We start from the raw sequence: 461,695 nt of genomic DNA, 5'->3' as shown, positions 1-461,695 counted from the left end.
GGTAACTGCCCCACTTGCGCCTGGGCAAAGGGTTTCTCATCTTAAACACACACCCCATCTACCTTGTGCCATCTCACGGATTGCTGCTGTAAACAAGTCTAGGCTCTAGAAATGCTGACTCACAGGACTCTGGAAAATATTTAGAGCTGCTGAAGAAGTGAAGCTCGGCAGGTTTGCTGCCCTTCGTCCTTATCTGTGAGCCCATTGCCATGACAGGCTGTAACCTAACCTGACAGGCTGAAGAACCTTGATTCCCCAGAGGAGGCAAAGAGTAGGTACTTGTTTCCTGAAGATAGCCCAGATTCCTTTGAATTCCCAGTTGCTAGCTAGTGATTGCAGGCAGGGGAAGAAACCCCCCAGTGCTTACAGCCACAGGGGTACAGATGGGAGATAGTGGCTCCTGGGTCGGCTCTCTTGCCCAATGCAGCATTGCTCACTCCAGTGAACTTCCTGGGACACAGTCAAATTCCTTTAAAATGCCTCAGTATCTGCTACGGAAGGTTATTCTTTCATTACAGACTTTACTGAACCGGATTTAGCTCCGATTCCTGCCCTCAGCAGAGCTGAGTCAGTGCAGACAGGCAAATCACTATTTGCTTTGGGAGGGTTTGCCACCAATCGAGACCCAGGCAAGCAGCACTGGTTGCAAATTACGGTTTAGTGTGGGCATGTCGGCACAGGCGAGGAGAGCGACCTGCGCACTCGCTGAGCTGCGGGGACGGCGGAGAGCGGTGTGGGGAGATCTGCGCTATCTAGACGGGAGCCAGTCCGGGTACATTCTGCCTATGTTAGCACACTGCTGCACCCAAACTAATCGGCTCTGGGTTTTATCCAAATGACAAGCTGACTGCCCACCACATCAACAGCCTGTTTTCCCCACTGGGAAATGACCTCTTGTTGCAAAAGACAGAGCATTTAGGGAAACAAAGTTTTATGCCCACACAATTCACGTGGCAAATAACACTCCAGAAAGTCTAAGAAGCGCAACTGGCTGGGATGGGCAGGTTGCTGAGCTGCCTCCTCCTCCTCCCATTACCTACGCAGCTCATTTGCAAAGAAGCAGAGGCTGATGAGCTACATTTACAAGCTTGGCAGGGCAGACCAGGGAGCAACTCTCACTGAATGGAAGGAGCAGGCGAGAGCTGTATTGCAGTGCTCAGGAATGACTGTGCTAAATGGTTGTGGGAGTGGTGTTGAGTTGATTTTACCCTTAACCTATTCTAACTACAGTCTGCAGTCCTTGTGGCCTATAGCTTCCAATTGCACTGGAAGCACACAGCTAGGGATGCAGAGCTTCCTTTGTTATTGGCAGCTTTCAGCTCAGCTTAGCTGTGCATCAAATGAAATCCTTAGCGAGCTGATCTTGCCCAGAATTCTCTCCATAACTGTCAATTTGGAGATGCATTTGGCTGATGCCTCCCTCTTTCAAGGCAACAGGAGCCATTTTGCACAGGTGGAGGCTGGGGCTGGTCCTATAAGGCTCTCACACTAGCTTAAGAGAACAGTAACTACAGTGCTTTTGCGCTATTTAATGTGCTTACTCAAAGCATACCTGAGTTCCTATCAGTCCTTCATCTCAGATAACTGCTGTTACGATGAAGATCGTCCTATCGAAGAACAGATCAGATCATAAATGCAGAACAGCTGCTTAAGCAGAACACAAGGAAAAGCAGCAACGATGTTGCTGGGCAGAGAAAAGCATTGCAAGAGCTTGCAGATAGCCTCCTTTCTCCAGAGGCACATGCGCGCTGCTGTCATTCTGTCACATTTCTCTCAAGCTTCCTGGTAGCAGCATCAGCAAGTGTGTTCTGTCACATCTGACTGGCTACAGGACTCCGTCCTTGTCTGACAGTAATGACCTGGCCTCAATTTTTCCACAGTTTTGTCACCTCCTTCCTCTCTTTCAGCACTGTAAAAATCACTAGGCATGAAACCTGCAGCACAAAGGCAATTCTCGCTAGCGCAGCCCGCTGCAGCACAGTTCCCTCAGCAGCACAGGCGGCTGCAGGCATGGCAAACCTCTCCTAACCTACATTCGATTCCCGTAATGTTTCAAATCAGGCACTTCCAAACTTGGCTGAGACTTATCTCCACAGCCAGACTTAGTATACACAACAGAGACTAAAACTCTGAGGATTGTGGTGAGCAGCTTTGCTCCTTTGGTAAAATGTAAAGCTTTACAACAACAGACAGTTCAACCCCATAAAAACAGCCTTTTTTTTTTTTTTTTGGCCCAAGAACAAATATCGAAATCCCCCTAGAACTAAGGGCCATCCAGATTTCTCTCCATGCAAATCACACTGTAAAGGATCAGCTCTCTGGTTAAATGGCTACAGCAAAACACACTTGGCATTGCCCTGACCGTAGCCTCCGATCTGCCACTGGCGGTGTTCACTGTCTGCAAGCGACAAGTAAGAAACACGCTGCTGTTGGCTCACCGGCCAGTCCAGTGACACATCCCAACATGAGCCACAACAAGACAGCAATGGGCAGACCGATGCTTCCTAAATATCATGGAAATCAAACCCCAGGGAGAAGTTGTCTGTGCAAAGTATCTTGGTCAGTGGCAGATAGTCTGCCCGGGCTTTCAATGTTTTTGTGCATCTCTCTTGTTGCACCCTCCTTAGTCCTTTCCCACCCCTTATCACTTCTCTTTCCTCAAGGCTGCTTAGCCAATTAAACTGCTGCTGTTCCACCTTTATTTACCCAGTTCTACCTGCACTGAACAGCAGCAAGAGTGTTCTCCCACTGATGTCACCACTACCTTTAAGAAAAAAGCTGACCTGCAAGCTATTTTTAGCCACATTGTAAAGGTGTGGAGCTATTTTGGTCACATCTCTGTAGCGGAGGCTGCAGGACACTGACAGGCTCTGTGTTAGCCTAGGGCAACAGGGGCTTTAACTGTGAATGAGAATGGCTTGTGACTTTGCACTACAGCTTCTCTGCCCTTCCTATGCCATAGAACTTTACACCAAGATTTGATTTCTCATCATTTTTGATAAGATCAACACATCTTCCTGAATTCTGCTGGGATACCAGGCTCTGCAGAGCCTTTGCGCAGTTGTCCTCTAGGCCTGTTGAAGGTGCTAATTATTCTGTGGGCTCCCTCACTCCCATCTGCCTCACTCGCTAGGAGGAGACAGGTGCAATTATGAGTCCACAAAGACACCGGACAAGATTTTTATCAATGTTCTTTGCATCGGACCTTTGCAAAAGATCAATAAACATTAGGCTAGTGCCCGCTGAGAAGTCGGGCACACATGATTCTGTGGAGGTAGAAGGAAGAGGAGAAAGGAACCATTTGCACAGCAACATGTTCTGAATACAGCCTGATGCCTGGGAGCTCGGGGGTACGTCCAGGCCATCGAGCAGAAGTTTTCTCTAGAGTGTCCAAGGGCTGTTTGCCAAGCTCACAGCAGGTGCAAAGCACAGGCAGAGGAGAGGCCAAGGCAACTGGATTTAATAGAATTAAACCCACAGATACAAAAGAAAGCTTGAACGATATGAAATATGAAGTAAATGAGAGTAAATACTGAAACTGGTGTGTAACTATATGCAAGATTTCAAACAGATATCAGCCATGACTCCCCAGAAAATTCCTCTTAGAGCTGAAAACTCCTCTTAGGACTACTGCTGTCTTCAGCTATAGAGCAGGTTTTCCCAAGACACTTCAGACAGGTACACAACTCTTAATACCTCATCCCATTTGGGGCAAGCCCCTCATCAGCAAGAGGAACCAGAGTCTCATCAAGTCAGACTTCAAAGTCTCTCTCATGTATTTTCCCCCCAAACTTTCTTCTAAAGGTTCTTCTTTAAGATTTCTCACACCAAACCTAGATCCTGCTCCTAAGGTGAGCCACTCCTTACTCTGCTGACGCAACTGGCACCTGTTTTCATGAGTCAGCAGAACCCACATCTCTCCTCCGCCCGCTAACAGGATGGACTGTCCTAGGCAAACACTGGCAACCTGTTGCAAAGAAAGATTTGATTTACAGAGCATCACTGTATTTCACTGGGTATTTCAGCGGAAGGAGCTACTTTAACTCATTTGGTCCCAGGCAAGCACTAATGTGTCCGTGTTCTATACGTTATGATTTTCATGCCAGTGAAATCAGCTGACCATTAACTAATATTTTATGGAAACTAAATGTTAATATGCAATATTTAACATATTACGTAAATTTCAGTTGGTTTAGTAAGAATGTAACATTTTAGCCAATAGGTGGAAATGGCACAGACAGAATAATACTGTTTAATATGACGTTATTTTAGCAGGACGGAACGGAACTGCCGCAGTTCAGATCAGACACAGAGACATGTCCAGCAGCAATATGTCAAGACCTGTTGGCTCAAAAAGGTCAATGAAGTGTTTTGCGTTTCAGTTTCTCCCAGAGCTATGCACAAAACCAATGCAGCAAGCGTTACATAGTGAAAATGTTTTGGTGAGATGAAAGGACACAGCAACATGTTGCATTCGTTCCCTGCTGAGCTTCAGCAGCCTTGCTCCGGGACACTGAGCCAGCAGGGTAAAAAAAAAAAACCACAGCAGGACAAGAGCACCTGACAGAACGGACAGAACTGATAATGTGTGAGCTCCTGTGCAGCAGGCCCATGCTCCTGCTAGCAGAGCTTTGCCAACGTAGGGAGTTACTGGTTTATCTTTCATCACCTGTCTAGATCCCTATATTTCATCTATTTTCACACAACTTATCTTGCTGTGAGAGCATTACCAGAATGGTCACTTGCCTCCACCAGTTATTTAATGAAGACATCATAACACCATCTCCACAATGCAGATATTTTACTAGTAAATATAAAGAAAACGCATTTTTCAATATTCCTACACCTGTTCTATTTCCTGGTATGGAAACGCCAGGCATACAGTAACAAATCAGAGGCAGCTCACCCCACAGACGTAGTCAGAGGTTGTCCACCAATTGTGTGGATCCAGACATACACATAACATGCAGGTGCAATTGTTCCAAATCTCCTCTAGGGAGTGCAGTTGTAAAGGAAGAAATGAAATCTGCAGCACACCCGCCAGCTGGTAATCGGTGACTCAGGATATTCAGGCAGTTACAAATGGTGTCTGTCCATCACCAGCTGAACACAGGGAGCAGCAATAAGGTTCGAGCCTGATCCAAGAGCGGGATTCTACTAGAACCCAAGGTATGCTTTAGTACGTGAAAGAGAAGTCTGTCAAGATACTGAAAATCAACATGTAAATCGAGCAGTGGGAGTTAAAATAGTGGATCAATCATTTAACCCAACACACCCATAGCTGAATGCAGTGTAGACGGCACCGCTACGGGGCTTCCATCTCTTGCCTGCTAGTATATCATGCTGCATATCCATCAGATCACCCAGGGAAGACATGCTCAGTCTCAACACATCATTTAGGCCCTGGCCTCTGTGCAAAGAACAGCAGAGACATTCATTTCTAGAACTAGCTGTGTTTTATATGTATGTGCACATCTCTGTGCTAGAAACTGGGCAGAGCCATCAAGTTATTTCACTCTGGAATTACAGCTAATCAGCTAGTGTCTGGCTGATCTTTGTGGTAAGGAATCATGGACAAAAAGGCATAAGGTTGCCTATTTCCTCCTTATAAATTGCATGCATGCCTCACCTTCCTTAAAGAAGCACCGGAACATAAAATGAAGCTGTTCAGAACAGGATCTTTGCCCCCACCACCAAACAAACAAAACCCCCAAAAACCTACAAACCCAGAAACACATGTTCCCAGTCTCAAGGAAAAAACAAAAAACAAACCAAAAAAACCCACAAAAAACCCCCAAACCAAAACAACCCCAAACCAACACCAAACAAAAACAACCACCAAAAAAACAGAAAATGCAGAAATCATAATACCGAGCATTTGAGGCAAAATGTAAGAGAACTAACTTGCCAGGTAAGAGTCTGAATAGGAGGAGCAGGTCTGCAGCAGGGACACAACTACATTCAGACAGGTTCCAGGTCCATCCCACAGCACAGGACACAGTGACTTCTGCAGTTACTGGCTGCTTTGTGACAAAGCAGCCCTGTTGCATTTCCTAAGGACCATCCCTTCATGTCACCAGGATGGCACACCTTTCAAAGCAGAGTGTCTTTCCGTCCTGTTATACCAGCCACTCTTGACTTTTCCAAGTACTACATAAGAAGCTGCTGTCACAATCATTAGGGGTTGCACAGTGATCCACTGAGGCAGAGATCTTTTGCAAGATTCTTGCTCTCTCACAGGCTCTGGGTTCCTCATCAGAGCCAGTGAGGAGCAGCAGATCTGAGGACAGCAGGTTTCAGAAGCCAAGATGCTACTTTTATGGATAAAGCTGCCAGGCTGGCACTGACAACTTTGCCACATACAGAAATAATCTATGGCAAAACAGGGACAGACAATCACATATCCTAAGGGCAGCAACTGGAGCAGTGGCCAGGGATTTTGCTTTCAGCCAGGTGTTCACGTGGCAGCAGGTACCTGTGGGACAACGCCAGCCTTGTGCTTTTAGAGACTAAAAGTTCCCTCTGTAGCAGGTGAGAGGATGGGAGCTTCTGCTGTGCCTGTTACTAGATGTGGGTTCTGCAATTCAAATGCCAGCAGCTGGCTCAGTTTAGACTGAGCAGCATTGCCAGTATCTGCCAGTGTGTAACAGCCCATGGGAAGGAGGTAGCAGCATTGAGCACAAGCTTCATGTTTACTCAGCAAGCACCAGCTGAAGAGAACCATCTGATTTCTAAACTCCTGGTGCCTCCCACTTTTTCTCTCATCATCACACTACATATCTAAGCTATACACATAAGGTACCACAAGCTAATTCACTGATCCACTCCCTTTGACAGCCCCTCTTGCTCTTTCCTCACCCATCTCCCTCAACCAGCATTCCAGAAGCCCTGTGCGCTGACATAGGAAAAAGATAAAAAGCCTTTAGAACCCGTGAGAAACAAAAAGGAACCATCAGCTATTTCTCACCCTTGCAAATAACAGTGTCTACTTCCTGACCCGTCCCGCCTACTCTTCAGTTTTCCCCACCAGCATTGATTTCTATTGCTGTCTTGAATAGTTACAGGTGCTTTTTAATAGAAGCATGGGAAAGGCAAAATTAGCATTAAGAGATCCTCAGAAATCTGTAGGAATATTTCTGGTGAGGGCACATCTGATTTCTTGGAACTCAGAACTTAATTCTCCACCTATTTAGGATTCCCACACTGGATTACAACCTGCCTTCACGTATGAGATGTTGGAGCTTTCAATGAGGTCACACCAGACACTGACAAGCACTGATCGGTGAGTCATGCTGCAGTAGCCAGAAATACTAGCAACAGATTTGTTAATCTGTATGCAGTCTAACTCTTTTTCTGGTCTAGAATCTTATTCAAGAGTGGAACACAATGTCTCAGAGATAGGGCACTGCAGAACTATTGAAGAGCAAGGCCATATCTTCACAACTCGTTCCTTGGGAGTATGTTTACAACAATGCAAAAGTGTGTTGCTTTACCTATAAAACAGAAGATGAAGATCCAGATTGGGTCAACAGCAGAGCTGTTTATTGCAGATCACTGGAAAAGCAGCCATGCTAATTAGGAATCTATGGGTTCTCAGCAAAGTTCCACCAACTCTTGCTCCAGCAGTTTAAATCATCACCTCCAGCAAGCTGCTCTTCTTGGGGCTACTGCTGTACCAGGTGTTCTGCACATCAGCAAATCTAGCACAAAGGCCAGTGTAGTAACAGGATTTTTGACTTGGATTTGAGATAAGACAAACCACCAGGGAAGCCTGTGGAGAAAGACTAGACCAGACAGCAGCAACATCCTGAACCACCACAGCAAAATTCAGTGGAGCTCGTCCATGACAGCTTTGGAAGTACGGCAAGAGTGACACAGAAAACCATGCAACAAGTGAGGTGTGGGGACCAAGTGCCTGACAGTGGGAAAAGTTTCTTCATTTTGGCCAAACTACTAGGCAGCCAGAAAGAGAATCAATGAGAAAAGGGAGAGGTAAAGTAAATCTAAAAGAAATTCTGTAGAGGGAGAACAAAGAAACAAGGTGCTGTTGTAGTCTAATCGCTATTAAGCTTCCTAAGTCAAGCAGAGAAATAATTATTTAAAATTTCTATTCAGAAGATAGCATGAGCAGCAAATGCCAGTAGAACAACTAACATAAGGTACCTTCTCTCAGAGAAAGAAAACCACCTAGAGATTGCATAACTATAATGAGTTTCCTCCCAGTTTCACATTATTAGTCACCTTTCACCCTTCTCTGCCAAAGGCCTCTTCTTACCCATCCTTCCAAGGACCATAGCCAAGACACAAGCTTTTCCTGTGCTGCTTCTTTCCATCAGTCACTCTCCAAGGTCAAGGCCTTCACAATACTGACCCTTGCTGCCCATTCCAGCTGTTTTGAACCAACTCCAGAGTAAAACCCTTTTCAGCGCTGCCGTGGGGAAAAGATCTGAGATACTCAAACAGACTCTCCTTATACTCAGTTGTCATGACCTGGAAAAACAGTTTTTGGACCAACACATTTGGACTTTGCTGTTAAAAGGGAGTCAAGAAAATCGTTATCTACAACTGTATTTAAGAGACACCCCATCACTCTGCTTATCTTTAAGCATCCCATCTGATTTATCAAAGTACAGTGCATCTTGTGCTGTATCAGTCACAACACATTATCCTGATATTGTGGAAGTACTTCATACATCTGTTCATTTAACACATATGTTATAAGCTATGTCTAAAAAAAGGCACCTGCAAAATGACAGTTTAATCAGCTCATTGTCATTCCCTGGCAGAGAAGGGTAAAAGAATTCCTGGGTGTCCCTGGGCAACATGGATTACGAAAGACCCCGAAAGCAATCAGAGAAAGCATACATCTGGCAAAAAGAGAATTTTTTTCAAGTTCTGAAAATATTTCAAAGCCAAACCATTACAGATATCCATTGAGGAGCCCTCTCCAGCAGAAGATGTGCCTACCCAGCGTCCCCTGGAAACCTGTTTGACACAGGTGGAAATGACCTACTGGCATTTGTTTGTAATTGCCCAGCATGGCAGTTGCTGAGGAAGGAAAAGCTGTTGAGTCACACTGCAAGCCACTTTTCCACTTTTGTCTGCTTGCCCAGAGGGTAGAGTGGGACAGTCAGAAGGCTGAAATTCTGTTTATGCCTCTGACACTGATTTCGCATCTGACCTTGGTAAGTACTACTTCTTGTGCCACAGTTTCCCCATTTCTTAATAGATAAAACCACTCCCTTGACTCATGGGACAATCACAAGTGCACAGCAAGGAATACATTTGTTTATCTAACAAAAGGTAAGAGAGAAGAGCAAAGTAGTATTATTGTTGTCATATAATATGAAAGTGGCTATGTAGTAACATTAGTATTGCTTCATTTTTGTCATTACAACATAAACTGTCAGAGGGATTGTCTGACATGGTATCTTAATCCCAGTGAATGCACTGAAGTGTTTACCTCATTGATACAAAACCAGATTACAACAATCTGGAGGACTCTACCTCGTTTATTTTGACCAGCCTTTCTCTAGAACACGTTTTTCCTGTATAACCTTGTAACCCATAATAATGGCCCGAACTACACTGTAGGAAAGAGGGCAGGTTTCACGAGCTAGTAAGAGCAAAACAATTCCTCGTTTGTGCATTTCACAACTATTCACACACTAAAACACAGAAAGTGCTTGTCTTTTTTGACAGAGAACACGCTGAAAGTTTGGTTCTACACTGCTACATCATACATACAAAGAACACGTTCTAAACCATCTCAGTGCCATGAAAGAATTAAAAACCCTCCATAATTTGGCTAAATAACATTCTGCTTCTAAGGAAACAAATTTCCTAAAAGAAAAGCGTTGACAACTGCAGTTCATAACCGCTATAATAATTAATAACCACATTTCATTGGTTCGAGTTCTACAATTTATTCTAAATTTTACAATTGTTCGCTTAAAAGAAGGCCAGATTAAAGCAGCAGGTGGACTGAAGGCTAAGGAAGGTGTGACTGTGATTATAACAGCTGCAACGCTGCCCTAATCACACTCTTATCTTTCTTATCTACTGGAAGTATTTATAAAGCAATGATTACTGTATTAGGCCCCATCACTGCTCTGAGTTAGTTCTGAACCAGCACCTTCGTGTTGCTGTAAGAAGTTTATGCTGCTAGAGGTGTTGTCATTCTGCTGAGACAGAAAGCCAAGCTTCTCATCACTTAAAGTCATTAAAAAAATAAACTATGACACTTCTTTAGAAGTAGGGGTGTTAACCCCAATGTCCTGGCCAAACTCCCAGCTTGAGTAATTACAGTGTGCCTTGAATAAATTCTTGCCACAGTTTCCGTTGGACATAGCATTGTTCTCTACTTCCTCTCCTACGATATTATGGAGTACTGATGTGTGCTCTTAAAGGCCCTGGCTACACTGGGAAGTCATATGGGTCTACCTCAGAACCAGCTCTGTGGCAGAACATTGGGAACGACATGTTGAAACCAGTTCTGCCTATTAGCTGAACGACCAGGCAATCTGTAATTTTTATTTATTGATGTTCTGGCACCTCCTTCAGACGGAATTAACTTAGGGTATAGCTATCTGATAGAAAAACTGGTGCAAATCCCACATGCAGACATACATAAACCTGTTAAATTCTTCTATGAATGACCTAAATTGCATCAAGAAATTAGCAAACTAAGCTAAACTAATGTAACGTTCTAGATGCCTACTATGATCATCAGAGAAGTCAGCAAGAGCATACCTAATAGCACAGGGCTAGAAAAGCATGCTAAAATGCACCTATTTAGTTTAGCTGGCGACAATAAACATTGTAGTTTTCATACTCTCTGTTCCTTCAGAATTTTGAGCTGGCATTTAATGGGTTAGTGCCATGGACCTCAATATCTGAAGCTTTTACTCTCATAATTCATGAAATTTAAAGGCAATTTGTCTGCAAAAAGTAGTACAAGATTAAGATTCAGAAGAACCTGATTCTTAATTCTGCCTTATGACACCCTGGGCAGATCATGCCCTCTTACTTCTCCATTTAGTTCTCCCATCATCAAAAGCAAACTATACCCAAAATTTGACAAAACAAGTATAAAACCACATTTATATTGATAGGCCATGCTGAGCAGATTTGTGTTAAACACCATTGTTCTAGCATTTGAAAACACAAATATTTACCTTGCAAGTATGTCCTTAATTTCCCCAGAAGCATGCTTCCAAACCCATATTATTTTAGAAGACAAAAGCTGTAGTTTCAGAAAGTAGATGGTTTTATTTTTGTGCCATTACAAAAATGCCTTTTAACTTGTCAAACGATACACTACAAATATTGTTGGCAGATGAATGAAACCAAGTTTCCAGCCATAGCTGCCAACTTCAAGGTTGAGATAATCAGATAAACCTTTAGTTTGCCTCTCCCAATACTTACAACAACATATGTTTGAAGTCATCCACATTTGTCTTTTCCTATTGCAATTTGAAAAGACTCAAGTATCAAACTATGCGTCAAGTTTGCAAAACTCTAGATGCGGTCCACAATTATTACAGCCAACCTTTGCTCTCAACATTCCTTTGGTTTCCCCATTCCAGGTTAAACAAGCCCCAGTAGCTCTGCTTGTCTGAAGGTAAATGCAAAGTTTACATAAATAGCATCCAGCTTCATCCTCAATGCCTACTGGATACAAAACCTTCTTACGATGCAAAATATCCATTAGTTTATAGGAAAATAGGATGGAAGTTTGTTTCATTTGTTTTATTGCAGCAGTATCAGCAATACTGGATTTATAGAATTGTACTATTTCATATTGGGGACACCTCAAAACTGTCAATATTTGCAGGGTACTTTATAACCAAGAACACTGTCCCTTCAGGTATAATCTTGAATTTAAAAGTGGAAGCAATCTCTACAAACACACCTTTCACAAACTTTGTGTCTTATGTAGCTGTTTCTGTTAATTTATTATCAGGATGCCGGTACCAATTGTTATTTTGATGATTCCTTGCCCCCATACTTCTGAAAGGGAAAGCAACTATAAACACAAGGGAGACTGACCTCAGTGATTTCCTCTGTTCAGACAGGAGCACAATGCACTTCAACACCATGACAAGAAGAGGTGGGCTGCTTAGAATTCCTCCAGCTGTAATCTGTAGTAAAAACAAATAAACAAATACATGACTACAAGATGCAATAATTAATCCCCACATGGAGCCAACATTACCTCTAATTCATAGATAAAGACACCAAAGCACACAAAAGTTCAACAACCCACCAAGTTCAAAACCCACCAGCGAGAGCCAAGACTACAGCTCAAGAGGCCATGTGCTTGACCTGTGAGATTTTTTTCCCCCCCCCGCCTCTTCTGGCAATAAACTGGATACAGTTTGGCCAAGCGCAGACATTCTGAACTGCACCCATTTGGTCAGGCCAGTTGCACAAGCGCTAGCACACACGGACACCTACCACCTCAGACACCTACCACCTCAGACACCTACCACCTCAGACACCTACCACCTCAGACACCTACCACCTCCTGGGGTCACCGCCCGGAGCTGAGCTGCTCCCAGCCAGCAAGGCGGCTCCATCCACAGCCCCCGCCGGCCTGGCCCAAACCCACCCTCTCCGCCACACCTGCCCCCAGGCCTCTCTCCTGCCATCATTCTTCATCTCGCTGCCCGTGTCCAGGCCCCACCTGCCACGTCCCCAAGCTCTCCTCCCCCCCATTCCTCCCCAGAGCCCCCAGCTAAGCTTCCCCACGCCTTTCCTCAGTTTCCCCATTCCCCCTCAAGCCTCCCGCCCCCAGCAGCCGTGCTGGGCTCTTGTGGCCTCAGCAGCACCCCCCAACCATCTTCTCCCCCAGGCCTCTCTGGCTCCCCCAAACCCTCTCCCTCACACTCCCCTCTCTGTATCTCTCACGGCCCCTCCCGGTTCCCTCCTCGCCCTCAGAGCCCCCTGGCCCGAACTACCCCCCGCATCGCCCTGGCCGTGCCCCGCAATCCGCCCCTCACGCCAACGCCTCTCACAGCCCCTCTCAGCCCGGCCGCCCCACAACTGCCCCCCGGCCGCCCCCTCACGGCCCCGCCTTCCCCAACTGCCGCCTCCCGCGGTGCCGGGGGGGGGAAGAGGGCGGCGAAGTCTCGCGAGAGGGGCGGGCGGGGGCCGCTGGCTGCGGGCAGCGCGGAGCGGCGGCGGCGGAGCGAGCCGGAGCCCGGGCGGCGCTGAGGGGAGGCGGCAGGCAGGCAGGCAGCCATCCCGGCGCGGTGCGGCCCGGCCGAGGGACCCGCTCCGCCGCGGCAGGCACGGCCGGCGCCGCCCGCCCTCCCGCACGCCGTGCCCCCGCGGCGCGGCGCGGCCTGGCCGCGGCTCGGCGAGCGGGGCCCAGGCGGCGGCGGCTGGGCGCTCCGCCGCGCCTGCCCTGCCATCTTAGGTGCCGTGCCCCGCCGCCTTTGTGCCCGCCGCGCCCGGGCACCCGCGGGGGCCGGGCCCGACGCCCCTCCGGGGGCGCCTCCCCCCGCGGGGCCGCCGCCCCTTGCCCCGCTCCTCCTCCTCGTCCTCCGCGGGGGGCCGACCGGCGCTCCCAGCCCGGCTGCGGCGGAGGGTAAGGCGGGCATCGCGGCGGGGGGCTCGGCCGGGGCGGGTCGGCGGCGGGGGCGCCCCCGGGAGCGGTGAGGGAGAGGAAGGCGGGGGGGGGGGAGCGGCCCGGTGGGGCCGGCGCCTCCCCCGCCGCGCTCTGCGGCAGTGCCGCAGGACTCGGGGCTGCCGCCTCCCTCGGCCCCGGCGGCGGGCGCTGAGCACCGGCGGGGGAGCGGGAGGCGAAATGGCGCTTCCCTCGGAGGGGCGGCCGCGGCCGGCGGGGTGTTCCCCGCGGCCGGCGCTGTCAGGGGCCGCCAGAGGCCTAGGGCCGGGGCCGGGCTCCGGCTCCCCCCGGCCAGGCGTGCCCTGCGCTTCGGGCCCTTTTTGTCTGCGCGGCTGCGGGGGCTTCGGCGGCCGAGCCCGGAGCCCCCGAGGGGCTGGGGGTCCCTCTGAGACCGCCGCGGATTCCTGCCCTCTTTTTTTTTTTTTTTTTTATTCCCCCCCCGCTTTTTTTTCCCTCCTCCCCCCGAGCTCTCTTCCCTACCCCTCGCTTCTCCCCAAGTGGTGAGTTTTCAGTGTAAATACCATTTTTATGCGGTGCTGGTGTGGGATTTGGATGAAAGTGACCTATTTTAAAGACCTTTTTTTTTTTTTTTTTATTGCATCCCCTCAGCAATGCATGTGGCGGCCGATTCCGTTAGCCACATAGCGTTTCCCAACCATTTTAATTTGTCAGATTAAAACATCTCATGGAGGCTAGATCTCTGTAACCCGCGTGTGGGCTTGTCTTTAGAAATATCGTTCAGCCTGCTTTGCTGCAAGCAGCTTTGGAGCATTAGGGTTCACCTTTGTCACTGTGAAAGCAGAAATAAATATAAACGCAATACCTGGGTGCTGTAATGTGCAGTTGTACCATTGTGTTGGGCGCGGTACAAGAAATGAGGGGGGGGGGAACCAAGGATTAAAATGGTTGTTGTCGAATGTAGATCTTTATATGTCTTAGGAAAGATGACAGAACGGTATTAGCCTTGAGGACTTGCATGTATTTTCTTTAGAAAAATGCATCGTGTTTACCGTGCTTGTCTCCGCTGCTTATCATGGTATGGAATATTTCATTAGGTGGCATTTTAGTGGCCAAGTTGGTTAAATAGCAGTTGCATTAGCTAGTTGAACAAATTGTGTCCTTCATCTTTGGCTATTGCATTTTGAGAGCCCTTACAGCAGTGCGTCCATGCATGCCAAAGGCGGATTAATAAGATGTTACCTAAAGGTTTGGATGTTATTGATTCTTTACTATTAATGCTATTTATAGTGCATTTGAGATGGCTCTTGTTTTGTGTATTTGGATAAAGGTTATCAGTTTGGAATGCTTCAAATGAAATGTTCCCAAAATACCATCCCTAATGCTATGTGTATATATATATTGTTGGTTAGTATAGTTCAGATCTTCAGTGTCTGAAAAAAGCTTTAGTAGAGAGCACATCATAATAGTGAAAACATGGTGGAAAACTGTGATATATTTTGACACAAGTGAAGGTTTGTTTTCATATTTCAGGATTACAGAATAACAACTTCTGTTGCAATAAACATGATTTTAGATACGTTTTTCTTGCAACTACTTGGAGCCTACATTTTCCTTGCCTTTGTGTCTGTTCATAGTGAGTGTGTCATAGTTTTTGCTACTTATGTCCAAGGGCAAACCTAATCAACGATTGGTTCGAGCCTTCATATTAGATTCTCCACAACATTGGCCTAGTTCTGACTGGTGCGTTTGCCATTTTTAGGACTCCTCTTCCTTTTATCTGTAGCCTCAAATACATTGATAAACTTGAACCTTAATTTGTCCTTTGAACTTGAGAGAATGTTTTTCTCCCCTGTTAAGAATGTCTAACTGAAGAGAAAGTAGTTCTGGTAGAAGAGCTTAAATTAAATTTAATCCTGTTGAAAAACAACTGCCTGAAGTAAAAACTCCTTGGATAGTTTGAGATTTTTTTTCTTTTTAACTAGGCTGAAATTAAGTGCTGCATGTAGAGGACCAGATGTTGGCGTTAAAATTATGTACGGATAAGGTGACTTAGGCCTCATGTTAGGCTATGGGAAAAAGTTATTTATCAAATGTCCTTCCATTATAATCTGGTGTAAACTAAGCTGGAGAATTTTAAATGTTTACTTCCATCTAAATAACATTTCCATTTGTACAGCTTTCATCTTTGCTTATCCATTATAATTCATCAGTTTTTCTCACCAGAATAACATATTTTTAATGAGTTGTAAGACAAGCTCAGTTTTTATGCTTGGTGAGATACATTAGAAGAGAAGCAAATATCACACTAATAATTACATCTTCAGATGTATCCTCATAGTGGATTTCCTGCAATGAGGATGTTTTGTAGAGAACAATAGATATGGGAGTGAATTCAGAGATTTGTTTTAAAGATGTTGTAGGTGGCTGACACTGGTAGGGAGTTCCACTTTGACACAACCCTCACACACTCAACAGGAGCATTAGGTGGTTTCCAGGTACTTTTTTTCAGGTGCTAATTCTCTTTCTAGCAAAGATAGACTGGATGTCTTGCTGCTGTTGTCTCTCCTCTCTCTCTTCTGCAAGGATATACTTCTGACCCAACAGAGTAGAGACTACAGTCATGCGCCTCATATGAGTTTGACAGTATAGACGTTCTGTCAAATAAAATGTTTAGGGTTGGTCTGACGATCTGTGATCCAGAAGTGGTAAGGAAGTTATGATAAATATCACTTGTCTTATTCTGTTCTCAGTGTATTTTGGAGACACTTGCGTAATCACGAAGATCCTATCTTAGAAATGTTTTATGTTGTGTTTCTGTTCATATTAAAATCATGTAAATAACATAGTGTTATGTTGAAGTGCACACTGGAAACCATAAAAATCTTTGGTATTACCAGTGGCGACCCAGGCTCTTGTCTTTGGAATTACAGAGCTTATGGGTGGCCCTTACATTTTTTCTGTTCAATTATGCTGTAGAACATGAAGATTTTTAGTTTTATTTGCTTTTGTGAACCTGGACAAAGGGAAGAGCTTAACTTCAACTCCGACCTAGAACCACGTCTGAATTAGAAAGTGACCCTGGGTCTAACAGGGTTTGGTTAAGGGTGGCACAGTGTCCTCCCTCAGTGAACCGTGTTTGGGACAAGCTCGCCTATAGCAGGACAGAGAGGCCCGACTTGGTATGTTCTGGGACTGGCGGCTGTCCTTTCTTTTATGGCTCCTGAATGTGTCTTACTCATCTCCACAAGCTGCTCATTCCTGACCGACATGACGCAGGACGAAACCCCGAGCTGTGTGGTCTGGTGCTTGCTGGCGAGTTCCTCTTGCGCTAGAAGCTGATTTGGGTGCGTGGTCCCATCCTCCACCTGCTTTTCCGTCTATGTCATTCCTGTGCTGAGCCACACCAGCAGAAAGCAAAATATAAGGAAAAACGCGAAGAGTTTTGTGCCAGGCTGGTGACCTGAAAGGACTCAGAGACAGCACGAGGGCCTGGGCAGCCACCAATTCCATTATTTTGTGCTGCCGTGGAACTGCAGCTTCTTCAAAGAGAAATGGAGACAGAGGTGGTCGGTGACACCTTTTCCTAAACTTGTAGCAGTTGGGTTTCAAGATTCCTTGTTTTCATTGTTCTTTGACATACTGAGGGGTTGCTCATCACAAATTGATTCTGTGTGGAGAAGACTCTAGAAGAAATCCAATGGATAAAGTGGTCAGAAAACCACTAATCCCCTCATGTGGAGCTCCAGAGGGAGCTCAGCTGTGCAGAGCTGCGGACCGGAGTCCTTCCTGTGAAAGCAGAACTTGAAATACAAAAACATGAAATCAGAGGTGAAGTGCAAAGTGTCTGAGGGGAGAAAAGTGTGCACAAAACAAGGGGAAAGGATGGAGAGCTGCTTAAAAGCATAGTTGGCTTTTAGACACTGTATTCCCCCCTCCTTGTCTAAGTGCCCATTTACAGTACAAAACATGGAGGAAGACGAACTCTCCAAAGGTCTTTAGAAACACAATGGACATTAGAGAAGACAATGGTGCTCCAGAAGTGGTTTTTAAACAAATATTTGGTGATCATTGGAATGACAGTATTTTTTTAATTACCAAAGGGAAGCTATTGAGAACTTCTAATACTTTGTGAGAAACTAAAGCGTTGTACTCTTGACAATTTTTTTTTTTGTTTTTTTTACATCCTGCCAAATCTTGTTTTCTTTGCCGGAAGAAAAGGCAAGGTAGCCACTGTAAACCTAGCATGAAATAGCAAAAGCAGCAATAAGTTTTGTTTAAACAGAAAAGTTTCTCCAGTTTAATCAGAGCTTGCGGAGCCCAGCTACGCAGAATTAGTTACGCACCTACGTTGTAGCCTGGAGATGAGGTTTTTCCCTCTCTTAGCGGTCCGGTGAGGACAGCCCAACGCGAGTTACAGTGATGATGACTTCTTAATAGGAGTGGACAGTAGCTAATAGTTTTGCCTGCTATATTGCTTGGCTAGAAACAGTTTTGATTTTTCTCTAGAGGTCAGGATGGGGTGACAGCATGAGATTTACATATTGAGTATTGTCCTTAGAATGGAAAAGGCTAGAAATGTTTTGTTTTGGGGAAAACTTAGATCTTGAGGAAAGAAGTAAAAATCACGGAACTCTAAAGCTGGCAGGCTCTGCATTTTTCTGTGCCTGTGGTCTTCCACTGACCCTTATTACAGTCCTGGCTACAGCCATGCAAATGTTTTCTTTAGAGTGAGATGTAATTTTATAAAAACAGTTTTCTCCTACGCGCATCAAGTGTAGCATGTTTACAGGACAGCCTTCTATCCAAATGGGGCTGAATGATGCCTGTGAACTTGGTTTGAAGCTTTCGCTGCATGTCAGTGATGTCAAGGCATGTTGGAAAAGTAAATTTTGATGTTTCCTGTTAATCTCGGAGATTCTTGCTTATAGCTTTCAGACTGAAAGCCAACATATACCTAAATTCTTAAAATATGTGAATAAAGTTGCTTTCAGCCTTTCGCTTAGTTCAGATAAACTTCAGATCCCCCTTTTTTTCTGCCCCCCCTGCCCCGTTCAGTCCGCTGCAATTCACTGAGCATCAGTAGACTTGGTTTTTGAGGGGTTAGATCCTTTAGTTCTCGTTGCATCACTGGTTCAGCTTCAGTTCATTCTGATCTGGCTGATTCCTAACCTGTGGAAAGCTTTGGGATCCAGGAGCATGGGAAAGTGGAATATGTGAATGCAAGTATGTTGAAAGGGTAGGGAACATTTCTTGTAGCAGTTTTTGGCTTGTTCCCCATCCATGTGTTCAGTCAGTTTTCCAAGCATCCAGCAATCCTTCCTCTTCCCTGACAAACCGCTGCTCAAAGGCAATAACAGATCCATGAGCCTGTTCCCAGAGAATTGTTGTATTGGGATTTCTTGGAAAGAATCGCATGCGGTATTGCACGTGTTTGTTATTTTTGCCTCCCTCCCCTTAATATGCAATTCTTACTGCCCGCCTCAGTCCCCTTTTAATTGGTGCCTGTCACTCCCTCCCCGAGCCGAGGAGATGAGAAGAGAGGTTATTTTTGCTAAAGCGGTTTCTCAAATAGGCCATGAGTAGACAGTAAGTAGTGCAGTAACTTTCTCCATGGGAAACCATCAGTTATTAGGATTTCTCAAGCTGTGACCCAGTGGTAGTGCAACATGTTTCTTCTTCAGTTCTGGCTCGCAGTTGTCACTAGCACCAGCTCCTCCCAGTTCCCGCTTCCTTGTAACCCAACTTGAATAAAGATCACGGGATTTCAATGTGCTTTGCTGCTGCTGCTCTGGATGTTTGGGTCAGCTCTGTTCCCCCCAAACTGTACGCCGTGAGCTTTGCTTTTTGGCTTTGCCTGTTCCAAAGAACAGTTGACAGTTGTTAAAATCAGTTCTGGGCCAGCCATTATTTGATGCAATTAAACTGTGTTAAATATGTTCCAGAACTGTTTCTTGGCCTAGATAGCAAACTAGTTAAATGCTGGGTGTGAAATCTATTTGTGTATGATGTGGCCCTGTGCCCCAGGTGAGCTCTGCAAAGGTCACAAGGAGCACAGCATCTGTGCACAGCACCTGATCATCTGCCTCTAAATCCACCACCCCACTGTATTTCGGTGGCCTTTTTTATTACTCTTTGCACCTTGAAGTCTTGTCTTGAGAATTATGTACCAGACTAACTGTAGTAATGTGGTTTCACCACCCGTAAAGACTTAACTGTGTTGCAGTGATATGATTTTCCCTGGCATCAACTGAACTGGTACAAACCCCACTTTATGCTTGCTCAGTGTATCCTAGTATGTCGGCAGGCTCCTAGATTGAGGTTTTTATGAACGTTTTCAATTTTAATTATAAAAGAGGGTAACCTAGGCCTTCACAAAATTCTGTGTTGGCTTTCAGAAGCACGTATCAAAGTTGGGAAGGAAATAACGATACACTTCAGAGGCAGTGCCTTACTAAGAATGCCAAGCTCCATTTTTATTATGGGTTGCTTGCCATACAGGCAAACCCTGAACTCTTACCTGGGTTTTTGGCTTAATTTTTCTTCTTCCCTTTCCACACAAACCCCCCTCTAACCCATGCTTTGAAGTATTTTAAACTAGGTTAGTCGCTGGCTGGAGGTGTGTGGTAGAACCTCCTGTTAATTCTTGCTGGGACCTGCCCGTTCTGCAGCAAGAATGCAGGCGAACCCATCTGAATGCTGATCATCTGTTATTTGTGGAGGATTATTTTCCCTTCATTTGACACAATACATGGGCAGAAGAATCCCAGAACATCTCCATTCCAAAAGCCACACCAAGCGCCCAGAGCCCTGGAGGAAAGGGGCTTCCTGAGGATGCTCGGTCTGAGTTTAGCTGATCGCATGACAATCGCTGCAGAGGTTTCCCCCTCCCGCTATCAGAAGGTGTTGCTGTGGGCCACTAGCTCAGAAGTTGACCACATTCTTACCAGATGAACCTACACAGCAGTCCTGAACTGACCAGAGTCTGCAAAATTTCACTCTGTTGCTGCCTGGGAAGGCAAAGTGCGGAGTCCCAAACACGAAAATAAGCTGTGCTTAAGGAGAGGTCTATACTCATGCTTTTTATCCAAAATAAAATGTTATGGAAAGAAGCAAGTTCTCATCCTCACCATTACTTTCCATTTCATTGCAATACTGACATTTTAAATTTGTTCGCAAAAACAAGATTGGGCAAAAGATTTGTTCCTGATTTGACAATAACAAGCAAAGTGCTTTGGATACTAGACTAGCATGAAAATAGTTTACTTATAAAGAACGTGTTTTACCTTCAGTAGCTCACAATTAGTCAAAAGAATGTAAAGAACTTTTAAATAATTATTTATTGAAAGCTATTTGTCATGGAGTTTTTGATGCACACTGTTTTTTTTTAAAAAATATTTTTGAAAAGTCCCTACACTTTCCAAAATATTTTAATGGTAGGTGCTTTTTCTTAAATATCCCCTGTGTCTTGAAAATATTAATTCACGCGTTATTTTAAGTATCTTGTATTTTCCTGTCTTGTGGGAATTGGTGATTGTGGGTGACTCTGCCGTTTGACCATCACTTGGGGCTCTGGACTCTTCCCACAGTGGCTGGTCCAGTACCAGGGTCTGTGATCCTCATTTGAATAGTCTTCCCATCACACTCTCTGGTATTGAAAACTAATTACTTTAGTGACTAGAAATCAGTATAATCACTGTGCTTTTTGTAGGTATTACAAATATTTTAATGTTTAAATAGCAATAGCTGTCATTAATATTAATATGATGAGAAATAAAATATTAATACACAAATAGAAATTTAAGTAAGCTGTAACACAGAAATATTATCTTACATATGTGATGTTTTTATACTTTTCTCTGAGTTGGCAGCATAATAATAGTAATTCCCAGTTCTTAATTTCATCCATAAAGCTCAAGGTATTTTAAACGAATGATGGATGCGTATTTATTTTTCACATTTACAAGGTGGAGATGCTGAAGTGCAGGTGGAGTGAGTGATTTGCCGAGTGTAGCTGGTGACACAGGTAGAAGAATTTGTCCCCCAGGTCCCCAGTTAGTGTCTGACCGCGGGACCGCGGTACCTCCTGGGCTGGGAAGTGGAGGAGATGCTGCATTTTCTGTGTGCGGATGGAACAGCACAGGCCTCCGCGTTTGGCAGCACCACCGTCCCAGATCTCGTCCTGAAAGTCTGGCTGCCCTACTAATAATGCAGGGGATTTTTTTGGTCGTTGCTTCATCATATGAGCACTATGTAGATTTTTCTTATCGTAATGGTAATTTAGTGCTGTTCATGAATCAGCTGGCTAAATCTTGAAATTTGTAATATATGTGACTATGATGTGACTTGGTGCCTGACTTTTTTTTGGTTTTTATTTTTCAAAATAAATCTGAAAGGGGCCTTTAATGCATCGCAGGCCAATCCTTTAACCTGATGAACAACAAACTTAAGTATTTTCATTTGGGAATCAGTCATGTGCAAGGATAACTAGGGACTGCTCTCCTAAGTAAAAATAATTGCAAGACTTGGGAATTGTCTGGACATCCTTATGGAGATCCGTGGACGCAGAGAGTATTGTTTTATCCTGTTTGTGCAGCCCCTACTACAGCTGCATCTCACATCTTCTTAGGGTCTGGTTACTGTGTGATGCAAACACACGCGGCTGTTTTCTGTGAAAAGCTGAATGTGTTCTCATGGGCACACAGGGAGGGAAGAGCTTCGATCCCCCGTCCCTGTCAGGGATCTGTGAGCGGTGCTGAACGAGCCATTGCTCAGCTCCTCACGAGTAAATTCCATCTAGATTCTACCTTAACAGTCTCTGCAGAGAAGTTTGCAGTGTCAATATTCATTTAAAGCACATTTATGCAGTAAAATTGCTAGGGCTCATTTGGAAATAATAAAACTAAGGTTTTTGTTGCTTCGGTCATGTTATTTTTGAACTAGAATAACCCCAAAAGCATAAAAACTTTGAGTCCCTGTGTGGAAGTGCTCTATATTTTGGAACCTTGGTTTTCTGAGGGATCTTTATTCAATGTTGCCACAGCCATGGAGTATGAAATTTAGCAAGTTTTCTCCAAGATCTGCTTTCGGCTTTGGAACTTATGCTACCCGTGCCGGTTTGAAATAGTTTGTACCTGTTTATCATGTGCATTGCAAAATCTACCTGCCTATTTACATAGGTGTTGGGGAAACAAGGATGATAGGAACTAGGATGAGTGGTACGAGCAGCATGAGTGGAAGGAGAGGATGGTGTGAGTTGTGATTCTACTTGTCTGCTTATTTTCTGGTTTGGAGGCATCGAGCACCTGCTGATTTAGGGGTTTTCTGTATGTGAGTTCATGCTCGTGATTAGCATTTCTAAGGACGTGACACATACGGTCTCACCACTAAAATACCTTCTGTACATACATAAACAGAAAATTAGAGAGATGGTCACTGTCCGTCTGTCCTGACTGGTCTCCAGAGTGATCCCAGCAGGACTCTGCACGCTGCACTGGGCCTGCATGATGCCACAGATCTTGGACTTCAAACTTAAGAGTAAAATTCCTTCTCCAAGTAGAGTCACCACCTCCTTTTGATGCTTCCCTAATGGCAGTTGCATGTCTCATTTTCTTTCTTGTTAGTCATCGTGGCAGGAGATTGAGATATTTAGATAGCATATTCCAGTGTCTTACTGTTTCACTGTTGAAAGTCTTAAAGTCAAACTCTAGAGAAAACTTCAGCTGCTTCACAGAAATCTGTAATTGCATTTTATCTGAAATCAACTATTTGTTACACCGGAATTTCTCAAGGTAGATGATGAATAGTAGTAACAGGACTTGGGAGGTGGGAGAGATCCTGGACAATGGCATCTTTTAAAAAATCTTTTTCTGGACAAGATCTGAGAACGATACCTGGTTAGTTGATGTTATTGTTGGAGCGTTGTCCCTAAGTTAATAGCGAGGCTATGTTTGTTTTGCTGCTTTGAGTAATTATTAGTGTTCTGTCTGAATTGAGCAGGCTGCTAATACTGATTAGCTTGTGCATAAGATAGAGACGGCAATCTCCTTAATTTTGTATTTAATTCCTAAAAAATCGCAGCAAAGAGCTATCAAATTATTTGTCACCATTGTGCTGTTCAGTAGCTATCAGTGGAACCATGTGACACTGGCTATTTAATATCTTCCCCTTCCATAATTCTCCTTTTTTATATTTTTTTTTTTTAAATTTCTTTGCTGGTTTTTGTCATTACTGTTTGAAATTAAGTCATAAATTGTTAGGAGCAAGAAAAACATTCTTGTACCATCTAGTTTGGTGTCTTGAATCCCCAAGAAGCATCCTGGAGATTTGCTTCCAAGCTTTTGCACCTATTTCTCACTCAAAACCTCTGATTTCTGAGCTTGCCAGTCATGTCAATCTGTTGAGTTCAGGTATCACATGAAGGGTAAATCTCCTTGTGACATGGAGCAGTCAGTTCACGTGCTCTGGCATGGGCCTCGCCTGAGTTTTAATGAACACAGACAAGGTACGAATGCCTCTTTGCTGCAAAAGGCGTTTTTATCCCTCTGCAGGTGCTGCCGTCTCCGTGCACACGCACCTCCCGCTCCTCTGTCTCTGCTGTAGCGCATGCGCTTGCTCTGCCAGAAAGATGCTGCTTAGAATGCTTCCCTCATATGGAAGAAATAACTTTATAAAGCCTCGAAGTAAGAGTATTTTCCAATTTACAGCGACTTAAACATGCTATGCTCTGCTTTGTTTCATCATGGGAAAAGCCACTTGCTTGTGTAACTCAAAAGCAATAATAAAACAGGCATAAACAAGCACAAAACGTAGCATTCAGGTTATCTTTATAGGCAGACAGTAACTACACACCTTTTAACTGATTCTGCCTGGCCTGGAATGCGTCAGGACCATCGCCATCCCCATCTGGATGTGCTGCTCTCTGGGCTAGGGATCTGACTTGGATATTCGTTTGCCCTTGGTCACGTTGAGTTTTGAGTTGTCCAGAAGCAGAGCTGTCGTTGTGGTGGAGGGAAAGCCGCTTCCCTCCCGTTTGGGGGTTTTTTGGGAGGTGTGATATCATCATTCTGCGAGGTCTGTGCCGCCGCCGCGTCCTCCGGGAAAACAAAACAGGGGGACGAGACCTGAATGTCAAATGCGAAAAAACAAACAGATCTGATTCTTCCTCTCCCCCCTCCCACTTTTTCTTTGAAAGGGGCTTTCAAGCTGACTTTATACAACAGGAATTAGCTTAATAGAAAAAAAGAGAGCGAGAAAAGCACAGATATTTCTTGTCAGTTCTTACTATCCAGTTCTCAAAAATAACTACTTCTTGCCTTGCTGGATTTGATGCATATTATGTGCCAGATGCAAATATATGGACATTCTGTATATACTGAAGTCCTCCTTGCTTCAGGGATCTTTTTTAATGTAACCTTTCTCTGCTTTTTACCATTTTGGAGATATTTGAATAAGCACTGCACGGTGACTTCTTGTCACACCTGCGTTTGTTTCTACCAGAGAACTGTCCCGTCTGCCTCAGATGTTTGTGCAAATCCCATGGCAGTACCAGCAGCAGCTTTCCACCCTGGCCAGGGGCAGAGGAGCAGCCAAAACCAATTGCAGGACTGATAGAACCAGGCTGGTTTTTTTTTTTTTTTTTTGGTTCAAGCCTGCGAAATTTAATATAAACGCGTATCCGAGTTCTTCCTTCTTTCTGGGAGCCCTTTTGTGGCCCAGCAGCTTTCACGCAGGTTATTTGCTGTACTAAGCAACACGGCCCATATAAACACGGACAGGTTTATTAATTTTCAGGCTGGAGCTTTAGATGTTCCCTCACTCAAAATGACTTTGCAAAATACTCTGCAGAGAGGTGTTTTTAGGTATTTGGAGACTATAAACTGAGAACTGGTTGTGAGAGGAGAGGTTGGTGGTCTAGATGTAGTAAGAACTTCAGCGCAACGAGCAACACTGGAGCTGATACTCTTTGCCCCGTTGTGTTCAGGAACCCTAATGACATCTTGGTCGCTCTTTATAGCTCGTGTCCAAAAAGTAAATAGTGTTTTCTGGCAGGGCATGTTGAGTAGCTCCCTGTCCAGCTGGGCTGTGTGGCTAATCTGCATGCACGATGAGGGAGCAGTTCTCACTTTTTGCTGGTTGCTTGTTAGGGCGGTATCTGCCCAAGGTATCAGGAGGTTGTCCTACTTTCCTAGCGCAAAAATCCAAGATCCTTAAAAACTATTAAATGGACACCTGACTTTCCCTTTGTTCATTAGCCAACAGAAGCAGTCAGCAAATAGATTTTAGTTTAGTAAAGGAAATGTTGCTAGAAACTTTACTGGTTTAGTTTTTTAATTATTATTATTATTCATCTGTTCCTACTGACAAACAAAAGGTGTAATCCATTATTCCAGGCTGCTGAAAAAGAGGCTTCGAATTGCCAGGTATGAAATTATGCTGCTTGTTCAGTTACCAGTAGGAAACGGCATGTGAGATGTTTCAGAACCTACAAAGGAGAAAGTTCTTTGTACGCGTGAATTTAGTATTCACAAAAGGTGTCAGATTGACAGCCTTGGGAGATTGTGGAGATTGGAATTCTATTTATCCCTAGAGTAGGTGCAGTGCAGACTGCGATAGTGCAAACATTTCCTGTATTATTCTGCTGTTCCACCCTCCCAGTGCCCTTCCCAGCAGCTTCTAGGGGCGAGTGTCTCCTCCTTTCTCTGGGCCCCTTCAAATAGTTGGCTACCAAAAGGATGTGAGGGTGGGTATTTTTGTGAGTGGTGTGGGTACTTGTCTCCCGAAATCTAAACAGATGTGAAAGGAATTTGATAACATCTGCCTGTAAACAGGCACTGGAGCAGAGGCAGCCTTCAGCCCCCGCGTGTGTGCAGACTGGGACCAGTGGTCATAATTCTGTTATTCACTGACTTATCCGTTCTTCTGCAAAGGTTTAACACTCTGTCTAGGGATAATTGTAATTCTGTTGAGATAGAAGATAATAAAATAGGTAAATAATACTGTTCCTTATTTTAATAGGCTAGGCACTGGGTGAAGCTTGAAAAAGAAACGCAGACCCTGTGTATTTAGTGGTTGGCATAAGAACTGGGCCGTCAGACCTTTCTGTTCTTGCTGTGAACGTGTGTGGTCACCTCTTAGTCACATAGTTTACATGTTTGTAAGGTAAGAGTGTTTACTGCAGCTCTACCAAGTGCTCAGCAAATGCCAGTGCTTTCTAAGCCTTGGTAATGAACGTGTAGGTCAGATGAGACATTGTGAGTTTTGGCACGTGAATAACGTCCTCTTAGGAGAGCGTAGTGAAAACGAAAAAAAAAAGGAGGGGAGATGGGGTACCATCTCTAGTGACCAGGCCTCTGGTCTTTCCACGCTTTTCCAGACCCAGCGTAAGACCTCAGAAATGGCAAAGACCCTGTGAATGGAGCCGTTGCCGGTGTGGTTTCCATCCTGGGGAGCTGACGGGTTGGTCCCGCAGAGCCGTCCTCGCTCCGCAGGCTGCGAGACCAGCGGCCGGAGCCGTGAGCCGCTTTCTTCCATCTCCGTGGACAGTATGTTTGAATACCACAGACTGATAATATTTCAGCTTCAGAATGAATGGTCTTCACTGCAGAGAGATGATTTTATTTTACTTTTTGCCAACAATTAAATGCCATCAGCCCCTGTGTAAACCATCGCTTCGCTTCCCTCCCAAAAGGAAAAGCTCTTTGTAGAAGCTTCTGCTTTTCACCAAGACAAAATTTCTAATACAGTTTCTCAGTATAAAATATCTGTGGTGTGATAAAATCTAAACATGCACAGCTGTCATTAATTTAGCTGGATTTTAGGTGATGACCGATTGTCCTCTCATGTGTTCTTTCAAAATTCTGTAAGTTTTCTTAAAATTTAAGTGAAAAATGCTGCAGATTTTTCTGCCTCAGAATAAGGACTAGTTCACTGCAGGTGTAGCTGTGTATAAGGCAGATTCTTAAGTATTATACTGCAAGGGAGAAGAGCATTTTAAAGGAAACTGAAGAGACATGGTGACAGTATTGAAACTCTGATGCAGCCAACTTCTCTTGTTTTGTGTAAAGATGTTTGATAAACTCTCCAGGGAAATGCGAGGCTCTCTGGGAGGTGTCATGTAAGAAGAGCGTAGCGGTTTGTGTGTTGTCGAGAAAGAATCCCAAACCCTGTTTCTGGAAAACAAAACAAGACAAAACCAAACAAATAAAACCACCACCAAACCAAACCAGCAGGTGATTTATTTTTTTAAATTTCTAATGTCTCCTTGGCAAGGTCTGTTCCACTGCTCTCTGGGGACGATTCTCATGGTCGTCCTTGTCCCCTGCTGCTTTACTTCCATACCCCGACAGAGCCAGACCCCTGTGTCACATCCTTGTAGACAATCCTAAGGAAGCCCTTCAGACCATACAGCTTAATCCTGTTCCAGCTGTGCTGTGTGGTTGTGGCTCTGGGTGGTAGTTTTTATCATCAGCAGTTACCATCCCTCGTTAGGTGGTGTGGTTGTGTGCCTAGGAGCACGGTTTGGCTTTGACCAAACCACTGCTTTCTGCAGGCCAGAGACTCCTCGCGACAGCCAGCGCCGCCGCCCAGCAAGGCCCAGACTAATTCCTGCCAGGACCGAATGCTAAGGAGAAGTATAAGATTATTTAAATTGGCTTTTTCTTTGCAACACCATTCCTTCGCTACGTCTCTCAAAGATCGGGTCAGTCTTGGAAAAGTCACTCGTTGGCACCTCCCTGCCGCACTTGCCTCATGCAAAAGCTGAGGCCGGAGTCCTTGGAACAGGCAGGACAACCTTGTTTTCAGAAAGCGTGAGAGCTGGTTCTACCGTATCTCAATTAACCTTTTATTTAAAGGCACAGAAAATAGTTTTGTCCATCGACGGAAGCAATCAAATTATTGTTCACCTCAACTAAAGGGTAGGAGTGGAAATGGTTGCTGATTATTTCTTTTTCATTCATTTGCTTTTGTGAATGATTGCTGAGAACAGCTGGATTAAGCGGCTTTGTGCGTGAGCACACAAAGAACCCATGAAATGTAAAGGTGTTTGGATCTGTGCTGTTGGAGTAGACCAATTTCTGATTACAGTTTTCTGTCAAATTTAGGATGGATGTGTTCCTACTTGAGCTGAAATTGCCTTTTCAGTCTTAAAATACTTTAACGCTTCCTAGGTACGTTCAAGCGACTGAAGCGCTTTCCTCCTCACTTCAGGCCAGGAGGAAGTGCTGTATTTCTTGCTTGGGAGCTGAAGTTGATGTACAGGAGAAGATTTTTTAAAAATACTCCAGTAAGAGTCAGCCTGATGGACCTTGGGCATTAAAACCTGCTTTGTGGGCCTGGTTTCTGAATGGCTGTTCCAAGTATTTGCTTCAGGTGCAGATGCTGACCTACCTCTTTCATCCCTTGTATTCAGGACAATTAGTAATACTGCTGAAACCAGAAGAGAGACAGATAATGTTTTTGAAGCAGGTTTTTGGAGAAAATATGTAGTCATTTACCATTTGTGTGTGCACAGTGATGTATCGACTTAACCTGTCTTTCTGGTGGAGAGGCAGACAAGCAACAGAATGTCTAAGGTTATGATTTGATGGACTTTTTAGTAAACCTGTAAGGAGAGATCTGCTGAATTTAGTGGGTATGTTCCACTGCAGTGGATTCCACTCTTCATTTCTATAGTGTTTGCAGATGCTGGTGTTAAGAGAAAACAGCACTTGAGCATTCCATGCATGCGTCTTCCCCCTAGTGATGTATGTATAAAATAGAGATACAGGCAGGTAAAGCACAAAGGTTAATTTGTTTTATACAGGTTCTGTCAAGATGCAGATTCTCTTTGTATTCGCAAAACACCTCCTGGAACAGGGGCTTATCCTTTAGTGGGACCCTTGGGGTGCTCTTACAGTGCGATGTGCAGTGGTAATATTAATAAGAGGGTAAAGCAGCGCTATGTGTTGCTCAGGTATTGTGCAGCTCCTGGTGCTGAGCAGGCAGTTATCCTCCGAGAGCAGCTGAAGATGCTCCAACCCTGGGCTAGAGGCTTCTGTTGTTTCCAGTTCCTAGACCGTGGGGAATCTCTGTCCCGCGTTCGGTGAATCATTCCTGGAGAGCACCCAGGCAGTGCGGAGGAGGAAAACGCCTGGTGTGAATGCAGGAGGGATAAAAGTCAGATGAGAAAGGAGAGATGAGAATATGTCAGGACAGGAGTAAAGTGCAAACTGGGGCTGCAGAGGGGTTGGAGAGGAAGGAGCTACAGCTGGTGGAGAAATGGAGCCGGGGGTTTGCGGGAGAGGTGACTTGGGAGCCTGGGAGATGGGGAGGGAAGATGGGTTGGCAAGGGAGATGGCAGTCTGAATTCTGACACCATCTAATTTTGGAGTGCTTGCCTTTGTAACCTTAATAATTTTGTTCTAATACACTAGATACAAAAATTACATTTGATGTTCTGAGGAATTTGGTTACTATGGTAATGGGTATATAAGTACATAGGAGATAAGATGTCAGCAAATGGAACAGCTGTGATGTAGCACGCAGACCGGTGACTGCCTGAATCTGGGAAGCAGGAGAGGAAACTTCTGCTTCAGTCTTGTCCCTCGCTGCCGGGATGTCTGTTGCTGTGCGAAAGTGATGTCAGAGCTTCTACAATAAATCTTCCAGGTTTATGGGATTTCAGCGGATGTGCCCAGAATTCCTGGGTAAACAGACCACGTGCCAGGACGGGGAGGTCTCTGTGTTCCCACCTGGAAGGGCGGGACCACGAGCACGTGGGATGCGCTCGGCCCTGCATCCGCCGTCCCCTTGGATGGAGGACAGATTTTGGGCAGTGTAGCTGATAACCTGGTTTTAAGGCTTTGCCAGAAGCTGTTACTTTCCTTACAGCAGCAACATTTTGCTCAGCTGTGGCAGTCGGGGAAGGTGATGGGGAGCAAGAGCATCCCGGGGAGTGTCGGGAGGCAAAGCGGACCAGCTGCTGGCAGGGGAATGGAGAGGACAGTGGTTCTCACACGCTTCTTGTCCCATCCCTTTTTTCAGCTAAAAAGACATATATTGTATCTCTCTACTTGTGTTTATCCCTTAATATTGAAAAGGGAAGAAAACTGTTTAAACTTTTAAGGACAGTATGGGCAAAAGAGTAGATCAGTGCGAACTGACAAGTAAATACAAACTGTAAATCAGCCTTAATCAGGTCTTAATCTTAAATTGGTTCCTAATCATAATAGGAGTGGGTTTCTGGAGCAGCCTTGTAATCAGAGTAGTGGCTTTGAGAAGTTCTTGGGAGTTGGTTATTATTTGATGATTGAGTTCTATTATATAGTTGCTTAAAATAGCAGGAACAGGACTTGAGAGGACCCTCAGTCCTATGATGGTAACTATCCAATTGAGACGTATTTGGTGTCTGAACCACTGCTACCTAAATTGTTTTGTGTATTAGTTGAAATGAGCATTTTCCCCATAAAAGCAGATAAAAGGCATCAAATTAAAAGGGTGTGCTTGTTACCTTAATACACACTGAAAACTATTTTTTGTTTGAAGTGGGAGGCATAAAGAGAAGTAATCTAGACCTCGCAGAACCCACTGGAGAAGCATTTCTTCAAGTAGGTAACATAGTGAAAAAGGTGTTTTTTTATTTGTTGTTTGCTTTTGGTTATTTGACTCATCCCGTTGCTGCGTGCTGTTTAAGAAATTGTTCTGCTCAGTCATGTGGAGACAGGAAAACTAAATACTCAACCTGAGCTTCAGTAAAACTGGACAAATTGCCCTGAGTTTGGGGAATTCCAGCAGGAAAGGAGATGCTCATGGGCTCTAGAAATGCGTGAAATAATTGCTCAGTAAAGTTACTCCGTTTATGGGTACAGATAATCTGGTAGAATAGATTTAATGGTTATAGAAGGTTTTAAACTCTTCTGATGCTGAAATATATTTCAACCCCTTTTTGAACCTGCTTTAAGTTGCAAATTCACGTAAGCAGCCACGTACCCTTGCGGAGCTGCTGATGTGTCTTTCTGTGTGCTCCTTCGCAAGGAACCAAATAGTCTTTCCCTGATCATGTGTTCCTGACCAGCATTTATCCAGTGATGAAGATCCATCATATATCATGCACCTTGCCACAACCTAGTAAGGTACTTTCTCATTATTCCTGTGCAGTTGTTCAATAAATCTTTTTTCTGTTTATTATAATAACAGTTTATAAAATAAACTCCCATGTTAAACAAAATTGACCTTTTTCATGGCAAAGTGTTTTTCGATGATGCTTGTTTGACCCTAGAAGAATAGCAATATAAAAATTGTCATCCAGAATCTAACGCATCGCCTGTCTGGTCCTGTCTCCTGTTTCTGGCAGCCGCAGCAACGGGATGTTTCAGCAGAAGTGCCAGGAGCGCTCAGGATAACCTTACCTGACCTGTCTGGGGATGTTCTGACTCCTGCACATGTTTAGTTTAAACACCAATGTTTGTGTCTCTCGGGCTCAGTATGTTGCAGTAATTTCTGCAGATTAATTTTGCTCTTTATAGCTCGTTTGGTTGAATTCCTTCACTCTGTTACATGTATGCTGCTCTTACATCTTATGGACTCTCCTCATGTTCTTGGAGTCTGAGCACCTGAGATGGCCTTCTTATGTAGGATTTGGAACTCTTACACCTTTTCAAGCTTAGCTTGTCTTCTCAGGCATTAATGACTTCTTATTTCTGAGGTCTTTTTGTACTGTACTTTCATTTTATTGCTAGATATGAGTGAAGAATAATAGCCAGGAGCAGACCATGGCAGAGATTTCGTTAATGTATTGTCAGAAATTCTATATTTTCCTAATTGATTCATGTCATTTGTTTTGTTTTAAAACTCTGTCATTGTATAACTATGCAATTATTTAATTGAGCTGTCTGCACAAGACTCAACTCTGAGTTATGTTTAGTTTAAGAGTAGGTATGTGCTTGATCATTCTTTACTTTTTTGAGCTTTCATCTTGTGCCTTCTTGTTCGCTCACGTTATTTTTTAAGGTTCCTGTGTGCTTTCTGGTACTGTCAACTGCCCTCAATAAAACTTGTCATGTTCCTTTCCCTCCTGTTCCAGATCTTAAATGCAAATATTATGCAGGTTCCGCGCAGTATCCGTGGTCATTCTGGTTGCAAAGGCCTTTTCCCTTGCTGAAAACATGTAATTATGTATCTGACCTCTTGCTTTTTTCCAGTTTTGTATCAGTATTTCAGCTCAGGGTTCAGAGGTGATGTTTCTGTTCTCCACCTATGACTAATTGATACTCATACTAATTTTGTATACAAGACTGCCCACTTCTTTTTTAATATCCTTTTGAGTTGTTCTGTTATTTTAATGACACATAGTCTGGTGCATAAATGTTTGGCTTGTTAGTTCTTGGTGTATCACAGTCACCGAGCGATTAGCATGTTACTTCTACTAATTATTAGTTCAATTAATTCTCCAATTCGGCTGCAGCCCTTGTGAGGAGCTTCTGTGGAGCAGCAGCTGTTGGAAGGAGACAGTTGTGACAAAAGTAAACGTCACTGGAGCTACGTCAGATTCAGGGCAGCTACTTACTCATCTCCACAGGTCAGTGGTGTTTAACTTATGAGTTTATTGAAGGACCAGCTTTCTTGATGTACGGTCTGTGACAGCACCGTACCATACACCTGCTCATCATCTGTGTGCAGATAATTTACCTGTTTCCCCGTGCTCTCCTGCGTGGCTTTTTTCCAACGCAGCAGTGGAGCAGGCTGGGTGACCGCCCGCGGCTTCTTGCTGTCACACCTTGGCTTCTAACATTATTCCCACAGTATCTTTCTCTTGGATTTTTTAATTTGTATTTGACTTTATTTTCTACCTTAGGTTCTTCCTACCAGCTTCAGTTTCGCCAGGTTCACTTGCTCAAATAAGAGTCTGAGCTGTGGCCTGGGGAGGGTTGGACATATTGGGCTGGATGTGTATCCTTGTGTTCTCCTGCACCCCAGTGAATTCTGTTCCAAGCTCTATTTAAACTTGGGGTTTTTTTCCTACTTATTGGTCAGAAAGACTTTAAATTACTTCCTTTCAGACCACCTTTCTAAAACTGTGTGTGATACCACTACTTTTAATTACTTCTTTTCTCAAGAGTAATTATCTATATTGTGAGTTTAGTGGCTTATTTCTGAGTTATTTATGCTTAATCTAAAATAGCTAATTTGCTTACACTTACTATATTCATTATTCTGGGCCAAAATGGCTTAGGGGTCAAGAAAAGGGTTTTTTAGATTCAAGTCCCATTAGGATATCTGACTAATATTTTTAATTTTTTTTAATGGGCAGCAGGAGTTTCCCAGTATTTTGGCCTCTAGACTTAATTGACTCATCAGCTGGCTGCTCATTAACCTCTTCCTGGCCGGTGTGCTGCCAGCACAGCATGTCCTGCACCGGAATCGTTGTAACGTACGCTCTTTAGTCCTGAAGTTGTAGATGATTTAGTCACAGAATGTGCATTAATGCTGTGCTTCACATAGTAAAGACTTGGCAACAACTATGAACTTAATTAATTGCAAAAGAAGGGGGACAGAAGATTTCATTTTTTCCAGTTGCCTTCCTCATAGCTTTGCTAGCCTAAGGAATTACTAAATTTAGAGCTGACCTTCTTAATAAATGTACCAGAACTATCACAAGCGAAGACATTCGGGAGATGTTAGTGTTGAATATGGCAGGGTACGGTTCGCGCTTCTTGAATGTTCATGACATTGGTCTTTGAGAAATGAATGTTGGCTGTTCTTCAGCTATTCTGTAGGTCTAACTTGTGATCCCATGGGATGTTTTGTTTCAAGTAGGAGAAAAAAATACAGGATGCATCTTGGCATTAATTTTTCTTTCAGGTGCATCAGTAATGTCTTTTATTTGTGTGATGTGGTAGACTCAGTGGTAAATTTGGTGTTTCTCAAGTGAGTGACGTTGCAAAACTTGCCAGTTAACAAAACTAGTGTTTTCGGGAGTACTGTTAGTGTTGGGTATGTTCATGTTTGTTTAGAACTGGCATATGTAATTTGTCAAAATATATTTAGTTTGCTCAGAATATCTGTCTTTTACACAGGAACAGGTTTACACAGAGTTATCTTTTCCACTACTTGGAAAACTTGAAAGATTGTAGAAATAATCAGAAATACAGAAAACTGTTTCCTTTGTGTTTTAAGTGGAAAGCACAGGATAATTATTGCCCTGTTGGCTTTACTGCTGATGTGGATCTGCCTAACAAACATTTACACCCAGCCCAACCCAGAAACACAGATCCTGGGCTTGTCAACAGGGGTTCGGGAAACGTTGCTTTCCGGCCCTTTTGCTGGTGGCATTCCTGGAAAGCAAACACCCAGCAGAACTGGGAGCTGATGATGGACATTTTAGTGTCAGAATCTTGAGAGGAAATCAAAGTAAGCCACACAGTCTGCAAGTGCGTGTATAGGAAATGCAAGCAGTACTCTAACATAAAAGTGTCTTCCTAAGGCTATTCTGTGAAGAAGTATAATACAAGAGAAAATACAGGTGGAGAAGCAGAGAAAGAAAGAAGAAAATAATCTGCAAAGAGATTTTTCCAGGGTAGAACCATTCCTCAAAAATCGTTTTAAAAGACATTGAAAAAGGAATCTTACTGGAATGGTAGGGTTGCGCTTTGTCAGGTGAAGAAGAATTGACCGTTTTGGGGGAAGAAAAGCCGGTTTGAACAGAGGTTCTCACACAGACAAAAATCTGCCAGAATTCACCACAATATCCAGGTGCAGATTCATCTTATCCTTCTAGTCTGTTCCTTCTAGAAACACACAGAGGAGGGAATGTGAAAGATACAAAAGGGACAGCATTTGTTGAGCATTCTGTTGTGAACTGCTGTGGGGAGGATCTCCGTTCATGTGCAGCCAGCAGGGTTGTCACACAGCTCTACGTGGGGTTGGAGACCACACCGAATGCTCCGTGCTGGCACAACGCAAGGTATGGAAGGGTCCAGCATGTCTCTAAGATCCCCCGTGCTTCAGGCTTTGGCAGCAGAAGGGGCTCCTGCCTCGGGGACAGGCCGCTCTTGTTCCTCCCTTCCCCTGGGGACTGGCAGAAAGCAGAGGAGCATCTCGCGGACAGAAGCTCGAGACTGAAAAGCAGCGCGGAAAAGAGCAACATCTCAATGGGGCTTCCCGTGGTCTGCAATTGCTTTCCACAATCCAGTTTTCTCAGCCCATTCCACGTGTCTTTGTTCTCGTGGCTGGCACTGTTTCAGGATGGTTTCCTTTTTTAATCAGTTTTGTGGCAGCACTTTGGGGTTTTTTCTGAATATTAAATGTTTTTCTAACAGTGTCTTGTAGAATGCCGTTCATCTGCACCTCCCTTTTCCTTCATGACAGATAGTCCTAGTGGATCCAGTGGGGGGAACAAGTGTACAAAAAAGAGTGATTTTAAGATTTTAAGTCAGCGTTTTTTAGTCTGAGTTGTAGCTCACTAGTAAGTGGGAAAAGTAAGTTAGCAGGATCCCAAGGGAGATGGTCCCCAAGTGCCTTTTTGCCCTTTTTGCAGGGCACAGAAGCAGCTAAATGCCACTTGCTGAATCTCCAGGTTTTTCTTATTTCATTTCTGGAATATTTTTTTTCCCCCTTAATTACCACTCTAGGAAGATTTCCAAATTGCAGAGGTAGGAGGAGAAAAAGTAACATGTTGTTAGCTTGGTGGGAGAAGCTTACCCAAGTACGCAAGTGGTCTGTGGTATGTGGCTCCATATGAATCGAGTGACTAAAATTGCTGTTCGTTCTGAGAGGCTTGGAGATGCCAGTCGGCTTTCCATTGTGATAGTCACCTAGAATACAACTGTCTCGGTACCATCTGCCGCGGTGTAATTGAGCACGGACGGGAAGCGGATTTTTAGCTGTTGGAGGAAACTTTCGCCTTCTGCTGTGAGCGGAGAGTCACTCGTCTTCCCGCGTGCGATGCAAGACTTGCTCAGCTTTTGTCAGAAGAGGAAAAAAGAGTCAACTAGGTGGGCCAGAACCTGGGTTAAGAGAGGTTTTAAGGAACATCTGCAGCACTTTGTGGGTTGCCAGGGCATTTTTTTGAAGCTGAAGAATGTTGAATATGTTGATTCCTGGAAACTTCATTTGTACAGATGAAGTGCGCTGCTTTTTAATGCTAATATTCTACAAGCAAGCCTATATGGTAACTGTCACATTTTGGTTTCCACAAACTTTTGAGCCGTCTTAAGGAGCTACAGATGCTTTGATGCGCTCATGTTGAGTGTAACCTGATAACCTTCTGGTCACTGTCGCGGGTCAGTGGTTTGCTCTGGATGTGAACTTGAGAAATAACACGATGGATAGGTGGAAATCTCAGTTTTGCAGGGAAGGTTAAGTACACTGCCACATGAAAACGGTTGTCGATGACACCGACAGCCATCAGGTATTTTACTCTGGACAGATTTTAATTTCTCTGAGGTCTCTGTAGCATAAAGCTTAAATATGCACTTTAAATATGGCAGCTGAGCGTTGGGAGCTTTGCTCGTTGTGCTCTGCAGGATCCCGGGGTGGTTCGTCACAGGGCTGGGTCCTCCTGGAGCCGGAGGTGACACGGCAGGGAGGCGGAAAACTGCGGAGAGATCAGGTCCTACCCAGTCCTCGTCTTCGGCTTGCTCCTGTCAGTGATTCAAGGTGTGTACACTGAATGCAGCTGTCATTACAGGGACTGTAATGTCTGATTGACTCGTAGACTTTTGTGGATGTGTGCATGAGGTTTCTACTAACCGGTAGTTGTTCAGATGAAAGTAATTTGATAAAACGTTTTGGCCTGGAATCGGTGTAATTTGCGCTATTAAATCGTAGCCACTAACTAAAAGTAGTTAGTTCAGCCTGCTACACGGAAATGGTTGATGCAGTCTTGTGCTTTGCTCATTCCTTGGTTTATTTTGAATCTTTTTCATATTCCTACATCACCTCATAGGTCTAAGTACCAGTAGTTGTATTTATGCAATTGATCTAGTTACCGGTAGTTGTATTTATGCAATGCAATATTCTCTTTCTGTATGAGTGACAGCTAGGAAAAAAATGTGGCATTTATTTTATCTAATTTTAGCAGCCTGCAAGGTGCTTTGTAGGTAGGCTGTGTGCTCACCCAGCAGAGACGGGCACAGGCAGAGGGTGACGTGTCCCCTTCGCAGGGCCTGTCCCTTGGCCACAACCAGGATCCGGCGACCTGATGGAGCTGAGGTGAGATGACCAGTCCCATCCCCTGGGAACAATGGTGTTTAACAGTACAGCTGCACCCAGCCAAATAACCTGTAGCAATGAGACTCCATCGGTGCAAGAATGTAAGATACGCAAGTGCAACTTGACCGTAATTTAGAAAACCAGCTGCTTGCTGGTATATGATTTAATTTTCCGTGCAGTTTAATTGCAGAGGTTTTTTTATAATCTTAACTCGTCTGTATTTTTAATACATTTAAAATAATGCAATAACGACATTGAATGCCACTTCTTCTAACTTCTCTTCCATTTCCCCAAAGTGTTCAGGTGTCATTGTTGTGAGGCAGGAGGCAGAACATCTTGGCTGCGCGTGTTGTCTGGGTGAAAAGACAACCGAGGGAATTTAATATTGTAGCATCCATAAAAAATGGGAGCACTTTTTAAAGTGAGACTGTGTAAAGCTTTCTTTATGGATGGCATTTACATTAATGTATTTTATTGTTCCATCTAAGCAGATCAAATGATAAGCATAGCGTCACGTACACATTTGTGACTGTTCTGTTAAATAGGTTTTAATACTTAATGTTTTTATTCTCGTGCATTTCAAAGCAGCAATTATTTCTAAGAGTACAGATAAATTAAATTTGCCTCGATGCTCTGAGGTTTGAAGGGGAAAAGGCTGTGTTTCCAGGTGTATCACAGCAGATGAGTTCTGCTGTGCTGTTCGCGGTACCCGGTCGTGTTCCACTCCTGCGTGTTGTCGATGAGCCTGGTAAGACTTTTAGCAGCGGTAAAAAGTGTTGCCGGTTGGTGACATTGCAGAGCCGCGCTCCGAAACGCCGCCAGGAACGAGTCTGGTGGCGGGTTTGGCATCGGGGGGTAAGCGGGGAGGGGGAAAAGGCCGTAATCCATCTGAGCTGCGCGCGGGGTTTGCTCCCCAGCCCGGCTCTTGCACGCAGGCTCGCTCCGGCCACACGTGACGTTGGGCCATATTAGCAGGTTTATCCAAGCCGAGCCCCTCTGACTAACAGATGTAGGGAAAAGGGCATTCTGGGATTGCAGCAGTTGCTTTGGAACAACAATGTCCTTTTTGTAAGAATCTGATGCTTCTTAAAAGATGGAACATGACATCATTACCGTCGATCCAAGAAACATTCCTTCAATAATACTGAGTGTGCTCTGGTTATCAGCTCCCTTCCCCCAGCTCCTTTCTCGCGCTTTTCTGACTGATGCTTTTTGTCTATTGTTTCGTTGGGGGCTGTAAATGTGAAACAGTTGTTTTTCAGTGTTATGTGCTTGTTAGAGCTGGAATCAAGTGGAATATTGTTGGCTCACTTGAAAGAAAAGAAAGAAAAATAACAAAAATCCCCAACTTTTCTTCCAGTCTTCATAAACATAGCATGCTTCAGGTACGGGCTGAATTGAAGCTAATTATTTCCCTTCCCACACGGTGTTAGTTACTGCGTTATGCAACGGAAGGTGGAGATATCGCAGTCGTGTTCTGTGCATCTTGGCTCCGTTGGCAGCTGGTGTGTCGTGCGCTGGTGCTTTGAAGGCTCCTGCATCGATACAAAATGTGCATGTACATGCTCATGAGCGCAGTACAGCACTTGTGAATAGCTGCGTGTTTTCTCTATATGTATATATATTTGTGTGTGTATATATATATATATATGTTTTTCTACTTGGTCCACCACTGGGATTTGAATGTCATTTTTTCCATAGCCCCTGAGAGCGGGCTATCATGGAAACACATCTTGGGTTGCATTATAAATCTTTCTGAATGCTGCCTGCTTGGAGGAAAGCTATGAAATGCTGGACTTCACTTCCCTATGTTCTCTCTCCCACACACGTCTTCATCAGAAAAACTGGAGGCTCTTGCAGGCTTCACAACCAGGTATGTCCTGGCTGCCTCTCGCATCATCGCGCTCTCCGTGGAGCGATGCCGCGGTTGTTTGAGCTCCGGAGGAGCGGGCGGTCGGAGGCACTTGCACACACAGGAGCTGTCTAGAGGCGAGCACCACTGAGCAGAAACATGCAGGAGGATCTTTTTCCATTCTTGCAGGAATTGCTCCGCAGGGAGGGGAAAACAAATGATTCATTGATGGTCTAGAGGCTTGGAGAAAGGTAGAGTTTATAGTGTCCACAAAAGACGGAGACATGGACAGGGCCTTCTGATACATTGGTTAAACTCAGGTTTATCGTCTTTTTTTTTTTTTCCTCCTTGATTATGAAGATGTAAAACTTTTTTTGTAAAGGGGGGATAAGAAATACAAATTAAAAAAGCACTAGTCTTGACCAGACAAGGATTTTTGGAAAGAAGTGAGCTGTGTGGTTAGCTGTTTGCCGGCAACACAGAATTGTTTTTATTGGTGAAAATTTACAGGGAATTGAGAGGAAATCTGAATAGGCAGGCTCTTCCTTTACGAGGGAAAAAAAGAAGTGTGTTTTAATTGTAATAGTCGTTTGGCTTCACCTGTTGTAAAGATACAGTAAGATTTTAGCACAACTCAAAATACTTTTATTCTGGATAGATTCCAAGACACACTTTGAGTAAATGAAAGCGAACGCACAGTGCACGCAGATAAGGTTTTATACATTCCCTGTGGCGGCTGAAGTTGCAGGTTCCTCTGAAGAAAGTGTTTGCCAATGGGCTACTGTAGAAGGCTGTATCGAGTGTTATTGCAATTAAAATGTATGTTTGCCTCTGCTTGAGCAGGATAGAAGGACTTGTGTCGTGTGTGGAAGTGGGTTCTGGATGCTGTTCCTCTAAAGAAGGGGGTTGCAAAATAGAACTCTGAAGAGCAGGCAATTTAAGGTAGAGATCATGAATTTAGATAAGACAAGCAAACAAAAAGGACCATGAGTTATTTACTTGTGGAAGGAGAAGTTTTAGAAAGGTTTTTGCGTGCATGCTGAAATAAGTTGATCACTGGCTGCTTCTTAACTTCAGTACAACTTTAGAAGAAAAAGGTACTGAGCTGAATTTAAAAGGTGTAAATGGCAGTGGTGGTTCATACACCACACATGTGTACCATGTATCTTCTCTTGCAAAGATCATTACACACACATATATATATATATATATGCAATTGTGTCTTCCACTTTGCAAAATCCGAACGGTACTCTTCAGAGGGAGATATCAAGGTAAAATGGGCTCGCTGGTGCCAAACGGGTTATCGCTGCAGGTCAGAGAGGTTCTGCTGACCGCTCCGCAGGTGACTGCGCAGAGGCTGGAGCACGGAATGGGGCTCATTTAGCGCCTTGATTTTTGGTTTGTGTTCTGTAGCAATGCTTGGCCGCAGTCACAGCAGGATGGTGACATTATCCCAGCAGACAGGTTGTGTCGCTTCACGCAACAGGGATCCTTGCTCTGGAGGAAGTGGAAGCTGTAGCTTTGTTTCTAGCTCTTTGAGAAGAGGATAATCAGTGAAGGATTGCAATCTTTTTCTTGCAGTAATCCATGCTGAAGAGGCTCCATTCATACAGATGAACCAAGGGTTGAGGCAGCACTTTAAACCCAGATAGTCGGTCGGCTCTCTGCCCAGCAGGATGCCATCAACCAGCCGAGCGGGCAGCCTGAAGGACCCAGAAATCGCAGAGCTCTTCTTCAAAGAAGATCCAGAAAAGCTCTTCACAGATCTCCGAGAGATTGGCCATGGAAGCTTCGGAGCAGTTTATTTTGTAAGTAGTTCCGTGACTTCTGAATTTTAGCTGTGTCTCTTTTCACCTTTAAACTGTGGACGTAGGCTTTTTTGAACATACCGAGGAACAGAAACTACTGTGAATCTTTTAATGTGCTGTTTGGGTCAGAAGTGTTTTCTTGTGTGTCTGTACAGTCTCAGTCCATTAACAGAGTCACACTATCTGTAAGGTGTTTGCATGCAAACTGAAGAGAAAAATTGGAAATGTGGCCCTTGCCTACTGCTTTTAGGTGCATCATTATGCTGCAAGCAGGGATTTATCTGCAAATTAAAACATGGATTTCTGCTCCATCAATTCTGACTGGCAATGCAGTTCTCTTGGTCTCACGGTCTCCTTAGAATCCCTCAGTCTCCTTAGAATCTCTCGTCCCTTGAGAGAAATTGAGTTCTCTGGCTTCCTGCATACCCCCAGGCTCCCTTAAAGCCATTCTTTGTTTGACACCTGAATGTTGGTGCTTTTATTGTCATTTGTCCTGTCACATCCTTCCCCACTGCAGGCAAGAACATCTGCATAAAACTTACCCGACATGAAGGTCCGGACAGCAGGATTTTCCCAGGCTCACCCAGCGGTGGGATGTCTCCTGGTAACCAAGGTGCAAACTGCGAGACCTTCATTAAAAAACCATTTTCCTCAGAAAACCTTTTCGCATTTATAATTATAGGAGGTGTGGCCAAACCTGCCAATTTTTCTTCAGAAAACCATTTGTGTCAGTATTTTATGAGATGCCTATTCATTGTTAATAATTGCAGCAGACCACGTTGGGAACCTTCCAGCACAAATTTAATGCAGCACAGATGAACTAATTAGGAAAAGCTTCTTAATTTTGTTCCCTGCTTAAAACTATGAGCCTCCGCTGTCTGGGAACAGATCTGGGGGAGGATGTGTTTTCTAACGCAATTTACTCACCTGCGGCCTTTACTTCATCTCATTTACTCACTTTGGTTAAAGAGTTGGGTATAAAAGGAGGGAACTGACAAATCTTCCCAAACGCTATCAAGAAGCTGCCCCCGTGGCATTTGCAGACTGCCTGAATTTGTAGTTGCGATAAGGGCTGATTGCCTGTTACCAGCTTCCTTCTGCAAGGAGATCAAAAGTAAGAGGTCATTAATTTCTAGGCCCTTCTTTTTATTTTTCCCTGCCATTTTTCACTACCAATTCATTATAGGTCGGTGTTTATTCACTGAAGAGTGTGATTATTTGATGGTGTTTGGATTGTGCTGTTTTGACAGAAAGTACATCTAATTTGGCACTTGCAAAAATAGAAGAGTAAGCAGCGCATCGCACTACTCCAGCCCATTTGGGGGCTTTATTTTTGTCAAGTAAGAGAGAGTTTCCAACAAAGATGATACTCTGTTGCTATTTCTGTGTTATGAAGTTTCAACCTCTAAGTTTTATGTTGTATTATGATATGTTTTTACTAGTAGCAGGTCTAAGATCTTGAATCTGAAACTGTTTCATGTAAGGTCCTCAATACCTCAAACAAGCCCAAAAGATGAGAAAGACAACATGGAGAGAGAAATTTAACATAAATTAAATAAGCGCAAAAAACTGAAGTAGACTAGTGTACGTCTTGTGTCATCTATTCCTCTGTAAAGCTAGGGAAAATTTTTCTCATAAGTTTCTTTAACAAGATTTCAATTCTGCTAATGCAAACAATTAAACTTTCTCTGATCAATGTAATATTGGATTGGAGTTAGTAACTGCTTAAAAGCACATTGCCAAAGCTGATGACATACCCCACCTTTTCTTTGCTCACGCTTTGCTGGAAGCGCTGCCAAAGTTACTCTGGTCACCAGATGCCGATCCTTTGTGTGGAGTTTTCAGAGGAAAGCTGGATATATCTGCAGAAATGTCTGCCATAAACGAGCCTTGTTCATTTAGATGTCTTAGGTTAGCCAGCCTCCTAACATCCTCATGGCTTCTGTCTGGGAACCGTCTTCTTTCAATTATTCAAGATCACAAGGAAACTGAAAAAGCAAGTGAAACTCTGTGATTTTTCACGTTCATGGGCTGTCAGGTGTGATGGTTCTTTCCCAGCCCCACGGTAGCAGTGAAGGGCTGTCGGTGTTGGGCAAACGCAATCGGGGGGGTGCTCGCTGGGGTTTTCTCATACATGGCACCCCACCACCAGGCTGCTTTCATCGTGTACAGCCTAGACCAAAAATGTTGATTATAAATAGATGTGGGAGTAGAAAACCCCATATATTCTTCAAATTTCCCCATGCCTTTTTTAAAATGCAGTTTAGTCTTCCGTTGTTAGTTGTACCTACTTTTTAGCGATGATCCCAAGAAGGGGTGATATATTTATTATATTTATATTACATGATAACTGGCTAAGAGTGTTCACTCTTGTCTCTTTCTTTGTTACATCCTGCAGTGGCAGAAAGTTTGTGTTTTGTTGTTTGGGTTTGGGGATTTTTGGGGGTTTTTTTCGTTGTTTTGTTTTGGGTTTTTTTTTTTCATTTCATAATTGACATAAATTATGCTGGTTCACCTCATGGTTTTAGTTTCTTAGAAACTGCAAGTCTGGCACCTCTGAATCACTTTAGTATTATCCTTACCCTGCTCTGCAGTGTAATAATAGCTTTGGTTTGACACAGGAAACCTGCTGCACTGGAACGCTGCAGATGGAGCTGAAGAATAACCCACTCGCTTTTGTTAGAGCTGTGTTCCTTCTGCTCTGCTATAGTATTTGCCTGTTTTATTGCAATTCTTCACTGATTTTGAATGTTTCAGAGATCGACTCTAATTAGTAAAGATCTACAAGGTAGAATTTTATTCTTCCTTCTTTGTCTCAAAAACCAAAAATAGCCGGCGTCCCCCAACCTTAGCGGGACTGCGATATCAGTGAGACAGTAGGAAGGATTCTCTCAAACAGAAAGAAAGCTAAAAATAGTATTGGTTCAATCTTATCATAACTGGTTGAAATAAGGACTGACAGGGAATTCTGGGAATCTCTTTTTAATGAACAACAGAATTAAAACACAACTGAAAAACCTTTTTACAAAAGGCAGAGTCCCAGTACTTCATTAAGCCATGTTCTGATAGGCTGTGCTTGATCATCCAAATGTATTAAAAATCGGCGTTGTCATCAGTGAATGCTGTGATGCATGTTATTTTGATTTATATCCTTTGACTTTGTATCCGAGTCCGAGAGAGACTCAGAGGTCTTTTCTTCCACCTCATCCCTGTGGTGCTGAAATCCTTAGGAGAGGAGAGGCCGGGATCTTGATGGAGCATCTTTCCTGGAGGGTCAATGAGCCCTCGCTTTGGTGCTGAATGAAACAAAACTTCTTGTCTAGTCTTACCTTGAATTGTTGCTGTCCGAAGTCAGGAAGTGTGAAAAACCACGTACATTTATTGTGCAGTGTAAATAATCATATTATTTGGACTGAGAAAGTGAAAATCTGAATGGGAACGTGAAGATGGGTCCCTTAGGTTGCTGCCATCTCTGTATCATCTGCTTTCCTTGAAAACACAGCAGGTAGTTTGTGGGAGCACTGGGGAGAAAACTGCCTGTGTCTGGAGTTGTATCTCCTGCGCATCCTGTAGCATCTTTGCTTGTGTTCGGAATGGAGCAAAGGGGTTTGGTCTGGAATGGACCTGGGCAGGGAGAGAAGTCGATGTAGGGAAAAATCTGTTCTCCTTGAATCAGAGCTGCTTTTATAAGCTGTGATTTTTAGTTTAAAACTGACAGCATTCAGCTCCTGCAGAACCTTACCGAATGCCGAGCGTGGAAAATTGTCGTACCTTGTCTCACAAACAGGAGGTGATCTTGAACTTCAGAAGGAAATTTCTAATAGATGCAGGAGTCAGACCCCTTGGAAGATACTAACTCTCTGTGAAAGTTAAGGGAGAAAGATTTTTTTTTCATTGCTTCATTGTATGTTTGGTTTACATCTTCTGGGAAATCATGATCTGAAGAAACTGATGCATCATGTTTTCATGTTCCAGGCACGTGATGTGCGCACCAATGAAGTGGTGGCCATCAAGAAAATGTCATATAGTGGGAAGCAGTCCAACGAGGTATGTAGAACATGTTGCATATTAATTCTTGACCGTTGCAAATATTTGCTATATGGGATGATTTTAATTAACCTGGGTTACAGCAGGAGAAATTTTCCTCTAACTGTAAAGGCGAATGAGGGGGCTATGTAAACAAAACAAATTGGTTTATTGTTCACAGTGTATTTCTGCCTAATCTGCTCCTGGAGAAGATGGGTGGGACTCATTGCTTCTGGGCACAAAGGGCTCTTTTATGGGACCACATAAATGTGTAGAGAGCAGAAAATAAAATTTAAAATGGTAGGTTTGTATGTTAGAATGTCTTGTTGCCCTTAAACATTCAATTCTAAATACCTTTTAAAATAACCATGTTGCTTAGTGGGCAAAAGAATAATAGCAGTGGATGCAGTAGTGAATGACTGAGAGGGAATCTTGCTGATAAAAGTCGTAAAGCAGAATGCATCCTCCTTTGGCCTGACTGTGCTGATGAGGAGCTAAAACAAAAGCAAACCAGCAGTGAATGAATGAGTGTGAAAATCTGAACAGCAGCATAATTACGGCAGAACTGCCAGAGCAGGGGATTAAGGCAGCCTTTGCAGAGAGGTCTGTAAAAGTAGGCCGCTGAGATTTAAATGTTAAGTGTTTTCATGGCCACCCCAGATGTGTGGTTTTTCCCTAGGACGCTTAACAGAGATAATTGATTTTATACTTCAAATGTTTAAGTGCTAATACAGCTTCTTGAGAAGCCCACCGTGACATGAACAGCCGAGTCGCTGTTATTTCTGGTAAACGACATCCGTCAAATCGCGGCATGATTTTTCAACAGAAGTATTTATTGTAACCGTGTTGTTCAAGTCATTTACGGTTCCCTCCCTCCGTTCTCTGTATTCCAGTCTCAGGAGCAGTCCTGCTCCGATGAGTTTGACTAACAGCTCGCTGCTTTCTGTGCCTTTTGTGTATTGATCATCGGCGCTGCCAGGAGCTGAACTATTCCTTCCATTCTGTGTGTGTCTGTGTGGGAGGCAGAGGTGGCAGTGTCTCTCCAGCAGTCCCAAATTCCAGCTTCATAGTTAAATTTGCGATGCGTGTTTCTATTTTGTCACTGCGGTGACTTGTTTAACTGTGTACTGAAGAAAGAATAATTTGTACTTACTACTTGTCCTACTGTTTTAATTACTGTGAGCTATAAATATGCTATTCACATGAATGAAACAAACTGTGCATGCTTCAGAAATAGCTTTTGTTTGTCTTCAATGCGTATGTTTCTGTATTTTAAAGAAAGTAATAAGACCAGGATTAAAACACTTTCTATTTTACTTCTATATTTATTTGTTTTGTTCAGAAGTTTGCTAGAGTTGTGCTCTAGCCTATGTGAAGAAAATTGATTAAGGGCATTCTGGTATCATTTATATTTACTTTGGTTTCATAATAAGATTTTACCCTTGGTGGGACCAATTATTCTCTAAAATAAGGACATCTTTTATTCTAAAAATAAGTTTAAAACCTTTGAAATATGTAGTACTGTGCTCTTAATGGGATCTCGGGGCTTTTTTTTTGCACAGGAAATCATGAATGTCTTGACTAATGTATCACCTCTCTCTTCCCAATATAGAAATTTAGTGTGGTGCTTTCTTGGTTTGGCTTTTATTGGTTAGTACCTCAAAGCCTTTGAGGCTGAAGGTAAAAGGCACGCGAGTCATTCGTGTCCTGGGACGCAGGTGTCGGTGTGAGAGTTTATGTTGGTGGTGCTGCATTTGTGCCGTTCTCACCAAGTCTCTAGTGTTGGGAAATGCTCAGGCAGCTGCCTCGCTTGTGTCTACCATGTTCCCTGGTTTAATTTGTTTCTCTAACCATAAAATTTTCATTGTGGAAGATTTGGGTTTTGTACATGTTTTTCAAAGCACTTGGATATATGGGACCTCTGTCCATCTACAAATCCCAGCCCCATACAGACACCTGAAGAGTGTGTGCTGAGAGGAGAACAGGACCTGGAAAACGGGTCCTTTTGAGCCTGTTGGTGTTGGCTGAGGTTTCTCTACCGCTGATTAACTTCAGAACTGATACTCTTTCTCGAAAACATTTTCAGCGTCAACATTGTCGTGTTGACGTCTCCATACTTAAATGGTTTCAGGTACTGCCTTTGCTTTCGAAAATCTTTTCTGGTAGTCGTAGGTTTGCTGTTGCACTTGAAGCTTTTGCCTTTCTTGCCTGAGTAGGTGGATGTGCAGCAAATGGGAGGATTTGGTGTTTTCCTCCGAGGGGAGCAATGACAGTGTTTAGGCGCACGTTAGAAAATGACATTTTGGCCTCTTCTGTACTTTAAAGCTGCACTGACAGTGCTCCCCTTACTATAAACTTGGGGTTTGTTTTATCTTTTTATTCTTTCACTCCTTCAGAGCCATTCCCTTATCTAATAGGTGACTCATTTTAAGTTGGTCCTTGTAGAGACTAAACTAGTAATGGAGAAACATTATCAAGAATGTAGTCAGATATTTGGCGGCTGATAAATGGAGCCTCATCCAGTGTAATATAGTTACTAGTAGGGTTAGGTCTATATGTCTACAAGAGTTAAGTGGGAGACAGCTGGTCCTGCTGAAGGACTCTTATCGTCCACATCTCTTTCAGGTTGGGATGTGTGTTTGATTTGACAACAGAAATGTTATCCCTTAAAAAAGGATTGCTGCCTTTTTCAGGACTTGCTCAGATATTAAGTGTTTCCCAGTATATCCTATGCATACACATAAAGTATTACATTGATGAGAGATCCTTAGACTCTTCTCATACAGCTTAATCGATCAGCTTCTTATTTTGTGGATTCTTTGAGGAGTTAAGCAGTGAACATCATGGCGTCGATGTAAATTTATTTTGATTTGGAACCTTGCTTCTTAAATAATTAAATGACATACTAAATTAACAACAGAAAAAAGGTAACAGTTTTATAAAATCTTTCTATTCCTTTTATTTTCTACAGAAATGGCAGGATATTATTAAGGAAGTCAAGTTCCTCCAAAGAATAAAACACCCTAACAGTATAGAATACAAAGGCTGCTATTTGCGGGAGCATACAGCATGGGTAAGCATCTGCTGCACTCTGCGGTTCTCTTGCCTTGCTTGAGGACACTTTAAAATATCTCCAGCTGCTTTCAAGAGGCACCTGAACACTCACACAGACTCAGATGAGCAAAGCCAAGGATCTTACAGATGCTCAGCAAAACTGAGTGTGGTTTTTGGAAACAAGATTTAGGGAAATGTTCACCTGCAGAGTAAGGTGATTGGGTTCTTGAGTATTTAGCTTGATGGACTGAGTGTTTGAAATAAATAATAGTGGAGGAGTCCAACAAATTTATCCATCACTTTTCTTGCTTTAAGGAAAGGTGAGAATTTAACAATGTGTTTGATACGTCACTGAGTAGTAATGGTTCAGTACTTCACATGTTAACGGAACGTGTTCCAGAAGCAGGTGTTCAGTTGTACTTTAATGCAATAGTTAGAATTCCTACCGATAACTGTAATTAAAGTATATTCTGAGTCATTACTATTTCTATTATTTACCTAAATTCTTCTGTTGTATATTGTTTGTTACTGTTGTCATTTGTGTGTGTGTGTTTTCAGGCAACAAAACCAACCAGCTGGTTTTATCTCTGGCTGTCGTCTCCTAATCAATTTATTACATTTGATTTAAACAAAAAACCCCAAACCTCCCAAGCTAAATTGGGTTTATTTGAGTTTTTTGTGTGTAAAAGCATGTGTAGGAATAGATGCGATTGACTATGCAGAGGAAGCATTTTGTCAAACAAAAAGTGGGATGTAGGCATCTCATTGACAAAGTTTATGTAGCACAATATACGAAAGAAATCATATTGTTGAACTAATAGTTTAATTTGTAAGTACTACCGTTTATGTATTAGCTTCAATAAATCTGTAGGACAAAGTTTTAGTTGTTTGTTTTTTTTTTTTTTTTGAAATCTCACTGGGACAAAATCTTAAGTAAATCCTGAAATAGCCCTTTAATACTCTGATAAGCTTGTTAAATGCAGTTTAACATTCCTGTTAAGTACGTGCATATAAAATAAGATGGGTAATACAATACATAACTGGTTAGGAATATGCATTTGCCTTCCTTACGAGTTTGTGGCTTGTTGCTGTGCTCATTGCAGTGAGAGCTGTCCTCATGGGCTGGGTCAGGGTGACGGTGCTCGGAGGGGGCTCATGTCAGAAGCAACACTGGTTTTGGTGACAGCAATCTGCATTGTGTGCACCAGTGGTTATTTCTAGATAGAAATCTAGAAAAGGTGCATTTTAGAGATTTTTTTTTCTAACAACTATTTTGATTTCTTCCCATACAGCTCGTTATGGAATATTGTTTAGGATCGGCGTCAGACTTACTAGAAGGTATGTCATGCACGTTTATTTGATTGCAAGTCAGAAGTGTAGTACTGGAGTAGGAGGGTACGGCATCACAGAGTTGTCCTTGAGTATATATAGTTTTTTTTGGCGGCGGAGTGTGTGCGAACAGTTGCGTTTTTTCAAATTCTTGCATGGCTGTAGTAGTTTTTCTGTAGAATATCGGCTTCCCCAGGTGCCTACTTTCTCCTTGGTTCCTATTATTTTTAAGTTGTCAGTCAGCTATTTATCTTCTGAGTTTTAGGTTCTTCTGTCATGACAGTTCAAGATTTATTTCTGAAAACCCTGGCTGTTGATCCTAATGCTTACTAACAACTGTAGACCTGTGGACTAAAATAGAGTTTTCCTTTATGAGGTCTTTTGTTAAATGGTCATTTTTCTATCAGGCTTCTTGAAGTGAACTTTCTTTGAAGATATATGTGTGGGCAGTAAGTTGTTAATCTCCTTTCCTTGCCAGAAGCGTTTCAGGACAAAAGGCCAGAGAGTCATCTGTATTGCTGCAGTTTATTTATTCATGTGTGAATAGTCGTAAAGTCCTAGGGTTTGTAATTTAGCTTCATTAAAGAAAAATTGAATATTGAGTCTCAAATAGGTATTTGGGATAATGGTCACAGAACTGGCAGGAATGTAGTTTATGGTTGCAAAGTAGTCTCTTTTTGATAGTAAATAGCTGCCGTTTTACAGTCAGAAGATTACATCCCATTATAAAATGTACTTTATGCTGTGAAACTATTCTTACGTTGGCTTCTCATACCAAACCTAGTAAAAACGAAGTTTTAGTGTTTTTTCTCTGTTTACATTGTTAACACTACTCACTTGCATGCTGAAAACTGCATTGTTTTGTTTAATATTGAATTTCAAATAAATTCTTTCCTTAAGTTCATAAAAAGCCATTGCAAGAAGTGGAAATAGCAGCAATTACCCATGGTGCTCTCCAGGGATTAGCATACTTGCATTCTCACAATATGATCCATAGGTAAGTGGTTATACTTCTGTTGTCTCACACGCTTACAGGTAATTTACTTGTTGATTGTATCTCCTTCATACCAAATTTGATATTTGTAAGCAGAGGTTTTCTTTTCACAGTGTCCTGATGCTCCCAAACTAGTGATTTAAAGTAGTCACATACTAGCAAGTTACGTATCTCCTTGTGCACTGTCTCTTAGAACTGGTGTTCATAATTTCTGTAGGATTGCTTTGAATCCGCTGAGCTTTTCAGTACTTGACACGCCACTGATTGTTCGGTGAAGCAGTGAATAGCAAGGCAGGCTGAGTTCACCGGAATAGCTTGTAGCAACTGCAAGGCAGAGATTGCTGGGGAGGGGGACAGCGCTAATACTCGAAAAATTAGTTTTACATGAATACACGTGTTGAGAAGCACACGGTAAGTATGGGATGCAAATGATCTTTGTATTTGAAGTACCTGCTGCGTTTCAGTAGGATGAAGGGTTTGAATAGTTACATTACTAGGACTTTCTGAAAAACATTTTATAAAGGACATAGCTGATTTAGAAGGTTTTACTGTGCTGTATATGAAGCTTATCCAGGTGTGCCACGTTAAGCTGATTTTTCAGACAAACTAGATTCTATGATCAAGAGCCATGTTAAGCTATTAACCTAAAGGTTAAAGATTTTGTATTTGGAGGAAATGTGGGTATTCTGCAGCTTGAACATGTGTGAACTGGTGTGTTTTGTAGTCAGTCCTATAGAAGGTTTTCTTTTTTTGGAGAGGAATAATACTGACATTTGTATTCTATAACCAGAGATATCAAGGCAGGAAACATCCTGCTGACAGAGCCAGGACAGGTGAAACTTGCTGACTTCGGGTCTGCTTCCATAGCATCTCCTGCCAACTCATTTGTGGGGACGCCATATTGGTAAGCCAAGAGTTTCAGGCATTTCTGGCTTTGTGAAGTAAAAGGATCATTTATTGGGTATTTAACATGCTTGGGCTTTATTGGAACTAACTTTGTAATCTTCCGGTTGCGGTAGCAATAAAATGTACTTTGCAAAAATATATTAAATAGTAATTAGGCTCTGACTTCAAGAAACTGTGAGCCCTTGTTCACAAAAAGTAATAAAAATATTTTGTTGTTTTACTTAACCTGACTTTAACTGGTAGATTAATCTGTAATATATTTTAATCACTCCCCCGCAGTGGTTTTAACAATTCTTATGTTCTCACCGCGTCTGGTTGTTGAAATAACTGAAGTGTTTTTTCTTTCATAGGAAAGGCCAGGTTCATTGAACAAAACCCTTTGCAGATCCCTTGTATGCTTTTGATCTCTTACACCTAATCTGTGGTGTTTACACAACTGCATGCTATAACTATTTCACCAGAGCTGGCCAACCAGCTAAACTGTTGGAAATGCGGGAGGGCGAGAAGGTGGTGCTGCTGTAACCAAAAAAAACGCAGGAGAAATCGCGTGGCCTCTGTAGGCTCCTACTAGCGAGGGTGCCTGGTCTTTGTTCCCCGTGTCCCATGTTCACGCCTGATACCATGGGGAGTGATTTGTTTACGGCAGCTGAAATCAGTAAACCAGCCTGTTTCGTTGAAATACTGATGATGATAATGTGTTCCGTGGCCCAGAATTTTATGAGCACCAATTTCCTTTTCTAGGATGGCCCCAGAAGTGATTTTAGCCATGGATGAAGGGCAGTATGATGGCAAAGTAGATGTTTGGTCTCTTGGAATTACCTGTATCGAGTTAGGTAAGTTATTTTCTTTGAAAATTTATAAAATGGAGTTATTTAATACCTAGAACTTATTCAGCTGCATTACAGTGCAGAAGATCTATGCTTCCTTCCTTGTCCAGGTTTCTCTGGAACTTGCATTTTAGAGGAAAGAGCTAAATGTGCTCTCTAGAATTCAAGCCAAGTCTCCAATTTGATGTTTATTGAACTGGTGTTTTCATTACCCAAAGAAAAAGAGTTATATAGACAAAGGAAATAGCCCAGCTATTTCACTAAAAGTGTTCGTATTCTATGGAAGAGGCAGTTAACTTTTGAACTGAAAAACAGTCTATTTGCTGAACCCCTTTAGAAATGAACCATTGAAAGTGCCAGTGTGAAAATATATTTAGTGTTATAAGTTTATATTGTTTGCATGAAAACTTAAGGTATATTAACAAGTCTTGCAGCGGTGATGTTTGGGATAAGTGGACAGCTTCAAAGCTGTATTCGGTGTTTGATGTCTCTTGCGAATAGATTTGGCTGGAAAATATCTTAAAAAAAAAAAAAAAAGGTAGGGAATAATCCAGTTTTGAAGTGGTAACCTGTAAATCAAACCCAAAAGAAACAATAGCACCGCCATTACAATGGACTCCTTAAAGCAGGATATTAATTTTAAGGGACTGTGTGTGTATGGCATTCCATTTAAATTTAACGTGTAGTGTTTTCTTAGTACAAAAATACACTTGCTGAAGCACAGCACTGCTCAGGTGTGAGCCAGGACCCAGCTCTGTGGAAGCACGGAGCCGTAAGTTTGTCTCGGGCCGTCTCGCTGTACCCGGGGCCATCCTGCCCTCCTTGTCACATCTCATCGCTCCGGGCAGCCGGAGCTCTCAGGAACACACTAATCCATGTGAACCGCACAGTTTAGCAAAAAACGCTGTCTGGCATTCCAAACTGTCAACTTCATTTTCTTCCAGGACATGAAATAGATTCTTCAGAGCAGAGATTTTTTTTTTGCGGTGGGGGGGCTGGGGGGGTTGGCAATTTAAAGCCAAGTCGAAGGGGTGTGACTGTCATGACGGAATCCTGCTCCGAGTGCAGCGAGGAGACTTGGCCGGCTGCAGGAATGCGGTGAGCTCATGGCCACCACACCCCCGGGTGCCTTCCCGCACGCCGCCTTTTTGCAAGATGAAGCGTTTAGGCTTCATCGGCAGCTTCTAGCGTCGGTGGGAGGTGAGACTAGGTCAGGGCGGTAGAGCGTTGTAGGCTGGGCTGGTGTGGTTATCTCATTTGTGTTGGTTTGAATAAGCATGGGAAGAAAGCAGGAAAAATGAGGTGTCTGGTAGTCTTCTCAAATTATCACTTAGTCTTGGAGAAGGCCTCATTGAGGGCTCAGTTTCAGCACTTCCTGAAGATTTCTATTTTATTCAGGTTGAGTTAAGAGGAAAAAAAAGCTACGGAGAACAGTCAGTTGAAGGAGTCAGTTAAAATAGTTTAATGGATAATCAGTCTGATCCTCGATAGCAGCAGCTAGTTATCTGACAGATTAGAGAAGGTAAAGTGCTACATTTGAGGAAAGGCTTAACTCCTCAATTTATCCGTTCTGAGGAATTTGTAGGGCTTAGTCCATCCTGTGATAGCCATGAGTGACCTGTGATCTCTACATAGCCTACTGCTACTATTCGACTCAAAATTGCAAAGCAGAATGAGAAAATAGCAGTATTTTTTGTTTGTTTGGGTTTTGCTGTTGTGGGTTTGGTGGGTTTTGGTTTTGTTTTTTGTTGTTGTGTTGGTTTTGGTTTTGGGGTTTGGTGTTGGTTTTTTTTATCAGGAAGGAAAGTTTTCTGTTGCATTTTCACTTGTGTAGGAACATCCTCGTGGCCTGACCAGCTTCTCCAGAATGTTTATGGCAAGGCTGAGCTTTATAGGTTCACCCCATAAACATTCTGATGAAGCTTCAATTTTGTTGTTACAGTGAGATCATATCCTTCCTCATTAAGCTTTCATGCTGTGTCAGTCTATAAGAGTAACACAAGCTTGAAAAAGAGAGAAGAGCCAAAGAGAATGCAACTCTCAAAATAGTCTAAAGAGTTGGCCTGTTCTGACTTCCTGCCCATGTGCTTAGTCAGTTAAGTGCGATTTGCTGGTCGTTGTAACCAGCTTTTTCTTCATCTCTGCTGTCCTGCTAGAATTAAATATTTGTTAGCTTTTTAGCAATTGTAGTTTAGAAAGAAAAAAGAGGGGGAAGAGGGGATATGAAATCAAGAATGCTTAGTGGCTAAACACTGAGTACAGAGCTTACTGTTAACTTACTCTTATTTTAGTACATTACAATGAGTCAGAGAACTCAACTATGATAAACCACATAATTTAAAAGCTTGAGAGGACAAGGCATTTGATCTTCAAAGCGCTTTCATCTTCTGCAATGGTATAGGACACGTGCCAACATATCTGTCTGATTGCAGGGTAGGGTTGGTTTGGGGTTCCATGTTCAGGCAATAGTGACTCTGCTGATGTGGTTTTCTTTTTAAAGGGATGTAAACTAAAAAAGAGCGAAAACATGAGACTATCTCCCTATATAAAAATTATTTTCTTTTGTGTGTAGCGGAAAGGAAGCCTCCTTTGTTTAATATGAACGCAATGAGTGCCTTATATCACATAGCGCAGAATGAATCCCCTACACTCCAGTCTAATGAATGGTGAGTATTACTGAGGGAGGAATGTTGTAGGGAATTGCTGTAAATGGAGTGCTTTGTCATGCCAAGTTCTTGAAATGGCTGGATTCCTGTTGGGAGGATGTGAGCTGGAAGGTTCCTATTAAGTTCACTATACATTTTATATAGAAAATTGACCGATTACTAAATATGCATTTTAGACTCTAGAATGTAGTAGAAGCAGAACATCCTGCTGGAAGAACATCGGATCCCGTAAAAAATACAGTTCATGGGTCAGTAAACTTTTGAAGCTCCCTTGCTAGCCAAAAATGTGGTTTTTAGTGTTTTTTAATCACAAACCACACTGTCAATTCCTAAATCCTGTTTTGTTGAAGTGCTGCTTTGCAAGATGAAGACACTGCTTGTGTGTGGCAAGTGTCTGTGGCATAAATTTCAGAAGAATAAAGCACAGTAGTAAAACTTTGTGCCTCCCAGCCTCAACAACTGGCTTTTGAAACAGCAAACACAGTAAACTAATTTCAAAAGTTAAAAACTTCCTGACTATGTTTTTCTGAGCCATAGTCCTAGGCCTCTAGCGTAATACATTGTACCTTATTTTTAGAAATTTTTTCTACTGTTGAGATTTTTCTGGTTAGGCTGTTTCACACCCTGGTGCTTGACAAAACATTCAACTCATTTTACGCATTTTTCTGACCAAAAAATGCAATAATTTAATTTACCGAAAAATTGCAGTAGCAAACCCCCTATTACATGATGGGCGGGGGGAGCAGTGAGGGAGGAAAGAAATAAAACCCGTACAACTGATGTGCTGCTCTTTTCAGGTTATAATCCTGCCCTTCTGAAGACTTCTGTTCAGAGAACGCAAGGGCAAAATACAGAATTTTAGCTTGCAGAAGGAGAGACGTTCCTAAACAAATAATGACCTTAAGTCTCACTTGTGTCAGATTGCACAAGAGTGTAGAGGTTGTGTCTGAGGGGCCAAAGGCATTTCGGGAATTGTGCGCTAACAGTTTGTGGGTGAAACACGTGGGCACAGAGGTGGGATGGGGCAGGGGCTCTGGTCAGACCTTGTGGAGTTTGTGCCATGTAGAATTGGACGGGATTGATGTTCGCACAGAGATACATGGGTGTCTGTCTTTATGCGCAACTTCTCTTCCTCTTGAATTGCCCCAAATTCTTGCATTCTTAAGCTGAAACATTTTGTCTGGAAGCTGAAATTAAAGGGATCTACCTACTAGTAGCAGTGGGCTTTGGCTTGACTTGGGATGTCAGAGGCTGTAGTGTGAAGTGCTGGATCGGTGTGGTTTCTCCCCCCTCTTTCTGCCAGCAGTGCCCAAATGTCAATGTCTTGATTCCTTAATGAGCTGTGAAAAATAAACTGGGTTGTTAACTCAGCTGTTTGTTTGGTTTGTTTGTTTGGTTTTTTTCCTCTTTCCTTGCCACAGGTCTGATTATTTTCGAAACTTCGTAGATTCTTGCCTCCAGAAAATTCCTCAAGACAGGCCTACATCAGAGGAGCTTCTGAAGGTTGGCTTGCTTGTCCTTTTTGTTTTCCACATGCTATTTAAAAGGGTCCATGCCCTGTGGCGCTCTTCTATCTCACCTGCCATACTGGGTTACGGTTAATGATGCTCTCTGCGTGTTACCTCAGCACCTTTGAGCTGAGGGGGCTGAGGAGGATGCTGAGCTGGTGGTCCCGCTTTACTGCCCCTTTGCAGGGTCTCGGGTGGTCCCCAGGTGACTCTCCAAACCAGCCTTGTTCTCATCATCAGAGAACGCCCCAGCAAGTGACACTAAATGACCACCAGCTTGTCAGGAGTTTCAGTTTCTTAAGCTCAGTCTATCCTTCCAGTGATTATAATTAATCCTGACAGAGCTGCCATGCCTTAGTTAACAAATACCTTTCGTTACTTCCCGCTTTATTCTATGCTATATATACACCCCTAAAGGCTTTTTATCCTCTCCCATCCCCTATGTGCTTTACATGTAGAACTGAAATCCGCTGTTCTAATAGTATCCCTGGGGGAAAGGGAGCAGAGGAGAGCAGGTTTTTCCCCCATACTTTTCCTTGACATGAATAAGCCTCAGCTGTCTGCAGGTTTTCTCCTGCTTTATTTCTTAGCCTTTATTTTCTTCATTTTTGCTCCTGTATGGTGCAGATACTTGATTTTCCTTGCTCTTGTCTGGAAACAAAGCCAATGTGGTAGATTGTTGCAAAAAGCTGACGTGTTCCCAAATGAACGCAGCTCGTGCAGAAGTTCAGTGTTAGAGCTGCTTTATTGTGTGACTTTGATGGATTTCCTTTGTGGCATCAGGTGGTATTCAGAATTTTGCTAAGTTGTCATTCTCTTCACAGTGCTCGTGACATTATTTTGGGGGATTTTTTTTTCTCGGCCATGTTTTGTGCTAAACAGCAATTTTCCAAAATTGGGCGTTACCAGGAAATGGATGCTATTTATGAAGGTTTTATCATCACCTTTTTGCACGTTTTTGCTTAAAAGGTTCTGAGGGCTTTTGCCTCTTTAAAAACTGTGTATTCAGAAAGCGAATGCAATTATCCAGTAAAGGTTTTGGTGTGGGTGTGTAGTCCTGCCACTTCAGAACTCTGCAGATTGGTTTTATTTTGAGCATTGCACTGCAATTAAAGAGAACATTGATGGAAATTAAACGTTTGTGAATGTATTCCTTCTATATCTATAGTCTGAAACAGCTGCATGCCACTTTGCAGGGACAGGTAGGGAATGTGACATGTTGGAAATGGCAACGCAGTTCTCCAAAGGAACAAAATGAAACTAGCGGTGGTGTTAATAATGACTCATGCTTGCACAGCACATTTCATCTGGAGACTGCAAAAGCTGCTTCTGACAAGACTTGTTTTACCTATTGGCAAAACGTAACCACTTTTGCAGTGAAATGCAGTGAATATCCCCCAAAAAGGCACGTAACGTGGCTAACGGTTTTAGGACCAGTCTTGAAGGTTCACTGTCTGGTTTATGACTTAGAGCTGTATGTCATATGTTTGACTCTCAAGCTTTTCTAAACAAGCCCATGGCTTTTATAGCAAGAGTATCTCATGAGTTAATTAACATTTGGTTAGAGATACTTAACCAGTCTAACACCTTTAGCATTTATATGTTATTAATTACCCTTCCCCCTCTAAACCACAAGTAGATAACGTCTCTAAATATCCCAACACCCAAAGAAGTCTAGGTTTAAACCAAGCCCGTTTTCATGGTACATGAATTACCATTTCTGGATTGGTTTGGGTTTTTTTTACTCTTTATTTTTTGGTGGATGTTTCCCATCAGAAGGCAGTCGTTCTGAAATCTATCTGGATCATGAAGTCTAAAATCAGCACCAATGTAAGCTGTGAAGGTGTCTTCCTCCTGCGCGGGGAACAGGGCTAACAAACCCAACTAGAGCTCGTGATGTGTCCTCAAAGCATGTGCACAAGAGGTCACTTGCCTGTTTGTGTGTTCTACAGCACATGTTTGTTCTTCGGGAGCGGCCCGAAACAGTGTTAATAGACTTGATTCAGAGAACAAAGGATGCAGTGAGAGAACTGGACAACCTGCAGTACCGTAAGATGAAGAAGCTCCTCTTCCAGGAGGCACACAATGGCCCTGCAGTCGAAACCCAGGAGGAGGAGGAGGTGAGAGAAACTTTGGATTTCATCACTGAAACAGAGAATGATGCTGTCGTTTAAATAATCCCAGCTCAGATATTGCTAAAATGAAGGGAGGCTGTTCGCACGCCTGGCTGTAAGCTCTGCCGTCCTCCCTGTGCTTGGAGTAACGCTACCTCAAGGCATGGACAAGGACGAACAGGGTAGATGCTTCGCGCTGGCAAGAAGCTGTGCCGCGTGTTCACGCTTGGACTGTCAGCTTGCAGTTCTGTAAATCCCAGCTTTCCTTGCCTGTTTATAAGGCTTTGTGAGGGCTGTTTCAGCAACTGCAGTTAACCTCTGTTTTGAACGTATATATATACAAGGCCCTTGACAGTCTTCTGGTTTTGTCTGGAGAATGTTGTTCTGAGTCTAAGACATAGAAATTTTTATTTATTTATTTTTTAAAAAAAGTCATCAAGGAAATTAGTTTTTCTTTTTTGGGTTGCGTGCTGCAATCACCATGCAGAAATTGAGGCTGAATTGCAGTTCTCTCATAGACAGAAAGGCACCGTGCGAGGTGCAGGGTCCCAGCTGAGCACTGGGATGATGCTGGTGTCAGAACGGTTTCTGGTGACACGCTGGTGCTGATACGTGATAGAGTTCAGCTTGTTAACAGGCTCGCTGTTGAAAAGGATCTGACATCAGCCAGTTAATCTTGACAAGGTTGATTCGTTTTCTCCCCAGCATCCCACAAGAGAAATGTTTCATGGCAATGCCTAGAGGGTGGGAACTGCCATGACACGGCGGGTAGATGCCTTTAGAAAGGAAACGAGTGGACATTTCATTTGGTAATGTCCACAGATACAACTGCGATGGATTTGGATTTCCTTTAATAATTCCTTTCTCCTAGGAGCAAGATCACGGTGTCGGCAGGACAGGAACAGTCAATAGTGTCGGGAGTAATCAGTCCATTCCCAGTATGTCTATCAGTGCCAGTAGCCAAAGCAGTAGTGTTAACAGTCTTCCAGATGCCTCGGATGATAAGAGTGAGCTGGATATGATGGAGGGGGACCACACCGTGATGTCAAATAGCTCTGTCATTCATTTAAAGCCGGTAAGCATTGGATTTTTACTGGGTACCTTTGAAGGTGTAAAATTGGAGAGGATTTGGTTGGCACAATGGTAAAAAGTTGAGTGCTTCTTATCCTAAGACGTTATTTGGAGGTTCTAATATTGCGCCCCAAATATATTAATGTGCACGGGAAACTTAGGAAGGTTGCTGTAAAAACTGTTTGTTTCTGTTGATTTCAGTAAAAATTACTTTACTGGTTGAATTGTTTCAAAAGCAGTTTGCATCACTGTGAGGAGTTAGAATGGCATGTTGTGAATAGGTTTGTTAATATTTAGCGGATGCCCTTAATTTGCAGAACACTGCTTCATGGGACAAAAGGATGCGAGTGTTCCCTCTTTTTACCTCCTAGTTAGTGAATTCTCAGAGACAAGACCCACAGCAGTGGTTGAAATCTGTTCCTGAAGCACGAAGCATCCCAATGCTTGAATATGTGGTTAATGAACAAAGATGCATAGAAAAAGAAATGCAGCACTCTGGTCGTGGCAAGGCGTGAAACCTCTCCCCCTGTGTTATCCCCGAACGATGAAGGATAAACCAGGGAGCGTCCCACTGAACCGTGCTGCTCCTGCTGCCGAGGGGTTATCGAGCCTTCTCTCAAACCAGGAGCGTTCCCCTGGCTAATGAGAGGTGTGGTTAGAATGTTTTGTTCTTTGCCCAGATATGCAACAGACGCAGGTATTTCCTCGGGGAGTTAATTAGGATATCACATCTAACTACTAATCGCTCTGCGATGAATGACAAACTCAAAATAAGAATGTAGAATACACCGTGACAAATTTAAAAATTTGCTTTGAGGTATTTCTGTCGTGGGCGTAATGAAAATCTTCCTCTGTCTTTCAGGGTTACAAAGATGTTGGTTTTGTCTTTCAGACCTGATATAATCTACTTTCTAGCTTTTATGTTTTGGTGAAGTAAACATTCTCAGTTTTCAGTTTTCCATTTCTCATTTTCAGCTTTAATTAGTAATTTTCCTCCTAGTAATAAAAATGTGCAGTGAAATTTTCAAAAGCAAGGATCCTAGATCAGAGTACATTCCTTCATCCAACTTATTTGCAGGAGGATTTTTCAGGACTACTGAATGTAAAATGCTTTTGTTTTGTTTCCTTTTGAATGTCTTTTGAACCAGACCAAAATAAAAATCTTTAGTAACACGGATTCTCTTTATCCTCTCACATTAATATTTGCTGATAAGGAGGAAGAAAACTACAGAGAGGAATCAGATCCTCGAACAAGGGCATCAGAACCCCAGTCTCCTCCCCAAGTATCTCGCCACAAGTCTCATTATCGCAACCGAGAGCACTTTGCTACTATACGCACAGCATCGCTGGTACGTTCAGGTTTTATTTTGATGAAGTTGTATAGGAAGGAATGCCTTTGAACATATATAGCACTATGAAACTACTTAGAGCTATTAGGATTGCATCAGGATATAAGCTATCTTCGTTGACCAAGATATTATCACTGAAATAGTTGATAAAAGCTTAAATATGACACCTAGGCAAATGTAATTTGTGTGTATTAGATATTTTCAAAACCAGTGTACCTAGTACAATGCAGGAGAGTGTTTATCATAATAAGCTGGGGTTTATTTTCATGTGCATATTACATATATTTGCGTATGTATGTATATACACACACTCATATTACAGTGGGCTAAAAAGACATTTAGTAGCAGTTTTAAAACAGTTTTACAGTTTTTCTGCGGGAGCTCATGTGACTGTGTCTTCTACAACGGAATTCAGTTTTTAATCTGCTGCCATTAGGACATATGCTTTTCTTTACAACAAAATGATATTTCTTTACTGAGGTGGTTTTTGGTGTTGGTTTGGTTTTTGGGGTTTTTTTGGGTTTTTTTGCTTGAAGATTGCTTAAAAGCAGATTAAGAAGCATTAACTTACTTTGGCCCAATGTGGTTATCTTCCTAGGTGACAAGGCAAATGCAGGAACATGAGCAAGACTCTGAACTGCGAGAGCAGATGTCTGGCTATAAACGTATGAGACGGCAACACCAGAAGCAACTGATGGCATTAGAGAATAAACTGAAGGCAGAGATGGACGAGCATCGCCTCAGGTTGGACAAAGATCTTGAAACACAGCGTAACAATTTTGCTGCAGAAATGGAAAAGCTGATTAAAAAGCACCAAGCAGCCATGGAAAAAGAGGTAGGAGATTACGGTTTAGCAGACCAGTCTATATTTGTTCGTTACATTGAATTGTCCACTTCCCCTCACTGATGAAGAGATGACATTGTAGTCTCTTACATGTCTGTTTTCAGGAGCCAAGCAAATTGCTAATTAGAAAAAGGCTAATACATCACCTCCTTACACTAAGGGGTTTATGTAACTAGAGGAAAGGTATGTCCTTCATCACAGTGTGTTATCCTAAATGTTAGTGTACTGACCCCAGAGAAAATACTGTAAGGTTTTTCTTTTCTTTTGCCATGTATATGCTGTCAATAACTGACGGCCATTGAGTGTTACAGAGGCAGATTCGCCTGCAGAGAAATTTTCCAGCTACGCTTTAACGTTCACCATCTAGTTCCTTATGGATATGGGGGTTTTATGGTTTTAAATAATTGATAATGAAGTGGTGCCACCTGCAGCAATCATTATTGATTCTTAGTTCATCTTGAATCTCTCGGTGGAGGGCTAAGGTACAGTTTATCAGAAGATATTGACTTGGTTAGGCAAGACTAGCGGAACAATAGGGCTGAGGAAACGAGGGACTGAAAAAGGGCTCCTGCTGGGTGCCTTGATGGGGGGTGGAAAGAGAAGAGAGTGAGGGCAAGTTCCTGAGACTTGTGCTTATTCATTGTGGTGAGTATCGTGGTGATTGTACCCTGAGTTCTGGGTCTTGGGGATGAAACAGAGCGTAAACCATAATGCATCAGGGCTCAAACTGATTTGCTGCTGGATTTGCCGTAGGCTAAAGTGATGGCCAACGAAGAAAAGAAGTTTCAACAGCATATTCAGGCCCAACAGAAAAAAGAGTTGAACAGTTTCCTGGAGTCCCAGAAGAGAGAATATAAACTCCGTAAAGAGCAGCTGAAAGAGGTAACTCGTCTGTGATGAGAAACGTGAACCAATAGCGGAGCATACGATACAGCGTGGGAGCGGTGAACGTTCAGAAATCAGCGTGCGCTGTGCACAAGAGATCTTTCGATGGATTGCAGCAAGTCCTGCATTTCATGAGCAGAGTCCTGTGTTTGTTTCATACCTTTGACTTTAGAAGGTTTATTGGTACCTAAATGTTTATCTTGTAAACATACACATTTCTCCATTGTCTAATATTACTTTTTAGCCAAAAACATGCAAATTTGGCAATCCTAAGGAATGAAAAAAGGTGGTTGAAGAAAGGTTGTGAGTATTTTTCTCGAACCTTATTGCTGCAGATCTTGACCATGCACTGCAGTGGTTAGTGAAGTTTCTTATCACTTACATGATATTTCTGTAGCAGCAAGAAAACAGAACAGCAAAGATGACATGCAGATTTTTTTTTAAGGAAAGTATCTGTAAAACACTATCCATGGAGAAAGCTGTGCAATAGTTCAATAATCACTGTATTGTAGTGAAAATCATGACCTTTGTGAAATGCAGGGAAACTGTAGAATCAAACTTCCTGATTCTTTTTGTGGAGTGACTTAAACCATAAGCACTATAAATAATTTTTTTTGAAAGAACCATTTAGCATTCAACCATCAACTTGTGTGACGCAAATTTGGAAGTTACTCCAAAGGGGAACATTCCCAAACATAGACATTTCCCAGGAGAAAGAAAGGCTAAAGAGCAGCAGAGCCAAGAAAGATCTCACAAAAACTATAGGAGCGTGGGCTCTTTATAATAACAAAATCTTTTTCTGAGTGGGCAGTAGATCACAGGGCACCAAGAAACACCAAGGAAATATAGAGGAGTTCTGTCTCATACTTGAGTTGAAACATATCGTCACAAGTCTAGTTACTGTATGGACGTCTCTAGTACAGAGTTCAAGCAAGTCTTTTGCCAAAGATGCTTCAAGCTGTATATTGAATTTAATACAAATATGGAAACTGTGGCCTTACATTTCACCTGTGAACTTCTTAATATTGTTTCTATATTCTAATGTGCTTCATGCAGCTGGAGTTTCATATGAACAGCATTTGTAAATGAGGATGGTGATATTTTCCTTCTCTCACTCCTTTGGGAGCCTGTAAAAACACTTCTCAGGCAGTAAGGAAGGATCTCCAAGTGGCTTTGCTTTCAGTGGCAAACCATCGTTTTTATGTTTTGAGCTAATATGGATGTCTGGAAACTGTGGACGTGAACCAGCATTTTGACAGGTTAAAATGGCCAATGCAAAGTTGTAGTTAAATTTGCTCTACTGTGAATTGTCTCCTGGTGTTCCCTTAGATATGCGATAGGATGCGTTTTTGCAGAGGCTGGGATGGTGCCGGCCATGAGAAGACAAGGTAGATTGGGCAGGTCCGTCCAGTTGTTCAGGGCCAAGGAGCTCAGTGTGACTGTTCCTCAATTAATGACCTTCCTGTTACCAGGAGCTGAATGAAAACCAGAGCACTCCAAAGAAGGAGAAGCAGGAGTGGCTCTCCAAGCAGAAGGAGAACATCCAGCATTTCCAGGCGGAGGAAGAAGCCAACTTGCTGAGGCGTCAGAGGCAGTACTTGGAGCTGGAGTGTCGCCGCTTTAAGAGACGGATGCTCCTTGGCCGCCACAATCTGGAGCAGGATCTGGTTCGAGAGGTAAGAGACCAAGCAGAGATGAGATCTGGAACCACCTGTGTGAAACATACCTCACAGGAGCACCTTCCATCCAACTCCAATCTCGCTGAAGTGTTAATTACCACATCTGAAGGGTTTTTTTGGTAAAACAATGGTTTGATATGTTTTGCAATGCCGTCTGGTAATCCCTATGGCATTTAGGGAGTCGTGCAGTATCAAATGTTCACATTAGTGCCCTATTGTGGGAGAATTGTTAGAGCAAAAAAGTCAGCAGACACAACAGTTACAGTCCTTTCCAGAAAGTGTTTACTCTGAATCCTGTTGAGCATCTAGAACAGGAAGAAGAAAAGTGAAATGAGGAAGGAAAAATTACCGGTGGCGGTGCTGTCTGCTCCTGATAAGATGTAGAAGCTCTGTGCTCTGTCCTCAAATGCCTTGGAAAGAAAGAAATGCCCTTGTGAACAAAGCGAAATGTCACATAGTGAATGGAAATCCAACTAAGTACAAAGAATCTAATAATTCCCTCTGTCCTCCCGTTAGGAGTTGAACAAAAGGCAGACACAGAAGGACCTGGAGCACGCCATGCTGCTGCGCCAGCACGAGTCCATGCAGGAGCTGGAGTTCCGCCATCTCAGCACCATCCAGAAGATGCGCTGCGAGCTGATCCGACTCCAGCACCAGACCGAGCTCACCAACCAGCTGGAGTACAACAAGCGCCGGGAGCGGGAGCTGAGGCGCAAGCACGTCATGGAGGTCCGGCAGCAGCCCAAGAGCCTCAAGGTACCAACGGGGGTAGGGGCACAAGCTGCTGGGGGTGGTGGAGCAGCGGTACGTGGCAGCTCAGTTCTCATTTGTGGGGTGCGCGGGTCCAAGGTCTTTTGGAGCGTGTGGATTTGCAGAGGTGTCTCATTTTGTAACAAATACCTTTTTAAAAAAGTGTTATTCGTCAAGTTGTGCAAGTGCAGCCCTATGAGCATCGTATGTACGAACCACAGCAGTGGTGGTCAGGGCTGCAGTGCGTTGTAGGCAGGCCGTAGCAGCACTATTCCCTCATTTTGTTTGAAAAGCTATTGTTCTCAGCAACATGCCTTCCTTTTTGTGGTAGTTAAAAATGCATTTAATCTTTGCAGTGCCCTTTTTTCCCTGCTTCTTCCTCCTACACCATTTTCTGATCCTTCTGTTCCCCCATATATAAGAAGAAAATGTATCTTTCTCTAATGAAGCAATGTCATTTAAAAAAAAAAAAGCTTTGTATTCCTGTGCACATCAAAATTGAACTGTGCTATCGGTCTTGGCCAGCACACCTGATTATTGTTTTTCATATTACGGTTGGTGTGCTCGAAAGTGTGAGGGGAAGAGAGAGAGACACCAGCCAACGGCAGCGTCCCCAGGGAGCTCCTGGCGCTGACGTTTGCTGTGTTGTGCTCTCATGGGTTTCTCGTGCTGCCCTTGGAACTGCGGTCGCTGACCAGAACTGTAGGGCCCCTCTAATTGAGGCTTTTAGTGTTTTCATTGTAAGCCTTTGCTTCATCCAGAGAAGCCCAGTGGTTTATTCTGAAGTGTCTGAGAAGGGAGTATCAGGCCTTTCACAAAGCTTCCTGGAACGTTTACTTCGAGGAGGCAGATTTCTTCTCTCCACCCAGTGTTCAGCTGCACCAGTAACAAAATGAGTGTATGGCATACTGAGCATGGGGTTTCTTTGTTGTTCTAGGTCTTTCTTCTTGATGGTATTTCCCATCTGACTTAGTTTTTGCCACCTGCAAGTTATCTTCTTACAGAGAAAATAACCAACTTGAAAATACAAATAAATACCTGATTTGTCAATATTAGAATAGTACTAAACAGTGAAAACCCAGCTCGTGAGAACAAGGGACCATCAGATCGCTGTTGAGAGTCTCCAAGGATATAGTGTATAAATAGCTGATGACTTCACGGGGAAGCTGCGCTGCACTCTGTGCTGAATAAAACTGAAGCAGCTGTATTAGGCTGATCCTTCTGAGATTAGCATGAATGAATTCTGCCTCCCCAAGGTGACGTGGTGCAAACACGGGTGGGCAGCACGTCCGTCCTCCGTCCCTTGTGGCAGGCGGGACAGCAGGATCCTCATCTCAGCTGCCCTGTCCCCTCTGCAGACCCTGCAGCCCCTTCCCTGCGCAGCGAGGACAGGGCTGGAGTGCTCTGCGCAGGGCATGGGAAGCTTGTACTTGATTTGCGTGGCTGTTCTGTCATTAGCGAAGGATTTCAGGCTTGTGCTGTCAATCCAGCACCTTTGCGTACACCCAGTGTTAATAATGCAGCCTGCTGGACAACCATTTGGTTGGTAGCACAATCGCCTATTTATTGAGGCTGTTCCCTTGCATTAATTCTTCTCTTGCTTCTGGCTGATGCAGGCAAGTATTCGTATTTGACTAGATAATTTGACTATTTGTTCAGTTTCTTTCCTCAGCAACGTTTTCCCTCGAGGGCACATGTTTCAGGCTTTCCCTTTGTTATTTAGTGAGGTCCTTTGTCCTGAAAACAGACTTTTAACGGTCAGTGTCTGTTGCCGCTATTACAGCACCAGAAGGACCCATAACTAAGAATTCACCCTTCAGTGAAAACTGCTCTGTTATTATTTCGAGGGTGTTAATTGTGATGCAAATACCATCTCACTGGTATTTCACAATACTAGGGGTCAAAACGGTCTTGTCAGAAGTCTGACTGGAAATCTTACCCCTCCCTGCTGTTTCCTGTTGTTGAAGCCTTTGGGTTGGAAGCCTGTAAACAGAGTCTGGTGTCCAAGTGAGACTTCACAGACAGTGAGGATAAAATAGATTGTTGGTGTTTTGCTGTGACCAGCTCCCTGATGGGAACGTGTAACCTGCTGACGTTTTCCTTAGGGGCAGGGAGAAACAACCTTAAAGGTTTCCTGGAGGGAAGTAGCTTCTGATGACTTTAGAAAGAGTAAAAGTGATGTATTGCTCTCCATGGTATGTGTTTTGGTTTGAATGAAACCCACTTTTGTCCTGTTTTCAGCATCAGATTAGCAAAGCACAATTGTTGGTTTATGCAGCAAAACTGATGATGTCTAAATGGGGCTGGATGTATCGTCTGATCCCACAGCATCTTTCTGGGTGGCTCCAAGTGCTGTGCTTGTCACCTGCCCTGCTGAGCCTCGAGCTGGTACCAGGAGGTGACAGGGGACGTGAACATGGACGTGTCTGCCTCGCCGCTTCACACCCCAGAGCTCTTCCACCTCACTCAAGAGACAGAAATAGGTTTCTGCCCCCAGCGCTTTAGGATTTGACCATGGTGACTGACAGTGGGAATGGCCCAGAGTGATGCTGACTGCCCTGATTTAGGGCTTTGTTTGGTTTTTCTTACCATGGCGAACTTGACTATCTGTCAGTTAACCACCATCACTCGACACTTCTGGGTTTTGCTTAGTTAGAAGCATCCCTGCCAGCCCTCCTGTAGGAACATACAGGGAACTCCAGAACACACTCCTTTTCAGCGTCTTAAAACACTTAGCCAATGTTAACCCTTACAAGCTGCTCTGGAGGCAGGTAAGGCAAGTGAAAGAAAAAAAAGTAATAATTAAACTTCCTCAAGGTCATACAACAAAATCGGATCCAGATACCTTGTCGGGATTAAGGTCTCCCAGCCCTGTGTGCAATCACCAAGTTATGTCTCTGAACAATACAGAGATGCTAGCAAAGTGCAAAGGAAAAACTCAATCCCCAGGAACCCTCCAGTGGGACTGGGAAATTGTTTTGTTTGTTAGACTAGCGCAATGCTGATGTTGCTTGTGGCGAACATCTTCAAGCGTCTAATCTTTCCCAGCCATTTTTTGAGTATCTTTATGAAAACCAGGGTCATAATATCAAGGGTTAGCATACATCTTCATCAAACCTTCAATGGAAAAAGTGTTGCTCTTTTTCCCTGTCCCTTCCCATGCACCAGATCTGCTTCTTTTCATGACATTAAGTCCTGTTCATATATATGTGCCATACAAGCATAGTCATGTGTAAGTATGGCTTTTGGTGCTAATAAATATTAGTCCTGTCCCTCAAGAACTTTTCTTGAAAAGCAACACCCAGGGCTGGATCCAGTCCAGTGACAAATGTGAGGCTCTTTGTGCAGAGACAGCTGTATTTAGGCTGGAGCTTTGTTATAGAAGTGTCTGTATTGTAATTGTTCCGCACAGTAGCAGTGTCAAAGCAGCTGCAGCAGTAGTCATTGCCTCTTGTCTATTTTGCTTCCCTCCGTGCACTGTAGATGTTAATATACATTTGTGGATTCTTGAACTCATATCCTTAATGTAATCCTAAATATCCATTTGAATGGATATTTCTCCCATTTGAAACACACTGTTTTTTTCTTTGTTTGTGTCCCCTCCATCTTTCCAGTCAAAAGAACTACAGATAAAGAAGCAGTTTCAGGATACTTGCAAGATCCAAACCAGACAGTACAAAGCACTGAGAAACCATCTGCTGGAGACCACGCCAAAGAGTGAACATAAAGCTGTCCTCAAACGGCTCAAGGAGGAGCAGACGCGGAAGCTGGCTATCCTGGCTGAGCAGTATGATCACAGCATTAATGAAATGCTCTCCACACAAGCTGTGAGTCACCTCTGAGGGACCATGGGTTCCTCAGCCAAATAAGGATGTTTGCATTGGTTAAAATCTGTATCCTGACAGCAGGCTAGCTGCTTCCTTGCCACACGTGCCATACCCAGGACAGTCATTCCTCTGTACTCAAAAAGCAGCGTTCAAAGGCAGAGGAAAGAGGTATTGCCCCCTTCACGGAGGTTGAAGTTGAAGCTGCTGTTGCAGAGATGCAAAGTGATGCATCTATGTGGCCAGAGGACTGCTTTGGCATGAAGTCTGACAACATAAATGTCCCTGTCAGAGCATCGTTAAATAATGTGCAGCTTGCTGTCTTAAGTCATTTAAGTTTTGGTTTGTCAATGATACCAACCAAAAGGTGTCCCACTGGTGGAAGATGCTCATTGAGTCCTGGAGGAGTCCAGACTTTTGACTGTAAATCTGAAATAATGCTTAAAGTGTTGTGAAAAGTTCTGTGACTCCTTTAAGAGATTCCTTCTTGAAGGAATGACCACATGAGCGGTGCTTTGAGTCCTTGCTACAACTGAATGTGCAGTTTTCTTTGCACTTCCTGCATATTGCATCCTGCTCACATCACTGTACAAATGTGATGCTGTGAGGCAGGGTAGCTGTCTTAATTTATATATGGAAAGGTTAAAAGTTCAGTATCATATGCTTTTAGGTTGATGTAATTATATTTTTTTGCCCAAAGTCCTGCATTGGCAGGAATATAGACTTGAATCTCCTGTGTACAGGTAATTGGTTAATCCAGCTGAACAGAGCAAGAGATTTTCTCTTTGCCTCTAGCGAAAGGAGAGCTGTGGATGTTGGCACCTCCAGCAGTCTGGTCTCTGCAGGATGGATCGTGGTTCCTGAGGTGCCACTGCTCATCAGCATCTCTTGCATCAGCACTGTGGGCTCACTGTCACCGCTCTTTGTCACTATAGGTCCTCTGTTCAGTGAAATGAAATACAATAGAGACCAGTTGTATTGCTAAGAAAACAAAGTCCCATCCCATTCTCTCCCCCTCCTCACAGTCCTCCCCCTGAGTGTCATGAGTGGTTACCCCATAGTGAAACGTCTCTATTGTCTGTCTTTCCCAGCTGCGTTTGGATGAAGCACAGGAAGCAGAGTGCCAGGTTTTGAAGATGCAGCTGCAGCAAGAACTGGAGCTGCTGAATGCATATCAGAGTAAAATCAAGATGCAGGCAGAAGCCCAGCATGATCGGGAGCTGCGTGATCTTGAACAGAGGGTATCCCTCCGTCGGGCCCTCCTTGAGCAGAAGGTAAATGGGCAGATGAGCATCGTGAGCGTGCTCCGTATTTCAGATCTTAAATTGCATTGTGCTTAACAATAGAGAGAGAAACTGCTTTTACCTTGCTGTATATAGCAACACAGATCACTTGGGTATTTGCCTCTCTGGGGTGATAGCTCGGTGAAACAAAGGCTAAACTTTCTGCCAGCTCAGCCGTCCTGCCTGAGCAGCTTCTGGCTGGGATAGAGCTGCTTGAAGCGTGCCAGAGGGAGCTGTGCCGCTCTGGGCAGAAGGGAAAGGGAACTGTTCTTTCTGTCTCTGAGCTGCAGATGAGCTTCCCCAGCTCATTAGAGGACAGACAATAACAACCTAAAGCGAGAGGATTTTTTGAAGTTTGCCATGATATCAGCAGTAGGTATCTTTGGAGAGGGAGGTGGGGCATAAAATGTATTTGAGACTCTGTGGTTTATGGTAATATTATTTTACTGCAGATCTGTTCCATTTGTCAGTCTGTGGAGACCAGGCTGCAGCTTCCCTGTAAATTCATCCTTGTTATGGAAATGCTGCTGTCTGCAGCGTTTCCCTGAGCAAACTGAAGCAGCCAGACCCACGGGCATGGGTGACCTGCCGCTCCCCAGCTTTCAGCTTGTACTTGGCTGTGTGTGTTACGGTGCTCTTTGTTGAAGTTTGCTTTTCTATGCAGTGCCAGACATGTGGTGTGTATAGAAATGTGAGTGGCCTACGCAAACCAGGGGAAGGGTAATGCACCAGTCAGGGAAAGGAAATACACAATCTCCCTTCATTCTGCAAATGTTTTCTCCGTTGATTTGCCCTGTGGGTGTCAGCCATCGCCATTCACGCGACAGTTCCCAACTTTGCTGATCGGCGGTTATTGAATTAGGGCAATTACTCTGTGGCCTCAAGGTTCTTCACACTCCAGTTCTCCCAGAGGCGAACAGATGGATGCTGGGCTGACAGAGGGACCTCATCAGAATAAAACTGCTCCACCTCACGGTCAGCCAGGGAATCATCTCCAAGAAGACAGTACAGTCCTGTTGAGCTTTGGCCTCCCGCAAATAGACTTGAATCTCTGAAAGTAACTGAATTTGTGAAAACAGAGCTCTCATGTGGAGCTCACATGTGCAATAGCTGTCTTTAGACCCTATCGCGAGTTATTTTACTCCCACCTAGAAGGGGACAGCTCCATCACAGCCCTGTGCTGGAGTGTGTATTGTGCTGGACGTGCATTGCCCTCTGGTGGCATCATCTGCCGAGAGCCGGCTACTGGTCATTGCTTCTGCTCTGTGGGAGCAGTGTATGTTGCATCGCATGCAGTGTTATGTTAAAAGTTGAAGCATGGCCAGCGACTTAAGAAAAACACACATCAACTGGTAGTAATGTTGTATAAGTCTTTCAGTGTGGACCAGGATTGAAGTCTGTGCGCAGAAAGCCCTTGCAAAGCATTTGGCATCAGTAGTGGTGGTAGAAAACTTAGCAATGCTACGTCATAGAAAAAATGATAAAATTAAGAGCTAGCATAATTTTTCTGCATGTGTTCTCCTGCCCTGCGTGTCCCTATGTGACAGAAGATTGGATGGATTTTCAGCTTCCCTAGGTGAGAGCCTTTCTTCAGCAATACATGCAGTGCTGGCACATCGCAACTCTCAAAGTCACGGACCCACGATGAGGCTGTTTCTTGCTGGGGTTACAGTCACTCAGCGGCAGCCCAAGGGAAAACATGTAGGTGTAAAGGTAGATGCATCCTCCTTTTGCAAGGGTATTCTGTGTGGGAAGGAGCGTGGTTCTGTTTTTGTAAGAATTAAGAGTTGCGAGTACTCTGGTGTGGGTCGCTCAGCGATGTCGCCTGGTATTTACGTGCCTGTGCTAACTGGAACTGGCAGCCAGAGAAAGGGCAGGTGTGTGCGGAAGATGAATGTCTGAATTCATATTCACAAAAATATACGTAGCCTGTGGCAAAGTCAGTCCTTGAAGTTCAATAATAAGCCAGATTCCGGAAGTTGGGGCGTGCATAGGGCTCTGCCTCCTTCTCAGCGCAGTGCTCTGTATTTTTGCTGGTGCCCATCACCATAGTAACTCACCAGAGCATAGATCTGACTTAGGCTGAGCAGGGAGTAGCCAGGCCCGTCAACGTGCCAGTGACTGAACTGCTGTACAGGCAATTGCCTGATGCTGTGTTTGTGTTGCACCAGTAATGAGTGTGTCCCAAGAGCGTCTTTAAAAGACTTCAGATTTACACATCTCCTTCCCACACGCCTCAGACACCCCATCCTGCATCCCAAGGTCATTTCTAAGTGATGTCACTTCACTGCGGTGTGTCGGACGTGCCTTGCTGTGAAGTTCATCAGCACTAAGTCCCGTGTGTTACGCTGTCACGAAGCCTGAAAACTCAGCAGCTGGACATGCTGAAGATGCTGTAGTTTTGGAGAAGGAAGGGGAAGATTCTGCGTAGATAGCAGGACTGGAAAAAGCAAGTGGAGCATTTTAAAGAGCTAACGTTAGAGATGGCACCTTCCTCCTGTTCTGCCTTTTCCAAGGCAGCTGACCGCCGCGTGGCTTTCAGGAGAGAGCAAGGCTGCTCTGTGGAGAGAGTCGGTGTCACTCAGTGCTGAGAAACAGGCAAGTGGGTAAGGCTGTTTCTGAAAGCCCCAAATGGCTCAGGAGATGACTCACGCTGGAGCAGATTGTTTCCTAAATTCCAGATGAAATCATGGTGCTTATTCCCTGAGTAAGACAAGAGCGTTTACAAGTACAGCACTCTTGCCCAGTACCTTCAGCATAGACCAAGATAACACCTCTTGGCCGCGATGCTGCTGGCAGCAGAGGAGATGCCAGTGAGCTATGATAAAAGTCTTGGCTGCTGCTTTTTACCCATTTGGTCTTTTTCACGAAGGCCAAAAGTAGCTTTTTCAGTGCTGGCAAGAAGATAATGGAGTGATTCTTTGGTTCTCCACCTGACCGATTTCAATAAAAAAGGCTTTCAGCCCTGTCTGACAGGTGTCAGGAGACCATAGCCCCATATTTCTGTACTAGGAGAGCTGATCCCAGTGCCTCTACCACAGTACCATTGGAAACTGATTTGGAACAGTGTTATGGGGAAGAAATTGGAGCTGCCAGCTTATGTATCATCTAGCTAATAATCTGCCACACAGTTCAAACGTCACTGCCTACTTTTGTCAGCCACACCCACTGGAGAAAATTTCAGGGTAGTGAAACATGAGAAACCAATTTAGGAAGGGGGTAGATAAGAGGTGATAAGCATGAGCTAAGAAAATCTGGCCAGTGAACATTGGAGACAAAACTGAACGCGAGCTCATACATTGAATTCTGGAGAAAAATAGCAGTTGTCATCATCAGGTTCAGCTATAAACAGTGCAGGTCGCATTAAACTGTGTTGGCAGGTATTTGACTTCATGGGCACTGTGCTTGGCTGTGTCTGAAGATGCTTTCCCAGCAGGCTTCTATGGAAGCTGTAGACTTTGCTACATCTTAAACAATTAACCCATGTCAAGCTGTTACTATCACTGCAAACTTTGGATTTGTGTCCCTAAAACTTCTGTATCCACCAGGGAACGGGGACCAAGCCCCTCCAACTGGTGTTCACCATGCTTTGGCATGTGCAGGTCTGTGGGATTTACCCTTTTGTGTTGAGAACAGATTGTGTGTCAGTGGGCATCTGAGATAGATCCAGTCTCATGTAGAAATGTGGGGAGAGGGTTCTGTGTGTGCTTGCTGTTACAGGTCCTTCAGAGACCGGAGGCTGTGCCTGGAAAGGAGTCCTGCTGCTACACACTCTCTCTTCTTTTTTTCCTTCCTAGATTGAGGAGGAGATGCTGGCGTTGCAGAACGAGCGTACCGAACGGATACGAAGCCTGCTGGAGCGTCAAGCTCGCGAGATTGAAGCCTTTGACTCAGAAAGCATGAGGCTAGGTTTTAGTAATATGGTTCTTTCTAATCTCTCCCCCGAGGCGTTCAGCCACAGCTACCCGGGAGCTTCTGGCTGGTCCCACAATCCTACTGGGGGTGCAGGACCTCACTGGGGTCATCCCATGGGTGGCCCACCACAAGCTTGGGGCCATCCAATGCAAGGTGGACCCCAGCCATGGGGTCACCCCTCGGGGCCCATGCAGGGGGTGCCTCGAAGTAGTGCTATAGGGGTCCGCAACAGCCCCCAGGCTCTGAGGCGGACAGCTTCTGGGGGACGGACGGAACAGGGCATGAGCAGGAGCACAAGTGTTACTTCACAAATATCCAATGGTTCACACATGTCTTATACATAACTTAAACAATAACTGAGGGTGGCAATTCCACTGGAGCTGTCTGCCTACAGAAACTGCCTACAGACACCAGCCCAGCAGCCTCCTCAGTGTGGTGCTGACGTGTGGAAGCTGGGTGCACATGGAATATTGTATTCATTTTGTAAAGCATTACGTTTTGTGTTTACTAACTGGGATGTCATAGTATTTGGCTGCAGGGTTTGGGGGGGGTGGTTTTTTGTTGTGTTTGTTTTTGTTTTTTTTCTTGTTTTTTTTCTTTTTTTACTTTTTGGAGGGGTCTTGGGAGGGCGTCTGAGAAAAATATGCAATTAGAAGAGTTGGCTGGTGGTCGTCACACTGACAGGACAGAAGGGCCTCAAACTGCCCTCGTCATGCCATCCGTAGGAAGTCTGAGGGAGAACGGAGACCTCCTCCCATGTCCATAAATTTCGAACTGCCACCCTGCAAAAACCAGGCGAGCTGCCTTTAAACCAACATCCAGGGGAGGAACAGCTGGATCTTCTGTTCCGTTTTTATTTTGTCGTGAAATTGGATACATTTCTAGAGTATTGCCTCTGCCAAGAGGCGTTTTCAAAGACTCGTAGGTGAGGAAGAAGGGTGAGAAGAGAGGCCAAGAGACCCCAGGGCTCAGCAGGGCCCTTTTACCCAAGTGCCCGCTCCGTGTCATGTCAGAAGTGACGTTCTCTCAGAAGGCACTGGTCAGCTTCCCGAGAAGCGTGTGGGTAAACCTGTCTGGAGGGAGCAGGCTAGAAATGTTCAAAATTATTATTCCTGCTTTGGCACTCCCTGACTGTGCTGCTGGTAGCTCAGACGAGGTTGGGCAGAGGAGCGTAAATAATGCACTTGTACAGCTAATACTGTGACATCTCATCTTAGCTAAGCATCAGGATAATTCTTGGAGCCCAGCGTAGTCCTTTTTGCTCCATTCAGAAATGTTTAGACTTTCAGCCAATCAATCTCAAATGCCAGAGGTATTTTGAAGGATGCCATAGTCACAAAATGCCATTGATCGGGTTTTTCATTATTACACTACATCCACCAATTTATTACCTTTTTGGCTTGTTGCAATTTCCTGTTTACATGTAGAGTGTAGCCAACTGTTTAAATGTTTAGTTGCCACAGTGTACCAGGAGGAGCTGAGCCAATGACTCTTTCCCAGCTGATGACTAACCCACATCACCACTGTAGATCTGGCTGCATGTGAGGCTCCTTTTTTAATTATTTTCGTTGCTGCAATACTTCACAGCTTTTACAGTCCCTCGAGATGCTGTGGTATTTTGGCAGCATATCACGCTGAACCGTGCGAGAAGGCACTACTTCCAGAGGCTCCTTGGAGCTGCTGTACTACTGAAAGGAAGCAAAGGAGGTCGTGAAATCCAGACGGCGATAAAGGGGTCAGGGAGTTTCGTTAACCGAATGACTTTGTGGCATCGTGTCATCCCTTAGTGCTGGGAACTGGAGATGTCCCCGTGTGCCAGGTCGGACTGGGGCTGGGGAAGGAGCAGGTAGATGAAGTTTGGCTTGAGGCAAAGATTTCCATCTTGGGGACTGACCAGCCAGGGTTCTTTGTAAATGTTTTTCCTTGCACACTAATCATCTTGAAGAAAACACTAGCTGCTAACTCTAGGATTTGCCTTTAATATGTTTATAGGGCTCAAAAGCAAGGTTTTCCGAATGTGTTTGTCCATGTGACATATTTATATAGTAAATAGTGTCTCGCTGCTGTTCAGTACTCTCAATGGGGCGACGTTCTTTCGTTAGCTCAATTAACATCCACTCCCAGTCCTTAACTCTCTGCCAGTGTCCAGTGAATCCAACTGGGATTTCTAGTGTCTTGACGTAGCATATCACTCTAATCAAAGATGGAAACTCTACCAAAATACATTCGAGCAGCCCCTTAGGAAGGAGCTTTGTAGTACTAACAGCTGACGGAAGCCTGAGGTGAGGCGGTGGTCCCACGGAGGTGACTCTGCTTGTCTCCGCCTCGGGCAAGCGGTGACTGTGAATTATCCTGTCCTTTCCTCTGCTATGTGTTCATGTGGAATTGGATGTTTTAGGGTCATTCTTTTGCATTGCGGTGTTGTTGAAATGCAGCGAAACGGATTTAGGAAAGGTACCTGTATTTTCCTGGGGTTAGAAAGAAAGACAAAAACGAAAGGAAAGGCCAAAATTGCGTTTGTATTGGGATTTACTGTGAGCGTGGACGGGTGCGCCCAGGGCTCGGTGCGGACACGGCGTTTCGAAGTTCAGCTCCTCTATCACAAACAGCAGCAGCGGGGACAGGCTATACCTGCAAGTTCAGTGGGTTCATTCTTTTGCTTCTGTTACGGTTTGAATTTGGTCAAAGTCTCTGGCTTAAATTGAGCTACTTCAACAGAATTCTCTCAACCCATCTCTTTGTGTAATGTCGAGCATGACTGAATGCTGAATCCAAATGATGGCTATCCCATATTGGCTTTTTTGTATTCAAAAAGAATTGTGTAGTAACCATTTTTACATGTATATCATGTGCAGACCTGGACTATTCCAACAAGTTAATATTTTAATTAAAATAGTTTGCAAAAACTGATTCAGATCAACTGGTCTAAATGTGTGTGTCCCTGTGTGTATGTGGGGGAAGGAAAGCTGTCCCGAACAAGCCTGATTTCCAGAGAAAACACCCCATTACATAGCCAGAGGGACTCAGGGTCAGGCTGTGCCTTGGAGGTATGTAAGGAGGCCCTTGGTGTTGAGAATTTTAATGTATCTTGGGTGTATTTCTGAGATACATTAACAGCTACGTGCCGGAGAGACGCAAACACTCTCTGAATCAGTTTGCAAACTCTGTTTTTAAAAATAAGACCAATTACTCCATATTGTCCTCATTGCAGTCATGTCCTAACCCTCGTTTTAAAAATACTGTAAATTGTGGAAACTACTCCAGTACCTCAGCAAAGATGTTCTCTTACATCTCTTATGTTCATATTTAACACTGGGGAAACTCTTCTGTACGGACTACTTTGCAAACTTTATTGCAGTATTTTCATCAGCTTAACCCCTGAGATCTGTTACTCTGTGGTTGTTTCTTTCCCCTTTGCAAAGACCTAAAGTTCTGATGTAGTTTAGCCCACAGATGAAAAAAACAGAGGAGCCAGCATTTTCACCTTTTTCTGATTTGAATTTCTTTTTGATTTTTATTTAACTAAACTCAGTGAAAGGGACCGCGTTCTCCTTGTTCTCCGTAGTCCCAGGGAGTCAGCAGCCACCTCTCCCGTCCCTGTCGAACGTTTCGTGCTCTCTCCCTCGGACGTGGCGCTGAAATGGAGGCCCCGGCTCCGTTTCACCTGTGCTCGCTGTGAGCTCCAAAGGGGTTGAAGAATTGAATGTGGTACGATACCGAGCTTCCCACAGAAAACCCCCCGCAGCTGTTCCTGGCCCGGCTCGGGGCCAGGCTGGCATCGCTCCGTATCCCACCCCAGAAGAGCGCGGGTTGCACACTTTGGGGTGCAGCCTGGGGATACGGGGACGATGCTGTTAATTAACCCTCCACCCCCAGGGAAAAGGCACTCGAGGCCGCCCTGTCCCCGTGACCCTGCTTACGTGCCATTTCTTGAGAGGCAATAAATTGTATTGTACCACTGTCTACCATTACTCTGTTGAATACGCACATCTCTCTGGATATATATATGGTATCTCATTTGTATATATTTATATACTCGGTATGTGTGTGTGGGTATATGTGCACACACATCACGCTGTGCATTTCTGTCAGGGCACTTCAGTTCTGCTGTTCTTTAGCGCTCCTGTTTGTCAGCAAAAGCAACCTCTGCAGCAGGGCACGTACATGTGCGCGAGGCTGAGCTCAGTCTAAAGCCCTCGCTTTAAATCCTGCCCCGCTAATTGTAGCTTGCTTTTCGTGGGGCGCGGGAGGGTAGACTGGCTGCTCCGGGTGTGCTGTGGAGGACACCAGAGAGCTCCCAGAGGGTACCAGAAAGTCAGAAGACAGCGGAGAAGAAAACAAGATGGTATAGCGATAGGAAAGGAGTTGAGGGATGCTGGGGAGGGGGCCGAGCGCCGGGTCCCCGGCTGCGTCTGGCCATGGAAGATCACAAGCCCGGCACGGTCTTGGCACTCTGCACTGGCACTAACTTTTGGCATTCCTGAGTTCAAGCTGCTGCTGACTCTGAACGCTGTCTATCCTGTCTATTAGACGTGCGTCTAATAACTAGGGCAGGGGCTGTGGAGGGTCAAAAGAGAAGCTAAATTGGAAGATTTAGAAGAAATGTGTGTATGTGTACAACATATATGTACATATATGCACAGAGGGACGTTTTTGGTCCGTTGTTTATTCTGCTTAGGCAAGTGTGTTTTGCTATTCAAGTCCGCTGTGCAGAGGACAGCCTTGTTCTTCTCCTGGGCACTTGCTCTGCATTTCTAGTGGATCTTGTCCTGGTCCTTCCTCAGAGCGGACAACCAGCGCCGTGGTGGACACCACACACTCCTGGAGCTGTGAAGACCCTTCTAAACCTTCTCCTTTGTCCTCTGCAGACCCCATCTTAGTGAGGCATCTGCTGGTTTGGGCGATAAATGGTTCTTGCATGTGTCAAGTCACAGATGTTCACCCAGCTGTGACATTTACCCCCTGGGGAAGCCCGGCCAGCCCAGCAGCACACCAACCACGGGCTCTCTGTGCTATCAGACAAATTCGGAGGCAATTTTCCCCCGTCCCTTTTGGAAGGTCTCTTGTGAGCTTTTTAGGTGAGGCTGGGGTTTGATTGGGACGTCCTTACCCTTTCACAATGACTAGTGCCATCCTGAGCTGTGCCCCTGCCATGGGGCAGTGAGCCCGGAGCCCGTGCCAAGGCTGGAGGAGCAGTGGATGCTCAGATGAGGACGATGGTCAGTGTCCCTCTGCTGTGTTTGCTTCAGTTTGCACTTTTATGAGTCGGTTGAGCCGGAGTCTGTTGAGAAACACGTGTGAGGCGCTTTGGGAGGTTGTGGGTAGCTGTTTACAGCCGAAAAAAAAAGCAGCATCTGATAGATGTAGTGGTCATAGCAAACATCACCCCACCAGGGAGCGATGGCAGCAGATAACCCTGGTTCCTCTTGCACAATGAGGTTGAGGCAGCTGCGACCCTGCCCTGCCCACGCTTTGCTGGGGGAGGAAAGGACTTTGTCAGCTAGAGAGGGACTTAGGAAATTGGATTTGCTAGCAAACAAGCACCTTAACCACCGAGCTATGGGTCCTGATACTTGCACTTCACCTGAAGGCTCCTTTCGTGGGGGGAGAAGGCGGTTTGGTATGTGACTGTTGGCTTTGCACCCGTCTGGCATCCTCAGAACATCCTAAAAGCCATGTCGTAGGAAAAAAAAAAAATACCACCTCAACATGGGTTCCCCCTTTCCTTGCTTTCTCTGAGTGCACACACTGAGTCCAGGAACCAGGAGGAGCGAGTGTTGCCCCCACGGATGTGAACAAACGTGGGGGGGATCGTCCCCCCGCCTCACCCCTCCGGTCCCCTGCCCCGCTCCCCACCCCTGAGTACGGGTACCTCAGAACATGCACAGTTTGAATTTTCACTGACAATTAGTTTAATTATTGTGAGTGAAAAGCATTGTAATTATCTGTAAATATGTAGTTAACAAATTGACCTAGTTTCTGTATTTTTTAAGTTTTTGTACTAAAATTTATAGATACAGTATGTGCCAGCTAGCAAAAAGCTACTGTAATTGCCAGTCGTAGTTCCGCATGCGTCTAATCCCCGAGACTTGTCCAAGTGATGCTGTGAGGAATTGTGCTTCGATACCGCGAGCTGGGGAGGTGCCGCAGGAGGGCCGGGGGCACCGGCTTTCGGCTTCCAGCCCCCGGCCGGGTTTTTCGCTGTGTGTCGCCTCCTTCCCTTTGGCGTCGTGGGCAGCGCGAGGGACGGAGCGGTGGCTTCAGCTCCTCTGGAGCCAAACCCAATGGGAACCGAGTTCAGGTTCTTTGCTGCAGTTTAGTACCGGCTTACGACTATGTTTTTCGACCTCTCTTGAAATGATCTGTTTTCCCCTTCCGGCTGCTTTTGTCTTAAACCCGAGTTCATCTAAGCCTACTAGAGGAAAAAAAAAAAAATGACTTTCATTTGAGATTGTTGCCTGCTTTTAGTGCCAGGATCGCGCATTTCTATGGCAACTCTGAGCTCAGCCGAGTTCAGCAATCAGCGCAGGGTTGTTAAAAACCTGAAGCACGGCGCTGCTGCTGTCGCACGGCTCCGGCAAAGCCCGACTGTGGCCGCCAAGGGTGAAATGTTGGGTGCGACGCGGTCGCTCGCGTGGGTCGGGGGGTCCCTGCCCCTGGCCTGACCCGCCACTGCGGGAGGGGTGGGCACCCCCGCGCTCCCGCGGCTGAAGGACGGACCTGTGCTCCGTGTCTTGTGGCAGAGGCGAGTCCAGAATATCTTTGAGCGTCCCGGGAAGCCGCGAGCGGAGTTTGGAGGCCGCGCTCTCCGGGTCTGGTTGTCCCGGGGCTCGTAGGGGACGGGAGCTTGTGAGGATTCCAGGATCAGAGAAGGTGAAGCGTTTGTGTGCGTGCGGGTTTGGCTTCTGGCAAGCAAACCACCCCCTTCCTTTCTTCAGCTTTTCTTCCCTCCTAACCCCCCCGTGGCTCTTCCCCCTGCTTGCTTGGAACAGGAACATTTTTTTACCTGCCTAGAGACAGCTAAAAGACTGGGGAGGGGGGGAGCAGCCCCGATGTAAATAATTAACGTTACAAAGTGAAGTGTGTATAACATAAAAGGCTACAGCCCTTTGGTGACTTGTAAATGCTTGAGGAGGTGGTTGTGGTGGGAGGGGAGGGACGAGGGCCCCGCGGGGGGGCTCTAAGCCACCTGCCCCATCGGCGGGTCGGGAAGGGGGGACCCCCCGGGTACCCCCCGTGTGCCCCCCGGTACCTTCGCCGCGGGAACCCCCTTGGTTTAGTGGATGGGAAGGTAGCGTAACGTGTGTAATACGGATAGGAGAAGCTGTGTGAGGTGTGTATAGTGTATATTTTTTAAAAATAGCTTGCTTGTATTGTGAAGATTTTAAAGACAAACTTGAGAATTCTAGCCTAACTATTAACACAAGTTTTAACATCAGTTACCCCACTGGGTTCAGAGCCTCTTGAATGTATATTCCTTTTTGTAACCTAAATGACCTATTCTTCTACCAGTCAGCCAGACATCCTATTTATATTTTTAATTTTATATATTACTTTCCATTTGTTTTCATTATTTCCAGCATGTTTCTGGGTTTGGTTTTTGTTTGTTTGGGGGTTTTGTTTTGTTTCTTTTTGCACAAGCATTGTGTGAAGTCAAGGAACTGTTAACTCAAACCTGGTATTTTCCAACCTGTTCTCCCCTCCCCTTCCTCTCCTCCACCCCCGTTGTTTTTTTTTTTAATTTCTTCCGCCAACAGTTTGGGATTTTCTGGGCTGGGATGCAGCGGGTGGGTGGAGGGGATGCCTATTTTCCATTTGCGGCTTCTGTGCAAATGCCAGCTCTTTTGCCAGTCAACTAAAAAATGCTTCACTTGCTGGTTGCTTAAAAAAAAAAAAAAAAAGAAAAGAAAAAAAAAGAAAAAAATGTAAAAAAAAAAAAAAGAAAAAAGTAACCTTATCAGTCCGACGTAGACCATGGTGGGAGGAGGGGAAGTGCACACCTGTAGCCACACAACTCGAGCTTTGGCTGCGAAACAAAAGTGAAGCTTTTCTGGCGGGCGGGTCGGAGGATTTCGCCGGGCACCAGCCCCACGGTTCAGGCTCACTCGGACCCCCGGGTGCCCAGCGTTGGGCTCCACAAACCCGAGAGCTGCCTGCTGATGGCTGGAAAGCTGTTGCTGCTTTTCCTCTCCTCCTCCTCTTCCTCCTCCTCCTCCTCCTCTCCCTGCAGAGGTCCAGCTCCCCAACAAGAGCTCGCCCAGCGCTGTGGCCGGCAGCTCTGGGGCATCATCCAGACAAAGCAAAGCCCGGCGCCCGCCGTGCCGGGGGAGGGCACCGGCTGGGCCGTTTTGTGCCACAGAGCATTAGGTAGGAAAAAAAAACAACAAACAAACAAAAAAAACCAAAACCACACATATCTGCTGTTTTACTATGAACACTGGTCTGAGGTTTCCAGGCCCAGCACCACGGTGATGGGCCGCGAAGGATTTAACCAGGGGAATTAAACTCCTTCCTGCTTCTGTGTCTGGTAGCACCAGCTGGTATGAGTGAATCTACAGGTGTGCGTTTTCCTTCTTGTAGAAAATGCCACGAGCACTAACTGGTAAGGATTAATGTACAGTATATTGTCAGTATTCTGGTATTCTTCTGGTTCAACATACATTATAGCTCATATATAACCTGTATTAATTGTATAGATTGTGCATTTAAAGCTGTTACCAAGTTGTCAGAAAATAAGAGAAGAGAAAAAAAAAAAAATAAGGTCATATGTAATATTTTGTTTGTAAGTATCCTTTGTATCATAGCAAAGGAAATGTTAAAAAAAAAAAAAAAATCAACTGTAATAAAGTAATTTTAGTACACGGAGTGTCTGCCTGCCTCTCTGAGCCCCGCTAGCACGCGGGGCCCTGCCCGCAGCTACCGGGTGTACGACCTCTGCCAGGTGAAGACGGGGGGCTCAACGGTGGGACCCCCCCACCCACGGGGCCGCGGCAGCCCCTTCCTCCTCTCCTCGGCCCGCAGGAACTCGGCCATGGCCTTGAAATACTCCAGCACGACCTCATGTCCCCAGCAGCGTCCTGGTCCCTGCCGGGGGAAGCTGCAGTGTCCCCCCCGGGGGGTCAGCAGCAGGAAGAAGTAGGGGCTGCTGCGGAAGAGCTCGGTGGGGAGGCTGCGGGCCGGGGGTCCGCGCACGGGGTCGTCGGCGCTGCAGAGGCACAGCACCGGCACGGCCGCCTCGTCGGCGTCGCGCAGGGGCTCGTTGCGCTCCCAGTAGGTGTCCCAGCTGGTGGGGCGGCTCTTGGTCCGGCAGAAGAGCGTTTCCTCCAGCTCCCGCAGCGAGCGGCTGCCCAGCAGCCTGTCCACGTCCACCGCCTCGGACAGGGACCCCGCGTACCTGCGGGGACGGGGCGGCCACGGTGGGGACGCTGACACCCTCAGTGACCACCGCCTCTGGCCGTGGGGTGGCCTCGAGCCCCCTGCAGCTGGGTTGGGGGGTCCCGTCCCAGCGCCTTGCAGGGGATGCTGGGGGGTCCCTGCAGCGCAGCCGGTGCCAGCCCGGGCGCCATGGCAACGGGAGGCAGCCAGTGCTCAGCTCTGTTGCCGTGACAGCGGCATTTGCAATGGGTATCGGGAAACGGGGGGGGGAGACACCCTGCTGCCCACCCTCCCCACTGCCACCTGGCCGGCAGAATTTACCCCCCCACAACCCTCCATCCCTGCAGTAAACACTGTGCCGGGCTGCACCCCCTGGGCGCTGCTGAGGCTCGACCTGGCGCCTGTTTGTGCCAAAGTTTTGGGCGTTATCTGCTGTTTTTCTGGACCTCGTTTGTCCATGAGTGGGGCCCCTTTGCCCCCCCTCCAAGATCAGCACTGCCTGGGGAGGTGCCGCTTGCTCAAGGTCTTGGCATGGGGCGATTTGTGTCCCATCCCAGCCCACGCTGGCGCTTGGCCCACTCCAGGGCAGCTGTTTTGGGCAATGGGGACACAGCACATGGAGGGGAAGGTGGGGGGCAGCTGCCACAGCCCCTGCCAAGCTGCAGGTTGGTCACGGACGCCCTCCCCGGCCGCCATAGGACAGACACCTGCATCAAGCAGTGGGGCAAGAGGGTGGCCAACCCTGCTGAGTTCCCTTTGCTGGGCTCCAGAGCAGCACCGGAGCTTTGCCAACCCACCCGTCTCCCAGCTGGGGACCCCAAAATGCTGCCACAGCCCCAGCGGTGGCCGAGCCAGCCCTGCAGCAGCCGGCTCCACACTGGTGTTCATTAACCAGCGTGTTTTGCTGCTCTCAGCACCTCTGCCCCCGCGCTGGGCTCCTGGTGCTGCCGGCGGCACCCCTTGCATACACCCACCCCCGGGGATGGCCGAGGGACTCCCGGGGCACCCCCTCCCCAGCCCCCCCACGCCCAAGGGACCCCACTGACCTGCTGAGTCCCCTCTTGAGGTGCAGAAGCAGCGGCCACTCGTAGAGCCAGGGCATCCCAGCTTCGAACCAGTCCCGGCCGCTGAAGATGGGGGAGAGGCAAGCAGCGGCGGCCAGGCGGCTGGAGGAGCCGCTCTCCCCCAAGTAGGCGAGCAGCAGCCCCGAGCCCGAGCCCTCGCTGACGGCCAGCAGCGCGGCCGTGGGGTGCCGGCAGCGCAGGTACGTCACGGCCTCCCGCAGGTCCCCGGGGTCCCCGAAGGGCTGGAGCCGGGGGGTGGTGAGGGGGCAGCCGTTGTGCCCCCGGCGGTTGAAGATGACGGGGATGAAGCCCCGCTCCTGCGCCCGCAGCCCCAGCTGCAGCAGCGCCCCGGTCACCTTCCCAGCGGCGTTGGGGATGAGCAGCAGCACGGGGCTGGGGTCCCCCCCGCCAGCACCCGCGGTCCCCCACGGCCCCACCAGCCAGTCCAGGGCCACCAGCCCAGTGTCGGGCAGCTGCAGGAGCTCCCGGGCCAGCACCGGCTCTGGCTCGGGCAGCTGCAGGAGCTGCTGCAGCATCTGGAGCCGGGGCCAGCGCGGCCACGACCAGTGACCCCCCCGCAGCGCCGCCGACCGCCCCAAGCTCCGCACCAGGTGCTGGGCCAGCGCCGAGGGCTTGCACAGCAGCCGGCAGCGCCACAAGCCGTCCTTGGCGATGAGGGGGATCCCCTCCTCTTCGTCCTCACCCCAGGCTCCAGGCACCTCCAGCCTCCCTGCCCGAAGGCACCAGGCCAGGAGGCCCAGGCCGGCGAGCACGGCGGCCACGGCCACCAAACCGTCGGGGGACACCATGGGGGCAGCGGGAGCGCCGGTGCTCGGCAGGTTCCCAGGGCGATGGTGGGGCTGTGCTGGGAAAGCCCGGCCCCGGGGCTGGGCGAGCGGCGGGGCTGTGACGGGGACGGCGGGGCTGTGACGGGGACGGCGTGACCAGCGCTGGGGCCAAGGGGACTGGGTGAAACGGGAGGAACATGTGCCCAAGCCCTGCCTGGCGCCGGGGGAGGGGGAACTCCCTCCAGACACGCCCCACGGGGGGGCCAGGACCCCTCCCATCACCGCGGGAGCCAGGGCCAAGGGGCCGTGCAATGCTCACACCTTTATTGATACAAATGTACAAGGACACATCTTACAGTAGGGAGCGCGGCCCCGCGGGTGGGGGGCAGGACGCCCAGGGAGGGGGGGCCCATGGGCGCCCCGGTCCAGTGTAATGCTGCGGGTGGCCCCGGGGGTACCGGCCGCCCGGCGAGGGGCTTTGTGGGGAGGTGGGGGGTACATGGCCACCGCCGCCACGGACAGCTACACAGGCTATGTACAGGATAAGTTAGGCGCGTGCCACGGGGCGGGCAGGGGTCTGTACAGGGGGACGTGGGCACCCACCCCGCTGGCTGAGCACCAGCTCCTCGGCAACACGGGGGGGCAAAGGGGGGCTCGCCCCAAGCCCCAGCTCCCCACGGGCTAAAGGCCACTTGCAGCCACGCTCGCCCCGGGTGCCGGAGGGGAGGGAGAAACGGAGAGCGCGGGGGCCGGGGAGGGGCGGGGGGCACGCGGGTCAGTGCTCACTGCTTCTTCTCACGGGTGGTGATGGTGACCAGCTGCTTGGCGGCCTTGGCGATGTCGTAGGCACACTGGATGACCTGCTGGGTCAGGAGCTGGTAGTCCACGGCGGCACCCGGCTCGGGGGGCACGGTCTTGCGGCACTCGCTCTGCAGCCGGTAGGCGCTGGCGTTGAGCAGCCGCAGGGAGCTCCGCACCGTCTCCAGCGCCGGTTTCTGCAGCGGGGCAGAGAAGCAGTGTCAGGATGTGTCAAGGGGGCATTGACAGTGCCTGGTAGGGACCCCGCACCCCTCCTACCTTGGGGAAGAGCGATGCCATCTCCGTCACAGCTGAGTGGATCTTCTCCGAGCAGGGCACAAAGCTGGAGACAAGCAGAGGGGGTGAGCGCAGGGAGAGGTGATGGCTCCCAACCATGGGGGTGGCAGGGATGGCCCCATGTGAACACGGCCCCTGGGAGCAGGCGGGTGGTCCAGAGGGACCCCGTGGCTGTGCCCCAGCCCTACCTGTCGTGCTTGGACTCCTGCGCTGCCCGCAGCAGCTCCTGGATGTTCTTGGTGACCTGCTCCGTTTTGAGGATGACGTCCTCTGTGCTGGGCAGCCCAGCGTCCAGCTCCCCGTCCAGCGGGTCCAGCTCGTGCGGGAAGTCCTCGTCCTTGCTCAGCTCCACAAACCGCTTCCCCTCCATGCTGCAGGGACCAACCAGGCCCTTGGGCTCAGCGCCAGCCCTGTGTTCCCACGTCCCCGGCGTAGTCCTCAGCCCTGGCACTCACCTGATCAGGGCCTCACCCGCCTGTGTGTTGTCGTAGTCGCTGTCGGTGCCACTGCCGTGCCGGTCCAGCTTGCTCTGGAGGGAAAAGGAGCAGCGTCAGGCCCTGCAGAGCCGTGCCCCCATGCAGGGCTGGGGTCCCCCCACCCCAGAAGCTTCCCCTCCACCCCCGGTACGTCACCATGTGCCGGGCACCATCAGGCGGGCAGGAGAGCAGCGGGGAGGATGGGGGAAAGGGCACCGAGGAGGCGGACGGACCTTTACGGATCTGGAGGGGGAAGAGAGGGGAAGTGGGTGCTGAACGGGGCACGGAAGGGTCCGGAGCCAACTCATGACGTGCAGGGGAGGACGAGCACAGGGGACACCACCGCCCTGCATGCAGGAACATCCTGTGGCCACCGTCCCACAGGGAAGTCCCCAGCCTGACCCGGGGGGTGCAGGGCGGTGCGGGGACGGGACGCCCCAGGAAAGCGCAGAGGCCACGTCCCGGGAGGGTGACGGCCACCATGTCCCATGCAGGAGCCGCCCCCACTGCGGCCCCCTTACCCGGTACACGCTGGCCGGGATGTGCATGGAGTACAGAGCCTCGTCCTCCACCTCCTGGTGACACACGAAAGGTTACGGCCCCATGGGGATGGACCCCAGCACCCTGTGGGGCCGGGGGGGCTGTTGCACCCCAAAAAACACCCACTTGCCCACCCCAGCACACTCACACCGGTGCCGAAGGGCTGCAGCCGCGTCACCAGCTCCTCCACCGGCTGCCCGAAGGGTTTCAGCGCCGAGCCCGGCTCATACATGGAGAAGGCCTGGCGGTCCCGGCGGTGCGGGGGGGCCGTGCCCGGGGGGTGTCCGTGCTCTGGCCGCTCGCTGGGGGCCGGGGTTGGGTGCGTGGGGCCCGTCTGCTGCCGGATCTGTGTGTTCTCTGCCTGCAGCTTGTGGATCTGCAGTGGTGGAGGGGGACGGAGGCATCAGCGGGGAGGGAGGGATACGCCAAGGGGGGTCCCGCCGGCCCCGCACCCACCTCGCGCTGCAGCCGGCGCAGCTCGTCGCTCAGGCTGTTGTTCACCTTCATCAGCTGCTGCACTTTGGCCTCGGAGGCGGCCAGAGCTTTCTTCACCTCCAGGTACTCCTGCAGCGTGATGGGGCCATCTGACAGGTCCGAGGAATCCATGCTCTGCGGGGAGAGGGGCTCAGCACCAGAATCCCAGAGCTGGGGGGGTCCAGGGTGGGGGTCTGGGGCGCACCCTGGCACGGTTGTTGCGGGAAGCGTTGCGCAGCAGCTCCTGGTCCGTGTCCTCGTCGGAGGCGACGCTGTCGTAGTCGTGCTGGTCGTCCAGGTCACTCTGGCTCCGCAGTGAGTAGTCGAGGGCGTCTGGGGGAGGGCAGAGGGGTGCTGAGCACAGGGCAGGGGGGGATGCTGAGCACAGGGCAGGGGGGGATGCTTGTCCCCCCCTCGCTGACCCTTATCTCTCACCTGTGGGGCTCAGCAGACTCTTCCCTTGCTGCCGGCGCTTGGCTTCCCCCAGGATGTCGATGAGCAAGGTGGCAAACTCCCTGGCGTTGAACCTGGCCAGCTTCTGCCGGCCCTGGGAGAGCGAGAGGGAAAGGGGGTGAGCAGGGGACTGGGTGCAAGGGGGGGGCGTCCCGGGTCCCGGGTGGAGGTTCACCTGGTTGCGCGTGGCCGAGTACTCGGGGTTGACCGGGAGGAAGGGGACAGCGCTGCGCTCTGTCACCAGCGTGCTGTGGTTCTGCGTCGTCAGCCAGACTGCGGGCAGGCACAGCTGTCAGAAGCCCGGGGGGCTGCAGGGGCCGGACCCCCCCGGGAGGGAGCGGGTTGCAGGGCCTGGGGCCGGCAGCGGAGCCGGCAGGACGCAGGCGCGGGCGCGGGGCCAACCTGCCGGGGCTGGGAGCCGAGCCCAACCCGGCTGACGGGAATCGCCTCCCCTGGCCGCCCCGTGGGGCTGGGATCCCCCCTGCGCCCCCCAGCCGGGACCCCTCACTCCTCGCCCTTTGGGGCACCAGCCCTGTGCCCCCCCAGCCAGTGCGGAGAGGGTTTGTCATGCCTGTCAGTGCCAACCCTGCCATGGAAATGGGGTGTCCCCCACCCCGCCACCCCCCCAGCCCAAGGGCACCCCTCTGGGCTAAGCCCCTGTCCCCGGGGGGTCCCAGCACCCACCTCCAGCAGCAGCCCAGCCCCGGCGCCCGCAGTGGTCCCTCACGCCGAGAAAAGCTCCCCAGCCAGAGGAATGAGGAAGGAGGGGCCTGCGGTCCCAGCGGACACGGCTCCAGATTGGGGGGGAGCTCCGGGCTCAGCCACGGCCCCGCTGGCTGCTCCTCCCCGCGCCGGGACGCCCAACCCAGCCTCAGCCCTGGGGGGCTGCACCCCGCGCCCCCCGCTCACCTGCGTCGTTCTCCCGGCGGTCCACCTCATCGTAGACATCCATGGCCAGCTCCTCGAAGAGACGGTTGCTGAGCTGCGGCGGGATGGGAGACAGCGTCAGGCAGGATGGGGGGAGCGGACGGGACCCCCTCAGCCCTGCCCGGCCCCCACTCACCGCCTGCAGCTTCTTCTTGGCTGCCTTGGCCAACTCCGAGAGGTCCAGGCTGGGGGTGCACAGGGAGGCAGGAGACACAAAGCGGGGGTTAATCCCAGCCCATCTCCACTGAATCGGTCCCCAGCTGCACCCCACCATGACAGGGACCCCTTCCCGGGCATGGGGGGCTTCACCAAATAGGGCTGGCAGGCAGGCACAGGGGAACAAGCTGGCAGGGGGACAGCAGGACCCCCCTCCCCGGGTGCCCCCGGGTGCCAGGCTGGGCTGAGCAGCCAGGGCTGCAGGGGGGGCCCGCGCCGGCGGCACAGGGTGGCCCCCGGAGCCGAGAGCCGAGCGGACAATACCTCTGTGCCATGCACTTTGGGCGCACCCTGCGCTCCGGAGAAGGCAGCGGAGGGAAGAACAGGATAAAGGTGGATGTTAAACGCGTGGGCACGTGGAACCCCCCCACCCCACCCCCTGGGGATGCTCCAGCGGCGGTCACAGGGAGGTGACCAGGGTCCCCTCCTCGGCCCAGCGGGGACACGGGACAGGGCAGCGGGGCCACGGGCGCCGGGCATTCACCTGTCGGCCATCTGCGGGATGATGTAGTGCCCGTTCTTGTGGTCTGCGCAAAGAGAGGGGAGGTGAGCGGGGCCCTGCGCACACCCAGGGCTGAGCCCACCGCCTCGGGACCCCCCCACTCACCCGGCTTCCTGCCGCAGAGGTAAAAGGCCAGTCGGTCGGTCAGCTCGTACTGGCACTCCACCAGTCGCTCCGCCAGCTCGTGCTGGGCTGCCTGCCTGTGAGAGGACGGGCAGGGGTGATGCCCACCCTCGTTGGGGGGCGCAGGGGTGACCCCCCCCTTTCCCACCCTCACCTGGCATAGTCGATGGGGGTCCGGCCGTTCACGTCGGGTGCCCCAGGGTCAGCGCCGTAGACCACCAGCAGCTCTGCCTGCAGGATCTGGCCCGCCTTGGCAGCCACGTGCAGCGGTGTGGTGCCCTTCTCCTGCGGGCACGGGCGGGCTCAGCCCCACAGCCTGCCCACGGGACAGGGCTCTGGGACCCCCCCCAAGCCCAGCACTGTCCCCAGGGACCCCCATGATCCCCACCGGCGCTCACCGGGTGGAAGAAGTTGGCCTGGGCGCCCAGCGAGAGCAGACGCAGGCAGGTCTCCAGGTTGCCCGTCCGCACACTCGAGTGCAATTGCTGAGGAAGGGAGAGGTGGGTAAGGGGGGGATCTGTCCCCACCACCAGTGGGGGTTCCCTGCACCCCTACCCACACCCCACCTTGCTGAGGTCCTTCGCAGTGACACCGTCGTCGTCCCGGCAGGGCAGCTTGTGGACGAAGGCCAGCATCTGGTACTTGGCGCGGATGAACTCCGACTTGGTGGGGCTGGTGGGGGTGGCAGGGGGTGAGGAGGGGGCGCCCGGCCAGCACAGAACCCCCTCCCCACGCCATGGGGGGCACTTACTGCACTTTGTCCTGGGGGTTTGCCTTCCGGCGCCCGCTCTGCACCTGGGCCGGATCCAGCAGCGAGTGCTCCCAGATGGAGTTTGCCCCATTGCTTGCCAAGGTGTGCACCATCTGTGGGGGGCAGGCAGGGCCTGGTGGGTGTTGGGGGTCCCTGTGTGTCCCCTCCCCTGTGTCCCCATGGGGTCAGCACCCACCTGGAGCAGGGTGGCAGGCCAGGGGCTGTGGCGAAGGTGCTTGACGATGGAGATGTGGCGGCCCAGGCTCCGATGGACGCTGCAGCACTCATCACAGATGAGCACCCCGCGGTTGATGGAGGCCCAGCCGGGGTCTGTGGGGTGGCATGGGGCTGTCACCGCCTGTCCCCGCTGCTGCGGCCCCCTCCCCACGCGGTCCCCTCCCCATCCACCCTGCTGCTGCTGGGGGGTGGGGGGGATGCGTTGCCACAGCAACCATTTCCCTGGTGATGGCGAGGGGCTCAGCCCATCGCCAGGGGAAACCCACAGGTTTCCCGTAGCAACCAGGCACCAGCCAAAAGCCGGGGGCAGGATTTGGCCTCCCCCATCAGGAGGGCGGCCGGTGGCAGGGACGATGCCAGCCCCGTGGCAGCACATCCTGAGCAGGGCACCGTGACCTGCTGCAGCACTCGCCGAGGCCATGCACCCCCTGAGCCCCGGGCTGGGCACTTGGGGGGGGCCCGGACGGGGTCAGCATGACCCCAGTGAGTGGGCACCCCCAGCCCGTTGGTTCCCACGTCTGCCGGTCACCAGTTCTGCAGTCTTGGCACCTACTCCACGCTGGCCCCACAGGGCACCCCAGCTCTCAGGGCAGGTGTCGCAGCCCCCGCCACGCTGCCATACACCCCCGGCCCCGGCTGCCGGCCCCGGCCCGACCGACTGGAGCCCTTTGTGTCCCTGCTGGGAACAAAGGGCCATTTGAGCGGCCGCGTCGGCCCTGCGCTGGCACTGGCCCCAGCACCCGCGGGGGCCCCGCTCCCAGCTGGGTGGCAGCCCCCCAACACCCGCACCCCAAAATGGGTCCTGGGGCCGGCCTGGTGTGGGTCCAGCCCCGCGGGGTGGCTGTGGGGCTGCAGTTGTCCCCAGCTGCAGCGAGGGCAGGATGCGGGGTCCCCCACTGGGTCACAGCCCCGTCCCATGACACACAGCCAGGCATGGCGCGGTGATGCCGAATCCTCCCCGGGCACTGCAGGGGAGCCTTGCCAGCCTCTGCCCAGCCCCACTGCCCCTTGTTTCTGTAGGTCCTACACAAACACCATGCTGCCCCACGGGAAGGGGGAGCCCCGAGCCTGGAGGGGCAGAGCCCAAGCTGGTGGCAGCACCGGCCGGCCGCAATGGCTCCGAGGGGGTGATGGTGGCCCCGCGACCCCGCAGAGGAAGGTGTGCGGGCGGCCCGGCCTCCCCCTGCTTCCTTCCTCCCCATGGGGTCCCAGCCCCCCTCCCCAAGCCCCCCACAGAGCCCTGGGGACCCTGTTTTGGGTGTCACTGAGCCCTCCAGTGCTGCAGTGCCCCAGGGCTGAGGTGGGGTGGCTGGGGGGAGTGGTGGCCCCCCCAGCCTGGCAACCCAGCACACACAGATGGCAGAGCCTTGGCAGCCGGCACGGCGGCATCTGTGCCTTCGCGTCCGCTGCCCACGGAGGCCGCCAGGAACAGGACGCTCTGAGCGGGGGGAGCGGGTCGGCAAGGCTGCCTGTGGCCCCGCAACCAGGCGGGTCTGGGGTACCCCCCGGGCAGCACCCCCTCCCGCTGCAGGGGCAGCCGGGACGCAGCGGGATGCAGGTGGACATGGTGGTGGCTCTGGGATGGGGACACCTCGAACCCTGGGAAGATCCCGGAGCCCAGGGGAGCTCTCGGCACCTCCGTCCTTTCACTGGGATGCAGGGTGATGCCAGGACCGCCAGCACTCATCCCCACACTGGTGAGGGGAGGGCTGGAGCCGGCTGGCGACCCCGCACGAGGCCAGTGGAGCGGGATTAAACCAAGGGTGCCCGGGCAGAGGGGCCGGGGCACCCCAGAGGCACCCCGCCACGCCAGGCCAGCCGGTGCATCCCTGGTGACGGCAAAGAGTGTTGCCGGCATGGTAGGAAACGGCCTCTGGACTTTATAACTCATTTCCTCACATGGCTGCCGGGTGATAAGAGATTGGAAGAAACTGGTTTCCATTTTCCCCGCCCTGGCCGGGAGCCTCGGCACCGCCCCGGGCACCCCTGCACCCACCAGCACCGGGGACGCGCCCGGAGGCAGGGCAGCCCCGCGCCCACGCGTGCCACTGCCTCTCCTGGCAGGATCCGGCCCTTGGCACATGGCCGGAATAATTTCGGCACAGCCTTGGCTCACGGGCAGCTTTTCGGGGCCGGCTTGGAGCAAGCCTTGATGCTGGGCCCCGTTCATTCATCGCCACGGGGTTGCTCAGGCTGGCCATGGGCAGGGTTTGGGGGTCCTGCCCTGCTGTGGACAGAGTTTGGGGGTCCAGCTCCACCGTGACGCCCACAGGCTCATGCCTGGCGTGGGGCCTGCGGGCACTGGCACTGCCAGGGACGGGAATCATCTTGCCCAGGCTCAGGCTCTGGCTTGCAGCACAGCTGCCTGCACCGCCGAGCCCACATCGGGCCAGCATGGGTGCTGGCAGCCGGGTGCGGGGGGCGCAGGAGGGTGTCCCCCCTCCATCCTGCCATTTGCAGGGTCCTCGGTGCTGCTGCCACCGACCAGCACATCCCTAGTCTGCACCAGCAGCCCCCAAGGGTGTGAGGGCTGTGGGTGGTGCACGGGGGGCATCGGGGGCACACTGGGTGCACCAGGGCAGCACTGAGGAAGGCACCGAGGCTCACCGGGGTCACATTTGGGGTGTACTGGGAGAATCCTGGGGGGAAAAGGGGGTGCACCAAGGAGGCCCCAGGGGGTGTGCACTGGGGGCACATCAGGGGGCTCCTGGGGGCAGAGCAGGGGACTCAGCGGGGGTCCCTGGGGCGTGCACCACAGGGTGCAGAGGAGACTCACCGCGGGGGTCCTGGGGCGCACCAGGGGGTGCGAAGAGACCTCGCTGTGGGGTGTAGGAGATGCGAAAGGGGTTCCCGGGAGCACACCAAGGGGTTGCACCCCGGGGTGCAGAGCGGGGTCACGGGGGTGTAATGGGGTGCACCACGGGGTGCAGAGGGGGGTGCCGGGGCCGTACCGGGGGGCACAAGGCAGGCTGCCGGGCAGGCTCCGGGGGCGCAGCACGAGGTGCGAAGGGCCCCCCCGGGGGGGCGCAGGCGGCTGGCGGGGGGATGGGGAGTAGCGGGGACGTACCGGGGGGGGCCGGGGCCGGTGCGGGGGGGGGCGGCCCTTACCTGGGGCGCTGCAGTCGGCGCACACCTCCGCCCGCGGCGCCTTCCGGGACATCCTCAGCGGCGAGGCGGGCCCGGGCCCGGGCCTCTGCGCCAGCGTGGGGCGGCGGCGCCCCCGGACCCGCCGGGGGGAGCGGGGGGCCGGGCGGCGGGGCGGGGGCGGCGGGGGCCCGGGGCCGCGGCGCGCCGGGGGCTGCCGGCTGCTCCCAGCGCCCGGCGGCTCCGCAGGAAGCGGCGCAGGCCCGGCCCCGGCGGAGGAGGGGCCGCACCGCCCCCGCCCCGCCACCGGCAGCACCGCCGCGACCGCCCCGCACCGGCACCGGCACCGCCCCGCACCGCGCCGGCACCGCGCCCGCACCGCTCCCGCACCAGCGCCTGCATCCGCACCCGCAGCGGCGCCCGCCCCCAGCACAGCCTGCTCCTGCGCCCGGTCCTGCTCCCGGTCCCAGCCCTGGACAGTCCCCGGTCCCGGTTCTGGGCATCCGCCCCCGGTGCTGGTTCCAACGCTCGGCACGCCCTGCCTGGTCCTGCGCAACCCAGCCTGCTCCTGGGCATCTCCCTGGTCCTGCTCCTGAGCATCCCCTTGATCCTGCTCCCGGTCCTGCTCCTGAATATCCCCTATTCCTGGCTTGGGGCATCTGCCTGTTCCTGGGCACCCCCTAGTCCTGATCGCAGCTCCAGTCCAGGACAATGCACTGGGGATGTGGGGGGTGGGTTATAGCCTCCTTGGGGTGTTCAGCAAGGGATTTTGGGATGCGTGGGGGGACTGGGGCCCATTTGGGGTCTGTTTCCCTCTCTGGGATCCCACAACCACTTGGAGCAGCTGGGGACACCCCAGTGTCACCATAGGGGCCCTGCAGGCAGCTGTGGAAGTCAGGCCCCGGTGGCATGGCCACCCCAGGCAGGAGCCACCAGATCGGGGTCGTATCCTGCACCCCACCACCTTGGACCAGGCTGTACGGCCTGCGCCACGGGTGACCTCACCACCGGTTGCCTGGGAGATGGCTCATGACGTCATGGGGCAGCAGGGCTGGCGGGGAGATGGGGGATGCTGTGTGGGGACCAGGGCTGGGGGATGCGACCACCACCACCTTCGTCATGGCTGAGTGGAGAAAAATAACAAGGGGGGTCCAACCCTCGGCAGTGGCCCCATGGCAGGGTGGGGGGCAGCAGGGTGGGGGGCCAGGAGCGTGGCGCCGGCGGGAGGCCGAGACGGCCGGCGGAGGCCCAGCCTCGCATTGTTCTCGGGCGGCAGCCGGAAAATGCGACGCCCGCCCCGGAGAAACGCAGGCGGAAAAGGAAACGGGGCTGGGGGCCTGCGCCTGCTGCTGGCCGGGGGGGGTGGGCTTGGGGACCCCCACCCGACCCCTGCCTGGACCCCGCCAGTCCCCCTTCGCCCCTGCTCCGTCTTGTGCCCGGACCTGCTGGCCCATGGCGGGAGCGGGGGTCAGCCGGGAGGGGGGAAATCAGCCTGGGGGGTGACTTGGAGGGGGTCTGAGTGCCAGCGGGGTGACCCTTTGCAGCCACCCCCGCTGAGTCGGGGGCCGCGGTGACAGAACGAGCAGTGCGGGGAGGCGGGGGGCGGCGAGGAGGAGGAGGAGGAGGAAGGGGGCGATGCCGGACAGGGCGACTACAAGTCCCATGAGGCCGGGCGGTGCGGGGGGGCGCGGGGGAAGCACCGGGCGGGAGGTGCCGTGCCCGCCCCGCCCCGCGCCCCCCCTGCCCCGCTCCGCCCCGCGCCGCGCCCGCCGCGCCGCTCCAGCATGCACGGAGGATGCTCGCGTCTTGCTCAGGCAGGAAGGGGCCGGAGGGCAGGTACCCGCTGCACTACCTCGTCTGGCACAACCGCGCCCGCGACCTGGACCGGGAGCTCAGCGCCAAGCAGGTGGGGTGGCGACGGGGGGGGCACCGCCGGTACGGCCCGGTTCGGCTCGGGGCTGATGCAATGCTGCCGGGATGCAGCCGGGCTTCTGCTCGGGACTGGGATGAGGATGGAGATGATGATAGGGATAGGGTGCCTTTCGGGTCTGGCATGGCTCTAGGGGTGTCGTGTGTCCCCCTGTGCTCCAGGACTGTGCCAGCTGCCCCCGGGGCTGGCACAGAGCGGTGGGTACCACCCGCGAGTCCCCTGCATCCACTGGCACACACAGCCCCAAGCATCCCTCCCCACGTGTCCCTGGCTCCCTGCTAGGCCTCCGTGGGCCCCCATCACCCCAACCCCTGTGCCACTTCTTGGGGTGCTTGCCAGCCCTGCTGGGGTGCAGCCCCCAGCTCCCCACCCTCAGGATGAGCCCCTCTCAGGGGAGACACAGGGCCCTGATGCTGCTGGGGTGCAGAACCCCAGCCCCTGGATGCCAAGCAGGTTCTCCACAGGGTAAGGGGACCCACCGTGCCCTTCAGCCTGGGAACCCCCCAAGCCAGCTGGTGACAGAGTGGGGCCATGGGCATGTCCCCAGGCAGGTTCCCAGCCTCCCTCTCCCCTGTGGCATTGCATTTCAGGTAATTAAAACCCAACCCCGAAGACACTGGAAACCGCAGGCACTGGAGGGAGGCTGACTGTGAGGCTGTGCCGAGCATCCCTGCTCCCCCAGCCCAGCTCCCGGCACCCTGGGGTGCTGAGGGCCATGCTGGATGGACCCCGGTGATGCATGAAAGGGGAGGGGGCCGCTGTGCCATGATGCTCCTGCTGGGATGCAGGCGATGGCTCCCGCCACACCCGCCTCCATTGTGGGGGCCAGCTCGGGGGGGCTGCACCAGCATCGCCCTGGCCCACCACCCCATTGCCAGTGGTTTTGTTTCCGTGGTAATTTGGGGTCATTTTTCCCAGGAGCCCGGCGCGGCACAGATCAAAGCTGGGTGCAGGCAGCAGCAGCGGCTCGGCGGGCGCGGGGAGATGCAAGGGCTGCGAGGGTGGCTCTGGCCCTGCTCGCCTGCAGAGGGGGTTTCAAACCCACCCCCAAGCCTGGCCAGTGGAGGGGCTCTGCCATGGCCCCCCATCGTCCCCACCACCATTTACGGGGTGAGAGCAAAGCCAGCCCTGCGTTCACACCAGGGATTCACGGGAGGGGGGCCATGGGTGCTGCAGGTCAGACCTCAGGGTAGGTGGGGGTTTGGAAGCAGGTGGGGGCCAGCCCAGGCTGAACCCCCCACCTTTGTCCAGGGCATCTGTGGATAAGGCTCAGCCTTTCTCCTGGCCAGAGCATCCCCCAGCAAGCAGGTCGGAGCTGATGCTGCGTGCTGCTGGGGACTGGGTATCCCCCTGCCCAGGGGGTCTGCCCTCCAGCCACCCCAGGGACCTGCATAGGGACAGTGGCACCCCACAGGGTCCCCCCGCCTCCACGTGCAGCTGTTTGGGGTTGGGAAGCACTGAGGCAGCTGGCAGCATTGCTCCTCTCTTTGTCCCCATAAGGGCCCTGTGTGGGTCATCCCTGAATTGTCAGCATGAGGTCGTTGTCCACACTTGTCTCCACCTGGGTGGTGAGGGCCAGCGGGTGCCTGTGGCAGGGACAGCGTGAGGACATGGCAAGCAGTGACATGGAGCTTGTTGTGCCAGGACACCCCACACCGCAGCCTGCCCCATCACGCATGGCAGGGACCTGGGGCCACCTCTGTGCACTGGCTCATGTCCCCTGCTGCTGCTCGGGAGCAGGTGCTGGGTTCGTGCCCACGCTGAGGTCCCCCACTCTGGTGACAACCCCGGCGGAGGGGCCGTGCTGTGCCATCCGCCTGCCTGGCACAGGAGGAGGAGCGGCTGAGCTGTGCTGCTGCGCTGAACTGCTGCCACCCCAAAACCATCCCCATTCCTGTCCCCATCCCCAGTGGCTGTCACAGCCCTAGGATGGGCAGCACTTGGAGCTCTGTGCCACAGCCCCCGAGCCGGAGCGATCCCAGCACCAGGGCGCCGGGATCAAGCTCTTGCTGGTGAAAACTGGGTCATGCCATGTCCCCCGGGGGTGGCTCCAGCGCTGTGTCCCCGGAGCGGGGACCCTCGTCCCGCATGGTGCTGGGGCAGGGCTGCGGCTGGGGAGCCCAGCCGAGCCTGCAGCACCCGTCCCCCGGCTGGGGGGTGATTGCTTTAATTAGAGTCATTTCATTAGTGCAATTAAGCAGCAGCAGTCGCTTAGAGAGTGTTAGAGCAGCATGCTGGTTCCCGGGGAACTGGGGGGTTGTTTTGCTCCAGCAGTGTGGGCAGCCTGGGGGGTCCTCCTGCCTGGGGAGCCCCTGAGGAGGAGGGACGTGGGGATGCCCACAGCCTGGGCAGGGATGGGGACATCCCTGGGGCAGAGAGACAGCAGGACATGCCCAAGAGAAAGACGAGGACTTGCTGTGGGCACCAGAGAGCTCACACGCCACCCCTGCCCAGCCCCAAACACCTCCAGGGTGTCCAGTCCCAACTGGCACCTTTAGGTGCTGCACCCCACATTTGTGCTCCCAGGAGCACACCCAAACTCATGCCCTGATTTGGGGTTTGTCCCCACTGCCTCCTGCCCTGGCAGCATCCACCTGCTCCTCTCTGGGCACAAGGATTCTGCTCTGGCTGGGTGCTGGGGATCAGAGGCTGAGCCCCCCCCTGCCACTTCATCGAGCCCGAAGCTGTAGCCCCATCCCTGGGTGCGATGCTGCACCTTGTGCGGGGAGCGGAACCCATGGGTGCTCGTGGCACCCACCATGGCTGGCGGCGGGCGAGGGATTCCTCGGGGCTGGCTGGGCGCCAGGCTCCGGGCTTGGCACAAACAATGGCAGCCCCAGCGTGCAGCTCCCCGGGGCCCGGGGATCCTCCAGCAGCCGCTCCGCTCACGCAGCCGCCCACCCCCGGCTCAGGCAGGGGAACACGTGCGCCCGCCGCAGCCCACGTCGTCGTCCGCCGCGCTCCCGGCCCCGGCGCAGGGGGGGCTGCCGGCAGCTGCTGCCTGGCAACTGGGCAGCAGCCCCCCCCACTTCAAATCCCTGAGGTGGGGGGTTTTCCCGAGCTTGCAGCTGCATTGAGCCGTGCGGAACTCCATGCGCTGCGCCAGGGGCATCCATGGCCCCCACTGCCCCTGCTCCGTGCTTGTGTGGTGGGTGCAGCCCAGCCTGACCGTGCCGAGCTGCGCTGGGCACTGGCAGCACCGCCGCACTCTCCTCCCCCTCCCCATGGGGCTGGCAGTGGCTGCGGGGAGCAGGGGGAGCTTTTTGGGGTGCGGTGCATGTGCATCTCGTGGGAAAGCACAGGGATGGGGATGTTCTCTGAGATACTGGCAAATGTTTGCTGCTTTCCCTGGCTGCTCCGTCTGGCAGCCTTGTGTCTGCAGGAGGGCGTGGGGGGCAAGGTCCGGCCGCCTGCACGTCCCCTGAGCCCCACGACCTCCCGGCAGGCCGACATTGAGCAGCTGGACCCTCGAGGACGCACCCCGCTGCACCTGGCCACCACGCTGGGCCACCTTGAGTGCGCCAGGGTGCTGCTGAAGCATGGCGCCGACGTGGGCAAGGAGAACCGCAGCGGCTGGACAGGTGAGGAGGGGGACTCACTGCCTTGGTCGGCCATCAGGCTGCCCTGGCATGGGCACGGGCATGGGCACGCTCAACCTGGTGCTGCAGCTCCCAAGAGACAGCTCTCACAGTGGTATATGCATGTGGCTCCTGTGCAGTGGCAGGCTGTGCCGTGCCACCCCCTGGTCACTGTTCCTCTCTGCCCTGCAGTCCTGCAGGAGGCTGTGAGCACCCGTGACCTGGAGCTGGTGCAGCTGGTCCTGCGCTACCGGGACTACCAGAGAGCCATCAAACGCCTGGCTGGGATCCCCATCCTGCTGGAGAAGCTGCGCAAGGTACCTCCCTCTGGAGGGGCCATCAGGACAGGAGGGGGGACCCCGGCCACAGGCTCCTCGTGACCCTGCCACGCTCTCCATAGGCCCAGGACTTCTACGTGGAGATGAAGTGGGAGTTCACCAGCTGGGGTAAGCTCAGGGCAGAGCGTGGCGGGGGGAGCAGGAGTTTCCTGCCAGAGCCTCCCGCATCTCTGGTGCTGCCCCCAGCCCCAGCATCCATCCCCATCTCCAGGATGGGGGACACCTGTCCTCTTGTTTCCCTACACCCCAAGCTTGCAGACCCCCCTCCTGCCAAGCTGCTGGGTTCCTGGGCACATCTCCCACCCGGCTCAGTGCTGGCAACCCCTCCGGGGTTGCAGGGTGGCCCCATCCCTGGCTGGGCTATCGGTGTCTCTCCCCAGTGCCACTGGTGTCCAAGATCTGCCCCAGCGACACCTACAAGGTGTGGAAGAGTGGCCAGAACCTGCGGGTGGACACCACGCTGCTGGGCTTTGACCATATGACGTGGCAGAGGGGCAACCGCAGCTTCGTATTTCGGGGACAAGGTGAGCTGGCACCCAGGTGTCCCCCCTTGCCGGGGAGCGCCAGGAGAGCCCCTTGGCACTGCAGCAGGGCTGGGTGACGTGGTGGGGACCGTGGTAGGTTGGATATCAGGAAAAATTTCTCACAGAAAGGGTTGTCAAGCACTGGAACAGGCTGCCCTGTGGTGGAGTCACCATCCCCGGAGGTGTTTAAAAGATGAAGAGATGAGGTTCTTAGGGACATGGGTTAGTGCCAGAGTTAGGTTATGGTTTTACTCGATCTTGAGGGTCTCTTCCAAGCAAAAGGATTCTGTGATTCTATGTGGTTGTCCCCGCGTACTCTGACCTCCCCCTTCCCCCAGACACCAGTGCGGTGGTGATGGAGATTGACCACGACCGGAGGGTGGTCTACTCGGAGACCCTGGCCCTGGCTGGCCACGACCAGGAGGTGCTGCTGGCTGCTGTGCAGCCCACTGAGGAGCAGGTGATGGGGCGGCTGACGGCCCCCGTCGTCACCACCCAGCTCGACACCAAGAACATTGCCTTCGAGAGGTGGGCTGGGGGCAGCACCAAGACCACCTTCCCCACCTGCAGTGATGTGCAGCCTCCCAGGGTCCTCAGACCCTGGGCTGTTCAAATGAGACCATCGTGCTGCTTTGTGTCACCCCAGGAACAAGTCTGGGATCCTGGGCTGGAGAAGTGAAAAGACTGAAATGGTGAATGGGTACGAGGCCAAGGTGAGGGGCAGTGGGATTTGAGCCTCCTGGGGGAGTTACAGCTGGTTGGGGGGGATATCCATCTCTGGTGGCATCCATCCCTGGTGTTTCCCCTCCTCGGCCAGGTCTATGGTGCGTCCAACGTGGAGCTGATCACGCGGACGCGGACTGAGCACCTCTCAGACCAGCACAAGGGCAAGAGCAAAGGTGGAGCCAGCAGGGGCTGCGGGGGCAGCGGGCTGCACCGGCTCCGGTCCTTACCCCCTCCTCTCCCACAGGCAGCAAGACCCCCCTGCAATCCTTCCTGGGCATCGCCGAGCAGCACGTGGGGCCCAACAATGGGGTGAGTGTTCTGGGGGTCACGGTGGGTGGGGGGGCCCATGGCCAGACCCCCCTGTTACCCCGCCGAGGTGTCCCGCAGACGCTGATCACACAGACTCTGAGCCACGCCAACCCCACCGCCATCACCCCGGAGGAGTACTTCAACCCCAACTTTGAGCTGGGCAACAGGGACATGGGGCGACCCATGGAGCTCACCACCAAGACACAGAAGTGAGGGGGGAAGGAGCAGATTGGGGGACCCCCCCTTGTTGTCCCCCACCCGGGGGTGCAGGCAGGGGTCCCCAGCCCGGCGCCTGTCCCCGGCAGGTTCAAGGCAAAGCTGTGGCTGTGCGAGGACCACCCGCTGTCCCTCTGCGAGCAGGTTGCCCCCATCATCGACCTCATGGCAATAAGCAACGCGCTCTTCGCCAAACTGCGGGACTTCATCACCCTGCGCCTCCCACCCGGCTTCCCTGTCAAGATTGGTACGGAGAGGGGGTGTCTTTGCTGGCGGCGTGGGTAGTGCAGCCAGCTTCCCTCCCTGCTTTTTTTTTTTTCCGTTTCGTACAGAAATCCCTATCTTCCACATCCTCAATGCCCGCATCACCTTCGGAAACCTCAACGGGTGCGATGAGCCCGTCAGCTCCCTGCGGCACAGCCCCAGCAGCGAGGCGCCCTCACCCAGCAGCGACTCCTCCAGCGTCAGCAGCTCCAGCTCCCTGAGTATGTGCTGTGGGGGGGACATAGCTGGCGGGCTCGGGGGACACCAGCCATGCCGATGCCCGTCATCTCCCCGCAGCCTCGTGCCGGGCGTGCGAGATGGACCCGGCGCTGTTCGAGGTGCCGCGGGGGTACAGCGTGGTGGGCACCCACCAGGACGCCCTTCGGGAGGACGAGGACGACCTGCTGCAGTTTGCCATCCAGCAGAGCCTGCTGGAAGCGGGCAGCGAGTACGACCAGGTGGGCACTGCCACCCCCCCGCCTCCTCCTGGCCCCCTCCCCGCCGGGGACCCACTGCCCACCCTGTCCTGGTGCTGTCCCAGGATGCTCACCCCACCTTGCCCCGTCCCTGCATCCCGCGGTGCAGGGGCAGAGCTCATGGCAGGGGTGTAGGTTTTGGGTTGCTGGGGGGCGATGCCACCCTCCGAGCACCCCTCTGCCACCGGCCACAGGTCACCATTTGGGAAGCGCTGACCAACAGCAAACCGGGCACCCACCCCATGTCGCACGAGAGCCGCCGAGGAGACAGGTTGGTAAGGTCCGGCCAGCCCCCCCGGGGGAAGTGGGAGCGGGTGCTGGTCCCGCAGGGACCCCCGCTGAGACCCTGCCGCCCCCCAGGACCCCCCAGCACACGGTGGCCCCCCAGCCCCCTGTCAGCCCGGCCCCGGGCGGGGGTGGCGGGGGGCCCAGCACCCTGTTCCCCAGCTACGCGGAGCAGCTGCGCTTGGCCATGGCGCTGTCGGCGCGGGAGCAGGAGGAGGCCGAGCGCCGGACGCGCCAGGAGGAAGAGGAGCTGCAGCGGATCCTGCAGCTCTCGCTGACGGAGAAGTGACCCCTCACCCCCACTGAGCCCCCCCCAACCCCAATGGGGATGAGGATGTGGCTGGTGCTGTGTATGGGGGCACGGAGCGGGGTGGGGGGAGCCAGCCCAAGCACTGTGGAGGGGAGTTGGGAACGGGGGTGGTGCAGGATTTGGCCCTGGCGTGGGGGAGATCATCCCCATAGCTGGGCTGGAACTGGGGTGCAGGGGGGGACACACACCCAGCAGCAGGACAGGGTGGGTGTGGGTGTCAGCCCTGCAGCCAGGGTGGCAGGAACCGGGGGGGGGCAACCCCACAGACTGTACTGCCCCCCTGGAATAGCCCTAGCCCCTCCAAATGCCCTGTGGGGTGCTGCTCGGCCCCTCGCACCGGGAAGGCAGTGGGGGGCACATCCTGCCCCAGATGGGGGGGCTGCCAGCTGTGTGGGGTCCCGGGGTGCCCCCAGAGCTGGGGGGCTCCAGCCAGCCCCCTGAGCCCCCTGCCCAGGCGCTACCAAGTGCACTTACCCTGGGAGCTGCTCTGCCTGCCAACGGGGGGGTTCAGCCCCGTTGTACCCCACAGCCAGCACGGGGCTGCACGGCTGCCCCCCACCCCAGCTTGGGGGTCTGCTGGGACAGCCGAGGGAGTGTCTGTGAAAAGTCACCCAGTGCCACTCTCCCTTAGCCCCTGCTCGCACCCCCGTGCCCCGCTTGGATGACCCCCCTTGGCAGCGCTGCACCCCCTCGTCCCGGGCACTGACCCCGAAAGAAACCTTATGTCAAATGGTGCTAACCCCTGCCCCCCCCGCCCCGGGCTGCTCCTCCTTTGCACATAGGGGGCCAGGGGCTGCGGGGGGGGCCAGGCTCGCTCCCCTGGGACTTTTCACAGCTGGTGGATCCCCCCCACGCACCCCACAAGCGACGTCTGGGCCAAGGCTGAGGGAGCCCGAGCAGCTCCGTCTGCTGCCAACACCAATAAATGCTCTTTAATGTTTGTCTCTCTCGGCCTCTCTCTGCCTGCACCGGGGCCATGCGGGCAGCGGGGTGCAGGCAGAGGCCCCCCCGATGTGGTGGTCCCATGTCCCCGGTACGTGCCACGTGGCCACAGGTGGCCGAGCCCTTTATTAAAAGAGGACCCAAGAGCAAAGAGCTGGTTGGGAGCACCCAGCGGGGTGGATGATGGGGCAGGGGGAGGCAAGGCGGGCAGTGGGGGATGTAGCACCATACCCAAGCACATCCTGGCCGGGGGGGCCCAGCAGCCCCCTTGTCCTGGGAGGATGCTGGCACCCAGCTGGCAGGTCCTCAAGGAAGGATGCTCAGCAGCCCCAGCCCACAGGTACCAAAGCGGGACCCCCCGGGTTATGCAGCGGGGTGCTGATGTGCTGGGCCACCCCGTAAACAGGGTGCAAATGATACCAGGGGAGGTCAGAATCCAACCCCCTCCCTGCAGCCTTGGCTCCTGGGGAAAGAACACGGCTCTGGGCTCCTGCCCTCTGCGGAGACTTGGCTTTAATCCCTGGGGGGGCCAGGGCAGTCCTCGCCCTGCCCGTGGCTGCCGCGCTAGTCCGTGCCATTGGTGAACTGGCAGAGTTTGTTCTCCAGATCGGAGATGCGCTTCTCCTGCGCTTGGACTGTCTCCTTCAGGACACGGATCTGCTCCAGCACCTCCTCTAAGGCTGACTGCTGCAGGGGGACACCGGTGGGGTCACCAGGGAGTCCCCTCTGGCCCCCCGCTCCCCGCTGTGGGGACAGCCCCACCACGACGTCCCCATCCCCAAGGGCACTCACGGAGAAGTCAGAGTCGCAGGTGGAGTGGCTGCGGCGGGGGCTGGGGGGGGGCTTGTTGTCCAAGATGTTCTTCTTGACCACCTTCAGCTCCCGGTTCTTGACGGGGACGTAGCCGTCCCGCAGCGAGATGAGGATGGGTTCCGCGTCCTTCCCTGACAGCCACTCATCTGCCTCCAGGGCCGGCTCGGGGCCCGGTGTGTCAGGGTACAGGTCATCCTGGAAGAGGTCTGACTGCGGGGAGGGGAGATCACGGTGAGACAGGGTGTCCCCCCAAACCCCAGACCTCCCACCTCCCCTGGGACCCCCGCGGGCTCACCTTGCGCGGCACCGTCATGACGATGGGCTCGCACTTGCGCTCGTGCAGCTTGAAGAACCTGCGTGGGACACGGGTGGTCAGGGTCCGGCTGCCCCCCCAGACCCCTCCACCTTCCCCCAGAGCCCCCCCGGGCTCTCACCTGGCGATCTCGCACTTGCTGACGTCCAGCCCGCGCTTCGGCATGAAGCCCATGCCCCGCTGCGGCTCCTTGCTGCTGTAGGTGTTCAGGTAGTGCACGTAGGGCGCTTCGTCCGTGATCTCAAAGTACCGGATGCTGCTGTCACCCTGTGGGCATGGGGACGGGTGTCAGCCGGCCTCGGCACCCCCAGGGATGGGTTGGCATGGAGGGGATGCACCCCGGGGGTGTTACCTTCCCGCAGAGGTAGACGATGCTGGAGTCGGAGTCGTAGAAGGGCAGCAGGACCCCGTTGCTGGTGTCCATCTCCTGCAGGGCGATGGGCTCCTCAAAGTTCTTCTGCAGGGCCAGAGCAGGGGCGGGCGGTGAGCAGTGGCCCCGAAACCCCCACCACGTTAGTCACACGCGTTAGCCACAGCACACTGCGGGGACGGGGCTCGTCCCCGCCCGGGGTACACATGCCCCCCTGCCCGCTCCTGCTTACCTGCACGACTGGGTGCACCCAGCCTGCCCCCCGCAACACTTCCAGCCCCCTCCCCACGCCCGGCACAGCACGGCACACTTGGGAACTTGGCATTTTTGGGGAGGTAGATGCAGCAGGCACCCCATCCCGGGGCGGGGTGGGGGCAGAGGGTTTTTGGGGGGCCAAGTTCCCGGGGCAGCACTCCATGCGGCCTCGTTACCGGGTCCCACAAGCCCAGCTCCCGCTGGCTCATTCTGGTAAAGCCCGTGGTAAAGATGTGTCCTTCCCGCGTGAAGATGGCCCGCACGGGCCTCAGCCCTTCGTGGGGGGCAAACCTCTCCTGGGGGGGAGGGGGAGAGAGTCAGCATGGAGCATGGGAGCGGGGGGAAACGAGGGGGTCCGGGTCTGTCCCCCAAAAGAGCTGCTGAGTCCTGCTGCTGGGGAGTGTACGAGTCTCCCAGGGTGCACGTGCTGCTGGAGAGCATCCCCATCACCCGGCACGTCCCCGGCTCCGCGGGGTCCCCGAGGCGGCGCTGGCCGGGCGGGAGCCGCCGTCTCGTACCAGGTCCCAGAGGCCCAGCTGCCGCTCACTCATCTTGCTGAAGCCGGTGGTGAAGATCTTGCCATCGGCCATGAAGATGGCGCGGATGGGGCGGGCGCCGTCGTGAGGTTTGTCTTTCTCCTGCGCCGGCCGTTAGCGGGTTAAAACCAAAGACAGAGACGCGCGGGTGCAGGTGGTTAGTAGGGTCAGGCAGGCACGGGGGGGACCCCACGGTGGGATGACTGGGGGGACACAGCGGGGACACTCACCGCCACAATCTGCTGCTTGCGGGGGTCGATGACGCGGACTTTCTTGTCCTTGCAGGTGGTGACGAGGAGGCTGCCATTGCGGTTCCAGCCCACGTTGTAGATGAGGTCGGCGTGCATGTCCTCCAGAGCCAGCAGCATCTCCCCAGTGCCCACGTTCCAGAGGATCACCAGGTTGTCACAGCCTGCAGAAGACCCATGGGTTGGACATTGTCGTCCCCACGGATCCCACCCAACCCCAGGGATGGTGACCCGGGCCCCCCTTACCTGCGCTGAGCAGGACGTTGCGGGCAGTGGGATGCCACGAGATGATGCCCACTCGCTTGGAATGTCCCTCCAGTGTCACAACCGGCTCTGTGATGTTGCGCACGGGGACGTAGTCGGGGACCTGCCACACCTGGGGGGAGACGGAGACCGGGGTGTGGGGCGGTGGGGATCACCCCGCGGGTGAGCGCTAAGCGGCTGAGGCCCTGGAGCCAATTAAACTCATCGTTAATCCTGGCTCAGCCTGCGGGGAGGGTGGTGAGGAGCCAGCAGCAGCGCCTCCATCCTGGGGTGCATCCCCAGTACTTGGGGTGCTGGCAGGCACACGGAGGCGGGGGTCACACCCAGGGTGCAGCCCCCAGCCACCCGCCCAACTATTCCTGGGTGCTGAGTCGCCGGGGCGGGTATATTTAGCACAAACTGCTGCATCATGGAGAGAGCAGCCGCCGCCAGCGCAAACGCATGGCACCGGGGCTAAAAATAGCCCAGTGACACTTTGCAGGCGGTGAAGGGGGGGGGATGCTCCGCGCCGCCCCCCCAGCTCCCGCCGCCCCCTCCCGCCCGGGGTCCGTCCCCTCACCATGACGGTGGTGTCCTCGGAGGCACTGGCGATGACGTTGTCGTTGTGGGGACACCAGTCGATGTCCAGCACGGGCGCCGTGTGCCCCGTCACCAGCGGGTAGTTCTTGTCCACCCGTCCTGTCTGCAATGTCGAGGTGCTGAGATGAGTCCCCCAGTAGCTGGGGGGGGGGGACCTGCCAGGTGCCCCCCAATCCCCAGCCACCACATGACATAGGCAGGGACACACAGAGGGCCCTGGTGGTGGCCAGGGCTTTGCACCCGCCTCGAAGGGGGAAACTGAGGCATGGGGCTTACTTAGCATGAGGCCCTGTAGGGACACAGAGGGGAGCGTGTCCTAGGAGAAGTTGGTTTTTGTCCCCTCTGGTGACAAGGAGGGGCAGGGAGGGTGTCCCCAGCCCCTCTGCTGGGGTGGGCAGGGCAGACCCCCATCCCACTGGGACTCTCCCTGGGCATCGCGTGTTCCTGGGGAATTTGGGCTGGGGAAAAAGCAGCTGGGGGCTCCCACATTACCTCGGTTGCCCCTCAGACATCGCCCTGCACAAGTGTTGATGAGCATCCCAGGTTGTCCCTGCCTGAGCCCCCACATGAGGATGGGAATATTGGGTCAAAGCAATGCCCGCTGTGAGCTGGGCCACAGCAGCCCCCCCAACAGCCGAGCCCATCACCACGTCCCCTCCAATACATCCCGGGGGGGCCAGACCCCGGCAGCCTCCCTACTCACCTTGGCGAGGGGCAGGACGATGAAGGCCCCCCCGCCGCCAGACTCCACGATAATGGCCACAAACTTGGGGTTGACGGCACAGAAGGAGCTGTCCCACGTCACCTTGGAGACACGGATGTCCTCGTACATCTGGTCAGCCTTCACCGGCTGCCCAAAGACGTGCCGGAATTTGCTCTGTCGCACCACGCGGCGGCTCATGGCTGGGGGGGCGCAGGGTCAGGCCACGAGTCCCCCACACTGGCACAGCACGGAGGGGCTTTTGCCCCCTCGGGCCTCATGCTCTGAGAGAACCCCCTGCCCTGGGCACAGGGGGAAGCCTGGGGACACGGAAATGGTGGGGGATGAGGGTGCAGGACGGTGCCCGATGTGGCCCTGACCCCACAGCAGGGACCGGGGGCAGCCCTGGTGCAGGGGGGTGTGGGTGCTGCAAGTGCTGGGGATGGGCATCCCACAGCTGGAGACGCTTCACAGCTGGGCAGGGACATGGCCGTGTCATGATGTGCAGCTGTGCCATGCCCCACGGCTGCGCCATGCCCCACGACTGGCACTGGGGTTGGCACACAAACAGCTGCAATGGTGAAGTGGGGCTGAGGGGAGTTTGGGGTGGACACGGAGGTGCCATGCACCAGGTCACAGCTTGTCCCCTTGTGTCCCATCCTGCATCGGTGGCCTGAGGTTGCCTGGCTCAACGCAACACGCAGGAGGGAGGTGGTGCCTCCAGCGCTGCCCGCCCCATGCCTCCCCCTGCGGGCACCTGCCCCGGGGCTCCATGTTTGCCACCCACTCTGCCCCCCAAACCACTCGCCTGGCACTGACCCCGGGCGAGGCCTGGACCCGGCATAGCCACCCAGCCCCATGGGCACGCCGGGGTGCAGAGAAGCCCCCCTGCGCTCAGCACAGCCCCAGCGGGGTCTCCAGCCCACGGCCACAGTCAGACACGCTGCCCACAATCACCCACCTCCATCCAGAGCCTGTGCTGCTCCTGGGACCTGCCTGGGGGACACTGAGCCCCTCGGGACCCTGAAACCTCTGGAGCTGGGACTCTGCAGCACCCACAAGCTACTGACCACCCCGGGGACTCCCCTGTGCTCTTTTGGAGCTTCAACCACTGCCAGTGGCCATATCCAGACACCAAACCACAGCCTGGAGGGGTGGACACCACTGCCCTGTGGGGCCACTGCAGGCAGAGGCAGGAGCACATCTGTCCTCCATGTCCCAGCCGGTGGCTTTTGGCCAGGGCACATGCCGTGGCCAAGCCAATCCACATCTGCCCGGTTCCTGGATGTCCCCAGGCGTCCCCATGGCCCTTCAGCACCACCCCTGGCCTGGCAGAGCGGGTGCGGGTCAGAGCCAGGCGCTGAGGGGGCCCAGAGCCCTGCTATTGAGAGGGGCTGGACACCAGCACCACTGGTGTCACCCACATGGCCCCAGGCACAGTCCCCAGCCCTGGGGATGAGTGAGGGGGCTCCTCAGGAACACCCTCCAGGTATTTTGCAGCACCTCATCCATTGCCAGTGCGAGCAGAACTTGGGGTGCAGGCTGGGCCAGGGAGGGGATGATGGCCTGGCCAGCTGGGCAGAGTGCAGGCAGGGTGCAGGCAGGGTGTGGGGTTCAGGAAAGGTGCAGGTGTGGTGTAGGCAGAGTTGAGTGGGGTGCAGGCAATGTGTAGGGTGCAGGCTGGGTTGGGCAGGGTGCAGGTAGGGTGCAAGTGGAGTTGGGCAGAGTACAGGCAGAGTGGAATGGGGTTCAGGCAGGGTGCAGGCAGGGGTGAATCAGGTGCAGGCGGGATGCAAGCAGGGTGCTAACGGTCTTCAGGCAGAGTGCAAAGCAGGGTGCTAACGATCTTCAGGCAGAGTGCAAAGCAGGGTGCTAATGGTCTACAGGCAGGGTGCTAGCGAGCTGCAGGCATGACAGCTGATGGGGTGCAGATGGGGTGTTAGCGGGGTGCAGGCACGATACGGGCAGGGCGCAGGTGGGGTCGGATGGGGCGCTAACAGGGAGCAGGCGGGGTGCAGGTGGGTGCGAGCAGCGTGCAGGCGGGGTCGGGCGGGGTGCAGGCGGGGTACGGGCGGGATCCAGGCAGGGTGCAGGCAAGGTGCAAAGCCCGAAACAGGCAGGGCAGTCCCGCTCCCCGCTCCCCGCTCCCCGGCCGTGCCATTACGTTGCCACAATTGAATCCGCAGCGGCTGCTCGGGAACGACCAGAGGTCACTTTCCAAATATAGCCATCTCCTGCCGGGCGGCGGGCGGCCGAGGGCCCGGGGGGCCCGGGGGGCCGCAGCCCAGCGCCCCGCCATCCCCTCCCTCCCTGCCGGCACCCGCCGCCGGTCCCGGTCCCCCCCGTGCCCCGGCTCCCACCTGCGCTCCGCGGCTCCTGCGCTACGGGCGCGCCCGGCGCTGCGCCCCGCTCGGCTCCGCCCGGCTCGGCCCGGCCCCGCTGCGCTCCCCTCGGCCCGGCCCGGCCCCGCTCCGCTCCGCCCGGCGCCGCTGGGCTCGGCACCGCGCAGTGCCGCTGCCGCAGAGAACAGCTGAGCCGAGCCGGGCGCCGGGGCCGGCACAGCCCCCCCGCGCAGGCACCGGCAGGGAGGGGGGGGCCCGGCCCGGCCCCGCCTGCCCCCGCACCCTGCCCGGCCCCCGAGCTGCCCCCCCGCCCGGCTCTGCCCGCAGGGATGGGGGCAGCTGGGGCACAGCCAGCCCTCAGTCCCTTCCCAGAAGTGGGGGAGGCTGAGGGTGCCCGCAGTGCACAGTGCACGGGAGCCCCTGGCGGGGGCAGGAGCAGCCCCTCTGCCCCCTCCTGCCAGGCAGCATCTTCCTAAAGCATTGCGGGAAACCAAGGGGAGGGCCAGCCCTCAACACCCCCGGGCCACCATCACCCCAGGGGTCACCTCTGCCCAGGGCTTGAGTGGGACACGGGGGTGCTGGGCATCTCGCAGGGCTGCGACCCTTCGATGGGTCCCCCCATACCCTGCAGCCAGGCCAGCCCCGCAGAGGTCACGGTCATGGGCAGGCCCTGGGGCTCCCAACACCCACAGCACCCCGTGGCCTTGCTGCCTCCCGTCCGGGGAGCAATGCGGGGTGCAAGCCCATTGGGGTGAGCCCACATCAGCCCCAGCCCTGTGTAGCGGGATGGTTACAGGCACATTCAGAAGCCAGATTTGGAATTCAGCAGAGCCCAGCCCCGCAGGGATGCCCTGGCCCAAGGGGATTAAAGGATTGTAGGGCTCAGGGACCCGTGGGAAGGGAGCCATGGTTCCTGGAAAGGCAGCAAAGCCCTGGACCCTACAAGGGCACCGTGCAGAGCTGCATGAGCATTGGCTGAGCCGGGCAGGAGGGGGCTGCTGGCAAAAAGTCAGAGGAAAGGTGACATCCTTGCTCACCCAGCCAAAGGGTGGGAGGGAGGGGGCTGCAGAGGCACCCCCTGCCTGCCCCGTCCCGCCATGGCCGAGGCTTACTATGGCCTTAGACGTTGGGGATGGAGTGAGCCCCATGTCCCAACTCCAAGCCACATCCCCAGCAAGTGGAGAAGCCCTGAGAGGCCTTTCCCCAGCCTGTGCTGGGGGGCACAGGGAGGGACAGGGCACCCCAGGGACACTGCCAGCCCCACCATGTCCCTCAGCGATGGCCCTGCAGCCCTGGTGCCCGCTCAGCCCTGGCCTGTCAGGGAGCTCGGTGCAGGGACGGTGAGGCTGAGCTCCGGGGGATTTGGCTCTCTCTGTACCCCCGTGCTCACAGCAAGGCCAGAGGAAACCCACAGAGACCTTTGTGCCACGCTCACTTCACATGACAGGGGACACAAAGGAGCAAAGCCAACTCACCTGAGATGGGCTGTTCCCCAGCACAGAGATCCACTTGGGCCACAATTACTCAGTGCTTGGGTTCAGCTCAGCTCCTGGGCTGGCCATGGTGGGTCTGGTCCAGCATCTGGCTGAAACCTCACATCCCTTTGGAGCTCAAATGCCAGGACCCTCCTCGCAGCTCCTCCACCTGCAGCAGTGCAGGGAGGGCACCCACAGCATGCCAACAGCGGCACACACACAACCCTGGCATCTCCCCTGCTACTGCAGCAGAATCTGGAAGAGCATCTTGCTGGGGAGCACGGCTCCTCGGCCTCTGCACAGATCGCTTGGGACAGGATGGATCCATCTTCACTTTCGGCAGGAGACATGAGTGAACAGCCCCACTCCAGCTGCTCAGATCCTGCTGCCGCCCCGCGCTCCGACAGCGGCGCGGATCACTCACCACCCACAGCCCCGATCCCAAACAGGAGGCAGCGTGCCCATGTCATCTTCAAAATAAAACTTTATTAATTCGGTAACAAGAACATTGAATCTGCACATCAGTGCACAAGTTCACATTTAAAAACAGCTGAGCACATCAGTCATAAAGTCTTTAGGGGGAAAGGAGACAATCCCAGCCACCAAGGAAGATGCAGGAGGGGCAGACAGAACCGCTCCCCTCCCTGTTTGCAACTGCACCGCCAGCCGTCCCCGAGGGGTCACGCTCCAGCACATGGTGCGGCCAGACTGCCCGGCCCTGGGGCGATCCCTACAGCACACAAATATCACATCTCTACACAGGAAAAGGCACTGGCACCTGCTTTTGTGCCAACAGAGACGTCTGCAGCACAGGCAGGCTGTTAGCACCTCTGGCAGCGCTGCCGGAGGGCGACCGAGAGCCCCTGCCCAGCCCGGACCAGTGCCAGGCCAGCGCCCACCTCTGCCCACACCAGCAAGGGCTTGGGGGTCCCTCCCTTAGGGAGAACCGTGGGGTTTTGCATGGAGCTGGGACCAGATTAAGGCAGGATGGGAGCAGGGGACCTGCCACCGGGCCAGGAGAGCTGCGGGGGTCTCGGAGCCTGTGCCGATTCCCAGCGGCTCGCTCCTCCCAAGAGGTCCCCGGAGCAGCCGGAGCTGGGGTGGGACACCTTCCACCAGGCCTTTGCTGGCAAGAGGGACACAGAGCTAATCCCTGTCCCGTTTAACATCCAAGTGAGCCAGGAGCAGCATCACCTCCTGACCCGCTGGGACTGTGCCCCCAAGAAAGGGCCAAAAGGGGAAAGATTTGTACATGTCACAACTTCTCAAGCAGACCGGGCACACACACACACACCATCGAGTGCAACAGAACGCAGTGTAAAAACCAGTTTCACGCACACGCTATCCATTTGTGCAAGGCTCACACGTTACAGTACAGCCGGAGATGGGGCGGGCAAGGGGGGAGGCAATGGCTGAGATATTGTACAGGAGTCAATGTAAACAATAAAGCGTCCTCCGAGAGGGCTTTGCAGGAGACCAAAAGAACAGCTGCTTTGTACAAAAATGCCCTTGGAACAACATGTTTCTCCTAAAACCCCCTCTATCAGCGAGGCCTGTCAGCTGCCCAGCGCCCTGGAGGTGCTGCTCCCCAGTGCTCCGTGGGCCACAAGAAGCTCTCGGGGGGTGGCCACAGGGACCAGGAGAGAGCCACCACCCACCCATGAGCCACCAGCGTGGAGAAGGGACAACCGTCCCCAGGTAGAGAGCTCTGATGCCAGGGACTTGGTGGCTTCACTGCGCCCCCAGCCCGGTCCCCTTCCTGCCACCCAGGTCAGAGCCTCCAGACCTCCAAGGCCTTCATAACTCCGCAAGAGAACCACCTTCCCCAAGTCCCTCCACCTGTCCACAGGCTTCCCAGAGAAAAACCACAGTTGTGCTGGCCCAGAGCTGAGGACAAGGGGACAGCAAAGCACCTCCCCACAGGGGCCTTTGCTCCCCAGCTGAAGCACCTGGACAGCAGCAGAGTATTGGAAAGCAGCAGCATTTCTGGTCTGCACAAAAGAGCCTTCCTATAGGACATTTCTCCCGAGATCAAGCGGGGCAAAGAAACCTGATGTCCTTCCTCCGCCTCTCTTCTCAAGGAAGAAATGATACACAGGGTTTTCCCCTCTCAAGCAAATCCTTGTCACCAGGACAAGCTGCCAGCCAAGCACGCTCCCTCTAACGCAGGACAGGCTTGGTGGCACCCCGTCCTTTCTACCCCCAGAGGGGCAGACACGTCTCTGGGGTCGGGAGTGGCGGGCGGCAGGGTCTGGTGAGGGTTGTGGGGGAGGCAAGGACTGAAATCGTCCTTCACGAGATGACATGAGCCCCTTGGCCTTTCCACACTGCCTGCCCGGCTCCAAAGCCAGCTGGAGCTGGCTAGGAGAAGCCAAATGTTTTTCAGCGTCCCAAAGAAGTATCCAGCCTCCTGGGCCAAGGACTTGGGTGACTTCTAATGACACGCTACTTGACCCAGGATGGGGGCTGCTGGGCTACTCCGGGCTGGGCTCCAGCCTGCAGCTAGCCGGGGTGACAACCTGCCCCAAAAGGGACGACGTGCACGCTGGAGAAGCACAGGCTCATGGCCCCGTGCCTGGGCTGGGGACACACGGGCTCCAGCAGGCAGGGCAGGAGGATCCCTGGGAGCTACAGGAGGGCAGCGAGGTGGGACTACCTTGCAAACTGCTGCAGGCAAGCTGGGGGGCTACGGACACCCCGTCCCCAGGGCAGACACATGCTGCTTCCCAATGCTCTGCAACACCCTGATGCCGTGTGCTCCTCTCCGGCTCAAAACGAGCTCATCCCATCAGAGCCTGCGAGGCTCTGCAGCACCGGCGTTGCTTTCCAGGCACGGCCCTTGCTGCTCCTCCCACACCATGTCCTCTCCATGCTGGGCTTTCAGCAGCTGGAGCCATTCTGCATCTTCACTTCTCTCCTCCCTGAAGTGCAGGTCTGGGCCAGAGCCAAGCACCAGCTCAGACACGCTCTTGTGCTCCAGACCCGCCACGGGGCTGCAGACAGGACCCAGAGCTCTCCTGCCACCGCCAAGTGCCTTTCTCCCTGCTCCGACAGCACCCACACCATTTGCTGATATGCACGGCTGGAAACGAGGAGCTTTGATTTAGCCAAACTGCTCGGGAACCATAAAATACTTTGCTGGAATTTGGAGCAGACCCTTCAAACGCAGGTTCTCTGGGGAAGCAAGAACCTGCAGAATGGCTCGGAGCAGCTCACGGCTTTTGACATCCGAAATGCAGCTTCAAGAGTGAGGGAGATGGGCAGATCTGCAGTCCCCCTCCCGCAGCGGGGTAAAGGGGTTTTCACGCAGGACTGGAGGAGAAGGGACATATTTGGCAAAGGCTGGCATCGAGGCTCACTTTTGGAAAGGGAAGACAGCTTACAATGTCAAATCCACCCCCATTTCTGTGCAGGTTACAATGAACAGCATTGAGTTTGAGTCGGGTGCTTTTGTTTTCCAGTTTACAGAATGCAGTCTTGCCCTTTAAAAAAAAAAAAACACCAACATAGAAACAACAACAAAAAAACTCTATATAAATACCATATAGACAATTTAGGCAAAAAAAAGAAAAAAAACTTCCAGAAAAGATCTTCCCTCCAGGTCAAGTGTTAGGAGTGACAGCAGAGAGGACAAAGCTTTGCATTCAGTAGGGGCAGCATGTCGTGTAACAAAACAGCCTCTGGGTTTGGGAGCGACCAGAAGCGCGGCCAAGGGGAGAGGAAAGTTCAGAGCACGAGACAGGAACGACTTTTGGGCGGAGGGGAGGCAGCAGGAGGGCAGAGGACAGATGATATGGCCATGAACTTGGAAGGCCCACAGCAGTATTCAAGTAATGGGAGGGTTAAAACCCTAATGAGGCATTTGTTTTAAAAGAACACTCTGGCTTTGGGGGTTCTCCTCCTCTCACCTGCGGGTTTAGGGCAGGTGAGGCTCCACCTCACCCCAAAACAGGTTTTCAGAGCCCGTCCATGGGGAGGATTCACCCCGGGATTCACCCCATGTGCTCCTTTTGGGGATGCACCGAGCACAGGGAGTTTCTCCTGAAGCAGCTTTGTGATTGTGGAGTTCCAGTTTGCAGAAATAAAAGAAAGGCCAGATAAAGGGACCTTGGCACAGCCTTCACATTTACAGGGGCTCTCACCCCAACAACCGCCCAGCACCATTTTGAGGCATGGGGAAAATTCAAGTTAGGAGCTAGGATCTGGTTCTAAGCAAAACTCCACCTTGCCGAAGCAAGCCAACATCAGTATTCGCATCATAAAGGTGTTCTTTTAAAACAAACTAACAACAACAACAAAGAACATTTGAGGTTATCCGAGTTATAAAACTTAAAAAAACCCAAACAGTCCTGCAGTCAGAGTCACACACAGAAGAACCAACCCACACCTACATGCGCCAGGAACAGTAAAATGACAATATATATAAAATTAACCAATAAAGTGCATGTTCCTTATATTACACCTGCCCCTCACGTGAACGCAACACCACGGGCTCTCGGTAAGAAATCACAGCCGAGGGCTCAGCATCACATAGTATTGTAGAGGGGATTGGTTGTCCGCTTTTTATCACTGGTCTTTTTGAGCCTCCTCAGAGGGTGAGTTCTGCCGTGCTGCTGCCGGGGGCCGACCGCCAGACCTCGAGCCGGAGACAAGGAGTCCAGGACCTGCACCTGGAGCAGCGGAGGACCCTCCTCGGAGCTAGTCCATGTGGGATCTGCGCTGGAAAACAAACTTTGCTGGCTGGAGCTGCACTCTTTGGCGTACTGAGCTAGCGGCCGCTCCACTGGCTTGCTCTGGGCAATGCACTCGGCTGTTCTGAGCTGTTCCACAAAATGCTTAGCGGGCTCTGGGGAGGAGAGGCGATGCTTTTCACACGGGCTTTCCGAGCCCCTCTCCAACCTTCCCCCGCGAAAACCTCGACCGAGGGCAACGCAGGTAAAAAGCACCGGGTTGGCGTCAGAAGAGGTCGACTCCCTCTCAGATAAGTCGTCCTTGGAGAGGTCCAGGCAGTCCAGTTTGGCCAAGGATGCCGAGCGTTTCATGTGGGAGGGTGTGGTGAGCCCGGCGTGCCGGATCCGAGCCTCTATTTCCTTTGCTCGCTGCTTGACCAGCCCGGGGTTGTTGCCGCGCTCCCCCACGCTGTGGCTGCTGGAGCTGTGGGGGAGGCCGTAGCACAGGAAAGAGATGTCCAGAAGGTCCATGTCTTCAGCGTGTTGGCTGGTGAATTCCTCGCCGCTCAGCTGCCTCGAGGTGCCGGCACCTCCCCTGCAGAGAGGTTTGGGGTTGTCCCTGAACGGGAGAGTCGCGTCTCCCTCAATGCCACCCGGTGTGACCGGCTCATCATCTGTACCCGTGCTCTGCTCAGTGACGCCTTCCAGGTGAATTACATAGGGGTAAGAAGAGCGATGTATGCTGGCCAAAGGCGTGGAGCTCACCTGCGCGGAGGGGGAAGCAGCAGCGGGGTGAACAGATAACCCACCACCTTCCTCACCGGGGCTGCCCACCGTGAAGGTGGCCTGTTTGTGTACCGTGTGCTCCGGCAGCGAGGGATTTACCAGCATCAGAGCTCTGGGACATCTTGGTGCCTTCTCTGAGCACAACGAAGGATTCAAGTTTTCATCTAAAGACGGGACGGCTGTGGCCAGCCCGCCCTGCTCACAGCTTGTGTCTGCAGACTTGATCGTGGGAGTGTATTCAATGATTTCGATTCTCTTTGGGAGGTGGGAGGGCAGGGATGGCTCCTCCATCCCATCGAACGAGATCACTGTCCTGCGCTCCTGTGCCGTTCCCTCCTGCCTCGTGCCAGGCTCTGCGGGCAGGGACTCCTGCGTGGGGGACACGAGGGGCACAGGCAGCAGCTCCTCAGTGCCCAGATCCTGCGTCTTGTCACCGTCCAGAGCCGGCTCCAGGGACGGTTCCTCGCTCTTCCCCCGCGGCAGGAGCTCGGCAGTGGGAGGGTCATTCCTGGAGTTCTTGCGGGTGGGTAAGACGCAGGCTGGGGACGTGTGCTGGTGCTCTTGCTCCTGCCTCAAGCGCTCCTCGAACTCCAGGGTGGCTCGTCGGACGGAGCCGGGGCACCACTTGGGCTCAGGGTTGATGGAACCACAAGGCTCTTGCTGCTCCCCCCCAGGGCTGCTTTCCTCCAGGTCAGATTTACCAGAAGACGGCTGCAGCAAGGGGGCAGCTTCTTGCTCAGCTTGCAGAGGGTCCTTCTCCTTTTCCTGGTGTCCAGCACAGGCTCCTTCACTCTGTTCCACCCTTTCTGATGCCCAAATCACCTCCACGGGCAGGTCGTGCACCGTATTCCTCTTTGGTGTCTGGATGAGGTTGGCTGAACCCTCTTTCTGCTGGGCAGGTCCTGCTCCCTGGTTGATTGACTCGATCTCTGTGATAATTTCCTTCACAGAAATGGCATTTTCCGAGTGGGATCTCGTGAGATGGCCTGGGGCAGGCAGCTCAGGGACCTCCTGCAACACAGAAACGGGAGAATTACAAAGTGGACCAGTTGTGCCGATACAGAGCAAAGCGCAGTGGCTTAAAGGAAATGGGGTGCACATCCCCAAAGGAACAAAAAGCACACATGCCCGTATGTGGTGACAGACTGCAAGTACCACGATCACTAATGTAGAAGCAATATTGTCTCTGGGACTACACTTAACATATTTCAGGCTGGATTTTCACCTAGACTGACATTTAAGAACTTTTATTTAATTGCCATGAATTCCAAAGGAAATTTAGCCTTTTTTTTTTTTTTGAAATAAAGAAAATTCCAGTTAACAAAAAAAATCCTAATGCTGCTGAAAGTGCAGTTTGGAAAAGAAGATTCTGCTCACGTACAGCAGCGAACAGAAGTACAGCATAAAGAATGACCAAGCGCTGAAATGCTCTAGTTTCCCGAAGGAAAATGGCCAGAGATGCTCCTCCATCCACACAGACGCTCTTTCTGCCAAATCACTGGAGAGAGCGGTGCCCTATTATATTTGGAAGAGCCTTATTGCCTCACGTGGAGATGGAAAAGATTCAAGCAATGCAGTGTGGAATTTAAATAAGAGAGGCTCCCAGAAAACCATGGCCCCGGACATCATCGACCCCTGCAAGAGCCCTGCAGGGTGGAAAGCAATTATAAAAGAAAGGTACCTCAGTTCAGAGGTTACTAAATTTTGTCAGGAATCTCTCTCTACCCAGGAGAGAAGTGAGCCCTGACATGCCAAATCCCATCAGCCCAGAACTGGAGAGGCTCTTTCTCTTCCGCCATCAGTGGAAGTTCTACATCTGCCTTGATTTACTATCCCGACACTGGTGCTTCCCAGCCAGGGAAAGGTGCCGGTTTTGTCCCATTCTCTTGTGGAATTATCTGCTCAGATAAATATTGGCGCAGGTTCGGGATGCTGGGCTGGCCGCGGCTGTTCAGCTGTGTTAGTGGGTCAAGTCCAACCAACCTGCTCTGCTGATGCACAGCTCAAAAATAAGTTTCTCACGAGAACAGCACAGCAGGTCAGGTCAAGGTCGACTCAACCAATGCCCAACCACTACACAGATGTTTAAGGAGAAAGTGCAGAAGAGGGCAAGTATCTAAAAGCAAAGGGGAAGCATCTAGCAATCCCTCCCCAAACAGCTACCCTGTTTGAGTAGCAGTTCCTTCAAAAAAATTTTAAAAAGGACATTATTTTAACCTTTAGTTGTTCTTCATCTGTGGAAGAGTCATCCAACGCCTGAGGACAGTTTCCAGAGCTGTTCCTTCGAGTATCTGTACCCCCGTCCGCAGCGGGCGGCACTTCCAGCACCGGCACCCTGGAGACCCCGTTCCTGCCACCGCCTTGTTCCTCTGTCCTGGAATGGGAGCAAGTGCGCGACCGGCTCTCCTGGGAAAGCTCCACGAATTTCTCCAAAGCACTCAGGAAATTAATCCTGTCTGTACTGAGGTCTGTCACTTCGGGCTGGGGATTCTGTTGGAGACTCGAGGAATTTTGGTTTGGGGATTGGGGAAAGTCCTTTAAGCACGAAGTGAATTCTTCCATGGGAACCAAGTGCACGTTCATATCAGGCTTAAGGGCATCTTTTTCTAGATCGTCCACTGTCAAATCGGGAAACTCTGTTATTTCCAAGGGGTGCTGGAGTTGCATTAAGGCCTCGGAGGCATGGCAGTTATCAGGGGGGACAGAGTCTACACAACAACCTGCTCTACAGCCATTGATGTTGTTCAGGTTCAGCTTGTCTTCCATCTGCTCAGCATGGAAGTCTCGACACGTAAACTCTAAGTGGATTCTTCTCTCCTTCACACACATCTCCTCAATCATGTTTGCATCCTCGGGGAGCTGCTGCTCCCTGCCCAGCTCGGCCGAGTAGATGGGAGACATGGGCTGCTGGTTGTCATTGGTCTTGGCCTCCGAGATCTGGTCGGCCGAGGTGGTGATCTCCTTCTTGTTCAGCTCCAGCCCAGACTTGCAGATGGGCTCATGGTGGTCCGAGAGGTCACTGTCTGAGTGCGAGCGCCACAGCTTATTATGTCGCTGTTTGCTGCAGGAAAAAAAGCAAATGAAAACATTCAGTAGTGTTTTCACGCACCAGGGCCAGACCCACCTTGGTGTAAGAGGATGAAAAACTGTGCCAAAAACCAGTCATTGAACAACTGCAGCTTCACCTGAACAGTTCAGGGCCAAACCTGCTGCTGGAGAAGCTGATCCAATAACAAGCCGCTTTCCAGTAGCCAAATCCCACCGCGCTGTTCTGCTCCACACACATGTATCCCCCAGCAGGATTTTATCGGTGTACTCAACAAACGCCATGTTTAACTGACTGCAGAATTTGTTCCTTTCCCAGCCAGCATTTCCATTTGCTAGCAGGTGAGCAATGGCCAGAAGAGTCAGGGTCCCTAGTCCTGGACATGAGTGGTTGATGGACACTGAATTAATTCCATTTCCCTTGTGGCTCCTTCTTTGAATAGCTCCAGTGATCAATAACGGGGCTCTGGTAACCAAGGGAGTGGGCTGAGTGGACGCGGGGGTGTGTAAAACACAAAGACATCTTCAAAAGCCAACAAACAGCCCAAAATACCACCTGCCTTTCACAGGAAGGAAACTCAAGAGTTCTCCAGCTCTTGGAAAGCCCCTTTAAGAAGGTCTGAGCAGTCACAAGGCCAAGCAACCACCACCTTCCTTATCTCCACCTGCCAAAAAAACCCAGCCTGTGGCCCTGGGCTTACAGGCAGCAAAGGAGGCGAGTTCTCCCAGCGAAATCCCACCACCAGCAGCGGCGGAAAGGGCTTTGCTGAGTGACCACGGCCACCGGGCTGTGCTTCCACCGTTTGCCCCTAGGAGGAGAGCAGATACCACAGAAAGGTCCTTGGATCTGCAGGAGACCTTGCAAAACCTCTCCAGTCCCCTGTAGCCTGAGCAGGCACTCCCAGACATGTCTGTTGGCTGCAGTAAGTTAATTAACAGACGCTATTGAACTAATTACAATGTACCTGTTTAATTTTGGGTGCCCAACAGCTATGGAAAATCATCCCTCACGGATTTTGCTTTCTAACCCCATAATCGGCTACAACCTTCGTGTAGGACACAGGGCGGAATCGGGTCCTTTCAGAGGAGAGCAGGGCAAAAGGTGTTGCTCTGGGAGTCTCTAATGGGTTTGGGAGCAAAGTTTGACACCGGCAGCAGAACCAGGGCTGTCTGCAAGGCAGGTTGGTGCTGAGGCTCTGTATGAGACACCAAAGATTTCCCACGTCTCTGTTCATGTGACCTGGGGAGAAGTTGTTTTTGTTTTCTGGCACTTCAGTGCTCAAATCCAGCGCTCAGCTGCGCATCTGACTCTGCAAGTCAAAATGACCCTCGTGCATGAACAAAGCGAACCTGCCCAGCACCGCCTTGACCTGAGAATCGAAACAGATGGCAACAACCGCTGGGAGAGGTGTATTGTATTTACTCGTAACCTCACACTTCTCCAGACTTAAAACCCGCAAGTGCTAAAAGCAGGAGCTCATGTCCCTTCCTGGGCAGCCCAACTATTGCTGTTGATTCACAAGTTGCACACGGGATCCCAAACGCTGTTTTCCTGTAACTTATCCATAACTAATAAAAGAAACAGGGCTGGCTCAGCTTCTTTTTTTCTGTGTCTATCACCAGCGGGAGGGGACAGTTTAACTAACCCCAAGAAGCATGACAGTCCCAAAGAGCAAAACACACTTGTGACTAAAAGCAGGCAGGGGGTTTTCACTTTGCAGGTGGAAAACATATCCCAGTTGCTATAATCCCAACACAAAACCGTAACTAGATAGCGCGAGCACATGGCTGCCCTCACATACCTTCCCTCTGAAATCGGAGCCGTCACATGAACATGAATCTGTTGTTGTCTTGGTGTTTTTCTTTTTCTTTTTTTTTTTTTTTTTTTACCTGTCCTGGAATACCACAGCAATAAAAAAGGCAGCCAGAGGGCAAAGCTAAATAACACAGAGAAGAAAGAGGAGAAAAAGTAGTTTGGAGCTGAGAAAGGAACTGCATAAAGTGGGACCCTTTCTGCAGCAGAGGGGCCATTCCTTGCTTCAGTGAAGCTTCATTTACTGCAGGCTTTTCAGTCCTACACACACAGCTGTAATGCGCTGCTCTTGCATGTTTTAAAGCCTCACAAGTAACGCTGCTCATGCCATTCCATGGGGACTTGCAGAGTAGGTCAGGAGCAGTGGGGTGCTTGAGTGGGAGGGGAGCCACACACCATATAAATGACGACAGCAAGAAAGACATACCTCGTGAAAAAAAATTACTGAGGCAGAAAAAAGGAATATATCCTTAACCAAATGTTTGTAACAGGGTGGCTTTGCAGGCTTTGCACCAACTACCAGACTGACAGATTACCTACACCAGCTGTAGGGCTGAGGGCTTGAAGATGTGACACACCAGCTGCTACCAGCCCAGGGCTCCTCACAGGTGTTCACCAAACTGTCACACAGCACCTTGATGTGCTTTTCCATCTGAAAAGCTTTTCTTCCATCCAGTTTACCCCAGTGAGATTTAATCTCCCACCTGTAGCACACCACACTGGTCAGGTCACCTCTAGCTCAGAGTTAAGCACTGACCTTTATTAATTGGTGCCAGCAGCACGTTTGGTGTCACACAAGGCACCAAAGACAGGCATGGGGTCTGTCTCAAAGGGTTTCAGTCCAGAAAAGCACAATTTTCTTAAAGTATCTATTCCACTGTGATCTATCCTGAGACTTGATACTACTTGGCTGCTTTTTCAGAGAGAGTCATTATGGTAGTCAGTGTCTGGGGAGCAGGAGGGGAGGAAGGCAGAGATGGGGACAGGTGGAGGACAAGGATCCTGTGGGTTCACCTGATCAGGGAATAAGCTGGGAGGAGACCTCAGGTTGCTCGTCTATACACAGAGGGAAATAAGCAGCACATTTCAGTGGCAGGAGGAGCTTATACCAGGGGTTTGGTGTAAAAATAGGGAATCCAGACCTGGCCCAGCAGTAGAGATAGCGAGACTGCTGGGTGCAGGTGGAGAGCAAAGGAGGAACGATAAGTCCTTAGCACAGAAAAAGGGAAGGGAGCTCTTCACAAGTTGACAGGACAGACTCGAAGAGACAAAACCAAGCAGAGGACAGAGGTGAAAAGTGTGCCCTAAAGAGAGCATGAGTACCCGAGGTGCTGTAAAGAAAGGGCAGGCACCTTTCAACAGAACAAAGAAGCTATGAGATAATTTGGTCAAAACACGCTAAGAGCCACCTCCTGCAGCAGGAGGCTCAGCTGGGGTAATTCTGCTTGCTTCAGATCTGCTCCCTGGCAAAGCACACCATGATCCTAAACAAAATACCGTAATCTGGCAAAACACAGAGTATCACTACCTCCTTCCAGCTGATCACGTGAAGATATTGCTTCACACAGCTTACAAGTGGATTTCTCAGAAACATGCAATATTTATGTCTTCTCACTAATCGGGTGATAGGCTGGGGATTACAACACACTTGCCCAGACCCAGGCCCAGCTCCAGACCAGCCTCAGGACTCCACACAGGAACAAAAACCACTGTTGCAATGCACAGAACACCCCGTCCCCCCCTCTAACACCAACACTTACCGACGGGATCTAAATAAAACCAGACCAGCTGCTGAGGAGGGGCATGTTCAACAGGGAACTGTAAGGCTGAGACAAAGCGAGTTCCCTGCCAAGTGATGTTTCAAGCTACAGGGACATCATTTATCCCTGCTGGAGTCTGCACAGCTCTGAATGCTGCACATTCGGATGGCAGTTCACCGGATGCCACTCTCCAAAAACCAGCCATCCTAGAAGCCAAATAGCCTCCTAAAAGCTCTTTATTACACTTATTTTCCTAGGCTCAGCTGAGATAACCCAGGAAAACAGAGCGCTACCTTCTCCCAAGACAACCACGAGCTTACTTAACGTGGTGATGGAAGTTCTAATTAAAATAACGGAGTCCATCGTTTGTTATGCCTTAACACGGGTAATCCAGGCGATTCCGCTCACCTGGCCAGCAGGATCCCTTGGTATTCCTCCAGCTGCCGCATGAAGCTGGGGTTGGGCTTGGTGACGGTGCGCCGTTCCTTCACGTAGTCGTAAGCCCTGTCCAGGTTCCAGCCGTACTCCTTCATGGCGTAGGCGATCACCGTGGACGCCGAGCGGCTCACCCCCATCTTGCAGTGCACCAGGCACTTGGAACCGTTTTTCCTGGAGCAGGAGAAAGACAAAGAGGGTCATTAAACAGAAAACACAGTCTCTGAGAAGCTTGAGAAAACAGCAAAATTCTCTACTAGAGCATTATCAAATGCATTTTGAAGCCTCTGGGATGCGAGCTGATAATCCGATTTGCAAACTGGAGCAAGACACGCAAGGAAAGTGAAGAACAATATCTTAATATTCTTAACAGATTTTGTTACAACAGCTCTTCTGAAGTTTTTATGACAAACTGGACAAACATTGGTTGTTTGCTGGTATTTATGAAGATTGCTAAAGACTAATACAGCATCCCTGAACGCAGCCCAAACGGACCCTGGTATCAAGCTGTGTTCCAAATAAAACCAGCATCTATCACACAAACTGGTGTCCCAGTTTAGAAACACGTCTCTGGAAGGTCCTGAGCAGTTCAGGGCAGCCCCTGGCACAGATGTGCTCTGCTACTGCAAAATTTTGATAGTATATTATTTGGCTTAGCAATTGGCTGAATAAGACCAAAATTGCTCTAGTGAGCCATTTGAAACCCCACGTAGGGGGGCACTGGTAGGTGCAAATCCAGCCAAAAGCCCCAGCGACCAACCTGGCAGGTTTTTATTGATACCACCATTTTTTAGGACTGTCTGTAGGTGGAAAACTCAACCCTCTGCTCTGTTTGTAACAGTCCTTCACCTCAGCACCTGTCCAGCAGGGGAGTGGAAAAGATGACCTGCTGCAATTAGATGGAAGATCTTTAATCCATTTTTTCTTATTGAAGGCAAAGCAACCAGTGCCTTTGAGTGCAATGAGCAGCTACTGGGCTTGGTGAGGCTGGTGCAGAGCCTGAAAGGGCAGCCAGCTCTCTGCTCCAAGGAATTAAAAAGTACTTGTCTGCTGTGAAATACGAGGAGGAAAGCGATGGCCCTTCTCTGTGAACGCCGTGCGCTGGGCAGCATGGGCACGGAGCGAGCTGAGAGAACCTTGGTTTGGCACCTTGAATTTTCTGTTTTAAGCGCTAGGTGCTCTGGACTGCCAGCCACGTGAAATTCCCCCAGGACAGACCGGGAGGCCACAGAGCACACGCTGTCATGTGTCTCGACAAGCTCAGACCTTGGCTGCCGGCAGCGGGCTGAGCCCAAACCTGCATCCGAAACAGGGGATCTCTGCACTGCCTGGGGTACACTGGGCAATAATAGCAGCCTTTAGACTTAGACTGCTCTAAGACTTCCTTTGCAAATCAAATTAGTCAAAACATCGCAATGCTTTCGGTGACTTAAAAAAACCCAAACACAACAAGCAGACAGGACAAAGAAGGGGGTACCATAATTGCCTCAATTTGGAGGATGATTAACTTGCATCCCACCTCATAAGTTGTACCAAGGCCCAATTGTTTAAACCCCAATGGAAAATATTCTGGGCAGGATACTACTTCTGAGAATGACAACACTTCAAAAATCAATATTTACGGGAATAGAATGATGTCTTTTAAAGAAACCACCTTAAATAAGTCTCTAATAACTTGTTCAAAAGAGCCAATATTCAAACGATGCTGTGAAAAACTGCAAGCACTGGTTAAGAGATGACAGACTTCTATAATAGAAATAATACTTTAAAGGCAACATATGCCAATCTGCTTTCTGAGCAGTTTTCCCTGAAGAAGGCTGCTGAATTAACTGGAGACAGCTCATATAACTGGGATGCAGTTCTTTGTAGTAAAAAGGCCCTACTTTCAGCATCCCCTATCAGATTACTCACTGCGACAGCTCAGAGACCTGCACAGACGTTTACTCCCGTTAAAGGGAAGAGTTTGCTCTGGAGCATTACGCTACAATAAATCATCTTCAGACTGTGGGCTTCATCATACCACCTTATAATGTATGGAATAACTTATGCATATGTTCAGTTTATAAAGTTTTGCTTCTTCTATTAAACTCTACTTGATTTGTTACTGCTCTTTCCTCCCACCAGTATCTCTGCAGATCCATTGAATTTCCTAAGCATCAGGCAAACTGTTCTCCCTCCAGCACAGAAATCATCTCCTCCACTGTTCGCCTGGACCGCGGCTGGCCAGAAACCCCTCACTAGTCCTGCCCGCCCCTTGCACAAGCATCTGCAAGAATAAAACTTGTGGAAGGCAACTCCAACACTTAGACGTAAACTACACAATGGAAATGCTTTGATCCTAGGTAGGCAAGGAGGAAAAAAGTAGTGAAGATGATCAGTAAGAAAATATAAAATGCTTACTATGTGTCTTGTTTGTTCTGAAAAGACTTACTTTGCCTTTGAGATGAATTTGTAGGTGTCATTCCAGTAAGCCAGAAGATCAGTTGCTTCTTCATCATATACCCGAATATTATGGTATTCGAAGAGCCCAGGGAAGAAGTTATCTATTTCTCGAGTCACATTCAAAATATACCGCACCCTGCATGGAAACAGACAGCAGATAAAAATGCAGAGTGAGCAGGACACAGCAAGCTCAGAGAGATATCACAGCTGCTACGCAACAGCCTTGCCTTGGCTTTGCAATGGCAAAACTCGAAGCATTTGAAGTTGCAGTCTTGAACATACCTCCTTGGGAATTAGAACTTGGTGCAAGGAAGCAGCAACTACACGGACAAAAGGTTTTGCTGAGCAATTTAGAGCCCAGCCTCTGATAAAAGGGCTTCCATCCACACTGGAGAGAAACCTCCTCTATAGTATGTCAGGTTATTCTGCTTGCTAACATCTCTCTATTTTAAGCGTGACACTTGTGTCGCAGAATCTCCTGCACAGACTGTTCATGTTTGGACAATTTCTCAAAGCCTCTTTGTGAACCTCTCCTCCTGCTGCACCACCACCAAAGGAGGATTGAAGACATAAGCTCACAAGCAACACCAGAGTTAAAGAAATGCATAAAATAACTACAGAAAGATGTAACAGACAATGAGCCACTGGGAAGGATTTATTTCTTATCCCTCATTTTTCTGAAAACCATTAGAGAAAGCATATGGTATTTAGGTACACTCTATCTAGTATTTTGTGTCCTCAGGGTTACTTGTAAGATGCTTATGAACTGGGCTCATGCTGGGATATGAGACAGAACAAGAAGACTGCAAGGGAGCGACATCCCCTCTCCCCAGCAGGTACAAAGTTGCTGGCAGTCAGTACCCATCTGACCCAAGGAAACCGCAGCAGATCCTGAGCTGAATGAGAAGAATCAGTTTCACCAGGCTGATTCTCCAAGGCACGGAAGCACGCTATCAATTTAGTTCAGCAGAGTGCTTAGTTTTTTCCACTGGATTGGCACAAATAATGATTTAATTGCAAAATCTTGGTGCTTAGATCCACCTGGCCTAGAGAAAGGACACTCTCAGCTTAAGCCTGAGAGGTAGAAAGGGGCAGGAGACAGAGGAACCCATCAGTGCTGAGCCCGAGAGCTACAGGACTTCCCTTCCTCCTGGGCCCCACTCAAAGCAACAAATGCTCTTTTACATATTTTCCTTCCTGCCGCAGTCCGGAGGTCCAGACTCCAAAGTGCCTCTGTAACCCTGAGACCTCAGCCCAGAACAACGGGCTGGAGCAGAGGGCACGGAGCCAACTACACAGCGTCCAGTTCAGTAACTGCAGCTTTTTACTACTTACAGCTACGAGATTGCTGCCTGCCTTTGTTCGCCAAGGGGATGTCAGTCAAGGTCGGGGAACAAGATGCTTTTATTTTAGGGTGCCTGTTTGTGGGATGCAGAGTTTGGAGGAAGCAAGAGCTTGTTCAGATCTGCAAATCCTTTAGTAAGACTCGGGTTACACAGCAGGTAGGGAATAGAGTTTATTGCACAGACAAGCGTGGAGGCCAGGCTCTTGCTTTTACGCTGATGACCTGAAGCTACTTACCCTCTGTTCTGCAAGTCTTCCAAATTGGAGGCATTCCATTCCGAGCCCTGCAGGGAAAATACGCAAAGGGACACATGAGGCAGAAGGAAGGCACGGCCAGCCGGCTGGCGGAGCAGGGACTGTCAGCAGTGAACGGGAGAAGGAAGCTGGTCAGACAAGTGTTGGAGAGCAAGGAGGCTTTTGAGTAAAGACGTACACAGAAGAGTGGTAACAGGGCTGATGTTCACAACCTTATCTCGCTCCATTAACCGGATCTGTTCTGAAGTAACAGGCAGCTCTGCAGGCAGCACCCCAGCACCATATGCTGGCACTTCCTGCAAACTGCTGACAAATGAACCTCAGCAGCGATGAGAACACCTCACCCTCTCCCTGGAGGCTGCTGCCAGCTCTACCCCACAGAAGGGAGACTGCCTGCCTTTAAAAACCATCCAGGTGCTCTTTATACGTGAAACGCCCATCTCGCACATCAAAGGCAGCAACACTATAAGCTCACTTGGATTACACCTCTTCTCCCCATCATCTCTTCTCCTCTTCCAAGCCTGTGTGAACAGAGGAACACACGCATTTAACCCTGCTGTATTTACCCTACCCCACCAGACTTAGCTTTACATTGCCTCTTTCTGGCCAAGGAAGAATAACTTAGTTCAGGCCTGGGAACCACCAGCTTCCACAGGTACGGAGAACAATGCCAGAACGGTGAAAGCCTTTTCTCCTGTCCTTTGATCCACAACCACCAACATCATCAGGTCTCTTATTTCCTGCTTATTTATTTTAGCATTCCCAAAGTGGGATCCCACACGGCTCTTGCCTCCACCTGGAAGGAAACAGTTCCGCGCCTCCCAGAGACCTCGCTGTACGACTTTGCCTTGCAGCACACACGCTCCTGAAACGAGCTGCTGCCCAGCGCCAGCAGCGCTGCTCCTCACCGCAGAGAGCTGCTTTGCAAATACTTCTATTCCACACATTAGCCACAGCCCTTCTCCTCGCTGCTGCCTGCAAGCCTCATTTTAAAGGTCTCGTTCCCATTAAATGCACTCAGAGCCAAGACTCCAAGCCCTGCAGCGGATCAAAATGTCTGTACTGCGCTGCAAGCCTGTAACAGGTCTCCCTTTCTGGAGAACACATAGTCTGCAAAAAAAAAATAATCCATTACATCGTAAGTACTTTAAGTTCCCTGGCTCTACCCCACCACAATTTCTTGGGAGCACTCACGTTAACATCCATCATCCCTTCTGAGCCATGGCACTAAGCTTCAGGAGACTGGGAGAGGCTCTCTCCGGTTGGAAAGACCAGCTGGGCCAAGAGCAGAGGCTTTGTTTCAAGTTGAGCCAAGCTCACAGGCTAGACAGCCCAACCAAACCTGTGTCCGTGGCTTCAGGGCTGGGAAATCCAACGGAGCGCTGACTCACCAGAAAGAGGTGCAGTAATTAGACAGGCCCCAGCAGCAACAAAAGGCAAGTAAGCAAGCAAACCATGAAAAGGCAAAATGTTTATGTTTCCTTAAGTGACTTATCTCCAGGATTCTTTGTTAAGCTCCTCTGTTCCTCCTGGATCATGTGAACTCAGAGCTTTCCACGTTACACAAGTGTCATTCCACCTGAATCTCACACGTCTCTCCCAGCAGCTCCCTCCCTCAGCTGTAGTCATGCCCTTCCCAAACACACATATACTCCAAGAACTTGGTGTGTGGGTACACTGGGCAGTTAAAGCTACAAACCTGGTCTTACATCAATGGGAACAGCCCTGAAAAGTAGTCAGAATTAAGACTTTTTCCCTTCTGGCAAAGTTTAGTGGAGCCAAGGAACCAGGCTGCTCCTGTTCAACAGCACTAGTGTCCTGGGTCTTGCTTTAGAGTGCACGACCTCAGGATCAGCCGCTCTCTCCTTCAGAGCTCCTTTTAACACAGAGGAAAGTTCAGGTGTGTTTACTCTGGAATTCACTGTTAGACTTACCAAAAAGACATGATCAAATATCTGTGTGGGGCTGTCCATCTGCCCAAGGATCACTATCATTTCATTGTCAATGAACTCTTTGAACTCCCGCAGGTTACACACCATCTGCATCTCCAGCTCGGTGCGAATCTGGGTGGGGAGGAAGAACGCACATGAAGTTTTCGTTCTGGCCTTTCTTCACAGCACCAAGTACAGAACTCTCTAGTTTGCGCAACAGCACTTCCAGTGCTGCTTCCTCACCACTCACCTCTTTTGACGTGATGTTCTCCAAGTCTTTCTGCATCATGATCTCCCTTAACTTGGTCTTAATTAGCCGTTCCGTGCGTTCCCGCTCAGTTGGGCTATTGCAAGAAAGCAAGAGAGTCACTGGGAGAGAAAACAAACTGGACCCATGGCACTTTTTACACAGGTATTCTACAGACTGGATACTCTGCAGAGTCTCAGATACTCATAGTACTTCCCCCAAGCCCATCCTCAGCTGGAGGGAATTCAGGTGACTGTAAAGCCCAGTTTAGATTCCCAGTTGTATATGAAAGACACCAACTGAATGCTCCTAATCCAGTGTAGTCATCCAGAGAACCTCTGGTATTTGGTAAAATTTAAATTGGGAAAGCTGCATTATACTCTCCGGAGCAATATCTAAGCCTCCCCCTACCTTTCTTGGAAAGGTAACAGCTCCACAGCTCCTTACATGGAGAGAAGAGGGCAGCTAAGCCTCTGCGCATTCCTCCAGCCTCTGCTGCCAGAGGCCTTATCACCAGCTGCAAAAATAGCCCGACTAACACCAGGGGAAGTTGCAACAGCGCAGCAGCACAGAGCTGGCTCACCCATCAGCTTTAGAAGGGGCCCAGCAGTGACATCTCCCACCACCTTGCCGTGTCTCTGGAAGGCTGTCAGGACGGCAACTGGACAGACACTTCCCTGCTTTACCAGTGTCCAGCTGGTGGTTCACAAATAAAAATCGTGAAAGTTCCCGGTCCTTTCAACCTCATGCATTATTTCAGGACTCAATTAAGAGAATGCTGTCTAGCTGCCCCAGGAAATCATTCAATTGCTGCCACCGGGGAAAGGGTGGGTTTGATAAATTTTACATATGAAAAGCTACAAGAGAATATTAACCTGACAGCCTGCCAAAACTTTTCAGCCACCCTCCTTGTACATTAAAAAACAATCAAGTGTGAAGACTTCTTCACAGCTGAACAACTGCTTAGCATTATTATTCACTCACTGAACTCCAACAACAGGAAATATCTGAGAGCATAAATCAACCAACGGCACTGTTATACTGGGAAAGCAGCTGGGGCTAGTGAAGTCATTTATTCTTTTGCACATCGGGCAACTAAACCCTCGCGCTTGGCATCACATCTGGACACAGACTACTTTGAGGTTACACGGTATCGGTACCATCAACAATTACTAATCACCGGGGTTGTAAATGTTGAATGTTGATACAGCCTATAAATTTTGCCTTTCCAAACTGTCCACCCTTCTACCTCAGCCACTGCTTTGGACCACACAGCACCACACATCTAAGAATTTAGCTGGAGACAGCATGGGACCTCTCAACTGTCCTGTTCCACACTTGCAGAGCTCCTCAGAACGAAGAAAAAAACGCATTGCTCTTTGTCCCTGTTCTTGTGTGTACCAGCTAGGTGCATACAAAGATGCTGGTGAGCTCACGGTCTCAGAAGTCCATACACAAACACTTTACACCACAATGAACTGAGAAAGGAAAAAAAAGGACCATATTACTCTAAACATGTGCTCAGACATGAGTCAGCATTAAGAGCAAAGTCCAGAGAAACCTGCTCCTTCCAGGAGACACCAGGTCTGGAAACCAGAGGACAAAACCAGCAAAGAGGAAGGCCTAGGTACTAGGATACACAACATCTCTCACTAGTAACATGGGATTTATCTTTCAAGATCAAAGATCTGTGAGCCTAAAGCCCAAGATAAGCAACCAGACTGAAAACAGAGGCTGGAGGAGATGCAAGGGAGCCCCAGGAGGGCTAAACTTTCAGTGCTGGCGTTTACCTAACCAAGGGTCCATTTATTGCCTGGAACACAAAACTTCTCATTAATACCTAATTAAGAGTAATTTCTTGTGGAATCTTTCCTTTTTTTGGCAGCCAAGCGCTTTGGCTCAGTGGAGCCAGACCAACTTACACATCTGTGAAAAGGGCGGGTGAGTCGGGCCGATGGGACTGGACATCTTGCATGGCATTCCACTCGTTGACCGACGACTGGTCGGAGTTGATATGGCTCTCATAGTAACTGACCCATGTGAGGAAGAGGCTCCCTGGGTAGTAATTGTTGCTCCGCGCTACCTCGCAAGCCTTATGTAAACTCTGCAGAGCTGACCTAGAAAGGGAAGAATACTTGCAGGATTATAATTTCTTCCTCAGGCTGGTATCGAGCACAAAGCAGCAGCCGAATCCAGGATGCTGCTCACGTCCCATCAGTTGGTACAAACCCAGTGCTATATGTGACAGCCCTGAGCAGGAGGCTGTCCCCAGGGGGGTGGATAACCACATGCTGCAAGAGCCTCTGCATCTTAAGCGTGCCAAGACAAGCCTGGATAGCAACAAAGGTGCCCACAATTCAGAGGACACCTGTGCCTCTGGCTCTAAGAACTGCTGCAGCTGCCTAAGCCATCACTAAGATGCTGAGAGTTCTTGTTCAAGGCAGGGTGCTCTGACAGCTCCTACTGCACAGGAAAACACCCACGAGTGAGACACACAGAGCTGCGCAATCAAGAGCTGAGGACTTGACTTTACCGAGGTGTTCAGGTGTCCTCCCTCCCTCACTGCACCAGGGATGTCAGAATTTTCTTCAGCTGCTGCTGGCAAACAAATCCCTCTCCCCTATTTTTAGCTTGTTTTAAATCTTTGACTAGGATCAGAAGGATCCAGGTCAAAATCACTGGTGTGACACAGTAGCATGACACCCTGACAGGGGATGTATTTCTGCAATGCAAAGAAGCTTGTGCCAGAAATACTTTCATGGCCACTACATTCTTACATGGACCACCCTAAAAGGAATGAAAAATGCAGGCAGCTCTTCTTTCCTTCTTGCTATCACAATGAACACGCCTCACTGGAGACACAGACTCCTGAAATACGCACAGTGGGTATTTCCTTATTTACGACAAATTAAAAAAAAAAAAAAAAATTCAAACACATGCTCAAGGCAATTCTGCTTTGCAGAGATTCAGCAGCCCCGTGCAAGGAAAATTCCTTCCTGCCCCCAGCTGAGACGAAGGTGCAGCTGCAGCAGAATTATAAACTCACTGCTGTATACCAGCACTTGCATGGGTTTTTTTTTTTTTTTTCTTTGGTATCAAACTTCCTTCCCTGTCTCTGAAGGAGACTTCTGGCTGCTTGAGTAGGTCTCAAGATACCAATAATACAAAGCAACACCTGGCTTTTAAAAGCTCAAGCAGCCAAACACCTTGGAAAAAAGATCACTGGGACAGATTATAGTAAGTACTCACCACATTGCCTGTACAGACACCGGCTTGAATATATGGACCCTGTTATCTGTCGATACGCTGAACCCTCTGGAGAGAGGAAAAGAGGCACAATAAAAATGTGTCCCAAAAGCCACTTTTCAGTTAATAACTGATAGTTTCTAGCATGTTAGAACAGCAAAGGACTAGCCCTATGCACACACTGAGTTCAGCTAGCGAACAGATCAAAATAGCACACTAAAAGCTCTAAGATAACTTCTTTAAGCAGCTGCTGTTTGGGAACGAAACTAAGGCAGTGGGATGGTGCTGGGCTGTGCTGTTTACCTTGGCAACACAAATTCAGTGCCACAGCTGGGAGCAACAGAGTCCAGCTAAAGTGGTCCTGGGGCAGCTACCAAGGAAAGAAAAGTCATTCCATGCGCTGCACTGGACAGCCCTTGTAACTGGCCCCAACAGGAGGCTGCAAGTCAGGTGTCTATTTGGCAGAGAAACATCATTCTTATTTTATGTTCCGCCGAACGCTGCCTGCTGCAATCGTGCTGGAGGAACACATAATAGGATCCCTTTAAGGAGCTTTTACTACACACCCACTCACCAGTGAAAGCTCCTTTACGCCAGCTTAAACACACAGACAAGCCACTGTCTCAGTGCGTGTTTATTCACAGATAAGTCAATTATTGGTCTCTGCTGCCACAATCACTGTGATTTAGGGCCTTTGAGCCTCCTAACCCGATACAGGTCAACAGCAGGAGGTCTGCTGGACCTGGCAGGGCTGTGCAATCGCTTGATCCTTCTCCATACACCGTGCTGTAATCTCACACATGGAGACCCTCTCCTGTTGACTTAGAACCCAGAACAGACACTCACCCATCCCCGTCCAGGTGGATCAAGGTGTCACTCCACAGCGGCAGCACCAAGCCCATTGTGCAAGTGCTACTGTAGTAAGAAAGAGAAGGTCAGCTCATCTACCACAGCACCATGCTATCATTCTAATTTCACAGCAATGGTTGAGTATTTTTGTTCCCATTAGAAAAAAAAAGAAATATCCCACTGTTGTTTCAGGGACAAAGAGTGCCAGTGTTGTTCTACAGGCGTCTGGTGAGGATCATCACCCAGAGGGTACAGCAGCATTCTTTCAAGCAACCTTAAAGGGTTAATACACGCCCAGGAGAAGAGCAAACAGGACTCAGAAGCAGCAAGCTTTGTGTGGAACGTCAGAGGGGGCTCAGAGTCTCCAGTCAGCTCGAGGCTTTCTTTACAGATTAGTCCCTCTCGGGCTCAAGCGGTTTGGTTCCAGCTCTGGTTTTGCAATCCACAGCTTTGTTTCCTTGTTTGTCCCTCAGCCACAGCTGCTGGGACCTGGGATCGGTACAGTGTCACAGCAGGGTGACCGGCAGCACGGCAGGTTCGCAGTCACAGCCTGTCACCCGCTGGTGACTCCTGCCCTTCGCCCTCCCACGCCTCGAGGATGAGCAGGACAGGAGCTGAGACAGACACCTCTTGGCAACCCCGCTCCTCTCTCAGCTGCTCCGACCTCTTTGCCCTCACAGTCACCTGCTTTCTGTAAGGCTGAGCAAAAAGCCAAGTTAAAAGAAGAAATCAAAAAGAAAAAAAGGCAGCGGTGGGGGAACCCCAAGAAAACCTGTGCCAGGTTGTCAAATGAAAAAGCTGAATGCCTTAAAGTTGTCAAATAATCCATAATCAAAGCAGCACCTTGAAAAAGAACTGAATCTAATTGCTGCTTCTTCTAATGCTTTGCACTAATTCTCTCAAATTTCCACAAGCCTCAACACCCCCATCGGTCTCTGCAGCTCATGAGAAGTGGGGGAAGAGGGCGAGACTCGAGGCTTCAGAGGGTCAACAGACACGAAGCCCCGTAAACGCACACGCCTCGCAGCGACTGGTGCCCAGCGCAGGGAGACATTGCAGCACGCAGCTATTTCTGTTGACAACATGAGATGAGCTAATGGAAAGATGTGTTTCTAAAAGGCTTCCCAAGGTGGTCAGGGTATTTTTAGTGATACTGTTCAGCAAGCGCTTATCAGAGACCATAGCAACAAGTCTACATTGAGTTATAAATACCAAGTGGGCTAGGGGAGGGTGTATCAGACTGACCATCCAGAATCTCAGTAACTCTAGCAGAAAGCTAAAATGACCCCGCTATGTTATTAGAGACTGAATACCAGTGAGCTCTCAGTTATCAAAGGTGGCTGTGCTGGTATATCACAGCCAACAGCAATCTCCAAACTCACACCAACCTGTGCAAGGACAAGTTATTCTTACCCTACTGCAAGAGCATCTCTGAGCTACAGCTGGGCACATGTGCCAGGGAGCAGGAGCCAGTGGCAGCAGCAGGCGTCACTTGAGCTAAGCATCCAAATCAAGCCACTTGAAATTAAGCATGGTGGCTGTTGTGGTCGGCAGGCTGTTTGGAAGGCCATTTCTTAGCAGCTTAACAGCTCAAAAAGATTTTCTAGTGACCCTGATAACTACTTGAAAGTAACTTCTACTGACTACGGTCAGTAGCAAGACTCATTTCCGTAGCAGTTGTGCTAGAACAGAACACGTGAACCTTCCAAAACAGTGCAAATATCCAGGTTTTTCTTTCCGTGCACAGGCCAAAGCTGATTTACAACCCTTTAAAACAGCCATGTGCGCCCCTGCCCTCTCCAAAGTGCCCAGTGCCCCTTTCTAAACCCAAAGCTTTTGCCCGTGAAGCTGCTGGGGTGCTGCCTCCTGGCTTATAGTCACTCCAGCAGCAAAAGCTGCTTCCCAGCCACATTCTGCAGCTGCTTGGAGAGGTCAGCAGCAACTTAAATTAATGAAGCAAAAGCAAATGAAGCAAAATCCTGATGACAAGCTGATGTCCGGGAAGCACACATGTTGTGCAAGACCTGCCATCAGCAACCCTGACATTCCGATCAGGCCCTTTGTGCCATGAGCTTGGCAAAGGGCTTCCAGACAGTCAGTTTCTTATTAGCTGCGCTGCTGAACCCTGATGTGCAGCTTCTCTAATTGCAGCTTTTTCTTTCTTTGCATGCAAGTTGTCCTTGTTTCTGGTGTGCAGATGCAGGGCTTAAGGACTTCATCATTTAGACACACTTGAGGGCACTTAACGTCCTCACAGCAGCCCGAGACTCAGAGGAATGGAGAAAACACTGAGCTGTGCAGTTGCCTTCCCATTTGCCACCTCCTTTTGAGAAATAAAAAGGGCATTGTGGATCTCAAGAAAGGTGTTAGGCTGGAAAATCTGAAGCAGTCTGTCCCTAGAAAACACGGACACCAGACAGTGGTTTTTACACTCGACATGTGGGTGAACACAAGCACTTCCTCCCCCTGGATGCTGTAAGTACCTGTCATTGGAAGAGAAATCCATTCCTAGGACAATGCTCTCTTCGGTGTCTTGTCTGCCGTTGGTGGACACCACCACCATGTATCTAGTGCGGTTCTGGTAGGTACTTTCCAGTCTTACAGCCTGAGGAAAGGAAGGGGAGAGATCAGCAGTGCAGCCAGCAAAACACACACTATTTCTTTTCCAAGCCACCTTTTCATGCTGAGTGCCAGGCGCAGAAGCAGTGATGCAGTTTGCACTAGTATGGATGGTCCGTAGTTCTCAGCTGGCATTGAATGTGCTCTTCGCCTCTTGGAGGGCTTTGTCCAAAGAGCTGGAGCTTTCCTTTAAGCTACTGTGTGCTGCAACAGCTCCAAAAAGACTTTCCACCAACTTCCCGGACAGCTGGAGAACCAGGATCTAATTGACACGTGGTTCCCTGCTGGTTCTTTGAATTTTTCTAGCAGTGCAGAAGCAGCCCTACTGCCTCACAGCTGGCAGGATTTCCCTATTCCTAAGGTGTACCCACGGCTGGATTTGGATTGCTCAGAAGAGGTAAAAAGTCGTCAGGCTTCATTGCTCCTACCACAAACACATGCACCCCAGGGCCAAACGAGAGGTCTAGCGGTATGCCTGAATTTCACCCCAAACTCCTCCAAAATCAAACACTGACAGCATTCAGAAAGCAGCTGTGCAGTTAAATTGTGAGCATCATACCAACACTGAAGCCTCTGAAAGGCTACGCTGAAGCCTGATGCTCCTCCAGAAGGGATGAGGAAGCGAGAACTGAAGTGACTCCAGCAAGACTTCGTAGAGCCAGGCTGCTGGTTAGCCAGGAGCCCAGGGAAGGAGCCCAGCAAGTTTTGTCTATAAACATCTGCAGCAGGCAGTATTGCAACACTTTGGACTCCATTCCAAGCCATGTGCAGTTATTTCAGTCACAGGATCCCAACTAGAGAAACTAGGACATCCCTAGAAAGGAAGTGTCTTAATTACGTATACTGAATCCTACCTTTGGACGGCCTAATCCAACCCCAAGACACTGTCTGGCTTCAGTGTTTACCTTAGTGTTAAACCGCTTCTTGGACTTTGAGCAGAGCCTGCAGAGAGCAAACACGGGCAAGAAGGAGCCAGTTGCTCAACTCCCCGTGACCCAATGGTTGAGGGTCGAAGCAGAGTTTGACATCCTTCACAAACTGAACCCAAAATTCCTCAAACACCAGCAGCCCTCCTGACCCACTGCTTGAGCAGACACTTCTTGGTGGTCCACAGGAGTTCACGGCTCAGAACAGCTTACCAGTCATTTTACCTTTTAAAAAAAAAAGCTCGCAAAATAACTATCGTGTGGAATCTCTCAAGAATAGTCTGCTTTTCCCAACACACTCCTTTAGTTCTTTCTAACTTGGTCTTGAGGCCAGAATGGCACCTTTTAGCTCAGAGGAAGCCTCCTCTGACCTCCTCGCACCTCGCTTCTCCGCCAGCCAGTAATTCTAGGCCACGAGATGCAACAGAGTCCACCACAAAGGTTAAAACAGCGCACGGCAGTCAGAACAGAGCTCGCCGTTTCACCGGAGGGCTCTATCGCAGGGGACAATGCTGAGAGCGGCAGGGAAAGCTTCCCAGTGGCGTTGCAGGGAGCAGCAGCTCTAGTGATGGGGGTGGAACAGCAAGTGCAGGCAGGAGATGGCGTTGACTTCTAGACTTGTCCAACGGGACTGAAGACGAACAGAAACTACCCAGATGCTGACGCTAGCAGACGGATGTGCTCTGTACAGCGAGAGACTGTGCCCCGCCCCACCTCTTTAGGGTAAGTCATGCTAAAACCAGCCTTGTTTTCCTTCTTGCTCCTTGAGTCACTGGGATTCCTTTGGAAACACAGAGGATCAAAGTGGTCAGGCCTTCAAGGTGGAAAGGGCCCAAGACGGTTGTTTCTACAACTAACCACTTGTAGCAGAACAGAAAGGGTGCTCTTCAACCTAGAAGGGCAAGCGATCACCAAGGTCTTGGTGGTTAATGGCATTACCTACAGTAGGAACCAAACCTCAAACAGAAACAAAGACTTGCAGGTGAACAACAGCTGCCCTGTGTCTTGGGCATCCACACATGAGCTCTGTTTTGCTTCTCTTGAGGACAGTTCAGCAACAAGAGGATTAACAAAATTTAATTTACTTCACTAAACCAATTAGGCCAGCAGTAATGGGAGACGCGGTCTTAGCGCAAGACCCTTTAGAACAGGGCTAGACAAGCAGTGGCCAAAGGTCACGTTGCTTCAAGTCACTATGGTGGGATTTTCCGAGGACCACTTAAGAGACCCTACTGATCTTATACTGGTACCACTGCTCTCATCCTGCTGTCATGGAAGGCTAAAAAAATCTGCCAATAGCTCCAACAGAAACAAGAGTTGTTCCAAATTTTAAGCTTTGGTTTATAGAGGATTAGATTCCTCTGCTGCCTTCTGAGCTGTGAAGTCTGCCCCCCGAATGACAGCAGCCAACACAAGAAGAGAATGCATTTCTCTCAGCACTGTTTATATTTCAAATCTTATTTGTATCTACTATTTTATAAGAGAGTCTATTGCAGCTCTGCACACTCTTCGTTCGTCAAGAATCAATTAAATTCAAGTAGACTATCGAACTTAACCTCATGCAAGATTTCAGCATTCCAAACGCAGCTCTGAACAAAAGGGTTTATGTCTCAGCCCACAAAGTCCTTATTCAGCTGTTAAGGCTAATTTGTCCCAAATCACACAATGTAGCCACTGATATTGCTGAACAATGACTTGTTCAATAGCTTCCAATGTTCTAACCCTGGCTCAGATTCTGAAAAGCACCAAGAACCCCCATTCCCATCACTTTCACTGAAATTTTAGAGACAGCAAGGTGCGCCTGACAAAGCTCAGGAGTAGGTCTTTTAGTTTGCTTACAAAGATTGTTTATGGCAAATTATTTTCCACATTCATTTCTAAAGTTAAAGCGTTCCATGGTAACCTTGGTTGTTTCCTAGCTATACTCGTAAGATCAGTCCAGCTCCAGCACAGCTCAGGAGGACTCGGCAAACCAGAGGTGCCAGAAGACACTTCTGACGCTGGCAGTCCTGCTTTGGGCGTACGTTGCTAAGATGCACCAAGACAACACAGGAAAGAAATTTCAGGCTATTGAGTGATGAGAGATACAGATACACTGCAGTCGTGCCTGACCTTGTAGAGCACTTCCACACATCCTAAACAAAATTCCTCACTGCTCTTCTTTAGCTTCTGGAGGTCTTTAGGACAGCACACCAATGCTATAAACAGCAATACCTAATTTTCATTACATCATTATAGAAGGCAACAACCCAGAAAAGCAGGAAGATAAGGTTCACTATAGGTGCATATCCACATGGGGATCCTGCCTGCTCCTTCCTGATAAGTCACGGCCTTTTGGGACGCAACAAGTTAGGAGAGCAGAGTGAGGAACACAACTGAACTAAGGTGGAAGGGCAGGTGTTCACACTGGTCAGAGATAATTGATTTAAACAGGACACCAAGCTGATGTACCCAGCTTCTCTGGCAATTGTTAGACTACTTTTTGAGTACTCAGTGCTTGGTTCAGACAAAGGCAGTCTTGTAGCCATGCAATTTGTCTCACTTAACAACCAAATAAGCAGGCCTTTCATGATTAGCTGCTTTCCTGCCTTTGTGGTTGCAAAGAAGACTCCCCAAACCCGCTGATGAAACCACTCAAACACACACGCACCACTGCTTTCATGAATTACCCAGGTGTATTTGTCAAGTGGAACTTAACCTTTATATTCCTTAACAGTAGATAAGCAAAAAGCCAACCTACCAGTCTGATGTTGTCTTCTGGGCGGAGCAGTATGAACATGGCCTGCAGGTGCTGCTGGAGATCCCCTGCGGGAAGGAGGGAAAGGTGAATGTACAAAAATAGCTTTAAATCACATGCAAGTTCCTGGCTGTCCAGCCAGAGCAAATGTCCACCAAGAAACCTGACACGTCACCGTGAGGGTTGTCACTTCCACCCACTCAGAGATGACAAAACCCCATCTCTTAGTCAGCTGCTCTTTGCTCCATGTGCTCACCTGTTCCCGTCTTGCCACGTTGTCGCCCGCTAAATCCTGTTGGCTTTTTAACAGAGGTAAAAAGCATTTCAGTTCTCTTTTCTCCTTTAAAAGACAAGGCAAACCAGGCAGAAATGGACCCCACCCCATGGTTCAACATCTCATCTACCACACGGTTCAAATCAAGAATCTGCCATTTCTTTTACACCAAAGTATCATTCAGTGCAGAACTCCTACCTAGACAGAAGTATCCCCTTTGAAGTGAGTCAGTCCCATCTTAGAGCAGCACATGCCCACATACACTTATGTACTGATGGCACCCAAAAGCAGTTAAGAATTGCCACTGAAAAAAATCAAGCAAGCGTAATTTTTTGGAGAAAAAGCTTGCTGTGCTTTCACTGGTGAGGCTGAGGAAGACCGAAAGACAAAATAAATAAATAAATATCACAGTCCCACAATAACTTTAAAGTCTTCTCAAAAAGAGCTGAGTGTCCCAGGTTTCTAAAGCAGCAAAGCATTTGGAAAACAAGTGAGGTGCTTTTCTGCTGGTCCTGCCGTGCTGACTTCTCAGCTCTCCTGAGCCCGTAGAGAGCCAAGAGTTTCTCTGCTGAGCACATTATCTTCCCAGTGTCAGTAAGCACTAACATCTCCAGCAATGGGCTGCTTTTTCAATCATAAACTGGAAAAATAATCTGCCTTTCCAGAAAGCAGAGTGCAAGGCTGCCAGGTGGGTGGCACAGATTGGCAAGAAGAAGAGCCGTGACTCCCCCCAAGATGGGAATCCAAGTTTAGGCAACACTACAGGGAAGAGCACGAATGCTGGACCAAGTACTCAGAACAAGTGGCTACGAAAGCATTTTCTGGGCAGGCTGGCCTCCTGACCACCCTTTTTAATTCATCAGTGGTGCTACAATCCACGCTATTTCACGGACTTTGAGAGATAAGGAAACCTTGGACATGGAGCAGCATCCAGAAATGCCACAAAAGGGAAGAAGAAAGGGAACGCTGCCCAGCAAGAGCGTGGTATCTGGTTTCCAAATGATTTTTATTTTTGTAGAAGAGCAGGGCTGAAGGGCTGCTGCAGGCTGCCTCCTGATGGGACAGATGCAAGTTTGCGTGGTCTACGCAGGACACGACATTCCCTGCTCTCCTCTCCCTCCCCCCTTGAAACGCATTTCAGTTCATGGAGAACGAGTCAATGTCCTGGGATTGCGCTTTTAACTGGGGCTGGGAAAAAATTTAGGCACTTAGCAGTGCTGGGGAAGTCACATACAGAGCACCAGCGGTGACAAGAACCTCAAGCTAATTCCTGAGCAAGAACGTTGCTCCCAGCACTGGCGCGGCTGGCACGTGCCTCCCTCAACAGCAATTACTTAGGGAGACCGGTAACGTCGGAAGGGCCAGCTCATCCATCGGATGCTTGTCATCCCAGGGGTGCAGTGGAGACAGGATTTCCCCACGGCGACACCAGTGCAAAATCCTGGCCGTGCTGCTCAGTCCCAGCAAGTTCCAGCTGCTGGTGCGGTGGGAACCACTGAGAATTAGACTCAACAGGCAAAGGTCCCTCTGCTCCAGGTGGCAGCTCCTGATTACCAGATTATCTCAATACTTAAAAAAGAGAGAGGAAGTTTCTAAGACGACCCTTTCTGCAAGGGTCAGTCAAGGAGCTCCACTATCTCCCATCCCCAGAAAGTTTATTGCCCTCCTCCCCGTTCCCCGCCTGCCGTACCAGCCCTGGTTGCTCCAGAGTTGGAAAGCAACGTATTGCTTCCTTGGCCAGCTTTAATCGACATTTTCAGCCCCAAACACACAAGGCATTTTGTAAGCTTCCTGGATTAAGAAAAAGCAAAGGAAAGGTTTTAACGTGCCAGAATCAGCACAAAGATATCACATCCTGTCCTGTGAAGAGCTGTCGGCTTTGCTGGCATTCACGGCACGATTGCTGCTTCCTATCACACTGTCCAGCGACAAGCAGATGCTTTTGTTTCCTGGCTGGCAGGCGAGGTGCAAAGCATCAGCTAGGGTGGGATCTCAAAAGTGATTTACAGTATCCCAGAGATGGCAAAAGCCTCGGGGAAGTTGCATCCTTTTCTGGCCTCCAGCGTTGTTGGAGCGCAACAGCAAGGCCAGCAGCCTCGAGAACCAGCCCGTTTGCCAGGTGGCCTGGGGCACAGGACTGCCCAGAGGAGCACGGACAGCTGGTACCATATCTAGTCCATCTGCCAACGAGTGATTTCCATTGCTGAAGATGATACGATTAAAGAAATGGGTGTGAGCATTAATTACTTCCTGCTACGCATTTACTCTTTATGCCGGGTTCTAGCACCTCTGATGAATTAGTGAGGGAGGTCGGGAAGGGTAGTCGGCCTTCCTCAAAAATGCTCTTGTAGCCACTTGAAAAACTATTGCAGCAATTTCATAGTGGCAAGTTATGTCCGCTCTGCACCCCTCTTCTAATTTTGTGTGCCAGAGATAAGTCACAACACACACGGGAATGGAAGTTGAGCACAGATTATCAGAGTCCAGGAAAGGAGACAGTTTTCTTTGCCACACGCTCGCTGCCAAAGGCCAGGTCACCTCTCAGAGCCACACTCTCTACATCACTGGTTTAATTTTGGTGGCACAGATGTTCTGCTCGGGAAGGTGACACATTGATCCCCTGGTGTCTTGGTCTGCTGCTATATATTGTATATTAGAAGAGCCCACAGAAAAGATGGTGCACACTCATACAAATCTCTCTTTTCAATGAAATCTCCAAGCATCGTAAGAAAAATATTATATATTCACATCACTTGACAAGCAGAGAAACTGAGGAAAGGACAAGGACTGATGCCTCATTAAATCTCACCCCATAAGTTGAAGAGACAGGAATAAAAAGTCTTCTAAGAACAAAAATCCCACCCCTTAGGCAAGCCAGCCTCCTCAGTACAAAACATCTTGCTGTAAGCAATTACAACACACCGGATTTGCTTTCTTGGCAACCTGGCTCCTAAAAGCTCTGGGCTGATTAGATGAGCAACTGTTTTCCACCAAGGTCTCCAGTCCCCATGCAAGTGGATCAGGCAACAAGAGACTTGCAAGCTGTTTGTGCTGCCTTGCACAGGTTCACAAGGAAACCCATCCAGCGTGTCTCCTCTGCAAGGTACAGCCAAGACACCAACTGACCTGGGCTTCAGGTATGCAGAGGACTTCGGAGATTAAAAAGCAAGGCAGGTCAGGATAAACTTAGAAGACTGATAACTCTATCTGCACACTCAACACCACTTCAGACTCAAGCAGGAAGCCCAGCTTTACATTAAATTTCAGAACAATTTGTTTTCTTTTAACAACTGGTAATTAATGCATCTCACTCAAAGCAATTTGGGTACTGCTTGTACTATGTCTGTGTGGATGTAATGAATCACCTTTTGACTTAAGTTCTTTCTGTAAAGATGTTTGTAAACGGATTTTGAGGTGGACCAGTCACCAGGTATGTAACTCTGCCAGGTGTAGAGCTGAATGACAGCCTGATGGTATCAAAGAAATCTACACCTGGAACCAAACCAAACCAAATCACCTTTAGCTGGTCACTTTTTGGCAAAGAGAGTTGATTCTAGCCTCTCTGTTTCTGTCTCTGCGCCATGCACAAAAGTCTGAAGGTCTCAATGTTGGTTTTCTCCTGCTGATTGTTTAATGGAACGGAAAACCCCGCACTATCTGATCCCTGAAAAATGCCATCAGTTAATAAGCACCATAAACACAATGAAAAGCAACCTACTCTGAAATGTTTGAGTTTCATTATTCAGACTGACTTTTCAAACAAAGAGTCCGAGCAAAAACACAAATCAAACTTTCAGCAGATAAAGAGGGCGGGATTATGACCAACTCCGTCTTATTCACTCTGCTCACACGTCTGAAAAGTCACACCGACTTTGCTCAGAGGTTTCTCCACCACCACGTAGAGGTAAGTCTCCTCCTTTTCTTCTATAACAACCGGCTACTTTCTGATCAGGAAGCACAATTACTCATCCCGTATCATAACCCAGCTTCCCAGTGCAATACGTGAAGGTTTTGATGGCAATCCTCCAGCCCTGCTCTCACACAAAAATTACAGGATGATATTTTAGGGGGCAGTTGTTCTCAGCTCCCCATGATGTCATGATTGCTGCCCCACTGTCACTCATCTATTTGATTTTGCAGTATAAACAAGAGACTACAGAAACCTTTTTTTCTATCAGCATTGAATATCGCAGCTTCGAGACTGGCAGGTCTGGCTTTAATACACAGCTGGTGTAAACAGAAACGTGTATAATCTGGTGAGAATGAACTCCAGAAGGTGGACTGGAGCGACCAGACAAGGCTCGGCTGTCGGAGCGACGCGTTACCTGCGTGTTTGTTGCGCCGGTGACTGATCCTGGGGGTGGACGAGCCATTTCCTCGTGGCAGAAAGAGCGCGGCACCTTTCACGGTCAGGAAGCTTTCACTGATGCTGCAAGGGGAGAGACAAACAGCAAATGAGGATAAATCTATATTGCCTTTAAAAGGAGAAATGCAAGGGAACAGGAGAAGTTCGAGGCATTGAATGCACGGTCTGTTCTTCTGCAAGGAAGTGATTTACACTGAATTATTCTGTTGGTAAAGAACTCCCCCCCACCCCATATAAATACTGCAAACAGAACTGAGAACAACATAAACAGAGAAACATTGAACACAAGAACATACGCCTGGTGCCGATTTGCCTGCAGAGGTGGAACCTGAGCAGGCAGATGGGATTAACCTATGGCTATATTTTCATTTGAAAGTCAAGATGAGAGATCCACATTTCTAAATGGTGATTAATACAGCGAGCCCACGCATCTCTATAATTGCGGATTCTGTTAACCCTGTGCTTTGTGGTTCAGATGCAGCTGATGCCCTGCAGAAACAAATGTCTCCCTTCAGCAGTCAGCCAAAAGAAAATTAGTGTACATAACAGATTAAGAAATCATGAAACTACTGTCTATGAGTCGTATGATAATTAACTCTCAAAGACTTATAAATTAAACGCAAAACTGTAATGCTGTTAAATTCAGACATCTGCCTGCCTTGATTTTGCCCTTTCTGAAGTCACATGAGGAGAGAGGTTTGTGGAAAAGGGCAATAAAGAGTTCACAAGTTCTGTGGAACAGCTGCTATTTTAAATGTGTCTTCTAGCAGTTTTCTAATGGCTGTGGCTCATGGAAAAGGCAAGACACGTTACAGATTTTGCAATTAAGCCATCCTATTGCATAGTTAAGGGGTTCCTGCTTTCCTCAGAATTGATAAGACAGTCATACAAGGTTCAAAGAAAGCCAGAAACAATTCTAGAGTCAACAGGATGGTTGATGAATATGGTAAGACAGGATGGAAGAGTCCCTGGCATCACGTACCACAGCAGCTCCGCGCCTTGAGAAAGACGTTGGCTTGCTCTCTTCAACTCAACAAGGGACTAGAACTTCTTAGTTCCTTTCTCTGCTTAAACAAATACCAAAACTAATTATTTATTCCCTTCCTTTAAGAGACAAGGACCAGGAAATAATAATAGAGTAAAAACCCCCGCCATATATTTGAAGAAATTCCACGTCACAAATGCAGGTGAAGGCTGGAACACGCCAAGTCGCCGCCTTCACGGCTTCTTCTGCTCTGCTATCAGCTCCCACCAGCCCTGGGGACCTTCTGGCGGCTCCTCAAAGGCATCTGTGAGCCTCAGCACGACTGAAAACAGCATCGCGGGCAGATCAAATGTGACCAAGAACCAGCAGACAGCATGACACGAGCCCATGATCTTCTAGTCTCACGATTTGAGTTTGACCGCTTTAGCACCTGGTTTTGTCGACTATGTTTTTATTGCTACTAGAATTAGAAAAGCTTGTGTTAAAGCTGGATTTCCCCCTAACCTCAAGCACATTTCTGGGCACCTCCCCATTTTCCTGGTGGAGATATCAAAAAATCCAATTTTCTGAGCTCCAGAGCAGATGCGCACACTTGGAAAGACCTTTTTTGAGGCTGTAGCACATCCCAATGTTTAGACTGTACTGCACATCATAACCTCAGCACTCCTCCTTGCTGACAAAGTTTCTCCCAGGACTATTTTCTAAAATTAAACCAGAAGTCAAATATGCATGGGACGCTTAAAAAAAACCCAGAATTTTAAAAAGGAAAAAAACCAAAAAAACCCCCACTCATCACAAATTAAAATGGATCAGAGATATTTACCTATGCTAAAGTTTAAAACGAAACATAAAATATTAAATTCATTGGGCACAGTGAGCATAGATGTTTCCTCAGACCCTTCTCATATAAAATATTTTGACTGAGCCTTTCTAGCTTTTGGTGACAAATAGATCCTCTGAAAGCCTCAAGCTACACAATTTTTTAAAGCCTGAACTAGAGAAACACCAAGTTATCCCAAAGCTATTAACTTTAAAAAGAACGCGAAGACGTTCTTGCTTTCTCCTGCCTTTACAATTTCACTACAGAGGCAAATTAATTTCAAGCTGCACAGGAGGAGAAGAAATTCAGCAGTCACAGCCAGTTTGCACATAGTTAATTTTATCAGCAAAGCCAACAACTGCTATTAGCAACCCTTTAGCCTGTGCCTGAGGTTTCCCCAGAAGGCTGAATTAGCAACTATTTTTAGTGGATAAAGCAGCATGGAGCTAGAGAGCTGGGAGGTTAAGAATTTTCTCACTCCCATCACTTTCTCTTAGGGCCAACGCTCGGCTTTCGACCACCTGCCTGGAAAGGGAACACGGGCAAAACTAAAGCGATTCCCACCAGGTACATCCTTACACCTCCTCTCCTAAGGCCACCAAGAGCCTTGTTTTGGGCCACTAACCACAAACAAGTTTGACTTGGTAAGACTAGGGAAAGAGAATGTAATTGTCCGTGGGAAGGGTCGGAACAGCTGAAGAATGTGGCAAAGCAAATAATTCTTGTAGGGCAGGGAGGTCATGCAGGCAGCACCTCAGGTAGGGATGGCCATCGGCACGGGTGGGAAAAGAGCGGATCGGTGGTGACAAGAGCCTCGTCCTTCGGCCACTTACAGCTCTGGGGACACTCAGTGCACAGACAAGGGCACAGCACATTATTGGCACTCTCGGCATCACCTGCCATGAACTCCCAACACCAGACACACATCAGCATCCAGCACAGCACCCTAGCAAAAAAATACCATAATGCACAAACACACAACCAAGCCCTTGCTCCAAGATTCAAGCAGTAAAGAAAATCTTGGGAGGAAAAGCAAAAAGTTTATAGGAAAGTCCAAACAGCTGTAATAATAACTACCAGTGACGCTTAACGCTGCTCCTTTGGCAGGGAGCGCACATCTCTGCATTGCGCTTCTCATCCGCTCCAGCTCAGCTCTATCATCCTCCTTTAATCGATGTTGCAAAACACTAAACCAAGAAAAAGACCAAACTCCAGACGCTCGCAGGAGCAGCGCGGCAGGCGTCAATCCTCAGCTTGCTCCCGAGGCCGTGGAGGGAGGGCAGCCGGGGACACGGAGCAAAGCGCTCGCAGCACGCCAGGACTCACCCTGCAACAGCAGCAATTCCAACAGCGGCTCGCCGTGCCTGCTGTGGAAAAAGCGACAGGAGGGCAGGCCGAGCAGCCTGCTGGTTTTGAGCACCTCAAGGCATTTCCCACTCTGCCTGCTCCCCTTCCCAAACTGTTTCCCTTCCTCCACAGGCTGACCCGGCATACAGCATCTCACCTGCTCCACAACCGGCTCTCACTATCGGCCTCCCCCGGACTTTACCCGGCCACAAGAAAAGTCCTGGTTCATGAAGCATCACTTCCCCAGCCACGGGTGCGATGGTGTTGGAAATACGTGCAGCTTGGCAGCCAAGGGCATTTCTCCATTGAACCAGCAGATGAGAGCATCACACACCTCCAGCATCCCTCCCTAGCGAAGAGCCTAAATCTTTCGCCTTTGTTGTCATTTGTTTTTCAATAAACAACATCTCTATTTCCCTTGCTTACTTTTTAAAGCACCTGGTTTAATAACTGCCAAGAGCATTAATGAAGTATATAGAGGAGAGCTATGTTTGGCTTCCAGTTTTAAGCCTTTGCTACTGGGCAAGTGACGAAGGCACCTGATTCTCTTCACACAGAGGCCAGATCCCAGGCTTGTGTAAAGCAAAGCAGTGCCAGTCGCTAATAAAAATAATAATAAAAAAACCCCACCACAACAACAGGGAAATGGAAAAGGCAAGGATAACTCAGGACTGCTCTACACTGACATTTGCATTAAGAGGGTCAGCTGGCAGCACACACAGACAAGTCCGGGCATCTCCGATATCCGAAATAGCAACAAACCCAGTGCAGAGCAAAACAAGGGCCACGACTTACCGAAAAGGGCTCTGTAACAATGTCAACAGAGGTGACAACACTGAGGGCAGGGAGGGAAAGGGGAAGCGGTTCCCCGACAAAGGCCGTCTCTCGCCACTCAGCGCTTTTGCAACTTAAGAAACGGTACGAGGAGAAAAACAAACAAAGCGTGGGAACCCAGGCCATCGCAGATGTTTGACGCAAACTGCATTTTTAGCAACATCTGCATTTCTGCCCTTTTTTTTTTTAAGAAAAAGGAACTGTCTACAGGCACTTCCTCTGCTCCAAGGTGGGGCTCCCTGGGGAGATCACTCAGCTGCAATGACACAGGCACAAGCACAGAATGATTTGCAATGCCAGCGGTAACTTGTTTGTACTGACTTATCTACTGATCCCTTCCCACCGTAGCCAGGTCTCCCTGTCCCTGGCTTTGGTCTCTGATATGACATCTGCTGAAGCTGGGCTAGGACAACTACTTACAGTTTGCTAGAAGGTGAAGATGAAAGGCAATGCAACCCCAGAGGCAATCCCTTTATTTTCTCCAAGTGAGGAGTTTATACAAATATATAAATACAGAGAGGGTATTACTTGCAAAAGGGAGCACTGATGGGCACAGTTGTGTCTGCAAAAGCAACCACTTCATATGCACAAAACAACCACACAGACGCAGTTTCAGAGATGGGATCTAACCAGCCCCAGGTCATGCAACAAGGCCGTAAGGAGTGTTGACACCCACTCAATACCCTACTGAGTTAACGGTCTGTGAGCCAAGCCCACTACTGGAAAAACCAAAATGTACACATGCCACCAGTGCTCCTCCGCCACCACGCTCGCTTGACTTGAGCTCCAAAAACCTTTTTGCAAACTTCAGAATCAAAGCAGCTTGGGCAGCCTGTATACACTGGTGAGAGCAGCGGCATCCTTTGGAGACGGCACAGAAGATGCCCGCTCTGGGCCGGGAAACTCATCCCTGCCAGAGATGCCCCTCTGCCAGCAAGGGGAGCAGGGGCAGCTGCTGTTTGCAGCCGAAGCGTTCAGCCCACGCAGCCGCAATGGCTCTGCCCCGTGCCAGAGACAACCACAACCACCTGCAGCATTCCCACACCTCCCGCTGCCCCCAGCCCCGCTCTGGGGGAGCCGACCTTTGCACTCCCACCAACTGTATTCTCTCGCAGGCAGGGCTGGGATTTATTTGTTACAGGCACCGGAAAGCGGGCTGCATTTTAAGCTGGACTCCAGAAGACATTTTATCATTTCTGATAAAAGCCAAAGCGTGTGTGGGCTTCCCATTCCCCTCGTGCACCCCTGGCCTACAAATGAACCGGCTCAACAACATACAAACCCCTAAATGAAGGCAATGCAGGCAGACCCCTCGCACAGGCAGCAGCTGCCTCCTCCCCAGTCCACCCAGCAGAGCAACCGCTGGGATCTGGGCACTGCCAGCAGCTCCGGGTCGCGTTTCCCGGGGCTGCTGCTGAACGCGAGTTCCTCCAGCGACGCACACAGCCCTCCCCGAGCCACCTCGCTGCCCAGCCCGGCCCCAGCGCTTCTTGCCAGCGCTCGGCAGCCCCAGAGCCGCGAGCAAACGGCCTCGTGCCAAACTTGGGCAGCTCACGGGTGAGCAAGACGCACCAGGTCATGATGCTGAAACCACCACCAAAACGCAGCCCGGGCTGGGACATCCCGCTGCAGCACGGATCGTCAGGTAATTATTTCAAGGAATAGGAACTTGGGCGCAGACTGTATGATTCACCAGGACAATGACGAACAGTTATGCGAGGATGGACAGAAGGTGTCACACACTGAAACGTACTCATTTCCCACGGAGCTCATATAGCAAAAAGCTTTACTGACTGTACCTTGCTGCACGCTAAGGGCACCACAGCAAGGCGTAGTCAGCCTGCAAGCCGGCTTCAGAGAATCCACCCGGAGAGAAAGAAAAATATTCCAAAAAGCAACAGCAAAAGATGTGCTCTGGAATTTGAGACCGAAGATATGCACAAAATAATTTCTACAGTCCGAGCACGGCGGTTCATGTACTAGAAAGGGGGCGGCTAACACAATTAGGATGCTTATTAAGAAATCCAGGCACTTGGTATTTACAGAAGAAATTTGATTCTATGCACTTTTTTAAGCAAGAGACCCAGACCGGAAGCGAGACCAGGAAAGGAATTTGTTTTACATGATAGTCCCCAAAGGCTTCTAGGTCTCCAAGTCAAGACATTCCCAGATTAAAGCCCTACATGACATTCTTCTTGCACTATATACTGCTTAAGTATCCATGGACATTAATGCATACCATTGGGTTCACGGAGCAGGACGCTGACACCCACGGGAGCGCTCCGCAGTGTTTTACCACCATGTGCCGTCCTACCAGCTCAGTCTGTCCAACATCGGCCAGCTGCTGCAGTATGAATAAAATGCCCTCAGAAATACATTCCTAAAAACACTTCAACCAACATCGAAAAACTTCGTAAGGAGAATCTATCGCATCAAGGATCAGAGGAAAACAAACAAACAAAAACCAAAAAACCAAAACCCAAACAACAGCTTTTTGGCTAGTTATCTTCAGAAAGAGCACCCCTCTGATTGACATGTGCTTATCTTTTTTTCCTGTCTGAATTAACAAAGTCCATGTTGATCATCTTTAAATCCCACAGAAAACTCGTCTGCCACTCGAGTTTGAAAGTGTTGCCTTCACACACAGCACATTTCTTTAAGCCTCAAACACTAGCTGACACATCCTCAAGCGGTTGGTTAACAACCAGCAAGCCTGAAAGGTCTCTCCACACCAATGTTTAAGACAGGATATTTTACGACTAATTTTTACTCTGATCTCCCCGCACGTGCCTGGTTCACCACTGTTACAGACATGACCATGTTTGGCCTGACTGGCAGCACCCGTGAGAAGGAACCCTCTGCTCTAAATATGCCCGTAACATAAGTCACAGGAGGCACGCCGAGGTCAACACGCTGTCCCCCCGCGCACCAGCCAAGTCCAGGGGCATCTATATTTAGCCAAAATATGCCCAGCGCTTTGGAGATGGAAGGAGCCCACTGGCTTGCCTGAGCCTCCGCCAGCGCTGGCCGAATCCCCGGGATGGGACAGTCTGACCCGGAGCTGGCAAGGGCCCTGGCACCCACTCAAACGGGGGCGCCCTGCGCACCCAGCCCACCCCAGAGGTTCGGCTGCCTGGGGAAGCGGCCCCGTGCCAGGACTCGGCTCTGTAACCATCCCGACACCCGCGGCGGGGCATGGCACGGGGGAATGGTGCCGGGGAAGCAGCCTGGCTCTCATCGCAGCCTCCTTGCCTGCCCTCGGTAAATATATTAATGGACCCCTGTAAATAGAGCACCAAAACAAGGACCTCTCTGTCTCGGCACAAAGAAATCAATGCTGAATAATAAGCCTTTTCCTCTGTGCTAAAAAGCAGCAGATGCTTGTTTACCAAAAGCATAAAAAAAAAAAAAAAAAAAATCAAGAGGCTGTTAGATTTAACTTGTAAAAAAAAAATAGAAGGAAGTTATTTGTTCAGTATTTTAACTTCTGCAGCACTCAGCACTTTCAATTTTATCTCATTCTTACTGTAGTCTCCCCATGCACGAGGGCTCTCTGATCCCTAAATGAGTTTCCAGCAGGAACAATAACATCAGTTTAGGACTGACTGTCCCTTTAGATTAGCAAAAAGGGCAGTCAGCGGTAACCAGCAACGCGAGATGGTTTGTGACCTGTTTCAGACAGAACAGCCACGTGCCAGATTTCTTTCAATAGGTTTTGATTTGAAATTGGAAGTCACGGGGAGCTTTACCTGTTATGCTGATACGGCTCGTAACCAGGCGATTTATCTGCTCACCATTGCAAATACACCAGTGTATTTTATGGAGCAAAGCCACAACTGAGGGAATGCAAACTATAACGTGGCTGTAAATAGTGACTTGAAATTTTAATCAGCTAGCAGTGAGAAAACAAAGCCAAAGGATCAGAAACATTTCATAGCTGGAATAGTTTAATGGATTCCTGCGTCTTTTCTTCAACACTTAGAAGGACAGTCCTTAGCATAAGCAAAGTTAACACAAACTTCAGGTCCAATTTAAAGCTGCAAACCAAAGCAGAAATACAGTATCATTTTGAGTTAACTGACCCAACACGGTGGGGAACAGGGTAACTCAGTCTTTAAAGACGCTCTGGTCCCCAGCAGATGGGGACACGCTGCCTTGTCCCCTGATGCTCAGAGCACATGGCCAAGAGAAGGACTTCAACATTTCCCTGGTGTACGTGACAATCAGTCGCTGGAGCCATCAGGAAAAGCTCTCCAAATCAGATCGTGAGATGTAATTATGATGCATTTCAAAATGCAGACTCAGCATCGCTTTCCAACCCAACTCTTTCCCCCGCAGATGCAGAGTTCTTCCTGGAGACAACGTCCCTTGTGACTCTGCTTTTTCTTTTGGCTCTCTGAATAGGGATCAGCTTACCAGGAGTCCTTTATTCCTGAAATAATTTCCATTAATCACTCACCATACACCACTTTAAACAGAAGCTGACAGACTGTCGATGTCTAACACCACCACAGCATCTCCCCACTTAAATAAAGGCTGAAACGAAGGGCAGCCCAAGCGGCAAAACGAATCGGGGGATTTCTATGTAGCAGACATGTGAACTTCTCCAAACTGCTTCCAAGTATTGCAATGTTTTTATACAAACACCCACAAACTTTAAATAAAAGCAAGGAAGCAGCACCACTTGAACCATCCACACTTCACTATGTCTGCTCACAAAAAAAGTAAATAAAAGGTGACACAGCAATCAGCATTGTCTCGAAGCATCACCCTGCAGTTTTGCCTTTGTTGACCCCTCAGTGCAGCTGCAAATTAACTTACTCTTTTAGCACCTTAATGTGACTTTCAGCTGAAGGAGACGTTGGTGCTCAACTTCAAAATGCATTTAAGGAGTTTCTAACTCAATACAAAAACCCTGCAAAGTTTTGCTGGCTAAGACTCAGAGTGGAAATGCATTAAATAAAGTTTTAATTTACAAGGGCCTGAACTCTGAAGAGTAGAGATTCCAGATGTGTTTATCACTGCAAAAGTCAGGTGCTAAATTTCATCAGAATTCACACTTTAGGCAGTTCGGCAGCCAATTTCAAGTGGTTAACTCAGGTCTTCATGTTTCCTAAAAGCATGCAAACCCCTTTAAAAACCACACATTAAAGCAGAAAGACCAACGGAATACTAACACTGCTGAATATCACAGACCCAGCAAAGTCTCTAACAAGAACAGAGTGTACTTTGGGGAAAAGGCTCTTAAACGGCTTTTTAAAAGGCTCTAGAACAGATATTTGCTTAATTTCAAGCTAGAGAGCTTCTCATAAAACATTTCATTATGTACTTGAAGGAACTAAGGACAAAAAAGTCAGGAACATTACAAAGGCATCAAGGTTTTGCTCTGTGCTGGGAAACTTGGTGATGTCCTGCCCCATCTCCCTACGTCCCACGGAGATCCATCCTGTGCTCCTCAGCCCAGCCTGTCAACCAGGCACACGAATCCTCCTCCCCTCGCATTCTTACAAGCTTGTCCTCCCGGCAAACCAACAGGAGGGCTAGAAATGGTGCTGACAAATTATTTGTTTTTATTCAGACTAACTAGCTTTCAGTCTTTGCAACACAGAGGAATGCAGCTGTTCCACTTCGCATTTGTTTTTTGATTTATCCATCTCTTTTACAAAGTAAATAAAGAAAAAAAACAAAACCAAAAAAGAAACAACAAAAAACCCCAACCCTAACAAAAACAACAACATAAAAGCGACGAACTCCTCACACGCCGCTACGTAATGAGCCTTAAAAAAAAGAAAGAAAAAAATTCTGGGTTCATTTTAAACCAGCATGGAGTTGCAGATGAGCAAGAGGTGGCTGAGCCGAGACCAGGTGACAGCCCCTCCAAAACGTCCCCTCGGGCCACCGCAAGAACCGAGGCTGCGGGACAAGAGGCTCAGATGAGCAATTTGTTCTCTTCGCGCTGGCGAACAAAGCATAGGGAGGGAGGAAATACAGCACAGTTCGTTATACACGGTAACGTTGGTATATGGATAATTAAGTTTAAGCTCAGCTCATCTCAAGAGTGCTCTGCAGGGGTCCCAACCCACCCTGGGCACTTCAAGACAGCAAAGGACCAAGGGATGGGCTCACTCTGATTCATCTCTGTGCCTCCAACAAGAGCCTTATCAGCAAATTCAGATGTAACCCATCTGCACTTTTCTGGTGAAATGCTGGAAATTTAAGTGAATGTGAACCAAGCCCAGAACTGTGGCGATCCCAGGCCGGTGGGACAACAGGGACCTCATTAAGCCACTTGTGAGAAGTGTGTGAACAAACTAAGGACTTCACTACTAAGTGACAAAGATCATTTGTTTAAAAGAAAAGGACTAAATTTATGGTTCAGCAGTTTGTGGATTTAGCCTACTTGTAACAAAGGTGTTTTGAGAAAAAGCATACTTCTCAAATGGCTTATTACGAATAAATCCAGAGACCCCAAAGGGCTGAATACAATGTTGATGAGGGCCAGATAAGTACTGGATCAACAGGAAAATGCACTGAACGAGGAGCTTGTGGCCTTAATATACCTAGAAACACCTAAATTTGAAAAGCTGCCGATGCCAAGAAGTGCCGACCCTACACGGAGAGCCCATGGGCTGGATTCCCGAAGCCTTCGCGAACGCTTCGTTTTACCATTAATCTCTCCAGGTTTTCCTTCTCCCCAACCTCCCTCATCTGCGGGCTGATGTCCTTGAACCAAAAGGCTTCTCTGTCACAAAACACTCGGTTAATCCCACACAACACAGCAATAGGCGGCTGCAGAACAACTATTGCCAGTCTCCAGTTACTTCCCAAGCTGCTGAATTTAAGCTCTGGCCCCAGTGAACACGCAAAGCAAAGGGGATGGATCCTCAGAATATTTCAACAAAAGCACAAGGATTCAGAATTAATGACAGGAGAGAATTTTACTCCACGTGTTTGTGTCTTCAGCCAGCTGCTACAAAACACCGCGGCTGGAAACTCAAGTTGCAGATTTGCTCTGCACACATTACGCCCATTACACTGGAGAAAAAATATTTGCTGAACTAGTTTTAGGCTCATATGGGCTGATAATTTAAATGCTGTTTGTCAGACCGATGCAGAGGAGACAGCAACTCTTCAGAGTCTATTGCAGAACGGGATGCAAAATTTTAAACTTTCTCTGACCCCATAAACACTAGTTAGAAGTAACATTTCAAGAAAGTTAGCCTGAAGTTGTTTAAAAAACAATGAAGTAATATTTTAGCCGGGGGCTCTGTGATAAAGGTACAAGGAAGCACAGTTGTGCAAAAAAAAAAAAAAAAAAATCCCAGCTGGTCTATTCACTGGCCCCAAAAGGTCCTTTTCTGCTGATAATCTCACTCGGGTCCTCCTGCTTTGTAGTCTGTAGAAAAATCCCAAGCATTTCCAGAGACTGGAACATCTGCAGAAGTTTGAAGAAAACAGAGAATCTCAGAGGCAACTCTACCATTCACAACCTTTTAAAACATGAACTTGGCAGCCCAGCAGCGTGGGCTTCCTAACTAAAACATATTGCTTAAAAAACAGTGTGTGTGTGGGGGGGAGTTTGTCCTTGAACACCAGTTCGCCACTCAGGTTTTGATTTTACGTCCGATAACCATCTCTGTCTCTCTTCCAACCCCCTACCAGGAAGGATCGGTGAGACAAATACTCAGAGCTTCCAGGGAAATCAAAGGAAAAGCCAAACAGGAAAAGTAGTAATGAACAATACAGCCCTGGCTTAGTTAATGATCAACTCTGGAGCACACAGCAAACTACTTTTACCCAATCACCAAAACTTATTTGCATAGTTTTTAATAATCAGCAGGTCGTAAGAGGCCTTTTACTCATTGCATTTGTGTTATCACAATCAGCAAAGAAATAAAAAGATGAGAAATCTCCCCCAACTCGGCTGAGTCACCAGGAAGCCCATCAGCGAGCCGGGGGAGCCGGGCAGGAAGGGGACGGGGACAGGGACAGGTTCTCCTGCCCGCACATCCCCACCTCCTCCTTGGGGAGCACAGGGCTGCGTTCTGCAGCCACGCAAACCCCAGCACGCAACACACCCAACGGGAAAACAGCGCTGCTGTCGTCCCTGCTGATCCCACCAGCCCCTACAAGAGCTGCCGCCATCACCAACTTCTTTCCATATTTCAAGCGCCTTCAACCAGAGGGACCCTCAGCTCAAAAGGCAACTCCAGCCACAGCTGACCGTGGTAACGGGAATCACTCTGCTGATCTGCCAGACTTTTGAGCAGCTGTTTCCAAGCATCTCCTCATCAACTCTTAAATATCATCGAGTCTCAGCACAATGGTAAAATGCTCACAAAGGTACAAGCGCTTACAATGGTACAAAGGCAATTAAAGATTTCCAATAACATGCTGCTCAGAGGATTGCGGTCTAATTGCTGAACGGTCAAGGTTTTTGGCAGCAATAAGATTGTGAGCAGATAAAATGGTTGTAAGGTTTCACATGTGATAGATAAATAAATAAGCAGCTCTCCAAACAATGGTAAGAGCAGCCACACACCTAACTTCCTGACTTGGCACTTGGCATAATTTAAAGTTAGGTGGTCATGAAATACCCTCACATGAAGGCCAGAGCTGCATGACAAAGGTAAATGAAAGGGGTGGGGAGGCCAAGGCAGGCTGGGCACAAACAGGAGGCAACACAATGAGCCCGAGTCACCTGGTGCTGTAATTTAGCGCAGTTTGTAATTACCTGCACAGCCTGTAACTTCCTCTGACGTTGTGAGGTGTCGTTTCTTCACACTATGCAGAAAAAGCTTTGTCCCACAAAAACTGATGATGTGAGAGTGCAACAGGCTGATAAGCCAAGTCTGCGAGAATGTTTTGTGGCCACCTCTAACCTTTAGCTGAAAATAATCCTGTTTAGCTTGTAGGGTTTATTTTTTTTTAAGAGCTCCAAGATACACCCGCCACACTGTGACGAAACTCTCTATTCTAGCTCCATCTTTCCCCCGACCCCCAAGTTTAAAATACTTATGAAAACTATCAGTTAATATCTTATAATAGAAAACAGATTAATATAAAGCAAGTAAGACAACCATGGAAAGTAGCAAGCATATTCATGTTTGTAGATCCATCTGGCTCTTAAAGTGTTGGAGGATGAAGGAGTAAACAGTACTGGAGTGTTTTAACATGTGCTCAACGGGAGCCGAGGGAGGGCTCTCGCTGCTGCTTTGCAGAAAGGACGCCGAGGTAGAGACAAAAAATATTTAAACACACAACAATCGCACAAAAATGCCAGGGGGAGTGTGGGCACCAAAGCTAGGTGGCTCATTCTCAGGTGCAAAAGAAAGGCCAAACATCCACGTGCATCTTCAGCCCCCGCTCATTGCCGAACAGCGGCCGGGCCGCAGAGGAAGGATGCGGCTGGGTCTTCCCAAATCCCAGGCGAGCGCCCTGATTGCTGGATAATGCTGTTTTGCTACCGAGATAAAGAGGAAAAGTGAGCGACAGAGGAATCAGGCGTTATCACAGGGACACGGAAAAAACACTCCTGGGACACAACAATGAATGAGATACCGAAAACTTGGCCAACGGCAGAGGAAGCAGCCGCAGGCAGGAAGAGCTGATCTGTGGCCATTTCTCCGGGTTTCTGCTGTTAAAAATCCTTTGGTATAAGCAAACTGTCTGAAGTTTTGCCTTGTTCTTTCTGGTTTTTTCCCATCAACTGCCTTAGAGTTTTAGTAGACCATAGTAAATTTTGAATCCTGCACACAAATAAACTAGTAAATCAGCAGAATCCCCACTAGGTTCAATGAGAGTAGCAAGACTTTCCGGAATGAGTTACAACTATAAATTCTGAGCATTTTGATTAAAAAAAAGCCTCTCGGACATTACTGAAATCCTTGTGAACCTGAAATAAATTAGACCCGGACCAGCTGACTACACTACTGACTAAAAAGTGTCAACACAAGAGTAATTTCTGCTGATCTCTGAAAGTCAGAGCTGATTAGCCAAATACATCTACTAAAAAATACACTGCAACAGAAGTTCCTGATAACATTTGGGTCACTACTGCCCTTCTCATTCCATAGAGAACACATTTTTAGCACAGCAAAACAACAAAAGCTGGATTTTTAGGTCTTGCCCATGATAAAATAAGGACACCTATTATTAATCAGCATTTGTGAACTTGTAATTAGGATTATAAATTTAAAAATACTTATTATGCCAGCCTGAAAGCCACAGCACTGTCCTGATTGAGAATTCTATCAAAATATTAATCCAGCGCTCAAGCCTTTTACAAATATTTATGCGCGGGCCAAAAGCTCTGTCATTCTCATGCTTATTAATCTTCCCTTCCAGGAGGCAAAAGACGGTGTAAGCTCCTCTGATAACTCAGTTATCTCTCCCTCCAGAAAAGGAAAGGGTGGTCCTTCCAACCCAGTGGCAATTTAAACTATTAGTGGATACCAGATGGCAGAGACGAGCAGTGTTTCCCCTTTCTTTTGATCCCTTTCCATACAGTATCAAATTGTGGGTTAAGTGTGTGAGCAGTGCATTAAATAAACATCTTAAAAGGACTTAAATCGTTACCTAGCTACCTAAGATGCCTTGGTAAATCATCTTGAGTTGTAAGGAAACGTTTCAGCCTATAGTAGGTTGGGTTTTTTCCCCACAATTCCAGAATTAGTGCTACTTCCCAGAGCCCAGGGCGTATCCAGTTTGCGTCCTCGCTTCCACAGAACCGTTCAAGTGTATCGCTGTTAAACACGCATTATCAGCAACCACTGGGAAAACCGTAATGTTTACGGGCAACACTGCGAGCGGAAAAGAAAAATAACCAATTACAAGCATTTTGGGTAGAGTATGAAAGGCTCAGAGAGACTTAACTAAACTGACTACCAGCTACAGCAGTGATTGCTTGTGCTCCAAAAAGAGGTCACAGAGTCCCGGGACTTATTTCCATATCAAGCGTAAGCAGGGATATCTACTAAAGACCTCGTAAGTGCAAAGCAGCTCAATTTCTAGCAGGAGCTTCTTGCAACAAGAACACATTTCAGGTGGGACCCAGCATTTTATCCGACTATCTTTAAGCCTTTCATGATGTTTCCAAGAGATAAAACAGCCGTTGGCTTCTTTAAAGAAATATCAAGCATGATTAGACCACAGCGACTATCTCTCCAAAAGCCTTATCTCCCACCCCATAGCAGCCAGTTCCCTCCTTAATCCTTCCAGGCAAACCCCACAACTCAGGCAGGCACTGTTGATTGTCTACAAATTAAATTATTATTAGCATCTGCATTTCAAAGAGGGGTGTGCAGCTGGAGAGACTGATTTTTCAAGAGGTTTAGTAAGGGGCACACAGACACAGTCTGAACTTTATAGCTGCCCAAGACTAACAGTACCTAAAAACTGGCATCAGCTCACATCTCTCCCTCATGACCTGCAGGTCCTGAGTGTAAAGTCTCAGTCCCGCTCCTATTGCACCGACCTGAAAAAAACCGACCCCAAACCCAATCCGAAAACCGCAGCCCCTATCTGTCACCTTGTGATCAGCCAAAACAAGAGATCAACTAAAGGGGCTAATCTCTACTTTAAGCCTACGCGAGGGCCAAGGAACACGGTCCCGGGAAGCCTGCACCCCACTGCCCCCGGCTGCGGGTGCGGCCAGGGGAGCGAGCGGCAGCCCGGACCCGACCCGCACCGCGACCGGAGAACCGGAGCTCCGCCGGGAGGACGCGCAGACCCGAGCTTCCCCTGGGCAGCTCCTCTACAACACTGCTCAAAACGCTTGGCTGGGACCCTGACTTTTTGTCGGAAAACAAACCAAAACCGAACAGGCGAACCAGCGGTAACGGAGACTCGGGCAGCCCCGCGGTGCCGGTGGCCCCAGTGCCCCGCCGGCCGCCCCCCGGTGCGGTGCCGGCTCCGCGGCCGGAGGAAAGTTTGCCCGAAGGAAACCTGCGGCGGAGCCAACTACCGAGAGCGGAGAAAGCGCAACGGGGGCCGGCAGGGCAGGCGGAGCGGGACCCGCGGTGCGGGCGGAGGGGAGGCTCTGCCGGTCGGTGCCGGTCTCACCCGGTACTCACAGCTGGGCGATGGCGCCCTGGGAGATCACGGCGTTGTCGGAGAAGTAGGGGATCATCGCGGCTCCCCGCCGAGGCGGCCGCCCTGCCCCGCGGCATCGGGAGCTCCACCGTTCTGCCCCCCGGGCCGCCGCGCTCCCGCCGCCCCCGCCGCCCCCGCCCAGTGCGCAGGAGCGGCCCCGGCAGCGGGAGGGACCGGGGAGGGACCCGGGAGGGACCCGCCCCGCCCCGCCCCAGCCCGCACGTGGCGGCGGGGCAAGGACCGGGGACACGGAACGGGGACAGGGGCGCTCCGGGGCCGGGGTTGACCGCTGGTTCCCCCAGGAGAGAGGGAAGAGGGGACACTGCCAAGCGTGGCGTTTAAAAATTATTTTTCCTCTCCCCTCCCCTCAAAAAAAAAAAAAAAAAAAAAAATCTAGGGCAGAAAAGCCGGGAAAGGCTGCAAATTTTGACACTGGGTTTGAAGCAGCACATCAAAAGATTTTCTTTGCGGAAGGCAGGCAGCGACAACTCGGGTGCTGAGGAAACGACCTTAATTTCTCTCCTGCAGGAGAAGGGGGAAATAGTTCTTGGCAATAAGTTTCATATGCAGAGACTTGACGACTCGTTTTCTGCCAAAGGAGAAGAGAAGCAGCTGCCTTTCACTGCTATTTAATCTTTAGCTCCATCACCCCTCAGGAGAAAAGGAAGAAAGGAAGTTCTTCAGAACAAAAATCTTGTTCTCTGGCTGCTGGGAATTCAGATGTTACAGCACAAGGGAAAGTTAATCCAGTTTTCCAGTGGGGAGAGTTGGGGGGCAGGTTGCCCCATCCAGTCCTGCACCGACTGTCTGTTCCAGATCTGCATTTTCCAGCCCTTGCCGTTTAACTATGAGTGTGGGAAAACAACCGAGAAACCTTGGAAGCTGGCTCGGTTTTCTGTTTCCCATAGGAATGCAGGACATCCCAGCACCAAGGGACACAAATAATACACGATTCTTAAGTTGTCTGGTGCGGATGGCGCACGCTCAGACCCTGTAACAAGGCACAAGTGAGGTGGCCGTGGACAATGTAAGTTTAAACACGTGTACTTAATTAATCACACCTACTCAATAGCAAAATTGCTGGGGTGTCACTGCAGAACTGCCCCTATGATCAGGCAGCCAAAAGCAAGCTGCATCTAGGGTTTCCTTCCAACTATGAGCTAAAACTTTCAGAGAAGCAGAGAGGGGTTTAAAAACAGTGTGATGGCAACTGCTTCAGGTCTGAGACTTCATAAGAGCAAGACAGACACTCGTCTGAAAGGTCTCAGCCAGCCCCACTTCAGGGATTCGCAGAGGAAAGGACAGAGCAGCAGAATTGGTGATTCTGCAGGTTTGCTAGAATGTGGTTTGGTTGCATTAATTTAAGCAATGTCATCTTACATAGCCAAGAGCACATCTCTGGTAATGGTTCCTCACAGCTGTAAAGAAAACGCAGTGCCAGCTTGCTGCAGTGCCAAAAAAAATCATTTTGTTAGGCAGAAATGAAGTCAGTTGCAAGAAGCAATGGAAAAATCAGGACATCAGAGAAATGGAGGGTAACTCAATCCTTCCAGAGGTCAAGAGACTGGCAAGAACCTCATATTCCGTAGTAACACATACCACACATTCATAGACTGAAAACAAACCCAGAACTTTTATTCTAATTAATAACTTAAGGGCTTTATTCAAGCATTGTAGAAGAATAAATGCACTTAGATACTGTCTGGACAGATGTCAGACTTCTTACATGCAACTAACATTACAAAGGCAAGTCCTTCGAAACTGCTAAAAAACAAGTGCAGCGATTAACTACAAACAATACTCTGAAAGCAGCTACTTAATGGATAATAGAATCGTAAATTAATTAGTCCTGGATTAATACAATGATGCACTGCATCTCCATATGCGAGGAGACTCAATGCTGATAAGAATATCCCTGCTTTTCTCTTTTTGAACCTTTCAAAAACAGGAGTAAGAAATGCTCAAGTAAGTTCATATGTTGAAATCTGCACTAATAAAAGGTGTTTGAGCATTTTGGTTGTCACCAGGATTGAAAGGCCAGCCTGAGGCAACAGTGAGATTCACATTTCAGTTCCCACTGTCCATTTGTACAGCACGTGCTATTTTCATATTCTGCTTTTAAAACCAGACTTAAGGAACAAAGATATTTCTTTGTCCGAGTCTCATTCTACATTTTTAGACACGAGCAAGAAGTATTAACTCAATAACCTGATCCCTCAGCATGCAGGAGCAAGGAGCAGGCAGAGAAAAGGGGCTTTGAGGGGATGGACAACGAGCTGGAGTTGAAAGCATCAGGTCGCAAAACAGCCAAGAAACTGCTCCTTGCTGGAAGCAGGTGCGATCTGCTGGGACTGATACCCAGGGAATTTCAAGTGCACGAGATTGCAGTGATGACAGGTGACAGTCTAAATCACTACCGTGCTGCAATCGAGCATGTGAGCACAGCCATTAATCACTGTGTGACAAGATGTAAATAAGCCTGGCGGGGGTCTCAAGTGCTTCTCAGCCCAGTGCATGAAATGACACTTTTCTGCAGGGAAAAGGGCCCTGCCTGCCCGAGTTTGGGGCAGCATTTCATGCTCCCCAGGAGCTCACAGGATTAGCAGGGCCGGCGGCAAAACCCACTGTGTCTGCACTCGGTACAACACGACCCTTGTTGGGCAACAGCATTTAACCTTTGAACACTGCAAAAACTAATAAACTACAGTTACATACGTCACACAAGACACACACTGTAAAAAGGGTAAACCTGTGGGAAGTACTCCCATAATGTTCAAGGTAAAGGGAACAGTGGGATGTTGTCAGGCGCAGGAATTTTGGCCTACATCTGTGAGCATCAGTGTAGTACATAAGGCAACGCAGAACACAGACCCATGTTTTCAGGGGATTATTACAAAAAAAAAAAATGGTGAAGCTGCTGCGTTAGGCAAACCAACCACCCCCTCCCCATCACATCCTCTCTCCAGAGAGCGCTGCGCCTGCTCAGCCACCTTCACCGCGCATACGGAAAGTTTGTTCTTTACTGCTGGGCAGCTGTTTCCGGTGTCGTTTATGAAAAGTTACACAATTTTGAAAACAACACGTCGCTGCCCGCAGCCGAGCGCTGGAGCCTTGCACAGGCACCGCCGCAGAGAGCAGAGGCAGCGAGTTCATTTCCGTGTGCAAAGGTGGGGCCGAGCACTTTGTTTTTCTCACCCGAGCTAAACTCAATCTTTCCCCACAAAGACAGACGTCTCGGTGTCAGGTCTGATGGGGAAAAAGGGTCCTAAGAGGGAGCTATGAAGAATATGGTGCTACACTCCAGCTGTTTGAGGGTCAAAGGATCTGATGTCTCTGTTTTTTTCGGTGGGAGGTCAGTTAATTCAGCCTTTTGCAGTGAGGACATGTGACTGAGCAATGAGCAGAGTCTACAGATGAATCCGTGTGGATTACGAGTCCCAACAGATGACTTATCTAAGGAGAGCCTTAAATTAGTACAGCAAACCTGTGCACAGGTAGACACGGGTCTGTTGAGAGAGAACCTCCTGCGCTGGTCTCTGACCGCTGCCTCCCCCTTCGGAGGGAGAAGATGATCTGTCAAAAGTCTTCTGGCCATTTTTAGCATGGGAGACAAAGCCTACTGCATTATGTAGTCTAATGTGTCAGGAAAACACGAAGGCGTTTCAGTAGCAGCAATCAGAAACAAGCCAATGCATGCAGGGCAGAATGAGATAGAGTAAAGAAACAAAGCTTTCCCAGTGAGGAAGAGGCATACCGCCCACCACGGCAGCACTTACAGCTGTATCACACACAGTAAGGGAAATTTAACAAGGTAATTATAAAGCAACCCATATCTAGTTAAAAAGAAAAAAAAAGAAAAAGAGGAGGGAGGCAGGAACAGGGAAAGCACGCAAAACTATACTTGAGTCCTGAAGAACCAGTCAGAACAGGAAGCTGCATTCTAAATTTGGTTATTTAAGCTGTCAAAGAGTATTTCTGTTTCCAGCTCTTGAGCAAAGAAATCAGACAGGCACAGGGGTAAGTGATAAGCATCACAGAAAGAACAAAACTCTGCTTTTAAAGCCCGTTTGGTCAGTTGCCCATCATGATCAATGATTAGGCTTCTTAGTTGAGAATTCAACACCTATTTTGCAATATTATCACTTCATTAAACCCCCTCCTCACAAACCCCACACCCAATCATTTTATAGTTTACTTATCATCAAATCTTAGAGGGTCTGACACAAAGAGGTCAACGCTCAATTACACCCGTTGTACAAGTGCAGAAGCAAATAACATTGAAGGGACCTGAGCAACTTTTGCTGAAATATCTTCTCCCACAGCCACCTCCTGCTTTCTAGAGAGCTGCCTTCCACTTGCATTCAGGCAATTCAAGAGGAGCTTTGAAGAAACTAGTTCTTTGGATGCAAAAACTACAATGTATCCTATTTTCACAGAAAAACCGCTCAAGATGCAAACATTCACATCACTACTAAAAAGTTAATCCAGACCCTTGCAAACTGTTACAAGACTGCTCAAAGTCCAGCAAGGAAGAAACATGCCTGAATGACAAGTCTGAGATCATTAAATAGGTAATGTGTTATTTCAGTCATCTCTGGAAATATCTAAATCCTCTGAACCACACCCCTAATTTTATAAAAGAATGTTGTTGATCCAAAGATACCGAAGAGCTGAATGGCAACAAGTCCTCCAGAACTCCAGGTCCAGATGCTCAAAATAAATTTAAGTGCCTGAAATTCACGCAGAGCTGAAAACTCTGAGGATTCATGCTGAATTTTGAAGCCTTGCCAAGGTGACCTACCAGGAAAGGGACCAGAACAGCTATTTTGGAGTTTCCCTTTCTATTTACAACTGGAATCTTTCCTCAGATTCCTCCAGCTTAGAGCACCTGGTTCATGCTCAGCAGGAGACACAAGCACGTATGGAATCTTGGAATCTCCGCTCACCGCTGAAGACAGAGCGCAAGTTCATGGGGCAGCTCTTCTGGGCTTGCTCAGCGCCAAGCAGAACCTTTCCGGAGCTGAAGGATCTGACCCACCTTCATTCCTTTTATTTCCCAGTTTGTCTTTGCCTCGTTCCTCATTCTCCTCTGTTCACACACTTTAGAATGACAAATTAAAACAACTGTTCATAAGCATTCCTATTTTGAGCGAGCTCCCTGCTATAGCATCGTATGTTTACTTGGTAATTTGGTAATGCAACGATTTTAAGCCTGCTTGATCCTTCAGCCTGATGATCGCATCTGAAGTCATCTTCACATTATTGTGATCCACAGGTATGTAATCGGACTGGACTGAGCATGTTGTAACGACAGACACAGACCTTGCAGTGAACCAGCCCTGCGGATATCTGTTCCTAATCTAACGAACCCAGATTTTACTACAAGTGCTATGCCTTTGCTCACACTTTGGTGATAAAACACCCGGTGTTCAGAAATGAAGACCACAGACCCACTTTCGTGACCCGCGATGTGTGGCCCACAGAACTTTTCCTGGTGGTCAGCAGAGCTGGCAGATGAACAGAACAGTTCTTTATCTCCGTATAACACAGCTGCAGTAAATGCCACAGAGACTAAGCTGTCACTGAAAGGAAAGGCAGAAAGATGGATTCAGGAAACACGTTCTAAAGATAAGGTTCATACTACAAGAGCTTAGTAATCTCTGGCATGGATAAACGCCAGCTTTCCTGTACGCCACACACACGGTCCCCTCTTACTCAAGATCTGGAGTTAACAAACTGCCTTGCACACCCATTAGAAGATCCAGCTACTGTTCAAGTACCAACAAAGAAATGTTTGACAGCTGCAGCAGCAAGGAAAGGAAGGTTTAATCACTAGAACTCACAGCGCATGGTTTTTGGAAGTCTCTCCTGTAGCATAAGATATGCTTAAGGATAACCAAAGTGTGAGGAATCTGCCACAGGAGCACCAAAGGGCGATGATACGCATCTCCAAAAGTCAGGACGACACAGGATGCTGAAGGTTCACACATCTCCATGCGGACTGTAAATGAGCTTTCTGAAGTGCAGTCAAATCCATATCACAGAATCACTCCCCATACGTCTGCTGTTATCCTCAGGGAGTGCAAAGCCTACAATGGGTCTCCATATAAAAATCAAACAAGTTGGCTTATGATTTATTGAGCTGTTGCCCTATACAAGGAAACACATGTACCAATTCCACCTCCTATTTGAAAAGAACTTTTATACAGTTATAAACCATGAGCTCCTGCACTGGATTGTGGTCTTCCTCTCTTAAAACAAAGGTATTTACTCACAGCTTGAAACCTTGAGGCATCTTGGCACATCCAACTGTTATCATGGCAAGAATCTGATTTGCTTTCCTTCCCAGTTTATTCCTGGAAGGAACTATTTTGACTAAAAAAAACAAACCAGAAGGTAAGTGTACTTCAGCTGCAAAAGGTGTTGTGGGTTGGTTTTTTTTTGTTCCTTTTGTGGTTTTTTTTACCACTCTCCTGCCCCCACCTGAAGATGGGAGGACAAGCACTTTTAAAGAATATTTTCAGGTAACAAACTCCAGATTTCGAGCAGGACCTAATCACTTTCTATGGGACTTGAAGGACTGTCTCCTCAGCTTTACCTGAGCAAATGGACTTTAGTCTGACCAAGTACCAGGCCATAAAAGTTCAAAGAATTCCTCTGAATTCCTCTGCTAGGCAATACAGTTTACTCAGTTCTATATGCAGCAGTTACTGAGCCTCAAATGCTGCATTTCAGCAACCAGAGCTGGTTCAAGGCCCACAGAAGTGGTAAATTCACAGATAGCATGGAAATAGAGGCACAATCTAAATCATAAACCCAAAGAGCAACTGGCAAATCCTGACAGCAAATCCAACGCAGACCGCAGCACCACTGCTGCCCCGGGCCCTGGAGACGTCGTTTGTCAGCAAAACAAAGATGCTGAATCCTTGCAACCTTGGCAGAGAGCGCACAAAACCTGAATGTCAATACGTCAGTTGGTGTAAACACAACTCGAAACTCGATGCACATGCATTTTAGGTAAGTTTTAACAACACTGGCATGATGTGAAGAGATTGTTCACACAGATGCTTCATTAAGGGTATATTCAGCGTGGCAGCAGCACGTCTGGGGACAGCAGGAGAGATGTGCAGGCCAGCTAGCTGTGCAGCCTCCAGACAGCCTAATAAAAATGTCTAGAAGGTAGCTATGAAGGTAATAAACGTAATAAATGGATCGTTCAGGACATCTGCTTATGCTGTACTCTGTCTTAGCCCCATTAGCCAAGAGTTACACAGGCGACAAGGACCGGCTGGATCAGGGACTCCAGAGCAAGAACCTGGACCCACATCAGGAGTTTGGGGATCTCAAAAGTAAACTGCAAAAATGGTCACAGCTACGGCAGGGTACAGAGACCCTCCCGGGCTTCCCCCAGAGCTTGGGTGTGAGGAAAAAAAAATTCCAGAAGCCAAGCTGTTTCTCAACTATTTGCTCAGCTTTAGGTATTTGCAGTATTAATTTGTGGTGGTTTTCAGTAATGGATGGAAGCCTTTATAAAAATTAGGTCCATGTTCATGCTACCCAAGTATTTTCCTTAAGTAGGAAAGCAAAGCATTCCTCTTTGCATCAGTACAAAAGAGTTTGCAAGAAAATGCCATTTGAAGCACCTTCCAAGGATAACTGCAGAGCACATGAACTCTCTGTGCATCTAATAGTTCTTTCCATCTTTTGGAGAAAAGCTTTAAGCGGATTCTGTTAATTCACAAAGCAGAAAACTCCTCATTCCGTGATGGCATTGTGGCAAGTGCAGACCTGTCGTGTCGTTTGACCGCTTTGTAAAGCAGGTTTAAGTTTAAACAACATTTTCACATACTTCTCCCTTGTCTGTGAGAGCTGAGTCCACGCCATCACAGTCCTCTGTGCACGAATAGGTCGGCACCCAGATAGATTATTTGTTTCAGGTACAATGATCTTGATGTACCTACCTACAAGTTTAAGCTCCTGTTTGAAGCTCATTTCTCTGCCGCTCTGGAGGACGTTTAGATTGGTTGCTCTTCATAACCTCCGCTCAACAAGCCCATAGTCACTCCCACTGTCACACTGACAGTCTTTCCTGCACGTTCCCCTTCACCTCAATATATAAACCCTCTCTCATCAGTGAGAAAAGATAAACAGCAGAAACTTAACACAAGAAGTTATCTAGAAATCACTAGCCACAGGACTGGCAATGCTGTTGAGCTGGATCTAAGTGGAACATTTGTCTCATTTGAGACAGCAATCCCTCGACTGTCCAGAGACACAGGGACGCGCGGATGGACATGGAGGCTGTACACAATTATCTTCAAGACTGATCGCTGCAAAAATCTTTTGACACAAAATATGTCTATGTGCTCACATCTTAAGCTAATTCTCTTGCAAGCATTAACATCTCTATGCACTAACACCCTGTTTAATAAAGACTGAAAAGTTATGTCATTAACCCAAGTATGCTTTAGCAACAGCAGTACTCTTGCATTTAATGTCCAGTTAATGGGATGAGTTTGGGCACGCTTGATGGCAACCATACTACCCTGAGGTAGCGTTTGAACAAATTACACGTAAGTGCAGGAGGCAAAAGGACTTCTTGTCAGAAGAATTTTACAAATAGCAAAAATCCCACCCCAAAAATTGACTGTAGCTCCAGCCAGGTCACCCGAATTGTGCCTCAGGAGAACTTCCCCAGCGCGGCCTAGTCCAGGCAGGCAGCTCGGAATGTCGGGCCGCTGCAGAGCGCTATTTCGGTGACATTGCAGCTGATATCGTACCTTGCTTTTAAAGCTAATCTCAGTCCGTTGCCTTTTCACTGTCTGGATTTTTAATAGCTACTATTGCTATGTTCCCTTGAAAACTGGGGATTAGATAGACTCAAAAGTTGTTTACAGACAACCGCTGCTTCTCCACAGCAGGACTCCAGGTTGTCCACTTACCACGTTTGACTGTATTATTTTTATCCCGCTGCAATCAAACACATTTAACGCCCACCCCCTTGTCTTCCCTAAAAAGGATCTTGGTTTCAGTTCGCTTTCTGACCCCAGCAACAGGAGTCACGGAGTTCAGATCAAATCAACAGCAGGTTGTCATTTCCTGCCCCAGGAAGTTTATTTCAAATATATTTTAAAAAATGCACATCTCAAACCTAACCTACAATTGTTGCTAAGTGTCCACAACAATTAAATACCTCCCATCCCCTCCAATACATTATGTATATTGAGATCAAGTCATGAGTTGATCTTGTGACTGCTGGAAGGCTAAGATTGAAATTAAAAATCAGAGTTTAGCTGAGTTCAGTTTGAGCCTTTGGGAATTGTGCTTTCCAGCTTTCCTCTCAGTCATGAAAACTGTAAAATGAAGAAATAGCAATTCTTCAATCATCATTTAAGGATAGAAGACTGAAGGAAACAGAGCAGTCACCTTTCCTGGGCCACACAATCGCAGGACTACATTGAAATAACGGGAATGTGCAAGCAGGACAGCTTTTTCTTTTGCAGATTCATCCAAGTTGGCCCCAAACCCAAAGGCCAAATCTTGTTCAGGCCTTTTAAATACTAGAAATTACAGCTTCCGTTGTTACCTAGTGGCACAAAGAACATTAAGAGAAGAATTTTAACAGCCAAAGAGCTCATACATATATATATATATATAGTGTATAATCTGACTTTTCCTGTTTCCTGCTGCAGCGACCCCTTTACTGGGAACATCATTTAGGTCATAGTGAAATATATTTTTCATTAAGGTACACATAAGACAGCTCTTCAACATCAACAACAGGCAGAAAATGATGCATGTTTGCAGAACATGCCAGAAGAACAACAAAAACCCCTGTGGAGCGTTTCCCACAGAAAGGTATCCTCGAGGACTCCCACAAGCCTCCAGTGACAATCTTACCTTCTGGGCTGGGACCGGCATTCTTCTTCCCCACTGTCTGCCTCCTGCATACATAGGAAAGGAGAAAAAAGTTAATATTCTTTAATATATGCAGAATCCAAAGACTCGCGTTTCACTGGTTTGATTGCAGAAGGCAGAAGAAACTCTCAAACTCTCCCTGCCACTGCATGTGGCTGTCACTACACAGGAACTCACTTTCTGCTCAGCTGTCACTTCATGTTCTCTCAAAACCTTTTTAAAAACTCTACATTACAAGAATTTTTGCCCCTGCGGGATTTAACATGCTTCTGCATGGACTTCCAATGACCCTGCCAAACAAGGCAGGCCAAGAGCCAAACACATATTTTACTTCTGGGCAAAAAGCTCTGGGTTTTTTATTACCTTTATATAGATCATATTAATTCATAGTCCAGTGTCAGCAATCAAGTGCAAGAATCCACAAAACCAGCAAGTAATAACCCTGCCAAATAGGACTGGGTGACCGCAGATAGACTAGAAAGTGGGAATTTGACACACTGCGCTGCTTTGGATGCAAAACTAATACACACAATTTCTAATATGCTGTGGAATTTTACTAGGCTTACCTACTAAAACCCAAAGCAATAACCTCAATAGAGAGATCTCGGCAATTAATTCCATTTCAGAGTACATTTACATATGCACTGCCAGGCACTAGCTAGACATGGGCAGGAGAGCAAGGGAAGCAATGGGAGAGGGAGAGATTCTGGAATAGACACACATACAAAACCTACAGACACTGACACATGAAAGCATCAAGCTCAGAAAAGGGGAGGAGCGGAAAAGTTAAGTTTCTGTAAGATAACCATATAAACAGATGATTTTTTCCCCGGGAATCTTTTGAACTACATTCTTTGTGCTTCTTGCAGGCAAAGCTCATGTTCAGTTCACTTTTTAATACAGAGTTAAATGCAGAGACTCATGCTGGATATTCTGTTCCCCTCTCTCCTATACAAGATCTGCAAGATGAGGACTCAGATCTTTGAAGGGTCAACTCAGCCAACTATCATCAGCCCGATTAAACTGAGAAAGACATCAGCACCACAGTTCCCATCACTTGGCTTTGCCCAATCCCCAAACCCATCCCACCGCTTCGGGTTGCAGGACCTGATGTAACAGCCTCACAGCATTCAGATGTTGGTGTTAGATGGGGACGACAAACTCGAGCCTAAGAAAGACACTAGAACCACACCACCTTTCATTCGGGATGCTGCATCACCTTAAGGACCTGGTGTGCTAAATGTCCTAAACAAGATCAGCAAAACGAGAAACTGGAATCCAGCACCAGGTGTGCAGCTGGATTCCGTTGAACAAATTTATTACTTATCTCAAGTCTTCCTGAAAATACCATTAACTGCTGTGGGTGTGTTTGTTATAGCTGGAACTTCTCGGATCCTGCCCGAGCATAAGCTCTGATGAGTTCCTTGTAGCTTGACCAAAAAAGTTGACTTGGGGGAGCAAGAGGAAGAGGCCAGATGGAAGAGGAAGAGGTTTCATTACATGCAGGGTAGCTAAAGACAAGATGGGGTTTTTGAATAAGTCAAACCAGCTCAAAAGCATGTATTTGGTTAGAGAACAAGTTCCTCAATCCAACAGCAAGCTAAAACAACTGGAAGAGCACTTGAAATCTCTATTGCGCTGTTCAGAAACCTGAGCTATGCAAACATTTTTAGTATTATAATGAAAGGCCATTTTCACACGCCAAAAAAATCCTTGTCACAGCAACTGGCAAGCCTGGTATGCCATAGCCAGAAGTTCCACAAATGACAGGAGAAGATCCTGAAATACACAGATCATTATTATCTCAGCTCCACTCACAATTCAGCCCTCAAGAGCTCAGCGTGGAGGAAGCCAGACAGGGCCCAGCCACTTACCATCTGTCTCTGCTGAAGCTCTTACAGGATCTCTTTAATATTAGGCATAAATGTAGCAGATTCGTGTGAGAAACATCTATTACAGAACTGTAAACAAGTGCAATTTGAGCAAGAGATCCAACGCCAGTACCTGGGATGCTACCCGGAACAAAACCAACGTTCTCTCACCTCCAGTAACCTCCTCCTCTCAGCAGCAACTCTGACCGGCCTGCAGCCTACTGCGTCCCGCGTCTCATATTTTGTCCTGGTATATACAAAGTGGTCAGATTTAGATACCTGAATCATCTTCACGCCATAAACCATCTCCTTTGCAAATGCATCCACACCTCCTCACGGACAGAGGGCATTCAGCGTGAAAGAGATCCCATATTTCACATATCCCACCACTACTATTTCTCCTCTTCCATAAATCCGTGCCGCCATCCAGTGTATACCATACCTGTCCTACAGTTAGTTCTCCGCACTTTGTTCTGGTCACCATGTAACTCTGCAGTTGTAAAACATCACAAAAACCTTAGTAACCATCAGCCTAAACTCCGCTGCAATGACAAGTCACCCCACTAGAGGGGAGGGCAGGACAGAGAAGATGTGCCCAATGCATGGTCAAGTGCAAGCTTCGGTGAAGGAAATGACTCCAATATTGACACAACTACTAAAACAAGCACCTTCAAATTTTCCGACCATTTTCAGTTCATTTCCAAAGAGGAGGAAGCACTGCTGCCAGTGCAACAATTCATCAGCCAAAAAGTGGATCAACATCTGGAAACATCCCTTTCTGAGGACATCTTTGAGAAGGCAGTTCGCACTTGGAGAAGAAACACGCTTGGACAGCACCCTTGGACACTGAAACCAGCCATGTGGAGATGTGACCCGTGACAGTGACCCTTAGCACCGGTGGTAGCAAGAACCTTGAATCTTGCCATGGGTTCCCTGTGCTATAACCACAGCAATAAGTGCGAGAGACAGCAGCGACTTGGCGATTCCTGGTGCTCAGAGCAGCCTCTCCAGCAGCCCGCGAGGCGGAGGAAGCCGAGCAGCACTGATGAGCTCCAGAGGGAGTCCTGCCCTGCTTTCCTTGACCAGAAACAGAGGCCTCGGGGGAAATGGAAGGAATGAGTCGCACAGCTCTAAACTAGGCCACGATATTAAATGCCGTTTAAAGTGAAAGATGAAAAATTCCATCTCTGCTCCTTTCAGGCCATGTAGGACAGAATATGCAAAACATTAATCTTGTTTGTGCTTTGATCCACTGCCAACTATCTGTCATCAAAAGGGCAAGGGAGAGGAGAGAAATTTTTGAGTGCTATTCTGTTCTATACAATGGGAGTCACTCCATGTCACGCAAACAATTCTGCTCTTACAAATCTCCTTTTTGCAGACTGATGTAATGATAAACAAGATTCAGTCTGCATTCTTACGTACGGGGACTGGAGCTGTCTGCCTGTATTTAACATCAGGAAAATCACAGCAAGTTATTTTGCTGTAAGAGATATGATTATTAGCACAAGTCATGCATCCCACATTCACTACATTTCTATCAACCAAGGAACATTTCACACAGGCTACACCCTAAAACTACATCTTTCAAACCTTAAAAGAGATTCCAATTTGATAAGTGGTTGCTACATATGACTTTATGCCAACATACTCGACTGTATAGACAATGCCTGGGAAGCGTTTTTATCGGAAGCGTGAGAGGTCACAGCCGTCACTATCAAGAGAGCACTGACAATTTGGACAGGACAAACATTCCAGTTTTCATCTCACAAGTCGACATTTTGTTCATAGCTGTGACATACACACTTCGGACATTACAGAACTTCTCTCCTTCTCCATTTTCTAAATCTTGGCTGGGTGTTGCTTTTTGGATGGGCAACTTCATTATTTTCAGTGTTCTGTACACTTTCCCCTTCTACAGGAATCCTCTGCACAACAACCACCAGCAGTGACTGATCCCGATTTCCTCATGGGAAGGCACAACCAAGAGATGGATGTGAAACTACTGTCATTTCTTGAAGCTCTTAATTTTCAAAGTCAGTATTGTTCTTTTTAAAAAAGATCCTTATTAACAGGGGCAGAGAGGCCTTGTGCAAGAGTAGGAATGGAGAAGCTATTTTGTGAGAAACTACATGAGACAAAGAACTTGAATCCTTTTCAGCTCTCCTAGTGAAGTGCAACTGGCAGCTTCTTATTTATACAACAGGAACTTGGTTAATATAGATCTGCCAAAACCCGCAGCAAGATTCAGACGTAGCCACGCCATCAGAGCGGCTTTTCACTTAACATTATCAAGCCACCATCATGTGAACAACTCTGGACCCAGTCTCAAAGGAGGCACCACAAAGAAAAGGCTTGTAATTAAATGAGCAATCTTCTAGTTCTCTGCCCACCCTTCCTTGGCCAGATCCCATCCAGTTGTTCAAACACACACTAAGCGTCTCTGAGCAGAACATGACCTTTCCTGGGGAGAAGGCAGCTGCTTCAGTCAAATCAGAGGCTGTGCATCCAGGCACCGATCCAGTTGTTAAACCATGCAAATACTCCACCGATTTTCCAGCGTATCTTTCTTTAGGTTACAGCCATGCAGCCAGTTGCAAGCTGCTCCCTACAAGAGTTCTCCTTGTGTGTCAGCAAGTATTGAGCAAGCCGGTACAAAAACCACCCTCCCTCTGCTATTACCCAACATGTGGGTAACCCAGTGTGGTTGAGTATTGCAGAGAAGGTGGCATGACTGCAGCCGCAGCCTCTCCTCTAATGCAACACAACTCACCTACAGATAAGGGCATCCACTTCGGATTCCTTGGATTCCATTCTACTCTTGACACAGGCACATGGTGACATTAGAGATGCCCTGGGGTATCTGACATCTGTATGGGACTGGCATTAGATGCCCAAAGAAGCAAATGAATAGAGGCCTGTGAAGTCCAAAGGACATGGACATGATCACATAGAACTGAATTTCAACACCTTCCAAGATGAAATCGTTGACAGATGCCTATTCAACAGCAGACCCTGCACAAGGCTGGTCCTATCCATAATCTCAAATCGTCTGCTGGAACAAAGGAAGACAAATGTTCGAGTCAGATTGCCAAATATCTATTACACATTTCTGTAGCAGAGAGACTTTCATACAGTAGTCTGAGTTGTATCAATCTCTTAAATAAACTGTGCTAGCAAAAAGCCCACACATACTGCATTTGCAGTAAGGCTGAAGTGCCAGCAACAACACACTCTGGCTGGTAAAAGAAACAAGGGCTGACTCCAAAACCTGGGCTGATAAAAGGTTCCCTTTTTTCTTGTAAAAATCCAAGAAAACACACAAATCCACCAGCTAGAGCTTCCAGGGGGATGTGGAATGGTAACTGGTACCATTTCCAGCCTGTGTCTAGTACCAGTTTGGTACTAAAAAGGGTACCAACAAATAGGCAGCCAGAGTTTACAAGTTCCACAGCTGCAACATGGAGAACAAAGACAACCAGAAATCTGCAGCAGTTTGTATGAACCGATTTATTTGGCATTTTATGGAAACCACCTTCTTGGCAGCAATATGCAAGTACTCACATATTGAGGATAGGTCTCAAAGCTGAACTGAAAGCCAGTTCACTTCAGAATATTTGGTCTCTGGAGATGGTTAACCTTAACCATTATTAGAAATTATGAAACGAATTAAATAAAGTCACCTAGTATGCTCCAGAAATCTACCCTAGAGCTCATAGCCACCTTTTGAATACTTAACATTTGCCATCAAACGCTTTTTAAAAATAGAAGCTGCTATCAGGAAGCCTTTAAGTTTGACATAAAAGCTGAGCAAACTAGGCTGCCAATGGGAAACGGTGGAACTGCGCTGTGTTTTGCATAGTGCTTTTACCTCTGCAAAGCTATAGGGATATGGGGTAAACAAGCAGCTTTCTCCAGCCGTTTCGCCCTCACCCATCACTATTTGCATGAAGTGTTTTGAATGAACACTGTTTTCCTCTTCGCGTTTCTTCTGTGTTTGAGGTTCCACATAAGCAATAGCTGTCTGTAGCCAAGCGTTCATTCGGCGGCTGGCATTCCTTACGGACTGTTTTCTCTATCACTTTGCTGTGTCAGTAATTGGTATATTTAGGTCAAAGACAATGCACTCCTGCTCTAGAGAGAGAAAAAAACCAAGTTCCTTATGAAAGCTTTCATCTTCCTGCTGGAGCCGAGAGGTTTATGCAAACCTTGTTTAGATCAGGCCTCACTGAAAACTGCAGAAATAAAACTCAGACACTTGAAGACAAAAATTAGAAGCCTTCAACTGGTACAACAAGAGTCAGGATGAGAAATACAGTGTGACACAGCCTGCTACACTACACCACAAGAACAGATTAAAAAGGAGATTACTGTCAATTGAATTTCTGCAATGAAATAAGCTTGCCTGATGGGGAGTACAACAGCTTTTGCCTTAATCACAGGGACGCACCCAAGGGAAAAAAAAAATAATACAAACATTATGGATACATATTCACATTAAATACCCCTACACCAAAAGAGTATTATACATAACTTCTCTCTAAAACTGCGTAGTAGCAGATCATCTCTAGACTCTTACAACACCAAGAAAAAAAAATATATATCTTACCTCCCTGAACAGACCTTTCCTCTAACTTTTAGAAGGCCTTTCAACATGATGCAAATATGACAGAAAAAGCAGATATTTAAAATAATTATGATGCTTTGCCAGATTTAATGCTTCCCAGCATCTTGAAGATACCTGCTTAATCTCCTTTTTGGCAAAGCCAATGAGGTTGTCCACTGTAAATCTTAAAATCTAGAAGCATTTGTTTCCCTACAACAACAATAAATGCTTACGGTAATGGGACAAGTGTGAGAAAACTCACTTGCTGTTTACACACAAGCACCTTAACTCCAGTTTTCATACTGGGAGCTGTTGCTAACGTCAAGGGGATAGTTTGACTGAGACCAAGTCACAGATATGTGTGTGTACACTGGTGAATCAGGGCAGGGCTTCTACCCAACAAACAGTCTGTGATTAAAACGAAATCCATGCACCACAGCTTACCGCAATGAGCAGCCACTCATTATCCATTCATGCAGGGTGACACATTTACATCCATTAAATTGTCCCTATGCAATTAGGAAGGATGGACATTCACACCTCAGACCCTCTCTGGTCACTACCTGTTAATACACAGACCTTGCTCAACCTCCCGGTGCCCTCAGGAGCTCCCAGGAGCAGCAGGGCCATGTGCAGCTCCTCACCCGCAGGGCTGGCATCTTCACCTTAGAACCTGGGCCCGTTTCCAGCTGGGAGAGAGTCTCCTCAACTGCTGCAGTAATTAAAAAAAAAAAAAAAATACAGCTAGAACTAACCAAGGAGCCTGAAAAGCAAACAGGCTAACGAGCCATATGCAGAGAAGGTGGAGACCTGGAACTGCAGCTGATAATCTTTTATCATTCATGAGCAATACTATTACGTTTCTGGTTTAAGGCAGTAAGCCAGTTTCCCATTCGAAACCCACTAAAGGTGCTTTTGAAAGATGGCAATAGTTGGTTTTCGCTCCTCATACTAAAGGGCTATTTCAGGAGGAGGAGGGTGGAAGGAAGGGAGGTACACTGCAAAGGGAAGGGTCTTTGTCTTGCAATCAGCCACCTTCTTGTTCGCATCCAGTTCACCTTGGTGCACGCTCACAGCAGCCTCATTCCTATCCCTGCTGCGGTTATCTCCATTAAAAACCAGGGAGACACAGCTCAAGTTACAACTCCAGAGCTTCGACTCTTCCCAGAACGTGTAGTAGGGTCACTAAAGCAATGCAGATTCACCTGCATCTTATATGAAATATATTATTCCCATACTGGGACAAGCATAGAGCTATCTGGATACCGTTCCTATCTATGTCATAACTGTAACTACAGAATGAAGCTGCACCAGTGCAGCTTATATCTATATAAAAGTCTAATTCAGGGTCAGCAGCAGCATAACCAGGCACGGGCTTTTCATTTTGACACTTTGCCTTAAACTACCCAGAGGAAAGCACATGCAGCCATTTATGAGACACATTTAAACTGCATCTTCACCCCACACCGGCTCAGCCTCTCTCACTTAAAGCAGAAGAGACTCTCACCCACTCGGCTCCTCCGAGATCCAACCCCCACGAGCTCCCATCAAATCTGCCCTTGACATAATAAACGTATGACACAGGGGATGAATTAGGAGCAGCACAGAAATCTTCATGACCTACATGAACTGTAATTGCCCTTGGCCTACTGCAACAATAATTAAAGAATCATTTTCTGGATGAAAAAATTTCTCGAAGTGGGGAGTTATTTAACACTTAAGAAGGTGAAATAAAGGCTCTGCAAAGGAAGCAGAGCAACACTCCGTCTTTTCAAATTCCATGATACTCAACCTCTAAGAAAGCAGTATGGAGGGGAAGTCATTAGTATTTCAAATTCTTAACATTGCTTAACCTGAATCTGTGCTCAATGATACAACTGTAAATTGCAAATTGTTACCTAGCGTTTGCGAGAAAAACAGGAAAAAAAAAAAAAAAAAGATGTAACCAAGCAACTCCATTGTACAGCGTGTCTGGATGCAGCAGCATCTGTGCTGGCACTCGTGGGCTGCTCTTGCGTAACCTGACTCAGGCAGGAGCGCAGCCGGGGAGCCTCTGCTCCATCGCAGTGACAGATCTAGAACAGAAGTGGCTGGGAGAGGTTTAACAGCAGGACTTTAGACTATATCAGAAGAGGAATTGGCAGGAAAATCTCTTCACCTCTAGCCTCCGTTTGGGTAAGGAAAAAAAGCCCTGAGTGTTTCAGGCAAAACTTCAAAAGGAATTGCTGGGACAGCTTTCTGTACATGCAGGACACAGAGTCTTGGGGGAGCAGAGGGAAAGGAACGCCTGAAGATATTCCCTGGCAAGATGCTGCAGAGAGAATCACAAGGTACGAAGCGTACTCCGTGTTCACATCCTCCATCCCTGGGGCGCAGAACAGCCTCCCAGCTGCCCCACTTCTGGCAGGGGACCACTGCTACTAAAACTAAAACATAATGGTTATAAACTACCCAGAATCACTCACGTCTTCAAAAATACACCCAGGTATTAGTCTCATGCTGTTGGAACTGAAGCGAACACGCTGAACCATTTTGTTGCCTGAGCCAGGCTGGTTTATAGGCTCTTTGTCCGCTTTCTCCACAGTACAGCTCTCACTATACTCTCACCGCACTGCATGCCCACAGCCAGCTGGAGGTCCAGGGCTCTAAGCAGTTTCCGAGGGACCAAAAAAAAGGCAGCAAATGTAATGACACCTCCTCCAACAAGGGCTGAACAAAAAAAAGAAGAAAAAAAAAAAGGAAAAGAAAATGAATCTGAGGAGTAGAACAGGGTTTTCTGGATGAATCAAATGGGAGCAGAACAAAGTTGCATAACGACTGCCCCTTGACTTTTGTTATTTCTGCCAGCCAACTCCTCCAAAAAATCTATTTGTTATTGTTTATTTGGGTATCAGTCCAAATTGCTGTGGGAGGAGAGAAAAGGAAAAAAAGAAATGCTGTCAAGCTATTAATTCCAGTACTGTAGTCATCTAGCACTCTCCATTTATTAACGAATCAGTGTCCTGTTTACTGCAAAACTCTCTAGAGCCTAGAAGTTAAATACAAGAAAAGCAGATCCTAATTATTCTCTTGCAAAAGTGACTCCAGCACTGTTTGTCCTCAGCCGGGATGAGTTCTGCCTTTGCTTATCTACCCCCCCAGAACAGCAGTGTCGTTCCACATCTCTCCAGGGACAGCAGGCACAGGAGGGGACGCAGCCGCCCGGCGAGCAGCACGCAGCCAGGAGCATCACTCCTGAAATTTAAGCCTCTGAAAAAACATCCTATTGCAATACAGGCCAGGCTGTGCCAAAAGCCAGGAGCGACTGCGGCCACCGTCCTCCCATTCTCCCAGGATAGAAGTCACATTCCTACACGTGTACATCAGTAACAAAGGAAAAAACTGTACTAAACCAGAATGCAGTGTTATGTTTGGTTATTTTCCCTTCTCAGGATGCAAGTGTCACTGTCAGAAGGGGACACGTTTCCGTACAGCCACTTGCCCTCACTCTCTCCATGCCAAACGTGGCTATTCCCAGGAGCAGGGATGGCTCATGCATAACCCGCCTGTCTGGAACAGCCTTTAATGACAGCAGGACAGAAACGCTGCGCCAAAGGCAAAGGAACCACAGTGGTCTTGGCACCAGACTGGATTTGCCAGACCCCTGGAAGTTCAATAGATGTATCAGATTTGTGGCCCTATGGTACTTGTCTATATAATCCCGGTCTCTTTTGTACCATCTGTTTCCCCTTCGGCAGACCGGCCATTAGAGACACAAAGCTAGAACTCGTGTCTCCTTAGTAACAGGTTTTTGTTGATCCCTCCCGTGCCTCCCAATCTTTCTATCAATCCTGTAATCTACCAGGATTTTCCCTGTGGGGGACGTGTAACAGCATCAGTGGAAAAAAATATATGGGACAACAGAAACACTTCAGGGCAAGGGTAGAATGTGTAAAAGAGGAGTGCATGAAGGTAGAAGAGCTACAGGTCCATTGAAACCCGATGTTTCGGAACCAGCCACCAATCACAGAATCACAGAAAGTTCTGAGTGCCAGGTTTAAGATCTCACCAAAGCACTCAGTGCTTCAAGAGTTTTTCTTAAAGAGGTGCCCATTATGAATGGTTTCCAATCAATACACAAGCCTGGGGAGAAAACACCCGGCATCCCTAAGACCACTTTCTCTAATACCTCAGAGGTAAAAATGCTGCCAATCTCAACACTATGCAGGTAAGGAAGGACTGTATTTCCAGTCTATAGAGACGGGCTCTCTTACAGCTGCTTCAAAGTCAGTGATTGCTGGCTGCCTTTGGTTGCTTAATCCCTAAATCCCCACACTCTCTTCTTGAGGTTAATCCAGTTAAAACTCTCCCTTCCGTTGGCTGGTGCGTTGCATAAATAACCACCTGAAGAGCGGAGCTGCAGAAGCCAATGCTCAGAGTCTGGCGCTTCCCAGAACTTTGTCCTGATGCAAGAGAGAACATAGAATAAGCACTTACTGCCTATGCCAGAAAAGGAAATCAAGATTAGCTAGGTAAGGGCAAAAGGCACTCCTTATGGATTGTTTAAGTCAGCGGGAATCAATCATCCAGTCCAATCCAAATCCCCCAGTCGCTTTCTGCCTTAAGATAACTAGAAACAGGTTTATACTAAGATAAAGCAGCCTTAAACCAGTGTAAGCCCTTACATGAAAATCCCTCTTTTTGTGAGGAGAGGAGAACTTGCCTTTGAGGTCAGCTCTAAATGAGACGGCTATACAATTTTTGTCATAGAGGCCATGGGGTATTTGCGAAAGCAACACTGGTCAGCAAATGAAAAATCACTTCTTTAGACTTTGCCTGGCTGATCTGGCCCGGGCAGGTCCCTCAGCGCTGGACCCCGCGGGCAGGGGAGCAGAGGCAGCTCTCGGAGCGGGCAGCACAGCCCGGCACACAGACCGTGGGCACGAGCCACCAACACTCTAATCCAGTTACAACGTATATTTTCCCCACAGGAAAACCAAAACATAACCAGCGAAAACGCAGAGGAATCCCAAGAAGAGTCTTGCCCATTCCCTGCTGTGGCACAGAGCGAGTGAGGACAAGCGGCTGTAAAAGCATGTCCCTTTGCACTGGCGCTTGTCCCTTGGGAAGGAGCCCTGTGTAACCTGGCACTGTCCCCCTGGGCAGGCAGCGAGCAGTTCCAAGAGAAAGCCTTAAGCTGGGGGAGGCCTTCCGTCAGTGACTCAACGGAGCACACAGATCCTGCCCCTGCAGCCCCCCCGCGTATCTGCGTGTCTTATTCCCACTGTGAAGCTGGGCCGGAGGCTCTGGAGCCGCGCACATCGCCGGAGAACGGTCTGTCGGGGAGCAAACGCTGCACGCGTGCTCCCTGGTGCCTGCCAGGCTCTTCCAGCTGGGCACTGGAGCCAGGACACGGACCATAAGCTCTTTGTGTTCCTCGTCATTCACAAGCAAGAGGAGCAGAAATCTGGTTTTGAGGACTGTTTAGTCCTTCCAAAATCCTCAGTCTCAGGGGTAGTGAGAATGAACAACCCCATCGGTTTGCTTGTCTAACCACAGGGACACAGCAAGCGGAATATGCTTCTGCTTCCTGGGCTACAGCAGTTACCCCACACTTGCTTATCTCCGTGTAAGACGACAGAATAAGGAGCAAGATGCCTGCACAGCTCTGAGCTGCGGTACATTTCTAACTCCATTCACACAGATCTGGAAAGCTGCCGCTCAGACTCTGGTGCATATTTAAACGCTCATTCTGAATGGCCGATTAGTCAGAAGAGGAATGTTTCTGCATTCATGAAGTGGCTATTTTAAGATTACATTATGCACTCTGCTTCCATTAATAGGTACACTTATTAAAAAGAGAAAAAAAAAAAAGGAAAGGCGTTACACCCAGCAATGCATTTGAGGGCTGCATGTACAAACACCCAGTGCAAGCAAAGCTACTAAATTCTCTTACTGACAAGCCACATTTTTCTTCACAGCTCCAGAGACTAGGCTTTCCAAATTTCGATGGAACAACTCGAGTCACCGCATTCACTGGCCGTCTCTGCTCTAGGCCCGTCAACCTGCATCTTCACGGAGATTTAAACACAGCTACAGAAGTCATCAAACTGCACGAAGTTAAACCCAACTACTGCAGCATCTCAGGTGTCCTGCAGCTCGGGAGGAGGCTGACCCAGATCTCTTATCCAGACACCAGCTTCCCTGCTCGTGTTGCCCACGCTCTCCAGCGCTGCCTTCGCTCCATGATCACAAATGCACATCTGTATCCTGCCGGCACCTCTGGATCCCCTTCTAGGCTTTGGAGTCTCACAGGTATTCAAAAAGCTGAAGCTTCACAAGAACTTGTTTTGGAGCAAGTCAAGAACTCCCAGGTTTCTTAAGCTAACAAAGCTCAAATTATTAAATGCTGTCGAGCTTTTATGAAAGCCAAAGACAATTTTAGGAAAAATACACACTCACGTTTGGCCAAGATCCACGTGCCTCCCAGTCTCTCTTACATGCATTAGGATTGCAGCTGTACCCATAAAATTCACACACAATCACCCATCGACTGTAACATCCAGGTTGGTTTGTTCTGCCCTCTCCAAGCCTGAGCCGTGGTATCAGGGTTCTATCAATGTGGTTTTCTGAGAAGGGGGATTGGAGGAGCTGAGAAGGGAAGCACGAATACAAACACTTAGCCAACCACCACAGGAAAGTTGCATGCCAATGGCACAAGGCATATTATTTTCATTTCAAAAAACAATAATCTCAAGACAGGCCAGATTCAGTGTGAAGAGTCAGTTTTCTGTCAACAGTTTTGCTTTCGCTAACAGGTTTATACAGATCATTTTGAAGATCAAAGCCGTAGAATCCAAAAGGTACATGTATAATAAATCTCATTAAAACCAGAGCAGGTCAGCCCTCAGATGAACTTAAGCTGTAGATCCTTCTAATGCTCTTGAAGAAAACTTGGGTGACCAGCCAAATGAGGATTCCCTCTGCTCACAAATCCACATCTCGTGAGCCAAGTGGAAATACTGTATGAGCTAAGCAAAACAGAGTTTTGTGTGTGGATTGTGGTTTGTTTTTTTCTTTTTAAAACAATGTGAAGAGCAAGCAAAAAGCCCCAAATTATGAAGCAACAAATAGTACGGTCAGAGCTGAAAAAAAATAACCAGTTTGGAGGAAAAAAGGTGATACAAAACCCAGTAAATTAAACCAATGTTACTTTGATGTTGGATTCAAATCTGAAGAAATGCATTAGCCCACACAGGCATTAAAAGTACAAAAAATCTAACAGTATGTGGACTAGAGCACAGCCCATCTGCTGAAAACCAAAAGCTACTGAAGATGGACAGTGTGACTGTCAGGGCATCCACATGCGAAGACTTCGGTGCCCCAACCAACTTCAGCTGACAGTCACCTCTCCTGTACAGGCTTGATCTCAAAAAGTTCAGAACACCAATTTATATCCAACAGCAGTCGCTGTACCAAAGGCAGGGGAAACACAGAGCACCGGACAGCAGTAGCAGCACACGTGTGTGTGAAAAACAGTATTACAGGGTGTTACGGAAGGAAATTAAAGCTAAATAAAAGGATGTTCATGTTTGAAAGCATGGCTTAAAACAAACCTAATATGAAGTCCGACCTTGTCAGTCTTCAGCCCTCGGAGGGCCAAACTTCCCTGCGCAGAGGTGGGATGGACACAGACATCACACACCGGCCCTGGGACTGGGAGCTGTACACAGGCTCGATAACAGCACTTCTAGTGCTCAAAAACTTTGGCCGTTATGGAGAAACAGTAAACTCTTGGCACACATACAGTCATTTCAACTTCGTTCGTTTTACTGCAGTAATAAAAATATTGCTTTACAGATGCCACAGCCGGTATATGCAAAAATGTGGAACAGAGTAGGTAATTTCCAGCTTTCTTGGTTAGAGCACATACCTCTCACCAAGGTGGGTTTTTTTTTTAAAAAAAAGAGGATAGTAAGAAAAAACCCCCAGCTCCTACTGCAGAAAACATTTCTGCGAAAATATGGAAGAGGCAGAAAATCCTGGATTGTATTTAACTAGTGAACAAGGTCACAAATTAAGTAGTCTGAGAATTTCTGGTATCTTAGCCCTCAAATAGTCCCCCTTTTTTCCACCCCCTTCACTACTTAGCTCAAAATGCAACACCAACAAGAACACATGACCCAGCCTGCATTGGTACGTGGCTGCAGTCACAGGAGCACATTCTTCAGGGCTCATGAACCATCACATGATGAACATCACAAGTAGCCAAATTACTAACACAATTTAAACTTTAAGAAGTTAAGAATAATAACAAAAACCATTATGGAAACATCTCTTAGGAAAGGAGGAGCTACACTTGAAAAGAGAGCAGCAAACAACAAAGCATAGATGAGTTCTTGTGTTATCTGAAACTTTTGATTTCTAGTGCTAGACAAGTGAGCTAGTATTGCTCAGAATGCCCTAATACATACTCCTAGTTGCACGGCTTACAGCAAATAAAAAAGTCGACCAGCAGTCAGTGAAGACCTTATCAATAAGGCTGTCACAAACATACAAATATTTGAATTTAATTGCACAGACTAGAGCTAAAACTTTTCTGATTCTGCACATTTGAAAACCAGGAGTCTGTTCATTTGCTATAAAGCTTATAGGTAAGAGCGTGTGGTGGATGCACTTGACCCCCTCAGCCAAACCAGCAGCAGCAAGAGGACGTGTAACCCACAGTCCTTCTCCTCAGCTGTCAAGAAGTACTGACAGCTATTCAGAAGAAAACATACAAGGTCTGCTTCCAACTCCAACCAATAAAAGCAGAACCACCTCTTAGTAAGATGGCACTGTACAAAGTGATTTTCACACTTCTACTGCCTGTATTGATTTCCATACCAGAACAAACAAACTTGGGTTTTATTTCATATGAGCCACTTTCATAGGAAAAGTCTCAAAGCCATACTGACATTTCATCCTGACAATTTAACTAGGCATTTCTCCAATCCTAGAGTAGTGCTCAACATTCTGGGATCCTGAAGGCTCTTCACTGTTTAAAAAGGTTACAATGATCTGCAGGGCCACTATCAAACAGATCACAGTGGACTCATCCTTGGGATTAAGTCATCTCTATTTGTGACGCCTTATGTGATGATCTGTCTGTTACAGAGCATAAGTACTGCCTGAAAGCCTCTTCAAGGCCGTCGCCGCCATCTGTGAATTACATTATTAACAACGGTATGAACTTCCTAAGAGCATCTGGTTCCCTCCCCGCCCCCTTCTCAAATCACTGAGAGCTCTTCAGCATCAAAACAGGCAGGGATGAAGTTGTTCTCCTCCTCTCCCTCTCTCCCCACCACCAGCGGGGATGGATGGGGCTCAGGTCTCCATTTCCACGCCCTACACGTATTCTGGACAACTCTTGCTGTTGTTAAATCAAGACGAATGAAAACAACTAAGTGATGTGGGTACTGCAGGCATTTTACTGGGCAAGGGAGAAGTTTCTTTCATCATTTTGCAGCACCTGAAGTATGCCCATGATGAGGGACTGCACAGTCCTAGCCCAAGACCTCACTTCTCACCTGCACAATCCCCAAAGTTAACAAAAATCAGGCAGCAGACATTAAGCCAGCTTGAATAGTCACTGCTGTACCTAACTTTCTAGATGCAAAAAAATATGTTGCCATCCCAATCCTCCTCCTCACCAAGGATGTTTTGGAAGCTTATTCAGAAAACATGGCAGCTTCTTGTGAACAAGGACTAGGAAGAGACAGCATCACCCCAGACATGGGAGCACGAGTTCACATCCACCGGCCTCCTGGGCTGCTCCAAGGGATCATTTACTCTTGCAGGAACAGAGTTCTGACCATTTAATTTTCTGCTGCTTGCTCTTCAAATCCAGCTTCTTTTCTTGCTCTACACGTAGGGCTTTTAAGAGCTTCTCGTCATCTCAACTTTCGGTATACATTATCAGCAGTTTTTCTGTTCTGTTTTTCACAGTGTAATTCTTTAGTTGCACTAGAGATCACAATTTAGGCAACACTGTTACATTCCTGTAAGATACAGCATCTTCCTCTGTCTTAACTTAGCAGCAGTATTTCTTGAAAGAAAAGAGCAACATTATGGCCAGCTCAATAAAGACTTCTAGTCAGCAGGAAACAGCATCCAAACCAAACAATCCTGTAACGTGCAATAATAGGCAAAAAATACTGGGTGGGGGGAGGGAGACAATGTTTCTGCACAAATTCACATGAAACCCGTCTTCTAACTTACTGTTTCTTGTTGCGCCCATATTTCAAATAAATAAATGGTCAGGCGTATGCTGAGATGCCTGGACACTAACATCTAGAACATACTCCTACTGTAATTACAGGTAAATACAGAATTTCTTCAAGTCTACAAAATAATGTTTATTGGGGGTCACCATTGCCCTGATGTGCTGCCTGAATGCACACTCTTTGTGCAGGTTATAAGAGAAAATATGTGGTTACTGCTGAGCTCAAGCTACAGAGGAGAGGAAGCTGAATGCACACAGAAGCTTGTCTCCAGGACGGTTCTGCCAGGTTTTAATTTTATTTTGGCCATGACAAGTCACTCTGCTTTGGGTGGCAGGTCTGGCTGAAGATGATCCACTACCCAGACTCCTGGGAATGGACACAGCTGGTCTTTTGTGCTGCCATTTAAGCAAGTTTTACCAGAGCACCTGCTTAATAAGAGTCCTAAACTCTTACTCCCTATAACTTAATGGGAGGGATGCAGAGAGAAGAAAAGCAAAGAAACTGGCAAGTCTTGGAGCAAATTCATGGCAATTAGAGATGGGCTCTGCCAAGCTCAGCTCCCAACATAGAGTGGGACCACAGCATCCTACCAAAAGGATTTTAGGGTTATAACATTGATATCTGGAATGACAGCAGCTAAAATTGGAATGAATTTCCATCTTTCAAACAGTATGTACAGGTGATCATGTAATCGAATTAGCTAATATTTTGCTAAATCAGTGCATTGAATATCACCCCATGAGCTCATGTTTGGAGGCGGTTCAATGCCTCACTTCTAGGACTGATGTCAGTGTCACATGCTTGGAGAGGCTCAGTCTGCAGCTGGATATTTTAAAGCCTTCTATTAGGAGTACAGAAAAGTCAGCGGATTTCAACAGCATCAACTAATGAATTTGTGTTTTATCATAACAATTTAGTCACCAGACCCAGCTGTCAATACGTCTGTGAGAATATCAGGCGATTTCAGGCAGTTCCCCTTCCCTCCGCTTTAAGCCTTTAGATGGAAACTGAAGAATGCAGCAACTAAGTTGTTTCAATAGAGAAAGTTGTGTTTCAATAGAAAAGGAAATCAACCAAAAGACAAGGAAACAGGAAACTCTCACTGATTCTGACTGGCTGTGATAAAATGATTAACCATTGAGAGACTAAACTCATCAGTTGTAAAAATAAACAATAGCAGGGCAAAAGGTGTTGGGCATTAGCAGCACAAATGCTTCAGGCAGTAACATCCAACCCTTCATTCGAATCCCATTCACTCACAGACAAACTGTGAAATTGCATTTTATTTTGACATAACACAGGGACGTCACTGAAGTTCAGTGCCAAGTGTTCATGCAGTATCTGTGAAGCCTCCCGCGCTCCGATGCTCGGTGCTTGCACTTTGCACCGACACGTAGGAATAGGTTTTTGCATTACACAAATAAGCAGTGTCTTCATTGTGCAACTGCATGCGACTTTTTTTTGAGAAAAACAATGCTCAAGTACAAGGAGTGTTGTGCGCATCAGGCTGCAGAGTGGGTGGCAGTGGTGTTGTCACAAAGCACTCAGCGCCGCTTACCTCCACACCCATTGACTTCAGTAGAGGGCTACATACGAAAAGGCTCTGAAGATGAAGCTGAAGTGTTCCCTAACCCGTGGCGCTGTCCATACACTATACTTAAGAAAGAGACAAAACAAAAAAACCATAGAAGTGAAGCAGCATGAAACTGTAGCTTTTTTTTTTTTTTTTAAGACTCTTGCAGTCCTCATTCCAGTTAAGAAATGAGACTGTACACCCATCAGTTCTGAGCAAGCCCTTCACCACACTGCCTGAACCTTCTCCATCCCTAGGGTGCAAGATGAGAACCACGGTGATTTACTGCATGTTTACATTGCTCCCAGAAGACCTCAGATGAAGATGCCTTAGAGCTCCACGTTCTGTTGAACCGTTCAGTGAGACTAGAGAGTTCAGTAAGGGTCTGTATGAAAACAGTGTCCTCACATGTAGCACAGGATCCCTTCCTTCACAGAAATTCACAAGCTCTGAATCTGTTCCGAGAGCAATTCACTTCACCATCCTTCAGGCTACAAGTTGCATTTGTAACAGTTTAAAGAACAGGAGAGTCAAAGGCAAGAAGCCCTGAACTGCTGTGAATGTGAAGCCCCACATACAGGATTGCCAGAGCAAGGAACAGCTCAGGTGCTTCCAGAGGAGCTGGCAGAAGGACCAAGCACTCGTGCTGCATGAACCTACAGCTGGATAAATACATTTGGTGTACAGACTGCAGCTGGGGTCGGGGAAGGTTATTGTAACTGAGACAAACTGACTCACAGTCTTACTGGTAGTTAACTCCCAGAGGCTTGTGACTTATTTTCAATCTAGTTTTTATCCTGGGCATTCAGTCGAAGAAAGAAGAGACTAAAGGAAATAACAAAATCCTTATGTGTACATGCTCTTTTTTAGCTGCTTGTGGTTCAGTAAAACATTCCCTCTCAGTTTAAGATGAGGCTTATGCAGGGTACCTTCAAGGTTTTAAAGTGAGCAGAATGCACCCTTAATGCCAAATGATGCCATTTTCAGCAGAACTCCATTATTTTTCAGAGGTTTGAAGCAATTTGGCAGTTGTATGCAGCCTGGACCAGCCTGCACATTTTTTGCTCTTTTTTTTTTTTTTTTTTTTAATTTAGACTTAATGTAGCATGTACTCTCAGAAAGGTTTACAATGCAGCGTTTTGTAGTTAACTTGCTCCAAGCTGGGCCACTGCCAGGTTGTTATCAATGACATTTTAAAGCAGATGAATGAAGTTCTTATTACAGTGACAAGCAGAATTGTGATATGGCACATGCATACACTGAAAGAAGAGAGCTTGCTATTAGTTTGTCAGGTTAATAAATAAACAGTGATTTCATGAATAAAAGCCTTTTATTAGCAAACAAAAGAAGAAAAATTAATATTTATAAAGCTTTAGGGGTTTAGAGCACCCTTTAAAACAAGATTATTCCATTTCAGGCAGAGCCACCATCATGGATTAGAGATTCTTGAGCACAGCTTCGCCTCCTAATTCTCTTATCATAGCAGTGCAACCCAGAACACAAAGCTCCGCTTTCCAAACAGGCCCAGGCCGGGCTCAGGCCTGTTCCACTCCTTCCCAGTTTGAAATTGAGAATATCGAAGGCTCACGGCAGCAAACGTTTCTGTTACGTCTTCAGGACTACAGCTGAAGGCTGCACCTGTTGGAAGAGCTGTTGGTTCCTTATCACAGCGGGAAGTTCTCACGTTTTACACAGCGCGCTTCCACACCACACACAGGCACTGACACCAAGCCAAGCGGAGCGACGCCAGCGTTGGCAAAGCCGCCTGCTATCAGAAGTCAGCTGCAAATCACTTCCCATCCCCTGCCCCCAGAAAAAATTCTTCACTAATACCCTGTTGATAAATCGTAACCACTTCGGGGTTTTTCAGTGTTTCCCACAGCATGTGCAAAGAAGTGTTCACCATCAAAGCGAAGTTTAAAAAGAGTGAAGTATGTTCAGGGTGTCCTACTTCACAGCAAGCAAATGAAATTCTGACGAATACAGATTGCTTCTCCCTTCAAGCCATCTTTGTGCTAACCCTCTTTGGCTCAAGGCGTTTCTGTGCTCATCTATTCTAAAACCAAACTTGCAAGTTTAAACTTTAAGCTAAGTAGTTTTGGTTTGAGTTTTGTTTTGGGGTTGATTTGGGGTTTTTTGGGGGGTGTTTGAAGGAGTGGCGTTGTGTTTGGTTGTGGGTTTTTTGTTTGGGTGGGGTTTTTATCTTTGCTTTTAAATGAGGCATATCTCAAGCTTAGAATCAAGATGTGATCAATCACTCAAGCTTAAAAATTTACTTTGGCTCATGCCATCTTCCCCTCAAACCGTAAAAAGACGTAAAACTTTTCTCTTCTCCTCAAGGGGAAGTTTGAACTTCCTTACTTATAACAGAACCAGATAGAAACTGCCCCAAAATAACTGTCTCAGCTATCTACAGTCCACACGAACAGATCCAAGTTAAATAGAGCTTTCTCCAGACAAGAACAGTTTCTGGTACATGTGTACAAGAGAAAAAATCGACTTCAAAGACCAGAAGTGTGGGTTGCAGAAGCCTGTGGCACAGTTGTTATCTTTGCAGAAAGCATGAGTTGAGATCAGGGATCTTTAAAGTATATGTGAAAAATACTCATTTCACCCACTAAGACTATTCCAGTCATACTATAAACGTTAACTGATCGTGCCTCCCTTGCCTTAAAGTTTATATAACTACACAACTTTTGCGAAGGCATCTGAAAATATGCTATGCTCATATTGGCTTGCCCTGATAATCTCTTTTATTTAAGATCCAGGAGCAGAGCAGCAGCTGCACAGAAAGACAATTCACTCCCAGCCACCACATGGCAAAGTGCTGAGGGACACAGGGGCAGACTGACACAAAAAGGAAGAGATAACACACTAATATATGACTTCCATGGGCAACCGTACTGACAAGTTTATGTAATATTACACTTGACTCACACAGCAGGGGTAGCTGCTGTCTGGAGATTCATTTAATTGTCAAAATTCAGGCTTACACATTCTATTAAGTGCTGCACAACCAAAACACTACCCAAGAAGGAAGAAATGCCAAAAAAGAACAAAAAAGCCTAAGTCGTCCTGTTTCACTTCACTTTTTGAAGTCACAAGCTTGCTACCCCACACATGCACAATTCGGCTGAAAACAAAAACAGAGGAAACTCCCAGTAACGAAAGTTAGTAGATGTTACACAAGAAAAACACTTGTTCAGAAAGTGAATTAAGTCTTTGTCAACCATTCTGCAATTTTAAAAGGCAAAGGAGAAAGCTGTCATTTCAAGGTTTACCCTTCACTCAGGAAGACAATATAATATGGCAGCCAGGTAACTGTTTCATACCACATTTTGAAGCACTGTATTTAAATACGGTGGTTACAGCATCATCTGAAGAACATGCCCATAGTTGTTTCTCTTTAAACTATTTTAAACTGTTGAGGAGGACTATGGAAAGGAAAACAAAAAGACAACAACGGAAATAATCAATCCTTATTCCAGAAACACCTTTGTCACCTAGCATTTCCTCTTGCAACCAGGTTTAGCTCCCGTCTGTGGGTCAGAGCTGAGTCACTTCCCTGCTTGCCCCCCAGCTATTTATGAGCTAAATTTTCAGTGTGACACCCCATTTCCTATGGAAGATGCTTCAGAACTCAGGACTACTCCAAAAGAAACAGCAGACTCCAAAGGATACCTGCTGCCCTGCATGGAGCGGGCCAGCCCACAGACAGCCGCGGACCTCCTCTGCTCCTGCACGTCGACGTTAGCACACAGAAGTTCTGTTCTTTTAATTACAGTTTGCTAAGGACTGGCCCCTTCCTGGCTGAGCAGGACCTCCCAAATTTTTTTCAGACAGAGAGACAGCAGCCCACAGGTTTTCCACATGCAAGTGAAGGTTACAGGCTTTTATTTTTAAATGCCTGGACCGTGTCACTCTGCACATTTAACAGCGTTCAGCGGCTTCAGAGATTCGTGGGAAACTCCAGCGTCAGACGGATTAAGCCAAAGGGTTGGTCCTGCATCATGCCGAACAGTGAGACTATCTCTGACAACAAAGCTCTCCTTTGGAAAACGAAGTGTTTTACACATGCAAGGCATATGCCCTATCCCTCTCATCATCACGCTAAAATGCGTAGAGATGAAAAGCTTAAAGTGTTTTGTTTTGTTTTCCTAAGAATCCTAACACACATTTCTCAGATGTTAGCTGTTGAAGCTAAAACAATCCAGTTGAACAAGTCTTCAGTGTTCTTGCGACAATTTTAAATGTGATAATTCCGTTCATCAAAACCAAAGGGACATGATAGCAGCCAGCAACAGTAATGGGAGAACCACAGTCCCCTGCGACAGGACCAGCTTTCCACATCAAAATCCACATCTCAGATATTTAATCCAGTTAAAAGTTGAAGACAAATGTGCCAAGCTCAACGGCTTTTGCCTTTTTGCTAAGGAGGCCTTGAGACCTACCAACTGAAGGGAGTACCCCTCAAACAAGCCCTCACAGTCCATCCTTCCCCAACCACTTCCTATCGCTCTTCCTCTATTCCAAGAGGGAGAGCAAATTCTTGGATATGGAACCTGCTCCAACCTCCCTTTGGGGCACCCCCAGTCCTACAACAGCAAAGTTACAGGCACACTAACAGAAGCAGCCTGCAAATTGTTTCTTAATGAGAAAGTATCATACAGTGGAAAGCTCGAGCATCCAAGCCACCTCCTAAGCTCTGCTATGAGCTTAGCACAGGGACAGTACAATCTGTGATAAAACAGTTATTTCAAAGTAGGTCAGATTAAACATTCTGATGTCTTTGATTACTTCAATACAAGAAGTTTGCACTGTGGCCTTAAGTTCCTCACTAATTTCACCCTGAAACAGCCTACACTGATGCAGCAACTTCATCCTTTCCCTGAAGCCTCGGTTGAGGAGTTCCTTGGGAGAAGAAGGACTTGTATACCCAAATGCAGCAAGCAGCCACAAGCAAAATGCATTTGAGCAAGTGTCACGAGCGTTTTGTTTACCAAGGCCATAAGAAGTTCACGTCACAGGGTATTTGCCAGGAGTTTCATGATTGCTGGCACACACAGCAAGGGTGCGTCTCACCATGGAAGCAACAAGCTGTTTAACTATGTGACTCATCTTATAGCAACGTTTTATGCCTTCTGAGAGGAGATCAGCCTGCAATGAGCAACACTGATAAGATGCATATTCAGAGCAATTCTATTTGGGCAAAAAGCTATGGACACATTCAAAATTGCATATACAGAAGCCTGCCCAAATGCTAAATCACATAACACAAACATGGCAATACTATACTATTGCAATAAGACATTTTGCAGATGGTTGACAGTGATCTAATCAATTTATACAGCCCAACTCGGAAAGGCAAAAAAAGGTTTTTAGTCTTCATAAATGCTTATACCTTTAAAGGGAGTGCTCTAGAGGAACAGCTTCCAGCCAAAAGGTAAGAAACTGTTTCTGCCTTGGAAGTAGTCAGTAATTTAAGCAATAGGTATCATATGTTTCTTCTCTGCTTCCAAGATTCCCCCAACCTTTATATAAAAAGATACAAGCTTCACTGTCACTATATAATAAACAAATTAAAAGGGTGCTCAGGCAATCAGTGGAATGGAGAGGAGGTTCCTCTTAAATTCACAGGCCGAACTACACAACTCAAAGGCTTGGAGCAGGCAGTCAACAAGCCTGGTGCTCTCATTTTGCAAGGCCACTTTGTATAACGTAGCAGTCACAGAAGACCAGCACCTTAGTACGTGTCAGTTATGAGGACAGTAAAAACTTCAAGTCAGTGTCGAACTCTAGAAGTACAAGAGCATTTTTGAAGTCTTCTCGTCCAGCACATTCTTGCAAGGACAGCAAGAGCTTCCAGTGTCCAGATGTTGCCGAGAGCCAGTGTGCAGAACAGCCTTCTCACTCCAGCACAGCACAGTTGCGCCGTGGCACTGGGAGGATGTGGTTTGCTGGGACTGAAGAATGAAACCTTGAGCTGCAGGCTGTTATCAGGGAGCAGCTACACTGAGCTAAGCTGCCTAAAGGCTATTTTTTTTTTTTTTTAAATTTCCCAAGACAAAATAGTTGCAGCTATAGATCTTTCAGGATTTTTTTCCAGGAACTGAGAATCCTCAGGCATTACCCCTGCATGAAGTCAGCCCTCTTACACTAAAATACTTCCAGACTGCTTTTTCAATGGCAGTCTCCACTCAAAATAGCATTCTCCACTTAAGAAAACATGTCATTGACTCTCAGCATAGCTGTAGATATTACAAGACCCTGCCCTTTTCAACCTTCTTTCATTGGTTAAACAGAAAGAATCAATATTGGTCAGATAATGACTCATTACAGCATCACAGGCTATTTGCATTTTCAAATTACAGGCTCCTTTTCAAAACACAAGAATTTCTGTACCAGAACTCAAGAGGAAAAAACTTCCATGTATATTTCACTCGGTTTCAATATAACTTCATATTTTGAAAGATGTGACTGAGTTGTATAGTTGTTTTACCTAAAGTGCATCGAAAGGCATCATGGTCAGTGGAATTTAAAAAAAAAAAGCAAAGCTGAAATAAGTACAAAGACAAAATTTCTCTCTTAACCTAAAAATTGTCAGTGTTGAACTAAAATGGCCAAGTCCTACAAATAACAGACAATAGCATCTTTAAATATTAGACATTTCTAAGTCACAAGAAGCTTCTGTTCTCCTGACTACATTGTAGTCCCCTCCAAAAATCAACTCTCCACAAGCCTATACAAGCAGCAGCTATCAAGATCATAACTAAAAAAAAGAGATAGAAAAAAAGTTCTAAGTGAGATAGACTGGACTTACCAATGATTAGCTAAATTGACAATCACATTGTTTAATAGCAATTGCAAGACCAGGGGTACAGAAATGTTATATTTAGCTTCCCCATAAATAAGTGGGAAAATATTTCCTGTATGTTCCACCAGCAAGGAGCTCTGAAGCAAAACATGACAGAGACTCCCAGACACATTTGCAGGACTCTGCTTCCTGCTCAAGCTGTTCTCCTGGGATTAAGGAGGGGAAGTCAAACGGCTTAGGTTTTCATTTGCTTTAAACTTTTTTTTTTTTTTTGACTGTGTATTTTAGAACAATATATGCAGCATAGCCTCTCTTTCTGGGTCAGTCGCTTCCTTCCAATAAAAGCGAGTTGTCTCCCTCAGGGTAGGGAAGACAAGTGAGCTGCAAGAGCAGTCAGGGCCACGTTGCTTGCCCAGCTTCTTCACTTCTCAGCAGAGAGATGTAATAGACAAAGGAAAAACAGCACTTAAAAGAAATTACAGATTTTTTTTTTTTTAGAACTGTGCATAAAAATAATCTAAAAGGGCAAGTTTCAATAGATTATTTCCCAACACAGAGAATTACCAAAAGTCTTTTGGAAAGTTACAATGAGTATTAGAGCAGTTTTCCACTGCTCCCATCATCATGAGGGCACAGATTCAGTTCCAGCCTGGTGACCAAAGTTACCCAACAGCCTCCCGTGCCTTAGATAACAAGGCTCAAAAAGGATTTTGAGGCAGGCACCTTTTACTGGCTCTTCTCTCCTTTAGCGAGAATTCTTCTTGCAGCCTGTCCCTGGACCTGATGATGTGGCTGCTGTGCCCACACTTTGCTACAGTGTGAGCAAGAGAGATATTCCATGTTTGTCAGATAGAGCAAGACATCTACAGCTTCACACCAACCATTCAGAGAGACGGTTCATTGCTTAGGTACAAGCAGCAAAAGAAATTTAAAACCGATATGTAAACAAATACAGTATTAACAACTGCCTTGAAGAACAAGGTATGCGCACTGACAGCTCAAGCAAAACAGCTTATTCTCTTTTAAAATGTTACATTTTGGTTTAATTTAAGCTCCAAAAGCAAAGGATATAACAAGTTAAATTCATTCACATTTCTTTCTGTCCACTATCCTAAAATTGCCAAGAAAGCACCGAAAGAAAATATGCTTTTTTTTTTTTTTCACTGAAATTAAGATGCTAGAAGGGAAGGATGGCAAAGCCCTACCACTTGACTAGATACTGTCCTAAGAGACAGAGAATATGACAGAGGTATTTGGAAGTAGGGGTGAAGAATCTGGGATGCAGAGAAAAAAAGCAACAGGCTAGATTTTTTACATTTTACTGTAGTACCGTCCCACCTTCTGCCATTTTCTGCTAACACAGCATGTCAGAAGACAACTGTTCTGCTGTGAAGAACATTGCAGTCTTATTTCTCAAAAGTGGCTGCATAACCAAAGGCCAAAACAAACAGATAGCAGAAGTCTGGACAGACAATTAAGGGAATTTTACAAGTCATCAAGCGGCCAGAGGGCTGTAAATGTATAATCAACACTTTGTATGAACTACCCTGAAATGAATGCTCATGAGAAGCTCTATAGCAATGAGACCAAGATAAAAACCTATAAATAAAAGTCATCCAATTTCAGAGTGATTCAGATCAGCTATTCCCCTGAATCCGTATGAGCCAATTATAGCTGTTTATAGGGCATACTTAATGCAAAAATTCAGTCCGAGGACATCAATTTCACCCTTTCTCCTTGTCTGAGAAGTTCTAAAGAGAAGATTCATCAAGCAATTTAAAAGATAATCCATTTCTGTCCTCAAAATTCTTAGTGACCTGGAAACAGAATTAGACATAGCCATATGGTTGCACACCAACATGCTTCTTCCTTGCCCACAAGCTGGAACAGCAAACTTCCAGTAGTTACCAGATAATCTTTGTTCAGAAACAGACAGCTTTCAGGCAGCAAGTTAGACCCTTACACTGCTCATAGATATTATTTAAAAGAAAACTCCTCTTGCTAAATATGTGACTTGGAACTAGAGTTATCAGTTCATATAGAAGGAAGCTACCACCAGCAGTTTACAACAGATGGGTTGAAACAATTACACTTAATGCTAAAAGAATAAAGTCCCCCCTGAAGTCAACAAGGATCTGTAAGAATGGCAAGTGTCACGAGCTTGTAGGATCAAAGCCTTCCAAAAAAGGTGACTGCCCTCTTCACAAACTCTTACCAGCCTAGGAAGGATCATCACCTGAAATGATATTTAAAGTTTTGATTAAGAAACAGCTTTGTGACAGAGCAGGAACACACACAAGCTCAACAAAATTCTGACAGTAGGATGGAGAAACAACCAACCCCAGCTATGTAATAAGAGGCCAAAAGGGCAGTCAACACCCTAAAGTGTGGTTAGGAAGTTATAACAGGAAATGCAGAAGTACTCAAACAATGGCAGTTAAGGGCAGAATATGATGAATATCATTTCCACTTTAGACTGCAAGAGAAGTCTAAGAAAGTAGAAGTAATTATGAGAAGCAGAACCAGCCCAGGACAGGGTCACACACTCATTTTTTGCATAGGGCACCAAGGATTTACAGAGACCACTGGTACAGATTACGCCTCCATACTATGAGATTGAAGAAAGACAATATAGATAAATATACTGAAAGCTGCATTCTCTGGATTTATCAGGCCCCGGAGGGAGTTGTTTATATATTTAAAAACTAAGTAGTGTTCAAAAATCAGTACAGTTTCAATTTAATTGGCTGGGAAACAGCCTCACTGTTCCAGATGGGAAAGCCTTGTAGAATACAGCTAATTGTTCATATACATAAAATATTTAACAAAGGAAGATGTTATGCATCCAAGTGGGAGAAAGAATGAAGATGCCAAGAGACACCTACCTATTGCCACAAGATGTCTTAAATGCAAGAAATATGTAAGAAAACGAATAGTGGAAAGGGTAAAGAAGTCAAAAGGGAAAAGCAACCTCTGAAGTAATGCAGCACATTAATATTCATAGCAGAGGAATATAAGCAAAATTAATCTGTGTTGCTAAATAAACATAACTTAGTAGAGACATGGGAATGAAAGAAGAAAAAAAAAAGTGTTCTGACAGCTAAATTGCTGTCAGGGCAGGCAGGACCTGTCAAGTAGCTGATCTAGTTTCAGAAGAGATTACCTAACACAAGGAGAAATATTTTCAGAGTAGTTGGCTTCTTCATCCTCCTCACATGAGGGAAGCAACTGGGATTTCAACTCTTTTCCACCCCAAACATTTGCAAACCAGACACGACACCAGTGATAACACATGAGGTTTTTTGAGGAAAAAAGCTGAGAGCTAAACATACAGAAAGTGACAGCAAGCTCACTATTTTAATTCTCATCCTTAGTTGTATTAGAAACAAGCCACCTAATCGGTAGGCAGGAGTTTAAGGGGTTAACATGCAAGATTTTACAATACAGAAGTACTAAAACAACAGCCCGTCCGGAGTTTAAAGAGCATGGAAAGCAGAAAGTCTGTCCAGCCGCCTGCCCCGCTTCCTGAGCCAGGGCAGCGAGGGAACATCTGCTCCTTCTGCACATCTCACCCTGAGACTGGAAACACGGCCTTGCTGGGGCTGTCTTGGGCTTGACAGTCTCTTAAGATTGTAAGATTACAAGCAATATTTGGAAAAGGGAAAAAAAAAAATTAAAAAAAAAAAATCTTAGCTCTTCGCAAAGGCAGGGCCACGTACTGGAGATACCCAGAGGGGACTGTCAGATTAAATCATCTTGAAACAGCCGCAGCCCGAACAATGTCAGTTTGCCTCCACACGCAGCTCCCGCCTCTCCTCCCACCGCACACGGTGGAAACAAAATTAAACCAGACCGCTTTATTCGGGCAGCTCCGCGCTGCCCATGCGGCAGCAGCACCTTGACACAAGGGCTGGGGCTCGGGCCGGGCTGTGCCCAGGACCCTGCGGGAAGCACCCAGGCCGCGGTGCCCCGGAGGGTTGGCACCGCGGAGCCCCACCGGCTCCCCCGGCCCCAGCCCGGGCCTGCGGAGGGGCACCCGGGTCCCCCGCCTCTCGCCTCGCTTGTCACCAGGCCACGGCGACGCAACCGCGACGTCAGGGCCCCGCGGGGGTGTGCGGCCCCGCTCCCTCCGCGCCCCCCGCACGGAGCTGTCAGGGCCCGGCGACCGGCGGGAACGGGGGCGGGGGGGGGGGGGACGACGGGGGTGTGTGGAAGCAGCGCGAGCGGTCTGGCGGGCGCATGCGCACCGCCGCGCGCCGGACCCTAACGGCCACCAACCGCCGCGCTCCCCTCCAGCGCCGGGCGGGCGGCTCGCGGGCGGACTCACCGAGGCGCAGGGGCTGGAGGTGGCGCTGGGGGTAGGCGAGCGCTGCACCGTGACCAGAGCCATCGAGGCGCGGCGGGAACCCCCCCGTCCGGCCGGCGGGGGCCTTACTCCATGGCGAGTGCCGGCGGCGGGAGGGCGGGGAGGGGGAGCGGAGGTGGCGCGGCGCCGGCCGCAGGGGGCAGCAGCTCCACGCGCGCCAACGGCCTCTCGCCGACTGAGGCGCGCGGGGGCTGGGCCGGCCGGGCACAATAAGGCGCCAGGGCGCATGCGCCACCTGTCAGCGCGGCCCCGCCCCGCGGCGGAGCGTTAACCCCTGCGGCGCCGGCAGCTCCCGCGCTCCGCTGGGGGCCTGCGGGGAGTGTGTGAGGGGCGGCGGTGTCCTCGTCGTTCCCTCTGAGGTGAGTTTGGTGATGTGTGGCAGCCGGGCTGTGGCCACTCGCAACGTGTCTCCTGGCAGGGCGCTCTGGTGTGTAAAAGTGGTGGGTTTTCAGAATCTTGTCCTGCTGGGAGCTGTGATGATGTGTGTGACACCGTGTTCTGTGAAAATGCGCACACACTGTAGCTTTTCATAGAATCATTTCAGTTGGAAGAGACCCTCAGGATCATCAAGTCCAACCATAACCTAACTCTAGCACTAAACCATGTCCCTAAGAACCTCATCTAGACGCCTTTTAAACCTTTCCAGGGATGGTGACTCCACCACTGCCCTGGGCAGCCTGTTCCAATGCCCGACAGACCTTTCTGTGAAGATTTTTTTCCTAATATCCAATCTAAACCTCCCCTGGTGCAACTTGAGGCCATTTCCTCTTCTCCTATCACTTGTTCCTGGGGAGCAGAGCCCGACGCCCCTGGCTCCAAGCTCCTTTCAGGCAGGTCAGAGATCAGAAGGTCTCCCCTCAGCTCCTGTTCTCCAGCTGAACCCCCAGCTCCCTCAGCCGCTCCCATCACACTTGTGCTCCAGCCCCTCACCAGCCTCATCACCTCCTCTGTACTCTCTCTAGTATCTCAATGTCCTTCTTATGATGAGGCGCCCGTGGATTAGGGGGCAGCAGTAACTCAGTAACAAAAACACCATATAACAACTGTTTATACATCAATGCACAAGCCCAAACATCAAAAAACTAGTCTAATAAGTACACACAACATTTAAAGCGCTCAAACATCCCCAGAATGCAATAGTGCTTGGCAGTTTGGGCTCTGAGACGAAGGACCGAGCACTATCGAGCTTCATTTGTTTTGCGGTTTCAGCCTGGTGCCACCAAATTAGTGGGAATGTTGGCGAGGAGGTAATTTAGATCGAGAAATGTCATGGGCATCTAATGACAACACTACATAGGATAAACAGAAGCCAGTCTAAACATTAAACAGAGCAAACTCTTCTTTGTCAAGAGTGTATATTAACCCATTGATTCCTTTCAAGCACTTGGTCCATATTGCTTTTATCTGCTGCTGTGACTGACAGGACTGTACTTTTGCCCCTGTAAATCTCAGCACCAGAGAAGCCACGTGAAAGCTCTTCAGATTATTCCCCAGTGTCCCACAGTCAAAATACTGAGCTCTGGTAGCTGGGCTTCGCTGCCATATAGAAGTCTGGCTCCCTAATGAGGTATTTTGCCTCCTGGTGGACAAGAGAGGCTGAATAACAGGCTCCCTAAGCTGGACTAAAGCTGAGTTTACAGAGTGCACTGTGCAGCAAGCCAAGATCTTAAACTGAGAGTCTGAAAGAGCCTCCAGTGGGATCTGAGCACATGGGGAGAATAAACAAAACCCAGAGGTAAAGAAAGAGTCATTGTCCTGACTTTTACAGCCATCATGTTATTTTGAAACACAATAGTTATAGGAAGTGTGCTAGCACAGCATTTGATTTATGGCATAGAGGTCAAGAAAATGCCTTCCAGACCACTTTTAAATTAGTATCCCCAAAGTTCTGGTAGTCGGACACAAGGCCATGCGGCTGGAGAGTTTTTGCCTTGATTTTCAGTGGAGACAGGAGTCACATTTGAGACTTGTAAAGTTTTTTTCTTCTCTGACATATGAGAGGAATCTTAATGTTGTTCACCTTTCTCTAAAGCATAATATCCAGGTTATTGTTTTGTTTCATGCAAATGGATTCCTGCAGATAATAGAGGTCCTTCAAGGCATGTAGTGTCTGTTCAGATATGTCTGTGTTGATGCAGAGGGTAGGTGGGAAACTACAAGTTCCCAGAGTATTCTAGCAGTTTCCTCACCTGGGACTGGTTTTTTACTCTGGATTTTGAGCAAAAGCCATCCAGTGATGACTATCAAGAAAGGATTATTTAAACAAGTTTCCAAAATAGAATTTTGTGTAATTTCTGTATAGCTGGTAGCTCTTCCAGGTATTTGAACAGCAAGCACCTTTAAAAAACATTTACCACAAGTAAATAATGGAGGTGCCATCTACAGTTAGCCAAAGGTCTAACATATCTGTTATTAACGATGATAATCACAAGTCGCAATGGTTCTCCGAGCCATTAGAAAGGTATAATTTGCATGTGCAATGTTTTTTAGCAGCAGAATTTAAATGTGGAGGAGGAGGAAGCTGTAAGGCAGATGTATCCTGATTGAAAAGAGCAATTAGAAGGCGGCCTGTGGTCACAGCATCATGGTTGGTACGAAAAAGAGACTGGAAGTCTGTGGCCTTATTCTTCCCCACACTGAAAGTGCTGTGGTCAGCACCTCCAGCTTCAGCCCAGTGTATCCCTCAAAGGATGCAAAGTGGGGTTTGTGTGCATTTCCAAAACTGACTTATTTTATTTTTTTTAATAGCCGGCAAACATTGCTCTGGCTAACACAACTTATTTTTGCTTTTATTGCATAATGTTGGCATCAGCTGCAAAAGGCAACAGAGTGCTCCCAAAATGTATCTTACAGAGAACAACAAAAAAAAAAGATAGAAGAGGCAATTCCAGCAAAACATCTGTGCTGACATATTCAGCCCATTATTTTGTCAACAGTGCAAGTATTTGATGGCATAATAAAAGGATACACTTTGCTTAGCAAAAACATTAAGGGATAACAGCCAAGTTAAATAGGGTGCGATTAAAGGTTTGCTTAACCCACGGGATTCCACTTCCAGAAAAATAAAAATAGAACAATTTGCATCCTTCCTTCCAAGTTCTATTTGTATGCTCTTGTTTGGGGGTTAAAAGAATCACTTTAAGAAAAAGAAGAATATTTCTTTTATGTTTCATACTGAAAAGATGAAAAATTTTGTAAGTTAATCAGAATAAGAACAAAATTCTGAATTGCAAAAGGGAAAAATCAAGCCCACCTGGGAGAAGAGATAACAGGAGTTAATCATGTGCAAACTGCTTTGAGGGAAAAAGAGCAAAATCTAGTTTAAAGCCTCATTTTAAATTATTCCTGTGCACTAATTTTCTGCTTCATTTTATTGACATAATTGATGTTATACTTCAACACATCTTGGAAATAGGTTGCAATGAGCATATTTCCTTCTGATGCATTTTTTTTCAAATGCATAGCAAAGAACTAATTTATTACAGTGTATTTTTCACATGGAAGTTGACTTACATGTTCTTTGTGTGGTTTTTTTGTGCTATGTTTCCTCTCTGCAAGCAAATACTGAATTCTAAAATCAAGTCAGTATTCTAGTGTCTACAGCATGTAACTGCACTGGTACGCTTGGCATTCCAGTGCTACTTGAGACTGTCCAGAAGAAACATTTTTTCAGAAAGACAATTAGCACAGATGGCCAAAGGTATCTGTAGAAGTTACAACCATATAATTTTTTTCTGAAATATGTGCAGGACTACATAGAGGAAAAGAAATGTTGCTGGGTAAGACACCAGGAATTTCTATAGTGTCCTACTTTCCAGAAAAGACAGTATAAAAATAAAATAAAAATTGAGACTTTTGACTGTCCACTAAAGTACAGTTATTATTGCAATTTCTGAGCAAATTTCTTCCTTGTACAAAACCTCTACACAGCATGCACACTTTTTAACCTCTATGGCAGGTGTTAGGAACAAAACTAAATGGTTTTTTTAAGGGCAGCTTAAATGTTGTACTGGGTTTATACTGGGACTTCAGGTGCATGTCATGTAGAGCTATTTCCACATCCAGAGTTTTACAAATTAATTATTTACCTTGGTGTTGTGGGTGCTGTAATAAATAGCAAGTGACTTGATGAAGGTGACAAAATGATATTTTTCAGTCTGCAATTAAAACTCCAGAGTTCCTAAACTAGAGTACAAATGTGACTCTGACAGTTGACTCTATCAGATTTGGGAAAAAAATCTGTTATTTCTATTAAATCTCCTTTATTTCAAGGTTTGGAACAAGCTCAGCTATAGGTGTTTTTGTCTTTTCCTTTCTCCACTCCCTGTTGCATATTATCCTTCAAGAATATATGAGAAATTAGTAAAGGTGATTAATCAAATTCCTTTAGATTCAGGTCTAAGGGCAGTCTAACAAAATGGCACCATTAGCTCCCCTGTTAGCGTTGTACATGTCTTTCCTGCAACTCTGCTTCAAAGCAACACAGTTCTTTACAAAAAAAGAGAGCCTGAAATTTTTTAAATTGAGTTTGTAATTATTTTTATCTCTTAGATTCTCACATCTGGTTAATACAGTCTCAGCTCATCTGGTAATGGACTTGGAACAGTTCTGGACTTTGTGAACCTCGAATCTGAAGGTAAACGTCCTGTCACTGGCCACCTGTGGATTCTCTCTCTGATTATTTGTGACCTTAATGTTGTCTGTTGCTATTCATAGTCTTTTTTTATTTTATTTTCAGTCATGTGATGCAATTATCTAAGTTGAGTACAGAAGAATCTGTTGGGCTGCCAAAGCCAAAAGACAACCTACAGCAATTCTGAGTCGTGGAAGAGACATAGCAACCTTTGGGATTATTGCTTAGCAACTGCAAACACACAGAGGAGTAAAACTCACAGCCAGGATCCACAGCAGGTCTGAGAAATCCCTAATTCACTTTAAGATTTGTAATGGTGGAGAACAGATGGGCATATATTAAATTCCTGTTCATTTGCAAAGCCACTTTGAAAGCAGGAGGACTAAGATCTATTTTGATACATGCTCCAAAGGTAAGAAAAACTGTTCTTCAAAGCTTCAGAAAGCAAAAGAGAAAGTCTTTTAAATTTTTCTTTTGTATTGAGAAGAAGATCACGTATGAATAGAGTATTTATTGGGCTCTTTGTGATTGGTGAGATAAACATGCTCTATGAAGCACGTTAGGGAAAAGCAAAAATATTTCTAAGTGATGGAGCATCAAAGAGATTGGATTCCACTTTTGAAAATACTTTTGTAGCTCAAACATCTCCAGAATATTTACCTAGACAAACTGTAGTCTTTCCTGGCCCTATCCCACCCATCAAAATCCCCTAACGGAATAACAATGAAACCATAACAATCTTATTTATGAGCAGATTTGGGGTTTGTACAGGAAACAGAGAGATAATATTCTTGTACCTGCAGGGATTCCAGCAAGTCTACTTCTCTCACAGAAAAGGAGGCAGGAAAGTGGCATCCTACTAAATAATGAAAAGCTTATCTTGCCTTCAGCTCGAACAAAGGCTTACAGGAAACTTTATATCACATTTCAAATTTCCTGGGTGTTTCTAAAGCTGGTCTCTGTGCACCATGCTCGCTATTATTCGGACAATCAAGCCTCCACTTGGGAATACCAGAGACCTCCAGAGCTCCATATACTATGGGCCAAATTTTCAACTAATGTAAATGAGCACTGAAGTGTATGAGCCAGTGGAGGTCTGTCCCTGTAATCCTCAACAAATTCTAAGTTTCAGAGCCTGATTCTAGCACTGCTTTGTTGTTTATTTTAGTAGTTTTTATGTTCTTCTGTACCCTCTTAGTCGTCTTTATCTGTCCTACATTAAAACAGTGGGCGTAGTTCTCTATGCCCTGCTTCCATTCTTGGAGTTATGTGAATGCCATGGAATTGAGATAGAACAGTCACAGTCAGTTGTTTTTTATCTTGTTTTGTTTTGTTCAGAGACATAGGGATACTTTATAAACATTTACTAATTCTCAAAACCATCTTAACAAATGGCTGAGAGCAGGGTAGAAAATATATTCATCATCATTCTGCATCAGCCACCTCATAAAGCAGAGTGCAATTGTCACTTTAACATTGCACAGAAACTGCAGAGCGGTTTCATAAAGGATGTTAAAAAATAACACAAGTATTTGAAACTGCAAGAACAGTTTATTTTGGCACAACAAAACCAGCTGATTTGGAATGTGACCAGAACATTTGGTTAACAACCTGCTTTGAACCAGAAAGAGTCTGGTTTTACAGCTTATTGAAAGAAACTCACCTAAGCAAGGAACAAGTTGACACGGCTGACTGCTTTCCCTTTCTACCTTTATAAATCTGGACACCTTTACAGCTTGTGTCCTTCAGGGGCAAAACCAGCTACCTTCTTCAAACCTTCTATATGCGTCAAGCAGGCAGCTCGATTCATAAATCCATCTCACTCCCCAGCAGGTAATCAACTTTGAAAACAAATTACCAGATGATGCCGACGAGCCCATTGAAAAAACGGGCATCGAAATTTAGTGCTATGAAGCATCCTACCTATCCGAGTGATATTTGGAATCAAACGATGGTTATGAACCAGAAGGTCAGCATATTAGTAATGACATTTGTGTGCCAGGAGGGCTATAGATCACAGTTATGCATTTCCTGGAAGGCTGAACTCTCTTCAGAACAGCTACAGATGCTTAAATATGAAGAGCAAAACATGTCAAAAGCAATAGTATTGCTATGGATACTGAAAGGCCTTTGTGAAAAGCACTTTTAAATAAGAGCTTGAGAAGGATAGTGTGGCACAAAGTTCAGAGTGGAGTTTCATCTTTAATTTGGAAAGGCGTTAGCCAGGCTCTCTCTTAGTATCACCCTTCCCTTGCTGTTGTTGAACACTGAACTGGGTTTTTGCAGCATGCTGGTGAATTTTCATGCTTTGAATCAAGTAGTTTGGCAACATTCTGCTCCATTCTGTACGTGTAAGTCCCATGGCAGATGCAGTTATGCGTGGAGACATATAGCAATGGTTTTTGAATTGTGCCTTGTGAGCAGCGAAATTTTTTCATGATATTTCACAGAACTAGCATTTTGAGAATAAAACAGTGGAGTTGGGGAAATGGTAAAAGACATATCTGCATCTCTTTGTAGGTCTGTCTTTTACGGAATAATCTACAAGATTAAGTGCTTGTGAACAGCTTAATTACAGAGTTCATGGTATAGAGTTTCCCGTTCTGTAGGAGCTCTGCTGACCCATACAGCTGTGTCCTTGTTACCTTAACAAAACGTCCAGGGTTAAAAATAGTTTCTGAAATTGAAATTTAGTCGTCTATGGGATAAGCTTCCTCACTGTTTTTCACAGCTACAGAAAAGATGAAGCAGAAGAAGGCATGCAGATGGAGAAATCTTGCTCCCAGGCATCTGGTGTTTTCCATTGCTTGCTTCCTTTGTCTCATGTCCACTGATTTCCTGGAGGCATGGAATGAGACCTAAACAGAAATAATGATACTGGGGGTAGGAGGAATCCACTGGTTAGAACTGGGGGACAATACTTCCGAGCGCTGCTCACCGCTTGGTTTCTGAGTCTCTAAATGACCTGGAATTAATCACTTCTGTGTCTCAGTTTCTTCTCCGGTAAGAAAGGAACACACTTATTTGGTTGCTCTGTCTCTAAGGGCTGTCATGATACATAATTAATCTTTATAAATCATTTACTGAACTTTGAAGTAAAGTGGCTGTATTTATTTAAGAGTACAAAGCAGCAGTAACAGACTAAAAAGGAACAGAGAAAAAGAATATTAGTCAATTCCTAACAACAGACTTTTTTCCTCCTGTGACATCTGCTGGGACACTGCTGCATTTTTGGCTTTGTATAACATTCTGCTTTTGTTCTTTGTCACAGTGACTGAGGGATGTCTGCTCAGCCAGAAGAAGCAGCAGTTCTAAAACATCCCAGACTTGGAGAAAATAATACGACTGCCAGAGAAATGAAGAGAAATCAAGGGAGTGATGAGCTTCCCTGTCTCAGTAATTATGCTCTGTGGAAAGAGTGTTTTTATGAAAAGGTACAGCAGAGGTGTCTGAGTCTGCAGGAGGCAAAGGTGAAGATGATTCATGCACAAAAGGCAAAGGAAGAAAAGGTAAAAAAGAGAGAACCCTGTGACTGGCTGCCCCAAGAGTGGTTCAGTGAAGAGACAGAGTCACTAGATACTCGCATCTATTTGCTTGACAAACTCCTACCAACATTAATCACGGGAGTGGAAAAACTGTTAATGGAAGTGGAAAGAAAGAATGTGCTTGCACCAGACAAAGAACCAACTGAATTCAACCCCATTATTTTTCTTGGAGAATATCTGATGAGACATAACCCTCAGTACGGTGTTTCTACAAAACCAGGCCCATACCTGAGAGGAATGAAGATGGTCACAGAGGAGATAAAAACTAAGACGCCAGGTACAGCATCAGAGAGGTGAGAGACTTGAGAGTGTGGCTGGTCACAAGACCAGAGCTGGTGTCTGTTTTACAAAAGGAATGGTGTGACTGCAGCCTGGCTGGCAAAGCCTCAGACAAAATGAACCTTGTGGAGCACAGTGCCAGAGAGGGTAGTTGTCTCTCATGAAACCTTGAGAAGCAGGACAAATGCCAGAGCATGTCACACAAAATGAAACACTAGTTATTCCTGTTTAAAGCAATATTCTACCCTTCACAAGTATGTAATTCCTCTTTAGACTCTATCTTAATTACATATGTGGTATGCAAACTGCTTTCAAACCGGTCTCGGTTAGTGACAGCAGTTCTTTAGGACAGGTGTTAGTATCAAAGGTCTATGGACTCTTCAGATCATTTCTTCTATATTCTTTCAAGTGTAAAAAAAGATAACCTTTTTTTCCTCCTTTAGGATGATTTCTCTTGACCAAACCAACAACAATATTGTCCTGGCACATCGTAGAAACTCCTTCTCCTGGGATTTTTACTTTAGCCTTTCCTTTCAGATTCTTTTTTCCCTTTGAAGTAGAAACTGTTTCGTATTTTATTATGTTGCTTTTTTATGGGGTGTATTCTGGGCTGCTTGCTTTAGTATAATATCGGGAGGAGGTTCTATGGCGCCTTACAACATGCTAAGGTTAAAATGTGAGGGCACCAGGTGAACAATAATGCTTTCATTTTAATTGCTTTATTCAGAAAAATACAGAAGTGAATGTTTGTGTTTGTAGATGACCCAGAGGTGATTGTGAATGATGTCAAAATTACTCCTTCCCTACTAGATCATTTTATTCTATATCTGTGTTTGTAGAATGATGACTTCTATTTCAATGGCAGTCTCTTCTATTTGCATAAATAGTACATACAGCTTGAAAATTGGTTTCAGGGTTTCAGTGTCGGGAATTAGGGAAGTAAAATGTTGACATATGCATAAACTCTAAATGAAGATAATTGAAGTTCCCAGTATTATAATGAATAAGAGAATATGTTAAATCTCCCTCTACTGCTCTGAGTTTCTCTCTCTCTACATTTCTAGTCCACATGCTGTTAAAATTCATAGGAACATGCCTTGTGTGAATACAACTAAAGCAGTGTGATATGTGAATTTCATACAGTCATTTACCACCTTTTTCCCCACAAATAAAAATAATTATAACTGACTGATCATGGTCAGTGTGTTAGAGCTCAGCTTTTTGGTTTTTCTTCATAAGCAGATGCACCATAGTACAACCAGATCTGGTAAAAGATTTTCAGCTTTATTTTGTATTTTTAAAATCCCAGTCCACTCAAACAAATGATCGGGGGAAACATCTTATTTTTCAGTAAGCTTTCACTCAAGCACACAGACTGTTCAGGGGAGGTGTTTAGGATGCCAGCCTTGCCACAGTTTTGGTTTGGGGTCTGTTTCACTGTTCATATTGCTTCAGAGAGGGGCAGCTGGATGACAGAGGTTCAGAACCACATTTCATTTTTATTTCGCAAGAGAAATTGAATTAAAATACATACAATTTCCTGGGATTTGAGGTTGTGGGGCTTTTTGTTTGTTGGTTTGTGGGGTTTTTTTTCTGCTAAAATACTCTTAGTTTGATTGCAAATAAGAGCCTGTTTCTGGAGATATCAGATTTTCCTGCAGAATGCAAAGTATTGGCTACCAGTGACATGTTACCTTGGCCTTGGCTGTTAAGTCCGTGTTTACATTTGGAGACAGGTTCTCAATTTGTAGCTATCAGAGCTGATGCAAAGGAGGTGACTATCAAGACTTGCAGAAATCAATCCCTCTGTAGACAGCACTGCCAGAGGGGTTTATGTAGCCATAGCTGTAGCAGGTTTTGCATATCTGCTGGTAGTACTACCATGGGATTTGCATTCTCGTCAGCTCAGGATTTACATATTTGTGATGGCTGTATTGTGAGATTTGCATGAGATTCTTAAACCACAGGAGCACAGAGGATTTTACTGACACCCTGTAACATTGAGGCTCATAACGTGAGTCACTGGCTTTCTAAACAGGAAAAAAATGTTACAAGAGAGATGCTCGTCTGCGCTCAAAATCACATAAACACCAGAAAGATGAGGAGTGAAATTCTGGCCCCAGTGAAGCTCCCAGGAGCCTTAACATCACCTTGAGGAAAGGCAGGATTTCACCACAAGCTCTTCTCAGAAGCTTACCTGTCCTCAACGAGCACTCCCAGGCCGCCTCCAACCTCTCCTTAACTGCCACCTGATGGGGAGTTGAGGCATGCAAGAGAACAGATGGGAGAAATTCCTTATCCGAATGGATTGGTCCTTAAAACAGAGACTTTATTTGTCCGGGCATGGTAGTCCTTCAGTCTGAGTCACCCATCCTGGTGTGGGAGTTAGGTGGCTCTTCCTGAAGAAACATATTTCATTCTGCAGGGAGAAGTCACCCTCGCTGCCATCTCATCTTTTCTGGAAATGTCTAATACTGAAATGAGCTCACTTTAAAATTGGTGCCCAGCACTGTTATAGCCTGCTTTGTCATTATTGTCTAGAGAGGAAACATTTTGTCCCACACCAGGAACACCAGGCAGAGGATGCAGCTCTCTGATGGTTTAGGGCCCTAGAAATAAACGCAAAACCGCAGCACAGTGCAGGTGCAGCATGTGATGTAACTTGTGCTGGGCACTGCCCAAACCAGTCACCAGAGCACCTTGACAACTCCCAGCATGGCCTTTGCTCTGCTGTCACCTTGCAGACTGCTCCCAAGGAGAAAGAAAATTGAAGGGACATCTACACAAAAAATTATTAATGTCATTATAAATGTGAACGTAAAATTTATCGCTGTTTAAACTACACAAACTGGGAGAGCTGTAGGGATTATTTTCCCTTAAATGTCTACTGTATACAAGAGGCTGTCTCCACATGCACGTATCTGGTACTCGGAGGTTATTTGTTCAAATGCATAGTTACAGTAGATTTCAGGAGACGATACATGTCAGAATGTAAATACTGTCACCTCCTTGGAGCTGCCCTCTGAAAACACAGGCTACTAGTATCTAGTCCAATAGCCACACTAGTAATTTTGTGCCTCAAACATCAAATATTTCTTTGGAATAAAATCTGCTTGTACTAAAAGGACAGGAGTTTCAGTAAGAATGTATTTCTTTTCATTTTGTTCTTCATGGTAAGCTTAATCTAGCTTAAATATGTTTATGATGGTATCTTTCTAAACCATATTCCCATGTCCTACAGGCTGGCCAGCATGAAGTCTGAGGCAAAAAACATACGTAAGGAAAGGCAGCAGGTGGAAAATATGAAGGCTCAGGCGAAAGAGATGAGAAAGGAGGCGCTGGCAATTCAATTCAAGGAGTGGACGGTGGATGTCAGTGGCAGAATACCAGTCGCACTGGTAACTAGGGATTATCCTTGATAACACACTGCTGGGATTATTCCAGACAGGAGGAAAGGGAAGATTGTGATAGTTCTGTCCGCCCTGACATGGCAGCACAGAGCACAAGGACGGGCAGTGCCTCTGACTCTTAGGGTCGGGGTGCAGGTCAGTGTCTACCGCTCAGCCTCACCAAGCCCTGATTCCCCACGAGCACACGGAAGGGTTGTGGTGCGTTCTCCACAAAGGTCCTGGGAAGCTAAATGCCCCAGGAGGTACTCATACACTCCCGAGGTTGTTGGATACACATGGCATCACTGGGTGTCCTTCTCCGCAACTGGTTATCTCTCAGAATCCCCTTAAAAAGGTCCAGGCCAGCCACTCTTGCTCTCCTGTGGCTTCCATTAAATATTCTTTCTACCCCTGCGACTCATACAAATTGATACTGCAGCTCATAATGGATGAGATTTGCAGAAATCATAGTACATCTCTTGGTACAAGGCCCGTAGGAAGTAGTCCTGTGGTTACACACAGCACAACACAGACAAGGTCTGCATTTAACAGGACCCACCAATGTGTGATAAGAATCATTGCTGGCCCATACGACTGATTATTCTGGGTGATTTATTTTAGTAATTACCTACTGTTGTCTGCATGAAACAGACCTTTGACTATTACCTTGATTTGTAGGTTCAGAGTGCCCTGAGGTCTTTTCTGGATGTCATTGCTTCTGTTCCCACAGATGCGGGAAAAGGTAAGCTTTTATTGTGTCTCTTTTAGTTTTATTTCTGTGGTCTGATCTCTGATGAAAACTGTGAGCAAACAGTGAATGGATTTGATAATACACAAAGAATTGCTAAGGATAGTTACACCAGCTAGGATATTAACCACAAATCTTCAGACAGATTGGAAAGAGACTGAACCACTGTGTGGTTCATTAATATGATCTTGAAAAGTACAGAGAGAAGTGAAAAAAATCTTTTGGAGAGACAGAAAGATCAGATGCAGGCCCTTCCCACTTACAGCCTGCATTAGCCATTGCCATGTGCTTACCACGATTTATAAGAATCGCTGTAAAAACCTCCTTCATCTATTCTATCCCATGGTGTTCCTTGTCTCTGGGAGGTCTTGGAAATCCCATGGACAGCTTGGCATACTGGGAGGTGTGGAGGAAAGGTAGGATTGAAAAAATTAAGGTCTGACAGCGTTGTTACCTTTTATGGTTTCAGGGACAATGCCAAAGCTTACCTAATGCTCCACCAAATCACAAATTTTGTCTGGCCATTCCCTTTGCCAGTCCCAGGCGTGCCGCAGCACAAGGGCCTCTCTGTCAGAGCACTCAGCACAGAAGGGATTTCCATAACCCCTGTCCACTTCATAGCTTACACTTGACCTCCCCGAATAATGATCATTGAATAGATAGAACCAGGACCATTGAAGTGGCAACGCGCAGCCTGCTGCCAGCCCTTTACAGCGATAGCCTGTGATGATCACCAATAATAATAAATCTGCCTTTGCTGGAAGATGGGATGACAGGCAGGGAACCTCCAAAGCCCATTTCTGTGTGCTGCTGGAGTCACCTCTGCCCTTGCTCAGCCCTCTCTATATTAGAGCTGCTCCTCTGAGTAATTATCCTAGATCTGTAGTACGTTGTGTGAATGCCCAACACAGCCTCGTGCTCCTGCTGTGGTGGCTGCGGTTCTCGAGAGTGAACAGATCGTGGGATGTGAAACTGAAAAGAAAGTTTGTGTCCAGGTCCTTGCTCTACAGATGCTGGAGGTGCTTTATATCGTTTTTCACTAATAGTACAGCTCCATTTCTTAATGTATTTCATTTAATAGCATCCAACATACATTAATGGAACATTAAGCTTTTTTTCATAGTTTAATAAAGATAATGTACGGTTTAGGAGTGTCTTAAGCAATAAGAGATAAGTGCATTCTACGATGAATTTTCTCTTTATTCCTGATATATTGTAGAAGAAAGAACAGAAAAATAATCCCAACAGAAATAGCATGTCTGTACTCAAAGACCTCATTCAGAAATCTGTGTAGACATTTGACGTATCTTCTCAGTTCCATTACAGCAGCCCAGAAGCTGATCAAAATGTAGTTTTGAGTATCATAAGCAGTAAAAATATTCCCACAGAGCTTCTTGGGAAAATTACTATGATTTTCAGATTCCACTCTTGCAAAGCAGAATCTATGTCCTCAGAATTTTAAGGCAGTTTTGTCTGGTTTTTTAAATAAAAAAAATTGCTTCCCTCATGTAATTAGCTGTAAGTACTGTAAAAATCATTGCAATTTGCACCAACATATGTCAAGAATAAATATGACCATACAGTTCTGAATAGGTAAGTGTGGATTCTCAACAACTGAAATATGTAAGAATCAGATTTAGATAGCCTCTATACAGTCAGATACTTTAGCTACTGTGTATGATAACCTCAAATAAGTGTAATCCAACATGAGAGGAAAGTTAATGTAACATATAGTGTGCAGAGTATGTGTACAATATGCAAAACCACAACTGTTTGCTTTCTAAACCAATATCCCTTCATTTTTTACTAGCAATCTATGTCAAGAAGCTGGAAATCATAGACACATTGAGAAAAAAAGTAAACATAGATGAATTCGCAGAGGTGAGAGATGAAATAAGAGCATCTGATTCAGAATATGATGTTTATCACAAAGTAGTAGCATTTCCCTGGGGGCAGCTGAGTAAGTGAAGGGCATCACTTCTCCAGCATCCCAGGTAACTGGTTATATGAGGACATTTCATATTCCATCTCCATATCCATCCTCTGCTGTTACAACACTTCCATTCTGGCCAGCAAGGGGGAAATATTTTGCTTTCCCCAGAGCTGCAGCCTGTGCTGCCCTCTGAGAGTTTACTCTAGAGGCGGTGGGTTTAGGACATCCCTATCCGTCCCTTTTTAGGATGCTAAAGCCCTGAATCACCTGCGAATTCAGATTTTGCATTGGCTGCTCAAGGGAGGTTCAGGCTTCCAATGTAACCATTAGCCTGAAGTAATTAGTACTGTCCCAAAGTATTGGTATTTCTGATTATGTTCTGTTAATCATAGAAAAACCTAACAAGTGATGAACTGGGATGAGAAACTCTACCATTTTTGCCCTGAACTATTACTCACCTAAACGATAACCAAACTGCAACAAGTGTCATAAATGTGCGAGAAGCATAACCAGGCTGAAAAATACACAGTTTTAAAATGAAAAGCTGTCACCAAGAAACATCAGAAGTGTGTTTTTAACTCACCAAAATCAATAAATGTAGTTGGAAGTTTCACCCCATTACTCCACTCTTCATCAGTTTGAAAACAACCAAATCAGTTCAAACCATATTTACTAAAAAACTCTCCAGGCCAAGACTTTGCCAGCCATTTCTACCTATGACAGAGCTAAATTTTATGGATGGGTAATTAAACTTGTGAAAAGAGATGTTTAGAATAGAAATAATGACAGACCCTCAATTGCAGCAGTGCGAGTGGGTGCTGTTACAATAATTAAAACCAGAGTATAAAGCAGCTGTGCAGAGACTAATTTCAAGCAGCCATGTGTGATTTTCGTGCCTTCTTTGCTCTCAGGAGACTCACATGTTCGATATTTTGCACTGAGAAGCATTTTTATGATAACTTGTTGAAGGCTTTTTTAAGCATGAAATGAGGTATTTTTAAATTTATCCTCAGAATAACTGCATTTAATTAAGGAAACCATTGTGGATAATGGGAGCCCAGAGAATTGCGTTTGTCACTGAAATGAAGCATCAATCTATAACCCCTATGGTACATGTATAAGCACTGAATGAATTCATGCTTCATTAGCATTAGAAAAACGTTTTAAAATATATTTTGTGTACTCTTTATTTTAACTCAATTAAAGATATGACAACAGAGATCACAAGTACAAAAGACACGGACTGTCAAACTGTCTGATTTACCAGCTAGTGCAACGCTGTTCTCAGAATATATTCTCTGACGCTTTTTCCAATCGGGTTTTAATTGAGTCAAATGATGAGGTTTTCATCACTTCCCTTTGGAACTGTTCTGTGACCACAGGCCTCACTCTCAGGACAGGGCTGTTTCTAATCCTCAGCTACAATTTACCTTTGTTCATCAGTTTGTATCATCCACCAAAACCACAACGAGAGAGGATCTTCCTCCACACTGGCCTGGGCCCTTTCACATGTGGAAAGCACTGCTTTTTAATGGACCTTAACATTAAATGGTGCTTTTTTTTTCCTTCCTCGAATTCAGTGCAGCTTTGGGTTACTTAAAGGTTGTTAGAAACTCAGTGGAGACCTCACACGTTGTTGTTGTTGTGTTTCAGGTGGTTTTTTCGGACATGCAAAACAGTGGCTGTTGAATTTTTACATCTTTTGTGACAAGCTCATGGGGTTGTTTATATTAAAAGTGTTTAAATCCCAGACACCAGTCCTTGATAGTTTATTTCACAGGCTTTGTTCTCTGACATGCGGAACCCTCGGCAATCTGACACAAAGCTACTGACACCAAGGGAAATACTCACATTGCCTTTGTAGGGTCAGAATCTGGCTTTAAAGGTGAGGTTATTTTTCATGATTGCATGTGGCTTACCTGATTTCTGTTGAGATCAGCAGGAACAAAAAGAAAAGATCCATTGTTCTTGATGATAATGTGTTCACAAACTACAGCAAGGTCTCGCACTGGATAGCAAGGAGGAAGTATGCCAGTTTTCTTCTGATGGGTGTCAAAATCTCTTGGTTAATAATAAATAAATGTATGCGTGTTATGTGTACAGTTCTTTACACAGCAGAGTGCTTTACACACATCAGCTAAGAAAAACTTATGATTCTACGATAGTTCCTCCTGCCCACATAGCCGAACATACGCTTCTAAAAAATTTTCTGTGGAGCTGTTAGACAGCAGTATTAGTACAAAAGCCTTTGGATGTGTCATCACGATGACATATAAAATAACAAGCTTCTTGCTCAACCTGCCTCCTCCCAACTGCTGTCATCTTAAGGTTCATCTGTCACAGGGTTCCGGGTTGTAATAGCTATGAAAATTTCATAGATACTCATAGCCCCAGATCTGCCACCTTCTCACCAACCCACCTACATCCTCTCTTTTAATGCTGAAATACAGAAAAAACACACGTTGCATTAGGAGTCCTTCTTTCCCACCAGCCACCCCTCAGGCCACCGGCTGCTGCTTTTTCTGCTCTTCCTCTCTTCTCCACTTGTCCCATATACTTGGATATTATGCAATATAGACATGAATAGTAATAACATATATTAATATTTCAGTTTTTTAATGCCTGTGCGGCATTTCAGCAAGCCCAAGATGTTCTAGTGTTTATGTGAGGTATCCATACTCTAAAAATGGGATAATGGGAAACATTATGTGTTTTGCAAATTCCTCCTTTAAACTGTATGGGCTCCCTGTTATGGTGGCTGGTTCAAGAAACCTGCTATAATAATTCAGCACAGGCTTTGGGATTGCGGTTTGTTCTGATGGCCATTATTATTTATGTCATGCACACCACATTTTTAGAACCATATTGCTTTTGCTCATAAAAACCACATGGCTACAAATCCAAAGTGTTAAAGTGTCTCCAAGGCTGGAACTTAAAATAAATCTTAAGTCAGTAGCATTCCCAGTGTAAGAGGACCTAGGTGACAGCAAGGTCATTTTCAAAAGGTTCTTTCCTTTTTTTTTTTTAATTGTATCCAGACTGGTTCTCTAAACACTGAAATTGTGGGCAATGGTCATTTAGTGGCATTAGAGAGTTAAGTGACTCAGCTCTGCAAAAACTCATAATGCCTCCCTAGGAGCAGTCAGGAATAGTAACTGCGGCAGAAAACCGTGGAGAATTTATATCTTCCCTGAGATAACCCAGGTTAAGCACTGACATTTCATAGGGAGGATTCTGATCCAGCACCTCGGAACCTCTGAACATGACAAGCAACCTCTGGACCAGGAAAGGAACTGTTCGATGTGCATTTGTGCAGCACCCAGTGCAGCAGTGGCCCAGGCTTGCTTGGAGAATATTGCTACTTCTGAAAGAAAGAACAAAGTAGGCAGTGTAGCATCCACACACCAAGTTTGCATTATGTTAGCAGATTAAACTATGAATTCACATATATTTCATTACATGCAATAGATTTTTAAGAGTTCAAATAAAGGTGAAAATACTTGAAGAAAGCTAACTATCTACTGTACTACTTTCTCTCCATAGTATGTCCATTCCTACACTGAACATTTTTCAGATGACATGTTCCAAGAAATCCTGAAGCATCTCTCCCAGTGTGCTGAAGACTTCAAGGAAGCAATAAGACATGATATGTGGAGGCAGATGTTTACTGATCTCTTCCTAGATTGTGATTCTGGACAGGTAGGCAAAGCAGCTCTCAACCTCATTTCAGTGTGGTGATGCTTCCAGTTTGCTATTTCTCTGGGTCAGTGTCTAACATGATGACTCAGGGCTGAAGTTTGATGAACCATGAACTTTACTACTTCTGGTCATTACCTGTTCCTACACCACATTCAGAATGTTTGGGTGCTAATTTGTCTGTTCAGCCATACTTCAGAAAAGATAATCCAGTATAGATTGACCTTAACAATGTGCACATTACTGCAATAGTAACATATATTGTGTTAATTATGTCGCATTAATTTATATTCCTTTAGGGCTTCTATCAATAAATCTCGAAATAGTTTAAATATAAAATGCAAAATTATCTTTACAACCTCTCTGAGAAAAGTACTGTGAACTTTAGCCACAGTTAATGGGGAGGAAATTAAAATACAATGAGTCAGTTACAGAGCCGGAAATGGAACTCGAAAGCCATAATTTGGTTTCCAGTAGCTCCAAACTCTATTGGCCTCTGAATACACCCGCATCCCCATTAAAAAAAAAAAAAACAAAACCCAAAAACCAAAAAACCAAAAAACACGCAGCGGCTAGACTTATTAGAAAACCGATAAATAGTAGGAGCTGAAGAATCAATGGCACAAGTTACTGCTAAAAACTTGGGCTTCATCAAAAAAGTATGATACCTATTCTGAGCAGCTTCAGTTCACCAGTTGCTGGCTCCTACACAGCAAAGAGTTGCCATAATCTTACCGTTCTCTCCCCTACATAAATTATATATTCCATCCAGCACTCCTCTAGTGATGTTTACAGCCTGGCTACCCAGAATGAACCCTGCTCTGCAATGTCATGCTAATAATGTCATTACCTCTAAGAGAATGGAATTACACAGCATGTTTCAACACCAATGGTGTGTTTCAGAGAATAGCAGGCAAGCTGCAGTTTCAGGGCTGAGGAAAGAAATGTGTCTGCTGCTCAGTTAGAAGACATTTCATTTCTTATTGCTCTGTCAAGAAGAGCTATGATGGATTCTCCTGGGTAGAGTAATATGTAAAGCTGAGTCGTGTCTTTACCATGTGTTTTGAAAGGATTCCTTCTTTCCCTTTCATGTTTTAATGTGACTTTCATCCTATTATTTCTGTGGCAGTAATCACCATCTCCATGCTACTAATCCCAGTGGAATCTCAGAGGCAAAGAGCCAAAAATTCTAGCACAACATAACAAGAGCGAGCAGCGATCACAGCCATTGCTGCCCAGAAAGACATTATCAGAGCACAAACAAGGTTTCTATCCTAGCTCTGCAAACTGAGTTCACTAAGCTATAGTATGGGCCACGCAGTTCTTTTAAACTCGACCTGGTTTCCTTTGTATCGCTCTAATAAGTCCTGCTGTACTGTACCCACAGGGAAGATAAAAGATGCAAACTAACCCAGGGACTTGTACCACTTGAGTGCGATCCATTACCTGTAGTGCTCATTCTGCAAAGCACAGCGAAGCAGTTGTTTCAGTTCCTAATTTCCATGTGTTGGGTAGCAGGCAGTTATTCCAGTCTGCATGGTGAGCATGGCTGGCTGCCTCCCTGACTTGCAATTAGGGCCAGGGAGCTGAGAAAGCAGTGTTTAAATTACAGTCAAATTAGAAAGTATCCACATGATCATTATGATGATTTCAAATTCACGCAGCCAGCAGGATGGCAGCTCAGCGAGAACAGCCTGGACTATACAGTGCAGCAGAAATTTTCCAAGACAATACCAGGACACAGTTGAATCACTGCTTAATGCCCAAACTTGGACTTGATGATCTTAAAGGTCTTTTCCAACCAGAAAGATTCTACAATTCTATGAAAAAGCCAATAACTCTGTGAATTTTAAGCTTATTGTCTCTCTGTGTTCATGTGTATCAAGTATAGTTTCTTTTATACATTATCAGAATCTGCATTAATTTTCAGGGACTTTTTAAGCCTGGGATCTTTAAATGTAACTGAATTTAGTCTGAGATTAGTTTTCAAACTAATGAAGTTTGAGACACTTCTGATTACCTTTCTGGCAGTACAGCAGCAAAAAAGTCTGCTGTCTCGTGACCTTTTCTGAGTGTCTGTTCTTCCCATCTTACTCGCTAACAAGCATATTGTGGTGTTTAAGCTATACACACCACATTTCCAGAAAAACAATCGAGCCATTAAGCACTGACCTATCACTGGTTAAATGGCAAGTCTGGTTTAGTCTGTGTTGCTAAAGGAATTACTCATAGATCACAGAGCGTTGCTGAAAACAACTGAGAATCATCACCTGCCAATATCGAGGTGACAAGAAAATTGGGTCAACATGTTTCAACTCTCAAGCCACTAAAGCTGGCAGTAGTTCAAAGTGGAGACAAGTTTTGGATGGTTGTACAGACACAGGTGGTTTGCTGTTATTTCTAGGGGCTGCTGTGCCTGTCCTGCCAAGACTGTACGAAGAGCTGATGGGCAGGAATCTTTCATCAGCCTCCCCAGTCACACACAAAGTACAAAGAAACGTGACCTTTTTGAGTCAATTTAGGAACCCAAAAAGACAGCGTAACTGGGTATAGGACCTTGGAAATAGTTTTCATGTTGTAATGCTCCTCTTTTCTATAGATAGCTTTGCTGTGATGACATTTGTTGTTCCAAACCCACACAGGGCTGAAATTCAACTGTAATTTCCAGCAATTTTTTGCCAGCGGGAATTAAGTTACAAGAGTCTGAAACACTGAAACCAGACTGGACAGCAGGTTACATTTCTGTTCTCATCCTTTCCTCAGAATCTGCAAAAAGCTTTCAGTTGCCTTTAGAGGAAAGGTGTTGCAGTAACAGAAAAAGTGATGTATTCACTTAGTTTTTCATGTTAACCTCCTTGGGAGGCACTTCACCTGTAGGTGATGGGTGTCTCTCAGTTGTTTTCAAATCCTCTGTTCCTCACATTAATACCGTTAATTACAGTTTCAGATTATAAACAACACGGTCACCTTGCAGTCATTTCAAGAAAAGAGCAGCAAACTTCTTCCTTTATTTCTTCAGCCTAAGGGCAGGGAAAGTTCACAAGGAATCGAAAGCTCAGATCATTTTACATTTTGCAGTCTTTAAGAGCAAAATGTGAAAGGGAAATCAATAATTCAGTTGGAAAGCTGCTAGCTACAAATAATGAACTTAAGTAAATCTGCTCTCTAATTAACTACTGTATTTCACTAGTGGGAGGGATATTACAAAGGTGGCAGGACTGAAATAGTGACAACAGGAATTCATAGTTAAATGGAAAACTTGCAATTGCTTAGATTTGCTTCACTTTTTAAACTCGCAATTTCCTGATTGGAAATGACCCATTTAATTGTCTTTTCCTGGTTTTAATGTCTGCATACAGTCACCCTGAGCAACAAGGACTTGACAAACTCTGCATGTTCCTCTGCACTGGAATTACAGATATCTCTCTTACCTCTGTGCTCAAATGTGTATGAATTTTTAAAGGAAATTAGGGAGGTTGTCATAATAGCTCAGATTTTTGGACTAATTATTTTCCCAGGCAGTTGCCAATACGTAATGCTTCAAAGGAAATGATGGGGCATAAAAGCAAACGACAACGTGCAGTCACTAACATAATACAGCACAGCCCATAATATGTGAAAATTCTTCCATAGTGCTGTCAGGCAATCAATATCTGTCCTGGAAGTGTGAAATGTTGAAGCTTTGATCTTTACATGAAGAACTCCTTTGGCAGAAGTGGTTACAATCATCTAGCTGTAATTTGTCAAGAACATGCAAGAGGATGTGCCCGCAAAGTAATATGTATGGGGAGTTCCAGCTAAGCCCAGAGAATAAGGTTTTGCCTCTATGAGATAAATTCACTTCTTTGAAATTTGTACTGATGTTCTGGTAATGGATAATTTTCAGTCACAGGTAATTCTTAGCTAATGGTGCCTTTGTAGTGCTGCAAATGTAAGCCCCAAGAAGAACAGAAAAAACCCAATAATTGTAATCTTTTTGTCTAGGTTGGTCTCTTAGATAGACAAAAAATACTTGCCCTGCTCGTAGACTTCTATGACAGAAGCCCCGTGATCACGAAAAGGAGATTCTGTAACCCAAGACAGTGTAAGTATCTGGGATGTTCTAATTGTGGTTAAATCATTAGGAGGTGACATGAGGTTGTGTAGTTAATATGTGTTTTATAAGGATTACCAGAAATGGCCAGTGCCTAAAAAAGGACCCAAATGAATGCTGTGAATTTGCAAAGATGTTTTGCAAACTGTGATGCTGTGTTCAGAAATCCAAAAGTTTTCCTTCCTACAAAATTCTGAAGTACTTTTTGGAAGTAGGATTAAAGGAGGACTACTTTTCCTGAAACAAGTGTTCTTTCTTCCCTGGCAATAATAGAAGTTAATTTTATGTTTAGACTAAAATTTCTCCAGAAGCATGGAAAGATAAAGAAAAAACACAGAGAATCATCTAAATGAGAGTAAAATAAGATACTGGACATTAATTAGTTGGTAGGACCAAATGCAATGGAAATTGCAGCTTTCCTTCTTAGTATAGAGAATTATGAAACATGATATTTATTTCCAAAGAAATATGATGCAATCTGCAATAACAAGTGCAGTTCTCTGCAGGCAGAGACATTATTCTGAAGTTTTGTGTTTCTGAGATGCATATTTGCAGAAGGTGCTTTCTGAGAGTTGCATTTCCTATGGAATAACTTTTTCTTTTTTTAAATCCTTATGCCATACTAAAGAACATAAAACCAATGCAAACTATCAAAGTATCGATATTTTTTTCTATTTTAGGGCCAATAATTGAGCTGCAAGAGATTGAGCTTGTGGATTTATGGGGAGTCCTTGATGACCAGGAAGTTTGTGAGGAACTCAGTGAAAAGTTGGTCTTGTCTCAAACAGAAATTTCTGAGGGAGAGATTTTAGCGCATCAACCTGCGTCAGTGGTGAAAAGCACTGAATTTGAAGATGGTGATTTGGATGGAGAAACAAAACATAGTGAGAAATCCAGTTTCCAGGAAGACATCGAAACTGAGAGGCAAAGTGAGTCTGCAAGTGCAGACAGACAAGAGCAAGATTTCCCAGGATCTGACTCCACCGGGTACAGTCTCAGTAGAGATGGAGAACCTGGATCTGAAAAACAAGTGGAAGAAGAGGAATTTAGCCTGGGTACAAAGCCTGATACAGAAACAAATATGGAAGAAGATCATCCTATCTCAGACAGAGAACCTGACACAGAAGGGCAAGTTAGTCAGGAGGAGGACAACAGCGTTGCAGAGACAACCAACACAACTGCAGGACCAATACCTGAAGCTACAGCCATGACCTCAGATGACAAAGCTGTGGCAGACATGGATGTCATTGCTTCAGAACAGGATGCTCCAGTTGCAGAGGTTGTGAAAGAAACTCCTGCAAGAAAAGAGAGTTTTTCCAGGCAGCATGGCAGCCAGTTCGGCCGACAAACAAGCCCAGAGACAAGACTGGAGGATGACGACCTTCTGCAAGACCAGAATAAAGGTAAGGCATTCTCCTTTATTCTGGTTTAACTATAGATGTGTGTTTTTAATTCATTTCAAAACTAATGAAAGCATATGAGTGATTTCTGAATGCATAAGACCATAAGCTTTGATATCTTCTCAGCATGGTGTTTTCTGCCAGGGTTTGAGTGTGTTGCTCTCACAGCATGGCAGGTGAGTCACTTTGCTGGCGATCAGTATTCAAGGCACTGAGCAGACACTTTAATTCAAGAAGGGAGTTTCTGAAGCAGCAGCATTTTTCAAATAAGGAGAAACTTTATGTTCTTTTTCACTCTGTAATATTAGTATAGCAAGACAGGAGCCTGATTATGTTAAATATAGAAATGACTTTTAGTCATTTTTAGACTGTGATTGCCCATAAGGAGACATATTATTGGATCATATACCAGGAACCTTTTATTTTAATCTCTCACTGTCTTTCCAAAGGAATATCACAGTTCTTAATTGTGTACAAAGGCTCTTGTTCTAGGAAGGCTGTGGTCAGGCAACTGTGTGTCTCATAAGAGGTACTTTCTTAAACATACTAGAAGAACCAACTTCCTTGCCAGCATCCTGTGAATACACTCTTGTTTCTCACAGTTTAAAACATTGCAAGAACTGGGTCTACGTTGCCAGGGCAGTCTAGTCACAGACTTACTATGTAAAGGGCTGTAAAGCTGATGGTACAGCCCACTGGTACCTACAGCTTAACCTATCATTCAGCCAATCCCCAGATGCGCATCCTGCATTGTTTGTGACACACCACATACTTCAAACTTCAAAGCAGATTCCCACCCTCTTCTCGCAAAAACGATGGTGTGGTCGTGCGATGCTCTTTGAGGGAAAGGTGGATGGAAACAAGAAGTCCAAATAGTATTTTGAACCCATCTTCGAAAATAATTTAGCTTATTACTCTTGCTAAAATGGATATTTGTAGCTGGGATTAAGAAATGTAACATTCACCAGGTGAATTTCAGGAAGCAGTATTTCCACACAGTAAAAATAAATAGCTACTGATAACAAGGGTAACTCCAGAGACACATATTAATCAGCAGGATGCTCAGACTAGTAAGCTCTGGTTCACAGAAGATTTCTTTTTAAAATTGCAGGTCCAGCACCCACAGACAGACAGGATTCTCCAGCTGAAGCTAGCCAGGAGTTTGAAGTGCCATGGTCAGGTGACTGTTCATATCAGCTCTTCTCATCTGCTTTAGAAACTATAGCTTGGACATATGTGTTTAAAGGCTTTTAGAAAAGCTGTATCCGTGTCCTTTTTACAAGCTTATATCATTACAAGGTGTATTTTATCTTCCATCAGGTGATCTTCTGACTTTAGACCTAAGTTGCAGGTATAGCAGCTACGGAGGGAGAATTCCAGAGGACTGGAAGTATGAGGCCACTAGATTTCCAGGTATTTGGTCACAAAGTTGTGTGTTCAGTTGCACACATAGTGGCTGGCAGTGTCTGCAGACATGCCAGTACTGCTGTGAGCCGAAACTCTGGGCAAGAACACTAACACTAATTCCTGAAGCTGACTTCAAGGTATCAGCAGTGTCGTCTTTGTGTTGGAAGGCTCCTTGCTGTAGAACAGTAATTTCAGCTCACCTGTATTCAGGGATTTGACTTGGCTGTATGATAGCGTCTATGCTAGACTGCAGCATAAATCTGAAGAGATGCTATTAGAAAAGTATAAGCAGATTAAGGCTCTTAGTCTGCATTCAGCCATACTTACAGCGGGTAGGAAGTGCAGGATTCAGGACTGCGTTGATATGTGCCACGTGGCTGGTTTTAGGGCAGCATTTGGCTTCCTGCAACAAATTGTGATTTCTGCCTTTCATACTTAGGTCCCGTCGTGGCAGACATTCAGAACCGCTGGGCTTCTCGTACTAGGAGTGCCTTTGATGAAAGCTGCCTCAACCTGCCCCAGTTTGTACAGCTCATGGAGACATTTGTTGGTGAAGACATTTCTCTGCCTACTCTGAAGAGGCTTAATGCATTTATCAAAGAAGAATACAAACAGACAGAGGAGGAAAAAATGGAACAACTAGAAAAAGTAAATATTGATAAGTTTTGCTGATCCTATGTCCAAACAAAAAACAAACAAATGCCTACGGACTCTGACAAAGTCAACTTTTAATCTCGTGCTGGCAGAGCTATTCACTTGCAGCCTTGCATTCTCTGTTTCTTCAGGAGACCTTTTACCCCTTTGTTTTCATATGGATCCTCCCTCCCTAGCCTGTAGCTCTAGAAGTGATGACAGACTCATCCTGTAAGAGGTTGTCTGTCTGTTCTAGAGCTGGACTGAGTGAGACAATAGGTTGATAGTTAATTGTGAAAGAGCTCAAAACATTCCATTCTGCTTATTCACCTTTATAATGGCCAAGAACCTGATCTATGACCTACTGCGCTGGCATGTACATATGAGGTTGTGGATGTTTTGGGGAGGATTTTTAAAGAAGTGTGTTTGGTTTTGCTATGTGCAAGGCTGTATGTGAATGTGCACACGATTCTTTGTGTTTAAGTTACAAGGTGCTGTTGCACCGTGTTGAAAATATATATTCCCCTTCAGCAATATCCTTGTGCACAGCATCAGGGTGCCCCATATCCCTTCAGAGTACAGATGTATTTTGTGGTGGGTCTGTCCACAGTAGCGTCTCTAGCTGCATTTTCCGCAGACTTCTTTCTAGTTTCCCTCTGTGCTGCTGACCTAATTTGGATGAGATATTGGATCCGATGGCTCTGCTGTCCTCATGCTGAACACAACACACACTGCCAGTATTTTGGCCTTTGAGAGAATTGCAGTCCAGCCATTTATCACTGTGCACTGTGCAAAGACTGGGTTTAAAGGACAAATTCTACATGCATTTGCTTGGAGCCCACACACTTCAGGGCAGCACCAGCAAAATAACAATGTACAGAAACACAAACTGTCACATCTTCAGGTGTTACTAACAAGGTTGTGGTTAGTTCTTGCTGGGAAGATATTTGTATTCTGGGAAATGTACACTTACCTGAGTTGACCTCACCTTAGATCCAGCATGGGCTTCATTTGTTCACTGAGAAACAACCCTCTGCAGTGCTGGTTCTGTCTGGTAAAACTGAACTGTCAGCTGTGTTGTTTCCAAATATCACCCAGGTTTAATGATTCATCTCCAGGTCTGAGCTGTGTATTTATGGAATTGCCCTGGCCCATAGGACATCCTGTATTTTCCATTTTTGTGTAGACACTGAGCATCAGCATCCAGGGCTTATCAAAGACCAGCTGTTCCTCTGTTGTAGGTTCACCATGTCTCTCACTTGGCCCAACGGAAACTGCTTTTGGAGGCACTTTTCAAAAAGTGGGACAGCAATGCAGCTGGGTTTCTGGACCTAGAAGAAGTGGATGCTGTTCTAAGCGCATTCAAGGAAGGGATGGAAAAAGAAGCCTTGAGGAAGGGTAAGGAAACAGCTCTGCTCTGAGAGAACAATGTCAACACGGTAGGCCTCGAACCATTCAACAACAGTGCTAATGAAGTTGTTGGCAAGCACCAGTCATTGTTTGTTTTTGCAAGCAGTCATAAGCATAAAAGGTATAATGTATAAAATGAAAAGGAACAGTTATCCAGACCTACTTGTCAATGCATAGCTTCATCCTCTCGTCCTGTGCGAGATTCCCTTGTGACAGTTTCCCAGTCAGAAAGGTAGTGCACTGGTTTCATGATATTATGATGTGCTGAAAAATTATTTCAGGTGTAACATGCAATATATAGTTGTAATATGGCAGTGAAAAAGACATGTAAAGCCTGAGTACACATTTTGCACATTTAGTCTAGCCTGTCTGTGTTATCCAGGTGTTTTTAATAGATACATTTAACTGTGCTATCTGCAGGAATGTGTCTCGTAGGAGAGAACACCAGCTTTCCTTATGAGTCTCAGATAGCCTTTCGTAATCCACACTGTTGCAGAGCTCTCATGACTTAGATAGCAACTTCCACTCTCACTTCCCTGTTAGTTCATTTCTCTGAATAAACTTAGCAAATTTGGTCCTTCACAGAGTAGACTTGGGTCTGACCGAAGTGCTGCAGGTTCACCTGGGCCTGTCTGGCAGCCTCATACATGTGAACATGTGGGCATTAGGTTCTCTGAAATACTGTATTAGCAATTAGGAACATGTCTGCATGTGTGCTTGAGTGCAGAGTACTGGTTTATTCACCTCCATGCATATCTTTGTGTTGCTTGTTCTGCCACGTTACTTAAAATGGCTTATTTTGGCAAGAACCAAATTCTCTTTATCCTTTAGCTCACTTGCGGCAGCTGGTGGGGTGGGGAGCACACGGGCATGCTACGCTTAATTGTCTCCCGGCTGCAAGGCCACAGAAGAAACTGGCAGTTTACAGCTCTCTTGTATTCAAAGCATGCCAGAACACCCACAGAAATACGGAAGGACACAGTCCCTTCCATGCAGGGCTCATAAACCGAAGGACAAATACATAGAAAGATAGTATAGCAAAATCAATACCACCTACAAGCAACATAAAACTATTTCTAGCAGCTTCAACCTAATATCTCAAAGATATCGTGGAACAAGCAGGTTTGGGGGAAGGGTTCACAGACATTGCAGTCCTCCTGAGTGAAAAGTGGGTAGGATTATTTGAGTTTCCTTGTAAGTGAAAAGCATTACATTACAGATAGAATGGAGAAAAAATTCCTTATGCTGTGGCTCAGTACTGAAGGCACTGATCATGCCATGTTCAACTTCATGTGTATTTCTTTCTTCATCTCTTTCTTCAAAGAGGGGAAAAAGTGGAGGTGAAAATCCAAACATTTTTATACCATCGACAAATTCTCCATGCTACTTTTGTCAGAAAATCAGAAATTAAATTTAAAAATACTGAATCTTCTTTAGATGATGAGCAGGATAAGACAGCATCAACAGTCAGCTCCACCATGATTTGGGCCGGTTGGTACTTGCTACTTCTATGGCTAAAATCAGTGATAAAATGCCCCCTGAGTTCTGTGGGGGAAGAAGGAGGCTCCCAGCTCCCAGAAACACCCGTGTCTTGCGTGCACTGGGAGCAATCAGGGCAGCTCCCTGCTGTTCCTGTGCATCATTAATCAAAGCATTTTCGATTACACTGTTCCTTATAGACCGCTGTATGTATTGATCACAAAACACTCCCTGCTTAACAGCAAAGTCACACTTCTACCTATCTATCTTTGCTTGCTTAGTTTGCTAGCAGGAAGCGGCTTGATGAAGCGGCTTTCCTTTTCTTTACTTCTTTGGGTCCAACAGGATTTGAAATCAGGATGCAGAAAAAAAAAAAGGATGAAAGTGTTAGTGAGGGCAGTGCTCAGGAAAGGCACTGCCAGGAGCATGATCAGACAAGCACAGCCTGGGCAGAGCAGCCGGTAAATCCCCGGTTTGCAGAGCCAGGCAGCTGCTGCACCTTCCACAGCCTGGGCAAGAGCACCCCCGTGAGCCCAGAGCTGCGGCCCGGGCAGCACCAGGGCTGTGAGAACGCGTACAGGGGTTGAACTGCTCTGTTAGTAACATCTGAATAGAAACCGATGGGGTAAATTTACAGTTTCATGCTCAGTCTGTTAGGATTGCAAATCTGAGATGAGTCCCATTTGTCTTCAGGACCTCTGGGCAAATTGGAAGTTTGTGAATCAGAGTGAGTAGATACAGGAAAGAGATTCTTGAGAATCACAGTTTGACCCTTGTGGCATTCCTCATTCCTCCTTCTCTAAGCAAAAGTCAACTCTACTAGACCTTTCTGCTGCAGCTTATTTGCCTATATTTGGGCCAGCTCAGCTGGAATGCCTGGGACATGAAACAGGGGACTGGGGCACAGCTCCGCTCCTTGCCTTGTGCAAGATGGGAAGGTGCAGCCTCCATGCAGTCGTCTTTACTCCTTCGCTACCCTGGGAGTGAATTGCTCCCCAGGCAGCACTTTTACACATTTTTCATACTAATTTATTCTTCTAAACCCAGTATTTTTTAGAACAGCTCTCTTTCTCCTTCTGCTGTCCGTGTCTTATTTTCTCTTTCTTCTACCAGCAAAGAAACACCTTCGCTCCCATTACCCAGAGCTCAGCAGAGCAGGGAAGCTATCCCCAAAGGCATTCCAGCTTTTCCTTGAGTTAATTGCGTCTGAGTTTGCTGGTGATAAGGATGAAGCTATCGATAACTTGGTGGAATTTCTGACCGAAAGCATGGAACAAAGTCACATGGAGAGCCTGCAAAGCTTAACCAGGAGGAAATGGCTGCACGATATCCAGCAAGCAGCCGAGACCAGCGGAGCAAACATGGACCCAGTTTACAAAGCCGTGTTTAAGGCCCTCTTGCAGGTACACATCCTGGGGAGCACAAGAATCATTTGTGTTGCGATTGTGACACTGATTTCAAACCCTGATGCATCTGGGTGGAACTTGTGGGTAGCATGGGAAGCTGCTCTGGGGTGGGTTTCCTTGCGCTTTTCTGCACTTAGCTGCTGTTCAGGAGAGCCAAGGGTTATGCACAGACAGAATCACAGGTCAGATCTGCAACCCACAGATTCTCGTCCCTGCTCTGCCAATGCAGAACGCATTTCATGGATACTTATGTCTCACTTTTTGAAGGGCTGACTCAGATCAAATCTGGAAATCCATAGTTCTAGTTTTGGAGCGTCTGAAATGAAACACAGCAGACTCAATTTGGGATGAGGATGGTTAATCTGTAGTGGGGATAGTTTCATTTTTAACTTGCAGCTGCAACTTTAGGTTTTTGTCCTCACCGTTAAAGCCCTCTGAAAGCAAACTTCTCTCATGGTAGCTGAAGTGTTCTGACAATATTGTATAGATTTGTAATTGCAACTCTAGGTCTGATTGTTCCACAGGAATCTCCTATTGGAGAAGAAATCCATAGGAGTTTTGCTTAGGCCCAGGTTATAATTAGGGATTATTTTTATATTAACTGCTTCCCATTAACAGCAGGAAAAAAGAAATCCCGTTTTCCTTGCCAATCAAAATACAAAGTGTTTTTGCTTGTAACAGAGCATACTGGTCAGATGCAATCACAGCACAGACACATATGTCATGCAGTTGGTGCATGACATACAAAATCAGTGACCCAGAACTGCATCTCAGCAAAAAATGAGACAAGTGCTAAGTACATGAAATAAGTGCAATGGCCAGTGGCTAATGTACATAATGTAATGGGAAACATTTGGTTGCTAGGATGCAGAAGCCCATGGGGATAACAAGAAGATCAGTGCATATATTGCCCTTTTAGAAGAGAACCGGCTCTCACCAGAGCGGGGACAGGCTCTCCTGCACTATGTGGCATGTACCACAGATGATGCTCCATATGTTTTAAACCAGATACTTTACAGGGACATGAAAGGAGTAAGGTAAGAAAAGCTCAAAAAACCCGTTCCTTTTTCTCAACAATATTTGGAATGTAGGGGTACCAGGTAGTGTTTGGGGTGCACTGGAAACAGAGGTTGAGAGAGTACTCGGGAGAAGAAATCCCCTCAGGGACCATTGTGGAATGATTCATTATTGTACACTTGCCCTTATACTTTGCATGGTCTATTTAGAACTGCTCTGCTTGGGATTTCACTCCTTTCCTTAGGGAGCTTAGCTCACAGTCTAATAAATCTCATCCTTTAGCAAAAGTCTATTCTATTGAGCCTATGTTTTCTTCTTTAAAAATTAATTCCCTTACACCAGTCTACATCCATAGGATATTTTTTGAGAACAATGCCTTTCCTTCCCTAGTGTTTACACTATAAACAGCTTTCATGCCTCTTTACTTCTCATTTCCAAAAGCTAGACATGGTTGCCTCTTTCTTTAAATATTGCTTCTTCTAACCTGCAAAACGTAACTGCTGTTCACTTCTGTATTCCCTTTCATTACATTCATTAGCTGATGTTTTAAAAATGTCCTAAGGATGAAAAGTGCCTTATTTATTACCACTGTCTTTGGGATGCAAGTGGTACATGTGGTATTTCTGGGTGTGGTTGGAGTAAGGAGCTAACACCTTCATTCTCTGATGCCAAAAAGCTGGGAGAGATCAAAGCTGCAGTATTTATGGCTTTGCTAGAGGTTTTCTGCTGCTCTTAACAAACCTCCTCACAAGTTTATTGTTCAGTTTTGAAGCTGTTGAAGGGGGAAAGCCAATCCATGTTCCAACAGTTCAGCTCCACGGAAGTATCCACTTTTGGAACTATGACCGCCCAGTGGAGGAGCGAAAAGGTTCATTCCTGGTACTGCCATTGCACGATGCTCGCTGGAGAGTCTTTGGCATTCTAGGAGTTGACACCCTTCGGGACCAGTGTGAAAAAAACATCTTTCTGACCCATGAGATCAGTTTCTATCAGGTTTGTTAGACCGCTCTTCAAAAAAACTGTGTAGGCACCACCTGAATTTTACATTTTCATTCTGAGTAAATGTAAGATGTACAACTAAGAAAAGAATTGTGGGCCCCTTTTTACTGTATATGGCGAAAGTGGTGCAAGCAGAACACCTTATCAATATCTTACTGATTAGCAACTTATCTGTAATTGATTGTGAGGTATTACTTCATCAATAATTTATTTATGCATCTCCTGACTAGTAAGTTAATTGCACTTTTGTGCAAAACTCAAAGATAGTAGCTTTTATTTCCTGGAGCTCTGACCCTCATATTTGTGTTTGTTCCCATAAAGTGGCATGAAACCTTACTTTTTACATGGTGGACTAATTATAAGTAACAGCAGTGGGGATTTCTTTGGAATGCTTATTAAGATCAGCCTCACTGTGGATGCATCGTCTGGGCAGCAGGGAGCGCAGCAAGCCAACATTATCAGTCGGTTTGGCTATCTCGACTGAAAACCAGTTTTGTCTAGTTTAGAACTTGGCTGTGACCCAGGTACACCTTACAGCCTGATTTCATAAAGGACAATTCACAGTCACTTTTCAGCTTTACAAGTTCTATTTAAATAACTTGTTACAATCATTTTGCCTCATTTTGCTGCATGAACGTTTCCCCAGCTTTTCCCCACATCATATGGAACTGTCTGGCTCATTTAGAGGATTCTGTTTTCACAGGGAGTTGCTCATGCATTCAGCAAAGCCTACCACCATATCTTCACACTGGAAAAAGTTCTACGAATGGCAGTTACTGCTCTGGACTGGTTGTATCTCAGGGCACCCAGCATCCGCACGGTTACTGTGTACCTGGTGGAGCCTGGCAAGGACAAGGTACGCAGATTCCTGCAGTGAAAAGGCCTGTAATGGTCGGGGGCTGACAAGGCTCCTTCAGTGAGGACCTGCCATTTCTAGCTGCCTGTGGTTTCCCACTGGTTTTATCATAAAAACTAAAGCCTGCCTGAAATTCTTCTGTGCAACAAAAGGGCTACATAGAGAGGGAAGGTTCCCTCTGTAAAGGAGGCCACTGTTCATCCTTTTCGTTTTGTGTGTGTCAAAATTATTCTATTTTATGGGTAAAAGAATGTCCTAGCTAATGTATTAGCTCCTTACTCTGAACTAATGTCAGCAGCCAAGATGTAAATGCAACTCAGGAAGTGGCTGCTCCCAATTAGCTGGCTTGTGAAGGCAGCCCCCTCCACACAGATGAGGTTCCAGTTGTGCAGCAGGCACTTGGGCCCCAGGAAGCTTGTCACTTCACACACAAGCGAGTAAAGAAGATGAAAAGTGTATGCAATATTTAGGACTGATCCCATGTCATCACAAAGTCTGTATGACATCTGCTGTAGCCATAATTCAGCTGCTTCCTCTGATAAGCATGGTTTATGTTGGCAGTTTTCTGTTGTCATTCCCGGCTCCACACTGTCCCCTCGCTGGCTGCCTGATAGCCAGGTCATTTGCTCCCCTCTGCGCTTTTCACGTGTCGAGGCACACTGGCACAAACGTGACTTGAGAAAGAGGACTGCAAGGGGATGTGGAAAAGAAGGGAAACCTCTTCTTGGCCTGTGAGTGTTCCTCGGTGTGGAGCCTGGGGATGGATTAAATAGCCTGGCTGAGGGAGGTCCAAGGCACGTTTTTCATGCATCTTGAGCAAAACACTCCGGGAATAAAACCAAGCATTGTTGGGAGATGTCTTTAAACAGCCCATTGCACTTAAATGTACATACAAGTTTCCTTTAAGAAATAAACAATTTCCTCCCTCTCCAAGCTTCAAAATGGCTGTTCCCTCTTTGCATGCAGCTAAACCTCCTGTTTCTCTCTGGCAGACACGGGACTATGCTCTGTGCAAGATGATTACCACAGATAATACAGGACAAAAAGAAATTCATAGCTCTCCTGTTCTCCTCAGAAAAGAAAACCTCCTAAGGTAGGCTCCAGCACCTGCAAGAGTGCCTGGCTGTAGTTCTCTATCAAGGCTTCTGGTGTGTTCGCATGGGATGCTGAATTATGAAGGGGTGAGAACTATTTTCTCTTTGAGTTTAGGCCTGCAAAAACTTACCTTCCAACTTAATGCTTACCAGCTGAGCTGCCGAGCCAGCTCTACATCTGTTGTGAAAGGTTTGAAGAATTAGAGCTTACACTGAAGCATTTTGCTGGTTAGAATAATCTGCCCTTTTTCCTGGCCATATTAGTTTCATTTCCTTCAACTGTTTCCTTCCACTGCCAAGATCCTCACAGCCTTGTCTTTTAAGGATATCACCCTGTTGTCAAAGTTGGTTCAACAGCCATTTGCTGTTCCAGTAGATGTTCATACTTTTTATAAAACTCTGTAGAACAAATGTCAGCGTGGTTTTGAACAGGAAACTGTTTTAAAGCAAAGTTTGTTAAATTCTTATGGTTTTCAGCAATTGCCTTGGCTGTGCACTATTGTGTTCCACATACTATTTTCTCCTTTTTGTATATGTATATGTATATGTATATGTATATGGCTTGAATGATACTTAAAGCTGTGCATATTTCAGTTTAAGGAAATAAACAATGATTTAGTAATGTAATACCTTTGTTTTAACAATAAGATATGAATGGCATCTGACTAAAAGATGCTAAATAAATCACCAAAAGAAACCAGAATGGGAAACTGTAGTATATTTTCCTCTCTTTCCTCTCATTTCAGAGATTACCTATTTAAATGCATAGACAGTTCAGAGGTCATTCGCACTCGTGTCTGTGGAGAACACCACATTGCAGTACCTCTCCGTGACCTATCAGGACAAGCTCTTGGGATATTTGATATCAGCGTCGGACAACACCAGAAATTACCACCTCATGAACACAAAGACCTGCAGAAAATGCTAAAGATGGCCCAAGCTGCCTGCTCTGAGATACTGAAGATATCTGCAGAGGAAACAGAACCAACCTATGTACTGGGTATTGTGCATACAGAGCCAAGATAGGGTTTTTTAGGTGTGAAATTAGGAATCTCAGTAAAACCATATCTAAAGTATCATTTCTACAAATATGGAAAGACAAATATTAATACAAACATTTGATACACATAAACTACTCCTAAGTTAAACAGAACGTTTAGATTTTGGCTCTAGTTCACAGGATATTTTGTGCCCAAGTCGCACAGAAATCAAAGGTGTGAAGCAAGGTGCTTTGTTGCCTTCAGGGATCAAGGGTGTCCTCCTCAGAACCGCTCTGACTAAGATCAAAAGAATTTGAATGTCACAGTTCCAGAATTACCTGCATGCCTGAACCCTTCATGGACCTCTGCTTGCCCCTGAGGCAAGTTTTGTCTCCTTCTCAAGCACATACCCATTTTTAAAATTTTCATAGGCTGTATACAAACCAATCAGTCAAGGAGACAAAGAGTTAATCATAAAGAGGACAGAGCCTTTCGGTCAGTAACATAAGTCTTGAGTAGCAGATGCTTCTGAGAAACTTCTTGAAAGGTTTGCTTTTGATTCCAGAGGCAGAACATGTGGCAAAGTTGAGACATGGAGAGATTCTGTTCCACCGGTTCATGCTGCAGGACCTGCGCGAGTGTGTCCGGAAACTCAATGCTGAGAGCTTTGCTGAAATAAAGAGCTGTGCAGAACCACCAGCCCTGGTACATACCATAGTTAAGGCTGTGCTGTTGCTCTTCCATCCAGACTGGAAGGGCTCAGAGAAGACTGAGAACTGGAGTCAGTGTATTCTGGTGAGATCTCAAAATGTTAAGACTCTGTTTTCTGTTCTTTCTCCCCCAAGAAGATATAGCTGAATTTTCCAAGGGTGAATTGGCAGTGAAATAATTCATTGCCTTACAGATTTCCTATATGCTTGACTTAGCCATCTTTAATTCTGTAACCCTCTCTTAAGTTCTTCACTGCCACCTGACTCTTTTTGTTCTCTGCATTGCAGAATCTTGATAACAATTTGATTCAGGAGATTTATTGTTTTGATCCAACTGCTGCATCTGTGCAAGTTCAAGCAGAGCTGCTGCTGGACTGCATCACTGGTAAATATTATAAACTAATTGTGAGATTACCAGCTATGGCTCAGCAATGAGACAGTGTCAGTGGGAACCTTCAGCTGAGTGCTTTTAAGGTCCTTACTTCAGAAATTAACTTTGATTTCACAATAAACAACAGATAAGGGGTCCTAAATATCTGCAGTCTTTTTTTGGACAATAAATTCAACCTGTTAAATTTAGAATCAAAGTTCATTGCCTTAAGGAAAGGGGAGCAGATCAGCTTTGAAACGTACCAGAACAAGCGATCTCATTGTCAACCTCCAGATAAACACATTAAGAATGATGGTTCTTTTGGCAAGTAATATGTAAAGACATATTAAGAATGATGGTTCTTTTGGCAAGTAAATCTACCTCAGAACTCCGTGCCCTGCTCTCAGGACTGACCCAGCTCCAAACACCAAGACGATTGTGGAGCACAGTGCGAGTTCTCTTTGTAAACACCATCTGCCAGGTACTTATTATAATATACTCACTGGCCTTATACAGGAGCTGCGTTTCAGTCTGTCTTTCTTGCCTTTAATTATTATGAGCTTTTTTTGGCACCAGAGCACTCAAGAGGCTATTATTATTTGCAATATCTCTGCAAGAGAAATGACTGTTGTTCTTGTTGAGATCTCTCCCTTGATGATCTAATGCCAGCCCGAGAGGCCTGTTAAAAATCAAATGTGGAGAAGAGTGGTTAATTTAGCTGGGGATATTTATCAACAGTACTCTGCCTACTGATGAACAGTAAACACTTAATGCAGTCATAGCTCCTTTTCATATGTTCTCCCCGTATATATTAAAATAATTGACTGGAGAGAATGAAGCAGGCCTAGAGCATCTAGTCTTCCTCCAGTTAGGGATGTAGATATAACTAAAATAAAACAGCTGGTATGCTCCAAAAGGTTGGTTTCCCAGGATGGAACTTATTTTGAGAGAGTAGCATCAGATCAGTGGTGTGAAATGTAATTCAGTTACAGAAATTCCTTTAAAATGAACATCAGTGTTCATACATGGTGTCTGTTGGATAATGCCCATATGTTCCATGTATGTGTGCTGTAATACAAAGCAGAGCACAAAACAACCTACACTCTACCAACACAGCAACGTTTAATGGTGTGATTCTGTGATGACCTTTAATGGCATTTAGTAAAAGAGCTTTGAAGGATAATTACTCTTAAATAAAATCTGAGCTTGGAAAGAACACACTTTTCTCTTTACATTTTTAATTATGAAATGTGTAGCATTAAAATATAGCAGAGCACTTGATAGATCAGGGGACCTACCACAATACAAAATAAATTCTAATAAAAGAGCAGCAGTCCTGTGCTTGCCCATTCACTGTCACAGCAGCGCTGTGTGCTTTTCAGAGCATCACCATTTTCCAGGCTGGAATTACTGCATCTGGGGACAGCTCTGCTGCTGGGATGATCTTTTCCGTTCAGTCTCGTGGTAACACCAGTGACGGTTTTAACGTGGCTTTTGGAATTACCTCTCTCGTGTGTTCCAGGTGTCCCCAGAGCAGCGGTGTGGCAGCACGGCTGGGTCCCAGCTGAGTACCTGCACCACTGGCTCCACACCTGCCTGTCGCTGGCAGAGATCGCGAGGAGCCTGCGCAGCAAAACCCCTCCATCTTCAGCCCCTTTGCGCACCCAGTTCTCCTGTGCCTCTGATTAAATATCGTCATTCCTCATCTAACCCTAGTGATTCTGGTATTTTACACCTTTCGTTCAATTGACTGTTGCTTTTTAATTTTTTTTATGCATAGCCAGAAAGCATTTGTTATTAAGATGGTAGCAAGTCTGTTAGGAGTTATTAAGAAAAAGCAATACAAACATTAAAGGAAACAATTTTGCTGGTATAGCTACTGCATTTTAAAAGCTTGATTAAACCGTTTTGTTGTTTTGGTTTGTGTTTGGGGTTTTTTTAATTAATTCTGATGGGAAAAAGAGAGAGACAGGGCCAAGTCTGTGACTACCAAGCTACAATACTCATAAATGATACAGCAACATTTTTCAGGATTCACTTTCCTTAAATTACCATTTAGGTATAATTTTAAGTGAAGGTTGTTAATCAGCATTTTGTAAAGTTCTTTTGAACATGTTGCAGAGAAGCCCTACACTTTTTATTACAGAAAAAAAAAAAAAAAAGCTTTCTTATTGGGATGAAGCTTGAGATTACAGCCAACTGCACCATCGGCAGCAAGATTTCATCTTTCCAATAACGTTTCTTTTGGCAGAATCACTTTTTTAATAAACTTTTGGGAAATTAAACTCCTCTTTCTTTAGTCGGCAACAAGCGACGTCTCCAGGTAGCTGATGACTGCCGGGGGCTCGGTGGCTTCTCAGCCTCCCGGCCCGGGCGGAACAGCGGCCACCGAGGGGAGCAGCGGCCACCGGGGGGAGCAGCGGCCACCGAGGGGAGCAGCGGCCACCGGGGGGAGCAGCGGCCACCGGGGGGAGCAGCGGCCACCGGCTGCCGCGGGGCGGGCGGCCCGGGGCCCTTTCCCGGGGCCTTTCCCGCCGCTGGGGCCTGAGGAGCTGCCGGCGCCTCCAGCTCGGCCCGGTCGGGCTCCTCTCAGAGCGACGCGGCCCGCCCGCAACAGCCCTTCCGTATCGGCACTTTCGCCACTCGCCAAGGAGCCGTTAAAAAACTCATCCCCGCCTCCGGTGCTCTCGGCCGGCTCTCTGCTTCCCCTCTGGAGCGGGACCACCGCGCGGTGCGGCGGGAGTCTCGGGGGCGAGGGAAGAGGCGGCGCGGCCGCGAGGAATCTGCGGCCGCGGAACGGCAGGCGGCTCTACCTGGCGGCGGCAGCGGCCGGGACAAGATGGCGGCGCTGGGCAAGCAGTGAGTGACGGTGGAGCCGGGGCTGGGGGCTCCCGCCGCGCCGCCGCCGGGCTCCTCGGGGCGGAGGGTCCGACCGGGCCCAGCTCGGCGGGGCGGCGGCTGGGGGGCGCTTGGGGCCGCCGTTGAGGGCGGGCGGACACGCGGCCCTGGGTCGGGCCGAGCTCTGACAGAACCAGCCGCCCGGGCCGCAGGAGGGGAGCTCGCGTATGTCTCCCGTGTAGCCTCGCTGTGCTGGCCTGAATTTAAAACTGTGTTTATTAAAAACAAACCCCCAAACAGTGGGAAGGCACCGGTCGCTGCTGCGGTGTTGCGGGGAGGAGTTTTCACTCTTAGGAAGCAGAATCTCCTCAGGATTCCCACACAACCCCGCGGTGCAGCTGCCGCCTCCCGCCTCTCCGAGCAGCGGCCTGACGGGGCCCGTTCGGACGGCGGTTCGGTTCCCGGCTCCCCCCCGGGTCGGTTCCCGGCTCCCCCCGGGTCGGTTCCCGGCCGGGCGGCGGTTCGGTTCCCGGCTCCCCCCCGGGTCGGTTCCTGGCTCCCCCCGGGTCGGTTCCCGGCTGGCCGGCGGTTCGATTCCCGGCTCCCCGCGGGTCAGTTCACGGGTCCCTGCGGCGGGTCAGGGGCAGCTGTTGGGACGGGTTCAGAACACACGGAAGCAAGTAGTTCGTCATCATGATGATGTAGGACCCACGGCATCACGGGGTTCTCCAGCTCAATGTTAAAGGCTGGGACGAGCTGTTTACTCAGGGAAAGGCAGGTGGGGGGGAAATTCCTGATTTGGAGATAGTTTCCCAAAACATAGGGACTGTTTCTGAGCACAGACATTGGCTGTGTCAGCAGGGGAGTTCTGCATGTGTAGTTAATCAGTCTCTGCATGACATAAACTGACTTTAAATCTTTTGTTATACCTGTATTTGTGGATTGGTGGTTGACATTGCCGTGCAAAACAGGTGAACTTCTTATTGGCCCAGCAAACATATTTACAGAACAGTGTCTAGTGTAAACTGAGACTAAATCTCTGGAGGTTAAACTGTAGTAATCCCTTATTTCTCCAAGGGAGGAAAAAAAAAATCACTTAGAGAACTCTGGACAAGAGGGATTTGTGGCCCAATTTAGGAGGATCATGGGATCCAGAAACTTTGCACGGAAAAAGACAGGGGTGGCTCTGGGGGAAGCTGGCAAGTGTGTGGCAAAGCTGAGTGCACTGCAGGAAATGGTGCTCAGATCTGTACTTCATACGTTATGTTGACACTGATATTTTATTTCTAAAATTATGAATGGTAGATTTTTGTTTTGGAGCATGGTATATGTTTTGTTGTAAGAAATGTTAAAGGTAACTTTTAATTTTTTCCGTAGATATGGGCTCATTATGCCCAAAAAATTGCCACAGAAAAATCTTGCTTCGAAGAAGCTCTCGGTGTTTGCAGATGACTCTGATGAAGAGGTCAGTTCAACAATTTTCTTCTGAAGTTTGCCTCATATTCTGCAAATTATTTGTTTATAATCCTTAATGCCTACATCACCTTGGATGTGTGTGTTGTTTTGGATTTGGATGTGAAATATGATGTGGGGTTTTTTAGGGCAGGTTATATGGATGTGATGACTTGATTGTTAGTTACTTTCTGTCAACTCTTGCTAAGTTGATCACGTGTGGCAGCTTGGTTGCAAGAGTTAACAGCATCTAGCTCCTAAAGAAGCTTATGGTACTTACAGGAAACACGGAGGACAGGAACACGTCTTCAGTCCCATCTCTTTCCTCAGCGCTCTCAGGAGGGCTGTCCCTCCACTTGAGCTCGTAGCTCTACAGAGAGGCTTTCCTTTAAATACAGCTAACGGAGATGACAGCGCATCCGCTGTCCTCAAGGGCAGGAGCACGTTCACTGTCAGTTTGGGAATTGGTGTCTTTCTCTACATCAAGGGACTCACCCCACATTTTCCAGATCCCAAGAATGAGCTTGAATGAATCTCTTGTCATTAAACATTACGCAGGAGGACTGTCAACATTCCTGAGTATGGGGCTATCTTGTGGTTTTTCTCTTCTTATTTTCTTTTAATACCTAAACATTAAAGCAAAATAACAAATGCTAATAATTCTAATAACAATAATGTGTGATACTGCATGCTAACTTCTAGCTCAACAGACCAGATATCCTCCCTTTCGGAAAGGCTGACAGATGCACTACCAGAGTAACTCTTAAAAGTTGTCATGCTCATCAGTATGGTACATACGCAGCAAAAAGTAATAATCTCATAACTGCCTTTATCGAAGAAGATCATTTTTTTAAAAAAGCAAAATTACTTTATTAGTTCAATAATAATTTCAGAGCTTTTCAAGATAAGGAGCAGCTTTTGGGAGGGGTTTCATTTCCTGTCTGCTACCTTATCAGTCAGAACTACATCTCAAATGTCTGGAGATTATGTATTTTTAACTGAACTCTAATAAAGTTTGTGCTGGGAAATCTGCACACCTGACTTTGTCTGTGATTATATATTAGATACCAAACTTCTGCCCCCGCCCCGCCCCCCCCCCCCTTTTTTTAATGTTACTCTGCATTTTTCATTAAGATTTTGCCTGTGCCTTTGCTGAAGGAATTTGAAAGTTGGGTTTTGTTGTTGTTTTTGCTTTTCCATGGCTAAGTACATTCATGGATGTTAGTTACTGATGAAGATGATCTGTGGGTTCATAAGAAACAGAACATCTGGGATGGAAATTCTCTTGAAATACAATGTTGACTGGGAAAAAGTAGAACAGGTGATCGCAGTTACTTCTACCCAATATAGTTCTGAATTATTTGCCTTCATAATGAGCAGTTGTTGCTGTCTTTAAAAACTGGAGGGAAGGTTGTTACCCGTAGGAAAGCCTATTGTAGAGAGTAGATGTTACGGCAACAAACTGTGATCTGTTAGAAGTAAGTTTCCATTCTGGCTTAGTGTTTTTTTGTGATATAACCATTTTTGCGAAAAATATTATTCCTTTATGCTTGCGTCGCATTTTCAGAGCCAGCTTGTCAGTATTCCCAGTGCACTATTCCATGTTCTGTTTTATCTTTGGAATTTAGTTGAAAATCTCACTGCAGTACAGCAGATAAAACTTATGTTTCCTGATTTTATCAGAATTACCTAGCATACGTTCCTGTACCTTACCAGCCTTTCAAAACTGATTTGTTGCTACAGGATGTAAAGTGTAGCTGAAAAAATAACTGTACATAGACCACAGCAGGTGCTAAATTCAGGAGAGAGATCATGGAGTTGGTGTGGATAGTGCTGTGAGTGTATCAGCTTTATTTGGTAGATTTTTTTCAGTGACCATCTAAAAGAAAAGTGGAATGTTTAAGCAGGCACACAGGAAGAAACTGAAAACAAGCAGAAAACTATATCCTGTTGTTTTTTCTTATGGATCCTTTGCAATTTAGCAAATGATACAGTGTGACTGAAAATAAAAAGATTGGCAAAGTGATGAGTATTGATGATGACCGGAGTTTATGCAACAGTTTTCATGCAAAATAAGACTAAATAGACTAAAGGGGCTCTTAGAAAAGAGATTACTGAGGAGATGGAAGTGCTGGGGAATAGCTCAAGAGGATGTATGTAAAAACAAGAATGATTCACAGAAAGTAAAGTGATTTTGCCATTTCCCATAATATGAGCAGTAGGGTATGTTATGGAATTACAAAGTAACTTGTGTAATCTGAACAAAAGGAAGTTGGGGCTTTTTCTCCGTACAATGTATAATGAAGTTGTGGAACTCATTGCCACAGGATATTGTGGCATGGCCAAAAATAAAAATTTACTCAGAAATGATTAGTCAAATTAAGGGATGCTCTTGGCGTCAAACAATGGTCCAGGTGCATCCTCCAGTTCAGGAAGTCCCTGAACTCCGGGTTGCTGGAAGCCAGGAGGGAATGCCCAGGAAAGCTCATTCTGTACGTGACTTATTCTTCATGTTATTTCTCTTAATCTACTAGTAGCCATGGCTTGTGTAGTGTATGAAGTGAGATTGATTTGTTGCCTGACCTGATTTTTTTTTTTTTTTATTTTCCCTGTGAAGGCTTGAGTCTCATGTACATTTAGTGAGCATTTGTGCCCAGGCTGTATTGGATAATATAGGTCTCTATGAGGGCAAGCCTTAACGATTCACCGCTAGATACATATACGTGAGAGTGTAAGTAGCTCATTTTAAGATGTTTTGATACCAAAGTGTCATGAATCCAAAGGTCTCACAGTCTGAGATTCCTTATCTGATATGAGGAGAATGAAGTGAGCAGAGTCACATCTCAGCCTTTCAGAGACTGAACCACACAGGGCCACAAACTTGGGGCGAGATCTGTAGAAACACAGGCAGGTATCTACACCTGAGTTCCTTGAGCTCCTGTACAGTCAGTAGAGATGCAGGTGCTTCTGGGGCACAAATTATCTCATTCTAAAGTAGACACCTAAAATCAGAGACATAAATTTTGCTCTGGAAGTGCCTGTTTCTCACTCTTTGACAATAAAGTGTTCTTGGACTGGCTAGCTCAGTATAAGTATAAACTTTGCATTTTTTAAACTGGCTGATTTTTCTGTTCTTCTTTCACTTGCTGATCAAATAGATCTCCAAATTATTCTGCTGTCGCTCTTTGGTCAAATATTTTTCTGCGGATCCAGTTAAAACTAGATGGTTGTAGTGAGAGATTAAAATCAAACTACATATATTCTGCCCGACGTCATTGAAGCATTTCATTTCCCTTTAAAATGTATTTCATTTTAAACAAAGGTAATTTATTTTATGTCTACTGCAAAGCAGTATGTAGAGAATTCAAAAGGGCCGTGTTAAAGGGCAAATCCCCCCCATGGGTCTTTCATAACAGATTATATTAGAGCAGAAGCATCTTTTGGTTTCACAAAAAGGATGGAGTGATGTCTTGCATTGTCTGTCAGTAACTACCAACCTGGGGTTTTGGTAGCAACCACAAATAGTTTCCTTAGGAAGCCGACCGTGCAGGTAATGTGAGGAACTCCATTAGTAATAGCTATTATGTCAGAATTTGTTGGTCTCGTACTTCTTCTGGCAGTCAGTGGGGGGAAAAACAAGTCAGGCATCTCACACGTACTTTGAGAGCATCTGTTACAGTAGTTGTGACATTTCTTACAAGACATTCTCAGCTTCAGAACTTTGATTTTAGCTTTTTTGTATAAAGATGTAAATTGTTGACATACTCTGTCGTGTTTTGAACATAGCTGAGATGAACCAAAAACATTGCTCAATAGCTTGAATGTTCTTCTTTGCCTATGGAGGAGCAATGTAAAGAAGGCATTTTAAGAAGTAACTTACAAGGAGTCCTTACCTGCAGGATAAAAATAAGGAGGTAGCTCAAGCACTTAAGAACCTTAAAGAAGCTTATAGATACCTGAAGGGGGTAAGAAATGGGAGAGAACAGTGAGAAATGGTAGTAGATTGGGGTAATTTATTTTATTACTCTTTTTTTTTCTTTTTCTTTTTTTTTTTTTTTAACCTTTTCCATTGTATACAAGGTATCTTTCATGGTCTCGTAGGGCCGGTAGACTATGGAGTCTCATTTCTAAGAATTTCTTGATTTGCATGGGTTCTGTGTATTTGCACAGGAGAGGGTTAAAACATTTTCTCTTTCTAGAAAATACTAAACTATAAGCTGTGTGCTTCAGAAGAATAGCTTGACTGCAGGGAAAGAGAAAATATGAGACAGATTGCTGAGTTTATAGGGCAGTTGATAAGTAAAAACAATACAAAAGAACGGGCAGTTCTCATCTATCAGAGCTCATGGCACAACAGGAAATTGTCAACCATAAACCATTAGAGAAGGTGTTTGTTTTCTCTAAACTTACTGCCACTAGACAATTTGCAGGTGGACTTCTTTAGAATTATATGTATAATAATGAGGCTTATATATTACTTTTGTGTTTATGTCATCTTTGTAGATCAACATGTTTATTTCATGTAGGCAGACAAGGACAACATTCTAAGTAGTGTTTCAGATATTTTGGTAGAAGAAAGCTTATTGTGTAAATATAACTGCAGAATCTGTTTTGTCCTTTACCGAGCCCTTGCTTTCTGGCATAATGCAGGGGAGATTCCTTACTGTTCGGGTACCTTTCTGTAAAACCGGTGTGAGAGTGTCTGATAAAGGAAACCTTCAGTGATGACCCTTGATATGTCGAGCAGAGAACCACGTTCTTCCCCAAGAGCCAGCAGGAAGTCTGGGTCTTCTGTGTAACGCTGGTGTGTGTTCTGCTGCCAATTTAAAGTAGTTGTTTATATTAAGAAATTTATACTGACTCATTTATGGCTGAAAAATCAAGTACAGTATTTTAAATATTTCTCAACATTAGCTCTTTGGTCTTTAAAGCCATAGTTAAACACTAAATGAATGAAGCCAAGATTCCCGTAGATTGTTTTAAACTAAATAATCTGCTATCCACTTCCCCAGCCCACCAGCCAACCAGCTGCATAAATAAATAAGAGATTACATCCAGTTCTAGTCCAAATAATCAGCAGGCTGCTGTATGTAGAGCGTGGTCCCGGATACCACAGCAGACTCTCTGTGTGTTGCTGTTGCCCCCCAAGCTCAGCTTTCTAAAGCCTCAAGTGGGGTCTCCATCCTTACCTGGTTTTCTGCAGCTGTGTGAAGGAGAGAGGCTGCTTTCTAGTGATGAGCATAACAAAATCAGTGCAGGGTTTTTCTTCCGTGAAAGTGCACATCACATTTTCCCTTTATCACTGCGTTTCAGCCACGAGGTTTAACATTGAAAGCAGAGGTGGATTTTATCGAAGTCCGCAGGGAGCAGTTAGAGCACCAGAAAAAGTTGGAATATGAACCCTTTCAAGTTCCCACTTTTACTTGACTGTCTCTCACTTGGAGTGGGCTAAGAAAGAACGTTTTGAATATTCTATGTCTCATTTTTTTCTGATTGTAGTATTACTTACGAAAGTAAGTCCTAGCATGTTTATGGGAAGTGAGCAAAGGTCTGAGTATCTAGAATTAGGTGGGTACTGTTATGTGATACTATATGTACTTCTGCAAATATTGATAGTGTTGCCTTGGCACCTTCTCTTGTTGAATTTAGAATTACTTGGTACTCCCCTGCGATACTACCTTTCTGGTTTTGTTTATTAAGCTACACAGATGCTTGCAAGTCTTTTTATTATTTATAGTTTGAATAGCAGAAAAAAATCCTTCAGCGGTGATCACTGTGTGTGCCTGTTCGTTAGTCCCATACGGCTTGTGACCTCACTAACAATTTGAACCATCCTCGCTGGCTGGCAGAGGTCCCAAAGTCTTCATGAAAATCGGCAGCTGGGTGAAGGGACAGACACAGTTGTGAATTTGCAATTTGAATCTCTCTCTGTGTTGAGGAGAAACCGTTGAGTGACGGCTCAGCACAGGACAGGGTTTGGTCACACACGGTGTTGCCCACCTGCCAGTTCAAGCACACGGGGTGTCCGAGGAGATGATGGGGAAATAAAGAGACAGAGGACACGAAGTCACAAATAATGAAACTCCATTAATTCTGCAGCTCATGGCACGACTTGTTCCCTGTTTCTGAAATTAACCAGTGAAAAAATATTTGGACTGTTTACAGCCTGTCATGTAGAAAAATATGGAAGAGCACTTGGGTTTTTTTTTTTCCTTGTTGACACATCTGTTAAAATTTTAACAGCATAATAAAGAGGGCTCATCACAAGTTATTATTTTAAACATCAAATGAAATCAACAGCCATCTTGTTCAGGGGATCTGTTTGAATTTACATGGTGCTAATTTTGTTTGATTTCAGAAGATACTATTCCCTGCTGCCAAGCTCCCTGCTAGTTGGTTTACATTTTTAAATTTTATTAAGAGCTGATTTCATAATCCCTTTGTCTTTTTAAAATGTGATATAGAGCACGTGTTAGTCAAAGCTGCAAAACTTGCAAAGCTGCCAAAATGCTAAAGGACTTTTCCTTCCTATTTCTGCTTTTTAAGATTAAGAGACATTTAATCACATAAACAAAGATACAAGTCCTGTCATTCATAGTGAATCTGTTTAACAAACAGTATTATCTATTGGTTGAGAAAAGACATATGCAGTGTAGTTCAACACTAATTAAAAGGCAAAACTAAATAAAATGCAAAGCTTTTTTAAATGATAGTGTGATTAGAGAACATGTTTTCAGGAGTGGATATATCTTTTCTTAGGGAAGATTAGTATCGCTATTTTCTAGCATATTAATCTAGAGAAGTTAAAGATTAACGTTTGAAGCATATGCTGTTCAAATCAGCGGTATTCTTATTTCTAAAAATATGGAACTGATGATACAGATCAAACTTGAGATAAGTGCCAAATAATTTTGGATATTTGTTTTTTACTATGAATAGAGGGATTTTACATGTTTGTCCATAAGAATGTCTGCTTGTGACTGCTACATCTCTGATGACATTTACATGCTGGAAGAAGAGTGTGTGTATTCTGAATAGCACCTGTGTATTTCACAGACTATTAGAAATGTAATTTAAAAAATTGTTGAGAACATTTATCTTTCTTTATTCACAAACATGTAGTTCCCAAGAACATTAAAACATTTTTTGTACATAAATTGGTAGGACGGTAAAATTCCAGTTTCTCTTGGTTTGGGGGGGTTGTTTTCTGTGTTTTCCTCAACGTGTGGTGGTGGTGGTGGTGTTTTTATTTAGTGGCAAAAACTGAAATTGTAGTGTTTGTGAGTGAGCAGATGTATTACAAGCGTCCTTCTCTTAGGAGTTTGTTTCAGTACCAGCTTTATCTGTCCTCTGCCAGCTGGTTTACCTGCCAATGTGTGAGTTTCTTGCAGGAACAGCCTGACCCTTGGCCATGGTGAGGGGCTGTGTCTTTTCTACCAGGTTTACAGCAGTGGTTGCAAGAAGATGTTGCAACTAAACAGTTTGCACAGACGTCCTGTGTCTCTAAGCGTTTCTCGGACAGAGATTACATGTTTTGTGAAATGGCATAAAATTCTATGCAGCTTTTGAGGTACACGTCATTGAAATAGTTGTTCTTAAACTCATCACCATTTTAATTAAAAAAATATATGTATACATAGGTATGTTGAGGTACTGTGGTGCTTCACTCACGGAAAAGGCTGATTCATTGGATGCTTATGAATGAACTTTTAGTTTTTCTTGCTTACAGAAAAATAATATCGAAGTGAGAGACTCACTATATAGTTGTTCATTAGAGTGGTAGAAAACTAGTATGAGCTGGGTCAATGTAATTAATTTCATTTCTGCAATATTTCCTTCATGTAGCCATCTGTTGGTGAAAGTCTTCAGAAAGAAGCATTGAAAAAACAAGCAATGAAACAGGTAAGATGTCATGGGGACTCTTCATGCCTGTGGCAGATCTAAAAATTACTGCATCCCTTCTCTTTTGTTAAATAATTGCAGAAACATAATTGTGCAACTTCAGAATTAGAGTTACCCTTTAAAAAATTCAACATAATTTTATGATTTTGTGCATTGCTCTTTGCAGCACAAGAGTTTCTTGAAAACTTGGCTTGAAATTGTCAGAGCATTTCCTCTATCTAATGGATAGGTTTATACTACAGATCTGTTTAAATTACAATTCAGGAATAAAATGTTTGAAAATAGTAAAAGATTCATGCTTTTTTTTTGGTATTATTCCTTCTCCTCCCATCTTTTTTTGTTTTAGACTAAATTAGAGATTCAGAAAGCTTTGGAGGAAGATGCTACAGTGTACGAATATGACAGTATTTATGATGAAATGCAGCAGAAGAAGAAAGAAAGTAATGCCAGCTTGTTATCCGGAAAAGATGACAAAAAGGTCGATACTTGAAAATGTATGCTGTCTGTCTTATCTCTGTATGTTTGGAATAACTATGATTGATTAACTTTTAAGCTTTGCCAAATGCATTTTCTCATGGGGCCTGCAAGTACTGTCCTCAAATCCTGTTACATAAGGTAGTAATTTGCAAGAATTTTGGCAAAACCGTTAGTTCATCAGATACACCGGAGTCCTGATCCAGTGGTATTCTGCAGGGCGGCAGACTACAAGTTTCCCACCCAATTGATGATGTACCTATAGCAAATCTTTCCGTGTATTTCTGACGAGAATGTTACAGTGGAATCGTAGGATAATAATTAAGACTCTTTGGTTATTAAGCCAATGAACATAAGCTGTCCCTCCTCTCTCACTAGTGTGCTCACAGAAGGACTGTCAGAAGACTAAAGTAATTAACTTTCATTAGTGAAACGTGAACAGATTTCCACAGCCCAATGGCTTGTTTCAAAGCATGGCGGAATTATCCTGACAAGCGATATTTCATCGTCACTGACTCTGTTTCATTTGAAAGCTCTGGTCAGGTTATGTGAGTATAACAGGAAGTTTCCCACATCCTTAGAGCACTGGAGAGGCAAGACTTGTCCAAGACAGAAGACAGAGGGATGGGAAACCAAAAAACATAGAATTTCACTCAGAGCAAAAATAATCCTAGTCAAAGATGGGCTGAATGTTTTAATTGAATACAACAACCTCTTTTGTTGTTGGGAAGCATGCCGTGTTAGTGTTCTAAAAGGGAATGGCAGTTTATTTCAGTTAGCTATCAAACAGTGGGAGAATATGTTAGACCAGCTTCTGTCAGTTTTCTTCTGTTACAAACGTTCTTCAACATCTCCAGCAAGCCAAATTTGTGTTTTCTCAGCCACCTTAATTATCTCTCAGCATTGTACCTTTTTTCTCCTATTTTAGCCCAGATACATCCAACATATCCTCAAAGCAGCCGAGATTAGAAAGAAGGAGCAAGAAAAAAGAATGGAAAGAAAAATTCAGAAAGAGCGTGAAATGGAAGGAGAAGAGTTTGCTCACAAAGAGGCTTTTGTGACTTCAGCCTATAAGAAGAAGTTGCAAGAAAGGGCTGAGGAGGAGGAAAGAGAAAGAAGACAGGCAGCTCTCGAGGGTAAGGATCACACTGAAATAATTATCTTTAAAATGAAGTATGGGCTTGTATGTGATTTACAATGTTGTGATCTGTTCTTTCTGTGAGGCTTGACATAATTAAAATAAAAAAGGAGCAGATAGGAAACACTGAGTCAGATCCCACTTTATTTTCCTTTGTACACATTACTAAAGGAACAGAGGAAGCTCCACTGTTTCTGTGTCAGTACTATTTGGTTGCTGCTTTTACTTTTTGAGGATGTGTGGGTTGTTGAAGCAGGAGTCGTAAGCCTGGGGTACAGTGATGCTTACACTCCTTACTGCAGACGTTCTGTACAGTGTCTCAGGAATAGGTGTAAAGAATAGGATCTAGGATCATAAGATAAATCAGGTTGGAGGGGACCTCTTTTCCAGCCTCCTGCTCAAAGCCTGGTCTGCTATGAGGTCAAACCAAGTTGCTCTGAACTTTTCCACTCTGGCCTTGAAAACCTCCAGGGTGGAGCTGTCGTTCTTGGTGGTGTCTTTACCAGTTGTGAGTTGTGTCTGATAAGTGTTTGTGCCACAGTAAATCCAACCTTACCTTCTTTCTTGTAGCGTACATGGATGTGACCAAACAGAAAGATCTCAGCGGATTTTACAGACATCTTTTAAACCAGACGGTAGGGGAAGAAGAGATGCCTAAATGCAGCTTCCGTGAAGCCAGGTAGGATGCGATTCCAGAAGACTTTCACATATTAACCAGCTTCTGGCTGCTTGTGATTCCAGACTCACTGGAACACTAAGAATTAGACAGAGAGTACTAATACACTGGTAGGGTAAGCTGATTACTTTATGCAGCAAATTAACTGAATTCTTTGGAAAATGTCTAGTGCTCATCAGTGATACAGAGTACAAGACAAACAAGCAGGAACGGGATGCCATTTAAAAAATATCAAGAGGACAGTCATACTTGCAATGCTGGCTGGTATTATTCTAACCTATATTTACTGTGATTTACGTAATATTTGGCAATCTGTTTCAAGTTATATACTTTGAATCATGAGGGAGACTAAAGGTAAAATAATGAGCATAGAGGTAAGTCATAAGAAATGATGTTGTGATACAAATTCCTTGAAAAGAATGTGAACCTCTAGCTTTGTACTTATTCCACATTTACATTTTTATAAAAATAAATTAATTGAGTGTTGATGCTGTAGTTTTCTACTATGTAGAGATCATTTGAAATGATGGTTTCTTAATCTTGCAAATTAAAGAAACGTTCCTTTTATGAGTTGTATATAAAATTAGTTCAGGAGAAAACAAGTGGTACTGTACATGGTGTTCCCAGCAAAGCTTTCAAATAAGCTCAGGTGTATCTTATAATTTAATTCTTTCTTATGGTGGTACAATAGGATACAGAGAGAAAACAGCTTGATCTATAGATCTCAGAATTTGCATCACTTGTCCTTAAAGTAACACACCTTTGGCTTGTCGTTTTAACTAATTAGATGATTACTAAATAAATTGTCAAACTTCTCAGCAGAACTTTTAGCCATTGTTCATAGACTAAGCATGCTTTCAAGCATGCATCAAAAGTTCAGTCTAACTAGATGGTGTGCTGATCCGTAAGAATTTACCAGTGTGTTACTGTAGCTGTGTGACTAAAAAGAAGAGACATGTGGCTTGTGTGAGTAAACGTGTATTTCCTGATCAGTCAGAACAGAATGCCAGAGCATAACCTTTCTGTCTGCTGCACAAATCGGTCCTCCATTGGTCAGCTTTTTGTATTTAAGAGTCTGTGAGCTGTTACAAGATACTGATTTCTACCTAGCTACAGGAGTGAGATCTTTAGAAATACTGGATTAAAAAAATTTACTACTAGTGGAAACTATGTTCCTGCGTCTGTCAAAAACCATACAGCCTGCTTCTTCTCTGGATAATTATTTGATGTGAATAGAGGAATAAACACATAGGAAAAAAATGTGTAGCTTGCCAAAAAGCTTACACAAGAATACAAGTCTATGTCTTTTACATTAGATGGAGGCTACAGATACTTAACTATAGTCATTTTTCTAGATAAATTCAGCAGCTTGCATGCACCAATGAACCAGATATGGATACTTAATAGGAATTCTTTGCACTGGATTCCTGGAACCCAAGCCACAGATAGATTTGTTTTCTTAGACTTTTCAGCAGCATCTTTTGCTTAAGTCCTGACCAGAAGTCAGTTTGTAGAAAAGTCTGAGATTTCATGGAATCACAGGGTGTGTAATGTTGTTTTTTCTTTCTTAACATAAAAAAATGTAGGATAAAGGAAGAAAAATCTGAGAGTTGTCATGATGAATCCAACCAAAGGAACAAATGCCCATCCGAAAGGCAAAGACTGAAGCTCTCTGCTAAGAAAGAGAATAATCCAGATGCTGATACCGACTTAGAAACTGATAGTGGTGATGATGATAAGAGACATAAAAATAGTAAAGTAAATTTGAAAGAGAAGAAAAGGAGAGAGAGCTCTGTGAGCAGTGAAGAGGAGGCCAAACGTCACAAGAACCAGAGACGTTCCAGGTCACCAAGCTCGTCCAGTGTGGAGGAAGAGCTGCGCACAAAAGCCCAAACAAATCATCTTGCAAAGAGAGGAGAGAGCAGACCAAGCAGAAGGGGAAATGAGGAGCAATACAGGGAAAAAGATTATGAAAGAAGTAGGACCCATGAAAGGGATCACCCAAGGGAGAAGGAAGAGCGACATAGATATGGGGATCACACTAATAAAGATAACTACAGGAGGAGGGAGGAGCAAGATGATCAACAAAGGGGGAAGGAAAGAAAAGAGAGGGAAGGACATGGCAGAGAGTGGAGGAAGGCAAAGGACAGAGAAGTGAAGGGCTCAGAAAAGGAACGAGAGAAAGAAAGAATAAGAAATGGTAAAGATAGGTATAATGACAGAGAGAAGGAGAGAGGAGAGAAATGCAGAGAAAAGGAAGATCATGTGAAGGAGGGGAGAGACAAATATGGTAGTGATGAAAAGAAATACAGAGAGAGGAGGGAAGGTACCCCTACATCTTTAGAAAAAGATGGAGAGATTGATTTGGAAAAAGAGAGAAAGGGAAAAGAGAGAGAGGTGGATGAGAAGAGAAGATCCAGCTCTGAAATTTTGTCTGAGCAGAAACGTAAAGCTGGAGAAGGGGAGAAAGAACAAGCACAGAAACCATCTGAGAGCATGAGCAAATTTGCCAAACGGAGCAACGAAGAGACAGTCATGTCGGCAAGGGACCGCTATTTGGCGAGGCAAATGGCGCGTGTCGGTACTAAATCCTACATTGAGAAGGAGGAAGATTAATGTCCCTGTGGTGAACAGAAACACTTGGTCTGTCAACCAAGAGGAACAGCTGTTGCTGCATGGACTCTTGTGCAGACATAAAAGTGTATCCTAGCTATTTATTCCTGGCTTTCATCTAAGAAATGGTGTGTGCCATACTAGAAGAACGACTTTTGAAATGGATTAATAGATCACTTGACACACACCCTTAATCTGTTTATATTAAATTTGGCTGACCCTGTCCACCCTGCCCTTCAGTACTGAATCCTTGGTAGTTGAAGATTCTTGGACAGACCTCGGAGTGGTAAAAAGTGAGGTGAGAACATCCCCCCCGGCAGCCTCTGCTCCTGTCAGCAGCTGAAACTGTGAGCTCTGCTCAAACAAGGCTGTTCTCAGGCCTTGGCAGGAGTCATTGTTGCCCAGTGATGCTCTCAAAAATGAGAAACAGACCCATGAAAGTAAGAAAAGAGCAAGAAAAACAGCCTGAATAATAACCTAGGAGATTTCTGTACTTTAGTATGGTGTTTTGTAAGTTAAATGCATATTGACATGAATTTTGTATTTGTGTGGGCTTTGGTTTTGGGGACCTGATATACAGAAACAAATAAAGTGTAAGATATGTACTGGATCTAATGTGTGGGTCTTTTCTAATGCTTGTGTTATTTTACTGCATTTTTTTGTGTGAAATAAGGTATATGGATATTTTTTTGTGTATTACAGTCATATCTGTTTATGCTACTGGAGGTAATATTTTCGATTTGTCAGTCTGTCTGTTTGAAGCTTCATAATCAATAATGAAGTTATCTCCAAGCTATAACTTGGTAAGTAGGATATCTGACAATGGTAATAGGTTTTTTTTAATACATTCTCAACACTTTTTCTTTCGCTTTGTTTTGTAGTAAATTTGTCACTTTTATGCTATGTTAAAAAAAGATTTTGAGATTGGTATTTCTCTAATATTTAGTTCAGGAGACTTATTAATGAGACAAAATGTGAGTAAAATTAAATGCCAAGCCTGCCAGTTTTCAGAGACTTGAAATGGAATGCGTTTTGTATGTCAGCTAATTGAGTAGCTAAGCACTTAATCCAAGTGTGTTTGTTTTTGCTGTTCTGTCTAAACAAATGCAGTGTGCATTGGTTCCTCCGTTGGCATGGAATGAAAGAGTATTTAGCAGTGGGCTGAGGTTCCAGACACTAAAGGAAATCCTCTGCTTTTTGTCCAAGAGAAGAGGCCTTGTTGGTGTAAGTAAACTGTACTAGGTATTCCGCTTTTTATTGGGATTGAGTTTTATCTTTGCTCTTCCCATGAGAGAGAGGCACAAGAGACGTCTACAGATGGATTATGAATATTAAATTTATTACAATAACAGTTTACAGTACAAGGCACATACTGATGACTTACAATCAGCTTGCAACACTTGTAACTAAACAGCCGCATAAATTAATACATGTGCATCATGTACAAGTTGGAGGGAATACTTAGTTCTGTACAGCTAAAACTCTATAGTTTACTTCTCTTTGCTTAAAAGGCAAACATGGTCCTAATTTACCAGTGTCATAAATTCCTTTTCACTTTTCAGAATACAGGGTAGGATATACTTGTGTGATAGGTAAGTGGAAGGTCAGCTGAAGAGGAGGAATTTGTTTGCCTCAAAACACTTTTAATTGCAGTGCAGCCCATTTGGTATCAATATAACTGGTTTTTGTACAAAACCAATGTTTAATATCTGGCTACCTGATAAATATTGGTTACTCTAAATATTTTCAGAGAGATATGTAAAAGGAAGAAAAAAGAATCAATGATAAACAAATGACATTAATTTCTCAATATTTCAACCACTCAGCTAAACAGAGATACTAAAAAAATGAACTTATAATAATAAGACTTAGAAAACTTCAAACCAGTATGCCATATAACAAAGGAAAAAAAAAGAGAGAGGAACTAAACTGCCTTGTTAGTTCAGCTCTTATAGAACAAAAACATGGATGTATTTTATCTCTTTTTTCAGGAAAAGCCTTTTAAATCCACTTCTGGAGGGCTTCCTTGCCCCCTGTTCTTGGAAAGATCTCAGACTCTATTATCCTACCAAAAAGAAGGCAAAGATCTATCATCACAAATGATCTTTTGGATTGTCCATTTCTAAAAAATATTTTTCCTGTGACTTTGCATGTCGACGTTGCTCTTGTATCTTTAAATAATTTTAGGAATTTTCACCTTCTTTCAATACATTTGTACTCAGAGTGCATTATTCTCATTTTTCAACTGAGAAATTCAAGCTGAGAGACTTTGCCCAGTTTCACCCTGTGACTGTTGCAGGGCTTTAATCCATCAGAGAACAGCGGCATCTCTTGGGAAGTTGCTCAGCATTCTGTGCTAAAACCACCCAGGGAGACAATGTCTCTTATATATTAGTGTCTTTAAAAATAGAAATTAAAGATGCGTCTTTGGCCATTTCAGATGCTGTTACAAAAGATGACCATCAGTAGTATTGCACACTGAATAGTAGTGATTCCTGCAATTATTACACTGCAGATGATTCCATTAGGAATGTTCCCCGTTTCAGTTGGTTTGCGAGGGCTGAAAGAGCAACTTCGGTGCAGATAATTCACATATTTAACTTACCTCTTTAAATATGTATCCGTTTAGGAGGAAAAAAACCTAACGTTAGTCAAATGCCAGTCTGAAGAATGGAGATGCTGGGTAGGGTTTTTCCTTTATTTCCAATACTTGGATACATACAAGTACCTCATTCATCTTACATTGACATTTCCTATCTATTTTTTTCAATGAAGGAATTGGTAGCAGAAAATGTTATTTTTTTAAAACATGAGTAATTTCTGATCAGTAACTTAACTAATGGCTTTCCAATATTAAAACAATTCCCAGACTGTTCCTCTGCTCCTCATATGAAGCTAGTTTTAGAAGTAGTTTTCAAATATACTTGAGGGATAAGCTACAAAACTATTTGTTCGGAGTAACCGCCCAGTAAGACACATTTATTATGTTTTTTGTGGTGGCAATGAAAGAACATACTCCCTTTTTAAAAATAGTTCCAGAGTCTTTTGTTTGTAGTTCCAAAAGAACAGTCCTTGTCCCTTTAAGTTATTTCTTTGATGGAAGTTGGGCTCGAGACCTGAAGCGAACTCAAGCTGGAGGCCTCCAGGAGGTGTCTGCACACCTGAGGGCAAAAACTTTGGCAGAAGAGATTAAAATGTTTTCCAAAGGCAAACAGACTGTCGCTGCTTTCCTCTAATACAGCAGGTTCTTCCTGCTGGTGTAAACGTTTCAACAGGTTTCTTAATGCCTGCTGCTATGAATGTATATAACTTTGTTAATTTTGGCAGTATGTTACCTAAGTAGACTATGAGATACAAAGGGACTTTTATCGTCTATTGTATTTTACTTTTTTTCAATATAATTTATGTGGTAGGATAAAAATACAATGCAAGTTTTTACATAAATGATGCCTACTTAGGTTTAGCTAAACTTCCACATAACTGCAGCAGAACTATCGTCCTCCAAGGGACTTGGCAGTTGCAGTTAGATTTGAAGAGCACATGTATGCATATAATACAGAGAGGTGAGTATGTGCATGGACATTAATTTGCATATCAGTGCCTCAAAATATCATATAAATAGTTCTAATGAGAATCGGTCCTACTGAACTCTGCTCAACTTCTTGCTAAAAAAAAAAGTTTCCCTCTTCCTCTTTTTTTCCTCTTTTCCTCTTCAGGGAGAAAACCAAATGCCTTCACGTTAGAATGTGAGCTTATGAATCGTCAGAGTAGGTTTGTCTAGTTTGTTAAGTGCAGTTTTGTCAGCCAAAAGGATTATTCTGAACTGTAGTTTTCTACTAGGAAAGAATAGAAAGACTCACAGGCTCCAGCAAATGTTATGTGTGAAATTGAATAAAAACCAACCAAACCAACCAACAAAAAACCAAAATGAAGCAAAGCAGAGAAGCAGATCTTAAAGATTCCACTTTTTGGCATCAGAACTCAAAAAAATTCATTGTTGGTCTGTAGTTTCTTTGGGTGTAAATGTAGGTCTGTCAGGACAACGATTTTGTGACTGTCTAGCGAAAAACAATTAATGGAAACTTTTACCATATACAAAATGCAGGAAATGGAGGATAATGCTACCACGTGTGTGTGCTAATGTACACAGAGCTGTATAGCGCACTGCTCAGGATTGTTTCCTCTTCCTCCACTACAAACCTGGGGATTGAAGAACTTACTATTTTTTTCCTAGCTTATAAACCCCTGTGTTACTTGAATAATGTGTGGCTATCAGAAATATTTTTGTATTTTTCAAAGTAGTTTAAGCAATTAAAACCTTAGAAGCGAATACGACATTGCCCGGTATGAACAATCACACGGAGGAAGCTACGAGAGCACTGCCACAGCCCGGGGATCCTACACCTAATCCTGCCCACTGGTACTTGTCCTAGAGTGGCTTACGCATCCGTGCAGACTTCAAGCAGCTCCAGTTTCCACGCGTGGAGCAGTGGTGTTCTCATGGACACAGACATCCTCGGGATTCCAGAATGAATGAGTTCTCAGTTCAGTCTGGTGAGAAGTGCACAGCAGATCTCATTGAATTGCTTGGATAAACGTGCCAGAGGCAGCGTGTTTCTAAATGGCCGTGGTCAGTGACGCAGCCTCCGCAAAAAACTCCTCTATTTGTCGTCTCAGCTGGAAATGTGATTCTTTAGGGAGGAGAGTATGGGGAAAGTTACATTTTATGCTCCCCTGCTCTCCCCCCAGCAGACAGGTGAGCTTATACCACATCCATGCGGATGTCTCCAAAAGGAATTTCTGTAGCTGTTTCTGGACTAATGCTTTTCAGAATACGCTGTTGGAAATAAATCAATATTAGAAATCAATTCATTTTAGGGATAATAGATAATATGACAGACATTTGGAAAGATACTTTTTAAAAATATTACTCTAGTTTGAGTTACACCTCTTGAACTACAACAAACTGATATTTCAGGCTACTGTTACCACTATGAAGATGTAAAGTGCTATAGAAGTGTACAGCATTATTTTTAATTATTTCTAACGTATCATTTTAATCAAGGTTTGACAGGTGTTGTACTTATGCTTTAGGACTTTGCGGCTTCCTTGGCTACCCTGAACCAACTGATACTCTTTCTGAATTAGTACTTACATGAAATCCCAAAAATATCACAGGTTACCACAGGTTTGTGGCAGAGAAATCTTAGTGTGGGGGAGAAAAAGAAACTTGTTCTTAACATTATACCCAAGGGAACCAATCTTTCACTGCCTCATTCACATGATACTGTGTCTTGTGTGATTTCTAGGAAAAGCCTCCAGTTCACCAGAGCTCAAAAAAAATTTACTTGCTTTAATATTTTATATTAATATGTCAATGGCCTCAGTAAGACCTGGGGAGATTTGTGAATCACTCCGAATGGGCAGAAGACAATTAGCTGTCTAGGAAGAGAACAGCAATAATCCTCAAATCCCAGGTCAGCAGACCCTAGGAAAATATACATGTAATATTTATAGGAATCACTTCCTAACAGTCAAAGAAAAGCCTCAGAGCATCATGGATACCTCCTTCAGTGTTCCTGGAGTGCTGACCAGGCGGTACACCATGTAGATGGGAATACAGATGACGGAAGAGGTTCCTATGCAATAACCCACTACTGTGGTCCAGTAGGGATAATCATAATCAAACAGCCGTAGCTCAGGAGGGTTGGACAGAAAGCTGCAAGTGACAAACTGAGAAAGAAAGACAGAAGTAAGTATGAATATGTGGATTTTCATGGCACAAATGTACTTTGGGGAACTCCATGTCCCAGCGTAGCATTGAACTAAAAAAATGAGTAGGACTTAAGAAGGATTAAATTACATTACTAAATGACATTAGTATGGATTACAAAATTTACTAGCAAAATTTCCATACAGAAATAACATACGGCCTCTGGGCTTTCCTTAGTTTAGTTTCCACAGAAAATATAAATAGCTCTGCCTAGTGACCACATCACCAGAGCTGTATTCCTGTTTGTTTTACTGGCTTAGGATCACAGAGAAGACAGTAGAATAAAAATTATTTGTGGTGTCACACTTTTATTTTTAGCCTTTTCTTCCCTTATTTTTCTAGGGGTAATAAAGTGAAAATCTATTAATTATGTATTGTTCATTACAAGTGTTTTGAATTCACTCTGTAGGTGTCGAACCTACAGTCTGTGCTTCATAAACTCCATCTTGACCTGCTCTGCTCCCACTAAGGCTAGTAACAATAAAAGATAGCGTGAACTAATTTTGGATCAGGAAATGAACACTTTATGTTAAAATGTTATCAATAATACTGCCAAGTCCGATGTTGGGACAGTATTTCCAATTCTGAATTATAGATTTATAAAGGTTGCAATTAACTGCTGTACATTTTAAGTGGAATATTCCGAAGTTGTCAGTCAGCAGTTGCTGAGAGAGTATATTTAATTATCTTGATTTTCCTCCCCAGACAGTAAGTTTCATCGTCATCATTTGTAGCTTCATTTCGCTGAGGTAAATACAAAGCAACAAAACAAAGTCACCTTGTTCTTCAGAGGGAAGGAGGAGAGTTATTCAGAACCCAATGCCACACTTAAGCTTTTAGAATTCTTAAGGATTACCATTGTTCAATTATAATTTTCTTGTGCTGGGAAGAAAAAGCTATAAAGCAAACTCACCAGAAGGAAGATGGGACTAATCGCTACCCAGCAAACTCGCCAGTACCAGCCGGGGGTGAAGCCCAGCATCTCTTTCACATCGCTGCAGAACTGGGTGATGCCTGTGGAGCCAAGCGGGAGGAGAGCGATGACAGCGGGTACAAGTTTTTCATAAGCAGACGCACAGCACTTTGCATGCACAGCAAATACATTCAGAATCCATCCTGAAAGACTGTTTTGTTCCTATAACTCTTAATTATGTTAAATCCTTAGTTGTTCTGAATTACAGATTTTGTTACTTTTAGATGTCACTATACTCCTATCAGGGAAAAAAATAATAATAGCTCTCACAAATTTGGTAATTGGTGAGTTTATAAAAAGATTTGTAAGCTTTTTCTGGAGACATCAGTGATCTCGTCTGCAGAAACAGAGGACGCAACAGTGGACGTACCGTAGAACCAGGCCACAGCAACCGCTTCCAGGAACGCCACGGTTAGGACAGCCGGACCAGTGGCGTATTCTTCAAACAGTTTTACCACAAATGCACCTCCCTGGAAAGGAGATCATGTTATCAGTGAACCGAAGACCCAATGGCGGAAATCCTGTAATGCCGTTGTTTATTTTTGCCTTCATCTGAGCATTCACAGATGGGCAGCTCGCTCAGTTCTGTTGCTTTGTGGCTGTTCCTGCCAGTGAAACCCTTGAGCTGCAGATCTGCTCCCTGCCTGTGAGCATCTTTCACCAGCGGGGCTGCCGTGCAGAAAAGCTAAAAGCAAATCTGCTGGCGGTTCCAGCTGGATTTCAATGAACAAATGAGATCTGGTGGGGGTTGATGGGGTGGCTTTTTGCATCCCTTCTGTGATGGCATCTTCTTTCTCCATAGCTACTGAACAGGAAATAAATAAGGTGTTTCTTTGCTGTCTTTCCATTTGGGATCTAGAATCATGAGGAGGAGAACTCTGTGTCTCGGAAAAGAACTAAGTATTTTACAGCAAACGCTTTAAATGAGAAGGAAGTTGCACATAAGTGAGCAAGTGGAGTGAAATGTGACAGGAAAGCAAAGTATTTTTTCCTTGTCCCTTATGATCATTACACTCATTATTCAAAATTAAATCCCACAAGCCACACGGGGACTATTTGGTGTGACCGATCGTTATTTCTGGCCTGATTTGATGAGGAAAATCCAGGAAATTCATTGCTAGAGATTGTTAGAGAACAGCAACAGTCAATTACAGCATTTTCTAGGAGTTAATTTTTTTATCCTTTTTTTTCAAAAAAATTCAAAATATGTTTCAAACATTGGGAAAGTTAAAATGACAATTCACATTCTTTTTAAACATAGAGCATCTTAGAACAAGTAGACCATGTACAAAGTGTGGAAGGTCACTTACTGATTCAGCAGTTGGAGCAACAGCTGCGTAATTTATGATGTGTAGCACATTAGAGTTCTGCTGAATTGCAATAGGATCGTTTTGCAACACATTTCTTAGTGAGAGCTACTGTTCACATTCATTCCAAATATAGATTTCTCATGCATAAAGAAAATAGGCTGGAGATTTAATCTGATTTGTTGAAACTCTCTTAAAAAAAAATACTACCCTCTCCAAGATGTCATTTGCAGGAAACTGCCAGTAAGGAAAACTGAGGAATGGGTAAAATACTTACAAATGTCAGGGTTGCTAATGACCCCAAAAAGCAAATGATGATCAGAATAAGAACAAACAATTCCCTGCGTTTGCTCCAGACATGTGGGAATTCATCCAGCACTCCAGTAATCACTCCCTCTAGTCCTGCAAACTGAAAAACATGGACAAATCACCGGAAAAATCAAGGACAGTTTTACCTGCTTTGAAGTGTGTTTGAGTGCTTAAGGGAGCTTTAAAGCTTTGAACACTGGTGCTTTATTCTGCCTGTAGATTTGGTGTGACCATTGCTTAGACAGTCTTTCTTCAGAACTTTTAAACCTTTTGAGGCGGGGATTTAGTCTTCACGTGTCTGTGGGAAGCCCCTGTTGCCCAGAGGACATTCTGTGCTACAAGTAATAGTTCTGTATTACGAGTAATAGTGGCAGGTGGCTCGGCAGAACCAAGATTGTGAAATCAGCTGGAAGGAGCTTACTCTCAATCTAAAAACAGGGTCACACGGCAAGTTTTTTAGAACATCTCCTTTTTGCAGTGCTGTTGAGAAGGCCACCTCCAGTTCCCACCTTTCAAATCCAATTAGTGTGAAAAAACGCCAGAATTTAATAATTGGTTTGTAAATTTACAAGAGAGAAGGGGCCTGGAAGGCTGCGTTCAATCAGGTGTTTATGAATCAAGTGCTTTGGTTGTGTTTCCAGGTCTGTTACTAATTGTCACAATACGACACTGAAAAATCACTTCATTTTATTTAAGCCTGTTTAGGTCAAAATTGAGTAATAGTTGCTGTCTTACAGAAGGCACATGGAGATACCAATCATGCTTTAAACCCTTTAATGATGGTGCAATATTTGTAATTGTTTCTTCTGATGTTTGCAGGGGTAAATCCGTACACTAAATATCCGCAGGGGCCGCTGTCTCGTGAACTGTCTACTCACTGTGCTGTCTAATCCCAGCGTGAGTAACATCAGGAAAAAGATGATGGCAAAGAAGGTGGAAGCAGGCATATTCGCAATGGCCTCAGCGTACGTGATGAAGAGAAGGCTGGGTCCTGATATTAAAACAGAGAATTAGGGGTAACGGTTAGTGCAGACAGGCTGTTTCACTGGTCCATGTTGTCTTTGAGGGGGAAACGTCTCCCCCCAGGCTGTTTTGCAGTGAGCAGTTACCACCATGCCTGTGAAGCTGCATGCAATATGACTTCTATTTATGGAATCATTTTTTTAGCTGTACTGTATATTTATAACAGTGCCCTGAATTACGTACTAAATATTTTGCATAAGTTGGGCTGTTCTCAATCTAGGAGATAATATACAAATATATTCTATTTCAGGAGCCGTATGAGAGGTGTGCACAAAAAGCTGGCCTACCAGTGTCTTTGGCAACCTCCGAAACATCTTCATTCCTCATCTCAGCCATGTATCCCAGCACAGTGAAAATGACAAATCCAGACACAAAACTGGTCACGCTGTTCACGGTACTGGTAACCAGAGCATCTCTGCAACAGAAGACCTAACTCATATCAGGGCTTCGGCATCTGCTAGAAAGGGTAGTTTACTACCAGATGGAGTAAGTTACTGATCTGGAGAGACTCCTACAAAAACTAGGGGAATACAATGAAAAGTACAAGCAGCAGATTTGAAATAAACTAAAAAACAACGCAACCAAGCAGACAACAACAACGAACAAAACACAAATACTTCTTCAGCTTCAAAGAGATGCTATACCATTAGTCTGACATTGGATCGATGCTGGATATATACTGGTGTTTAAAAAAACAAACCAAAACCACCACAGGAGTTACTGTAGGAATATGAAAGAAATTGGAATCTTATTTTACAAGTTATAAATAGAATTTTTTAAGATAACAAGTAAACCACTATAAATTGCCTTTCAGCTCAAGAATCTAAAGTAATTTCCTAACTGAGTGCTGAGATTAAAAAAATTATAATGTGGTTGTTTGGCAGGGGTTTAGTCCATTCTGTGGTGGCAGGTTTCTACATCTTAGACTTGTGGCTGTGATTGGTAAAGATTATCTCTCTAAGGTAGGCACAAGAGAGAATAAATATTATAGATTGCAGGTTCTTTCAATAAGAACTTTTTTCTGTTATGCTTCTGTCTGATTTGTATGCACACAGGTCTGATAATTGAGTGCCTTTCAACAGCATTATGTCTCTTTTTCCTAAATACCCACAGTTACATTTTTTTTTAAAACTCAAGTTTACTTATATAATAAGGTAGAACTCACTGGTAGCAGTTGTTATGGAATTTGTTGTAGCTGGCATAAGCCAATAGGACCCCAAAACCTGGACCAAGGGAGAAAAAAATCTGAGCTGCTGCATCCACCCAAACCTGGAAAATATTGGAGATCAAGAATAAAATGACATGAAACAGATCAAATGAGCTTGGCATATTCAGAATATCACTTAGGCCTACAAAACCATGTTTAACTAGTCTGCCTATATCCTGGTCCTGGCCTAACAAACGTTTTGTTTAGAGTGTATGTTGAAATGTGAATATTTATTGTAGATATGTCAGAGTTGTAAAACTCCACTATAATTCTAGTGCATATGCTGTGCTTATTGTATCTCTTCACACTGTTCTAAGTACTCACTTGCAGTTTCATTTCCGGCAGCATCTTTGATTAATTCACAGTGATTTGCTTGTAATCAGTTTAACGCAAGTTTTGCAATGTATAGAGAATGTTCTATCCATGATTTTGCAGTGGGCTTGGCCCAAATTCCTCCAAACTGTGTGTGCCGTGGAATAGTCCTGTGTTTGGCTGTGTGCCCTCCAGGCTAAGTAGCAGATGATCGCTGCCCAGATTTTTCCTAAATTTAATGGAAATACATGACAGTGTGGATGCAGTTCTAGTCCTTGGACTCAATCCAGCTTTGTTGTAGCCATGACAGATCCAAGTGTGACGATCCTGTTATGAAAAGCCTGTTGTACTTGAAAAGTGGCCACTGCCTGCATGAGCAGTGCTCCTAAAGTGCAATATCTGAAGGTGAAAGTCTTCTTTCATTTATCCTCTTTTGATTGAAACATGGAGTTCATTACAGCTCGTTTCTAATATTCTCTTCCATCGTGTGAGGCCATCCTGTATCAACCACAGACAGAGCTCTGTCATCATCCAGCACACAGATTGCAATCTCCTGTCCTCACTTCAGATACATCCAATACAATATCAATGCCCTTTATTGCTTTTTCAGAAGATGTGGTCTCTTATTGGAGATGCTATTTTATCAGAGACTGGTGTCTCTTCATTTCCTCTTTATTCAAAACTCTCCATATCAGCTGGGCAGCAGCAGACTTGCAAACATTAGAATTTTTAATCTTTGTATTTGTAGTATTTATTGCTTTGGGGTTTTTCCATCACCCTCCTCACTAGACACTTTCACAGGCAGCGAAATAAGTGCAGCTTTGAGCCTGATGGACGACTTGTCATCCAGAGTTCAAAGCTGGATACATACTGGAATGCCTGGGGTTGTTGATCAGCTCGGTCTTGTCCTCATTCCTCCATTCTTTTCAAGTCTTGGTGGTGTATGCAGGCCTAACTGATTTATTTTTTTTCCACATGCACTTGCAGGCACAACCGAGTCATGTTTTACTTGGTGGCTACAGAGCTGCCCAAGCTCGCCACAGGACGGAGATCTGACGTTTCAACTCTAATAACCTGTGCTATTTAAATACGGGCAACTGTGGACAGCGGTGGGCTGTGGAAAAGTCTTCCCAAGTGTGTAATGATCCCCTCACGGCCAAAAAAATACAGCTAAACCAGTTGTTAGGTCTTAGTAAATTTAGTTTGTTCAGTATGACTGTTATAGGTAAAGGATTTTGGTGCAGTGTAGCAGCAATCGTAGCTTCTCACTCAATGTCAGGCAGTTCACCATTTTCCTGGCAAAAAACTGTTTGGTCACTCGTTTTCTTTCTAATCGTATCACTAATTCTATTCAACCACTGTATGGAAACCCTACTGCTAGTTCAAGCCAAATTGATGGTGGACTTTAATCTTCTTCAAAAAAATCTCTATAATTACGGAAAGAATAGCATGACCATTTGAACAAAAATATTAAGTTGAGCTTGTAAGTCCAAGCTAAGACATCTGTTTAATCACGCCCTATGCTGAAAATAGACATTGAAGTATATACATGCTGGTAGGCTAAAAGCAAATCTCTACCCTTTTATAACGTTTTTTACCTCCGTGGCCAGGAGCTTCTGCCAGTCAGGTTTCAGGTAGTAGAGGACACCCCTCCAAGCCCCAGGCAAAGTTGCTCCTCTCACGAGCAGGATGAAGAGAATGATGTACGGGAACGTGGCAGTCACCCACACCACCTGCCAGGGAGAACAGGAACACAGCGTTTGCCGCGGGTTGAAATTTAACAGCTTATTGTAACTCTTAGCATTTATAACATCTTCATGTGAACTTCTCAGAAGGTCTGTAAACAGTCACTTTGTACATCTATTCCCATGCTTTCTCTTGGCAGGGTTGTTCTTGCTCAGAGAACAGTGCCATTAACTTACTATTGTTATGTATTACTCAGATAACAGTAGCAGTCACTCTACAGCCTTCCCAAATACATGAGCCTAGAATCCCTGTCATGAAGACAGCCTGAGATAATTCCATGTCAAGTTAATTGGCTCCTTTAGAACTGCTGCTAGACTATACTGTACCAAGTGGGTTTGTCTTGCTTTTGCATTCACCTTGCCAGATGTTTTGACCCCTTTCCAGATGCTGAAGTATACAATGGTGAAGATTAACAATAAACAGAGGGTCAATTGCCAGCTAATGCCCCCCAGGTCATCCAGCCCATTGGACCTGTGCACCTGTAGAACTTGGCGGCTGAAAGAGGAAAGAAAAACACAGTATAGAATTTTTTTTTTTTAATAAATACTTATGTTAAATATACTTTGAACAGTCCCATACTGTGGTCTGAGCACTACAAGTAGTCCTGAGTCTGTGACAAGTAGCCTTCAGAGTCATGTTATTTTGGATTCTTTTTTTTTAATTAGAAGCTTGATATTGATACACCAGTGATGATCAATGATAAGTGATGACAGCTGGTTGGGAACCTCTGACCTAAAATTCAGAGCACCCTCCCATACACCCTAAGCTCACATACACCTACAAGTATTTAGTTATTTGAACACTTCAGAAAAGGGTATCATGAATAAAGAGCCCTGCTCCCCCTCCAAAGAAAACCTTGCTACGTGTTCCACCATTCTCTCTGATATTGTCCTCACTTACATGCACTTACGTATAAAATTCTTCAGCAGGAGAGATGGAGTGCAGGGACCAGCTGACATTGTCCTTGCTGAAGTAGTTGGTGCAGTTGCCTGTGTTCCAAGCGTTTGTGCAGGTTGTCCATGGCAGCTCCGCCGTGAAGGACGATACGAGGTAGTAAAAGGCCCAAGCCATAATGGTGTTGTAGTAGGAGGCTACGTAAAGATCTATTATACAGATGGCAAAGCCAATTCCTAGTAAGGCAGGAAATAATTATGTGAAGTGGGTGTAAGTTTTAGGCCAAAAAAAAAGGAAGGAATTGGTTATCACATTAACTGCAATTAGTAACTAAGGCAGCTCTACAGGAGGTACATGTACCCTCTCAAGTGTTTACAACACTGGAATTTCTTGTGGCTTTGGAAACCCTCAGGCTCCAATTCCAAAAAAGCATCCTTACTCGAGACACAATGTGCTTATAAAGGGTTTTTTTAATCACTTCCTAAATTCCTGGAATTTAGAAGTAGGCATCTTGCACTCAGTAAATAAAAAGACAAGAGCAGAGCTATAATGGGGAGCAAGAGTGAACAAGCATATAGAACAGGTCCTTCTCCTCTAAAAGACACTGGACAGACGAGGCTGAAGATGTGGAATAATTCCTTTTAATATCTTTGCAATAGAAATACTGGATCTTTATTCTTTCCTGGTTTTAGTTTTGCATTGGATTCGCTTTATTAATTAGATTTTTTGGGGTTTTTTTTTTGTATTTTCAGGCTTGGGTCAGAGAAAGTGGACAGGCCTCTATCTAATCAATTTGAGAGCTGCACATCGCATGTGTGCATGAGAGTACACACACGCCTCTGCAGATGAACATAAAGTTCTATGAAATCTCTCTTTGTAAAGCCAAAATCTTGTAGAGAGCAAGACCTACTTTGTTTTATGAGCTTTTCAGATTTTTGTTTGAGAAATGTCACCGTTATAGGAAAATCTTCCAGTTATTCAGAAAGTTTCTAGTAATTTTCCATTTCCTTTCTTTACCTTTGAATATGGGACATATTTTTCTCCAAATTGAAATACACCCATTCCTGTGGTACTGTCCTAGTGCTAGTTCCATATAGAAGAGAGGAATCCCTCCAAAGATGGCCATGATTGTGTATGGAATGAGGAATGCTCCTGCAAGAAAGCAAGCAGATGATTATAACTCCTCATAGGACTTCTCTTCCAAGAGTACCAACACTCCACAAACAACAGTTCCCTTTTTCCCTACAGGGAAAATGTGCATCCCCCCCCAACCAGTGTGCCACACCGAATTACCATGGGCTTTCTCCTAAGAGTAGCTACTCAGCAGTGTGAATAAGAAGCAACACTCAGGCCAGAATTCTCCATTTGTGTAACAGGGATATGTAGGATTCACTAAGACTGTAATGCCTCCAATGGATACAATTGTGAGATGGGCTACAGATAGAGTAATGAATTAATTCAGTAAAATGCATTTGTTACATCTGGGTGACAAAAGTAATTTCCAAGATCTCCTTGATCAGATTTATATCTTGGCTGAAATGTCAGTGAGTATCAGACCTAGCATGATGAGCATTTTGACATGTTGGTTCATCTGGTTTTAAATACTCCTTGGGACAGGGATTGAGTCTCTTCTCTTGGAAGGTGTTTTTGCACCTAACCGGCTCTCAGCTTCTAGTTGTACTGATTTTTTTTTTTTGATCTTGCCAAATAGTTTTGTTTCTATCTCAATGTGTCTAGTTATCCTGTCCCAGTATTTAAATTTTCCAGTCTGCTTGCAAAGTAATTTCTCCTTAGCCATTTGTTATATGCGAAATTAAAATAAGCCACTAAAGTCATCCACTTGTAAGCAAGGAGGTTCAGCAATAGGGAGCAGAATACAGAGCTAGTCACTGACCTCCTCCGTTTTGGTAGCAGATATAAGGAAATCTCCACACATTCCCCAGATCCACTGCGTATCCGATGACAGAGAGCAGAAAGTCTATTTTTTTACTCCATGTCTCTCTGTCTTCCAGCTCCATCAGCTGCTGCTGACCTTCCGCTCCGCAGGTGGCGGAGGTGGCGGTGGTGGTGGCTGCCGGGGCCGTGCACTGGGCACCTTCCACCTCCCCCGTTCCATTGCAGGGAACAGAGCTCTGAATCCCCGAATAACCGTTGGAGATCTGAGCTGCCTCCCCTTTATCTCCCTGGCTGGGATGGACTTTATTGCCATCCTCCACCAGCCGTAGGGCAGCTTTAGGGTTCCTGACCAGAAGTCCATTTTCTTTACAATCTTCTCCTTCGTTACAGTCTGAGACGTCTTTCTTGGAAGTTAGTGGCTCGGTCTCATTTCTTGTTGCCTTTTTTTCCATTTTTTTTCAGAGATTCGTTCTGATCACTTGCACACAGTCAGCAGCACAGAGTCCCCTTCTGGCTTGTCTTCCCACGCTTTTATTCCCAGCACTTTTAGAATTCCTCTTCCATATTTAAATCCATCAGATTGAAGACACAAACACCATCTAAGGAATGAAAAATAGTTTAAAATCCATTACAGGGCTTACTGATGCTGGTAACTTTCAGGTTACAACCGACTGATTCTGTGATTGAAATGCTTTTGGAAGTAATTAACCATCATAACATGTAATGTGAATCATTTAGCAGATAATCCATCCAAGGTTTTGTGCAGAGAAGGGAAGGAAGCAACCGGCCTCTTCTCCAGCAGGAGTCGGTGTACCTGCCTTAAAACCACTCGGGCACATTTACTGAACTTTGTGCATTGTTGGACAACTCGGGGCGGTCACAGTCCCGGTCTCTTCTGGTAACGCGCTCTCCTTCGGACACTGGTTTCACACCCAGGGAGCCTGTGGAACTCCCAGTTTGTAAAAATAAGGGTGGAGTTTAGTGTGGCTTGTATTTTCATTTTCATAAGTTCATCCCGTGACTTCTACTCACAATATCTAGATTCATCCAGTATGAAGGGAAAAGAATTAATTAAACAAATATGAGGTAACAATTGATATACAAATTACATTTCGTTATCACCTTTCTTCAGAAATCCCACAGCGTCTCCCGTGTTTAGTAGCAGACCTAGGAGGCTTAAACAAAAGTTTAGAAAAGTATTTAAATCTCAGTGGTTTTGCATCAACTAACTCTTGAGGCTCAGTCAACACTAATAATTCAGGAATAGCAGCGGGTGCTGCTGCTGTGCAAAAAAACAGGCACTGGGAGAGTCCCGGGGTTTACCTGCTCCCTTCCTAAGGGCTAGAAGAGTAATCCAGGGGAAATAAACCATTCAGAACTGGGGAAAAAAAAAAAAAAAAAAAGTATAAAGCAATTACTTTTTCCTTCAGAACAAAAAGAAGGGCAAAATAATGGTGATTCCGTGGGTCGTGTTTTGTTTTCTGCTCGCTTGTTCAGGCGATGGAAATGCCTTTACTCAACAAAACCTTGAAACAGGAGCTGATTCTCTGTGCTGTAAATTCCCCGGGGTTATTAACCCTGCTTTATAGCTAGCAAAATGTTACACAATATACAAGATGCCACCACAGATTAAATTATTATAATTACATCGAATTTTTCATTTCCAAAGCATTTTACCACAGTAAATACCATTGTCACATCCGAGCAGAAGAATAAGCATTATTTCACTTTTAACTGCTGGAAAAAACTAAAGCAGAGAGGGGATATTATTTGCTCATTACTAGAATTTGCTCATTGCCAGAGCTATTAAAACTCTAGTTTTGCCCAGCTTTCAGCCTTGTGCAAACACTGTTAAACCTCTTCCGAAACATTTATCAGTGCGCGCAGAAGGAGAAGGAAGGTTATTGAGCTGCAAAGCAAACAGGAGGATGTTCTAGAGATAAATGTCACTTCAAGGTGTTGTTTACAACTTTCAGAAACCTCTAGTTTTTCAGGTTTATATTCTGTTGTTACCTAGATAATGTTCTTTTCACCATATAGCAGGAATTGCATCATTAATAATGAATTCTTACAAGAGCAGTACTTTGCTACCATTCGTTAATCATCCACAAAGACCAAAACATCTTCAAAGAGAAAAACACTATGGCAAAGAACAGGAGTTTGCTTTACCTGCAAGACTATGAAAACTGAGTGTCTTTGGAGTCCGAAACCTTCCAAATGTCCCAAAAGAGCTTATGTAGAGGAAAACAATCTGGCAACATAAAAATCCTAGGAGAGGCCGCAGCCTGGTATAGAGCATGTTAATATAAGGTAAGAATATGGAAAAGTAACCTGACTCCTCCTGGACTTTACACCTCTTACTCATAAATGGGAAAACAGAAAGTATGTTGGTTTAACTGCATTATCTCTTGAGACTGAATTTTCCATACCTGAGACTTAAAGTCTTACTGTATTTCTAAACCACTTCTTTATTTCTGCACATTGATACTTCTTGGCACTTTCTTTACTGAGGAGAGGTCGTTGAATATATTGTTGATTTCCTGGAGCTGTGACAATCAAGATAGTTGTCCTATCCTGATCTAGGCTCCTTCTGGTCTTTTGCAGACCAGGGGAAAGAAACATCGCATCATTTGAGATATTTTTTTGTAGAATTTTTGGTAGTTTGAGCGTCAAATATGCAAAATGACTCGTGAGCTTTCGGGGGCTTCAACTGGAATTTGAACTATTCCTTTCTGAAGGAGAATTACAGCTCGTCGGCTACCCTGGGAAGTCTCCAGTGACAGACTCCACAGCTACACCGCGGTGATCCCAGCGACGTAGTTGGCACAGGAAACCAGAACAGTTACAGAATCACAAGATTTCATTGCGCTGTAAAAATCTGGCAGAATGTACTTTTTCTCCCCTCATTACAATTCAAGAAAAAAAAAAAAAAATACCTGAAGCAATTGTAACCACCACAAGCAGCTGCAGAACTAGAGCTCTTGGGGTTGAGAAGTAAGCTAGGAACACCAGGGAAGAATTCCAGGGAAAAAATTATGCTATTAGTGAAGGATTTTGCCCACGTCAGCCTCCACGTCACCTCTCTGCACCCATCTCTCAGTTGTTACAGGTGCTAGTACGACGGTAGCGAATTATGTAAGAAATGGCAGTTTATTACCTATTTTCAATCTGAGCTGTTGCAATGTTCGCTCCTTTATAATTACACGTTGGCTTCTTATCACCAACGTAATTAGCTACAGAATTAAAAAAAAAGAAAATCCGTGCCTTCATGTCATTTTGATCTGCAAGTTGCAGACGTGACTTTGCTCCATTGAGAGGCCCTAAGCGTCTGCCCATTTTCTCTCTCCGGTGGCTCTGAGCAGAGATTATTTCGAGGGCGGTTTCCGTCCCCATTGTGCTGCCCGGGAGCACGGAAGGTTCGGTGCTGCCAGGGTGACCCTGGGCTCTGCTCTGGAGAGCACCCAGTAACAACCAGCGCGTCCTCCGCAACTGTTCCCTGCTCTGTTGAAAACCCCAGGATGGATAATTCAAGACGTGTTTCTGTGAGCTTGGCTGAAGTCACCAACGCAGTTCCCGTAACCCAAGTATTAATTAAATTATAGTTTTTGTTACTCCCACACAGAGCTAAACTTGAAGCAGCACTGTAGGTGTAGATGTCCCTTGATGCACAAAACTGACTCCTCTGCCTCTATCAATCCTCAAGGAGCATCACACTGTCCCGGGGTCCAGCTCCTTCTAACCCTTCATGGATCACCACCCTGGTTATTTCTTGAGGTGCACAGTGACCTCTCGTGGCACTGGGGGAATCCCTTTCCTTTAGTGCTCTGCCATGCAGCCAACCAAATCTTTCCAGTGTTGTAAAGCAAAATTATTCTCCTGTTCTCTATATTTTTTAGAGGACAAAAATTGACTTTTAATTTATCTAGGAGATTAAAACAACTAGGCTGAAGTGCAGCAAATAGCAGATGCTTCAAGGGAGACACATCTTAATGCTTTAAGTTACCAGGAGAATATTTTGAGGTGAGGCAGCACTGACTTCCCGAATTCCTCAGCACAAGACTTGTTCAGCCTCACTCTGCATGACTGCAGAAGTCATTACTTGTCTCCAAATGATCAAATGCATTTTAACTCGCGCAGCTGCAAGATGTGTATATTTGCATATATTTCCCTTCGTACGACTTACGTCCTTTTTTTCGTGTGCTAATTTTCTAAACCAGTGCTTGCTGGAGTAGCAGCCGTTGGTCAGAGCTGCGTTCCTGGAGCAAAACTCGCGTTAGCGCTGTCGCTCCCACCGCTCCGCCTGCCCCACTGCTGCCCGCTTACCTGCCAGCACTTGCAAAGACAAAGTACTTTAAACTCTAACACAAAACGCCAGCCTGCGCTGCTGGCAAACAGAATCAAACGTTAAGACGATTTCTGTTAACTTGACCTAAATCTCACTTTCATCACAAAGCATTTAAGGTTGTTAAAATTATGTAGCAGGTTGACTACATATTACACCTTGCAATAAAGGTGCAGTTCACACAGGCAATTGTATGTACATGGAAAGAGTCCAAGGAAATTACTTTTATCTAGAAAATAAAGACGTTTCTATGACAAGATAGAAACGAGGTATCCCACCCAGGAAAAGGCTGTGTTCTTTATCTGTAGGTGCTGTTGTCACCTCTGAGCCACATCAACCGTGACCCTCCGACAGCCAAGTATCTGGGTGTTTCCAGGTACCGGACTCATAAATACAGCAGTAAACATTTCTGATCTTCACCCCTGTCTCCTCACACAGCCCTAGTCTGTCTTTTGGCAGGAGGGGAGGTACGTGACCTGGATGACAGAGAACCTTGTAAAGTTTATTCCACACTCCTGTGTGCTAGCGAGGTCCTGTTTATCTGCATTTGTAGTGTGAAGGAGTATAGAGGCTTCATATTTTTCCTCTGATTTTTGCACAGGGAAACCTTTAATCAAAATTATTACAGGACAGTCAGGTGCTCCCATACTGCGAGGAGTTGTTAGGAAATAAAAATTTCTGCCGGTTAGATCTTGAAACTAGATTGCACTAGGCTATGATTAATTTTACCTGCTGTTTGTCATAGACGAGCCATGTTTAGAGTTCATAACGCAAAAAATTAAAGCGTTTTGCTTTTGAATGTGTTCATGTACACCGATTTCATTAAAAAATGAGTACCTAGAATATCCTTTTCTATTAGCTTGTTTCCATTAGGCGAGCTAGCGTGACAGATCGTATTTCAGATTTCAAAACCTGATATATTCCTAAATACAGAGTAGGATGATACGGAGTCCCGGCTTTGGTAGAGCTGCTGGTAACCACAGGACCAGAGGTATTGGGTGCAGAGCAGATACAAGCTGATTTCTAGACCACCCCTCAACAACTGAAAAACGATTTCTTCAAGGTTTTTTTTCAGCTACGCTTCTCTAGTCTGGTTTAAGAAAATCAAAATGGGCTTTTGTTAAAGAGTGGTCAAAACCCACTGAAATTAATGGGTACAGTGAATTGTTTCTGTACACAGCGGGTCCGACCCCAGTGCCAGTGATTTTGTACATAACTGGACTGGGTACTTCTGCACATCACCGTAATACGCGAGTAGTTTATAAGAAAACGTGCACTATGTAGATGACAAAATGGGTCCTGTACATGAATATCTGCAGTTCCCCAGGGCTTGCTCACATTCGTACTAAACCAGAGCAGAAGTGTGCTCAACAAGGAGTCCCACTGAGACAATGACCCTTCTGGGAGAATAAAAGGCCACTTACCCAAGGGAGAAGGGCAGAAGTCGGGAGCTCTCTCCAGTTAACTCCTGTGTTCCCAGACAAGGAAAATAAAGGTCAGGTGTGAAAATGGGGCTTCTGAAAGTGACAGTATTGGGGGAATAAAAACCTGTACTGTGAGGTTTATGTCCTAATCTTGTCCATGTTTCAGTCTGAACTTAACAAGTCAGCAGGAGAGATTTTACCTTTAAAGATGTGTTGAGAAGACAGATGCTGTATTGTGTTGGGAATGCTGCCAAATTGATGTCAGTCACTTAGAGAACAGAGGGGGGGGGAGAAAATGCATTTTTATGGCTCGAGAGTGTCCATATGTAGTGCAAGGAAACAGATAAGCTTAAAGGGAATGATATTCCTTTTGTATTCTTCCTCAAATTATTTATATAAACTTGAAGGAAGAGTCATAACGCAGGAATATGACCACACAGAGCACTTCTCCTTAACATCTCTCTGCACAGGCAAATTAACGGGCACAGTGTTTCAAGTAGAAGACCTGCTTGCAGACACCAGCCACACGTGCCAACATGCATGTACTTGTGTTCGTGATGTTTTCATCTAAAAAGAGTAAAGAAAATCACTGTTGTTTCCTGAAGATGTTTCTTTGAAGGAGACTTGGTAGTGGCTGCCTCCAAATTACAGCCCCTTTATTCGGGGGCCAAGTTCTACGTAAGTTCCTGATGGAACACTTATCCCATAGATGGGCTTCATTGTGCTGTATAAATTCTGTAAGATACAGATTGCCAGATGGACAGAGCTGCAAATACACAGTTTTGGAAAAGGCTTAAAACATTCGAATGAGAAAGGACACCAGCATATACAATGAACACTTCTTTAAGCTCTTAATACTGTTCATAATGAAAACTCGGTGGTTTATATTTCCATGGAGGAAAGCAGGAAAGAGCTTAAATGCACTGCACATTTCCATGTGTGGGAATAATTTAAGGGTTTTATTAAATTCCAGCTTTAGGGCAGTTCTTCTTAATTTATATAACCATCTGAAACTCGTCACACCCTGTCCAATTAGAAAACGGACCCACAAGAGTCATTTGCTATATGCCAAGTTTAGCAAAGTACTCTCCAAGAAAATTATATTCAATTCACCCATCAAAAGCACGAGAAGATGAAGCCCAAGTGTATGAGACCTTCCCTGGTAAAATGCCTGACAGCTAATAACCCACGTTAAAAAGCAATTCCGCAAGGTTTCCAAGAATCCAGATCCATTAAATGCACGGTCCTTTTCTCCCCAGGCTTTCTTACCACATCTAAACATGTTTTCCACGACTAGTTATATGTTCAGTTACATTGCATTCCTCACTTAAACTTCCATATTACTTAGCAAACTAGCCCAGCAAGCCAGTTGGTTTCAGCAGTAAACATGATTGACTATAAATATACACTCTTCACATTTATTACTTATAATAAAACTGTCCCATTGAGTTAGGTAATTTACTGTCCTGGAACAGTTTGCCTTTTAAAATATAACTTCATATGGTTAATAAAGCCTACTTTACCCTTATAAAATAAATAACAGTTTGCATTGATTTTTCTTGCTTCAAATTCTGCTTATTTCCCTTTAGAGTTTAATGGGGCTTTTGGTAATTTTAAAATAAACTTTACATTCATAATGCAATTACGTGGACTGCCAAAACTCTTATTTCCGATTGTCATAACATGTTCTGCTACAGGCATTTGACTCCCGACATTCATAATTGCTGGGCAGCTGCCTGAACAAGCCGGAGAGCATGTACCACATGAAAAGCAAGAAAAAGCATCAAAAGTTTGAAAAAAAATCAAAGCAAACTTTCACTAAAAATCAATGTATCTTTTTTCCCCTCGAAGCTTTGTTAGATGTACATTTTCCTGGTGTTTTAGAAATTACACTAAGACCTTAAAAGTTATTTTTAAATGAAACAAAAGAGAGTATACATATTTTAGACTGTCATTAGTATTTCAGATTTTATAACCCAAGCTGAAAGAGGCAGAGAGGAGTGGGAGTTAATGAAGCTCCAGTCTCTGCTTGTTTCAGAAGGTCGGCTCCGAACGCAGCCGCCTGGAAGTCTCAATTCCATTAAGTACTTTAGATAGCAGCGTGTTAAAAACAAAATTATAAAGTACCTGTGTTGCGGATGGGTTGGAAGCGCTTTCCTTGGAGTTATCCAAGCTCGAGTAACCTTCACCCACATTGAGTTGGGAGGCTCGGGAACTCAGCCCCTTGGCGAGGTTTTTGTACCCCAATCCCCTCACATGGTCTGATTTCCAGATAATCTGCTGCCAAAGAGCTCTTTAAGAATTTTTGCGTCACTTTAGCCAAATAAACTTGATGTTTCACCGGGGCTGCAGCTCAGTTTTCCTCCTAGAGGCGGGTGGCTACATCTGCCTGCTCCGCTCCGTTCAGAGGGGCAGGATCCAATGAAGGCAGAGGGAGAAGGAGGGAAGCGTTGCTGCTCAGGGACAGTTTTGCCGGCTGTTGTTCCAGCTATAAATAACAGGAGGAGGATGATGATGGAGCCAAACGGAAGTTTTGAGGCAGTCAGTAAATTATAAGTTTGCAGGTGGGTCTGTAGATTACAGAAAGATAGGAAGGACTGTGATGTTATCACAATAAAAGGGCTTGGAAAGATTAATTTCTATTGCAGAACGCTTACGTTATTTTAATAAAGAAATAAGATTTAGTTTTGTTTTAAAGCGTTAAGCACAAATTCTTTAAAAAGCGTTTTGCTGCTGCAGTAAGCTCGGCAAGTAATTTCCTTTCTTCCTATCGCTCCTCAAAATATCTCACTCAACCTCTGACACACGCTTTTTGCTCCAGTTTCTGTCACCCGGGGTTTCTTCGTTTCTAGACTTTACAATTTGTTTATAAAAAGTCAAATCACAGGTCAAAAATAGTGCCATAGTTTAGGTGGCAGGTTTGGGGGGCGAGGGGAAAAAGGTGGAAAAGCAGACTGGGGACAAGAAAGAATAGCTAATTGCTGCAGCAACAGCAGTTTTGCTGTGAAGTGGTTGCCAGTTTTCAGAGACTTGTTCCAAACAATTGAAAAGAAAAACTCTGCAGCCTGAAAAGCACAGGGATATAACGAGTACTTTCCTTTTTCTGTCCCCTGGTGCCTTGATGACAGCGGCACAGCATCTGCACCATCTCAAGGACAGCTCAGGTATTGCAATTACAAGCATTAAGGAGACGTGTATTAAAAGAGTTTTTGCTTTCCCAAAAATCTTGTGGGCAATATATTCAAAGAGTTGTGTCACATTAAGTTCGTTGCCTTCGGTTGCATTAGAGATGCCTTGTTCTTTTAGCAAAAATAGCAATATCTAACTCATCTTCTCTCTGGCGTGCCGAATTCCCCTCCTGTACTCTTCTCTCCAGAATAAACACTTTCGGTCGTGTTAATCTCTGCTTAGCTGCAGACAAGAAAAAACCCACAAGTCCTTGCTTATTTTACTAATTCACAACCCTCCCCTGTTTTGTCCCATTCTGAAGGGTTTGCAAAGACAGAGACCATTGTGCCCGAGTGTCCATCTGTGGATTAGACGTTGTGCTTTGGAAAACAGGCTTTTTCTTTCCTGGAGGGCAGATGGTACAAGGAACACGTGCCTTCCCTTTCATGCAGCTTTCCAGCTCACCGCTGCTGGGACACTGCAATGGATTTTTCAAACTCACTTTTTCTACCCTCTTACAAGAAATAAATTCTCTCTATTTTGCACTTTGGGTCCTTGCACTCTTTACATAATTATATGGTGTTTGTTTTGGTGGTTTTCTTTGTCTGAGGTTTTTCTCCATGTTAGTCTTTGCTGAGAGTGGGTTCTTTTAACAAGTTCGGAAACACTACTGCACCCCATTCATCTCGGTCAACACTTGCAGTTAAATTGCTTTCATCTGCTCACATCAGTGGCACCTGATGTCAGTATTTAGTTGTTTTTGTAGGGCATACAAAGCTGTAATGTGAAAAACAGCATATGAAGAATACAAAACCACCTTTCATGACTTATCCTGCCGTTTTTGTTCAGCTGATACTTTTTTTCATTAACGTCTTCTGCAGCAGCATGGGGGGTTGTTTTAATTTCTTGCCGAACAGTCTGGAGCCTTTGGAGCATAATATAAAAAACAGGCTTGAGGTTTCAGGCAGGCCACTCAGCTTTACGACTCTTATTTACCCAACACACACAAAACTTTCAGGTCCTGTACCAAAATCAGTTCCAAAACGTCATGAAATCTTCTGTGCATTAGCAGGTAGAATCCTAACGATTTAGGGAAACTATGGGAAAAAAAAAAAACACACGGGAGGAAGAAACTGGACTTCACACAAGGCAACTTCCAGCACTTCCACAGTTCTCCACAGATAAAGCAGCGGTGGATCCCAGTTACCAATGCCAGCACGAGAACGGGAAGCAGCATCCATCAAATTACCTAATAACAGTAGTACCAGCTGTACTAAGAAAAGATTAGTAATAATTCTGCAAGCACGTCTGATTCACTGCCAATAAGAGGATAGGAACAATCTTCCAAATAACGCAAATCCTAAAATATTTATTTGTTCCCATCTTTTGCTTGGTTAGGAATCAGACTACATTTAGAAGTTATTACGATTGGCTTTGGAACAAAAGAAATTCTGATTGTCCTTCCCTGCTGTTTGCTAAGCTGACTGTGCTGGGATGTACTTGTGGGAGCTGGATGGGGCTTGGGGAGGTTTTGCTGTTTCCACCACAACTGTTTTGAGAAAGCACTTGGGTGGAGAAACCCAACTCTGAAAACCTACAAACTGCCACCACACACAACCTCTCCTCCTGCCTCTGCCTCCTCTTAGTTAGCAGTGGTTAGTATTTGCTGACTTTCCATCCGACCCGAGATAGTTGACTTTCATAACATTATCTGCCAATATTTTCCACCTGTCAGAGGAACAGTCTTTGAATTATCACCTGAAAACTACACTACTACTACTACTAACTAAACTGTTAGTTGGCCGGTTCCTCAACAATCTTAAGGATCCAGCCCACTTGCCCTAAGATACGACGGTCTGATTTACGGATGACAAAGACACCTACTTCATGAGAGCACACAGCTATCGATTCCTACCAAAAGCCCAGGACTGGTTTTCACGGGCTGTTATCACACAGGCAGCAAAAGAGAATATCCCACCCAACATTTTGCCAGCTTTGAATCAGTGCCGTTAGCATGAACGTTAGAACCGTTTGTTCAACTACCCTTAGAGTCCTCAAAGAAGAAACAGAGCTCTCACTCCGACGTACGTGTTTCCGTTCCTCTTCCCCATCCCTTCTTACAGAGAACTTATAAAACTGCTGGGCATAAAGGCAGAACTGTTTCTGCCAGATCGGCTTCATTTCCTATTAACGTGTGTTAGCTATGTGGATTTTCTGCAATTATTTGAAGGAAAGGAAAAACACATACTATTGTATAAGCCGTACAGGGAAATATCTGGGCAAGAGCTGCAGAGATAAGCACACGCTGGACAATACTTTTAAATACTCAGATTAACAAAAACTGGCTTGGAAACAGTTTTTAATTTGTCAACTCAATCCTCATCAGTGCTGCCATGGGCAAAAATGTTAAACTCCAGAGAAAAAGTTCACTCTTTGGCTGCATAAACGAAATAGAAGAACTGGTGTAATGTCATAAGCAGAAAGATTTTGAAAGACCAAAATACTGACCTTTGGAAGAAAAAAGCTCCCAAACAACACATGCATTAGTCATAATCAAAATATTGTGCAGAATACAGCTTCCCAAGGGATTTGGTTTCGTTTCAGAGCCACCAGGGTTCAGCATCAAGTACAAGACTGTTTACTCGCCTTGATGCGAGTAACACAGCATGAGGTAGAGATTGTGCATCAGACCCAGAAAACCAAAGGGGACCTCAAAGGATCATCTGGTCCCTTTCTTTGCAAGAAAAAAGAAAAAAAAAATCAACTTTACAAATGCCATTTCTGACATGTTCTTCTGTGACTTGTTCATGAAGATTTCTAACGGAGGCATCACACATCCTCAGGCAATCTATTCCAGTTCTTCACTATTTTTGTCACTAGAAAGCTTTCACTAATCTCACTCAATCTTGCTGCAGTTGAAGCCCATGACTTTTCGATCAAGTTATTATGAGCAGTGTGAACAAAATTCCCTTCCTCAAAGCATCCATTCCCTTCTTTAAAGCACCCATTTACAAATTAAGATAACATGATGTCTCCCCTTTTTTCTGACTAAACACCACGGTTCTTTCAGCCTTCTACTGACCACAGTTTCACATCCTCCGATCGTTCTTACCACCCTTCCCTACACCCGTTTTGTTCCGCATCGTCCCGAGGGGCAGCACCCAAAACCAGGCAGCGCAGCCCCAGCTCACTCCCCACCGGGCTCCAGCAGAGCTGGGTAACTTCACATACACCGCAGGTTATTTCTCTGTTTATACAGCCCAATATTACACTACTTTTTTCCTACAAGAGTATGTGATCAACCATGACATTTTTTATGGTTTTCCACACCACTCAAAGTTATTTCACAATTGTTCCACATGCTCTGTTCGCATACCCGGTTCCTCCTGGCTCAGCACTGTTCCTGACACGATACACACTTGTGTGGTTTAATAGAGTGTAAATCAGAAACGGTGGCAAGATATTTGACAATAACCTGATAATTGAATATGACAAATCAAGTATTCAACAATATCCTGACAGGTATGCCCAAACTTCCACAAAAATAACTGCCTGTGATGCACACTGCTGCCAGTCAGCGCTGCAGGAAGCAAGAGAGATCATCTCCCTGTCCTGAGCCACAGAAAAAGATCAGAGCATTGAACTTGGAGTCTTCTAGATTAGGAAAATACACTGCAAAGGCACTTCGTGGTATTGCTCGTGACCATCACTACTGGAAACAGCGAGCTGAGAGCAACAGCCCTTTGCTCCTGTACCCTCACAGGTCTCGAGATGATACAAGTCCAGGATAACACGAGCTGAATTTTACTAGAAGGGAATCAAATGGTGGTATCGCTGTGCTGTCAAGATACATTCTGTACATCTCCAGAACAGCTTTGCTACCTTTGCAGAAGGTATTGCAAAGGGCACAGACTCTTAAAACACAACATTCGAGGACATAACGACCACCTCCTGCTGCTGTTCCACACCAAATTCTCTTATCTAACCAGCACTCCTGCCCACTTCAGGAAATGTTAATCACAGCAGGTTGAATCATCTTTGACATCTAGACAAATCCTAATCTGGATTTAGTTTAGCAGGCAACACACAGACATGATTGAGCTTGGCATTTTTAATACACATTCATATGCACATACATATACACACACGGTTGTATAACTAACAGAAGATCCACATTCATAATCATGTAATAACCTCCTACATCCGTAGCCCAAATGGAAGAAAAGTCAAAACAAATTGTGGAGAACCATGGCCATACCAAACATCCTTTTTTTTTTTTTTTTTTGCTTGCACTTGACTTATACAACATTTGCTACCTATGGCAGGCAGCAGTCATGTTGCAATGTGGTTATTTATTCTCACCCTCTTATTTGTCTATGACTAGATCCAGTAACAAACAGGAAAATTGCCAGGGGACAAAGACAGCCCGCCACTTTAGCATGATTTAAATCAAAGGATTCATAATGTGCTTGAACTATGAGTGCCTGTAGCACATGAGATACTATGTTTGTGTTTATCTCTGTTCAGTAGTGTCATGGAGGCACCCCAAAAGTCCTTTTAGACAGGCAATGAGCTCCAAACAGACCTTATTCTAACCAGAGCTGCTTAGCAGAAAGCCAACTAGAAAAGGGTTTATCAAAAATTATTCAGCACTCCAACATTGATTCCAGTTAGGTTCAGTTACTACACAGCTGATTCCAACTCAAGGGATCAGATCACAAAACTCTAGGGTGATGATTTAATGTGCATCTCCTTCACTCTTTTACCAAGCGAGGATTCTCAAGGATACTCAGATCACTTACCAGTTGGGCGAGGTGTCTCAGTCCTCAAGGAACATTCCTTAGCTGGCCAGTCTGACAGGGGAGAAGCTCCCACTGCTCCCAGGAGACCAGTGCAATGGGGTCTCCAGCAGCTCCATTTATACCCTGGTTGAATCTGAGCTGGGGTCATTTCTGCTCAGTGGTCCAGAAACTCTCTCAGTCAACATGTTTCATCAGTCAAGGGCCCTGTCTGTTGATGACGGGGCCTGTGCACAACCATAGTGGTCCATCAGCCTACAAGTCTGTTGCTTTTTGGGAGGGGAAAAAGGGATACGGGAGTCTCCATCTGCCACAAGTAAGAGGAGCATCTTTGACTACCGAGTCCATAAAGTCGCATGTTTCCCTGAGCTGTTCACATTCTGGCTCGGTTTGTTTGTGGGTCACTAATATCCTTCCATGTCACTAGTTATAGGAGGCTCATTTAAAAAAGAAAAACAGAACTGTAACAGTCACTTTAGAAAGTGTTTATTCAAAAGCTTCATAGCACCATCTTGGTTTTTTTAAAACATCCAAATAAAATGCAGCAATTAAAACATTTTTTTTCCTGTTGAGCATGACACTTAACTCCGCCTGTGAACATACTTATGGTTGTTCTTGCTAATGTAACTGAAAAATAGCGCTCCTGTGCACACAGACATAGCACCGGGCCTTGATATGGATTATCCAGTCCTAGCTCAATAATGGAAGAATAAAAACAACTGGAAACCTCAAGGAAACAATTCTACTGGAAAATTTTCCAAAGGTAATTTTCAGCAGTTTCAATTCTTATGTCCCCTTCAAAACTTCAGCAAAACTAAAAATGTGAATCTATAAAATACTTTGGGCATTATTTATGGTACAAGTCAGACCATGGATAGTTAATTCATAAGTATCTTGATGTATTTGTTCTAGCAATCTCCTAGCTGTTAATTCTAAAGGGCCTTTTAAGGCCATCTTTTCTAGGGAAAACACTGGTCAAAATAATTCTACTGTTACTATGCCGATTTTTATTAAAAATGTGAAGGTAAAAATCAAAAACTGCCACTGACAGCACTTTAATACATTTTCATTATGAGTTTTTTTCCTTATCCCTTTTTAGTTTTGCGGAGTAGCCTGTCTGAGAGCTTTATTCAGCCAAGTCAGTAAAGCGCTATTTCCCAAAGATCCTTAACTTACATTTCAAGAATACGGACCATGCTGAGTGCCTGGTCACATTAGCATTTGGCTATGGCTTCCGATCACTGGAATTCTCTATTGCATCTACTTCTGGTCGACCGTTAAGAGGCAAATACACTGTAATTCACTTGGCTAAAGCCCCCATAGGGTCCCAGGCTGGCAAAACGATCGGTTCCTGCTGCATCACTGCCAAGATGTCATCTGGTACGTGCTTCTTATCCACCACAACTTCGTACACATACTCAGAAAACCAGTCATCGGTCATGATCAGGTAACCTGGAACGAAAGCAGTTCATTACAACACAATCATTACCAGTACAGTGAAGCAGTCACATCTACGTTTCACCTGTGAATGAGGCATTAAACAGGACCTAGTCATACTTTGTATCTCAAGATAAAAAATAAAAATATCAAACTACAATATAGGCTAATTGGATGTACTTCACGTGCATTGCAAGACCAAGCAAGAAGCCTGCTAGGAAAAACAAGACCCAGGATATCCATCATCTACACTTCCTCTGTTAAAGTAGGCATTGAGAACAGCCAAGTGAATTACAATACCTTAAAAAAGTAGTTAAGGCAGAATGCAAAGTTACGCATCTGACTTTACAAGTTCCAGGATTTTGTTAAGAAAGGGGAAATTTTCCAGGTGAATATCCAAACCAGCTTTGGCTTAAGAAAACATTTAGTTCTTGCGGTAAAAGGAAGCCATCTGCTTTCCTCAGATATAAAGCCATCTAAATCACACCTCAGCTGAACTAAATCTTAATTTTCTCCCTTAATATAATTAATACAGAGAATTTCAGTGAACAGTCTTTGAACTGGGGTGGAGGGGTGAAATCCCATTTAGAGTATCTCAGGTTTTAGTAGAAAGCTATCATTGGAAGCAAACTGTTCAAGGTGAACTGAAAATAAGAGTGGCTGGGAGAAAGCATTTAGAAGACAGATGAGAAGGCTTTATGTAATAAAGTTCCTCATGTCCTTATACAGTATCATCACACAATCAAATGAAACAAGAAAATGTCCAAAGAATATGGACAATAAATGCATCTATCTACACCATCTTGTTTCTAAAGCAAGAGATCAGATAATTCCCATAAATTAAAAACCCTATCAATTGTAATCCAAGCTAGAAGCCATTTTGGAAACGCTGCCAAAGGGAGCTGCCTTGATTATTCTCTCCTCAGGATATGAGTTCTTGGGACACACAAAAACCTCTCACTCCCAAGAGCCAACAAGTAATTGCACCCCGAGAGGATAATGAACTGTGCTGCTGACATCCTGTATCTGAGCTTGACAGCGCTGATTAGGATCGCAGCGTCTGAACGAGAAGGAAGCGTCAAGCAGAACTTCAGACCATGCAAATAAGGTGACTCTTTGAGAAGGCCTGTGCCCACGAGCACAATGAAAGCCGTTATCAATTCCTTCATTAAAAAAAGAGACATTATATGCAGCAATACATCTACCTATGAGCCTGCCATCCAGGTAACAGGCAGGAGTGAAAAACAAACAGAAAAGTTTATTGCATTTCTGTGCAGGGTACACAGAGTTTTACCTCAGGTAATTTATCTATTGCTTCTACTCACACCATTTGTATGTTAAGGTCAGAATATGGAAAAACTTGGAACAGCATCGTCGTGTCGTAACAGAACACAGCACCTGACTGCAAAACCACGCTCCTCTGTGTATGAGGCTGGTCCCCATTTCTCTAACTTACCCTACGAAAAACCCGAAAATGCAGCATTTGAAAACTGCTGAGCTGCTGGTCGGTCAGGGATGAGTGGCCTGTGAGTTATTGCCTAACCCGGGATTTGGGCACCTGAAAATAAAGCCCGTGAAAGTTCCCAAAGGACCTGGTACAAGCCACTTTGTGCTTGTGCCGTAACTCCTCCACAGGGAGGACGAGCTAACAGAGCCTCTCTCTCATAGCGTGCTTATGGGATTTTATATATACATATACAGACACTAAAGATCTGCAGTTAAATCCTTGAAACACGCAGAAGAGTATGTATGCTACAGCCAGCACAAGAGACTGAAAAAGTCAAAAGGAAGCTGGAGATGCATCACAAGAAAGCTCTTTTCCTGCCAAAACAAGCAGATAGACCCCTATCAAATGGATGTGATAACGTGATTTAGTGTTCCCCTCTTGCTTGCTTTTAAAAAAAGATATCCGATGGGATAAGCCGGGTTCAAAGTTAGGTAATGATGTACTGTGTCTCCAGAACAAAAGAGTAAGCAGAATAATTAAACTTGCCTGCATGGCTGACAAAGTGCCAGTAAGACACAGAAAGGAAATATTTGACTGGGAAGTGACTTTTTTACCTCAAAAAAAAAAAATCAATGTTTGTCAGCAGCTGTGTTCATTCCTTGAGGAAAACTAGACATGATTCCAAGAAACACTTTTACAACAGATATGAATATAATTACTAAATATTTAGGGGAGGCAATGCTGTTCCCAGGGCCTCCCTTTCTCCAGCACAAGGGCTACCACAAGAATTCAGTTCTGCCCACTCCACATAGTGTGAGCAATAACTGCATCCCACGATACCCAAAGCAGGAGTCGCAGTCCTTGCCGTTCTGCACCACGCAAGTCTGGGGAAACGGGAATTTTCTGGCACTTCAGACTGTGCTTGGAGCAAAGCAAGAGGGATCCCATGTGAAAAAACCACTTTGATTTCCTACCAACAATAAGTCATTTGTTTGATTGTTTTTTTTAATGACTCAAGTCTATTCCCTGGTGTTTTGTTGTAGGCTGTGCCCTTTATCAACCTGTCCAAGAAATAATGGAGTTGGGGATTACTTGTATCCCCCACACCCAACTGGGCCCCAACTGGGATGTGCCAAGTTTAACATCATTCTTGGCGGCCTCTTCAGTGATGTGGATTCTGGGTCTCTGCACTGGACTTACCCAAGTACGGCTTCCCAAGTCCTTAACCAGGCAGATAAGATAAAACAACAAAACAAAAACCCCACAACGCTGCCAGACAGACTCGGTGGCACAGCAAGAGGCAGGACAGACGGCAAATCCTCACCCTCCTACACCAGCTAGTACTGGACACTGAAGAGTGAAAGAGCAGGGCAGAACGGGGAAGAAATCTGCCAAGTTACCTCTTCTAATGTTTGAGAATGAGCTCTGAAGGATACGGCCATTTGCCTTTAGCTCGGCAGTCGGTGGTTTGGTTATACCTAAGAAAATCATTCAGGGAGTCACCCCCCTGAAAAAGTAGTCTGAAATAGAAGTCAAGCTTCATAGTTCTGATGGGGTTTTCTGTCAAGGCACTTTTCCAGGAAACTCCCCAACCAAAACAAAATCCAGACAGTGAGCAAGACTCTCCAGGGACCATGGCCTCCACCAGTACAAAACAGAAAAGTGGCAGTGACTCACCCAGAGGAGTTCACATAGATGGCATGCACACAAGGTTTATCCAAGTCACTCTGAGGTCCTGTTACATTTCAAAGGAACAACTAGCTCCTCTTAAATTGCTCTAGAAGAACTTATTCTTGAAAAATGAACCCATATTTGGAAGAGAGGTAACATGGAAGGAAGGTAAACTGTTACAGCAAGCCAAGTAAGCTGGCAAGCAAGTTCAAAGTAAAACTCCAAGGCTAGGTGACTGGGTTCATTTAGTGTTATTTCTAACTTAGCCTGAGGCACTACATTTCTTTCATTTCTAGTTGCTGTATTTTTTGTTTTGGATTACATGTCCGAAGTAAAGAAAGCCAAAAGCACAGCAGGTCTCCACACACATCGATCACAGCTCGGCAGCTCCACGGGAGCATTCACTGACACTCTGGCCCTGTCACACTAGCACAGAACCGCCACCGTTCCGTCACGGCTCAACAGGCACAACTGCTACTGGCAGCGTCAGGCTTCTGTCTGCCGCACTGCCCTTTGGAAGCAGAAGCCAGTATCCTGAAATTGAGCCCAGTTTTTCTCCAGTTCTTATAAAGAACTCTGAACCTTGGCCAAGAGCATATACAGCTACACAGCCAAAGGTGCTGACAGACACCTATTAACTTCAGGGTTTGGAGCACTAACCAAAGTCCAGGCTGAGCGGTTGTAAAGCGAGCTGAGTAAGGCGCTTCCTTCCTGGACACTTTCCTCTAACACTAGTACCATCTAACATCAAACCAAGTATCTGGAATGTCTCAAAACAAAGTGTTCCGACAATAAGAGCAAAACTAACCAGGCATTTTAATATGTTATCTATTATACATAAAGCTGCTTCACAAAATAGTTAGTTATTTGGTTTTGGAGACAAGTTTTGATGTTACTTTAGTATTGATTAGCCTTCTTTACTTAATCTAACATTTCAAAGTACACTTTACTACTGTCCCATTGATGAGCCTTGAAGGCAGAACATAAACATGCTTTCATTGTTTTGTCAAGATTTAAGATTGTTTTTGAACTACTTTGCTGTGAGTGTCTATAGCTAACTCAGAACAGACACTACTGCAAAACCACATGAGTTCAGTTTTCTATTCCCATGACTATAAATTACTTTACCTTTATTACCACGGTCTTCACCCCAGGAGTTTTCCACTCTCCACTTTTCAAATGCCTCTTCTTGCCCATCCTGTGACAGAACAAGTCGATGGCTGTTCAGTAGTGAAGGACCATGTGAGTTTATAGCAGCCAACCCTTCCAAGTCTAAATCCAGCACCAGCAAGACACAGAGCTCCACTCCCAAAAGTCTACAGGCATTGGCAAGTTTCAGACAATTGTTTCTTGCTAATGGTTGGAGAAATGCAATTTTCTCAAATACTTGTCTACCCACTTACATAAAACATGAGGAAACGTGGTCAAGAAGAGAGCTTGCAATAAATATTTTAACCAGGAAGCTGAAGTTTAACTAAATTCAAGTTTGGACTTAAGTGACTGACAGAATTTCAGCAGCCTCCTCTATCACCTGTCAGAACATGGGGCCTTCTGAAACACAGAATGGACAACTGGCTTGAACCAGGAATCGGAAGGAAGGAACACGGACAATGAAGCAACTGTAATTAATAATTTAGAACAGTATTAATACAAGCAAGTGCAAGCACTCAGATGATCTAGCATACAGCTCCAAGCCTGGTGCTTTGAGAGATACACAAGGCTTCGAATGAGCATGAAGTAATTGACTTCATGTCCAGCAGTATTTTAGCCTGCATTGGGTGTACCTGAACCTGGTTCAAATCTACCGAGTACAGAAAAGCACTGAAAACAACTTCATGTACTCGCTGTGCCAAAGCGAATTGTTGCTTCTTTCGAGCAGCCTCTCCTAAGGAAACAGCAGCTCCCTTGAGGAACCAAAGAATAGTTATTCTTTCGCTACTGAAATATTTTTAGATACAAAAAAACCAACCTGCAAAACACCCTATAAATCCATTTTTAATATTCAATGGAATATTGTTGTATTGCTTCTATTCTCACTTTAAAAAATATAGCACAGTGATTAAAATGAGACACTTGAGAGCTACCAGACTAGGGATCAGTCAACTCTTGATGCTTTCAGACAGAAACCAGGATAAATATGTTCATGTACATCAAGTTTTTAACCAAAAGGTGCATTTAATCCACATCAGTTTTTAATGTTGTAAAATTGTAATAGGATTTTTTAAATCTTCAAAGCCTTTTTATAAAGTAGGTAAATCCAAAATATTACATTTTACAACTCTGTTTATCAAAGCTGCTTTAGATTAAGTTAAGGTTTAATTTAAGACAACATGTCCAAACAAATGTAGAAACAACTTAGTCCATTTTGAATGTGGAAAAGCCTCTAAATGCTGAACTTGTCTAGGATAATTTCTTTTAAACAAGCTTTTGATTTTAGAGATACCATCCATTTACACACGTTCTTTATCAGGTCACATTTTATGCAACTATACATTTAAGTGTACAAAAGAATGAATTTAAAAATATAGACCATAGACTGTAGCGGCCAATGAAGTGCAGCCAGTAACTGGCTACAATCAATGCAAACATACACACTTCGGTTGTGAATAGATAAATAGGCTTTAAACACTAGAAAGGCATCATTTCCAATTTTTAACTGAAAAAATATTTTTTTAGAGATGTGTTCATGTAATCTGATACACAAAACAGAAGTGATAAGAGCCCAGAACATAGAATACAACAGGAAAAGTTACATTGAATTGTAAAAAGTAACTCGGAAAAATTCTTATAACTCAGCAATCCCATCTCAAGTCCTCAAACTTCAGAGCTCAAACTTTTTCAGTTCTATACAAGCTGTTATTTCTCAAGCCAAGGTTATGTTGGACAGGAAGGGATCACTTCAAAGAAACTTTAATAGTGACAACTTCTGGAAATAAATGGAAAACATCAACATTGCAGATAACCTCAAGCTGTAAATTTTCACATAGTTCTTTTTACTTCATATGTGCTTTGTTATACTGCCAGGAGCTGATTTAGTTGTGGATTCATCTGTCTGCCACAGAGCTATTTTGGACACCGTTCTCCTTTCCTAATTACGAGCAGGTCAGAGAGGTCACATGCCAGTGAGCTGCAGGAGATTAAGACTATTACAAAGTGCCTCCTGCTGGTGTTTTAACAGAAGGAGCTTCAAGCTGTAAAATACAGATTGAACTAACCCATGGTAGAAAATACTTGCTGTCATACTAGATGTCTTGCTCAGCAAGATGCATCAAAATCTGTATTTAAAAATCAGTTAACACAGGTCTTCCGGTATCTTCAAAATAGAAGCTGACTTTCTTTTCCCTTTCTCCAATAAAAGTTTGTGGGCAGGAGGAGAGAAACCCTTGACTTGTCTAAAATTCTTCCCTCCTTGTTAAGTATAGTTCTGAACACTCAGACACAAACAATGCAGGGACAATAGACAACCTAGGCCTTGTGTTGTGACACACAGGCTGAGCTCCAACATAACAGCTCACACACTGCGAGCGAGCCCAGAGCACAGGCAGGCTGCCGGAATATTCAAATACATCTGTGCAAACATCAGAACTCCAGAAGGGAGACTGTACCTTCTCGGTGACAGCAGTCAGGACCATGGCATGGGTCATCAGGGATTCTCCAAAGATTAACCGTTCTGCTTTGTTCATGTTCTTGACAGAGACACCGAACACCAGCTCATGATTATATCTATTAGAAAGCCACATAAGCAACATCAAAAAGGACGGAGGGAGAATTCTCACTAGTAAATCAGGGGATCTGCAGACTGCACTGCCCCAGGAGCCAGTGCACAGATGTACAAGTTCAGCTATTTTCAGTGTCAGAATAAATGCAAAAACTGATCCCTTCAGGAGTTTTTCGCCAAATACCAGACAATTCAAATAAATAAGAATATTTAACAACCACTTGTAGTGCAACTTTAAATTATTTAAATTTTAGCTAATGACTTCTCTTGCTGCTGAATTACTTAAATATAGTCTTTTGGGGTATATAATCCAAAGTCTGTACAAATTAATTTATTAAACAGCTAAAGGACTGGTGATGTCTTAGCAAAGTATCTCAAATGGTATTGTTTTGATTTTCTACTTACATATTCAAGTCATTGATTCCCAGCTTGCCATAGAAGTGCTTTGCAACATCGCAGCCAAACCACACAGCCTACAAATAAAAGGAAGAATCACATCTAGGCCATATCCCAGTGAGTTTTACATCACAAGTGGTGTACCATGCCATCCACGAAGAGCAACCAAACCAACCTCGCCATCCTTAATAGATGCTGCTGCTAGTTTTTTCAAGACATCAACAGGCTGGTTGTTATAGAGCGTTTTCCTCCCTCCTACCATGTTGCCCAGGTACTCCACTGTGTACAGCCTGTTGTATGGGTTCTGAGGTCGAGGATCATTCACTAGACAAATCTGCCAAAAACCAAGATGTCATAAATTAAGGTGCAATGTAACTGAAATCTTTTGAAGTGAATCTAGATGGAATTCTGAGAATTGCTTTTGTCCCAGCCAGCGGTCTGTCCCATTAGCAAACAAACCCCTGGCTGAAATACCAGGTTTAAGGTTTTGTTTAAGTTCACCTCATAACTGCAGCATAGCAGCTTCGCGTGCTATTCCTGCTCTCTAATGGCTGCCTTACGGCATCTTGTGACTGATTTGATCATTACATATTCTGTCATTACAAAATGACATGGAAGTGCAATGCAAGATCATGGCTAATTGAAGGGTAGAGCACAAACAAGAGAATAAACACAGGGCCACCTCTGGCTTGTGCAAGCAGCACCTGTCACACATGGTACAGGTACAGGGACAACAGTACACTTGCAACTGTGGAAAAGAAGTGGCTTAGCAGAAAAACACACACACACACCAGACAAAACCAAACAATAACAAAAATATCTTGGGACACTACTGCCTTTCAGCAACCCAACCTTGTCCTCCATATTGAAGTAAGGCTTCACGTGCTCATTGTAGAACTGGACAGGTGTCATAGGGCCGTATTTGTGGTAGGTCTTCTCCTTATCCCGGAACTCCCAGCAGAAGGTCTCTGGAGGGTTGCCCAGGCAAGTACTCACTATTCTGAATACCTGCCCAGAGAAGCAAACAGCTGTGAACTTGCCGAAACACGAGGATCTGCCTCTCCTACCACAGCAATGCCACTGGGGAATTGATTTCTCCATGTGAGACCCAGCTGGAGAAACGGGATCTTAACATCCACCTTTGAAGAACACGAATAAACATACACATGTGAATTATTTGCATTCAGCTCTGGAAATCTAGGTGTTTCAACAGTTCAAAACCAATCTGAAAGGCCACAGGAAAAAATGTCTCTCCATTCTCACACTCTGTATTGTCAGGTAAACCATCAGCCAAAACAAAAGCTTAAGGTTGAACACAAATTGCAGCTTATCATAGGAAAGGCAGCAGCCAAGAGCAAGAGCCAATACACTGCCTGGTCTCATTCCAACATTTAAGTAATTCTGAAGCTCCTCCAACAATATACTTTTCCAGTGCAAGAGAAACTTCAACCATACTGATTCTAGAAAGGTTGAAGCATTTGGCATCACCTGTTCCAGGAGGTGGTTTGCCCCATGCAGAGACAAACCTGACCTTATAATGTACATACAGCAAAGCATTTTATCCCAGTATTTCCCCTGTACTAATCCCTTTCCCCCCCCCCGTAATATTCATTTGGATTTCAAAGATGGGCCTTTGCTTCTTTTCAAAAGCCTATAAAAATCTTCTCATCCATTTTAATACTTTTAACAAAGTCTTGGTTTAGGGTTGAGCTGGCGAGTTCTGTAATTTAATTCAAGATTCTTGCTTGTTGACTGTGACATCCTTCACAGCTGACAGCGTTCTATTGATTTTTAGCACAAGAAGTTGACCAGATTTCAAGTAATCAGCTTCCCCATAAATCAGAATATGAATCGGCACTTAAGAATCACTACTGTACTTTCTCATGGGGCTGATCATAAACTGTGCCAACTCATAGGCAGTGTAACCAGATGACTGTCTGTAGGAATATTTAGCAGGACCTGCCACAGGTACTATGCGGACAGAAAACTGAATTGTATTTAAATAGGTGTGAACCTGGTTTACTCCAGCTGACACTGGTCTACTTCGGCTTTGTCCACATCTTGAGCACAAGTCTTATTTGCAAGGAACCAATAGGTTATTTACAGTAAGGGGAGTCAAATCTCAGCTGCACCTTCGGCACAGGCACCCAAGGCCTGTGGTTTGTGCCAGCTTTCCGGGGCTCCCAGTCTTCACACTCTCCTCCCAGCGGATTTCCACAGGCGAGGGGATACACCGCCTTTCCCACAGCTGACTTGCTTTTTCTGAAGCCAGTTGAGCTGATTCACATGTATCCCAAGGCTCCATAAGAACCAGTTCTATGCTAAATTGCGCTTTGTGCTGATGGCAAAAGCAATGCAATGTTCATGCTAAGTAACACTATTTGGCTGTGAACAAAATACAAATGAAGATGTTCTTGCTCCAAGCAGTTTAAGAAAACAAGTGAAGAGATTAATTACAGGTTGAAACAAGGGTGTGGGCTTAATACACTTACTGGAGGAACTCACACATTAATTTCTCAATAAATACACTAAAGAGCAAATGTAAATCCCTAAACTACTATAAATATTTAATGTTGCACAGACAGCACAAAAGGTAGCATTTGCTGTAGCTACACCCACATTACCTCAGATAACCCCAAGTGGTAAGAAGTGAGGCCATGAAAACAAAATAAGCAAGAAAGGTGCTTAAAAGGAGAGAAACGAGCAGGCGGCCTCCAGCCAGAGGAAGGAAAGTGATGGAGACAGAAGTCTCAAGTTCAGAGGCAGAGCCTGGGAAGGGCCTCCCTCAATTGTTTTGTCACCACACCCATCATGGGCCATCTCTCAGTATCTCACAAGCTTCCCCTATCGATAAATAAAATAAGGAGACATCTTTAAAAGGTGACCTATATCACTCTAGTGACAACTAGAACCGAGATAAGGCAAAGCCATACTGGCCTATGCTAAAAACCAAAATGAGTGAGGAGGGCAAAAGGACACTCCTGATAAGGAAGAGTCTACAAAGAACAGTAAAGGAAGAAAAAATTCAATCACATGCACTGCACTGATTTCAACTTCTGACCTGCTGTGCACTGGTTTGATAAAAAGAATGTTTATACAGTTCTGGATTGGATATTTAATCTTGTGTTCCAGTACGACTGGCCCATTTTAACCCAAGCACTGCCCCCCGGCACGAGCAAACCAAGACTTGCTATGTGAATCAAACTTCACAGAACTAAACCAAGTTCTGCTTTGCACATACACAAAAAGGATGCACCACCACTTACATAAACACATGAAATAAAAGAACAGCCTCTAACCTCTAAAATTAAGTGGTTTTAAAGTATACAAGACAGGTGCAATTGCACATTTCAACTACAACATTTCTTGAATGTAAATCCACTAAAGTTGCAAAGCACTGCAAGAGGAAATACTGTGTTAACTTGAGAGATCAATACTTGTATGTAGTTGAACTGCCTGAAGCTTTACAGAAATATACCAAGGTAGATTCTGCCTAAAACTGATGTTTACTGGATTGCAGAAAAAACACAACCAAAAAATTGATTTCTTGAGTCACCTAAAGACAAACATGGAAACCACTGTGTCACTTTGCATTGTATGTTTGAGAAACAAATGAAAAATGTACTTTTTTAAAAAAAATGGATGCACTTGCTCAAACTAAAACAGTCTGAACTTTCAAAATTGCTTTTGGGTATTGTATGAGAACTAGTGAATAAGAAAAATGGCACATGCCACTGACACATTCAGTGTGACCAGAGGGAGGGCCAGCCCTACACACACAGGGCACACTGCAGACTTACTGACTGATTTGATAGAGTCCATTCACGCAGCCAGAAACTGAGGCTGCGATTCCTTCCCCTGCTGCCCCCCAGCATCAGGCCACAGATGTATTCAGCCGTGCGTTACGCTCACATCTTTTCCATTACGCAGGACCCCTTTTGTCGTTCTTTTCCGCTCTCTTGTGGGGAATTTCTGCAACAACACTTGTGCTGTAAGATTTCACATTCAAGCCATCAGAATGCAATTTTCAACCTGCCTCTTTCCTGCTATTTATAAAAGTCTGACAGGCCACTATTTTGATTTCTCTTGAGATACAAAATGCTGCTTTCCTACAGAAAGGAGCCGATGTCTCCATAAAATATAGTTCTAGAATAAGTTGTCTGGAAGCATTAGAAAAATTCAGAATGACATAAGCAACAAGCCACTTCAAAAGCATTCACTTGAATATCTCCAAGCATGTTGCCATACAAAACACTTCTAGTTCAACAAACAAAAGGCACTTGTTTTGACTGATCCAATAGCTACAGGACAATACTAAGCAAGAAATCTCATCCATTCTGGCCTCGTGTTCCAAGAAGATTCATCTCACACCGTATATTTACCTCTTCTATCATAGTGTCCATCGCACAACAGAGTTCTGCTTTAATTGTTCCAGTTTCCACCATATTTCTTAGCCGCAAACAGTATTCTCTCATCTGTTTAAAAAGAAAATCATTTTACTATAAGAGTATGAAAGGTGTCACCTAATCAGGTCTTAAGACTTCCTATCTGGTTGTTCCCAGCACCTATTTTCCTCTTCATAATGTATTTTCAAAATGAGAACAGAATCCCTTTCAGAAGCCTTTGTCAGATATTCTTAAAAAAATAAAGATAATTGAATTATTTAAAATATCACCAAAAAATTAAACAGAAATTAATAAATAGGTGCAACTCTATTGTTTTCGAAGCACTGATTTGAAGCTTACAGCCATTATCTTTTCAGGCTTGATTTCTCTGGGTTCTGTAACTGCAGCATGCCGCAACATTCATACGCATTACCGCCTCTGTGACTCACAGAGAACAGACTGGCTTCATACTGTCAAATTTATTTTGCAATTCGAATGCATAATTGATCTCTTGGTTGGTGAAAAGAACGGCGCATTTCTCCACGGCCCACAGAACTGCAGGACGAGCAGCACACGCTTCCCATTACTGTCACCATCCATAAGGCCGGGAGCAGCGAGTGGGGCTCCCACAAGACCAGCTGGTTTGTGATGTTCAAGACAAGAATAACCTTAACACCCATCATTGTGTCTAAGCTCATTTAAGCACCTATTCTACATTTTTCATGTGGACTTTAGCAGGCAATTTTCCCTGAGCATGTATGATATGAACTGGAAAAAAATAATCAAAGCCCACTGAAAAAAAACAAAACATGTTAATTGCCTTTTTATCTGGCTACCTCCACCAGCATCTTCTCAGATTAAATTTCTGTAGTTCATGGAGCAAGCTGACACCTTCCTCAGACAAAGCTGCACAATTCTATACTGGAAACTGATTTTAAAAATTCAGTGTTCTGAAAACGCGCCTTTTTTTTTCCATCAAATTTGGCAGTAATCTCTAGAAACCTTGGCATACTGGTAGATGAAATACTGAGAAGGTGGAAAAAAGTCACCTAGATGCCAAGTGCTAATTTTGCAGAAATAGACTTAATCAGCCGCACATCAAGAATTAACTTTTTGGAAATTTGAGGATTAGGAACAATTGCTATGAAAGTCATGTGAAGTACTTTCAAGCTCCTGAAGCCTGGCAATGGCCATCCTGCACAAACATACCCTACTGCTTCAGGTTTCAAGATGAATGGAATTTGTGAGACTTCAGGCTGCTTTTTGAATAAAAGCAAGTTAAGTTGCTGAGATGCACTTAATACTGTGGTCAATGAAGAGTGGTTAATTAAGTGGTTAAATTAAGGTGGCTAGAACACTTGGAACAGGTTGATTCCCCTCCTCTTGTTTATATCACTTAAATTAATTTTTACCTTATGATTCAAGATCTCATTCATCCTTCTAGTAGCCTCTGTGGTATGAGACTCCGGGAAGTATTTCTTGGGGACAACACCATACTTTTCTAAAAGCAAGTAATAAAGCTATGGGTTAACAACTGTCTTTCTGACACAGTAGATGCTAGTGCTTCCACTTATACCCATGTAAAAGCAAAATATCATTGGGTTTGTGTAGAGATTATACGGGAAAGTCTCTTATTTAAGCTGCAATGTTGCAAGACTCTGGATGTAACAACAGTAGCATCCAAAATTCTCTGCCCTGATTAAATATTTATAAGAATTGCATGAGAAAAAGTAACCTCCAGGCTTCAAAGAAACAAATCCCTTTTGTGATTGTAAACTAACATTATTGGCCTATTGATTTACAAAGGCATCACATTGTTTCACAACACAAATGAAAACAAATGCCAGTGTAATTCAGATATAGAGAATTATCTCCTTAATCAGCCTAAGGATGATCCCACTTACACAGGATCTTTGCAAGACCAGCATTGCCACATTCCACATCATTTCCCTCTCACTGATCTTGATACCATCTTTCTCCAGGCTGCAACTCTGTAGTTTTGCTTCTGCCTTGTAGACACACCCTGGTCTAGCAATAATTTTTCCTTACCATCTGCCCTACAAATTGTATACATGGATGTAAACAATGTCACATGGATGACTGAAATAAAAGGGGGTTGAACCTTTTTAGTAAATGGAAACTCTGGGATATCTAATTACTTCTGTTGATCTGAGTTCCTATCATCAGCAATATGCAAGAGTGAAGATGCCACACAAGATTTAAGGCTAGTATTTATAACCTGGCATGAAAAAGGTCTTTGATTAAGAAAAACTTAGCGGCCAATGGCATCATATTTCTTAGCAAACGTCCAAGTCTCAAACTCTATTTCCTCACCTCAAACCAGTCTGCAATTCAGGAAGGGCTCTTAGCGACCAGTTCTCTTACCGATAATGTTAACCAACATGTCCCACTGGCCACCATCATTTGTGGGGTTGGTGAGCAGATACTGTATCAGTCTTCCTTCCACAGGCTCCTTTTTCTGAGCTGTTTCCACATAGGCATTTAAAAAGTAGTAACAACGTTCAACCTGGGACAGATGGGAAAAACAGATATTTTAAGTGTGGCACTGTGCATTAATTCATTCCTGTGTTTTCAGTTCTTGCAAAGTCTTTACTAGATGAAGCCACCTTCTGTTCATCCAAAGAAGTTCTTGTTCTCCCTCTAGTATTCCAGGGTTTATGCTATAACTTTATTTCTGTCACACACCAAGTATTTAGGAGTGAGTTACAACAGAACTTGAGGGTAGGGGAACAGGAAACGTGAAACAGAAGTTATGCAATGAAGCCTGGCCCAAACTCGTACTGGATTTTCTCTGTTTCCCTTCGGGGAATAAAGTGGGCACAGAATTTACAGATCAGTAGGTCACGAGCATGAGTAAAAGCTCAGAGTTAGTCGTGTTTCCCCTGAGTCTCCTATGAGTAACTTTTGAAATATGCACGACACTTGAAAAAAAGCCTTTTACTACTCCAAACATTAACATCTTGACAGCTAACTTCTCAGCCTGAAAGTCCCGACTTTGCTCAACTCACATTTAAAATACATATTTAAGTAATTCTTGAAGTTTTTCTTATGTACATTTTCTATATGGAAAATAGTCCAGCTTAAACAAAATTCTGTTCCAGCATTAATACTTGATCACGTAAGCCATCCTAGCACAACCCATGACCTGCACTACAGTACCTTATCCCAGAAAAAGAGATACGACTGGCTGAATTCAAACTCCTCGATGTTGTATTTCTTCATGAAAGGCAGACGCATCGCATTGAGACAGGAAAAGATCCAACATCTCCCTGAGGGATAAAGCAACAAGAATTAAACTGGAGCGTTTAAGAGTTGCGTAAGACTTTTTGTTTAAAACACAAGATTTGTGGGGGGCTACGGTGGGTCTGTGGATTCCCTGACGGAGGGTATGGGAACAGAGATTGACCTTGAAGATAAGAAGGGAGTAGAAGAGTATCTGGAGATATTAAGGTGTACCCATGAGAAAGAAGGGAGTAAAAGAGTAACACTGACGACAGCAAAATTAGCCAATGATATGTTACTATTGCAGCCTGTAACCAATAGCAAAAAGACACATGAGCTGGTAAAGACTATGTAAAAAGGCATTTGTAGCAATAAATGAAGACTGCTCTTTGTACATAAGAAGTTTATCTATGTCATTTGTCCATCTCAACCGTGACAAAGATTCACGGCACCGTTCTGCCTCAAGTCTTTGGCCACCGGGATTGTAAAACATCAAAAAGCTTACGATAAGCTCAGAAATGTTTGACTGCAAACGCACATGTCTCATCTTGTGATACATAGAGGGAAAAACAGGCAAACGCTGCGAATCTAAAGGGTGTTATTAACTCAAAAGGATGTTGCAAGGATCCAGTTTTGCCAGGGCTGGAAACAGCCACAGCTCCCAGCAGCACGGTCACCACAACACCGCTCATCCCACAGCCCCGGGGCCACTCCCCGGTCCCCAGAGCCCCTTACCGGAGTTCTTCTGGTTGGTGACGGGCTTGCCCTCGTTGGGCACGGCGTGCTGGAACACCTGCACCGTGTCCTGCACCACCTGCCGCTGCAGACACACCTCCAGCGGGTCGCTCACCGTCGCCACGTTCTGGGCCAGCAGGAACTGCGGCTCGGCCCGCAGCCGCCGGGTGAAGGCCGCGGCCTTCTCGGTGCTCAGCCCTGGGGGCCGCGGGGCAGCCGTCACCGCCGGGGCCCCCGGTACCGACACCGCCCCGCCCACAGCACCCGTTACCCCGGCAACCGCCTCCCCCCCTCCCCCCGCATTGCTCAGGTAACGGAGCGCCTCCCGCCCCCCCCCCGGCAATTCCGCATTCCCCCGCGCCCGTTGCCCCGGTAACGGCCCCCCCTCACGGACAGGCCCCCCCTGCCTTGTTGCCCCGGTAACAGCCCCCCCTCACGGACAGGCCCCCCCGCCCGTTGCCCCGGTAACGGCCGGGCCGGGCCCCGCCCCTCACCGCGAGCATTCATGGCACGAGCTCCCCGAGCGGAAAACGCCGCTCAACAACCGGGCCCAGGCGGAAGCGGCTCTTATAGCCCCGGCACCGGAAGCAGGAAGAGGGGCCCTCACACAGTGCCCGGGGCGGGGCGGGGCGGGGCGGGGCTCGGCGCCGGGAAGGGGGCGGGGCTCGGACGGCGCGCCGCGAGAGACAAGCTTGTTGCGGTTGCGCGCGTCACCGCCGCCGCGCGGGGGCGCCGGGGGTTCCTTCCGCTCACACCCCCTGTGCCGCCGGTTCGAGAACGTTCTGCGGCGCTGCCTGAGGCGGCCCCGCGGAGCTGCCGCGCTGGAGCAGCCGCGTTCACTCAGGGCTCTGGGTGAGGGAGGCACCACTGGAGCATCCCCATCCCTCTGCCCCTGCGGTGTCACCGCCACTTAACGGGAGGGCTCAGACGGGTCTCCGCGGGCGGAGGTGTCGAGCCGGGCGCCTGAGCTGGCACTGACGTTGCACGGCGATGAACGTCAGTCGAGGACACGCTGCGGGTGACGCCGCGGAGGCTCCCGGCCGAGCGCCAGCCCTGCTGCACATCCCGGGCTCAAATCGATTTACAGCACGCGCTGTTTATTGACGGTGTTAGTAATGTACTGTTCCAAGCCAGGATGAGACCTTAAAAGCTTTGCCAGGACCTTGAGAAAAAGGCTTGAGTGGCGCATTAGCTGCAGGGAGGGGTGGAGACGTTTTCCTGCCGTGCTGGAAGATTCGCAGTGAAGTTCCCACTGCGTATTATTGGGCGCCTGGGGCTGCCCCGAGCTCTTGGCCGAGGAAAACAGAAGGTGCACCAGCAGCACGAGGTGCCAGGCAGGTTCTGCCCCGGCCAACAGAACCGAGATGCCCGCAGGGTCCCCAGGAAGGGGCAGCAGGTTGGTGGCACCGCTGTGCAGTGACACCGTAGGACGGGGCCAAGAAAGCGGCTGCCAACTCAAGAGTTCGCTTTATTCCTGCATCGCCATCACGATCGGTGGCAACCGGGTATGGATTCCTCTAACCGGTGGACAGCCCACGCACCTGACTGCAGGTGGACACTTTTTAGGAATAAGCACAGAGGGAAGATTTGGCAAGAGTGCAGGCAGCCCACCCCCCGAGGCAGCGCTCTAAGCAGTAGGTTAGAATGAACAGACGCAAAGAACTGCTTATATTTTGAAAAGACTGTATAAACTTGACCGAAACAAACATGTTTCAGTGCTTTATGTCATCATCTCCTCTTCCACTGCTAGAAATGATGTTTTCTGGGTACGCACAGGAACCTTGTGGTCTTTACCTGCAGCAAAACGAAAAGAAGAAATGAAAGATCACCCATTATGTAAAAAAAAAAGTGAGTTGAATTCACCTGGGCTGCGTTCAGCTCCAGAAAGCTTTCAGCAGACTGGGGATACACTGGTTTTTCCACACTGTGTTTTTTTGCACACAGGTGTAACCAGGACGGCGGGTGTTGGGCAGGACGAGGGCAGGAGCTGTGGGATCTGTGTGTGTCCTGCCGTGCTCCATGGACCATGGGAGATGTTTGCCAGCCAGAGCAAGAGCTCGGAAACTCAGAATAGCTGAGTTATCCTGCTGAGTGCTCTTTTCTTTCCCAGGTTCTGCCAAGGCTTAAAGAAGGGCTTTCATTTGGAAGCTGCATGAATAAGCAGTCACATACTTACAGTTTTGTTTCACTTGATCTTTTGAAGCACTGAAAACAAAGAAACAGTCTTGTTATCTTTTGTGTTTCCTGGCCATAAAGATATTTTTCCTAGTATCTTTTAAGGGTGCGATGCTTTCCACCTTAAAATATATAATATTTGATTCATCCAGTGGTAATTGTAAAGCAGAAGGTAGTACATAGCAGTTCTCTAACAGGGGAAAACAACACTACAAAGTAGGATAGAAAAGGTTAAAAGAAACCAGGACCTCACAGTAAAACAGTATTATTTTTTTCCTAAGAAACTAGAGCATTCCATACCTTAAAAATTTTATCTCTTCGAGCCACAATTCCAAAAAGTATTGTGATCGTAACCACCACGGCAGCAGCAATAACGGCCTCCGTGGGAAAAGGAGTTTTTTTGTCTGTCAAGAGAGAGAAGAGGTTGAATGTGTGATAGGTTGGTACAGTCATATAAAACAGAACATTTCACAGAAGTGCAGAAGGACGTGTTTCTTTTCTCATGGCTGTCACTGCTGATTTGAACTGTTGCTCTCTCTGCTGTCTGCAGGCTGGCTGTAGGGATTCGTCCCCTGGAAAGAAGGGAGCTGAGCCTGTATTTTGGTGAACTGACGGAAGAATTGAAATGTTGATCCCTAAAGAAGATCCCCAGGACACTCTTACGCATGGAAATACGTGTGTCCAGCCATGCAACTCACACGGGTAACGTTGATTTCCTCCCTGTTCTGAGAGCACAGAAATGAGAAGGGTGGGGAATGGATGCCTGGTGGGTCTGGTCACCTCGTGTCACCTGAGACTTGCACATCCAGCCCCCGCAAGGGCTACAGACACTTCTGGAGGACTCTCTCTTGCCTTAAGCAGCTCTTTCAGCATGACAGAATATTATAGTTGGAGTAAGAAACTTCAAGTAAGAGCTAAGGTGCTTTGAACCATGCTTGAATGTGCCCTGTCAGCGTGGGAGGTGACAGCGGGATGAGCCCACCTCGGGTCGCGCTTGCCAAATGCCTTTGAATAACAGGTAGAGCTGGAAAAGCCCATCCTGGTGCGAGGAGAGCTCCTGCTGTCGCTGTGCCCTCAGAAGTTAGTGCGGGGTGTTTACCACATTCCACTTACACCTCTCAATATAAAGGGATTGCTATCATTATAAAAGAGAATGGAGAGTTATTTGTAAAGCTGATTGCTTAGCACGAGCCTTGTTACCTTCAACTGTCAGGTGGAAATCCTTTCTGTACTCTCCCCAAGAAGATTGCAACACACAGGTGTAGGTCCCGTTGTCAGACTTCTGTGCTTTTGTGATAGAGAGCTGAAAGACCTCGCTAGTCTGGTACACCTTGTAACGATCTTGCTGTAGGGTCAGGGTGGTGTTGTCCTTATACCAAATTGCTTGGGATTGAGGGTTGGATTTGGAATTGCAGGACAGAGTCACATCTTTGTCTTCTTCGATTTGGAGGGACTCCTCTCCACTCAGCTGGGGAGGAACTGTTCACAGTAATGCAGTTCAACAGGTCATTAATAATACTGCTCACAATTTAACATAAAATCAGCTCCCTTTACACATCCCTTGTGCACTTCGTTCAATGGTGTAACACACCACAGTTGTGCAGCCCTTCGCGATCCCCAGGAATCTGCTTTAGTCACTCCCGGGACTCCTCTGCCCTGACTTGTATCCTAGGTGGAGGCACATCCAGCACATCCACCCACCCCCTATAAAAGAGGCATTAGATCAGGCCATAAGCACCACTGTGGAAAGGGAGTGTCTTATCACGTGAGCTATCTCCTCCTAAACGCATTTTTTCTTGGTGAAGACACCGTTCAAGGGTGCAAAACACCCCGCCTTCAGCTGGCGCCCAGACGCCGAGGTGCTCGACCCCTGATTTTGTCCCACCCCTGCCATTCCGCACAGATATCTGCCACTGCAACTCACACTGGACATCCAGGGTCACAGACACCTGGACAGACTCGTCCCGTGCCAGCATGCAGGTGAAGGTGACTCCGTTGTCGGACTCGGTGACTGGGTATATGCAGATGTTACTGACGTTCACTTTATTCTCATCTTCCAGATTCACTTGCCCATCTTCTCGGTACCAGAGCAGCTCCTCATCCTGGCTGCTGCTCTGTACGAGGCAGGAGAGGGAGACGGACTGGTCAGTGTATGTGGTCAGGGAGAAGTCAGCAGTGTGGTCATTTACAGACAGTTCTAAACCTGCAAAAGAAGGAGAATGAGGGCACTAAGCATCCTACGCTGTACCCATCCCACAAAAGCTGCCCTGCTAGCTTCTCCAGGCCTCCACCTTGGAGGAGGGACTGAGTTTCAGACTTCAGTCTAACAGATGTTTTCAGACGGGACTTTAGTTTTTTTGAGACAAGAAGTCATCTTCATCACAAAGCTCCCTTCACAATTATTTAAAATAAGTCAAGCTTTTGCAGCTGACTGCAAGAACACCACAGCCTGACCGCTAACAAGAAAAGTTCTGAAAACCAGCAGTGACCATGTAAAGCACAGCAAAAGATCATCCCCATCCTGCCAGTCTTGCTCACCCTCTCGCTGCAGATCACCATTGCAGCGTAACCGTGCCCTCTGCTTTTGTGCCCACAATTTGATGTGCTGGTTTTTGGTTGGAGCTGAATGAATTTGAGAGTATAAAGTAGTTAATCAGCCCCCCCAGCTGTACCCCGGCCAGTCTGAGTCCGGCTGCTGGAGAGTTGCAGTTTGTCTAACGTACAAACCTCAGGACATATTAAATGAAGAACCAGTAAAGGAAATAAATTTTTATAACAGGCTGAAACTTGCTACCGGAGCCTGTGTCATAGATTAATGGACTAAAAATACAGCTCAGAATATAAAGGCACTATAGCCCTGTGAATATAAAATGTCTGAAGCTCCTTGTCTCTTCCCTGGTGTTCTCAGGTGGCCAAAGCTCTCACACTTTTCACTTCTTGGAGCAGGTTTGAGAATGGTGGCCTCGTCATCCCTGCACAGCTGCTGCAATCATGTTAGAAAATGCTGAGGTTTCCCTACTCTGCCTCTCAAAATCTGGTTTTCAGACAGCCCTCAGGGGATGAGCTCCAGAACGTCTGAAAGCTGCGATGCTGCTGTGGCACATCACCCCGGGCACTGCCCAGCCCCGCAGAGTTTTGCTGGCATGATGGGGCTTGGACAAAGCCACAACCATTTTTTTTTCCATTGCTTACCTGTGGCTATGCGTGCCAAAAAGCAAACGGCAAGGACAGGCACTGCACAGAGAACTGCGAGGCTGCTGCTCTGCACCATCTCGGAGGAGCCCAGCTCGTGTCTGTCAGAAAGAAGGTCACAGCGTTGCTGCCTCTGCTCAGGGCTCACAGGGGTTCATTGCTCGCTGCCATCGGACACCCTGGGGAGAGCCCTAACAGACAGGGATGGGGTCCCCAGGGAATAAACTGAGTCGATTTGTTACAGGATCTTTTCCAGTGCAGAGAGGAATCGAGGAGGTTTACGTCTCTAATCTCTGTTACATGAGTTAATTGTCTCCAATCAACTGTCTATCAGGGAAACCCGTCTCTGGGACTTGTAGCACCGGACTTACCTTGGGAAGAGTCTCTGGAGAGGCTGCTTCTGCTAAGAAATGTGCAGCTCTTTCCCCTCCTTATTTATAAGGTTTGACTTTTAATATTTTATGGCAGTTCAGTAAGAAGTGAGTCCATAAAATGGGTTCAAGGCCTCGTTCAGTTCCTGAATTTCTGAGCTCCCAGAACATGAAAAAAGTATTTGCTGGGCTGTTTTATGAGACTTACCGAGGCAATGAGTAACTTATAAGAGAGTTCCTGCATCAGCTATAAAGAGCTTCAGCCAAAAATAGTACTTTTTCCCTCTCAGCTTTCTGGGTGTTCAAGACACTGTTTCAAACCATAGGAAGTTTACCCTGAATTATCCTAGAGCTGCAGTAGACCCTGGTTTGCCCCTTCCTGCCCAAAGCTCTGTCACCATGTCCTCCTTTGATTGGAAAATGAGAAAATGCACCGATTCAGGCTTCGAACTGCTTGTTGGCAGAGGAGAGAGCAGAGACACTCTCCCACTCACCGGTGTGTACCCCAGGGTGCTCCTGTGGTCAGCTCAGCCCCTGGGCACCCCGACGTAAACCCGGGGTCCCCCGGCTGCAGGGACACTTGTGTGCAGGGGCTGCGTGTCTGCAGAATGCACAACCGAAGCGCTCGGCTACGGGGAAAAGCATCTGAAATTGCAGACATTGCAGGATGACGGTGATGTGGTTGCAAATGATGGGGTTCGCGCAGCCTCCAGACCGTGTTGTCACCACTGTCATTGTCCCCACAGGCACAGGGCACGTCACTCATCAGAAACTGCCTCAGCAGAGCCATAAAGTGCATTTCATGAGCAGGAGGAACCCGGGACATGTTTTTATTTGCCTGTGGACGCAGTGGCCCAGCTCAGCAGTGCAGAGGTGGGCAGTGAGGGCTGGCTGAACACAGAGAGCACACGAGCATAAAGCACTATTTATTTGCAGGGCTGTTGCAAACAGGGGTCACCTTTGAGTGTTAATATAACTTTTTTTCTGTGTTCATTGGTTTACCCTTAAAACTAACAGGGAACCATTTTCAGTTTAAAAAAAAAAGTGTACAAAAGTCCCTTAAAGGGGCAGTATCAAGCCTGCCTTTTAGTAAACGGCTGGTTTAGAAATTAGTGTCCAGCCTTTAACTCACATTTTAGCTTCAAACTCAATTTAAGAAATCTTAAGAAATAATCTATCTTCTTCCACCATTTTAAGGAAGTTGTATGTCCTGTCCTTCTAGCATTCAACTAAATCTCGGCTCATGGTCCAGTAGAAACTTCAATCAAAATGCTCTTCCTAAGAGCAAAGTGATCTTTGTGGTTTAATATTAAGCTGAGTTGAAATAGAGAGAGAGGTAAAGGGGCTGGGAAACGGCTCGTGTGCTCCTGCCAAGACGTGAGCCAAAGGCATGAGAGCGCGATGATAATCCAGGAGAAGGAGGAGGTGTTTACAGTAAGGGAGGATGTAAAGAACAAAAGTATGGAGTTTGGGGGTGTTTTTTTAGTTTAGAGTTGAGAGTAAGGCAAAAGATTGTCAGGCAGCAGCTGTTCTGTGGTGGGTTTGTCATGACGCAAGGCACAGCATCAGGTGAGACCTGGGAAAAGGTCTGTCCCAGGTTTGTGGCAGGTCTGTGTGATGGGCAGAAACGTGCGCTCAGGTTCCTCTGGTTGATGTTTTTTAAATGAAGGCAAGGGCAGTGTCCTGTTTTGCACTGGGCTTTGAGATCTGCTGAAGGGAGACTGGCAAAGCAAGGTGTTACTTGGCCAGAGGGAGTGAAAGGCAGCATCTTTACACTCATAACTAGTCCCAACGACTTTTCACACTTTTTATACAGGGAGCAATTATCTTGTGGGTGTCTAATTATGGAGGTCTAGCGTTTTGTAGGTTGCGTTATCCACCTTTCCATTACATTTAGGAGGGATGTAAAGAATGTAAAGCAGCCACCAATGACTCAGACTGGGAGGAACCTCTTCAGTGAGGCTGATACTCTGGAACTCTCCACGGCAGAGGATCCAGCCCTCTTGTTTGAGGTATTTGGATCGGGCACTGTTGGGCTGGATGAGACAGACCATGGGTGAGAGCCAGAGTAATCCACCGCACCGGTTCCTGCTTGTCATCCTGATGGCAACGCTGGACCAACAAACCCAGAATAAGGCTGCTGTTAAAGATGCCTCTGGACAGCCCCAAAGGGAATTAATTAATAAACATCGGTCTGTTCCTGGGTGTAATCCAAGCCTTAGAAACCTGAGAAGAGAAGATTTAGAAGGTGATATAGAGATTGGGCAAATGTTTCTTTTCCACTGAGTCTCTTAACCTCCAACTCCAAGCTTCCCAGCAGTTTGGGTTCCACTTGGACCGTTGCATTTTCACCGACAGACAAGAACTCAGTTTATATTCAGCAGCATTGTGAGGGCTGAAGGTTGCTCTTGGAGGCTGGGGCATAGCAGGATCTGCACAGACGTGTGGAAGCCACGGATCATTATCTGTGTGTTGGTTGTCAGGCAAACAATGCCTGTAACACAGCTGTAATCCCGCTCGAGAAAACATGTTTCTGCAACAGTGCCCAAGGCTCTGCTCAAAGGCTGCTCCTGCCTTCCTCCTCATTGTGGTTCCCCTCTCCTAATCCCTTTTTAATATGCGGTGCTACATATTTTGCAACAACTCCATTGTTAGAGAATGACTGTAACACCCAAACCCACCGCCTCCGCTTGCCAGATATGGGGGCTGGAAAGCGAAGCTGTCAGGGAGTGCTACTTGAACTTGCTCAACCCTCCTGCTCCCTCCCACAAAACCTATTTTTTCAAAGTATAAATATAATGGGGATGTGATGTGCCATGATTTCCTAGCCCTCACATATTTTCCACTGTTGAGATGGACAGATCTTGAGTATTTTTTTCATAATTTTGTTAATGATTCTCTTTTCTGATGGTCCTTCTATAAAAGGTTCCATGATATGCCATTGAATACAGAGGAATGATAACTGATTTTTATTCTCAGGAAGGAATGAGAATAGCGAAAAGAGTACTAAACCAGTGAATATTTTGAAATTTTAAATAAATTGCTTAGAGGGCATTAAACATTCAAATGAAAAGCAGGCATTGATGAAGAAACAGACCTTGAGATAAATAAAGCAGAAGAGAATCCTTCGGGAAGGCGAAGCTCCGGCACAAGTGTTGGACACGGATGCCATCTACTGGGTACCCATCCCAGGAGCTGGTTTGTGTCCAGGAGGGAGGAAAGTCACCTCTGGGAGCCCTGGAAGCAGGATGAGACCCCTGGAAACAGGGTAAGATCCCTGTGATCACCATGGCAGAAGCTCAGAGGCAGTAAATCCTGCAGAAGGCTAAAGCAATGCCATGCACATGGACAGGTCTGTCCAAACCTTTGGGCTCAGAAGAGGAGGAGGCATTTCTGAGATGGTAATTCCCCTCGTGTCTTTCATATGCGCTGTGGGAAGTTCCTTGTGGAGTCTGTGCTCCTCGTGATGCAACAAGGAACCACATCCTGGGCTTTTACTGTTATTGCTATATTCATATTTCTCTTTCAGAAGTGTGAGTAAATTAGGCTTAGAGAACCTCAGTCATCGCTTTAAAAATTTTTTCCTGGATCTTTTAAACTCTTCTTCTTTTAAGTGATAGCAGGAAATGGAGCCATGTTCCAGGAGAGCAAGTCTAACCTTGTAATCAAGAGCATCGAGGCACTTGCCAACGTTTCCTGTGCGGTGAAGAATCCAAGGACTGCAGAAACTCAAGGGACTGTGAGTGAAGCCCCACCAAACTGCTGCAGTGCAGGACACACAGCTGCCCATTACACCAGTCAGCACTGGTCCCACTTTCCCAGCCACTCTGGGTTACATTCAGCACTGGTGGGTGCCCACAGTCACCAATTCTGACTTAGGAGACTAAAGATAGCACACTAGTGTGGCTGTTACTGTCCTACTCCGAGAAATATGGTCTCAAATAAAAAGAAGCGTGAAAGGAACCTGGCATTAAATTAGCAATATTGGTCCCCTGCAGGAGATAAAAGTGACTTATCTGTATTAAATTCCACTTAAATGTTGGCCCTCGGATTTTCCCACCTAGGGAGTTAGGAGCTTTCAGCTTTCACACCTAGCAGCACTCAGGGAAATTAATACTATTAGTCTTTGCTTTGCATCATCCACTCATGAAACTCCATTTTCTACCTGATCGAACCAATTTGCAAGGTGGTCTGCTGCCTCAGCCACGGGGTAAGACTGTATCATGGCAGTGATTATCTGCCAGCTTTCCATGACTTTACTGTTTTCCTGGACAGAAAACACGGCTCTGCCACTGATGGGCTGGACTTAAGGGGGTTTTGTTTCCTCTGGGTAACAAAAATAACTGAGGATGATGCTAAGCCTAATCTTGCCTGATTTAGATCCTCTCTGTTGACCAGTACAGGACATTCCCTTGCAGTATCCCCAGATCTGCCTCTGTCTCAAGACAGCTGCTGCGGCTGCTCTGCAGCCTGGACCTCAGATATTTTTGTCTACCTAGGAACTTTCATCACCAGTGGGATTTCTTGGAAGTGCTCCACTGGAAAACCAAGTGCTGATTTGATCTTGTGAAGTGCTGCCAAACAATATTAGCAGTTTTAACTTCCCTGCTGTGGCGTCATCTCTCGTTCCCTCTGTGAGGAATCTGCGAAGACTCAGCTGCTCCGTCTTTCTAGTTCATGGGGAACCATTTGCTCCCAATCTTCAGGAGGAAACCACGCTCCTTCTCCGTGGCTGGAACCACTGCAGGGTTTTGTAAGGCAAAAGCCACAGCCCCTGAGTAACGAGCTCAGAGTGCCAGTGCTGCAGTCTCAGCAAGAACAGGAACAGGGCAGAGCTGAGGAGGAGGACGAAAAGGAGGAGGAGGCTTCTTGCCTTGGTCGTCCCTAATCTACAGCCTTGCTCACCCAGGGATCCGGAAAGCAAAGCTCTTTCAGGTTGGCCCAAGGAAATGAGAAGGTTTTGTTGTTACTGGCTGCTGAGAAAATGAGTGGATGACTCATCAGCCTTCTGCCACATGCTGCTTTTACAATTGGTTTGTTGAAATTCCAGACAACTGGGCTTTTATCAGCTAAAAAGGGAAATGAGCTCAGTTACCCTGTGTAAATCCAGAGCAATTTATTTGTAGACTGAGGACTTAAACCTATGTCACAGTGATCACTTCTGAGACAGCCAAATTCCCTCTTGACGTTCCTTTTCCCTTTAGGTTTAGGAACGTCTTGATGACCAAGGTCTTTTGGCTTTTGCAGTTTAATTAGATCTGGGGCATCTTTTTGATGGATAATCCCTTTTCCCTGCTTGTTCCTCTCCTAATGACTGCACAGTGCAGATGAGCCCTAAGAAAGAGAAGCCAAATTACTCTCCTTTTCCTCAGGGCCCTCTTGATGCTGTACCACACTTGGCTTACACAAAAGTTTGCATCATCTGATCTCTCACGCAAAGGATCCCGGAATTCAGTGAGATGAAGGAGTCATCCCATGGACGGTTCCCCTGAAAACCAGCTTTATGCGCTTTTGTCTCCCACAGGAAATGCCAGAGCTGGGAAGCAGATGTGCACATCAGATACTACTGACGAGTCAAACAGGAATCAACAAGACCTGCTGTCCGAGATGGCCGCTGTCAACACTATGGACTGTAACGCACTTTTTGCAGAGCAAGCTGTTCTGCTTGCTATTCCTTATCGTCTCACCTGCCTCAAAAAAGGAATTAGCAAAGATCTGAATGGAGGAAACCCCGAAGTAGTAGTTACAGATCTCCTCAGGCATACAGTTCTGCAAAACAGCAATGTGCAATACAAAACATCAGTGTTAAAATGTCTTTAGCTCCCCAGAGGAGTCTGAGCTGGTAGCGCAGTCAGGACACAAGCGCTTTCCTCCAGGAAGACAGGGACTGGGAGCGGCACTTTGGCCCCTGTGAACTGCAGCTTGTCACCGCGCCAAGGCAAGAGGCCATTTGCTCCTTTACCTCCAGCCACGGTTGTGTTTGGTGTTTTTCCACCTCGGCTTTATCTTTTGGAGAGGATGCTGCTGCAATAGCAAGTTGTGACATCCCTCTGAAGTGCGGGGAGCATCTCCATATGCTGGGCTTTGCCCCCTGTACGCAATAACTCGGGCTTGGGTTCTTACTCGTGTCTGCCGCACTGGTGAGCGCTGTGGACAGGCTCCGCGGGCTCCTGCCGTGCTCCTGCGGGGGCTTTCAGGAGGGGAAACACTGAGTCCGGAAAGCCAAAGGCCGCTTTCTTCCGAGGGAGGAAAAAAAATCACGCCTTCGAAGAGCACAAGTGGGTTCTCGCCGCCTCCTCCCGCTCTCAGCTCGGCCCCGGCGCCACCGACCGCGCTCCGTGCGCGTCCCCCCCGCGGCGGCGGCACCGGGGGCAGCGCGGGGCACGGCAGGGGCGCGGCCGGCAGGGGGCGCCGCGGCGCTCCCCAGACCCTGCCCCATGGTGACGCAGCTCCCCTTGCCGCCTCTCATTGGTCGCTCACCGCCTCGCCCTAGCGGCTCGTTCCCCCCGGCCGTCGCTCATTGGCGGGCGGCAGAAGGACCGCCCACCCGTGGGCGGGGCGAGCGGCTCCGCCTCGTCCCGCTGCCCGGCGGCTCGGCGGCGCGGCTCGGCCGGGCGTGCGGCGGGGCCATGGCGGGCGCGGCGCGGGGGCTCGGCCGGCGGCGGGGGCTGCTGCTCCCGCTGCTCTGTGCGCTGCTGCTGGGCCCGGGCCGCGCCGCACACATCAAGAAGGCGGAGGCGGCAGCGGCGGCGCCCGGCGAGGCGCTGCGGTACCTGCACTCGGCCGAGCTGGGCGAGGCGCTGCGGGAGCTGGCGGCTGCAGCCCCCCCGGGCCTGGCGCGGCTGTTCAGCATCGGCGAGTCGGTGGAGGGGCGGCCCCTGTGGGTGCTGCGCCTGACGGCGGGGCAGGAGCCGGAGCGGCCCGGCGAGGAGCCCGGCGGCGCGGCCCTGCCCGGCCAGCCGCAGGTGAAGCTGGTGGGGAACATGCACGGGGACGAGCCGCTGGCGCGGCCGCTGCTGCTCCGCCTGGCGCAGGAGCTGGTGCGGGGCTGGGCCGGCGGCGAGGAGCGCATCGGCCGCCTGCTCAACACCACCGACCTCTACCTGCTGCCCAGCCTCAACCCCGACGGCTTCGAGCGCGCCCGCGAGGGCGAGTGCGGCGGCGGCGACGGCGCGGAGGGCGGCCGGGAGAACAGCCGCGGCCGCGACCTCAACCGCAGCTTCCCCGACCAGTTCGGGGCAGCCGAGCCCGACCTGGAGCCCGTGCCCGAGGTGCGAGCCCTCATCGCCTGGATGCGCCGCAACAAGTGAGTGCGGCCCGGCCTCTGCCCGCTTCCCCCCTGCCCGGCACGGCCGGCCCCGCGGCTCCGCTCCCCGGGAGTTTCACCCTGCTCCCAGCCCTTCCTAGTGCTTCCTAGCAGGGCTGGCTTCTCCCTTGCTTCTCCCCAGCCTGCCTGCTGTGCTGGGTTGGCCCTTTATCACAGCCAGGGACAGTCCTGCACGCAGTGACCGGGCTGTAACGCGGGTGCTGGCCAGTGCGTGCGGGAGAGCGGTTCAGTGGCCGCAGTTTGCCGGGCACTTGCCAGGGAGCCACACTAGCCCCACTGGGTGCAACCCGTGCCCTGCACGCACCCTGGCCTCCGTGGCCATCTGCGCGTCTCCCTTCTCCAGGAGCCTGCGGCTGGAAACTTCTGCTCGTCCACTTCATCTTGAGCCTGTCTGTGAGTCTTGCTCTTGGGGCTGATAATGCTTTCACCATGAGCTGTGGGATGCTTAAAATATTTGGGGTTAAGTGTATAGTTGGTCTGTGTACAAACACATTAACAGTCTTGTACAGGGCTTCCCCCATCTTTGTGTTTCATGGAAAATTCCCTGGATTTAGCAATAATGATCTGTGCAGCAGCGTTTCCAAATACAGGCCCCGCTTCTGCGGCACTTTTCCCCTTCTGTCCTGTTGAAGCATGCAGGACCGGGCCTTCAGCTCTCACCGTGCAAGGGGAGAACGGTGGGAAGCCGCTGTGACCATGGCAGGGCAGCCCAGGAGGGGAGACAGTGTCTGTGGAGCCCAGCCCCGCTTTGCAGCCCTGGGACAGCCCTAGAAATCGCAGTGGCTGTGCTGGGCACTTTCTCTTCGTTTGCTGTGTGGTGTTCTTTAGACAGCTGTGGAAGGTCCAAACCACTGAGGTCAGCGCAAACAGCCACATGAAGTTGTGCAGAGAAATCCAGAATGCAAAGTCTGATCGGATATGAGCAACACACTGAACTGTGGCCCTTCTCCCAAACTGGGGACAGAGAGAAACGCAGAGGGCATGGCTGGTGGCCACAGTGCGCTGTGGGGCTGTTGGTTGGATCCAACCGTCACACACAGCCTTCAGATTTCTCTAGTATCTGCTTAGTTTTAGGGAACAAAATTTGCTTGGACAAACTATTAAAACTTGGTGGATGATGGTGGCTGTAGGGATTATTGCTCTAGAGGAATTTCATGAACTGCACCAGTCATTGCTTGTCCTAAGGATCCTTTAGGACAGCTCTGATGCAGCGGTTTGCACCAAAATCCCTCCAGACTTGGTTCAGCTCAAAATTGGTTACTAGGGGAACTCTCGCATGTTCTTAATATAATTTTGAAAATTCCTTGTGCTTTTTATTTTTTGCAAGTATTTGAGGTGGGATTTGCATGTGAGCCAGGGTGAAACGGGAAGAACGTGGTGCTTTGTGCATCCCTCTGCCTGGCAGCACCAGTTAATGCTGGTACAATTGTTAGACTAACATAACCGCTGCTAGAAAAATGAATGGGTAAACACAACTGTTTGATTAAAAAAAGAGATAGTGTGTGTAATGCAATTTGTGTGTGCTATTTTAAGCAAGGCAAAAGTATCGGTCACGTTACCACTGCTTGGAAACTAAATCCTGTTTGACTGAAGGAGGAGAGCAATTTTTCCTCTCAATGCTGTATTTGATGGAAAGAGGAAGAGCAGAGACAATTACCTTTGGAATTCATTGAAATGCTTGTGCTGCCTGTGATCAAATTGAAGTGTGATGTAGGGCATGCCGTGCTATATTTTCTGACTTGGGATTTTAACTGCTCTGTCCCACATCCAGATTTTATTTTTGCAAGTCAGTTCTGTTGTACATACCAAACATTCCTCAAAGCTTGACAAAGAGCCGTGTACATCACTTTATGCACAGGACACTGCTTGTCTGTCATCACGTTTGAGGACTCTATCTTAGTCTGCAGCATGAAACTTGCTATACAGCCAATAATGCCAGATGTCAGTTTGGGGAGAGAATAAACCCATCCTGAGAGTTGGTTTATTGCAAAAATCTGCTGACTTCCCCACCATGCTCCCCCTTGGACGCTGTTCAGACCCGCTGACAGTCCTGCTCACTGTGCTGGAGGCTGGTGTTAATACGAGGGGATGTGTCTCCCAGGACAGCGTGTCTTTTTGCCCAACAGTAGCCTACTCAGTGTCGGACGAGTGTGTATCTGTTAAGTAGCCTTGGTGTAGTTGCAGCTCCACAGGCTGATGGAGCAGAGTCCGATTGTGTCCTCTTCCAAAACAGTTGTTACTGATGGGCAGCTTGTTCAGTGCACACATTTTGCTTTGTTGATCCAAATAGAGTTTGGAGGCTGCGGAGAACACACTTTGGGTGGAAAGGCAGCAGAATAACTGGTTGGGTGGCTGTAGCCAACTTCCTGTTGAAATTGTTCCAGTATGACTCTTTTTTTTTTTTTTTTTTTTTTTTTCCTTTTCTTCTCCTTCCCAACCTCAGGTTTCTGCTCTCTGGCAACCTGCACGGTGGCTCAGTGGTTGCAAGCTATCCCTATGATGACTCTCCCACACATAAGCCCACAGGAGTCTACAGTAAATCAGCTGATGACGAAGTGTTCAAATATTTGGCCAAAGCTTACGCATCACATCACCCCATAATGAGAACTGGCAAACCCAATTGCCCTGGCGAGGAGGGAGAGACCTTCCAAGATGGTATCACAAACGGGGCCCAATGGTATGATGTAGAAGGTAAGTTGTGCTGGCGAATTGCTCTAACAGAGTGTCTGACACAAATAGTTTCTTGTTCCCACTGGGAACTTGAGATCCAAATGCGTAGTGATTATCACAGAGGAAAGGCCGGTGGGTGAAGTGATATTTTTAGCTTTGAATGTGTTCTAGCAGCTTAAAATGAAGGCAAGTGGCATCACAGGCACACCAGTAAGTGCTCGATGAATCACAGCTTGGGATATGTTCATAGGGAAGAGATCACAGCGAACTGGAGGGCTCTTCCTGACCTTGTTAGAGGCTGGAGAGTTACCTTGTGTGCGAGAGGCTTCATTTGCCAAATTAATTGTTTTTAGGTCTCCAGACAGTTATTGAATTTTGATACAGGAAAGAGGAAACTATTGGTGAAGGTATTAAACTAATATTCTGTGAGGTTTTTTAACCTCCGAACTTGTGAATTTTTAACTGATTATAGAATAGCCTCCTGTAAAACTATGTGAAATTATTTAAATGCATGGTCTGAGCTAAGCTAGCTGCTCTCGCTGGAAGTGGGGAAGGAGCTTTTCTACGAACTGCTCCGCTGTTAGACCTGTGCAGATGGCAACAACCAGCACGGCCTGTTCTCATCCACCAGTGCAGCGGGATCTAGAAGGGATCTGAAATTCGGTCTGCTGGGGCTTCTAGTAGAGCTCCCGTTCCCTCTATCAGGCAGCTGCTTTGGAGGTGATCTAACTATAAGCAAATTACCCACCAGTGCCCCCACTCTGCTTGTGTGAAGGTGTCTGGCTTGGCTCAGCCGCGCAGTGGGCTGCTCTATGTGTGGTGTTTTTGCTGAAAATGGGATTTAAATGACAGTTTATGTGATGAGATGCTCTTGTGGAAAAGACACTGTGGGCTGGCGGGAAGAGAAATCTTGGCCATGTCATTAGAAGAAGTTACGCCATCGCCGTGCCCCCTCAGCGGATGTTGTACAACCGCGGCCTCGCCAGACAGTGCAGAAACTTCTGTGGTGAGGACACAACCAAAACCTTGCATAAATGATGCGGAGAAGTTGCACTGGTTTGCTCTGCTTTCCCTCACGCTAGGGCTGAGGGATGATGTGCTGAGCAAGCGGTGCCATCGAATGTTTATCTTTGAGGGCTTACAACTTAACAAATTCTAATAACAGGGCATCTTTCCAAAACAAAGGCTTCAGATCTGCCTCCTTTCTTAACCCTGCATCCACCTTGCTTGGGAAGGAGGGAGAGGGATCCGTTATTGGGTCTGAACACATCACCTCGGTGCTGGAGAAGGAAGTCTCGCTTTCAGCGGTGGCTGAATCATTCCCCAGGATTTCACTGGTCAAATAAGATGTCGTGTTCAAACAAGATGTGGTTTTTATCTCTTTCTTTAGCAGCTGTGTCCTTCCCTCCGCCCCGCCGAGCACGCCGGCCCTGGTGTTTGCTGGCTCAAGGTTCACTCTGCTGCTGTGAAAAGTCCAGCAGGAGAAAAGTTTGTGTAGTCTGGTGAATTTGCTTGTGAGGGAACAGGATATCCTGGATGATCTGTGCTGCTGTGTTCTGGTGGCAGTTGTTACCGGCAAACATCTCAGTCGGGAGGTTTGTCAGCTGCAGCTCTAGCATTTTCTGGCCTCGTAAAGGAGTGGGATGGGTGTGCTCTGAAGGGCAGGTGGTTCCAGGGCTTTGGATCTGTGTTCCCCTGCCCTCAGGGAGCTGCATTTTTTGCTGCAGCGTTAACTTCTTTATCCTCCTCTGAGGATGTGAGACCTGGCTAGTGGCCTTTGGGGCCACCTTTGCCTTGCCAGTGAGCAGAGCAGAGGTTTCACCTACTTTCCTTTCACAGGAAACGACGAGGCGTGAACTGAAAACCAGTTTGCTCCATGCTGCCATCGCTGTGGTTTATATTATGTCCAACAGCCTTCAGCTTCTGCGGAAATAAGCCCCTTTCGCTGTGACAAGCCGCAATCTCGGGCTCAGCGCTGAGGGCTGTAGGTGATTTGGAGGCAGATTCATAGGGAGCACGCACTGACACCGGCTCTTGGAATGGAGCATTGCTGAGGCTGGCAGACCTGTGCGTTTTCTCCCCAAAGTGGTAATTTGTGTCTTATTGCTGTTGAAGACGCACAAGGGGAAGGCGATGGCAGCCCTTGGAGCACCTCCAGGGCTGAGGAGTTCACATAAAGCATTACCCGCAGGAAGGGCATGGGTGAACTAACAGTATCACTGAGGCCAGCATACATGTATTTTGATATTGTGTGAAGTTACTGTGTCCCGTTGGGGTTTTAGGTGTTAACAATAGTTTTTAGTAGTAGATGAAGAGCAGGCGAAGGAGAGTCAATTGTATTCTGCGTGTGACAGAAGCAGCAAAACCACCACGATGGCTGTATTGAGTCACCTGGCTCGCTCAGCTCTGTGCCAAGGTCTGCGGAGGTTCGTACTCGGACCAGGAGGCCTTTCCCAGTGACTGCAGAATTTAACTGTGTGGTAAAATGAGACTGGGGAAACCCCAGTACCCTGCGGGAGCTCCCGGGGCTCAGCTCTAGAGAAAACCAGAGCACACGGTTCTGTGAACGGTGCGGGGCACGTGCTCGTGACCTGTCGATCAGGTTGTGGCAGGAGAGACCGTGAAGGCTCCATGTGAAGTAAAGCCAGGAAAAACAAAGAAATGAGAACATAATGTCTCAACAGGTGGAAATTTTCCTGCCACATTTTATCATGTGAAATCAAACATGCTGGAAAGCCAGCCGCCTCATTGTCCTGGAGTTACCAGTTCAGGTTTATGCTGGTGCCAGACCCCATTAACTTTGATTTGAGTTTGCAAACAAACTCTTACGTGTGTCAAACCGAGGTGGCAAGTACAAACCACGGGAGTAATTGTTAAGGTCAAGTGTGAACAGGGGAAGATGGCTCTCTGCCAGACGGCTGAATTTGGCTTCTGCATTCCAGCTGCTATAGATAAGCACGTCTGTGATGGGGACGCTTTTTAGAGGCTATCTCTGGTGTACGTGCTCTTACTCTTCCTTTTTAACCTCTTGGGGTTTTAACTACCAAGTGGCTGGTTCAGATCAAGAAAATACATGCAGGTCTGGGCTGGTGTATGGTCCAGATGATGCCTGGAAAGTGGTTAAGACACTGTTTAGGTCTTACCTGTGGGAAGGACACGCTTGCCTTTTTTTGTAAAGAGACAAATTCGGAAGTTAAAATCAACATAATGTACAATAGGGTATGTTGTGGGCAGCCTTGGAAAGTCTTGTTATTTGCAGTCCCTTACTAAAAGTTCTTTCCCTTGCTGATTTAACTGTGATGTCCAAGTGTTGGAGGTGTTTCTGGTGTCTATCAGAAGGTGCTTCTCAGGTTGAAAGTGGATTTAGGTTACATGAGTGCTTACTAGGGTGTTTTGACTGCGGTTACTGACCACACTGAGCTTCCAAACAGCATGCAGTGGCATCAGACTCAGAGCAGTTAAAATGAGCACTGAGAACAGCGAGTGCTCATGGCATCACTGTGGTGGCTTCTGTTTCCTGGGCATGGCAGCAGAAGGTTGCATAGTGCAAGCTCTGGTACAAGTTTTCAGGCGTGTCTTTCTGGGATATGCACAGTTAGCTGCCCTTGTGTGTTTGTGTTTGCGTGAAATTCTGGTTGCAGATTTTTCTGTCTTCTTGAGAACAGTATTGGCTTGATGGTTCGAGGGTCTGATGCTTCTTTTCACACCTAACGTGAACTGCTGGGCAGTGCGGCGGTGGTGCAGCTCCTGGGGACACCCTGCCCTCCTCTTACTGCCCCGGGAAGGCTGCAGGGCTGTGAGCTGCAGCTCCAGGAGCTGGAGCATGAAACCTCACCTCCTCTGAGTTTTATTGATTGCAGATTAATGGACCAAAACATTCTCTGGCTGCTGCTGGTGCTCACCCTGGTCCCATGCTACGAGACAATCGGTTCTGTCCACAGAATAAGCCACTTGTGCCACGTATTTAATCACGTCTCTAGCTTGCTTTGTGTTGTCTGCTCCCTCTGCAGAGCAGACAGGGCTGTTTCTCTGCTTTAACTTAGCTGCAGATCTCTTATCTCCTAATGTCTGCTCCAGCAAGAGCTGGAATTGAAGATTTCTGCATAATGCAGTTCGAAAATATTCCTGGCTGGCCTGAGAGGCCTCTCTTGGCATGTGCTCTATTTATGGTATCTGGATCCCCAGGCTTGACTCTAGAGAGCTGCATTCTCCTGCCTGCCGTGGAGCCTGGCAGGGAGCAGAGGGAAGCTTGTCTGCATGAAACTCTGCAGCACTTGTGCTGCAAGAGCTCTGGGATCCTTGCCCGAAGTGCAGTCCCAACGCAAGGAGCGGGATGGAGCAGGAGGGAGATTTGTTCTGAGCATTTTTGTGACCTACTGCGAGCCGGGGACTGACTTGCTGTGGCTGTAAGCTGCTCACTTTTGCATTGCTTTCCTCAGCGGTAAAATAGGTGGGATGCTTCATTGGAAGACTGAAGCTTTAACAGTGTGGGCTAAAAGACACCCTGTGATTAAAAAATGCTGGAATAAATCCTGCAAGTTATCCCAGATATTACCCAAACAGACAGGTAGAGTAGAAGCGCTGTGGTCTGACAGTCCTCTGCCTTGGGTGTGCTTTTTCTGCTCTGCTCCTTGAAGGTAGTGCTCTGCTAAGGGTAGGCTGCCTATAAGTCTCTCTTTACACCTCCAGATCTTCTGCACAGCCAGGAGAGGCTGTGCAGATGGTATATGGAAAAATATGTAATTCCACATGCTGTAAAAATAGCTGTCCTGCTCTGCAATGGGGCCGTGTGAAGGCCAAATATGTGCAGCGGATACAATCCAAATTTTCAGTCATGCAATGGACTACTTTCTCAAAGAGACAGTTTTACCAAAATTGATGTAGCAAGCTCTAATTTAGTCCGTTGCAGCTCTATTATGGGTGAGCATCTGTCCTAAATTTCCTTGAGTGGCAGATGAAGCACTAAATATGCTTCATAATGGCTCCGGTTTACGTATGGATGTTTTCAAATGCATTAGCGTCCTGCTATGAACAGATGGTTATAGGCTGGCAAATTGTTTCACTCTGCCTGGTGTTTACTGGTGAGAGAGCAGCCCGCTGTGGGTTATTTTTCTGAGCCTGGTAACAGGAGCTGAATAAAACCAAGTATGTATCAGATTTGCAGGCCTTGTTCCTCTAACCTCTTGAACAGAGTTGGAGAGTTTTAAAGCCCTCAAATGCTTTTTGGCTCCCTGCGCTGGACAGAAAAGTCTCTTTCCTGTTTTGATCTCAGCCCATGCACAAGCTGCAATGCTCTTTCTGGTGGCCAGTGACGTTTGATTCGTTACAACGAAAGCCTCATGTTCTCTTGGCAGGAGGCTCCCAGAAGAATTGAGAGGAACTGGGACATCTTTGGTGTGGTACCATCCCGCATACCTTCCCGGGGGTCTGTTCTTCTAAATCCTGTGTTATGCTGTCAGTCCATCTCCACGTTACCCCAGTGCGGTGGGGCTGCTGAATTCAGAGCAGTGGTCCCAGGGCCGTGAATGCTCACAGCCACCACATTGATTATAAGACTCCTCTGCTTGGTAAAGTGCTGCTGATAGCTTTTCCTGGCCGTGCATTAACACAGCCGCTGCAAATGCCAGCTAGTGCATTTGCGTCATGGTATTGATCCGTTCTGGCCGGTTAATTAGGCAGCACCCCAAAGGGTCCCTCACTTGTGAATGACTAGGAAACTGCTCAGACAAAGCAAGTGAGGTTTATTAGCATAACACTAATGTAGCGCTTTGGTGGGTGAAGCAAATGATGGCAGTACAAAGTACGTGTTTCTTACAGATCTGCCTGCTGGGGTCCTGCAGGCTGGTGCCACATGGGCTGTCTTCTGCATTCCTCCTGAAGTTTGCATCTGCCTCCTGCGAGGCGAATGTGTGGCTGTCCCGTGACAGAGGGGCTGCTGAGCCAGTTCGGCTTCCTGAGCTCATCCAGGAGGGACCCCCTGTCTGTGCCCAGTGTGCGGGTGACGCTGGTGGCAGTTGTTCAGTCTCTGGGCCGGGTGGTCTCAGGTGCTGCTGTGAAGGTTGGGAAGTGGTGGCCAAGGCCATGGCACACCCGTCTGTCCAGATTGTAACTGAATAAGGTTGTGTAACCCAGAAGGTACCGTCAGTATGCATAAAACCTACCGTGGTGCATTTTCCATACTGACACAATGGCCTGATTTGCTGGTGGTGGTGGGAACGATCCTCTCATGTGGCCATGACATCTGGCTACAGTCATGTGGTGGGATTTGTCAGGGTGACTCCCAAACCTGTTTCACAGACTTGTGGTGGTTTTGGAATGTCCTTTTTGCTATTGAAGACTCCCATGAATGTTTAGAAGGCTGAACGTGTGCAGTCTTCAGCAGCATGCTGGAGTCTGAGCTCCAGATCCTGAGTGTTGATACCTGCACATCCTGCTGGTACATGATTTATTCCTGTTTGAGAAACAGGTTTGCTTGCTGAGGGTTGGACGTAAACTTCAGCAAATGGGGTCAGGACACTTGCTGGAACAAGGTGACCTTTCTGTTCCATAGCAGTGCCTGTGGTTTCTCTGAAAAGCAAGAATGGCAAGATGAGCTTAATGCTGGGAAACAACTCTCTGCACTCCTCTTTTCTGGTGCTCATGAAGAGTTGGTTGGTTTAAAGCTAAGCTAGCAAGCTGTTCCCAGGTGCTGCGACATCCTTAAATTAATTGAGACTCCTGCCTTAAAGAAATGTGGGAGGAGGCTGGTGACTTGGCCGCCGGGCTCAGGGAAAAGAGCAAGTTTCCCCGGTGGACAAATCTGTGTCCTGTTCTCTGGTGGGACTTGGCTGTGGTGGGGTCACAGGAGTCCTCAGCGGTGAGGGAGGTGTCACTGCCCTCCCAGATCAAGAGGAGAGTTTCTTGAAGGTGACTTGGACTTGCTGCAGCTCTCTGCATGCTGTCACCATCTCAGATCTCGCCAGACTTTCTGCTAGGGCGGCTCTAAATATCAAGTAAATGGAAACCTTCAGATAAGGAGTTGGAGGAAAGGAGCGGCCTGAGGAAGCAGAGAAAGGGAAGCCTTGTTCTTGTCTTGAGTTTTGCTGAGATTTTTTTGGGAGAACAGCTGTGCGGTCCTTGAAACTTTCAACATGCAGATTTGAGCTGCCACCTCTCAGCTTGATAGTCTGGTGTGTTCTTTTGTGTCTGAGGCTTGAAGCTCATTTTGGGTAGATTAATGTCTCTTGCAGAAAAAAACCTCACAATCTAAAGGTGGCTTGGGGTGCATGGCAAAAGGACTTGGCAGCAGTAATGTTCCAACTCCAGTGTGCCTGCCCTGGCCCCCAGGATTTGTAGTGTCTGGAAAATGTCTTTGCAGTGAAATGAACCCTTATGAATTTCCAAGTGCTGTGCTGCTGAGTTCAGCTGGCAGAGCAGTGAGACAAAAGGGACTGTCATCTCTGAGCTGCCTGTGGCTGATTTGAACGACCCAGTGTGCTGGTTACTGGGAGAAACAGAGCTTGGTCTCCCCCAGCACAGGCGCTCACCGCGATCTGATCTGACTTTTCTCCTGAGGTCGTTCACTCTGGAGCTAGGACAGCATCATGGTGGGATGCCGGGGATGCTGAAGGACAGGGAAAAATGTGCATCCCATAGTGGGATGTCTGTGTGTTGCTCTTGGGACATGTCTCTGCCTCGTTTTCTCAGGTGGGATGCAGGATTACAACTACGTGTGGGCCAACTGCTTTGAGATCACGTTGGAGCTGTCCTGCTGCAAATATCCACCGACCTCCGAGCTTCAGCAGGAGTGGGAGAACAACCGGGAGTCTCTCCTCGCTTTCATCGAGAAGGTAGTTTGGGCTGTGATGGGGTGTGGGGGGGAAACCCGCGTGTCCACAGTGGGCTGAGAGCACCGCGTTCAGCTGCTCCTGTGGCTTTGTTTGCTGCGTGTGGTGACACAACTGCTGCCGTTGCCGTGCAGAGTTCTGTGGCTACAAAGCTGCTGTGTATCTCTGTGGTTCTGCCACAGTTCCCACATCCTCCACGACAGTGGAGCTCCACTCAGAGGGGCCTCGTGGGGTGCAGTGTTAAACAGAGAGACCGATCAGCGCGGTTCTCACTGAGTGATGCACCATACCTGTGTGTCCTCCGTGCCGTGAACCTCCAGCGACGTTCAAAAGCACCAACGCTGCTGAGACCTTGGCTTGCAGAGTCTTCTGCCAGGCTGTCTCCAGGTGCCCATGTATGAGTTGAGTAGGTGACAGTGTCTTCAGCCAGTCTCCTGCATTGTTTTCCTCAGGTCCACATCGGTGTGAAAGGCTTTGTGAGGGATGCAGTCAGTGGAGATGGCCTGGAGAACGCAACCATTGTTGTCGCTGGTATTGCTCATAACATCACAGCAGGGAAATTTGGAGATTACCACCGACTGCTTGTGCCTGGGACGTACAACGTGACCGCAGTTGTAATGGGGTAATGTCTCTGTGTCAGCCTGTGTCCATACTGCCAATCGCTCATGTTCCTTCACTTGATTTCTTTCCCCAAAACATCTCGTTGTGTGTTTAAGGGGCTTGTCTGGAAGCTGCAGCAGTAAAGGACTCCAGCTTAGCGCTGCAGCTGTGTTTGTTCACCCCGTGCCCTCCTGCAGCAGGGTGCTCGTGGATGCACAGCATTTCTGTTACCTTTGATTGCTTGTATCAACCTATATCTTCTTGGGCAAAGGAAGGAAGTGGAGCAGGGTCACCACAGTCAGAGTTTGTGTTGTCTCAAGTCTGGGTGTGAATGTAGAGCTTGCCCCTAGGCCAGCCCTGTGATATGCTGTGGCTGCTTCTCCTGTAAACAAGAGCTTTTGCCTCTGTGACAGAGCAAGGACAGCAGCATGGTTGGGTCTGGGGGCACTGGGATGAGTCCTGTCACCTTGTTCACTGGTGCATCTCTCACATAGTCATTGATATCCCAGTATGTCTGGGCTGGGAGGGGTAGGCTGGAGTGGTGGAGAGGCTGCAGGGAGTTTTGCCGTCTGTTCTGCAGAGCCTCCTTGCTAAAATGACTTGGTTTTTTTTTCCCACAGTTACACACCAGTGACTAAAGAGAACATCGAGGTGAAGGAGGGAGCTGCAACAGAAGTGGATTTCTCCTTACAGCCAGCTGTAATGCCACTAGGTCTTAATGTCACGCAGTTCACAGCAACGCCTGCTCCTGTCTCTACCGTCACCCCCACCCCTGTGCAGGCAGAGGCCCCAAGCCCAACCTCTCTCCATCAACCCATCCAACCTGTAGACTTCCGCCACCATCACTTCTCAGACATGGAGATCTTTCTGCGGCGATACGCCAGCGAGTACCCCAACATAACCCGGCTCTACTCCGTGGGCAAATCAGTGGAGCTGCGTGAGCTCTATGTAATGGAGATCTCTGACAACCCTGGCAACCATGAACCAGGTAATGTGGGAAATCCGGCCTGAGAGAGCAACACTCAGGGTGCTGAGATGTCTCCAAGCTTTAATGTAGTATTTATAATTGTCTCTCTGGTGTGGCCATGTGTCTGCAGGTGAGCCAGAGTTCAAGTACATTGGTAACATGCATGGGAATGAAGTTGTGGGGCGAGAGCTTCTCCTGAACCTCATTGAGTACCTCTGCAAGAACTTTGGCACGGACCCTGAGGTGACCAACCTGGTCCGGAGCACACGGATCCACATTATGCCGTCCATGAACCCTGATGGCTATGAGAAGTCCCAGGAAGGTATTGCTGTCTGTGCTGAAGTATCTGTGGGGTTTCTAGCTCTGAGAACAAGCCTTTGGGTTCAGGGTACCTCTCTGAGAAATCTGGAAGCTTTGCTGGACCAGAGCTGCTCTTGGCACAGGGAGGCTGGGAAGAGGTTTGGTGTGTGCTGTGGGATGAGTGGGCAGACCCCGTGTTGCATGGTGCGGGCGGCCAACTGATGCTTGAAGCTCTTGAAAAGAGCTCTGGTACTTCAGCAGTGCTATATGCTGCCCCTGTTTGGGTCCCCTTATGGTTTGTGGCTATCCCAAAGCTTATTTTAAAAAAAGACATTCCTTTGACATAGCTCATACTTGCTGTGCTTTGGTCCATGCTCTTAATAACATGTGATGTGGGAACCAGGCTGTCTGCAGAGCACTTGTCCAAGGATAATATCGACTTTTATCATGATGTTGAAATTGGCAAAAACATCCTTCAGGGAAGTCCTAAAGACTGCGCGGCTCTTGCAGATTGGCAGAGCAGAGTCTGTCCAGAACGATTTTCTGGAAGCAGTACTCTTGCTTGGATTTAACAAAGAACTTGTCTGACTGGTTTGCAAAGGGGAGCTCTGAGGTTTCTGCGGTCGTGACATCCGGCTGCTGGGATCGTTCACGGTTCGCTGCCTTTCTGCTAGTTGTGGTCTGACTAGCACTGAGAACCTGTGCAAACACCTGCTGAAAGGGCCCTCGGACACTTCTGGGCACAGAGCAGTGTGGGTGTCCCCTGTAGGAAGCCAGCACTGTTGTGCTTTCTGCTGTTTTCCATTAATTGATAGTTGTAAGCTCTATAGTTCAGTGCAGGGGCTTCATCCTCTTAAGTGGGAACTCGCACAGGGCTCAAGCTTGAACTTGTGTTTAATTTTCAGGAGACAGAGGAGGTACCGTTGGCAGAAACAACAGCAACAACTATGACCTGAATCGGAACTTCCCAGATCAGTTCTTCCATGTGGTAGACCCTCCGCAGCCAGAAAGTCTTGCTGTCATGACCTGGTTAAAGACGTACCCATTTGTGCTCTCCGCAAACCTGCACGGAGGTACGGCAGCCAGACCGAGCTCCTTCCTTTGCACTGAAGTTCGAGGGGTGGGAGTTTGCAGGGCCATCTCCACAGTGTTCCAGACATGAACCAAGGAGCTCTCGCAGAGCTCTCTGCCCTTTGCATTGCTATGAAATGGCCAGGTTCCTGCAACAGGGGTAAAGCCATTTCCAAAGGGCACAAAGAGTAAACCAAACCTTTTGTTCGTGCTGCTGGAAGACTGATCAGAAGCTGGAAACAAAGGTTGAAAAACGTGTCCCCAAGCTCATTCGTAGGGTGTGTAAGAGGCTTCTGGGAGGATCACAACCACTTCTCTGAATGGAGCGCATGTGTTGGGGAGTAGTTGGCTCGTTGCCTGTTGGGAGATGGGAATGGACGGTGTCAGCAGCTGGGTCTGGGAATGTGTGCGGTGCTGTGGTTGCTGGAGTCTTTGTAGTATTCATAAAACGAAGGGAATGAGATATAATCCTGAGGGTTCCCTGCTTCGAATTGCATGGCGGAACTATGAAATTTGCTGTAATTTAATTATCTTTTTGGAGTGATCTAAATTAAGTCTCTGTATTACAGTTCATTCCCTAGACAGTTTGTCTGCTGGCTGGTAGCTGTGGTAACTTGCAGGTGGTTGCTTTGTGTGTGTTTAATTTTGTAGAAGTGCTGTGTGTGGGTACAAGGGAGCTGGCAGGTCTCCAGCAGCGGTGGTGTCTGGGGTTCCAGGATGCTATTAGTACAACTTGCTTAGGGAAAGCGTCAGGAAGCCAAAGATGTTATAATCTGTCAGAGCTTGCAATAAACTCCAGAAGGCTGAAAAACTACAGCAGTTGGGCCAAGGGCACTGTGCATGTTCTAGGAAATTGCTCCCCTTGCTTTCTGTCCTCTGCGAAAGCGATTATTACGAGGTTGTGCTCATCCCTCCTGCCTGTAAGAGCCAAACCTTTGATGTGTGGTGCCTTGGGTTCACCTTCCCAACTGGGTGGGGCCTTATCTCTTTCTGTGCTTTTGTCGTCTCTTCTAGCCACTGGGCCTAATGCTTTGTTTGAGTCTTGAGAAAGAGAACACTTGGCACTCTCGGGAGAAAAAGCAAAACTTCCCCTATTAGGCTGAGAGATCACTTGGAAAGCAAGTACAAGTCAAAGCTTGTTTCCCCTGCAGGTTCTCTGGTGGTTAATTACCCCTTTGATGATGATGAACAAGGAGTAGCTGTATACAGTAGATCCCCAGACGATGATGTGTTTCAGCAGCTGGCGCTTTCCTACTCCAAGGTAAAGCTGTAATGGGAAAATGGGCACATCCTGCTGGGTTAACTCCTGATGGCACCGGGACCCTCCTGAGCGGCTGGTAGAGGAGGATGTGGGCGCTGTGTGCCCACGTGAACCTCTGTGTTTGGTAACTCCAAGTGTGTGATTAATGTTAGAACAAAAGTGCCAGTGGCTGTCGAGTGCAGAGACTCAGCTTCAAGTGTTGCATCTTGTTTTTTAGGAAAATAGAAAGATGTATCAGGGAAGCCCTTGTAAGGATATGTACCCCACCGAGTACTTCCCCCATGGCATCACTAATGGGGCTCAGTGGTACAACGTTCCAGGTAAAGTAGACCTTAAATCTTTTGCACTGTTTGTCCTCCAAGTTAATGCATGTGCAGCTTAAAGAATTTAGTCTGATCAGTCACAAACTCTGCATTGGTCAGCCCAGGTTACTGCAGTTTAGGTTTCTTTTATAACCCCTGAAATAATGTACCCAGATAAAGTTGTTCCTGAGGGAAGGAATTTATAGTGTAGTTTTTCTGGCTATTGGCAAAATGGTTTCCTGAAATTTTACAGCAGTATACTAGCATGAAAGGTATTTACAAGAAGGATGGTTATTTGTCTGCTGTTTTGGCATCCCTTTGAAGATTGAGTCTTGCCCTGTGTAAAAAAAACCTCCTCTCTTCAGCTATAAAATGCATACTATAGTTTGTACTTCATCTTTCTCTATCTGATAAATACTTTTTGTTTTTTAAGCTGTAGTACAATTGCCTTCAGGAGACCTTGTCAAAATGGTTTTTACATTCCTGTTGTAGGTGGGATGCAAGACTGGAATTACTTACATACAAACTGCTTTGAAGTGACCATTGAGTTGGGCTGCGTGAAATATCCAAAAGCTGAGGAGCTGCCCAAGTACTGGGAGCAGAACCGCCGATCTCTCCTCCAGTTCATGAAGCAGGTGAGACACTTTGACCCCAAAATATTGTGTGAGCTGCCCCTGGGGTTTGTGTTAGATATACCAGAACGAACAGGCTAATCTGTGTGCTGAAGCAGGTGCTGCTTCCTGGCCAGGCTTAGTACCTGCTCCACAGAAACCATCCCCGTTGGAACACGTCTCAACTCCCCTCCTTCTCAACATACCAAAAATCTGTGACTCAGTGATCCTTGTCGGTCCCTTCCAACTCAGGACATTCTATGATTCTATGCAAACAGCAGCCAGGTGATGCTGGTGTGGGTTTTTCGTTTCCCACTACCTTGGTTTTCCCTTGGCTGGGGTGGCCTTTCTGCACTGTCCCCATCTCAGTGGGGGCTGGTGGTTGCGCTGCGCATCTGGGCCATGCAAACAAAGGTGTGGAGCAGAGAGCGCTGTGGTGGCGCCCTGAGCCAAACAATTGCTCATTGTACTCAGCAGGTGTTCTTTGTCCACGCCAGCTGCTGGTGAGCCTAACCTTGAAGCCTTTTGGAACGTATCGCTCCTCTGGGAATGCTGAATGTCCTGGGCTGGGAGCTGGTGGGATGTGGGTGTCAGTGACCCCACAGCGATGTGTGGGGTGGGAGGATGAGCGTGGGCTGGCACTCAGCAGGGCTCCGGCTCTGTGCTCAGGTTCACCGCGGTGTCTGGGGATTTGTGCTGGACGCCACGGACGGAAGAGGCATTCTCAACGCCACCATCAGCGTTGCCGAGATCGACCACCCGGTGACCACCTACAAAGATGGAGATTACTGGCGCCTCTTGGTCCAGGGGACGTACAAAATCACAGCGTCTGCCCGAGGGTGAGCGAGCCACGGCACAAGGAGCAAACAGCTGCGCAAGTGACTTCCCAGTCAGGAGTAGTCTCATTGCCTCTGCCTGCAGCAGATGCAGGCGTGGGTGATTCTCCTGCCCTCTGGCCTGGGCAGAGGCAGCAATGTGATGCTACCCTGATGTCCAAGACAGCTCACCTGGTGCTGGGGTACAATCCAAATCTTCTCTCATTTGGAGATGGGGAAGGAGTTGATAACTTAGTGTCTTTAGGGGAAATTCTCTTGCAGGCAGCTGCCCACAGAAATGACCTCATCACTTCAACCACTGCCAAAACCTTTGGGTTAAAGCAGCCTGACTTGTTGTCCTACCAGTCTGCCATGTAACCCTGCAACACCTGAGCCAAAAGCAGCTCAGCACCTTGTTGGGCCCTGAGCTGCTCCCTGGCCTCCTGCCGTTCCCATGTCCCTTTGAAGTGTTCCTGCTCTTTGTTTTTTTGCTTTGTGCTTTTGAGGGGAGCAGTAGCAGTCCCACACAAGTGTCTAGTCAGGAAGGTGGGGTGGCTTGTTGTGTGACGTCTTGAACCCCTGATGTCCTCTTGTGCCTTCTCTTCCCTGGGTAGGTATGATCCAGTCACAAAGACGGTGGAAGTTGGCAGCAAAGGTGGGGTGCAAGTCAACTTTACTCTTTCACGGACAGACATCAAAGTGGAAGAGGGGAAGGCGCCGGTCTTGAACACACCAGACACCAGCGACCCCAACGAGAAGGAGTTTGAGACCCTAATCAAAGACCTATCTGCTGAGAATGGCCTGGAGCACCTCCTGCTCACCTCCTCGGGGGATGTCCCTCCTTACCGATACCGCCCCTACAAGGACCTCTCTGAGTTCCTCCGAGGCCTCTATCTGAACTACCCCCACATCACCAATCTGACCAGGTGAAAACTCAAAGCAGCAGAGCTCAGCTCCTCCCCGAGCAGCAGCCTGTGGTGGGGAGGCAGTGAAATGAGGAGCAGTCAACACAGAGCAGAGATGGGGAGGGTGTTCCTCCCCTTCCCTGTGGTCCTCGAGTTTGGTGGAGGCCTATGTACAAGGGCATGGTGGCAGAGCAGGGACTGCAGGGACTCGCAGAACCATCCGTGTGCTTTTTCCTGAGACATCATTTTACTGACTTAAACCTGGGGTGCTGTCGGTTCTCCAGGGTTAGCCTGGGACTGGCAATATTCACAGCGTTGATGTCCCAAGTTTCTGCAAATACCTCTTGTTCCATACTGTTTCCTCCCTTTTTTAAGTCCTTTCTGACATCCACTCTGCTAAAGAGTCCCCAGCAAAAGTGATCAAATTTGACTTGCACATCTCAAATGGCCTCTCTTAATGTCTGCCTTCAGATTTTAATTCAATAGTGTGAGACATGTTTGCGTTAGCTTGACCTGAGCCAAGGTCTCTGCCTCCGTGCAGGAGACCAGCTGTCTGCAGTCCTCTGCTTTCCTTTGTGACCGGTAGTGCTTATCCTCTGTCAGCTTTAGAAAGCACAAATCTCTTTGTCCCAAGACCTCATTTGCTTGTTGTTACCAGGCACAGCATGCTTCATGTGCTGTCCCTGCTGGTGCCAAGGCAGCTTTTCTGATCTGTGGCCTCTATTGTCCCTCCAGTTGCATCAGCCTTGATTGTGTTCCCTGCTTCACTTGCATTCAGTTTGCTAACTTAACGATGCGACTGTAGCCACAACTTCTGTGTTACTGGAAACAGGCCTGGTTTTGTGCCCTAAACTGCGTGCTTTATAAATTAATTTGACGTCCAGATGTACCCTGCTCTGAAGGAAAACAAAACAATAAACAACAAAACAAAAAAAAAAACCCAACCAAACAAACAAAAAAAACCCATCAGAAGCACAGAGGCATTGAGCAGTTCCACATTTATGGTGATGTTGTAGGCTATAGAGAGATATATGAAGCATTGGGCAACCTGTACATTTGATGTAGATAAATTCTTACGCAGATGCTTGTGTTCAAACTGATGTTCTTAGTGAATGTGGTTCAGTGCTGCTGCAAGTATCCCGTGATGAGGTTGTGTTCTGTGTGTCACGTGTCTTTGCAGCCTCATGCAGGCAGGCAGCGGTTCCTTTCCACACTGGGATTTCTCCGCGAGGCTGGGCTAGGGATGCTGCTCTGTTCCTGAGCTAATGCTGTGGTTTTTCATCTCTTGGCAGTTTGGGTCAGAGTGTCGAGTTCCGTCAGATCTGGTCCCTCGAAATCTCCAACAAGCCCAACCAGTCCGAGCCTGAGGAGCCAAAGATCCGCTTTGTTGCTGGTATTCATGGAAACGCTCCTGTTGGTACAGAGCTGCTCCTGGCACTGGCAGAATTTCTTTGCATGAATTACAAGAAGAACCCTGCTGTTACAAAGGTGGGAAGCCAATGCGAGGGACCATCTTGGAGCCCTCCAGTTATATCTTGAGAAGTCAGTGCTCACTGGGAGAGACTTGTTTTGTTAGCAGTGCCTTGTGGGTTGCAGTGATGGCACACGTAATGGGGAGGTGTTGTGAAACCCACGGGATGGTGGGAACCTCTGGCTGCTGATACCAATATAAGCAGCAGCTCCTAGGATGAGATCCAGGCAAATGAGATGTACAGAAAACGAACCCTACTAATTGCACTTTATGTACTGTTTCTCCTCCTTTTCTGCAGCTGATTGACCGAACTCGGATCGTGATTGTGCCTTCCCTGAATCCAGACGGACGTGAGGTAGCACAGGAGAGAGGCTGCACGTCGAAGATAGGCCAGACTAATGCTCACGGCAGAGATCTGGACACAGACTTCCCAAGTAAAGCAAACTAAAGCAAAGTGGTGTGTAGTGTCCCTGTAGAAATGCTGCTGTAGAACTCTCCTGTGAGCTGCTCTAGGGTTGGGTGTAGTTGTTTGGTTACAGGTCTACCAGTAAAGAGAGCAGCACTCTTGTCCTAGAGCCCAGGCAGCACAGCTGCTGGGAAGCTTCCAAAGCTTGGGTCTCCCTTACAGATGGTAATTTGCAGTCTCTTTATTTGCAAGGAAAAGACAAAGCAACGTTCTTTAGGAATAGTCTAGAGGTCAGACAAGGCCTAATGTATTTTTCCTGTTAACTGATTTATTTCAACCCCCCCATTTCTGAAAAATGCCTTCTGTTCATTCTCCCCAGAAACAGCCTCCTTTTTTTCATGCTTTTCTGGTTTCCATGTAAGTGCTTGCTGTATCCATAGCACTGTATCAGTGCTGTGCTCACCCTTCCTGGGCACAGTGTTCTCTCTGGCCAGGTTTGGCTGAGATCATCCCAAATGCTTTCTTAAGAAAATGTCAGTTCAGTGACATTGAGAGAGCAAACACACATGAAATACCCTCTGCATCACAAAAATAAATAGCTTGGGGAAACAGTGATGTGTCACATTTGTTTAGTTTAGCAGATGAATTCAGCCCATGGGTAGTGTGGACTAGGTGATGTCAGGTGCAGCTGCTGAGATCTAACAAGTACCTTTTAATACATGCAGCAGACTTAATTTCAGACATAAACAAAGAGTGTACTTCTGCTGTACGTAAACAAGAATGTACTTCCCTTTTCTATTTGTTCTTCTGATTTACAGGCAATTACTCCCGGTACTCAGGGGCACGAGAGCCTGAGACCAAAGCCATCATAGAAAACTTGATATTGAAGCAAGATTTCAGCCTCTCTGTTGCACTAGATGGAGGATCCCTGCTTGTCACTTACCCGTACGACAAGCCAGCGCAGACAGGTATGACCGACTCCTCCAGGGCCCTGCACACACCGTTACCTCAGGCTATCTCTGCAGAAGTTCATTTGACCACATGGTGTGAGAGTTTCTTGCACTGGTGATGTTCTGTAGCCTCCTTTTGTGTTCAGCCCTTTGTATGTGGAGTTGACAGTCTATAAATAAAGCTATAAAACCTCACAGGACTCAGCTACAGATCAGAACACTTAACCATTTCTGTCCTACAACAGTATTTCAACCTTTCCTCTGCCAAAGCCAGTCTAAGTCTGCTTTTGATGCCACCCCTCAGTGTTAGAGGAAATCTGGAATGCCTCAGAAACAATGTGTGTCGCTGTTTGGTACGGGATTGTGGGGTTAGAATGGGAATCTGCCTCCCCGGTGAACAAGAGTTGCAATCTCAGAGTGTCACGTTTCTCTTTATAGTGGAGAACAAAGGAACACTGAAGCATTTGGCGTCTCTGTATGCAAACAACCATCCTCTGATGCATTTGGGCCAGCCAGGCTGTCCAAATAAGTCAGGTATGTTTGATTGAATCCTTTAACCCCTGTCAGCTTGTGCTGGACTCTGCTAGAGCAGATCTATCTGACAGCTCTGTTCTTGCTCTCTCAGATGAGACTATTCCTGGTGGTGTGATCCAGGGCTCTGAATGGCACAGTCACTTGGGAAGTATGAAGGTACAAGGCTTTCCATCTCCGCTAAACAAGCATTAAAAAGTATATTTGTTCTGATGTCTGGGCAACACTTCCCCACCTCCAGCTGCACTTTGCAAAACTTTTAAAATACCACTTATTTTGTTGTAACTGTGGCTTTGTTTTTTGCAGGATTTCAGCGTTACATTTGGTCATTGTCCTGAGATCACTGTTTATACCAGCTGCTGTTACTTCCCGAGCGCGGGGCAGCTTCCCAGCCTGTGGGCAGACCACAGGAAATCCCTCCTCAGCATGCTGGTGGAGGTGAGTGCCGTCCGTGGGAGGAGATCCTGGCAAGGAGTGAAGGTGGCGGGGAGAGGGAGAAGAAGAGAGCGGTACAGAGAGTCTTTGTGTTTTTATTGGTGCTCTGTAATTACAGATGGTCAAAATTTAGACTGCAGGAGGAATGGCTTGAACAAAGGCAGCAAGTGACCAGGAAATGTGTTGACATGAGAGTTAAACATCTGCTCTGTTTTGCCTCATGGTGGGCTGAGCAGTCCTTGCAGTATTGTGCAGTTTTATTTATTATGAGGGTCAGGGATGGAGAATGGGCTGTGTTCTGAGGGGAGGATTAGATCCTGTTTTGTTACAAGTGTGCCATATGCTTGGATCCGAATGTGAAGTGTTTGAAATACTTTATTTCAGGTTCATAAAGGAGTCCATGGGTTTGTCCAAGACAAGAGCGGCAAGGCAATTTCTAAAGCTACCATTGTTCTTAATGATGGTTTGAGGGTCTACACTAAAGAAGGCGGCTATTTCCATGTGCTGTTGGCTCCAGGTTTGCATAACATCAATGCCATAGCCGACGGGTACCAGCAGAAGCAAGTCAAGGTATATGAATGTCTGTATTGGGGATCTTCACCCCATTCCCTGCCATATAAAAGCATCTCCTGTTTGGGCTCTGCCTCATCATCTGTGTTTAGCTGCTGATTATGTGCTCAGAGTAGCTATTTTCTGCCATGTTATTAATATAATGAATGGAGAAGAATTTCCCAGGATGGTAGGGTTGTTTTGGGCAGTAGCTTTTCTTTCCATTGCACTTGTCTTGGCGGTCCTGCCCTGGTCAGCAAGTACCTCTCTTGTCTGGACACTTAACAGAGGTCTAAGCTTTGAGACAGCCTGAGCTCTCATATCTTTCTGCAGGTCTTGGTACGTCATGATGTGCCCAGCTCTGTGTTCATTGTATTTGACACGGAAAACAGGATATTTGGGCTGCCAAGGGAGCTGGTTGTAACTGTTGCAGGTAAAGTGACACTTGGAGCTTTGCTTTCTGCATTGGTTCACACTGACAATCACCCTTCTCTTCACTGAACTGGAAAAGTAGCCTGAGGTCTTCAGAAGGAAAGCAAGAGATGGTTAAACACGTGCTTGGCCTTGCAAACCGGTCCAACAACCCTTGGATCTGGTGATGCTGGGCTGGCAGGTGGGAGGGAGGAAGCAGAGAGTGTTGCAAGGGTCTGAAGGGTCCAGAATGGACTTTGAGATGCCTGGAATGGGGAGAGCCTGTTTGTGCATAGAGCTGGGACCTGGGGGATCTTGCTTCTTCCCCAAGGTTTCTTTCAAGTGGTGTGGCACCAGTTAAGCATTAAGACTTCTTTTTTGTTGTTGTTGAGGTGGCTGTTCTGGAGAGGGTAGAGTTTATACCCAGTAGTCTGCAGAGGAGCTCAGTGGTGCTATCGTAGGCTGTGAGCACAGAAAATAAAGCTAGTACAGCACTGCTCTGGAAGCAGCTCTCTTGCATGGTGTGTTTTCTGTGGCCTAGGAGGAGGGAACAGGGTCACAGTGAAGTGAGGAAAGTGGTTGTGACTGTAGAAGGGAAGCGGGATGGTGGCAAGCCTGAGTCTCTGGGGTGGGGGAACATGGCATTAACTGTAATGTCTTCTTTCTGGTAGGTGCAAGTATGTCTGCTCTGGTCCTCACCGCCTGTATCATCTGGTGTGTCTGCTCAATTAAGTCCAACAGACACAAGGATGGTTTCCACCGCCTCCGGCAGCACCACGACGATTACGAGGATGAAATCCGCATGATGTCCACCGGCTCAAAGAAATCCCTCCTGAGCCATGAATTCCAGGATGAAACAGACACTGAGGAGGAAACATTGTACTCCAGCAAACACTGACACCTCCAGGCAGGACAGGAGGTTCCCATGGACCCAGACCCAGTGGTGGGGGGTGATCCCTGCGGTTCAGTTCTGAAACATTAGCTTGTCCTCCAGAGGTGCGTGTGGCAGCTCCCAGCTTCCCTCTACTGTTTGCTGTTCCTGTTCATGTGCAAATCAGTGGGAGTTGGAGGCTGCATTTGGTCTAAGGACAGGGCTTGTTACATTTTTGGGTCAAGATCTGGAGGTTCACATGACATTGTTTGAAAGGCAGCTTAACAGGGTGGCCAGCAGAGTTCCTTGCACTTCCCCAGCATCTCAACACAGTGAGCAGATGGTGGGGAAGTGCCCCAAGACCTGCATGGGGTTGTAGTTACAACACTCCAAAGCAGCTTCTCTACCTGTTTTGATTTTGTGTTTTCCACTCTGTGCTTGGGGGAAGACAGATCCTTCACTTGACTCCACATTCTGCAGAGCAGCCCTTGGAAAAAGACTGTACTTGGTTCTCAGCTGCTCCCTTGGAGCTTTTCCCCAGCATGAGATGCTGTGGCCTGCTCTGGTCTGCAGTGGGTGTGGAGCACATCTGATGTGTTGCTAGTTCCAGGCAGTGACTTGGTGTCCTGAAAGCTGGGGGAGATGACATCCATTCTTGATGTGAGCTGGAGAAAGGAGTGAATGTCAGAGCTTCAGCAAACTCTGACAAAGTTCAGTTGCTTGCCAGCTCTGCAGTAGTGCCGTTCCTGACTTCTGGGGAAGAAAGAAAATTTATCCCCATAACCCCGAGTTGCTTCTTGTTTGTGTAGTAGACCTGGTGTTTGGGGTCTCATGTTAGTGTTAAAACAGCAGAGTGTCTGGAAGAGCAACCGAAGGTTGTTCTCAGCAAATGGATGAACAGGTTGTGGCGGATACTGTAGAAAAGCAACCAGTTACTGACTCCACCTGATCGAATTTGCTCTAACCCACCACTATTCAGGAGGAAACAGTGAAATCTGACCACTGCTTTGTATTTGAGCATTATTGGAGCTGCAGGGAGAGGTCGTAGGAGTATCCATGGCCCAACTTCAGTCTTAAATTTTGAAGAAAAGCTGCACCATTTGCCATTGCCCACCTCATACCATTTAGTGATCAGAGCACTTCGGAGACACCCCTCTCGTCAAGCTCTGGTGATGGTGGGCATCAAATCAGCCTGCTGGCTTGGCTCTGTTCTGCTACTGCAGCATCCCTGAAGTCTGTAGCAAGAGCTCCACCTGCTTGTGTGTCTGCAGTTGTGTCTGCTGCTGCAGGGGCCAGGGGGCAAGGCGTGAGGGAAGGCTGAACGGCTGTGCTGAAAGAGAAGGGAAAAGCAGCCAAATTCTGTTTCATAGCACTTGGCAGGAAGGTGGAAAGAGGAGCCACAGCCTATGTCCCCAAGACACATTAGATTTGTGGAGGTGTCCAGAAGGGAAGAATGGCTGAAACACTTGATTTCTAAAGCCTTTATATGCATCTCTGGCATTCCTGTGTTCTCTGGGCAGAAGGCTGGGGTTAGAATAGGCACTTATTTTCTTGCTGCTCATTTTATTTTTTCAATTCTTGCCCCACTGACCTGGAGCCTGGTGCAGCGATGTCTTGGGCATCTCATTTGCCCTGAGCCTATGTGTTCTCCAGCAGCCCTGGGAGATGCACTAGTGAAACCTGCGTGTGGTGTCTCTGGAGAGTGTTTGCAGCCAAACGTGTGGCGGGGTCTGTGCTGCAGGGCTCTGACCTGGTCTCCTCTGGGGAAAGAGCACAGCAGGTTTCCCGTTGACAGCTGTTGGGCCATGGCACCTGCGGCAGGAGCTGTTCCTCACCTCGGCGTGGGGTAGATGCCATTCCCAAACGTGCCTGTGGCCATGCTGCCATCCTCGTCTCAGCTGAATTTGTGCAGCTATTTGGAGGGACAAAGATAACCCTTGCACACCAGTATACCGTACTCCCTCTTCCACAGGGAATTATATTGCAAGAAACGTGGTAAGATCTGGCTGGGGAGGTGTGCTAGGAACAGGGACGTGAGGCTGAGCATTCCCTGTGCCCTAATCTCTGAACTTTTCCTGCTTCTGAGGGCTCTAACAAGACACACTGCTGGGGTTTTATATTAAAGTTGAGTTTGCAAACAGCTCTTGGGGCTCTGGGCTTCATTTGCGCTGGCAGCAGGTAATGGACCGAGCTGGCCTTGCTTTGTCCCACTAGCAATAGGTCTCGTTAGGAATCGGCCCTTTGCCTGTGCGAGTGTTTTGCAATTAGTGTGGAGTAGCCGCATCTTTCTAAGGTGAGTGGATTTGAGATGTTTTGCAAGTGTGTGAGACTTTTCTACGCAGCAGGACCCGCTGGGGTGTCCGGCTCTCGCTCCATTAGCACCGGGGCCATTTGTCGCCGGTGTCGGGAAGGCAGGAGCAGCGTCCCCTTGTCCTCTGTCTGTCTGTCTGTCCGTCCATCCGCAGGCGCTCCTGTCCCGGTTCTGGCAAGGAGCCGGTCCCCTGCGGGTGCTTGTCCCCGGAGCGTGTCGATCCGTGCACTGTGCCTTCAAATGTCCATTTTTAAAAGGGACTTGAATCTCCTGGCGGCGGGACGGGGCGGCGGGAGGCTCTGCCCTCAGCCGGGCTCTGTTTTTTACCTGTATACTGAGATCAAATAATCTGTATAAAACTATTTTGATGTCCACCTGGCCTCTCTCGTCCTTCCTACAGCGGGCAGCTGGGGCTGGGGGCTGCAGGGAGGGCGCGGGGCGGCCGGAGCGGCCTCGGGACCGGGAACCGGGGCCGCGCGTCCCTCCCGCTGCACGGGGCCGCCGAGCCGCTGGGGGGCGCTGCGGCGGCAGGGCCGCCCGTCCCGTGAGGCGCCGGCGCTTGCAGGAAGACGCTCTGGCCCGCCGCTGTCGGCTGACGTTGGACAACAAAGATGGCGGCGGGGAGCAGCAACTACTGGGAAGGCGAGTGGGGCCTGAGGGCGGCGGGGACGGGGCGGCCGCGGGGCCCTCCCGGGGCTCAGCTCCACCCGGGCAGCGCCGAACCGCTGCTGGGTCCCCTCTGTCCGCCTCGGGGCGGGGCCGGAGCCGCCCGAGCCTGGAGGCTGTAGTGGCCCCGTGGGCCCTTCAGCCATGAGGTGGCGGAGCCGGGGAGGCCCCGGGGCCCGCGGGGCGGGGGCGGCACCCGGCGCCGGACCCTCCCGGTTGTGTGGGCCGGGGCCTGCGGGTGTTCAGCCGTGCCTCACCCTTTCAGCCTGGGGTGCTCCCCCGTTCTGTGAGGGCGCCGCCACGTCCCCCATTCCCCGCGGGGTTTCCCTCTGGGGCTCCCGAGCGCTCTGCGCCAGCTCCGCCTGACAGAACCTCGGGAAGTCGCGGCCCCCCCCGAAAGCTGGGGGTCCCCGTGCGGGTTTGTGACTTCTCCCCCACTCTCGGCCGCCCTGTGCAGATCTCAGGAAGCAAGCGAGGCAGCTGGAGAACGAGCTGGACCTGAAGCTGGTCTCCTTCAGCAAACTCTGCACCAGCTACAGCGGCACTCGAGACGGAAGGCGCGACAGGTATAGGTACTAGCCCATTTCTTTACGTTTTAAATGCTGCTTGTGGCGCTTGGTTCGTTTTTGTAATTTACTTAATGCTAGTCCCACCTGTGGCTTTTATGTTTAAGCTTCTTAAGAAGCTCATTTCAGCATTTTTTGATCCTGGTGTTGGTCTTGATGGAATATCGGGCGATATTGGCACGTGAGTCAGAAAGGTGTGTGTGGGCTGCAGCGCTGCTTCGTGAGAGCACATGTGTCACTGGGGAAGCTGAATTTAAACTTTAGTCTGTAAACGTCGGGTTAGTGTGTAAACTAATGATACGACTTTTTAACGCATTGCCTTATTTTCCAGTTTTTCTTGTATTAAACTAGCAGAGGGGTTTTCAGGGACTTTGGTATTAGGGGAATTGAGCCTTGCGCCTCCCAGGTGTGATCCCTGTTTTAATGATAAGGGAGGTGGAGCACTGAGCAGCTGTGTCTGGTCCAAGGTTACGCAGGTGACCAGCCCTCCACTTCAGGAGTGGTCACTATTTCTTTCCGGCTTTCTCCTAAGATGAATAATAATAGTGAGAGCAATATATATGGTTTTTTATATAAACCTGATACATACATACATATGTGCGTGTGTGTGTATATATATATATATATGAATAGTTTCTGTTTGTGTTAGGCAGATTCATGTTGGATTGAATAATTAGTATGATAATACTTCTCAGGTCTTTAGCGTATGGGCCAGAGTTGAAGTCTCTCCTGCATTTCCACAGCACTAATTAGCAACTTCTCTGTCCCTGTGCACAACCTTTAAAAACTGTCATTCTTTGCCTGTTAGCTGTGGGTCCCAACACTGTCTGTCTGTGAGTGTGACTACTGTATATATGTCTGTTGATATTTTTACTGATTTATTTCATTTGATGATTGAATCAATTTTGAACCATTCCATGAATTTCTGGTTCCGGAAGCATGAGAGGGCTCCAAAAATGGTCATGTTACTCATGAATCAGAGTCCTAATGTCTCTCTGGTTTCTAGCTCAATGCTGTTATTTGCCATGTAATCTAATTGTTTTAGTTATTTTTGCTGCCCTGTATAAAATTGACTTCTCTTACTCTAGTTACGGTATCTTACCAAAGCAAAGAGTAGACTCTGAAAGGTATTAGTTGTCATACATACAGATTGGTGTACTAAGTGTTGTGCTTCTATTCTGTTGTTTAGATATGACTTCTCATGGTGGTTTTAGTTTACCTTAAAAAGCAGAGAGAAGCTGTACTGTATGCAATTGTGATAAAACGTGTGTTTTGTGTTGCTCTGTAGACTATTGACTGCTTAATAGGTCAGTGGGTTGTCCTAGTGCTGTGTTATTAAGGTGTGATTATGCAGCTAGTGTAACGTGCTATTAGTGCAGTGCTCCCTCCTGCCAATAAATGCATAAATCCAGTTTAAAAGCTGGAGAGGGAAGGGCATTGGTCCTAGATAAGTGCTGACAGTAGACAAGTGTTTGGTGTCAGGTGTACCAAGGAGAGGTTGTATTTTCCCCATGTGGTGCATGCCTCTTAACTTTTATCTGAACTAGTGACACCGTATGAGAATATAATGTCATATTTTAGGCTTAATTCATCCCTCTGGGAAACTTGGGTAGTGGAGCTTACCACCACCTAATACTAGTGTTTCCTTATTACTCGTGTTCTCGAGAAGATATTATACTTTTCTATAACTGCTGTTGTTCTTTTTCCTTAGCTCTGACACAACTCCTCTCTTAAATGGATCAAGCCAGGACAGAATGTTTGAGACCATGGCTGTGGAGATTGAACAACTCTTGGGAAAGGTAATTCAGGTTACTCTGGTTTTACTTCCTCATCTAGGACATATTGCAGTACAGGTTTCTGTGATGAATGTTAGGAAATACTAGTGTGAGTGACAGACAAGTGTTTCTGAAGATCTGTCTGTAGAGCCAGCTCCTTCACCTTACGCATTGTAACTGTCTTACAAGAATAAACCATTTCATTGTTTGGTTTTTTTCTTTTTTCTTTCCTCTAGCTTACTGGGATAAATGACAAAATGGCAGAATACACAAATAGTGCAGGAGTCCCGTCCCTGAATGCTGCACTGATGCACACGTTACAGCGTCATAGAGACATATTGCAGGTAGCAGATGCTTTTATTTTGTTTCTTTGTTTGGAATAATTATTAGCAGTGTTGATATCACTGTATGCTTGAATGTCTTACCAGAACATTTAAATGCCACTGATCCCACCTCTACATTTCTTCTCTCCAGGTATCCCAATCAGTGAACTCTGAGTTGAAAAAATAGCATTTTTTATGTCCTATTGGTGACTAGCACCTAGCTAAGAAGGAACAGTAACGCATGCAAACTTGTATGGGTATCCTTTATATAGCAAAGGGAGAAGCGTACTGTAGTGAACTGTCTTGTCTGTGTGGTGCGTCACATAGCAATATGAGAGGGAACGTCACATTTAAGATAAGAAAATACAACTGTAAGACAATCTAAACTGCTAAAGGGGGTTGAAGGGAATGTGATGGCTAAAGCTACTAATTAGTGTTATAAATCAACCATGTTTCGAACTGGTGATGTTTTCATGGCACAGTAATGTTAAACATTTGGCTAGTCCTATACAGTTTGATTGCTGTTTTGTATCTATGCAATACACAATGTAAAAAACATAATATTTTATAAAGCCAAAGCATTTATATGAAAAATAGTGCTGAATGTTTACAGTGATTTTTGGTGGACACCAATTGTCAGTTAAATTGGTTTTCAAGCAGTATTAGCTGCCTGGAATTTTTCAAATGTAAAATGCAACTGGAAGATTTAAAAACAAAAAAGTCATGTCCATTGTTCAGAAAAGACTTCTTTTTCCTCTGGTGTAACTCAACAGAGTAAACATCTTTACCGTACTGAATAAGTAGGTTTTACTAGTGCTTCAGATTCAACCAGTAATGGGAAATTCCAGCACAAAATGGTAATTCAGCAGAAAGGTGAAGGTATGTGAAACTAGGACAAGGATACAGTGGATTTCCCTCTGTGACCTTAGCTGTCGATATCAAAGTTAGCAACTACTGTAAGAGCTGAGATTTAAAAATAATTTGCATGAACTTCCAAGCATTTTTATGTTAATTTCTTGCAGTTAATGTCTTGATGGTAATGTCTTGCAGTAGGTGTTAAAGAACAGCTAGCATTTTATAAAGATGGTTTGATCTTGAGTATATCGTATTGTGAAATTGATCTCAGGATCCTAATTTCGGAGTAATTGTTTTATTACAGGATTATACGCATGAATTCCACAAAACCAAAGCGAACTTTCTGGCAATACGAGAAAGGGAGAATCTGCTGGGATCAGTACGAAAAGATATTGAGTAAGTCAGACTGTGTGTTACAGCGGTGGTGCGGGACTGTCCTCAGAGGACAAAGGTGGAAACAAACCCTCCTGTAGGAGAATACTTGGCACGGCTTATTTGTCTGTGCTCTGAATAAAGCAAAAAAAAAGCTACTTGAGTTCACAGCTCTTATTAAGATTTTAATAAGATGCTGTTTTATTTTGTTGTTCGTTTTTTAACTACGAAAAGGAACTCATGTTTTTAAAGTAAAACTATTAAGCTATGCCAAATCACTTTAAAAGTGTCTTAACATCACTGGAACTTTTCTATTTGGTCACTTCAGAGTAACACAGCTCGATATGTATGTAAATCAGTTAATGTTGTCTACTGAAAAGCCTCTGGAAAAAATGTTTTTCAATTTTTTTAAAAATACATTTTAGATCTTATAAAAGTGGATCTGGCGTGAATAACAGAAGAACAGAACTATTCCTGAAGGAACACGAGCACCTTCGAAAGTAGGTGGTGTTTGTTATTTACTTAGGTAAATAAGTAGGTGCCTAACTTTTCTGGGAGGTGAAAGATTCTGAATTTCAAGTATGTGTGAAAACTTTGTCCGTTTGTCAATAAGCCCACAATGGGTGCCTTGCACTATGTATTCTGTGACAGTGCTGCTAATTACACAGCTAGATAAATATTTATTGCTTACACTGACTGCAAAGCACGTATAGTAGGTAGTAGTGAGGGTAGTTTTCAGTGATTTTGGCTTGAGGACCTTGTCAACGCTATGTGACATCTCCACGTTGTCTTCAAGGGCCTTTTGCAAGTCACTTGTGACTTTGACTTCATGCTCGGCCTCCTCTCCTAAGGAAGCAGATGCTTTATAGTATACTAACAGGGATAAGGGTTGAAAACAAACCAGAAAGACCCAGTGATTTAGCTGCTCTTCCTTTTCTTCTCCTTTATTTGTCAGTTTTAGACAGAGAGGAACCTTTTTTCCTTTTGTGTCTATTTAATGTGTACAAAAGGTGATGGAGTAGACTAATTCCAAAATTACCCATGCACTTAAATATTTGCAAATTGACTCTATTGGCTAAAATAACGAGCAAGATATAAAGCACTTGCTTTTTATTCTTTTTGCAGAGAGAGCATTAGATTATGAGTAGCTGCTATGTGTGCTCCCCATTTTCTGCAGTCAGGACAAGCAGCACACGCCAGTGGAAGAGCCCTGGAAGGTTCATGTTTTCTAGATAGTCCAGGAGTCGCACTGATCTTCATCCCTCTGTGCTCTTGACTGTAGTCATGCACAACTTCAATCTTGCACAAGAGGGCAGGCTTTCATTTAAAATAAATAAAAAATGACCTGTGGCTTTCTCAAATGTGCTTTTTAAAAGATAACTTCAGCTTCTAGCCAGAACTGCACAAAAAGCTTTTACAGGAAGTTAAAACCAAATTCTTTGATTGTGACTTACCCCCACTTTATCCTCGATTTTCTTTAATATCTTTAAAAGTTAAAAATTGATTTATTTAACGTTTGAATTATGACTTTTGTTAAGGTGAATTTATTATTAGAAATGTATGGTCAGGAAATGTAAGGTTTCCAGAAAAAAAACCCCACAACCCACATACCAAAAAAAACCCCAAACCAAGCAAAAAAACCCCAACAACAAACAGTCTTAATATTATGGAGGTCGATGTTATCTGAAATGCTCTATCTTTGATTTTTTTTTTAATTGGAGAGGTAGTAAATACTTCTATACCTTTGGCATTTTGTTAAAGAAGGCTACAAATAAAATATTTCTGGAGTTGTAAAATATACTTCCAAGAAACTGACATTTCTGTGAGTTCACTATTTTGAAAAGTTTGAAACAATGAAGAGAGAAAAACTGAAAACATTTTGTAAACCTTATCTGGCAGGTGTCTTCAGAATTTGAGCCCAGCGTTTGTTGAGGTATCCATTACTTTGGTCTCTTTAAACATACTAAACTGTCCAGTATGATTTTAGGATAAAAATGTGTGAAAAATAGAATTTAAAAAGGCATTCAGAAACAGCTAAACCATCCTCTAGGTGGTTATTTGAAAATGTCAAGACTTTAAAAAAACCCCACAACACTGAGAAAAAGAAAACAAGATATAAGCGTGAGTTGGGGATCTTTAGGAAGCGGGGCCAGAACTAATCATGGAATGCTACTGCAAGGTGGAGATAACTGCAAGGTGTATGAAGAAATGTGGTGTAGAAGCAGAAGAAAAACTTGGCGAGAAATCAAAGCTTGCAAGATGTTCAAAACTTTTGAATTGAGAATCAGTAAGCTCAGAAATAGACACTGGCAGAGGAAATCATTAAAGAGTTTCAACATATTTGTCTTCAGAGAAAGCAACTGATGAGCTGGTAATGCCAAAAAGCTGTAAAAACTAGCAAAAGGGCCCCAAAAATCACCAGGAGCTGCAGATTACACTAAACATGCTCCTAGGATAAACTGACAAGCTTTGTGTGAGTCTTTATGCTGAATATTTGCAGCACAGTAAATCATGGTGCTAGACCAATTGATAAAACTACATGATGAATATATATATGTATGTCGTCACAAAGACACAACAGTAAAAATTCAAATGTAGTTTTAGTGGAATTGTGAAACCTCTGAAAAGAGCTTGTAAAATGGAGGTGGGAACATAAAATTTGCAAGTGTATTATTATATGCTGCAAAGTAATGAAATAATGCCACAGGAATGATATATTAATATCAAATAATTGGAGCATTCGCTTGGTCTTGACCCTGCTTAATTTATGACATTAAGTACTTTAACCTATTACATATTTATTCCATGAGCTGGTAATGGAGAACGTCTGAGCTATTACCCACTGCAGAACACCAGACTCGTCTGTCGGCCTTTTGCTTTATGCGCTACCATGTGAGACAGGATCATCGGAAACTTGAGTTTAGTCTTGGTGGCGTTTTCCACAAGTGCTCTTTAAAACATGCGGTGGGATTGTCTATGGTGGGGTCTCACTTGGGAGTAAGAGGAGAGAGAGAATTCAAGGATACATCTGGAAAGAAAAAAAATAATGTCTAAATTTTTTAATAAAAATGTTAACACTGGTTAATTGAAATGAGACTGGAAGACAGGTCTTGTTGAATATTGATGCCCTGTTAATATTTATACCTAATACCTCAGATCTTATGTCAGATGCTTAAGGAAATACCCAATCTAGCACGGTTGTGTTTGTAGTAGATTTTTGAATGCTTGTTTTCTTGGGTCTGTGCCATTCAGTAAAGGTGTTTGTCTCATCTTTTCTGTTTATATACTTTTGGCCAGGGAGGTAAAGAAGCCATCATTTTCTCTTGTAATACTGTTTTCCATCTAAAGAAAACAATTTTGATGAGTAGATCTAGCTTAGCATTTTAAAAACTGCTCTGAAAAGTGCTGCCTCAGAGAGGGTCCTGTCAACTTAGTGTTTGCCCTGAGAAATTCTGCAATTATTGATGAGTTATAGTCTAAGTCAGCAAAGAAGGGACTAATGTGTTTAATTAAATTTGCAATATTGCATCTGCAACTGAAAATTTCCCTTGTGTTAGTGCTTGCGTTGTGTGTGAGTGATGTATCAGGTGATACTGATGAATTTGTGTAAAAATTGATGAAGGCTTCCAATATTTAGCTAGAAATTACGGATTTTATTACCTATGATGAATTCCTAGCAAAACTAGATGAAAACCACACCACTACTGTTCGCCAGCATTTGCTGTCGTAGGTTTGTTGTGCCGTTGTAGGGCCACTGTATGACATCGCTTTATTACTTCAGTGCTCAAAAATTAGTGATTTTTCGTTTTCCCAAAGCAGTGGCTGGTGGTGAAGCAGGTGCCTGTGCAGGTATCATGAGCTGTGTTTTTAATTGAAAGAGAAAAGAGGAATAAGAGAAGTGAGCAACAGAAATAACGGGAATCTGCAGCAGTTGCGTAATGGTGCTATTAATAATACATACCTGATTCACGGAGATGATTAGGATAAATTAATGTTTGTGCAGTACTTCATATATGTGAAGTATTCTGAAGTACTAAATATTGTTACTCCTGTTGCATTTCATTTTGCAGCAGAACTGTTTCAAATTTCCTGTTGCTGTTTGGGCAGAAATGGCGACATTAAGTAAAGAATAATCACTGGGAAACTACTTTCAAACTTTGTACTACAGTCCAGATCTTAATAGAGGGAGTGACTTTTTGACCGTTTTTCCTCTGAATATTGGTGTTGCTTACAAATTTTCACTTCAGTACTGATTTGCACAGAAAAGTTGGCTTAACGAGACACTGAGGGTTTTTGATTCTAGGTGTGTTGATCTTCTGGGAGAAAGCTACCTCTTTTCTACCTTAATTTAATTTCCTTTTCTTTGTTATCCCTGTTCTTTGCCCTGCACACCCTGATTTCCATTCGCTGTGCTGTTGCTGCTCAGGTTCCCGTGGATTTCAGTGGACCTTCGGTGTTGGATTAAATCAAAAGAACTGCTGTTGTCCCCCTCCGTCCCCTCCCTTGCCTCCAGTGGCAGGGGACACACACAGATGCCTGGGCAGTAACTGCTCCAGCTCACACATGGTTCACTGCCGCTTCTCCTTCGTCTTCTCTCGGAAAGAAAGAGACTGTAAGAAAACCAGCTAATTCACCAATTCCTTTTTCCTTGCCAAGGTGGCTGGGGAAGCCGCAGGGAGGGAGGAGCGTGATGAGCCTCTTCCCTGAGCGCCTGCTCTGCAGCCTCACAACTGCTCAGCTCCACTTTCCTCAGGCCCGATAAGGGGTTTTTTTAATCGCAAAACTTGTCTCTAAATGAAACTTTTTTTTTGTTCATGTCGTAGCAGAATATGGTGTTCTCGTAGCTTCATTTTCTTAATGCAGATTTTAACTGAAGCAGCACCTGATAATGAATAATTTTCTTTGATTTATAGGGGTTATGAATAAACAACACAGATTGTGTTACAAAAGGCCAATCCATGCTATCCATGGCCTTGATTTGGACTGTTTGCCAAGAAGCCCCAGTATGGTGTAATTTGGCTGCAGATTTGCAGTGCAGTGGTAATGGAAGTCTGCAGCACTTTGTCTATTGAACTGGAAGATACAGTGCGAGGAGAGAGTGAGGAATCCGAGTTAAAATGCTTCTCTGCTGACCATTAATTGCAAGAGCTCTGGCAATGGTGTGTCACCGTTTTCCCGAACATGGTTAAATAGCGTTGACTTGTTTGTTTCTGGAATAGGGATGTTTGGGGAAACTATTGCGTTAAAAGTGTGTGGTGGTGCCTCAGCTAGCCAGTTACGGTGACTGTGGTAATTAATTACCTTACTGACTGATTTTCCATTGAATATGCATAACACGGGCTTTTTGGGTAGGGCTATGATCTCTGTCTGACTTGCAGCACAAATAAAATGGTTTTCAAGGAAGGGATTTGAACCAAGGAGGATTTTTGGTATTGCAAAAGCTTAGAGATGCACAACGACTTATACTCTAATCCCATTTCAAAATAGAATTCTGTTTTTTCTTTCTGCTCCGTCTCCTGTTAATGCAGGGTTTTCTCAGGTGCAGTTATGCGTCATTGATTCCTTCCTTTAGCCTTATATGTGTGTGGAACGGAAAGGGTTTTATTGCCGAGCCTGCTGGCAGAACCTCTATCTCTTGCAGATTCATGGCAGAATGACACGAGGCCACTTAATAAGTGGCTGGATCGGCTTCCCTGTGACAGCCCTAGACTGAACATGAGACTTGGGCATATCACCCACTTAACTGCAACACCAGGCTGAGCACAACTTACCTATTTTCTTATTTTAATAGTAAATGCTGCTCAGCGAGGGAGACGGTTCATGTCTTCTGGAAAAAAAAGAAGCTGCGCTGGCCGTTATGTGGCTGCAATTATATGGCTGTATGAGCAAGTTATTGAAGCAGTTTAATGAGAATTTGGGGAGGTTCAAAGCTTGCAGGCAATGAAGGAAGATGCTCTCCTGGGTATCGTTATTATTTATAAATAACTTAATAAAAGAACATGAAAATCAGCCAAGCACTTCAGGATTTAAAAGAGGTTTTCCCTCTAAAAATAGCTTGAGCTTCATTAGAGTAAAATCAACTAGTGCTTTTCATCTTCCTGTGCTGTATTTAGGACTTAAAAAACCAAACCTACCCCAAAACGCTGAACCAAAGATTATACTGGTCTCACAAGGTTTATTTGCAGGTTTTCCTTATGGTTGGATTGCTTTAAAAATATTGTAATTGATTAATTTCCCCAACATTGGTGACTGTTGTGAAACAATACTGTGCCCTTGATTTGGGGGGAGGGAGGGATATAAAACCGCACTTCAAACTTCAGAGCTCTGTGTTTGCCTCTGAAGTTTATTGCTCCTTTCAGAAATAAACAAGTCAGTGATGTATGTTTTATTTGTTTTTAGCTTTCCTTTCAACACTGTTTCTTAACTAGGGCAGCATTCCCCCTCCCCAAGATCTGTATTGAAATTAGGACTTTGACAAATACTAAAATCCTTCGTACATGGGTTGGTTCTGAAAAGTAGGTGCCTCATTTGAACAGAATCAACAATTGTGGAGTTTTATAGAATTTATTTTGTGGAATCTGAGAATCATTTGTTATTCTAATGCGGCATGGCATTTTTTTTGTTGGGGTGGCTGTGAATTTAATTATTCTTTAAGGCCAGAAGTACTTGCTTATTGTTCGCTATTGGAACCACCAAGCTGTTGAATGTTGTTTGATGTATATGGATATGTTAAACAGTGACTATTTCAATTTTTCTCCAAAACAGGGTGTTCCCCTGGAAAGTTATCGTATTGCTGTATAAATGTCCTTCTTGAGTTTATTTAATTTGAGCCTCTGTACTAATGCATCAGGATGATGTTCTCATTATTCTTAGCTGCTGTGTGGTAGGCTGTGCAGATATCTTACGTGTTCTACCAGTGGTTTGATAAAAGGCGTTGCCTCCCAACTGCTGAGGATACTTTCTATCAAATCCATGCTGGTGAGCAGGGCTAGATCCAATTCCTACCAAAGCATGCCTGTTTTAGCTTGATAACACACTTTTGCTTAGAACCTTTCAAGGCCCTTAGTTTTGTTGTCAAGTGAAAGATGCAGAGTGCTTTCCTCTCACTGGAGAGACTTATTTATATTGAGTGTAGTTGCACTTCTGGAAGAACATGTCTTGTTTGGTCTTAGATGAAAAGACAAGCCTAAGAATGCAGTGAAATTGAGTCAAAAGAAGAATGTTGAGATCTTCATCCACTAATGAATTGCATCCTGAATTTGGGTTGCAGGTAGTTTAAATAAACATAGTGTGCACTTTAAATTTTGAACCACAGATCTTCTTTATATTGTATAGTTAACTATGCAATTTTAAGAATTATTTTCTGAAACTAGATTAACAAGCAGGTAGATAGTTGTAGCATTGGGTACTTCAGCCAAGTCCTGGATGAAAGCCATATAGTTTTCTACATCTACCAAACACACCCCCAAAACCGCGGCAGGTGAAAATGCAGTTAGGAAGCAGAATACATTTCTATCAATGTGTATTTTAGGGTTTTATACTAAATTAAAATTGGATTGTCATCCTAGGGATAACTGTCACTTCATATCTGTGTTAGCTTTGCTGGAAATTAAAAATATACTAATTACAAAGTTGTTTGTAAGATGGGGCTCTTCTGGAAGATCTTCCCCCTTGTGTTTTCTTTTCTTGGTTACTTAGGAGTATGTGTGTAGTAGAACAATTTTTTAGCTTTGTCTAGCTTTAGTCAAGAACCTCTGAGCTAGAAAAGTGGCACAATATTTTTTTGTTACAGTACAGGTTATAAACGGCTTGTGTTTCTTGCAATTTATGCATCTATCTTGTCCATGTGTGCCCAACAAATCAGTAATGGCAGGTTATCTTGGTGGAGCTCATTTTTTGTCAGATCAGTGTTAGATTTTGAAGGCTCTTCCTACTTGTATACATTTACAAGTGTTGCTTGGTTTTGAGGGTTTTTTTCCCTTTAGTTAAAGGTATAATCTAAATTATATGTTTTAATCCAGAGGAAATAATGAAAACAGCTCTCTCACTGAATGCTGGTTCTTTCCACAGTGTGTAAAATTTGAGGAAATGCCGATATAGTCCATTAGTAAGTTACTGGAATTGTTCTGACAGTTGTGGTTACTGATAATGACTTCCAGTAAGGCCTGCTCTCCATTCATTTACCTCTGTTCCTATGGGTAATAGGGAGCAATTACACAGGAGGGTCAGTCTGTCCAGGAAGGTTCACAACCATGAATAAAGCCTCTGGAAACCTCTGGAAAGCTCCTCATGTGGCTGGTGGTGCCATCCCGGTGTTGGATTTCTGGGCACTAATAGGCAACCAGCTGCTGCGCTTCATTTAGACGATTGGAGCCGTTTTCATTTTCAGTTTTTAACTGCGTTCTTGGGGCAAACTGTACACTGCAGATTGTTGAGGAGGCTCTTATTTCCTTATAGATTTGCTTGAAAGGAAGAAGTATTGCTGTTGCTCAACCTCTTGGGACTCTCAAACATCAGACGCTCTCCGGTAGTCTATGTGCCAAAGAGCTTTCTTGGCTAACTCCTCTTTTTGCAGAAACATTTCTTTCACTCTTCATAATTCCCAGACAAGTCCATGGAGTTCAGTGGGGGTGCAGACTGTGCCCTTTGGAAATCCAGGAGAAAGAACCCGTTGGTGTTCTCGGACCTGTGAAGGTGGATCTGTGGGTTCAGGGGTCTCCCCACAAAAGGAGAGCGTCCTTTAAACTGAGTTGGAACAACTTACCTTTTTATTGGTTGTGGTGCAACTGTAGACATGTTTACAGATGCTAGCTGAAAAGAAAGTACTTACATTAGCTTATCTTAAGTCCAAATTGATAATCTATTGAGATATTTACTTAATGATGTAGCTGGGAGTTCAATTTTTAGTGAATTTCGTGTTGTAGCATTGCAAGGTGGAGAGAATAGGTTTCACCGCCACCACCAGTTTATTTTACTGGAGATCCTTTAGCAGACTCTTCCCTACAGTGACAAGCATGCCTCTTGCATGTTTCTTCTGATATACAATGTACATGTGAACCATCTGGAAAGACATTTAACACCAAATAATGTTGGTTAACTCCTGCCTAGAGCGATGGATTGTGTTCCAGTGCCTTTCATTGTAGATTTAACAGATCGCTCGCATTGATTAAAACCAACGTGATGATGTGCTTTTTTTCATTTTCCAATTTTGCAACTATTCCTCATTCTTATTGAACGTGATTACTGAATGTCAGGCTCCACGGTACAATGATCTGCAGAAATAAACGTAACTTGCATGTTTAGAGTTTGTAGGTGTGTTGTTGTTAACGTGTTGTTCCTTTGGAGCAAATCTATACATTGACTTAATGCTCATGTTTGTGCTGGTTTTTACGTTTGATTGCTGTAGGCTCTTATTTCATTCTGCCTACTGCAACAGAGAGCATGAAAACATTTTATCTCCTTAGCATCTAGATTTATGCATTAATTAACATATCAAGGGAACCCACGAAAGATAGCGGTTTGCATTGGTATTTGAACCTTTCTCTGTTTTCAGAATGGTTTCTGTGGGCAAACTGTACATCCCTGGAAATGCCTGTTTTACCTCACAGCTTTGTTTTTGGCCAGCTAGCTCTTCTCGTGCTGGAAATGCAAGATGTATGCTCTGTAGTCAAACATATTCATTCCCTCTGTTGTGCATTCATCGCAGGTGCTACTTCTGCTCTTCTGTAAATATAGGAGTAAATTTTGTGTTGTCTACACAGTCCTCTAGTGTAAATTTTCTCTCTTTGGGTGTTGTGTACCCCAGGCGTGTTTGTCTCACTTGTGTTGGGTCTCAGGCCGTAAGTTCTACACCAATTTTTGCCTTCATGAGTGACTGCAGGAGACTCCAAACTCGCTGAGCAGCTCCAGTGCAATTCACTTTGACACTGATGTGAATCAAGCTTGAGATGTCTTGTGAAATCTAGAATATCTTGTTTGTGGTCACAGGAGAAAAAAAAGCTGTGTTCTGCTTTACATTCTTCTAGTTCAGTTTTTAAAGAGCTTAATGATCTTCAGAATTTTTTAGATTGTAAGGTACAGTGACAGCAAGCAGAAAAAATGAATTGGAGCTGGGTTTTTGTGTGTGTGCGCACAGCGTTTCTTTCACTTGTTACGTATGATTATTGTGATGGAGATAACTGACAGTATGAGTCTGGTTTGCTTCATCATAATCTGTATATTTGTATTAGAATATCAAGTGTATTTTTCAGTATTTGCACTCCTGGAAGCTCTTCCACGTTGCCTGGTGATCCAGGACTCTGAAAACACACGAGATGTAGTACAGGCAGTTTGAGGGAGCTGAGACTAGTGATTAATCCTGCGATTAGAGAAAGAACCAAGTAAGATTATTATTTCTGCAATTATTCTTTATGAAAGCAAGAAGAGAGTTATCAAGTGCCACATTAGTTTATTCTACAGGGAATTTCCCTAATACTTTAAAATTATTCTTTGTGATAATGTTGCCCTTAATTTTACCTGAAGGGTTTAAAGTGCGTTGTGAAATGAGTTGTGTGCAGATGAGTCTTACTGCTGTACCTCGTTTCTGGCAAGAGCTTGTGTTGGGTATTTAGCTAATAAGTCAGCAGCAAAATCTATGGGTAAGGGAGAATCCCGGTCCTCACCTGGGTAGTCATCTCTATGACTGAATTTTAATTACTGGCATGGAGATTTGCTTTAAAAAAAACCCAACATAAAATGCTTGCTTTAGTTGTGAAAGCTTGATGTCATGGGCATGCTTCTTTTTTATCCTAAAGGCATATTGCACTTCATTTTTGCTTTGGATTAATGTACCTGTCTGCATATTTAAATGACAAACAGCACAATCTTTTCCGAAGCCAGCAGTTGCAGAGAGGCCTGATTATTTCGTTTGCATGCCTGCCACTCTTGGATTTGTGCCATTTGTTACAGTAGGTGGTTGCCTCAGCATCTTTCAGTGTTTCTTTCATATAGTATTTTTAAATGGCTTTGTGAAAGTGCCATCTGTCTCGTCAGGTGAAAATGGAGAGCTTATTGAAACTAATGGCAAATCAGATTAATATTGCCCAGAACTATCATTTGCTTGCTTGGAAGTTCATGAAGTAATGTCCACCGGATTTGTTGTCTTTGCTTGGAAGGCAGAAGACCAAAGTCAAGAGAAGTTGTGTTTAGTAAACCTATGTGCTTCCCAGCTATTTATTACAGACCTAAGAGTTAGTTCAATCTGCCCTTACCTACGCATCAGTCATTCTGAAGAAAATTCACCTCCCCTATGTTGAGAAACATTGATCTTGTGACTTCAGATGCCTGTTAAATGCCTTGTGTTGACATTTGCATCCAATGTCCATGTTTATTGGTATTGAGAACTGTTTATTACTGGGCTTATACATTTTAATTTACTTCTGCCTGTCATCATTTTACAGGTAGCTACATTTCCAGGGTTTATTTTTCTGTATGCGTATACATACATATATAAAAAGCAATGCAGTATAATATAATTAAATATGAAGCTTTTAATACTTTTTGTGTTTATGTTTCTGATTAAGTAGTAAAACTGCCTAACTACAGCTTTGTCTAACATAAAAAGCAGTCAGTGTTTTGCTGCAAGTGGACAATCCTAATTTTTTGTGCTCTGAAAACCTTGGAGAAATCCTAGTTCACTTAAGGTCTCCAAATGTGTTTGACTTCCCTGTTGTCTTCAGTTCATCAAAATGAAAATACTCTAATTTCATCAGTTAGATGGACAAAGAGCTGGTAATGCTGGTGATGATTTTTCCAGGGTAGGTGGTGATGTTTGTTTTGTGTTTCTGGGGGGTTTGTTTGTTTTTTAATAAGACTCTTCTAGCAGTGTTTTGTTCCACAGAATTTTTAGAACTGTAATTTATTTCCAGCTGGGCTCCTGATATATTTTTGTTATTAATAAATATCTTCTTTAAATGGTGCATTCTTATGCACCATTCTTGCTTTTCAGGCCATTTTCTGATGGTTTTGCAGTTTATTCTTATTATGCACTGCCCACACATTACACTTGTCTGTTAGAGACTATCTATGTATGAAAGGCACATTCTCAGCTGAATTTTGTATCTTTGAAAATCAGCAATTACAGAAATCTTTAATGCATTGCTTTTCAGTTCTGCTTGCCTTGGGGACATCATCAGATGCTGTGAGACTTGAGACTGCTTACATTATTTTATGTACACAACTATAGTGTTTTCCTTCTCCGTGCCAGTGGTAATAAATACCACACAGCGCAGTGAATGCAAATGCTTTTATTTGATTAAACCAATGTACTTGCAACTGATGTGAATCTTTGGAGTGTTGCTTTGTTTTGGGAGCAGAAAGAGATGTTCCAGTGTTTTCAGTGTTTGTTGCCCCAGTTGAATCCCTCTCAGCTTAAAATCAGGCAGAATATTTTTAGTGCTCTGTGCGCCGTGGACTGGACTGAAATAGCAACGTGCATGTTTTCACTCCTCTACACAGACACAGGACATTCTGTTGGTGTCTCCGTACCCCGAGCAGTTTACACACGCGTGTGCAGTGCACACCGTGCTCCCAGCTGGAGCTGGGGGGGATCTCCAGAATTTCTGTGGGTAGAAGAAAAATTCCAAATCGGGCAACTCCGGCTGAGTCAGAGGCAGAACTGGGGGCTGTTGGTACCTTCCCTGCCTCAGGTGGCAACACACTTGGAACAAGGAGGTTTGAAGATGGAGACAGCCGTGCCCTTTTGGCATCTTTTAATAATTCTGCTTTAATACTAGAAGCGATAACCAACACAACATAAGACTTCTGTCAGTTTGATTTCCTTCTTAAACTGCAAGCTCACTTTTTTTTTTTTTCAGTTATTCTACAAGAATTTGCATGAATCTGTGGGGTAAATGGTGCGATTGTAGGGATGCGTCATTGTTTCTGCAATATAGGAAGCGGGGATGCGGTCGCTTATTCTACGTCAACGTTAGCTTTGAGATATCGATTGCTGTAACAAGAGGTTTTTCTGGGATTTCATAATTGGTTGTAAAACAGTGATTAAAAACCTGTCTATAAGAAGTTGAGAAAAAGAGAAATTGCTCAAGTCTTCGGAGGATCTTGTTTGTCATCGTAATCCCGCACATCCATTTTTTAGATGCTGTGTTTTAGGCTGTCCTTTTCCCAGCAATGCAACATAAAAACCCGATTAACATGTGGCAGCAAGGGGGAAGGGGCGCGTTTTATCAAGGTCTTTCTCTTGCAGATGATGTATATTCTGTTTCCCACAAGCATCGCTAAATTCTTATCCAACTGGCATTACTGTAGAAAGAATTTGCCTTGTTAACCACCGTAAAACGGCATTTGGTAAAGCAGCTCTGAAGCAGCGTTTTGAGGTGTTATTACCTGGAACCAGCTCTCAGCTTTTATATTTAATTGTGTTTTTTGAAGGGGTGGGCAAGGAATGACCAGGATTAAAAAGTTATAAAATTAGGTACTTTCTTCTCTAATACTCCTTTCCAAACTGTCTTGGGCACCTTGCACACATTAATTAGTTAGTGTTAATTAGCCATGAATCATGGAGCCCATTCCCCTTTTTCTGTCTTCTCAGTGCTTTGTGTTCTCCTGAGCAGCTGCCCTTGCAGGCACTGAGGAATTGTCCCGAGGACGCAACAAGGATCTTCTCCAAAAACTCTCATTATATTTACCAAATCTATGTAGTAGCAAAAAGTGACAACATCCCAAAATAAGACATTCTAAGGGCAAATTTGTTGAGGTTTCTGTTATAGAGATCATTGTTTTAATAATCTAAAATAATACTTGGTGCTTGTTACTTTTTTTAACTTCATTTTTTTTCTTTTGGCTTTCAGCTCAGATCGACTGATAGAAGAAACAATAAGGTAGGAATGAACTTAATAATTTTCATTATCTTCTGTACAATCAGAGTTTATATTGAATTGTGTCTAAAGATATCAGTCATTTTATTTATACAATAACTGTATTGTTTACAGCTCGCAGTATTACAAGGAAGTGGTGGTGTGGTTTGTTTTTTTTTTCTATTCAATGTTGACGTAATGGTGTGGCTTAAATATTTGATTCATCTTAGTTTAGAAAATCTGCATTTCTGTTGAAGGGTGAATAGCCCCTACAAAAACAAAGGGAGTGATGGAGCAGAGTGAATCTCAGGTTGAGCCGTTGAGGGCTTTTCCAGGAGTCAAGCTGTTTCTTCTCACAGGGACACTCTTCTACAACACAATTTTCTGTAATCCTTCAATGTATTTGGCACCCTAGTGTGCATCTGATATAGGTAAGGGCTTTTACCACAAGAGCTTCAGAGGTTATTGCTGTTGTATAGTTATTTATGCGTGTCGTGGCTTTCTTTTTTTTACGTGGTTTGAATACTTGAATGATAGCTTCTCTAACTGATCTAGAAATTTTAGAACTGTGGCATCATGAATTACTTTTATCATCTGTGCCCTTCCCACTTTTCCACTGAACTCTGGCATTTTGCAAACCAATAATTCAGAGTGCCCAACTTAATGGTTTTAAATTTTAGATTATTGCTTTAAAAAAAAAAAAAAAGGAAGAAAGATATGCTTTCAGATAATGCATGTACTGGCATAAGGGATCAAGAAGAGTAATTAGAGGTGCAACAAGGCTCTGTGTCCATTAAGGGCTGGCTAGCTTGAGGACACAGTGGGCTCAGTATAATTAACATGGTGGAAAAATGTGTTAAACCACATTAATGCGCAGTGATGAACCAGAAGTGGTCAGTACAATAATGTCTGAAAACGTCGACATAATCTCACCGCAGCCTCATAAAGATATTTGTCAAACTTGGCACAGTTATTATGAATATTTGTTTTACTTTGGGTTCTAGTCCTTTCCTGATAAATACTCCTCTCCTTTATTGCTGTGCTTCCATGCTTGTAGCCCTACTTTTTCATCTCATAAAAATGCTCAACGTTTGTTGAATCTCTTATTTGCTGCTGCTCTAGTAACTAGAGCATTAAACAGCATATGGTGATTTATTAAGTTTAATATCCTGCAAAATGGCTCAGATTTTATCATTTGAGCTCTTTGCCTCACCTCTTGATTACTCCTCATCAGAGAAGCTGGGAGTACGTGTATGTGCGATAAGTGAAACCTCCGTGTCGATTCACCCGTGCGAGGGAACGCAGAACAGGGCAGGTACACAAATACTCACCAGGTTCCTCCACCAGTTCCGAACCCGCTCAGGAGCCCCGTGGTGCCATCAGCGGGTGTCCTGATGGATTTAAAACTGCTTTGAGTTTCATTTGCGTGACCTGCAGACCCACGGTTGACTACAAATCGACTGTCTCCGCAGTGGCAGCTTCTCACGCAATAATCCCCAGCGCACAGCTTGGGTCAGAGCTCCTCGGTGCTCTGTACTGAAAAATTCCTTCTGATAAGAAATGAACTTTGATTTTTTTAGAAGGCTGGATTTCAGCAGTCCTTTAGTAAATGAACTTCTTGTTGTAACCGTTGCCAAAAATGTTCTGCGTTTCTTTTTGTAGAAAAAGAGCTTGTTTAGTAACTACATTAAGCAGGAAATATAAGTCCATTTGTATCATCTTACTTCAATTTCGGCTCTGTCAAAACCAAGGTGAATTTTTTGTTTTACTCTTTTTCTTGTCATCCCCACTAATTGCAAATATTCAGGTATGATATTAATTGATAATAAATGCTACTACATTTCAGGTGAATTTACCAGACAGAAATTTCCCCAGCTTCTGATAATCAATTGCTTTATGTGTTGCAAACCAAGTAAAAGAGGGAATTGTGCAGGGGAAGCTGTTTGAATGCAGATTCATTAGGCGAAGTGAGATGTAATTACCTTATTCTGGCTACCAATACTGCTCTGTCTTCAAGGTTTACATCTACTGTAGTTCATTACTCGTTATTTGGGTGGAATTCAGGAAGTTAAATCACTTTTTATTTTTTACATGGTTGTTATTAAGCAGGGGTTCTAGACACTGGAAAGCATTTTTCTGTGTGTGCAGAGGCTTTTGTTGACAAGCTGGACACCGGTGACCCCATGGCAGCGCTGACTTGGGAAGCCGTGATCCAACTTTTTGTAGAGATAAGAAACACAGGAACAAACACGCGTGCAAGAACTGATGGGCAGCTAGGCTGAAATGATTCAGTAACTAAAGCGATAAGTAGTGCTGTCATTCCAGGTGTTTTGTTAGTCCTAAACTTTTAACCAAGTTTTAAATTAATGACGCGAGATGGGTTCTTACTGCAGCATATTTCTTTCCAGAAACGAGTGGGATGTGATACTTTGTACTGCAGTTCTTTGGGAACAGTGTTCACTTGTCTTGGCCATATTTAAATACAAGCATAGATTTTGCTTAATATGTTTGGTGTTCTCAGGTTTTCATTTTCAAACATTATCACTTCTCCAAAATAGCAAATGATTTATTTCTTGTTTTCCAACAACTTGTATTTTTAGATTGGCTCAACTTGATTTTTTTTCATAGTTTTGCATTTACAGTGTGACGAGTTCTTAGGATTTTATTGTAATGCTGTTTCTGAGGCCTGATCCGGGCTGATTTTTTTTAGTGTTTGAATATTAACAGATTGGACTGTTCTACTTCCCATGCTGAAGCCAGACCAAAATCGTAGATTTAATTTAAAAAAATATCACCTTACATATTTGGAGTATTTCTTTAGGTAATGACGAGGATGTAATAAAAGGGAAAAAAATCACTTGCTTTGAATCTTGACTTTACAGAATGGAAAGGCATGAATTCGATTTTGAGACTTAGCTCTTTTCAGGAGAGCTTTGCCAGAGTGCCAAGGCAAAATCACTTGCATTTCTGGGGAAATGTTCCTTTTGTTTTCATCTTGGGCTTCATCAAAAGACACAATAATCTTTAACCTGAAAGCTTGTGTCTGTGTGTATATATGCATATATATACACACGTATGTGTATATTTATAGATACAAATATATATGTATGTATCTATCTGGAAAGAATAAGTGATATAATCAGAATTTTTACGAATTTAAAACCAGAGCTTGCATTTCTATGCAGAGTCACAGAGGCCGTTCCCTTAATCATAGATGTTGTCGTGAATTTAAATGAGCAAGTGTGACTCGTGGAGTACTAAATGAAGCAGAAGTTCCAGTAATACATGAATTATTTGATTTTTAAAAACATGTCTTGATCCTTTAGAGCTTTGTTTTAGTTCTTCATCGATGTAGATTTGACTGAGCTGTCTCAATGGATGAAGCAAGGAGTTGACTTTTTGGTACGTTTCACTGGAAAATACACTGTATGTTATATGGCTGCTATGTGGGATGAAAATACCCGACAGCTTAAACATTTGTCTAGGTAAAAACACTTTGCTTCCAAGTCAAGCAGCATTAAAAGCGTCTCTCTGTATTTTAGACTAGTTTGACTGTGATAATGGCTGGAAATGTTTATTACTCTGTACTTTCTCACACCAGCGAAAACTGAGAACTCTGTACAATTATCAGTTTTTAACTTTTGAAGAGAAGTTCGGTTTCTTGCGTACCCACAGCACTCCTGAGCATTCAAGGACAGACTTGAAATGCAAGTGAAATTTTGAGGAAATACGGCTGCAAGCTCAGAAATTTGTGATACTCCTTAGTGTGGAAGAGATGGGTGGGCTCTTTGTGACTGTGACCCTGGCCTTACCTAGAAGATATTTCCTTAGTAGTGGAGCAATCTTTAATGTACTTTAGCGGTGCTTTAATGTTAAATATAGAGAGCAGGATACCATCTGGTTTTAGGAACTTGGTTTACACCCAACTGTAGCAGTTCAAGCCAGTGCAGCACTGGGAACAGTTCATGCTGGTTTCCAAATGAAACGTTAAATCAAGGTCATCTTGATTCCAGTAAAACGCATTTAATCTTTTTGTTGTAAATTTCGTGTGGAAGTTTCAAAACAGAAGAAAAATGTATTCTTGATTTGGGGAGATTGTGGTGTTGAGTAACTAAATGGGGCCAATATTGTGAATGGGAACAATATGATTAATTTTCTAAAAAAAACCGCATTTGTCAGTGGAGAAATGGCAACAATATGTCAGTGAGCATATGTTAGGGATGGGAATGAAACCAAAACTGTCTAATGAAGGATATGAGGAAGCTGCAATACTTAGGACTGTACAAGACAAGTCCGTGGACGTGTCCCTGGAGCTGTGTGTTTTCTGGGACTGCTTGAATTTCATAGTCTCATTTACTGATATAAAGGCTTAGAGGAACCAGCTCATGTTTTGAGTGATCAAATTATATATGAAGAGCAGTGCTTTTGGCTTGATTTTGACTTGTTAACGGTAGCTAGAAGCCAGTTAAAATCTTCTTCATGGATATCACAATTACATTTCATTACTAGACCATATCATAATAAAAATGGTAATCACTACGGTTATCTTTTTTCTTCAGAGCATTTCAGTAAAACCTCATCTGTTGAGCTATATTTTTCAAAATATTGCGTAAAAGAAATGAAGAAGGTTCCAATCTTGTAACATGTCAACTTAAACAGTTACATCCTGCCTTTTAATATGGAATGGACAGTTTCACTCCTTAGATGTTAAAACAGGAACCTTGTGTTCCGTGATAACCTGTAATAATTATTTCCAAAGGCATTTTGGAAGTGTCTCAGGAACACTTTATATCCTGGCAATCATCTCATGTTTTCACTTCTGTAAATTAAGGGATGCCTTAATGAGTCATTCGATGCATCTTAGGAAAACACGTGGCTTAATTCAGGAGCGTTTTGAGAAATGGTGGATTAAAACTTCAGCTGGACAAGCGTCAAGTCAGTGTGGGGTGTAAGGCAGGGGGCTGTAGGTTACTGAGCAAGCTTTCCTGTGTACAGCTAGGATTTTTTTTTTCCAACTTGGTTCCTAGTAACTCAAAATTTCCTGAGTGCTCTTCTCAATAGCAGGTGTAATACTTTTGTGAGCTTGTGGTTTTCACTTTAGAAAACTAAAACACCCATATGCCGAGTTGTAAATCTGTAATCTGTCAAATGCCGTGTCTTCTCACATATGATACAATTTGATGTATTTACTGTTCGAATTCTGTAGTCCCTTTTTCAGCCCCTGATGGTAACTGCTTTGATATACAGCTGTTTATTATCTGTTCAGAATTTCTGTTAACACCATCTCTTAGACACTTCTTCATATACTCATGCACTGTTGGGGTAGGCAATGATAGAATTATTTTTCTTCTTTTCCTCCAACCTCATTTTTACTTTCTTTTCTTGTAATTTTTATTGTATTTAAATATTGTCAAAGACCTGGTGAGCGTTTGTCCCAGCTTGATTGTCCAGAAACCTGCCGTGCAAAGCTCTGTGAGCTGTCTTGAGTCTCAAACAGAACATTCACTTTGTACATTGATTTTTAATTGTGAGTCAGCTCTTACTTGCTTAATACTCCTGTAGCCATCATATCTTGATGGCAGACAAGAAATTTCATCTGCTGTCCAGAGTGACAGTAATTATGGGGCTTCTGTGATTAAACAAACTTCTGAATTTCAAACTCATGCCAGGAGAGTACCTTTAGATTTGCTTGTAATGTAGTGCCAGTTTTTGTTGAGGCTGGGGGGGGGACATGCCAAAACCCTGCCTGTTTCAAGAAATCACAGTGTTTTCGGTTGTTAATGGCTTATATAAATAGAAATCATTTAAGTGTCAAGTGTAGAGATTAAGAGAAGAAATGTGGTTTCATTCACGTTGCTTCAGCTCATTCATTGTTCTCCAAAGAAGCGTTGCCTGCTTGCTTTCCTTGTCTTCGAGCTGTAGATTATTCTTAGCACCAACAACTTGATCCACTCTTTTTTTTTTTCTCTTCTCCAGCATTGCCATGGCAACTAAAGAAAATATGACGTCGCAGAGAGGGATGTTGAAGTCAATACAAAGCAAGATGAATACCTTGGCTAGTATCCTTTCCTAAAAATTTGCACTTCCACTGCATAAGAAGAGGTACAGTAACATTTCTCACTCTGTCACTTGGAGATCAAAATGCTTTGCGATGTGAGTGGCTGTATTAACCTGTAGTGGTGGCGTCATTAGTGACAGACAGACCATTTTTTTTACCAGTCTCACTTGATAATGTGGCTGAAGCATCTTAATGATGAATGTGGTGAATAAGTTGTTTTTACTCAAGTTCGAATATTGCACATAAATCAATGCAGCTTAATTTTTAGGTGGAGATCTGCAATGGCATTTTATGGCCTTCCCTGGTATATGTCTTTGTAAAAGTATGATTTCATTTTACTTCTTGCCTTTTGCTTTCAAGCCTGTCCAGAACTGAAGCTTGGCATACACTGCTGCTTGTTATGGTTTACAGCTAAGAGTATCCTCTTGTCTGTCACAGTCTTGTGGATGTAAAGATTTTGGCTTGTTGGTTTATTTTCATATTTTGTGCTCATGGCTAAAGAATGTGCCAGATTGTCAGGTCATGCATGTTTGTCATTTTCCCACTTACTCTTTCCTTTCTGTCATAAGGGCCAAAAGAGCAACATTAGCATCATTTGATTAGACAGATTACATCCTGAAGAGATGTATCTTGGTAAGCTGTAAATTTCAATACAGTTCTTAGCAACTGGCAAGAACAACAACAAAAAAATTCTATAAGTTTTGGTCTTAATAGATCCTTTGTTCCAAAGACATGAAGCTCTGAAACTTATTATCTTGTTGGCAGTTGTATTTTGTACATTAAAAGGTAGATTTACATCCTTATGATTTTATAGTAGGAGGGGTTCTCCCTTATGTGCTGTACTGGAACAGTGCATCGTCATGCAACGTGCATGATTTTCTCAGTCAAATGCCTTTGGTTGTTCCCTTCACCAGTAACACAATTCCATTAAATAAACTCCACAGATGGTTTATATAACTGCCCCATTTTTTTCTTCTTTCTCATTTAAACACAATTATTAAAAGTAGCTAAGCCTCACATATTTGAGATTAAAGTTTATCAAACGCTGGTAATTTAGGTGATCAGCTGATGAATTCTGTGTAAATGTGAACTCTAAGCTGTTCTGTTCTCTCTTTAATCTGTCTGTCTGTCGTTAGTGAAGTACAGCTGTAATCCTGCTAACTATCTACCTGGGGGTTTTTACTGCATCTGCTTTCTCCAGGTTGGGAGTAGTTCTGCATTTTTTGCAGCATCAGGATTTCCACATACAGACTTTGGGGCTTGTTAGTGAAGATGCCGTTTGCTGATATGCCCTTGACTCAGACTCCTTAAAGATCGGTTTCCCGCAGTGAACAGCCTGATTCAAAGGATCAACCTTCGGAAACGACGAGATTCCCTCATCTTGGGTGCCGTTATCGGCATCTGTACCATCTTACTGCTTCTATACGCTTTTCATTGATGGATGTTCCCCTACGGACTCTGCTAAACTCATCACCACCATCCCTCTGCCCCCCAGTCGAGGAAAAGTGAGTGGGGGACACAACAGACTTCACACAGCCGGCTCGTTGTGGCCGGGGTGTCTCCGTGACATCTGGAGCTTGTGACAGTAGACAGCAACACTGGTTTGGGGTTGAAGCTGCAGTGTTTCTCCTTCCCTGCCATACATCTTCCTTTGGTTAAATTTTGTGGGGTTTGTTTGTCTTTAATTCCCTGTCTCAATGCAAGGTAAGTAAATACGGGACGCTTACCAGAAGGGGTAGAACCGTTTCTGTGCTCGGCGGTGCTGGGGAGTCTGGTGTTGGCTGGTAAGTGGAAAAAGATGGTTACGTTTGCCTTGGGTGGAAACTCTGCAGGAAGCCGGTTTCCTCCGTAGGCCAAGCACAATACCGAACACAGAATATTGCAGCTTTAAGCCGTCAGGTTGCTTTACTACTAAATACATGTTCTGTAATTTTTTTTTTAACTCATGGTTGAGATACTAGTTATTTCTGCATAATTTGTGCTGTGAAAACTGTGCTTCACACAAATTCCTCAAAGTAAAAAAAAAAAAAAAAAAGGGTCGTTCAGTTCATTTTTTGCACAGAATATGAATAAACTACCCTCTGAGGAAGATTTGTAAGGTTTCTTGTGGCTTTAAAGGGACTAATAAGTCCCTCTTTGTAAAAAGGGAGCACAGTGTCCCAGCAGCTCTTTACTGTAGTGTTCAGTCATCTGAAAAGTGACCAAACATGAGTTCACCTAGAAGTAGTCTTTTGGGTGTAAATACTTGGATTTTGGCTGGCATCATAAAGGTCTTTGTAAAGACACGATAAACAGTTTGAAAAGTCTATATTGTAATTTAGATAAAGTTATTCTAATAGCGTTAATATTTTTACACTGCAAGTAGGATATAATCTAAACTGTCAATTGGAAATGAAAATTATGATGGTTATACCTGAGACAAATGTATCTGCGTGCAAAATTTTTGGACATAACTGCTCATAGTAAAGAGTTGAATGTATGAATAGCGAAACAAGTATTATTTACCATTATCTGGGGGAAAAGAAAAATTTTTGTCCAGACATGCAACATGAATCCTGTTGTGTCTGCATCAATAAACAAAGCTGACGTCAGGAATGGCTTTGATATCGCAGATTTACAAATTTTACAGATTTTTCTGCTCTTTCAACAGCCCTTTTTCATCTGTCATACCATAACCCAATACATTCAAACTGAGGCACTGAAATATCTTTTTAAGAACTTGATTAACTCTTTTCACAATCAATTCACAGTGCTCCGAACAGATTTCACGTATCCCATTACCCACAAATGTCAGATACTCTCCAGGTTCTCTTCTGGAACAGAGTCAGGTGGGACGGACACAGTTTTTTACTGCTTTTTATAGTATCTGTGAAGCACCTGTTGGAGGGAGTAGACACTTGTGCCTGTGTGTGAGCAAAACCACACTGTTGCTCCTAAAATGTTTGTATGGATTTGAAGTCTTATTTGCAGATTAATAACTTTGTGCTAAAAAGTCAACAAAAACATGTAATCAGCTATCTTATCAGTGGGATTAGAAAGCATTTGGAATTATTACGTATAAAACCATGGGGCTTGTATTTTAAATAAAGGGTGGTTATTTGGTTCATTTGGGATGTTTCTGGTTTGAAAGGAAGTGTTTATTATGGGGTTTATGAAAAACCTTGATGGATAAAGGAGGTTTATTAATGAATCTGTGTTGGGAGATCAAACCTCTTCTCCCTGATGCTTTTTCTTTGATTCCACCACCACCCTAAGGGACCCTGATCAGCAGCTGTGCTTCTGTTTAGGATTTGTAGGATATGGTTGCTATATAGTTGGCAATATGAGATCTGCAGTACCGTAAATAAATTCATTTATTTAATCTTATAACCAGTCTTTTTACTGGACTTAGTTGATTATTTGGTGCATATATTTAATCTTATTGTGTGAAAAAGCTGCTATGGAAAATATGTAGATTATAATAAATATGTAAACATAACTGATTTTTCATGTTACGAAAATGTTATGGAGGAACTGATATATTTTAGTATAAATTAACGGAAATGTGCTGAATTATGTCTGATAAAGCTTTACTGGAAATGCTTTCAGCGTTGGCAACTCCTCCACGGTTTTTATTTGTGTTGGTTTCAAGACGAGAGGTTTTGTGTTGAAAAATACATTTAATTAACCTTGTAGTTTCCCCTTCATCATCTTGTAGTGCTCCAGCACCGCGAGCAGGCGTTGGGCTTCGCTCTCTGGAGCGGGTGTTTGCACGTAGCCGAGAGGAAGGACTCGCTGATGCTCCCGATCATCTCTAATAACATGGACCTGTAGTTAGGGCAATGGACTGTAAATGAAAAATCTCATACCCCAGAATATAGGTTTGTATGTCCCCTGTTGCTAAACGTGTTCTCTACGTTTTTCTTTCTGTGTGGTTCCTCTTGCTCTAAGGAAAACAAATGTGGTTAAAGAATTCTCATTTCTGCAATTCCTGGCAAAGCTGCGGTTTCGTAACTCAGCCGAATAGAATTGTGCTAAGAAAATTATTGCTAAGCCATACAAATGAAGCAAGTAAATCCATAATATTTCTACAGGGCACATTTCCCCCACACGTAGTCTTTTTAAATTTCTGCTTTAATCTTGCCAAGACACAAGCACTTATTTTAAGCTTGTCCTGCAACCCCTTAGCCACACATTACAACATAGGTGATCGTATTGATAAATTTGATGCCACACTTCACATAGACATGAATATTTTTTCCTTGCTCTTTGACTATTTTTTTTTTTTACATGTTTATCTGATCTTTGAGCAGGGGAATTGCCGGGTCCAGCCAGGGCTTTGCTGTCCTCTGTGTCTCTGGGACCAAGTGCTGTGGTGCTGCTTGTAATAGGAGAGTTTGCCCTTCCTGGGAAGGCACAACACTTTTTATTAACCGATATTGGTTTCAGGAGCTTTTGATTATCAAAGTGTGGTATAAATTCTGGCTGGATTCATTACACTGAATAATCAACTAGAATTTTTCGTTTGCAGTTTTAAAAGTCCTTTCTTTAGGACAGTTGTAAGATTACTGTGAGGAGTCAGTTCTTCGCTGGGTGTTGAAAACGAAAGAGCAAAAGTAGATTTTTGAGGTGATGTGAAAGTTTCAGATGAATTGTCGCCAGCTGGAGCTCCAGGGCTGCTTCCTGGAGCTCCCCCAAAGCTGCTGCACAGGGAGCAGAGTCTGGTCCACCGCTTCGGCTTGTCTAACTCATTTAGTCGGGACTATTTAACTCTCTAAACCTAGCAGCTTGATGCATAACCTTTTCCTATTTTTCCTTTTTTTTTTTTTTTAATTCCCAAAGCTTTCATTTGAAACAGGAGGCAGAGGTAACAGCTGTATCACTTCTGGAGGAGGAAATAATTCTGAAACTCCTTAGAACACTATGGGCTTACGAAACCCCTCCGAGCGGTGGTTCCGCTGAGCCCTGCGCGGTGCAGAGACCACGGAAACAGAGACAAACCTGAGCCATATCCCAGCTGCGAGTCCTCTCTGTGTCCTGGAGCTCTCCCGTCAGCTGGGTAGTTGAAGCCAGTGTGATGCTTTCCATTCCAAAAACATAAGCAGTTGTTGGTCTGTCTACTACTGAGTAAGGAAAGCAGTTTATTTAAACATTCATTCAAGACTAAAAAAACCCCTTTCTGGCAAAATATCCCAGTCCAGACCCTTGTAAGTGAGTTTCTGATTGCACTTTCTGATTTTGGGCTTTTCATATAGCTTCTTGAAACTTATTTTATTGTAACTGTAATTATTTTTGTTCTCACCTATTGTGCATTCTCTGTATGTAATTAAAAAAAAAAAAAGCTTTGATATGTAATTTAATAATAAATTAGAATTCTAAGCAAGGTGCTTGGTTCTTTCCCCATGACAGTCTTTGCCTACCTAAACTTCACAGAAGATGCAGAGAAGATTCATCTCTCCGGTTTGGGATTGTCCCTGAACAGTACAAATTAGTCTGTTGTCCATTTTTGTACCAAGTCCCAGATGGAGCATTTCCTGACCCAGAGGGCTCGGTCTGGCAGGACGTGTTCCTGCCTGCACAGACCTGGACTCCCCTTCGGCTTCGAGCATCCGCATTGGAAGGGTCTGAATATCTGAATACAGTCACGGCTTTTTTTCCTGCTGTTCTTTGGCAGATGGAACAAGGATGCTTTTCTTTAGAGGTAAGCTTTAAAAAAATTTTCTATATATTCATAATATAAAACATTTAATTCCCAAATGCACACCAAAACTGATGTTGATCTAGGAGCCTCCTTGGCATAAGGTGCTTTCCCCACATTTTCAGTAGTTTGATACTTTTTTTTTTTTTAACCCCCTTCTGCAATCACAGACACCAAAAATAAGCTGATACTTTGAACATGGTAATAATTAGAACCATTGTAAAAACTGTCTCCATGAAGTTCTGTCGTACCCTGTGATTTTCTGGCCGTGCTGTGGCCTGGACCCTCCCTCAGGTGTTCAAACCAGGCAGCATCTGCATCGGGTGGGTTTGCAATTGGCATTAAATCTTTCAATGCCGCTCAAATTTATTTTCTCAAAGCAGCAAATCTGCCTGGCAGTGCGATACCTGTCTGTGGGCATAAGGCTTGCGGTGAGCAGAGGTCATTCTCTGTTTCAGCGCTGTCGTGCTGTGTCTGTAATGCTGCTTTAGAGAGAGATCTCTGTATCCTTAATGTGCCTGCTAAATATTCAGGATGACCATATGCTTTCTCAAGGGAAGGCTTTGACTGTACGTTTCAAGATAGAGAAGAAACTTCAAAAACTGTTTGAAAATGGAAAGGCAATTCTGGTTTCAGGCAGTGGGAAGTGCAGTTAGTTTTTCCAGTTTGCGCCGCTGGTAATAAGTGGTGCATAAAATTCCATCTTCGTTTGGATTAGAAAATAAATTATTAATGGCGCTGAATCCTCTTTTCCAGCTCCCTGTACAGTCAATAATTTATAGTGGCACAGGCGTAAGATATGTATTTTTAACCATCCGCCTCCCAGAATACTGTTGTTCATATTGAGAACTGCTGTCCTTCCTGACAAGCTGAGGTGCAGTGGGTGTTTGTGCATTATGGATGAGCCGAGCTCGGCTCCGTTCATCCTGGTGCAATTCCACCGGCAGATTTCCTGCTCAAAGGGAGCCGAGCGCTCCATTAGAAATGCAGAGGGGAAGGCAGGAGTGTCTTTTGTTTTCTCCGTTTCACTGAATGTGGGAGATGTACTGCTGTGTAGCCTTGATTTTTTTTTTTTTTTCTTTTCTTTTTTTAATGTTTTAATAGAAAATCTCAACGTTTACAGTAGGTATTTACATCTGCTGAATGCCGGCCCTTTATCCAAAACAGGTCTTCAGGTACAGGAGCTGTGCTGCCAGGACTTGTGCTCATTAAGCGCTCGGAGCCTGCTGCCTTCATCCTCCTCCTCCTTTGCAAGCTGTTGGGGCCTTTGCAGGCATGTGCTGCTGCTCAGCCCTCGCTTCATCTTCCCCGTCGCTGCCGCGCTCCTCGCTCTTTGTTCCGAACAGGACCCTGAGGCTTTGCTAACCCAGTTTTGCCGGCTCTACTAGGAGAGAAATCTGCCCGTAATCAAAGTCCCTCTGCCTTCGAAACGGCGTTTGCAATTCTCATTGTGGATCATTTTCAGCTTGTACTTTGACTTTCAAGCCCTATGAATCTGTCGCTTAGTGGTGTGATTTTCAGAGGTCTCTGATCGTGTCCATTTAGGTCACTGGTCCTGCTTTGCCTTTACTCGCTGCCCTGCCCCTCAGATTCTCCTCCTTTGCATCATGGGTGTTTGGCTTAAACTAGACATTTCAGACACATTATTTTTGGTGTCATATTTTTAATTTCTTTTAAAAAATCTACCCATCCTTTGAAGTTCAGAAAGACTGTCCCAGCATAACTTGCAGCTTATCAATCAAACCCACACCTAGAGCCCTAGCTGAGAATTCACCAATAACCGCTTCAGTGCACGAGCCCAGCGTGCCCTTCCACAAATGCTGTAAACAGGTGGGGTTTAGTCCCTTCAGATGTTTTCTTTCTTTTCTTATCTTCCTTGCCCATACCCATCTGTCTGATGCAAGGTTCTCGGAAGCGGGGACGATATTCTTCATCTTTTGTCTTTCTAAAGATGCAGTAAAAAGAATAGAAGCTCCTCACTGCAGGTTGCAAAGTCTTGTTTTGCTGCTAGCGATACAGTGGAAACTTTCTTCAGATGTTTGCTGGTCCGTGTGCCTGTGTGTGTCATCTGCTGCAGACCCATCTGACTTCAGACCTGTGCTGAGCTGGCTTCTTTCAGGGCAAAATGCTGCTGAAAACGTCAGGATTTTTTTTTTTTTTTTAAGGGAACATTTTTGTAAAACTCTGTAGGATACTCAGGAATATTGCAGATGTAAAAATAAACGGTGAGTAGCTGTGAAAGTGCTGATCAGATGTCCCTGGCTGGTCCAGCTATTAACACACAAACAATTGTTTGTCGCATTAAAGAGTGACTTGACCGTGCAAGGACCTTGTCACCTCTGGAGGCTGCGGCACCAGTGTCATGGTGCCAAAGAGGTGGGAGATCCCGTGAGCATCCTCCACCTTCCAGTGTAGGTGGGGGCTGAACTGGCACTTGGGCTTTGTCAGCTCGTCTCCTCGATGCGAGAGAAACACCCCAGCACGGAGGCCAAGTGCAGAAAGGGGCCTCCGTGGATATTTCCCTGCAGCGCTATAAATGGAGTTCCCTCTAGGTCAGGCATGTATCACCAGTGCTAAATTTACTTCAAAATATTACTGAGGTGGGGAGGTTTGTGAGTCAGGTCTAAAAAAGCAGGCGCTGCTTATGTAAAAAAATGTAGCGTAACAAGAGGCAGAAGGCGGGAGGGCTCCCAGCCTGCAGCAGAGACCGTGGCTGGTGTGTCCGCCCTCTCGAAACAAATGGGTCTTTGTATTCAGGTAGCAACTGCGCCTTCAGGTTGTGTCGGTGCCGCGTGGCAGGACTGCGGGATCTGCTGGCCAGCTCTTCCTGAGCGTCCATACGTTTCAGGAAATGTAAATATCAAGCCTACACTCTGGCTTAGATGAAGTGCTTTAAAAAAACCAGAGAGAAACAACAAACGTTTGGGGGATGATCAGTTCTTGTAATGCTTCAGGGATGCTTCAGCTCCGCTTATGCCACGGTGCCTCTTTGAGGGGAAAGGAGGAGGGATGGGAGGGATGCTGCCGCGGGGACTTTGGTATTCAGACATTTTTTATTAATTCAGGTACATTTATCTCTTTGGCCTTTGGAAACCTGAGGCTCCTGGAGGCAGCTGTGCCTTTGCTGGCAGAGCATCGCCGTGCGCTTTGCCGTGTCAGACGGGCAGGCGTTGACCGTTCTGCACCACCAGCCTCCTCGGGTCTGACCGCAGACACAGCAGCGTCCCAGGGGAATGAGCTTCTCCCGCGCTTCCTGAGAAAGAGAATTTCCTTGATGCATCAGCCGAGTCCTTTCTGCAAGCTCGGTGCCTCCAGGGCCCTTCGGAGACAAGCGCTGGACCGGCCGCGGTCTGGAGCTGTCGGCAGGAGAGGCTGAGACGAGTCATCCCCCACGCAGGGGAGGAAGAGCCTGTTCCACGGCTCTTAACTCATTTTTTTGGGCCACTTCAGCTCATACCCACTGTGTTTGTTTTGCAATCAAAAATCAAGGTAAAAATAGAGCATCGCTTCAGATGCCAGTTCTGTCAACATTCCTTGAATTTTATTCCTGTTTCCTGTGTACCTGGGGAGCTGTTTCAGACCGTAATGAATTACAGTGCGGTGGGTGAGGTGCTGTTTCATTTTTCTGCCCAACTGGAATTGATGAAGTGATCCGTTTGCATCGATCCCTGCTGGGAAGGAGTCTAAAATACAAGTTTTATGAAATTGGACTTGAGACTAAATAATTGGAAGAAAACGCTTTAGAATCTGCAGCCTATAATTAAACATTTCCAAGATACAGCGAGCTCAGCAGAAGGAGGCATTTCTCTGCGAAGGCTTCCCATCGTTGCTTTGTTTCACGCTCTGTGCTATTAAAGCAAACAACTTTGCAAGCTTCAGAAGCGTTCGGCAGCTCTGGAGCAAGAATAGCATCTAACAATACAGCCAAGCTGGAAACAAAGAAGGTCATCCGTCTTTTTTTTTTTTTTTTCATGTAAACTTGGTAGCTGAGCTCATAGAGAAATCCCCATTACTCTATTTTAGGTATTCTAGAGACTGAAGGGTGGGGGTTTTCATCTTCTGGAGGATCCAGCAGTGACTGCTGTGAAGGAAAGGTCCTCATGTAGAACAGTGCCATGATCTGCTGTGCAATTCATACTTACCTCTGCAAGCCAGGCTCTTTTTTCTATTATGTAAATCCTAACCGCTGGTCCTTATACAAAATTTATCGAATGTGTCTTGTCTGATTAAAAAAAATAGTTTGAGATGTGATAGAAAGATCTACCTTGTGTCAGGTAGGATCGCTGTTAGGAATGAGAGAGAAAATGGAAACAATTTCCCTGTGTTTTTTAGTTCGTAGCTCCTGTCTGGAGCAAACTCTTGTAAACCAGTTGCAGAACTGGTGACCAACTTTCTGTCCTTTGCTTGAACCCCAAAGCTCATGCAAATTCATTAGCGAAGACAAACATTAAGAGGTGAATGGAGAGCCTATAGTGTTTAGTAGAAAACATATACAACATGGAAATTGGATGTAAACCTCTTGCTGTTCCTTTGCGAATCTATTATACATGAGCCCATCAGAGCAGCATATTAATAAAACAGGAGGCCAAAGCACTTGGCACTCCCAGCTCTTTAGCGAAACATCAGAGGAGAGCCTGTCAGCTTCTGTCTTTGAAGCCTGGAACTTGCATCCGCCCAGCTGCGTCGGTGACACGGTCAGGATGCTCTGAGGGGAATCTCGCCACCAAAGGGAAATCTTCACATGGTGTGGGGCTTTTTATGTGAGGAAAATCCTCCTCCTCCAGGACAAAACCTTTTGTTCTTTCTTGCTCAGGCTTCTTGCCTGCTGAATTCTTTAAGCAATACACAAAGAAGGCCAAAGATGGCTTAAAGCAACATCAGACGTGTGCTGAGACACAAAGTGCATCCGTTCCTTGAAAGCTCTCCCACCAGCACCACCCTGTCCCAGGCTCTGGTGATGCACAGGTACCACCAGCCACAACCGCGAGTCCCTTTGCTGAATAGTGGGAAGTAAGTCACACTGAATTTTCTAAACATCTGCATTTTGTTTCTCCATCAGGACAACTAGAGGTGGTTCTTTGGACCCCTGCTGCAACGACACCGCGCTGCCCAGGGCCCTTGTGCAGCCAGGGACGCCTCTTGCACTTCTGGGTGCGCAGAGGCAGCAAGAGGATGTAACGGGGGCTCGGTGCAAAGTCCGGCCTTAGTGCAGAATGGGAGTAGCTGTGGTGCGGTGTAAGTTCGGACCTACGTGGCTGTGAGTATTCATTGGTGGCTCTTAAAGACAGAAGTTTGAGCAGCTGATATCCTAGCCCTAGTATGTGACGCTAAACTTCAAGACCACTAATTTAGGTAGCGTTACAAGGGGAGAGTATTTAGGTGTAAGAGCCAGAAGATCTAGCTTGAAACTTTATTATTATGAAGTTATTATTCTTATTTATTAGTGCTTTGAAACTTGCAGTTTTCAAAGCAATGGGGAATGGACACACCGAAGAACAATTTACCGTTCCTTTGATTTTTTCCTGAGATGAACGTGAGGTTAACAGACCTGTTTTTCATGAGTTTGCGAACATTTAGTCTGCATCCTCTCTGTCTTTGAGTATAGGGGGGGTTGCCTATTTATTTTTTTTCCCTCCAGAAAAAAACCTTACAGCTTGCCTATTTTGTATCATAATATTACCTATGAAAACGACAGGCAGACCAAAGCCTTACTGTGGCACATCAGAGGGCCAGGGATTTGGGTTTGGACCAGAGGTGTGGTCTTGCACGGTCTGTTCATCCTGATGTGTGGCCAACACGGGTATAACCATTTAATAAACGTGACCGCAGCAAGTCAGACGGCTCAAGCTGTTTCATGGCAGCGTTTGCCGCTGCGTTATCGCCCAGTGGGCTCCGTGGGGAGCGGAGCCGCTGCGGGTGGCTCAGTGCTCCCAGTGCCTCTGTGGCCATGTCGGTGGGGCCTGACCTGCCTCTCCTGGAGGGAACCTCATCGGCAGGACGTGTTCCAGATGGGGCCATTAAATACGTTTCTTGCTGAATCACGCTGCAGGCTGCCAGTGTTGCAGAGAATTCACTTTTTTTTTTTTTTTTTTTTTTTTTCCCCCCCCCATCATAGACATGGATGGAAGTGGAAGTGCTGTGTCTGGTAGCTGCTCTGGGGCTGTAAAGATTCATTTTTGATCCCTGCTGCTGGTGGTGGCACCTGCCTCCTCTGTGCATGCTCTGTGCGTGTGCTGGGCTGGGAGAGGGAAGGAATTGTCCTTGGGAGGCTGTGGGACCGGGTTACCTCCAGCAAGTCCCACCCTGAAGTCTGGAGAGCTCAAGCTTACTGCGACAGAGCAGAGAGTAAGGCAACTAATCCAGCTCAGCCTTGGTGAACCTCCTCTCCAAGCTGAGCTGGGTTGGAAGCTGCGTTCCTGTTCATTCCTGGAGGGCGTTAGGATTCAGCTGAAAGAGGTTGTTGTGCAACTAAGCTCCAGCACGGATCAGCAGCCGTGACTGGCTGCTGTGCCGTTACACAGAAATAAACTCCGGTGGTGACGCGAGCTGCGTGTTGTACACAGCCAACGGCTTTCCAGCCTGATTAGAAAAACTCCTCCTGGGAAAAGACTAAAGACAACGTTTTCGGTCATGGCTGAATTTTCAAGCCTTGGCTTAAGAAACTTTTAAAAAGCGCTCGCTTCCTGGGAGCAGCCTGCGTTTAGGCTTTTTGAGTAGGGACCAAATATCGCTGTGCATTCTTGAAATCTATGGTTTTGATCAATAATTTTGTTTTCTTAGCAGATGTGGGATTTGTCTATGTTTTCTCTGACTTGGTTGTTCTGTTGAACCGCAGTGGCAGGGCCAGCAACAAGAAGCAGCTCCCAGCGGCTGCTCCCCAGCCCATCCCTGTGCTTATATGTGTTATTTGTAACCCACTGCACCAAAATACCACCTGATCTACTTGCTCTTGGAGTATGAAGTAATAGTTAAAAGACGAGTTTGGATTTTTTTTTTTCCCTAATTTAGACAGAAGAAACAAGTTCAGCTTTGACCATGCATGTTACATTTTAATTTTTTCTCATGCCAAGAAATACAAAGAAAGTATATAAGATATACCATACCATCCTGCAGAAAAAGAAACGTTTATCAGCAAAGAGAAGCGCCCGGCTGCAATTTCTGATGTGTTCGTGCTGTCAGTGAAACACGGCTCTTCCAGTTTGGGTTCAAAACGGGAGGAGCCGGTGCATGGATGGTGGTTGTGGCCGTGGGGGGAGAGACCCTGCACATCCACGCAAAGGGTCGTCTCCTGGGCACCATCTGACGAGGGCACCCGCTCCAAAGTGGTATCGGGGTTGCCTTGGTGAATCCTGCATACATTCCCTTTCTGATGTTTCTTATTCTGGATGGGTATTTATAGGTTTCAGTTTTGCTACCTACTGGTGTCAGCAAATGCTTTACAAATATTCCTGCTTTGAAAAGGCCGCTTTCGCCCCCCCACCCCCTTGGCTTGTGCCCAAGCATGGGAGTCTTCAGTCCAAATCTGTCTTTGCCGATATTAAAGGATGTATGCTGCAAAAAAACCGACCTTAAATCTGAAATTATTTCAGCTTGACTGTGTGGCCCTGGATGTGGTTCTGTGGTAAGTAACAAAGTGATAGGGCAAGACTGGGGGGCATCAGGGGGAAAAAAATCAAGAAGCCGTGGGAGCAGCCCAGTGGGTGCATTTCTGCAGCCTCTCCCTGGACTCGGACAGAATGGAAACGGAGTTTTAATTTTATCTCAAAGGCAGGATCTGCTCCCCTTGTCTACATGGAGAAGTCTGTATTTGGAAGGTCAATTACTGCAGCGGTCCATGCTGGAGTCCACAGCCTTAGAGGAGCAGGTTCTCTGCCCCTCGATAACCCCTTTCAGCAAAGCCCAGCAATGGCATCTCATTGCCAACAAGACCTGTCTTGGACTAAGGAAAAGGCAGAAGATGGGAGGGAAGAGCCTGTGACACTCATGCATTGCTTGAGAAAGCAAGTTAAACCGGCAGAGATGGGGAGAGAGGAGCAAACTGGAACAGAGTGAAATATTGACCAGAAAAAGCAAATTCATCATCAATGCAGCAAACTGAAATCAAATCTTTTGTCACTTTCTTTCCTCCCTTTGGTCTCCTCCACAGGTACCAGCCAGTGTTTGCTGTGACCGACTGACTCCTGCTAGACCTTCTCTGACCGTCGGTCATTGCATCCTACAAGAAGGTGTATGAAACCAAGCAAGCAGGTCTGCTCAGCAGCAGCAAATCGCTTGTTCATCTTAAGCCTTGGATTTAGCATTGCAGTGCCCAGCACGGGCTCTTCTGTGCCACCCTGCAGACCCCGACTGTCCCCAAAACCCTGGGGAGAAGAGCCCAGGGACACCATTGCCAGCGAGGTGCCACCAGCCACGCGCTCCGCTCAGAGGCTCTTTCCCGAGCAGTGCAAACTGTGTATTTATATCCCACCAGGACCTCACACTTGTCGATCGTAACTCCTACTTCAACTTACATTTAGAGACGTTTCCCACCTTCTCCATCTCTTCAGCAGGCTATCCTCCTACCAGCTCAACTTCGCTGTCAGGTAAGGCTGGATCACCACCACGGCTCTTGGATCCCTCGCTTCTGCCCCACCGCCTGCTTCCCCAGGGGGCAGAAGTTGGCCAAATCCTGAGGGTTTCACGGCTGTTACAGCTGCAAGCACAGAAAACTCTGTTCTGATGTGTGTGCCTAGGGGAGGCTGCAGCGGGCGGCAAAGAGCTGTGACATAAGTAACAGGGCTTGTTTGTGGGGATGGAGAGGGAAAGCCTTTTCATTACATAGTTTTTGTGAGAGCACTCGTGTGTGCCGAAAGCAAAGTTAAGGAGGAGTGGTTGTGCTTGGATGAGGAAAAAAAGATATTTTGCACTTAGGTGAGCACTAAATAAGCAAAAAATCATGAGGGACGCTGTTGTTCCCCAGATGTAGACCAAAGGAGGAACCGTGCCTGCTGGTGGCCTCAGGATGAAGTTGTGCCGTGATTTACCCCCTCATAACACAGTCACGGGTGAGCTGGGTGTCAAGGGCTGAGGGCTCAGCAACTCCTTCCTTCACAAGTACAAGTTAATGCAGCTACAAGAGCCAAACATGCAGCTGAGCTGGAATAAAACCACGTGTGAGGTGGAGAGCAAGGATCTAGCGGCGAAACCTTTGCAAAATGTCAGGCTGCAAAATGTATGGAGAAGTTGGCAGAGGGCAGGGAGAAGAGACTTTCCAGATAACCCTGGGGAGTTCCTTTCTCGTGGACTGAAGATCCAGGTTACAAAGAGAGAAAATATTTTGTCAGGAGTAACTGTAGAGGCTTTCCCCTGGATTTAAGTGCGGTATAAGGACCGAAAAGCTGTATTCAAGAGTGCAGAGCAGCGTGATGGTGTCTAATCAGAAAGAAGATTAAAAATGAAATGAATTCGTCTTAGTTTTTCATTAGACCGAACAGTGAGATGAGAAGCAATTGCCTCAGCAGCCCGGTGGTACCGGCTGAGACAGGAGCATAAGCCGTGTTTGAGCACATGAAATAAATCATCACTGTGGGGTTTTTTTGGGAAAGCTTCTGCCTTCTCCTGCATTCAGATGAATTCTGGTACCTCTACCGCAAGAGCCATTGCAAGTTGCCTCACGAAGCCCCCTCGTTCCTACGACTGCAGGTATTTCAGTCCATTTTGAAGTGTAGCGTGTATTTTTGCCGAGATCCCTTTGGAAAAAATCAGATTAAAAGACAATCTAAATTCACTCATATTTATATTAAGAGAAGAAAGAAAAACGGGTTTATTTTGGAGCCGTGCGGTGCACGTGAGACTGAGCAACTTTGCCGTCCATGCAATTCGAGCAGCGTGATGCTAACCCACCTACTGGGGTGTGGCAAGGTTTAGTCCTTTAAATGTGGTAAAGCATTTTAGATGAAAAGCTTTATATAATGATAAAAGAACATTTACATTCTTACTTAATACTTGGCACTCTCAAGTACTATAACTCATTGTGGTGGTTTTCCGTGAATGTCAGCTCTTCCAGCCCAGGGAGGAGCTTGCTCAGCTTTACCATAAACTGAATTTCAGCAGCTTAGAGAGCAAAGGGCAGAAGATGCACGGACAGGCAGGGCTGCCCTTCTGTATCACAGGAAAAATAGTGTGTGTTCGCCAGCAAGCAGCGTTTCACACCGAGCATTGCTCAGTGGGCCCTGTTTGCTGAAGCTCACAAAAAATTAATTGCAAAAGAAAGGTTGCAAATTTGGTCCATTTTAGAAGCCAATAGTTTATAATAAAGCACTGGGAAAGGAGCCCAAGAAAGTGCTGTAGTGATGTGCTATTGCTCTGAGTCCCTGGAATCCCTTTTAACGTAGAGAAAAATGTTAACAGCCTGTCTAGGGGGTTGGGCTTTCTTACCCCCCAAATTCAAATAACGCCTAGCAAAAGAAAACGCTTTAAAGAGGAGCGAAGAGCTGACAAGAGTTTTCACAGCAATGCCCGTGGCTTTGCCCATTAGTTACTCCAGAGTAACTACAGCGTGGATTTACCCTGCAGCCCTGCCCTGTGCTAACCCTGCATGCACATTCGCATACCCCAAAAAAGTTAGTGCTAAGCGGTCATGTTGTGAAGTTTCTTGTGGTGTGCAGTAGATTCTCCGTGTAGACAAGCCCTTGGGAGCATTAGATCGGATCTAAGGCTTGGGGTTTGTTTGTTTGTTTGTTTCAGGAGATCGATGGTAGGGAGCAGAAGTGCCCTGAAGCACCTTATTTCTCAGAACATTGCAGATTTCCAGGTCTCAGGCTGCCAGGTGGGGACAACAGAAGGTCCAGGGAGTGGCAGCTCTTGGCCATCAACTTGTGCCCGCAAAGTTTTGACGAAAGAGAGAGGCTCAGCTAACACGGAGCCAATGGTTATGGCCAGAAGCCATCTACAAAGCCTGAATAAAAGAACAGGTGATGAAACTTTGCATAGTCTGGGTGGCTGGATAGAGAACCAACCCCAGGAACAACCCGCGGCGAGGATGGAGTTGGGGGCAGGAAGAGAGGATGGGGATGGACGGAGGCTCGAGGGAGCGTGTCGGGATCAGATCCCGTGGGAAACGGCCGAGGAACCGCATGTTGTGGAAGACGTGGCGGGGCACAGGGTACCTATAAGTGGATCGGGAGGAGCAAAGTCTATTTTCTTGTTACGATAAATAGAAAACATTAAAAAATAATACTGCTTGTGGAACTGACCCCAGCCAGTTCTGGGGATACTGGAGATTTTCAGAGATGCAGAAGAGCGTGTGAGAGGTGCAGGACAGAGGCAGGGACCTCAACTTTCTCCGTGCCTCTGAAAATCTCCTGGAAGAGGAGAAGCTGAAGCCCAAAAGGGTCAGGGAGATGAGGACTGACAGTGGTGGGGGCTGGATCACTCTGAAGCTTTTGTGTGATGGACATGACATGACATAAATGTGTAAGTGGGCAGAATGGGCTCTCCGTGCCTTGGTACTCCTGCTACAGATTAACCAGGCTCTCTTCTCAGCAGGGAGAGTACTAACCTCACTTTGGGTGCACAGAGAGAGAAATGTGTGGGTTCACAGAGAAAGCGTTATTTTGCCTTCCATTAAAAACCCCACCGTGGGACTGGGGTGAGAAGGAGCCTGGCGTTCTCATGCAGCAACATCCTGCTCTGCCAGCTCTGAGATCTGCCCTAAGTGTTAAAAGAGCTTGTAGGAACAGACATGGAGAACATTCCCAAAGGCATGCAAATGGTCATTGTCTTTTTTTTTTTTTTTTTTCATCAAAAATACAAAAGCACCCACCACATCCTCCAGCTCTTGCGGCTGTGTTTTGTTCGGAGCAGAGCCGTGGTCCTGCTGCAGCTCTGCTCTTCCTCCTTCTCCGTGGAACAGCTCTCAGCTCCTGATGGCAGTTTGAGCTTTGTTTTTTTGTTTTTTTCTATCTTTTTTTTTCTTTTTTCTTTTTTTTTTTTTCTGTAGATACACAGAATTCGATGATTTAAAAACCAAACCAACAACGCCCCAAAAATTCAGTGACTTGTGCCAAAATTCTTAGGAGGATTCCTCGAAATGTCCTGTTCTCGCCTTAAATTTTTCTTTTAAAACAAGCTTCGTTCTTGAAACTCTCTCCTCCTCTTGCGCTTTAGTTGTCTCCCCACTCCGTGAATTTTGCTGGAGGGGAATGAGGTAGTAGACTTCCCCCTTCTCCTCTCTGCTCGGCATCTGGTATCCTTTCCCATTCCTTCTTGTGACTTTTTTTTTTAACCCATCACTTGGACAAACTCGTTTCCAAGAGGCGGTGAAGTAGAAGCATGCGTTCCTTCAGACGGCGCTCCAGAGCAGGCTGTCCAGGGCTGCCCACCTACACTGTGACAATTTTTTGTTGCAAGGCTGAAAGTAAAAACCCCAAAAGGAAAGTTGTCTTCCTCCTCTTCGAGGTATTTGCATGCTAAAACGTCTTCTAGGAAACTGTAAAACAAAGAGAGTCTTAGGGCAGCTTCCAGCGGTCACAGATGTTTCCCTGATGCTCGTGGTTTGGGCTTTGAGTGTTTCTGAGGTTCCCATTTGAGCTGCGCTGCCCATCGGTCATGCTGGTTTTGACAAGCGTGTTTGTGTTCGGGAAGTTCCCCAAACACTTTGGGATTGCATTTCTGGGCAGGTGGATTTATGATCTGAAACCCTTTGGTTTTTACCCTACAATACAACACGCTTCTAAACCCACCGCAGCCTTTGCCAGGGCAAGACCTTTCACCAGAGGGACCTTGTATGGTCACCACTGCACTATTGGCCAGCACAGGGGGGACTTTCTGTTCTGGTCATTGGAACTGTTTGGGTTGCTCCTACAAGGAGCCTGTTCTCCGAGATGGTTTTTTATGTGTGTGTGCAGCTGGTGATGGTCAAACCAGCCTGGACCATACAGGTGCTTAGTGCCCTGGCCCTGCAGTTGGGTGGGAATGGAGCACTGCCTGCGCTGGGGGGGTGGTGGGTGGTGGGCAAGTGTGTCCTGGGCTGGAGACAGGAGCCACGTGAGGTTCCTGTTCTAGCTGGGCTGGGGAAAAGAGAAGGAGATGTTACCTCTGACGCTGAGTGCAATGTAGAGCACGATGATGATGGTCCCCAGGATAATGGAGACAATGCTGAGCAGCCTGGCCATGCGGCCGAGTCGCCGGGCTCCGTCCATGTCCCCTTGCTGCCCGCTGTTCCTCGACTGGGGGGAAACAGAAAGAGGCTCTTGAGAATGGTTCTGGGTGACTCTCTGGCTGTAGTCCCCAAAATGAGAGCTGCTGCGTCAGCGGGGAGCTGGATCTGCTACCCTGGGCTCTCACAGGCTGCCACACGTGTCCCCGTCTCAACCTGGGACACCGTTCTGCTTGCCCTGAGTGGGAGCTGGACTGGCTCAAGTCTGTCTTTTGTTGGAGCGACTGAGAAATACCCCAGCAGGGGACAGGAGGCACAGCACAGCCAGCAGCTGCCCCTCCCTGCCTCTTCCATGGAAAACCCTGAAATTCTCGACTTTATTCTCCAGACGAGCTCGCTGCTACGGGGCTGTGTAGGGGTTTGCATCCCCCAGGGCACCCACTGCTCTTGTGCAGCTCACGTACAGGACAAGCATCCTGCCTCCATCTTCTGCAAATGTATGTATTGAGAAGCGATGTATATTGCAAGTTTAACTATCCTTGACAAACTGAAAAAGAAGCAGCGGTGACATTTCCATAGCAGCACGTGGCCCCTTTGCTGGCCAGTGGAGCTGAACGTGTGTGTGAGAAACGGGCTTTGACAAAGCCGGCAGGAACTGCTGGCTTTCGTCTTGTGCTGGGATGTGCTTTGGTGCCTCTGCATTACCCTGAATTTCTGCATCAACGTAGATGGGTTGTGTTCGCCATCTCTGTTTTTAAATGCGCTCCTTCTACAGTGAATTCCTGCTCTTGTGTGTGCTGTAGGGAGGGAAGGAATAGCCCAGATAGCGTCTCTTTTCTGCTTCTAGTTTCATTGTGATTTCCCCTGCTGCTCTATTGATTTCTTCAGGCAGCTCAGTGAAAGCTTTTCCTGCTCTGTAACTAAAAGAAAGGGCTCTCTGGCTGTGGCAGGGCTGGGGCAAGGTGCTAGCAGGTGCCTGGAAATTATCGTGTGTGGACTCAGTAAGGAATGAAGAAAGATCCCCAAGAGTTGGAGCTGGAACGGAACTTGCCTGGACCTGATGCTGGTGGGCACTGGCATCTTAACGGGAGGCTCTCAATGGGATAAATCACAGCGGTCCTTGTCTTTGGGAACAAGTGGCAAGCCAGAGTGGATGGAGAGCACAACTGGGAGCTTCCCTTGGAAATTTTGCTTTTTGCTGCTCAGTCAGGGCTGGCCACTCTTGGGCTCAGCAGAGATTCCAGCTGCAAGGGGCTGGAAGGGTTGAGCGGGATTTGAGCTTGCACTCAAAGGGGAAGGACATGAGACCGGAGGAGCATGGGCTCGCCGACACCTTGCCTGGTGCCTGATGGGGCAGCGAGGGCAAGAGCAGCCTCCACCTGAGCTCACCACACACAGCAACGTGAGGACCAAGCACAGCTCATCAGAAAAGGTTTAATACACTGATGCATCGTAAACTTTCAGAGTAAGTGATTAAATAAGAAATGCTCTTGTTCCTTGCTCTTGTAATTGGCAATCATTTGGTTCCCATGTGAAAAATACTGAAGGTAAGAATTCCTGGTGAAGGAGAAGCGTTACGGCTGAGAGATGAGCCCAAAGTGCTGCCCAGCCTGCCGGAGTGAGTGCGCTGGGCTTCCTGCTCTTGGCCGAGGAGGACCCAGCACTTAGCAAAGGGCAGCTGTGCAGTGCCACAGCAAGGTTATTAGGGTGGAATTACTCACCATGCGTCAGCATTCGCTGTGGAGAGGCTGGAGCCCCTCCATCAGCAAAACAGGAGCCACCTGCTCGGGAAGAGGCAGACGGTCTGCAACCAGCGCGGCTCTCCGGACCGAAAAGCCTTCCTGAATTCATGCAGAGCCCTTCTGCCTCCCGTGAAGCTCATCGGGAAGGGGGTTTAGAGGGAAGGAAATTTGATAAGGAGTTTGAAAGTCCATTGGTAACATTTTCATCTGGTTGGAAAGGCTTGGAGCAGGGGGAAAGAAAAGCAATGTAGGCTGGGTGGAGGGAGCAGGGCAAGGAGAGAGCCCAGCATACAGGTCTATCACCTTGATCTGGTGGAGGAGTCAGGAAAAATCCCTTGATCTCACTGAGGATGGGGTTTTGTATACACTTTAACTGCCTTGGAGCAGTTATTCTTTCTTTAGAGGTGCTTTTAAGTATTTAACATTTTTATGTGGGCTAAAGGCTTCTTCCCCTGCCTGTCTCCAGCCAGCCTGCCTCAGCTGAGCTGGGTCTTGGGACAAGAGGGAGATCTGGGGCAGCTCCCCAAGCCCTGACCCATGTGCTGGCTCCTCCCTTTGGAGTCTGGCTGCCAAAGCTGGGGAAACTCTGAGTTAAAGAAATAAATATGCTAGTTGAAAAGAGTTAAAGATGGAAGTGTATTAAAACAATCCCGCTTTCCTTTCTAAAATGTGTATCTCAGAAATAACTGTGCTGGAAAGGGTCTCCTGTTAAATGTTGGTGGGTTGGTTTTGGTTTTGTTTTTGAAAAAAGAAAAAGAAAAGAGTCAGGAGGCCTAACCAGCACTAACCATGAACCATCATGGAGAATTCAAATGAACAAACACTTGATGTTGCTACCCCATTTCCCATTCATCCTGCTTTAATACCACTACCCTCTTGGCAGCACCAAGACCAAAAGGTCACCAGCCCCAGCCCAGGCTGTGCACTGGCTCCTATTCTATAGTGCCCAGGTAGGTAAAATGCAGCTTTGAAGGTTTCCAAGTAGTAATTTCAGTTTGCGCCCCCACGTAAATAACGTAGCGGAGCCTCAAACAGGCAGCTGCATCCCTGCAAACATCCCGCTCTGCTCCCGTGCCACCCTCTATAACTGCGTCCCCACCGCTGACACCAAGAGAGCTCAAGACCTTGTTCCTTCTGGTCTCGACAGTACGTTTGACAGACAATATCCAAATCCATGGGATTCAGCCAAAAGCCTTTTTTCATTACAGAGCAGGAGGTGACAAAATGAAGCTTCATGGGCTGGTGGAGAGTGATGGGGGGGAACGCAGCAGCGCAGGGACTGACCGTATCCCTGCCCTGCTCACTGGCAGCTTTCAACATTTGGGGGTTTTGTTAGGCTCAGGTTTTTGTAACAAGTGTCATATTTTTGCAGAGTATGAGTTAGATTGCAGTGAAATATGCAGTTTTAGCTATCCTCTAGGGAAAAATATATAGGCTAACGCATTTGATATATTTATCACTATAGCTCCTGGAAGTGTTTACTGCTCGTTTATCCTGAACAATTACGAAAAATACATCAGCATTGGCATGGGGTGTTTAGCAAGCATTTGTTACTGTACATATATTATTCATTGGTGTGGAATGGTTTGATTACAGCTCTCTAGTATCACTAATCCCATGTTTTGCTTTCCACATAAAAACATGAACATCTTGTTTATTAATCGAGACTCACCAAGGCAGAATAGCTCAGAAAGGCTTGAGGGCTACGAGGGAGCGAGTCGTGTGTGTGTGCCAAGGGACTCGGTATTATGGCAGAGTATTAGAAAATCTGAGGACCTTAGAAGTGGGGCTGGAAGGGCAGGTTGTGCCACAGCACCCACAGGTCCAGGTAAGTCTGGGTGATTCAAAAGAGTCGTAAATCTTCCCTCTTTTCAAACTGTTATCTGTTCAAGTTACTGTTCAGAAGGGGTTTTTTCCCTAATAAATCATCTAAGTCGTCCTGTTGCAAATGAAGGTAATTGCTTTTCTGTGCTAGTCCCAGGGATAGAGAAGATGAATTGTTACCTTCTCTTCCCCCACAATCTTTCCCAATTTATGAACCGGCTTTGAATGCTCTCTGCTGCCTTTCACCAGTTACTCAGAATAAATCATTAATCCTCGACACTTGCATTTTATTGAAGAAAACATTCTGAGAGAGGTATAAGTCAACATCAGACTTAGATAGATGACTGTGCCATTTAAAATGAGTAAGGATAGTTTGACTTCTCCCACATCTTTTGGGCATGACAGTACTTATTTTGGACACCAAGTGCTGTGCAGTATTGCTCTTGGCATTACTTTATGTTGGTTCTGGCTGGATTTACCTTTGTTTTTCATTTCACCTCATTTTTTGAGAGTTTTAGGTGCTGGTAAGTGACCTCTCTGCTTCTTCCCCTGATGTGGCTGCACTTTGGGGAAGGGATTCGATAACAACACTACAGCATGTGTGTGTGTGTGGTACCTGGCCCTGCCCTGCACGCCCCTGAGATGGGTCCCACGGGGCTGTGCTGCTCTTGTGTCCATCAGCCCCCCCTGCTCCACCTCGGGGAGGGACCTGAACCCCTTAGTGCAGCCAGGTCCTCGCTTGGTCAAGAAAATGCATCCAAGGGTCAGTGGAGGAGCCTCCAGGTAACTAATTTCCAGGAGACCAGCATCATCAGGAACAGGCTGGGGGCTAGAGTAGATCTTTTTTTTCTACCTCTGGCTATGGGCCCTGCTGGGATCTGAGAGAAGCTTTTGAAAAATGATTTATGAGACACTGAACCCAAACGCATTCATTTGCTTTCTTTTCTGCTTGCTGCTTATTACCCAGTAAAAAAAAGCTGTCATGTGCAAAAAGCATTGACTTAGGGAAGAAAAATACAATTACGGAGCTAAAGGAATGTCAGCACATTGTGGAAAGCCCCCCCTGCCCCCACCAGGCACCAGGAATCATGAAAACCTGATTCCTGCTCAGATTTATGTGTGATCAGGCACTCCTGGCATTTATTCTGTGGGGAGACCTAAGCCTCTGGGAGCCTCAGGGGACACTAGGAACTCAATTCCTCGCTGATGTAAGGAGGGGAAACATCAGCCGATTCCCCGAGAGCTGCTCCTGCTGGCAGGAGGACCCAGCCAGATGTTTCCCAGCTCCCCAGGATCAGCACAGAGCAAGGATCACTCTGTCCTGCTCCGCTAACCACGCAGGGGTCCATGGCTGGCATCTGGGGGGGGTGTGTGGGATGGTTTAGGCATGGCCAGGACTAGAAAGGGCAGTGACAAATCCAGTATCCCATGGGACAAGGAGCAAAGGGGCCAGAGGATGCACACCGGCTACTAATGTGCTGGGTGCGCTGGAAACCTTGTCCAGAAGAACACGCTCATCTGAGTGTGCCTTCTGCCTCAGTGGACCCACAGCGCTGGGCTCGGGCACCCTCTTTCCTGGCTCTGGGTGGGCTCTGTCAATGCTGTCAAGAGCCTTGGGAGCAGCGGGCAGCCAGAGTGTCATATTGCCTTGTTGGTCCTGCCTCCCTTTGGGTTTAACACAGTAAATACACACCACTCCCTCCTTGTCTAGCAGTATTAACTGACTCCTGCTCTTTTTTTACTGTTTATTCTTCTACTCCATGGGGCTTATGTGGCCCACGGCACATCCCCACTGTGCTGGAGGCTCTAACGCCTGCAACGGAGAGTGTGAGAATCTATTTTGCATGAAGGCTAATGTGGCTGGAAAATCCCCGTGAGAGACCTTGTTTATTACCATGGATATGCAATACTGAGCTGCTTTCCCTCTCATTGCAGTGCAAAGCCAAACAAGGCTGGCTGGCTTCCCTGTATGCTGCCTAAACAGGCTCTGCCACACAACTGTACGACGCAGATGACAGCTGGCACTGGCAGAAATGATGATTCCTCCTCAAAATGGAAACTGGTCTCTCTAGAGGGCCTTCTGTGGCAACCGCCAGTGCCTGCCTTCAAGTTGTTGGTGGTTTTGGGGGAAGTGCTAGCTGCAGGTGCCCCTCAATGTATTTCTGTGTAGTAAGCAGGTAATTGCTTTCCCTGAGATGATTTTCAAAGAAAAGATTTGCCTCTGCTGCAAATCAAGGGCATAAAAGGTGCCCAGGGGCTGTGAAAGCGGTGGGGTGCACTGAGGGGTAAGGGGGTGGCTGTATTTGCAGGGCCATGCTGGCTGAGCCACCTGTACCTGAGATGGGTGGGAGGCCGGCCAGCTTTTCTTCTCCCCTGCTCTGGTGTTGATGTATTTGCTGAGGTGTGGGGGGAGACATTTAATGGAAAAAAATTGCTTCTTCAGGGCAACTGAAAGAGCTGCAGGTGCAGCCTGTCCCTTTGAAGTGTCCGATGGTAGGAACCAGCCTCTAGTCAGGGTTTCCCCTGTGCTGCAGGGCTGGGCTCGGCTCTTGGGAGATGCAGAGGGAGGTCCCTTGTCCTTGCCTTGCCTCAATTCGCAGCTCCTTTCCGGGGAATCCCGGCAAGGTGCTCTGGACCATCGCCTGGCGGCAGGGACCGGGCTTCCCGGAGCCCTGCCCTGGGTGTGCCCGGATCCCATCCCAAGTCCCAGACCATCCCTCTCCATCCCGCCGCCTGTCCCCCGGTCCCCGCCAGCTCGGAGAGCCCCTGCCCGCCTCCACCCGCCTCCCTTTCCCGGAGCCCGATCGAAGCGTCCTGCGAGAACCGCGCAGCGGCACAGCCCGGCATCTCAACGGGAGCTGGGCGGGCTCCTCCCGCGCCGCTCCCGCCGCGCCCCGGTCCCCGCCGGTGCAGCACCGCGGACAGCTCCGGTCCGCGCTCCGGTCCCCGCTCCGGTTCCCCACTCCAGCCGTCGAGGGCGGTGGCGGCGGCGAAGGGAACCGGGCGGGTCCGGGCGCCCGGCGAATCCCGCACTCACCATGATGGAGAAGACGAGGGCCACGACGTTGATGGGCCAGACGGGGCAGAAGCAGGAGAACATGGCGAGCAGCAGGTAGTCCCGCGGGCGGCCCTGCTCCGGTGCCGCCGTGCTGGTGGCCGTGGAGGAGGCTCTGCCCAGGCTGAGCCGGGACGGCGACAGCGGGGCCGCCTCCAGGTGCCCGACCGACACCGACTTGTAGGCGAGCCCGTGCCCGTTGCGCTCCGCCTCGGCGGCCAAGGCGGCCGTGAAGGATTTGGAGCCGCGGAGGCCCTTCTCCTCCCGGCCCTCGGTGGGCGCCAGCAGCTTCTCGGTCTCCTGGAAACGGGTGGGCAGCGCCGTGCCCGAGCCCGGGCCCGAGCCCGAGCCCCCGGGCGCGGCGCCGCCGCTCGCCATGGCCCGGCGGAGCGGGCTCGGAGCGCGCCCCGCCGCCGCCGCTCTGCGCTCGGGGCCCGCCGCCCCGCGGGAGGCCGTGCCGGAGGAGGGGCCAGCCCGGCTCAGCCCCCGGGGCAGGATCGGGACCGCGGACCGCCCCCGGAGTGTCCCCATTCCCGTGCCCCCCCGCCCCCGGGCCGCGCTCAGCCCCCGGTTCAGGCGGCGCCGCTGCCCCCGGGGATGCTGACGGGGATGCGGCGGGGCGGAGCGGTGAGAAAGTCGGGGCTCTGTCCCGCCCCACCGACCCCCCGCTCTTCCCGCTGCAGCGGTACGTGAGAGCCCAGCCCTGAAGGGGCTTGGCTGGTGCCAGCGGGGCTCGGTGGCCGCCTCCAGCTCCGGAGGAGCAGGGGGATGCCGAGGGCATCTTGCGCTGGGTGCTGGTGCACAGATCCCTGGGTTCCTCCTGGCTGAAAGCCTTTCCTGGGCATGCTGTGTGGGTCTCTCCCTGCCCTCACTGTGCGTGGGTGACCCTGGAGACACAGCAGCTGGGGACAGGGATACAAAATCAGTGACAGACACAGTGTCGCTACATAAGACCTGCAAAGGAGAAGGGGTGCAGGGGTGGGTTATGTCCTATAAAGCAAATAACAGCATCATTGGGAGCGGGGGATGCTGTGAGGGGTGCGAGGAAGGACTAAAAAAAAAACCCACAGAACCTGGGAGCCTGGCAAAGGAGGATGTTTTCCACCCATTCTGTATTATGCTTCAGCTCCAAATTTGTCAGGGATTCCTGTGGCAGTGAGTGCCATCTACGGGGCACAGCCAGCACCTTCTGTCTCTCCCAGAGGTGCCCAAGGAGCCTGCTGCCAGCTGGGGACTGCTCCCTGATGCCAAACACTGCCCAGAGCCTGCCAGGCTGCTGCCACCCCCCGGCTGCCCGCCTGGGAGTTATCCCATCCCGCAGCCTCCGGGCAGAATTAGGACTCAGGTTTTGTAAATGGGAACGGGAGAGCGATGGGATGACCCTGCCCTGGGGGGTGTCGCAGGGTTATGCCTTTCTCCCTGCTCCTGCCTCTCTGGCCATCTGCTTCCATCTGTCTTGCTTTGATCGACCACCAAAGCCGGAGGTAAAACCTGGAGATGTGAATTTGAGTAGAGAGAGGGTTTTGTGTCTGGTTTAGGGCTGGGTTTTGCTTAAATCTTTGAATTCTGGTGTTGCTGGGCTCTGAGTCCCCATGTGGTGGGTGCTGAGGGGCAGAGCAGGAGCATACGCTGCTCCAGGGAGAGCCAGAGCAGGGGAAGCCGCCTGGCACAGGGATACTGTTGGGAGAAGCAGGATTCCTTCAGCGGACATTGCTGCAGGCCTTCTCCTGGCAGGGGGAACATCTGTTGGAGATTAAAGCCAAGATGCCTCACACCATCAGCACTTTAGAGAGGCTCCTTTGCTGAGCAAAGAGCTCTCCCTCCCGGCTGCTGCTAGCTTTCCTCTGCTCATTGCCCAGCTCCCTTGTCCCACCGGGGATTAAGCGAGGAGGAGGAGGAGACCCTGGGGAGGGACTGGCACACTGGAGTGGAAGGTTGAGCTCGTCGTTCCATTATGTGGCCCCCAGCAGGGAAAGAGCTCAAGCTGTCCTTGTTGTGTTGGCAGCCAGTGCTGGGGCTTGGCTGGGAGAACGGGGGCGGGAGTGGAAGGGCTGGAGGAGCTCCGCAGGGGCTCAGCACTGCGGGAATCACATTGTGATTTACCCTGTCCAAAAATCTGCTGGTTGTTGTGTGTGCGGCAGTAAAACCCTGCCTAATTCCTGTAGCAATTCCATTTTGCTGAGCCCTGGGCAGAAGGGAGCCCTCCCAACTGGTTTGAGCTCTCTGAGCTGGAGAGAAGGGACCAAAGGGGCCTTTCAGGTAAAATTCCCCCTCCTCCTTCCCGTCAGGGCTGGCTGGGAGCACACCATCAGCCAGTCCCACCAGAGCCACCTTGCTGAGATCGGGAGGAAACTGCAAACGGATGGGTGGGTTTTATGAAAGCCGACATCTGTCTCCCTGCCTGGCCAGGGCTCACAAATCTACTGAGCACAAGCGTCTGCAGCAATGAGCTTAGCATCAAAAGTCCCAGGGCGCTAACATTTTGCTGTTTCTGCTCCCCTCCTTAACTGGCAGGAGCCAGAGTGACCAGCCAGCCAGGGGCTTTAGCGTGATCCCCGTGGTCCATCTGTCCACCCCACCCATATTAACAGCCAGTGCTCTGGTGTTGGGTTTTAAAATCATGTTTTCTCACAGAGCAAGCAAGAGAGAATAAATAGCAGTGACCATCAGCAACAGTGAGACCTCACAACAAGAAACCCAGAGCTGGTGCTTCCAGAGGACTTTCCCCCTTCCTCAGTTTTCCCGCAGAGCGGAGACCCACAGCCAGGCAGCACCGGGGTCCCGTACGGCATGTTGGGGTCTCACAACTGAGCTCTGCATCCCACAGCGCTTCTCTCTCGCGCAACATTCCCTTCCTGCTCCCCCCATTAGTCCCGCAGATGCATTACCTTCCCGGCACCGTCTTGCCGCCCCAGCCCTGCAGGTCAGTGGATGGGGAGGCACTGCTGGTGTCCCCAGCTCTGGCAATAGCCCAGCTGCCAGGGAACCGCTCCAGCCAGGGCATCTCGCAGGCTGCCCATGTATCTCTGCTGGCCTCGGAGCCCGGGGTGCTGGGTCCCGCTGGAGCAATAGGCAGGGCTGGGCATGGAGCGATCCTCCTTTGGGCTCTCGTAGTGCTGGAACTGCTTCTCAGGGGAAAATGTGGTGTAGAGAGGGGACGGAGGGCAGCGCTGTGAGCCGGCAGCACCTGCACAGCCGGGCTCCCAGGGGAACTGGAGGTGGCTGGTCTTCATCCCTGGCTCCCGCACAGGGACCCCAGCCCGGCCACGGCACTCGGAGTGGGCACAGGGCCAGCAGCGCCCAGCGCCATGCAGGGACAAGGACAGAGCTGTGATCCTGTTGATGGCTCGCCGAAGGGTAGCGATTTTGGAAAGCCTTTTGCCACCGAGGTCGTGTTTAAGGGCCAGCCGCAGAGCGTTGAAGGCTTGGTTGTAGTCCAGGATCCTCTTGCGCTCTCTGACATTGGCAGCCATCCTCCTTGCCTTGGAGCGCACCGGCCTGCTCCTCTTCCTCACCTTCATCCCTTCAGTGTCCCCCAGACAGGTGGCTGCTTCCCTCCCATGGGAGACCCACAGACCCTGCCCATAGCACGCCTGGGGTGCAGCCCCCCGTTCCAGCTTCTCTTCTGAGCTGTCGAGTTCTGGTGCTGTGCCTTTTCCTATGGCTGCTCCGGACATGGCTGTGGTGAGGGGGAGCGGGAGAGGTGCTGCTGCGGCCCTGCCTCCTGTGAGGTGTGGGAGACACTCCCCCAGGGACACGCAGATGCCTCTAAAAACCCCATGGTGGGGCTCGTCACGTGGCTCCTTCCCGACCCTCCTCACCTGCCTGCAGGTGCGCTGCCTGCTGAGAGGCGCACGGCGAGCCCTGCCTGGCCTCTGCCTGCAGGGGTGCTCCTCAGCACGGTGCTGGGCTGGAGCGTAGGGTGCTGGTGCTGGGGTGCCCAGAGCTTGCGGTGGGATGCTCACTGGCCCGAGGGAGGGAGAAGCACCTCCACCAAGCACACAGTGCAGTGGGTGCTTTAGTCTCTGCTAAGAGTTTGGTCACTGCAGGAGTCCCCCATGCTGCTCTGCCCTCTTCTCCACTGGGCAGGCTGGCGGCTCAGCCTGGGCCAGGTCATCCCTGGGTTTTTCTATGGTGCCATGGGGCACAGCCCCACGGGGCATCACCACCCTGCTGCAGGGCTTGGGCTCTGCTCACCCACAGTCACTGGTGCTGCAGCATTTCTTTTATTTCCCAGCCAGAGGAAACTGAGGCATGGAGTGACGAGGTTGCTGAGGAAAGCAGTGAGCCTTGTGCTTGGGTGCAGGAGAATACAAAATGACTCCTGCCTGAAGAACAGGGCTGGAGCACTGATTTGTCTTCGAGACAGCAACTCAGGGCTGCACCCGGTGAGCTGGGAGCACCGGTGGGCAGGGAGGTCAGTGGGTGCCTGGGCGGGAGCCCCCCCGGGAGCCAGCGGAGGAATGCGGGGGCTTGGCACGCCTCTGCCCTGCAGAGCAGGAAGCAGGAATGTGGCAGGGGGGACTGGGGCAGGTGATAAAACAGCTAAAGTGCTACCTGCCTCCAGAGCCTTCCTGTCCCTTCCCAGCAGCGGGGAGCCCCGGGGGGCAGAACTGTCTGGGCTGCTGCTGCTGGGCCTGCCCAGCACTTACTCTGGGAAGATGATGCTGAAAGCAGCTGCTTGTTCTCTGCATCCCCAGGCTGGTGGGACAGAGGGACTTGCCAGGTGCGGAGGCTGCAGGAAGGCCAGGTCTCTGTCCTCCGAGCAGCACGGGGCTGCCATGTGTGTTTGCCCATCACTTCATTAGCGAGAAGTCACCAAATAACTTCCTGTGCAAGCAGTAACATGTTGAAAAATGGCCCAGGAGTGGGTCTGACAAATTGTTGGGGTGGCTGGTGCAAAAGCAGAGCCCCAGAGAACATGGCCCCCGCCTTGAGCCATCTCTTCCTATCTGATTGTCCCATCTCATGTTTGATCAATAGCTACAATTAGTGGGGGGTTATTTGTCTATTGCCCTTCTCGGTTTTTGGCTCTTTGATGTCAGGGCTAATTTAGGTGCCTCTGCTGCAGGAACCCAATAAATCAGGAGCCAGGGCCTCAGGGAGAGGGGAGGACCAGGCAGCAGGACTTCAAAGGAAGGTGAAGCTTACAAATATTCTTGAGCACTCACCTGTGCTCACTATGGCCCTCTTGTTCTCCCCTGCAGCCTTCTGGCCACCCAGTCTTGCTCTGCACAGGAGCAGATGCTCCACCAGCCACTGATTTACAAAGTGAGCTCTGCTCAGGAGCAAGAGGCTCTTTGGGATGCTTCAGGATGGGCACACCAGGCCCACTTAGAGACACACCTGTCCAAAGCCCAGCTAAGCAGGACGAATCCCTGTTGCGAGGACATTTTTGCTAGTGTGGGAGGTCAGGAGATGCAGTACGGAGCAGATGCAGACGTTGCTGACCTGGGCACAGCCCTGTGTCCCAGCCGGGGCGATGCTTGGGCAGCGATGAGGGCAGAGGGCAGGCAGCAGCTTCCAGGAGCCCACCAGGCAGGGCAGAGCCCGCTGCCCCATCCTGCCCGCAGCCCCCGGGAGCTGCATGGGTAGCGCTGCTGGGGACTCCCAGCATCTCGGCTCTGGGCAGCACTGGCCCTGCAGGGATCCAGCCCCAGCTCTTGGAAGCGGGCAAGATGAGACCATAAATCATGGGTCAGAGGATGCCACCTGCCGCCTGTAATTAGTGTATCCCGCTGGGCTGTCCCCACCTTGTCCTGGATGCTTCCTATCTAGGTGCCCATTACAGGGTGGGAGGCCAGGAGGAACGCCCACCCTGGCCCTGCTCCCTTGGCCCCTGCTGATTTATCGCGGTGTGCTGGAAAGATTTATGGGCTGAGACAGGGAGCCAGAAATGTGTTGTAAGGCTCTGCTGGGCCTGTCTGCCTGACAGATGATGAAAGAGCTGTAATTATCTGTCGCCATGCATAAATCAGGCCACTCATGGCACCCCCACTCCTCCTTCTCAGCCTCCACGAAAGGGTTTGACCCCCGGGGATACCCCACCTCTCCAGCATGTGTTGCATGGGACGTAGGGCACTGATGATTGCTGGGCACCTGCCCATCCTGGGCAGCATCCTCACAGCTCTCATGGGTCCCACAGCCCTGAGGAGTGTTTTGGGTGTCTTTGCCCCATGTTTTGTGTATCTTTGCTCCTAACACTGCTGCTGAGTAGGGGCTGCAGCTCCTGCAAAGGGCCCCCGACTGGCCGCCTCCCTCCTCCATCCATCCAGCATTCCCAAACTGCTGCTGCTTCCAGTTGAGAGCTACTGGGGCCATTTAGGAGCACAGCCCTCACTGGAGAGGAAATCCTGATGGTGAGGTGGCACAGGCTGGGGAGGCTGCCTGGCTCCTGGCAGTGTCCCAGCACCATCCATCAAGGCTGCACTGAGAAGCACAGCTTTGCTGAAGAGAGACCACAGAGAGGGAGCCCACAGTGGCCCCCTGGCAGCAGAGCTAGGGACTGGCACGCAGGGAGGTGCCCACCCCTGTGCAGCCCCCTGCTCTCGGGTGCTGATGGAGAGGAAGGAGGAGGTGGTTGTTGCGACACTGCCTGGGCCCCGTGGGTAAATAAATAGGGTGCTTTGTTCCTGCTGGGACATGGCCAGGTGGCACAAGGGACAGTCTTGTGAGTCATCCACAGCCAGCCACAGCGAGGGCCCTGGGGGAAGGAGGGGGAAGGCAGCTCCCCGCAGCCACACAGCCACTGCCTCCAGTACCCCTCGAGGTCCTGCACCCCAGCATCTCCCATGGCACAAGGGAACAGCTGACCCCACCCAGGGCATGGGGTTGGAAATCACCATTGCGGGAGGCAAGAGTGAATGCGCTTCCCTGGCAGCTTAAACACAGTGGGCACACGTGTTGTGGCATAGAGCGGGCAAAAAGCCTTACGTAGGCCTTAGTCACCCACCGCAGGAGTGTTTGCCTGTCCCTACATCTGGTGGGAATGGTCCATCCGTTCTGAGACCGACAGGGCAGGCAGAGCGTCACTGGCCTGAGGATGAGAATGGCCAGGAGACGGGCAGAGCTCCATAGCAAAGGCCGGGGCACACACTAGCTGGGGGCACAGCAGCTCGGTGGCACAGGAGCCACCTCACGCCTTCAAGGCTCAGTTGTTCTGGCTCGGGGGCCAATTTCTTGCAGCGCGTGGGATCGTTTGTGCCATTAGCTGTCGTTTTGTTAACTGCTCTAACGCTGCCGGCACCATACGCTTGCTCGTCTGCACAGCATCCTCTGGGCCACGTCCTGCAGCTCCTCCAGGGAGACCCAGAAATCGGGATGGAGGAACCGAAGGTCCAAACAGCCGGGAATACAACACCCCCCCCCCCCGCACCCCGCTCGGGCTCCCAACGTCCGTCACATTTGAAGCCAAGGGAGCTCTTGCGCTGCTCCCCGGGGAGCGAGCGGCAGCGGCGGAGCTACCGGGCGCAGGTGCCCCGGCCTCTCCCTCCACCGGGCCGGCAGCCGCAGCCGAGCCGGGGGGGGCGGTGGCCGCGCTGCTCCCCGCCCCGGCGGGGCCGTGCCGAGGCGGGGCGGGCCGGGGGCGGGCCCCGACGTCAGGCCCCGCGGCAGCGGCGGGGGGCGGAAGGCGGCGGCGGCGGCGCAGGGGGGAAACTTCGGGCCGGGGCGGGGGGATGGCGGCGGGCGAGGCGGCCCGGGCGGACTTCGCCCGGCACTGGCAGGCGGAGTTCCCGGGGGAACCGGCGCCCCGCATGGAGCTGGGCTCGGTCCGGGCCATGGAGCGGGAGCTGGAGCGCTGCCGCCGCCACCTGCGCCGCCTGCAGCGGGCGCTGGCCGAGGAGCGCTTCAAGGTGGGCTACCTGGAGGCGGCGCTGGCCCGAGTTCCCCCGCCACCGCCGCCGGCCCTAGCCGCCGCCCCCCGCCCGCCGCCGAGCCCCACCGGCGGCCCCGAGGGCAGCTCCCCGGAGGGAGGCAGCGGCGGCAGCTCCGACGCGGAGGACGCGTCCTCGGCAGGTGGGTGCCGCGGGGGTCCCGGGCCACGGCACGGCCGAGGGGGAGCCGTCCCCATCCCGCGTCCCAGGGCATCCCACAGGATCGACGAGGGTGTCCCCAGCCCCTGTGCTCTCCCCGTTTCACGGTCAAGGGCATCCCGTGGCCGAGGGCACTGCCAGCCCTCATGCTGGCCATCCTGAGCTGCTGTGCCATGTCCATGGCACAGTCAAAGGCACCCATACCCCATGCCATGCTGCTGCTAAGGCCATCCCGAGCCCCTGTGCCATCCCTGTCACACAGTCCGTGCACCCTGTGCCATGGTGTGGCAGAGGATCTACTGGTCTCCCCAGGCTGTCCCCATCACACAACCAGGGACAAGCCATGCCATCACATGGCTGAGGCTGCCCCAAGCCCTTGTGCCATCCCCATCAAAGAGCTAATGCCACCCCCAGCCCCCGTGCTGTCCCCATCCCACCACTAAGGTCACCCCAAGCCCCTGTCTCATCCCTGTACCACTTCTGAGCGCAGCCTGTGCCAAGACCCCGTCGTCGGGCATGTGAGGAGTGTGGGTGGCTGGCCAGTCCCCTGCATGTGGATCTTGGTGATGTGCCGCTGGCCCAGGAGCCACCTCTGGGGCTGGGACACTGCAGGAGAGTCACTTCCTCTGGGTGTGGCCTGGCTCGCTGGGACACCTGTGCTTGGGTGACACCCTGTGATCTCTCATGGAGAACTCCTGAGCAGAAGCATGCCAGAGTGCTGAGGTGTCTCAGAGTGGTTCTCTGGGTGGATCGAAGACAATATTATTTTGCAACTCGTTTTGTGGCGCTGAAGGCGCAGCCAGCTAGCGCTGTCACCCGTCACGCTGCCCTACTTCCAGCGGCCTGGAAGTTGTTATTGCATCAGCTTTAATCCCGGTTCAAACAGAGTCCTGACAGCTGAGGAATGTCACTTTTTATGCTGCTAATTCTGCAGCTGACTTGAGTTAATTTTGTTCTTGCTCAATTGTCTGGGGTGGCGGTTTTTCCCCAAGGCCGTATCGTGCTGGTTTAAGATTGTCTGGCTAGCAAGCACTCTGATGTTGAACCGTGCTTAATATTTAGCGTAATTTATATTTATTGCATTAGTCCACAGGGCCAGGGAACAGCTCTATTTCGGTTTCACCTTCCCAAGCTGCCTGGAGGTGAAACATCCAAACTACATGGCTGCTTTGGGTGTTGTCTCCATGCCAGGTTCGCTCACACATGTGTTTCTGCCCCTCTGCGGTCAGTGGGAACATGGGAGCCTGCTCCCAGCCCCATGGCAAGGACCGAGAGTGTTCCATTTGTCACCTAAAAGAGTGACCCCAAGCCCCTCTCCAGCTCCCCATCAGTGGGCACCCATTGTGGTTTTTGGAGAGCTGCTCAGCAGCCGAGTAGGCTTGAGTGTGTCAAAGTGACCAAGCGCAAATCTTGCACTCGGATCTTGCATTTTATTTACATCTGGGTAATGCTCCTGAATGTTTCCAAACACTCAGGATTGTGCAAGGCTCTCTCGGTCCGGCCTCATTGAAGGAGCTTCCCTGGAGCACAGGGTTGCGGCGTTGTAATCAGGAGGGGTCCTCCAGCCACGGTGCTGTGCTTCGAGGTGGCTGGACCAAGACCTTTGCAGCCAGTCAGGGTGAATCTTTTGGGCAAGACCTTGAAATCCAGTGTTGTGTCTGCTGGGATTAAATGTGACCTCTTCCTCCTTCTCCTCCTCCTTCCCCAAACGGGTTTCCATCATGGTCCCCAGCTCCTGCGCTCATCCGAGGAGGCAGCATCCCCTCCACCGAGCAGCCAGCTCCTCGCCCCATGGCATGGCCGGGCTCTGTGCGGAGGTCGGCTGATGGCGATGAGCTCTCCCCAGCCTTGTCCCAAGCCCTTCCCGAGCATCAGCACTTTTCTTTGTTGCACGTTATAAGGGCGCCTGTGTGCACTGACGGCACTGACATTTAAAAGCAGAATTTGAGAGTACAGTAAAACACGTGCGGTTGTTGCCTGGATCCCCTTTTCTCTGGACGGTTTGCTAACTTAGTGCTCCCATTGTTTTCTTCTTGCTTCTCTTTATTTTTTTCACATACAATTAAAAATTCCTAACTGTGTTGCTGTTTCCTTCTCCCACCAGCAGTTCGGGTGGTGTGTAATTCGGTCATGCTGCTCTGTCTGAGGTCCCTCAGTATTTCAACATGAATTTTGGAGCTTAACAGTGCTGTGGCTGAATGTGATCAGTCCCCAGCCATTTCACCATAACCTATGGCAGCATTATCTGGACAGCAAACGAAGGCATGTTGAATATTATCTTTATGAGAATTACCAGAGAAAGACAGTGGCTTCCTTTAAGCAGCTTGTGATTAATCTGATTTAAAGCAAAGAAACCTGCAAAATGCCCCTGTTTGCAGCTATTGCATGAGAGCAGCGCGTATGACAGCCAGATACATGATCCTGGCATCTGAGATAACGCCTGTGCCAGCTCATCCGGGACCAACAAAATCTGAGTGTCAGCGAGCAGATGGCTAAAACGAAGCGTGGAAAGGACTAAAATTCCCTTCATCTCGGCCGTCACCTGTCCCTGTGGCTAAACACGCAGCTGGCCTCACAGCTGAGTATGCACGGGGCTGCGCTGGGAGGTGGTTGGGGTGCAGCGGTGCTTTGGCTGGGTGCTGCCTCCATCCCTTCCCTTTTGCCATGGCACAAGTTTGTGGTGAAGGTTCTGGTGCTGTGGGTTGGTACCCACAAGGAAAGGGTGAGCTGAGCGGGTGGGGGATGACTGTGCTGGTGACCGGGAGGAGTGAGATGTTGATGCTTCGTGTAGCCAGGTAGCGCACACAGAAGTGGAACGAACTCGGTGTTGGGTTTCCCTGCTTTGCCCTTGGGAAGTTGAGAAAGACGCTGGCTTTGCCGTGGAGCTGGGATGCTATGGGAGCTCCTGAAGCTCCTGTGGAAGGCTGCTGGGTTCGGGACCCTCCAGCCTGCCCTATGGAGCACCTTGTGTCCCGGAGACACGAGCTCTGGGGTGGGGAGCACTGACATAGCTGGAATAGTCCGTGATGGGGTTGGCTGGTTTATCTGGTTATGGCAGGATGCTGTGGCTGAGAGCTGTGCCATAAATGAAATCCCCAGCTCTCTGTTTAGCTGGAATTACAGTTTCTGTCATGGAAAGATCCTGGAGTCACGCGGGCTCTTCTGCTCGCCCCGCCACACTGCTGGTACCTCAGGAGATGGGAAGGGAGGCTGCGGGCAGCAGTGGGGTCCCTGCCTCAAAGGGTGGTGTCGGTGTGTGCACCAAAGGGGGTGGGACCCTGGGGCATCTGGAGTCCTCAGGGCATCGGTGGACTCGTCCCCGTGCACCCGGTGTGGGGCTGGATCACCGTGGGTATCATACCGCGGGCTCCTGGTGTGACTTGGGTAAAGGCAGGACTTGTTTTTTCTGCTCCGTCCCTGCTTTCAGCTTGTGCTACTGCTGGCAGATACATGATCCTGCAGAAGTGGCATCTCTGTCCTGGAGAATCTCCTTTGTGGCGCAGCAGTGCTGTGGGCAGGACTCTGTCCTTCTGTCCTGAGCCACCCTTGGACCCTGCTGGTTCCTGGTCTATTTCTTGAAAAAAATCCCATAAAGCCCCAGCAAAAGAATAGAAAATAGTGAGTAAAGTCCAGAGTTTATCCCGGTGTGTCTCTTTCTGTCTGAGGTAGGTCAAGGCATGCAAGAGGCGAAGGAGCGGCGATCCCGAAGTGGGGAGGTGCATGAGTGGGACTTGTCCCTTCCTGAGACCGCATCAACCTCCTCTGTGTCCTGGTTTTTGTTTTTGTTTTTTACTTCTTTATTTTTTTTCCCCACTGTCGGAAAGTACTTATTTGGCTCTGAGGATGCTGCAGGTTCTTCTTCTGGCTGGGGAAGGCCAGGCAGATCTGCTGTGTTTAATTTTGTCTGCTTAGGGGAGAACAAAACCACAGCATGTGTGTGTGTGTGCCTGCTGGGGACCTTTGAACCGTCTCCATCTGCTCTGGGGCCTGGTGGTGTTTTGGGAGGTGGCATTTCTTCACGAACTCCCCTGATGGCAGCGTGACAACAACCCCTGCATGATGTGGAGCTGCCTCCCCAGAGAGCTGTGCTGCCCGAGCTGAGGACTGAAGGGTTAATGCTGGGGCAGGTTGGCACTGTTAAAGAAAATCATAAATAAATGCAAAAGTTCGCGAGGTTGAAAAGCCTTTGAGTATAATAGAACAGTTGCTGTCTAAAAGCAAGGCTTTTAAGTAAGAGCAGTAATTGCTGGTGGCTGGAGTAACTTCTCTGTGATGGGCAAATAGTGGAGGGCTTGTACAGGAGCTGGAAGAGCAAAGGAGAAACCTGGGACCAGCTCTGCCCGTGGGCACCACCGAGGTCTCTGCTCCAGGGCAGAGCTGGCAGCGGCCGCAGCATCTGCTGGGTGGAGAAATGCCCCATCCTGGAGCTGGCACCCTGCGAATGGCGAGAGGATGGACACGCAGTGGGGTTGGGGTCCCTGTCCCTCTCACCGGCAGGGGAGTGGTAAGTGAACCGGCCTCGGTGAGCACATCTGTGCTTCTGGCAAGCTGCTGTGGCTGGTCTGGCTTTCACCCGGCTTTCACCCACTCTCACATCAGCGAAGTGTGGTTGCAGTGGGAATCTGGCTGTTGCCCAGCATCATGAACCTGCACCTCCTCCCAACCAGATCCTCAAAATTGGTGTGAGCGTTCCCAGCTTCCTCCTCTCCCCCAGCATGGCTGTGGTGCCGGCTCTTGTTGGCTCAGAGATGCAGCAGCATCCCTTGCACGTCCCTGTGTGCTCTCCACTCCTGCTGGCTGGGTGTTTGTCTGGGGCGGGTATTTGCCCGGTGGCATTTGGCGCAGAGACAATGCTGAGCTCCCCCAGCTCAGCAGCGTTCAGGCCACGAGCAGCAGCGCTGGGCTGCGTAGGCTGCCCCAGAGCTGCAGAAGGGAAGGAGGGAATGCAGTTCCCCTTTCGGTGCCCGTGGCTGTGTCACTTTGGCTCAGAGGTGGCCCCTTCGGGCTCGGTGCAGCAGTGGCTGGTTGTGGGGTGCTTGGTGGTCCCTGGTAGCAGCAGCAGGGCACGCGCGGAGCCCTCATTTGGTGGCTACAGCCAGAAGTGCCTTCTGGGGCCTGAATACATTTGCATTGTAAGTCTATTGAAATCTGTTTGTGGTTTTGTTTGGGGATGAAGGGTTTTTTGGTGTTGTTTTTTTTTTTTTTTTTTTTTCTTCCCTGGAAGGACACTTCTGTGCAGCGGGCTCTTTGTTCGGGTGGTTCCTCCTTCCTTGCTGCCCAGCATGGCCAGTGATGCTGCCGTTTGGCATCCCAGCGAACGGCTCTGCTGTGTGTTCTCCAGGGCCAGCCCTGCAGCCATGAACAGAGGCAGACACTTTCCCCATGCTGACAGGGGAACAATATTCCCTTGGGTTAGAGAGGGGAGCCTGGTTTAGCCAAGGCAGCTCACTAAAGTGTGCACCCATCCTGGGAAAATGGCACCTCTGCCCCTGGTTCGTGGCATTGCTGGGTGTTCTCTCCCGCGGAGGTCGGCCAGAGCAGCCGCCACGAGCGCGACCAGGTCTGAGCAGCCAGAGGCAACACACGGATCTGGCTGCATCCCCACGAGACATCTTCAAATAGACTTGGCTTTCCCAACGCTAGTTACTTTATCAGTGTTTGCTAAGCAGGATAATTTGCATATGTAGAGCAGTAGCAGCAACACTTCTTGGCTGTAGCTGGGAAGCAGAGCCTGGCTAGCCCACGCAGAATCCCGAAGGACCTTCTGCAGATCTGCCCTGAGATAAGTCCCAGCTGCAAAGTTCAGGGATTGTTTGAAGATTTGGCAGATAGGCAGACGTTTATGCTCAGGCCAGGGCTTTCTGCCATGGGCGGTTTTTGTTCCGACGCTATGAACCAACACCTCTTCCTTCTCCTTTGCAAGTCCTGCAGCAGGAAGCAAACCTGGCCGAGCCGCCTTGGCAGAGCTGGCACTGGGACTGCGGCGCTGGCGGATACGGCTGCGATCTCATCCCTCTCAGAAGAGAGATGCACTGCGATAGCTAGGCCAGGCCTTAATCTGATATTAGAGGCTTTTTCCTGTGAGCAGCCGCCACCTTTCTTTCCTTCCCTGGTGTTGCTGAGGTGTTGCTGCTGTGGCTGGCTCTCTGCCCTGCTCCCCACACTTGCTGGGGGGACATGCCCGGCTCTGGTGCTCTACTTGGCTCCCCGAGGGCAGGAGGTTCTGAGCAGCTGCCCTGTGCTCCGGGCACCTCTCAGCCATGCCCTGGGGCTGCCAGCAGAGCTTGGGGTCGATGCAGCGCAGACCTGGGGGTTTTTGTCCTGCAGGAGAGCAATGCTAGGGGAAAAGTTTAACACTGAGTTGGACTTAGGAGCAGCATGTTCAGGACATCCAGCAGGAAGGATCTGCTGTGTTTCTTGGTTGGGAGGGTAGAAACATTTTCATTTGTTCCTCTTTTCCTCCTCTGCAACCTCTGGCAAGGGAACAGCTGCTGCTGTGCACCAGGGAGGGACAGCCCAGACCTCCCAGAGAGCCCAGCAGAGCGGGCACGGGAGGAGCTCGCGTAGCCAGGCTCTTGGCCGCATCTCCCGCTGCAGCCCTGGGCTCTGCAGCCCTGGCTGTGTCCCTGCCACAGCTCCAGGACATCTGGGCTTCACCTCTCCAACCAAAGGACTCTGACTGCTCTCTCAGTCCTTGTCTAATGCTGCCACTTGTGTGGTGCCCCCAAACCACCCTCTCCCCCAGGAAAACATCTCCTTTGCCCCATGCTGGCGTTGGAGGTGCAAGTGGCTCCAGAGCTGCTCTCTGGCTGCTGCAAGCCCAGGGTGCTCACCAGTAGCCCCAGTCCCAGGTGGTCACCAGCAGCCCCAGCCCAGCCCTGGGCAAGCGCTGAGGCTCGTGTGGCTGTGGCTGGAGAAGCCTCTTGCACAAGAGTCCAGAAATAGCGATGCGTGGGCTGGCGAGCAGGGGCTGGGCAGATGCCAGGCAGACAGACAGACACCAGGCAGGCTGCGTGGGGCCGCCAGTGGCAGGGAGGAACTGCAGGAGTTGGCTTTCGACTCTCGCCACAGGGATGCTCCCAGCTGGAGCTGTGCTGGGGGCGGTTGAGGAGGTGGAGAACGTGGTTGGCGGCATCTTCTCACCCAGGGCTGCTCTGCGTCACTGCGGGTGAACCTACTTTAGCAGGTGGGTTGGACTAGATGATCTCCAGACGTCCCTTCCAAGCCCAGCCATTCTGTGATGCTGCAGGGTGGCGGCTGCCTGGGTGTGGGTGGGCAAGTGCTCCCCCCAGCCCTGGGGAAAGGAGGGAGGTTCAGTTGCTTTGCAGGTTTTGGAGTTTTGTTGTTGTTTGTCCAAAGGTGAAAAAAGCATGAGAACGAAAGTAAAAACAGAGTCCAGTAGTTTGGTGGGGCTGTTTTGTCCAGGCTGTGCAAGGAAATTTGCCCAGATCGGTGTGTGCAACCAGATATGGCCTGTCAGGTGCAGCACATGGGTGGCTCTGGTTTGGGCATCTGGGTGCTTGGGGAGGCTTTGTAGGACCCCTGCCCAGCCGGGCTCCAGGGCACTTGGCTGCCTGGTTCTCTTGGGCCTTGGCACTGCCCGTGCCTGCTGAGTGGTGTCATGCTGGAGGTGTCCAGCTGCAGGAGGGCTCATGAGGGTCTGGTGGCCCGTGGGTGGCTCCTCCAAGTGCTCAGCTCATGCCCTGCCTTGGATAAAGAGGAAGATATGCAAAGCGGGGTTTGCATGGTGGTGTGGAGAGGCTGGTGCCATGGGCAGGAGCAACCAGGGAGTGTGTCCTGCTGGGGGAAACGTGAAAAAACCCCTGTGTGCACACAGAGAGCTGCGTATGGAAAACTGGCCACCCTGGGGGGCTGCTTGCTGCACCCATGGCTCTGTAGGCACCGTGCCAGAGGGGGAGCGGCTGCACCTTGTGCTGCTGCTGCTGCTACAGCTGCTGGTGCTGCTGCGGTGCTCCCCGAGGTGCGAGCGGAGCGCGGTTTCCTGCTGTGAACAGGGCTGATGTGCTCAGCCCAACCGCTGTCGCCTTCCTGGCAGCTCGCTGTGCCGGTCGGCAGGGCCTGATGCTGCAGGGGCACGAGGTTTGGCCATGGAGGATGAGGGGGACACTCCATTGGGACCTGTAAAGGATGGAGTGGAGTCAGGCCGTGGTACCGAGCTGGAGTCTGGGCAGCAGCGAATGGGAGAGTTGGTGGGTGACAGAGACCGGCGAACACTGTCGCACCGCGAACACGCTTGGGCAGGGCTGGCACTGCCCGTGCTGATGGTGTGGGGACAAGGGGAGTGTCAGCACTGGGCAGTGCTGGGGTGATGATGCCCAGCAGCATCCTGTGGAGTGGCTGGGGGGGTGCGCTTGGCTCCTGAAAATAGCCAGGAATGGGGCAGGCAACCATGTGAAATGGCAGCTGGGGTGTTGCACCCTGTGCTGCTGACTCAGAGTCTGATGACTCAGAACCTGTGCGGGCGACGGGTCCTCACCGCACCGGGGCTGGATACAGCCCCCCCAGGGAGGCACGGCTGTGCCAGCGGCAGCCATGGCTCCTCACCCTGGATGCCCAGTGTCTGCGGCTCCATGTGCCCCAGCCATGCCGAACCACAGCCTTGGCATTGCTGTGCTCTCCCAAAATGTACCAGCTGTGTCTGAGCCCAGTGTGGACGTCCCTGGGAGTGGGGTTCAGGTGGTGGCTGCACCTCAGCAGGCTCCCCTCAGGTTTCCCAGCCAGGGCGGTTGCCAGTGCCACCCGCATCCTGGCACTTCATGCTCCAGTGGCTCTACCTTTCCCTTGTGCCCAGTGGAACGTTATCCCTCCTGCCCGGTTCCCATCTGGCCCCGGTGCCTGGTTCAGGCTGAGCCCGTGGGGATGCATCCAAGGGTACGGGCAGGGGATGCTGCCCACACCACAGGGACGGGGCAGCGGTGCCGGCACAGGCTGAACGAGGGCAGCCTCTGCACTTGAACGCTTGGCTGGTGCCCTGACATATTGAGGTTGATGACTCTGGCACTTAATATTTCCTTTGGCTACATGCAGCTGGGGAGGGTGGTTTAACCCCTGCCTGCTCACGCCCTGCTCTGCCAGCCCCAGTTGTTTGGGGCAAGGCAGCTCCTGGGGGTCCTGGTTCCTCCCATGGGAGCAGGGCCAGGAGGAGCCTGTGCCTTCAGCCGTAGTGGTTTGAGGAGCTGGTGAGGTTTTGCTGGGGAGGGGACACAGCATCCCTGGGTCATAGGAAGGGGACAAGACCATGGTGGAAAGGGTGATGGAGCCGGGCTCCTCCTTTCCCCCAACTCTCCTTGAGGTGTTTTGGGGGCGCAGCCAAATTTCCCTGTGCCACCACTGTCCCCTCCTCCTCCTCCCTGGTCCCCAGACCCCTGCAGAGGGTCCGTGTGGCTGCGTGTGTGGGGATGCTGAGCTCGGCTCCCCCCGGCGAGGCAGGGGCGGGAGGCGGGACGCTGCCATTGCCAGGCAGCACCTCCTTCCCTGGGCACCCCTGGCAGAAAAGCCGCTGTGTGCCCAGGCAGGCGGCCGTGCCCCGCTCTCCCATCCAGCCCCCGTCTGGGCCTGCGTCCCCCGCCTCCCGCCCTCACCCGCTGCCTTTGTTGTGAGATGCGAGCGGGCTGGCGGGGCTGAGAGCTGGCGTAGCCCTCCCGAGCATGGAGCCGCTGAGCCACCGCGGCCTGCCGCGGCTCTCCTGGATCGACACCCTCTACAGCAGTACGTGCCCTGGGCTGGGGGGCCGGGGGGGGCCGGGGTGGGGGGTCCCTTCCTTACCTGTTGTGTAACGCTGCGTCGCGCTGGGGAGGGATGCTGTGCCCGGGATCCAGTGCCGGGGGGCTCCTGGGCTGAGCCCAGCCCAGGCAGGGGGCAGGCGATGCTGGCAGGAGGTTGCGCTCCCCTCTCTGAGCATCCTGCACACCCCAGTGACAGGGCAGCACTGGCTGGAGTCGATCCGGCACCCCCCAGGCTCTGGGGACCTGCTGCCCACTCCGGAGGGGCTGCATGAGTGGGATGGGTGACTTGTGACCCCAGTGCTGTGGGGCTCAGTGGGGCTGGAGCAGCCTGACAGATGGTTCTGCCCATGGGGCTCCTTGGGGACGTGGGCGCTTTCTGCCCCAGGTCTCATCCCTGTGTCTCTGTGGCCATGGGAAGGCTCCTCACCCCGAGCCGTGATTTTTGCAGCAAGCTCCGAGGCACTGCGCCGAGGATGCTGTGGCAACGCAGCGCTGGTTCCTGGGGCTGGCAGCCGGTGGGGATGGGGGCGTCCTGCAGCAGCACAGGGGGTGCGAACCCCTCCTGTCCCATGGATGGGCAGCAGGGAGGAACAAGCCCTGGAGCTGTGCTGGTCCCAGTCTCAGCAGCAGCCAAGGGAGCCAGGGACACAGCTAGGGGGATGGGGGGGCTCGGTCGCGGTGTCTCTGTTGTTCATCTTGGGGGAGTGCTGAGCTGCATGGGCACCCCGGCAGTGGATTTTGGGATGCGGTGTTGAGCTCAGAGCCTGGCATTTGTGGGGCAGCAAGATTTGGCATGAGCGTGTGGGAAGGTGGGATGCTCCAGAGAAGGGGACACGGTGCCCCCTGCACAGATCTGGCATCGGCTGTGCCCTGGAGGGAGAGGGGATTGTGGGGGACACATTGTAGATGGCTGAGCCTCCCAAAGTTTTCTAGCCCAAAGCATCCAACACCTGCAGGCAGAGGCCGCATCCGGCGGCAGCAATCCTGGGGTCTGGCATGGCTTGTGCAGTGGGCTGGGCTGGAGCCCCGAGGCCACATCCAGCCCCAGCCTCTGCACCCCCCTTCCCAGCCTTGGCATCTCTGCAAAACAATGGCTCTGCCATCCCGAAGCCTGTTCCAGCCACCCTCACTGTGGAGGGGAGAGGCACAGGGGGTGCTGCTTGACATATTCATGTTTTGGGGGATGCGAGGAAGAGTCCAGCCTTCGTCATGCTGGAGAAAAGTGGCGGTGGCGGCGTGGAGGAGATGCTGTTTGTGTTGAGCCACTCTTTGGAGGAGGCCCGCGGAGGCAGGTCTGAGGCCAGCTCACGCATCCGTGTTGTCATGGTGAATTTTCACCCATGCACAGGGAAACCGAGGTGTTTCCTCCAAACCTTGCAGGCTCTGTGCAGATGCTGGGCTTCTTCCATTGGTGGGATGGGACAGGCAAGCATTGGGGTGTACTGACATGCTACCGGGTGTGTGGCAGCAGCACACACCCAGCTGGAAAGTGAAGAAAATGCCACCCTGAGCTGCTGTGACTGTGTGGTCACCCGCCCAAGCTGGGCAGGAGCCAGCCACTGCCCGTAGCCGTGTTCCCTCTTGGGAACCATCATGCTGGGATTAGCCTAGGTCAGATCTGGGAAGATGTGACATAGCAGAAATGTTATTTTTCTGGGGAAAATAATCCCCCATGGGGATGCGTTCCTGGCTCTGTCACCCTCCGGGGACCATGTGCCAGCTCCCAGGACCCCTGCCCTCGTGGGGGTCAGCATCCCATGGGTGCCCCTCCTTGGTGTGTTGTGGAGCCAGATCCAGCTCAGGGCTACAGGGCTGCATGTGGGAGCTGGGGTTACAAGGCTGCTTCAGGCCAGGGTGTCCTTGTCCCCAGAGTGGCTCCCCTGGGCCAGGATGCTCCCCTCCCCTCAGTCCCAGTGCCTGGGATGGAACAGGAGGATTTCCACTGCTGCTAAAAAACGAGAGCAAAAATAGCTCTGGGTTTTGGCACGGTCACAGGAATAGGCTGCAGGGGCAATGCAGCTGTGGGGGAAGGAGGGAGGTGCTTGGTTTGGGCCGACTTGGGTGTCGGGAGCACCCCACAGGCAGGGAGGCGCAGGGGCCAGCCCCTCCATGTCCCCTCACCCAGCAATGTCCCCCTCGCCCGTTCTGGCTGCTTGGTGGTGCTTAGTTCCCTCACTGCTGGGGATGCTGGGGGGGTCGTTCTGCCTGGCATCCCCAGCTGAGAGCCCTGTAAATACCGCACATCTATGAGTGGCACAGCTGGAGCCATGGGGGCACATCTATGAGTGGCACAGCTGGAGCCATGGGGACGCATCTCTGTCGCCCCTCCTGTGGGCAAGGTAGAGTCCCTCTCTCTTTGTGCCTGTTGGGGCACTGCCTGGAGGTCTCATCCCCAGCTTGGGTCTGGGACTGGGATGTAGGTCTGCTCCAACTGGGAGCAATGGATGTATGAGGGGCAGGTTGTTCCTGCATCCCCACAGGCCAGTCCCTTCCCCTTCCGTGCTATCGATGCTGCTTCTTCCCTGCACTGCTGCGGGTGTCACCTCCCAGGGTCCCCAGCCACCTCATTAAAGCTGTGTTCCTCGTTACCTTGCCACCGAGCTGCCGCAGCCCAGCTTCTCAGGTCTCTCGCAGTCCCAGTGCCGCTCTGGGTGACAACATTGAGTGCCCATGGTTAAGCCTGGACCTGCAAACTTTGGCCTTGGTGCAGGGGAAGCCTGATGGCCTCCGAGTTGGTGTGCCTGGTGGAGACAGCCAGCTTTGTCCCCTCTCTGCTGCCTTGGCTTCCCCTTAGACCTGCCTGGCTGATGGGGAAGGAAGGGTGCTTGGGTGAGGAGTTTGGGTTTTTCCAGGCCATTCCCAGCCTGGAGATGGTGCCTGGCTGGGTGGGCTCAGGGGAGCTGTGTGGCACGGGTGTCCCAGTGGCCATCATGGGGGGACACCAGTGCTAATGCTGCCTTGCTCCTGGCCCACGCTGGAGACATCCCAGCTGGGACCTCTCAAACGCAGGAGGGAAAAGGGACATCCCACTGCGAGGAGGTAGGACAGGTTAGAGCCAGGGCTCCCCTTTCCCTGGAAGCCGAGGACCAGGGAGAGCTCTGGGCTCCCCCGTCTCTGCCCATCCAGCTCTTTCATTCCCAGTCAGCTCCTGGGTTGAATGGGGGCTGCGGTGGCCTGGTGAGGGTGGGACCCCAGCCTCTGAGGGATGGTTATTAGCTGTTAATTGCTAATGAAGCAAAGTCTGAGAGGGGCTGTGGTGTCCTGGCAGAGTCAGAATGCATCTGGCCTGTGTCAGGGCTCTCCCCAGATGCACGATGGGACCCCCCCATATCTCCCACCAGCACAAACAGCGCTCTCAGCCTGGCAGGCTTTGCAGTGCTCTTTGATTTAAAGATTTATCCACTCTTAGTATGAAGCCAAATGCAATATTAATGTGTTGAGTGGTGTTGGCGGGAGTCAGGGGAGTCCTTAGCTGGGGTGGCAGGGCCGTGGGGGGACGAAGTGGCAGCAGCGCAGGGTTTGGTCTGGGATGGCTGCTCCATCCCCACGTGCCCGGTTTTGGCTGGGGTATCTGACAGTGTCTTGGTGCCTCCTGGGTGAGGGGTGCCAGCTGCACCCTGTGGCCACCCCTGCTGCAGCCGGGCTCCCTTCCCCCTCCCCTTTGTCAGCATCTTGGGGCTGCTGCAGCCGCCTCTTCCCGCCGCCACCGAGCCGCTGCCGTTTCCATGGTAACAGGTTAGGATGTACCCTGGTCCCCCGCTGCGCCCCAGGGACCCGTTGCAGACCCCGGGGCCTGCCCACTTCCACTCGGGGCTCCAGCTCCCCAAAATCACTTCCTTTGGGCCATGGCCGATGAGGGGGACGATGTGGGGCATCCAAAAATGGGTGCTGGTGTGGTGTAGCTGTGGCCTCATCCTGCGCTGGGGGGAAAAGTGGACCCCTTCTGCCTGCTCAGTGTGGCCCAAGCTGCCCACCTGCCGTGGAGCTGCTGCCATCCCCCTTCTTCCATGGAGGTGGCACTGTCCTCCAGGCTGCGGACCCAGGCGTCCTGGCACCCTTTCCCACGCTCCAAGGAGGACGGATATAGGAAAGTGGGGAGGACGGTGGCTGTGGCTGCCAGTCTGGCTCCATCTCTCCCCGGGGATGGCAAGGGGAGCGTGGCTGCCGGGCAGGCACGGCAGAGCCGCTCGCGTGCGGCCAGGGCGTCTGGCAGAGCAGCTGTCCCTGCGCAGATGAGGCCCATGGCCTCTCGGTGCTGTTAATTATGCAAATATAGGGAAGTGTGTCGAGCAGAGACTGCCCCGCGGGCCGAGGATGCTCTGCGTGATGCCCTGCCTGCTCGCCAGGGCAGGCAGAAAGCAGGTAGCTGAGGCCAGCGGGGCCGGTGCGAGCCTCCGTGTCCTTGCGTAGTCCCAGATATCGGACACAGGGTCAGTCACCCGCAGGTAACCGTGGGCTGGGGCAGTTGTGGTGTGCCATGCGGTGACCCTCGGCTGTGCCACTGCCTGGATGCTCACCACCACCCTCTCTTCCCCTGACAGACTTCAACTATGGTGTGGATGAGTACGATGCCGAGGGCAATGAGGAGCCCAAGGCGCTGCCGGAGGGCTCGGAAACCATGCCCTACATCGACGAGTCACCCACCATGTCCCCCCAGCTCAGCGCCCGTGGCCAGGAGAGCGGGGATGGCGTCTCGCCCACACCCACCGATGGCCTCGGCACAGGGGTAGGTGCTTGGGATGTGGAGATCTGCACCGGGTGCGGTCGAAGCCGGGGCTGCAGGTGCCCAGCTCGGTGTGTCAGCAGTGCTCTGGTGCTGCTGTGACCTGGGGGGCTTGTCCTCTGGCACCCTGCTGGCCGTGGCTCTCCGGGTTCCGAGGAGCCGCACCCTGTCGTGCTGCTGTTGGTGAGGGTGCCATGTCTGTGGGACACGTTGTGTCCCTGCCCCGTTGTGCCAGGCCGGTGGCAGAGCCAGGGCTGCATGGGCTGGTCAAGGAGCGGGGTCCAGGTGCTGGAGCCCAGCCGGGCTTGCTGGGAAGCGGGGGTTCCCGGGGTCCCCTGCTCCCGGGAGCCCTTGGGGACAGGGCGCAGCCGCTTCACCGGGCTGCCGGCTCCATCTAGCGGCACTTGGCGATGAGCTGCCAGCTGGAGGGGACACCTTGTCCCCCGCCTCTTCTGGGAAACTTAGATTTAACCACTTCTTTCCCTCCGCTCTTCCGAGGGCATCGTCGGGAAACCCTTGGGGTTTATCCAGGATGTGTTACGGGAGAGATGCTTGGAGAGTTGCGGGATGGGAAACCAAAGGGAAAAAATATTTTTTTCCAGAATAAAAGTTTTCCTAAAGCCCGGGGTCGGTGCAACACCTATCCCCGGGGGCGTTTGAGCTGCCATCCCTGTTGCTGAGGACATCGGGGCTGCCATCCCCGGCGTGCGCCCTGGACCAGCGGGCTCTTGGCAGCACAGTGGGTGCCTCTGACCCCCAGCACAGGACTCGGGGCTGCTCTGGGGAGTATCCGCCTGGCCCCAGGGGAGCTCCCCCAGCACCTGCTGCTGCCCGGCCTGGGGGAGCTGCTGGGATCCCACTGGGGGCTGGGGTTTGGCCGGGGGAGGCCGGGCTGGGAAACGTGAAGGTTTTTGTCGTGGCAAGAGTTAAGTCCTTAACCCGGATGCTGAGGCAGAGGAGGCGAGAGGTGTGGCTTCCTCCCCAGGGCTGCGCAGCATCCTCCTCCTGGCACCCAGCACAGCAGCGATCCCTGGGGAGGGAGGAGGACTGCCGGCCCTCTGCCACCCTCCTGCACCAAGGACCCTGTCCCCGAGCTGGGTCCAAGCCACCTGTGCTCCGGGCCTCTTGTCCCCAAGCGTGACATTGGGCACAGCCCTGCGAGCCCCAGCCCTGACGTCCCAGTGCCGGGGTTTGGCAGTGGGGTTTGGCGATGGATGTGCTGTGAGCGATGGGCGCTGTCCCTGGGGGCTGGCAGGGACAGCAGAGGGTGGCCCTGGGGAAGTGGGGTTTTGGGGAGACTGTGGGGGATGCTGGCAAAGCAGTGCCCTTGGGGCTGGCAAAGTGTGCTGGGGCTGGAGGCGGGCGGTGAAGCTGGTTCGGTTGGCACTAACAGGATTGGGAAGTGTTAGAGCTCAGCGTCAGCTCTGTCTCCATCTCTTTATCTGCAGCCACTTGTGCCAAGGCTTAGCGGAGCATCATCGTTTACCCTTGTGATGAGCAATGGGCTTGTGTGTGGGTCCTGCTGTGGCTGGTGCCACGGGGTGCTGGGCTCACCCCATCGCTCTTCTCTGGTCAGGCAGGACCATTGTCACTGCCTTTTGGAGGTGTCACCTCCCAGCCTGGGAGCTGGAGGAGGTTTCTGGTGGGTCATCTCTTCTTGCCACTGGGTGCAGACTCAGCCCATCTGTCCCTCTCCTGCCTGGGAAGCATGAACACCATGGTCGTGGTGTGGGGGGGTGGCTCAGCCCCTGCTCGGATGCTGCTGGGTTTGGCACTGCAGGTGGCATTCCCTGCTCTGATGACCTGACTGTGGTGGGCATGGTCCTGCTGCCCTGGCACAGGCTTCTCTTAGCAAAGCTCGAGCTGTGGCATAGACACAGGGCTGGACATGGGCTCTGGAAAGTCCCTGTGTCTGTGTCCCTGCCCACTTCTTGCAGCAGGATTTTGTTCCAGGCTTGGACAGGCATGGGGGGGAGAGCTGGCTCCTGCGGGCAGAGCGTGTGCAGCCTCTGGTTCCCCTTTTGCCACCGAGGAGCAGGGGGAAACTGCTGAAACAGCTCTTGCGTTAGTGTCCCCTCCTCCAGCCCGTTCTTGCCCCATTCACCAAGCCCTACGATGTCCACTTGCAGGCATCATGCCACTGCTCGTGTCTCTGCTCCCCGCTCCCCGGGGTTGTGTTTGGACCGGGGCAGTGTTGAGGTGCCAGCGCTGATCCCTGCGGGATGCAGGCAGATGCTGCGGGAAGGCGTGTGTCTCAGCTGCATTACCCTGCCCTGAGTCCCCTCTGGGGCAGAGAGAGGTCCAGAACCCTTCTCGGGGTGCAGAGCCAGGTCCCCTTATGGGACCTGGTGATGCTGCTGCCCTCCGAGGTCACTTCTTGCTGGTGGCAGCCCCTGTGGTCCAGCTCTCTGCCTGCTCGTGGGACACGGGAGGACCAGGGGGCCACAGCAGGCGGGATGGTTGCTCCCCTGTTACTGGCTGCTCTGCTGGGGGAGAGCACAGGGGTCTGATGGGGCCAGGGGACCCCTCCCCATGGGTCTCGCTGGGCATCTCTGCCCACGTTGGGGAAGCCTGCTCGGGGAAGGCGGCTGCTGCCGCCCCAGCCTCGACCACAGGCCGCCGGCGGAGCAGCCCCACCTCCATCGCCAAGAGATGCATTTCCTGTAGCGAGCGCGCAGGGCGGAGCGGCGGGGCTGGCTGGGGCGCAGGGCGGCGGGCAGCGGCCCTCCACCACCGGCGGCCCCCCTGGAGTGAGCGGAGGCCAGGGGAGAGCCAGGCTGTCCCTCTTGTCCCACCGCTGGTGACCCCAGAGTTGTCACCGCCGCCGCTCGGAGGCGGTTGTGCCGCCGCCCCGGGAGCGCCTGGCTCTGCGGGCGGGACGCCGGGGCCGAGGGCCGGAGCTGGGACAGGCGGGAGCACCGGGGATCCCATAATGGCTCCTTTCATCCCACAGTGGTGGCCGGTGGCCAGGGCCGAGTCAGGCCAGGCCAGCTTGGCCGTGTGAGCCCCTCGCCTGGAGCCTTGTGGGGTCCCTTCTGCCCCCCACTGCCCAGCTGGCCATGGAGGAGGAAGAGGAGGCCATAGGGTACCTGGATAAAGTGCTGGAGGATGAAGATGACTCAGAGCCAGGAACCCCCACCAGCCCCGGGTCTCCGTTCTCGGCCGGCGAGAAGGTGGGCGGCAGGGGCACCCCGCTCCCGCGGTGGGTGGTGGGTGGGGGGGACGAGGGGCATCTTGCTGGTGCTGATGACACTTGGGTCTTGGAGCAGCTCCTGGGTTGGTGCGGTGGATGCTGATGGGGGGCAGAGCCGAGGAGGCAGCAGGAGCATCACTGCAGCCCTGCTGGCCCCCCGGGACTGCCTGTGGCTGGGGGCACGGAACAGGGCTGCTCCAGCCATCGGGTGCAGAGGGCTCAGTGCGTGCTTGTGGTGAACACCCAGCTTTCCTCCCACGGGGAAGTGGGGGCCACGCTTGTTGCTGCAGGGGGGTTGTGTGGCTCAGTAGAGCCGGTGCCAGTTGCTCAGGAAGGGGTTGAACCACTATCTGCCACTGTCCCACTGTATGGCCACCAGCAACTGCAGTGCTGGGGGGCAGCCCTGGGGGACCCCTGTGCTGGCAGGCACAGCCCAGCACCCTTCTCTCACCCACCTTACTGGGGGTCCCTGGGTTCCCCCCCAGGCGCTGGCACGGGGCTGGAGGAGGGCTCTGGCCCCGCTCTCCCTGGGGTCTCCTGCACGGGGTGGTCACCAGACCCTTCTTTAGGGTTGCTCCTCTGGGTCCCGGTGGTCCAGCTGGCATCGTCCCTGTGGGTCGCTGTGGGCACAGACTGGCCCCTTATCTCCCCAGCTCCTGCGCAGGGCCCAGGCTGGGGGAAGCAGGAAGAGCCCGTGACTAATCGGTGGCAAAAAGCCCGCGAGCTCCCAGTGCACAAAACTGCTTCCCCACCCCGCGCACCCCCCTGCCATGCTGGTCACCGTGGCCTGGCCAGGTGCAGCCTGGTGGGGAGCCCCAGGGTGGGCACCTCGGTTGGCAGACACCAGGGTGGGATGGGGAGATACTGACCTGTAGCCATGCCCACCCCGTGGCCATGCACCCCTGGGTGTTTGCAACTGCCAGACACAACGTTTGGGGCTGGCGGGGCAGTCAGGGGTGAGGCAGGACCTCCAAACTGTCCTGAGGGGCTTATTGCCCAGAGCAATTGATGTCCTTATGGCTTTGCTTGGTCCTGGTCTGGGCGGCAAAGCCTAGCTCCTGACTGGGATTTTTTTTTATTAAGTGGGGAGGCCAAGGCACACCAGGTGTTCGAGGTGGTCCTGGGGCTGGGGTGCCCATGCTTGGGTGCTGGCAGAGCCTCACTGGTGGGTCCCAGAGCCCCCAAGCTCAGCCATGCATCACCCATCTCCCTGCCACGAGGGCCATGCCACCGGAGCTCCAGTGCTGCAGCAGACGTGGGCATGGGCTGAGCTGCCAGCAGCTTGGAGTGCCCCCACACAGCCCCAGACCTGCCCCAGTGCCACCGGGCAGGGACCGCTGGGGTGGCACTTCCCTGGGAAAACTTCGACTGGGGAAGAGGGTGGTGCTGGATCACATGGCAGCACCGTCCGCCGCCAGGCATGATTTCACCGGGTGCCTCTGGACTCTGCCCTGGGAGAGTCCTGCCGTGCCGCACGCCACCCTGGAGTGCCGCCAGCAGTGCCGGGCTGCTGGCCAGCCGGGAGCAGGGAGGGGAGCAAAGCCAGCGCAGCCCGTGGCTTCCCAGCTGGCTCCAGCCTGGCTGTGCCACGCAGCGGGCACATGCCTGGCCCTGACTGTGGAGCTTCTCTGATGCTGGCAGGGACACGTGCCCATGCGCGGATCCTGGGGATGGGCCGGTGGGATGAGGAGTCTCCTCCTGTGCCACTTGTTGGCTCAGCCTGGCTCCTTCCCGTGTTGCACAGGGCGAGCGAGATGCTGGCAAAGGTCTGGAGATGCGGAAGCTGGTGCTCTCTGGTTTCCTGGCCAGCGAGGAGATCTACATCAACCAGCTGGAGGCCCTCTTGTTGGTGAGCACAGTCCCCAGGCCAGGCACCCACCCAGGGATGTCCCCCAGCAGGGAGGGATGGAAGGGTGGTTGGGTGGGTGGATGAATGGGTGGTTGGGTGGGTGGATAGGTGGACGGTTGGATGCGGGAGCGAATGGGTGGATGGATGAGTGGAGTAATTTCTTCCTGGACACCCTCCTCTGGTCAGGTCTGGCCCGGGCACTACCGGGGTGGAAGTAAAGCAGCAGCAGCAATGCCAGACCCAGCCTTGCTCTGGCCCATCCATCCCCGTCTGGCCTTCCCCTGCTGCCACTGTCCCTGGTGGGGAGGTATTTATAGCTCCAGTTCCTCTTGCAGACCCGCTGGCCCTCATGGTGGAGACACTGTTGCACAATGCAGGGGTCACCACCACCACAGACGGGGAAGTCTGCGGGGACGTATGAGTTGGAAGTGGCCCCTTGGTCCAGCTGCTGGTCAGGACCCATCCTGGGCAGCTCAGATCCCCTTTGTCCCCAGTGTCCCCAGGCTCCACGGAGGAGGCAGCCATCAGCCACTGCTGCCTGTGGTGCGGTTGCAGGGCTGCCTGCGGGATGCAGCTCCAGGCTGCCACGAGCCCCGATGTGGGACCAGAGGAGTCTTGGGGTCACTTCCCCTCCCAGCCCTAATCTTCAATGTTCTCCCTTCTCCTTCGGCAGCCTATGAAGCCACTGAAGGCCACAGCCACTACGTCGCAGCCTGTCCTCACCCTCCAGCAGATTGAGACGATTTTCTACAAGATCCAGGACATCTATGAGATCCACAAAGAGTTCTATGACAGCCTGTGCCCGAAAGTGCAGCAGTGGGACAGCAACGTCACCATGGGCCACCTCTTCCAGAAGCTGGTACGCACCTTCCCTGGGGCTTGCTCTGCTTGGAAGAGGAGGAGGACCAGGGAGATGGAGCATCGTGCTGTGGGGCTCAGCCCCGTGGCATGGCTCATGCCCTGCCACGTGCTTACCAGTGGCTGTGGGACTCATTGCATCCCTCCCTGCAGCAGCCGCTGCTGCCTGCCCGAGCCCTCCTGACCTGGGATGCGAGTTAGTGCAGCCTCTGTGCCCTCTGCTGCAGGGGAGATGCCCATGGCTGGCGGGTCCTGGGTGCAACCATGGCAGGGTTTTGGCTGGAGTTGCGTGGTGCGGCTTTGCCACGGGGCTGGCAGGAGCCTGGGCACATGGGTGACCCTCAGGGGAGAGGTGGGATGTCACTGCTGTGGTGGCTTTTCAGGATCATGCTCCAGGTCCTGCTGCTGCTTTGGACTTGCTATGGTAGCACGGACTGTGCCCCTGGGTGCCGCGGCCGTGCGGAGAGGAGCAGAGGAGAGAGCAAGTCAAAGGGTGTTGAGACGTGGCTGTAGCTTCAGCCCTTCCTGTCTGGACACACCTTGGATCTCTGCTGGATTTTGGAGGTTGTGGGGTCATAGGGCTGGGCAGGAGCCCCACCATCCTGCCCCACTGTCCTCCCCCTGTCATCTTGGTGGCTGCCTGGCCCCTTGTACTGTGCGGGGGCTTAAGCATCCCGGTGGGTGCCTGGCTAACCCCTGCTCCCCGCAGGCCAGCCAGCTGGGGGTCTACAAGGCCTTTGTGGATAACTACAAAATCGCACTGGAAACCGCGGAGAAGTGCAGCCAGAGCAACTACCAATTCCAGAAGATCTCAGAGGTAAGCTGGGACAGGGCTGCCATGTCTGGGCTGTCCCAGCACAGGGCAGAGAACATCGTCCCCATGGCTGAGCCAACCATGTGTGCCCCGTGGAGATTCTCTCCCTGCCCTGGGGACTCTTGGGGACTGTCCCTGGGTGGGACATCGGCGGCTGTGCTGGAGGGTCATGGTCTCTGGGTGTTGTGGGCTTTCTCTGCCACCTCACGTAAGCTCAGGTCAGGCTCAGCCCTCACTGCCATCATTTCTGGGGTGCAGAGCAGCCTGCACCCACTCACCCCATCCAGTGAGTCTGGGTGCTGGGTACCTGTGGCTCATCTCTTGCTGGCTGCATCTCCAGGTTTGGCTCCCCTATAGAAACAGGGACCTCGGTGGCTGCAGCCCAGCTCCCTGCTCCCCCCAGCCCCTCCACAGTGCAGGCTGTTTAGCTTGGTGGGACCAGCAGCCTCCCAGGGCTGCTGTGGGGCTGGGGGTCCTGCTCCAGGGTGCCCCACAGATCCACTGCATCCTGGCTGCTGGGTACAGCCAGAGCTGCTCCCAGCCAGGCAGCAGCCTGTGCAGCCCACACCTCCACCCCAGCACCCATGTGTGGCCTCCAACCTGGCGGGGCTGCAGCTGGGGGGAGATATCAGGGTGCAGGAAGGGTGGGGGAGGACCCCATGACCTTGAGCAATGACCTTCCCCCCCCCCGCCCAGCCCCCCATGGGCTGCTCTGATGGGCCTTTCCCTCCCTAGGAGCTGAAGGTGAAGGGTCCCAAGGACTCGAAGGAGAGCCACACGTCCGTCACCATGGAGGGTATGGCGGGCGCAGGCGTGGGGTGGGGGACGCAGCCTTTTGTCTCTGTGCGGGACCGGCGCAGATGAATTATTGAACGGCTCCTGTGAGTGGAGCCCTTTGCATTCCTCTGTACGGAGCCAAGGAGGAGGGGGGAGACCGTAGCTCTCTAGGATGCTGGGGGCTTGCAGCAGCCCCCCACCCCCTGCCCACCCCCTCCTCCCCGCCCGCCGGCTGTGCCGGGAGCCGTGTTGAGGGGCCGATGCCGTGCCGCAGCCGGGCTGAGCTGCCGCGGGGCGGCAGAGATGGCTGCGCGGAGACGGGGCTGCCATGGAAATTCTCATCATCGTCCGTCTCTGCTGTAACTGCACCTATGGTGAGGTGGGGGGGTGTGGCTCTGAATTCGGGTGCCGGTCGGGAGCGATGCTGCGGGGGCACTGGCCCGGGGCTGGCTGTCCTTGCTGGGGATCGGAGGCTGCATCGTGCTCTGCAGCTTGAAGTTGGGAGCGTCTTTGTTCCAGGCTCTATTGAATCATCTTGGCTCCGGCACATGTGGCCACGCGTTCGCTTTCCCTGCTGGGCAGGGACTCGTGCTGGTGGCGGGACAACGATGGGCTGGGGTGGGCAGGGGGACCCCCTGCTCTGTCTGGGCTGTGCTGCAGGGATGGCGATGGGGAGGGGTCCCCGTTTGCTGGCCGGAGGCTGTGAGCGTGGTGAGGCTGGAACGTCCGTCTGTCGGCAGCACCGGGTGTCCCTGCCTGCTGCTGCCTGCCCCCGTGCTGCAGTGCGCGGGGCAGCAGTGTTGGGATGATGGTTCGGCCCCTGGGGTCTCTGTACATGGGGATTTTGCTGCTGCTGGGACAAGCTGGGTTCTCCTTGCACCCTGAGCTGGCTGGGGCAGGGGGATACGGGGTGTTTCATGGGGTGGCAGAGCCTGGCGAGTGCAGGCAGGGATGGGACCTTCCACTGAGCTGAAAGGGAAACTGAAAAAGCTGCCAGCTGCTGGGGGTAACGAGTGGCTCTTCCTCTCCACAGCCACCGCACAGCGAGCTGGTAGTGCCAGTGCCTGCACGGAGCCCAGGGGGGTTTGTCGCCCCCCGGGAGTCCTTCACTCCGAGGGGACGCACGGGCACAGTCCTGGTGGGGATGTCCTGGAGCTGGCGGCAGTCAGGGCAGAGCTGTTTGTGACGGCCCCTTCGGCTTTGCCAGCCATGATCTGTGACAGCAGAGCGGGGCAGGACGTGGTGGCTGGGTCTGTGTCCCCATCATGTCTTGTTTCAGGGCAGGAACAGACAGGTCTGGCATGGGGTCATGACTGGGGTGGACGGCCACTTAGAAAGTGCCACATGGGAAGTGCCATGTGGCAGTTTTTCAGGCTTGTCACCCCAATGGGGACCCCGTGGGTGCCCAGGCTGCTGGTGAAGCCCCTCGGGCACAGCCCCAAAATCAAGGCAGGCGTTAGACAGCTGCCAGCACTGGGCTCTGCCCTCACCCTGGGCTCCAGCCTGGCCGTGGTTTCTCTTGCCACCCCTTGCCCTGACACCTCTGGGCAGTGATGTGATGGTCCAGCCATCACCGTCTCCACATGGAACAGACCCTGGACACTTGCCCAGGGCTCTGTGCAGACCTGGGGGCTCTCTGGGCATTTGCTCTCCCCTCCTTGTCCCCGCGGGGTGCAGTGCTGGCTCTCACGGCTGGGAGAGGGGCCGAGCCCTGGTGGTGGGTGGCTGCTGACATCTCCTCTCTCCCCACAGCGCTGCTGTACAAACCCATCGACCGGGTAACGAGGAGCACCCTCGTCCTGCACGTGAGTGTGACACCAGTCCTGGGGTGGGGGGCAGTGGGCTGTGTTCCCTTGGGTGCCAGGGCTGGGATGGCCTCGCTGGGTGGGGGGGCTGCAGCTGTGCCCCATTACTCCTGGGGACCCACAGCTGTGGGGAGCACTGTTGGGGGATCCCTGGGGGGTTGCTGCAGGCAGATCAGTGCCCTTGGGCCGCTCACCCACCCTGTTCCCTTCCAGGACCTCCTCAAGCACACCCCAGCCGACCACCCCGATTACCCATTGCTCCAGGACGCCCTCCGCATCTCACAGAACTTCCTCTCCAGCATCAATGAGGACATTGATCCCCGGAGGACAGCGGTCACCACCCCCAAGGGGGAGGTGAGCCAGCGGGGTGGGCAGTGCCTGGGCACAGGGAGAGGGCTGAGCCCTCTGCCAGCTCCTGGCTGGTGTTTCCACCCTGAGGAGCATCATGGTATTTGGCCACGAGATGGAGGGTTTCCTCCAGACACAGTCCTGGGTGCAAGGTTCGGGCTCTACCTGGTCTTTGCTGCTTGCTGGCACCCTGCTGAGCATACAGGACTCAAAATAGCACCCAGAAGACATGGATATCCCCATATTGCTGGCGGCTGAGCCATGGAGAGGGACGGGAGCATCCATCCCCTGCATTTTGGTGGCCTTTGCTCCCTGCTTGCTCTCACGTCAACCATGCTGCCCCGCAGACCCGGCAGCTTGTCAAGGATGGCTTCTTGGTGGAGCTGTCGGAGGGCTCGCGGAAGCTGCGGCACGTCTTCCTCTTCACCGACGTGCTGCTCTGCGCCAAGCTGAAGAAGACGGCGGTGGGGTAAGGAGGATGCTGGGCATGGGGAGGGGAATGTGTCAAAACCCCCTGTCCTCCAGCAGACAGGAGGATGTGCTGGGAGGGGGTCAGGCGTCGCTCAGCGCCTGCGCCCTGGCCGCAGGAAGCACCAGCAGTACGACTGCAAGTGGTACGTGCCCCTGGCCGACCTGGTGTTCCCCTCGCCGGAGGAGTCGGAACACTGCCCCCAGGTCCACGTCATCCCCGACCACGAGCTGGAGGACATGAAGATGAAGATCTCGGCCATCAAGAGCGAGGTGCAGAAGGAGGTGAGAGGAAGGCGTGGGTGGTTGGGGATGGCGTGAGACCTGCTGCCGTCCTCTGGGGTCAGGGGTGGGATGTGTGTGGGCTGGGGACACCTGTGAAAGCTCCTGTCTGCTCCCTGTTTGCAGAAAGCCAACAAGGGACAGAGCCGGGCCATCGAGCGCCTCAAGAAGAAAATGTTTGAGAACGAATTCTGGCTGCTTCTCAACTCACCTGCCATCCCCTTCCGCATCCACAACCGCAATGGGAAGGTGAGGAGGGTGGGCTGGGGGCACAGGGGGGCTCAGCCCTGCCTGTGCGCAGCTGCCGCATTGCCCTCTCTTGCAGAGCTACCTCTTCTTGCTGTCATCTGACTACGAGAGGTCTGAGTGGAGGGAAGCCATTCAGAAACTGCAGAAAAAGGGTAATTCTGGGCTGCTGAGGCCCCCTCAGGGATCCTGTCTCCTCCCAGGCACCATGAGAAGGTCCCACAGGATTGCAGCCTGCTTGGCCCCTGGGCCAGCAGTGGCTGTGTTCCTCTGAAGCTGCTCTCCTGTCCCCTCCCAGACCTCCAGGCCTTCGTCCTGAGCTCGGTGGAGCTGCAGGTGCTCACGGGATCCTGCTTCAAGCTACGCACCGTCCACAACATCCCGGTCACCAGCAATAAGGACGGTGAGTGTCTGCTGGGCTGGCGGGTCCCTCTTTGCCCCTGGATGGTGCCAGGGGGAGCTGTGGGGTCCCTTGGCTGGGGTAGGGTCCCTGCTCGGGGACCCTGGCTGTGAAGGGGACGGCTTCCCACCAGGTGGCACTGCTGGAGCGGAGTTGGGCTCCCAGGCAGAGCAATCTCGGCTGCAACATGGGGCTGCTTTTGGGGTGTCTCCAGCACCCCCACGGGGCTGGGCAGGACCAGAGCGTCCCCAGAGCGAGACCCAGCCAGCCCTCCGGAGGCTGGAGAGCTGGAGAGCTCGGGATGTCCTGCAGGGATGGTTGGCAGCAGGGGATACGTGTCCTCTTCCACACCTTAGGGATGACCCTCTGAAGGGCGTGGGACATTGAGGTAGTCACCACAAGTACCTAGCGCTCACTATGTGCGAGCCTTGGGGACAGCCAGCCCGCACACTGGCCCCAGGGCATGGGAGGTGGCTGCTGGTCCCTGATATCAGCCTCTGCTCTCCCCACTGCAGACGATGAGTCCCCTGGGCTCTATGGGTTCCTGCACGTCATTGTCCACTCCGCCAAGGGCTTCAAGCAGTCTGCCAGTAAGTCGAGGTGCCCACCCTTGCTCGGGGGGAGCTGGGGTCCAGCACGTGGCCCCACTCTGTCCCCAGTGATCCCTCGGGAGCCAGTGAGGATGTTCCTTGGGTGCTGAATGGTGTTTGCTCCCCCAGACCTTTACTGCACACTGGAGGTAGACTCCTTTGGCTACTTTGTCAGCAAAGCCAAGACCAGAGTTTTTCGGGACACCACCGAACCGCAGTGGAATGAGGTGAGAGGAGGGTGGGATGCAGGGATGGGACTGTGCCCCATTTACCCTTCCAGTCCCAGCTTTGGAGCTGCTCTGGGGCTGAGCCTCCCTCGCTCCGTACCCCAGGAGTTTGAGATCGAGCTGGAGGGCTCCCAGTCGCTGCGCATCCTCTGCTATGAGAAGTGCTATGACAAGACCAAGCTCAACAAGGACAACAACGAAATCGTGGACAAGATCATGGGCAAGGGGCAGATCCAGGTAGGCGCTGGGGCTCTTGGACATCTCGCCCAACGCTGGACCTCCTGGGGGCAGGTGCCTGGGCTGGGTGGGTTGCCCTGGAGTGATGCCTGGGATGGGAGATGCTGCTCTCAGGAGCGGGGTACAGGGTCACAGCTCGGGCTTGCTGGCAGTGAGGCGCGGGGTGCAGGGAGGGGCTTGGCATCCGCCCCAGGAGGGCTCTGAGCATGCAGCCCCCCATCCCTCCTTGCCAGCCACGGCTGTCCCCCTCTGCCACCATCTGCCTCCCCTGTGCCTCCATCAGCTGCTGTTATGGCAACGGGGGTTTCCAGGGCAACGGCTGAGCCACCTCTGATTGGCGGTTGCCAGGCAGGGAGGATGGAGGCCTGGGCTGCCCTGAGATGCTCCCAGAGAAGGTGTGTGTGGGGGGGGCCCAGGCAGCCCCCAGACCCCACATCCCCCCCAGCACCTGCCTTGGGCCAGGCTGCAGGGAGGCCCAGGGCAGGGGGGATGGTTTGGGATGGGCATGCCCCTATGTCTTGCTGGTGGGGACCCCCAGTCCAGCTGCCTTCCCAGCTGTGCTGGGGACAGTGTCATGCCTGGGTCACAGCCCTTGACCTGAGGCCACTTCAAAGGGCCCAGCACAGCCGCCTTCTCCGTGGGAAAGTGGCTGCGGGCAGGTCCCGGGGGAGCAGGGAGCAGCAGGGAAATGCTGCTGGGGAGGGGACACTGCAGGAGGACGTCACCACACCAGGCACAGGATGGAAGATGGGGGCTTGGCTTTGCCAGCGGCTTGTTCGTACCCCAAATCACCTGTCTGTTGCCCTCTCCCCAAGGGTACGGCGGTGCAGGGGTGGCACTGGGCCAAGAGGGAGGGCTGGGGCAGTGAAAGGGCTCAGCACCCCACAGGGATCAGCCCAGCTGCGCTCTCGGAAATAGCCTGGGTCAACAAACATGAGTCACGCTGAGGGTTGCAGGGGTCAGGATGGGGACAGCACAGCTCGTCCCCACCATGCGAAAGTTGTGGGGGAAGAAATTAAGAGACAGAAGGCCCTGGGGCTGCTTATCGCAAGGCGGACCTGGCTGGATGGAGCAGTGTCAGGGTTGGTGGTGTCCTGCTGTCACCCAGAGCCACAGCTCAGCCCCTGCCCCAGGATCGGGGTGGGTGATGGGGCAGGGATGGGGCAGCGTGGTTACGGGCAGTACTGCCTGTGGGGCTGTGGGCTGTGCCAAGTTCCAGCACTGCCCCTTTGCCTTGAGCTGTTCAGGCAGAGATGCTGCCCTGAGTGGTCCTTACCCCAGCCAGTCCCTGGGCTCACCATGAGCTGCTGCTGGCCACCAAAGCGTCTTAGTGGCATCGTGGGCCAGTGGCAGAGGGGCGGCGTGTGATGGGGACGCTGCAGCCCCTCTGCAGGGAGCAGTGGGGACCTCTGAGGCTGTGGAGGTGTCATGAGTGGGAATAGTGTCCTGCCGGCACAGAGGACATGGCTGGGTCCATGGAGGGGCTGGTGTTGGCACCGTCCTCCTCTTGAGCATCCTGGCAATGAGCTCTAGGGGGTCTGTGGCGTGGCAAGCGTTGGACCCCTGCCCCTCACCCTGTCCCCGTGGCTGGCGGTGAGGAGCACCCTGTGCCGTGTGAGCCCAGCCGTGCCACTGGCTGCTCCATGGGAAGGTGTGTCTGGGCATGGGGATGGCTCTGCTGCAGCTCCAGGTTGGCTCTAACCCTGTTTTGTTGTTGTTAACCCCATTTTGCTTGTGATTTCCAAGGCTGGGACATGCCCTGGTTGGGGTAGGGTTGCCATGGGGGAATCTTCTCCCCGTGGAGGGCTTGTGTCCCCAACACTGCAGGGCTCAGCCCTGCTCTGAGCTGTCCCAGTCGCTCCCAGCAGCTGGGCTGCCTCACACCAGTCTCTGTCCAGTGGGTGCTGGCAGGGGTGCCCAGAGCTGTGGCGGGTGGTAGACAGATGCTGGGGGTGGGCAGAGCAGGCTGCGAGTGCTTGTGCCCACACTGCGGAGGGGAGAGGCTGGATCTGGCCCCCGTGCCCTGGGGCAGGTGTGGAGACAGGCAGCAGGTGATGAAGGGGTTCTTGGGGTGATGGGGCTGGATGAGCAGCCCCTTCCTTGGCCCCTGTTTGGTGCACGTGGGGGATGTGGCGGCTGAAGTAGAGCCTGTGTTGTCATGGGCACGGTGCCTGCCGTAGCCGCAGGCAAGAGCTGCCCGTCTGTCTGTCTGTCTGTCCCCCTCAATGCTGGGCTGGCGGAGACTCTGGAGGGAGAGATTTGTGGTATTTGGGCTCCCTAGACCTGCAGGGACCCACAGGGTGACCCACGTGGACTCAGGGGGCTGCTGCAGGCTGGATGGGGGAGCTGTCCCCCCCGCAAGCCGGCACCTCCCCATGGCCCTGCCTGTCAGGAGAAGCGGCAGGTAGGCAGGCAGGGACCCTTCCGGGGCTGGGGCGCTGCCTGCACCCCCTTCCCCTGCCCCACCACATCACCCCCTGGCAGTGGGGCTGACAAGGGCCAGGACAGGCTGAGGGGGATACGGGGGTGTCCCTGCCTGTCCCTAGGCCTGACAGGAGACGCCAAAAGTCCCATCTCTGTGCCAGTAGCTGAGGCCAGGAGGGCCAGACTGGCTCCTCCATGGAGCCGGGGATGCTGCAGCCGACAGCAGCGATGCCTCTGGGGGCCGCGGCCGCTGATGGCGCAGGGAAGTGGATAACGGTGGATAACAGATAGCAGCAGCGGGGAGGCCAGCCAGCCCCCCCGGCCTTCCCAAGCGGCAGCGGCGGGCGGCAGGGCGAGAGTTAAACGTGTGAGGGCCGCCGAGGAGGGGGGGCTGCCTTTGAGTCACTTCCTCGCAGGGGGAGGGAGGCTTTTGGGGCTGCCGAGCTGCCTCTCGCCAGCCTGGCTCACACCCTGAAGATGAGCCCTGCCTGCTCGCTTCCCCGCCAGCCCAGCCCGGCTCCCCTTGCCGGCCCCTGACCCCCCGGCCACCGCTGACCTCCCGCCTGGAGCAGATGAGATGCGGGTGCTGTCCTAACCCAGCCCCAGCCACCCTGCCGGGCCCTCCCGGCCACCCTCGTCTTGCCTCTCCGGAGCCAAAGCGTTCATTGCGATGACGGAGGTGCTGGTGCAGCCGGACGGCAGCCCCGGTTCCGTGGGCGAGCGGTCGGAGCGTGGCGTGGAGGAGTCCGAGGGGAAGCGTCTCCCCAACACGGGCGCCCGTCTCTGGGGCAGGGTGCGCAGCAAGCTGCTCCGGCAGAAGGTGCCTCGGGGTGCGCGGTGCGGGGGACGGCTTGGGGGAGGACGGTGGCAGGCACCAAGTGGCCTTTGGGATGACTTTGCCATGTCGCTGGGCTCTGCTGTGCATGTGGCTTTTTGGCTGGTGGCTTTGTGGGGTACAAGGGGCTCTGATACGAGGGGGTTGTGTTGCTTGCGGTGAGATTGCTGTGGAGTCGGTGTGCAGAGCAGGGAGGCTGTTTGGGTGCTTTGGGAGCTCTTAAAAGCAGTTGACAGCCTGTGGGGTGCCCGTTTCTCTTCTTCCCTCTCCCTCTGTGCACTGGGGGGCTGGTGGAGGCTGTGCCGTTTGCCCTGAGGGGTCCCCTGCAGAAGGAGGGGAGAGAACCCCCGCCTTGCCCAGCTCTGGGGCTCACCCAGGATGCAGCAATGCTTGCAGTCTGGCCGGGGCTGTGACACCCCAGCATGCGGTGCCTGCGCACCCCCTCTCACCAGGGTGCTGCTTGGTCTGCAGCCCCCCACCCTGGGTCCATCCAGGTTGCCCTGAGCTCATAGCTGTGTTGCAGCCACATCACCTGGTGCTTTGGGGAGGATGAAGGGCAGGGGTGGGCAGCAGAGGTGCCGAAAGGGGGAACGGCACCATTGCAGGTTGTTCCAGAGTCCTCAGGATCTCATGGGGGACTCCGGGGGTTTCCCTCGGTGGGTCCCCCTGTGCAGGGTGCTGCTGGCTCGGGGCTTGGCTGTGGCCACAGGCAGGAGCTGCCTGGGCACTCAACGGTTCAGTTTGGCAGCAACGAGGTTTGCTCGGCAGCGGGGCTGCCTGTGACGCAGCGGCATTAACCTCGATTCTGTGTCGCCGCCGCCGCTCCCGCAGAGGGGATTAAGGGGCGGCGAGGGCTGCACGGGGAGGCTGCCCGGCGGCTGCTGCTGGCTGTTGCTGGGTCAAAACATGAGGGGGTTTCATTTCCCAGCCCCATGTGTCCCCACCGCAGCCACCGGCTTCCCAGCCCGCTGCTGACTGGGGGCACTGGGTGGGCTGCAGGAGCAGGTTGTGGCCCTGGTGGGTCTGTGCGTGGTCCTGGCGTGTTGTGGGTGTGTGCTGCGGTTCGGGTCGCTCTCAGAAAAGGCTGTGAATCACTGCTTTTTTTGGGGCTGTGCTTTGCCACCAGCAGCATTTGCTGGTGTGGGGGCCGTTCTGCCCCCATGGCACGGGGAACTGCCCGTTCCCTGGGGAGGGAACTGGTGGTGGAGGGGTCTCGTGGGGGCACCTGCCTGCTGGCACAGCTGTGGGCGGCCAGGAGGGTGTCCATGGGTGCCGCGCTGATGGGAAGTGACCCCGGTTGTAGCAGCTCCCTGGAGATCCCAGTCCCCAGGGCTGTGACAGAGATGGCCTCACCGGCTGAGTCACTGGTTTGCTCCTGATGGCTTCACCCTGGGCTGGTGGCTGGGTGACCTCATGGGTGTGAGGCACAAAGAAAGGACATGCCCAGCCCGGCAGCCCCTGCCCTGCCACAGCATCCTCCCAGCGCTGGGGACCCTGCCGAGCTGCTATGAGCATTTAAAGCCATCCCAACTCCTCACCTGAGAGCCCCAGGAACCAGGTGCTGCCTTAGTCTATCTCGGCTGCTGCTACCTGCACAGGAGCTTTATCCATGGTACATGGCCTGGAGGTATCTTGGGGACAAAATCACAGGATGTGGCCTTGTCCCCTCAAATCCAGAGTCGCCCCACGCAAGAGACAAGCAGCAGGCAGGAACTGCGGGTGGCAAGTGCCAGCAGGACTGGGGCATCCCTCTGCCAGCCAAGGCTCCCCAGGATGCAGGAAGCTCTGCGGGGCTGCCAGGATGCTCATCGCCTGCCACGCTGCCGCCTCTGCCACCGTGGGCCTTGTCCTACAAACAAGCACCTTCAGCTAATTTGGGAAAGCAGAACGATGGCCCGTCCCTGCAGCCAGGACCAGGGGGTGTTCCATCTCGCCATGGATGACCGTCGACCATGGCAGATGCTGACCTGAGCACAGATGCCGCACCACTGCCGAGAGTCCCCTGAGACACATGGGAGAGCAGCCCAGAGAGGCACTGGTGACCTGGCTGAGCCATTTCCCTGGGTACAGGCTGGTGTTTGAAGCCAGTTGAGCGCCGAGCTGCTGAAGAGGAGACATCTGGGACAGCAGCGTGTCACTTGTGCTGTCCTGCACAGCGAGGCTGTTCCCTGGAGCTCCCAGGCCAGCAGTTCCCACCGGCCCAGGACGTCCCTGCGTTGTGCTGGAGGGAGGTGGCTCCATTTGGTGGAGGAGCAGGAGATGGTGGTGGTAGCTGAGATGGGGTGTTTGCCAGCACCGCGTGGGCAGGAGCTGCCTCTGGCACTGTGGGTGGATGCTCCCATCCATCCTCCCACACCTGGAGACGAAGCATTGGCCACAGCTTTGCTTCCCGCAGACACAAGCAGGCAGTGTGGTGGTGCTGCACAGGTGCCAGCGGGCAGGGCTGGGGGAGCACTGGGACCAGGCCACAGCCAGTGTCCCACGGGTGCGTGGGGACCTGCCCGAGCTGCAAGGGAGCTCAGGCCAGTGGCGCCGGCAGAACGAGTCCAAATTCGGGGTGGTGCCAGTGGCTGCAGGGAGCTGGATGGGGACATTTCTGCCCGACTTCGGGCAAGCCGCTGCGGGGAGGCAGCGTGCTCAGGGTAAGGTCTGTGGTGCTAGCAGCAGCCAACCTGGCTTTTATTAAAGCTTTCTTCAGAACCCTGCTAAAGCCCTTCCAGATGTGAGCTGCCCTGGGGGGACCCAGGGGACAGGGATGGCGAAGGCACATGTGGTGGTTGCAATTAGACCTGCGCTGCAGAGTAGGGAGGCTCACAGCTCGGACCCAGCCAGAGGCAAAGGGCTTCACTGAGGCTGCCCAGGGCTTGCAGAGTTGGAAGCTGCCATGAGCAGGACCCGGCTGTGTGGGGAAAAGGGGTGGAACCCCCATGGACAGGCAGAGTTGGGTTGGTGTTGGCTGTGGTGGGTGCACAGCAACACCGCAGGGTGATCCAGTGCTGGAGGAGGGAACATGGGGACTTGAAGCAAGAGGGGACATGAGGGACCCCACGGTCACCCCTGTCATGACGTGTTGTGGCTTCATGGGCAGCCAGAAGCTGGGGCAGGGGAACGGCAGCTCTGTGTCCAGAGCAGCAGCAGCTCTGGACATCTTTGCACTCGCCTGGAGCATCTCCTAAACCAGCAGCTGTAAGGAAACTCCTGCGTCCTAGAGGAGTGACCCCGTGCACTTGGTGTGAGCCTGGCCTGGCAGCTGCCACACGCAGCACCGGGATTCTCCACCAGCCCCTGCCAGCTCCGGTGTCCCGTCCCCTTCCCCGAGGGGACATTAGTGCCGGGCTCTGCCCTGCTGCCCACCCCACACATTACACGGATCGATGGGGCCGGATCGATGCCACCAGCTGGGGACCGAAAAGCCCCAAAAGGTGACTGCACCCACCACTGCCCAGCCCTGGGACCCGGCACTCGCCATGGCATGTGCCGGGGCCTTGGGAATGCCAGCACCTCGCCGCGGTGGCCTGGTGCCGGGGCAGCGTCATCGAGTCCCCCCGCTAGCCCCAAAGCCAGAAATAGCAGAGCCCGTCATTCCCAGGGGTTATAAATAGCCTTGGCTATGGGGAGATGTTGTTTTTCTGCACGGAAAACGCTGCCCTAGTTCTGTTTCATCAATGTGCTGCCAGAAATAGTCCTGATTTCTTGGAATTTTCTTGCTGCTGGGGTGTGGGTTAAAGCGCTGCCTTGTGGGGGCTCAAGGGGGGACCAGGCTGAGCCCACTTGGCTTCAGGGCATCGCCAGAGGGACCCCAGACCTTCCCCTCTCCATCTTCCTGCCATGGACAGCACGTGGCCAAGAAAGAGCATGTCCCATGCCCCACACTGTCTGTGGGGTGGGGGCTTTAGGGACAGTGGAGCTGGCACGGGGCCGTGTCCCTATGGAGCTCACACGCCATCTCTCCCTGCAGCTGGACCCGCAGGCTGTGCAAACGAAGAACTGGCACATGGATGTGATTGAGATGAATGGGGTAAGTGGGGCCACGGGGAGCCACAGCCCCTGGCTTTGACGGCAGCCCCTTCCCCAGGGCTGTGCTGTGGCTTCATGTGACGTGGAGGTGATGGGCCAGGGCCAGGCTGCTGGGGCTCACCTCTTGTCTCCCACAGATCAAGGTGGAATTCTCCATGAAGTTCACGAGCAGAGACATGAGCCTGAAGAGGACCCCGTCGAAAAAGCAGACTGGCGTCTTCGGGGTCAAAATCAGCATCGTGACAAAGTACATATGGGGCTGGGGGGCTGACCTGCTCTGGTCCCTGTGCGTGTGGGGCTGGGGAACTCAGGAGACCCGCGCCATCCTTGCAGTATGTCCCTTTGCTGCCACCAACACCTGGAGAGCTTGGCTTTTGCTCTTTGCTGAGAACTTGCCCATTCCTTCACCAGCCCCATCCCTCCCACCCACCATGCCCATCCTGCTCAGGGTTTGCAGGGCTGGGCTGGCCATGGCGGGGTCCCCCAGGACTCTCTGCTCATGCCTTCATTTTTTGCGCCAGGCGCGAGCGCTCCAAGGTGCCTTACATCGTGCGCCAGTGCATCGAGGAGGTGGAGAAGAGGGGCATCGAAGAAGTTGGCATCTACAGGATCTCTGGAGTTGCCACTGACATCCAGGCATTGAAAGCCGTCTTCGATGCAAGTGAGTGTTCTGGGCGTTGGCCACCCTTTGCATCATGTTCCCCTGGGAGGGTTCACAGGCACCGAGACCCCCCCCAGTCCCCTACCCTGCAAGCCCAGGGTCTGGTTATTGCACTGCACGTGTGCAAAATGTGCTGGTGTGCCCAGCAGGAGGGTGTAGCTGGGAAAGCAAACGTCCAGAGGTCCCAGCCTTGTTTGCGCCTCGGTGTCTCTGAGCAGCTCCTGCCCCTGGCTGGCTTCTGGGAGACACTGAGTCAGGACGATGTTGCAAATGGATTTGCAAATTGTTCCGCATCTCACTGCCCAGCCAGGCGGGAACTGCTTGGCTCTTCCCAGCCCCAGCCTGGCTAAACGGGGATGTGGACGTAGTGGTGCTGTTCCTGTCCTCTGGCCGGCAACCTGCCCCAGTGGCTGGGGTGATGTGGTGGGCTGAGACCCAGAGGGGAAGGAGGTGTCACATGTGGGTGCTTTCTGGACAGATAACAAGGACATTCTGGTCATGCTGAGTGACATGGACATCAATGCTATCGCCGGCACGCTGAAGCTGTACTTCCGTGAGCTGCCCGAGCCCCTCCTGACTGACAGACTCTACCCCGCCTTCATGGAGGGGATCGGTAAGGGCTCGGAGATGGGGAAGGGGTTGGTGCCCAAGTGTGGCTGTTTGGCATTGTCTGCCCTGGGATGGGATACTCTCGAGGGTCCTTCCCACCTCGGTCCACTCGGTCCTGGCCATTCTTGCCGGCTCCATGCCAGCTCGGGGCTCGCGAGGCTGCTCCCCAGGGTGCAGGAGCAGTCGCTCATGTGCTGGCTGCCAGGAGGCATCTGGCCACGGTGGGTCCTGCTGCTGCACAAGATGTCACCAGCACCTGTCCTGAGCCCTCTCCCTCCTTGTCTCCAGCCCTCTCAGATCCTGCTGCCAAGGAGAACTGCATGATGCACCTTCTCCGCTCGCTGCCTGACCCAAACCTCATCACCTTCCTCTTCCTGCTGGAGCACTTGAAAAGGTAACGGCTCGGCTTGTGGCTCCCGGAGGGCTGCCTGGCACAGGCAGGAGGTGCAGGATGGGTCTGACTCGTTGCTTTGCCATGGGGATGGGATATGAGTGGAGTTAGAGCTGTTGTCTGATTCCTGTGGTGCCTGTGGGCTGATCCCGAACTGGAGGCAGATGGTGCTGTGCTGGTGCAGAGCAAGGCTGTGGGCAGCAGCTGAGGCCAGCAACTTTGGCTTTGTGTTGGGCAGGCACCAGAGTGGCCCTTCCCAGTCCCTCCAAAAATGTGCAGCCCCAGGTGTGTCCCACCTGCCCCACCTCCCCAGGCTTCATCACATTTGCCAGGGTGGGTGGGGCCTGGCACGTGTGAGTCCCTTTGGTTGATATTGGTGTTGGCTTCCCACAGCTCCTCTCCATGGGCCCCATAGGATGCTGGAGGGATCCTGAAGCTGTTCTGCCCCACAGAGCAGCTCCCAATGCGCCAGGGCCACCGGCCACGGTGCCAGCAGGGGCTGTGCAGTGCACGGCTGTTGACACGGGACAGCTCTGCAGGCACCACACGTCCTCTGGCAAGATGCAGCTCTTGGCTGCCGCAGCCGGTGTGCAGCTGGTTGGACGAGCTCTCTGGGGGAGCAGCTGGCCCCAGCACAGGACAGGGAGGCAGTTAGGAGCTGTGCAGTGTCCCCCGGAGTGGGAAAGCAGAGTGCTGCGTCCCTTCCCAGCCCTCCAGCAGTAGCCCCTGCAAAACAGTGTAATAATCCCTGTAAGTTGTCAGCGGTGGGTGGCCAACACCCAGGGACAAATCAGCTCTGTGGACATGTCCCAAAGCTGCAGGTAAACCCCTGTGTCACTTGTTCCAGAATGAGTGCAGCAATGCATGGTTTGCTGGGCCGTATCTTGGCTCAGATGAAACCCATCCGAGCCGGGGGACGGGCAGTTCTGGGGCTCACTGGGACCTCAAAACCCATGGAGGGCACGGGGCTGTGGGCAGGACAGCCGTGCAGGACAGAGCCTGGCCAGAGCTGGCCACGAGTTTGGGACCAAGGCTCACAGCTCATGTTACTTGCATCATAAAGCTGTGTTGTGCGTTTTGGGTTTTTTTTCTCTGGTTTGGCTAAAACCAAACAGAAAAAATGATTGATGCTGGGGGATGGGGAAGGAAAAATCCATTTCCATCCTGAGAACCGGGCACAGCCAGTTCCCACATCTGCTCCCCTGGCTGGGGCTCAACCGTGCGCAGTCTGTGCCGGGGAGCACAGCTGCCTCCTAACATGGCAATGTTGTGGCCCTGGTTCCCTCGGTGCGGGCTGGCGGGGGTCCCATGGGGTTGGAGGGGTAGCGAGCCTCGGGGGGAGTCAGTGTGGAGCTCCCCATACCCTGCCAGGGCTCGGGGAGGGTGGAGGCTCCACTGAACACAAGCAAGCAAGGGCTTGGTTGCTGCCACATCACACCCGAGGCTCCCGGCCAGGCCCGGCGGCTCCGGCGGAGGCCGTGAAGGGGGCAGAGCTCCCTGCCCTGCACCTGGGTTTGCCGGGGGCAAGGAAGGGCAGTGGCAAGCTGGAGGTGTCCCACTGGGGCTGCGAGAAGGGAGATCAGCATTCACCTCCTGCATTGCCCCATGGCTGCTCCACGCCGAGAGAACAGCATTAGGGGCTCACACTTTTTCTTCCCTTGCATCCCACAGGGTAGCTGAAAAGGAGCCCATCAACAAAATGTCTCTCCACAACTTGGCCACGGTCTTTGGGCCGACTCTGCTGAGACCCTCAGAGGTGGAGAGCAAGGGACACCTCACCCTGGCGTCCGACATCTGGTCCCACGATGTGATGGCCCAGGTAAGAGCTGTGCTGGCAGCGTGGGGCCGCAGCCTGCTCCAGCACCCCTGGAGTCAGGAGCAGAGGCATTCACCTGCCTCTCTGGGTAGATTTGTCACTCTTTGCTGGATGTGACTGCACAGGGACAAACTGGGAGGTGGCAGCTCTGCCCTTTTCTGGCCTAACGCCCCCCATTTGCTTGCTACAGGTCCAGGTCCTTCTCTACTACCTGCAGCATCCTCCCATCTCCTTCACTGAGCTGAAACGCAACACACTTTACTTCTCCACGGACGTGTAGCCTGCAGGGAGAAGGCACCAGCTGCACACATTCCCAGCTCCCTGCTGGGGGACACGGACTGGATCGCAGCCCCCCCAGGGAGACCGGCCCGGACCCAGGATGGTGCTGCCTGCAGCTCCTGTACAATCGTGTACCAGTGGCCCGGTCCCACCCCAGGCGCCGTGCCTCTCTGTAAAGTAGTCATGTCTTATGTCCCTTCTTGTGTTCAAGAATTGTTTTTACGTATATTTGTTCAACGGAAGAAGTAGTGACTGACAAGGGCTGTGGACACAGGCTTCCCCCTTGGCTAGTTTTCTCCTGGACTCCTTTCTGCCCACTCACTCCTGCCAGACACCCCTCGTCTCACCCAGCTCGAAGCCTGCAGCATCCCACGAGTGCCTGTTTCGCTGCCCAGCTCCCCTGCCCCACGCCTGCATGTGCAGCACCGGCTCGCTTCAGAGGCTGGGAGCTCACGGGCTTCCCATCCCGGTGACGGTGACAACCAGCTCTGCTTTGGCTTGCTGCCTGCGCAAACACTGGACCCCGTGCCTGGATCCTCCTCCGGCCCAAGCAAACCTGCGACCACCAGAGCAGAGGAGCAGGCTGCTGCTTCCTCCTTGCCACGTCTCTTCTGGGTGCTTTCAGGCCAGTCCCCTCTACAGCCCTTATCCTGTGCTTTGCCTGTCTGTGTGTAGCGTGATGGTTACTTCCCTCACCTCCGAATAGCATTTTGGGGTAACCCATCCCACAAGGCTGGAGCGAGAGGTGCTGTGCTGGTCTCAATCCATGGCAGGTTTGAGGGACAGCCAGCCAGGCAGGTCTGCTCCTCCGCCACGGGCTGTGCTCTGGCACCCACAAGGTATTGTTGGGTCCCACAATTTCCCCAAGCAGCCCTGGCAGGGCAGGGAACACAGTCCCTGCTATTTCCATATGCCCAGATCTCTGCTGTAGCAAGGCAAGGGTTGCCAGCGCTGGCTGCACCCCATGGCAGAGCCTGCTGGTGCACCAGCGTTCCTGCCGCGGCCATGAGAACGAGGATTTGTTTCCCTTCTTGGCCTTCGCCGCTGCTCCGGGCACAGGGCAGATGGCAGCACATGGCCCTGCCTCGGTGCCAGCCTGGCTGCCGGAGCCGAGGGCTCTGTGTGGCAGCTGGACAGTCACCCAGCCTGGAAACCAGCACAGGGGACTGGGAGGAGGAAAGCCTTCATGGTACTGAAGGCAGAAGTGCTCAGTTCACTCTTTCTCACAAAGCAGTCGCTGCTGGGTTAGCCATGCCTGGCCAGCTCAGGTCCATTTTAGTTTGTGGCTCCAGTTCTTGACCCCCAGGCTGATGCTGGAGTTGTCACACCATGTCCAAAGGCAGGACAGCTGCATGTGCCACTGCCAGGCTACGCTCCGGCTGCCCGAGTGCCTGGCTCCCGGTATGTCCCCCACCCTCCCACACTCACAGGTAAGTGCTGGTACCTGTTGGGACACGAAACCTTTCGCTCTGTGAGCCGAGTCCGTGTTCTGGTGGGAAAAGCCCCCTCCCTGATTGTGTTGGCCCAGTGCTCTCCTGTGCCAAATGGAGATGGATGAGAAGTGACCAAGCGTATCCTCGCTGACAGCGGCGTTGCCTTTACCCTCCCAGCTAACAGACTGTTCCAGGTAGAGCCCGGCCACCTGCCACGGATGCAGATTCCTCCCTGGGGAAGGCAGGACCTGCCGGCCCCGCACCAGCAAAGCAACTAAAGGAGGAGAGGTCTTTCAGTCCCCCTCCAAAGGGCTCACACTCCAGACCCTGCTCCTCTTGACTACCAGCTAAACAGAAGGGAAACAGCATTGCAGAAAATAACCAGGCATCTGTCTTGGCCCCGGACCCAGTGAGGAGGCTGAGTTTTAGATCTGACTGCACAACGGATCCCTGTGTGTGTGTCTGATTTGTTACATGTGTCCAAGTCTCTGTCCATGATACTGTCATTCCAGATGGAGACTCTGTACAGCCAAATTCCGCCCCCCCTGTGCGACAGTGGCTGGAGGCCTGGTCCACACAGCCCCAGTACAACAGGCTGCGGCTTGTGCTTGTCCCTACAGGAAGGAAAAGAGGGGGGTGGACACTTGCAGCTACAGGTAGAATAGAACTGTTAATTAATATTTGACTTTCAGGAGTTGTTAAGGATATATTTTTGTTTGTGTTCTGTTTCAATTTCTGTAGATTATAAACTTTAAATGGCTGTAAACCATGTGAGGAGAGAAAAAAAAAAGTTAATAAAAATGCAAAGCCCCAACATTTGCACAAAAGGAGCCCTGTGGTCTTGCTGTTTGCACTAACTGATCACTTTGGCATCACAGCTGCTTCTCTTTCTGTCAAGGAATTCATGCTTGTTGCACTTCAAGCCAGTGGTGTAAGCACAGGCATTGTGCCAGGCAATCTTTTAAGAGACATCTTTATGGTTTGGGCTACATCCTTGCATTTGAGTACATTCTAAAGGCAAAAAAATCTGGACTGTCTGGAGCCAGCCTATTTGGTCAGCCCAGAATTACTCAAGCTTAAAATTCAGCTGACTTGCACAGCCTCTGGCCTGAGGATACTGAACAGGCACAACAAGGGACATCAGGTGATCTGGAAACCTCATCTGATGGATCACATGGTGCTGCCTCCTCACTTCTTTCCATGTGGGAATGGGAGACAATGTGCGTCCAAACTGACCCCCGCATCAGCCAAACCACCCTGCTCGTACTGTTCTCCCAGGTAAGCAAGTGCTGTCACTGTTCTGGGATGTGTTCTGCAGGAATAACACTTCACTTTCCCCAATATAACACTGGGGCACTCAGAGGTGGTACAGGGATGTGATGGTCATGTGCTAAGTGAATGCCCAGTTATCTAACAGTGGTTTATTTTCACAACTCTGCTTTCTAGTCTCACCATCAAGCTACTGGAACAAATGGTGCAAGCCTGTGGCAGTTAAAGCAGTAGCGAGATTACTTGTACTCCCACAGCGAGGTTAAATCAGGCTAGCCAAGTGGCTAGAGAGAATTATACTTCTTTTTTTCCCCTTAAACTGTTTTGTTGATCTGCCAGTAACCACACAGTTCTAAGGCTAAGGATTCCTTATTGCTTTTCCCTTTAAGACATGGTGAAGAAATCTGGCGCTCATCTCTGTACTTGAAATAAGACAAGTTGTGCAGATGGTGGTTTGTCTTCAGCTGGTATTTTAAGAAAAGCCTGGAACAAACTTATTTCTCCACAGGATCTTACCTCTCCCCAACAGAGTAGCAAGCTGCAAACTGATAAGTGTTAAACACTTGCAGCATGTTCAAATACACAGTAACAGAAATCGCTGCATTTCTTTTTGAAGATGGTCCTCCAACAGACTTAATCAAAATCAGACCCAAAGGATCAAAAAAAGCTCAGAGTCCAGGCTTGTTTCCTGGAAACTGGCAGTCAGCTGATCCGTCCTGGAGATGCTGCTTGCTGCGCCTGGCTCTGTCCTCGCGTACTCCCGCAAGTCTGCCTGAAGCAGCACGCCAGGGCTCTGAGCCAGATTATTGTTAGTCATTCAGGAAAAGTGGCCAACGCCATCCAGCTTGCACTGATCAGGACTCCAAAGGCAGTGGAAAGGTAAGCCTGATGGTTCTTCTGCCATGATGCAGGCTCTTAGCAGCAGTGCTGGAACAAAAGGGAAACTTGCTCCCAAGGGATCCCACTGTTACCGTAGATAGTAATCAATTGCGGCGGAGAAAGCAGCAAATCCACCACAGCCGATAACCCCTGCCTTCAAACCAGCTGCAATGCAAAAAGGGTGGGAAAGAATGAGACAAAATAGGAAAGATATTTTTCTTTCCAGTAACTAACTTACGCTGTGCTGGCTTGAAAAGCTTACACCCCCAGGAACCTGGCGCTCACCTACCAGGGTCACACACTACCCAAGGCGAGGGGGAGAATCTGGCACACATGAGACTTAAAACTACCACGTTGGATGAGCACAGCACACTGGCTGAGGGCTGTGCTGGTAAATGTCTCCCCAAGGGCTAGAAGAGAAAATGCCAGTGGCCATGGCTGATTTCAGTGCGCTCTGATCCGAGCGCTGCAAGTAGCTTTGCTGTTGGGATGGACAGGAAGAGGAGCTGCAGCTTTGAAAGTGCTAAGAGGATTAGGTCCAGGACAGACACAACTAACAAGCTCAATTAGAAGCACTTTCAAGAGCACTTTCTTTTCTTTTATGCTCTGTGGACAGTTTGTTTTTTCTTAAGAAGAGGTGAGCAAAGTTTGATATTTCTGATGAGCAGAGCAGCTCTCTTCTTACTTCGGGGCTTTCTCCAGACATTGTCAGCACTTAAGCCTTCCCAAAGTCCCCACTAGTGCCTGCTGGACTAAAATCCCACTGCTCCTGCTCTTTTACAGCTAAATAGAATTGTCTGTTTGAATTGATACATGAGAAATGAGGAAAGTGTTTTACACACTGTGCAAGTTAACAGTGTTACTGCCAGTGAAATAGTATATATAAGTAGAGCTCTGTTAACACAAGAGCTGTAGCTTCAGAAAGTTGCTCAGTATGTATTTTTGGCTCCCTCCCCACGACACCACAGAAGACTGTGGACAGCTAACACCATTTCCTGATATTTCTTTCAAGTCAATCCTGTTGATTTTCCTCCAATCTCACTGTCCTGTACGACCAAGCCTTCCCTACCTACACATCTTTCAAGCTGACAGGAAAATGACAGAGCAGTTCTGCCTGTCTAGAGTACACTCTCATGTTAACATCACCATAACCCCATGCAAAGAGATGTCGCGTGTGTTCCGTTAAAAACACCGCATACTGCATAACCAAATTAGAGTCTTATCATAGAAATGGTTCATAGCAGGCACCACCAACCTCTGAAGCCGATAGCTCCTCCTGTGATGCAGCCGCTAATAACACTGTTCTTCCAGTCTGACTTTCCACGATACTGTGGAATCAAAAATCAGAGTCAACAAGTAAATACAGAACAAATGCTCGCTAATGCTAATACCAAGAGGGATTACATGACCTTTCAGCCCCTTCTCAGCTGAGAGTGTTTTTCCCCTCTATCCTCAGCAGGTGGCCCCCTGCACTTTCAAACACAAGACTTTGCAGGGCCAGAAGAGGAAGGAACGGGTCACTGGGAAAGACAAATCCGTGTGGTGCAATGCAGTGCTACGGCAAAGACTCTCAGGTGAGCTGTTAAAGCATCCAGAACACCGTGCACTGGCACCAGCTCAGAGATTTTAAAGGCTCCACAAGCACATGAGTGTGCCACTGAGCCTCGGCCACGCAGCCTGGCTCCCAGCACACACGAGTGCCACAGCACCCTGCTGACAAACATGCACCCTTTCCATAGCCAGAGCACGTTACTTCTGCACCAGTGCAGAGATCTCTTTGTTCTGCTGCATTGTGCAACTAGATACACTTATGTTCTAGATGACTTAAGAAATAGTTGTCTTTCAATTAAAAGGCAGTACCCAAAATTCATAACAAGCTAATTTTCCTATTTAAGAAAATGGGCGATAGATTTACCAAGAAGCTGCACAGGTAATTTTTTGCTGTAGGGACAAGATGAAAATAGGCCTGTTACTTAAGAACTTTCATCAAAGGATCCCTTTCTGCATATGTAGAGGCTCAAATTACTGTGTTGCTACTCATAGTTTGATGTTTTAAAGTAACAACGTGTACTCATAACTAGAGTTTCAAAAAGTAAGGCTTATGCTTGCCAATATATTCAGGACTTGAACTTGCATGCTCTTCTGCTCATCTTGTCAGAGAACAGCGGTTCTGAACACAGGTCTCAAAGCTGAAAAGCTTTTATAGCCAAGAAGTAAACCAAACTAGCCTACTCTGCCCCATTACAAAGGAAATACATGTACTTATCTGGATCTTGTAAAAGAGATTATTAAGCATACAAGAAAACATAATGCTTAAAAAGTTATTACTCACAGATTCTACCATGCATTCAGTGCAGGAGAACATGGCGCCCACAATGGCGAAGTTCTTCGCGTAGGATACGCCTCGCTGCCCCATATCTTTGAGGACCTCTTTTGCGGTTGGCGTGCGATACGGATCCTTGGGATCGAACCCAACGTTGGTGTCAATGCCGGCTGTGAAGACACCGAATGCGCCTCCCAGAACAAATCCTGCAAAATACGCATAGTTTTAAATGAGCCTTGGCTGGATTCGAGCAGCACGTTCCACACAGGCACTGGACCATCTTTGCTCCCGCTACCTGTCAACACTGCGGCGTGAAAGCAGCAGTGTGAGAGCACAAATGGCCTTTTTCTTGACACTACAGCCACGGCTGCTGACAGCCGGTGCTGAGGGAAGGCTGTGAGCGCCTTTCTTTGCAAGGCGGGCAGACAAGTAGAGATCTGTCCGTGGGACCTGTGACAGACACTGGAAGAGACTTAGAGGGAGGAAAATTAAACGCAAGGCCCCCTGTGCTGCAGCTTCTCCCCATCTGCCCCTTTCCCGATGCAATGGGGCCCAAACTGCCCCCAAACCGCCCCGACCACCGCTCCCCTCAACGCCCCGTCCCTCCAGCCCCCCCGGCTCCCTCAGCCGCCCCCTCCGCACCTCCCACACAGGCCAGCGCCGCCTTGAAGGCGCAGCTCTCCATGGCCCGCTCCACCATCTTCTGCTCCTCGCTCTTGGGCGGGCTGGGGATGCCGCCGAGGGCCGCGGGGTCCCAGGCGCGGGGCCGCCGCTGCTCGCCCACCAGGTGCTGCAGCAACAGGCTGTACTGCAGCGGCGGGGGAGGCTCCGGGCCGCCCGGAGCGGAGGGCGGCGGCGCTGCCGCCATGACCGGCCCCGGACACCCGGCCCCGCGCCGCGCCCGGGCCCGCTCGAGGCGCCGGTAACGCGGCTCCCGGCAGCCGCGGCGGCGCGCGGGGGCTCACGGGTGCGGTAGTTCCGCCGGGCGGCGGCGCCGGCCGCGCTCCGCCACGCTGCGACTACGCGTCCCAGCGTGCCCCGCGGCAGCGCGCCTCACGGAGAACTACAACTCCCTGCAGGCTCCGCGGCGCGACGGCGTGCGTGGGCGGGGCAGCGGGTGGGGCGCGCGGCCTCTCACGGGATTGGCTGTCCCCTGGGGCTGAGGGGACTACATTACCCGGCGTGCCGCGCGCCGGCCCCCTAGCGGCTGCCGGGGCCGCTGCAGGTGAGGCGAAGGCTCCGGCTGCCGGAGCATCCTCGAGAGCGGCGGCGGCGGCAGGTGAGCGCTGCTCGGGCTCCGGTTGCGGTTGGGGTTGAGGCTGGGGCAGGTTCGGCGGCCTCGCTCGGGGCAGCCCCGGGCTGGTGGGGGGAGGGCTGAAGTGCCGCAGTGCGGGACCGAGTCCCTCAGCCTTGGCCGAGATGCGGGGAGTGGGCGGGAAGCTCTGAGGTGTCGCGGCGGCGGCGTCTCCCCCCTCCCCCCCGCGCCGTGCCCCCCTGACTGACTTTTGGCTGCCCCGGTGTCTGGGGAAAACAGGTCCCGCACCCCACGGCGGGGCTCGGCGCTGGGGTGCCCCTGAGGCGCTGCTGGCGGTGGCTGTGGGGAGGCTGGAGCCCGCGGGTCACCCCGGCAGCCTTCGAGCGCCGGCTGAAGGGCCTCGTGGCACCTCGGTCCGTGGGCTCGGAAAAGGTGTCCCCAGGCTTCCGTGTTCTCCACAGGCCAGGTGACAGTGCCACAGTATCAGGCCGTCTCCTTTCTGAGGAAGCCCTGGTTGCCTCTGGTGTAAAGCGGCGGTTTTACTTCGACCCTTGTGTATCTCAAAAGGGTATAGAGAAAAACCGAAATCTGTCTGTCGCAAAACACAAACTTAGTTCCTGTCAAATCACATAGGAGCTTTGGCTCTTGGATGCTTGTTTCGTTTGGTAATGAGATGAGAAATGTTTCTTTTATGCTTTTTACCCTCAGTAAACAAGGTGCTGTGAATATTAAAAGCCTTGCAGGTGCTTTGCTTGTGTTGCATTTTGCTTTAACTGCTTTATTTATTGTTCTTGTGGAGTAGAACAGGTGTTCTGTTTGCCTCAGCACAAGTGAAGATGGGTATGCCTTAAAAAATAGCTTTCTTGACTTCTATTTTGATATTTTTCTATTTTAATGTTAAGTTACCCACAGGTTATTAAACCCCTGAGAAATAGCTGTGATGGTTTCAACAGGATACTTTGTACTAGTGTGTTTCAATAACTGAAAATTATTTAAAAGATTTAATAATTATTTTTAAACAGTGCATTAAGTATGAAATCTTCCTGATACCCTGCAACTCAACTCTTTAGAGATCCCGAAGTAATTTTTTTTTTTTTTTATCCTTTGCACTTTGCTTTGCTTATGTCTTAGTTTAGGCCTGGCTAGGTAGGTTCAAATAATTATTTAAATTGATGGGTTTATAACTTCAAATACTTAATTATATGAAGTTAGTTTTCAATAACTTTCCTCTTAAATTCCACTGCCCTCTACTGGCAGGACCAGTAGGGTCCACCTGCCCAGTGCTCTTCCTTCTCACTTTTTTTTTTTAACACTCCATTTTAATTTATTGTTGGGGTTTTAAGTCAGAAACCATTGAAAAGCTTGCTGTGAAAAGTCTACTAAAACACTATCTTTTCAAGGTAGAGAAGGTTGCTGGCAGGATGATCTCCCTAAGGAGCCCTGAACTTTATATTTCAATTTTCTCCTTGACCCGAAATAACCTAGTTGGGCTGATCTTGAAGTCACACTGCAAAGCCTGTTTTTCAAAGGCATAAAGGCAAAAATAAAGATATGTTTGATTTGGAATCTGAGCACTGAGAGTTTACATGTATAGCTGGAATATTGTTTTCACTTTCTTTTATCTGTTCCCAGGTTTTGGAGAAAATGCTGGGTTACTATTTGTTTGTAAATATCATATTTTTATAAATACATACTTTGTAAATATAATTATGTGAAATAATGACTTTTATTTGTAAATACTCATATATAAAAATACATATGCTATATTTTCCCCCCTTAGGTGTTTAAATAGTTTTTTCCTTTTCCCGTTTATGCTGTTCTGCATTCTACATGTGCTTGAGTCTTTGAATAACCTCATCTGCCTGAACAGACTTTTCATGTGAGTGAAATCAGGTGGTGAACTAAGGCTTGAAGAGAGAATCTGAGAGTTCAACACATCTTTAGTAAATTAGTTGTTCAAATTAAACTTTCAGCTGTTTCTTTTTTATAAACCTGTGAACCTTCATTACTGCAGACGTGCGTAGCCAATGCATTTGATCCTTTTCCTTCACCAGGCTCTTATCGTCTGCATGCTGTGTCTGAAATCACACTTTCATCTTGGAGCTATTAAGTCCAGTATAAGAGCTTGGGTTATTTTTAACCCTGCCTGGTCCTGGACGAAACATTTTTGTTTCGTGCGACTGTGCCCCTTCCCTGTGTGATGGCAGCATTAGGTGCAGATGATCGTTTTTCTGCAGTCTGCAAGGAACCCAATGCTCCAACATGCTCAGCATCTGTTTCAGCATAGGGCAACACATGGGGATATGAAATAATTGTGCTTCGCTTGAACTTGACAGTGACTCAGTCCTTCTTCCACACTTCAATATTCTCCAGACAGGATAAACCTTGGAAATAATAGGGGTTTTGTCTGAAATCCTGGTTTTGCATATGTCTCTTAGTTGGAGGCTCCCAGGTTTTTAATAGGCTTTGGCTGTCTGTTTTGGCATTGCTATTTAAAAATAAAGAACAAGTTTTCATAGCTCTCAACTTGATTTTGTAGACCTGCCAATTCCAGAGTCTTTTTTGAAGTTATCTAACTGGGCAGGAAGTGGCTGAGAGGTAGAAGTCAAAATTAATTAGATTAAATCAATTTTTTCAGTCTTTCACTTGTCTGCCCATTTTTCATCTTAACAGAGCTGTGATGATCTAGAGGGATGAGAGGAAGATGGGATAAATTAATTTATATTTTCATGAAAAAAAATGAAAAGCTTTCATTCACACTGGAAGCAGATGAAAGTATGTCTACTTTGCAGTTGTGTTAGTTGGTCATGACCTTGCCTGTCATGTGGCAAAGAGGTTTCCAGTGGCTAGAAAAGGCAGCGTGCTGGGGCCTGCTGGACTCTGATTCTGACAGCACCACTTAACATTTCCATTCTGTAGTCTTCTCATCTATATGTTATGGCTGATGATTTCCTACTTCTCATCCAGGTTGTGAATTTAGTATGAAGTTTTTTTGTTGTTTAGAAGATTTTAAGATCTTTGAAAGGGCAATGGAGAAATGCTTTGTGAAATATACCTAAATTCAGTGAAGGAAAGTTGCTTTAACTTCCATATTTCCCTTGGCTTATATGAATTTAAGATTTTTTTCTTTTTGAGGGTGCAGTTCTTTTTTTCTTCTGCGGTAGCAAGTCTTTCCATGTTGGAGAATACTGTTGCTACGATGGCAAACAACTAAAGTACTGAAAAAAGGTTAGATGGTAGCTAGGTGGCAAGTACATGGGAGTTAAAACTGAAAGGCATCCTGACTTACTGACATTTTTTTTTTTTTCTTTAGGTCAATATAAGATAGACTGCAGAGAGAGATTTCAATAATATCTCCTTTTAGGATCAGCAGACTCGTTCCTTGTGACTCTCTTTTGTAACTTAGAAGATGCAGGATGTGGGTTTTCAAGATGATTGTTTGATCCTGTCTTCTATATTTAATGTTTTATATCTCAAAGTGCACATCTCTTTTGAAAGTAAGGTCATTTCTTTGTGTTTGTCCCACTTCAGCAAGTTATTCCTTCCCCTCTTCATAATTTCCCTAATATCACATATGCTTTTGTTTTCACCTATGGAATTTGAAATGTACTTGTGTTGTAACTCATGGTCTAAAAAAAGATCTGTGTAAACTCTCAGACATCATCATCTCCAAGGGATTTTAGCTGTTGCTATAGAAGCCTGATTTCTCTTTCAAGAGACCTTTCCAATATAAAGAAGTTGATACAGGGGGAAAGTTGTCATGGAAATATGTAGCAAAAAGAGAAAGGAAATCTCAATTTGATGACTGTTACATAGGCTTAGCCAACTTGGTGAAGTGGCCTCATACCTGGAGATCTGATTCTGCAGATTCTCTTTGTTATATTCTGTAACTAGAACGCTACAGGCTAGAACCTAAAGAAATATGTGATTTAACATTTATATAACCAAAGATACCTCCTCAAATCAGTGAACTTTAGCCAGATTCTATTTCTCTCACTGCATAATAACATTTAAAAAGCAGTATGACACTATTGCTTAGGCTAACCAACCCTCCAGATGGAGAAGAAAGTTCCCTTGCGAGCTGGGTTTGTGGCTGCGTTGCAGGAATGGGGCTTATCGATTCCCTGATATGAGGCCATCGGGGTGGGTGTGGAGGGTGACATTATCTAAAGCTGCCATTGATGTTCATCTCTTGGAAGGAACCCCCTCAGGTGACACCGATAGGCCAGGGAACTTTCAGCAGCCCAGTTCTAAAGTGGCATGAGCTGTAGCACAGCTCTTTATTATACTTCTGGCAATGACTGCTCTGAAAGGCTTTATAGAGCTACCACTATTGAAATGAGGCTTTCAGAACCAATTTTTAAATCACTAACTAAAAATAGTTTATTCTGCAAGCTTCAGTGCCGTTTTAGATTTGAACAGAAGGAGTCCTTTGTGTCCAGCTAAATGGTGGTATAAGCAGATCTCTCTCCATAAATTTCTTGTCCACTTATACCATCAGTAAGCCTGGTTGGTTCCCTGGTTTCAAGCATTTTGTGTCGCTCTTACTAAAGCCTCCTGATCTAATAAATGTGATTATGAGTGAGCTGCCTTTAAATATCTATTACCAGTGTCACCATGGTAACTGCTGGAAGAGTTTCTTGCTGGTAGAAGGTTTCCAGCTCCCTGAGATACCACAGGACAAAATGCTTAGGCTGTTATTTTCACGGTTTGAATGAGATCACAGACAATATTAAAGAGGAAAAAATAATGTTTCTCATTTTTCATGTGATTCTGTGATTTGAATTTCAGATGCATGGTTCAATTTCTCAAGTGTGCCAAGTTGATTTAAAAATTTAAGCAGCAGCAGCAAACATGTCCATTCATACAAACTGTCTGGAAGCAAGGAATTGGTGAACTTTAATTTAGATTCTCCTATTTTTGCTAGATTTGATGTCACCAAAGCCAAGCTTTGCTGCTCTGATTTAGGGTGTCTATGTATAACAATATGCATGTCTTTTGCAAAACTCCTGACTTAAGGGAGCTAAAGTCAATGGGCACAGTAGATCCTTATTAGCTTGTGATATTTTGTCAGTAATTTAGGTACCTTTGTTTCCCTACCTGTAAAATAATTGAGTTATTAAGCTACTGCAATGATTAGCTGATTCTGTTCAAATAATCTGTAAAAGAATCAGAGTAAGAACAAGATGGAAACTATAAGATATTGCTATATGGGGAATCAAACCTTACTAATAGCTTTTTTTTTTTGACAACCTGATCTATATTAGAGGGCTCATTCATCTCCTGGGACTTGAACTCTTCATGCTTCACCACTTTTCTCTGTTAATTTGTCCTAGTTTTTGTTGCTGCTGGGCTCCCCGTGATGCAGTCTCTGCATCTAGGCAAACCCCGCGGTTCTGCTTCCATTCGGGGGCTGTCAGCAGTTCCAGTGCAAGTCCCACTGAAACAAAGCTGACAACTCAGGTCTTTTATTTGCATCACCCTGAAATGCACCAAAAAGTTCAAAGCAGTAGGGCATTGCTCCACCATCCCGTTGGGGTTTTTTTATTCTAAGGCAGCCTCCAGCACACATCTTCTCCAGTCCTTAATTTTTTTGCATAGCTCTCTGTTGTCAGTGATCAGCAAAAAATTAATGAAATGTTTTTTTGTTCAAGGCTCCTTAGTGTTTCTAATGGATACCTGTTGTAATTCCTCTCCCGTTAGGTGTTAAAATGCAAGGTTTTCCAGCATGTGATCTGTCTCGGACAATAAGCAAAGGGGGCAAGTAGGGTTGTGCAGTATTTTGCCTGCGTAGGTAGTAAAAACTTGCTGTGCTACCTGAATATGGTAATTCTCTATGAATTGTTAATGAATACCACATTGTAAGCTGTATAGCAGAAAACCAACAGTGAGGAATAATAAAGAATGGAGATATTCCCTTTTCCTGAGGTCTTTCATTTAGTGATTAAAATTTAAAAAAAATCAGTTAAGATTTTCAGTGTTCTTTTTTACTTAGGTTCCTCTTTCAGGGAAGACCACTGAGTATTGCCTTTTTTACATATTTAAATTTATCAGCATTTGGAATAGAAGGATGACTGCAGTAAAGCTGTCATTGGTTTGTTGCAATGTCTCTGTGTCTCTGATGCCTAAGAAAAGTGCAGAGAAAAATAAACTTTGGATAAATGTGTGCAAAAGCAATCAGAGACTTTTATTTTAAATATATGAAATACAATGAATATTCCTTCACCACGTGGATTTCCTTCCTCATTTTGCCTTTTCTGTGGGTTGGCTTTTTTTTTTTCTGGTAGATGTCTGTTAACTCTTCAGTGTTCTAGTCAGAAATGACAGAAATGCTGAAAAATGTTGGCGCTTCTTACAGACTCTTATTTTTGAAACAGGCACTTTCCTAATTCTATTTTTGACTTACTTGTGGCTGTTCCCTTGGAAATTTTCAAGTTGTTGTCTGGTCTTCTGAATTTTGGCAATAGGCACCAGAGGAAGCTGTTTTTCTTGTTTGTATAGCACTCCATGTTCCATAAAACACATCTGCCTTTTTTCCGAACTTCATAATTCTAGTCTCTTCCAGCAACAAATATTTTCTCTAGTTGCAGGTCAAAGCTAGTGGCCATGCCACAAGCCGAGCTTCTTATGTATGAGTGGAACATGAAACTGTATCATAGTCTTTTAAGAACATGGAGAAAAATCTGAGTTCTCCAAGTCAGGACGCATGGCTTTGTTGCACTGACGGAGCCTTTTTGGCAGCAGTTGCAGGAGTTCGCTCTTCATATCCACCCATTTGATCAGCATCATCTCGTTAACTGAACAGCGGTTGTTTTTGTCAAAATGAAAAGTGGTGCCCCATGATTCATTCTGCAAATGTCCACTTGCTGCTTCAACTTCCTGACATCTGTAGTGGAACTGAGAAAATAAAGAAGCTTGTATCAGTTATGTACAAAAAGGAAGAAAGTGCATAGTAAATGCTATCCCGAAGCCATGACCTGACTCCACTTATACCCACTGTCTGGTGCAGACTTTCCCTTGTAATTACTTTTGGTTTTATAATTCCAGACGGTAGTGTTCCAGCCTTGTAACTGAATTAGAGACTTGCTTTAAAAAGACATTGTTATTCGCATAATAACCTTGTTTATGAAATTTCTCTCCTCTGTAATTGAGATTGTACCATGCACAAACCCAGTTAAATATAGCATAAATATCGGTAAACGCAAAGTATTTTGAATTTTCTTCCTTGTGTGAGTCGTCTTTTCCCCCACTGTCTTTCTTTGCATTTGCTTCTCAAAATAAGCGATGCCACTAGAAATTCTGCCCTTTACCCACTTCATGAAGTTGTGTGTCATCCATATTATAAAATTGCGCAGGCGGTGCAGGTTGCAACATAAAGCATTTGAATTCCTCAAATGCAGTATTTTTAAAGGGTATTGATGAGTGGGGTTTGGTCTTATTCTCTCTTGTCACGTTGCAGAGTTGTGGGAGCTGGTGGATTGAGCAGCATGCAAGCAATATGCTCACTGTTGTTTTGTCTGTCAACTGAATTTAGCAGCTGGGTGAGAACTTGTCAGATTCTTCAAAAAGTTTATCTTGGTACTTGAAACTGTTTTCTCATCCTGACTGTGTGAAAGTAGTTATGCTTAAGGCTCTGGACAGGCCACAGGGTTGCTTTATGACCATGGACAACTCATTTTAGCTGTCCGATTCTGAGCACTTTGTTCATTAGGCAATTTTTCAATTCAGAAGGTTTTGTGCTGATGAATTCTTGGTCTAAGTAAAGAGATCAGATAATTCTAGCAATAAGTGCTACCAGAAAAACCTCTAAATAAACAAATGTACTGTCTGGTCTTGTTGGGTTTGGGGAAATTGTATACCACTGTTCCAGCCTGTCTACCAAAGCTGAAGCATGTAAATGCTGTGACTGTCTCCTTATGTCCCAGCATTTTCATTTTTAGGCTTTGCTGAAGTTATATTTATCAAAGCTAAAAATATGTTTGCAAATGAATATAGTAGCTCATCTTCTCTCTCCACTCCCCTCATTTCAGTTCTTTATTTCTCTTGGCTAAGGGTAGGAAAACCTCCTGAGCTGACAAGGCTGCTCTCCCACTGAGCCCGTACCAACTCACCAGCAATGGCAATGCACTTTGCTGCATCCAAAAAGCGTGTTTGTTTTCCTCAGGCAAAGAAGCTTTGTAGCAAGGTGTGTGCAACTGATGTTCCTTGTGTTTGAGTTCAGGGTCCAGGGACCTGCAGTCGTTTTCTTCTGAGTCAGTATTTTTCAGCTCTATCTGCTCAGTTTTTGAAGGTGGTGCATAATCAAAGCAGAGGGAGTGACTTGCAGTCACAGTCTGAATGTTGTTGGTCAGACGCATCAGAGTGAACAGCCCTGTATCTCCATGGAGTCAAACAATAAACCCAGTTCGAAACACCTTAGGTTTCTGTGTCTGACATTTGAATAGGCATTTGACTTCTCTTTGCATCCCCTCTGTTTCCTCTAACTTGATACTACCTTTGCAGACTTTAGCTCCGTTAAGACCTCTGGCCCTTTCCTTCCTGTTTTCAGACTCTAAATTATCTTCAGAAAGCTTAAGAAAGAGGAATGTTCTTGAGCATTGCTTACTCCTGTCCCTTATTTGCTGTCTTCTAAATAAAGACCAGATTGACACTTCTTGGACAGCCCAGGAGAAGTCACTCAGAACTGAAAAGCCTCTGTCTTAATGCACATACTTGTCCACTTTTTTGAAGCAATGATGGAGGCAAGGGAAATGTCGTACGGTGTCCTGGCTCTGACTGCTGGCACTCTGGGGGAGAGATTATTAGCATGGAATATAAAAGCTTCTGGAAGCTGCTTCTGTGGTTTTGTCTGAAAAACGCCTTCTTTCTGTGGCCACCTCCTTGCCCTTCCTACATTGTATATACTGCAAGTTTTTACTTGATTGGGTCATGCAGACTGGTCTGGAGCTTATGTTCTCTGCCCAGTGTCCAGTTCTGCTCTTGGGGATGACGGGATATGGAAACTCACTCTTCATCTGCTTTACAGATTGAAGCATCTCAGTGTTTGGAAGGTGAGATACAAATGGCTTTCTTGCATAAATCCTCCCTGCTTTGAAGAAAATATACTATTTCTCATTCCCCTGAGTAAGCAAGTGTACATATGTGTGTGCGCGTGTGTGCTGAATGCCAAAGCGCTGGTGAAGCCAGCTTGCTTCCGTATGTGAATCATTTCTCAAGCAGCTCTCTGTGTCTCACTGCAATGTGGTTTTCCTCTTGGGGAAGCACTCAAGCCCTGAATTTTCAGTCTGGCTTGCACATGCTGTCAGAAGCTAGTGGGAGACAGTTTTCTTTTTAATGCAGAAAAACGGACAAACTTTTACTGTAAGTATTTTAATATCTTTTATTTTTTAAGGTGGGAACCGTATTATCTCTAGAAGGGTTCTAGGATTAGTAATGTGTTCTTAGAGTGAATGGACCTGCTTTGCTCAACAACACTTTTTCCGTAGCATCTCCCTCTAAAACTAAACTGCATGAAACAAAATTGTATGGTACGAACGATTCTGCATTAGCTGAAAAGGAGCTGGGGGTGGTCTAAAAGCCATTATAACAGCAAAAAAAATCCCAACATGTGAGCCTGTAAGAGCTGGCTACTGTATTTTTCTTCTGCTCACCTTCATATATTTTAGTGGTGGAAAGGTTGAAGCTGTTTCTGCGCCTGTTTCTGCTTCTCTAGCAATTCAAGGTTGTGCTCCAACAGTAAATGAAGCAGGAGCACAAGCTGACTTTCCTCTACTACTGCATGTTCACATAGTCCAGTCAAGAAAGGAACCAGCTGCTGAGCAAATAGGTTTGGCAGTGAACATCTCTGCAGAGGATCAGTGAAAGCATCAGGGAGCACACCAGACTGGCACCCTCTTACAGCACTACAGCAAAGAGCTGTTGGCATTCTCAGCAGGACCCTTTAATCATCAGTTTTACATTGTCCTTAAAATTGTACTGTGGACTGAAGCTTGATCATAATAACAATAGTAATAGTAGCATTTATATGGCATGTAACATAGTGAAGTTGTAGAGATGTTAATTAAATCCTGTATGTGCAGCAGTAAAGGATTACTGGCAGAACTGGTTTGAAAACAGGGATTCTCTACCCCTTTCTCTTGTACACAGTTGAAGTTTTTCTAGATGTTCCCTACTAATCCTTTCTGTTTTCACCTCTAAAATGGACACTTTTGCGTGTTCCTCTTCTACCCTTTCTAAATTATAAACTGTTCTCTGCCCATGTAGTCTCAGCAGGAGAGAGAATATTTGATTTGCTGAAATAGTGTTCTTTGTCTGCACAATTTCACAGCTAATGCAAGAATACCTCATCCTAACATGCACAGATATAAATACTACCCCTTCTCTTTATAGTTCAGTTTTAAACCCATTTAATTTCATTATGTAGCCCACCAAGACAGGTCTTTCAGTGCGTAAGAGGTCCCCAGAGTCACAGTTGTAAACCGTTGATGCTGTTGCCTAAATCTGTTCTGTTCCTGTTCGGTATGAATATTTTTAAAATGCAGAAGTCTTCTAGTTTCTCCTGCAGTTTTGGAGTTATGTCCTTGTCTTTGCAAAGAACCTTTCTGTTAGAAATTCACGCTGTCACTCATAAATGTTTAGAATTTCCCAGTTTATTAACTTCAATAAGTGGTCTATTCTGCACTTTAATTAGAGGATAAATATCTCCTTAAGGGATGGCTTCCAGATCTCTATTTCTCTGTATTGTGATGAATGGAAAATGGGAGTCAGGGAAACATCCCAGCATGTGGCAATCTGTGGGGCTGCTCGCTTGTGCACTGTGTGACAGATGTTGATTTATTTCACCTTTTTTTTTTTCTGTGGGATTCCTTTCCAAGGCATGTGAATGTGTGTATCTTCATAAATATGCTATTTAGTGAACAATTCTGATCCCATTTTTATAAATGAAAAAACGAAGGCATAGAAAGATTACATGGCTGAGGTAGTACAGTAAATCTGTGCTGGAGCTGAGGATGGAATGGGGTGCAATATCATCTCTGTGCTTTGAGAGAACCTGCCTGTCTGTGTGCATGTACCAGTCAGGATTGCCATGTAGCCACATGCTGTACATCTCTGCTGTTCCAAAAAACATGATTGTTCCTTCCTTCTTGTAGATATATCTACCCTCTATGCTACAGAAAAATGTAATGACAAGTGATTATCAGGCAAACCACTTGTAATTATTCTTAATTTCTTTAGCAATTATATCACTCTTGCTCTATCTAAAATGAGACCTTCTTTTCTTCCTCCTTGTGGGTTGGAAGAACATGAAGTATTAACTGTATATGTCACTTGCTTTGTGCTGTATTCACTGGCACAGTAGTTCAAAGAACCTGGATTAATGAGCTGTAGCTACCTTGAAATGGTAGCTCATTTAGTCCTTTCAGCCTTACCAAGACAACACATCTACCTAGACCAGAGAAGCACGGTGGGCTGTTGACTGATCGCCAGCACACAGTTGTGCTTCACAGCTTCTACAGGCATCACGCTATCCCACTGGTAGTTGCCACTGTCCTTCTGGATGGCTAGAGAGCAGAAAATTACAGCTAGGTTGGGATATTTGTTTCCTTATGCCCATGTTCTTTCAAAGATTGGGGTCATTGGGAGGTAGCATAGTTTATCTTCTGAGAAGTGACTGGTTAGATAATCAGTGTGAGGAAGGAGGAGGAGGAGATTGAATATCTGTGTGCAAACAGCATAATTTAAATTAAAGGAGGAGCATGTTCCCAGATGTTTCAAAGTACAGCTTTGGCTTGATTTTTAAGCATCAGTCACTGTGCTGGATGACAGTTCTGGGTATTTCAGCTAGAGAAGTAGCAAAGCTATCTGTATTTTTTCCTGTCTTATAAATGGCCAGTAATGTGGAACAAGGACAGGAGAAATGCCGCTAAATAAATCCTTTGTTCATGTGCACACATGAGGATTTTGTTGTAACTTCTGCCATTTTAAAATGTGATCTAACCAAGAATAAAAGTTCGACAAATCCAAAACTCCAGGGAGAACTTCTGTGGAGGAGGGTGGGCAGAAGTTTTTGCACTTACTCTCATCTGTCCATGCCTGGAAAAGTCATCAATGGCCCTAATGGTTGCTGTGGGAAGGGGATTTTATTTTGAGTGATACTGATACATGGAGTTCTGCAGTTACTGACCTGGACTCTGGCAGTCTTGTTGGGATGGTTTGGGAAGCTGAGTTGGTGGCCAGAAACCTGTCATTTGTGGCTGGCTGGAACTGTCCTCACTTAGGCCATTCTGATGTATTTTACACATCCTTGTAACCTTTCTGTGTATGTATATACTATTAATAAATATACATTTTAGAAAATTATGGAAAACACACTAAGGAAATAAGCAAGAAACACCTTAACATAAAAATATGTGACTGTCTCTTACCACTGTAAAGTAACTGTGTCTTTGGGAGATACAAGGGAGTTTCACTATCTGGTTCCATCTGATACCACCAAGGGAAGGAAGCGACTGGCTCTGCAGTGGTTGCTTGTACTGTAGAGGAAGGGAACCATGTGCCCTGTAAAGAAAATTCTCATCTGATGCCATATTGAAAATGCACTTTTGATCCTTTTTTTTTTTTAAAGTCATACAGAAGAGCAATTAAACTAAACAACAACAACAAAAGCAAAGCAAACTGAAACCCAGAAGAGTAATTTTCATATGAGGATGCAAGCTTAGCACAATGAAGATTTTGAAGATGTGACTCTTAAGCTATATTGGAGCCACTGATGGTTAAGTCCTGGGACTGGTATTTTGTTTTGTGTTTTCCCGGTGATCAGTTGGGTGACCTTGGGCATGTATGTGTCTTCTGTGTATGTGTTTTATATCTAAAATCTATCAGCACTTCTAACTCCTTGCAAAAGCACCTGGATTCTATAAGTGCCTAGCTTGCTTAGTATAGTACGTTTTTCTCCACACTTTAAAGTTACAAAATAGTAATAATACTAAAACCACCTTTGCTTGAGGCATGCATAAAACCAGCAGAGTTTGCCCTGCTATAGTGTGCAGTCTGGACATGAAAAGTTCCAAGTGATGTCTTGTCTCCTAGTACTATACCAGCAAAACATGAAAATTCAGCTGCAAGTGAGACTGGAAAGCAAGTCTGAGGTAGACCAAAGGAAACTGCTGCTCAGTGTAGTTGTGTTTGGGTAGAAGGCAGTGGTCTGGCTTGTGATTTATTTATTTATTTTTTTGGGGCGTGGGCCTTTTAATCCAATTTGAATGGAAGCTAAGCTTTATACCAGCAAAAATCCAGCAAGAGTCTTCATTTGGTGGAGTAATGGAGGAAGGTTGCACTGAGCCTCAAAGACACTCAAAAATAAAGTAATAGAAACTAGAGAAAAGAGAGGATGGATGTGTTAGATACAAAAATACTACATACTGAGCTGAAAGGAGCAGATGCCCAAGGAAAGCTGCTAAAGATGACCAAAAGAGAGTAAACAGTTTAATTGTTAGCCTGGTCTTATTTCCAAATAGATATTCAACCTGTGCCATCTATCTTCAAGTTACCAGTTACTGTATTGGACTATCAACTTCCCTGGCTGGATTCCTAATACCAGCTGAGAAATCAAGATGAATCATGGAAGCATCTGTCAAGCCTAAAAATCGTTGTTTAAGGTTAATTGATGTGAAAGGCAGAAAATAATTCTATTTTAGCCCAGCTGCCTATCATGCCGTATAGCTTCCTACATGCCTTTAGAAAATGCTTTATAGCTTACTGAACTCCTTAGATATTTCTATGTTCTGGTTGATAGTTTGTCTGAAAATAGCAAAGATTGATTAGGTTAGAAGGAAAATAGTATAAGCATGATGCAAATTTTACATGCTAAAAAAACCAGAAGAGAATTGTGCTTTGATTTCATGAGAATGTGTAATAAAGGGTCTAGAATAGTCTGACCTTTTGATGTAATAAAAGTAACTGAATTACATTAAAATGTCACTGGGGACTGTGGTTTTTAACCCCCCAAAGTCAGATTTCTGTCCTTTGAGAGTCCTATTTGCGAAGGTGGTAATTCTAACCTCATTTTTCAGAAATGCTGGGCACTCACAGGTCTCAGTGAACCTGCTGTCTAGTACCTTACTCTCTAGATCTAGTAATGAGTTTCATAATTCTTTTTTTTTCGTTCATTTTCCCAAAGCAACTTGAATGACTACTTTAATTCGATGGTCCTGTTGAGTGAGTAGTTACACACAGACGTGAGCACCAAAACTTACCTTGTGTAAATCACATGGGGTACAGATAATTAATATTTCTAGCTCCCCAACAGGGATTTTCTTATGTAACTTCATTTCTTCAGATAGACTATTAAGTAAATAAAAATTATTAGCATAACTGCTAGGTTTCTTGACTGTTTCTCCTCAAGCAGTACTTCTGATAACTCGAATGTGTGTCACCTACCTAGGAATGAAAAGAGCTTAAGATGTGTGCAACCTGGTTTTGTTCTTTGAAGTACATGTAAGGTGTGTGGAAAGTATTGGGATCCCAGTTCAGAGACTGAAATCCTTATCTACAGTGCAGATTCAGGTTAGCGAAATACGTGAGAAGCCTTACCTCTACCTCTTACAAATGCTGGTTCCCATATAAACACACAGAAAAACTAATAAACACTAATAAATTCAAATATACTGTTCTCAATTTTAGTTTCATCTGCTTGGTGTAGTAAAATATTATTAAATCCACATGGCGCATAAATCACTGTCATTACATGAAACAGCCAGTTTGCCTCAGGCTACTGGATGGATTTCTTGAGTTGTAGGGTTTTGTTTGGATTTTTTCTTTAGTAGCTCATTCTTTTACTTCTAACATTATGGTCTAATGAGCCTATCACTCTACTGCAACTTTAAAATATCATGGATGACTCAAAATTAAATTCTTTAGGATATCAAGAAAGCCTCTGTACAGCTTAAGGCAGGAAAGTATGAGATACAGTTATGAAGAAATGCAGAGGGTCTACTAAAGCAAAATGCATGTGCAACTACAGGATCTACAAAAACCAAAATCTGCATAATTTGGAGTTCTAATCAGGAAGATAGTTTGCATGTGTAGTTGCTTGTTCACTCATAAATACAGTGAAGGGTATTGCTCATTAAAAAAAATCTAATTAAATAATGTAAAGCACCTGAGCTTGCTAAGGTAGATCATGAACTGTGGGAATGATAAACATTATTATATACTGTAATAGAGCTTACGTATCTGTCAGTGCTTTAAAAAAACAAGCCAAGTAATGAACATAATCATCAAAGACTACTCTGCTTTTTCCTTTAATGAGATCAGTTGATGGCTTCACACTGTATGTGTTAAGAATTTTAATGGAGTAATGACTATACTTAGTAATAATAACTACGCTTTTTAAAAATTTATTTAGGATCTGACAGGTTAGAGCTGTGGAGAAAATAGAGAGCCCTCCCTGCAAGAGGCACCAAGGATAAATAGATGTCACTTTCTGGCTTTGTTCTCTGTAAGACAGCAGCAGAGCACTTGACATTCTCCTCTGCCTCTGTGCTGCAAAACACTCCTTAAATAGACCCTCATGGCAGCTGGAAGGTGCTGTCTGTGTCGAATATGACTTGGCCCCAAACAGACTTGTTTCCTGTGAGTTCATTGAGTGTTCTTATTTGTGAATGCAAAATAAAGTATAAAGCGAATTATGAGACACAAAATGTGACATAAGCCCTTCTACTGACTCAGCCAGGAATAAATTGTTTTGGCCTCTCTCCCAAAGGGTGGTTGTCCACATTCACGCTGGCCCAGCTGGACTCCTGTGGGATAAACATCGTGTGCTTGCTGTGAGCACGTGCTCCTGGCTGAGACACTGGGCTGGTGTCTTCATCGATCTTTTGGTTACCTGTTTAACAGACAAGAAGTAAGTTAACCTCTGCCTACACAGGACTGATATGCACCTATAATACATCCTGTGACTATTTTAGAAAATGAAGCTGTAGAAGAAAAATGTTGTTTGTACTGAAGTGGGGGAGAAGAGGTGATACCAGGCAATCTCCCCTGCCTCCCACTCCCAACTCAGACTGGTGGGACTTTTTTTTTTTTTTTTTTTAAATCCAACTAATTATGTTATTCTCTTCCTGGTTTGGATTGAGCAATGGTTGATGAAAATGTATGGCTTCAGATCTGCAAGAGATGAGCTAGCTGTTTAATTGGCAACAGTCTACCCAGAGAAACAGACTAGTTTTTCTTGCTGGCAGATTAAATTTATTCAGATATATCCAAAAAAAGGACTTTACGTCTATTTGCTGATTCCTGGCAGGATTTCTCTCTTGTGTAAGCTTACCTCTGAGGAATAGTGGATGTGGGTTTCTTTGCAAAAAAGTTTCTATTTTTACCATGTTTTGTAAATCTTGGTATTGTGAAACATCTTTTTATCACCATGTCAACATCCACTGATGCTTCTCTAGAAGACTCTAAGTAAAAGATATTGTATTTTCTGTACAACGGAGGAAACTTGCTTCTCATGTGACTTTCTAGAAGTGAGTACTATTTCAGTTGAAGATGCTGGATCTAACAGTAAGAGAAGTCGTTTTCTTTTTATCCCAAGGTTGTCTTCAGTTGCTGTGGACTTCAGTTTTCTCAGTTACTCTTTCATTGTGCTTCAGCATTCACAGGTGTTCTGAGGCTGATAGAGGTCTCAAACATAGACAGTACCAACAAAAGTCAGTGTGCCTTCTGTGGTGTTTCATGTTATCAGTCAGTGTGAAAAATATAAGTGGCTAGAACGTGCTCTGAGGGATCCTCTAGGCTGAGTTTTGATGTGTCTAAGAGAGGGAATAAAGTTTAGCATGGCCTTTTCAGCTCTTTAAATTGATGCCAGATATCTCTGCTCTCTTTCAGATGATATAAAGACAGTTTATATTTTTGTGTGTTTGTATACTTGTATGTATAAATATTTTTACTTTTTTAGGTTCTGTAGACTGAGTTTTTGGGAAAGAAAATGAAGAGCACTGCAAGGCCTTGGAGTGCAATAACAAAGCAAGGGAGTCATGGGGTTGATAGAGGAAAATCATTTTCTACCACCTCAACAGGAATGAAGACATCAAAGTCCTCAACTTCACTTGCCTTTGAATCTCGGCTCAGCAAGGTACTAACCAGTCAGGGCTATGCAAGCTTTGTAGCCTTGTTCCAGGTTAAAGCTTCGATTTAGTCCTGGAACATTACATTTTGACAGATTAAGGGCCAGTTATTTGCTGCTTTGACCTGCTTGGTGTGTCAGGCTCTGCAACTGGCATTTATCTGCACAGTCCCAAATGCCTGACCAAATGTAAACCAGTGAGGAACTAAGATGACTACTGTGCAGAGCAAGATCTTAGAAGCTGGAGTTGCCAGTAGTCTACTCCTGTAAACTGTTTTCTCCCTGCCTTTCACTTATTTGCCGATTTTGAAAGATCTTCCCCATTTTCATTCTTAACTGTTGAAACTGTATTGTCTCTTAACCCACTTTGCAAATACCTAGAACACAAAACAAATACAAAAATAAATAAAAAAATCAGTACAGTTATTAAAGCAGTATTTCCTTTGGGTTACTTTATGGAAATGTGCCTTTTCTTCCAAGAACCTTGCACTTTGAACTGCTTGATGAGAATATGCAAGGTCTTTATCTTCTGGTTGCTCATAAAATCTGTGCATTGCAGCTGAAAAGGGCAAGCAGCGATGACATGCTGACCAAACCAGGAGTGGCTGCAGCTGCTGGAGTCTCCAGGCTGAAGAAGACCATTACAACAGGAGCAATTTCCGAACTTGCCGAGAGTCGACTGAAGCCCAGCACAGGTAGATAAAAAGGGTCTGGAAGATGGTCTGCTTTGTACGAAATGTGCCACGAGTGTCACTTGGTTTACCAAGATCCTGAGTTTTCCTTATCTCCCACTTGTACTGCAGCTATAACTTACCTGTTATAACATACAGCATATAGGACGAGACATACTGTGCCTTGCAGACTGCATCCTACACCCCACGAGTCGTTAATCTAAAGTTTAACGGGGGAAGCCGGGGGTTTCCCGGAGCTGTTGGCGTTTGAGGCTGCCCGGCCCCGAGCGGCCTCGCGGTGGCGCTGCCGGCCCGGCCCATCCTTAGAGGAAATTTCATTTTCCTTTTAAAATCTTCACCATGTATCAATAGCATTCTCCCGTCTCCCCTCTCTGAATGAGCAGAGCCCTTACCCTGCTGTTCCTGGGACGTGGCAGAGACGTGAGAACAAAGAGCTGGACACAGCATCTTCGTGTACAGCTTGTGCTCCTAAGCTATGTCGTGGCATGCTTGCTCCCTCAGCCTTAGCCCCAGCAGCTTATTCACATTGGTTTCAAATTTAAGACTGTTTCTAAAGGCAGTGACACCATCTGCATACCAAGGGCTTGTGTGCAAACGTTCTGCTTTCCCCCAGGAGCTCAGCAAACGCTTGCTTTTGTCTGCTCCCTGGTGGCATTTCCAAGGAATGTGAGATCTTATTAAATTTGACCATGACCTCCCTATTTGTCACAGCCTCGGCAGGGTTTGGCAGTGTAACAGAACAATGTTACTAACCAGAAAGGGATTTCTGGGGAAAAAAAAAAAAAAAGTCTTACATACTTGCCCCTCACCAAAAAGAAAGTAATGCATCTTGTAACAGCATAAATGCTTCACAGTAACCCAAAAAGAGATCCTGTTCTGCAGTTAGTTGGTGTGTAAATCCGCAAATTTAATCGTGACTAGTCGTATCCAAAGGCATTTGAGATTCACCAGCCAGTAAAGAGGCATGATGCTGGCAAAAGATGCTTGGGAGGAGTAATGAAGGGAGAAGAGGACCTGTACAGATGATGCAGCATAGGATCCTGGGAATGCAGCCAAGGAAACAGCACTGCAGGGAGTCCAGAATGGAATACATATGTCAGATACAAAAATACTAGCATTGGAACACAGAGCCCCCTTCTGCAGGCATGTATAATAACTGGGATTGGGCGAGGGATAAGATTTATGGTGATGACTAAATACAAAGGGTAAAATGGCTTATGGAGATCAAATTACACCTGGGTATTGTTTTGCCTATTTAAATTACATCATTAGATCTGACCTCATATATTGCTTTGCATCAACATTTGTAGAAGTATGAATAGGAATATTAGTGCTAGGTGAAACAGAGTTGAAGTGTGGAGCTATGTTTATTGTGTAGATAAACACTAATATTGTGTGCTGCCCCTCTGAAATTCCTGTTTACCTAGAGAGAACTGTGCCAGGTCTTATAGGAGCTATCTACAGGTGTGTATACAAAAAGACCTATATCTTACATATCTTAATTTTCTCAGTGGTTCCATAGTCCAAAAGGGTGCTTGGAAATCTAGTTATATTCTGAGAATGTGTCACTATCATGGCCACTGAAAGGTGCTAGATGTTAGTGAGCCAGGTTACTAAGCTGAATGCTACTTTTAGATTGCCACACCATGAAAAAATACCAGTGGCATATTATAATACAGTATGTTGTTGCTAAGAGGAAAATTAAAAATTGGATATGACAGAAGGCACAACATGTTCCTGGGAACATGAAGTAGAAAAGGAGAGAACATTGTTTCAGCTGCTATATTTTATTGAAATGGCATCCCCATTGGTCTCTGATTCTGATCAAGACCACACTGCAACACTGACTGTGGAGCTAATCCAAGTAAGAATGTTCCTGTAGCTGGGAAATGCAGATGTTTGTGTA

The 461,695-nt window shown here is 47.7% G+C and overlaps 17 protein-coding genes and 1 long non-coding RNA gene across 32 annotated transcripts; 8 read left to right on the top strand and 10 right to left on the bottom strand.

Moving 5' to 3' along the window:
- The first annotated feature begins 13,460 nt into the window (after positions 1 to 13,460).
- On the top strand, positions 13,461 to 83,270 carry TAOK1 (TAO kinase 1). Its single transcript, XM_065647498.1, has 20 exons — positions 13,461 to 13,594; positions 41,217 to 41,443; positions 45,419 to 45,490; positions 48,441 to 48,542; positions 49,816 to 49,861; positions 50,753 to 50,849; positions 51,637 to 51,750; positions 52,494 to 52,585; positions 55,152 to 55,245; positions 56,667 to 56,748; positions 58,706 to 58,873; positions 59,739 to 59,942; positions 61,153 to 61,287; positions 61,886 to 62,122; positions 62,885 to 63,013; positions 64,489 to 64,692; positions 65,212 to 65,451; positions 69,060 to 69,272; positions 70,361 to 70,543; positions 74,350 to 83,270. Exons 2-20 carry the CDS (start codon positions 41,312 to 41,314, stop codon positions 74,809 to 74,811), a joined length of 3,006 nt encoding a protein of 1,001 aa, XP_065503570.1. The 5' UTR covers positions 13,461 to 13,594; positions 41,217 to 41,311; the 3' UTR covers positions 74,812 to 83,270.
- A 113-nt stretch (positions 83,271 to 83,383) lies between these two features.
- On the bottom strand, positions 83,384 to 85,715 carry ABHD15 (abhydrolase domain containing 15). The gene is made up of 2 exons (XM_065647333.1): positions 84,889 to 85,715; positions 83,384 to 83,861 (listed from the first exon to the last, which is right to left on the bottom strand). The coding sequence occupies exons 1-2, from the start codon at positions 85,713 to 85,715 to the stop codon at positions 83,384 to 83,386; spliced, it is 1,305 nt and encodes a 434-aa protein (XP_065503405.1).
- A 288-nt stretch (positions 85,716 to 86,003) lies between these two features.
- Positions 86,004 to 94,697, bottom strand: GIT1 (GIT ArfGAP 1). 7 transcript variants are annotated; one of them, XM_065646856.1, is made up of 22 exons: positions 94,597 to 94,697; positions 91,448 to 91,581; positions 91,252 to 91,364; positions 91,067 to 91,172; positions 90,899 to 90,985; positions 90,655 to 90,785; positions 90,483 to 90,577; positions 90,360 to 90,402; positions 90,140 to 90,166; positions 89,796 to 89,844; positions 89,642 to 89,714; positions 88,908 to 89,005; positions 88,715 to 88,826; positions 88,485 to 88,633; positions 88,262 to 88,414; positions 87,954 to 88,181; positions 87,787 to 87,840; positions 87,422 to 87,508; positions 87,245 to 87,318; positions 86,978 to 87,160; positions 86,772 to 86,835; positions 86,004 to 86,689 (listed from the first exon to the last, which is right to left on the bottom strand). In XM_065646856.1, exons 1-22 carry the CDS (start codon positions 94,646 to 94,648, stop codon positions 86,477 to 86,479), a joined length of 2,325 nt encoding a protein of 774 aa, XP_065502928.1. In that variant the 5' UTR covers positions 94,649 to 94,697; the 3' UTR covers positions 86,004 to 86,476. The 7 variants fall into 7 exon arrangements, with proteins under 7 accessions (XP_065502928.1, XP_065502929.1, XP_065502932.1 ...); XM_065646857.1 differs by having other exon boundaries at positions 88,485 to 88,612; XM_065646860.1 differs by lacking the exon at positions 87,787 to 87,840.
- Positions 94,698 to 96,204: 1,507 nt separating this feature from the next.
- ANKRD13B (ankyrin repeat domain 13B) lies at positions 96,205 to 103,565 on the top strand. The gene is given in 16 exon segments (XM_065647093.1): positions 96,205 to 96,320; positions 96,322 to 96,478; positions 99,948 to 100,083; positions 100,273 to 100,397; positions 100,481 to 100,526; positions 100,799 to 100,942; positions 101,281 to 101,470; positions 101,589 to 101,655; positions 101,760 to 101,841; positions 101,913 to 101,977; positions 102,056 to 102,186; positions 102,283 to 102,440; positions 102,526 to 102,678; positions 102,755 to 102,915; positions 103,128 to 103,227; positions 103,230 to 103,565. Coding segments are annotated over 16 exon segments (2,106 nt in total). The 5' UTR covers positions 96,205 to 96,207; the 3' UTR covers positions 103,508 to 103,565.
- An 868-nt stretch (positions 103,566 to 104,433) lies between these two features.
- CORO6 (coronin 6) lies at positions 104,434 to 111,264 on the bottom strand. Of its 3 annotated transcripts, none has more exons than XM_065647496.1 (11): positions 110,909 to 111,264; positions 108,552 to 108,868; positions 107,829 to 107,951; positions 107,252 to 107,381; positions 106,988 to 107,169; positions 106,398 to 106,517; positions 105,949 to 106,053; positions 105,718 to 105,863; positions 105,579 to 105,636; positions 105,263 to 105,493; positions 104,434 to 105,157 (listed from the first exon to the last, which is right to left on the bottom strand). In XM_065647496.1, the coding sequence occupies exons 2-11, from the start codon at positions 108,747 to 108,749 to the stop codon at positions 105,035 to 105,037; spliced, it is 1,416 nt and encodes a 471-aa protein (XP_065503568.1). In that variant the 5' UTR covers positions 108,750 to 108,868; positions 110,909 to 111,264; the 3' UTR covers positions 104,434 to 105,034. The 3 variants fall into 3 exon arrangements, with proteins under 3 accessions (XP_065503568.1, XP_065503569.1, XP_065503567.1); XM_065647497.1 differs by having other exon boundaries at positions 104,434 to 105,154; positions 108,552 to 108,751; XM_065647495.1 differs by having other exon boundaries at positions 108,552 to 108,751; positions 110,909 to 111,263.
- Positions 111,265 to 112,831: 1,567 nt separating this feature from the next.
- SSH2 (slingshot protein phosphatase 2) lies at positions 112,832 to 201,809 on the bottom strand. Of its 3 annotated transcripts, none has more exons than XM_065647410.1 (15): positions 201,543 to 201,809; positions 172,090 to 172,133; positions 146,070 to 146,173; positions 141,474 to 141,538; positions 137,672 to 137,793; positions 135,186 to 135,254; positions 134,343 to 134,408; positions 133,016 to 133,210; positions 131,097 to 131,190; positions 130,850 to 130,978; positions 128,898 to 128,944; positions 127,306 to 127,452; positions 124,848 to 125,048; positions 120,039 to 120,882; positions 112,832 to 118,832 (listed from the first exon to the last, which is right to left on the bottom strand). In XM_065647410.1, exons 1-15 carry the CDS (start codon positions 201,807 to 201,809, stop codon positions 116,892 to 116,894), a joined length of 4,335 nt encoding a protein of 1,444 aa, XP_065503482.1. In that variant the 3' UTR covers positions 112,832 to 116,891. The 3 variants fall into 3 exon arrangements, with proteins under 3 accessions (XP_065503482.1, XP_065503483.1, XP_065503484.1); XM_065647411.1 differs by having other exon boundaries at positions 135,186 to 135,251; positions 201,543 to 201,667; XM_065647412.1 differs by lacking the exons at positions 172,090 to 172,133; positions 201,543 to 201,809 and adding an exon at positions 162,171 to 162,316.
- Positions 201,810 to 201,850: 41 nt separating this feature from the next.
- Positions 201,851 to 239,499, top strand: EFCAB5 (EF-hand calcium binding domain 5). The gene is made up of 23 exons (XM_065647414.1): positions 201,851 to 201,940; positions 206,133 to 206,217; positions 206,320 to 206,492; positions 209,486 to 210,052; positions 213,280 to 213,436; positions 214,106 to 214,169; positions 215,986 to 216,056; positions 219,652 to 219,807; positions 223,789 to 223,888; positions 224,578 to 225,300; positions 226,409 to 226,477; positions 226,618 to 226,710; positions 227,144 to 227,352; positions 228,579 to 228,735; positions 231,340 to 231,629; positions 232,497 to 232,669; positions 233,414 to 233,642; positions 234,352 to 234,504; positions 235,497 to 235,597; positions 236,345 to 236,598; positions 237,144 to 237,373; positions 237,577 to 237,673; positions 239,181 to 239,499. Exons 4-23 carry the CDS (start codon positions 209,496 to 209,498, stop codon positions 239,345 to 239,347), a joined length of 4,050 nt encoding a protein of 1,349 aa, XP_065503486.1. The 5' UTR covers positions 201,851 to 201,940; positions 206,133 to 206,217; positions 206,320 to 206,492; positions 209,486 to 209,495; the 3' UTR covers positions 239,348 to 239,499.
- Positions 239,500 to 240,363: 864 nt separating this feature from the next.
- NSRP1 (nuclear speckle splicing regulatory protein 1) lies at positions 240,364 to 255,361 on the top strand. The gene is made up of 7 exons (XM_065647007.1): positions 240,364 to 240,517; positions 241,874 to 241,961; positions 249,794 to 249,850; positions 250,197 to 250,328; positions 251,253 to 251,460; positions 252,033 to 252,141; positions 253,725 to 255,361. The coding sequence occupies exons 1-7, from the start codon at positions 240,498 to 240,500 to the stop codon at positions 254,752 to 254,754; spliced, it is 1,644 nt and encodes a 547-aa protein (XP_065503079.1). The 5' UTR covers positions 240,364 to 240,497; the 3' UTR covers positions 254,755 to 255,361.
- An 808-nt stretch (positions 255,362 to 256,169) lies between these two features.
- On the bottom strand, positions 256,170 to 278,363 carry SLC6A4 (solute carrier family 6 member 4). Its single transcript, XM_065646991.1, has 14 exons — positions 278,085 to 278,363; positions 270,190 to 270,790; positions 269,313 to 269,447; positions 268,312 to 268,531; positions 267,758 to 267,896; positions 267,254 to 267,388; positions 265,302 to 265,405; positions 264,424 to 264,551; positions 263,992 to 264,104; positions 263,082 to 263,213; positions 261,868 to 261,967; positions 261,438 to 261,538; positions 260,317 to 260,484; positions 256,170 to 259,588 (listed from the first exon to the last, which is right to left on the bottom strand). Exons 2-14 carry the CDS (start codon positions 270,641 to 270,643, stop codon positions 259,514 to 259,516), a joined length of 2,004 nt encoding a protein of 667 aa, XP_065503063.1. The 5' UTR covers positions 270,644 to 270,790; positions 278,085 to 278,363; the 3' UTR covers positions 256,170 to 259,513.
- A 6,031-nt stretch (positions 278,364 to 284,394) lies between these two features.
- On the bottom strand, positions 284,395 to 301,568 carry BLMH (bleomycin hydrolase). Its single transcript, XM_065647085.1, has 12 exons — positions 301,451 to 301,568; positions 300,957 to 301,154; positions 300,159 to 300,268; positions 299,364 to 299,505; positions 298,391 to 298,479; positions 296,976 to 297,068; positions 293,446 to 293,601; positions 292,769 to 292,927; positions 292,603 to 292,670; positions 292,085 to 292,202; positions 289,608 to 289,677; positions 284,395 to 285,376 (listed from the first exon to the last, which is right to left on the bottom strand). The coding sequence occupies exons 1-12, from the start codon at positions 301,461 to 301,463 to the stop codon at positions 285,225 to 285,227; spliced, it is 1,368 nt and encodes a 455-aa protein (XP_065503157.1). The 5' UTR covers positions 301,464 to 301,568; the 3' UTR covers positions 284,395 to 285,224.
- A 1,560-nt stretch (positions 301,569 to 303,128) lies between these two features.
- Positions 303,129 to 306,432, bottom strand: TMIGD1 (transmembrane and immunoglobulin domain containing 1). The gene is made up of 5 exons (XM_065647330.1): positions 306,324 to 306,432; positions 305,056 to 305,334; positions 304,332 to 304,610; positions 303,432 to 303,535; positions 303,129 to 303,161 (listed from the first exon to the last, which is right to left on the bottom strand). Exons 1-5 carry the CDS (start codon positions 306,400 to 306,402, stop codon positions 303,129 to 303,131), a joined length of 774 nt encoding a protein of 257 aa, XP_065503402.1. The 5' UTR covers positions 306,403 to 306,432.
- A 6,853-nt stretch (positions 306,433 to 313,285) lies between these two features.
- Positions 313,286 to 339,646, top strand: CPD (carboxypeptidase D). Its single transcript, XM_065646918.1, has 21 exons — positions 313,286 to 314,000; positions 316,465 to 316,712; positions 324,378 to 324,520; positions 324,970 to 325,139; positions 325,738 to 326,105; positions 326,215 to 326,406; positions 327,290 to 327,457; positions 328,607 to 328,716; positions 328,934 to 329,036; positions 329,511 to 329,653; positions 330,299 to 330,468; positions 331,059 to 331,370; positions 332,642 to 332,837; positions 333,119 to 333,254; positions 334,045 to 334,194; positions 334,615 to 334,710; positions 334,802 to 334,866; positions 335,014 to 335,145; positions 335,527 to 335,712; positions 336,025 to 336,124; positions 336,774 to 339,646. The coding sequence occupies exons 1-21, from the start codon at positions 313,324 to 313,326 to the stop codon at positions 336,998 to 337,000; spliced, it is 4,092 nt and encodes a 1,363-aa protein (XP_065502990.1). The 5' UTR covers positions 313,286 to 313,323; the 3' UTR covers positions 337,001 to 339,646.
- A 240-nt stretch (positions 339,647 to 339,886) lies between these two features.
- On the top strand, positions 339,887 to 369,045 carry GOSR1 (golgi SNAP receptor complex member 1). 2 transcript variants are annotated; one of them, XM_065647005.1, is made up of 9 exons: positions 339,887 to 339,926; positions 340,408 to 340,516; positions 342,228 to 342,315; positions 342,528 to 342,635; positions 343,774 to 343,865; positions 344,267 to 344,341; positions 357,689 to 357,718; positions 363,671 to 363,753; positions 365,066 to 369,045. In XM_065647005.1, the coding sequence occupies exons 1-9, from the start codon at positions 339,896 to 339,898 to the stop codon at positions 365,188 to 365,190; spliced, it is 741 nt and encodes a 246-aa protein (XP_065503077.1). In that variant the 5' UTR covers positions 339,887 to 339,895; the 3' UTR covers positions 365,191 to 369,045. The 2 variants fall into 2 exon arrangements, with proteins under 2 accessions (XP_065503077.1, XP_065503076.1); XM_065647004.1 differs by having other exon boundaries at positions 340,408 to 340,522.
- A 12,407-nt stretch (positions 369,046 to 381,452) lies between these two features.
- Positions 381,453 to 389,719, bottom strand: TRARG1 (trafficking regulator of GLUT4 (SLC2A4) 1). Its single transcript, XM_065647169.1, has 3 exons — positions 389,171 to 389,719; positions 382,505 to 382,637; positions 381,453 to 381,898 (listed from the first exon to the last, which is right to left on the bottom strand). The coding sequence occupies exons 1-3, from the start codon at positions 389,717 to 389,719 to the stop codon at positions 381,891 to 381,893; spliced, it is 690 nt and encodes a 229-aa protein (XP_065503241.1). The 3' UTR covers positions 381,453 to 381,890.
- A 2,393-nt stretch (positions 389,720 to 392,112) lies between these two features.
- On the bottom strand, positions 392,113 to 392,865 carry BHLHA9 (basic helix-loop-helix family member a9). Its single transcript, XM_065647400.1, has one exon. It carries the CDS (start codon positions 392,863 to 392,865, stop codon positions 392,113 to 392,115), a length of 753 nt encoding a protein of 250 aa, XP_065503472.1.
- A 4,241-nt stretch (positions 392,866 to 397,106) lies between these two features.
- On the top strand, positions 397,107 to 437,074 carry ABR (ABR activator of RhoGEF and GTPase). 3 transcript variants are annotated; one of them, XM_065646816.1, is made up of 23 exons: positions 397,107 to 397,204; positions 411,509 to 411,693; positions 416,628 to 416,732; positions 417,406 to 417,591; positions 418,300 to 418,407; positions 419,140 to 419,200; positions 420,934 to 420,986; positions 421,200 to 421,340; positions 421,682 to 421,803; positions 421,922 to 422,087; positions 422,211 to 422,333; positions 422,410 to 422,485; positions 422,629 to 422,733; positions 423,246 to 423,320; positions 423,450 to 423,547; positions 423,653 to 423,784; positions 431,002 to 431,061; positions 431,198 to 431,307; positions 431,582 to 431,721; positions 432,200 to 432,334; positions 432,619 to 432,724; positions 434,393 to 434,540; positions 434,728 to 437,074. In XM_065646816.1, the coding sequence occupies exons 2-23, from the start codon at positions 411,586 to 411,588 to the stop codon at positions 434,815 to 434,817; spliced, it is 2,448 nt and encodes an 815-aa protein (XP_065502888.1). In that variant the 5' UTR covers positions 397,107 to 397,204; positions 411,509 to 411,585; the 3' UTR covers positions 434,818 to 437,074. The 3 variants fall into 3 exon arrangements, with proteins under 3 accessions (XP_065502888.1, XP_065502889.1, XP_065502891.1); XM_065646817.1 differs by lacking the exons at positions 397,107 to 397,204; positions 411,509 to 411,693 and adding an exon at positions 414,389 to 414,863; XM_065646819.1 differs by lacking the exons at positions 397,107 to 397,204; positions 411,509 to 411,693; positions 416,628 to 416,732; ... (11 more) ...; positions 423,450 to 423,547; positions 423,653 to 423,784 and adding an exon at positions 426,656 to 427,028.
- Positions 437,075 to 437,967: 893 nt separating this feature from the next.
- TIMM22 (translocase of inner mitochondrial membrane 22) lies at positions 437,968 to 441,619 on the bottom strand. The gene is made up of 4 exons (XM_065646820.1): positions 441,363 to 441,619; positions 440,730 to 440,926; positions 439,653 to 439,725; positions 437,968 to 438,562 (listed from the first exon to the last, which is right to left on the bottom strand). The coding sequence occupies exons 1-4, from the start codon at positions 441,586 to 441,588 to the stop codon at positions 438,486 to 438,488; spliced, it is 573 nt and encodes a 190-aa protein (XP_065502892.1). The 5' UTR covers positions 441,589 to 441,619; the 3' UTR covers positions 437,968 to 438,485.
- Positions 441,620 to 451,269: 9,650 nt separating this feature from the next.
- LOC135995716 (uncharacterized) lies at positions 451,270 to 459,784 on the top strand. 2 transcript variants are annotated; one of them, XR_010607153.1, is made up of 3 exons: positions 451,270 to 451,335; positions 458,930 to 459,106; positions 459,657 to 459,784. It is a non-coding gene; the product is annotated as an uncharacterized LOC135995716 (long non-coding RNA). The 2 variants fall into 2 exon arrangements; XR_010607152.1 differs by lacking the exon at positions 451,270 to 451,335 and adding an exon at positions 457,805 to 457,879.
- The last annotated feature ends 1,911 nt before the right edge of the window (positions 459,785 to 461,695 follow it).

The sequence above is a fragment of the Caloenas nicobarica genome, chromosome 17 (assembly GCF_036013445.1).
Source record: "Caloenas nicobarica isolate bCalNic1 chromosome 17, bCalNic1.hap1, whole genome shotgun sequence".
Classification (NCBI taxonomy): domain Eukaryota; kingdom Metazoa; phylum Chordata; class Aves; order Columbiformes; family Columbidae; genus Caloenas; species Caloenas nicobarica.
This window is presented reverse-complemented; position numbering and strand designations above follow the sequence as displayed.

Bases quoted from the DNA above. Each gene is read 5' to 3' on its own strand.
- TAOK1 (XM_065647498.1), top strand. From the start codon at position 41,312: ATGCCATCAACCAGCCGAGCGGGCAGCCTGAAGGACCCAGAAATCGCA. The intron at 55,246-56,666 runs GTGAGTATTACT...TCCTTGCCACAG, and splicing joins ACACTCCAGTCTAATGAATG to GTCTGATTATTTTCGAAACT. The intron at 58,874-59,738 runs GTGAGAGAAACT...CCTTTCTCCTAG, and splicing joins AAACCCAGGAGGAGGAGGAG to GAGCAAGATCACGGTGTCGG.
- ABHD15 (XM_065647333.1), bottom strand. From the start codon at position 85,715: ATGGTGTCCCCCGACGGTTTGGTGGCCGTGGCCGCCGTGCTCGCCGGC. The intron at 83,862-84,888 runs GTCAGTGGGGTC...CCGTCCCCGCAG, and splicing joins CTCAAGAGGGGACTCAGCAG to GTACGCGGGGTCCCTGTCCG.
- GIT1 (XM_065646856.1), bottom strand. From the start codon at position 94,648: ATGTCCCGGAAGGCGCCGCGGGCGGAGGTGTGCGCCGACTGCAGCGCC. The intron at 88,827-88,907 runs GTGAACCTCCAC...TCGCTCTCCCAG, and splicing joins ACTCGGCCACGCGCAACCAG to GGCCGGCAGAAGCTGGCCAG. The intron at 87,161-87,244 runs GTGAGTGCCAGG...TGGTCCCTGCAG, and splicing joins GCGGGTGAGGCCCTGATCAG to CATGGAGGGGAAGCGGTTTG.
- CORO6 (XM_065647496.1), bottom strand. From the start codon at position 108,749: ATGAGCCGCCGCGTGGTGCGACAGAGCAAATTCCGGCACGTCTTTGGG. The intron at 106,518-106,987 runs GTGAGTGTCCCC...CCTCCCCCCCAG, and splicing joins GCAAGCAGCAGATTGTGGCG to GAGAGGTTTGCCCCCCACGA. The intron at 105,637-105,717 runs GTGAGAGCCCGG...TGTCCCACGCAG, and splicing joins AGCAAGTGCGAGATCGCCAG to GTTCTTCAAGCTGCACGAGC.
- SSH2 (XM_065647410.1), bottom strand. From the start codon at position 201,809: ATGCGCCCTGGCGCCTTATTGTGCCCGGCCGGCCCAGCCCCCGCGCGC. The intron at 141,539-146,069 runs GTAACGCGTCGC...TCCTTCCCGCAG, and splicing joins CCGGCGCAACAAACACGCAG to GGGATCTCCAGCAGCACCTG. The intron at 118,833-120,038 runs GTTAAAATAATG...TCTGTGTTGCAG, and splicing joins CAGATGAAGAACAACTAAAG to GAGGTCCCTGAGCTGCCTGC.
- EFCAB5 (XM_065647414.1), top strand. From the start codon at position 209,496: ATGTCTGCTCAGCCAGAAGAAGCAGCAGTTCTAAAACATCCCAGACTT. The intron at 216,057-219,651 runs GTGAGAGATGAA...TTCTCTCCATAG, and splicing joins ACATAGATGAATTCGCAGAG to TATGTCCATTCCTACACTGA. The intron at 234,505-235,496 runs GTACGCAGATTC...TCTCTCTGGCAG, and splicing joins TGGAGCCTGGCAAGGACAAG to ACACGGGACTATGCTCTGTG.
- NSRP1 (XM_065647007.1), top strand. From the start codon at position 240,498: ATGGCGGCGCTGGGCAAGCA. The intron at 250,329-251,252 runs GTCGATACTTGA...CTCCTATTTTAG, and splicing joins CCGGAAAAGATGACAAAAAG to CCCAGATACATCCAACATAT. The intron at 252,142-253,724 runs GTAGGATGCGAT...AAAAAAATGTAG, and splicing joins TGCAGCTTCCGTGAAGCCAG to GATAAAGGAAGAAAAATCTG.
- SLC6A4 (XM_065646991.1), bottom strand. From the start codon at position 270,643: ATGGAAAAAAAGGCAACAAGAAATGAGACCGAGCCACTAACTTCCAAG. The intron at 267,897-268,311 runs GTAAGTGCATGT...TTCCTCTTTCAG, and splicing joins CCTGCTGAAGAATTTTATAC to CCGCCAAGTTCTACAGGTGC. The intron at 261,539-261,867 runs GTACGTCCACTG...TTGGCTCCACAG, and splicing joins TGCTGTGGCCTGGTTCTACG to GCATCACCCAGTTCTGCAGC.
- BLMH (XM_065647085.1), bottom strand. The intron at 292,928-293,445 runs GTTGGGTTGCTG...GGTTTTTGGCAG, and splicing joins ACTTCAATATGGAGGACAAG to ATTTGTCTAGTGAATGATCC. The intron at 292,671-292,768 runs GTTGGTTTGGTT...TTTTATTTGTAG, and splicing joins CATCTATTAAGGATGGCGAG to GCTGTGTGGTTTGGCTGCGA.
- TMIGD1 (XM_065647330.1), bottom strand. From the start codon at position 306,402: ATGGTGCAGAGCAGCAGCCTCGCAGTTCTCTGTGCAGTGCCTGTCCTT. The intron at 303,536-304,331 runs GTAACAAGGCTC...CTCTCTTGACAG, and splicing joins TTTCCACCTGACAGTTGAAG to ACAAAAAAACTCCTTTTCCC. The intron at 303,162-303,431 runs GTATGGAATGCT...CTTTGTTTTCAG, and splicing joins GAAGAGATAAAATTTTTAAG to TGCTTCAAAAGATCAAGTGA.
- CPD (XM_065646918.1), top strand. From the start codon at position 313,324: ATGGCGGGCGCGGCGCGGGGGCTCGGCCGGCGGCGGGGGCTGCTGCTC. The intron at 334,195-334,614 runs GTATGACCGACT...TTCTCTTTATAG, and splicing joins CGACAAGCCAGCGCAGACAG to TGGAGAACAAAGGAACACTG. The intron at 336,125-336,773 runs GTAAAGTGACAC...TCTTTCTGGTAG, and splicing joins GCTGGTTGTAACTGTTGCAG to GTGCAAGTATGTCTGCTCTG.
- GOSR1 (XM_065647004.1), top strand. From the start codon at position 339,896: ATGGCGGCGGGGAGCAGCAACTACTGGGAAG. The intron at 344,342-357,688 runs GTAGGTGGTGTT...TTTGGCTTTCAG, and splicing joins GAACACGAGCACCTTCGAAA to CTCAGATCGACTGATAGAAG. The intron at 363,754-365,065 runs GTATCCTTTCCT...GACTCCTTAAAG, and splicing joins CAAGATGAATACCTTGGCTA to ATCGGTTTCCCGCAGTGAAC.
- TRARG1 (XM_065647169.1), bottom strand. From the start codon at position 389,719: ATGGGGACACTCCGGGGGCGGTCCGCGGTCCCGATCCTGCCCCGGGGG. The intron at 382,638-389,170 runs GTGAGTGCGGGA...GTTTCCCCCCAG, and splicing joins CCCTCGTCTTCTCCATCATG to TCGAGGAACAGCGGGCAGCA.
- BHLHA9 (XM_065647400.1), bottom strand. From the start codon at position 392,865: ATGTCCGGAGCAGCCATAGGAAAAGGCACAGCACCAGAACTCGACAGC.
- ABR (XM_065646817.1), top strand. From the start codon at position 414,750: ATGGAGGAGGAAGAGGAGGCCATAGGGTACCTGGATAAAGTGCTGGAG. The intron at 421,341-421,681 runs GTGAGCCAGCGG...GCTGCCCCGCAG, and splicing joins TCACCACCCCCAAGGGGGAG to ACCCGGCAGCTTGTCAAGGA. The intron at 423,321-423,449 runs GTAAGTCGAGGT...TTGCTCCCCCAG, and splicing joins GGGCTTCAAGCAGTCTGCCA to ACCTTTACTGCACACTGGAG.
- TIMM22 (XM_065646820.1), bottom strand. From the start codon at position 441,588: ATGGCGGCAGCGCCGCCGCCCTCCGCTCCGGGCGGCCCGGAGCCTCCC. The intron at 440,927-441,362 runs GTGCGGAGGGGG...CGTATTTTGCAG, and splicing joins GGCGCTGGCCTGTGTGGGAG to GATTTGTTCTGGGAGGCGCA. The intron at 439,726-440,729 runs GTGAGTAATAAC...TTGATTCCACAG, and splicing joins CTGAATGCATGGTAGAATCT to TATCGTGGAAAGTCAGACTG.